Consider the following 576,716-nt stretch of genomic DNA (forward strand, 5'->3'; position numbering starts at 1 on the left):
TCACAGAACTCGGGCAACACAGACAATTCAGAAGCTTTTCAAGCAATCCAGAAAACACACCCAGCACTTCTCTTCAGGAAAAAAATTTAAAAATAAAAAACTCCAAAAGCAAAACCACAACCCACAACTTAGGGAGCCATTACTTTTTTTTAATTGACATTTTCATTTGTTTCTCTAGAAGTAATTTTCTCCATTAGCACTTTGTCAAATGCAGATAGTTTAGTACATTTCTACTAATAAACACCTTTTTTTTTCCTCTAGGAGACCCATTAAAGCATCATCCTATTTAAATTTATAATGCTGTTATGTCACTTTTAGGCAGCCAGAAATTGAAACATCCATCTTCTAAATATATCCTTATCTTTCTGAGACATTGCTTAGAAAGGTCTAGCATTGTTAAAAAACCACAATTTGGCCTTTAAAATTAACTGGCAATGGCATTATCTGTATTCAAATCTTTCTCACCTTCCATATAAAAAGACACAGCAATACAGAAAGGCAGCTCATGCTGCTGTAACAAACCAAGATCCACAGTCCTACACAAGGCAAGCTCCCTGTCCAGGGATTTCCTGGGTTGTGTCACCAGCACTCCAGGACCTCCCAAGCCCTTCAATTGTTGGAACAACTGGAGATGCAGCTGGAGAGATGGGATGTAGCACATGAGCTTTATAGAACAGTACTGTCACCTCCACCTCACCTTCAGTCCTTCTTAGGGACATTTAGAAAGTTATTTGGCATATTTAGATGTATGATGAGTGTAAAATGGTGTAATGTTAATAATTTAAGCTATTTCATTTTACCACAGTGCCATACAGAAGGTGGAGTGTTTATTACCAAAAATAAACTCCAGCAATAACTGGGATTGCTGTACTCATTCAGTGCATTTCAGCATATTTTGTTGAGACTGCAGATTTCTACATTGTTCTTTAAGGTGTTCTACAATACAACACCATCAACAACAGGACAAAAGAAGAGGATCTACCATTTATGAAAAACACTGGGTTTTATCAGTACACCACCTCAATGCAGTAAGGATTACAGTTTCAATCACTTTTCCAAGAAAGCAAGGTAAAAGAGAGAAATACCAGAGCATTCTGTCTGTGACCCAATTTGGGAGCTGAGACAGACCAATTATTGTTCAGAGAACAGCATTCCTTTTTACTGTGCAGCAACTTAACCAAGACAATAAATTCATGCATATTTAAAAATAATTCTATTTAAAAACATAGATGCTGCCAATCTTCCCAATCAAAGGACTTTTCATATTCCCTTTATTCAATACACAGCCATGACAGGAGAACTGTAAAGAAATATTTTGTAAAGTCTATTTCTGAGCCTTGTTTTCCATAGAATTTTGTTTGCTGTGGGTACAAGAGGAGGTAATATTTTATATGTGGGTCATTCAAAATTAATTCAACATTTTACAGCCTGCACTTTTTATACAAATTAGTTTGTAGTAAAATCAGAGTTGAAGAAAAACTAACAGTTGGACAAAAATAGAGAAACATTAATACATAGCAAGGGGTGAGTCTAAACAATCCAAAGGGCAACAGAACTATGTTAAAATTCACTTGCAATAAGCTTTTTATGGAAAGAACTTCTAGAAATGTATTGGTTTCACTGTTCTTCTTATCTGTACACTAGGTAGGCCATGTAGAATTTTCCTATTTTTCTTCTGGAAAAGCAGCTCACAGATTATTTCTAAGCCCTCTATTATCAATGCAGATATCTAGCAACTCTCCTTATCCTAAGAAACAATGCAATCCTCATTTATTTCTCATTAAAGATGCATTGTAACACTAATCAGCTAAAGGTATTTTACTTGAAGCTTCTGCAGTTTATTTTTAAGTCTTCAACATGTTAATTGCTTTGCTTTGCCCTCGGGTTACCAGAAATTAAATACAAACACGAAACTTCCTGTGGAAGTAAAGTAAAACCCATGAAATTTCTGTACTCTTACACAACACTACAGCAGTGAAAATTAAAGCATGTACATTTATTGCTTATTATTTCTACTTGATTCTCCTTTCCTCACTCCCCCCCTCTTTCTTTAAATCAGCAGAGTAAATAATTGTTCACCTTGCTGACTTCAATGATTAGTTGCAACTGTTGAACTTCAGGACATTTCCTACTTCTGAGTGTGCTTCTGTTTCCGCCTGTGCTCCTGTCCTGCACACCCTGGGGAGAAAACCCAGTTGCACAGATCATAGAGGCCAGAGAGGAGCCTGCCCTGGTTAGGGCAGTCTGGCTAATCAAGGTCTCTGAGCCTTGAACAGGAGTCTGCAATAATGTATAATTGTCATCCAGTTCAGTGCAGAGAAGGGCATTAAGTTACTCAAGGTTCTTTTTATTTCCTTCCACATATTCATTAGTAAAAGTCTTGGTGTTGTTTTATGATTTGCAAATGTAGAAAGGGGATTTGTTACAGAATTCAATTATGCAACCTCTGCACTGCATCTGAAGGCAGACTGTCCCTGGATGAACCTGCTGCTGTTCCCAAGTTTCAGGTAAGGAACTGTGGACTCTGGGATCTGTCACCCAGCAGCATTGTCTCAGAGCTTCCCACAGTGGTAGGAGGCAAAAGCCACTTAACTTTGGGACAGTGAGAAATCTCTCAGTTACAGGAGGACCTGCTGATTAGCATTCCCAGTTTTAATTAAATCTGGTGTAGCTACTGCCCTTGGGGACTGAAACACAGTGAAGATATTGTTTTGAAATTAGGACATAGCCTGGCAGAGGCTGAGCAGCAGAGCTGTGGTTGGCTGGAAACCAGGCACACTTAGAGATGTGACAGAGGCTCAGACTCCAGCTCTACAGCCACATCTCCCTTAACCATGGCCACAGGAATTGACCTCCTGATTTTAAGTAAAGTTCAAGCCAATATTGGAATTAGTTGGGTCCTTTAGCATGAGGAACTGTTCAACCCAAGCATTTCTTTGCAGTAAAATTTCTTTGCAGTAAAATTTCTTTGCAGTCTGTTAACACTGGAAAGGTTCCCCATTTCTCCCGGGGAGATAATCCTTTCATTACTACTGCTGACTTCTCTCATTCTCTTGTGGCTGTTGTCACTCTCTGTCTCAAAGATGAGCAAAGCCAGAGCTCCAGGCACACATTCAGGGCAAGCCTTCTTCTCCCAGGTACGCTGTAAATTCTTACTGATCTTCCCACTCAGCTCACTTGTGGTTTTTACCATTTCAACTACCACTATACAAAGGATATTTAATTATTCCTCCTATGAACTCTGAGTGAATGGCATTTTAAGTAAGGTCTGTTAATGAGACAGAGATCAAACTGATGCTTGATGGCAACACTCAGAATTTTTCAGCATAACATTAAAAAATTATCCAGTTCATAGTTCACGCTCAGTAGTAGCATTATTATTTCCAACACACCACAGACTAACTGGTGAATGTTATGCCTATTACAAAATAATAAACATGAAGGGAATTATTTGGCAAATCTGATCAATTTTTAATTTTAACGAATTTTTAATTTAATATATTTTAAGATAAATAAACCACTTCTTACCCTGAAAAATATAGAATATAATTAGGACTGTATCCTGATAGTTCTAAAAATGTCATTAAGCATAAAAATACTTAATGTAATAATTAATAATATGGTTTATTTCTTACCTCCTGAACTTAGAGTTTGCGTAACATTTGCAATTTTCTTTTGGAGCTCTTTATTTACATTCAACAAGTAGAACATGAATTGCTGCAATATACTTACATTGTATAAGGATATAATATCTTATGTACCTGTTTCTGGGGTGTCTTAATACAGTCTTACAGCTTTGTTCTCAGATATTAATCTCTTTTTCTTCTTTATATCAATGCTAGAAATGCTCCATTACCAGAAGTTTCTATATTAGTGCAGCAAGGAATATATTTGTACAAGTAACTCTAAACATCTAAGCAAAGTATTTCCAAATGTTATTTTGTTTTAAAAATCCAAAACAAGGTTTTTTAATTATTATGCTGAATGCATGGATGAATGCAATTACATCTTTATTATTCTGCACTGACCCATCAGCCCATCTGGGGCTGGAGACATGAGCTGTCTTCTCTGCAGGAAAACACTGGAGTAGCCTCATACAAGGCCATAGGAAAGAGTTCACCTAAAGAAATTGTAATGACTCATTTTCTTAAAAACATCAGTGTTTTCCAGGTTTGGGGTGAAAAATGGCGTCATTGTGAAATCTCTGAGTTAACAAGAACAGTCAAACTAAAACAAAAACAACTAGAAACAGCATTCTTCAACACAGTAAAACCCTTGCAAATATAGAGCACATCCATCAGTACCATTTATTTCTCAGCTGGGGAACTCACAGTAGCTTTTCTTCAACATTTATGCTCATCTTTGACTCATTACTTTAATACTACCAGAAAACTAAATTATGTCCAGTGGTTTCATGCAGAAATGGCCTCCAGCTGTGCACAGGGTTTTTTATGGGGTGGAACACTGAAACATCACAAAGGGAACAGGGTAAGCTGAGTTTCCAGGAGGCTCTTGTGCATTCAGACACTAATTATGACAACTTAAATTCAATACAATTATTTTAAATTAACACCTAGGCCCAGAAATAGACAGGAAAATTCTCCAGCTGGCTCTCCACATTCACAGGCTTAATAAAGAAGCAAGAAGAAGAAAGGATAGACAATAGACAGGTAGACTTTTTTTTTTCCTCAAACAACTTTCCTTGACTGAACTCTGTCAGCAAACTGGTACCATGACAGTAACTAATGTACTACTGAATATGTACACTGCACCTTTTTGTCACCTCAGGTAATATTTCAGTGAGCAGGTAATATTTCAGTGTTGAGCACTGAACAAGACATGTGACTAATGCATTTTAATGGATTAAAAGCCTTGATAAAAATAACTATTTAGCAAAGAAAGCTTTTTAGTAAAAAAGCCTTATGTGTTTGAATAGTCTTACAGCCTTTGCAAAGTAGAACCAAATTTCACTCAAAATAAGACTCTTAAAGCCTTCAGAAACATTATTCAAAAACATTTTGGTATGCTGGAATCGTTATCCCCTTTCTAAGTGATGTCAAAGGAGAAGAAATTAAAATCTTCATAATCCTCCAAAATATCCTAATTTCATTACTTGACCTGGTATCAAACTATTTGGAAGAGCTGTATTCAGAAATGTCAGCCTGTCATCATCTCTGCTCCTGGACATTAAATTTCACCAGGTGAATTGTAGAAGTAGCAAAGGCACTGGGTAAATTTGTTATCTAATATTTAGCCCCAAACAAAACATGTGGAAGTAATTCTATTTCCTTAGCCTGCTTCCAAATTAGAATGCTACTACTTTGAACTAAGGCATATCGAATGCTAGGAACATATTTATGTATATGGGTCTAATTAGTGAATTAAATTGTTGAAGCTTCTCTAAAAGCCCTTGTGCTTACTCTAAAGGAATTAGAGCAAGAAGGAACCAGTCAGCATTTCAAATCCTCTGAAGTGCTGGTGTGTTTTTCATTAAAGGCCACTGAAAACAGAATCTACATAAGGTTTGATATAAAGGTGTAAATTTGAAGTTTACATTTGGTTACAAAGTGCCTTTGAATGCTAAACAAGTTTGGAAATTTCTGATTAGCTGACAATGATCTTATGAGATGTTATGTTCAGAAAATGCATAATTAGAACTCCCCCTCATCTTTACACATAACTTCACTGTGTGTTAACAAAGAGAAGCTCCCAGTGAGGGATGCTTCCAACTGCTCTTGCACTCATCACATGCCTTTGACTTCACTCTCAGCAGCAGGTTTTCCACTTTCTGCTGGATGATGCTGCTTAAAGGCAAACTGGGAGAAAGCAAGCAAAATACTGTTTTGAGATATGAAAAACAGTACAGATCCCCTACTGCCTTCTGCTGCAAAGAGAGAGATGATCTGTTGGGATGACAGGGTGAACTCCTGAAAGAAAAAGGTGTCCCTGCCCTTGAGAGAGCTCCAGAGCTGAGGCAATTGATAGAGCTCATTGATCAGTGGCTGGGTTGGGAAGTGTGAGGCTGAGCAGTGCTCCTGGTGGCACTGCCAGCAGCACAGAGCACTCTCTGTCCAAAGAGCAGTGGAGATTTCTTTTGAAAATGTGTGCACAGGGAGGGAGAAAGCATGAAAAAAAGGCCTTTTCATAGCTGTGTTCAACACATGCACTTTCTTAATCATACCAGAGTGCTTTAACACACAGCCAGCCTCTTCAACATTACCATGCAGCCCAACACACTCCAGGGACAACTTGTTCAGCTGCCATGATCTTTGCAGACAGGCCCAGCTGAAAGCCTTCACACCATTATTGATTACACTTGCCAATGAGCTACAAATTGTAAAAATCTTTATGAAGCTCTTTCCAACATTTGTCTCAAGAAATGTTGGTCTGATAATTCACCTCTGGCAGACAGCAGTTTTCAGTCAACATTTCCTTTTCTTTCCATTCCAGGTGGTATAATACAACTAAAGAAATCTGGGTGATTGAGTGAGTTGGAAAAAAAAAATGAAGCATTTGTTCAAAAGACTGAAACTCTCAGTCAAAATGAGGCACAGATTTTAAAAGCAGCAGGAAGCATTAACATTTCTATGTTACAGAGTACATCTCAGTCATACAAGAAGAATTGCATAAGCTTTTCTACCATTGTGGTGAAAAATAGTTTTTCTTAAATAGAATGGAAGAATTTGTAGCCTGACATTTATTTCTGTGCCAATAACAAATGTACTCTCAAACTCCCCAAATTCCATCCATCTGAGGGCTGAAGAGAGAAAATAGGGCAGCACCTCTGGAGGACAGTGTGTATGTGTGGTTTCAGAAAGGACAGCAAAACCATTTGGTGGTCCAGAACATTTACAGTAAGAGTTTTTCAAGTTCTGTGTCTGTTGTAGTATTTCTCAAACACACAAACAGAGTACCCTCACCTTTATTCCTCTACATCAGTTACCTAGTAGCAGATTTGGGGGTGACCAGTGGCAGAAGAGGGTTGCCTGCCTTAGGAAGAAGGAGATTTGCCAGGTATTTTTACAATTATTTTTAAAATTTCATCGACAAATGCTTGATTTTCTTAATGCTGCCCCAGTCAATAACAGACCAGGTTTTCAAAGTCAACTCAGCAGCAGCCATCCTTCCTAGTCTCTGTGATTCCATCCCATTTGAGTTCTTCAGTCAAAGCAGGGAAAGGTCCTGGCAATCAATGAGGATGTGATGGACCATGGAGGACTGCACTGCACATCCTGACACAGCTGCCAGCCTGAGCCAAGCTCCAGCAGCCTCAGTGCTCTGCTGAAAGGAGCAGGAGAACACAGGCTCAGAATCCTGTCTTTAAGATGGTCAGAAACTGCAGTAACCACCTTGTACTGTGGAGCAAAGGAACAGAATCAAAGTGAGTAATTGCAAGTTATTTTGTCTGCTGATTACAGTTACTTAAATTCTACAATGCAGTATCTGCAGTTATTTAAGATTGGGTTATTTGCACTTTGCAAGGAGAGAAGAAAACAGATCTGCATATGAAAGGTGACACTTCTGAAAGCAAATGCTGGCTGGGAGATTTAAATATTTCAAAAATATTTATACATTTCTGCTTTCAAATCCCCATGTTTAGACACTGAGGTTTTCATCTGAATAGAGACTGACCTGTGGTATCACTGAGTTCACTGAGAATTAAAGGCCAAGAACTCAGGGAAAAGTAACTTTGACAACCATCCATTAGGATGAGCCTAACCATTGCCCTCCAAATAGCTTTCTCCTTTGTACATACAAGAGCTGTCAGCATATAGAGCTATCAAAACTGAATACTCAAAAAAAGAAGCAGCCTAAGGGGTGCAATAAGAGGCATTAATCTGGAACTCCACTTCTAATCCAACTTAAAGAGTGCTTATGATAATAACTAAATTACAGAATTACTGGGAATTTTTACTACTTTGGACTCTGGAAAAATGAGGCTAGAATAATATTTCAGGGCTCTGTTTTGATATTATCTCACTGATTTGAACTATTCTTAATTTCAACTAATGACAATTTCCCTTGGCTTTTTGAACATTAAAATTAAACTGGGTTACTCTCTTTGTCATAACGATTATATGGAACATAGATTAAGGCAGCCAAATTAACTTGCTTCAGACACACTGATAAATTTCTTAGATTCTTCCTGCACATGCCAGATCATCATCTGACTAATTATGCTTCTACAATGTGCATTGACTGTGATACCTCTTTCATGATGATCAATGAACACTTTTCTCTTTTTTAAATAAAAATGAAATATATGTTATTTTTATAGTCAGACCAAGTTTTCAACCCAACAGTGATTGCAAATACAGCAAGCAAAATCATAATACTATATATCAGACTTTCTGTGCAACACATTAAATCCTGGTATCCTGTGGAGACATAATCACATTAGAACTCTAAGCACATGTAATACTTCTATTTCTTGACATGCTGGGAAAAAGAAGAAATTTTAGATCATTGAAATTATTTTATATTCATATACTACCTCTAGAACTATGTCACATGGCAGCAGGTTATACTCGTTGCTGTTGGGTAGCACATTCATATGCATGCAAGTCTCAAATAAGTAGAGCCACTTCATTTCACTGAATTTCAATAGAAACAAACAAAAAGAAATCCTAAGACTTTCAGGCTCTAAGATGCACTCTCTAGTCCAGGATAAGTGATCCCAAAACTGTGATTCCAGCCTCACATACTCTGTGACAAGTCCTTCTGTAAGCAAGGGTTGTAATGGATATCAACTCCCAAGGGAAGGGTTTAGCAAAGCCCATCAGCAAGCTGAGCAGAAGTGTCCAGGACTGTCTTTCATGGTCAAGGAGTAATAAAGTAGACGTGTCAATAATGTGCTTTGTTAGACAGCTGGTGGCCTGGGAATACCCTGAGAAGGTAAATGAACCAAGGGATGGAATTCAGCACAACTTACCAGAGGTGTGGGGAGCTGTATCAGGGAGCGTGGCCTCTCCAGGCCTCCATGTTCTGCCACAGTAAAGAGCTCTCCTACATTGGTGTGCAAGTGCAGAACTATTCTGGAGGCAGCAAAACATTGCTGCAATATTCCTACTTGTGCATATTTTTGTCTGCAAAGATTAAAAAAAAATATTTTCACTTTGTTTCATACATGCAGGTACACTTGTTGTACATACAGACACTTGTTAATGTATCGGAGAAAATTTTATTTTGAAAGGGACCTCTGGATGTCATCTACCCAGACCCTGCTCAGAGCATGCACTTAAGCTAAAATAAACACATAACCTCTTCTTCCCTTGACAATGAGCATAAAATATTTATGAAAAATAAAATCTTACTTTGGCACCCTCTAATCACAGTTCCACTTACTGTTCCATTTTTATTAAAGAAAATACAATGATATCAGAATTCAGTGACCTGGCTCCACACTCTGGGTAGCCATGCTATTTTGCAGACAATTTTTTGCTGGTCTTTAAGTTGGCAAACTGGAACATAATGTCACACAAACAAGAGATGTCCCAACATCTACAACTACCTGGAATTTTACTCCAAAAATTCCATTCCTCTTGAAACAGAGATTGAAGTCCTTTGTAGCAAATGAGGACAAGGTTATTTTGTAAGAATCTAGTTGTTAGAAAGTTATTTTTATTCATATCATTAAAACCTGTCTTTCTTACTTGTTCAAAGAGAATGCCAATCTGATCTACTGATCACAGCTTTTGAATTTCCATGTTTTTAAACTTTTAGAGTGCATGAATCCACGCATTAAAAAAGAGATGTGCTTTTGTATTTCATCTTCTAGGAGATGTACATTGTAGACATACAAAATTTGTCTGCCAATTCTTTTTGTCAAGACAAGGGAAAAAGTAATTTATATCTATTAACTTCCTACAGCTAGAACCACACTCCACTGAGAGTACACCTTAAGCAAACCTTAAGAAATTCTGACTTGCTTTCTTCTCTAATAAATTTTGCAGAAACAAAAAATATAAGTGCAATAAGATAAATTTAAAAGCTCTGGGGTTTTTTCTTATTTATTTGCTTGTTTGCTTCATGTAATCTACAAAGTCACATGTAGGGTAAGTACCACTAAAGCTCCCTAACAACAGCCTGAATTTTAGTCCACACCACATGGACAAGGCAACAGTCTGAAAACAGGGAGATGTCACATTAGTGCTGACCTTTGAATATCAGTTCATGCAAATGGGTGACTGAAGCATCCTTACCCTTTGGCAGGCCTCTCCCAGTATTGGCAATTCTTGACATCTGTAGCAAATCTCTCAGTTCTTGTTCCATTTGCCTCATGTAAATTTCAGCTCACATCAGAAAAATCTCAGTTATGATATATTAATTACTCTTTCCTCATTGCTCTGTCCTGGATTTCACCAGATTTCTTTTTAAGTCAGTGCCCTTGCCACAGGCAGTGCACATCCAGCACCATTACAGAATTATTATAAGCCAAGCACTTCTGTCCAAAGGCTCTTATCACCTTAAAACCATGAGCTGCAGGCAGCAACTGTCAAGATTATGTTCAATAATTTACAGCACACCAGATCCTGATGACCATATTATATTGATATTAAATCTGATTTCATCTGCACCAGTGTGCTTATCAATGTGCTTTATCTGTCTCCATGCTTTCTGGAGATAGAAAGAACCTTTTTAAGATTCTGTTGGGTTAATGCTGGCTTCATTTTTCTCTCCTCAATAATTCTCTTTTGACAATAGAAATAACAAACAATATCTGGAATACATGTGCATTACAAGTTTGCAAGGCTGTCTTAGGAAGTAGATTGGAAGGATGATCTATATGAATTTTATGAACCTATTGAATGTTTCCATATTTCATCCATGTATGACTTCAGACACTTTCTCAAATACAAAGAACCCTGTTTAGAAATGGAGGCAAAAACATAATTTGTGTTATGGCAGAAGCTATCAAATCTGGAGGGATTTTTTTGAGGAGGCTTCCCTGGAAGAAGCTATTTGAAAAAGCAGCATTTGGGAAGGCATCAAATCAGCAATTGTCAAAGTAATAAGATTCCACATAACACACCAGCCAAAAAACATCCCTTGCCAGTTATAACATTAGTTTATTCACAGTCCTGCTCTTCATTGGCATAATATAATAAATATGCAAATTTAGTCATTGTTAATGACATCACTTATTTCCCACTTTTGCTTTAAAACCCACTGGAAAAGAGTTACTGCTATATATGTATCTGCTGTTTAGCAGGCACATAAGACCCACCAGAAGATTACAAATATTCTGATTTTCCTGATTTCTTCATCTGGTTATGAATTTTTCTCCTTATAAATGAGTACCAGGCCAGTGTCATGGGACTCTTAACATAAGCACAGCAACAGCAGCAAAAATCAGGATCTGCTTCTCTTCTGTAAGACTCCCTGAGGAACTATATCTGATGACTCAGACACTTTACTACTTGTTTATGGTGTTTGCATGCACAGAGCTGTGGGAAATGATAAAAGCTGGTACCTGCGGGTAAAGGAATAAGAAAATAGAAAGATGACTGATCAAAGGATATGTTTCTGCCTGCCTGATTATAAAAGGAAAAGAAATGAAAAAACACAAAGTTCTAGGTCACTTATAGCAATACTTATCAAGAGTGACTGGCTGGATGTTCATCAAATGGCGAAGCAGTCTGCACAAAGATTGGGCACGAGACTGTCACCTTTCACACATATGCTCCTAGGTCAGCTCCTGCAGCAGCCAAGATGTGTCATCAGCATAACAGATGCAGGTGGTCCCTTTCCACCCCAAAGGAGAAAAAGGTCAACAGGAAGCCTGCAGGTAACACAAAGATCCCAAAGGAATGCTTCTCTCCCTACCCTCTCACCCAGGCAGAGCTCGTGTAGCTGCTATAGGCAAACCCTGCCACATATCAATGATGCTTTCCAGAAATATTCAACAGTTGGAATTCAACAAAACAGTGGAGCCATTTCCCCCATAAGAATTCACTCAGCAGCAGGGGACTGCATGCAGATGCTTAAGATAAACACAGGGATGGCACAGCGTAAGAGTCTCGCATTCAAAACCCAACATGATGCCATGAGAAAAGAGATTTCAGAGGCACAAACAGAAAACAAAGACCACGGGGATGCTGCTGTGCAGTCACCCAACAAGATTCTCTGTGCATTTTTACTGTTATTGGTGTTATGATCAACACCAGAACTCCCAAGGAATGGACAGAGGAGTGACAAACAGTGGAGTGTTATTGCCTCTCTTCCGCACTGCAGGGTTTCATTATTCCCAGGTGGTGGATCCAAGCAACCAAATTCATTTAGCACACTCACCACTGAGCATGTACTGAAGTTGCATAAAAGAAAGGTATTTTTCAGTAATATTCTCCCAGTACCCTTTCACCACAAAAATGTTACAAGATGCAAAGTCTGAAAGGTCCATCCCAGGCAGTAAGCAGCTCGGAAAGTCTAAGACAATCCTCATAGGATAACCAGACCTACTCAGAGTTCTGTAAGCCAGCAAGCACTGGGGAAAAGCCTATCAAAAGGCAATTCTTGTAAGATGGTTTTTTAACTGAAAGGAAATTCCTTGAGGTAGATACCTAATTTTTATTACTTCATCTTAAAATAAATCTGCAAGAAAACATTTAAGTTTCTTGAGGATAAGATTTAAAAAAAAAAAAAAAACAAAAAACAGTAATACCCAAGTAAGTCTTATGTAATCTTTCAAAACATTCAAAGAATATGGAAATAATGTTAAGAACTCCTCAAGAGTCTCCCAGACCCTACAGCATCCTGAGAACAGGAACTGTGAGATACTCTGTCTTGTAGTATTAAACATATCAACACTTTGTTATTACTAATGGCTCTGTGAAATGGATGGAAACACTTCACAGTGTAACTGCCACACAAATGAATAAGCAAATCCAATTTGATATATTAGCAGACTAAAGGACAGAGCAGGACAATTCACTGTTGTCATAAGGAAAGCTTATGACAAAAGCAGGTGTATTTGTATTCATCCCTAGTATGCAATCTCCAAAACTGTCACTCAGATGGCAATAACTTCCAATGAAGATCTATAATGATAAATAGCTTTTTCATATAGCAAAACCATAAATCCCTTTTCCATTTTTCTTAAATGTCTTAATGCTAATTATGACATTGATGTAATATTTGCATTCCTTTTGGGGCTGTATATTTACTGCTTATATGCAAACCTGAAATAAAAGATTGGAGAAGTCACTAAGCTTAGTCTAAATTTGAATACATGTAAATGTTATAAAGAGCAAGGCAGCTAGAAAGGCAAAGGAATATGAGCTAATGGATTTACATTCTACAATACATTCATATGGACAAGAAGGGGATTAAATGAAAAACTGGGAAATCTGGATATTTTATTCCCTTTCCCTTTTGCCTCCCTAGAAGGCAGAGTCTGCATCACATATTCTCCCTTTAGAATTTTTGTTTGCCATTTCCATTTTAATAGTTAGTTTGCTATTTACTGTTGAAAAACAAGAAAGCAGAGCTAATGGCAAGCCTGCTACCCTGTACAGCTCATACTTTAGAAAACCTAATATTTGGAAGTGTGTACACATGGTTTGCAAAAACCCTACAAAGACCAGAGCTTCTTTTAAAAGAAATAATATGTGAATATTTCTGTTCTGCAGCTTTATTATTAAATCATATATCTAAACAAAGTGTCCATTACCAACAGTGTCAGATTTAAATCACTAGCATTAGTTATTCCAGAACTGCTTGGAAATATTGCAAGTGTAAGGAGAGATCAAAGTGACCAAGTAACCACAGCAAGAATGAAAAGTCTAAGAAATGTGGTGTCCAAAGGTAACACCAGACTATTTGTGAAAACCACCCACATGACTCCAAACACATGGAAGATAAACCCTACAAAAGGATGATAACGTAGAGACTTACTCAGTAAGAATCACCTCAATAAATGTAAAAGCTGAAGAAACTGGAAAACTCACCAAATCTCATTACAATTCCTGTTCTCCATGGCCTACTTACACAGTTTTTTCTGATATTAAAGACAAGGGACAGCAGGTCTGCTTCTGTTCATGCCCTATCATTTTAGAATTCATACCAAGTGACTTGAGAACTGATCTCACAAGTCACTCTGAAAGTAGGAAATTGTGCAAACCTTGGGTTAAGGCAATGATCTCAAATAGCGATGTTGACATGGGAAATATCCATCAAGAGGCTATTATGCCATGCCTGAGTGTTTTATAGCACTTCTTCTTTCTTAATGTAGCCAGAAGATCAGGTTGGGTGCTCTCATGTGGAAAAGAAAATGATGCTTCATTTTCAAACACTAAAGAAATCTCCCCAATCTCCCAGAGAAACAGGAAAGTAGATTTGCTATGTATAGAAACTATGGAAATAAGAGGTGGAGCTGTGTCTTCTAGAGGAGTCATCCCAACATCTCTGCTTTAGTGGTATAGAAGGAAAGCCAGAGGGGAAAATTACCCTTTTCATGATCTTCATAGGAAAGGCACAAACTTTCTTTTCACACAGGAGAACAAAACTGGCATCCAGTCCTGGCTTATTGCGAAGGAGGAGAGAAGACAGCACTTCAAAGGCAGCAGTGATGTACCCAATAACTGCCTATGATAAACATGCACAGAGCCCAATGATTAATGCTTGAATCCCTGAACTCCTCTACAGTTCACCTTCAAGAAACACACCCTGATCTACCTTCCTTCTTCCATTTAACCTTTACATCCTCTGCTTTCAGCAAGTTCATTCATTACCCGAGAGCTTGGCAAAGATTTCTAGTTCTGTTAAAGAAAGCCCCACACACACATTCAACACCAGCTCAGAGACTGTTTTTTCCAAGCCCTCGCAGCTCTGTGCGAGTCAGGAATGCAAACACCTACACTTCACAAGAGGCACAGCTATAATGATCCAAACACTCCCAACCAATGTGTACAAATACATCAATACTCCAGGAGAAAACATGGCCTGTGACTGCCTCTGCTCCTTGAATCGTAATGAACTCTCCTCCCACCTCTAAAAGCAGCAGAGACCAATACTGGACTCACTTTATTTTTTTTTTAATGCAATATTTAGGGGTTTGTGAGGGTTATCATACTATCTGATTTTTCTATGTTTATCACAATTTTTTCTTAATCAAATCAGCCATTGTTATCTTGGTGGTTTGCAGTGTGCCATACACTAATTAGCACAAGACTCAAGGATTATTTTTTATTTGTTTGTAGTTTTTTTCATCACCAGTAATAACAAACACCATGAACATGAACCACATGGGATTTTCTTGCTCCACAGCCATTATGCTGCAGATCAAGCTGTGAAAGACTTTCTAGATCAATTTGCTGCAGCTACTGGAGATTTCTGCTCCATGTTTTAAGAACTAATTTCTATTCCATGTTTTGAGAACTAATGAAGTAACTCCTCATGATCCAGACATTATTTTTCATTTACTTCATGCCTGTCCTTTTTTCAAATGCAGTTATCCAAAACTCTTCTCAATGAAAGATGGGCAGGGTCAGGTTTCTCCTGTAGAAATGTACAGACTAAACATGCCCTCACCTGTATCTGATGCACATTTCACTTGCCCTGTAAAGAGAACAACAGGGGCTGCTTCCAGGGCCGTATAAAAAATGCTGTCCTTATGTAGTTATATAATTTCCCTTCATCAGATAGCTATTCCTTGCATATGACTGGCAAGCCAGAGACTTGGTTTATTTGTAGCCTCTTCCGCTCAGAATTTCCAAGAAGTGACAGTATCAGCAGTCCACTGAGTCACAGACACCGCAAATACAGCAGCCTTTGCATGACAGCTTGTCATTCCTTTAAGAAATTCCACTTTGTCAACATCTTCCATAACATATTACAATACGTGAGGTAAACCTTGAATAAAAATGCACGATCACAGTTTGGGAATAACAATATTCTCTATTTTTGAATTCTTAATGACAACAGAGGTTTAGTGTTTAGACTGGAGGATTAGGAAATGGTATTCATAAATTCTTTTCCTTGCTCTGCCAATGACTTTCTCTTTCTGACAGTGTTAATGGGCTTATTTTGTAATGCTGATCCATAACATATTAGTGCAACTGAAACATAATGGCCAGACGTGCTGCAGTCCCATCTGTCATTCCAGGAAAGTTACTCATATCTGTGTCTTCTTCTGTAGTCTATCAAAAGCTGAGGACAATTGTATTTACCAATTTGATGAGGTGCTATACAATTAACTGAAACCACATACAATACATAATCTGTGAGCAGTTAGATATAATTGGCTAAAGAATTATGAAGGGCTGCTACTTAAACTTGTATTAAAATTACAACTGAATTAAATCCTGTCCCATTACACAAATCAAGTTCTTCTGGGGCCTGGAAACTTCAGATACATTGTTGTAAACTTCATTTTAGATTAATTTGCCTAGTGAGTGCTGCTGAAGTAAAGTACCAAGGGAAAAACAAATATACTCAAAGACAAAAGATCATCAAGTCTATAACATGGACTGAACAGAGAAAGGACAAAGGTTTCGAGCTTAATTTTGAAGAGATAAAAGTTTTCTGGTCTCCAGGCTTTTTGAGGTTTTTCATCTATAGCACAAATACCTGTTTAGGAATGAGTTGTGATTTTAAGTTTCAAAAACCAATTATGAAGTTAATTAAAGTATTTTTGCTATATATTTTGTAAAAAGAAGTGAACCATTTGCCAAATGAGCTAATGACATTAATGGTGAGAGCAGAGGACTCACACCCTTGGGACAAAGGGCTACTATTGACCTTCCTGAGCAAGGAGAAAAGGCAGGTTTCCTCCAGAAGCTCCTGCATTACCAACCCTCACATTAAAAGCCTCCGGATTTCTCTTTTATGAGTAACTATATTACTTCCCTCAGTGACAAGTGTTGCAAATTGAGTAAATAGTAGCAAGAAAAAAGTCATTTAAATTTTGACACCTCCTCCTCTATTAATTCACGAGTTCCTTCCTCGTTTAGCTTGCCAAGGAAGAACAAAAGAAGCGAGGCAGCCATAAGGGAAATAGCGTAAAGGGCTGAGCAGTGAAGAGCCTGGTGGCATTTCGCATTTCACAGACAGACATTAAACATCTGCTGCCTTTCTGCTCAGCCGGCAGCCACCCCGGCCAGCCGCGGCACGCCGGGGACACGGCGGCTCCGGGCTTCCCACAGCGCCTTCTCCCCGCAGAGCGCTGCAGCCTTGGCGGGTCACCCGCGGGCAACACAAACGTTAGGGCTAAAAGCTCTGTTTTAAAATATTATTGCTGTTAAAGTCCTCCATGCCGGGGGAGGGCAGGGGAGGCGGGCAGGGCGCCTCCGGGCAGGGAAGGGCAGGGCCCTCAAGGCAGGGCAAGGCAGGGCTGGGTCCTCAGACGGGTCTAGAAACTGCCCGGGCGATTCCTCCCGGGGGTCCGCACTCAGCCGGCCGCCACCGGGGCTGGGAACACCTTCCTGAGGGAAACCCGGGCACCTCGGGACAAACCCGGGCACCTCGGTACAAGGCCGGGCCGCCTGTAAGAGAAACCCGGGCATGGCACCCAGCCGGTTTGAGGGAAAGGCGAGGACACTCCCACGACGCCTGTGAGGCGCTGCGAGGAGGGAGCCTGGGGATCTGCTCTAAGCCATGTTTTCTGGAGGTGCTGGCACAGCAGACGCCGCAGTTCCAGCCCTGCGGAGGCCGCCGGCTCCCTCAGCTCGCGCTGTGGTGGCTGAGGCCGGGGGTGGCCCGGGACAGCCGCTGCCCTTCACTGTTAACTGCGGCACGGTGAGCCGGGAAAATCATCCCGGTTTTAATTTACAGGAGGTTGCTGGAGGAGGGCATCCCGCGGGAAGAGAGTATGGGAAAATTTTAGATTGATGAATAGGGAGAAGTTTCCGCAGCAGCCCTGATCGGCAGCCAGCAGCGGCTGCTGGGAGCTGAGGTGACCTTTTGGAGGACCCCTCCGCAGCCAAAAAGGGGGCAGATGCTTTGTGCAGGGAGGAAAGCTTGTGGCAAAGCCTGAAACTTGGATTTCAGCTGGCACAGAGAGCGGCTGAAGGGCAGATGAGGCTGCTCCAGGCACCTGAGCGAGGCCTGGGCTCCCTGCGGAGCGGCGCTGGAAGCGCTCATCCGTCTGTGCTCTGTCACTGCACTGCAGCCAAATGCCACCTGTGCCACCTGTGCCACCGCCTCCGAGCTCATTGAGTGCCTGGTAACGGGACTGAACACACCGTGTGCCCTCCCCGGCCGCTGGACTGATTCGTGTCTCTTCTGTTCAGGTTTCAGCTCTGTCTCCGTGAGGTGAGGTGGCTGACAGGTGTCCAAGAGGAGGTGAAATTTAGGAGGACGACACAAAATGTGTCAGGGAAACTTGCCTTGCTGCTTGTCATATCGACCTTTCTTCCTGTGCCACGGAGATAACACACACACCTGCTGCTCAGAGAGGAGGCCACTCAGGAGCTGTAATATTACCCAGGTAACTGTTCCATAACTGTAGTTAAAAGACTCTTTTCAGGTACCAATATACTTGCTCCAAAATATCTGTCAAAGAAGATGACAGGAAAAAATGTTGCAATCAATAACACTTGAATTTTCTCAACTTGCTCTAATACTGCCTGGCTGCAAATTGGAGGGGAAGAAAAAAACCCAGACACTTTGCTTTTTTTACTGTTAGACCAGGCAATTTACAAAGTTCATCCTTTAATGCTGACCCCTGAACACTGCAGATATCCAGGACAGTAACATAATTTGAAGATTCATTTCTTGTTTATGAACTCTCAATTTACTTTTCACAAGTGAAACCGATAATTGATTGGAACAAAACCCAAGGGCATCTGATATGAAAGGATATGATGTGTTGCAGTTGTTTGGCATTCCAGATTGATCTGCAGAATGAGAAGATGTACATGACATTAAAAAACAAGCAAATATATACATTTTAATAATGTTTTGCCAGTACCTCATCCCACCACCCTGTTACAACTGGGAAAGTACAATACTCTGTGCTGGCTCTCAACATTGTCTTACATGTACTATGCACAGATCTAACACCTACAGTAAATATGTCACTGTCAAACTCTTATCAGTGCTTATTTACATGTGGATGTGAAGATGGTTTCAGGAAAACCAACCACTCATAAAAATGCAACATTTGGGTGCCAGGTGTGGCCACTGGCTCAGGCTATCTACAGTGCTGCAGGGCTATTTTTTCTATTGCATCACACGTATTTGTCTAAATTATGTGACATTTCTGAAACTTTATGTTATCTGGGAATTCTCAGAAGATATTCTAATTCTCAGAATTTGCCCCTTGAAAAGTTGTACTGTCTTCATGAACCTTGACTGCTTGTTAGCAGCAGAATTCATATCCTGGGGTTTTTGTTGCTGTTTCCTAGACAACCACTCCAGGTTCCCCCAGAGCTCTTGCTTTTGTATTCCCTGATTAAGATGTACATGCTGCCTTTGGCTGATCTTATTTGTGTGAACAGTATTAATTTTCGTAGGTGCAATATTGATTAACATTTTATTTTCTCAAACAATATTAATTCCAGTGTTTTATAAAGGATGATAGGATTACATGAATTTTAACTTTGCTAAATTATAGCTTAAGCTCCCTAATGTGGAAGTTACTCCATTTTTTTTTTGCTGAAGGCAATTTGTGGTTTACACAACAGACTGATTGAATTCTACAGTGTAGTTTTTTCAGTTTTTATGCAGACCAGCCATAATTATTACATGCTTCTCTTGTCCTGTGCATTCCTTGCTTGCTTTTCAGACTCTCAACCATGGCATTTTCTGAGTTTGTCACTCAAGTTGTAACTCAAATATAAATGGCAGGGATGTAGCTTCTCTGCTTTGGCTACTCCTGCTACTTCCAGACCCTTGCAGGAGTTTTTTTGACAGTACAAAAGCCATCGAATCTGGCATCTTGTCTTGGCTCAGTGTCTGGTAGGTGATTAGATTTCAGCTATGACCAACTTTCCCTCCACACAGTGTGGAGTGAAATCAGTTTGGGGTGAGGAAGGACAGGCAGCACTGCACTAACGTGGGTCTGGGCGAACTTGACTCATGATCTCCTCTCCTCCTGCCTGAAAACAGATCCGTTCCTCCACCAGCCAGATAAGCCCATACTGAAATGACTCAACAATTTTCAAGAGGAACAAACCACAAAAGTGTTATCTCAAAGTTCAGGCTGAGTTTATGTGCCGTGCTCTTTAGGAAAAGTAAAAATCAAGAATGTGCTTAATGGGCCACAAAATCAGAACCCCAAGGGGAGCTAAGATCTGGCCAGCAAATGTAGTGTCTCCACATCTTTGCCTACCAAAATTTCATTCCTTTGTCTCTCCAAGCATTTACTATATTAAAATATTAATATACAGATTATGTTGCTTTACTAAAAATGAATTATAGATGGAGGTTTTATTGGCACGAAGCTAGAGTTCTTAATACAGCTACAAAATCTTGCATACTGGGCAATGTATACCTGATTTGTATTTCATAATACATTAAAAATGCTTTAAGCCATGTTACTTCTAATATTTATCTATTTTGAATTTTTACAATAGGGACTTCTATTTTTGTGAAAAGTTTAAATCTTACAGAATTTGCACAATGGTTGAATGCATTTATTTTACCTGCTGAAAACTTATCTCTAAATGTTTAATACGAAGATGAAAATTCAAGAATCTCAAGCAGAAACATTACACGTGCTTTTCACCAAATCCTGAAAAGATAAATAATGACACTTACTTTTATAAATCTCCACCAAGAACTGCTCCTGTGTTATTTGTGTCAATAAGGTGACCTAGGGAATACAAAAAATAGATGAAAGGTAGGTGGCACTTCCTGATTTTGTCTCTATGTAGTTCTTGAGGGAAAGCATCCCCTTCTCATGCTGAATGAAAGTCTATTTGCTTCACACAGTGAGCAATTGCTTATGAATGCTTTTGAGTATTACTCACTATCTGAATAATATCTGAATTCACTGCCTGAATAAGGTATTTTTGAAGGGGTTTAATGTTTCTTAAATTAGAAAAATTACTTCTTTAAGAATAGTGGGAAACAACAAAGTCCCGAAGTTTTAATGCTTGACTAATTCTGGAGCATGAGTCCTTTTGTAAATACTGGCCTAAACACACAACGGGTTTTCTGTTGGTGTGCTGCTTTAATATATTTTACAATACCCTTTATTGATGCCTTGTTTTCTCACATGGCTCTTTTTGAGGAGCATTATAGACAATCAGTCAGCTTTATATGTTTCAGAATTGCTCCTGATGCCTTTCTTTCACACTAAAAAGCCTCTGTAGTACATTATACCACTTTACAAATGGGAATTTCACACTATGTTCTTTATGTACATACATAAATCGCTTTCATTTGTTTATGCCAGTGGCTTCCATGCTGGAATTGTAAGACTGCTGAATAAACAACTTTTCTCCCTGTATTAGTTTTTTTCATGCCATTCATGTCTGCTGTCAGACAGCAGAGAGTGTATGTACCCACTCAAAGTGAGGTGTGCTTATCTTTAGAGCATGAATTGATTCTTAAAAACTCCTTGGAAATAGCTTGGAATTCCTTTACACCAGTGACCTAATGAAGGAGAAATATGTTTGCACAAATTTCAGCAGTGGAAGTCAATGCCTTTTTCTCAGGCACAACTTTTTACAAAAAACAATAGTGAAAGTTGCTTGTTTTCATTTCCATCCTTCTACTAATTGACTGTAATGAGAGCTCTGATCTGCAAACAGGGGAACATCACCTAAGCAACAACTGTGGCTCTTCCCCACTTAACCATTTCCAGGTAAATGTTCCTGCATTGTTCGAGCTTACTCTCACTTCTGTTTCAGAATACATTAGGTCAAAACTAGACTCCTTACCATCCATAAAAATTTGCTGTTTCTGTGACAGTAAGAAGGAAAATTGGCATGTAAATCCATAATGAACATACCCTCAAAGGGATGGAGCTGAAATTACCTTATTTCACAAATTTTGAGCTCTATGTCATATTTTCCATGACTTACCCACCCAATATCCTTTCCCTCCTTCCAAAACAGTGGCTCCCCAACTGCCTATGTGCAGCTGTAGCCCATGGCAGTGTCTCTCCTACTCACTTTACAGGTGGAAGTCCATTTTTGAGTTCTTGGAAAGAAAGACAGCACCACGCAAACATCTGTCTGCTACCAGCCTTCTGTTCCAACACAGTAACAACAACCTTTTCTGGTTCCTTGCAGAACAGGTATCCTTGAGATGACTTGCCAGCTGCCAGCCAGCAGCACCGTGTGCACTGTGTGTAACCCTGCTCAGCCAGCCAGCAGCCCAGACAAATTGCTTTCCAAGCTGTGTAACACCAGGCTGAAACAGAGGAAAATGTGAGTACAGTACGTACAGACCTGACAGCAGAGCAAGAAAAGCATTAGACAATTGCCAGTTCCAAAATGATCAGGTGGCACCTATGTTTGCCAGACATAGACAAACACACATGGAAATAGGAAAATAAACTTTGGGAAACATTTTGAACATCAGAATAAACCAATTGCACAGCTGCTTTTTTTTCCCCCCCTCTAATTGGATGTCCTTGTAAAACTCTAACCTACAGGAAGATAACAAATAGGAACAATGAGAACTTGGAGATCAAGAGTCACAGCAAACAGAGTCATCTTTAGACAAAGCAGCTCTGGCTGGTTTCCTTTACCTGTGGGAAGGAGCTGTAGGCTCAGCCCATGGATTGAGTTTCCTGGGTATTTGTCATCAGAATGTGGCATATCTGGAGAAACCAAGTACTGGGAATCCTTCCAATGTCTCTCAATGGGAGGAACAGTTAATCTATGGTGGCATTGATTTTAAAACCCTGTGTACTCCATTACAGCCTCAACTAACCCACCTTAATGGGAAAATGATCACAGTTTATCTCTTGCTTATAGCTAATGGAATAACTTGAACTGTTCATAGGATTATCCTTTGTTACAATGTCAAACTCAGAACCATTTACTACACTAAAATCTAAAAAAATATGTACAGCCACAAAGAAGCAATTCTCTGTTCTCCAGTGCACTGGCAAACTTTGTAATTTGGATTTACTAAAACTGCATACACACACAGAGGCACAAATTGTTTCAGTTTAGCAATTTCAGATATCCAGTTCTTTGATATGGATATAGAAAATATGTTTATATGTGAGGGAATCTTCTTATGAGTTGAGTATTACACTGACTGTGGGTCAACACTGGATTTGGATGGCATTTGGTCTGTGCATGCTACCTGCTCTGGGCTTTCCTTTCTTTCCTGGTCTATACTTCACTAAAAATAAACAACACTAACATTCACTGAGGAATGTTTTCGTAAATCTGCACAAAGGAGTCATCTAAATCTCATAGAAAGTAAAAGGAAAGCCTCACAAACTTCACAGCATCCCTGACCTTTCCCTCACACCTGCTCTCCTCCTCCTACGCGTCCATGGATGCAGAGGCAGAAGATTTTCAAGGCAGGAAAACAAAGGCAGGCATCTAAGTCCTTCATCCTGGGTCACATCCCTGCCTCAGCAAGGTCCATTTAACCTCAGCCTGAACCTGATTTCCATGGGCCATGGGAACAGTTACATAACAATGAACAGTTGAAACACAAATAGACAAAGACTTTACAAATCAAAGCAAAGGTAAATTGTTAACTGTTATTTTTTAAAAATTCCTTTTGTCAGTAGCTTATCTTGAACTAAATCTATAAAACCACAACTTTAGCATTACCATTAATCCATTAGTTCTGATACTGAGGAGATAACTTCTTTAGTATCCTTTTATTCTAAATAATTTAAAAAGAATGAGTCTTGAGGAAAAGCTGCAGCCTTAAGAACATATCCGTGTAGTGTGGCTCTATACTTTGTAAAACTATCAGTATGTGCCCCTTGTACAGCCAGAGAATTCTCAGGTTTGACACTTCTCTGCAGAACACTGTTGCTATTTCATTTTCTTAATGCTGCAATTAAAGATTTTTCAAACTATTCCTGATAGCATAGTCAAATATACTGCAAAGGTTTTTTTACCTCTCTGAGTGAAAAACATCAGTATGATAATTGTAGGATGCTATATATTGAAGACAACCTAAAAATCTCAACATGTCAGATGTACTCCTTCCTCTTGTCCTTATACAAATGCTTAAAATTCCCTCACATTCCAGCTCAGTTACATCTAAATGGAGCATTGCATTCTGTTTAGCAATATGTAAAATAAGATGATAACTCATAATGCAAAATCCAATCCCAACTTAATGTGGTGGTAATAGAAAACTGCTGCTATTCTCCTCATCACATAAACATGCTTTGTGCCTTCACAGTGTTACATGTGATGCAATTCTGCAGCTACAGATGAATCCAAATTCAATAGAAAATGTAAATCAGAAAGAAAACTTTTATGGTCTATGCAGTAATAAAGACTGACCCTGGTTCTTCATGAGGTTTTTTATAGACCTCCTCCCTGCAGAAGATATCCAATGGCAGGAGAGTTCTAAAATTCAGAGCCAATAAAGAGCACAGAGAAGTTGAATAATCCCTCTGTAACTGTGTTGGACCTTACGCAGCTTGAGGACTTTTTTCCCTATAAATTGACTCTCTTACTCATCTTATTCTATTTCAGTAAATCAAGGGATGACTCATAGAAAATCAGAATCCAGGCACAACAAAGATACCATATAACAAGTCATTTAGTTTATACTGAGAATGCTGGCAAATGTATATGTATACATGCTGACTGCTTCCCTGAGCAGTCACTGAAGCTTTTACTGCTGGATAATCTCATTTTACCTTAATCAATTGCACTGTGACATTAGATTTTAAAATAGGCGGGTTTGCCTATGGTAATAATGCTGTACAGCTGACTCAAGAATAATTATTAAGGCTGAAATTAAAATTAAAGATACATGCCGACCGCCTAATTTACTTGTACTTCTTAAGAACTATTTATTACTCATTTAAAGAATGTTTTCAGACAGATTAAATTAAAAACACCATTTCTTTCTATGCCAGGCATGTTCAGAAAAAAACCCCCTGCATTTTAGTTCTGAATCCAGCATTTGAATAAGCTGGGAGAAGCACTAAATTAAAAAATAAAAGTTGACAGGGCTCAGCTGTCACCTGGCTGACATCTCCTGTCCACATCATGACCACAAAGCTGAAATTGGTTTGGATTTCTTCTGCTGTTTATTGTCTGGTCCTGCTCAGATGTAACAGTGGCATTTCTGAGCAATAACCAAAAAACTGTATTACGTGAGAATCTGGAGACATGGTGCAGTATATGGCAGAAAGTAAAACTGCTTCTGCTCGTGCTCCTCAGCATGTTACATATTAGTAAGATATAACAGAATTTATGTGAGCTTCATAGCACACAGTACGTGACAATTTCTCCATGTGGCATTGCACTCCAACCTGGCTGGTGAGTTTACACAAATGCTAAAGCTTCTCTCATTGTGTCAGTAGAGATCTTTGTGAAAGACAGCAGACAGGGTAACTTTCTCTCATATCAAAGTACAGTCCTAAACCCCTTGCAGCCCAGGCATTCCAGATTAAAGCCTGAAAGCCTGTAGCCCTTGGATGTTGCATCAAGTGGATCAAACATTCCAAACCAACCTCTGGACTTTGCAATGCATGAGTTCATTCTAGTTTGTCTTCTACTTTTCTATTCTATTCTGCTTAGGAAGTTCTTAAATTGGTCTTATAAATGCACCATCTGAGTACATTTCTGAATCATGTTCTATTTTTGCCCTGTTCCCTCAAAATAACTGATCCAAGCTGTAGCTTTTTGTTTGGGGCTTTGGTTTATCTTAGAAAGAGTTGTTTGTACTTTGAGGTTCTATACTTACATCAGAAACCACAGAGATTTTTGACACTACAGTTTTGGTCTGAACTCCAAGAATTACCAGTCTCTGCTCTCCCCAGGATTACAGGAAGGAGTGTTTAGGATCATACTCTCTGCTTCTGAGCTTGTGCCCTGAGCATTGGGATGATGCCCGACTTTTAGACTTACCTTCTTAAAGGTATTCTCATTCCTCTTATTTTTTTCTAAGAGAAGGAATAAATGTCTTACATCTGTCACTAAAACACTCTGTGGTGGTTTTTGTCCACCTTATGGACAGCTTTGCACATTATCAAATACTTCTTATGTGGGCAGAGAGCCCTTCCTTTTGGAAATGTTATAAAACCAACTCAAGCCTGAATGCAGGTGGAAGGTTTCACAGAGTCCTTCCTCTTGAGCAGCAGTCAGAGAGCTGCTTCCCCTTTACTGACCATATTATTTCAAGTGTTAACGTGTCCAACATCACTGCCCTCTCTCCTGGTGGCCTGCCCCTTATACACAGACTGAAAGTGGGTCAAGGACACATTGAAGAATTACAATTCTAATCAATGTTTGAGTGAAACATCCAGAGCACTACTGAATATAGATGTCATTTGACACAGTAAATTACAGTTGATGTATAAACAAATAAATAAAATGCCCAAGTGTGTAACTGAATTTCCTGCTTTAGCACAGATAGGCCAAGAGCAGAGTGAATTTCTAATTAAGAGAGAATTGCTATGGTAACCAGAGGTGGTCACAGATAATTGGGTGTGAAACCCCATGAGGCCTCATGGCAGAGGTGTCTGCATATGTTATCCAGCACACTTTCTGTTTCTTAAATAGAACTACAATGTCAGGTCAAACAATAGTTTTTGTATTTTAGATGCCTTCTTTTTGAGCAACCGAAGTGCAACTCGTAAGGGGTCTCTGGTCTTCAAATGCTGTCAGAACAGTCCCTGTGCAAAGAGAAACTGGAGTGAGGATTCTCAGCCTTAAATTACTCTCAGTGGGGAGTTAAGAAGGAGGTGTTTGACTCTGTTTGCTATGGGACAGAGAACGGACATGGCTGCCTGTTGGCAGAGCAGGGCAATCAGGGACAAAGGAATACTGCTCCTCACAGTGGGACTGTGCACACTGTCCAGCCCCATGATTGTCTTGATACTGCATTGTCTTAGTTAAAACAATTATGATTTAAAGTTGATATTTTGTTATCACAATTCATGGGAAAGCAAAGGGATAATCACAGAAACTGAATTATTCTGTGCAACCCAGACCAGTCTGATCAGACCAGAGGGGATGCTTAAAACTCACATTGCATCAGCACAGTAATGCCTGTGTCAGCAACCAATTGTGATTAAACAAATTTACTTAAATTTACCAACTTAAGCACTTTCTTTCAGATAGTTTTGTGTTATCTTAGCTAATCAGATATCCATTATCTATGTAATAAATTGTATATTATCTGTCTAATTGGCCTTGATGAAGATTAAAGGAAAATCTCATTATTTCAAATTGTTGTTCTGGCACAAGAATTCTAAGATTTGTATTTAAATCTGTTCTTGAACATGTGGATATGAATGAAAGGTCAGCTCTTTGCTTTGCAAATCCCCATTTCTCTGTACCAGCTCTACTTAAAGGGCACAGAGCTACTTCAGTGCATCCAGTGTCCCTCTGGTCTGGAGGAACTGTGTGAATTCTCAGGACAGGATGAGTTCAGAAATGGGTAGGATAAATAGATCAACTCCTGCAGATTTCCAGTACTGCTGCAACTCAGAGAAGTTTTGAAACTCACTTCTTCTGAGACCTTCAGCATATTTTAATTTCCCATATATTGATGGTGGTTCCCAAGGTGCATTGGTGCATTGCATTTGACAGTTTCTCTGTAACCAAGGACTCAATTAACAAGACTTAACACATTTTCATGTCCCTGTTATCAGCAAAAACAAGATCATACCTGTTCTGCATCTTTAAATGAGGTAGTGGGTTATTAGTCTCTCTGCATATCTGAAAAGGCTGCTCAGCCACTCTGAAGATGCAATGTGTAAACACAGTAGGGCATTAAAGCCATCAGGAATTATCTGACAGAAAAATTATCAAAGGTAGTCAGAGCTCTTAGTCTGCACTGATAGTGCCAATCTAGCTGTGTTCTGCTGTTTCTGCATGTCCAGATTTCCCATTAATTACACCTCAGCAGGAGTTCTGCATACAGCAGTGTGGTCAAAGACATTTTCAGTCCCTAAGGAGAAGCAGACTATCACAGTGTACTCTCTGTCACACAGGGAGGAGAGCCCTGCCCGTGCTGATTAAGTACAGCAGTTGACAGCAGATGTTATTTGTTAATTACTGACACATCCAAAGGGTCCTATGGCTTGACTGCCTTGATAACAGATCCATTACCCACTTTGTTTTATCTCATTATGAAACATATGGTGGCAGTTTGATGTAGTACAATTTTAAACATCTTTTAATGTATTCCTACCTTGAATTCCTCACTCACTTTTTCCATTTCTTTTTGATGGGTCAGAACATGTGCTTTCTTTTATTTTCCTTTTTTCTAGTATCCAATTACCTTGTATTTTCAATACTCAGAGGCATTCACTTTTTTTTCACCTTTGAAAAATATCAACCAGATGGTTTCCAAAAATGACAATTATATCTAATGCATTGTTTGAAATTAAAGTACCACTGCAAAAATGGCTCTCATGTTTTTAACTGCTTGAAGCCATACGTGCATCACTTTGGGTGCACAAAGAACTGTGTGTTCCATCCCTGCATTAGACAAAAGCCCACTGAGAATTTGAGCTGCTTCAAGATAAAACTGAGTGAGTAGCTAAATTGTATGCTACAAAGTATTAGTGTGTATCTAAAGCTCAGATCTGAAAAGCAGATCCATCAAACTGCTCAGCAGCTCAAATATAAAGGACATTATTTTTTTATTTAGGTTTACAGTTAAGAAATACACTTGCTTGTGTACTGCAGTGGAAACAAGGTATATTTCCAATGAGAGACATCTGAGGTGTTACCTGCTTTGATTTGTAACTACAATGTTACTTAACTATATAAATTGTATTTGATTTTCTACTTCTCTATAACCTATCTTCTCTCTTTGGAAGGTGCCTGAACATTTTCCTAGGAACAGCATGGTCAGCAGGACCAGGGCAGTGACTGTCCCCCTGTCCCAGCACTGCTGAGGCCACACCTCGAGTCAGTGTCCAATTCTGGGCCCCTCATGACAAGAACTGGACATGGAGGTGCTGGGTCATGTCCAGGGAAAGAAACAGAGCTGGGGAGGAGCTGGAGCACCAGGGGCAGCTGAGGGAATTGAGGCTGCAGAAAAGGAGGCTCAGGAGGGACCTTCTCACTCTCCCCAGCTACCTGGGAGGAGGGTGCAGCCGGGGGGGATTGGCCTCCCCAGGAACAGAAGGAGGGGAAATGGCCTCAAGTTGTCTCAAGGAAGATTTAGATTGGATATCAGGAATAATTGCCTCACCAAAAGGGTTGTCAAGTCCTGGCACAGCTGCCCAGGGAAGGGGCAGACTCACATCCCTGGAGGGATTTCAAAGTTGTGTGCAAGTGGTGCCTTGAGAAGGCTGCTCTAGAACAGAGGCTGGACAGAGCTAAAGAATAAAGTAGGGATTAGTTAGGAGGCCTCAATGATACACCTTGGGCAGCACAAGAGCCCAGCCAGGGCTACACCCAAGGCAAACCCAAAATGGCCACAAAATGGATGGCCAGTCACAGGGTCTCTCATTTAAGTAAGTTCTGCTCCATTTGCATATTGGAGTTAATTGTCCAATTCCAGCTTTAGCCCATGGAGTCCCATCCTTGTTTTTCTCTCTTCAGTCCATGTTGTGTGTGCTCTTGGGCCTGATATTTGGATTGGTTGTCCTTGGTCCCAAGCTAGAGAAGGAATTGTTTTGTCTCCCTGGTCTGTGAAGAGAGCTCACCAACATTTAATATGAAGTTCAGAACTACACACTAAAGCAGCACTAAAGAATCTGGAAAATATAAAAGCTAAAACTTAAGGCATCACATATGGCACTTAGGGACATGGGGTAATGAAGGACTTGGCAGTGCTGGGGGAACAGTTGGATTTGATGATCTTAGAGGTGTTTTTCAACCTGAATGATTCAATGATTCTATATAAAATTGGGAATGTTAATAAACATAATTTAATTTCCAACTAGAAACTGAAATATAGAAACTGTCAGTGTAATTGGCACATGTTGAAGCGTCTTCCTTCATGGATGATTTTGCACTTGAAAAAATAGGGAATAAAATTAAGAAAAAGCAAAATACTTACAAAAATTAGGCATTTAAAAGTAGTATTAACCTGATTAAATCTTTTCTTGCTATATTCACTTAACCTGTAAATATTTTTCAGAGATCGAAGCTATGTAATAGCAATATGAAATCTATTTTATAATACAATAATTCCCAAAGAAAGGCATTGTTTCTGACAGCTCTGGCAGATGTTAGTTGGAATTATTAAAAACAGGCTTTTTTTCATGCAAAGTTCCACAGAATCACAGAATATTCAGAGTTGGAGGGAACCCACAGGGATCATGGAGTCTGAAGTGAATGGCCCATACAGGGATCAAGGCCACAAAAAGTGTAGAACTCGCTCTGAGTAAAACAAACCCTTGATCTACCTCAGCTGACTCTGAACAACACACAGCACCAGGAATAAAATTAACCATGAAAATATTCTTAATAGGAAAATTGACTAGTTAAAATCAGAGCTGAGCCCTATGCAAGGGAATTTGTCAGACACGAATTCTAGAAAACTGGGGAAGGGCAGATCTTAGTGATGCAATGGAGAATCCAAAAATATCACTAACTCAACACAAGCAGGTGTCAAAAGTGAATCTCCAAGCACACAAAAAGCTTCCCACAGAAAGACCAAGCCTGAGGTGCCACAGCTCAGTATTTTTAACAAGTGCAAGTGCAGAGGCTCACCCAGAGCACAACAGTTTGCTCAGCACCCAGCTCTGAAGGCAGGACATCTGTTAATGAGGGGCCCACGAGACTGAACCAATTACAAGCTGCATATGAGTAAGACTAGAAGGTGACATTAAAAATAAAGACATTTAGCAATGACAGTGTAGGCATAAGGTAAATGCACTTACTGAGCATCTTTAAAATACTGGGAAATTAAGAAATGTTGGAAATGGCATGGATATTGTTGAATTGGAAATAAAGAAAAGTAAGTTATCACCATGGTTCTTAAACATCTCCCATAATAAAAGCCTGCTGTCCCAGTGCAGGTCAAAAAATGGCAAGAATAATTCAGAAAATAGGCATCACACACACACAGACACAATCTGCATGATGATTTTCTAGAACAAAATCAAGCACGACTTGCAATATATCAAAATGTCAGCTATCTATTTTAATTTTGGGAATACAGTAAGTTCACTACAATACTTAAAAGGTCATTCAGAAAGACTGAAGTGCAGTAGGAAAAATCTTACTCTAAACATTATCTTAAAAATATCTTTGCTCTTTCTTCTGACAGACTGTTTGCATGAAGAATTTCCTTATATCCTTAAAATTTTTAGGGAAATAAAAAAAATATAAATAAAAGCAGAAAACCCTCCACAGGTCCTTTCCTGAAAAGAAAAACTTTAAACTCTCTAGGCCCATGTAGAAATGCCAAGCTGTTACAATTTTCCAAACACAGCCTGGAGCTTTGCCTGGATGCACAGAAAGATCAGTAGTCCCTTCCAGTGACCTTGTTCTTCCCAGGATTTGAGAGGTGGCAACTAAGCAGCAGCATCCCACCAGCTGGACAAGGCAGTGGAACCCAGCACATAAAGGGTTACAGCCTCAACCCTGTGCTTTCCAGCCTTCTCCATCCCAGGGCTGGGAATCTGCTTGTGTCTCCCCTAAAGATCAGATTTTACCCTTCCCAGGCAGTTCCAAGGCTCAGAGTGGGCAGGAAACAAAAGGGGCCAAGGAACTGCCCCTGGGACCAGACACTTCTGCAGGGCTGAAATTCCACCCCTGGGGCATCTCCAGTCCATACAGTCCCATCAGCAGCCTGGGGCTATTTGTGCTCCAGTACCTCAAGCAGACAGAAAAGGAAAAAAAAAACCCAAAAACCCTTGCCTGAAACTATTAATTTAAAGTTGACAGCATAATTTTGCTTTATGCTCTTAAGTAACAGATATGAAAAGCAAAAACAAAATCCTAAGGACTGCCAAGACTAATTAAAAGTTCTGTCATCTAACTTCCATAGTGACACCTAACCTGTTACAGGTTTTAAAAGATGGAGATAAACATCACTGTGAATTTTACAATAATGTCTGTCTTTTTTTAACATGAAGAGTTCAGCTAATTAGATCACTCCAGAATGGCAGTGGCTTGAAGAATTGTAATTTAATTAAGCAGCAGGTTATTCTGTGAGTATGAGGAATCTAGCAACACTTTATTTTTGTTAACCTACAGCTTTGTCTGCTGGAAATTGATTGAATGCATTTAATGCTTCCTTTCTAAAGGAAGCATTATATGTATTTAATCTTCTTTTTTCACCTGATATGGAAGCACCCAGTTATGAAGTGGATATGAAAGTGCCAGTTATGACACAGTGATGAACTGGATGTGAATTGCCAACTGTATCATGGTGCAATAAAAGGAAATCAAACATTCAGATGTGGACTCTGAATGTAAAAATGCCAAACCTCACAAATGTGGTGGCATTGCCTGGCATTGTTTGCCTTCCTGTTTGAGTGATTTATCTAATGTGATTATAAACTGAAGTCTTTGAGATGATTTTCAATAACTATTACTTCTCATGTGAAGAAATAAGATTTGAACAAAGTCTGTTATGAGCATACATCATTCTAGAAATACACTGAAAAAATGAACATAAATCAAAGATGAAATTACAAAACAACTGAATAGGACAAATAGGATGTAGAAACATTCTGCTTCAAAGAAAAGATGTTATTTTTTATTTTCTTCTTGGTAAAGTAGCATATTTTTACCTGGTTACAATAAAATTACCACAGGATATTAAAAAAAACCAAGAAAGTATTTAGAAAATTTTACATATATACACATTTGCTTAAAAATTCTATATGTAAACATTAGCATAGCAAGTTAAAATAATATTACAGTTTATTAATACTTATGTGAATATTGTACATATATATGCTTAATTAATAATACCTTTTCTACAGTTTAATAGTAACAACAAAAAAAAATACCTCCCCTAGGTCAAGAAGGAAATTCAGCTTCTTCAGTTGCCAACAGATTTGGTCCCAACTCCAAGACACTGAGTTCTTCATCTCAGTGTTAACTAAGAAGGTAAAGCACAGACTTTCAGAACTGTATTTTCAACCACACTTACATTTTTATAATGTTTAGTGTCTTAAATGATTAACACTCAAAAAACCCACTTCCCACAGTTTACCTACTGTCATGGCATGGAGATGGTTTCTGAAATCTTGTTAAAAGAACTCATTCCCCTACAGGGAAGTGCAATAAACTCTGTTTTGATGTGATAAAAACCAGGTTTGTTTTTTTTAAGTCTGGTTATTTGCAGCAATTTGTAAATTTGGAAAACTCACTCCTTTCTAAACATTTCAGTGCTGTTGTCTAGAATAAATTCATGCCATTATGAATGAAAAACTAAGCCATCAATATTGATTAGAACTATGCCCTCATAATTTTTGTAGAAGGAATTCATAAATAATCTAAGTTCTCTATAACTGGATCATAAAAATACAGTTAGTGTAGAGTGAGAAATAAATTGAAATGTACAGTGTCACAGCACTGTAGAACAAGTGGTTTATCTTCCATTCAAGATGTGAAACACAAGCAGGTTAATCAATAGTTTAAAATACATTTTGTATTTCATATAGATATTTTCCTATAGTAAAGTGTTTCTTTGAATACAGAATGCTGTGAAACTACCAAACTTCCAAAATAATAATCAAGTCAATATCCTATGTGATGCAGGGTGCGGACTGAAATACCCTAACCTATAGAAACTGAAGGAGGGAAATCCTTTACTTTCTTGAATTGTTTAATCACTTTTCCAGAAGTGACTCAAGATCCAGTTCAGAAGCATTACTGTTGTTTCCAAGGAGAAAAATGTGTTTGTGTGTGGAACAGGTTTATTTTCATATACCCTAGAGTTCCAGCTGGAGGAGCCTAAGGCTGCTTCCACGATTTGCAAGGGTGTATAGCAGCAGGATTTGGTCAAAAAGTAGGATTTTTTCCTTTTAAACAGCTGTTCCACAGGTTTCTCACTGTCATTTCAAGCAGGTAACTGTATTTCTATCCACAGGTATATATTATCTGTTCCCACAATTCCAAGACATTGGATGAAAAATGTTTTGGGGTGGGGGGTTTGAACCTTTGAAATGGCACAAAACTTCTAGCAGATCTGAGATCCCTGCATTCTTTGAAGGAAAAATAATGACATCAATATCAGAAAGCACCAATTACTGATTCTGGTAATAAAATACCAGGTTCCTAATCATTAATATGTCCTGGCAGAAGCATCATTAGTTCACTGGGAATTCACCAAGTCTCATTTATTATTAGCTTGCTGCTCTGAGTCAGTCAACCCCATTGTTAGAGGGTTTGTATTAATTAATTTGACAGCTACCATGTAGATATTATTCTGTACAATAAAACATGACTGCTACAAAGAAACACCCCACCTTAGCAATAGGTCACAATTTTGAGCCAGTAATCTTTAATACCATTCTGTTCTTTCTCTAAATGCTTGTATTAATTCAATCACAATGGTTTATGACTTGCAGTAGATTCTGTAAGGTAGCATAATTTGATTACAACTATCACATCAACAATATATTCCATTTAAAAGACTGGCTTTGAAATTATTATCTTCCTAAGAATATGTGACTTAATGGACATATCAATTTAAGCCTTTATAGCTACGTCAATATCCTGCCTCATATCAACCTTGCAGATTTATTACTATTATTATTATTATTGAGAACTTTGATTTAATTTGCAAAAGCCAAGTCGACACATTGCATTCTCTATAATGAATGAGAGAATCTCTAAATAAATGAGATTCTGAAAAACCACAGTCAGTCTGTGAATACTGATGGAGACATCTGCAAAAGCTGGAAAAGCTCTGCCTGCTCTGTGTTTCTTAGGGAAGGGTTCATGGTGGAGGTGACTGGACAGCAGCACTGCAGTAGAAATTGTGCCATTTTTTACAGTTTATTTTGAACAGCCACTAAAGGCTGCAGAGGAGAAGCCCTGATCTAAAGACAAAGCAGGAATGAAATGCTAACAAGACCACAAATTGCTCCAGGCTGGCTCTACCAGCCAGGAACAGCTCCAGGGCCCAGCCTGTCCTGAGTCCTCATCCTGGGATTACAGCACTGGCCACTGGTGCCAGCAGGAAGGGTCAGTAATGAATTAATTAATAATTCATTAGTAATGAACCCAGCAGCTCATTGTGAGCTGCCCACTGAGCACAGACAGGGGCTGAAGAGCTGTGAGTCAGCCAAAGGAAGTTTAGAGCTGTACAAAAATTGTAACTGGATGGAATTGGGTGAACAGGATAAGCTGATAAAATCACTCCACTGGCAGAATCATTGTTACAGGGATTTAAGATGAATAATGTACTTACTTGGGGTTCCTAATACCAACTGGTCAACTTTCTTCAAGAGGCTTTGCTGGTTCTGGTGAAGGAACAGAAGTGGGATTTGTAACAGATATACAGGACTCTCAGACAGAGCCTTTCAGAATGCCTTGAGGTGGTAAAAATTTGGGCATTCCTGTCAGTAGGCACTTACTGACACTCATGCAGGTACCTCTGTAGTCTTCTACATAACCAGGGATATAAAGTGGGAATGCCACCTTGTGAGGAAAGGCTTTCATTTGATTATTTGCTGGAATTTTAGCAGAGCTTTTGAAAGGATTAATAATGCACCCATGATGGTATCTTGTATCACCAAGTGAACATTGTTTGCAGACTGTCATCTTAGCAGCTGATACACAATTCAGCTAAAGTTAACAAAGAGCAATTTGTACATGGTAAACAAGTTTAGTATCTTTATGTGATCTACATACATACTTTAAAAATTACAAGAAGAAAGATAATCAGGAATGAAATAATTTTAAGAGCCAAATGCAGATACAAAAAAGTCCTTTTAAACAACTGAAAAGAAATTCAGTCTGCAGTAAATGAAATTCCTTACCATTTGCAGTTTACTGAATAAGTACTTGAATCTGTGAATTATTTCTTGAAAATGAATACAGCTTCATGTAACAGATACATCACAAAGGTTTCCACACAGTGTTTTCTTTCAAATTTACTTGCAATTCAGTGTTAGTATATGTGCCATATTTCTACTAACCAAGTCTCCACTTTCTGAAAAATGAGTTAAAATTGTTTCAAAGTGGGACCATCATTACAGCTACTTCTCTTTCCAACAAAGACAAGTTAAATCATCAGCAGCGCATCAGGCTGAAGAGTTTGGAGAAGATACTTAACTGCCAATCTACTCACTTTCCTTTCTTCTTAAGTGAGTGTCCCACTGTAACTAACACAAAACACCAACGGTAATTAATTTGTTAATGAATACACAGCACAGAGCTCCCAGGCTGGCCTTTGGGCTTTTCTCTTTGTCTGTGTGGTACCTGTCATCTCTTACTGACTGGGAAATATTGGTTCATTTCTGTGATGTGGTTTTACTTAGTGGTATTTCACCTACTGAAATTTCTGACCTGGAGAGTGAATCCCACTCCTCTCTGCCACATTTTGCTGTTGAGTGCAGTCTGGAAGTTCCACATTTCAGTGCTGGGAACCCTGCTCGGGCAGCGCTGGTGCCACTCCCTGTGGGTAACAAAGCCTTTCTCACCTGAGAGGAGCCACTGGAAACAAATGAACACTGACTTCCCTGAACAGCACTCACTGCTCACAGCACTGCAGAACACAAATTCCAGTTTGCTGGAACTTTATAAAGCACCGAGGTACAAAATCTGTTATTAATCATCAGCTTCTTTTTTTCCTGGAGAATAATATAAGATGTGAAAATTTAATATAATGAATGGATAGTAAAATGACAAGATACATCAATTTAAGTAACGTTATCCAAAAAAACTTCTGAGAGGAATGATGTTCTTACATAAAGGAAAACTAGAACACAATTAATAGAAAATTTGAACATACACTGCTTAAACTTAATGAAGAGAAGAAGATAGCTAAAACATAATTAACTGCCTATGGCAGTGCAGCTAATGGATGCTGAACTGGATTCCAGTTAATCCATTTCAGGACTTTCATCACTTGTAACAATTCTTGTCAATTTTTTAGTTACTCTTACAGTAGTAGCATTACAAATTACTTTTCAGTAAGAGGTGATGGGGAACAGGCACTTTCATTACAGGCAATTTTTAAGTATCACCACGTGAAGGGTATTACAAAATCAGATTAAGAATTCCACCCTGCCCTGTTAATGATGGACTGTTCTGTAACATAAACCACAAATTAATAACAAAATATAATCCAAGACTTAAAAGCACTGTTTTGTACCACATTACTTTTGTGTATCCTTGTGGTGGTTTGTAGAAATGAATAATATTGCACCTGCCTTACAGAAAGACTGAAATTTCACTAAAAATAATTACATTCTCTGATTTTAAAGAATTACTTCCCTCAGATGAATGCTATTGAGACTATCTATCTAGAAATGTACAAAAGCTATTTTTCCACCTGTAATGTTTGTCTCATCATCTGCATGGTGAAGTTTTTTTAAAAACCTTTGTGTGTCAGAGGTTGACAATAAAAAAAACCAAAACAACCCAGTCTTTCTATTTACAAAAGGTAATAAATTAGTGAGGTTCTTTTAAGTACATCCTTCTGACATATTAAGTAGTGATAATCATAAAGGTCCTTCTAAGGAGAAAAAAAAATTGTCTTGACATGAAGCCCACATCTCTCTGGAACAGAAAACTGTACATGGAAAAGGGACAACATAATAGAAACAAGGAATTCATTGTGACAGAAGGACTTCAGAGGAACAAAGGAGAATTTGTGCAGTGCAGCTTTACAAAACAAAGGAAACGCCGAGCAGTTTGCTGAGCTCTCGTGAAGAGCCCTCGTATTCTTTGAGAAAGTGATTGCTGCCTTCCAAAGTAGTTAATCAGGATATGACCCTTGGTAATGAATGTCTCTTTTCAGGATTTAAGTTGATGCAGCTGTAGTCTCTTCAGGAGCTTAAATTATAAATATAGGCTAGGAAGGGATGACAGAAGCACTGCCAGTACGTGCTGCCCACGGCACCAAGGGCAGCAGGGTCAGAGGTCCCCGCTCTGAGGCTCCAGGCTCCGGGGCTCACGGGGGTGGCCGCGGGACAGTCTGGGGAAGCGCGTGCTCACTCTGGAGCGATTGCTTTTGCTCACTGCTTCTCCAGAGGCTGGGATATCACTAGGGAGACAAAAAACAAACACAGAACAGCTCATTTATGTTCTATGGAAATTGTTGTGTAGTTACTTCCAACATGAAAAAAGCAGATGTGTTATGAGAGCCTGGCACATGACTGCGAAGTACAGCACACATCTTCAACACCACGGAATTGCATTCTTTCTACTGGTGTCTCAAGTGTGAATTACAGAATGGGCTCTTTCAGAAATGAGAACTAGTAGAACTTTCAATACTTTATGGAAGATTGCAAGTTACAGGATAAAAGCGGATCTCTATGAGTTGCAGATCAGAAATGGTGGGAAAAGCATTTTGAAGTGATAAAAGTACAAGCAAAATAGACGAGCTTGGATGATGCTCAATTAACGATCCTCTAATCATGGATGGATGTATCATTACATGATGAAGTACATTGGTAATACATCCCTGAATTCTTCAGTCTCTCCTGACCCACAACAGACTACAGTCTTACATGAATGAGCCTTTTGCAAAAGACTCTGAGAAGAAGTACATTAAGTTCAAAAACAAGCAGTAACAGAAAATTCCAGCTTACCTAGGTGATATTCAGGCTATAGACTCCTCGGAAAACTACAGTATAAAGGGATAGCATTGTACTTTTGCCATTCTTTTACACGACTCCACACGGTTTTTAATTAAACTACTTACACACAGACCAATAAATAAAACTAAGTTTTGGATTTAGCAACTCAGCTAAGCAATAAAATTACACAGCATACAAAGTCAAGCTTATTTTCTAAAGTGAAAAACCCCAACTTTATAATATCTATCTTCAGACTATGATAACAAGTCCAGAAAGGAGAAATTGCTCATCTGCACTTCCAGTCATATTAAACAAACACAGACATATTTTAAAACAATCCCCAAAGTTCTCTGTGCAGTTTCTTTTCCTGCAGAGTGACCTTTCTCACAGACAGGCCAGTCCCTCCTGCCAGAGCCACAGGCACACTCATGCCCCATGGAGGCATTTGGAGCACCCACATGGGAGAGATGTCAGCAAAGCAAAAGCCTTTACCAAGTCCTGGGATTGACTGGAAAATTCACTCACAGAGCACTCCTGCAAGAAGGGCAGCTGTCCTGCCCTGCCTTTGGCTTCAGAACTACAGTGGACACACAGCTGCCCCCACAAAGGGAAGAGAAAAACACAGTATGGAAAAGTTACGTTCAGTTCAGATGCTAAGCAACAGAAAATAAAGTTTTGAGGGGTTTTTTAATGGCAGAGTATTTAACTGGTCTAAATTTCTAAGCAGAGAACTCTGAAATAGCTTTAGTTAAAATAATAAAGGATTTTCCTAAAGCAAGATTCACCACATTCCTATTATAGTATTTAGTCTTCCAAGGTAACTTAGAAGTTCTTTGTGTGAAAAAATTCATAAAATACCTGTGACATACCTCCTCCTCCTCTTCAATAACCAGATTAATATGTTAGATCTTTAATTCCTTATTTTCCTTGTCACTAAAATAAAAAGTCTAAAAATTAATTTAGCCTATGTGTTATTAATTCTTGGTAGCCAAAGATAATTGGACTTCCAACTGTGACCCTACAGTTTCTTACTCTGAAACTCAGCGATGCTATCTAAGTTACTGTAGAGAATTCTGATCATGTGAATCCAATTTCAGCTGTGCTCATTACCATGGATTTCTTTTAGTAACATGAATATTATTACTCATAATTTTTATACTATTTATAAAATTGAGCAATGCAGTGTTGATACTGTAATTCTTGTAAAAGAGAGCATGTGACATTGACTTCAGAGGGTTGTGATTTTGTTTTAACACATGTATTTTTCAGAACATGTAAATGTAAAATAATCTAAATATCAAACATATAATGGAATAAAATGAAATGTTCACCTCATTGGGCTTTGCTCATCTAAAGTAGGTTAATTCCCCAGCACAGTGGCCACTGCTGACAGAGCTTTGGCTGTGTGAGGCACAGGGGATCCCTGGCAGGTACAAGGGGTTTACCTGGCAGCAGAGAGCACGAGTGGAGTGCAATTACTGTAATTTGGTGATTGCTTTATGGAAAGCACATTTTAATGCACAAGCTCCTCCTGCTGGCATGTCCCCAAAACGACATCAGTGCCAGCCCAATGGAGCAAAGCTACGCAGAGGGAAAAGGGCAAAAGGGGCAGAAGGAGTTCCCCTAAAATGAAGAGAGATGAATTAATTTCAGTCTGGCAGGGCTGAGGTAATCAGGTCATTTAGGGTAATTACATGAACACCAATGTCTGTGAGCAAAGGACAGAAATTGCAAGTAATTCTGCTAATTTAAATTATGCTACTCCACAACATGATATATCTAATAACTAAATTAGAGATTAATTTATCTTAAATCTCTTAGCTAATTTTTATAATGGCAATCTAAGACACATCATTATCTAATGTAGGTTTACAGAAATCAATGTATAGCTGAGGAATTACAGCTTCATGCATCCAGCATGAAAAGAAAACTGGAGCTGAAATTGAATTGATCAACTTCCATGGAAACAGATGTTCTATGGGGAAAAACTTTCAAGTATTAAAAGAGCCATAAATTTAAAGAGTCTTTCAGCCCCCTTTTCATCCTCCCTTTTTCCCAACTTGATGGGAGAACCACCCATCTCACTTTCCCACTTCAGCTCTGGCTTTCTTGCCAAAATGACCAACCCAAAACACAAGGTAAGCAAGTAGGAGGGAAAGAGTCATCTCCCCTCTATTGTGTCTTCTGTTATTAGATTTAATCATTTAGTTCTGGCCTAGAAGTAGAACAATACCTTCACAGTCTCTGGCACTAACCAAGACACTTTCTAAATGCATTGACAGTTCAAGTGGTTAAATATCCCACCAACTCCTGGGCAGAAGCATGAAGACCTTAATGTGATTCTGTCTGTATTTCTGGCAAATGCACATGAAAATGGAATTGAGACAAATCTTTTTGCCACCCACTGTTTGGGATGAGGAAGGATGAATAAGCCATTACCTACAAGGTTTGCAGATCCTCGTTTGTCACACTCAGTAAAAATAGTCCCTAGGTTAGTCTGGGGGTGCTGAGTTAGCCCCTAGTTGATTGTTTTACTCACATTAAAATACAAATTCAAAATACCTAAATCTAAACCAGGGAGTAGCTGTGCTGCAGTAACTCTCCCAGCCCTGCTCCCCAAGTCCCTGAGGAAAGTTCACTATTTATCTAAGCCTACACCTGTCCCAGCTACACCTGTTTGGCTTTAACAAACATTCTGCTTTTCATTCTGTTCCTTCTGAGCCACAGAAGCCTCAGCAAGGTCCAGGCAGAGAGGCTTGCCAGGCACTGCCCTGTTCAGCAGTGGAATGTCCACATATTAAAGGCTCAAGTTCTTTTCTACATTCTCACCTTGGCCCATTCTGAAGAAAACAGCAACCTGCTGAGGCAATCAATTCCTCCTTCCCACGGGCTCATTGTTTAGCTTTTAAGCATTCCTGATTGATCTGCCCAGCGTTTGTTTGGCAAACGATTCAGTTTCATTGATTTTGTCTTGGTGTCAAGTTCTGCCTGAGGTGCATCTATAGAAAATAGCTTAAAATAACCGGTCCTTTTCATCAGCTGCTGGTTTATTCATACCTTTGATTTATTGTTCTCCCTGTATCCAAATGCAAACTGTATTTTGTGGGGTTTCTTTACATGCTCAGTACATGGAACTGCAGCATTCTCTTGGCTGATGTTGTGAGCGCTTACATGAAGAAATTTATTTCCCATCTCAATGCCTATTCTTCAGGATAAAATTAGAGAGAGAAGTTTCTGATAAAAATAGTATAACATATCTGCAATTGGAGATACTTTTGTATCAGCCAGAGATCAGAGAACAGAATAAGCACATCTTGGGTGTGTAGCAAAGCTCAGGATCAGGCATTTCATGTATCTATCTATAGATCTATCTCACACGTAAATGCCTCTCTGGAGACATTCATAATTCTAGTTTTACTTCAGTTATGTTAAACACTTCATGAAAAAAGGCATTCACTGCCAGGTAAAGTTGGTGACTTTTGCCAGCTTCTTGTGTTATTAATTCTTTGTTAGTCATTATAATAATCTAATTCTGGTAATAACCTCAACACTTAATGTGGTGCTCAGGCAGGCAGCTCCTCAAAAAGGTCCTGCTCAGGAACACCCATATCAGGAGATGCTTATTAGACAATTGAGAACTAATTCTGACTTGACAATGCAACATATCTCAGCACCTTCTGCCAATTAAAATCAAGACACCTGTTTAGTGGCATTATTAACTAAGGTTCTGAATTCATCAAATCATTTCAGATACTGTATTAACTCCTGCTTTGCAGTCAACTGGGTAAAATCCTAGTTCCAGTTGGTGCAGTGTAAAAATAATTGGAGACACATTTTCTGCCACCACTCCCAATTTTGTAGAAATTAAATATAATTATTAATGAGAAACTGTGATCTCCATTTATTAATATAAATGTCTGATTTGGATGTTTAAAGAGTCAGTTATTAACAGAAGAGATAGAAAGACAATCCCTCTATAGCACACTTCAACACTGAAAATCCTGAAGACACTATTAGAGCAAAGTTGTCAGGTTACAAACTGAATAATCAAGATTAGATCTGAAATGAAATTTCAAGAAATGAAAAGCATTAATTCTAATACTCTGTCCAACCATTTGGTTAATCTACAGCTCCTTTACTTCCACATACACACTTCTATACTCATGGTGTATTTGATCTCTTCTTGCAGTAAAATAATGACACATAATCGTGTTTCTGTTTGTTACAATTCAAATTACCCTGACTTGAACATTCACATGCTACAATTCAGTTTCCATAACAGCATGAAGACTTTCTTCATCAACATCTTCACTGTCATTTGAATTTTCCTGTAAACCATGACACTGTACATGACTCTCACAACACAACATTTTTCCCCACTAACTTCATTTTGAAGTTGGCATACTGAGATGGTTACTGTATCTAATAGTTCTATGACTGAATAATATCTGTGTTCTACACTCTTTCACTCAGGAAAGGCTCAGAACCCTGCAAAGGTGACCTTTCATCACTTTCCATCTAAGCAATACTCAATACTCTCATTCCTGGACATTGAAGTGCACAATGGGAATGGTGACTCCCCAGGTTTTGTGATGGCCCAGACAGAATAAGGGAATGCATGGACACTGTGCTCTGGCAAACAACCCCTGCCCAGCTAACTAGGAAGTCAGAGACCACTACTCACATATTTACATTCATTTATAACTTAAATATTTGGTTTTTGCATTCCTGTGCCTAGTTGAAAGGCAGGAAGTTTGGCTGTTCCATCCATTTCCATCTGGAAATCACCAACATTGAGCTCTACTCATTCTTCTCCTGTCAGGGGTGGCTCTGTGTGAGCAGCACATCCACCACCCCCATTTTGAAATCCTCAAAAGGGGATTTCATGAACAAGTGGTTCAGAAGCAGAACATGATCCAGGGTTGTTTATGTAATAACAAAAGGTGAGATTTGCTTTCAGAGCAGTGTTCAGTTCCTGGATTTGGGTTTTCCTGCTAATAATTATCTTTAAGGAAAGCACAGATAGCTATAATACATTGTTATTGAAAATATTGAGGAAACTGAAGACAGAGGACGTGCATTAGGATTCACAATGCATCATACATGAAAATAAACTAAAACTTCTGTTTGGCAAGTAGCAATTTCCACGTGCTGAGGCAGCAGTGCATTACCAGGCAGGCACTTCCTCCCTATAGTCACAAACTGTTTGCACACAATGGTTTTGACATGGAGGGCAGACAAATTTAATTACCAAATGAGCTTTTAAACAGCATATAATCAATACAATTGGCATTGGGCATAACAACAAGGTTTACAGCAAATGCCTTCTCAGACACCAGGACACCAGTAAAGCCAGTGGAGCCAGTAAAAGTAGTTAAGTATTAACACCCCTGAGCTCTCCACACCTAGTTTACACAGCACACAAAATGCAAATAATGAATCATGTTCCATGCCAAGCATTGGGGAGGAAAAAAAAAAGGAAAAAAGAAAAAAAAAAAGGTTTATCGTCTCCTCCAATTTGCTTAATTTTACTAGTATCACAGATCACAGAGAGGAAAAATCTGAAAGCTTAAAATATTTCTTCTTATCTGTTCATCCCTATCATTTACCTGATCCTGAGCTCACTAATGTACTGAGACTAATGGCAGTAAAAAACTTGGTGCATATTCCTGCCTTACTTTACCACATCAGACCTTCAGCCTTCAACACCCCCTGATTTCAGCACCTGGGAAGAGCAGCAGTTCCCCAGTCTCCAGTTTTTCCATGGATTCAGGAGCAAACAGCTCCTGGTGCTTGAGCTCTGCCTGGGCCATGGCCCTGCTGGAGCCAGCTGGCTGCTGTGTCCCTGCTCAGGGGCTCTGTCCCTCCACTGTCCCCAACTCTTTTCTGATTCCAATTCAGCCAGGCACGAATATCTGCCCCAAAGCACTGGCAGGTGCAGCTTTCAGTGAGTTTAAACAGTCTCCAAAGGAATAACGTGCTCTTTGCTTGGGTTTTGCCAGTAAACTGCCCATCATAAAAAACTGCACAATTACCATCACTCCTTTATTTTAAAGGATAAGACCCTTCTTTTAAAATTACCATGGAAGCAAATGGAATGATGGAGAAAAGTTGTGATCAAAACAGGTTGTTTTGATCTTCCAAGGAAGTGCTTCAGTTTTAATTGCTCCATCAAGTTAAGAGGTATCAGCTGCTTCTCTGAAGTATCTTCATTTCTCATGAAGATTACACATGATATTAACATGTGCAAAGGCAGGAGAGAGCTGTTGTGACCATTCTCAGAGACCGATTTATATCAATGTCACAATAACAGCTATGAATATAAAAAAAAAATGAACAAACTTAGAAACTGCTCCAGGAATCATAATCATAACTTTTCTGGAAAATATGGTGACAACAGTAACATGAAGAACACTGCTCTACAGCAATCACTCCTTCTGGGTTTTATTTTTTAAATACTAAGGGCATGTTATTGCATTCCAGCCATAAGCTTGATACTTATAGCGATCCATGACCTAAAAACCTCAAAAATATAGGCCATAATCTCAGCCCCTGGGAGCTTTTAAATTATTCTTCATTTTAGCCTATTATTCAGTATTCCTAAGATAAAAAAAGAAATTCCCACTGACTTGGATAAGCCCATAGAAAAAAGTACATCTGCACCTGGCAACATAATCACAGGGTTGAGACTTGGTATAGTGGAATTAGATCTGTGCTCTCTAAATAAACAAAAGTAATCAGGATGGGGAAATATGTAAATAAATGAGTACCATCAACAGAATAACAAGGGAAATGAGGACTTTGTTCTTGGTAATGAAGACAGGAACTAATGTTTACATTTAATCCAAGACAGAAAAGGAAGCTCATGGAAGAATGCACTGCCTAGTAAATGACTACAGGAGCCAGCTTGGGATGCAACAATCCTGATGGATTAGACAGAAACGAAACAAGCATCAGGCTGGCCAGCAAAAAGGTGACCACAGTAATCAGCAACCAAAATCACATTTTCTGTTTAATCATATTTTAATTATTTTCTCTGTAAAATGAAAATGTCTGTGATAAATGCAGCTCATCCTTTTTTTCATCATGACTCCAAATTAGGTTAACAGGCAGCAAAATTTGCTACTGACTCCAGTGGGAGTTCAATGCACAGTGCATCGCTGGCCAGGAGCTCCTGAAATTTGACGTCAGCTCTCCAGGTTCACAACCTTTAAAATGTGTATCATCTTGGTCCTTCTATAATTCAGAACTTTGCCAGAGTTCAAAATAAAGATAAATCAGATTTGCAATAATATGTGCCAGAATATTAGAGAAGAATCAATTCAGGACAGCAGTGAGCAGCCATGGCTGTGTCACTGCTGGCAGCCACTGCAGTGCAGCTCCAGGGCTGCAGTGACATTGCTGCAGCTGGGAGCTGCTGAACCTTCTCAGTTCCAGCTCCTGGAGAAGCCTGGGAATGGCTGCTGCTGCCCAGAGAATCTGCTTCTGGAGGCCAGCTGAGCTTTGTCCCAGAAGGAAGCTAGCAAAGGATCACAGGATGACAGGCACTTCCCTCATTACCTATGAAATCCCCCTCTTGTTTCTTTGAGTTTTGTGGCTTTTGGCCACATGAAGATTTTGCTGTTAGGAAGAACAGCCAGCTTTGACAGAGGACATCTTATGGCTCCAGATCCATTTTGAAGTAACCAGTGACTCCCTTTCCCTGCTTTGGCAGCTCAGTGAAGCCCCTGGTCAGTGCCACAGGTGCTCATGCCCAGCACCAGGCTGTGAGATGGAGCAGAATTTTCTCTCTGTTGGGGAAGCTGTGCTTTGCCAGCAGAACAGCCCCAGCAGACAGGAGGGGAGGTGTGTGCCTGCAGCTCCCCTGTGCTGGCCTGAGCAGCAGAGAGAGAGGCTTTGTGCCCTGCTCAGGTGACACAGAACCTGAGTGCTGTGACAGCCCCACAGGCAGACAGGAACCCTTCTCACCTTATCCCTCCCCTGTGCTCAGCAATGCTGGGCACTGGATTTTCTTGGCGTCTTTAGGATTTAGATGCATTTTGACTCAGCTGCAGCCCTAACAGTGAAAATATGATACAATATTCAGTCTGCAAACCAACACCATTTTCTCACCTTTTGGTCATACCTGACTGTTCTCAACAGCTGATGCTTTAGGATTTCTCTCTCTTATTATGCAGGAGCCTTCTACTGAAAGGTTTCCAACAGAGTCAGACATTTAGAGCTGTTCAGTGTATATATATATGATTTACCAGATTTACTGTATTATAACTAATAAATTAAATCTCTTATAAATAATTAACTTATGAGTCCTTAAAGATCAGAATAAAATTTGAGAAACAAGATTTCAGAGGTCAGATAGACACAGAATAGCAAGAAATGGACTTGGCTGTTTGCAAGGCCCGTATTTCTGACTTTCAGACCCAAAGATTAGCAGGTGTCTTTTTAACACATGAGTTTTACTAAACTCTTAAGTGTAATTGTGTTACACTTCTAAAATCTTAAACTAAAAATAAACCTTCATACTGCTGTTGGTAATCAAACTGTGAAGCAATGTGTAATTAATATGTGAAGATTTAAAGAAAAATTACTTTGGTCTGCTCTTGTAGATGGTGATCCCCCCATCCCAGTACAAATCCTTTCTGGAATTTGTTTAAAACCAGGTTATTTGAGCAAGAGGAAACTGAAGAAGGCTGTTTAGTGATAGAGCAGATCTGCATTAGGAAATGAGCAGCTCCATCCTCCCAGAGCAGCAGAGCCTGGTGTCAGACTGAGGCAGTGAATCCACAAGGTTCTCTCTGGGTGCTGTCCCTGGGCCATGCAGGGTCAGGGTGGATTCCTGAGCCACCCCTGCTGCTGCACACGGACCAGCACTGGCTCAGGATGCTGCCACTGTTGTTCTGCACAGACCTCAAGAGTTCAGGTCATCTGGCCTTTCTGAACTGACATTTGGCCTCATTTGTATCTACAGAGCAGGTATTTGGAGACCTCTGAAACAGTCTAAAGTAAAAACAAACCAGCCAAAATCACCTTCTTTACCCACTGGGTAATGATGTGAAGGGCTATGGCAGGGAAGGAAAGCTGCATACTATGAATTTTTTGTTATTAATAGACAAGTACCTCTAATTACATCGAGTTATTCTAGGACATTTCAGCTAACTGCTCATGAATTCTGCTCCCACCACACAAGTACCAAACATATTAAAAATATACCACAAAAATAGGATCTGTAATACAACAGAATTGAATGGATTATGTTTACAGCTGGCAGATAAGCAAAACCAGGGAACAAAGCTTCTGTAGGATGTTTTGAATTTCAGTGATGGCCTGTAGCTAATTCCTGCTGTTTTCACAGGAAAAACTGATGGCTGCTGCAATATTTTTCAATACAAGTTCAAATAAGGAAAAGAAATAACCCACCTCCTTTTGAAAAACTGTGCAGTTGGGTATAAACAAGCTTGTTATGGTCTGGATTAAAGCCAAGTACATGCAAAGTACAAAGATACCTCCCTTATGAAGATTATTTGTTTTATTATTTGAAGGGATGCATCCATTTATCCATTACTGTCAGAGGTGCACAGAAAGGAGCATGAATAAGCACTGGAAGACTGCAATATAAGATGTATAAACAGATTGCTCTAAACCACAGTTTCATGACTATTCCTTACTGCTTCATATGCTAAGAGAAAGGAATAAAGTTTATTTTCCATCCTCTGCATAGCCTCTTTCATTCCTCAAAATCTCTTCCAATCTCTCTGTTGGAAAAGTAATTAAACTTAATCTTTGGTTTTATTCGCAGTGAAATAAGCATTACAGAATAATTTTTCTTGCAATACTCCAAATCTAACAGCTACATGAAGAGGAAAAAAAAGTCATGTTGTTTCATTAGCAAATTATTTTTTAAAAAATCATTCTACTAATTCTGCCATTCAAGCAATTATGTAAAATTTACATATGGGAATACATTTGCACACACTCATTCTGATTTAAAGAACAGTGCATTTTCAATAATTATTCCCCTTTTTTCCCCTGCATAACAGATTTCTCAAGGGCAATTGCTCTCAGATATTGACAGTTCAGGGGATCTGGAGCAAACATCATAAACTCATGTCTGAGAGCTCAGCTGGCAATACCTCTGACAATGCATTACAGAAATCCACCATTTGCACTGTTTGCAAATGCCATCCTGTGCCAAAAGTGCTTGCAGATGTCACAGAGAAGCGCCCAACATGGAAAAGGCCCTTGGCTGAATGCAGAGCAGCTCCTGGTACCCCAAGGCCTGGTGTGCAGGGGACAAACACCAGCAGTGCTCTGGGACGGTCACCAGGCCGGGACTTCCAGGGGCCATTCATTGGTTTTCTGCACCAGAAACCCTGGAAATGCCATTTTGCACTTCAGAGTGTCAGAAAGGCAGCTTGGCGACACAGCAAAGGCTGGTTGGGAACTGAAGAGAGAACAGAGCTGTGGCCTGACCACAAGGAGACAGAGCCAAGCTGGCAGGGCACAGAGCTCAGACCCTGCTTCCCAAACAACAAATCCCCAAATCTGCTCTCCCTGCAGGTGCTGCCTTGGTGATCCAATGCACAAGTGCTGGTCTGGGAGTAGTTCTACTCTCCCACATTTCAGAAACTCCCACAAGAAAAGTGATTTTTCAATGGTCTGTGTTGTTGGCAAGCATCTCTATCAAGCTTCCCCTGTTAATTGAATTCAAGCTGAAAATGTGAAATTAAAGCTTTCTCTTGATCATACACACTGAATTTCCACAACTGGTCTGTACCAGTAGTCATATGTTATAGACTGTGTCTATCACTTTCACGACTCCATGTAAGATTTTACTAAGTAGGGAATTAAACTCACAAATCTCCAGACTGGGGTTAGGTCACACTAACATAGTTTAAGTAATATATTTTGCCATGCAGACTGGTTGAAGAGAGTAAGAAGCCCCTAAGTCCCTTTCAACACATCAGAGAAAACCAGGAGCAGAAATAACCTCAGTTTTGTGAGAATAGCATGGCTTCAAAAACATCTAAGTGCCACAATTTCATGCTATGCAACTTCTAAATATATTATAAATACAATATATATGATAAATACAGTATTATTTGGTTTGGTTTCTTTCAGTTCCATTAATCAGTTTCTATTCATTCTATGAACATATATTTAAAGAAATAATTCCCTCTTCAGCTGTATATTTCAAATTCTAATTTCAAAAACCAGCACTAGAATAGCAGTGGGCTATGAGAACTTACCAATAAGGGAAGCTCAGCATCCCATGTGCCCTGAGCCCTCCTGCCATCACACCTACCTGCACCCTGCTTCCAGCTGCATGGGGAATGGAACTTGAGGAATTTCTCCTCCTTCCAGCACTGTGCCATTGCCACAGAGGGCTCAGCTGGGGATCCAGGCTGGCTGGGTGCAGGGGCTCAGCACATCCTCCCAGGGGAGCCCCCAGGGCCTGGTCCTGAGGAGCAGGAGAGGCAGCTCAGGGTTCTGGATCCCAGATCCATCTGCACTTGCACACAGACTGCTCTGGCTGGCCAGATGGCTTCTTACAAAACAACATGTTCACATCAACAGTGTTCAAAACACTTTCTGCTGGAAACTTGTTTTCTGTCAGGGACCTGCAGATGGTTCCCTTCCCCTACCTGTAAGTTCTCCAAAATACATCTCCTGAACTGGCTGTTATGCAATCTTCATATGCTGAGATTTGACTGTGAATATCTGAAGCTGGCAATTTTCTTAAAATAAGCTCCAGAAAGAGAAACTTAACAAGCAATTATAGATCAGCTAGTTTAAATGCAGCTGTAGAATAAATATTACAAACTGTTTTGCAGGATTTAGTAGGCCAAAAAGTAAGCTTTAAAAATTACAAATTCATTACAGGGAACTCATGCAGATTTGGGTAAGGCCAGGAAATTGGCTCAAGAAGGGCAAATATCGTGAAAAGAACATTACAGCTCCACCAGAGGTGTCTGTGAGGTGTGCACGTGACACAGTGAGACACCTGAGCCAGCCCTGAGCAACTGCGCAGTAAATGGCTCCTACCATCCACATGTCCCATTATGCAGTCATACAGAGGCAATTTAGTGTACTCTCACCTGCTCTGCAGCTAAAAAAATATACTGAGAAAAAAATTATCTTCACACCAAATTAAAATATTCACTTTGATTTTTTTTTTTTTGGCTCTTTGATGACTTGGATGCCACATCAAAATATGCATTACAATGCAACATAATTCTATATGTTTGTGGGTTTTTATGTTGCAAATTCAGTGCCTATTTTAAAACACTGTATTAATTTTGGGGGGTTTGATTGAAAAGGGACAAAAAGACACAGTTTTGGTAGTTCAAAGTGTAAGAGGTCCCACATGCTGGAAGGCAGACACTGTCATGCAGCAAGGACAGCAAGAACACAGAGGCATCTGCACTGGCTTCCACTCCCAGCATTTTAGCACATTCTCAGCTATTGATTGACCAAGTTGCAAACTCCTCTGTGCTCTCTTGCTCTGAAAAAGTCAATTCCAGCAGAATAATGGAGCAAATTGTTACAGACAAAGAGGATAACTGGGAAATAAACTGTCCAGACACGTCTAGCCCTAGTTACTAGAAAAATAAGGATAACACATAGAAAAAAAAGCTTTTTCATTAAATTAGGTGCACCATTGAAGCAATTTTTAACAAGAATCCTACTCAATCATGCCAAAAACTGGTTTACATAGTAAAAGGAAATAACTAGACAATTGCAAAGATATTAAAAGCTTACTTTTACTAGCTAGCTTCCTTTACAAATTATGCCTACTTGTTAATGAACAAAACAGAATCTGAATCTTTAATAATTACTATTATTTGAAGGGAAGAAGAAACAAAATGCCCTGTTATATTTCTTAGCTATTCAAGTAGAAATATGTTCAAACTTTCACCAGGAAAGTTTGTATCAATCTTGTAGAGATGTCAAACTCCTTCAAACATTAAAATTTTGATGCCAATGTTCTACAGCTGTCAGTAATCAGGTGCAGACAAAGAGTAATGGAGAGCAGGTTTACACACATCGGTTTGTGTTGACTGTTTTCATGGTTGTGCTTTGCAACTCTTGACTCATTATTTTGCATAAGAACTAAAACGTGCATTTGCTTTATCCCAGATTTAGGTACAACACTGTGGCATTGCTTTTGGAGACAAACACAGCACCAAGAGCTCTTTAACCCAGCACAGAGCTGCAGAACAGACAATCTGGGGAGTGGGGCTGCCACTGAGGCTCTGGGCAGGCCTGGCAGAGCTGGTCTGGCACAGACTGAGCAGCAGCCACAGCTGAAAGGCAAAACCACAAAGCCCACGGTGCCAATGTGCTCCCAGCCAAGCACTGCCCTGCCCAGGAGGGGCCCTGTCCCCAAGGGGTTGGCTCCCAAGGCACAAGGACCTCCTACCTACATCCTCCCACAGAGTGCATGCACAGTAACCTGACACAGACAATATCACAAATATCACATGGACCTCCTGCCTACATCCTCCCACAGAGTGCATGCACAGTAACCTGACACAGACAATATCACAAATATCACATGGACCTCCTGCCTACATCCTCCCACAGAGTGCATGCCTTAGCCCTGGAGAATGAGCACAGTAAATTGACACAGACAATATCACAAATATCTGCATTGTAAGTATTATTAAAATTGCCACCTGGATTTGATTTTGTATTTGTGTGTGCCCCACACATGCACATTTCATAATTTCATATATCTGCTAACACTATCATGATACCAATGAATAGTTGTAGCAAAGTTTGAGAATTGCACAAAGAAATTGTTTCCTACTGAGGAAATCCAGATTCTAGGGTTTCAGGATGAGTAGAGTCCATATACTGCTGAATGGAGAGGATCAACAAATAAATTACCTCAGAATCTACTAAATGTTTACATCAGCAAAAAACTTATTTTAAAGTATGCAGACTTCATGAAGTTGAAGATAAAAGACCCTGTGCATTTTCCAGGTTTCCAGTACTTAAAAATAAAATCATCCTGAATTCTGCTGAAGGCACTTCACAAGAATATATTCAGGCTATGAAACAGAGAGAATGGAAGCTTGCAGAGCTGAGGATTAAAGGATGAGAGGCAGTTTTGTCCCAACACAGGGAACAGCACTGAATGCCCACCAAGCTGGTCAGATAACCCAAGCAGAGGGATCTCCCCTTGCCAGGCACTGACACTGCTCTGTACAGGGAGCAGCACTGAATGCAGAATGCTCACTGCACCAGACCTTCCCACCTCAGCATCCTGCATGGAGCTGCACCTTTATACACTGTGAGAATATTCTCAAATACCAGAATCACTCATATATATTTTTTTCAAGGCTTGTTTTCAGAAGACAAAATACCTTCCTACATAGTGTTTAAATAAAAATTCTGTGCCTATGGTGAACACCTTTGGTTGCCAGCTCAGTTACCACTGCTATTTCAAAAAACGAAAAAAATCCCGATATCTTTCTAATGAAATGGCTTCTTCTATGTGTGCATAAAATGCAGTAAAGTAAAATAAATCCTGTCTAACTGCTCTCTTTTTCTACATTCTTTTCCATCATTTTCCCTTTTTCACCTCATTTTAACATATATTCTCTTCAATCAATCCAAACTGCTTCACTCAGTCTCTTGCTCCTGTTACATTTTACAGCACTCCTCTACTCTTATTCAACTCATTTATTCTTGTATTCCCTCCTTTCTCCAGTTTTCTCTCTATAATAATTCACACTGACAACCACAAGACTGTCACCCACTAAAACCCAGCTATGGTTTGCTCCTGTTTATGCCCAATTATTCTCTCAACAAACTCCTGTGCTAAGTTGTTTCTATGTTGGTGAGTCAAACCTCTGTTGTCCAGAAATCATCATTCCCACAGCACCCCATGGAAACCAATTCCCTCCTGCATTAACAACATCAAGTCATCTCTTTCAAATCAATTCACCTGCTCATGTTTCAGTTTGCCCTTGTTTCACATTTCCTTTATTACAATATAGGCCTCAAGTCCCTGTTGACTCACTCTGGTTTTCAGCCACCCAGACCTCAATCACAGTGACACTGCCCAAGCCCAGAAAATCCTGAGCAAATCCTACTCAGTATTTAACAATTTTTTATTCTATTGCTCTACCTTCCCAAATATATTTTGTGAAAAAATCCAGTATTTTCAGTACTCCTCCAGGCTGGAAATCTCATTTGAAAGTTCCTACTGATCAAGTCACTCCAGATAAAAGAATGACTGGTGAACAACTGCACTGCTGCAGTCTGGACTTTTCCTGTTTTATGCACTGCTGTTAAATTAATTTAAACTAACATCTTGACACTGTGCTCTGCCCTTTAACATGTTATGATAATGACATTTTCTTGGGTTAAATTCTATTCCTGTATGTCATTAATTCAATATATTAACCAGTGCTGATAATCAGAAGGGAATAAAGTAAGAATATTGATAGAAACCACAGTGCTTATAAGAAAGGTGCAGCAATTCTATATTTGAATGTCAGGTGCAGCTGTCATATGGCTCATCAGACAAGACCGTCTTTATTCTTTTACTCACTTAGGACAACCACACCACACTAAAAGAAAAGGTCTAAAGATGGCTGTCAACATAGCTGAAAGCAAAGAAAAAAAAGTAAACTGATTGTTCCATACTTTATCCCAGAGTAAAGTGCTTTCATGCTATCAAGAATGAGGACAGGACTTTGAAGTTCTGCACACTTAACTATATTAGCATTTCCAGCATTCCACTTTTCATAGCCCAGATGCAAAAATTTGTTCCAGATCCAAAAATGGCATAAGGAGCTTTAAAAAATATTGGATCCATTGTTTATGAGTTAGGTGGGAACAAAATAGAAGCAGGATTTTTCTGTGTGTTTAAAACTAGAAACAGTTTCTGATTTAGCTCACCAAATCCACCTTGGCAACTCTCTGCCAGACACGAGTGTGCAGTAAACATGCTGACAGGAATGGTGTGCCCAACCTCCAAAGTGAAACTTTCTTTCCTGGCTCCAGAGCCCATTTTTTGCTACCAATTTCAGAAACACCTGCTCAGTGCAGAAATGCTTGAATGTATAAAGAATTCACTTTTTAACAGGGGAGTGCATGTGACTTGTAACCAAGGAAACAGGATCACTGCTGTAATGACACAAAACTTAACTGGCTCTGTGTTCTTTTATCAGAAAAATCTTACTATCTTCTTGCACTCCTACAAGTTCACAAACCTCAGAATTTAGAAACCCTGTCTTTTGCTAAGGACTTGCTGAGTTTGTTGGCAAGCAGCAAAGGAGATAGGAGGGAGGATGTGCTGCCGAGAATCACAACTCATCCCTCAGAATGATCCTTCATTACAAAGCCTGTTGTTAACTCTGAGCAAAAAGGGTAGAAAGTAATGAAAGAATTCATGGGGCCCAATGAAAAAAAATAAACATTCTAAAACATCCTGATCCAGCCAGTTCCTTGCAAAAGGCAGATGGGAATTGAACATCACAAAATGCACAGCACAGTTAAAAGCGCCTTTTGTACAGCACTGAAGTTTGCTCTTACATTAACCATGGCTGTTTCAACATACTCTGTTGTTCCAGAGCTTTATAAATTGTGTGATTATAAAGGAAACCAATATTCACCAGTTAGCAACACACAAAGTGCTTTAGAACTGTTGCTGTCAATCTACTTGCTTTCTATTTTTGTCCCATTTTTTCAATCAATGCAATGGAGAGCATTTCCTGTACATTCCTACACATGGAAAAGAAATATCATAGCATAGCCTCTCTGTCATTTGTTTCATAATTTTAAACATAATTCTTATTTTCTCAGGCAGCATTAAGCAAAAGTTTATTCCAAGGTGACTGTAAAGATCACAAGCCCTCAAATGTTTCCAATGGTGACTGGAGACTATTCAATCCTTGTACAGTATGCACTAAATTATTCTTCTCATAAGCACTGTAAAGGTCACTCTGAATATAAAGAAGCATGATAAAAATCTAATTGATGGAAATATGCTCATAAACACCTATTTGTGAGGCCTGTTGAACAATTCATAGCAATTAACTCAGCAAAGCAAGCCTCACTGTCTTTATTGAGATGGTAATTGGTGTAAGTCACACTATTTCAAAGTGAAGTGATTCTTTTTTCTTTTTTTTTATGGTACAGCTCAACACTGGGGCAATAAATACAATACATAAACCCCTTCAGTGTTATGGAGCTGCTGAAGGGCACCCCAGCTTTACTGAGCATCACACCAAGACAAAAATGCCAAACACCTTTCCTTTGAGGTGTCTCAGTCCTGGAACACTGCAACACTGAGGTGTTTCATTAGGGTGAGCTTGGAGGGATGTGTTTCTGTAATACTCTCACTATTGCCCACCCCTGCAGGACTAAGTCCTTGCAATTGTACTTCTGAATACCCAAACACTTCTGACTCAGTGGTGCAAGACTGAGAAAATGCAAGTGAGAGCAAGAAATGGTAGCAAAAGGAAGAAAACTTCAAGAGACATAACCAGATTCTTTCACCTGAATAAAACTTATTTGCATTGGGCACTGCTGGCAAATTTAATAAGACCACCTGCTGGAAAAGAAACAACCTATAGAAATGCAGCTGAGAGAAATAAAGAACTAAGAAAACCAAACAGATTTTCTAGTCCTTTTTACTTTAACAATTGAGAAGAAAATCAGCAACTACAAAATAGTTTTAAAGATACCAAAACATATATTCTGACTCCAAATTTTGACTTTTAGTTTTTATCTGACATGTAAAGGATTACAATGTTTTGATAAAGGCATATCTTGGTTATTCTACATGCCTCATGCAAATCAATAGGGACTATGCAAAATATTCTTCCTGATCAAAAAACATCATTTAAATTCCAGGGAGCAGTTACTTGACTGCTAACTTCTGTAAAACTACCAACAGCAGAACCAAGCTGAAGTCAGCAAATATCCTAAGTGCTGATGGTATTTGGAATATATTTCCATTTGCAGCAACTGTCTGAAGATTGGGACTGCTATTAATGGTATTGACATGGTAACTACCCTTCCCCAGCTCAGGTTTGAGATTTTAGAACCTGTTCCAACCATTTAAAAAGACAAACCACTGGTAAGAACAAAATCAGAGGATGCAGGACAGCTCTTTACCCTTTGCAAAGCAGCAGCAGAGTTGCAGTAAATGCTCCCTGACACACTAGAATAATCAATGGGAATGTGTTTCAGTTTTTCAAGTCCTATACAAAGCTTTAATTATTTCACAAATCACTTGTCAAAGTCCAGATCAATCCATTGTAAAATGAAAACCTACAATCATATCATCTCCATATGTTTGGATAAAACCAGCTGTATAAAGCCAAATGATTCCAGTAAGCCTGAAGTACCAGTGTTTATCCACAGGTACTTACTATATTCAACCTCTCTTGCTTTTAACATCAGGCATCCCATGTCTCTTTATTCCTGCATTTTCTTGCCCACTTTATCCCTCTTTCTATTCCTCCTGATGTATTTTTTTCTTTCCTCTTTTCCCTCTCAGCTACCCAGAGCAGGGAAAGGAAAAATCTAAGACATTTGAAGAATGCCATGTAATACACATCTTCAATACGTGCAAAACCACAGAACACAACAGGCAATTCTTGCAGCAGGGAAAGAGATGAAAGTTTGAATTTTCATATACTTTGACCAAACAATTTTTGCCCTACTTCTTCACATTTCACTTAGATCAAAACATGCATGATGCTTTTTTTAAGTCTGATGTCAAGCATCATAGGTTATGAAAGACTAAAACCAAAACTGTCAGTTACAGAGTGAGGAATGCAGAACCCAAGAATAACAGTGAGACAACTCTGTTTGTTAAAAACAATCCACTCAAATTCAAGTATTTTAATTCTACCACCAACAAAAATTCCACAAAAGAATATCACATTTTTGCACTGAAACTTCCTGTATTATCTGAACATGATCATCAAACTTTAGATATCAAAGATATTTTTACTTCAACAATCATCAGTGCTTGGCAACACAGCTCAACTGAAAGATAAATATTGTGTAATGTCTCTACATTAGATCAATCAACTAACATAGCAATAAATTAGTTTCATTAGCATGTTTCAGGCATTAGAAGGTGCTTTACTAATTAAAAGTCCCATATTTAAGCAAATGCTATTTCCAGTTTGTTCATGTAAATTTTATTCCAGAGTGCCTATTCTATCAGAGAGGTGATTCCTGTTACACAGCACAGCTGGGTGTGCTGAGGGGGCACTGGAGCCAGGCAGTGCCCAGGTGGTGGCACAGGCTGCCCCCCCAGGGCTGCAACCCAGCACCAACCTGGCCCAGCACTGCAGGGTGACCCAGCTGAGGGCTGCCACTCATTCCAGTAAAGGCACAGATGTGCACCCTGATGGTTCACAGAATCACAGAATAACGAGGTTGGAAGAGACCTCTAAGATCAGAATCCATGCCCTCACACCTCAAGTAGCCTATAGCACCAAGTACCATGTCCAGTCTTTCTTTAAACACATCCAGAGATGGTGATTCTACCACCTCCCTGGGAAGAGCATTCCAGTACTTTATTCTTCTTTCAGTGAAAAATTTTTTCCTAATATCCAACCTGTACCTTCCCTGACGTAGCTTGAGACTGTGTCCTCTTGTTCTGTTTAAGAAGTGTCATGCCATCACCCACTCAGTTTTTGAGAAACCAACCAATTCAAAATTGTATTTTAAACTTCCTTACTTTGCTTCAATATTGTTTTACAGAATTTCAGGCATTGCTTGTTTGCCTTTCATCTTATTGTTTATCTGAAGATGCAATAACAGCACAACAGTCACACCTCTATATTCATATGCAAATACATTCATGTCTGTGTAATCAAAAATCTTATTTTAACTAATATTCATGTTTCTGTGAAAAGGTTTAGGTTGATTCTTCACACTAAAACTGTGCCACATCTGCTGTACATGATCTATCCCTCGTGGGGATGAAGTCATTGAATGAAATATAATTGTTACACTAATCTGTACTTAACTTTGAGTCTGAGCAAATGTTTTATCCCTCTAAAGCATCTCAAACCTAACTTTGAAAGGGTCAATTGTCAATTTCTTCAAAATGAACCCAGAAATACAACATTTACAGGTGCTTCACAGTAACTTTCCTAGAAGATTTATTTCATTTCTACTTGGCAGCAACATTTTAATACTTGCAATGGTATTGTGGAGAAGTTAATGTTCTTTTTATCTCCCATAATACCTCTAATATATACATTTAAATGTTCTCAATGACACACTGACAGGTGCAACTGAAAGAGATGAGAAAACTGCCAAATCCAAACCAAACTAAAATTCTTCAATTCTTTGAGAACAAACATCTATTCGTCTACAGTATTTTAACTTCATTGTCTGCAAGACCAAAAGCAGATACTTGCCTTTTAACACAGTTTAGTGCTAAATAAATCTGAGAGGAGTATTCCCAGGATGACATCCTTGTTTGAGTTACTGATTGGCTGGCACTGAAATTTGCCTATCAGTCTCTCTCCATCACATTTCTCATAACTTTACCTTCTAAGAGAGTGGAAACATTTTACAAAATGAGAAAGAGGTAGAAATAGTATTTTTTTTCACTACCATTTAACTTGGTGACTCAAAGACAACTCACACAGAACACCTAAGAACACAACTTCTGCTATCAAATATGCTCCTAGTAATGTCACCCACAGGAAAGGGAGACAACATATTTTTTGAAAATTACAATCCTCTAATCATCACAAAGAACTGATGACTCCTTTGGTGTTCAAAAACATCCTGCAGACAACAGAACCTGCTGGCGATTTACTGAGCAGATTCTCTGCTTTTGTTAAAGCATCTGAGCAGCTCCCACAAGAGAATAAATGTCCAGCTTTGCAGCTCAGCAGAACATAAAATTGTTATTTAGAAACCACTGTAGCATGTACCTGTGGCCTACAGTACGAGATAAAAAAGTACTTAGCACAGCAATTCCTGAAAACATTCACCAAATTGTGTTTATACCATTCTTGCATGCATTTTTATCCAAACATTTGCACTGCCAATGCAACAGAACCAGCAAAGTGGGATAATTCTCTGCACAGCTACCAAGTGGGGTCTGTGTTTAGGAGCTTCCCATGTTCAGACTTTGCTCACAGGTAACAAACATTGTGTGAGCAGTTGTAATTTAGCCAACACTTCTTTGTGCAGGGTGGATGTAAAACACAGCTCAGGTTAAGATTATATTCCAGATTCACAGAAGATTTGAGGTTGGAAGGCACCCATGGGGATCACTGAGCCAATCCCACAGGGCTGCCCAGGGCTGGGTCCTGCCAAATCCAAGCATGGAGTGTCAGCAGCCTCTGGGCAAACTGCTGGAGGGCTCTATCTCCCTCACAGTGGGGAAAAAAAGGTTTTATTACCTTCCCTGCATTTCAGTTTGTGCCCATTATGAGGACATTGGAAAGAAAATCTCTTCTAAAAATTAGGACAATTGATACAGAAACCAGAGACACAGAAAATTGGACCATCACAGAACTTCCCAATTTTTCAAACCTTTTAGCTTCTTACATACTTGAAATCATACAATCTATATAAAGATTTATATTGAAATACTCAGTTATATGGTCCAAAGAAATGTGATTCTTGTTGCCAAAGATCCCTCCTGGTTTTATATATATTTACAGAGAGCTAAGAGTGTGTGATAATTTTTCTTATTGATAAAAATGTGATTAAAACACAACTGCACTTGTTCTAACCAGCTTTGTTTATCCATAGTGAACCAATAAGTGCAAATAAATGTTCATTTAGTAAGTATTAGCAGGAAGGCCTTCACCAGCCAGCAGATGTAGCAATCTAATTCAGCAGTGCCAATTCTTGATTTAGGTACTGCTCCACATGGACTGAAAATTTATCTTCTGATGTCAATTTTATTACTGCAAAGAATTTTTTATTCAGCATGTAAACTGACAAATTAGCAGAGTCAGAATCTATTTTTTCTATTAAGACATGAAAGTGGACTCTAAGGGAAACTCTTTGACCAATCCTGTGACTGAGCCAACACAGAATCAAAACTGAAAAAGACACAAACTGAGAGTACAAGTGGTAGAGACTGACAAAAGAAAAAACACATCAATGACAGTTCACAGCACAAGGATTCAGAACAAGAGACACTTCCACGAGTCACAAGGAGCATTTGATACCACAATGGGAAGAAATGTAGCAAACCCATCACATCATTGTACTGCAAACTGTTAGCTGAGTTTCAAAATAAAAAAAAAACTCTTTCCTCTGTAAGAGTGCCAGGCTGTTTCATATAGATCAATGTAAATGTTCTTCCTTGTCAGATCTGTGCCTGACTGTATGGAACCACTGCCCTTGAAAGGGAGGAATTCCCAAAGGAACAAACAATAAAAATTGTAGGCAATATTCATTAACAGTGGATTCAGTCTTGGAGATATTAATCTTATGTTCTGCTCACCAAAATCATATTTTAAGATCACAATCAGGTCTTAAAAGTGATTAATTAAAACTGACCCTAAAATTTCTATCCATAGGATGCCTAATGAGACAAACTTCATGGGATTTTTCATTTGCACACTGAAGCCTGGTCACGTAATTTTGGAGTGAGAAGAAACTCTATAAGACCAAATAATTATTTTTATTTTACATTTCATTGCTTCCTAATGTCATCTTATTGCAAAGCTCCCATACCTTCTTGGTGATTTCTCACGGACAGCTCCTCACAGCACTGACTCCTCCTTCCTCACAGCCCGGCCAACAAACTCCAACTCCCTCCTCACCCCGCTCACCCACTCTTTTATAGCACTCATCCTCATTGGACACAGCTGTGCCCTGTTAAGGACAGGCCTGTTCCTAATCTTTGGTGATTAGCACAGCTGCAACTCCTCAGGGGAGAGATTACCTTTGGCACTATCTTCATTTTCTTACGTTCTACCCCCTCACATCCTAACAGACAGATCTAATGCTCTGGAGATTTTTTATGCATATCAAGACTGTAATTTTTTTCCCCAGACTGAAGTACCACTACTGCCTACAGCACAGTCCTAGGATAATAACTCAATGTTTTGTAATTACTCCTTCACTGATAAAGATGCAACTAACTGTACATACATTTGTGCTACAGAGAAAAATTAAATATATCAGAATTTCTGTATGTATTTACAGTGTTTTATCATAAAATATTATTAAACCTAACAGGATATAGTAATTGCAAGTACAGTACAAAGGTTACAATTGATTAAAGTAATAAACAATTCACAGACTCCAAGATATTTCAGATCTCCTGTTGATGAAGCTCAAAATCCATTATGGAAAGATAATACTGGAGAAGTTGACAATCTGAAGTGGAACTGAAATGCATTTTCTTTCAGATGCTTTTTAAACCCCCAGAAGTGCCAGGTCATGACTCTCAGATAATAAAGGCCATGGAGAGTTCAAATAGTCTAGAAATGATGGCACTTTCAGACACTGATAGAAGGAGCACATTTTAGAAAGATTCTTTTTATTAATTTAATGCTGCTGCTGTAGCTGCAGAAGAGTCTGATATCTCAGTAGTAAAATGCATTAAAAAGCCATTTTGTCTGCTGCTGTAGATGAAGAATGTAGTTATTTTGCTCAACAGCTGAATTTTTCCAGAATCCCACTAGTATTCCCTGAGAAAACCATCTACTCTAGCCAAGAGAGAATGCTGATACACATGTTATATAAGAAAAAGTTCTCAGGAAATAATTCACAGATACATGTAGGAACAGAATCTCTGCCATAATGTCCAGATATCACAGAACATTCCAGTCCATTGTCTCATACAATGTGTTAAGAATTATGAAATTGCCAAACTTAAAAAAAAACTTCCAAAAATAAAGGTTTTTTGCCACCTGTGGAACACCCACACCAGGGTTAGCAGCAGTGCAGTGCATCACAGAGGTGTTTAGGAATGGGTGATAAATAGTGTTGGCCAATTTCTTTCAGCAAATCTCTCTTTAGAGATAACTGCATTATTTTGTAACACAATGCTTCACTAACTAAATTGTACCCATAGAATGTTGGAACTTAAATGTGCTCTCAATAAAACTTTGCTCTTTCTGTGAAATTGATTGACTCTCTCCCTACATTACATTTATTAGAAGAAATAGAGTTGGAAGTTTTTATAACAGGGACATGGTGCACACTCAGACTTGTGCAGCAGTGGCAGAACCCATTATAGGAATTGTGATTTTAATCTGGTCCCGTGCAGGTCCCCATACCTGGCACTTCTTTTAATGAACAGAAACACGAGATGTAAATTCTACTTACACACTTAGATAAAACTAAGCATCAGAAAGCAATTGTTTAGGGCTGAGGAGTAAGAGGACACTTTTCTCCCCTCCTGCTTTAGACATAAGTGGCCAGGAGATTATAAATATACTGTTCTGGAAATGTCATTTCTCAGAACCAAAACATAGTGTAATGAATTGCTTCTGTAACAACAGTGTATTAAGATATTTTTAAAAACACAGGAGAAGGAGTATAATGGCACTTACAATTACATTTTAAAATTGCAAATGCATTTGGTATTTGCCCCCCTCTTCTTTAAAAAACAAAACTAATTACAACATATTACAACCACAAAACTAATTACAACAGATGACTTATTTTAAATTGCTCAACAAAGAGCTACACATGGGCACCTCAACTGGAACTTTAAACCATCTCCATCTCTCCATTTCTCAGCTCTTAGTCAAATTCTAGACAATAAGTTCTTAGGGAGCAAAAGACAAGTCTCTTAAGAAGTTTTCCCCACAAAAATCATTTCACCATTTATAACACCATCAGCAAGATGTCTCATCAAATTGATTTCAAATCCACAGAAAAATTGGAAACTCATGAATGCCACGAAATGTATCTTGGCATTCTTCCACTCATCTATTACATTTTCTAATAAATAGAGCTTTCTTGAAATGCAATTTCAACTTGAAAATCTGACACACTCTACAAAAGACCAGGCAATAATACAACTAAATATGTGTGCTGTGATGAAACAAATTCATTTGAAATTGGTCTTGAAGCTGCAAATGAATCCACCCATGGGTTCACAGGCATGGATGCACAATCCCTGTGCAGAGGCTCCTGGACAGCAAATTTCACATGAGGACTTACTGTAAATGAGTGTTCAACCTATACATAATTTGTAGAGGTGTAGGACTGACAAACCATTACACTGAAAAATTACTGGTGAAAGAACACGATTTTCAAAAACAAATTTTCATTAGTATTTTTTCCTAAATAGTTTTAAATATTTACAAATACATGAAGAAATGAGTTTAAAGGGAAAAGGGACAGCTTTACCAGATTATAACCCTTGTGATGGTATATCAAAGTTTAACAGACAACTGTTATTTCTGGACATATTCAACTTGAACATTAATGAAATCAAACATGCATCAGCAGACTGCAAAATTCAGCTAAAAAGAGCTCAACAGCTTGACTTTTTTATTTGGTTAGTAAGGACCCTAATAGTGCTCTACCCCCATCCAAAACAAAGATTAAAAAATAATAGAAACCCCACAGAAGCAAAAAAAAAAAAAAAACCACAAAACTAAGGAAGACCAAATAAAATAAATTGAAAATACCTAATGTTTAAAGAGCATGTATTGATGCAGATTTTAAAGTCATTAGATGTTTCTGAAAGCTTTACACTGTGATTTTCATTCAAAATCCCCATTTAAATAAACAAAAATAATACTGTTTCTCATATATTTCTTTAAATATAAAAAAAGCACCTGCAATCTGAACAGGAGCCTTCTATTTTCAAAAAAGCACTGATTTAAAGATTTGGGAGATGCTGGCATTATATTTTAAATTAATCTGTGATGAAAAAAAACTTAACATTTTCTTGAGTACTTGACAGATACTTACAGAAAAAAGGGCATCAGCTGAATAAGTGTCTCTTTTTTGGGATTGGCTGTGAATTCTGGCACAGTTTGAATAATTTTGTTCATTACATTCCTTAGGTAATTTTGTAGCTGCTTGCGTCGCTCTTCTACAAACTTTGCATCCTAAAAATAGAGAGGAAAAAATATAAATGGCACAAAGAACATGTTTCTCAACTTCATCATGTAACTAAACAGTCCTGGTAAGCATAAAAATCGGTATTTTGAAGATCTCTGTTATTATGGCTATATAAATATGTTGGCAATATGCAAAGACCCCTTGACTCTGTCCTTAGAGATAAAGGAAAATCATGAATCCTAATAAAACCTGTGTCACAAAAACATCCACTGACAGGATGTCAGATCCTCTCCCTGGCAGAATCTGTCTTCTCTGGACCATAAACCACTGCAATCTTAGAGAGGCAGAGCAGCACAGCAGCACAGAGGCTGTGGCGTAAAAATTTATGCCATGTTTTTTGAGATCCAGAATCACCAGTCTTTGCAGGAGGAAATGCTGACTTACTCCCACAATGTCACCCCCAATTCACACTTTTCAGATGTTGGGTTCACAAACTCCAGACTGGACAAGTATTTGTCCAGTATTTTTATGTTATTAAATTATAATTTTGTGATGATGTCTTCATATAGTAGATTTTTTTAAAATATTATATCACAACTCTCATTAAAATGCTTTACTGAAGTTTCTGTAGCATTTTACATCCAGGATTTTATACTCTGTTGGCCCAAATAAATAGAATAGTTCTATAAAGTCCACGTTCTGCTGATGGACCTAGAAGTGAAAACTTTATCACAACCAGCAAGATGCCAGGCATCCCATAACTTCCATGTCATTGAAACCTTTTCCCTGTGAGAGATGACAATGACATGGACTATAATCTAAAGGTGCCACATTTCCCAGGAACAGGGAACTCTCCCAGGTTCACACTGCCATCAGGTGCTGGATGCTTTATGCTCTGTCTCAGGCAGGCTGGCACAGCTCACCTGGTTAAATGGCACAGGATGTTCTTCAGGCACACAGCCAAACCTATTATTAGACAGCTACAGCTCTCAAAAACAACCATTATCTAAAAGATGTGTCTATCCAACCTGTATTATTTATGTCTGTAAGAAAAGGAATTGAAATTAATTCTTGTTTCTTGGGGGGGAAATGAACCAAGCCGCCAACAAAACACTATAAATACATTTGACAACACTGAATAAATTCATTGTATGGAAAAGGTTCAGCCCATGCTGCCATGCAGGGGATGCAAATCTGAAGGTTATTGCTTCCCTAGATAGAACAGAACAACACCATCAAAGCAGGGATCCTCCAAGTTCAGGAGGAATTTGTTGTAGCATTCCTAGAACCTTCACTAACATTCTGTTCTGTTCTTCCCTCTCATTAGAAGTTACCAGGAACAGGCATATTTTTAGGAATAACAAATCAGACATAATTGTAGGGACATAGCAGAGTAAGATGTAAGAAACTGCTGAAGACATCCATACTTACAGACTTCAAAAACTTGAGTAGTACTTACGATGTTCAATTAAATTAATGAAATTCCAAAATATATACAGATTAATTTTAATTTTGTTTTCTACATATCAACTTACACAGATGTCCAGTCCTGTTTTAACATTCCAGTTCTACATTAATACATTCATTCAATGTATTAATGTAATGAAAAATTAATTAATGTATTCATTAATCAAATAAATGAATTCAATGGAGATCTAAGTGAAAACTTTAAAAAACTATATATTATATACATTGCTACTTCATTTTTATCAGTCACATATTCTTTCAGCAACATACACAGCAGTTGTGTTGCAAGTGATTTGAAACTCATCCTTTATTAAATCCACAAAGCTGTGGTTGGAAATCCCCCCAGGCCCCTCTGCAGGGTCACCTGCCCAGCTCCCAGAGCTGAGAGCAGCTGCTGGGACAGAGCAGAGCAGAGCCTGCCCCCTGCCCTGCTGCAAGAGGACAAATCTGTGCAACTGAAGCCTAGACAAGCTGCTGGGAACATTAAAGCAAACATTTTAATTCATGATGTCACATAATATTACCACAAAATGGGACTATAATAATAAATAAAAGTGTTCTTCAATGCTAATTAAACAATTAGCATAGAATAGCACCTATGTAACTACTTTTTTTCTTTTCACTAAGATTTTTGTTCCCACTGGATTTTTTGGTGAGGCTCAAGGAACCCTTGTGTTCCCCTCTCTCCTCTCTGAGGATTTAAAGCCCCACATCACCCCACTGGAGGGACACTCCTTTGCTGCCACCAGCTGCATGGGCATGAAGACAAGGCAGGGACTCATGGGAGATGTCTGGGAAGAAGACAAAGTTTGTGGAAGAGCTTTGGTTCTGGAAGCTTCAACCAAATGAGCAGAGGGGACATTTGGCACCTGAGCCCCTTGCAGTTGGAGCCCCCCTGCCCCAGGTGCTGCCAGGCTGTGCCATGGGCAGGACAATCCTGCTTTGCTCCAGGAGCCACTCCCAGCTCAGAGCCCTCCCAGAGCTGCCTCACCCTCACTGCACTTGTTCATTCTATTCCATAGCTGCTGTCAGTTATGTTTTCACAATAAAACCTCCATTGTTAAATACCACATTCAGCAGCTTTTTCAGTTCTGAAGTTTTTTTGGTCACAAATCTTCCACAACAGTATTTTCAATTCTGAAATTATTTCAATTATGTTTAAGTTTTCTCTTAAGCAGAAGTTGCATTCCTTTAGTATTATTTCTGTACTGCAAATGTGTTTAACAAAAAACATCTTCTTTCACGGGAAGGACTTTGTTATAGACACAGGAGCCAAATGCTGAATGTAGGTACTTTCCATCCCTTATGTTACTCTAAAGAGTCTCCTTGACTACAGAAAACAAAGGACTTTTCTAATTAAGAGTGCCAGGACATGCTTAGGGAAGGCACTTTTTGCTGTTTACAGCTGAACAAATTAATGCTCATAACATGGCTATTTTTCTGCCATTTGTCCAAGAAAAAGGCAGAACGCCCCAGAAATAAAAACCCAGCCTGAAAACAGTTAAAAATGTTCTTTTATTCTGACATGAATTTGATCTGTAAAACAAACACCAAGCAATCTACCATGAAATTCTGTACCATGTACTAAGGCTCGTTGTCCTCACCAGAAGCAATGTAAAGCAAGGTCAAAATGATTCAGCTCCAGGTCTGCACTTTATCATTAAACGTGCATTTTGCAACAGCAGGTTGGCTACTCAGAGCAATGATTTTAGCACAGAGCTGTTACTGCCAAGCTGCTGCAGTAATAAAGAGTTTTTGTCACAATATAGTAAACAGAACAACTGGTAACAGAAAAACACAACTGGTTCAAAGCCCGGCCAATTTTTTCAGTCTTAAATTACAAAAAGGTACCTATAACCTTCTTTTCATTGGGCCCAATTATCCCCAGCAGAAATCTAGGTAGTACTTTATACATTCCAACTCGTAAACAAACACCTACTTTTATTTACAAGCAAAAAATACAGGGAAATTTTTTGCTGTGGGTTTGTATCAGTGACTCCCACCTCCTACTTTTAGTATACATCTTTGGTGATTGTATGAGTTGATAGAAGCCTACATTTGCATTTGTACTCACACAGAAAACAGCAAAGATCTTCCCCTAAGGTTCAATAAACACATTTACATACACTTGATGTGAAATGTACTTTCAGGACAAAGTAATTTTGTTAAAATTATCAATATATTTGCAAGAAACCTTTGCATTTTCACATTATTAAAGGTTAGATTTCACACTTTCATTTTTAGGGAAACAAATACATACACAGAAAGATAAAGTAGCAGTACTTAAATAAAGACCCACTTTTTCACTGAAGTTTTTTAGGCATATTTTCTAAAAAATAAAGGTGCTACTGTTTCTGCACTAACTACAGTGAAAGTAATTTACTAGCCTACAGTTCAAGAGCACATAGTTTTGATTAAGAGACCACAAAATTTCAGTTAACAAGCAAAAAACTTCTTCAGATTACAGAAGCATCAAAACACATCTGGTAAAATATTTTTAATCTGCAATTCATGTCTTCCAAAATGTTGTATGAGCTTCTCTTTGACTGATAATTTTGCCACGTCTCTTCTGCCCATAGCAAAATGCTAGTATCAAATTACAAATATCTAAATATTTTAATAGATAATGGAAAAGTTACACACTCTCAACATATATTAGAAGATGATGTTAAGGTGTAAAACCAAGAAGCAGTCTTGATGCACCATATTTTATATCATGTTCTTTTGCAGTTTTTCATTACAAGCCAAGTTCATTCCCACTTGCAGTTTAAATTGTTTCACACAACTGCTGGTCTTTTATACACACTGCTAGTATGGAACAGATGGTGAAACACTGATATTCTTCATTATTAATGGGACAGCTCGCTTAAGATGTTTCAAATATTTTCCAGGAGCTTTTGGAAATGCTATGATTTCCATGGTTACCTGCCATGATTTAGGGACAGTTAAAACACTTTTAGATTCTGGGCTTGGTGCTGCTGCAATCAACATCAAACTCCCTGCTCCTGAGGTTCTAACCATCACTTAGCATTTAACCAACCTCCTGCTGGTAACACAGGGGAAAAGATAACCCAAACAACGCCAAACAACAAAACAGCTGAGGGCTCAACCCAACTCAATTAAGATAAAAGGAAATATGAAATGAAAGGAAATATGGCTTTAGGACTTTAATCAGCCTCTGATACCACACAATGCATCCCATCCTAAATGAAGCTGACAATAATGCTATTCAAAGTTGAACCTGCAAATGCAGGAATAAACTCAGGTTATTCTAATGTAGCCTAATCTTTTCCATCATTTTGGCCAACCAGTCTTAGCAAAATTATCATATCAGTTTTTATCTATTTATGAGGCACCAAATGCTAACCTCAAAATGAAGCTGGCAATCAGAAGCTGAGATGGGAGCTAATTAAATATTCAATTGCTGAGTCATTCTCACTAGTTGTAATTAAAAGTTATATAGCAAATATTCACTTTACAGACTGACACCTTTACACAGATCACAGTAAAATAAAACTTCAGTACATCTGTCCTTAAGTAGCTACTAAACATAGCATCATAAAACTTTTAGGAAGGTACAGTTTCCAAGCCTAAATATACCAGATGCCACAATATTACACAAAAATCATCTCAAAATTATTGAAACTACATAAACTTTAAATTTCCATCTTACTTGTATTGCCAGATTCTGTATGGCAGAACCAGACCAGCATTATACAACATAACAAAGGGATACAATACATGAAATTGCCATTTTCCCCATCCCAGTGTGAGATTTTTTTGTCCATTTACTGTTCAGTGGAACAAACAGCAATTTAAGAGGATGAGATACAAAGAAGAAATCAAGGAACTGTCAGTTTTGAAAAGAAATCTATTTTCCTTTAAACAGAGATTTAGTACATAATTGTAATTATTACTCTGTGTTTCTCAACTAAAATAGCTGATGCATTTCCATCTCCAGCTCTGGGTTCATTTCAATGGTACCAGAAAAGTGCTTTTAGATAAAGGAGTTTGAAAAAGGCATTGCTGCAAACCCAGCCAGCAGCAGACATGCTGAGTGTGAGCTACAGTCCTGCAATGCCCTCAGTCAAGCACCAATTTATTCAAAGCAGCATTTTAATCAGTAAATACGCCAACAGAAAAAAGAAAGCTTGAGAATAAATCTAAAACTGATCTCTTTTTACTGTTGTGGTTAATGCCACTGTCAGGAAAAGAACTTGGTAATGCTATGCTAATAAAATCCAGTGTCATCTAAATATTTTGTTATTTAAAGACATATGCCAACCACGTGTTAATTTGTCAACTGGTCAGGAATCAACTGTTAATTAAAATGCATCAATAAAAAAACTGCAGCAAGACCCCTAGGGCTCATCTCTTGCTCAGCTATTGAATAGGGAAACATTCTCTGTTTTCTCCTCAGATAAAGTATTAGCAGTCTACCCTATAATTTTATTCAGGAGATTCTGCAAACTACAACACAACAGTTCATGAAATTGAGATCCATTTTTTCACTAGCCTATATTACAGTAATAACTATCAACAATATTAGTTAAAATGTGTCTCAGTTCAGTGCTTCTCTCCAACACTGCAGTTTTCTTTCCTAATTTCATTCTTTAATCTGGTTGAAAATGCCCTGAAGACCAATAAAAACAGACTCTGAATTTAAAATAACAACAAAATAACCCACCTCAAAATCCTTTAGAAACATGGTACATACACTGCTTACAATGTACAAGCTTCTATACACAGTAAGCTTACAGTGATGAAAATAATCAATAAATTGATTAAAAAATCAATAATGAAACAAAAACTTAACTCTCATGTAAAATTCTAGATACTTCTTTAACAAAACTTTCATTCATATACATTCTGATGGGATGATTCTGTTTTCTAAAATACAAGTTGAATTAATGAGGAATATTGATATTAAGTGCCCATAATTTATTGTGCCTTCATGCAAACATATTTTACATGACAGAATGAAAAAAGCCAAATTTTTCATGCAGGAAGTGCCTACAGCATTTCACATGACCTGAAGTATTTAATAGTTTGTAGTCTTTTTAAAAAATTAACAATAAATATCTTTGGTACTAGCAACTACCAAAAAAGCTGTATAGCAACTAAAATTAAAATTTTCCAATATTTATAAAACAATACATTTTGGGAAGGAGAAGAGAGGTGAAATCAAGTACAACAATATGTAAGGAAAGGGAAAAATGTGGGTAAAATCTCAAATTCAAAAAAAGAAAGTATTACTTTTATTTTTGTAATTAGGTGTCCCTGTTAAGATTTCTCTGAAAGGAAGCTTATTAATCCAAGTAACTTGGTAATTTAGCATCACCACCACAATAAGAAATAAATATAGAAAATTTATTTTTATATTTTCATTTTATACCAGGAGGCTACTAGAATATCTAAATGACGCATGAGTTGTTATAAAACTGCCATATTTTTATCTAGCAGTTGTCCAAGCAGCATGTAAATTACTTTCCTTTTTTTCCCCATAATGTCATGATGCAAAGCAACACCATCTGAACTGTTTCTATGGGCTCTATATTCAATAATTTGTTAGAATAAATTGCTTCTCTTGATTATAGCATTACAAGACAGTAAGAATAAAAACATCTCTTGACAGGCGAAGTTTTGTTTTGTAGACCCTAAATAGTCTGCATTCCTTCTTCCTAAACTTCAACAGCAATTAGCAGGAAATTTTTCTAACTTGAAAAGAAAATGACTCAATTCACTATTTCATTGAAATGGTGCCCTTGAGCACCAAATGAACAGATTAATTCAGTGAGACATTCTGATGGAGATGGAGAAGCACGAGCTGGAGAACTGTTTACCTTTTAAATTAAAGCCCTGAAAATGAAATGTGCTGCTCTGCACTCTGCTCAATTTAACCTTCATGCCGAGTTTCAGGTAACCCAGACATTTCATGCCACACAATGGCAAGCATTTACTATAAAGTATTTGTCATATAAAAGCCAACCATTTCCTGCTGACTTATTTCTCTTCTTTTGGATACTGATACGACAAAAAAATGGAAATGAAGAAGAACTGAATGCTCTTTTCTAAGCGCTGTATACATAAAATATCAACTGCAGTCTTATGCAGTAGAAAACCCAGAGGATCTGGATTCAAAATCTAAAATACTCTGCATTCCCCCTTAGTGAGCAGGTGACAGTGTTAGGAAACAGGTGGGCTGTGACTAGAAATCTTAATGACTATGCCAAGAGTCACATTATTTTTATTTCCATTTGTATCGTACCACAACTAAGTTACATATTTGAAAACCAATTTGTATTCATTTAATCCCAATTGCTATTTTAAAGCTTCTTTGAGAATCGAACTTTTCAGCTACAAAGTAACACAGTGAACTTACAGCACAAAGTTTCTTTTGTGGCTTTAGAATGGGACAAAAACTGTGGTATATTACAGAATTATCACATACAACCATATATGAGATTAATTTGAGTTCCTTTCCTGGTCTGAGCACAATACAAATGGGTCCATTTCTTTCCCTTTTACCCACACTATAGCACAAGCATATCTGTCAAATATATATTAGCTACAGTTTTTCCTGTAACCCACAAGGCAAAAGACTGTATGAAAATAAGTCAATACACTAGTTAAGCCCACTAAGAAGGTTGAAAATTAAAATCTACTTACTTTGAAAGTCAAGAATAATACAGAATTTAAGCTTCTATATTACATCATAGCTAAGCAGCATTAGGGAAAGCAATATTTAACTTCAAATTTTTAACATATAACTTGAGGATTCATATTTTCAAGGCTTTTCTCCTTTAATAAATGTATCCCAATTTTGAAACATCAGAGAGTCATAATTTTCTACCAATTCTACTAGAAGACATTGGATATCAAAGCTTAGTACCAAGAAAAATTATTTAGCCCCCTGTCCCACGTGCATTAACAACAAGTTTTGCTTTCTTCTCAGCTCCCCCTGCCAGTCTGACTTTGACAAACTAATCTGATGAAAGATGGTTCCTGTGAGCTCCTAAATCTCATAGAGGACAAAAGCAGATAAATCTGTACTTCTGATTCAATGCAAGCCAAACACATACTTAAATTTTAGGATGCCCTGAATTGTTTTGCTGAATTTTGACAGAAAAACAGCCAAATCTAAAATGAAATTACTTCCTCCTCTAAGATTCTTCCTGCACCATCCTATTTCAAACATTCCATATGTCTTCTGTTGTTGTTTATGTACTAGTTAAACAGGAATTGTTATACTTCCCATTTTCAAACACATATTTTATGTGGGAGGGGTGTGTGTGTTTCTTAAAAAACCTTGTTCCTATCATGCTGCTCCCCTTTCCAAAGGGACTTCAGTTCCTCCATCATCTGGTCTAAAAGCAGCTTTAAGGACATGCTGTCTGTGAATAGACAGGTCCTACTCACCAAAAATGGCAATCAGCTTTTGCAGGAGAGAAATGCATAACAGAGGTTACACAGCAATAACACCATATGAAACCCTTAACAGCAAAAATGCTAACACTCAAACTCTAATTTGAATGGCTTCAAATTTCTTTTTATATATATAAACTTCATATTTATATATTTCTTCATATATATATATACACACATAGAGCCAGACAACTCTACTTGACAAACTTCCTTAAAAATCAATAAACACTGTAAGCACAAGAGCAAGCTCTATTGTTTTCTTTTACTTGCAATAAAATCTTTATCTTCTCTGCTTTTTAATCCTAAAACAGTTATCCTGCAGCCTATCTTAAACTCTTCACTATCTTCAGCAACAGGCAAACAAACTCTGATAAAAGGCAGCTTTGCTGTTGGGAACAAAAGAAAAGGAATCCATCTGCACTCTGTGAGCAAAGGCAAGTTTCCACTGACATAATGGGAGAAAGACAGAGCTCCTGGGAGCAGAACTTGCAGAATCACAACACACATTCCTGAAGGCAACTTCATATAGATCCCAAATGGGGTCTGATGTTGCCACATGCATGCTCATGTATGTGTATATACCAATTTTTCAATACGTGCACATGATATTTTTTAACTTTTTAAAATAGGGACATATACAAATTAATCTACATATTAGGTTAGCCACTGATGGGTGAAAAGTAGCTATTCATTTTATTGAAGTAACATTTGAAACATTTTTTTTAGAGTTCTGTCTTGCTCCCCCAATGCAACTGAGAAGTCACAGCAAAGTCACTCCTCTGATCTCAGCGAAGTGCTGTGTATCCTTTCCATGTGCAGTATCCAGTATTTTAAAGGAAAGCAGAGGATATCACGCAGTCAAGTCAGCACTCAGGGCAAAGCTACCTGATTCAATTTCTCCTCACTTAGACAATCAGTGAATTCAGGTCTTCAGTGGAACCAAAGAACAATTTCTATTTTGATATGCCCTCTATTGGGACAACACTCTTGCAAGAGGATTCTTAATTAGATCTTTACTCAATTACTATAATCTGCCCAATGTAGAAGCAGCAACTGGGATTTTAAGGCTGCTGCAATATTTAAAAAATTAGACTAGTCAGTCCAGTAAATATTCATGTATTAATATTTCATTATTATTTTGAGAGACACCAACTACAACACCAGCAAAGGTTCAGAAGCCAAATGAAAGCTAAATGTTATCTTAAATGAAAAAAAAAAATTGTATTTGTATGCAAAAACCTACAGGGAACCCTTTCCAATCAAGTGGTGATTGTACAGAGCTCCTCCTCACATGCTCCCCAGAAGCAGGCACACAGCAGGGCTGCCCCATGAAACCCAGCCTGTCCTGGGCACTCCTGCCAGGAAGGCAGCAGTGACAATCAGTGAGAATGGACAGATGAGTTCAAAAGATCCAAAGTACCTGAAGACTTGCTAAAAGGAAAAAAATCTATCTCATGTAAGAAAAATCAGTTTGAAATTACAAACCTTGGTATATACAGCTACATAGAAAATACTGAGCAAATCACAAACCAGGCTGATACATGGGGAACATGTTTTAAAATTACAAAACCTGAACAGTTCAAATGTTAACAATACAGCTGAAATTTGTAAGTTTTAAACAAATTGATCTGCATGTTAAAAATAATTAAAATATATGCTGAGTATATGACATTTCTCTTATACACACAAGGGAACAAATGTATTTCTTGTTTTACTCAAACAAGGCAATGAATTGAAAAAAGAACTCTTATTCTTGTCAGGATACTCATAAAAATGTTGACAACTATTTGCTACCAGCACTGAAAGATCTGTAATTGAAGATACACAGCATGGGGACTAATATATATGAAAATTAATACATGGACTCTTGCCAGCATTATTATTTTCCTTCAGTAAATATCTAACTTGATTCAAAGCAACATTTATAAAAGAAATTACTCTCATCCCTGCTTTATTTTAGTTCAAACTTTAGTTCAAACTAAATTCAAATGTTAAACTAATATGCTGAAAATGAGGTTACCAAGCTGAAAGGCAAATACGCACTCTTCTTTGTAATTGCAAAAAGGTTACTTGTCCAAAGCAGTATTCTTTCCTCTTTTCAGCTATTTTTCAACTAATTGGTTTTCTGTTATTAAACGTAGGTTTCTTCAAGCATTAAAGCTAGTTTTTAATGTTACACACATAATTTGTTGAAATGCCACAAACATGAACTTTTAAGATAAATTATCTCAACTGAAGGAAAACAAATGAAAGGCAAAAATACATTACAAATGTAATTATCAAGATTTATATTATTATTAATAATAATGAGTTACAATTGTTAAATATTTCCAAATTCCACTGCTACTTGATGAAGATATATAATCTTTGATTTTCCAACTTTTTAAAATACTCATTCAGCTGAAATTCTGCTTTCTTTTTGCATTTTCCCAATGTCAAACTCTGCAACTTTGCATTTGAATCTGACCTCCTTGAGTTCTACTGCAGTAAACAGGGGAAATATGCATGAAAATTAAAACTTCTCTGTATTTTATTCTACATTACTGTCTTCTAGTTAAGTTCCCTCCTCTGAGCTCCAATATTTTGCACAGCAAAGCATTGGACACTATTGTGTCAGTCTGCAGGAGGGATTCCAGGCCATTCTGCAGAATATGGTGTCCTCTTCTGGTCCTGGAGGTTCCTAAATCTGGGGAATGTAACTGAACATGAAATTCAGTGCTGGTTTCAATTACAGCAAGACCTTTGGATGCCTCTGACATCTACAAGAAGCAAATGACCTTCATTAACCCCACAGTACAGAGGGCACTGAAGGGATGCAGTGAATAAACTCATTCAGGATATGAAAGGATACCTCAAGGCTATGAAAGCATCAATGCCATTTTCCAAAAGCTGTAAAATGATCATTTTTAGCCATTTACACATGGAGGACTGGTTTTTACCAATATGTTATTTGGGCATCTAATAACACTGAGAAGTTGCAATGGATATGAAAACCATAGACTGATGTAAGAGATACTTTTGTTAGCAGAATTCAGCTGCTGAACCTCTTCTTTAGGCATTGATTTAAGATTGTATTGATTAATCTAGAAATGGAAAGACAGCTCTAATTCTATCAAAACCAGCAAAAGTAATAGCATGAGAAAAAATATCTACTGAAATCCAACTGCATATTTAAAGGTAAATGGGCTGTGGTAGCCACTACATTTAAAAAGCAGCATTGAAAAAAGTAGTATTGGCAATATCTCTTCTAATGTTCATTACCAAACACTTCCATGTGTAACATCCTGCACAAATCCTCATCCTAAACTGAAAGATCTGCAGAATTCCAAGACAGACATTCCTGTTGTCATCTTATTGCACTGGTTCCATTCTGTTGTCTCCTTATCACAAAAGTTCCATACCTTTTTGGTTTTTCTCATGGACAGCTCCTCAGAGCACTGACTCTTTCTTCTCAAGGCAGACACTGACTCCAGTTCCCTTCTCACCCACCCACCTCACTCTTTTCTAGCACTCTGCTTCTCATTGCTTACAGCTGTGGCCTGTTAAAGTCAGGCCTGTTCCTGATCTTTGATAATGGGCACAGCTGCAACTCCTTAGGTGTGAGATTACTTTCCACACTCTCTTTATTTTCTTATATTCTATCCCTCTACACATTCCCACATTAATTTTATACTAAATTTTTAAACCTTCATTTTAAACCTTCAACTGGCCATGGAAAACAGGGCCATCTCAGTGCCTTTAACCCATCTCAGTCAGTCAGCACAGTTATGTTCCAAATGGTACAATTTCCAAAGGGGAACACATTCTGTGACACATAGAAAATAGCAGCACTAAAAGGACAAAAATCTACCTGCACAATGTGCTGTACAAAACAACTCTAGTGTGACAGACTGAGCCTTGCACTGAGCCTTGTCAGCTGAGGTGACAATGTCACCCTGTGACTTGCCAGGTCACAACCACAGCAGTGCCCCACATCTCATCACAGGAGACTTCCAGGAGTGCAAGGGATGGCACCCACTTCTCACTGTAAAGAAAAACCCTTTCTCTGAGATCTGATAAGTGGTTGTGGGTTTATGCAAGATTAAGGTAGAATTTTGGCTCAAAGCTAACGCACCGTAAGAATAAGCAATGCAAATTTTTTAATGAGTTGCTCAACTGATAATTTTGTATGCATCAACTGTGCAACTGAAGTTGTAACTCAATTAGTATTTAAAGTAATTAAAGATGAAAGAGTATCCAAAAAAGCTTAAAAGGCATCTTTTGTAATTTAGTGAAGTGGCTGATACTCCGTCACTTCAAAAAAAGGAGAATTAGTTATGTAGCAAAGAAGAAAATGCCTGGTTTCCATTACAAACCCTTCCACTAAAAATTAAATGAAAAATGCATGATCTTCTAATAGATGGAAAAAAAAGCAGGAAAGCTCTTAGAAGTACGTCCATTTCCTCAGTCAGCAGGCAATGAACCACTTTAACTGGACCTTATGCCAAGCAAACAGACACATGGATTTTATTGATACATTTCCTATATATCTGTATCACCACCACCAGATTATGTGCATCACTGCCATTTCACATGTGCCAAACTTACCTACTCATTTTTGCAAAATACCTGGGAAATCATTGGAAGTCAAAGTTACTATCTTTAAACATTCATAATCCATATTCACTGACATCTGAATGTCAGTAAGGAATTTCTAACTTTTTTCTATTTCTTTTTTAAAATTCATATTACTTCATAAAAATTAGCAAAGATTGTTTTTCTAACACAGACAAAGGACAATTGTGGCATTTTAATAATATATCTATTACTGTGATCATAAACGAAACACAGTGTCATGAAGATCTGAGTTTTGCAGTCATTATGTCAGCTGCCTTTTGATGGCTACATGGATCACTATGGTTGGAGTTCCTAAAATATTTTATATAAGAACTCAGTGATACAAAGGCAGAAAAAAAGTAAAAAGAGAAAGTCCTATGTAGAAGCTAAAAAATTTGCTTAACCTTAAAAACTCTAATTTAAGAACCCAGCAGTTTAGTAAAGATGTTTCAGTCATAAACACAATTTAAATCTCCAATATATTGGAGATTTTACTTGTGATAGATAAATAAAACTTTTAGATACTTCCTACATTGCAAAGGAAAATTACTTCAATTACTTCTCAATCCTTACTGAACTTACAGTGTACATTGCAAAGTGTATTTATGCTCTTGATCAGTTGGAAGTTTTGATGATTAGAAACTGTAATTACATGGCACTACATATTTACTACATACATACTACAATATTTACTGTTTCATTTCAAAATCCCTATATGACAGAAGAACACAAATTCCCATTTTAAAATGGCACGGCTAAGACACAAAGACACAGATTACAGGAATTAAGTACCTATATGTCTTTAAAAAGCTGGTTTAAAGAACTTAAAAGTGTTGGTGAAGAGTGCAGGAATTCAAGGAATTTAGATTGATATTTTTTGAAATTTAGAGAAAGATTTGATTAATTACTCACTAGTGTTAATTGCTGGCATTTTTCTGGAGAGAAATGGAGAAGAGACTTCATTTTACATACAAGGCTGTCTAGCAGAGTTTTTGAGGGTTTGTGCATTTGTGTACTACACCAATATTTCATTCAGTAAAACTTCTCAGTAAGTGGAAATACCAGTGTATTAACGACATCAGTGAATCTCCAGCTGGCAGGGGGAAAGTCTATAAAAATAGCAGCTACTAGCAGGTATGAAAATATTCAAGTCACCTCATTTTTTGTGTATGGATAAGAGAGGTTTTCCCCCGACTTCTACTGATCCTGTGAGTTCAAGTACCTTGTTTCCAATAGCCTTTTTTGGTGGGAAGTTAAAAGTCCTCACTTGCTGGTACTTATTCTGTAATTTCTGATGCAAGCTTCTGAACTCTGCGTATCTTCGATAGACATTCCACTCATCATCCTTTATCCTGATATAAACCTGCAAAACACAGACAGGGAAGGGAATCATGTAAAGACAAGCAGGGCTGGTGTGTGTCCTTCACTCCCCAAGGCCTCCTGGATCAGCACCTTCACGTGAGACACCACAAGCTCCAGGACCCCACGGCCCCAGATCCACAGCTGACTGCATTTGCTGTTGCTGTCGTACACATCACTAACCTCATTCTATCCCTTCTCCCTTTTCCTCCTCTTTCTCTCTCTTTCTCCTATTTTAATCAAGACAAACACAGCTTGCTCATTTTAACATGACTCTGGGGCAACCATGGCAGCACTTCTTGTTACCATGGTTTCCAGCATATTCTACTACACAGTGACCAAAGGGAAAAAATAATTTAATACCACTATGAAATTGATTTCTATGTCCTCAACACAGTTTTTCAACTTTGTAAATTAGCTTTGTAGCATCAGAATTGCAAAACCTAATTTTATCCAAAGTATGAAACTTAATTTACTTCCTAACAAAATTACATTGAAAACTAAACTAGAAATTTTATTGTTTGGAAAATAAACACAGTTCATTCTTTCAGCTTGTATAGGACATTAAGTATAATTTAACACAGCTGTAGTTTTTGTGATTCTGTTTTTGTTTGCTGCTCATTATTTCATGAGCTTATTACCAATTACATGCTAAATATTCGCTTTCTCTAGGAAAATGTCATGCAGAAGTGAAATATACTTACAGAAAACTGAGATTTCACTCTTTCCTAGGGAATGGCACAGTTTAAAAGAATGCTGAAACAGCACAATTCAGAAACTCTAAACCAAGCAGCAGAACTTAAGATCCAGAGTGACCTTTCCCTCTGCTCCTTCAATGCAATCCGTAGTTTATTCATTCATGCATGTGTGTGTATGTTAATAATCTCAGTATTTTACAACAGGAATTAAACGGGAACAGTACTGATGACACTGCCTTGCAGCTCCAAAATCCCCCAGTAATTTAGTAGTAAATTGTAAGGCAAATATCAGGAGAACACTTATGTAAAAAAGCAACACCAACCACGGTCACACAGAGTGGACAGTAACAACTGTATTTTTGTGGAAACTAGATAAAAATAAAATTTGGATTTTGATGTGGCCAATTTCAACACTGAATTGCAGCTTTTCCTGGTGATTGAGGTATGGTCCTTCTCTCTGAGATGTTGCAAGTCCTCCAGAGAAAAAATTCAATTTTTCTAAGGACTGGAAGTATTTCAGAGATTAAGTGACTGTGTTCTCCCACAAACACTGCCCATGCTTTGGTCTTTCTGAAGCTCTCTCTTCAGACACCTAGTTTCTCAAATTTATAGGAGGCTTCTTTGCAACACTGCAAATACACCGTATTATGCAGATACCATGCAAATTTTGTCAAATTAGAATATTTCAGTGTAGAAAACACTAATACATTTACTACAGGAAGACTATCATTCCAAAAAAGGAATGCTATAATTCCAAAATTAGCACATATAAATTGAAAAGATCCAGAGTATTGTGAATTACAAATGCATATGTAAACAAAAATTCAACTAGTTTTGGTAACAAGAATCCAGATACTGTAATGAGAGAATGACAATAGTAAGTCTGCAAGAACTATTCAGAATTCTTTTTCACTTTGAAAACAAAGCCAGAATAATTAAACACCTACAGGACTATCTGTTTTAACAATTGAGTACATCTTTGAAGGCAAATAAAGGAATACATGAAATGCAAGTATTTTACATAATTCTAATCAAATCTATTTAATGTAGTAAAAATTATATTACAATCTTCATTCACCCAGCTCTAAGGCCTCTCCCTGCCTATTCTCACTTCAACCTGTATGTTATTTGTAATTCTGTATACATTCCCAAGATTCATGTCTCAATCTCCCTGTTGGGGGCAGGAATGACAAAAAAAAGTTTAAATTATTTTAAACTTAGTTATTTAATATGGAAATCCTAATTTAACTAAGCACTTATCTTTGCACATGTGATTTGATGAATCATGCAGTTTAACATTACCTGCTAAGCTGTAACCCACAGTTAACTAACTAAGGAATCTGTACACTGTAATTGAAATTTTTCAGGACTGCAAAAACATAGATTGATTTCTTAGGTAAAACTATTGGAAAATTTCTTACTGCTCTTCTATGTACATAGATATTGATTTCATTTAAACAGCAAGAAACTAAAATGCAACATTTGGAGCCCCGTGCCATATTGAATTTATTGACAATCAACTAATAGACTGTGAAAGGTATATTAAAGCTCATGATGCAGCACACATTTAAACTTTTAGTATTCTAATAATATTCTCAGAGGGGAATACTATTCCCAAGCCATGGGATTGCTACACTCTTAATGCACATTCACTTGGGAAATCAAACTAAGTAAACACTAAATGTAGAATTATTTGGATAAACTTATCCTAGTCTAGTCACTGAAGGCATATAGTGATCCTAGGGCCATGTTCTAGAAAGTTGAAATGACTACTTTCAAGCTTATTCTCAGATCAATTTAAAAGTTTAATATTAAATAATTTTATTTCCTTTCTGATTCCCCTGTTTTCCTGATATCATCCAATTCCTAACCTACTTAAATAATTTTCCGAGTAATGAAAATGTACAGACTAAATCAAAATCACTGCTAGAATATCTACTTGTAGACAAAGGATTCCACTTTAATACCATCTTGAATATAAAAAATTAAGTAGTTTCTGTTTGTTAGTTAAGAGCACTTTCTGCTTGGGTCTCCTGCGCAAAGATTGATTGATAACCTTTCTGTAGCTATGAGCTAGGGCAGCTCTAAGAAAAATTTCAGTTAATAAGTATGTTTAATGAATTAGTCTGTTATTTTCTCATCACAAACATGTCTGAAGTCAGAGATTGGAGAGCAATAGCAATAACAGGTGTAATTTAATAGTGTTTGTCAGTCTACTACCTGCTCACATAATATTACTGAAATGCCAAACATCTTCAGAGAATCAATGTAAAAGCACAAGTTCAATGACTGCATCCTTAAATGAAAAATCCTGCTCCCATGGTACTGGAGTTTGAGCCAGAAGTTTCTTAACAGGTTAAACATCTTTAAGCAGTTCTGAGTCCAAAATGCTGTTAGCAAGTCCTGGTAACAGCCTGGTACCAACTGACACAGCTCATCACCTCTTACATATAAAAGCCTGAGGAAAATAAAGGACAAAAGCCAAAATTCTAACTTGCTCCAGCTCCAGTGTACACAGACCAAATGCTGTAATCAACACTCATCCTTCTGATCTGCAGAAGTCCCATGTGGGTGCTTCTCTTTTCTGATGCAAAATATTGTTTGGTATGTTGAGGATTCACTTTTTTCTCTCTCCAGTACAGCTGGCAGCAAGAGATACTGACTGAGATATTACAGACCCTTCTCCTGTTGCAATGACATCCATGATGTAGAATTCCAGATTAAACATCAGGCAGAATATTCCCTACACACAGTTACTCCTGAATCTTGCCTGCAAATGTGGCTCCCATTTCCTGGCAGGATGGACTGAATACATAATGAAAAATTAATTCTAAGACAGAGAACTCTATTGATGGGAGCTCCACAAATACAAAAGTGCTGAAGTCAAAGTCCTTGTGAGTCCTAGTCCCATTCCAAAGGGAATGGAATAATATTAAAGGAAGGTGAGCAGTGAAAACTCTACTAAACCACATATAAAAATGGCACAAGATACAAGAGAACTCAGGACATTTCAGCAGCAGAACACTTCAAAGGACACAGAGAATACTGAGAATGTCTGTAAAGAATCAATCCTAGGCTCGATAAGGTCAAAGTTTTGAGCATGGAAAAAAATGATGGAGAGCAAAAGGACTGCAAAAAGAAGCTACACTAAGGAAGCTCCTGTGACATTTACCAGCTAAGTAAGCATTAAAAGAAGGCGGGGAAAAAAGGATGATAGAAAAACTATTACTTCTGTATTACTGTAATTCTACTGTATTGATGTATTTCTATCTTCCTTCCCTCACAAAATCCTCTTGTTTGTTACATACTTTCAAATCAATGCCCAAGCATGTGGAAAGAAGGAAAATTAGCAACTGGTTTGGTAGGGACAACCCAATCAGCATGAACACAAAACCAGAACATGCTAATTGGCACCATTATTTTTTGATGTTAACTCAGGTAATCTTGACTGGTGAATGTTTCCCTTACATTTGCTTTTAAATAACACTACAAATCTTGGAGTAGCATTAGTCCATAGTTGTACACTTTGAATAATAAAGTTGTTTTTAATTCTTAAAACTCTGGTTCAACTTCAATGCACATCTCAATTATTCAGGAGCATGAAGAGAGATTTTGATCAAAGTTTACCATTTAATAAATAATTGTTGTCAGGGGATTGAACTTATCTTTTTTCCTGTTAGAAAAGCACACTATGAAATGGGAGTAATGTATTTCAATCTACTTAAGTTTTATCGAAATTATGTATTTCTGCACTCAAAGCATATAGAAGTAAAAAGTATTCATGAAAAAAAGTAAGAACTAGTTTCATTTTACTTCACTTCAGGACAATGGGATTCTGTTAAGAATACAAATTCAAGCTCAATTCTCCAAAGTTACCTCTGAAGTGTGAGAAATGAATACAAATGCAAGTTATATTTTGAGACAGCTGCAGGCCTGCATTTATGGTTAAGTTCCCCCTCTGAAAATGATCCAATTTAAGAATTTTCTGCATAATGAAAAACAAATGGAACAATGAAACTTTTCAGCTGTGATAGGAGCAGCTTTTTGTGTGCCATAGAGACATAACAGGAATTAGAGTGAATAAGCTTTTATTTCAGTATGTGCAAGTGGATAAAATGGTCAAAGACTACAAATACTTCAATATAATTTATGTTAAATCTTCAACTTTCTGTTATTCAGGTCATAATAATGAACAATATAGTGTCAAATATATGACACATCAATATCAAAGCACGGACCTTAAAAACAGCCAATATTGTTCCACTAAAGAGAAAAATGTCACGCATTTTAGGCTTATGCACTCAATTACAAACATGCAGGGTAATGATCACTGCTCCTGCAGTCACAGTCCTGCTTTATTCACCACAGCAGCACTCAAGTGACTGGCCACTAGAGAAAAAAGGCAACACTGCCTCCACTTTTGCTACATGGAATCAGTATTTTCTGTCTTTCTATATACAAATCAAATCAGCACCAAAAAAAAAAAATCACTCAACAGATAATAAGCTCATTTTGACAGTGAAATATGACTTATAATTACCCAAGATAATTAATGTCATTTCACAAACATGCACTTTGAACCACACAGTCACTGCAATGCATGACAACCACTGCAGGGAAAGAATTTTCTGCAGAAGAGAAAATAGGTAAAATAACACTGCCCTTTTCTCCAAACAGAATATTGTGGGTGCTCAGGCAAGGGAAAGGAGGCTATCGCATCCATCAGATTCTAAAATACGTAACATCACTAGTATTTAGTTTAGATATTTATTGAATATAAATTACTTGCTTCTTTCTGAAGTAGTTGCAAAATAATCTGAAAATAGAAATTCTACTTTTACTTTCCTAGGATTTTTTGCATCCAGCACTTCAATAAACAAATCAATGTAGTAAGCTGTAATTCTGTTTCCTTTAGAAAAAGAAATAATTACAGAAGTCTCCAAGGACTGATCTCATCTTTCTATACCCCCTCCATATACCCAGTTATTTAAAAGTTTTTCTGCTTTATGCTTCCTCTTATGCTTCTTTGATGCATCCTTGGGTCCCACTGCAGAAAAAGTGAGATATTCAACCTTTTTGGCTCACACACTCTCAAATCACTCTGAGATGCCATGAGCATAATCTTTCTTTCAAATTCTCCCAATCATTCCAGTTCATTTTCTTCTCTACTTGCCCTGAGCTGCACTGAAATGGAATATGATTAGAAGACTATTTATTTCTCCTTTTTGCCTGCTTAGCTCTGCAGCTGCTGAAGTCATCCAATTCATTGTGTATCAGAAAAAATAAAATGCAACTTTGGGTTGAATTTTTTAGGTTTAGTTTGTTGCTTACCTTTCAACTCCTAATTGCCAGTCCATTGCCTTCCATTTTCAGACTTCGAGGAAATACCCAGGCTGTGCTGCCTTGTGATTAAATTCAAGGTCAACAGGCCCAGCTGGCACATCCTGGACTCTGTTTTCCCTGTTTCATCTCTCACTCAAAGTATTTTCTGGGCACTGTCCTCTTCAAACTCTTTTGGGTATCAGATACTGTTCTCCTCCATCTCTTTGATGTTGTGTTTCTGTGAAAATCTTTCCCTCTGAGGCTGGAGCGTGTCCAGAGCAGGGAACAGAGCTGGGGAAGGGGCAGAAGCACAACTCCAGTGGGGAGCAGCTTGGGGGGCTCACCTGGAGCAAAGGAGGCTCAAGGGAACCTCCCCACTCTGCACAACTCCCTGACAGGAGCCTGGAGCAGAGGCAGGGGCAGGCTCTGCCCCCAGGGAACAGGGACAGGACAAGGCTGTGCCAGGGGAGGTTTACACAGAACGATGGGGAAACTTCTCCATGGAAATGCTGCCCAGCAGGGGAGTCACCACACCTGCAGGAATTTAAAAGCCATGAGGATGTGGCTTCTGGGGACACAGGTTAGTGATGGCCTTAGCAGTGCTGGGGACCAGTTGGACTCAATGATCTTAGAGGTGTTTTTCAACCTAAATAATGCTGTGATAAAAGCCCTTTGATAGGAAAGTGCACTGCTCTTCCTTCACAGAGGAAGTGCAGAGAAAAATAACAGGTTTTAAAACATCATTTAGAGTAAAATAAAAAGAAATATTATAAGCAAATATGCCAGCCAATACTAAACAGCAAGACTGAAAATAGTCAAAGAATAAAAAAATTGTAAGAAATGTTTATTGATTATAGTCTTAGGGTGTCCTATTCATATGCAAATAGTAGCAGTCTTGTCTGATTAGCATATTAATCTTTGAACTTATTTGGTTTATAATGTAAAGTGTTCACTGCTCCACAAACAAGGCGGATTTGCAAGAAGCCATTTAAATATTGATATCACTTTAGGAATCATAAAATCTCAGTTTCATTATCTTAAGTGTCAGGCATTGATAATTATAGCAACAAAAGGCATGACTAATGGCATTTGCTGTACACTTCACAGGAAACTGGAATCCACATGTATACGAAAACAAGATACTCTACAGTTGAGAAATATGACAAAATAATATTACTGCAATAATCAACTTGCTTTACACACTAAAGAAATTGCATCTAACTATCACCATCTAGAGGTAAAATGAAAATGGCTTTTTTTTTTAATTCTGATCTGAATTCTGTCTGTATGCCCATGAACATATTAGACAAGAAATTATTTTCTAATGGTGAGCAATGTCTGCCACACAAAAGACATGGGCACCAAACTGCAGAGATCACATACAGCATTCATCAGAAAGCAACCTAGAAAAACTAAATTGTTTCTATCTAACTTGAGAAAACAGTTTGTTTGGAAGAGAAGACTTTTGCCACCATGACCCTGGCTTTAAAAAGTCACCTAATAGTTAAATTGTCTGTTTAAAGCCCAGACTGGGCTTCCTTAAGCGTGACTTGGTACAAAACAAATGAACTTCTCCATATATGGCTGTGTATATAACTAATATATAACTAATTTATAACTAATCAGTCTGCCACCCAGTAACAGCCATCAGAAACTTTGTAAGAGAATGAACCTCTGAAGCTGCCTTTGGGTAACTGCCTAATGTTCTTGCTGCAGAGATGGTTATGAGTGTCTAGTCTGAGCTCCTGTCACAGCTTGGATCATTTCATCCACTGAAGTCCAAACAATCCTTATGACTTGTTGCTTGGTAATAAAGACATCAATTGGTCATCTAATTATTTTTTTCTACTCAGGTGCAAAATTAATTGTACTAGTAATCTGTCAGTGCTAATGAATGGCAAGGCAGGAGTCAAGAACTAAACCTGAAGCAAAACAAACTTGAGCAAGTACAAATAGAGAGGATGTGCTCTGAAAACATTTAGAATGAGCTTGCCATGCACAAAAGATAAGCATTAGTTGGAAGAAAAGATATTTTGTCATCATACCTAATATATCTCCATTTTAGGACTAAATTAGTCATTATTAGCACAACATTCCAAAGGCAATTCATGTTTAATTAAAATCACCTCCAATTTTTTTGCATCCTGCTCTTACAGCAAGGCACACTGATCTCAACAGTTCAGAAAATTCCTTAGAGAATTATGAAATGTATTTTATCCAGAACACTTAAATATAAACATAAGGTATAGCAGTATTTATTATTCCAAAATATCACTATGTAGGGATTTCCTTAGAAAGAAGTCACACCTTTGTGTTTGGATTGATTTTTCTTCAGTTTAATTAGCTCAATTATTTTCTAGTATTACCCCATAAACGTCCAGTATTACCCCATATTATACATTAAGAGAAGACCACTGCCATGCACTTGTTTTGAAATTGCAAAGCAATAGTTTCAATGAAAGCTCCAATTTGCATTTTGAAACAGTCAAAAATGTCTCCATATCCTTCATGATTTGAAAGATTGTCATTGTATTTTCCTCTCAGTTGCCTTTCTTGCAGGCTGAGAATTTCTAATATGCTCTGCCAGTGAAAAATCTTTTTTTTTCCACCCATATTATTTGGAGTTGATATATTTCTTTGGAGAGGAGTAGAATTGCACACAGATAAACCAGAGATTATACATAGCATAATAGCATTTCCTGTTTGTCTATCCCTTTCCTAATACTTTGTAACTACTTGGTTTTTTAGACCTCTTTAAATCCTTTTTAAAATTATGTCAGATTAGCTACTTTAAAATCTGGGGTATGCAAGCCAGAAGCTATTTATCAGTCACTTTTCAGCTATTTCACCTTTGAATTCCTGGTGCACTGCATGTGGAGATTTATGCTTTATTTACTCAAGAAGATCTGCTACTGGCATTTCATTTAAAACAGACAATCTGCTATTCTCCACAAGGAAAAATCCAGAATGAGAATAACCCATAACAACTCCATGGTGAACAGAGATTATAAAATACGCATTTTTCTGTTACTATTTTATATTCTGAGAAAGCAAGTGAAAAAATATTTTTAATTGAACTCAATAACTGCACATGCAATTCTAAATTGCTTTACCCCTAAAATTTATACCCCCTCTAATTGTTCTAACACCCACAGTTGAATGCTACAGATCCCCAGCTCTGTTAATTTTTAAGACAGTAACAGATAGTGCTAAACTGGGGCACTGAATTATCTGCTGCTCACAACTGTCCCCTTGAACTCAACCATTCAAATTGAGCATAAAATTTGGCCACGTTTCCAGAGCTTGTTTTGAAATCCTCAAGATTCATAACCAGTTAATTCTGCCAGTTAAATGTTACTGCAAGAGTGCAGTGTAACTCTACAAATACAGAGGTCTGATTGAAATTTCCACATCTAATAGGATTAATTATAAAATGCTGCTTGCTTTCAGAGTCCACAGTTTTATTTCTGAGCTTGTCCAGAATCCTTAATCCTCAGCAGAAATTAAAGAAACTATTTGATGGCTGAAACTATGTGACAAATATGCTGGTGCTGGAAACTTTTCCTGCTATGTTTACTGAAGAGCAACATCTGGGTTTTTTTAAGGATGAAAAATGCACTGATTTTGAACATCCAAAACAGATGTTAACATGACACAAAAAGAAATGCTTTGAAATGCCCTTCAAAACAGCACTACAAATCCACATTAAATTTAAAAACATAAAATTAAATTTTAAAAAGCAAGCACAATAAGCAAACTCCTGCAGGAGTCTATTCTTATCCTGTCCAGGTCAGGCCTTCTCGATATGCAAATTAACAGGTCATTAATTTCTTTTTCTGGTTTAAGAAGCACAAGCACAAAACTGGCATTGATTTTGAAGAGGCACGGCAACCCATATTTACCTCTCCTAGTTCTTACACTCTTCAGAAGCTTTATGAAGTCCATGCAAACAGATAACAGACACCGTGGAACTGATAATTTGATAATTTTCCAAACTAATTGAGATGCTCTGCAATTGTATCCACCCTCCTCTTGCATTCACCCACTTGTACAGTCATGTCCAGTCAAACTTCATGACAAACACTGAACTCTTTAGTAACCTAATTTGATCCAGAGTTACAAGTAAAATTACAAACTCATTAAATTCTTCACAGAATAGGTAAGGTTGGAAGGGACCACAGTGGACCATCTGGTCTACCCCACCTGCTCAAGCAGGATGAAAAACAACACAGAGCAGCTTAGGAAAGGAGCAGTAGAAACCAGAGCTCTTCTGGTGGACATGGAGCTGCATCATCATTAGTGTAACAGGTGGGGTGAGATCTCCATGCTCTTAAGAATTTCTGTGTTGGCAGACTTGTGTCTGGGTTTGAGAATCTGTAGCCAGTGACAGCAGAAATATGTGAAAGCCAGAAAGACAAAAATATTACACTTGTCAACAAGTTGGGTTTTCACACACCTGTGCATCTCTATTTGATTGATTATTCAGTGCTTTTGAACAAATTACTAACTGCTCCCATCCTGGTGGCTTTTCTTTCCATTACCTCAAGTCTTATTTTTCATTGTCTTTTACTGGCCAAAGGGTGGGTGTTTTCCTGTATTTTTCAACTACCTGCCAACACTTCATAAATGATTCAAAATTCTACAAAAAAAACATCATTCAGAGTGAGAGGAATGTTAACAAGCCTCAGCAATCTTGTTCAGAACTAAGTACGTGTGGCTGAAACAAAAGTGGAGAAATTTTGCAGCTGCTAACAATCCACAAATAAAGAAATGTAAATAGCCTAGGACAGCACATTAGAGTGTTTGAAGTTCACCCTGCCATTCTATCCATGGAGGGGTCACTGCTCTGAAACCAGGAATCCAGCAATCAAGGAACAGTATAAAATTGCAATGCTTCAGCTACAAGTCAGGCTGGAGCACAAACCCCTAAATTCTGACCTGCCTGAGGCAGAACACAATGTGAACATGTTCAATAACACACAGTGTAGAATTGTTTCATTATTCAAGATGTTTTCAAGTGAGCTACTACAGTAAACCATATCTGTCTGTCAAGCAATGTTTCTGGTCATTGTTATCCCCAAAACTGAAGTAAAACATGTACATGCATCTTGAAGAAGGCTTTACTGATTAATATTGAATTGTTAAAGTCCCTGACCAATGGAGTCATCTTATTAGCATGCTTTTAAAGTATTAAACTACTACAAGTCAAGTCTCAAAAAATACTATTTGAATAATCAACACAATCCTGTGGATGAATATATATGAAGTTACTGCTGCTGCTCATTAGCTGATCTCTAATGAAATTATACACAGAGATTTAAATTATTAAAATGTGCTACTTCAGTCAGAAACTTCCAGACAAAAGCCCTGTTCAGCTGCCTCACTCACCTGGTAAACATGGAATGCATTGGCAGCTTTGCCACGCAGGAAGACTGAGGGAATCCAAACATTGATGAGAGCACGATTGGATCTGAGGAGGAGAGAGAGAAAAATTTCAAACAGGGAATCATATTTACGTATAAGAATTGCAAAGCAACTACATGCAATGATTTAAATAATGATCAAAGTAATCAATAAAGCAACTTAAAATTTCAAATGAAGAAACAGAAAAATTGGAGTTCTGCCTGAACTTTTTTTTTATGTTCTGAATCTAAAAACATTCCCTAAAATTAACCCAGCTGAAACAATTCTTTCTGCAGGTTTTCTGGGTTTGGGGGTTTTTTTCACAGCATGCATTTGACAACATTTGATTATACACATGAAGCAAAAATTATTCACTTCAACAAAGTCAACATTTTCAGCCACAAATCTCAGGTAAAGTTCATTAAATAACAGAAGAGCAGTGCACAATTCTGCAGAAGCCATTTCCATCCACTCTTTGTCATCCATCTCTAAATTTCTATGATTCAAACACATCAGCTACATTTTCAACCCCTCATCCACAAAAGCAAGATTCATTAGTTTGACTACTAAAGGCAAAATTCCAAATCACAACACATTCAAATGATCTGGGGAGGGCTCCTAGTGGGGGCTTTGGGGTTTTTTGAAGCATTGATTAGGAGCTATTCTGTAAATGAGGAAGTCCATCACATGATGAATAGCAACCAGCACCCTTCAAACCCAGAGCACTAAAACCAGAAACTGCTTGGTGCTTTGGCAGAATACCAAGACCTAGGGCATTTAAAAAGCACTCCAAGGGAATCTTGCTAAATCTAAACTCCTTGAGTTCAGCATTATTAACTACACTGGGGCATGGACTGTGCAGCTCTCCATGCTTTTTAACAACAGAATACCACAACTAAGAATGCAGCTATTAGAAGTAATAGAGGAAAAGCAAATTATTGAATCTCTTTGCTTATTCTCCTTTCCCAGAGATGGTATGAAGAGAAAAATTTGTGAATTATGAAACTTACATTTCAAAATCTGATAAACTCTGATCTTCAGATGTTTGACTTAAATCTCCAGGGACCTTTATTTACAAAACAGAAATAATTTCCAAACAGTGGCTATTATGTTTTCAATTAAGAAAGCATAATATTATAAGGAAATTACAATTCAACATTCAATTCTATAAGTGCCAATAAAAACTATTCCTGACAAGCAATAAATGGAAAACAAAATCCTGCAAGAAGATTGTGAACATGTCACCCCTGTGAGTCCTTTATGTTAGAATTTGCTACAGTTCTGTAAAGAAACAAATTGGGGTTTGTAAAAGCATGTAATTTTGAAAGATACAGAAAATGCAGGCAAGAGTACCATTATTAGGGCTTTATGTGCAAAGGATGCTAAAACAAAGTACTTTGTGTGTATAAGCCATTTATGGGAAAATATGAAGCACATAAAACCTACTGATCACTTTCTTTTACAACCAATATTCTACCAAGGGAAGGACACAAGAACACTTTATTTCAGCTGTGCTCCTACCAAACATTATATAAGTACAAAATTTCATAATGAAGCCATGATGGACTAATACCTGCAGAATCAAAGGAAGTAGCAGCTGTTAGAGAACCAGATTGCAGGACCATTTAGAACAAAACAGAAGTATCTTTTTACCTTAATTTACAACTAGAATAAACATAAAAGGGTATCTTCCTTCCTTTAAAAGGAAAATGTAAAATGTAAAGCATAATCTGGAATAGTTAAGAGGAAAGGAATTGTTCAAAGCCAATTCTTCACAGATCTGTTATTTCTTACAAGCTAATGGGTATTTCACCATGAGGAGCATGTCTGAGCTATTCCAGAGGGATATTCTGCAGTGCAATAAACAAATACTCACTGGCCCTCTCAGATCAATGAGCTCTTGTCTCATCTGGAACACCAGAGCTTCCTTGGCCATCAGAGCACGGTGCAGCCTCTCATTGAATTCAATCAGCTCCCCATGCATTTCAGCCACCTGAAAAGCAAAGCCAAGGGATAATTGTGATGTGATCTGAACTGGGAAAAAAATCCCACTATGTAATTTCTTACATGTATATCAATTTCTTTTTACTCTCCAAGTACTGCTAATGTGGTAGTCTGAACTGATCATTAAGAACAGACATTGCTATAATTTTGATTCATGCCTTGAAACGTAGTTTTGATATTGAATAGGACAAAATGCAACTTTATGTCAAATTTTATTCTTATCACTCTAAATCATATGACAACTGATTCTAATAAAACACCCATTGACTTCTGTTCTCAGTTTAATTCTTTGATGAATGCAGCACTCAACAGGTACAAACTAATCACAATATTTTGAACAGGCAGTACTGCAAAATGCACAAACTGCATTAAACTTTGTCAATAATTCATAAGTGATGTATTCTTCACCCTTAGTTGGAGTTTTAATAGGAATGGACCTAGAAGTCAATCACTCCAGGCAAATCTGTGAGAGGTCAGAGGAGTCTAAATACCAGAGTCAGGCTGTGGCACAGGTTGCTCTCACAGGTAAACAGAGTGGCCTCTTTGGACACTGAGTGTGGCTGGGGCTGTGCTCTGCATTTTAAGTCAAGGGAGCAGGAAGAGATGCAGGATGTTGTGAGAGTGCCAGGGGCTGGGGCAGTGAGGGCGATGGAAAGTTCCAGCAGTCAGATGTGGGCACTGCTGGGCCCTCCCCTGGGCTGCCCCAGCAGCAAGGTTAAATCTGCTCCTGGCTACATGGCTAAACCTGCTCCTGGCTCCAGCACCTCTTGGAATGCCTCCTTCTCCTCCTCATCCCCCACCCAGAGCTGGAGAACAGCAAAGGCAGCAGGGTAACAGCATGAGAGCACAGCTGAACAACATGAATTTCAATCCAGTCGCCTCAACAATAGCACACAGACTTGAACTACTGCCAAATCTCTCAAGAGTTCATCGTTTCCCTCCTAGAAGCAGCTTGTTACTATCTGTGAATTTCACTATTTCCTTTTTCTGAATTACTCTGCCTTCTCCCTCTTCCCCAGGGAAGTTCCCCAAAATAAAGTAGTTTAATTTAGTGTCTGCTTTTAATTTTGTGCTTTGTTCCATACAAATCTGCATCCTTCACAGAATCAAAGCAAACAAAAAAAGCCTCAATTTGACAAGCCAGAATCTGACATCATTGATTATAAATAAAAAACAAAAATAATTTTCATGAGGTGAACTTCAAGCATTCTTTTCCAATTTCTTTTTGTATTAAAGGGAGTCCATCAAACCCAGTAATTCATCACTGAAACATCTATGCAAAAAAGAGCTAAACTACATGAACAATATACTAGAGAAAGCAATAATATAGTATTATTAATTCTACATAAATGATTTTCCATACTAGCTTAACCACTAATTCCAATTTAAAGTGGGTGGTGTAACATTTAAGAATACCAGGTTAATATTAACAGGTCACTGTTAATTCCACAGAGCCTGGGCTGTAAGGCAGAACTTCCTTGCATTTCAAGTACAGAGATACAGCAATGACTAGTTGCAAATTCACAGAGAAAAGCTGCAATACTGCTGGTTATCAAAAGCAACATAAAAATTTACAAGTGGACCTCAGTAGTTTGCATATTTGAAAACGTTTGGTTTTTCAGGGCCTGTCTATCAGAAGAACAAAATCCAGACTGATGTGTGACTATTTTGTCTCTCTGATTTGGATGTCCTTGAAATAACTTTCTACTTGCAGACTCAATTAACATGTAAATTCAACAACTCTCTCAAAACACTACAAGTAACGCAAAAATCTGTAAGTATCCCTAGCAAAGTTAAATAATAAAAAGGAAATTTAACAGCAAATAAAACACCAAATCACTTGTTCTATATTATCAAAAAGACAACTGGCAGGTGTCACTTATTAGCAATTAACTGACTTCAATACTTTCCCTTGTCAAAGAAAAATGCATTACCATCACAGCAAATCAAAAGGAGCAATGAATAACAATATTAATTTAAGTTCCTTTAATTTTTCCTGCATCAAAGTCTGCTAAAACAACAAAGAGGTCTCCTTATAATTATATCCTTTCAATTACATTTTCATAGAGTCACATCTTCCTTTACTCAATCCACATTGAAGCTTAAGCAATAAATTTCCCTGCTGGGACTTCAATCATCTTCACAGTTGTTTTTCTTCATAACAATATGCTCAAAGCAAAAAAATAAAGAATAAATAAGCTCAGTTTTCCTTGGACAGAGTATCATTTAGATTTGCTCCTTCCTATATGAGAAAACAGTTTAAAGAACCTAAACCCTTCTCAGGAAGGTGAAGTGAGGATAAAGTAAACACTTGAGGCTCCACACTAACTCAGCTCCTTAGGGTTGTCAAAAGAAAACCCAAGTGCCTGAGAGCACTGCAGTTACACTGCCCAGCATGGCCACAGTTCACAGCAGCCTCCAGAGAAAGGACAAAGAAGGTATTGCCTCATGTTTCACAGCAAAGGACCAAGCAGTTCACTAAAAACAGGCCAGGAATGTTTCACTAAGCATCTAACAACACAATCCATCTTGGAAAGATATGCTTCAAAACCAATTAGCAGAAAATAAGCTGAAGCTTTCATCTCAAAATAAACTGGGAACTGTGCACATTCAATGAAATTCTTACTCATGTTTGCAATAATTCCCAGTCTTGGTCAGTTGTGTCCAGTCCCACCAGCGTTTACTGAGACTGACACGGCTTGCCATGCTCAGAGCCTTGGAGAAGGGCTGTCACAGGGGTTATGTCCTGTTTGGACTATGTGAGGATCCTGTTGGAGATTAATAAGTGAAAGAGATGCAGCCTCCCTCTTCCCAATATCACTGATAAAAAAGCTTTTCTGTGGTTACACCCAGAGCTGTGTCACCACTGCCACAAACTCAGAAGTGCCAGCACCAAACTCCTGAGCACGAAGAACAAAGGTGGAACAACTGAGGAGGCTTCCACAGCACAGGGAGATTTCACCTGGGTTCTTAATTAAGATAATCTCTTGATAGGTACAGAACAGAGGAAAGGAGTCAGAAGAACTCAAGCAAAGGTAAGCATTAGGGAGAGAATTAGTTTCATGTTGCCATCTTATTCCAGGGGTTCCACACTGTTGTCTCCTTATCACAACAGTTCCACACCTTCTTGGTGTTTCTCATGGGCATCTCCTCAGAGCACTGACTCTTCTTCCCAAAGCAGCCACTGACTCCAGTTCCCTTCTCACCCAGCCACCCCACTCTTTTCTAGCACTCTGCTTCTCATTGCTTACAGCTGTGGCCTGGTAAAGTCAGGCCTGTTCCTGATCTTTGCTAATTGGCCCAGCTGCAACTCCTTAGGGGTGAGATTACCTTCTACACTAGCTTTAGTTTCTTATATTCTATCCCCCTACAGTTGCACAAGGTCCTATGAGAGAAGGAGAACCAAGTATGCATGTTTTAGAAGAAGTGTATGAAGCTCTTTGATCCATGACCTGCATTTTTAGTCATCTTCATATTAATCAGTTAATATGGGAATCCAATTAAAGGGTATTTTGGGAAAGAGAAAGACATAAAGAATTCTTTTACTTCTTATAAAAATGTTCTTTTAATATTTAATAGCAGATATGGGTATTAGATACTAAATTTCATTACATTTTTTTCTTAAAAATAATTTGTATTCAAATTTAGGATGAAACCCTAATCTATTTTTTTTTCCTTTAATGAATTTTATATTAATCTTAAAAGTAAATCTTGCCTTAGGAACTTTTTCTAACATGGTCATATCAACAGAAGTAGTAGCTTCTATCAGTCATTTCTTTACTGCAGTATTCAATAAGCAATACAAAAATGAAACATGGTTTGCAATCAGAAACCAGCATGAAAGCACAGAAAAAGCTACAGATTCCACTATGGTAGTAGATTAAGCTCAACTGCCAACACAGCCATGCCTGTAATTATGTATTGTAATTTACACAAAACCTCAAATCTATTGTCTGGGATGATTTCAACTTCACCAGCAGTTAAAACCAACTTGCTTATTTAATAAAATCTTCATTTTTTTACGCTGATATTCATTTTAATATCAACGTATGAAAATGTACCCGTTAGGAAAAGTACTTTTAATTATCTGAAGTTTTTTATTTCTGAAGAAAAAAAAATCAGATTTATATTTTACATTCCTGAGGCAAAAAGATATCAACTAAGTAAAAAACCTATTTAAGCTTCAGACCTTGTTCTATGATTAGGATTCCATAAAATCTGTGCAGTACAAACTTTACCTCAATCAATTTCCTTTCATAAGAGCTGGCCAGCTCCTCATTGTTTTCTGCTTGCTTTTGCTCTGGAATTGTAAATTCACCATCAGTGCTCCAAATGTTTGGCAGAACTATAACAAAGAGATACCTCAGATTAAAAAGTAAAATTCCATAAACGTCCAGGATAACCTGTTTAGAAATAACATCTCCACAAGAAACAGTTATTAAAAACATGAGAACAGACCATAATATTAAGCACTATTACAAGTACTAAAATACAGATTCTGCAGGGACCTTTCTTGGTAAGAAATATTTAGACTGAGATTTTAACAGAGAAGAATGTAAACCAAAAGCATTTGGCTGTTGTGTGATACAGCTCTCTAATATATGTAGCACCTGCAGTTGCTGCCCCAAGCCTTCTAAAACTTATGTTTCTCTTTTAAGCCTTTTTTTTTTACTGGGCTTCCAAAACAGCATTTTATATTACTTGTACAGACTGCTTACATATCAGAGAAATTACAGCAAACAAGGCTGAGAATGAACATTCCATACTTCACCCAGTAGTTCATGATTTTTCAGCAAGCAGAATCAGCTGGAGTTCTTCCACTCCTGATAGTTAATTGTCTAATTTCTTCCTAAAACCTTCCAAGAAGGGAGAGATCAGCTTCCCTGCATAACCTATTTAAATGTAAGTGTTCTTCTCACAAAGGTTTTCCTGATAGCTGATCAAATTTCCTTCACCTGCCATGGCAGCCCATTACTTCTTTTATCTGTAGTGAATGAAAATTACAGATTATTCTATTCCTGTTCCCAGCTATCATTTCAGTATTTGAAGATCACTTTAAGGCCTATTCTAAGTAAATCTCCTTCAAGTTACACAGAATCCAATTCCACTTTTCCTCATTGCTCATGAATTTCTAAGAAAACAAGTTAACACATAAAAGTAAAGCCCTATTAGAAGAGGAGTTGAACAAATGCTTTCAACATTCTTCAAAATCTGAACTATATACACAACCACTATTAGGTAGAGAGAAGAGACCATAATTCATCTGCCTAAATATTTTTGAGCCTGGGAACTGACTTTTGCTTTGAGGAAGAGTTTAGAAGTTTATTATTAAGTGAATTTGAAAGCTATTTTAAGATCTTTTTCTTGTAAATGTTGCTTCAAGTTCTTCAGCCAAACTTCTAAGATCAGCATTTTTATAGAAATATTCTATCTAAGCAGGTTAAAAAAATGGTACAGAGCCAACTCCTGCTGATGACTGAGAAATGAAGATGCTCATTTATTAAATATTTAAATACCAATATCCAACTGCTCAGGCTACAGCAGTGATCACTCATTTTGAAAGCTGATAGTTCTGACTTTTGGGTAATTTATTTATAATCACATCTGCTGAGTGAGGTTTTTGGCCTTTTTAAGTCTCCACAGGGCAAAATATCAAGCTGAGTTTCATTTATTATTTTAGGAAACTATTTAAAAGCCATATTCAATAGCATTTGATCTGATTATTGTAGAAAACATATAGAGTCTTCATTATTTATAGTGATAAAAATAACAGCAGAAGCCCAATTTATTCTGACTCTTTCAAAACCGAGTCACAGAAAATCTGTATTCTAAAATCTACAATACATTTAAGACGTTTTTCATACCATTCAAAAGATTAATTATAATTAAAATTACTCATTGCATAAACAAGTCATGGGTGCAATTGTTTTATAAATCTGGTAAAAGAAAAAACTCCTTTTGTTTCTCTTCTTTTTTGCAGCTAGTTCTCAGGGATTATTTACATGCTTATGTACTTTGAGTCAGAGACAAGAGTACTACTAAAATTTCACCTAAATTTTCAATGGCAGCTAAGGAAAAAAAATTTATTTTTACAAAAATTCAACATGTAAAGTTACAATGTAAGAAAAATTTATTACAAATACTGTATGAAATATATTCTGGTCACTAGTGATAAATATTATAGATAATTACTGTGGATTGATTAAGCATCTTTCCAGCCTAAAGCACACGTGTTCATTTTTAGAAATGTTGGTACTGTTCCATCCCCCCTTTTAATCTATAAAATCTGACCATCCTACTCAGTTTCTATTCTTATCACTCACTAATCTGCATAATTTTAACATGGTGGAATATAGCTAGCCTAGGAATATTTTTTTTTTCTTTTCCTATAATTATACTCATCATGGAAACTGTCACTACCTAATGAAGGATAATTTCTGCTATTATAGGAAGCCTCAGCCATGCTTTTCATGAATAATTCTTAATATGAATCACTATACTGCAGCAAAGTCGGAAGTAAAAACATGTGTTCTCACTAACAAATATCCTTTTAGGGATGAATGAAGCTCTGAAACTCCAGATAAGTACAGTGGCTAACCCTGAAGAACAGTAGTATTCTCATTCATACAGCCACTTATATGACCAAAATATTCACAATTTTAAAAAATTAGATGGTGCCAATTTCTGAAAACCCATCCCAGCTGTCTGAACAGCTTCTGCAGCCAGTGGAAATCCAGGTCCCACCAGAAGATTCAGAATCAAGACATCAATTCAGCCCCTCATGGATGCTTCTATCACAGATCACAGAAAACCAACAGGTAAAACTGCTGATAACTTCACTCATGCTCTTTCAGTTATAAAATCTGCTCATTACTACTCAGTACAGTGTCTATTTCAAAGAGTCTGCAAATACTGATTTCCAAAACAACAGTATAATCTAGAGATAATACTTTTATTTTTATAGTCCAATATCACACAGATTTTTATTTAAGCTAAATCAGCTTTTTCTGGAAAATTTCTTATAGGAAAAAAGTAAGACCACCTCATCTACCAGAAAACGCTCTGTAAAAATGAGTACAAAAATCTACATCTGTATTTTTCTCAAAAGGAAAACAAATCAAATATGTTATTTTCACTATTGGAAGGTATTACTCCCTGAATGGCAGCACACAGAAAAACAAATCCTGTGCATGGATTCTTTCCCCCCCTTCATTTTATCCTTACCTTCCACTGTTTGACCTTCTCTTCTGAGCATCTGGACAGCTCCTACATACTTCTTAAGCTGCACTTTTAGCACCTCATTTTCTCTGTTGATAAAGAAAAACAGTAAATAAATATTGTTTCCCCAAAACAAATGAAAAGTCCTTTTCAATGGGAACAAACAGACTCTCTGTTATAATAAGCTTTACCTAAGTTGTGTCACCATGATGCAAGGAAAAAATTAAATAATGCATCAATAGCAGAGTAGCAGGAAAATTAGTTTCCCAGGACCTCATAAACACATCAGTGAAACAGATTATCTCATGATCAAAACTTTTCCATTAATTTAGATTTTCTGTGCTACACTGATGGCAAACAAACTACAGAGTCTATTTAAATCAACAATCAACTAAAACATAAGGATGGGATGGTACACAAGGAAATTCAGACTGGCCAATGTAAAATGAAATCATTATTTTACTAATTTGCAACTAATTGCAAGCAAATAATAATTCAGCTTTAGAAACAGGCTTTATCATTGTAAGAAAATGGCAGCACCCCAGCAACAATATTCAAGGCAAAAGTTTCCACAAACCATTGCTAAATGAAAAGCATAAGACATGAAATTGAGGTAATCCCTTCAGCTCTCACACTTCAGTGCCTGTGCCTGTCTCATTTCTCTTATTCAAAGCAGATACCACCATGGCTCCACTTAACAACATTAAGCACCTTAGTTCATATTTGGGGAGAAATAAAAAGGGCTCCAACTGATTGATTTTAAACAAAGCTGACAAATCACATGTCTGAAAATTCAATTATCTGTCTAAGCCCATTCAGTTAAGTGAGTACAACAGAAAAGTTTATATACCAAAGAAGCATAACTAAAATGTGTTGCCAGACTCTGAATTCAAACCACTTTTATTTTTCTTTAAGATAATCCTGAGGCAGAAGTATGTAGGTGCCACAAATGCAGCACAACACACAAGGACCCCACAAGTGTTAGAGAGAGGGGGGAATTGGGCTGGCAAGGCCAAATTGTGCTCCAGGCACAACAAAACCTGGACATGGAACACAGCACAGAAAGCTGCAAATAGATGACACACCAAAGAAATGGCATTTTATTCATGGAAATTTATTTAAGAATTAGAAATATTCAAAAAAACACTCAAGTATGTTTGATGGTCCTTATCATACTAGATATACACACACACATAAAATACACATATTTTATATATATACACACTCAAACTGCTGCTGTGAGCAATGCTACACTGCTCCTGTAAGGAGCTTTGACTGGCACAATATTCCCATTCCTATGGATTTCAAGTCAGCTTGCTGAACTTTGTAACCTCAATTTTATTCAGCATTTTAGTAGGAGGTTGCTAAATAATTGAGAAGCTATTGATTGCTTGGCAATCAAATTTTAAGAGTCCTTGATGATTTTGTGCATTTGATGATTTTTTCATTTCTGAGACTACAAAGAACAAATAATTTTTTCCACCGGAGACAGACACTGATATTCAGGGCAAGGGTAAAAAGCATAAAAAACACAGTTTAATCCTATATACAGCATTAAAACAAACTTAAATAACTGATTCACAAAAAAAAATTTCTATGACAACTAAACAAAAAGGTTTCTCACCAGAATTGTAAGAATGTCTGCATTAAAATAACTGTGTACAGTTACAATATATTAAGGAGTCTCATGAAATAACTCTATATCACCTCATTTCTACATATGAGAATAGACTCAGTGCCTTCTGTCAGTTCTGTAACAACATTTTAAAAAATCCATTTTTTACTACTTTGTCTTAAAATTGACTTCAAGTTGATACAGTACAGATGAAGTTGAAAATTACTTTAATTCATTTAAGGTTTTTGATACAAGACTGAAATTCAAAACAGGATACTATGGCCCAGTCACAATTTTCTAATATGCCTCTATCAGGTTATTACTTATTCTTTGCCATCTCTTACTCATTACTATGATTTAGCTAATTCCAAAAAGGGCCCGTCCTGATGTATATGAATTTATATAGTTCTTTTAAACAGAGCATATTTAAAAAACATTTAGTAAGCATATGTTGAAAAGTCTTTAATGACTTCAAGAGGTATTTTATCAGATATATTCCTAACAAGGATTTCACAGGAAGATAAATTCCTGTCCAGGAGTTACAGGTCAGATTTGCAGACTGAAGGACGTTAAATACTTCTTTATGCAGGCCCTGCTGTACTGCAATGTATCCAAACTGCAACACCCAACCTGAAGCAGAACTGTTCACCTGTTGTGAGCCCAGAGGTCAACACAATATTTTCAGTATCTTTAAAGTGCTCCGAACAGTTTCACATTTAGTGCTGAAGAATGAGCAACAGGACTGTAAGTACAAGTTGAAAGGGATAGAGAGGGAAAAAAAAAATTTAAAAATAAGGCTGAAATAGCCAACAAAACCAGGGCAGAACTACATCACTAAAAGCACATCCTTCTCCAAAACCTCAATTGTACCAATCTTCCCTTTCTCCAAAAGCTCAATTGTACCAAACCTCCCTGCCTGATCACTTCTTCCATTTCATAAGCTGAAAGACAGATGGTAATATGTGCTGATATAGGGGAAAATAACAATGATAGAAGATGACATTGTAGTATGCCTACAAATTACTCATTTGCTCAAATAGCAAAGCTCTAGTGAGTGTTATTGTTTAGGCTTCATAGCACATATATAGGAATGATCAATTATATAATGAGTGTTAGTTGTCAAATACCTTCAATTCCCTGCCTAATTTTGAATGAAAAATAATTCCTCTCTATTTTATTATTTTAAAATTAGCATTAAGGAAACCCTGTCTGAAAGAAAATCAAAACTTCAGCCAGAATGGTAAATTTTTTAGCAACAAAAAACAAGCTTGTGTTTAAGAAGCACAGACTTGCCTGTTTTGCATCCAGTGAATGAACACAGAGTATACAGTTTTTGTTGCAGACAAAGAGGCCTTACAGGATTTATTTTCTTATACCTTAATAGAAAAAAAGAAAAAAACAAACCCCAACAAAACTCCACCATACATCTTGAAAACGATATAAAAATTCTCTAGGGGTTCTGTAAAATGAGCATGGTAAGAAAAGAATTTGAAAAAGAGTAATTTCTCTTGTATCTCAGTATAGTGGCCTGAATGTAATTAATTTTTGGCACAAATATCAAACTCTAGCAAGTGCTTTCTGTGAAGCTTACTCCAGAAAGGTGTCTCATTCCTAAATCCAGCATTGGGAAAAATGAAATAAAGCAAAACCAAACAAACTACAAGAATCAAACAGATGTCTATGTTTTGATTAAAAAGTTAAGGTTTTTAGGAAATACTATAAAGGTACCAAATATCCAAACAATAAAAGAACCTGCAGAAATTAAGAATGAATTTAAATAAACAATGTCCTGCAACATTACGTAGAATCTGAAGGACTTCCAGAGGTGCCTTCTAACCTGAATGATTCTACTATGAGGAGATGCAAGATCACAGGCAGTTGTCATCAAATACAATTAAATAAGGAAAATGAGAACTGTTGCTCATGGAAATAGAAGTTGAACTGTACACAATAGAATGAGATTATATAATAAAACCAATCTCCAGAAAAAACTTTAATGAGGAATGATGTGCTAAACTTAATTGCTTGTCCTGGCCTGGGGCTGCTCATGGGCCATCACTGAAAGCTTCCCCTGGCTGGGGGCTCCCTCAGAGATGGAGGCTGGGTGCTTTTCACCTTGTTTAGTTCTTCTCCTTCCTCCTCCTCATGCTACAGCTGCTTCTCCTCCTCCTGCCCCCACTGATGCCCTGATGCCAAATACTCTTCCTCCTGCTCCCTCTGGGAAGCTCCTTTGTCCCTCACTATGGGCTGACTTCCAGTGGGTTTTTTCATGTCCAGGAGCCACTGATGACTTGTGACATGTCACCAAGTAGCTAAGCAGGAAGAAAAAGTCATTTAATATAGGAATATTCAAATTAGTTTTCACAAGCAGGAACAAGAGGTATTTTTCCTCTAAGAGCTGCTAAAGGGAAGTGATGGAACCATTTCAAGATGTACCACACATGAGTTCACCCATCACTGAAGGGCTATGGCTGTAAAAGAAGTGCTGCAAAACAGAATAACAGAAAATGCCAAATCCAAAAGCAATGTGGTTTAAGTAACACAGACAGTAGGTAGAGGAGGCATATCAGGTTAAAGAATCTACAGCAAACAGGAGGTATGTAGAAGTGTAAGATGAAGTAGAGACAAATGCTCAGCCCACATTTCCCCACACAGTGCATTTTCATCTTCTCTATCTGCTTTTCTTGCTACAAAGCCTGTCCTTTGTAATATGCTTTCCTCCAACATTGCTGAATATAGTCTAAGAATATGCAATCTGAGATTATCCAATTTCACAGTCAACTTCAATAAATTCTTTTGCCTTGCAAAGGGATGTAATAGTATTCCACACAGAAAAGAAGAATCTCAATTTAAAAGCTTTAGTATTGCCAAGAAGCCACTGGCACAGTATGTCCATGCAATTTGAGAAAGGTTCATTGACAAGAACAAAAAAAAAATCAAAAACAAACAAACAAATTAAAAAAAAAGTGGGGGGGAAGCCCCAAAATACTAGAGAGACTACTGAGTGTATTCTATCAGAAGACTAGCAAATAGATTGAACCTGAGCCTGCTCCTTTTGGAACAATATAGCAGCTGTTATGAAAGACTTATTCAAGTATTTCACATGGAACAATGATTACCACTACTTGAAACTAAGCTCACCTAAGACTTCTTCCATTTCTCAAAGAGAAAGTGGGAAACTTGGGAAAATGTCTCTCAGTAAACTAGCATTTTGTCTGGGAGGCCAGAGGCTCTTGGGAGGGTCCAGGAGAACAGCTGAATCACAGCAGATTTCCAGAAGCCATCATTTCAGTACTGACTGATGTGTCACTGAAATTTGTGTTCTCAAAGCCTTCAGGAAGCTATTTACGTCAAATTCTTCAAAAGAGCTTTGGGGACACACATAAATATCAGCTCTCATAATCTGAAAAATAGTCATTCATCAAATCACAACAGTCAGATTGTTACTGAATGATTTCCCTTGCCTTAAAATATTCAGAACATCACAACTGAGGAAAATTTTCTACTCTGGTCATGTGATCAATTGTTTTCAAGGGAAATAGTGAGATTTCACTACTTCAAAATATCTAAAACTTGGTTTCCTATTACTCACCTAACATATTATGCAGCACTCAAAAAGCAATTCCAAACTTTCTGTTACATCAATTCTTTAGATTATTCAGCTTGCTCAACTTCTTGGTTTAAAGTACTATTTATTTTAAAAATTTACTACTCTTATTACTGCAGCAGCATCACCTACAGCATACAAAGTGAACCAACTAAAATTTAGAAGAAAAGCTTATATTCCAAAGAAACTACATGCAAAGTTTCTTGTGTTAGGATGTTAGAAAATGAGTTGCTATGAATCATTAAAGAAATGCCTCCCAAATTCAAAGTAACCAGTGACACATGAATTTATCATGCCTCAGCAGCTCCCAACACTGTTTTTATCACATGACAAGGCAAACTGACTTTCAGAAGAGCAATCAACACAACACATCCATATAGCAATAAGAGCAATTACACAGACTTATTTAAAAATACCTCATTAGTCAAAGTGAGCACCTCTTCAGGTCTGGTTATAAAAGCTCCTTATCTATTCTTTAAAGAGGTACGTGCATGACAAATATCTGATTCACCCATATGTCACTGCAAATTCTAAAATTGTGGGGGAAGTGAGTCAAAGAAATATGAATATACAACTCCTATAACCTGAAACATGAATATTAAATGATGAAGTATTTGCATTGTCTCTACTGCCTTACAGCACATGCATGTCAAACCCACTTATTCATATCTCTCCCTCCCTCAAAGCAAGTAGTTTGGTTTGATGTGTCATCAAAAGCAGAATTAGTAGTGTCCTAAATACCTTTACTTTTAAGAAAGCTTTATATTTATCACTTTCAAATAGGCAGTAAAAAGCTTAAAGGAATCTCAGCTGTGGTACTTTATGATTGACACCAAACACACTCTGCTCATGCATGCAGAAAACCAACACCTCTCTCTGGGTAAGGCAAATTATTTAACTCTTGTATTGTTTGTTGTTTACTATACACATGAATCACCCCCAAGATCCTACACATCATGGTTACTCTAGAGTTTATTTTGAATTTTAAGAAGCAAATCACACTATTACAGCAGCATTTACCTTCCAAAGTCCTTCTGAAGCTGAATCCCAGTTAGACAAGGAGAGAGTTAAAATTCTTTATTTCACTGTAGCACAAAGTCAAGCTGGAGGCAACTCAATATTGGGGCCAATGCTGTTTAACACCTTAACCTCACCTGGGCCAGAGCACACCCTCAGCAAGGTCACAAACACAAATCTGAGGAGCAGAGACACTGTGTGGCTGTGCTGCCACCCAGGGGGACGGGGACAGGCTGGAGAACTGGACTCAGAAAATGTCTGTGAAATTCGACAAGAGTAAATGCAGTCCTGCATCTGGGGAGAAATAGCTCAGGACAGCCAGGCAATGCTGGAGGGCTGGAAAACAGCTCTGTGGAGGAGGATCTGGGAGCCCTGGGAGACAGGAGCTGAACATGAGCCTGCAATACCCCCTCCATGGCAAAGCCAGCCAAGAGCAGCCTGGGCCCCACAGGAACAGCACTGCCAACAAGTCACTGCCAACAGTGCTGCCCAAAGGGACTCAGGAGTCTCCATCTGTGCAGATATTCAAAGCCTGACTGGAAATGGTCCTGAGAAACCTGTTCCAGCTGACCTTCCTGGGGCTGTGGGAAGAACAGCTGCACCACTTCAGAACTTGGTACTTGTTTGTTTATAATGTTTAGCAGGAGCTATTGCTTACCATGGGACTTTTAGTCCTAAATCACTTCTGTTCTTCTGCAAACTTAGCTACTTGAATATTATTTCCCTTCTATACAGACTGTTATTCCCTTGTTCCCCTGCAGTTATTTCCCAAGACATCTGCAGCAGTTCTTACCGTGCCAAGGCCTGGACCTTGGTGGCATGTCTCTCCTCCTGCTCTGCCACCTTCCTCCTGCAGTTCTCCACCTCCTGCCTCAGAGCTGCAGAATGCTCCATCTCTGCATCCAGCAGGTTCCTCAGGGATCTGCAAGAGAGCAGCAGTCTCTCTTTAGGACACTGCACACACTACCTGCTAATTAGAGTATACTCCAAGAATCACAGAGGAGTGATACCACTGATGTCCTCCAAAAATTTCATTAGTCAATTTAATAAATTCAACTGATTTGATTATACGGAGATGTTAAAAGCTAAAAGGAAAAAAAAAGGTTGAAAATGTTTATTTTTAATTTGTATTACTATCCTGTCAACAAGCCCAAAGCACAACTTATTGTGGAATCTACTGCATCAGTATGCAGAAAGAATCTGGTTTTTTAAAAAGCTGGTAAGCTGTTTTCAGTACTTCAGTGCAAGTCCATACATCTTGGGAATAATCTATAAGCAATATATTTATAGCAAGCCAGGCAGGGCTCTTGTCATGCCAAGTGCACTGCCACAGACCTCTGTGTAAAAACCCTTGATGAGATAGCAAAGGTCAGCATGATGCACAATGGTAAAACCCAAAGCATCCTGGTCCTTCTGCCAAAAAAAGCCCACAAAGCTGAATGAGGCAATAACTTGCAATTATGGGAGTGGGAAGAATAGGAGGAAGGAAAATGGGATCTGTTGGTAAGCTCAGAATTAAAAAACCCAAAATACCCTTACTAAAGTATTGGATGCATTTGTATTTTCATTCATCTAACTGTGTGTTTCAATAAACTAAATAAATACAAAGTATGTTTGATGGCATTTTATATAAGCAACTGATCATTTCTACATTTACATCATCATTGTGCCCCAAGTGAACACAAAGACAGCCAGAAATGAAAGTCACTTTCAGCATTACATTGTGAGCCATCCTACATCACTTCTTCACCAGAAGGGAAAAAACAAATTTTCTGAATATTTGCATTGGGAGAAACTTTTGCTTATTTAGAAAGCTATCTTAACACAGCTTCAGAATCTCCTGGCTACAAGGTTTGGTTTTGAAAAAACTAAAACTGCAAAACTCCCAAGGTACAAAGAGTTACAAAGAGTTACCTGATTCAAACTAAAAGCAAAAAGTTACCTTCAAAACACTATTCTTCGGTATCAACATTTAAAATGTGAATTATTAAGTTAACCTTTCAAGGAAAAAATAATATATACATCAAAAAGGTTACAGAAATATTATGCATAGCTTTACAGAAAGAACAGCTTGTATTAGAGAACAGTTTGTTTTTTTAAATTACAGTCCCTCTTGACTAAAAACCACAAACTACCTATTCTGTTCTTCCAGCTCATCCTTTCTATTCATCATGGCCACGATAGCTTGACGAAGTTCATCTAAAAAAGGAACAAAAAGGATTAATGTCTGTGTCCATTTTTGCTCATTTCAGATCTAGAAGTCATGTACACAGGCAGCACACTTAAGATGATGCCAACACCATTTGCTATTCAGGAAAGCACATAAAAATACTCTTAATCTCATCACTAATTTGAGCAATCTTTCAAAAGCAGAGTTATTTAACACCACATCAGAAGTATTGATCAAATCAAATCAGTCTGCATCTGGCTTTAATACAAATGTTTACAAGTGTGCCTGTGGTTGCAGCTGTTTTGTTTTCACAGATGTAGGGCAGAAAGCACCTTTTCAGCACATGCCTATTAATGAGATACACTGTTACTTGCTCAGCTTCTCCAAATTGCTTCTTCTCCTGGCTGTAAATCCTGCCACAGGAAATAACTGCTACAGGGAGATGGGAGCAGAGATAATGGCATTGCTTCCTCATGGCATTGTTGCTCAAGTTCAGCCCTAAAGATGATGAGACTTCTGAACCTCATCATTTCCTATTAAATCCTTTCTATCTTTTTACAAATACCATAAAAATACTTTCTGTCATTAAATCAAGAATTTTTTTTTAGACAACCAACAGAAGTTTAGAATTTTTAAAGATTTCCTTTGGGTTAGGTTTAACATGACACCAGAACAGCCAAATACCATACTGAAAAGTGTCAGCTCCAACAATTTCATTAACAATTTCACATATGTTGATCAATAATTTTATAAGTGCTACAAGGACACAATTATATTAAACCATCCCTCCCAACATTTAAGTGAAATGTTTATATAAAATAAATCAGCCAATTCTGTTCTGTGAGTATTCAATGCAGATGCCAGTAAATTTCAGTGTGCTTTTACTGAAAACATACTAACAGAACTGGTATTACTTGAATTCTTCAAGCAAGCAAAGCCACTGGACAACTTTTTTCCCCTTGACATTCAGTCCATAGTATCTTTCACCTGTATCTTTCTTAGTATTTTCTATAGTTACAGAAGTTTTTGCCCATTTTAAAAAAAATAGCATTTTCCTATGGCCAGATGGAGTCTGACAAACTCTAGTAGTGGATAAAATGCAAAAGATTTTATTATATCAACCAAATGTTGACAGCCAGTGCTGCAGACATTATGATTCCAGTCTGGCCTTGGCAACCTGCAAATAAATCCCACCCCTGCAGGACTGCAGAGTTCAGCAGAGTTCTTGTGTCATTTGAAATCAGCCAACCAAAATTTCTTCATGCTAGATTTCTTTCCAAAACATTCCTGAGTTTGTGGCCAGGGAGAAAGTACATGATCAGTTTTCTGCCTACTCCATAATACCCATATTACACTTTAAGAGCTAAATGACATTAGCAAGAAACATTTCAGTAGGTCATTAGAGGGAGTTTGCACTTCATTAATTCAGCATAAAAAGGATAATTATTTTTCTACAGTAACTTAGCATATTTTATGCAACCCTAAAAAAAAAAAAACCCAAATCTTGTAGAAAAACTGAAAGTGAAACAGTGAAATTTCTGGGTATTAAATAGCACAAGGGACCACAATCCATCAGCCTACCTGTGAAATAAACAGTTGCTCTAGGGATGAGGAAAATGCAATAATCCAGTGTTAGAGCATCATACAAGTAAACAACAGAAGCAAAAGGATCCACAGCAAGCTTTCTGTACAGTATCACTCCATAACAAAACAACAATCTTGAACCATAATGTTGAATCCAGAATCCTCAAGGACACATCAAGCCGATGGCATTCTAAATATTTTAAGTGTGCCATTAAAATATGATAGTGCATGATCAACAAGTAGTTGTTGTTATGTCTCTAACTCTGAATAAATTAAAGCTGTTGCTGCTCAGACACGGCTCTGCACTTGCACAGGGCACCCACTCTGCAGCAATTGCCTCTGTGTGTACTCAGACTTTTAATGTGTACTGATTTATTAACATTTATACAGCTAAACTATTATAAATTGGCTTCATTATTTCAATTTACAAGCCTATTCAAACTGTAACCTTAACTTGCATAATAACTTAATCTTCTTTTCCTTATTCCATCCAGAATCTTCTGCATGAGCTGAGACCTGAAATTCCATCTTTTCTCACTCCCCTCTCCCACACACACACACAAGCAGAGCACAAAAGCAAGATCCTGCTAAAGACCGTGGTTTGCACAGAAGAGGAAGGAAAAAAAGCCTCTTGAAATAGAAGACTTTAAATTGCTTATTTATTTTCATTTGCCTCTTTTTTCTGAGAGTCATGGAATTGATAATACTACAGAGACACAACAAAGCAGAAATTCCAAATTTCATTATCACATACAGGGCAAAAATCGATGCTTAATTCAGGACCACAAATGCAAACACATTTCATCCTCAGTATTTCTTGCTAATTTATCTCAATTACAGGTACCAGTGTAGGTGTGGATAAAAGCATCAACACAAACCACCAGTGAGGGATAAGAGACCAGAATTCCAAGAAGGCTGGTCCAGCCCAGCAAGATTGCTCCATGGCTATAGCTCTGCTGATTCTTCTTGAATTGATGAGTATTAAGAAGTCATATTTTCTATAAATTACTCAAAATAAACAAAATAACTATATAGTTTATAATCAACACTTCTTTAGTCTCTCTATCCATAGTAAACACAAAAAAGTAAAACATTATTAGTGTAATTAAATGAGCAAAAAATTACCAAGAAAAAAAATCAGAAACCTTAATGTCATGATCTTTTGAAGCAAGGAACAGAGTAGAACTAAAAGGAAACCATCCTATTTAATTCAGGTGTAATATTTAAAACTTTCAAATATTTTAATTTCTTACTTTCACTTACGCTTCCTGAAAAATTTCAGCAGCATGTCAGAGCAGTCAGCTGAATGCAAAGGAAATCCAGGATCATACACTGCAGCAGGTTCCCTTCAAATCTGCCAGAACATCCCCAGTTCATGAGCTTTTGTCTGTCTGCTACACTTGCCTCCAAGATGAGTGTATGATCATAACCCAATTTTTCCAGCAGTCTTATGTCTCATACATTGTGTGGGTTAGAAAAGGGAATAAATTTTTAAAAATGTCAGGGTTGTAGCAGCAACCATAAATTTGGCATTTTCTGACTTCTGAACTGTGCAACCTCAATCTTTCTCCCCTCCCCTTTTTTTTTTCTTTTTTTAATAAAACAGTGGGAGGATGGCCAAGTATTCCTAGTTCACAAAAGTGTTTGACATTAGAGTTTATGTCCTACTTCTGAGCTGTTTTGTGCTTGATAACATTTATGTTCTGTAAAGTAACATTAATGAAAGGCAATACACAACTGTTATTAAGGATCAGCATTCAACAACAATATATCTAAAAGTGAAGTGATAACCTGAGTTCCATAAAGACAGAGATGATAACTAGTGAAGTTTTTCTTAAGAAGTAGTTTTGCAATGACTTCTTAAAAAAAGAATACCCATGTACAAACAAAGAATTCCAGACCCTTCTTTATCAGCAAAAAAAGAAAATATAATATTAAAAAAATCAAGGAATGTACTAAATAATTTTTTCATATTAAACCTCACTTTTTTGAACACTAGCAATATTCTTTCATTGCTGAAATTAATCTGTGGTGCCTAATTACTTATGAAGTGAGTATTTGCTCTAAAACATTTTTTAATTCCATTCCATACTTCATGCAAAAATCTAGCTTCTAGAAAGCTTTCATAGGGTCACAGAGCACGAAATATATAATGCTTTGAGGAACACCTGCCAGTTTCCAGCAACCTCCAGAAAATTCATAAGTTTCACAACTCTTGTGCTATTTAGCCAAAGATTGGAGCAGTATGATTTGCAATCACCTGTTGTGAAGAATGAGCTGTAAGTGAAATCATCCCTCAGAGTACACAAGGTCATGCAGCCTCCTCTGCAATCCTGCAGATAGAGTATCAGGGTGGGCTGGGAACAGTTTACAAGAATTTTTATTTTTTTTATTTTCATGAGTGAAAATTTACACAGATATTTTCAGAGACAAATAAGACTTCCAGCAGACTAGTTACATCTTAAATCAGAAGTGTGACCTTTAAAGACTTAAGGAGCTTGATGCTCCCTAAGCTGCCTACATGAACACTGTGTTTTAAGGCTTAATTTAGTGCTCAAAAACCTTGTAAATATTATCCTGTCATGTCACTATTCACAGGGCAAATTTTAGTAGGAAACAAATTGTGTTGCCCTTCTACTGCATAGAAGAGTCCTGGAGAAAACCAAGCCTGTAAAGTAAACTGCAGCTTCCCTCCCTTCACAGCTGTGCTTCCAAAGAAAAACAGGAATTTAGTACCTGCCAGTGACCTGGGGCATCTGGGCCACAGAACAGGTCAGCAGCTATTCAGAGGACACCAAGTACAAAAACACCTTATTCACTTACACAACCAGGATAAAAATATAACATGGAGGTTTGATTACTCAGTAAAGCTCTTCAGTGATCACAAAAAGCTCAGGGATTTCTCAGGAATATATGAAAAAGTATGGAATGATGTACAATGCTACAACCTTTCCTAACCTTTGTGGTGAAGCTCAATTTTAAAAACTGAAGAAAATGATAGTGAAAAGACTAAATTACCAATTACTTCCTAAAAATAGTACTATAATAAAAGAACCTTATAAAGAAGAGGAGAAGTAGTGTCCTTCTAAAAAGAAAGTTTTGCAACTTATTCTTTTTTCTACTGAAAAGCAAAATGGAGAGACTTGTGCTGGTAGAAGAGATTGCTCTGGTGAAAAACAATGCTGAAAATACAATCCTCCATAGCAACTCCTGAAACAGTGTTGTTTGTGATTCAAGTGCAATAGGAGAAAGACAACTTTTAAAAAAGCTGAAATTACATACTAGAGTAGATGCATAAATAGAAAATTTCTGACCACCTTAACTCTTTATAAACTTGGTTATGACAAAGCAATCTGCAAAGCTGGGCCAGTTCTCAAATTATGCCTGACATAAACAGCAAAGCTCTGTGGATTTCTCTTAAGTGGTATTAGTATTTTTGAGATGTATCTGTGGCTAGGTTAAGCTATATCTTTACAAATGCACAGGACATAATTCAGGAAAATAATTTTAAATGGCAGAAATTTGAAATTACAGCTTCTCCTAACTTACTAGTTGCATATCAAAAAAAGTAAGAAAAGTTGAGTACTATCCTAATAGGTTAGAACAAAAGCAGGAAAATAATATAATTTGTTTAAAATCCATTTCAGGTTTTGTCTCCAAAAGTAAGAAACACAGAGATCCAGTCACTGGAGACCTCACAGCTTTTCTCACTGCACTACTGCATTCCATTTTTCTTGCCTGATGTGTTAGAATCAGTTGCTATGCAACCAAGCTATAAGCCTCAGCATTTAATAATTCTTCTGCTAATTGCAACAGAGAGAAAGAGCTTCAGTGTCTGACTTTGTCATAGCACTGAATTCCTCCTGTAGGGAATCTACAACCAATAACAGCAAACTTGAAAAAAGCATTTTTATTCAACATACCCAGGATCATCTATTATAAAGGTAATCACTAATTCTATAAATGTATAGTCAGCTGAATTTTAATTATAATTATGATTATTTGCTCGGTGTTCTACTGGTTTTATAGATGGGTTTGACATGCTTCCCACCCTCCCCTTCACCAAAGCCTTCTCTGAACTGGGAAACTAATGATAGTGTGCACACTTCTGTTGATCCTGTGTTTTCATTTCATTTACAAATTGCTAAGTATTGAGAATTGAAAACCTCCAGATTTTCTATCTATTTTGTAGCTCTTACCTACACTGGGAAATAACTGAGCAACTGAAGGAGACCAACTGCGGCCCCTGCTGGTTCCTGACTCCCTTACAAACAGCAGAGTAACAGTGCAGGGGCACCAGAAAACGGCCCTGAGCAATTCTCTGAGAAATAAATAAGAACAAATGGATGTTGTAGGGATAACATTAGCAGAGGATATCAAGTGACCAAAGATCACTGTAGCTAATAATGGTAAATCCATTCCACACTTTAATTATGGCTCCTAGAAGTCCCTAACTAGTTTGCCACTTGGTGACATACTTTGTAAGAAAGGATTTTTCAGCTTTGTAAAGCTCAGTCAGCAGACAGTGCCAGAGCCTGAAACACTGCCCAGTGAAAATGTTTGTTTTCTCTCCTTTAACACAGGTTGATACAGCATTTGAATACAACTTTAGAAAATGAGATTAGAATATCTTAAGATTTCATTCATTTTGATGATGCATGAATCAATTGTAGAAAACAATCCTGGCTGCATCACTTCTGACTTCCCAAATGTCATAACTTAAAACTTGTAGATATTGAAGTTTATAAGAAGAAACAAACACACACCCAAGAGCTTTAGGAACAAAGCCTGTTCAGTTACAGAACATTCTGTACACTGAGGAACATAAACACATACTGGGTTACAAGCTTAGACATTCAGTTTAAGAACTAAGTCTTTGTTCTACAAATGTATGCAAAGAAAAAATATCAAATATGTGATAAACAAACTGCCTGTGCTTCTATTAATCTACCTCTGCAGCAAAGACTATTTCATCCTGTCTAGCTTTGCTCTTAATGCCACTGAAACATGACTGTCCTCCCCCTTAATCTTACCTCAAGTTTTTGTGAAAGTCCACATTTATGTTTGGAGCAGATTTCCATATCAAAATCACAGAAAGAGTGGGATTTTTTTGTTTGTTTGTTTCTGACTAGCCATTAATGAAAACAGGCAAAATAAGCAAGACTACATCAGAACTAACCCTCAGAACTTGAAGAAATTTAAAGATGTTAATCAAATCATTATTTTTCATTTAACTACTGAAGACACATTTAATATAAGGACATATCAGCTGCAATGAAGCATAACCTGCCAATACAAACAGCATTTTAGAGCAGTTATTATAACATGACCAGCACATCAGAAATTAAGTGCTCCAAGACTCTCTAAGCAGATTTTATTGAAACAAAAATAGAAAGAATTACAGGACTTTTAAAGGTATTTCTATCAATCTAGAGACATCAAGGAAGTACTTACTAATTGTCATGGATTCTGGCACAGTGGCTGAAGGCAACATACTGCTTAAAGTATTCACTTGAGCTGGAGGACTGACTTCCACTCTAGTCAGAAAAGCACAGTAAAATCAATATATGAAAACAAAATCCTGAATTCAAAACTTAAGAAAAAATATTCCAGAAACTAGAATTGTTGTCCTATTCATCCATATTTAACCAAGCTATGTTGAACAATCCTTTCATGGGAGGATTTTACCTCATGGGAGTCTGATTTAAGCAGGCACACAAAAATTCCAAATTAAAAGGCCATGGAGAATATAGTAAAAAAATAACATAAAAACCAAGATAAAACCTATTTTCAAAACCAGGAAGCCAAGTCTGTTATTTGACATAAGTGAGTGACTTTCTCAAGATAATTAGGAAAGTTCAGTGTATGAAACTATGTTAAAAAGGCAATTGTAGGTTTTTTTCATTTGTCTTTCCAAACATATGCAGAAGTATCCTGATGAGCAGTTGGTTTTGCAGTACTAAGTGCATTACTTAACAGTAAGTTGGCAGCTACAGGGTGAAGGTTTTTTTCTTTCAGGACAAACATATTTGGCACATACCTGTAAGGAAGATCAGATCTCCTTGGAACCAGTTCTACCGGATGAACAGTATGTTCATGCCCCTCTCCATTCTCCAAGTTATCTAAAGCAGAATGCACAAGCATTAGCTTCCTTTGGGTTACACTACTCAAAAAATAAAATAAAAACATAAATCCAGAAGTTAGATAGTTACCTTTCTAAACAGAAACACTCAACTTACTATAGCTTTAAAACACTTTTAATTCTGTCTCCAAAGCTGGTTCTGCAAATTGACCCTGAATGCCAGCAGGATTGTCAAGACTCTTAGGGGAAAAAAAGTCAAAGCATAGCACAATTCCTGAATTACACTTGATATGTACAGAGTTACACATCCATGAGAAGACTTCTTCCTGAAGGTATTTGTGCAAGCCCCCAGAGCTGGAGCACCTCACAACACCTCATGCTCACTACAAATCTGGTTGTGACTTGCAGGAGAAGAATTTGTGGTTAGTCCCCAGCACGTGAAACCTTGCAAAGACATCAGTGCTTTCTGTATTCCCAACAGAGCACCATGGCTTTTCCCTGGCTCCTCACATCCCTGTACCAACCATCAGGAATCAGACAGATGAGATACTGTTTAAAAAGCATGAATAATGTGCATCTGTCCACAGATCCACAGCTGTCGGCACCAAAACATCCACATGACTGAGCCTGTCATGGAGGAAACTCAGGTGGAAACAAACAAAACTCATTTTATTGATGTGTTCTGCATCTCACAATGTAAGGGCTACGAAGATACTACAAGACAATCCTAAATAGAACAGATTCTATTCTGATAGAATAGAAGCAGAAATTCTAGAAAATAAGTTAATGGGAAATAAAGTTATTATGGAGAAAATTATTTTTGAAGCCGTAGAGATTACTGAAGCTCAGTTCCTAAAATACATAATCCATTTTTGTTCCAAGCAACTGCATTTTGATGGAGGCTTTCTCATTTCTAGCTACCCAGAGATATGATATGCCCTGACACATCCCTGGAGCACTGCAACAGATTAATACTGAAAACACATATTAACATACAACACTATAGATAATGTTATCTCCAATATATATATATGTGTGTGTATGTGTTATTTATTGGTATTAAAACCTCTAAACCAAAATACTGGGTTAAACTATATATTTTACAAGAGCTCATTAAGCATATTTTAACAAAAAATATCAGGATAATAATGAGCTTGTCAGTTAGTGGGCTGGACTGCCCTCAGAATAAGCTAATGCATGTTCCTTCTGACATCATTCACCCAGCACAAGTGCAACTCCCAGAGTCAAGCAAACAAATGCCTAAGGCAGCTTTCAATCTCAGCAAACTGTCAGTGTGCCTGAGGAGAGGGTGCCTGGCTCCCTGTGTATCCTGTCCCTGACTGCTGGCACTTGGGTGTGCAATGTGCACTCAATGCAGCCCTGCCTGCACCCTCCATCTGCTCCTCCTGTTCAGAGGTGAGAGCAGGAGAGCACACAGTGCGGTTTGGAGAGCTTTCCTAGCTCTGATCAACTGAGGCCCTTCACCAGCCCAATGCTGGATCACTCTCACTTGCATGACAGGTCACAAAGAGGGACTGAAGGAGGACTAAAATATCTGTCCTGTGCCCAGAAGGGATCTGAATGGGCCTGTTGATCATCTCCAGTAGGCTGAGCATTGCATTCAAAACAGTTCTGAGATAAGCAACACAAAACAAGGGGCTTTGGTGTCTTCTCAGTAAGGGTAAGCCCCTGGGACAGCTATGGATAAGATGCATACAAATATAAACAGATATACCTCATCTGCCTCCAGAACTAAGTGTTGGCTTGCACTCCTGATTTTGGATTTCAGATCAACACCCAGCTCATGCTCCTGATGCCTGGTGACATCCACTGACAGCAACTGTTCCATTCCACACACACCCCCCACAGACAGATATGGATTTTTGTATTCCAGATTCCAACCTGTGGATGTTCCCCAACAGTTTCTGGTTTGTATTGAAGAGATAACAATGCCACAAACTACTCAATGTTTTCTAAATCCATTCCTTTGTAAATTGAAAAATATGGCAGCAGAAGAAATAATTTTAAATGTCCTTTTTTTTAAACCACTGGCATTTCTTATGAGGTACATATTTTAAAATACAGCAGAGGGCAGTGCAGCATTATTTTATGATTCACAGTTTTGTCACTAAACTTACACAACTGAATTTCACTTTTTCACAGGCCTTCAATCAACAATCCATTTAAACTCTTGGACATATAATGTGTATGTAAAAAAATGAGAAATATACTACCATTAAAACAATATTTGAATACCACTGACAAGTTTTTAAATGGTCACTGAAATGAGTACACCCAAAGTTCAGTGTTTTATGAACAACTAGAAAAATATCAACAGGGTGAAGGGGAGGGCTGGTGGACTTTTTTCTTTGGTTTTGGTACTAATATAGATATTGTAAAAGCCCCAGGCCTTCTTTTCCATTCCTTTACCCATTTTTATTGCTTGCTTCAAATGGTCCACATCATTCTGGAAGTGTCCCTCACTGCACACAGCTGCAGCTGAGGCCACAGCAGAGCCAATGGAGCTCACACTTACAAATGACACTCTCACTCATGCACAGCTCTGTTCATTCACTATCAGCTTGTAACCTGTAGAAAACCATTTGAGGATACTGGCACAGGAAAAATTAGATGTGAGCTGGCAAGTGGTGCTCACAGCTCAGAAAGCCAGTCTTAGAATAAATGATCTCTGCAGATGCCCTCCAACCCAAACCATTCTACAATTTCCATATCCTTTTCTGAGCAAGTATTTCCTAGTCAATCATTCCTTACACTGTGTTTCAACAATTAACAACTTCCACTGAACTGCTTCCAGCTGCTCTCTGGTATGTCAAGATTAATTTGAATTCAAGTTCTCAAACACACTTGGAGCTTCTTGCAGCTTAGAGGTATCTAGAAAACGGATATGGACACTTTTTATACAACCATCCTAAACTTCAATGAAATACAAGCCCACAGCTTAATCCCAATGAAACTCTGGTTTATTTTGACATTGATAACTCCCCCTTAACTAAGTAACTACTCAAATGGAGAACTGATTCAGAACTAGAATAAACTTGAATTGAACTTTTTATCCCAGTTGTGCAGTACCTGCTTTGTCTGTACAATCCTGTTATTCTTACCATTGTCCCATGTTAGAATAAAGGTTGCTGGAATTCTGTGAATTCAAATGCCCACCTGTTTGGGAGTAAGAGCCAACAGCACTGACAGGAAATAGAACATCTGAGTCATCATTCAGGACCTGCAGAGGACTCCAACTGCATATCTGAGAACTGCATGTGACTATTTCACGAGGCCTATTTAGAACAAACAAACAAACAAACCATCTATTTATACAGCCAGTATTACTGTTCATAATGCTTATGTTTCTTTCAGAGATACCACTGCAAGAAAAATCTTTATTTCAATCTGCCTGTCAATTTCTTGGTCAGCCATACGTTAATTGATTAAAGACCAGACATTCCAAACCAGAGGAGATAAGCAGCACTTGCCTTTTTCTCTAAACAAATTTCTGTCAGAATAATTTTAGATACTGATATGCTTTCTTTATTTCTTTCTCTCTCAGTTTTGTCCTGCCTTTTTGAACTGTCTACACTCTGATGTAACAAGCTTACTCTGTTTAAAATACACATTTTTATTGTGAAGCCAAAATAGAATTGCTATCATACTAAGAATGAGGAAATATCAAGTAGGCCAGAACTATATCCTGGTTATATCATGCCAGAGTTTTAACAACTGAGAACTTCAAGGAGAACAAGAACTCTGAGATCTCAACATTTGGAGTTTCAGTGAAACTTAGAAGCAAAATATCATCACTGCAGTGGCATATATTGTTTAAACAGTAAAAAGAAAAAAAAAAGAGGGGGGAAAAAAGGTAGGGGAGGAGAAAAATAGGGAGAGAAAAAAAAAAGAGAGAAAACCTACAGTTCAGTTCAACACATGAATTTCCAGTAGCCATAAAAAACAGGGGAGGGGTGGAGGGGAAGCATGGAAAGTTTACCACTATCTCCTGCACCAATACTTACTTTTCAGAAGCTTCAGTTCCACCCTCTGTGCCTTTATTTCCTAATGATTTTCCATACAGCTCATCCTCATCTGCATCTTCATCATCAATGCTCTTCACATCCAGTTTCTGGTATTCATACTCTCCATTCATGAATACTGAATTGTTCTTCCACGAATGGTTACTTTCACTCCCATTCAGATTTTTTCCCAGAGTGCTTTCAGATGAAGACAATGCAAGAACTGAAGATCTGTCTACACTCTCCTCTGAACTTTCTCCTGTCATCAGAGTCTTTGTGCAATCCCCCAGATTTTGCTCATCTTCCTCTTCATCAAATGAGATAATATTAGTCACCCTCTTCTTCTTTTTTCGATCTTTTTTGTATTTCAAATCTAGTAGTAATACAAAGTTTTTACACAGTTTAGAAAAGAGAAATGATATATGAAACCTTCTTTTTTCTTAAAAGAGCTCATGTACTAACTTACTCTAATCAAGAAAAAAACCACTTAGATCTACATGGCATTCATTATCTTTCCATACACATGAGCTTTTAAATGTCTAATTACCAGCTTTATTTTATAAGTCTTACATAATTTAGATTTTAAAAGATATTCTGGAGATGCATTCATAACATGATTCAATTGAAACTGGAAAAAAAGTTCTACAAACTCATGAAATTAAATTTAAAATAGTAAGTTAGCCTTCCTGTCATTTCCTCCTATGGACTGCACCTAGTGTACAATGCAGAGCAGGTCTGCACAACAGAGAAAACATGAAGCACTGAAAAGAACAAACCCACAACACGAACAAAATCCACAACCTGCAATCAAATAGTTTTATCTATAATCTAAAAACTGAATAGTCAACTTTCAGCTAATTAGCTCTTGGTCTAGAAATACACTGAAATTCTCTCTGATTACACCAGATGTATTCAGTGCCAGCACTTATTTTTACACTATTATCTATTCTCACTGAATCTGATGTGCATGTGGAGCTAAATGCAAAGCTGAAGCACTCCAAGAAATATCAGAAATCACTCACCAAGACACTCACACTGGGACCAAATTGCTTTGTTTAATTCAAGTCCAGCTGTTATATATCCACAAAGCACACTAACATACTTTTAAAAGGATGTTAAAACCCATTCTGGTTGCAAATAGAATTACAACAAAGAACACAGACTTCAATGGAAACATCTGACTTGCTCTAATGTTCCACATGTAATTGCATTTGAACAAACTCAATTTTTTTTAAGTGGCATTTCACTGGAAGTTGTCCCTTTCATGTTCTGTATACACATGTGCTGTACACACCAGGTACATCACATTGTGGAGTCACATGCACCATATGGCAAATTACTGCCTTTCATCTTGCAAGGCTATTCTGTACTAACAAAGTTATCCCAAGTCAAGTATCATATACAATTTTAATCTCATTTAAGTGCTATACAACAAAAGCTTTACCACAAATTTGCTCTAAAAACTGTGTTTTAAGACAAAATCTATTTTGAATGCCAATAAAAACCAGATTTTATCTCAACTTCTGTTCCTACCAGATTCTCATGTGGGGTTTGTGCTTTTTTCTCATAAGCAAAACAATTTATTGCCTAAATTCAAACCTTGTTTCTTAATTGAAAAGCACATAAATCTTCCTGCTGTTTTGTAGTTTCACAAAGCAAAACAAACTTTTGACTCAACTTCCAGAAACAGAGATAATAAAATATTACTTTGGTAATTTTGGAACAAAAAATATATAACGAAAATCACATTTTCCTTGACTGATTTCAAATAATAAGAGATTAAGACTTTGGGTCTTTGTCAGTAACTAACATCATACAAGCTGGTTGTAACACTAAGAACTCTAAAGGTAAAGAGTGTATGAGTAAATCTTCATTTAGGCAATTATCTGCTTTGCATAGGAATTCAGACTGTAAACAGTCACTACTTGAAGCAGATTATAAACTAAGATTTGCATCTGATATTTAAGAAAATATATAAGTCACTGTATGTCTAACTGGCAAGGTGGCAAAAGACAACATTAAAAGTGAAAAATCATCACATCACAAACTTAAAAGCATAATTTTGTGAACTAAAACTCAGGTCACAAGAAAAGCTGTACCAATAAAACAGTTTAGCTTCCCTCTCACAATGATACAAGAATGCTGAAATACAGTTACCATCCAGTATTCACACCCAGTATTTCCAATTTCATGCTTTTTAATTACCCTCTCAAGTGGTTTGTATGCACAGCGCACTTATTTTAAGACTTCTGCTCTACAACAGTACATTAAAAGTAAATGTAAAAGTTATTTAAACACACTTGAATAGTTCCTAAGTTTCTGAATGGCACTAACATTGATAGAGGCTTACCAGCATTGACACTCCTGGGCAGAACAGGCAGTGGGTCAGAGTCCTGCTCAGGTTTGATGAGAATGGAGACTGCAGAGGAGGCAGTGATCTCCCGCAGGAGGCTGCTGACACCCTGAGTGGACTCCTTCAATAAGGAAGTTACATTTTGTGTGGATTCCTTCAACAAATCTGACACAGTGGGTGTGCATTTGCTCTGCCCATTTAAATCCTTATTATCAATGTTGATAGCAAAAAGAATGGAGTTCAGACCTTCAGAAAAAAGAAAGGGGAAAAAGAGACCACAAATGCACCATATACTGCACATGCAGGTCATGAACACAGAAGCTAAGGATTAATGAAATTGTGACATGGAAAACATTTTTTCCAAAAATTTCCCACAGTTCCCAATGCATGAATTCTTATTCTTTCATGGACCATTCATTCCTTTCTAGATTATATTCAAGCTGATGCAATCAGTTCTGAATTCTTCTTGATGCCTGCTCAGCTGCACATTAAATAATCAAAAAGTACTGTGAACTCATTTATTTATAACCTTTTATTTAAACCAATTTCACTGCAACTTTACTGTTTGTGGGTTCCTATATTCTATTAGCAAAAATGCAGCAGAACAATGTCTTGCAGAATGAAGCAAGTGATCATGTATCTGAAAAAAGGAGTATAAAAGATAACAATGCATCACTTCTGTGGATGAACTCTGGAAAAGTAAATTATTTGTTATCATTCCTTACTCTTACTCTCCTTATCTGTATTTACCTGTAATTTTGATGTTACTATAAATTCCATCATTACTCTTTTCTAATCAGGAATAACCCACTTTGCTTCTCTACACTGCACTGGTTTTAAGTTAGCCTTGACTGCTGAAGAGTTAAAAATTTTATGTGGAAAAGTTTTGAATTGTAGGAAGGCCAGATCCAGGATTTTAATAATCCATCAATTGACAGCATAAATTGGCAAAATACCTTGACTGCTCACCCTGGCTGTGCCTCTGACACGCATTCTTCACATAAACAGAGTGTATTAGAGAAATCCTCACAAGCAGAACAGATGCAACACCCCAAAATGCATCAGTTTTCCAAGAGCAATTATACTGAAGAGAAAGCCTTACCAGCTGCCATTGTAGGGATCATGCTAGAACGTTCCTCATCCATCATAAAAGACCAGTCTTCATAGAAGACACTGTAATTTAAAGGGGAAAAAAGGACATGCAGTGCTATAGTAATATATACTTCACTTCTGAAAGACAAAAAACCTCTGAAGAATAAGCAGGAGCACCCCAAAAGATGCAATTTTATGTCACAGTAACTCCCTGTAGCTCTCAAATTGATAACTGTTCAGATGGTTCTAAAAAGACATGCTAAAGAGTATTTTTGTTCTTTAGTTTTAGCTCTGCACTTTTTTAGGGGAAAAAAAGCCACTCAAGGTCTGGGGATTTACACTGCATATGTTAAACAAATCTAACAGATTCATTGAAAAGTTTCCAAAACATATAACTGGGGATGTAAACTGATTCTGTAAATTCCATCAGAATTCGGGTAACATTTAAGTCTTAAACATTCAGGAATAAACGTTTTTATAAATAGCATTACAATGCAGTGTGTTGATAATCCTGATACTGTGCAAGTATTGCTACAAGCATGAGAATAATTAGTGGCACAGCAATACAAGTCACTAATTTCCTAATGCTTTTCAGACCCTTTTTCATTTCATTTGTTATTTCATTTGTCTTTATTTGATTTCTCCAAAATCTGTTTTGCAAGAAAGCTACAGATGACTGGAACAAACTAGAAATGAAAAGGAGATACTAATGAACTCAGTTCAGGCAATACTCTTATCCACTACATCCATTAATCAATGCAAATGAATAAAATGCCTTTCTGCTGAATCCACTGGACTTGATCAAGTGGTTTGAGGAAGCTCAACAGTTAGTGATTAAAAGAGGAAAATGCCTCAAGTTTTCACAAAGAAAAGAAGTTGAAGCCAAATGAGAAAAAAGCAGGACTCAGTAATGAACCTAAGTGCATTCTGCACTTCCAAAGTACTTTAGGATTTCACAACGTGTAGTAAGTTATTCTCAGTAACTGTAACAAAAGGTTCACAAACTGCTACCTAACCACTTCTGCAGCTGCAGCTCCCCACTGCTGCACTGCTGGAGCTCTGCAATTACAGGATCTCCAAAAGGCAACAGGCAATTACCACTGATGAATTGAGATCAGACATGGCTGCAGTTGTGTACTATTTTAGTGGAATGAGAGAGGCACCTTAAAGTATGGTGTCCAGGCTGCAGTGAGGAAAACTGCTGAAAGAACAGGGAAGGGATTTAGAGAAGAGGTCAAATGTTGATATAGGCACAAGTCACTACCTTAATGGCTGACAAAAATTTTAAAAAGTTATTTTAAGTGACTTGACAGGCACAGCAATGAATATGGGGTACTACTACAGCTGTGGCTTTTGGTTGTTGCCTGGGGTTTCAGCCATGTCAGCATTTCCTGCAGTACAAAGGTGTCAGTACCTGAGGCGACCCTTATCTGCAAGCAGCATGTGCACGTATCTTTCCAGGGAATGCTCGTTCAGAGCACAGCGCAGCCAGGCCCGGCCCCTGCCGATGTCACTCGTGATGGCCTTCAGGGAGTAGAAGCGCTGCAGCTCGTGCCTGTTCAGCACCTCCTTCACATAGTACCAGAACACTGGCTCTGCAATTGAGCATTAATAATAACAGTAATGACAACCACCCTACCAAGAAAACCACTAAGCTCATACTTGAATACATTTACAGGTAAATTTATAAAACAAACAGGTAACAATATAACTTTGAACAAAGGTGAATCATTTACTCTCCTCGTGCAACCCACCAGTTAAATAAGTTATTTATTCCTACAGAACTTGGGCTATTTAAGCACTTAGAACTGTTCACTTCATTGAAAAAGCCACACAAATTAAAGGATTTGATCTGACAGTTTTACACAGAATTCACATTTAAAAGCATATTTAAGCTAGTATTTTATCCACAGGTTTATACATTCAACTGGAAACATATTATGGAAGGGAAAAGATTTCTTTAGAACTCTATGTTACTGCTGATGTGAAATGTTGGAAGGCAGGTCCAAAGGAACAGGTAGCTTCAGAATTTGCAGAACATGCAAATAACAAATTCATGTTACTTTAGAAAACAGAAGTGTGGGATTTAAACAGCAAAAATATCTTTCTCCACTATACACTTTCTGTGTGTTTTTCCCAAATATTGATAAAAACTGATCAGTATCTTTACATAGTTCTGATTAAAGAAAAGAGAAACAGTTGAAGAGAAAAATAAAGGAATCTTTTATTTGAATATAATAAAAACCAACCCAACCAATACAAGCAATATAATTTTTCTTTCCAAAATCACATCCATAATTAGAAGTTAAACATATCTGACCTATATAGAACATGGCACTTAAAGAACTAAGACAACGTCAAGAATGAAAACATTGTTTTAAAAACACCAAAATTACACAACCCTGATCCCTGCCAGAATTCAAAATGAATTTGCCACTATACATGATGGAACAGTAGAAAGTGCAGATTTCCCAAGAGCAACATTTCTAGAGAAACTTGGAATGCAAGTTAAACTAGACAGAAGCAACAGTCATTTTCACTGCCACTTCTACAACACATCAAGTGTAAAGCATCCTATCAACAATCTGCAGTTTGGTGCAATGCTCCAAACTTCTTTTAGAAATTATATCCCTTGACTGAACATAAGAACTAATTAAAACAAGATAGCTACAATGAGCAACCTACCTGTTTCAGTTTTGCTGGAGAAACCTGCTGCCTGTTTGATTGCAGCTGCTGTCAGTGCCAACCCCCGGCTCCTCCTCAGGCCATGCTGGAACACAGCTTCAAACTGAGCACACAAACAGGTCACTCTGCAACAGAATTTTTAATGAACTCATGTAGAAGGAACTATGAAAAAATCATAGTGAAAATCATGTATCTACACAGCAATTTTATTGCAGATCTCTGAATAGGAAATGTAAAGTGAACCATTACCTTATAAGCAGTGAAAGATTCCCTCCTATGCAGTAATCTCATTATTTGCCAGCAGTATAATCTAATTATACCCACAACCTCATCATAATGATTGAAAGCTGAGGCTCAGGTTACATTCAGAAGAATTGGCAATCAATTTGAGAAATCACCCTCACCTGCTAGAGGGGCTGTTAATCATGTTATTTCAGCTTCAGATCACCTACCTTCCATGCAATGTAATTTTTTGAGCATGTCAAATATTTTGTGCCATATGTTTTATGTCATTATGATGCAAAATCTAGGCATGTAATTCTTGGACTATTTTACCTGCTATCTGAGTCTGAAGCAATTTCTTTTCTTCCTCCAAATCGTATTTGACACTGCAATAAACAGATTTTAAGACATTTTATAAACTTTTTGTTACACTAAATAAATTCAGTTTTCTGCACTATTTGTACATATGAAACAAAGTCATATCAAAAAAGGAAGCAGCACAAAATAGAACACTGCAAAATACAGCCTGCATCCAAAAAGTGCTCTAGAGCATCATGTTACACTAATGGGCTGCTCTTGCAGTTCAAATAGATCCTTGCTAGCCAGAACAACACACCTGCAGCTCCCTCAGTAAACTGAAAACTGAGTGGAAATTACTACTTTTGAGTTTTAAATGTGCACCCACAAAACCAGACATTGCTCTTACCCAGCTCAGTGCTACAATTGCAGAACCACTCTTTAAAAAGCATTTCACTGGCTTACTCGTGAGGAATTCTTTTGCCTCCCAAGCTCTCCCAAATTGACTCCAGTCTATGAAATTCTACTTGCTGAACTTCACATTGACACAAATATAGACATACATAAATCACATCTTTACATGTATTTTAACCATTCACTAAAAATCTAGTGCAAAGAAAACAAACTGCTACTCTAAAATGTTAACTAAGTTAGACTTTGCAGTACACTGCAATTTAGTTCAGTCATATCAGGATTACAAGAACATATATTCCTAATATATATTGTATAGTATTATATATATTTAAAATAGATCTATTACAAATATAAGCTGTCCAGAACAAGAATTTTAAATAAATACTGCATAGTAGTTGCTCACTAGCAGACAAAAACTCAGTTGTACTAAGAAAGCCACAATCTCTTCTTTGTATCCTTTTCATCCTTTTCCTTCTCTTTGTTAAAGAGAAAGCAAAGACAGTCCCTGCTAGTAGTGACAACTCTGAGTAAGGCAGTGCAGAAATGTCTGTTGTATTTCTCACCTGTTTAACTGCATCCAGCAGCCGTTCTAGAAGAAATTGTCTTTTAGTGTCGTTGGTCTGTGAACCTGAAATCCAACAAAATCATATCATTTTAAAAGAAACTGGTTTTTTAAATACATTTGGGCCAACACAAATGTCTTTTTTTTGGGCCCTGAAAACTTTCTTCCCATGTCAATTATTCCACTAAATTAACTAATGTATTTTCTCTAAGTAAAATGATGCAGTATGAACTATGCTTTGAGGTTTCAAGTAGCCTTTCTCTAACAGACAGCAATAATGTTTCAAGTATCATCTTGATTCTTATTTTAGTAACATTTTAAAGATACATTTCACCAGTACCAAACACAGAATAATTATTCAAGCTGATGCACAGCTTGCCCAGAGTTTCTTAGCACAACTACCAGAGTAGTACAGCATCACAGCACTAAAAAAGAATGGAAAACAAGAGTGAGACACCAGGAGTATATTCTTGCTGTCAAACCTTAGTGCAGAAAGAGCTTTAAGTCAGGTGAACAGAGAGCAACCGTTGCAGTAAATCCCTTAAAATGTAACTACCAGCATAGTTCTTCTGATTAACACCTATAAAATCTATTTTGTTACTATATAAGGAACTGTGCAAGACAATCTTTAACTTCTCAAGCTGTTTCAACAGTAACACAATACTTTGCTTTTTGGAATATCCTTTATAAACTCCCATGAATATGGTAAAACTTATTCTTTAAGATAACCTGCATTGCCTCTGTAATTTCTTTATTCTCAGCTTGAGTTCAAAGCATTCATCAGAAACCTCCGTGACCTCTCTTGGTTTTAAGTCATTCTATTCTCCTTTCTCTCTCAAAGAACATATAACCAATGCACATATGGACTGAAAGCCAATTACCCAAACTCTGCAGGAGCAAATTCCTCCCAACACTGACAATCAAACACCACACACTAGCAAACAGAGATGACATCAAAGATATGTGCTTCCTCTTGCTATCCAACAGTGTGAGGTCCAAACCCCAGAATTTCCTCTCTTCATAACCCCATTCAAAACAGTTTGCTTTTAAACCAGCAGGACATAACAGAATTTGTTGAAATGATTCTGCCTTTAAATATGTATACTCATAAAACATATAAATATCCATTATACTGATATAATGTTTTATATATATTCATATTAATCTATATTAATAGAATTCATATTCCAAATAGTTTCATATACTCATTAAACAGAAGAAAACCCCCACAGTTTGCCAGAATAATGAAAACAACAGGAAAAACAAGCAAACATAGCTGCTAAGCAAGCTTCTCAATGCTGGTTTTGCTGATTACAGGGCATTTTCAAGAAGTTGTGCTTCCCATTTTGAACTGTGACTCAAAGTGTGCAGACATGTGATGTGTGAGCTCTGGGGCTCTCAGTCAGGCACTCCAGTGCCCACAAACAATGTTCAGAGCCAGTCCAGGACTCCAGCTTCAAACCCCACACCAAATGGGTTTAACTTCCAAACAGCTATGCCAGTTATGCCAGTGGGAAGATAAAGCTAAATTCATACAATCCCTACCATTCCACCCTGTGCTCCTTCAGGGATTACAGTTTATTAAACAATATTCAATGTTCCTACCACACATCCATTGCCAAAATGGACATGTATACATGCCTATGTATCCATTTGTTTTATAATAAATCACATCATCATAAAATAAGGAAGAAATCTCAACTTTCCGAGCAGCCTCTCACATTCAGTAACACTGAATATACACAACTCTGCAGATTTTCTCTGTTGTTTCAAAACTCATTACTCTTAGTCTTACACTACCCACACACCTGCAAGAAGAGGCACAACACAACATTTCTATTTATATTAATAGCATGAGACAACATCAGAACAAATGCATGCAATGAATAATTGCATGACCAGAAAAACATCTATCAAATGAAAATATTAGTAGGTGGGCCAAGCTTGTCTTCCAAATGCAATACATGATAGTTTTTAAATTCACATCTCTTGGGACTCTTTGTGTCTATTTGGTAACAGAAATGGTTTGCAACTAGATTCCAAACCATGACAATATAAAAATCCATAAATACAGAATACATACTGATGTTCATTATACTAATTAATGTTCTAAACCACTAAAGCATGTGATACCAAACAACCTCAACTTTACAAAACTGAGTGCAATGTGTATTTTCTCCTTATTTTACTTGCAAATTTTCACTACTAACAATCATGACTGCAGGAGATGACAACCAGTAATTCCTGAAGCAGTTCAGATCACCCTCACCATCAATAGGGCCATAAAGCCATGTAATGTCTCTGCTAGGGCTTAGCTGAGGTTTCTCTTCAATGCACATCCTAAATTCCTTTGCTTAACAAAAATTTTACAGGTATAAGGAAAAGAATACTCACTACATCTGTTTAAAAAAAAAAAAAAACTGAAAGATTAGGTTGTGTCTCTTTTCATGCTGAGGGTATATTTTTCTTTGTAACAAGTCTAGAAAATATGGTACTATTTAAATATGGTACTATTTCGTGATGGTTTTATTTCCAGTAGGTGGAAGGTAAAAATACATTTCCACTAACTCTGTTGAAGATTTAGTTCTTCCACATTTTCATTTTCTAAACTAAGTTTTCAGGGGAAAAAAAAAAAGGCATCCTTTCATACAAGAGCACCAATTAAGTGTGATCAACTCCAGCTGACTTTAAGTCTAAGAGTGTATTACAAACTGACTAAAATACCCTTCTCCTTATTCAGAATAGCAGTAAAACCTACAGCAACACACATATAAATACAAAACACAGAATGTATAAAAACAGCATTACTCAGAAAAAGGCTGTATTTAGACTATTGCCATAAAAAAGGAAGTTCATACTGGACTCTAAAAATAATTGTGAAAACATAAGTATAAGGTTGAAAAACTAAGAAACTTCAAGAGACTTCTCCCACCAACATCTACTCAGTCAAAAAGGGTTTAACACAGGCTCAGGTACTGCACCTGCCTCTGTGACCCTCTTCATTTTCTGTTGTTCAAGGTCATGCTTTCCTATTTTTAAAACAAACTTCTCTCCACGCTGTGACACAAACATCCACACCTACAGCAGCAGCAAACTGCATCTAAGTAAAGGAAAGCAGGATTTTCATATAGTTCTTCCTAGGTAAAGTCTTCTTCAGCACCACATGCTGCATGTGGTGCTGAAGAATAAATAAATCTCATATTGCTCTTATATAACTTGCATTTATGTCCTGAATGCAACATTTCAGACTGCAATCGCTCTTGCTCACTCTAATGCAGGTTCTGATGGCACGAGTTTAAAATAAAACAAACACAGACCTAATTTAAATGCTACTTTATACTACATTATTATGATTCTACTGCTCTACTCCCCCCACCACAAGCTGCATTTTGAAGTTTTTTGAAACTGTCATTAAACAAATGACAACACCCCCAATTCTTGACAAGCACATAAATCTTGTACCCTTGTATTATTTGCCTTTAAAGTTTAGCCTAGTCAGCACTGTAGAATAAAATATGAGCATGTAATTAGTAAGCAGCATTAGTAATATTAAGGTGAGGCTTACATCAACAGGAATTTACCTTCACATCCACTAGAAATACACTGTAGCTAAAGAAAATAAACATTAACTATAATTATAGTCACTAAGAAGTTCTTCCATCTACATTTTAGGAACACCTCTGTTAGTTAAAAGGGCTAAAACTGGGCATAGAAGTACATAGAGGCAGTGCTGTTACAGGCACTAAAAGAAGGATATGGTTAAAATTGATGAGAGGTTAACATCAGCCATCTCCCTTATTTGAAACAAGCATGATAATGATATCTCAGATATTTCTCTGTTTTGATCAGTTTCACTTATATTATTCTAGAAAAATACTGTACAGCACTGTGTAACAGTAATGTTTGTCAAAGTGCAACATTAGGGGGGTTTTTGTTACCTTGCTAATTGAAATTGTTGGAAAACCCCTACAATTCTTGGCAGGGGCTATACATGAGTGGTAACTATGCAATTGAACCACTGCTGTTAATGTCACCCTAGGCATTACTCTATTTTAAGTAATGAAATGTTTCTTTTCCCATAAACACATATCTCTTTGTTGTCTTAAAAAAATATTAAAGGTAACAAAAATAACTACCCGATGAAGCTTTAGGCCACATGAGGTGTTACCTTGCCTTTTGAGCCACAGAATCCAAATAGAGCTCTCAAAGATTAGTCTCCTAGGAAGATTTAGCTCTAATTTGCATAAATTTGCACAAGGCTATTCCCAGTTTGAATTTGAAGGGCTGAGGTTTTCCATATGAAATGATGACTCTTACAAATTTTGTAATTAGGATTTAGTCTATATTGTGTCAAGATCTGAAACATTTGAGAAACTTTCTTTTCCCATGCTTTGAAAGATTTCACTGTTACTTGCATTTTTCACAAGCAGTTTCCCCATTTTAATCTCTTCTTTTTTGCCTCATCTCTCCCACAAAAATATTCAACTTTCTTCCTACCATAAAGGTGAGAACAAAACAGAGAAAAATACAAGTGAAGAGGTTTTATTTTTCAGTTCACTTTCAGAAATGTCTGCTCCCCACAAAACAGATAGCATTTAGTTACTCCAGTTAAGTCCTCAGTTTATTTCTCACTGCCTTGGGCAACAAAGACCACCATGTATTAGACCAGGGTGGGAGATCAATGTGTGATCCAATCCTCAGGTGCAGAGTGCTGTCTGCAACTTCCATTGCTGAAGATGGACAAACAAACCCATCAAAGTTTTTACTAAAGCACCTCCCTTCTCAAAAAGCCCTAAACAAGTCCTTGCCAATGTATTTTAATACATATTAAAGAAATACCACTTATCCTTTACATCTACAAGTGTATAAGAAATTTTATGTCTATCCTAACAAATATCTCCACGCTTGCTCATTCAAGCAGATCTGCTTCCTCCAGTCCTGTAGTTTATGGGTCATAATTCTCATGCAAAGCTTCGAGTATTTCCTTGACAAACACGTCAAAAAGCTCAGGATTTAGCACACTTTTACCCTCAAGATTTAACACACCCCCGGCACCGCTCCCCTCTACCACAGAAATTACCGCATCCAGACACATCCTCACCGGGACTCAGGGACACAGCAACAGGGCCCTTTCTCCACAAGCCGCGGTTCTCACCTCTCCCACCGACAGCATGCTCCTCAGCTCATATTTTTAATTTTTTTAAACTCCTATTTTCTCTTGGTCATTTATTTCCTCAGGAGTATTTCCTATGAGTTTGCACAGCTGAGGCAACACAGATGCCGGAGCCCAGCATCACTTGTGCTGTGAGGCTGTGAGCCAGTGTCACGCTCAAGGGCAAGACTTAGGATTTAAAACGGGGTAAAACACCACTTCGGGGAGCCGGAACGAGGAACAGGGTGTGGAGATAAGAGACCCAAGTGTCCTGTGCCTCAGCACGGCACCAGGGAGAAGCGGAGGGGAACGAGGGCAGTGCCACTCCCGCCCGGCCCCCCAGGCACCTCTGCCCGCGCCAGCCCCCACAGCGCCCGGCGGGCCCGGGCGGAGGGGCCGGCCCGGCCGCACTCACCGCTCATGGTGCCCGCGGGGCTCCGTCCGCCGGGGCCGCCGCTCTCCCGCACAGCCACGGCCGGGCCGGCAGCCACCGCCCGCCCCGGAACCCGCCCGGCGCCCCGGAAGGTAAACACGGCCCCGGGAGCGCCGCGGAGCGCGTCCGACCCGGGGCTCATCAGCGCGGCCCCGCGCCCTCAGCGCGCCCCGGCCCCGGAGCCGCCCGGCCCCAGGCGGGCAGAGCCGTCCTGAGGGGCAGGGACGCGGCACCGCCAAAGGAACGGTGAGAAAAGTGGAGATAACCCCGCATGTGCTGTGCGGGGTGGAAGCTCGGAAAGGCTTGTTAAATAAAACCAAAAAGATGATAATAACAAATTTCTTAAGTCTCTAGGCCTATTTGAGAGGTGTTGGCCCTGTGTGGCCAAAACCACACAGAGCTCCTAACTCCCAACTCACCCCAAACCTTGTGTCAGCCTCCTAATGATGCTGTAACCGATCATTTGTAGATTTCAAGCAATGAAATACTTCCAATTCCTCATTCATGCAGGAACCTGAAGTAGAATGTTAGCTACAAATAAAGATGATTTTTGTTGTGGTTGTTGCACTTTTCCAGGAATAAAATTGTGGCCTAATATTGGGAAAGTAACATTAATGCTTGCAAAGCAAGGTGACAGAAATATATTCCTAATTTTAGGCCACAGAGTGGTCTAGTACGACTAATCACCCATCCTTGTAAATGTGACAAGGGTAAGTAAAAAAAAATGAATAAAAGAGAACTAAATCTCAGTCTGAAAACACTTGGCTCTGAAAGGAAAGCCTGCAGGAAATACATGGGATTGCAGGGATTGCAGTGAAGGCCAGGAGTTGGACATCAGTGACCCTTGTGGGTTCCTTCTGACTCAGGACATTCTGTGATTCTGTGATCTGTGCTCCCCAGCACCACCAGCATCCCTTAGGGTGACCCAGTGACATCTTCTGAACCCAGGGGCCTCCATACTCTACAGGGTATCCATCTTTAGAACATTCCCATTTCAAGTGCTGAAATTACTCAAGAGTGGGGATGTACTGTAGGTCTTCATTTCTGCCTATTGGAAGAGTCCTGTGTACCATCAAGTAGTTTTTGGCACAAGATCTGAGTCTAACATGAACATACATATTTGCAAACTTGTTTATTTTGTATACATCTGCTGTAAGTAGGTATAATCTATAAAGGCAGAAAAAGCTGTCCTATGTAAGGACTTTCTGAAATTAAAAATTCCAATAACTAGTTGAGTTTCTGAGGTTACTGTAGAAATACTTGACTAATGAAATACTAGAATTAGAAATAATGACAATATTAATGCAAGCACAATGGGAGATCTCCAAGGATGATGCAAGTATTCTTCATTCTCCACTGACTGCAAATATGGAATAACTCATTTATTATTACTCAGTACAAATACACTTCTCTCCCAGTCATCCAACACCCAGAACATAGTTGCAATAATCAAAAGATTTGGTGGTAACCAGAACAGTAGCTCGTTCTTCAGTAGCTGGTAATGGAAATGAAGTTTCACAGCCAGTCTGAGGTTTCACCAAGCCACAGTCACTGCAAGTGCATTCTTCCACTGAATACATTAATGTTTCACTTGGAGGTGTGTGTCTGATTTCTTCTGTGTTCACACTGCTTTCAGTATTAGCCTTGAGAATGTTGTTTGGCTCCACAGAGGAGTCTGTAATATACAGAAGTTTATTTAGTACATACATCATGCTATACTGAACAAAGAGCTGTTAAAGATCCAAATTTCATTATGGTCCAACTATGTTCCAACCTCAGTGAAAATTTTAAGATATAGTGAAAGTTTTAAGATGTACACATGATAATCTTTTGTTCTATGACAACCTTCTACTTCAGAATAAACATTGAAATAATTCAACACATTTTCTAATCAGTTATTATTTATTGTCTGAAAACTCACAAATACAGTATTTGCAAAATGGAAAAAACCGTTTTTCACCTTCACAAAATATACCACATATGCTTCTCACAGATTACAATATTAAATAAAATTATTTAAAGTCTTATAAAATGAAAAGCTAATATTGAATGTGTATCCTCTGCCTGGGAACAATTCCTTTTGCATTCAGTGAAGGTGAAACCCTTATGAAGGTTTTTGCTTTTAAGTTTCCATAAATGATTTCTCAAACAGCAGCAAGTAAGCCAGGTATGAATATACAACACAATCCTCACAGGATCCCGAGCCAACAAAGAGAAATTGCTGCTTTTGCAAGTCAACATCTGGATATTTATTCCCTAATAACTATGATAATTTCATGCAGAATATTTGTGGAATACCAAACAATCCAACAAAGACAGTCCTGAGAATCTGGAATATATACAATGTTTTTACATGTTAAAAGTGTCTAAATTGTACAATGATCTAAAATTATTTGATTAAGAATTTATTCACCTGTGTTTTGCAGTTTTTGTTGCTTTAGGTGCTTCCATTTAAACAAGACCATTAAGGTAAACAGAGTGAATATTAAAATCAACCCTATGCCCAAACAAATCCAAAGGATTCCACTCGATTCGGTACCTTGTGAAACAAAAGAGATGCATTACATTAATCACAAACAACAACTCATGTGCAGTAAACATGTCCAACACATCAAAGCTGAGTGTAAAACACAAGATGAAGATGCCCAGCACAGGCACAGAGGATTGCAGGAGTTTACTTACTCTTCTCACAGTAGTTTTCGCAGGAGGGCGGGGGTGCACTGGAACACCGCAGGTGACAAGGAGTACAAGAGAGCAGCAAATTATCAAAGTATTCATTTTTGGGGCACTGTGCCATCAGGAGCAGTAATTATGGAACTACAAAGCCACAGAAATTGTAAAAGAGTGAGGATCATCTACAGAAAGCTTCTGAGTTCTCAGTTTGAGCAACTCTAAGAACAGCTAGCAGTAATAATGGACTTCCATCACAGCTCCACTACATGGGATCATGTTACAGAAAAAGGATTTAACTCTGAGGTCCCCAAGGAATGACTGTTCCTTTTTTGGCAATTCACAATCTTAGAAAAACTGAGCAGCTGCACCAAGATAGTTTTCAATGTAAATTTTGTCTGAAACAGAAAATGGTTATTTATAGAAGATGTTTCTAGAGCAGGTGCTAAGTACTACAAACTGTAGAGAAGAAAGATCTCCAAGCAGGAGCTCATAATAATTGTTCTTGTCTCTAAAACTGGGGGTTTTTTTCATGGTGATTGCTTCTCAATTCTGAATTAGCCTCATTTATCACCTATTAGGGCTTGGTTGGCATTTTTGCTTAGTTCATTTTGGAGGCTTTAGCTTTTTTTTTTTTTTTTTGCTTATAACCACATTTCTATGAAAAATTTAATATGATTACATTCTAATCATGAAAGAAGTGCTATATTAATATTTTACCATTTTGATTCAAAACATCATCTGCATTTTTCACTTCTTTTTTCATAATACAGAACTGTCACTGGGCTAAAACTGGAATACCCAACACAGAAAAGTAAGTTTATAGGATGCCTTCTTCCCAGCCAGGTAGAGGTATATACAGTGAATGTAACATTTCTGAAAATGTATTTGGTCTCCTCACAGAAAAAATAAAAAGCTTTGACTAAAGACTGTCACAATGAAAGTAGTTTACACAGCTAACTTGTATCTTGGTATTTTATTCTAATAGAATTTATTTTAAATACAAAGTTAACTAATTTCTAGCAATTAGCAGTGTTAGAAATTAGTTAATTTCTAGCAAGTAGCAGTAACTGCCTCTATCCAGTATCACTGCCACAGACAGATCAGAATTACAGGCTCTCTTTCTTTATCATATTTAAGTTAATTGCCTTTTTCACTACAGAACTATAAAAGAAAAACATTGTATAAGGAGTTGTAATTTCAAACCACATTACTATGAGACTCATTTTCCCACAAAATGCACCATGTGGAAATACACAAATTGTTTTTAGTGGAGCAGTCTAACAGATCTGTGTTCTGGTCTCTGGCAGATGGAAATGCTTATTGTGGCTTCTGCACTTGTTTCCATGGGCCAGGTGCACAGCTCAGGGCTTTCCATCACAGGCTTTTCTCCCTCCTCAAGATTAGTAGATAAACAGGAATTGATGAACTCTGATTTAGGTGTGACAGAAGAAAATAAGGGTAGAGACTGTGGGTTATGCCAAAACTTTCTCTAGGAAGTCAGTGCTGGTGCTGAAGTCATAAAACTGGTTCTGCCTTGCTCCCTACAATCACACTGTGGGGGAAGAAACCTCAGCTATTGCTGCAAAATCATCCTTGTTTCTGATGAAGCACCATTTGGTACTTTATGCACAGAGTAATTTCAGGTTTTGCTTTTAAGATGCTGTTTAGCCTTTTCAGCCATGGAGAGGACAATCACATTCCCAAGAGTGATCTCAAGAAAGCAGATACTCATGAAACCACTTCGTGATACTCATGAAATCACTTCATGGTATCCACAGGTACAGTAAGTGAATTTCAGGACAGACAAGCTGATCCAATTCTTTAAGCTTTTATCCACTGAGTTCTGTGAAAGACCCCAGCCTTTGCTGCACTCCTGGGTTGCTGTTTCAGGGGTGCAACACCTTGCATTTGTCTGTTGGACTTTGTAATGCACTCTTGCTCCACGTGTTGCTGTGATGGATCCTACAACTGATATCTGCTCAATATGATATTGGTACTATTCATAAAAACTGTAAAGGGACTTTGCAAGAGAAACATTGATCTAAAAGCAAGGAAAGAAATAACAAAATGAGCCTGTGTCTGGAGGTCACCAAAGATGTGGTTAGATTATATACATGATTAAATGTCTTGGTGTTAGTGAAAGGCATAGTCCTGCTCTTCACTCTGTATACTCTGAAATGTGAGGAAGGGCTGGAAGGTTTACCTGACCACATGGCAAACAGCTTGAAATTCATTAATCCAGCCAGTTCATGGAGTTTTACATCCTAGGCCCTGGAAAAAAGGCCAGAAACAACACAGAAAAAAAAATTATATATATAAAGAGCTGATCACCTACTGGTGACATGCAACTCAGTCCAGCAGAGAAATCCGCATTTGGTGAACTAATGCACCAAGGTCTTTATTTGAAAAGTCCTGTCAAACTCTAAGTACAGTAGAAATTCATTTATGCCTAATTATTTGAGATTGTATATATAGGATAATAAGATATTGTGGCAGAAATGTTTTCTCTCCCAGTTGGCCAGAAAGTTTTCCTATATGGCTGGTAAGAGTTCAAACATATTTCTTGTAAGACACAAAGTAAATACAAAGTAGTCTCATGTTTTCAGTCAAACTCTAGGAAACTTCCCCCCAAGTAAAAGGCACAGTACAGCTCATTTCATCAGAGCTCTGGAGAATGATGCTGTCTCTTACAGCAACCATTCTCCCTCTACAGCTGGACCACTATTCCCCAAAGCTTACAGCCTCTAAGGATAAACTAATTCTTTTGACAGTTGTGCTCCAAACCAAAAATCCTTGCTAATTATGCAATACATTTTTCACACATTGGAAACTGGGGAGCAATGTCAGTAAAGAGTCTCTACTGTGTCATTCCTTTAAGCAGCCACCACTCAAGTCCCAGCCCTTTTCCCTTAGCTGTACACAGTGCCAGTGATGTTTGCAATGACAAAACACAGGCAACAAATGGTTCAAAAAACTGTGAGGAATTATGGTTGTCATGGCCTGCTGCCCTTGTTTTCTGCACATGCTAACCTTCAGAAGTTCCTCTCCTCAAGGGCATAAAGCAAGCATTAATCAATTGATCTTGATAAGCAATAGATCCCACTACACATCTAAAGCACACATTATTTCAAAACCTATGTCCAGGAGTAAGAAAGACTAGTTTTCTTACTCCTAGTTTAGGAGTAAGTAATTTTCTAGTTTAACAGGGTTTTTGTGTAACTTTCAGTTTTGAGTAATTTTGATAGCAAGGAGCTAATATTTAAAAAAAAGCCAAACAAACAACCCTTTAAGCACTTTTTTGAGAGAAGTGTCCTTTAATATAAGATGCTTTGTACCTGCATGGAGAAGCTGTTTATAAAGTAAAATATTGGATTCAGCCAAAAAATGAAACAAAAACCAGAAGCATTAAGAATGAATTCATTAAGTGACATTAAGGATATTGTTACTTAGAAACTGTAGTTATGTTATGTTAATAATTGTTCCACTGCCTTGTACAATACACATTAAATCCTCTAAACAGAACCTTAATTTGCTATATGTAGACTATGCAAACACACATAAAAATGAGATGATGGTATGGAATGATGGTTCTCCTACAGTGATATTTACCTTTAGGGAATAATAAATATATGCCTTACTTACCAGTAAAGTTACATTTCAGCTCTTGTTCAGTTATGGGATTTACAGAGCTTGCACTGGCTTTCCAAACAATTACACATTAATGCTAATATATGCTCTCTTCTCTTAATTTGATTTTGCTTCAAAAGGATGGCAGAAATTAGCAGAGTTGGACAAAATAATAAAGGATTTATCAACTACAATAATCATTTAACCATAAATCACAAAGTATTGCCAGGGAAGTATTTCTGTAGTTCCATTACTGTAACTGAAATTCAAAAACTCCCCAAGACATCCTCTAAGAATAATTCAGACAAGTTAAGTTGGCCTGCTGGAGCTGGCATCCTTACAGAGAGCAATGGGAAAAAATGCAAGAAGAGAAGTATCAACTGCAGAAACAACAGGAAGAAAAAAGAGAAAAGGAAAACCAATACTCAGATTTGTTTCTAAAATGTTTCTGTCTGACTCAGGAGTGACATCTGGGGACAATTTATAAATTATATTTTCTGATTGTTGTTTAGAAGAATGGTTTTAGTACTGACAGTTCTAGTAGGATATCAAATTGCTGAACAAGATTTCAAGAAATCAAATCATTTTTACTGGTGAAGGGAGTACAAGTGGAGGGAGACCTGCAGAGCAGGAGCTTTGGAGCTGTACACAGACATACACAAATTCATACACAGACATACACAAACTCACACTGGAGCTGTACACAGACATACACAAATTCATACACAGACATACACAAACTCACACTGGAGCTGTACACAGACATACACAAATGTTTCAGACCTACAGCCTTCTCCCATGGGAGCAGGACACCTCCAGTTCCATGTTGCTCTGGCAGAAATGGGCACACCAAGAACTGAACATCCAGCCAGAGCATTTCCTGCCATGAACCCAAACTTGGCTGTTAGTTTTGTTAAACATCTGGAGAAACTCAAGAGTTCCAGAAATCCTTGTCAGTTCTTATTTGTGACATTTAAATTGATATTACGTGACAGAAATCAGTGAAGAAAAATTTTATCTTTCACTATTTAATTTGAAAAAAGCTATTGTGTCTAAGCCAAAATAATAAAATGAGAACTCTGGATGGAAAATCAAAGTAAGTAATATCATCCTGTCAATGATTAAAGATTGAAATTCATCTTTCACAGAACAATAACTTGAGATCTGTTTATCACACATAACTTAAACAACAAAGTTTTGTTCTGGCATTGCTTCAGGGTTTCTCTGTTGAAGCTTGTGCCAACTTTTTTGCCTGACTGTACTTCAGAAATTCTGCTGGCACAATTACATAGCACTTACCAAGAGAAAGAGGGTTTTCTGCTAGGACTATAACATTCCCTTCACAAACAGCATTAGCTAGGCTGACAAAGGAATTCTTCTGGTTGTATAGTTGCTTCTACATTGATGGCTTTGTGCTGGCACAGCTCCTTTTTCCCACTCACTAAGGCCACTGACCTACACTGTCAAATCTTATACTACAGGCTTGTTCTGATCCTCTCCAATTCTCTAAAGCTATTTACAGAATAAATCCCAAAAAAAAGTCTCTTATAAATCACCTCACCTCAACAATCCTAAAAATCTGTAAGACCAATGTACATACCAAAAAACAACACTTTTTCTTCTCAAAAGTTATTACACTTCAAGGAACAGCAGTCTTATAGACAGTCATCTCCTAAAACAGTGTTAAAACTTTCTGAAACAGTTCTTTTCAGAAATCCATCTTTGTGAAGTGCCTGCTTTGACTGTATGGCTGGGAGGAGATAAGCTGTTCTAGGAATGGGGTACACACTGCTAGTAAATAAAAGGATGGAGCTATTAAAGGGTTCATCATGTTCATTAACTTTTACAAGCTGCACAGAACAATGCTGCTCTTAGACAAAATATTGTTTAATGTCATTTGCACACAGAGCAAAAACAAGAACAATGTGGATTTTGCCTGTTTGGTTCAGCACATTTTAATTAGACCACAGCTTTGAAAAGAGTGATGTTGCTGGTGCTACAATGAGTATTTCCAAAATGGATTAAAGAGCAAAACAACAGAAGAGAAAATGTTCCTTTAAAACAGTGATTAAAATAACAATAGTATAAACACAGTCAATTAAATCACAGACAGCTTCTGTGTCCCTCACTGTGTTCAAAGCTGACTTAGCTAGGAACCAGCTCATGGAACAGAGGAAGTGCACAGCCCAGGAAAGCAGTCCTAATAGCCTGCAAACCCTTGGGGCAAAGACACCTTTTCATTTTTCTGACATCCCACATGTGCCAGAATAGTTATGTAACCACTAAGGACAATGCATAAAAAAGGAATTGTGCAAGCAAGTTTGGATTAAGCCAATGCTTGTTAGAATGCCAGTGACATTTTTGAGTTGGTACAACAGTTTTTACAAAATGCAAATATAATTTATTTCTTCATGTAAACACATTTTGTGTTGGAAAAATAATTTCTTATGTGCTACTATTTTAGTGATTTTGCAGGTGGACAAAATAAACTGAAAATCATCAGCAGTATATTGCCAACAGGAGTACTGGAGTTACAACAAAAATAAATGTGCAGGAACAATTATGAATTATGTGAAGTGTTTGGCATACACTAAAGTCTAACATAAATATTTGTTCTGGTAATTTTAGCCAAATTCTCTAGCTATTCAGAGGTTTGAGTAATGTACATTCATTTTTTTCAAATTCTCATGTACAGCATCACAGTGTCAATGTGTGCTCTCTCTCAAGACAGGAGGGAAATTGTAATTGATTCAGCCACCACTACTCCAGAATAATTCTCCATGCAAATTGCTGTCTCTGGAACAAGAATACTGGCACAGAATACTTCTAGAGTAATTAAGCCTATTTAGAAACAAGCTCACTATTTCATTCTCACAATTCCATAATGAAGTAATTATTTTCTGCAACAATGTTAACATGTTAACTAGCCATAGAAGAGCAGCTTTAAAAATCCCATGATGCTGTTATTCTTCCTTCATAACAATAATGCCATTCTGCTTTAGTCATTTCTGAAACTAAAATCTTAAGGGATCTCTAATGGACACCATGCTCCCTCAACTGGAATTCCAGAGAATTAGAAAGTTGAAAAGAAAGCACATGAAAATCCCACATGGAACCAGTTCTCTATTTCCCCCTCCCTTGAGACAGGCAGCGTGTAAAACTGTCCATATAAAACTTAAGTGTTACAAAACTCTGACCATATTTATAAAGCAGGAGATCTGGCCTGGAGTTATTACAGCATCCAGCAGCTCCTCCACGTCAGGGAGTCCCTGCAGTCAGAAAGGCTGGGAATAAACAGTGTGTTAATCCCAGCCACTCCTCAGCACACCTGTGCTCTAGCCCCTTCCCCAGCTCTGCTCCTTTCTCTGACATGACCCAGCACCTCCATGTCCAGTTCTTGTCATGAGAGCTGGACACAGCACTCAAGGTGTGGCCTCAGCAGTGACTGTGCTGCTCCTGCTGGCCATGCTGCTTCTAAGGAAGCAAAAAGTTAATTTTCTAATCAAAATATTGCTGATAAGCAGAGGTCTGGATTGTGCATCACAAGATTTCATTTCAGCTGCTTCAGTATTTTGATTGACACGATGCCTCCTCCCACCTGGCTTTCAGATCTCTGAATCCACAATCTCTGCCTTTCTTCCAAATAGATTCCTGTCTGTAACCTTCCTAGCCCCAGGTCAGTCACTGTTTACATCATTGAAGTGATCTCACTCTTCCCTTCCTTGGGTGTTCGTTCTTTGCTCAGCACATTCCTTCCACATTAAGCAATCCTTCTGCTATTTACAACATTTCAACTGTCACAGGTTTATAAATACACACAGGTTCTTCACAATGTGCACACCTAAATCCCCATCTTTGTTTCTTTTGAGCTTTCATAGCAAGAAACCCACACACACAACAGTTTTGACAGAAAAACTACTTACCTAAACTACTCTCCCACTCCTATTTTTCAGTCTGGAGTCTCACAGTATCAAAACCACAGAAGAAATTCTGTCTAAGGAGGAACTGCACTGCCTGTGCATTCAAAGAGGCATTGTGAGCAAAGATCCAACAAGAACCCACCTTACACATCTCTGAGCCCTAAACAATACAGGGTAACTAAACAATAGATCACACAGCTGAGAACTCTGAGCCTCCAGTTAGTCACCTGAAAAAAGGGATGGCACTTGCAAAAAAGACCTTTCAGTCTTTCTTTTTAGAGTATAAAGGTTGTGTATACACATAGAAGTGAGAGACACACATGACTATTTTTAAAAATAATGAGCTGGGTATGTGAGGTGTTTGAGAGCTGAGAAGATGGACACAAAATTACAAACTGGCATTTTGGTGTAGCAATTCAAGTATTTCTTTTGCTATCTAAAAGAAAACCAATTAACTTTATGCCATTTTTGAAGCCTGCAGTATGTGTTTAATTGCTCCAAAAGGAGCCATCAAAAAAGGCTTTAACTAGATTGGAGCCCTCAAATAGAAGAATCCAGCTCCAAAGTACTCATTGCCAACCCACAATGAAATGTGAGACAAATTCTAAATTCCTTTGCAGATATGGACTAATTCTATGATTGGACTGTGAAACAGAGCTTATGCTCTGGTGCTACATTTGGAAAACCAAAGAAGACTTTTATTTGAAATTCTTCCAATGAAATAGCTTCAAATACATCTCCATGAGGGAATTCATGGACTGCAGTTCTGCCAGTGCCCAGCACAGGGAGAGGAACAGGCCAGAAAGAGCATTTGTTAAATAGCAGTGTTGGAACAACAAATCAGTAAAAAGCTGTTTCCAGGGCAAGATGTCTTAGTTTGGATTAGACATGGTCTTGTGTAAATATAAAAGCCTCTTTATTCACTGACACTTCCACGAGCACCAGTACAGCTTAGGAGAGACTTGGCTCTTAATGAGGCCATCATGCTGAAACAGTTGTGTTTTCTATTCTCTACTTCTCACTACACCTCCACAGACTACCTGGAGAAACAATCTGCCAGGCTTTAATAACATTAGTTTATACATTTCTGGCACCTAGTCAAACTTCTAATAATTTACCTCTTGCCTCCTGTCCTTTCTTTTTCCTAAGTAAATAACTTGTTGCTTTGGCTTTGTTTCTAAAGGCTCTTTCTGACTTCAAAGCAATTCTAAATATCAGGCTAGTCATTTAGGTGCATAGCTACTGTACATATTTGAATACCTTTAAATATCAGGGTATGGCTCACAGTGTGTCACCCAATCCCAGCTTGCTGCCACACCAGAAAGGGAAGTTGTATTCCTTTCCTGCTCCTCCCAGTCTCAGCCAAAATGTTTCTTCCCATGTTGCAGTAGCTCAGGAAGTTGATGTCAAGGTAAACTGAGTCAATTCAATCATAACTCAAACCTAAAACAACTCTCTTCCCATTTTAAGGCTGTTGGTAGTTCATGGAATTTTAGAAACTTACCTGTTGGTGGTGAGCAAGTAACTTCTTGAAGCTGCTCACCTGTTTGGAGCTTTCTAGTGAAATCCATCTTTCTCTCCTGCTTCACATGGCTAAAGCATTGGTACTTCACAGGTGTCCCTGCCAGGCTGCAAAGTGCTTGTGGGAGCTTGGGTGGAAGTTACTGCCACAGTACAGACCATTGTTTCTCATACCATGTGAACAGAGCCCTCCACTTCACTGCTGCAGGACTGACTCACCACAGACTGCAGATTAGTGCTGAAGCTGCCTTGGGATAGTTTATTGTATTAATAACTTGCTCTCGCCAAAAAATAAGTCCTGTTCCCCATTCTTACTTCATACCAGCCCTGGCATTTGTCAAATGCATCTTATTTGATTCAGCTGAGTAGCCCAGGAGGAAAAAGGAAGTGGATTATTCTGTCACTAAATGTAATGAGCTGGACAGACTCAGCACAGGGTCTCAGAGCTCAGAGGCAGCACAAGGATGGAAGAACAGCAGTTGTGGGGGAACAATTTCTTTGCCCCTCAGTCATCATAGGTTAACCCTAAGTTGGGCCAGACTCCTCTTTTCTAAGCAGTCTTGATCACTTAAGTCATTCATGACATGGGAATGGATTTATGTGGGTGGTTCTCAATAAGAAAAGCATTTTAGCATTTATTAAATGAAGAGCTGGTATATTTATTCTGAACATTTTGATGCAGAAGAGATTTAAACAAGAAAAGCTTTAATAATGCTTTAAAACCTCAAGCAAACAGGACCACTTACACTCCAGTGGATATTTTGCCAGTAAAATTATCATAATTCCACTTTTGTTTTGAGTACCAGCTGTTCCAAAGTGGAAAAACAAACTACTAGCCCTGTTAAAAATGTAGTGTTTGAGTTTACACAATTCCATGTGTGACAGCCTGCAAAACAGGTTGGTACACTCTGAAGGACATCTGGCATCTTTTGAAATTCTGTGGACTAATTGTTTATATCCTAGCAAGAACCTAGGGAATAAGTACCTGTCAAGGAAGGAAGAAAGGTTGTGAAACACAACTAATTTTTTTCCCCTGAAATCAGTGGTAATATGCACTTCTGCACCTCAGATCAAACACATATTTGGCCCTACTCCCCCTACACAAACACAAAAAAAATTATCACAACTCAGAAAATGATAAAAAATTATCAAAACCTCACCGCTTCATGAGCCATCACAAAGAAGGCAAACTTCAAAAACTTTCAAGAAATTTTTTTAATGAATGCCAAAAAGTGTGCAAGAATTGCTGTGTCTGTGCTGATCATCTTAAGGTACATCTCAACTGCTCAGAAAAGGCAGCTCCTGCCTCCAGTTGGGGCTTTCCTGACCTCTAGGCTGTGTCAGGGCTCAAACCAAACACCAGCTTGCAATACAGCATTGCACTCATTATAAACCTGTTCCATGCTCACAGTGACAGTAAAAAGTGCTCAGTAACAAGTCACTCTGTCAGCAGAACGCAGGCAGCTTGCTCTCCAGTGCAGCTCTAGCTATTATTCAACACCAGTAATCCCTGAGTGCTGAAATGCTGCTACCTTGTTTCTGTACTATGTGAAATGTATCAGACACCTCCTGGCTAATAAATGTCACCTGACAAGTAAAGGTTAGAACTAAAAGAAAACAAACCCAAACAATGCACTGTGTACTACTTTTCCTTTTGTTAAACAGAAAAGTGATTGCCATGCACAGCTGGGACTTACTGGCAGCTTGACAAAATTCCAAATATTACAACAGTAGCACAGGTGAGACTCTTCCTTAATTACACTCGATTTGAAAAATAGACACTGACAATGTCTGAAAACTGGAGAGTAACTCTGAATAGGGTTAGGGTGAACATCTTGGTGGTGCTTGAAGGAAAGGCTTCCACTTAGGCACAGATTTTTAGTCTCTCATTATAAGTGATGGTTTTTCTTCCAAAATGAACTTTCTGTGGTGTAAGTGGGGCTTTGGTTTTGTTGGTTTTTTGCGTTTTTTCTTTTTTTTTTTTTTTTTTTTTTTGCTTTTGTAAGTGCTACCCTGCACACTAATGTTTTCCCTGGTTATGATCTGTTGGAAGCCCAGATTTCCATTAACATCTGTAGAAGTTTTTGTTTGTCCATGCTCCACATGTTGCTGCTGGTGTGCAGCCAGAAACCCTCTGGTTCTCATGTCAGGATTACATTACACAAATGCCCCTTCAGGAGAGCTTTTGTTCTCCAACCAAAACTGCCCAGGACTCTGTACCAAAGGGACATCTTGCATTTTTAGTTCTAAGACCACTTGCTTTAAAACAACCCTGTAATCTGTCCTACAGTGTTCTGATATGAATAATGTTGAAGATGACTCACTCCTCACATGTTGGCACTCCAAGAAATTCCCAAGTATTTGCTTTGTGTAGTTTTAAACACACTGTACCTTACGAGACAAAACGCTGCCACAACCAAAATCTAGTTGTTTCCCCTCTGTTCTGCGCCGTTGCCTCCAAATACACTTAACTTCAAGCCATGTTTTTTGGTTTTTTTGTTGAGATTTTGTTTTAAAAACTTCTAAGAGTCATACCAGTGGAGGGAGGGCCTCAGTATTTGCAAAGTTCTCCTGACTCTGGCTTAACTGGATGGGTTTTTTACATGATAACAACCAAGTGAAAGTGTCCTATAGAATGACCAAAATTGGAACTTTCCCTGCATCCTGCCCATGTTTGGCTGGACAGGTAGGGCAGCGTTCCCTCCTGCATCCCAAGGGAGGCCGTGTCCTCCCCCAGCTTCCCCGGGAGCTCTGCAGCCGCCTCGGCTCTCCGGGACGGGTTCGGTGGGAAGCGATGGGCGCTGACCCGGGCGGTTCCGGTCCCGCCTGTCCTGTCCCTGTGCACCCCTGCTGCCCAGGACGGGTTCGGTGTGTTCTGGGAGCTGACCTGGGCGGTTCGTGTCCCGCCTGTCCTGTCCCTGTGCCCCTCAGCTCCCCAGGACGGGTTCGGTGTGTTCTGGTACCGCTGGGCGCTGACCCGGGCGGTTCCGGTCCCGCCTGAGGCGTTCGCGCCAACTCCGCGTTCCGCATCCCCCTGGAAAAGGGGGCGGGGCCGGCAGGGACGCACGGCGGGCGCGGGGACCGCCGGGAGTTGCAGTTCCTGAGCGCGCAAGTAACGCAGGCAACTCCATTTCCCGTCTGTCCTCGGGAGGGGGGGGCGCGGGTGCTCGCGCGTGGTACGACGGGTATTGTAGTTCTTCCGCCGAGCCTCGGACGTGCGGCAGGAGGAGGGCCGGGGGAGATAAAAACTACTACGATGGCGGTAGCAGAGGCTGCCGGGAGAGGGTACGGCGGCCCGAGAGGCCACACTGCGCTCGCGTCGGGGCGGCGGAGCACACGCGGAATCGGCGGAGCGAGTGCTGAGTCGGTGCCGCCGCCGGCTCCCCCCTCACCCGGGAGACGCTTCGGGGCCGCGGAGCCTTGTGGGGCCGCCACAAAATGGAGGCGAACGGGAGCGGCAGCGGGAGCAGCAGCGACTCGGCTCCCGACTGCTGGGACCAGGCGGACATCGAGCCGGGCAGCGGCGCCGGCCCGGGCTGCGCCCCGCCGGCCGCGGAGGCCGAGGCGCAGCAGGAGCTGCTCGGCGCGGCCTTCAGCCGGCAGCTGAACGTCAACGCCAAGCCCTTCGTGCCCAACGTCCACGCCGCCGAGTTCGTGCCGTCCTTCCTGCGGAGCGGCCCGGCGCCCGGCCTGCCGCCGCCCTCGCCCCCGCCCGGCCTCCCGCCGCCGCCGCCGCTCGGTAACCGCGGGGCTGGCACCGCGGAGGGCGAGGGAGGCAGGGAGGGATGGGGGCCATGTTGGGAGGGCGCGGGGCCAGCGGGGCGGGGGTGCCGGGCCCGCGGCGGCCGGGAAAGGGCCACGCGGGGCGGGCGAGGAGCCGGGCCGGGCCGGGGGCGGTGCGGGTCCGGCCGCGGGAGGGTCCCCGGGCGGGAGGGGCACGGGCAGGGGCTGGGCAGGGGGCGGCGACGGCACTGCGGGGGATTCGCTGCCGGAGCCGCGGCAGCCCCGGGGTCGGGGGGCCCGGGGCGGGGAGGCCGCGGGGCTCTGCCCGGGGAGCAGCAGGAACCGGGGGGCTCTGGCTCCCTGCGGGTCCTGGGTGCGTTTCGCGGGGACCTTTGCTCGCAAAGGGCGGCCCGTGATGGGAGAAAACCACATAGCTCTGCTCTTCCTATAATACATAAAATCAATATAATATATGTAAAATATATACAATATATAACATGTTACACTCTAGGAGTTGTCGAAGATTTTGGAGGTAATAAATTTAGTGTTGCTGGGGAGAAAAGCACTGCTTCAGCCACCAGTGCCTCAGATGTATCTTAAATGTCTTTTTGAAGATTATATCAAGTAATTTATTTTTTTCTTAACATAATGCCGATAAAGGATTAGTAGGGAAGGGAGTTTTGTCCAGCTGGCCTCAGCTAATGGAATAACCTGAAATTTACCCTGCTTTTAATTTCAAAGGATCTTTGTGTGCCCAACCAATATTTATACTAGATTTACTTTGCATATGGGAAATTAAAGGAGACCTACTTTTTCATTTTCAGCTCCAAACTGAAGGCTCTTGCAAACATCAGACATGCTGCTTAACTTTGTGGTAGTATTTTAATGTCACTCCTGCCGCTAAGGAGTTTGAGATTTTCCTAATTTTCCTATAGTTTTCTGTATCCCTATTGGTATAATATGAAACAAGCTAGTGTTTCAGGTATTTATCTAGTAATTTTATTTCACTATAGACACTGCTTGTTACATTATGTTGACCTGATTTCCTGTTGTTTGTGGCTTATTATTTATTGTGTTTTTCCTTAATATATTAATTGGTCTTGATCTCCCTAGTATCTAAAGTTAATAGTTGTTAACAACGAAAATCTGTAACTTTTATATATGACATTTTAATATTTTTGTAACAGAATATTAACCTGTCCCTTATGTTAGATTATATGTTCTCTACAGCTGTTCAGCACTCCTGATTTTTAGCAGAAGTTATAGCTCATTTACTGTGCAGGCAAGTAGTGTCTAAGTGCATTAAAATAAACTTCAGAGGAGCCATGGGCAGACTCTTGAATTCCATTTAGAATAAAGGTACATGCTAAAGTTCACAGATGTAGACTGGCTAGCTTGGGGCTGTGATGAACATGTGGTCTTCAAAAACCATTCCTGTATTTTTCAGATATTGCAATCTGAATCAAAAGTTTGGGTTTTTTAGCTATGTAATCAATACTGAAAGATTATTTTAGTGTTTTGAATATCATTAGAATTATTTTGATTTTTTTTTTCCTGGCTGCTTCTTTAAGGTTTCATCTAAGGTGTTCTATAGTTATTTTTTTTTTTTGTAGGAATTCAAACTACATCTCCTCACCTACTCATTTTTTCTTCACTTTCCTTTTCTCCACTCTTTTGCTACTTCTACAACCTGTGATGAGCTTCTTCTTTCCAGAAATCAGGGATGGCTTGAAAACTGTCTGATGATCTGGAATGATCAGAATAGCTTTGCTTTGTGTCTTCATTTCTGAGTACATTTCCAACATAGTGCTAGAATCTACCTGGCTTGAATTTACCTTGATTGCTATATCTTCTTTAAGGTTTAGGATTTTCAGTTTTTCTAAGTAGCTTCAATATCCCTAAGACTAGGCAGAAAAAAACTTTAGGTTAAAAAATTCTATTTCTTTCCTAACTGGAATACTGTACTTACTAGGTGCTGCTCCAGGTCTGCTTGCTTGGTTGCAGAAGATAATTGACATCTTCTCCTTGCAGATGTTTGTATAAGGTGACAACTACTTTCCTGGCTGGAAGAACTAGGTGGAGCTTGCTCTGGAAATAAGTCAGAACAACGTGTGATTAGACAGTGGTGCTGAATAAGTTACTTTTCAGCAGCCCAGTTGGCTTTTGTTCCCATAGGGAATTAGGTGCTCTGTGACACTCATTCTTCATTACATAGTTTGTAGTAGGGAAGAACCTAAATTAGTCTTGATACATCCAAACCTTAAGAAATCTAAAAAGTTGGGTGTCACTTGAGGAATTTCAGTGGCCTAAAGTGAAGTTCTAGTAGTGCTTTTCTTCTTGGAAGTTTCTCTTGGTGACGTTTGGCTCAAGTCATAATTCCTTAGTAATTCAAAGGCCATTATAGATCAGGATAAATGTGTGGTAGCAGCATGGCATATAAAAATTCCACAGGACTGATTCCATTGTGTGGCTGCAGTGTGTAATAGCGTTTCCTTTCATGCACACTAACTTAATGTTTCTAGTAATTTGAATAAGATTCCTGTCATTTATGTTTAGAGCACAGAAGGAGCACTCTCAGAAGCCATTTATGGAATAAGATGTTAACTTTCTAAAACTGGGAAACTCCTGAGACCTGCATTCCTAATAGCTTACTTTCAAACTGGTTTACACATGCTTTCTTTTGATTGAAAATTGTGTATTAGGAAGAAAGCTGACTGATGTGTACCACCAATATAACTTATGCTCAGAGATGATAATTTAATTCCAAAATAATTCTGAAACTATAATTTGATTATATGGGAAAAGCATATTATTTACAATTTTAAACCTAAGGAATATACTAAAACCAGTATGTTCTAAATGTTGTAGCTATGAGGACTTGCATTTATCAAATTGTGTCCAAGTCAAACTCATTTGTGTCAAATCTCTCTTTGTTGAATTCTGTTGGAAATGTGAAATGAAGACTTTATGGCTGTCGCAGACAGAAAACCAAGGCTGCAGCACAGTTCTGTGCCAGGTGGACTGGGAGGGTGACACAGACACTTTGTACTTCTGGGGAGACTCTCTGTCAGTTGCTGGACTAGCAAACTCAACTCAGTTAAGGCCATGTGTGATAATGAAATGACTGTGGATTGTGTTAGGGCCTCTAAACCTTCATAGTCACATCTGTGGCTTGCAACCTCGCTGTTCTTCAGCTTCTATGACTTCTTTTTGTACTATGTTTCATTAATTTTGTAGATATATGTAGCAGAAAATTATATTTTTCTTTGTTTCTATATCAAAGCATGGTTCAGAGGGAATAGTTACCACCAACTTCCAATTAATAAGATTTCTATTTTTCTTTTTAATTGGGTATGAGAGAATCAAAATATTTTTGAAAATGCAGCATCAATCTGCATTTTTGTGGTTCAGTTTTTGTTATAGTTCTTGAATACTCACAGGATTCTTGGTAACATTTATCACAGCTTCCTTGTATGGTCTTTATTATATTTTGTGTTAGTTCTTCTTTTCAGAAATAATTTTTAAGTATTCACTGTTGACTCTGCTTGGAGCAGGAGACTAAACTAGCTAACTCCTGGGATCCCTTCCAACCTGGATTGTTCAGTGATTTGAAGTATGCAGTGGTAGTGGCAAGAGAAAAAGCATCATTAGTATAAAGTAATAAGAATAAAAAGTGTGACATGCAGCAGTGGGTGTAAGGAAAGCATTTGTCCTGTTTGTGGTATTATAGCTACTGTTTAGTTTGGTAGTTCTCTTGATCACTTCACATTAATGTCTAAACATCTTTGCTAATGAGTACAGTTTAAACAACTTGCCCCTACAGTCCTGAGCCAAGCAAACATCTGGCTTAAGATTCAGTGCCCCTGTTTGCTTCACTCCCTAAATATCCTCACTTGCCTGCAGTAGTCACTCCTGAAGCAGTTGAATTCAAGCAGCTGGACATCCTCAGCCTTCAAGTGCTGTAAATAAATGGATATAACATTTTTCTTCCTGCCTTTCCCTGCCCTCATTTTTTCTGACCTTGTAGCAGCTGGGACATCTATATGTCAGTCAGACACAAGAGGTGGAGTTTCAGTATCCTCTACTTCAGTTCTGAAACCTGTAATTTCCAGAGCAGGATGAGTTATCTGTACCGCTGTGTTCTCTAAAGCCTGGTATCTCATTTTACACTGGGAGATTCTTCAACGTCTCAGTCCTCAAGAACTTCACTTTGCATATGAACTTGCTGAGAAAGGCTTGTCTAAGACAGCAGCCCACAGTTCAAGAAGCTGTTGGGTTTAAGGGTTAGTGGTTTTTCATGTCAGCCTTGGAACAGCCCTGTGCTGATGATTTCCTCACCGTGCTCATAGTGTTACTGTTAATGCTTCAGAACTGCAAACTTGAACTGCTCACGTGGCAGCAAATCAGGGTTGTATTGTCACTGCCAGCATATGGGATAAATTCTTATCTGAAAATCTTGATTTGAGTTGGCACTTGTCTATCTAGAGCAGTCTTCTGTATCAGCTTCTCTAGACAGGTGAGCTGTGCAGCCACTTGTGAAACTGAGTGCAGAGAAAGGCTGGATGTCTTGGCTCTGCTGGGTGGTCAGGTAGAACATACCTGTGTGGGGCACTCAGGGTGCCAGTGTGTTACACAGATGTCCTTTGTCTACATCTAAAGTGCCCCCAGGAAGGTGGCCAGGATTGTGTTGCTCCTGTTAGAATAATTCATCACCCTCGTGGCCTTGCATGACTCCAGTAAATGGCACACGAACCCCTGGGAGGCAGCTGTGCCCTGCATGGACTGTCCTGGGGGCGGAGGCAGCCTGCTGGCCATGTGTGTGGCACTCTGCTCTGGGCTACTGCTGAATGTGTTTGAAAGCATGGTGTCATCTTAAAACTTGCTTGCTCTATCAAAATGAACACAGAAATAATGTGGGATAATTCTTGGATTCTATTTATAATCTGGTTTTACAGTTCCACTTAAGGAATTTTGGCATTTTTCTCCTGTTTTTTGATGAGAGATATGCAAGGAAAAGAAGCAGCTGATTGTATGAAGCTAAGATAGAAAGATGATTTTATTTTGTGATTTTTATTATGAAGGAATAAAGCAGTCATAATTTAATCCATTAAATTAATGACTATGTTTTGAAGAGGTCTATGGGAAAATGACAGTGATTGTATTTCATTACAAAAGTTAGTTTGGGACAGAAGATGCAATACTAAAAATGAGTCATACTAAAGCTACTGGGTTATGAGAGATTTCTGTCAGAGTGGAATCCTGAACTGTTGAAGTACTGAGCTTGGTTTCTTGATTATCTGTCTTAAAAATCAAGTTATCAACTGAGCACAAATAGTTGGCCTTAAGCAGAAGAGGACTTCAGGATATTCCCTGAAAATCCCCATAAGCTTTCTTAAACTTACTTGTTAAGGAGCATGTCAGGTTTAGATAAGATAAGCTTAAGGTGTGTCCTCAGTGGGGAAGGAAGAAGGTGGGTCTTTTACTAAGCTAGCACCTAATTAAAGCCTATGAATATGAAACAAGTGCTAATTTATTTTGTGAATTTTACAGAGTCAGGTTAAACTATTAAAGCTGCTTTTGCACTGGTGCATTTTAAAAACTGGTGTGTCCACTGGTGAAGCTGGGGCTATAAAGCAGAGCAAAGAGAAGAACATAATTTTGGGTTTAACTTTCAAAACAACTGCCTTACAGTGAACTCCTGAAAACCTTTTCTTTCTGCACAATTTTAAGTATTGAATATAAAGCATTTTGTTTAGCTTTATCTGTGCTTGACATAATTTTTGTGTGTTTTTGTTATCTAAGAATGTCTTGGGGCTTGTTTTATTGTACTTTTCATGCTGTGTGTTTGATGCGGACTTTTATTTTTTTACTCTGCTGTAATTCCCTTTATACTTTCATTTTAAAAAAGGGGGGCAAACATCTGTTATGTAATGCATGAAAACTGGTGAGACTCTATAAATATTGTGTAAAGATGTGCTGAACTCGGGTATTGGAATTACACATGCAAAAGGTGATGGGAATGCTAAGGTGGGTGTCATGTGTTTCTTCACTCTTCAGGAATTCCTGTGAAGGAACTTGATGCCTGTATTAGAGAAGCAGTAACAAATTCACTATACAGGCATCCAAGTTTTGTAGAGAAGATATTTCAGGCTGAATTTGTCTATTTTATTTTTTACTTTTTTTTTTTTTTTTTAATCTCTTTGCTGTGTGGTGCAGTTTCTCTAACTCTGTAGCCTACTCCAGCTGTCAGGTTCCAGTCCTGTCTGGGTTCTTATCACTCCAGCAGCAGAGCAGGCTGGATCTGAGTGCTGCTGTGTATTGCACCAAATTTATGCCTCTCATTAATTCTGTGAATTCATTTGCATTGTGGTTCAGGTAACTGATGTTCAGGAATTATCAGTTAACCACTGGGCAGTTCTTACTTTTGTGGAGACCTTTATCAGCTTTTTCTGGGCATCTGGTAAACACTGAGTTTTGTGTAAGGATGGAGGTTGTCACTATTGCTTAGCAATTGAGTCTGACTTCAATAGCCACTATTCTAATATTGATTCCTATCAGCTGTACCTGTTCTAGGTATGAAAAACTTGATACATTCTAATATAAATTTGGAGAGCAATTTTCTATTGTTTATCTACAAGCATTCTAATATGTTAGTGCTGCAAAGTTCCTAGCTTATAGTCTTTTAAAACAATATTTTCAGAGGTTGGATGATAACTTCAAATTTGTTGTCCTTGTGCAGCTTTGGTTATTGTACAACAGAAATGCAAACAAGTACAAAACTTGGTGTGACATGCAACAAACTTATCAGTAGTAGAATGCTGTGTGAATGAAGTAGGCAGAGTGGATTCTTTAGGACGTGAGATGTATTTTAAAGACATCAGTCACTGTGTTTTACAAGTTGTGCAATTTTGGACTCTATATTGGTAGTGTACATACTCTTCCACTGAATTTTACATTTAAAAAATCCCCACAATTACCTTTTCTAGACAAGACTCTGAATTACATAATGTCATTGTCTGATGGCGCCAGTAGATAAATGCAGCATCTGTAGCCATTTTTGTCCTTGGCATTGACAACAGAGATATTCCAAAAAATGTCCTAAGGCTCTGATGTTGAGCAGGACTAAAGATCAGCCACTCAGTCCCTGTAATACCATGGATAAGGTTGCAACAGCAGTTCTTGACTTAGCACTTGAAGGAGACATGGAGATGGTTAGGTGTAAAATCCTGCAGCTGCTTGTCGTGCAAAAATCCAGCAATTTGAGGCATTTAAAAATTGGCATCACTTAAGGCATGTCCTGACTTTAAAACCAGATTTGCTACAAAGTAGGTTTTGAGTCCCTCTCATATGAAAGATTCCTGTCTGGATGATCTTCACAGATGAGAAGAGGTGACAGACCAAAATGCTCCAGCCCTGTGCTCTAGGGAAGCAGTAGGATTGCATCCCTCTTTTCAGATGGTGGTCTTAAGGCACATTTCAGGCAATCTGTTCACTTCCACACAGAGGATGGTAAATCTGAGCCTTTGTCTGAAATAACTTGACATAACCTGAAATTGTTTATCAGAAGTGAACATTGACTGTGGAGAGTGGGGGTTTTTGTCACTTAGAGCATGTTAGTTTTGAAATTAAGTTTCTTTATTTACTTGGTTTCTTAACAATAATTTTTTTAGTGAGTGGTTTATGTTTCTTTCTGCTTTGAAGAAACAGTGTATGGTTGATACAATTCAGTGTCCTCTTCCAAAGCATGTCTGCCACTTGTGTGCCAAGGTGACCAGAGTTTAATAAAAGGCTGTGGTTGTAGCTGACTGTCTGTCTCCCCCTGGTTGTGTGGCACTGCTGCTCTTTAGCATCCATGCCCAAACTGTCTTACTGACTCTTGTGTGCTAGGGCTGTACAAAATCTACAGAGGAAATTTTTATTCTACTTCTTCTCTGTTAGTTGTGAAGAAATGTTTTTCCTGTCTGCATACCTGCTGTATTGCAGACCAGAAAGTAAAAACGGAGTTTCTATGAATGGTTTTGACTGGCGGTATATTTCTCAGAAATTAACTAGCTCTCCAGCCACTCACAGAATGTCTGTTCTAAGGCAAGTGCATTAATATTGCCATTTGATACATTTTTCATTACAGACAAACTTCTGGAGTGAAATCAAAAGCTTGTTGAAATGATCTTGTAATTAAAATATTTATGCATCCCAACCACAGTATGTGTGAAATAGCCAGCAATCTTCTGATGTGCTACAAAATGGAGGCTCTAGGTTCATACCTAGATTTTGTGCCACCTGCTTACCACACTCAGAAATGGGCTGCTGGGAGTCTTTTCCAGCTGCCAAATGGGAGTGATAGACCATTTCTTTAAAAGGATCTAGGAGTATTCTATTCTTATGCTTTTACTGAGTGTATGAATTCATTCTCTTCAAGCCTGGTTGGTTTGTTTTGGGGAGTGTAGCTCATGTGTGATGCAGGGCAGGAGTGCAGGCAGTGCTTTCCTTTGGCCATTGCTGCTCATGTGTGATGCAGGGCAGGAGTGCAGGCAGTGCTTTCCTTTGGCCATTGCTGCTCATGTGTGATGCAGGGCAGGAGTGCAGGCAGTGCTTTCCTTTGGGCATTGCTGTGCCCCCTCCCTGCCTTGCTGCTGGCCACTGGCTGTTGTGCTGTGACCCACATTCACCCTGCCTGCAAAGCCCTGTCCTCTGGCCCCCTGCCAGCTCTCCCGGCGCTGCTCCACTTTAGAGGAGTCTGCAGCAAATACGCAAACAGTGCGAAAGCAAAGAGGCTTAGGAGCAGCTCCTTCTCTGGCTGCCTTTGTTCTTTTGAGGGGATTTGTTTCATCTTTAGGTCCCATCATGCGTATAGAGCAAGTGATGCTCTAAGATCTGGGTTCAGATTTCAGTTGAAGGAGAGCTGGAGTACAGATAAACAGAGAGTATGAATTTTGTATGTGGTTGAAAAAAAAAGATAACTTGTTTCAAAGCATGCTGAAGTTGAACTTATACCAAGAGAAAACTAAATAGGTTAAGGTTTTATGTATAGTTATAGAAGGCCCCTTGATCACGTGAAATAACGTCCCAAAACATTGAGTGCTATGTTAATTGCATTGTATCACTCCTAGTGGATTTATAAATTGTTACACCTCAGCATAAAATGTAGTGGCATGGTTTAGTGCATGAGAGGGTTGAGTAATTTGTCAGACAAACCATCCTTGTGGCTTTGATAGAGGCACATGACCAGTGGGATTGCCCTCCACGTAATGGAACTGTGCTCTGGTGTTTAGGAGGACTGGCAAACTTACCAGACATCTGAATGAATTTATCATCTCCTGACCTTAACAACTACAGAGATGTTGAGAATTTGTTTTTAGTATCTTGTTTCTATTTTCTACTCAACATTTAATGGAAATGAGGCACAAGAATAGTGTAGACATGGCTGTAAGACCCTTTCCCCGCAGTTGTGACACCACATTGTGTCTTTGGATACAATGAAACTGCTCTGCTGTTTTTGAACATCAGTTAGACACTAACACTTACCAACAGCCAGCATGCTCAAAAAGGATGGACAAGTAAAATACTGTGTATAGAAAATTGCTTGCTTTAAGTGTATCTTTCCGTTCAGGGGGGGAAATGGCTTGTTTTTAGAAGTGGTATATTATTTTCACCATGTCTAGGCAGTGTTTTCTTTAGCAGTATTTGTGCTTGGAGGCTGTGTTTAGTACCACTGGGCAGGGAGGGGTCATTATTCTTTCCACACAATTCTTGCAATAAAGTTGGGAGATGGTCTTTTATGGCAAAGTTTGGAAATTGGTCACATCATTGTACTTTAAAAGATAAACTTTTTTTCTCTGCAGGTGCACCTGTAGAGCCTTCTCCAGAGGAGCAGACAGCCTCTTGTGAAGGTAGTTGTTTTTGTGATCTTCATTACATGATTTTTTAAAAATTATTGCAAATAATCTCTTTTAAATCTCTATGAACCTTTTCCAATCTTCATTATTCTCACACTACTCTTGTAAGGCAATGTGATTATCTGTATTTATTTACAGTTTCATAGGCAGTTGGGAAAGGCTCATAAAGTGGCTTATGGAAGATCATAAAGCTAGTATGAAGCAAAATTTTTGAAATGAACCTGTATATTAAAAAGCTTTGGCACGTGCCAAAATATCTGAGCTATCCTTTTATTCATTTAGTCACTCATTTTTCTTTGTTCTTGATTACTGTCATGCTAAGTATGTGTCTAATGATTCATTTCCCCCCCCTTTTTTTTTCTTCTAGGTTCAAATGCTGCTGTTAACATGGAAATTTCAGAGTCTGTTGGTAAGATGAGAATTGTTCCTTTTTACTGTGATAATACTATAATGTACTACTGCAGTGCTTTTGCTGAATCACTGCAAACAAAATAGTAGAGCCTTTACACTTACAACAAAGTACACTGTTTGTACTTTATACTTGGATGACTATTTGTATCTTTATACTTGGGTGAGGAAAGAGGTAATTGAACACTACTGTGCATTGAGAGCTGCAACTGGATTGCTTGGACACTGTAAAATGATGAGTGTTTTATTAAAAAATAATTTCATATTACCAAATAGCCCCATTAACATGTGTGGAATGGTGATTAGCAAAAAAACTTTAAAGTGGTCAGCAATGTGAACAATCAGAACATAGAAATTGTATGTTTCTTATTGTTTTTATAAGGCTTATGAGTGAACTTAAACTATAATCCCTCTCCTTTGCTTTCTAAACATATGGTAGTGTGTGTCTGTGGATTCAGACTACTGTGCTGATCTGAGTAGATCTTCAGATTTGCTTTTTCTTTGTAAAAATTGTTGTCTTGTTAAAACAGAAGTTTCTATATCCTAGATTTCTTATGTCAGCATACAAGCTGGCTTGGAAGCTCCTGGTATAAATCATTTGAGAAACAAGCAGCAGTTCTCCCTTTTCCTGTAGGAAAATGTTAACAGACCTGGTAGCTTTGTGATTGTGCCTTTGGGGCAGGGGCTTTTCCCCTTTTAATTCTTTTTAATTTCTTTATCTATTTGAATATATCTAATTGGTTCATTTTTAGTGGAAAATGGAGAGACAGAAATGTCCCCAGAAGAGTCATGGGACCACAAAGAAGAGCCCAGTGAAGCAGAGCTTGGAGGTGGCCCTGCAGGGGATGCGGGGCCTTCTGAAGAGAGCGCTCAGGAAATGATGGAGGAGGAGGAGGAGATACCAAAACCGAAATCTGTGGTAGCACCTCCAGGTGCTCCTAAAAAAGAGCACGTCAATGTAGTATTCATTGGACATGTAGGTGAGTTTTAAGGAGGGTGAAGTACTTGGATCTGTCTGTTGTGTACTGTCTAGAACTCAGAGGATTAGAAATTAATGCTGTTCGTTGTATTCATCATGTCTGGAGGCTCACAGGAGCATTCATTCTAATGAAGCTGCTCTGGAAAAGGAAAAGTTTAAAGGTCTTTCAGGGGTAGAGGGCCAAGGGTAGAGTGTGTTCTCTTGGACACAACAGTGCCTGTGTTCATGAGTTCTCAAGTAACTGCTCCTGTTGAGTGCTCAAGTGATATATCTGTATTTGTGATCTGAAGAACAAAATCAGAAATGGTGCTTCTTTTCTGCTTATTTTAGGATTCCTGCTATTAGATTCAAAAGTTATTATGAATACTAAAATTAGTAGAGTTACAGCAATATATTAATATAATTCCTGGTTAAAAGAAGCATTTATAGCAAAATATTGTCATTTAATAGTTTCAACAAGCTTCATAAAAACTTGGGTGGTGTCAGAAGTAGAGCAGAATTGTTGAATCACAAGTTATACAGTAAATTCTGTCTTTTCATTTCTATAGTTATTTACCACCTTAAAGGTACTGTAATTTGGGTCCTTGGGTAAATTCAGAATAAAGTGACATAGAGTAAAGGGGCTGTGGGCAGAGGTACAGCCCAATATTGAAGAGCAGCCCACACAAGTTAGGGACAAGGGATAAAGGAAGCAGGGAAAGGGATTTTGCAAGAGCTTCCCACTCTTGACCCTGTCTTTAGCTGCATCACTGCTTGCTGAGGGGGTTTTGTTATGGATAATGCTGAATTTATATATATGAAAACAGCATGTTCAAAATTTGGTGTAATTTAATTGACAACAAATTATAATAGGAACAAGGGAAAGTGCGCAAGATGCTTCCAAAAACTTAGATTGTGGTTCAAAAAATAAATCCTTTGGAAACAAACTAGATTACTTAGTTCATAATGGTCTGCTGTTTCTAGAATTTTACATTGTTGATGACTTGAATTAATTTTATTTTAGATGCTGGCAAGTCAACTATTGGAGGACAAATAATGTAAGGAAACTTAATTTTTTAGATTTCCTGTTCTTGTGAATTCAAAAACATCAATTAAAATGAGTAATATTTTCTTTGTGGCTTTAATCAGCATATGTTAATACTTTTATAACAATGTTTCTGTCCCTGTCAATTGAGGTACTTACTGTCTTTGGAATTTCTGAATTCCAGCACATTAATGTTATTGCTATAGGATTTTCATTTAATAGAAGCAACTATGCAAAATGAAACATTATCAAATTTTTAAAATTAACCACTTTCTTAGAGCATGGCTGTTTGTCTTTGTATTTTAAAATGAAATTTGAAACAGCTTTATACCATTGGTTAAACTTTGTCCTTTCTGTGAAGATTTTAAAAAAATTCATATCTTCATTTCCCAATCACAGTAATCTGTGGGGATTGTATAAGTAACTATTTGGAAATACCTTTCTGCTTTGTGTAAAATTGCACTTTTATTTTCCCTCTCCTTAGGTATTTGACAGGAATGGTTGACAAAAGAACACTTGAAAAATATGAAAGAGAAGCTAAAGAAAAAAACAGAGAAACATGGTATGAACTTTGTGAAGATAGTAGCACCCTTTGCCCTTTACTGCAGTGAAACTGGTTTTAGTCTCTGTCCCAGCAGCCCTGGCTTCCTCCAGGCACGATGGTGCTCTTGTCCTGGGTGGATTTTTTGTGGCCTCTTGTTTGGTTTGGGTTTTGTTGTTGTTTTTTGGTTGGTTGGTTTTTTGAGGGCAGTGAGTATATACAGCGCATGTAGCAGCCTCATTTCTGCTTCAAACAACTCCTGCAAAATTGATTTCCCTTTCGAAAGCTTTCTCCTTTTGGCTGGAGGATAAAAGGCGTTCAAAGGGCTGTGGAAAAGGAGCAGTTAAAGACTTCCTTAGGGTAGAGCATCCTCAGGGGATGGGCATGGACCTGAACTCACTGAATCCTGTGTGAAGGGCAATAGAAAGGGTGACATGGTTCTTTTCACCAAGCAACTGCTGTGCAAGCAGCATCCCCTCAGACACCCCCAGTCACTACAAAACAAAAGCTAAGGATGGCTACAGGCTGCTGTTAATGGCAAAAAATATTACTATGTTAAACCAGTTGAATTGAGTTATTAGCACTTTTTGTCATTAGTAAGAGCATTTTTTTTTTCTTTATAGTCACCAGTTTTCACAAAACCTGAAGAATCTAAGTAGCTTTTTTTTTTAAATTTCAGTTTACCTAACTGAAAGCTAACTTGTTGTTGGCCAGTGGGAAGAATTATTAGGAGGGGACAAGAGTCTGTATAATGAAAATCGATCAAAGATAGTGTGAATGAAGATGATGTCTGTTTCATAGCCAACTTCTGCTTAATATGTGCAAATAAATAAGAACTAGTAATTATAATTCTCAATAATGATATGTGCAAGTCAGAACTAATGTTTTAGTTAATTATGCTGAGAAGGAAAAATTGTTTTGAATTTGATCCTGAGGTTTTTCTGAGACTGAGGCAAAGTTTAAATTATATGAGGTTAGATCACAGCTGAAAAACTTAGAAAATGAAACATGTTTATTAGAATTTTTAGAAATTAATCCTTACAGTTGTGTGAAGGAGAGCTGGCAATAGGCTCTGCAGATCACTGTACACACAAATCAGTCAGTTCAGTATTTCCAATACCAGTAGTGACTTTACGTTTAGCAGTGCTGAGGTGGTTAAAATAAGCAAGAGAAAATGTTCCTTATGACTAACAAATTATATATAAATGTAATAAAAATTGATACAACAACAGAGTGTTTGGGTTGGGATTTTTTAGGTACCTTTCATGGGCCTTAGACACAAACCAAGAAGAACGAGACAAAGGTAAAACAGTAGAAGTGGGTCGTGCCTATTTTGAAACGGAGAAGAAACACTTCACTATTTTAGATGCTCCTGGACACAAGAGCTTTGTTCCAAATATGATTGGTGGAGCTTCTCAAGCTGATCTTGCTGTGCTGGTAAGGAGAAATCAGATACTTTTGCTTTGCATATGCTGTGGAATGAAGTTTCTGATTTTTATTTTTTGTTTGCTTCTTTATTCTTTTGGTTACTTTCAGCAGGCAGAATTTTCAAATGTTACATTTACTGAGATGAGTGAGTTTTGGAGTAATTTAACTGCTTCTTAAAGCTGTCCACAGGTGTCATGTGAATTTTTTACATGTCAATGCAGAAACTAATGGGCAATACTGAGAACATACCAGTGCATTTTGGAAACTTTTACTAGGTCTGACTACCCAGAGTTTTTTGAATAAGGCAGTATTATTGATTGTTCTGTTAAAAGAATTGTAGAACCTTTTTTAAAATATGTATCTTTAATTAGGTTATTTCTGCAAGAAAAGGAGAGTTTGAAACTGGATTTGAGAAAGGTGGACAAACAAGAGAACATGCCATGTTAGCAAAAACAGCAGGTGTAAAGCATTTAATAGTTCTTATTAATAAAATGGATGATCCAACTGTAAACTGGAGTAATGAAAGGTGAGTTTAATATTAAAAAACTAATCTTCACTGCCAGATACTACAATAGAATAATTCCTAGGTAAAGTAATTTTTGTATCCCATTATTGCTGAAAGGATGGTTGACTGGTGGACTAAAGGCAGAGGTTATAAAACTGGCAGGAAAACCAGAAGCTCAGTGCCCAGGACAGTGCTTCTCAATAAAGCTGGAAGTTCTACACTCAAACATTCACTATCAACTGCTTGGATCCATGCAGACGTACCTAACAAACCCCCATGCATTCTAGCATTGTTTAATTGTTGACTTGGAAACTTTATACTGAGTCTGGAAAAGGAAGTGATTGTTGGAGTTTGCTGGAGTTGTCAGTGAAGCTGCTGTGGGTTCTGCCCAGAATTGTGGAAGTTTTAGTGGGAAGCCATGAGGGCCTGTGCAACCCTGGAATGTCAGCCTGCTGCACTAAGAGACAAAGGCACACCCCATTCTCTGTCTTGGTCCTGTCCCAGCCTTCAGACATTCCTGAATTCACCCCAAACTGAGAGGAGGCAGTGTGACAGAAATAAATAGGTTAAACCTAGTTGGAGGAGAATGAGGCAGAAGTGCAGTGCCAGCCTGGAGCCTGACCTCAGGAGGTGTCTGTGGTCTGTCCTGCTGTGCTGGCCTGGATCTCTTGCTTTAAGCAGTTGCAGCTGGTGCTGCTGCTCCCCAGCCCTGTCACTGCAGTGTGGGCAGGGCACTGATGATGCTTTATGGGGCAGAGCAATGAGGGGGAATAGGGGAACACACAATACTGAGCTGTGCTGGAAGGCTGGGGAGAAGATGCAAATAGGCCTCCAGGCCTTAATTAGGCTTGCTTGCTGCTCACACAGTAACTTAAATGATGGAACTGAAATGTCTGCATGTTTTTTAAAGCACAGGATTATGTTATGCTGGAATAAGTGGAATTTACCTTGATCTGCTTGTCATTTTAATAGATATGAGGAATGTAAAGAGAAACTGGTGCCATTTTTGAAGAAAGTTGGCTTCAATCCCAAAAAGGACATTCATTTCATGCCCTGCTCAGGACTGACTGGAGCAAACCTTAAAGAACAGTCAGAATTCTGTCCTTGGTATATGTATGTATCTTAAATTGAACAACTTGAACATTTGCTATATTTCAATAAAAGTAAATGCTTCAGTGAAGCTGGGAGGTAGCAGAGCGTGGTATGTTGTAGTTGTGTGCCAAAGTGCTTGAGGAAATACAGCCAGAGCAACAAGAACACAGCCATGCAACGTGCCAAGGAAAAGCATTTGCAAGCTGCAGAAGATGATTAGTAAAATATTAGCGGTGTTCTCTGGCTCTGTGAGTTCAGTGCCTTACGAGCACTGGAATTGCCAGTGATGCTGCAGCTGACGTTGCTGGAATGAGTAATGGTTTGATGTGAGCAGTTTGCTTGAAGCTGTGTTGTAATTAAGGACAAGCCATGCCTCTCAGTGGATGTCATGTTTTTCAATATTGTTCAGTGTACTTTAAAAAGAATTAATGGAAATCACATTTGGACCTAGCTTATGGCTGAAATATATTACACATCTGCCGTGAGTCTCAAAAGAATAATTAATTTGTGTGAAATATGCCTGTAATGTAACTTAAAAACTTGCGTTTCCTGAGTATTAATATGTTGGTTGAACTAAAGTGGACACTACTGATGGGATGCTATAATAATTCATCTGTCTTAGAGGTCGTTTTTCTAAATGATAAGATGAATATAATTATTTTTGTTGGACTGCATTTATCCATTTTGAATAATTTTTTTAAATGGAAGGGTGCTCATGAAATTGACACAAATGCCTTCTGCTTTTTTAGTGGATTACCATTTATTCCATACCTGGATAATTTGCCAAACTTCAACCGTTCAGTTGATGGACCAATCAGGCTGCCAATTGTGGATAAATATAAGGTACAGATTAAAATAATAATATAGAAAGTATAAAGAGGCTGTTTTCAGAAAGCAGTAAATGGACTATTTACTGTACTTTTAGAGGGTATCTTTTTCTTTGTTAATGTTACATTTCCAACTGTAGAATAGAGGAAGGAAGAGAAGTAAATAATTTTGGCATTATATGAAACTCCTAAAATCTGTAATCTTCCATGACAACAATTTCCAAAATACTAAGTCTAGCAGTGCTAGATATTCACAGAGTTAAATAATGAAACCCAGAGATAAATCATAAATAGAGGACTCTTTAGGAAAATGTTTTCAGTTGCTATGTAATGATTTCTCTTTGTGAAGGACATGGGCACTGTGGTCCTTGGGAAGCTGGAGTCGGGCTCTATTTGCAAAGGACAACAGCTTGTGATGATGCCAAACAAGGTATGGTATGGTTTAGATATTTTAAAAATTTACTACCATAAAAAAAGAGCTTTGTTCTTAAAGATACTCATTACTTTAAATCAGAAGATGTTCTGTTGCTCTGTTGAGCACAGCTGGGGCCAGGGGGTGCTGTGTAGCTCCTCAGCAGTCAGAACTTGGGTTCTCCTGCCTTAGTAAACTCAGTTGCTGGACTACAAATTCTCACTTCAACTGGATTTTATTTCATGTTTGTTGGCCACTGTTACCTCCTGTGGGTTAATATTGCTCAAGAGTTTCTTTCTTTCCCCCCTTTCCTTTTTTTTTCTTTCTCCCAAAGGGAAACAGGACAAAAAAAAAAACTTGAAAAAGAAAAATCTTTTTTTAAAAAATTCAGTTATTAGTAATTCATCATTCAAATATTTTAAATGTTCTAAAGCTTGACAGAACCAAATATAATTAACTTAAACTCTAATAGAATTATTTACTGAAATACTGTTATATTACAATTATTTTGTACCTGACTAAAATACTCACAATGAAAAACTATGGTTTTGTTTTCTTTAAGCACAATGTGGAAGTTCTTGGAATCCTTTCTGATGATGTAGAAACTGACTCAGTAGCCCCAGGTGAAAATCTAAAGATCAGACTGAAGGGAATTGAAGAGGAAGAGATCCTTCCAGGATTTATTCTCTGTGATCTCAACAACCTTTGTCATTCTGGACGCACATTTGATGCCCAGGTAGAATATCAACTTTTAATTGCTGTATAGAGGGGTAAAAACCATGGAAATATTTTATGTTTTGCCAAATCTAAAACTTCAGTAGTTTGAAGTTTCAGTTCAGATTTCTTATTCATTGCCATATCTCTAAATGGGCAATAACATATATACTTAACACTGACATCATTAATTAGAGATTTTAAAATATAAGTTGCTTTGAATGTAACTTCTCAATGGAGTTTTAGGTACTTATGGTGAAAGCAAGACCTCATGAAGCTAGTTCTTCAGTTTTCAACTTTCATATTATAAAGTTAAAAATTTTAACTCTGATAAAAATGTGTGTTTGTATTGTTCACTAAACTTTTTAATATACTTCTGCATTGATTATTCTCTGTTCTTTTATAATTGAAATCAGGAAAAATGCACTTTTTTATTTTGAATTGTTTTACAGATAGTGATAATTGAGCACAAATCCATTATCTGCCCAGGTTATAATGCAGTGCTGCACATCCACACCTGTATTGAAGAAGTTGAGATAACAGTAAGTGTCACTTTAAGTTGTGATGTGAATATAAACAATCCAGTTGTTGGGATGAAGAGTTCTGTCGTGTCATAAATTTGTAGAAGAGTTAAAGCAACAAAGCTCCAGCCTTGAATGGAATTCTTGGTTGTGCCCTAACAAACAAAAATGGCTGTAACTTGGCATAAACATTCTGAAAAGTGGTGTATGTCGTGACTGAATAAACCATGCAAACTTTTTCTTGTATTTCTTTGTAAGGATATTCTTTCTTAGACCAATTCTGTTTCTATAAAACAGAAAAATAACCCTTATTTTAGCACTTACAACTGTTATTTTTTTTCTTACCCAGGCCTTAATCTGCTTGGTAGACAAAAAAACAGGAGAAAAAAGTAAGACACGGCCCCGTTTTGTGAAACAAGATCAAGTCTGCATTGCCCGTTTAAGGACAGCAGGAACGATCTGCCTTGAGACATTCAAAGATTTCCCTCAGATGGGTCGCTTCACCTTAAGGGATGAGGGTAAGGCTGCTTCAGCAGCAGGTACTGACTGCTGCAAAAGCTTACTTGGACTTAGGGCCACAGGCAGTGAGGTATTCAAATGCTCTTATCTAGTGGAAATCACTCTCTGGGTAACAATAGAAGAGTTAATCTAGGCAAATTGTTGTCATTGTGCAGAGTCCTTGCTAGTAACAGAATTTTATTTGAGTAATGTACAGAAATATGCATTGTGAAACAAAAGACTGGATTTGAAAAATAACCAGCAGTGCTTTTTTAATGTGCCCTGGAATGTCCACCTACAATGTGAATACCATCGTTTCACATTTTCAAGTTGAAAAATATCAGGGGAGTTGTATGTTAGGTTTTCACATGCACACCCTGGTAAAACTCACAGATTTGTGGGATGTGTTTAAAATAATGTATTTGAAGAATAGCAAACAGATCTGGTAGTGATTCTGCCTTGCTTTCTCCTGAGAGGAGTGTAGAAGCAGGCTCTCCACAATCCACATTGTGTTCTTTGCTGTCAGAATAGCAGGCTTACTACTTTAAAATCTTTATTGTGCTTTTAAAATACACTGATGCTACAACATAATAATTTATTCTCTGTGATTTGTAATACTTAAGAGCCTGCACTTTGGGGCAGGTTTTCATGTTCTTGGAGATGTGTGCATTCCTTTCACAGTAAATATAACACTGCTGTTTGTCTCTTGGTTTAGGTAAGACCATTGCAATTGGAAAAGTTCTGAAACTGGTTCCAGAGAAGGACTAAGCATTTTTCTCAAAGACCCCGCACAATACTGTGAGGAAAATCGACTCAGCAAAAGCCTACTTCACACCGCCGTCTTATTTTCTGCCCATTGATAAACTTCTCCCCATATTTTGCAAAGACAAATTTCACAGCAAAGGTCCACATTATGTCAGCTTTCTCATATTGAGAGCTCTGCTATGCCACTGTTGAATTTTCCCAAAAACAATTTTTTTTTTCTCCCAAATTCTGCTTCCTTGGAAAGATTCGGCAATAGCTTTGTAAGTGATGTGGACATAATTGCCTATAATTATGAAAATCTAAAGGATTTTTAATGTTTAATTTCCCCCAGCATCTCTATTAAGACCTCTTTTTTCCAGGCAGATCATTCAGAGTGTGCGAGTGTGTGTGCACATGTTACAAAGATGACTACCATGTTAATAAACTATTCAATTTGAAATCTTTTTCGGTATTGGAATTGCTTTTGAATAACGTTTTTTATCCGGATGTAACGCAGTTGCATTAGCTTTTTAACTTCCCAGTAACCCAGATATTTGGTTACTTGGACTTTTCTAAACTCCTCAGCCTCCCCACACACACAGTTTTAAATGAGGCAATTGGGCACTCAACCAAGTTTGTATTAAAATAATTAGGTTTGCCCCTTCCCTTTCTTGAATGCATTCTGAAAATTAAAAAACATTCATGCAAATGTGGCACCTTCATTAGCTTTACATTTGTTAATATCTTCAGCAAATTTAGGTTGACCTAACATCATTACTAGACACAGGAAGTGAATTTTGAAGGCTAGAACTACATATTGTGTCTTTATAAAAATTCAGCATTATTAAATTCTTAACTGCAGAAAATGCTAACAACCAGTAAATCAGCAAAACTTGCAAAAATAAGAGAATCTGTGGCAATAGTGCCTATTAGTATTTATAAGAGCTACATTTTGTGGGAGAACTGGGCCAATTAAAAAGTGCCAGTTACATAAATTACTCAGTTCACCCTGTCTTTAATTTAGAGGGCTGGATAATCCTTGCTGTTTTAAAGATCAGTCTGAACTGAGAGGGAGAGAGACTATTTAAATCCCTAAGTTTGCACATACCAAAATATGGGAGGGTCAGAATCAAGCACAGTCTGTAAATTTTTGCATATCAAAAAGCAATGTAAGCTTATGAGGACCAGTGAAGATTTTCTTGAGAAATTAAAGCAAAACTGGTTCAAAGTAAAGCTTACTTAGTACCACTTGAAGGAGCTGCATAATAAAACCCTATTTAGCTGCACTTTGAAAATGGACTGTCTGCAATTGCTGTCCTGATTCTAACAATTAGGATGAAGGCTAAGGGATTTTTTTCATTTTCCAGAGTATTAGTAGTAATTATTAAAAGGTATTTTCTGAGCTTCTTCAGAATATCTTAAACTAAACATTCTCAGCTGTAAAATCGGTGAGCCCCTCTTCTCCCCCAAAGATTTGCAGTCTAGTGACTGTATCTGAATTGAAACTCAAAACTGAAACAGATTTACCTTTTTTGGGATTTTTTTTTTTGTTTTGTTTGTTTCTTTGTAACTGTGGAACTCCCATTCATTTCACTTACAGCTACATTGTATGGACAGAAGAAGTTATTGTCCTTCAGTTTCATATGACTACACTTGTAGCTACCGTAATGCATGGAATTTAAATAAATTTTATTATGTCTGCAAATCTCTGGGCTTTTATTTTTTTGATAAATCAGGGTTTAAAAAGTAACTTTTTTTTTGTTGTTTCTACCAAGTGAACCAAACCCACAGTTCCTTGGATCTTAAACTAATGAAGAAATTAAAACCCAGGGAAACTTACTGTCTTGTTCATATTCTGGACTAACAAGATTTCCACATATCTGACTGACTTCTTGAAGTAAGCTCATGGATTTGAAATTTGCAGTGACCATTATTGGAGAATACTTACAGTTATATCCCTAAATTGCTAGGTCCTTTAAAACCTTTTTTCTTAAGGCATTGAAGTGTATCTGAAATCTAAATGATGCTCCAGCATCAGTTTTCCACTGTTGAGTAAACTTAACGTGGGATTTTAAAACTTCATTATTTTGAGGCTGGACTGAGTATTTAATATTAAACTGAATAATCACCTGGTGGGTTGGAGTATCAGTAGATAGAAAGTCAGTATTTCCATTATTCATCCCATGTAGTGCATTTGATTACCATTTCCATAATTCCAGTTAATGTCACCTGGTCTGTAAACTGAGAGGTTGTATTATTATAAATTCATTAACAGAATCCACATTATGCAATTAAAGGTATTCCTATCCTGTAGGAGGTTTTTATTTGGGTATAAAATATTTGCATTCTACAGCAAATACATGAAAATGTAAGGCATAAATGTACACAAATTGGCTGCATTTTGGGTAGAAGAGCTGGAAGTACATTGTATTTGAGTAGTCCTCAGATTACATCTCAACTTTTCATTTCATCTCCATTCTACATTTTATAGTCCCATTTTTGCTACTATTAAATATAGCTAAATCTAGATGAAAGAAGACAAAAAGACAATGTGGCTTTGTTGGAAATAAACACTATTTGCTGATTCACTGATGTAATAAACTTTTTTAAATTACTGTTTTGAATATTTCCTTTTGTGAAGATGTGATATGCTGCTTTGAAGATGATACAAAAACAAAGGAGCTGTGCAACCACAACAGTTGAAAGGAAGGAGGGGAAAAAAGAGGAAATAAAAGTTGAATTGAAGATCCAGCACCCCTAGGAGCACTGCCAGGGTAACTGGGCTTGCATGGGGTACTGGCAGGGTATTCCCATGGTGTAGCTTTAATTCATACCAGCAAAACTCTGAGTGTGTTTCTGTAGAAAGGAGAGTTTGGGGTTTTTTTCCCTCAGTATAATGGCATTTGCAGTGTGGTACTGAGGAGGATCACACCTTTCTCTCTGACTGTTGGCCAAAGTGTGCAGTGTAGATATGGCTTGAGTGCTTAGCCATGATGTAACTTACAAAAACATAAGTAGTTATTCTATAAGTTAAGACCTTGTATGTCCTTGAACTGAAAACCTTGGCAAATGTAACAAATACTAAATACAAAAAAAATCTGAATGTGAAGCAGTGCTAATTATTTGGCAACAGGAAAATAATTCCTTGTCTCTGCAGGCTCCAGGAAGTAAAGCACAGTAGCTGGAGGAATGGGTGCAGTTGAGTAACGTTGCCATCAACTGTATGAAACCATTCCAGCTACCTTGGTCACCTTAACAGACAATCAGGAACTGATCCACAAACATGGTGACACCAGTTCCTGAAACACTGAATAACTGGCAGTAAATTGTATTCCTGAACAGCAAGCTATTGATGATGGTGTAATAGTGTAAGAAAAACAGCTGCTTTAAGGAGATTTATCCATGGGGATATTTGCTGGTCGCAATTTTTATGCCCCTCTACAGATTTTCTTCAGTGGCATAAAAATCCCAGTGAAAATTACTCAATTAAGAACCTTTATTTTAGATTATTTATGGCACCAGTCTATATATTAAAAATCATGTTAATGATGAGAAATGTGTTTTTATAAGTGTTTATTACTGACTATTACCTAAGAAGAAGAGATTGTTTCAATGCCCAGGTATTTGATCTGTATTACTCTGGCTGTTTGGTTCGTACTGCAGACTGTTGGAATGATGCTGTTAAAGCAGATGACCTGTACTCCAGACAAGACTGTTTTCTTCCTGAACTGCTACTTAAAGGCTCTTAATTGTTCTGCTCCTTTTGTATATTCTATAGAGGATTTGGTACAAAAAAATATACCAACAAAACTGGAGTTACTACTGAAGGTCTTATATTGTAAAGATGTTTATTTCCTTGTGTTTATTTTATCACACTATAAATCTGACAAGATACTACTTTTCCTCTGAAGAAATACTAGAAAGGATTCTAGTCCTAATATAAAATAGAAATTTATGCTAACAAACCCCAAATCTGTTGTCTGTGTATATATAACTTGATAATCCACATGCTTTCATTGGCTTTCCTTCCAATGTAAATTTTTTTACATCTCCTGTCAGTTCCATACATCTAAAAAAGTCCACCTATTTCTCAGTAAGAGTAATAAGAGACATGACAGATTCACTGCTGGGTGACAAAAGGTACTTGAGGCAGTGTTCCTGTCATCTGTTAAGCCCCTGCAAGGGATATGAGGCAAAGATTATAACAAGAAAGATTTGCAGCCTTGTCCAGTGCCAGGGACTGACCTTTGGAACAGCCCCTTGGTGGCTGTGGATGCACCAGAGCCTCGTGTGTGAGTCAGGTACAGCTGAGGCTGACTCCAGCATTGCAAAGGAGCACGGGGGAAAGAAAACAGAGCTTCAGCTCTGCTCTAGTGGGGAGATTCTATCTGAGCTCTCCTGTAAGGCACTTCTTAGTCCTGTCTTAATCTCTGCATACTCTCTGTGCTGGTTTTCTTGCAAGAACTACACTCACAGAGATCTGGGATGTTGGCATTGCCATCAAACGGTCTGGAGGAACACAAGCTGGAAACTGAAACTTGAATAACCTTAAACCCAAAAGACCTCTTTACAGCAGAAACAGTTGCACCTTTTGCTGTGTGAAAGTATAAAATTAGGCATATAAAAAGCATCTTAAATAAGTAATGAGGTAGAACGTCTTGAATTTATTTTCCATCTTAGCATTTAAATAAACTATACAAATTTTTTTAAAGAAAAAACATACTTTCATGATCCAAAAAGTTAAATTGAGAGCTACAGCAGTAGCACCAATAAAAGTAAAAAACCTCATTTCCTTGTAGGAGTAACTGTAAATTTATGACATTGCTAAATTAAAAGTGTGCTTTTATAGTTTATATTCATTGCATGCTGTATTAAGCTGAAATATTTCTTATTCACAGATTAACTTAACTTTTCCAAGACAGGTCTATTAGCTATGCCAAGTACCTTTCAAGAGAAAATTATTAGACTAAGTCAGTTAAACCACATTTGGTAAAATTTAGTCATGTCAGACCAAAACTTTTTCAGAAAAATGTCCTCGGATGAGACTGATATGTGAAAAAATCAAATCTGAGTCACTAATAATAGTCCTTGCAGTTTTATCCTATTAATGCTATACTGACCCAGTAAAGTCAGTCTTCAAACATGCTGTTCAATCACATCTTACAGGACTAGCCTGGCTCATTTTCAGAGAGATGTTCCTGTCATCTGACTTTTTCTATTTTGTTTTAACATATCACATTAATGTTGATATTTTATTAAAATACAGCTGCCCTAAAATGTGCAAAGATAGAAGCAAGGCTACTAGACAGAATACACAGCACTGCAGCCAGTATCACATGCAGAAATTCTAGCAGTACTGAAAAGGTTTTAATGAGTCTGCCCTCCTTGGCTACCCTGTGTGTTCCTAATTTCTCTAATCAGTACTTCATATGACATGGCAACAAAGGACATTTTCTTAGCCAGCTTCTTTTTTGTTTTGATTTGGTTTTGGTTTTGTTTAAATAACACAATAGGAAAGGAAAACTTCCATTTTCCGGGATGTTTTTTTTCACTCTTTAAAGTATGTCGGTATAGTTCTTTCCTGTCTGGATAAGTCTTGATACCATCAACTATTCTACTATTGCTCCAAGGGCACTAACAGCAGAAAGAAAATATAAACCACTACATAAAGCAGCTTGCCAAGAAACGGGGGTATTTTAGTTTCTCTTTGCCACACTGGCCACACTGATGGAGCAACAAATTTTGTTGGAAGACATCTGATGAGAAGGAATAAAACCATACATAGAAAGACAAAGAGCAGGAAAAAAATCCAGAGAAGAGTGAATGACTAAGACTCCTAGTTTCATACATATTTAAGCCCTGGTTATGCATAGCTGTGTAATCCAGAGAGCAGCTTACCTATGTGATGAATGCAGACAACCTAAAGCTGCCAGGGCACACACAGCACTGTGGGAATGAGACCAAAATAATTCCAGGTTAAATTTTATTTCAGAACAATGTACTTATCCAGCATGGAAATCAATGGAATAAGCATTCTGCAATTAAGCTATTTCCATGTAGTCAGTCAATGCATTCCTAAGCTGAAGATGCAGCAGTTCTGCCTTTATTAGTCAAACACAAGAAAGAAGTGGTTTGATGTGATAATCGGTGGTTTGCTGGAAATAGCCATGTTCAAGACAGAGGATGAGGAAAACGAGCAGCAGAATACAGTCCCTGGACTCCATGAGACAGACTCTGATTTATTCAGAAAACCAGTGGGCAGGATCCCATGGGAGGCAGCTCTGAAGGCAAAGGAGCTCAGGAAATCTGGCAGGTGTTTAAGGACAACCTCCTCCAATCATACAAACAGTTCCTCCTGAATACTCAGTAAAACAAGTAGATCTATCAGGAGACTGGCCTGGCTAAACAGGGAACTTATGACAGCACTCCAGTGCAAAAGGACAGAAATATGGGAAGTAAAATCAGGGATAGTCTTCAAAGAAGGAATCTGGAGAACACACTCAATTTTTCATAAACACGATGGTGTGCTGGGGGGCCAACTAGATGGGTAACCACTGTTCAGATAACAGGACTTGAGGGCAGAGATTATGGCTTGTACTCCACCTGAAGGCCAGTAACAAATGGAGTGCTGCTGATATTTGTCCTGGACTATGCTCTGTTTAGTATCTCCAACAGTGACCTGAAGTACGGTCATATCAAGTTTGCAGGGGGCATCAAACTTGGGACCAACCATTACCCTCATGAACAGAGAGACCTAGATAGGCTGGAAAGACTCGGCAACACAAACCCGTCAATGCTCAAAAAAGCCGAATGCAAATCTGCATTTGGGAAGGAGCAGCCCCTTGCGACAACACAGGTTGGGAAATGACTGGCTGGGGAAGCTCTGGAAAGCGCCAGGAGCACAGCAGGCTGAACATAAGCCACCCCTGGAACCAACGGGGGCCAGCAGCACCCGGGGCTGGACTACGAGAGCACCATCCATAAAACAAGGCGAGCCCGACTAAACGTTTTTCACCGTGAAGACACGGTGGCTACAACTGCGAGCAATCCGGCATGACCTCCGTCTGGCCGTGGTGCCGAAGCGAGATAGACTGACGGCCTCCGGCACTCTGCTCCGGTCAGCCGGTGACCCTGCCGGGCAAAGCTGCCTGCAAGCTCAGGACGGGCCCGCCGCACCCCGGGTCGGCAGCTGCCGCCGTGCGCAGGGGAGGGAAGCACGGTGAACCCTGAGCCCCGCTCGCCCCGCCCCGGGTCCGCAGCTGCCGCCGGGCGCAGGGGAGGGAAGCACGGAGCCCACGGCCAGCCCCAAGCCTAGCGAGCCCTGCCCCGGAAGCAGAGCGTTCGGGTGCACCGCCCCGGAAAGCGGCAGCGCGGAGGCCGCACGTGGCGGGAGCGCTGTCCCGGTGTCCCGGTGCCCGGAGCGGTAGCGCCATGGCGAGCGGGAGGAGCCCGCTGGATCGCGCCCAGGTATGTGGGACCGGCGCGCCCGGGGGCTGCGGGGAGCAGGGCCGGCGGGAGCGCGGCCGGGCCGGGCTTGACCCGCGGCTGGCGCCGCTGTGGTGCCGTTGCAGGTGAAGAAGGCGGTGGAGGCTCTCTTGGCTTTCTCCCGAAGCAAGGCAAAGGGAGACGCGCTGCTCCTCAACGAGGGCGAGAGCGTTCATCTCCTGGTGACGGTGTGGAAGGTCCCGCAGGCGGCAAAGCTCATCAGAATGTAAGACACTGATATCCGGCCGCATGCGTACAGGGATTGGAAAAGAACACTTTGCAGATTCTGAGCTCAAGGGGTTTGACTGCCACGGCCTTGTCCTGGGAGCTTCTGTGCCGTGACTAAGAACTGCCGGGTCAGAAGCTGCTTTTATATCCTACTTTTGGTGTAACTGCAGCTTTTTGCATGCAGCATGCTGGTTCTGTGGGTTGCCATTTACAATGCCTTTCAGTGCTTAAGCTACAGAAAATATCTAGACATTACCTATGTCTATATCTAGAATCACCTTCTTTGTCTTGATCCACCACTACCAAATCATTAGTAATACTTCTTTGTTTTGATAACCAAACCTGAATATGAATTAGAAGTCTCTTTTTAGACTGTAGCTGCACTACATTGAGAAAGTTTCAATCCGTTTATCAGGGCCACGGTGTTATAACTTTTTTTTCTAATGCCTGGATGCAGCCATGGCATGAAAGGAGGAGCATGAAGGATCCTCCTCCTCCTCGGACCTGTGTGGTAAGGGCTGCTGGCAGGATAGAGGGTTTCGCTTTTGGGTCTGACTGGAGCCGTGGTATTTTATGGTTTCACATTTAAAGTTCTGTATGCTTATCAACTCTAGGTTCCACAGAGAATATTTAGTAGTTAACAAAGTGTAAATACAGGCAGGTTGTTAAAGGGGACAGATCTCCAGTGTAGTCCTAGTTCTGGGGAAAACTTCTCTTATTAGACATTTTTTATACATCTTATATTCTCATTGTAGACCACTGCCCCATGGCATTCGACCAGAAACAGCTGATGTTTGCCTGTTCACAAAGGATGAACCAAACTTATCAGCAGAACAGACTGAAAATCTGTACAAGAAACTTTTACTCCGGAATGGGATCAGAAGTATTAGCCGGGTAAGGCCGGTCCTTGTTGGTATAATACAGTACTGCCATTTCTTTCCTTTTTTACCACCAAACAGAATACAAGTAGTTGTTCTTTTCTGCTGTTTAATATTCTAATTCTCATTCACATACTCTAGTAAGATTTTTCTGACTACTCAAACTGTGATGTTTCTAAAATGCAAAGTTTACTCAGAATAATTTCTTCAGTTTCAAACAGGATTTTTAGTAATCAGATACAATTTCTAGATAAATGTTCAATATTTAGTTTGAGTAACCAACTGGGAGAATTCACGTTTGATTGTTTATGCCATTAGCAATAAAACTGTATAACAACATGTTATATTTAAACTTGATTTGGATGCTATTCATGTATGCAAGTTCTGTTTTGTGATGTGCAGTTACTATGCAAGAGATCCATATTTTTTGATACTTTAAGGCAATAGGAAATGGATACTTTGTGATTGTTTGTGATTGTCTTCAGTGTTCTAAAAGAATGCACTGTGATGGACTATCAGTTATGCAGCTTTAATCTGTGCAGTTCTGAGAAGCATTTCAGGTTGCATTTTCAGCAGCAGGGGCTAAACTGGTGCTTGTGTTGCAGATCATCTCCTACAAAACCCTCAAAAAGGAGTACAAAATGTTTGAAGCCAAGCGGCGCCTCCTGAACAGTTTTGATCTCTTTCTGTCTGATGACCGAATTAGAAGGCTTTTGCCCTCACATCTGGGAAAACACTTCTATGAAAAGAAAAAGTAGGTCTTTAAACTTTGGAAATCCATTCTTGCATTATCTTTTTTAAGATCAGATTCTTCTTAGTAATGGAGGAATTGGTTTTCTTTTGGGTTTTCTAATTGTTTCCTTTTTTTACCCCTCTCCCTTTGTGTTTTAGGGCACCTTTATCTGTAAACCTGAAAGCCAAAGATCTTGCCAAGGAACTGGAAAAACATATCCAAGGGACTACACTCCCAGTTAACAACAAAGGGTGCTGTTAGTAAGTACAAATAGGTTAATACATCACTTGAAGGATGGTTCTGTCTTAACTGTTGGAATTTTAAGTGAGTTATTTTTATTCCTTTAGTATGCAAAAAAAAGATGTTAAGGGTTACCATTGCAAATGGGGGGCATTTTGAACCTTTACCTGTATAGTTAAATTAGTAGTTCTGCTTGAGTTTTACTGTGAAGTTGAGGGGTTTTGTTTCTTTTTCCTTTTACCTAAGGAATTTCTAGGTACCTGTCACTGTCAAAGTGCACGTACAATCTTAGTTTTAATCTAATGTAATAATATTTTTCTATTTCCAAAATATTCTAGTCTAATAAGATTTTTTTTTCATGTATTGTGTATCTGAAAGGATCCAAATTGGTAGTAATGCTTTGTAATGTAAGGCAGAAGTTGCATATCCAAATATGGAAAGATGAATTCAGGTGAATCCCTTCTAAGTGTTATCACAAAAGATTTCTGCAATAGCCATCCCTCCTTTATTGCAGATAAGGCTTTTTGCATTTCTGGGTATGCCTAAACTAAACAAGTGACTTGAAATAAGTTTATTTGCCCATATATAATTATTATTCATTTCTTTTTCCAGTACAATGCGCATAGGTCGCACTGGGATGAAAGTGGATGAGATACTTGAGAATATCATTGCAGCAGCAAAAGTGATTGGTGACAAGTTACCAAAGGTACTGCTGATTGACTGCATTACAGACAAATAGGTTCATTCTTCAGCCTTATTTTTACATTATATACTGGTTTTGTTTTTGCAGAAATGGAAAAATGTAAAAATTCTTCACCTCAAAACACTTAAATCAGTTGCACTCCCAATATTCACTGCGGATATCTCCAACCTGGATGAGCTTGACAAACAGCCATCCCTCAAGAAAAGTGAAGTAAAGGTAACCAAAATTTCTTCAAACTTTGCATAAATTAAATCTGTACATTTAGTTGTAGTTCTTTGTTTTCCTTCTACTCATTGTTATTTTGGGTTTAAATGCATTAGAACTGATCCCAGGTTTTTATGGCTAAAACTGGTCAGACACTCCTACCTCAGTGCTTCAAATACTCAGCAATGATAATGAAATTATGGCAACTCCCTTACAGGTTTTAAAGCAAACTGTAAATAAATTATTTCTAGACCTGAACTCAAAGGACCTGAGATTCATTCTTAGAGCTTTGCTTCTATTGTTTATCCATATTTACCTTCTGAAAATACACTCATTAATGTATATATGGATTCAGATTATGCATCTGTTTTTTGTTGGTTAATCAGTGGCATCTGAATAATTCTCAATCTCATATATTTGTGTATATAGGGGGACCTCAGACTTGTTAAAAAATAATAATTGGCTATTCCTTTGTACTGACTTCTGTTTATATTCATTTGTCTGAAATTAAATTGGGACCGTGAATATTCAACTTAGAGACTGTAAGCTTGACATTACTGTAGTTGTGAGCTACTTATAATAAACTTCTGCATGTAATGCATTTTTTCATATTTTACATATGGCTAAATGAGTCCAGGTCTATTGAATGAAAGTCTTTAATGTTGCTATGCCATCTATTTAGAAATGGCATAGGGATTTGTCTGAGATGTACTTCTTATTAATTCTAGAAGGTAAAACCCAAGAAAGTGAAGAAGACAGCTAAAAAACTGAAATCAAGTCAAGTCACTGTGACAAAAGAAAGTAAAGCTGCTGGTGGTACTCAGGAGCCTGTGGTAAAAGAAAAGATAGAAGTGGTCCAAGAACCAGGTGATTGTGATGACGAAGAAATTCCACAACTGGTGCCTATACAAACAACGAGCTCAGCTGACCTGAAGGTAATTGTTGAATAATATTAAGAAACTTGCATTTCAGTTAAAGCTAAAGATTTTGAACTGTTTCATTTTTGCATTGTTCCTTAGGGAACAGTATGTGGTAGCATAATTCAAGACTAGAGCACAGTTCAGTTGAAAGTATTTGTCATTTGTAATGGTTTTCACTGATCCTTCTTCCTTAAAAACAGGAAATATGTTTCTTGGGTGAAATGGTAATTTTTTTGTTTGTGTTAAATACAGAAAATGGGACCAAATTCAGGAAAAGGTGACAATTTGGGCAAGAAAACCAAAACACCCCTTGGTAAGAGAAAGAAAACATCTCTAGTGGTGGATACTCCAAAATCAAAACCTGAGGTTACAGAAGAGAGTGCAAACTTGGAGACACCATCAAAAGAGAAAAAAGCCAAGCAGGTCAGTAAGCCAAAGGAAGCAATAAAAGAAAAAGACATGAAAAAGGCTCCAAAAAAACCTGAAGCAAAGTCTTTTGCAACACCCAAAGCTGGCAAGTCACTACAGTCAGCCAGGAAATCTTCAAAAGCACAGAAGCAGACACCCAGAAAGGTGCGCGTGCCACAGTCAGCATGAACATTGTCTGTTTAACGTATTTTGTATCATCTTTTTCAGTAAACACAGTTATTGATGAAGTAAAATACCTTCTTAGGAAATCTGATCCTAAGAGTTTTTTTTTCACCAAGGTCTGTAATGATTCATCGTTTTCCTTCTAATTTCCAAGCTGGTACAAATAAACTCCCTGTCTTAATGGTCCCATCACCTTTTCTCTTTTGCTGGCCCAAACCAAAAACACTCAAATTTTTCAGGTGTCAAAGGGAAGAGAGAGGTTTTGCTTTAACCATATATATTTTACAACATCAAGCAAAATCTTACCTTCAGTTTTGGGCTTTGTTTCTGCTACCAGAACAGTTGAGAGTATTCTTGTATGATGGTCACAGAACTGTTGTTCTTCCATCTGAAAGCCAAAGTCTGTGTGAATTCCAGTTGTGCCAGCCAAGTGAACTTGTCCTGTTAGGGCATGAAAAATACATACTTCAGGACTGAAAGGTGATGTATTTGAAATTTTACACAACTGCTTAGTTGTTCTCTGTATGATAGCTTGTCTGTACTTTGCAGAGTGAGAATATGAGGCAGATTTGTGTTGGAAAATCCTAGTGGTAAAACCTCCAAATAGGAATAAGAGACAAGATTAATCAACAGGAAGTAACCAGCCTACTTTTTCTTTCAAAAAACTACCACATCTCCTTTTTATCCTCACATCAAGATATTGGCTAGGAAGAAAATGGGTGCTAAATAAGAATATGAAAATATCCTCTTTGATCTGTGGTGTCAACTTTTTTTGACGTTTTTGTAACTTTTCAACTATTTTGTGAACCAAAAGCTGTGATAGTAATCCCAGTAAACCAATAGCACTCACTGTCACTGGAAGAGTAGCAGCAGTATAATTTAATGCACACTATTTCCACTAAAAGGGGGAGGGTACCCATTCTATTAGGCTTGGTCATGGTTCCTGTTAGCTTGATATTTCTAGTTGCTGGAACAGTGGTTTATGCATCATTAAATAAGGTGTTGGATATAAGACCCTTTTGAGAGCAGGCACAGGAGATCCTACATCTAAATACAGTTCTTGTGCTTGAGGACTTGAGAGTGTAAAAAGATATGTATCAGGTCATTAACACAAGGGTGAACTGAAATACGTGTCCTGCCTTTTATATAAATGTTTTACTTACTGAATTTTACATCCTGCATTTACAAGTTGCTTCCTGTTTGTCAACCTGAACTTGTATTCCAGCTGCTCTTTTTAAGCCTCCTCAAGCACAGTTTAAGGAGTCTTATGTGCATTTGCAGATGCACATTGTAACTGTCCTGCAAATCTCTGCTGTCTGCGACCAGCTTGCGTCTCTTGCAAGTGCAGAGATCAGCGAACTGGGTGTTCATCCGCGGACCCCTTTTCTGAAGTGCCTCCCTTCTGGGGTGCCTGAGGGGGCACTGCCTCAGGCGGGCCCAGCTGTGTCCGGCTCACCTGGAAACGGTAGCGAGCACTACTCGCCTCGCCTTCCGAATGCCATCGGTCGCTGCGGCTCAGCCTTCGAGCCGCACCGCGGCGGGCCGGGGGCTCGGGGGGCCGCTGAGGGCGGTGTGTGCCCGCCTTCGCCCTCTCTGCGGGCAGCTGCGGGGGTGGAGGCGCGGCCCGGCCGAGCCCTCAGCTGTGTGGGGGCGGCCCCTCAGCGCGGGGGGCGTGGCTGCACCTGCCCGGGTGGGAGGGCGCGGCCCGGCCCTGCCCTCAGGTGGGCGCCGCCCTCGCCTCCCCTCAGGTGCGCGCGGCCCGAGGCGGCGGTGGCGCCGCTCCCGATGGCGGCCCCGGGCGGGCTGGGCCGCTGCGTGGCCGCCTTCTGGCTGGCGCTGGCCTTCGACGCGGTGGGGCTGGCGGTGCTGCTGGCGGGCGTGTTCGCCGACGTGTTCTTCTCAGACCTGCTCATCTACGCGGGCGGCATCGGCATCTTTCTCAGCCTGGTCTGGTGGGTGTTCTGGTACGCCGGCAACCTGGAGGTGCCGCTCGAGGAGCTCCGGGACGACGTGGGGCTGCCGGCGCCCAAGGGCCGCGGGGACACGCTGCTGAGGCGGCTGGTGAACGGCGTCAGCCTCCGCCTCACGGCCGCGCTCGCCCCCGCCCGCCCCGCCGAGCTGGAGCTGCAGCGCGCCCGGGGCCCCCGCGGCCGCCACGCCGAGCCCGGCAGGTGAGAGAGCGGGACGGGACAGCGCAGGGAGAGCGGCTGCGAGCGCTGGCTTCGGCCAGAGCTCGGGAGGGCTGTCCTGCCCGAGATTCGGTGTAACACCTGCTAGGTTAAACCACCTGCACGCAGCTGAGTTCTTAAAATAAAAGTAGTGGGGAATCTTTCTCAGCTCGGGTGGTAAAAAAACGAGTGGGAAAGATTGCACAAGTGGAATTAGGCAGGGAAGACACTTCCTGTCGCCGTCTAAGAACGGAACGGGCGAGCGGGAGCGGAGCCCGGGCAGGGTGGTGGGGCTGCGTGCGGAGCTGCTGCAGAGAGCAGCACAGGAACCGTGGGGCTCTGAACTGATCCTCACAGCAGCCAAACGCTGCCAGAAATGGCCATTAACCACCGCCCCACACGAGCTCTCGGGAGGGGAAGCCCCCTCGTAAGCACCATGAAATGTTGCTTTATTGGAGGACAAGAGAGGTGAAATGCTGACTTGGATTTAACTTGGGGACAGAGCTGTAGGTAAGAGGTTGAAACTCACAAATGCAATCATCAGTTAAACTGTTTGTCTTGAACCTCAGTCATCTAGAAAAGATGTGATAATACCTGATGTGTAAAGGAAGTGTCTTGATCCTATTTCAAAGCATGGTTGAAGAACATGAAGCTTTTCAATACACCCTAGTATATTCATTTAGGAAGAAGGCATGCTTAATGCCTTAAAAATGTGTGTGGGGAAAAAAGTCAAGCCTTCACTTCCCTATGTAAAATCCTCTGTTGAAGGAACTATAAACAGTTTTGTACTGTTTGAACTGTTCAAGGATTCTAAACATCTCGCTGTTCTGATTCACTATGTACAAGATCAACTTTTCCTGCTCCTCTTTGAAACTAAATTCTGAAGACAGAGTTGATTTACAGAAAAGTTCATGTGAAAATCGTCTTCTTTCATGAAAGCTATGAAATTTTTTATTGAGAGAAAGTTTTAACAGTAGGGAGATTGAGTCTATTAAGTTTCCTTAATAGAAAACTTGTCGGAGGCAGGAAATAATAGCGGCAACACAACTTTCAAAGACTGTTACTGCTCTTTAGTTGATTATTAACTACACCTGCAATTACAAAACAGGCTGTTGAAAATGAGCCATTCTATTTTCTCTTTTTTTTTCTGAAATGGGTCTAAAATTGGCAGGTCCCTATTTGCAGGAAAAGATTTGCATTTATAAATGACTATTCAGAACAATTCTATGGCAATTGCAGGTACTGAGCTCAGTGGATAATCTGCTGTCTCTGTAGATGCAATGTGTGTACATGGATATGTTTTCTGTTTTAATGAACTCCTAGTAGTGAAAGTTATCCACTATTTTGAAATATTTCAAGTCTTATTCCTGATTGTAATTAGATTTATATGTCCTATAGGGATGTATAAATAAATAAATAGTGATTTAATACAAAATATCCCAGCAGCTTCTGTTGCTACAGTAAACAAACTTCAGTAATGGTAATTCAGAAGGAACCAAACAGGAGGTGTACAGCACTTATGTTATGTATTGGAACATAAACTCTTTGATTTTACTTGCAAGGTGAAACAAAAGATAACAAATGGTTTCACCTTGAAAAATAATTTAGAAGTAAGTTTCTTTTTGAAGTAAGTTCACCTAAAGTATCTTAGAACTTCTCGTAAACAACTGTCTGAATCAGATCATTCTATGCTGATAGACCAAATCCTCTCCCCATCAGGAGATATTTATGAACTTAACCAAACAGGTTAAACATGTTTGGGCAGATATTGTCTGCACGAGGAGGAAAAAACCACCACCACACACACACATTGAGAAAGGAAAAAACAACCAAAAAACCCAAACAAACAAACCCCCAAAACACCACATGCACAAAAAATTCCTCCCCTCAAAAAATGCCAAACAAATAAACAAAAAAAAACCCCCAACCAACCAAACACTACATGTTGTTCTCATTTCCTGTCTTAAAAATTAAATTCTAGAGAAAGGAGAGAATTCTCATGATATGCAATGCTTTTATTGAAGGAATAACTAGTAGATTAGGATCCCCAAGCCTGAAAAGAGGTGCAGAATATAAAGTGTTCCAGGGGTCATTGCAGCCACTATGGGGCAGGTATGAAGTGCTTCCCTCCCAAGGCAAGGCAGGAACAAACTGTCCTGTGCTATGTGATTGAAATGTGGGATTACTTGATGTGGGACAGTGGCAGAAATAAAAATGTACTCATTCAAAAATCCAGAGGACAAAGCAGAAAATATATGATAATATAAAGAGAATATGTTTGGCTCAGGAAGACCTGAGGTAGTTGATATCCTGAGGAAATATTGTGTATTTTTGTGCCATATTCTTATGCCTTCAGTGAGACATCACACTTGGCCACTATTGGAGATGGGCTGGTGACTTGATGGATCTTTTCTTTGAGTCCCAATTGTCTGTTAAACATGAGGAAAAGTACTTTTAAGATTGACCTTAAGTAACAGTTTAGAGTTGTATGGCCACTTGTTCTAAGCCTATTTTGGAGTAACCTTTTCTTCATGTGTTACCTTCAGGATCTGTTGAAGACACGACTAATGAAGTTATTGCCCCAAAAAGTGGGAGAAATGCTACAAATTATGGAAGGAGATTCCCTACCCCAAACAGTAGGATTCTCTCATTGTGGAATAACCTCTGCAAGCATTGTGGACTCTCCATGAAATGGACACATGGAGCCATATCTGCCAAAAGTACCTGTTTCAGTGTTGGACTGGATATGCTTGGAAATTATGAAAAAACATCCCACAAAATCACTTTAAGAAGTGAGAGCTAAAAGAGAATTGAACCTGATTCACTGAAAAATCAGTGCAGCTTGTCATATAGTTGGTTTTATTGTTGTAATTATTATTATTATTTTTAATAGCCTGAAAGGTTTGGATAAAAAGCTCTTGCATGACGAAAAGCTCTTGCACTGTTTTTTACCAAGGTCTGGAAGTTAAACTTACTGTGAATTTTTATAATGCCAGTGCAATACCTTCGTTTGTAAGGGTGCTTTTAAAATGTGTATATTAAACTGTGGATGCAAAGCTGCAAATGTAGTAGAAGTTGTTTATAGTGCAAATACACAATTTACAGCATCTCTTGTAAAAAGTTTCATTGTTATTCTGAAATAACCTGGAATCTGAGATTTTATAAATAGACAAATAACACCAATGGTGTGGGCATACAAGTACATTCTTTGTAGTTACAAATGATGTAATATGATGACTCTTGCAAGAGGCATTTTTAGTCCAGTGATGTTGGAAATTCTTTTCCTAATGCTGAAGCATTTGAGAGAGGGAACATGACCAAAAGAAACTGTCGATTAACAAGTACTCCAAGGCATTATTAAACATTAACAAACAGTACCTGGAAAATCATTTATATTAATGCTAGTGATACCTAAAATTGAGCTAATGATGAAATTGTGTGGAGAATTTCCTCAGGAGTTCTTCTGGTTTTGAACTAACACTAAGAGTTTGGTGCCACCATCAGCAAATACTGATAGATCTTAAAATTTCAATGCACAATTGTTCTATGCCACACCTCATTGAATACTAGAGGTGGAATTAAGGAAATATTTACTAAGAACACTGTGGCTGTACTTCCTTATGAACTCTTGAAATGTCTTTCAGTGTTTTCTTGTAAAATTACTGGAGTAACTTCTTTTTTTTTGCATATTCTCATTTTTAAATGTTTTCCAAATGCTCTATCTTTTAACAAATCCAGAAGAACACTAAACTTGAAGGTCTGCAGTGTGATTTCTCGTTTACTATCTGCAGTTTTTAGGAGGTGTATGCAATTTGTTTGCTCCTTTTAATGGAACTGCAATGTGACACCACTGCAGTGTTACAATGGCCTGATTAAAAAAACCAAACAAGCTCCTCCCTTAAAACCTGTAGATCAGATTTCATTTGCTATAATTTTTTTCATTTTATTTTTCTGAACAGAAAGAAATGCTTTTTCTGATTCCCCATAGTTTCACTTATAAAGTGAATTATGAAATATGGTATTTAATAAGTGGAATGCTTACTAGTAGCTACAAATTAAGCCAAAACTCATATATGTAGTTCACATACTTATTCCGTGAAAACCAAAATTTTCTATTCAAGTGTTGCAATAATAATTACTAGAGTGAATTGAGCAGGCCTTTGCATTCCTTGAATATTACAATGTAATTAATCCTAAATCAAATATCAGTACTTAATGATTGTTGCATAAGACGGTAGCTAGAGTGCAACTTCACTCAAAAGTTATGTGGAATTCCAACTAGTTTACTAGTATGAATAGGATAAGTTTTAAAAATGAAATGTAGGAGCTGATCCATCAGTTAAGGAGGATGTTAAGCACAGAAAAGCATTAAAGCAGTAGAAGGTTGCTGAGATGGTGAGTCCAAGCAAGGAGACAGACTGTACTTGCTGTGGAGCAGTGATACCTGTTGTAAGTATTGTAACTATTTTCTTTTTGAAAATGCATCCAGTTACTGTTTCATGCAATCAATTTGCCTTCTAAACCAGGAAGGCTAATACTAAACACAAACTGGCATCATCTGCAGTTACACATTAACAAATATTTTAACACTATTTTAGTTTCATGATATCCTTATCAGCTCTGCTCAATGCAGCACAAAGTCCATTCAAGGAACTTCTACATTGTTGACTGGAAGGAAGCTCTTGGACATGTTTAGGACTGCTTGCTGTTATGTGAGCAGAGTTGTACAGCTAAAAGAATTCCTCTAGCCATTGAGGAAAGTGCCATGCATGGTGTTTAAAATCTTAGCCAAAATCACAAAGAACCAAACTAGTTCCAGAATTGTGGCTACAGGAGTCTTTTCCATCTAGTTAAGTCTTAAAACTAGCTCAAAATGTCATCCTACATTCCACTAAAGGAAAAATGCCAACCCCCAGCTTCCAACTATGTCGATGGATTAAATGCTTGTTAGACTTTAAACGTGGACTGCATCTAATGGAAGTTTTCTTGTGGTGTATAGTGCCTGCTTAAATGGGAACATCTTCATCAGGGAAAGATTAAATTATTATTAATGCCTACAAAAATCTGTTTGGTGTGACTTGTGAGAGTTGCTGGGACTGATGTAATTATTACAGTAGGAATTTGTGTAGAAAAGAAGCATAAGTGTATACCAAGTAGAGAGGGCTAAGGTCAAATCCTGGCACGAGTTGCTGTAGCTAGTTTGTGTGAGTAGGTGAAGTAAATTTTACATATTCAGCCAAAGTAAGCTTTGAGCAGAATGGATGTTACTGAAGAACTATACAGGAAATACAATTCTCTGTTCATACTTACCTGGGTTGCTCTAGCAGTAGAATTTGTGTGTGTATACAATCTTTGGGAGCAAAACCAATTACTAGCTTGAGACAGAAAAGTCCATAACATATTTTGTTCAATGACTGGTGCTTTAACATAGACCTAGTCTACACAGGGAGGATGAAGACATCCAGAAATCTCACTTGAAGTTCCTGTGCCTCTGTTCTGGCAAATCCATTATTACTTCCCAAGGTCAAACTTCGCTTTTTTGAGGGCAGATTCTTGGCCCTCTTTAATCTCAATTAAGTTGTTCGGACCGTTTAGTTTACCCCTTCTGATTGCAGTTTTTAGTTGATAACGCAGGCTGGCCGTGCCCTTGGTGTCACCTGTGCTGTGAGGGGCTGCCAGCGACTCCCACAGCTCACGGCATGCTGCCCAAGGGGTCGGGGAGCGCTCGCTTGTGAACCATCCCGGGATGGGAATAAATCTGGATTTCTGCTCACGCACCCCGGCACGCTGGGAGTCAGTGTTAAAGCCAGAACGGTGACGAGAGTGAAGCTTCCCGCTCTTTTTGCCCGGCCTCATCCCCGCGTACGGGAAGAGAAACGACCTCTCCGTGCCCCTGCCCGGCTGCCTCGGTCCGCCCGCAGGACGACGGGCGGGGGCAGCGCCGCGGCTGCTCCCTCCCGGCGCACCGAGCCCGCTCAGTGGAGCCGCCCGGCGGAGCCGCTCCGTGCCCGCTCAGTGGAGCCGCTCCGTGCTCGCCCAGCGGAGCCGCTCCGTGCCCGCTCAGTGGAGCCGCCCGGCGGAGGCGCTCCGTGCCCGCTCAGTGGAGCCGCTCCGTGCCCGCTCAGTGGAGCTGCTCCGTGCCCGCTCGGCGGTGCCGCTCCGTGCCCGCTCAGTGGAGCCGCTCCGTGCCCGCTCAGTGGAGCTGCTCCGTGCCCTCCCGGCGGTGCCGCTCCGTGCCCGCTCAGTGGAGCCGCCCGGCGGTGCAGCCCGGCGCTGCGAGGGGCGGTGCCGCCCGGCGCGGTTTCCGCCCGGCCGCGCAGTTTCCGCCGGAGCGACATGTGGCGGCGCGGGCAGCCGGGACGCGCCGGGCGCGGGGCGAGGCGCCGTTGGCCCCGGTAGCGGGGGCGCGGCCGCCGCCGCAAGGCAAGGGGGGGCAGCGGGGGGCACCGTCGGGAGGGGAGCAGCGGCTCCCGCCCTCTCGCTGCCGAGGAGGGGCCCGAGAGCTGCCCCGGGCCTCCGAGCGGTGCTCACGCGGCTTCCCCTCCCGCAGGCGCCGTGACCATGCTGGGAGCGGACGAGTTCATCAGCTCCCCGCCCAGGAAGACGGTGCGGTTCGGGGGGACCCTGACCGAGATCCTGCTTAAGTACGAAAAGGTGACTGCGGCTTCTCGGGGCGCTGCGCCGCGTCCGGGCTGCTGTTCCTGGGGTCTTTCCGTGGGAAGCCTCGTTTCGCCTTACGCAAGACCGTGCCTGAAGGCTTAGGGAAAAAATTGTGCCAGGCGGTATTGCTGTGCGAGCGAAAAGATTTCCCCCGTGAGTCAACCTGAGTGGCTGGGTGCGTGTAAAGCCTGGCTTATGCTAAGTGTGCCCGGGATCCAGCTGTGTCTGCAGGAGAGCAGCTGAAAATGAGCCAGCAGCCTCGGCTGTCTTCTGGACAATACCCTGTTACTGCTGCTTCAGCTTTCCTGAGCTGGCTGTCTTGCATTCTTGATGCACCTGTTCAGTACTTGGTTGTTCAGATACATTGATGAAATTGGTAGTTTTTACTGAAAAAAAAAAAAAAAAGAAGGTAATTTGTTTATTTTTTATTTTTGCTTCCCCTCCTAGGGTGACACCACAGATTTTGAGTTGTTAAAACATCAGCTGTCAGATCCAGACATAAAGGTAAGATTTTGATAGTCAGGGATCTGATGATTTAAAGTTTGTCTGAGTGTAATCACCAGACAAGTCATTCTGGTGCTTACACAAATCCTTTGCTTTAAATTGTATTTAACAGCTTTTTTTCTTTGCAGAAACCATCAGAATTAAAACCCTAAATGGGAAAAAAAAAGTCTATTTATACATATCTGTATATGCAGGATCTTTATAAATGGTGTCTCATACTTAGTGACTCTGCTCTACCCTTTGAGTCTGTCTTTGTTCCAGATACCATCTTTTTAGGTCACTGATGCTTGATTATAGAGACACTTCTGTAGATCAGACTGTGGTTTTTGACTTTCATAGCATTAAAGTTGCATTGAATTTTACCTTCTGTTCTCACTAAATCTGGTTTAACATACATACGCATTTAGTAGTTATACCCAGAAGTATTGTTTCACAGCTCTTCTGTATAGCTGTGAGTACCTGCCACGTTTGCTGTTTCAAGACTTGAGTTTCCCTTCTGCTTAAACTACAGCAAAAGAGAAAAGAGAATGATGATGGAATACCATTTGTTTTAAGTTCTGTGTGAGGGAGGTTTCATGCCTTGCTCAGTCTGACTGAAGCCTTCATGGCTTCAGCTGTTGGTTAAGGAGTTGGCATGAATGTATTCTGCATTCAAGAACTTCCATTGGTGTGGGCACAAACTGAAATTTCTTTCATGTTAAGTGTGAAAGCAATTTCTATTTACAGTCTTAATCTTTGACTTCTAAGGATTTTGCTATTTTCTGCTACTAGGTAGTACTGTTTATTGAAATAGTTACCTATTTTTTTCTGCTTATTCTAAGGATGCCCAGATCATTAACTGGCTGCATGAATTTCGAGCTTCTGTTGCATATCTGACCAAAGACCTTGGACAACTGGTCAACATTTTGCTGGTAAGTATCTGTTTGTTTGCTACATGGGAAGATTAAGAGTTTAGTACTCAAAACATCCTTCTTTGACATCTTGATCTTTGGTGACTTTTAGAAGCTGCCATGGTTGAGAAGGAGCCGAGAGGTAGTGGAAGAATATCTGGGTTTTCTTGGCAACCTTGTGTCAGCACAAACTGTCCATCTCAGGCCCTGCCTCCGGATGATCGTGGCACAGTTTGTGCCCCGTAAGTTACTGCTCTCTTACTCAGCTTTGTTTGCTCATCAACATCCCTGGTAGAGAAGTTCTGTATAAATACAGCCCATAACACAATTAATTATTGGATTATTGAGTTTTTTGCATGTTGGTTGTCATACAGACAGTTTTCTGTACCTAGATTTTAGAAGACATATTCTAGATTCTAATACAGATCCTGTTCTGAAGATGTCATGGAAATGAATGAACTGTATAATATTTTTACTACTAAAAACCAAAAGCTGAAGTGTGAGGATCGTGTCAGATGTTCTCAAGAACCTCCTGGTTTTGTAAATAAAACACTCTTTAAGAAAGTCTTGTGGCTAATTTTGATGTTTTAGTCCTGGTGGAGACTGTTATTCAGTGTGTTTGCTATTGAATTTGTTACCTATAAGATTTATACGATTTTCATATAATAATCTCATTTTTTTGCTAGCTCGAATAACCATCAGAGAAGATGATGTGGATATTTCAGATTCTGATGATGATGATGAAAGTGAGTACAAAGGATATAGATATATATGCTGCTGTAGTGCCTTTACTAAAAAAGTATCTAGTGCATGTTGCTCCTTTTTTACAAAATTAATTGAGCTGAGTTCAAGTAAACCCTGAAGAAACATCCTTAAATTCCCAGGTCAAAGACTTTCTTGTACTCAAATCAATGATGTGCTGATCCACTCCTTACTACTTTGAAACCATTCCTGTTTGTGCAGTATCTGTAGGAATAGAATGCATAGGGAAACATTTGTAGTCCTAGATTGTTTCAAGGCCACAGAAAAGTTAGGAGCTGTTTGGTTTCTATTTTATTTACCTCAAGATACACCCCTGCAAAAGAACATTTTGGCAAATGCAGTTTCCTTGGGAATCTTTCCATTGTGTAGGTGATATGAACTGTTTTTACTGGTTCCTGATTTAGTTTTCTGTAACCAAGTGCATAAGAATTCTTTTTTCTTTCTCCAGACATTTCTGTAAACTTCGATACATGCCACAGAGCATTGCAAACTGTTGCCAGATATGTTCCTTCGTAAGTACAGAATCCCTTGGGCTTGTGTGCCCTTCCCTTGCAGATTTCAAGCTTGGGAACTTGGGTTTTTTCCTCTTAATTGGAAGTATAACACTTCATTTCATTGCATGATTTTTCTCAGTATTCACTAGCTGGTAGAATGCTTTATACAAACATTATGAAGTTTCTGTCAGGCATCAGCAGCTGAAAATCCTGTTAACAGAAATGGGAAGTAGGCGAAGTGTTGATAGTGGCTTTTGTATTCTATATTCTATAGTGATATTTGAAGTGGCTTCTAACAAGTGCATTGTGAAAGTTTGCCACTTATTATCTGTCCAATGATCCTTGCCAAACCACATTTTATACAATTGCTTACCTTAAATAAAGTTCCTTTGAAATAAGCTTGTTCCAGTACATCTTTAGAGTGCTGGAGATAAATATTTGCCAACCTATAACTTTTAGGTCTGATTTTTGGTTTTTAATTATTTACAGGACACCACAGTTTCTCATGCCAATACTTGTGGAATTCTTTCCTTTCATTAATAAATCAGAAAGAACCCTGGTAAGAGCTGTGATTATTTTTGTTGATTTGTTCATCTGTTTATCTAAATGTATAAATGTTCTGTGTAGTATTACAACTGATTTGATGGCAGTCCATGCAGATTTTTCAAGAATTTGTTATATATATGATAATTACATATATAATAACCATGTATGGGATCATGTCTGTTTAGTGTAAGGCTGTCCAAGCATTCTGAGTTCCTTGTGCACAAGCATTGTGCTCATCTTTAATGACATCACCACATATTTTTTTTTCACTGGATTGCTTTCTTAATCAATGCACACCATGGACCTCCTTGATGAGGAGTCTCAGGTTGTCTTGTTTATTAGTTAATACATTAACTTACTCTTGATTGAACACAATCTGTTTAAACCTATTTCTGGGTCTTTAGGTAACAAATTAAAAAACTTTGTTTTCTAGAAGTCCTTTGGAGAAATGTGACTTTCTGTTAACACTATTATTGATACCAATTAATTTTGTGTTATAGGAATGTTATGTCCATAACCTGCTGCGAGTTACTGTGTACCTCCCAACTCTGAGGCTTCAGATTCTGGAGCTTATTATTGAAAAGCTGCTGAAGTTGGATGTAAGTTTATTCTGTGTTATATTTTATGGAAGATTGGCATTAAAATACACAGAGTAGGAAATGAAATACACTTCATTATGAGACTCTACAAAAAATGCCCTTGTGATCATGGGTATAAACCCAGCCAAATTTACACTTCATTCCCAGGATAAAGGTGTTCCCACAGCTGAGGGTAACTGTGTGGTGTGTGCTGTTACACCCTGCCTGGAGTCTCTGCTGGAATCCAAATAACTGTCATGTGGTGATCAGTGCTAATGTGAATGTGCTTCCCTTTGTGTGCTTGATTGGTTTTGTCGTCTCTTTGAAGTAAAAAGTCCTAAAATAAGGCAGGCTTACTGTAAATGATCCTGGCTTTTTGCCTCACTGTGTAACAGTCTGGGCCAAGCAGATGCTGGGGAGGTAAAGTTTCAGAAAGTTTGGAGTGTACATTTGTGTATAGCACATCATTCCTTTATAAAATGTTTATTTAGTTCAAGACAAAATCCACTCAAGAACTTACTCATGTGGTCATGTCTTTTATATAAATAATAAAAAACCCGATTTCATATTATTGTCATGGTTTTATAGAAATTAATTTCTTGTTTGCAACTGTAGGTTAGCACTCCACAGCAAGATATTGAAGATGCTGAAGAAAGTGCTAATAACTGTGCTAGCGAGGAAAAATCTACAGAGGAGGGACTTTTTGACATGGTTGGTTATCTTGTTCTATTACATTTTTTTAGTAAAATTATCACTTCTGAAGTGGCAATGAACTAAGTGTAGAAATTCATTATTAGTTTGTTGTTACTGCACTGCACATTGCTCTTGAAACATGAACAGCTGACAAATGATTAATGTGTTCTCAGGTATTGGCTTTATTCATGTAAACACCCAGTGCTACATCCAGCAAATCAATTTCATTATGTAAAAACACAAGCAGCTGTGCAATAAAGCTAGTTAAAGAATTCATAATACTTGGCTTAGTGTCCAAAAATTTGCTTATACTGTATAATGAGATACTGCTTTTCCTGTAATTGCTGTCTCTGTGATTTCTGTATTTAAAAGCTGCATGTGCCATTTTATCTACCAGGAGGAAGATGAAGACAGAAAAGGAAACAAAGCTGTCTCTCCCAACAATGAGAGAATGGCCCATCCTCTTGCAGAGCGCCTGGACATCCTGATGACCATCCTGTTCTCATACATCAGAGATGTTTGCCATGTGGATGGTGAGAACACTTGCTCTCTAAACAAATTTGTTGTTTTGCTAACAAGTAAACACATAAGAGGAGTTCTTTCTCTCTACTGTGAGATAAAGCAGAACTGTGCCATTAGCAGGCTGTAGTTCACATTCCAGCCTCTGCTCAGTGCTGGGAGAGGTACAGTGAGGACTTCAGAGGTGTAGTCTTCACTTGGAGACATTCTGATTCCCTTAACATGATACTGTATCCAAACTGTAGTAGGGTATAAATGTTTTTATCATTTGCTCTACTTGAGTGTTAGAATTATGGATCCTTTCAACATCACAAGATTTGGAAGTAGATCAGATCAACCAGACACATCAATCAATTGCCTTTGTTGCAAGAGAAAGAAGAATAAAGAAATATCTTTCACTGTTATGTACTAAGGGTTTGAATTCTTCAGATTTATGTATTTAGAAACCATTATGCTGTATCTTCTTCACATAAGTTAGGTGATTTATTTGTGGGGTTTTTTTCTTGCTCTTCTAAGCTAACACATTATTGGAAAGTTTGCATGTCTAGCAGCTTTATATATGTGCACACTCACACAGAGAGATTCTTCATTTACACCACCTTAGAAAGCAGTAGAATTGTACACTTGGATTTTTAGATGTCAGATAAACTGAGAAGTCAGGCTGACAGTTTTTCTTTACATATTCTTACTGGTGTAGAAAGATATAAATAGCACTTCTGCAGCATGAGGGCAGGATAAAACCCCTGAAATGGCTCATTTTCTTCTGTTTCTTTGTTATGTAGGCAAGCTGGACATCAACAACACAAAGGATTTGTATCGGGATCTGGTTTCTGTTTTTGACAAGCTCATTTTACCAACCCATGCTTCATGTCATGTACAGTATTTCATGTTTTACATCTGTAGCTTTAAATTGGTGAGTAAAAACTGGTTTTAAAATGCAGTGTCTTCTGTCATTTCTGCATCTTTGTTTTGGTTTTCTTTTACAAAACAGTTTTCTCTGCTGCAATTCTACTCTGAAGATAGCAAGTACATTAGTATCTTCACTTTCTTTTCCTTCTCTGTTTCCTTTCTTTTTCTTTGTGGTTGCTCTTCCCATGTTGTTCATAAACCACTTACAGATGGAATCTTAGCAAGTGTGAAGGAACAAACATGGTTAAAACTGATCTCTTTGACAAGAATCGGTTGGACTCTTGCACCCAGGACATGGATGCAAATTTCTTCAGCATCCCAAACTATTGCAGAGATGTTGTCTGTTAGCTCTTTGATTTGAAAATTGTGTCTGCTGTTAGTTGTTCCTTGTTCCCCCACCCCTCCATTATCCCATCTCTCTCAACAAACTGTTCTTTCTTTTACAACTGAGTATAGAAAAAGACACAGAAATGAGTGCTCTTCCATCATGTGTGGGTGTGGTTATTTACTGCAGTTATAGGTAGATTTTTGTAATGGTTTGGTTGTGGAAATTATGGGAATTGAGTATTAGGAATCTCTTGCTTAAATAGTGTCATCTCACAATGCTGTGTATCTTTTTTTCCAGGGGTTGGCTGAAGCATTTTTAGACCACCTTTGGAAGAAACTGCAGGATCCAAACAATCCTTCAGTAATCAGGCAGACTGCTGGGAGTTATATTGGCAGCTTCTTGGCAAGAGCTAAATTTATTCCCATTATGTAAGTTGTTTTCATACATGAGCAGAACCAAACAATTCATGTTATTGTGGAGCTTAAGTAGAGAATTGGTGTTCTATTCCCACTGCTTTGTCAGTAAGCCTGAATCAAGGGTCTTGTTTGTCCTTTCAATAATACTGGTTCAGTATTGTCTTGAAGCTTCCAGGAACACACATGCAGGATGCAGACTGATGATTGCTGAGGTTCATGGCTTGCTGTTTAGGGCTTCACTAACCAAGAAGTGCTGAGCAGGGGTAGGTTGTGCTGACTTCAGGCAGTCATGGATTCCCAGTATCTGATGTTTTCAGTACCCAGTGTTTGGCAATTTGTTGCAGGCTCTGGAACAGGGAGGTCATTTGTTCTACTATTTTGATAGAGAATGGTTAAAATATCTTCCTTTTTATGTACACATTCTATATTTTTGTGCTGTTCAGGGTGGATGTGGTGACTTTAACATGGGAGTTAGTTGGATATTGGAATTACCTGGTGGACATGGGAGGCATTGCTCTGTATTACCTGTAACCAAGGATTCTGGTTGTTTACTGTGTGTTCATGGATTCATCTCTTCTGGCATCCTGTCCTTTCACTGTTTGGGGTTTTCAGTGCTGATTGATTCATTTTATGCTGAGATAAAGGAGAATGATTCTGTCACGAGCTTTGTTTTTGTAAAAGAGATTTTCTTACTGATGTTCTTATAACCACTGAGATTCTTGAGTATTTGTTGAACATCTTTTCTACACCATTTCAGGTGTTATTTTTACACTTCTTTTTTCTCCCTGCACTACAGTACAGTAAAAGCATGTCTGGATCTTCTGGTGAACTGGCTGCATAAATACATTGACAATCAGGATAAAGGAGCTAATGCCTACTGTGATGTAGCTCTCCATGGGCCATTCTATTCCACGTGTCAGGCAGTGTTCTATACACTTATTTTCCGTCACAAACAACTTCTGGATGGAAATTTAAGGAAAGGTGAGCATATTAGGTTTGAAAGGATTCATTAGAAGTTTTACTGTTACTGTGTTTAATAGTGGTCAATTCAGTCAAGTATCTGATGGCAAGTTTATCTTGTTGTGCTCTAAATAAGATGACATGGTTTGTACACATGTTGGGGTCAGACCTCTACTGTGAGGGTGTCCCAGGATGTGCTTCTGTGGTGATGTGCAGAGTGCAGGCATGTCACACTGGAGATTCTTAGCAATTAAGTTCAGTTTATATGACATCTAATTTATATTTGCTAATTGTTCTTGTTTTGAAGGTCTGTCATATCTGCAGAGTTTAAACTTTGAGCGCATTGTCATGTGTCAGCTAAACCCCCTGAAGATTTGTATCCCTTCTGTTGTCAACTTGTTTGCTGCCATTACCAGGTACCTGCTCATTTACTTCAGTAAAGCTTGGTACAGGTTTTGTGTGTATCTAAAACCAGCACAGGGTTTTGTTAGGCACAGTCTTCAATATTACCTGAGACATAACACTGCCCGTATTCCAGGTGGGAAAAGTTTATTCCTAGGTCAATTTCAATGGAATCCTGCAGTCCTATGACATGGATTGCTCTGTGTTAAGCCATTGTAGTTGTACTTGGAATAAAGTATAGGGGCTTAGAGGAGGAGAACAGACCCCTTACCTTATGACTATCTTGCAAGCTCCTAGTATCAGCTGGAAAATGGAAGACAGAAGTGATATTTGTTAAAAAATAACTTTGTGTTTTCATACCATCCATCTGAAAATCTTGCTTTGGGTGTGCTGGAATGCTTATCTTTCCTTTATTCCCTTTTTTAAAGGAAATACCAGCTGGTGTTCTGCTACACCATTATTGAGAGGAACAACAGGCAGTTCATCCCCGTGGTGCGGAGCGGCACCGGGGGTGACCTTGTGCAGACCTGCACCAACCCCCTCGACAGCTTCTTCCCCTTTGACCCCTACATACTCAAAAGGTAGAACTGGAAAGTGAGCAACTCCTTTGTGCCTTCTAGAAAATAATAAATACAACCTGTAGTAAACTGTCAGTGTTTCTGCCATTCACTTTCCTCCCTGATCCTTTGTACCTTTCATATTCTGCATTTTAACCAGATTGTCAAAGGTTTAAATGAAAATATACCCCTACTGTGAATACAATAACTCATTCTGTGCTTTGTTTCCTCTCTCAGATCAAAGAAGACCATTGATCCTATGTACCAGTTTTGGGAAGAGCTGAGTGCTGAAGATCTTGAGGATCTGAAGAAACCCATTAAAAAGGTATTCTTCCCTGATCCAAACACAGTTCAGCTATCAGCTGCTTTTATTGCAGAATATATTTTTTAAGTAGATAAAGAGTACACTATACATTTAGGGGAAGCTGGGCTGAAATTTGGAAGCTTTAGGAATTGATCCATTCTTGCCTTGGGAGCATTTTTCCCTTTTCTGCAGCACAGGAGCCATCTGAAAGCTTTATAAATGTGCTCAGAAAATGGACATAGTTATGTCAGTGGGAAATCCACCCTGTAGATGTCATTCAGTTCCCATATTTCATAATCAGATTACATCTAATTCTCTTACCATTCCAACTGGTTGTGGCAATCACAGTGTAAATCCAGGTCTCTATTAAGATTTGACAGTATCTTCCTGTTCTCACTGATCCTTTTACATTTTTGCAGGGTACTTCTGAAGATGAAGACGATGACTTTTTAAAAGGAGAAACTCCTCAGAATGATGGTGTGGTGGAAATTGCACCACATTCTTACGAGTCCAACACACGGAGCCCTGTGAGCAGCATTGGCTCCCCTGCAGACTGTTACGTGCCATACCCACTGTGACATGGGCAATCCGAAGGGAAAGTGTGAAATAGGTTGAAAATTGTGTGCAATGTTTTGCTCTGGAAAGAGACTTGAGCTCAACTTTCCAAACTGGCAAATGTTTTAAATAACTACATTCAAGAAAAATTACTGTTTCTTAGTCATCAGATTTCTACAGATATGTTAAAGCTATATGTTGCTAGAAAAGCTTAGAGAATAAATAGGGTGATATTTTACAAATTTCACATTGAAATGGTTTTTATGACTTAGAAGGATTTTTTTAAATAGTTTTTTCCAACTTTTCAAAACTTCTTTTACTAATGTTTCTCTACAAGGTTTTATGTATCAGGGGTGAAATTCTGGTGTTTCTTCCTGCGGATTTGTGTGGGGGCCAGAATTCCACTGTCAGTGTTCCAACTCTGATGACTCTTTTGGAGCTGGTTTCACAGTAATGGTGTAATCTCTTGTCCTAGGGTGCCATTTTTTGGCACCCAATGTGAGGCTTGAGAAAGTGGAAAGAAAAAACCTGTCCTGATTTAATTGGGTTTCACTTACTCTGTACTGGGATAAAGCAGTCAGTAGCCACATTGCTTGAAGCTGCTTTCTAGAGGGAAATTTGGAAATTTCCTCTTAAATATGCCCTAAACCAGGAGATCCCTCAGTAGGCAGGGCATGAATCCAGTCTGGCAGTGGTTCTTCCACACACATCTCTTCAGCTTTTACTTCAGTAGAACCATGCTTGGTGAAGCCACTTGCTAGTGGGAAGTGTGCTCAGACAGAAACACTATCCTTCCTGAAATCTGTAGCTGACACACACCTTTCCCAGCCAGGAAAGTTCAGACATGTGAAAGTGGTGGTTGTTGGAAGTGTTGAAAATGAGGGAGTAGCTGAATGTATTATTTGTAGATAGTTTTCTTTGGGGTGCTTGGGAAGCACTCCAAGACAGGTATTTATTTGCCAGATTTGAAGTTTATATGTGAATGCTGAAAACAGAAAAAAAAAATCTTCCCTTATGGAAAGGACGTGATGGTGTCAGTGGTGTCCTTGTCCTTGTGTTGTCCATGTGTCTGTCAGTCAGTGTAGAGTTTCTCTACAGAGGTTTCTTGTCTTCTTTTCATTGTTGCTGGCTTTTAGATTTGAGTAAGAATATAAACAATGGGGAAAAAATAAATGTTATTCGTGTAACATTTAGTTGAAAATTTTATGTATTTAAGACTAAACTCCAGTTGCCCTTCATTAGAACTTGGAGGCGTTCAGGACAACGTTTTTATTTGGAGCCAATAAAGTTTAATGCAAAGAGTGCAGTTCTTAACATCCTTGAGAAAACCACATGTCTGTATGTAACTGAGGTGCCCTCTCTGGAGCCTGACTTCTCAAAGTTGGGGTGTTCATTCTGACAGATTGCAGAAATGAGTTTGGGGATGACACCGCAAAATTGTATAAACTGAGAAGTTTTGGTTTTAATTGTAGTCCTCTTTATTGTCAGTCCTTGGTAATAAACAATAGATTTCCATCTGAAATAATTGCATTTTCTCCTGGCGCGGAAGAACCCTCAGGTCAACAGCAGGGAAAACATCCTTTGAATGTTTGAAAGATGCCTTTCACATCGCAACACTTTAAGACACTACTTCCAAAATGAGGGTGTGGAAAACTTGCCCAGTTGTAATACTAGATATGTGATTCAGGAGCTTCCATATATGATGAAAAACAAAACAAAACAGTAAGTGTAATGTGCAGACATTGAACAGTCTGTACTCAAGTTACACAGTTTTAAGTGTTTCTGGAGTGTGTTTCACCTTTGCTGTGACAGCTCTGTTTTTCTCCATGTAATGGCAGGCAGGTGTGCTGGCAGGTGCTGGTGCTTTGCTAAAGAGACTTTATAAATACCAACAGCTGTGAGAGGAGTGTTCATCCTGAGGTGCAGTTTTGTCTCACGTGAGAAATGTTTTGAAGAACGCACTTATTCTACTATAGAAACATTAAGTCATAGAGTGGCCTGGGTTGCAAGGGACCTTAAAGATCACCTAGTTCCAACCATCCTGTCAGTGGCAGGGTCACCCTCTACCAGACCAGTTTGCTCAGAGCCCAGTGCAGCTGGGCCTGGAACACTTCAGGGACAGTTTATTTCTGTGAAATTGGATGGAAAGGCTGAGCTGGGGTCCTGGGCAGTTACTGTCGCTGGGCTGTGGGCAGTCAGTCCACATTCCCTGCAGGGTGAATTAACTCTGCTGCTACCATCGTTACTCCTTGTAGTATCTTCCACAGACAACTGGAGGAAACAAACCATGATCTTTGAGGAAAAACGGTTTTCTTTGGGATTGTCTGAAAATCCAACTGGTGGTTGCTGGGCCAGAGGATGGTGGTGTGGGGATCGGCCTTGTCTCCCAGGCGCCCAGTGGTAGAACAAGGGGATGTAACTTTAAACTGTGCTGGGGGAGGTTTGTGTTGGACGTTGGGAATGATTTCTTCACAGAGAGGGTGGGATGAGACATTGGAATGGGCTGTCCATTGGATGGTGGAGTCACCGTCCCTGGAGGCAGTTAATGCCAGGCTGGACGTGGTCCTCAGTGCCATGGTAGAGTGACACAGTGGTGTTCCGATAGAGGTTGGATTCCATGATCTCAGAGGTGTTTTCCAACCTCAATAATTCAGCGATTTGTAAATTTGTGGCTTTATAACTGTTATAATTTCATACCACAACTTAAGGATGCCCCGCAGCGGCCGGGAAATCTCTTCAGGGTAACCGTGTTAAAGTCAGGCGGAGCCGCCGAGGCCGGGCGCGTTTCCGTCAGCCGCGGGGCTATCCCGCCGGGCCGGGCCGGGCCCAGCCCCGGGGCGGTCCCGCGGTGCCCGGGGCGGCCTCAGCCCTAGGGCGGTTCCGGGATGCCCGGGGCGGGCCCAGCCAGGCTCCAGGGCGGTTCCGCGGTGCCCGGGCCCAGCCGCGGGCGGTGCCGCGGGCGGAGCGGCGGCCGCGCTTTCCCGGCGCCCCGCGCGGCGCCGCCCGGCCCGGCCCGGCGCGGCCTGCGGAGGGAGCGCGGAGCCGCCTCCGGGCCCGGGCCCGCCGCTCGCCGAGATGCCGCTGCTGGTTAACGGAGCGCGGGTGGACCTGGCCCGGCCCACGGGAGACATGATCCGCGCCCACCCGCACCTCGAGGTGAGGGAAGCGGGAAGGGGCCCCCGGGGGGAGCCGCGGTGGCGGCCGGCGGGGCGGGTGGCGGAGCGGGGCAGGGGCGACCCCGACCTCGACCCCGACTCCGACCCCGCGCGTTCCCCGCGCTCTGGCAGCGGAGAGCCGCGGGGTGATGGAAAATAAATAAATCGGTGTCAGCGGAGGGGCTCAGCCGTGCCGGTGCGGGTGCCCCGCGGGGCCGAGCCGGCTCTTTATGCGTGAAATGACAAAAACTGGCGATAAAAAGGAAGGTGGGCTCTCTGAGGAAGGTGGGCTCTCTGAGGAAGGTGCTGACCTTGCTGCCAGGGTGTAAATGTTATAATCCTAACGGGGAGTGCGAGCCAGGACTGTGAGCAGAGCTGCTTGGGGAGCTGCTTCCCATCAGAAGGTGTTTCTTTACAGACCCTGAGATTATGCAGAAAACCAGGGCAAATTTGATAAAGCTGTGAAGTGTTTTTTGAGTCCAGAATGGAAATTCACTTTGTCCCCAGCAGGTCTGTGAGGAAGCACTGCAGTAGTCATAGCCCAGGAATCCACGTTTTCCACACACCAATCAAGCTAATAAACAACAGTGTTTTGATAAGTGCAAAATAAATGTTCTGAAATATAGCAGCAGAAGACTGAAACTTCTATATTTCAAGTTTCCTGTTCTGATTTAACTTCCAAGATCAGTTCTGGTATTATCTAATGTAATCTTTTCACCGTTCAAAAGCTTTTTATTGTGCTTCCATTTTATGGTCCATATAACAGGGGAAAGGTGTTTTGTAACTCTCTGGAATTATGAGATTTAACTATTAACTTGGTCACTGTTAGGAAAGCATAAAACTTTCAAAATTCAGAATACTCTGTAATAATACAAAACACATGTGTTTCTCTCTGAGCTGGGTCCCTTTGCTTTTCAGAGGTGATGTTTCTGTGAAGTAATGGATACACCTGAGAATTCAGCCACTGTAGTATCTGTTATCATTTGTAGTATTTGTTATCATTTATTTTTAGGAAAAGGCAAAACTTCTGAGAAGTCAGCCAGCTCAGATCGTGGAACCCAAAGGCCTTCTCTATGTGCAGCAGAGAGAGTTTGCAGTGACTACCCCTAAAGATGGTGTGTAGGAACATAAACATTTCTTCTTGTACTGAAGCAGTGATTGTGAGAGCTGAGTTCTTATAGTCTTTTCCTCCTTTAAAATAGGTTCTGTTTCCATTCTTGGATCAGATGATGCCACTACCTGCCACATAGTTGTGCTCCGACACACAGGTATCTCTAGAGGACCTTCAGAGCAAAGCCTGTACCCCTGAAATAAGGAATTAGTGCTGGTTTATGTGGCATTAATAAAATAGACTGCAGTTACATTACTACAAACCTGAATTTCCAAAAGTCACATCATGTGTTAACTGAAGACTCACTCAGAGCTGGTGTGTTCAGTGTGAGAGGTTCTGTGCTCTCCTCACTCCCTGAGCAGATTTCAACTTGCTCTGCTCCTGTGGCCAGGGGCATTGCAGCCCTGGGCTGTGTCCAGCAGTCTGGCAGAGCAGGGTTTGGGTGTTTCAGGGGTAGAATTAGTGGAATTTTTGCGCCTGGATTTCTGACATTAGAGATGTTGCTTGCTAAGACGTGCCCTCGCAGGAGCTGTGCTGGTTTTATAAGGGCCCCTGCAGAGGGTGGTGCCTCACCCCAGTCACATCCCTGGGACTGCCCCGGTTGGTGGCACTGTCACGGAGTCCCCATTGTGTGCTGTCACCGAGTCCCTGTCTGTCGTGTGCCCTCCCCAGGCAGCGGAGCCACGTGCCTGACCCACTGTGACGGCTCGGACACCGAGGCCGAGGTGTCGCTCATCATGAGCTCAGTGAAATCCTTCTCCAGCTCCGCGGGCTGTGGCAGGTCAGCTCTGCTCCCTTGCTGTTCTTCTGCTCTCAAGGGTTGCTGCAGCTGGTGTGGAGGGAATTTGGGAGGGGATTGTGCTGGGTTCGGGCAAGGGAATTGTGCAGGAAACACCTCTTGATCAGCAGCTGCATGCAAAGTGAAAATCACTTCCTTGGCGATGATTTTGGGGGTATTTTTAGCAGTTGTTTAAAGCATGGTTCTGTTCTGAAGAGTGTCTCTGTAAAATGCCACCATGAGGTTTGTGTTTATTGTTTCCCATTTAACTTTGTTCCAGATTTGCAAAATTTTCCATATAACTGGTTTTTGGTTCATATTATATTTTTCCCTTCAGAGTGTTTCTAAATTCTTTTCAGCATCTGACAATCTATCAGGGAATTTTGTAAGTCCATATTAAAAAAAAAATGGTGTGTAGGATAGGACAGTGCGTAAAAAGCTCTGAAACAGAACTTAGCAGCCAAGTTTCTTTCTGGATATGGAGGGTTTTTCCCCTGTAGTTTGATAAGAACAAAGCTAGCTCTTGAACATAGATTAATGATTTGTAAGGACTTTACATAGACACTGCTTAGAGAAGAACCCTGCTGCATGGTCCAGAATAGTTGTGAGGAGGTCATGGGATCAAAAATCTTCAAGTTTAATTAACTGAAAGATGGTTACAAAGTTCAGTCCAAGCCAGAGGTGCCAGAGATACCCCTGGGAGAGAATTGCATGTATTTAATGCCTCTTCAAGCTTGTTCCTGTGCCACTTCCTGGGTGATCCCTGAAGTTTTCAGAATGGAATTATCATAACTTGCTGTGTAATGCAAACCAGCTTGGTGCATGTGATTGTAATCAGTGAGGCTTCTCTAATGATTGCTTTGCAATTTGGGCTGGGGATTATTTTGTAAAGCTATTCATTTTTAGATGTCTTTTTAATTGCTGTTTCCTGTTATTCCATCTCTGTTAGGCTGGAAGTGCACCTAGTTGGAGGTTTCAATGATGATAGGCAGTTATCACAAAAACTTACTAATCAGCTTCTTAGTAAGTTCACGTTTTTTGCACTCTCATGTCCAAAAAAAATAAAAGTTCTGGCTGGATTTGGGTGGAGTTTGGTTGCAGTCTGAGTCCCCAGTCATTTACTGAAAAGAAGTGTGGATTCACATGAAGGGTCTTTTTCTCTGCCTGAGAACTGGTGTGGAGAGGGGCTGGACTGCTGGGGCTTGCCCATGCCCAGTGCCTGGCACAGGCTCTGGTCCTGTCACTGCTCCCTGGCTCTGGAGACTTGGGTGCAGTTCAGCTGGGCTTTGATCCCTCCTCATCTTCTTGGGATCATGGGCAAGTGTTGTCACTGTCCCGGTCTGTACATGTGGATGATTCATCAGTTACCGTTCAGTTCATACCTTAATGTGATGAGGTGAAATTTAATTATTGTTTGGCATTGTCTAATGAAAAATGTCAGGTCTTATATAAAATCCATAGTCCAGAGGAGTGATGGCAGTGCTTCACTCACAATTGGAAGTGTAAAGTACCTGATTACCTGGGGGTGCTCTGGGTTGTGCTTTTGTCACTCTGTCACTTCTGGAGAGGCCTCTGCCCCACTGGAATGGGGAGGGGGCAGGGATGGGGCAGGTGTCAGGATTGGAGGGAGGTGTTTGAGGGGGTAAACAAAAAAGGAATAAAACCCTGGGATGAGCCTTGTGGCTGTGGCACCTGATGGGTGTTTTGTGTAATGTGAGAGTTCTGTGCAGAACAAAGTATTCTGGTTAACTTACTTGAACCTTCTGGTTTTCATGCATCAAGGTACAATTTGAATCAGTGATGCTGTATTGCTATCAGAACTTAAAAGAGGGTTTTTTTTCTGGTATTTGGAATGGCGAAATGCAGAACTAATTTACAGTTGATAAAAGACTGGGTTTGTTCACTATCTGTGTAACGTTTTAGGAAAAAACATTTAAATATAACCTGCTAAATGTAGAGCAGACTAGAGCAGAGCTGATGTGATGCCAGAGCTAAACCAGTGTCCATAGAAGGAAGAAGTGGCAGAGCACTTTCTTAGCAGATTTTTGCTGTTACAAATGGCCTGTCTCTGTAAATTCCTGTTAGTCTGAAGCAAATGTGCAGAGCCCTGTTTGCAGAGTGTTGCCCAGCCTGGGGCAGGGGTTCAGTGTGTGCCCCTCACCCCAGACAGCAGTGCCCTGCCCCCCCTCACTGACATTTTTGCTGTCCTTGTCATCACAGGAGCGTTCGACCTCCAGCCAGAGGATGTTCATTTAGTAACTTTCTGTGTAACAGGTAAGGAAATGTTCCCTTGGCTTTGGAAGTACCTGTCCTGAAATAAAAGGGCAGGGAACTTCTCAGACATGGCTTTTTCTCTGTCCTGTCAGAAAGAACAGCACAAATCCTGCACACAGATGTGTAATTTTCAGTTTTGCTGCTGCACTGCAACCAACTCATAGTCATGGCCAGGTTATTTTGGCACATATATCCCAAGAAACAGGTTTTTTTCCCTGTAAATTGTCCTGGCAGAAGCAGTTGGCTGTAGCTGCTGTTCTCTTAGGAGACAGCTGCAAGTCCTACATGTGTTGTTACTGTCCTCTGCCTTCTTTTCCATATTTCATTTAGTTTTCCTTGGCTTTTTCTGTCTTATGCAACATCAGATCTCTTGCTCTCCAATAACATACAATTAAATAAATGCTGCTCAGACTAAAATCCAAAGCCCTACAAGTTTGACTTCTTTTTCTTCATTACAGAACTAAATGACAGAGAAGAACAAGATATTCACTTTCCAATAATTTATGGAATAGGTGAGTCAGTTAATTTAGAATTGAATTTTCTTTTGGTCACTGGATTGCTTTTCAGATTCCAATAGTAAATGGACTGCTTTTAATGGATGGGAAAAGTCCACTCTAAAAGTTGCACACTGCTGTCAGAGGCATAGGCAAAAATGCTTTTCTTGTGGTGCCACAGCTGGGAGATGCACACATGAAGAGGCTGTGCACAAATCCAAACAGATTTTTTTCCTTTAACTGCACATAAATTTATGCTTAGAATTTAATCTTCTTCTCTTTGATTACTCAGTGGTTTTTCTAATTAGTTCACTTATCTCTGGAATATTGAAATGCTGCCAAAGGAAATGAAGTAGAAATGTCCTGTCACAGGCTTGGGGTCTGAGAAATAAAAATGTGATATGTGAAATTCTGCAACACAGTTTTGTTAGGTACATGGTCATTGTAAAGAAGTGCCTCAAAACAATTAATTCTTACAGTATTTAATCTCTGTTTCCTACCAGCTGTGAATGTTAAAACAGCAGAGATTTTCCCTGCAACTTTCCCAGTAAAAGGGCCAGATGAGGATCTGCGTTCAGCCCACACTTTAACAGGAGCACCAGTGAGTAAGAGATGGTGAAGATGGGGAGAGCAGTCAGGGACAATGAGATATCCAAAGTTTGAGGGGAATATCCTTTGGTGGCTCTGGGTTTGTGGTCACCATTTCATTCTGTCAGAGTAGCTGGGGTGTCAGTGCAGCTGGGGGGGCTCAGGGCTGAGCTGGGTCAGGCTGAGGGGAGCCCTCCCTGTCTGGGGCAGCCCTGGCTGCCTCTGCAGCCTCCTCTGTTCTTGCAGCTGACCAACATCTACGATGCCAAGACAGAGCAGCTCCAGATTGGGCCTTATTTCTGGGGGCCTTTCCCACATGTGGATTTCTGGCTGGAACAAGATGATGCACAGATTTTACAGGTACCTGAAACGAACTGGTTTGGGTTTTTTTGCCTTCTAGCTGAGTAGAGAGAGGGGTGTTACAGTATGTCAAAACTTTTCCCAGTGCACTGCTGTCCCTGGGAGGGTGGGGAATATCCTTCTAGAGGGCAGGATAATGAGAACATTGTATCCTGAATGTCAAGCAGCTCTTGCTCCCATCTTCTTTTTCAGAACCTTTCCACGTCACCCCTGGCTGAGCCCCCCCACTTTGTTTCCCACATTAGATCTACATTAACATTTCTGAAAGAACATCCATTTCCATCTCGGTCCCTGTTCCCTGACAGGAAGCCTCGAATCTACAAAAAAAATGAAGAAGGGTTGTGGGAACAGGTTTGCTCTGACAAAATCTAACCTGGAACCCACCCCCACAATTGCTTTAAGGAAATAAAACTTGCAGGAAGAGCAATTTGTTGCAAATAGCATATTGCTGCTCACAAATACCAATGTTCCTGTGCTTTTCAAAATAAAATATTTTGATAGAAGTAACTTGCTTTTTCTGCATTACTTATGTAGAAATCAGGGTTTCTTTGAAGTAAGAATTTGGCTTTGTTTAGATTCTGTTGCTCCAGTGCAGTAATTTGATGGGCAGGTAGAGGTGGCAATGCTGGGGACTGACAAGGTGAGTCACTGCACGGGTATGCACCTCATTAAATGATCTGGCACACACAAGGAAAGAAAGAGTTTGCTGGAATGTAGCAAAGTGTCCTTCAACAATAACTTAATTCCAGAGTAATAATTTGAAGTATCTTTATTGAAACATTCAGGTAATTATTTAAAGAATGAAGCTCATTCCAACAAAACTACCGATTTAACATTTCCAAGTATAAAAACATTAAAAATTAATCTCTCTGGGGATAACTTTTATCCCCAACAAATTACTGTTATTAACATACTTCATTGCACTAAAGAAACCAAGGAGGAAGACTAGTCAATTTAATTGCTTTTGCACTTTAGAAAAAATTGCACTGATTTACATAAATTACCCCAAAATTACCCAAGCAAAGTTAACCTTGTTCATGGCATCCCAGCACTGCAGGCTTCAGAAGCTGAGAGTCAAATCAGGTGCCAGTACAATTCAAAACCCTCAAATTTGCAGATTATCAAAGTAAGTCCCACTACCACTACTGTCATTATGGTATTAAGAGATACCTGTGGGGGGAAAAAGGGAGGGAGGAGAAATCCCAAACGCAGCAAACTGCAGTACTTGTATCCAGTTTAGAGGGAGGGGAGGGTTTGTATCACCATCAGGTTACTTGGGGAAAGCAAATGTTGTTGCCAAAGCTGGCTTTTCCACAAGACACTCTGAAAATTTGCAGTGAAGTGATTAAGATTGTTTGGGAGAAGAATTTTACACTTTGGATTTTGATTTATTCAAAGCTTTGCTTGTGCATTAAGTAGTCCCAAACACTCTGAAGTTGTGCTGTATGTAAATAACCTAAATAATTTCTTTTGACTCTGTACAATTCCTACCATAAGTAAGTTACTGTTATTCAAAAAATAAGTGTTGAAACCATCACAAATGTATTGGTTTTCCAAGCTTTACTACAGCTATCTTTAAAAATACACAACAGAAAGAACTCCAGTTACACTGCATGAACATGTTCAGTATTTGGTGTGTAAATGGCGTGCAGAGGAAAGTAACAGTGCCTTGTGCTCCTTCCCAGGGCAGGGGCAGGAAGCTGGCCAGGCATGCAGAGGCACTGTTGCTTTCTAGAAGGCTGAAAATTCACTAACTCAGTCCCATGTGGGCTGTGGCTGGGGGGGCAGTGGTACAGGAGCAGGAACAAGGGGTGATGGCCCAGTGCTCCTCAGTGACTCCATCCTTAGGGCACCTGTCCCTCCCCTGAGCCCCCCAGCCCACAGCTCTGGGCAGGCTGTGGGGAAGGGAACAGAAAAAAGCAACACAGAACCAGGGTGACTTCAGGAGAAGTTTTGCAGGAGAGCCTAAACTGAATTTTTAATACTAAAAAGGTGAACAACTGGCAGTTGTTTTTTATAAAGTACAGTAACATAAGATATTTTATAATTATTGGGTGCAACTGTATTTCTCAGCATGTGCATGGCTGAGTGGTTAGTTAGGAATCTGTCATGCCTGGGTTCCTGCAGGAAGGATAACTGCCACGTGTGTTTACAAACGTTCATGAGCACTCAATAAATTTCACTACAGCTTTGGTGACACCAACATGGAGAGGATTAAAGCAACTGTAACAAGTGTACAATAAGACAAATCTCTGTCCTGGGGGAGGGAATGTATATTTGTGCAAAATCCCAGTGAGTAAGTTACAGTAGTTATTACTGTACTGTGTGGCACTGCTCACATCTTCAACGCACCGGTACCAGCTGCCTCCCTGGGCAGGGCCCTCCTCAGCACAGTCTGAAATCCACACTCTGGATTTTATCTTTCACTTGCTTGCTCCTCTGCCTTGGTGCAGTCTGGTGGTGACTGGTCACTGTGAATGTCCTCAGTGTCTGTCTTTGCCTGCACCACCTCCTTCTGCTCCTCTGCTCCTTCCATCTCCAAAGGTCCTTGCTCTTGGCCAGGGGAGAGATTTGGGGGTCTCTGGTCCAGCCTGTCCAGGTCATCACAGTGGCTGATGGAGCTGGTCTCACTGAACCCATCAGAGCTTCTCAGAGACCTTTTGAAAGCTTTCTGACCTGTGAAGTGTTTGAAGCATTCAGTACCCATGGAGGCAGCAAATACAAACAGTGGTGTGCACAAGTTCAGTTTCCAAAGGAAGTATTGGAATTTTGTAACAGCAGAGAATTTGGTTTTGTTTGCCTGCTACTTTGGACCCTGAACACAGACCCAGACAGGTCTGCAAAGCAAGAGCTCCTGTTACTGTATCCTGAACTGAAGCCAAGCTGCCTGCTTACAAACTGAAATCATTCCAGGTTAAACAACTGAACCGAAAGTCATAGGCTGGAAGCCACCAGCCCAAAAGGTGAGTTAAAACCAGCCAGGCAAATTAGCATTAATTACTGATACAACTATGCAGAGAGTGCCATCGATTTAACAGATCTTCACCTCAGAATGCCTTAGGCCACAAAATGTTTGGTAGCAACAGAAATGCAGCTGCTGAAGTATACATGACTACAGGTTATCATGCTTTTATTTCAAATAAACTTTTGGCTTGTTTACCTGTTCATTTTTAAAGCTCAATAACCTCATAATATTCCACAGGAAGATTCCAGACTTCCTGGGCAGCTGTCAGTTAATTGGACAACTTCCTGTAGTCCCAGGAAGAATACGTGGAGAGATAACAGCTTGGGGCAATGTCCTGTGCCATGGGTACATTAAGGTTTTTAAGGTGGTAGAAGATGAGCTCTAGTTCCAGGTGTTACAAAAGATGGAAAGTCATGTGGGTATTCCTATGTCAGGGAAGTTTTAGAAATTAGACACAGAAACTTACCAGGAAGTCTTTGTTTTGCAAGGCTGGAGGTGGGAGTTGGTGGTGGAGTGGTGCCTGTTCCTTGGGCCTTTGATACATACATGGATTCTGTGGATTCTAGAGAGCCTGTGCAAGATAGCAGGAGATTCTTACTGGGTGTTAGAGGAATAGTGCAAAGCATGTTCTTGTACATGCTGAGGGTGGATGATGTCCCTCATGACCAAACAGCACAGGAGCTGTGCTGCAGGCTCAGCCCAGAACTGAGCAGCCCCAGTGCCAGCATGACACAGCTGCAGGTGCCCCAAGCCCTACCTGCTGTCAGATTGAACGTCCTTCCCTTGGGTGAGGCTTGGAAGGGAGAGAACCAGTTGAGCACAGAGCCCACCACTGGGATCTGTCGCAGCAGCCCCTGCAAAGCACAAGCCAAGATGGTGAGAGAGCCCCAGGGATGAGTTACCTCAGGGTACCACAGGGCTGGGTGGGGCCTCACCTCTTCCAGCAGCCGTTCTTCGTTTGCTTTCTGAAGCTGAAGCTGTGCTTCCTGTATCCCTTTTCTAACAACTTCAGTCATGTTTTCCAAGAGCTAATGAAACCCAGAAATAAGGATATGTATTATTTGGACTTGAAACTGTCTTTTTAGTTCAGGTTTTCAGGATGGAGACAGGGTAGCCTGATATTTTTCTAATTTAAGACAGTATGTGACAATCTCTATTTCATTATGACTATGAATTAAAGAAGGTATATGCTGACTGCAGGACTTTTTAACACATAAACCCAGAGGAAATAATGTAATTTTAAACAGGAATGGTACTTTTTTTTTTTTTTCCCACTTAGAAATGAGCCTATGGCCCAAATTCTTTGAAAACCTGCTTAGCATATAAATGTTCCTCATATGAATGTCTGGAAAGAATGTTTATGTTTATAGAGTACATTTTGGTTCCTAGAAACACCCAGGACTTAAATCAGCCTCACAGTAACAAGCTATGTGTCAGCCTATGTTGCTTTCCTGCTCTGATAAAAAGCTGCCAGTGATCCCTGTGGCAGCCCAGGCCAGCAGCAGCAGGGTTTTATACTGCAAAGGGCAGGCAGCTAACTGGGACAGCTGCAGGAACAAGGAATGAACAAAACTCCATCTTTGTTTGTGTGAGACAAATGCCAATTTCCATATATTGATATTAGCTTTAACATTGCACAAGGACAGGCACTTCCTCCAAAATGCCAAAAATTTGTGTTCCTGTCAGCTAATAAAAGGACAAAGAGGAAGCTGCTCCTTTTCCCTCAGCCAGGAGCTGACCCCCATGGCAGCTCAGGACCCCTGGCAGTCCCTGCCTGCAGCAGGGAGGGCAGTGGGGTGGAATTCAGAGTACCAGGAGGAACCTCTGTGTTTCTGGCCCAGTCATCCTCAGCTTTGGTCCTGCCTTTCAGTGCCTTTGCTGCATGTCTCAGGGCAGCTGGACTGATGTGGGCTTCTTGTAAAATCCTCCTCCTTGTACCAACCCTCCTCATCTGAGCAGGGCACGGGGCATTCACAACATCCCAGCTTTGGATCAGATGGTGAAGATCCACAGATTTACTGCAGCTGGTCCCAAGGACTGCACCCTTCTGACTCTGCCACTACTCTGTTCCTCCCTGGAACCTTCAGAATCTGAGGGGCCCGTTCAGTTCCAACCTCTCCACTGCAACAGTTAAAAACCTGAAGGTGCTCTACAGACAGAACTTTCCTCATATCACCCTCCAAGCAGCACAGGGAGTCAAGACTGGGCAGGAAGTCACTTCTAGAAAAAATTCATTGCCATAATCAACATATTCCCATGAGCAGAAATAGGCAAAGGATTTCTGAAGTTCTATTTATTTTTGAGGTGAGAAGATTAAATGCCCAACACTAGCAGAATGAAGAGACAGATTAATGCAGCTCACTTAGGAATTCTATTGTAGAGAACATCTGGAGAACTCCATTCAGGTAAATGCTTTGACAAATAGAAGTTCCATCATCAGCTTTATTACTTCAATAGGTAACTTGTAATTTCTGGGTTTAAGACACCAATTTAAAGTTTTTGACATATTTTAGAGCATAGTCTCATCTTAAAGCTGGTATATAAAGAATCTCAATCCCACCACATCCAGCAGTGAAAAGAAACACCAGCTCACAACCAACTTACACCTTCACTTTTGTTTTTTGACAGCTTAAAATCTGAATGATAAAACAAGGCTACTTGAGTACTACTGAACACAGGACCATGAACACAAATCCAGACATCCTCACAATATCATAATCCATAACTCTCTGTATGCAGACACAGATTATTCCTTCCACAGTCATTAAAACTCTTGTGGACAAGCACAACTTTTACTTTCACAATGAACAAAACCATGTCCTGAAGCCAATATGAAAGGGGAGGAAAAAAGGTGTTTCAAAATTTTGTGAGTTATTAATACATACTCTTGAATTTTCTTCAATTTCTCTGCCTGTTGCTGCAATAGTTTCCACCAGCTCTGACACATCCAGATCCTCTGTGACCATGCCAATGTAAACACAATTCTTCTGCCCTCCGAATTCCGGACCTGGGGGCACAGGGAGAGTCAGGCTTTGTGCTCAACACATCTGCAATCCTGCAAGGGCTGCAGCACTCATGCTTGCCAATCTGGAAATGCCAGTACACACCCCCCTCCAGTACCTAAGGGCAGCATCTGTGTGGGTATAAATTATGCAGACCAAGAAAGTTCAGCCCTGGGGGTTTTCAAAGACAGAAAACATCTGAGCAAGAAAAACAGTGGATATTTTATATAGTCAAGGAGTTGTGTTGTAAATACCAGTGCTGAATATGCTTTAAGCTCCTTAACTTTCAGCCATTTACAGATTACTTGGTTCCACAACCATAGGGCACTTAATTTTTGACAGCTGATTAGAAAAAGATCAGAGTTCTGAAGAAGCAAATTAATACTTTCAGCTGTCATGTGGCACCATGTAAATGTGAAAGTGTTGCTAATTATCATAAAAGTCATCTAAAGCTTATAATTGAGCCACAGAGAGCAGTGAAGCCATCAGTGCCAGTCTGGAATGAGATCTTTCACTAGATCAGCAGCACTTGAGAAGGCTCCATCTCCACCCAGGAATGCTGCAGCTTTTGTTCTTTCTGGCAAGGAACCCTTCTTGGTCTAGCTGCCCACACATCAGTTTTCACAAGGATTTCTGAGAACAGCTCACCTGGTGAGCACTGCTGAACTGAAACAGGGGGGAGGAGGGAACAGTTACAGGTGTTCCTTCTGCAATAATCACATGGGCAGCAGCTCATTCTGCATTATAACGACCTATCAAATCATTCTAGCACAGCTAGGAGAATGACTACGAGCTTGAAAAGAAATTCTTTAAATAGTGCAGTTACCCAAAGAAAAGGTGAGGTCTGACTCCAGCTCATTTAACTTTTTCAGAAGTTCTGTATTGATTTTTTCTAGTTCTTTTTCTTGTTTGTCATCATTCTTCTCATCACTGTGATAGTTGTACCTTCAAACCAAGCCAAGAGATAGCAATTTCACTTTACAGTACATACAGAAGGACCTACACATTTAGCACATTTCTACAAACTCCTGTATTTCACAAACAAAACCCTCAGAACATTACAGCTCCTACCAGCAAGTTTAGTGGCATTTGTCATCAGGGATTGGGGAGTGAGCTGAGCTGCTGCAATCTCAACACAATACATTTCTGGTTGCTATACTGATTACACCTGAACTGTTTTGACTATACAGAACCCTTCCCAGAGGGCTGCATCAAATGATCAGAATAGACACCTGGAGGGTTTTTTAAGTCTATTCAGCATATCAGTGAGTGCCACTATAGATAAAAATAGAAGTTATGCTTGGCGAAAGACAGTGCAATGCACTTGCTCATTACATATCCCACACACACACTGCTTCCAGTGTTACAACTGGTGCCCAAAGCAGCTCTTCAGCTTTTCTTTAAGAAATAATCAAAGAAAATTTCTTTATAAAGGCAATTTCCTAAAAAGCATTCAAAAGCTTCAGCTGGGTGCAAAGCCAGATAACAATCAGTAAACAAAACATCCAAATGACCACTGAAGAGAGTACGTGGTCCTGTCTGCTCAAGCACAGAGTTTGCAAACACAGCATGAAGAAAATAATTTACCTCACAACACCTAACCCTGGCCAGCCAAGATCTTCAATATACAACAGGCTAACTGTTCTTCTCACTTCTTGCTCAAACTCCTCTCTCAGCTGCAGAGTGCTTGTCAACACTGGAATCTTCATTTTTAAGCAGTCTACCAAGTGATCAATGTCTTGTATTTCAGTTCCTAAAACTGCAGAGCAAAGTGTTAGTGTGTGGTAAGTGTGAGGGATGTGACACAGATGTCTGAATCAAGGATTTGTAAAGGAGCTGCTCTGCAAGTGAATCACAAATATAATTTACAGATAGTATTGAATATCTTGGTCTATGTAAGTGGGTTTTTGGTTCAGTTATCTATGCACTGAGACATCAAAATGAAAGTAAGGATTTCATAAAAACTAATAAAAAGGATTTTTTCATGTTACAAATTAATAAGGATATGTTACAATACCCTTTTACATTACATCAGTGGCTAGCATTAAAAAACCCCTCAAACATCCTCTTCCTGTAGCCCAGCTGGACACGAATTAGCTTCCATGGTGGTTAAAACAAAACATCACAGCATCACTAAGTAATTTTACTCTAAAATCTGCTGTTCTGTGTACACCAGGACCTTCTCTCATGAGTGTCAGCTGTTCTACAGCCTAAGCCCCTCACCCCACACAAGCCAACAGGAGATACTGTGCACCCCCTGAGCCCTGCACACTGCTCTGTGCTTCTGCTTTCCAAAACACAGATTTTTTTTTAATATCTCCCCTCCATCAGTAGTTATAGAAAACCCTGGAGGCTTAGTAAATAATTATTCCAGCTAAGTAGCTGTGTTTTGAACACAAGCACCATTGCAGTGTTGAAACACCAGTGTAGAAAGGCATCTGGCGTTGAGCAGCTGAGAGAAGGAATTTAACTGCTTTTCCTAATTAGTTAAAAAAGTAACCAGGAAGTGTTTCTCTGCAGAGATAGTGAGGCAACATGACCCACAACAGCTGGGCTCCTATTAATGCACCCAGTGCTGAGGTGCAGCAAAATGATAAAGCTGAGGTGGTTTTGTTTGTTTATAGGAAAATCCTCCCCACAAGAGAATATCCTGAGGAGCTTCTTGAGCACAGCTGCTTTTACCCCAGGAGATTGTTGTACCATTCACAGCACAGGGCAGCATTTACAGGGGGCTGGCTGGGGTGAACATTACCTGCAGAAGTCATGAGCGGGCTGAAGCGCACGCAAGTGCCCTCATCCTCCAGTTCCACCACGTCCACCCCACTGGCAGGAACCAGCTGTGCCAGCTGCTCTCCCAGCTGCAGGGACAAGGCACAGTCAGGGAAATGGGCAGGGATGGCTCCTGCAGGCCCTGCCTCAGCTCAGGGAACAACACAGACACAGTTTTCCCTCAAAATCAGTTCTTGCACCAAAATACTTCACCCTGCGGTGAGATGACTGAGTTCAACAGATCCTTAAAATCATGGAAACTTGGGATAAGCTGCAAGTGTTACAAGTCAGAATTTTCCACAAAATTGTCACTGCCATTAGGTGTGCCATGATTACTGCACAAGGGATCCAAACCAGCCACGTGCTCAGCTCTGCCAGCACAGGCTTCTAGAATTAACTCAAGAGCTGGAAAAGGCAGCTGTCTGTTCAACAATACACTGACATACACAGACATAGAGAATTTGGCCGATTTAAAAGAATTCTGAAGTTTACACATATTCACAAGATCAAGGGAACAACCAAGAGCTTAGGATTCAGGAATGATTTCATTACTAATTATGTGTAAAATGATCAGAAATGTGAGAGCAACTTTGCTTCAGAGCAAATTAATCTTTTAAACAGCCACAAGTTTTGCAAAGGAAATCAGATCAAGAAAATCTTTCAAACTACTCTAACAAAGGGATAATAGCTCCTGATGACCCCCTGAACTACTCCCCTGTCACTCCCCTCCATTCTTACCCACTGATTGAAGGTGTCATAAATGTGCCCTTCGTTGCTTATTATGGGGTGCTGAATAGTTGAGGCCTGTGCAGCATGTGAGGTCTGATCTGAATCCAAAGACACAAGAATCACAGAAGGGGATTTTTATTTACTTAATTAAATAAAAGACAACCTAAAATTTAGATAAAAGACAATTACTTTTCCCAGCTAATGTAACACATCTACACCATGTACTGAGCCTGGAGCAGATGAACATGGATCTGTACTGGGCCTGGCGCAGATGAACATGGATGTTTTTGTAAAAATATGTTGAACACAATAAATACTGCAAGTAAAACAGAGTTGAATGTAATAGTTAAAAAAAAAAAAACAACAAACCAGTAAAATACTTCTGATTTTTGAGGTTAAAATGCCCCAATGGAAATACAACCAGTGTTTTCACAATGCAAAGTCCTGTCACAGGAGGCTGCAAATATTTAATACCTGTGACAGCATTTCCAGAGCTGTTCCCAATGCATTCTGCTGCTTTTAAAATTGCAACAGGAACTGTAATCAGTAAACCACAGCAATGTAGTGCTTGCCACAAGCTATGAAATGTTTGAAAGGAACAAAAAACCTGAACAAACCAAAATCTCTCCCCACCAGTACACTCGTACTCAGCCTGCAGCTTGTAAGAGACTTCCATCATCTGCTCCCAAGATCAAAATCATATGCAAATCTTCTCACTCAAGAAGGCAGAAAATCACTTGTTATGAAAATTTAAAACACTGCAGTCTGTCTAAAAAAAGAAGCTATCACGTGGATGATTTGTCACACATTATGACCAGCATTCACAACCTTTTTAAAAGCACGTTACATGAGAGAACTGCACTACATTGCATTTATCTCAAATTCATTTGGTGAATTTGTAGTTTAAAGTACTGTATAGAGAGGGGTGGTTTTTTGGTTGTTGTTTGGTTTTAAATAAATCACCTACCTCTATTTGAATATTCCTGGAAAAACTTGAAAACCACCACTGGTGAACTCAGTTCATCTTCAACCTTAAAAGAAAAAAAAATATTTTCCCCTGCATTTTTAAAGATTTAACACCATGTACAATTCCTTACACTGCTGAGCAAAGCTTGAGCTCTCGTGGAAATCACCCCAGAATCACTGGGAGACATCAAGAAAGTTCCAGCAGGAAAAGTAAGTCTGTAATTACTCCTGCTTTAGAGAGATGGACTGTGCTGCTTCTGGAGACAGTCTGAGGCTATTTCATAATCCTAAAAATGCCAAGATTTATTTGAGTAGGAGAGTAAGTGATACAGTCACTTGAACTCCCAAGGCCATTAATACTCTACAGCTTACTCAGTAAGCTGACTAAATTTTCTATATGTCAAATATCAACTAAAATTCAGGGGTGAGGGTCAGTAAAATAACCAAACCCTGTTGGACAGGACATCTCACAGAAACTGAATTTGGAATGAATACATTAGCTGTGATTTCTAAACCTTCTTCTGGTGTAGAAACCTCAGCTGAGATAATTTTTGTGTACAGTATCAGAGGGTTCACAATATGATTTCAACAGCAGGGTAAGATGCAGCCAGAATAGATTAGAGACACTTAGGGAAACTGGTTTCATAGATGTATTACTGAGCAAAGCCATGTTCTAAATGGAATTAAATCAAGCTTTGAACACAACTTCTGGATGCTCTTCTGCACTCCCATGGGTGCACCAGTACAGAGCAATGGAACAAACACAATCCAGAGGTCACACAACCAAGCCATGAGCTTTCACTGAACACCAGGACCTAATTAGAAAGATCCCAAACATCTTCAAAACAATGGTTATGATTAACATATTTTTAAATAATTTATTCTAGTCAAAGCTATTCTTATCATAACAGGCAGAAACTAAGATATACAACCAAAGTATTAAAAACAGACTGTACCGAAGTTTTAATGAAATCCAGGTTTTTCAAGTTTTCCAGCAGCCTTTGACTCTAGAAGACCAGAGCAGAAGGAGAACAAATGGAGGAGAGAAATGCAGTTTTAGAAGTTAAAAATTATTCTGAAAAACATTAAACAGTTGCAATTTTTGTGCAAACCCCTCCAACATGCCAGACTCATCCAGTTTTCCTCTGTCAATTTGGACTGCAACAGAAAAAGATTTTCTGGGTTTAGTTAAACACTGACTACAAAGTGTGACCTTTAAGAAATAATAATTTTGCATATAAGCACTGTATTTTGTAACTAACACATTATATTTGACCTTAACTTTTACTAAAGTAAGGACTCTAAACATAGTGCACTTGTACCTCAAGAAATATTTTGAGGTCCTTTTTACTAAAAGTAATTTACCAGTACTTAAATCAACACAATGCTGAGTAGGAAAATAAAGTCTCTCTGAAGAGCTTTCAAGCAAAAATAGTTAAGAGAAGTGACAAAAAAGGAAATTATTATGTTACTTCACTGTCTAGGAAGAACAAAGACTTTTTTTTCCTCACTTATAAAAATATACATACAATCTAATAGTAAAAGCACAAACCCTGCCTCAAACATTTTCCTGTGCTTTCATCATGGGTGAAACCCAATGTTACACTATCAACAACTGCAGTATTTTAGTTGAGTCTTCTACAACACATCACAATAACCAGAAAGATCTGTCAAGAGCTGTCACAAATCCCTGCTGGGCTGTTGCTCACCAGTTGTGAGGCATGTTTTATCCTCTCCACAATGCCATCATGGCCCAGGTACTGCAGGGACAGCCACAGGGGCAGGGCACGGAGCTTCTCCACGGGCTGGCTCGACGTCAGCCCCGCTGCCAAGGACTGAGGACGAAAACAAAGCACTGTTAGCCTCTCATCAATGCTGCCACTTTTGCCAGCTTTGGAAATTATTATTTAGATGCCTATGAAGAACATGGCAGCACACTGATCAGAATGCCAGGATCTGGAGGATGGTGAGTGAGAATCTGAACGTACCAAGGACGGATCCTCGTGTCTGTAGAGGGTCACTGCAGGCACTGCAGGGAGCCCCAGCCAGGAGCCCAGAGTCAGAGTCATGCTGTCACATTTTGTAGCAGCCTGAAATTTATTACAATAAGCACAATATAAGGCATATATAACCTTACACAAGCACATTTTAAAGTTTCTAGATATAGTGAAACGTACCAGTACAGAAGAGGAGACATAACCCAAAGCCAAAGTTGCCAGATTCACACTGGAAAAAAAAAGTGGGTTTAGCATATATTAAATATGTATTAAGAGACAGCATTTTAATCTCAGTTTAAATATTTCATATTGATGTGTAAAGGGAGGTAAATTTTATTCATATATATTTCATTAACAATGCAGGAGATGTTGCTACTTGGTATTCCGAGATTGAAAACTCAAAAGTAAAAACCTGCGTCGTTCTAAAAATTTTGAGTCCAACATTTGGTGAAATCATCACCCAAGGTCACATCCATAATTTAGCATCAATTTGGTATCAGAAATAAATAGTATGCAATTACAGCTATTCTACAAAATACCAGGAGAAACTGTCCTTATTTCAGCTTCAAAAAATATCATCTTAGAGCACTGGAGTCATCATTGACATTGTCCAAGTTTCTGGAATTTATTTTCCCCTTGGTTTAATTCCCCCTCCCAGTTCTCCTGGCTCTTGCTGAAGCCTTCTTGACAACCTCCAATGAAATGCCATTTCATTCTCAATAACCACTGTATAATGTCCTCCCTGACTTAGAAGGTCTTTTTAGGCCTCCCTGGCCTAGAAGGTCTTTTTATTAATACTTCAAGCTCTTCAAAGCAAGGGCAGATAAGATCACCATCTGAATAAAAGTGATCACTAATCTGTGCTGAAATTACTTCTCCAATTAATTCCTCCTGTGTGTGTAAATCAATTTCTATCTCACAATAACAAAATTATAACCATATAAAATGCTTACTATGACCAACTCAAGTTGGCCCTATGGCTCTGTGTGAGCTGGTAAATTAGATGGTGCCTATGAGTCAGACTTTGTAATGAACACAGTTGCAGAGCAGCAAGTGTGCAGTTCCATACCCTTCCACATGGAGCCACATCTTGTACTGCTCACAGAGCTCCTTCAGCCGGCCCAGCTTGTCCGTGTGCCCAGCTCCTGGAGTCCCTGGTTGAACAGGGAGAAGGCAGTGACAGAGGATCAGCCTGCACTGAGGCCCTACCAAACCAGCCTCTTGGACTCATCTCACATCACCTTCCAGGTCCCAAGCAAGTAACAGTCACCTCCCTCATTCATGCTTAAGGAAAATTTTGTACATGTGCTTAATTAACTAGAAGAAAAATATATTTTTCAAGCTAAAGTTGATAGCACATGCATCAAAAAATTCCGAAGTGTTAATGTAAAACTGGTTTTTAACAAGAGATCTGCACTCACTAAAGGAAGTTACAGTCATATTAATACATCAACTGGCATATGCAGAACTGTAACAGCACAATCCAAATTTGAATTAGTTAAATCAAATCCCCTTTGGACAGATAATTATTGTGTGGTCATTAAGATATTTCCTGATATATCTTGATACGCAACCACTGAGTTGTTTAGGAAAATTTTTATTTTTTAATTTTATATGTTTTTTGTTTTTTTATTGAATATGTATTCATGAATTAGTATAGGGTTTTTTGTGATTGTTTGTCCACAGCACTTACCAGCATTGGCCACAAGCAACAAAGGCAGTTTTCCACACTCAATATCATCTTTAATCAGTCTGTCCAGCAAAGCAACATCCTGGTATCAGTAAGAAAACAATGTTTGTCAAACACTGAATTATTTCTGCTGAACTGGAAAAATGCAATAAGATTGAAAATGAACAGCATTCTGAAGTTCTGAAAGGAAATTCTCAATGTCCTTGGCTTTGGCTTGCACTTTCTTCTTCTCAAAGCTGAAATAATCTGAATAAAGCATTTGTGAAAAATACAACACAAATACACCATGTAGCTTGTGAAAGTACTCCAACTACTCCTATTCTAGAAATCTTGCACTAAAAAGCACTTTACTTAAAAGAAGTTACAAGATATTAAAATATTACTTAAAAGACATTAAAATATTTTGCAAATGACAAGACCAAGATACAAACTGATTTTAGAAAATTTCCATCAATGATTCACACAGCTTTAACACGGAAGACTTAGAAGTCAAAAAGTAAATGTCTTAACAGCTTTTTCTAACAGCATACTTGATATTCATTTAATGAGGCTTAAAAAGCAACCAAAGCACAGAAAAAGCTCTTAGGGGAAGCAAACTTACCATTTGGTGCTGAGATCCAAACATGGTGTTACAAGGCACACGGCACATGCAGGAAAGGGGCAACCCTAACTGCAACAGAAATGATGGAATTTCAGCTGAGAAATAAATATTCTTTTCATGTGTTCCCTAATACAGAGTGACACAAAAACCAGTGTGACAATAGAAACCTTAATATTATATTATAAAGTAAGTTTTCTGCTAAAACTTATAATCAAATTAAAAGGAAAAAGCACATGACAAATTATGTATTGGCTCAGGTCTATCTCACATGACCAACAGCTTATGTAAATCACAATGCAACCTAGAAACAATCACTCATTTTCTACAAAGTTAGCAGGCAGGATGCTTTCAGTGGAAATATTCAGAAAATTTCTCTTCCTCCCACTGTATCACTGCTGCAAAACACAGGCTGTAAATAAAAACTCAAAGTGTTTATCCCAGACAAATGATTTTATTTTAAATGTATGGTCTACAACAGCTGAGGTTATGCCCCACAGGGACTCTGCTTCCTTTGCTGTTATTTCCACCATGAGGAAAAATAAAGTTGCCAAAATCCCCAAAGCTATGCAGACAATATGAAGCCAGGAAGGTTCTAATTGCAGCTAAAACCCCCTGACTTTACCTGGTTGCAGAGAGCTTGGCCCAGGCCAGTTCTGGCAGCAGAACTGATGTATATGACAGGCTGCTTGGTGTAGAGCACGTTAAAGCCCTCCAGTGTGTAATCTTCATAGCGGGTGTGAATTACAAGCCGACAGATTTTCAGGAGACCTTCACGATCATCTTCATGATAATAGGCTGATCCATTTTCATACCTGCCAGAAAAGCCAAGTAAATATGAGCAACAAAACCAACAGTCAGTTTAAGGACTAAAATAACACTGACCAACAAAAAAGCTTGCCAGAGGACAGAGAAGATAATAAAAAACCTTCTGTTTTCCCTGGTAAAAGTAGATTAAAAGAAAACTTTTATGAAACAGGCTGAGATTAACAATGAGAGAAACCTAGTATATATTTTCATTTAGACTCAGAGCAAGAAAGAAAGAAATATCTGTGTTCCTTTAAGATTGCCTTTAGAGAGTTCAAAACCTTGCTTACTAAAAGTGGAGTGTGGGAGGAAACACACAAAAGGCTTCATTCTGGTTTTAATATAGATTTAAATTCTGGACTGCTAATTTTAAAGATAATGCAACCTATATTCTTTAGGCTAGGTTAAGGTTGTGTTCAGCCCTTCCAAGGATTTCTAAGTTTGGTGATTTCTTTAGTTGACATCCTCAGTCAAATCACATCTATTTTTAAACACTATCACTACCTTGTGACACCAGTGATTCCCAGGGACTCACCTGAAAAGCCTGCAGAGCCAGAGAGTAGTGTCAGAAAGGATCCTGGTTGTGAGTTTTCTCAGTCTTTCTCTGTCCAGCACAGATATATAAGCAGCCAAACTATGTCCCAGTAGAGCCATGTGACCCTGCTCACCAACGTTCTGCAGTCTGCAAGCCAGAACAGAGGAAGTGCCAGTCAAACCCAAGGCATGGGAATTACAGCAATATGGGCTTTATGGGTTTTTAATGCACACTGGCAGAATTGGTTGATTGCAATTGAAATATTTAGCAGAGAGAAGTGCAGTAGATCACAGCCACCCTCATGTATGACACATTAAGCTGCCAGTGCACCAGAGCACCTCACTTGGCCCAGCTGCTCACAGGAACAGCTCCTGCTTTTGAAACAGCCAACATGAGCTGGAACTAAGCACCTTACCTGCACTGGGACTGGAGAGTGCATTAATACCCTCCTCTCCTATGCACAGAAAACTCAGGACACTTACATTACTATTTTTGGAGGTACAGCTTTTCTTTATTAGGGTTTTTTTTTTTTGCTTGGTGGGTTTTTTAAATTTGTTTTGGTTTTTTTGGTTTTTTAAAATCTTGAACATATTTTCTGAATGTTAGTTTTCAATAATCCTCTGCAGATCAGTTAGTACTATTTCCATTTTACTGCAAAATGGAAAATAAATTATTTCTTTTAATTTTAAAATCTACAGAGATACATGATAAAAATCTATTGGTATTCAAATCTTTAAGACTTAAAACAACTTTCAGGAAGTGGAGGAAATGAGCTGTCACATAAGAAACATTTCCCTTGTATAACTCCATTTAGCAATTAGTAATGCAAGCCTTGTAATTTTAAGAAAGCCAAGCTTCATGCATTATTCTGCTTCTCTATACAATGTAAGGTGCCTTTAAAAAGTTACCTGGTTGCACAATATGTTACACTTTAAAATACATAATATATATACTTATGCATATAAATATATATACTAAAATATATAGAGAAATTATATATACTGAAACACATACAGAGCTTAAGTGGATAAGTTCTATAGTGACCAGAATATTAAAAAATCGGGTGTCTTCCACATCCAGTAACTGATACTGGCCTCACCTGTAGGACTGTGAAGTTTCCTCTTCCTCCTCTCCATGCATTAGGTTCTGAACTAACTGGAGTATGCTCACCATATCCTGGCCACTGGGAGGGGAAACAAAACCACATTAAAGAGACACAGACAGGAAAATTCCAGCATCTAAAAGAGGCCATCTGGGACACTCCACCTTTACTGAATGCTGAGTACAGCAACAGAAATGGTTCCTTGGTCTCAGGAAAACTGATCACAAAGATGAGGACGCTGAATCAATTCAAAATCCTACTTGTTTATAGTAGGAGACTCAGAAAAACAAATCTACTGATACCTGAAAATTTAGTCTGAAAGCCTAACTTGCCAACATTGAATTCTTATTGCTACACAGGCAAGCAAGGCAGTAGCTAAGGATCCACATTCCACTTCACCTGAACCAGCCTCAGCTCATAACTCAGCACATCTATTAAACAACTGCCTACAAATCTCAGTTTCTGGCAGACACAAGCTGTGTCTGATTTCTCACATGACACGGTAAAACTGGAAAAGATCCACCTCAACTTTTCTAACTCCAACTGAAATTAACAGTTGTGTAAGAATTTACACTGATAGCTGAAATTGCTTTTTGTTCATAGAAGAGATAACTCAGTGTCTCCACTCAAAACCAGGGTTAGTGCCTGCATAGCAGAGACTTAAATAGCTTTTGCAAAATTTTCTGAAGTGCTAGCCTGAGCTCCTGCAGGATCATCTCCCACTGAGCACAAAACCAATTTCAATCTTCATTTTCAGGTACAATGATCTTACCTGCCTTATGGACAAGAGCTCTGTTTAATTTCTAAAGACAGCTGTGCTGAAAAGGTGAGAGGTTCCTGGGGTTTGGTTCTTTTTTCCTTTTGTTTTGGTTTTTTTTGTTTGGTTGGGTTTTTTTTGTTTGTTTGTTTGGTTTTTTTACTGTTTTCTACTTTATCAGTGTCAGTTATTATTTTTAATCTGGGTGCTTTAATTCAATAGAAGTTTATGTTTACTTTGAGTCTCAATCACAGCTGTAGGCACCACTACTTCATCAGATTCCAAGAGTTCAAAATTTCAGTCACTGTGGACAAGTAATCTTTTTTTCTCTTTTCTACATGAGAATAAAAATAGTTGGTATGATTATAATTTTCCCCTATGGGAGTATGGGAAAAAGCTTATGATGATGCCTGAAAAATGTTAACTTTTCCATTCGTGCAAGTTGCTTGGAAGACAAACATGCTATGTGTAGTTTAAGACTTTGAAAAGAACATTATCTAAAAAATGCTGCTGCTTACCTGCCTTGGAGTGGTCCAGGAATATCCTTCCGTGCATATTTCTTTTCATTTTCCTCCTCCACTTTCCTAAGTTAAAGACACAGAATTAACTCTGTACTTAGCTTGTGTTTGATAACATCAAATATGTAATTGACTTTGAATTGTAGAAATGCTTACTGACATGTATCTATTTCACTGACAATAGCTCAGAAATAAACCAGATGAAATCGACACAAAAGTTTCATTCAGACTGAATTAAAGAGTTCCCAAGTTGTTGGGGTTTTCAGTTTTTTAACAGAAAGCTTAGAGAAGAATCTCATATATACAGCAATCAAAAATTGCTGGCACTGCAATAATAAAAAAATAAATCCTAACTTTGAAAACCAGACTTGTTTTGGGTATTAGAGAACATGCATATTTACTTTTAAAATCTCAGCATTTGAGAAACAAAGATGATTTGTATAGGTGTAAGCTTCAGAATGACAATGTGACCTTAAACTATAGGAAAATGAGGGGTTTCTCTGCTTATGTCAGTGACACAAATGATCCTCCCCTTAGCACAAACAGCGATTGTTTTTTATTGTACCTCTGATTGTCTTCCAGCATCTTCATTGCTTCGTTCAGATTCTTCCCCATTTCTGCTAGAGTAGGGTCCACCATCTGTTAGGAAAAAGAAAGCAACTTTCAAGAAAAGATCAAAACACATTTGTTTTACTACTGTCTCTACAATATAATAAATCCTAGAAGGAGTTAAAACCTCAACATTTGGATCTACAAAGACAAGAAAGTATCCTTTGAGACTGCCCGGGATGAGAAATAAAATGGCATCGTTCCCTGCCATTTCCCCAGCTGACTTTTACAATGGTAGTTTTCAAAACAGACGAGAAAACACCCAACACAAATACCCTTGGCAATCTATTTTTTCCTATTTCTTGTACCTCTAAACCAGTTTTTAATCTTAACTAATTGGAGAAATTCCTTTCATGTAGACAGAAGAGTCAAACTAACCTGCAGCAGGCAGCTAAGACAGGCTGGCATGCAGCAATTATCCTCCAGCTGCACAGAACAGGCCAAAAATCCTGATCTCACAGCTGAACTCAGGTAACCACAGATATTGCCAGATTGAAGAGTTTAAAAATCATGGAACTTATTTGCCCTGAACTGATGACAAGCTCAAAGTATTTCTCAAAGAACTGCTCTGACTGAATGAAGTTTCTTCCATAAACTTTAACCCAAGAAGCCTGACAGAAGCTTGTGACACTGACACCAGACACCTGGACAGGAGCATTTATCCATTTAAGGATTTGATGCCATTTGAAGCTTCCAGAGAATGTGGAAGGTGTCATTTGGCAGAGCCTGATTTACCTATATTTGAAAAATAAATATACCCCAGTGTGAGGGGAGAAGGCAACACCACTGCTAAGCCCCAGCACAATAAATGGCAAAACCCCTTGAGATACTCAGGTGATTCCATTACAGAGTCCCTGCCTCCCATAACCTCCATAAATTCAGCACCAAGCCAGCACCCACGTACCAAAGACTCTGGTGGTTACCCCTGCAGGCTGCTGCTAAGGCTGGGGGGACAGGGGAAAGGACAGGGGTTGTTTAAAGGAAGGAAATCCCACAGGCAAACACATTCACTCAGGCAGATGCAGACACAAAAGCAAATTTAATCACATAAGGTGGTGGGATTCATTTACATGAGGATTTTACACTATTTTCATCCGGAGGACTGATCAAGAAAGGAAAAAAAATTAAGTTGAGAGTTACCATATGTTCAAAGACTATTTTTAACCAAATATTTTGAGATTTAACTCACATTACAGTAAGTGGTAGGTGGCTGAAAGAATCAGTAGCTGGGCATGGGCACAGGAATCAGACCAAGACTGACAATTCTCTATTCCATGGCTTTGGAAGTGGCCAGTAACAAATGTTTGGGGGAAGAACAAAAGAATAGAGCAAGTGCTGAGTAATATTTTACCATCAGAAATGCCAGCATTCAGCAATAAATAGGCTTTTACACTTCTACACTGACTTGTACAACAACCACCAGGTATGAGGACCACAACCTCAGCACGGAGTGACAAAGCAGTACAAATACAAGAAGTTCCAGACCTCATCACGGGTTTTAAAAAACCCAACACACACTGCAAGCATTCAATACTCAGAAGAAAACAGACATAACCAAAGGAAAAATATAAATTTGATATTTGGCAATATGTTCATACATTTTGAGTGGTTTCCAGAGTTGCACCATGTCAAAGAAAGTCTGGAAAGAAGTCCAGGAAAAAAAACAAAAGTTTGGTTCCTGCAAGCCTTTAAAAGAGTAAATTATCACAATCTACTGATTGTGATTATCTCACATAATTTAATTCAGGCTGCCATAAAACATCATCAATGGCTGGAAGGCAGTTACTTGTTTGAACCATCCTTAGCATCACATGCAAACATTCATATCTGCTGTAAATAAGGACTTGAGATGTAGAGACACTATAAAAAGGGCTCTGAGCTGCTTTTGTTTGCAGCAAACATAAAATTCACCAGCTGAAATGACATCAGATGTTTAAAACTGCACATCCCTACCTTGTGACTCATCCTCCCTCGCTCACTAATTACACACATGAAACCCTGCTGCCAATAAGCTGCCAGAAAAACGACATAAAATACACCTTTAAAACTCCTAAGGTACACTAAGCTCCACAAAATGCTACAAAATCCACAAAGTCTTTGAATGCTGATATGGGTTGAATTAGAAAATTAATTTCTTCTGATTTTTTCCAATTGCTAAGTGGATATGCAGCAGCTTATTTTCTCCTCTGAGTTCTGGAGAGAGATGAAGCTCACCTTTACCTGCTGAACCTTCTGTATGTTCCTCCTCTGCTCACATTGGTAAGGCCATGGAGCTGGGAAGCAGGAGACTTTCTGCTGCTTTTAGGCAGCAAGAAAAATAGGTGTGGCAAAGTTGCAGCAACAAACCATTAAGTTAAGAAAGGTTTCTGAACACACTTGAATAATAAGAGCAGTAATAAACAGTATTTTTTCATGGTCTTGAACAGGTTTTGGAAATGACTGTGGGAGGAGCTCCTGAACACTCCCAGCACAGGTGGTGAGGGGTTAAAGGAGCTGCAGGAAGTTTCTGCACTCAGTGCTTCCCCTGGCTCACAGGCAGCCTTTGGCCAAGGCACTTACAGGACACACAAATCCTTCCAAGCTCTAAGAGGCACCAGCCATGACTTTCTCCTTGCTGGGGTCCATTCACATCCAGCACCTCCTTCTCCTTCAGCCCCTGCACCCCTCACTCAGCCTGCCTCAACTTTTATCACTCATGGCCTCCCAATGTGTTAATCCAACTCCCTAAGGTTGTCCTGCAACAGCCTTGATTTCAGCCACTTCCCCATTCTGTAACTAACCTGGGACTGTTTTATTAAGTACTTTGAACTGTGAACTGTTTATGACTTTACAGGCAGAATGTCACACCTTGGAGTCACTTGGCAACTGGGCAGAGAGGATAAGGGGACATTCTCCAACTGTGATAAGACTGAAAATTAATTGCAAATTCAAAAGAAAGAATGCTGCTTCTATACCAATGTTTTCCAGTCTTGGTTTTGCATTTCTGTAGGCTGTACTCCTAATGAAATAAAGGGATGAATTTTAAACAGTTTACATAAACTCATATTGTGAGAAGCAACTCACAGGTGTAGCTGATTCCCTGTTTCATGGGAACTCATTTTCCCACTACATTACTGTAACACCTTAAAAGAAAATTTTACCATAAAAACACAAAACCTGTTCTCAATGGTAAATTAATCCCAAACAATGTCAGTATTCTTCAGCCAAAAGAATATTGTTTTTATTCTCCAGGGTAGGAAAAGTTTAAGATAGCAAAAAAAGCAGACACTTCATGACTGTTTGGCTTGAATAAAAATGGCACTGTGTCATCACAAGGCTTCTGCTTACAGATATTCACTCTTTTAATCTTGATTTATTCCCCTGACATGTGCCAGGACCTTAATGCAGCTCTGCTGCCTGAGTTTTCTGTAAACTTACCAGGATGTTGTGGTAAATAGCACAGTAACAAAAGGCAGGAGCCACAGGCAGAGCAAGAAACCAAAATAGTTTTCTTCATGTTTAGGGAAAATACTGCTGTAGAGATAGCAAGGAGTTACAAGGAAAGAATTTGCACTGTTTTACCACTGGCAAAGTCACCTAACTTGAAATTTAAAATCCTTCAAAAGATTGGTGACTTCAATCAAAATCCAAATGGGAAAAAAAAAAAATAGAATAGTTCTGTTAGGGCAAACTTCTGAAATCTAACACAGGCTTCCAGAATTATTTAAACAAGTTCAACCCAACAAAAGATTACTGAATTTCAGATAAAATCAGTCATAATTATATCACTTATGACACACAATACCTTAAAAAATAATGCGAAAAAAAAAAAGCTGCTGAAATAAAGTAATTTGCAAAATCAAACCAAGAGATGTTTGGTGTGCACACCTGTGAGTCAGATTCTGCAATGATTTTCACTGCAGTCCTACTGTGCAATGTTTTCAATTCTCAGGAAGTTTCTCATCTGCTAAAAAAATCTTTTTCCATTTGCAAGACCCTAAAGCCTGCAGTCACCTAACATCACTGCATCACAGCTCATTAGGTGACTGTACCAAAATGGTTATGAAAAATACAAAGTTGCAACAAATGTTAATACAAGTTTAAAAGTACTTAATCACACCACTGGCACCCTGCACAAATACACAGCAAGGAGAGAATCCATGGTTCAAATAAAAGTCTCAAATCTACTTTGATAATGCTTAAATAATGTCCATGAGATAAGTGGACAGACATTATCTGCAGAAAATGTATCCCAGGCTCGAGGAATTTTAAATATATTTAGGGAGAAGAATTCTGACATGTCATGTGAAGACTTGATAAACTGCAAATTGTACAGATTTACCACAATCTTAACCAAAGATTATTCCAGGAGGGCACTTACTGCTAAATATCTAGAAGACCATAATTGTATTATGGCATTTTATTATACAGAGAACTACAGCTTTTATCACACATGTGGAAAAAAGCTGTGATAAACAAGAGAGGAAGTAAATAAAATGATAACTCTTGACACATATCTATCTGCGTATATGGAAAAATAAGACAGGCAAGTTTTTGCAGGCCATTACAGACTATTCCTCACATCAAGAATAACTAAAACATGGACATCTTTTAGGTATTTCATTCTTACAGTATGTTTATTGCTTCTTATTAAGAACTGGTCAAGCAAAGAGCTTGGTCAGTACTACACTTGCCCTGTATTAATGCACCTCTTTAAATAACCCTGTATCACACCAGGGTTCTCTTTGAGTCCAGTTCATAGACAGCATACTCCAAACTATTTCAATGAAATTTTACTTATATAAAATTTTTCAGAACAAGCAGGAGCCACTTCTGCCAGCAATAGTAAAGAATCTAAGCTTTCAAACACTAATACTCTGTAACACTGTATTCTTCAGGAAGCTTGTAGTACATCAAACTTTTTTTGCCACGTCAGAAAGATAGTCCCGAATTTCCTGACCATTTCACTGGAGCACATCCCATTCATGTTTCTCTGGACCACCCCAAGGATGGCACAAACCGAGCATGCAGCACATGGTAATGACGCAAGGAGGGGCGTGTGCACCCAAAGGCTCCAGCACACCAAGCGCTGGGCATTGCCGAGGCTCGGTGTCCCCACGGCCACGGATGGCTGGGACAGCTCCGTGAGGGCAGCAGGAGCCCGGGCCGGGCAGGAGCCTCCGGAGCAGCCTGGGGCGCACGGGCTGCTCCGGGCACGGCACAGCCAATATTTGCCCTGCGCACTGCACGGGCAGCAGAGCAAACACGGGGCAGCGAACGTCTCCATGCCAATTCAAAAAAATGGGTAAAATAATAATGTATTTAGTAATGTTTCCTTTCCTACCCTGCTGAAGGCTGACACTGACAGGAAATAAGCTCCATCCTTTTTTTTTTTGAAGAAAGCAGAAAACCCCGCTCCTGAAGCATTTCCTGGTAGTTGTCCTGCCTAGGTCCGGATCCGGGACACGGATTCCGGTCACACCGGCGGCTGTGGGGGCCGAGGGGGACACGCCCGGGGGCTCCGCTGCTGCCCCAAAGCTCCGGCAGGCAAAGCCGCCTCAGCCCGGGGGCAGCGCCGCGCACCGAGACCCGGCCGCCGCCGGCCCGCGCCCCTCCCCGCGGCCCCGGCCCCACCGCACCCGCCACGACCGTTGCTCACGGCGCGGCCCCGTCACTGTCACTGTCCCTGTCACTGTCCCCGGCCCGGCGGCGCTGCCCCGCAGACCTTCTCGAGCGAGCCGTCCATGGCCACGGGCCCAGCGCTGCCGCCCCAGCCGGTCCACGCTGGCAGCGCTGACGGAGCCGCGCGGGGCGGGCCGCGCTCGCGCGCTCACCTGGGCAACCGGCCCGCCCCCCGCCGCACGCACCACCGCGCCGCAGCGGCGGGGGGATGCGCGGCGGGCACACTGCGCACGGCGCGCCGGGGCCGGCCCTTCTCTCCGCGCACCGCCTGAGGTCGTTCTCCCCCACGCCAGCTGGTGGAACAGTCCCGGAGAGAGCCAGGGTCAGTGACAGCTCTTAGCGCATGCGCAGGGAGCGCGGTCCGAGGGGCGATGGACGCCGGTTCTGGAGCGGAGCTGTAGTTCACGGGTTCGAGTCCCGGCCATGGCGGGTTGTGGCAGGCCGGACTCCGGCAGGGCTCTGCATGGCTCCAGCCTTCACGAACCTCTCGGTTGCCACACCACTATCGCCTACGGGGGCACCAAAGCCTTTCCTCCGCGTACGGATCCTGCGCCTTACCGCTGCACAACCGCGGCTGACAGCACACACCTGCCCCATCCGACAAGCAGCCCCTGGAGTCCCAAACCCTGGGCTTTTCCTGAGCTTTATTTCTGTTCTCCCAAGCTGGAGTTAGTTTTCGGTACATATCCCCGGTCCTATTAGTGCCACTGCTGTTATTCAGTAGCACTGTTTGCAGCTGGCGTTGTTTGCTCAGGGATGTGTAGGGATGAGGGCTGGGAAGGGCCGGCCCGGGCCCTGACACAGCGTGTCAATTTTACTTCGATCGTATTAAATTTTACTTAGATCTACAAGCCATCCATGCCTATTTTTAGTTGTTCATGGTAGAATTCATGATAGTTTCAAAGACACTAATCCAGGTCACAGAGCGAACTACTACCTCCTGTCTGGAGATGGTTCCCTCAGTCAAGCCTGAGCCGATTGCCAGGAGCAAGGGGAGCTCCCGGCGCTCCCGGACGCGCTCCTTTCCTTCCATGGCCAAGGTCTTGCAGGGCACCTCACTACGTGGTGTCACTGTTCAGTGTCACCTCACTAGGTGGACTTCAGATCCGCTTTGTGGCACTGGTTCTGTGCGTACAAAGCTGTGTAACGAGTCTCTTCAATAACCTCACACCATTTGCCTTTCTCCTCAAGTTGTCTCAGCAGCAGAGGGCAAAGCAGGGGAACCGGCACGGGCTGCTGCTGCTCAGCAGGTGCATCAGGCCTGCTCAGACTGCAAAACAAGAGCAATAACTGAAAAGAAAAAGCCATAGTCTACTCACGTAAGCACGCAACAAGGAAATAGCTACAAAAAAGACAATAAGGAAACAGTGCCTGGTGTTCATTTGTCACTCAATTGTTGTGGCACTAATGCACAGTGACCCCACAGTGCTGCTTAGACCGAACCCAGGTGACACGGTCACCTACATCCTGGGGTGAGTGGACAGCACTTGGGAAGCGAGCCCGGAGCTGACACCCGGCTGCCCTGCCGTCACCCGCGGGTCATCCACCCCGCACCGGGCCCGGCGTGCGGAGCCGGCCATCCCCGGCACAGGGAGCGCTCCGGGGCCGCGGGGATGGCGGGGCCGGGCGGCGGCGGGCGGGCCCGTGGGAAGGAGGAGGAGGAGAAGGAGGAGGAAGGAGAGGCGGAAGCGGCGGCCGGCGATGGCCGGGGCGCTGCTGCGCGGGGTGCGGCGCTTCCCGTGGCTCTGCAACGTGCTGCTCTACGGGGGGCTGTTCGCGGCGGGGGACGCGGCGCAGCAGCTGCTGCGGGGACAGCCGCCCGACTGGGCGCAGACGCGCCGCGTGGCGCTGGTGGCCCTGGCCTTCCACGGCAACTTCAGCTACGTGTGGCTGCGGGCGCTGGAGCGGGCGCTGCCCGGCCGCCGCCCGCCCGCCGTGCTGGGCAAGGTGCTCTGCGATCAGCTGCTGGGCGCGCCCGTCGCCGTCCTCGCCTTCTACACGGGTGAGTGCCGGGGGCTGCCCCGCGGAGCCCCGCGCGTCCGCCGGCCCCGCATCCCCCGGCAGCGGCCCCGCATCCCCCGGCAGCGGCCCCGCATCCCCGGCAGCGGACCCGCATCCCCGGCAGCGGCCCCGCACCGCGACCCGCGCACAGCGGGACCGGCAGCCACCCCAAGGGCCCGGGGAATGGGGACCCCCTGCCCGCCCCGCGCCGCTCCCGCACCCCAAAGCGCCGCTCGGGGAGCGGGGCCGCGGCCGGGGGGCTCTGCAGGGCCCGGCAGCTCCCCCGAGGATGCCCGCGGGCGCTGAACCGCCTGTGGCACTGCAGAGCTCTCCAGGAGCGGTGCTGGACCGAAGGCGGCCTGCCCTGAGCTCGGTCGGGCGCGTGGATTTAATTAGCAGCAAAGAATGCAGAGCACCTCGCGCGGATTGCAGCATCCATGGCTGTTTGAATCGCTGTGCTCAGTTCTCAGCAGCAGCTGTCTCGTTTTCCAAAACACAGATGTAGATGTCAGGAAATGCCATTGTTCAGGGAACCAGCTTCTGCTGTGAGAGTCTATGAAATAAAGCGTGCTACTAAAGGCTAATCTCAAAAGCTAACAAGATACTTTAAAGAAGTCTAGTATCTATTTCAGAAATAAACACGAGGGAATAAGAAAATTAAAAGGTGAAACTAATGTAATTAAATGCTCTCATTTAACTTAATGTTAGCCAGTAAGACAGGTTCTCTTTTTGTCTGGGGTTGGGAGATGTGCATTCTATCACTCCAACAAGGAAAATACTCAATTTGTGATTGAAGAGAAATGAAGTAAAAAAAGAAGTCAAACACCAGATACTTCTGCTCAAGATCTTCACTATATCACAACTTAGAATTGCCCAAGTACCAGGAAGATCTGAAGGGCCGGAAAAGGGCCAGTAAAAGTCCCTGAATTGGGTAGCAGTAAAACAATGTATCCATAGAGAGATACTGATAACCCCAAGGCATGGGAATACCTGGAAAGATCCCAGAGTCGGCCTGAGGAGCCTCTGCTTATGTGCAAAATGCCTTATTCTCCTCTCATGGGTGCAAAAGGTGCTTTTATCCTCTCTGTTCCACCACACCACCAGAGGTGTGTAGTATGGCAGAGAAACAGATGCCACAACAGCTGTACACCCAGTAAATCCCTGCTGATCCCTGGTGTCATTGCTGGGAGTCAGTAGATGAGGAGATTTGATGTAACACTATTAGGTAGTCAGAATGCTTTTGTGTAACTATCAACTTTTCTTTCAAAGATACGATAATGTATTTTGAGAAGGGTCTGGAGGGTCTGGGATGTCGCTGGAAAATGTGAACATTTCATTTTTTGCATTTTTTTCTGATTATTGTAAATATTTTACCACTAGGTATGAGCATCCTTCAGAGGAAAGAGGACATCTTTTCAGACTGTAAAAAGAAATTTTGGAATACATATAAGGTGAGGCAAGCAATTTGCTTATTTCACAGCTAAACAACAATAAAAAAGGACTCTTTTTTTACTCTTTCTTTCTTTCTTTCTCTCCATTATTTGATTATCTGTAGGAAGCTTTAAGTACCAGCAGTCACGTGAAGTGAAGGCAGTTTGGGTCAGGCAGTGCTACCAGATGGGTGAAATTATGCCTTTTAAAAATGAAATGTACAGTGTTTATATACATAACACTTGCACCCAGCTCTGCTTGAATGACAGCCTTACAATACAACATTGATTCAGGGTTTTTTTATCTTTTGTCTTAAGAACTACCCACGCACCAGTGTTTAGTTAGTGATACTATTGACAATGCTTGTAGACCTATTAAAATAATTAATTACATTAATTTCCTTGAGAATCATTTTTAGGCTGTACTTTTCAGTGACAATCTTCTCACTTTCAGAAACAAGCCCCCTTGTTTTAAGAAGGCTTTGCTATAAACAGCTGGCTTTGATTTGCATTTCTGCATACACAAGACAAAATTATCCATGCTACCTCAGAGCTGAGCAAGCTGAGAATGTTAAAGGCTTCTCAGATGCAAGAAGAATGATGGATGGATTAGCAGGGAAAAAAAAGTAACAGGGGAAGATGTGATTGCAATGTGAATTTCTCTTCATATTGTAGAACTATATAGGTAGGATGGAAAAGGATTATTTTTATTCCTGTGGAAGATGATTCTAAAAGCAGTGCCCACTATAGCCTATCAAAACATAAGGTTTCTGTCAGCCTTATGTTCTATGAGTAAATTATCCATTGATTTTTCTAAATATGCCTTACGTGTATGAGTAAGTAGAAGGAGCATTGCAAGTGTGAAATAAATAGTGTTCAGTGGTATTTTTCATTAATGGCTGAAACAAATGTTCACATGTTTAAACATTTGTTCACCCATCTGGTAAATGCATTTATTGTGTCTGGTGTCAGATGCCTGTGAAGAATTAACTGTGCATAGGGTTTTGTATCTAAAATGAGTTGGAATAATGTGTTTGAAAAACTCATAGCATAGAGGCTCATGAGGATGATGAGAAGTTTGATATGGCAAACCCTAGGTTAAGCAACTCCCTTTGTAATTGAACAGCTTTTAGTAATTTTACTCAAATGCCTTTCAGTCATCACTGAGTGTGGAGAAAATGAATCTTGGTGGTTGAAATCCATAAGAATAACAAATTATTAATTTTCCTTTCAGACAGGACTGATGTACTGGCCTTTTGTGCAGGTGAGTTCTCAGGGTGGCTCTGTGAGCCTTTCCCTGCCATAGAACCCAGGATCCTCTCCCATCCCCACTGTGTCTGCCCCAGGAGGAGCAGTGGGGTTGTTGGGTGGCTAACAGTGCCTGGAGATCCTATCCTATATCCTATCCTATCCTATATCCTATCCTATCCTATATCCTATCCTATCCTATCCTATCCTATCCTATATCCTATCCTATCCTATATCCTATCCTATCCTATATCCTATCCTATCCTATCCTATATCCTATCCTATCCTATATCCTATCCTATCCTATCCTATCCTATATCCTATCCTATCCTATCCTATAGCCTATCCTATCCTATGCTATATCCTATCCTATCCTATATCCTATCCTATCCTATCCTAACCTATCCTAACCTATCCTATATCCTATCCTATCCTATATCCTATCCTATCCTATCCTATATCCTATCCTATCCTATCCTATCCTCTCCCATCCCCACTGTGTCTGAGCCCAGGAGGAGCAGTGGGGTTGTTGGGTGGCTAACAGTGCCTGGAGATCCTATCCTATATCCTATCCTATCCTATCCTATCCTATCCTATCCTATCCTATATCCTATCCTATCCCATCCTATATCCTATCCTATGCTATATCATGTCCTATATCCTATCCTATCCGATCCTATATCCCATCCCATCCCATCCCCACTGTGTCTGGCCCCAGGAGGAGCAGGGCAGTTGTTGGGTGGGTCACAGAGCCTGGAGCACTAACTGAGCTCTCTCTCCTTCCCCCACAGCTGTCAAACTTCATTCTGATCCCAGTTCACCTGAGAACAGCTTACACTGGCCTCTGTGGCTTTGTCTGGGCTTCCTTCATTTGCTTTTCGCAGCAGAGTGGAGATGGCACAGCAAAGTCAGCGTTCATGTGGCTCCAAGGAGAGAAGGTCAATGCAGATGAGGAATCATCAGACAAATAAGAACTTTAGTTCTGAACACATTCTAAATTGCTAAACTGGGTTTGTGAAAGTCAGTAAATCACACTGCAGCCTCATGTTGTGTTTAAAATAAGCAGTTATTTCAACATTTGGTGGTTAGTATAAGCAGTGGAACAGTTTGTCTTTGTGCCTGTTTATTTTTCATAAAAGAGGCCAGTTGTATATTGACATTTAATTATTTTCATGCTGTCAGCGCATCTCATCTGGAAACAACTGACTTACAGGGCAATGCAAGCATTTGTACATCCTGTCAGACTGCCTCACTGGGGAGAAATATTAACTGTAATTTAATTTTCAAACAACTTGTAATGGCTAGAAAAAGGAGAATAGAACATTAAATCATCAGTTGTCAGACTTGACAATTGTTATCAATGCAAGATTGCTTTGCAGAACAAAATTTAATGGATTCCATATCTAAAAAGTGGCATTGAATTTGTTTCATTGAGAGGAAACAAAAGTGCTGTGTTTGTAAAGCCCACATTTCTATGGGGCCAACTTGTTTTATTCTACATGAAAATTTATATAGGAAATTAATTATTTCATAGAATATATAAACCTGGGCTATATTTGTACATGTTTTATCTCATCTGGGAGAATAAAGATTACTTTGGTCAGAGCCCTTTGGGGTGAGTGCTGCCATTGACCCTTGGGGTCAGTCAAGCAGCTCCTGCATGGTGAAACCCCCCAAGCACTGCAGGGAGCTTTGGTTCTGTGTGCAGCCACTGCTTCCTCTGCTCCTCAAGGGCCATGGGAGTCTTGACTCCTTACTCCTTTCAGCTGTTTCATCATGCTGAAGATATAATTAAAATTTTGATGAAAAAGAACATAGGAAGGAAGGTAGCATGAATGGCAGAATCCAGCTATATTTATATATCAGGAACTTCCATTTTTTCCTCAAATGGCTTTTAAACATTCCTATTCATAGAAGACACTGGGTAATTATACATAGGAGACTAGGAGAAGGTGAAAAATTAATTATGGATTTGCTTTGTCAGCTTGAGGATCAGGTCTGGATACGGGTATTTTTTAAATGTGCATTTGTATCTCAAAATAGGAACTGTGCAAATTTCTGTGGTTGCAGTGAGCTGAAATCAGACCAGTAAAGGAGCCCTTGCTATATTAGAATGGGATTTTATGCCTTGAAGTTACTAAATTGTAAGCTTGAAAGAGTATCTGATTTAATGGGTCTGATTCTAAAGAGAAGACTCTGAATCCCTCTGTTACAACAATAATAAACCCCTTTGAGGAATGTCTGAATTCCTCAGCCTTGTCTAAATAGTGTACCAAAGCCTGCTTAGGCTATAAATATCTATTCTTTTGGCCAGCAGCTGTACTACTTAATATATTGCTAACAATTATTTGTCACTGTAGGAGCCCAGTGCTGCTTAGCTGAGAAAGGAAAAGGGACCACGCAAGCACTGCCCAATCTATTTCAGGTAAAATGAACTTGTTTAGCATAACCCAGTGCTCAAGAGTGATGCAAAGTGCCCACATAGCTTTGGGCACAGGACTGCAGCAGTGAGAGGAGAGTAGAGGGCAGGGGCTGCTTGCACAGCCTGCTCTGCTGGCAGCCAGGGGAGGAGGTGCCTTCCCTCTGAGCATGGACCAGTCACTGCAATTCCATCTGCACTGCACAGGCAGGTGTGGGAGAGCACACCTGCCTACAGCCTCAAGGTGGAATTAGCTTTAATTGGCTTTTGACACCTTTGGCATGGGCATCTCCAGCTTGGCTGGTTGGTTTGACTGTGGATGTTGAAATGTGCACTGAAAGCTCATTTCTGTCCCTCTGGGACATGGAGGCTCAGAGGAGTGGCTGCTGTGTCAATAGATTCCTTGTAGTTGTATCCTTCCTTGGTGAGTTGTATTCCCCTGCTGCATGAATCACCAAGGGTGAATTGAGCAGTCCTGATGCTGGACATCCCAGGAGGAGTAGGAATGCACAGAGGAACTGACTGAATTTTGTCTGGCTGTTTAAAAAATGAGTGAACAGATGCTTCAGACAGCTATAGCTGTTCAACTGTTCTTGTGTGTATAAAGTCCTCAGGATAAAGAAGCAACTTCAGTAGTGGTTTTTTCTGTTGATATTTTTGGGATCAGACTGGTATTCCAAAGTCTGTTCTATTTAGTAAGAGCTAAAAGTTTCAGGTAAGGTGTGCTAATTAAGTATTTAACTTTTTTTTACAGATGCTATTTATTTTTATTTCTGCTTGTGCCTTAAGTGTTTAATGATTAATAGCATTCACTTGGAGAGGGGACCTGGAAAATAATGTCATTACAAGGAGAGTGAAATGCTGTTGGTTTGCTGTGAGCAGTATGTGATATTTTGCTGTAACTCAGAGCAAAAAGTCTTTCTTCATGGGTATAGTAGGTGAAACTGAATTTCCAGATGAATCAAGAATTTATAACTCATAATCTGTATGATGCTGATGCCTTTTTTCATCAGGAAAAACTAATAAATGAAAGATCCATCTTTTATTTTAAATGGCTTAGAAGCTTATACAAGCTGTGCTTTATTGCTCTTGCTTTTGTGCTACCAGATTTTTGCTTGGGAATTTGAGCTAAATCCTGTTTTGTCTTCAAGTTTCTCTGGCTGGGGAGTTCAGGATTTCTCTCCATCTTTTATTACTTGAAGTACAGTTCTTTCATGTAATGGAAGCCTGTGGCTCTTATATTTCAGTAGACTTTAGATCCTGCATAATCCTTTCAATTTCTCCATTTCTCTTAAGGCATTTGACAGCTAAGTAACACAAATCCCTTTTCACATTAAAAAAATTTTGTTTTTTCCCTTTTAATTATGAGCACTGATTGGTCTGACAAACATTTCAGACCCACAAAATGCAAAATAATGAAGCTACATTGGGACAATTTCTCAGTGTGCATAAATTGATGGACCTTCTAAAGATTTTCTTCCTCTGACAGTTTAGTCTGAGGATTTAATCCCTTAGTTGTTAGAGCCTTCATTACTCCTTGATACCTTTTTGGTTTAGAAGTTTAATTTCACAGGATAACAGAATGGCTGAGGTTGGGAAGGACATCTGTATATCCATCCCAGGTCATCTAGTCCAACCCTATTTGACACATGTGTAAACTTCTGTTTGCTTCTTCTAACAACTCAGTAACTTCCTGGGGGAATAAAAAAAGAAAAAGATGGGCAAGATTTATCCTAATGTGTCTCTGCTACCCTTTCAAAAACAGTCATGAGGGCTTTATGACTATTTCCAGGAATTGCACTGATCTTACTGCCAGCTGAACATGCAGATTTCCACAACCAGCAGGATGAACAGAATTTTACATCACAGAGATGCTCAGGAAGGAGCAACACACTGCCAGTAGCTATTTGCCTGCAGTCAGGTGATATTTTTATGTCATGGATCCTCTCTAAGAGCAAATGGGATGAGACATTTATATCAGTTCCAGCTCCATGTTATTCTGGATGGCTGTGGAGATTTGAATTTGATAAAATGAGAATTTCAAAATTTATTTTTCTACTGCAAATCTTTTATGTAAATGAACCTTCTGTGCTTACTAGTATGCTAAATACATCCTTCTTGGAAAATTCACCAGAAGGCCTGTCTTTTTCACACCAGAAGCACCCACCCAGTAACACAGCATAAAATAACCAGTTCCTGCTGCAGCAAAGGTGAAACTGCCTCTAGTCTGTTACCATATCTGATGTGTTGAGTTCTCTTTATAGAACAACCTTTGAAATCTATGCAGCTTCAGCCTTCCAATCCTCTGCTGTAAGTGCCAGTGCTTCCTGCCTGTGCTGCTGCCTCTACTGCTAGTGCCAATCCAGTGAGATGTGCAAGAAATACTTGAATTTTACTAAAATAATGAATTTTGAGTTGACTGAAATTGTCTATGTTTTTGCAAAGGCTTAATAAACATTAAATGCTGTTCTTTGGCTCTGTCTGTCTTTAACTCATATGTGTATAAACAAAACCAGATCATATGTAAAGTTTTTATGGGATCTTCATGGAGCACATGCAGCAAAAAGGTCAATTTGATGTTACAGACCTTAACACAGCAGCAGAGTAAAAACTAAGGAGGGATTATTCACTGCCTTTAGAGTTTAGTTACACACATTGCCATCTGCCATTTCTGAATAAATTCAGAACAGAATTCCCATCTTCAAAATCTTATCCTGAAGCAAGTGGACTTTTATTAAAAATATTTAAAATTTTGATATAAGTATTTCTTTAGATAATTAATATATTTGCAGGAGGAAAGGAGGATTTCAGGTAGGAATAAGATATAAACAACTTTTCTAGAGAACAGAGGTTAGAAATGGGGTCCTTACTGACTGAACTCAGTCAAGTTTGTGTGGGATACTCTTGGGAAGGAAATGGTTCAGAAGATTTGAGGCTGAAGGGAGTAATATATTCCACAACTGGAAGAGAGACACCACCTCCATTCCCTGCTGTAACTTCTTGTATATTTAGAATGAGGAGGAAGCTTTATGGAAAGAGTTCAAGTTGAAAAATTCTGTTTCACAGACTTCAAGGCCAACAAGGAGAAAAAACATCACTCAGTCTGAATCCTTGGATAGTGCAAAGCAAAGAGTTCTTCCTGAATCAAACCAGTGATGTTGACTCCAATGCCATCTTCTAGGAGCTAAGCCAAACACTTCAAATGACAGAGGATTCTGTGTCTCAAAGAAATAATTTATGTGTTCTTATGAAATTTTATTACCTACCCACATCAATCTAGCCTTAACATTCTAATAAAATGTTACTTCCTTTCTGACAAGATTTAAAGACTAGGTATAGCAGGCAAAGCCTTCTGTGTGCATGCAGTGGTAAGCAGAGTTTTTGTTTACTCCTTGGCTAAACTGGAATAGCTTTAGCTCTGTTAGCCCTTTGCTATATCACTCTTGAATCTCGTTTGCAAACCCTTTTTTGCTGTGTAACCTCTAATTTGAAATGTAGACAGTAATGCTGTACTAATCCCAGTGCCTTTCACATATGTCTCAGATAATATTTTTTCTATCTCTGCCTAATATTCCTGTTCTGAACCAGCCAAGGACTGTCTGTCCTTTCTTAATGCCCAAGTTGCACTAAGAACTCACATGCACTTGCTAAGCCCACCATGTCTGAAGTTACTGTAATCCATGTTAAACAAGAACAAAGAATGCAGATTACATGCCTGTATGTGTTGCATATACTTATCAACGCCATCCACCCTAATAAACACTGCCTTCCCCTTTTTTTGCAGTTTATTAATTTATTGTGGTTGTGCCTAAAAATCTTGCACCTTGTATCCAGGTAGGAGAACAGTTTAGTGCAAAGAATAGAGCAGAATGTATAATTCCCTGCTATGCAACATCATTAGTAATTACACCTGTTTGTGCTGAAAGAAATCTTGGGCCTGGAAAAGTCTAATGAGGTGTGAAGTAGGGTCAGAAAAGACATTTTCAAGGACAGCTGTGCTGTAGCAGCAGGTACATGGGAGAGTTTCAGGAACTGAAGAATGGGTGGTTTTGTTTGCTGTGTTCAGGGAAAGCCAGTCATGAAATGGGGCTGTAAAACAACAGGGGAAAATGACAGCAGGTGAGTGTGCACACACTTGGGGGTTGTGTGAGAGGTGGAACAGGGACACCTATGCTAATGCTCCCCTCTGCCAGAAAACCTTAAAAATGGGATGTTGATAAGTCCCTTTCCATTTTACACCCTCAAGCCTGGCAGAATCAGAGGGACCAGGAGGGAGCATGGATATGTCCCCTGGCAGGTAGTTCAGTCACCAGAGATACTGGGACAATGGGAACTGGCTGGGAATGAAACTGTTCCCCATTTCTGCCACTGTGCATTATCCAGTTACAACAGAACCCAAATGCACAAGCACCCAGATGGCTGTGACAAATACAGGGTTTGGCCCATATGGCCTCAAACCATGCACAGAAAGTTCTGCAGCACATGAGATCCTTTGGCTGTGGAGGAAGTGTCAGCTTCATTCTGAATTGTGTGTCCTTTTACAGGGTGTGACTTGGGGCCAGAGAAATTTAAGTTATAACTCTTCCCTGGGATTAATATCTTACTGTAGCTAACATGCACTTATTGTGTGCATACATAGGAACAAACTCTCATTATTCTTTTTTTTTATTTGCCAGGATAACATCTTTCCTCTCATTGCTGAAATATTTGGGAAAGAAAATATGAATTTTGATGATTCCTTTTTCCACCTTTAGATGTTTGTTTTTTCCTGTTCTCTGCTGATCTGGAGAAAGCTACCTCTGAGAGACTGGTGCCCTGTGGTATTCTTGTTTTGCCATTGCTTACACCTCTCTGGGAATTAAAACCCACCTTTACTCACCTACTAAGGGTGTCCAGTGTTCAATTTCATGCATCACATACTTTTACATCCAAAATGTAACAAGACTGTTAACTGCAGCTGATTAGCCATGACATGCCAATGACACTGAAGGATTTTGTATTAGTCTAGTTCAGAATGGTCATCAGACAGTAATGAATTATTATGTGTTCATAACTACACCTGATACATCACAGCAAATACCCATACAGTGTTCTGCTTACTGTTTGGGGGCAGAAATTGGCAAAAAAATCCAATGGAACAGAGGTACCAATATACAGAGAAATTAAAATTGTAAAGAAACCCTTTCAGAAGTCAGGGCAGTGACTTTATAGCTTCCAGCTGCAGTGAGAGGAGTAGTGAAATGGCCCACAGAAGTGAACTTGCCTGTTAGGGGGAATGGAGCACGGACACTGCACAGGGACATGAATCAGCAAGACACTGGCACAGTCTCTTTGGGTGCCTCACAGCTTGCAGGCAGTTTTGAGCTCTCTCTGTAAGATACCAACTTGGGTAGGTAAAATGGAAGCTTACAGAAAGTCACCTTTACATTTTGGACCGTGTGAAATGAGAAAAGGCTCAGGCCCTGAGAGAGCTGTGCCTGGAGCTGTGTGCTGTTGTGTTTGCAAAATTTACACAGGATGTTTATTACTTCAAAATGGACATGCCCACATACAGGCTGAAATATTACTTGTTGCCTGCTGTGTTTGCAAGTCTAAAATAGCCCAGACCAATTTATGTCAACGTCTATATTTACTGAACTCAAACATCTGTTTTCCCTTAGTAGCTATGGACACCCACCACTGATGCAAAAGCCACCTGCACAGTGACTCACCTGCACAGCAGTCACTTCAGTCATACCTCTGGACTTGGCTCCAAATGCCAAAAATAAGGCTCTTACATAGGCAGCTTCACTACCCATGTTATTAGTAATGTATCTGACAAATGCTCTAGCATCTTTTTCTGTGAAATGTGTACCTTAAAAAGACAGTGAACGTAGAAAGAATTCACTAAGACAAAAGTAAAATGGGAAAGAAAAGAGTTTAGTGAAGTATGTTTCTGAAATCTCTGTTTTGGTCAGAACTGCAGCTTTTGAAGTGCACAGATTGTTTCCATTCTTTCTACCAGACATTTATGCCCTGACTCTTTGCTGCTGCATCTCCCAAATTTGTGCTGTGTATTCTGACCTTCTATACAAAAAAAAAAAAAAAAAAAAAAAAGCTGAGATAAATCTAAGTAAGTCATGTCTGCCATGGGGAATCTGTGATGTCTGAGAGAGGCCAGAGAGCAAGAGATAGGAGAGTGGATTTGCCAACTGTTCCTGCCCAGCTCTAGCTCCTGGTGGCAGGATTTAGTGAGAAATGGGAACTGAAGCTGCCAGGGAAATGACTGCAAGAGCAAAGTGCACCTCTGTTTCTCTACCAGGCATTGTGCTGTAAGCAGTGAGAAAATACCCAAATTTTTGTATTTTCTGCATTAACACTGCTTTCAGCAGGAGAAAAACAGTCTTCATGAGTAAAGAAATGCATTTATAATTTCTATTGCTAGGTCCACTGAAAAACATCATCTTAGGAGAGAAATTTAATTCCATTGGCAAGTGCAGCAGCAGCAATGCTCCAGAGTCACACTAACAAAAATGCTGATATTACATTAGCAAATAATTGATACATACTTGGGCCCTACTCTTGCAAAAATATTTGTGCAGAACCTCTGTAGAACTGGACTGTGACTGGATTTTGGGACTTCTCAAAATGGGCAGGTGAAAACTTCCTAATTACAACAAATCACCTTATATATTCTTTGCTTTATGTAAGTAAATTCTTTGCACACGAGTTTCTGCCTAGTGGGTGTTTTTCAGCCATACTAACAAAAGCAGAGCTTTAAATATTCAACTATTTCTAGGATAACTCCCCCATCTCCTAAACAATGCAGTTGGGTTGTAATTACCTAAAAAACTTGAAAGGACTGTTTGAAATTGAATAGTCCAAAAATTGGCCTTTCTCCTTGATCAGCCTGTTTCCCTTAATCCCACTCTCATCCAGATCCCAGATGGACTCTTATTCCTCCCACACTTGTGTTCCTCACTTCTACCAGTGAGTCAGTCCAGCCCACCCCAGCAGGCAGCTGCACTGTCACCCAGAATCAGCTGTGCAGAGTCCTGCCATCAGCTCTTCTGCTTGACTCACAGCTCTGTTTGGGCTCTGGCTCTAAAGGCCAAGCCAGCGAGGATGAGGCACTGCACAGCCAGCAAGAGCTGTTCTAGCACGTCTGGTGCTCAGTTCACAGCACATCTCTGGGGAGCTCAGCTGACAGAGAAAAATCAGAGTGCCCTGAAGATGTCCTAAAACTGTCTAGCTCTTCTTGTTGGCTAATTCCAATTCTCAGGAAGACAAGTAGAGAAATTTTCAGTTACAGTTTTAAAAGCAATGTGGAGGTGTTCTTGCCTCCGGCATGTGAAGCACTCCTCAAACAAAATTGCTCACACAATAGCATCAGTGTGTGCCATGCCAATTAGTAAGTGTACCACTGAATCCAGAGGTATTTCTGAAGTGTTGATGATTAAGGACAAGACTTTGCAGGCAAAAGTAGGTGACAAACAAGTGAGCTTTCCCAGTATTCACTCAGAGTACCCCATGAATCTTTATAATCGAGGCAAAAAGTGTTAAACCCCTGATTGCAGTGGGGCACTGGACAGCCTGCCTAACTCCTGCTTCATTGTCTTTATGTGAGAAGTTGTGCCACTCACAGTAAAGTGCAATGTGATCTCACTAGGAAAGGTAGGCTCCAACTGTAAAATGCTGTTCAGGGATTTCATCCATATAACCTCCCCTACAACAAAAGAAAAAACTTAGTAACAACAGTAATAATCACCGCACTTGTGCTTCCTGCAAAGTCATTTCCTTTATTCCCAGCAGGCTGCACAAACAGCAAAGCTGCATGCTGATGAAAAATGAGAGACACAAAATTGCATCACTTGTTTGAGTGCTGTTCTCTGGCTTCTGGCAACCTGATACTGGAATGAGTGTCATTCCAGTCAGTGCAGGACTTTTAGGAAAGCCAAAGGCTGCATGCACAGAAGCCTGAGATGTGTTAGACTGCAAAAGCCGTGAGTGGCCGTGGATGTCACCATTATTCCCCAGCTGCTCGGGTCAGAAATATGCTCAGCGCTGCGCCGGCCAAAAGATGGACAGTTCTACTGTGCTCTGGCAGCGAGCGGGTTTGTGAACCTGGCCGTGCAAGGGGAGCAGGGCAGGGCAGGGCTGGGCTGGGCTGGGCTGGGATGGGCAAGGCTGGGCAGGGCAGAGCAGGGCTGGGCAAGGCTGGGCTGTGAAGGGCAGGGCAAGGCTGGGCAAGGCTGGGCAGAGCAGGGCTGGGCTGGGCACAGCTGGGCTGGGCACAGCCGCAGCAGCGAGCCGCGGGCGCGGGGCTCCGGGCAGCAGCCGGGGCGGGCAGTGCCCACCGAGCGGAGGCAGGGACGGACGGGCGGGCGGGGCGAGTGTGCAGCATGTGCGAGGTGTGACACGGCTTTGTGCGGCGGCTCCCCCGCCCCGGCCCCGCACTGAGCATGTGCCGGAGCCCCTGCCCGCCCCCCGCCCGCGGGCCCCGCGCCGCGCACCGAGCGCTGAGCCCCGCGCAGCAGCGCCCGCGCCGCCGCATGGGCTGAGGGTGCCGGCCATGGAGCTCCGCAGGTCCATCTCGGCCAGCGCCGAGGCCGAGAGACCCACGCGGCGCTACGGGGCGGTGGAGGAGACGGAGTGGAAGGCGGAGGCGCTGGGCAGAAGTGAGTGGGGGCCGCGGGTGCGGGTCCGGCCGGCCGGGAGCCCCGGCTGCGGCGGGGCCGGGCGGTCCCGGGGGCTGCTGGCGGGGCGAGCCCAGCCCGGGCCGCTCGGGGAGCGGGGTCCGTGTGACCGCTTTGCCCTCTGAGCCGGGGCTTGGCCGGGGGCTGTGTGGGGCTCACGGCTCGGCTGTGCCGGGCGCTCCAGCCCCGCCGGGCCGGCTCGGGCTCCAGCCCCGCTCGGGCTCCAGCCTTCCCTCCCTGCGGCACGGGCGGCGCGGAGCCCGGCGGGGAGCGGGTGCCCGAGCCGGGATCACGGGGACCTTTGCTTAGCAGGTGGGATTTAACATAGAGATTTTCATAAACGTTGGTAGTCTTTAACGTGTTTCAGGTTTGGAAGCGCAGATGACGATCACTTTATTCCCTCGTTATCTCGGGCAGAGGGTGCAGCAATACAGCACTTAATTCACACCTTCAGTGGTTGCACTGTATTGATGAGCTCAACAAATGTTCTGTGCTGGGAGAGCTTTCTTGAAATTGTAATTTACCAGGAAGCAGCAATTGACATAACCTGTCCAAAGTGCTGATGGAAAGAGTAGTTGAAACATACATCACTGCAATTCACATTATCCATGGGACCTTGTTGTCTGTAAGGTACCAGCTATTATTCTTCTACTGGCAGCACTGTCTTCTTTACATAAGCTTGCAAACCCTTTATAATTTTCCACGTAACCACTGAGACAAGAGATCTTGTAAAGCTAGTCACAAAAACTGTACTATACAGTATCAAGAAAAACATTTTCTAAGTTTCATCAAGTGTTTGGTTTGGCCACAGGAATTTAAGCTTTGTGTGCTGTTTGTTGTGACACCTTCAACTCGGCTGGTACTGGGGTTGCTGATATCTTTGGTTCCCCACCCATCTTTTGATGTGAATTGTGAAGTCTCACCTGGATGCTTTTAAACATGGCATGGCTTTGCAGCACCTTGGTAGCAGATTTTAGCCAGTGCATCTGCTATGTTTACATTTCAGAGAGTGCTGTGTTCTGGAATGATGCTTCACCTCTAGCTTCAGTTTTCCAGGGCTATGTTATTGTCTACCATATGCTGATGACAGGGTGTAATTCTCCAACTGGTGCTTCAGTTGCAGTGTTGGTTTTGTTGCAGTGCCTGGCACAGATTCAGCAGTGAGAAACTCCACACTTTCTAAAATGGACTCAAAGACTGAAATCTCTGTTGACTGAGTTGGTTGAGTCAGACACATGCAACAGTTTTGCAGGTTCCCTGGCACGATACAGACGTGCTTTTCTTGTTCTCATAACTGGATCTGGTTTTGTTCTAGCACTCAGGAGCTGAGTGCAGTGCAGCATTGTAATAATAACAATAATAAAAACTGCTATCCTGAGGTGCCAGGAAAGGTTATGTCTTATAAGTTTTGAACAAAAGGTGGTCTGTTTGGAAGACAGCAATGTGCAGGCTGAGAGGGAGATCTGATCTGCTTAAAAATATGTGCTCAGCACTGAGCTGCCACCCAAACCACAGCTTGGTACCAGCACCAGAGTGGGCTGTTGGCAGGACTAGGACCCAGTGTCCAGGTGTGCACCCTGGCTCTGCTCTGAGCTGCTATTCTGCACACTACTTTCTGTTTAATGAGAGTATTTCTCTGTGTATAACATTTTAGATAGGAATAGGAATTAATCTAGAGAGTACAATCTGGTCTTTGAAAAGGAGAAAATTATTATATTATATATTTGAATAATTGATTTCTTTTGTTTGCTCTTAGGCTTCAGCTCTTTAAAAATACTGTGGAAAATGCTTTTTATAGTAACTGGTTTAGATGATTCCTGCCTATCTTTCCTGTTTAAATGCTAACACTGACTTCTGGTCACACTTTTGCATTGATTTAAAATAAATAGATCTTACTATTTACTGTAATGCTTCCTTACAGTCATCCTAAATTGCATGGCATGATGACAGTAGTTGCCAGACTGTCTGTGAAGGAGCTGAAAAACTGTCATCCCCTTTTTTACTGATGTTAACAATTAGCCCTTGGTATTTGCATATTGTTTGAAATATGAAATGCCCGTTAAGAGTATTAACAAAAGCAGAAGTTTAATACTGCACATGAATTTGCCCTTTTTACTCTGAGAATTTGTGGTATTAAATCAGGATGTCTTTTGAGGCTGAACTTGTGTATCTGTGCAGCACTGCACAACAGAGTGCTGCTCCCTGTCACTGCCTGTGACGGGAGGGCAGTCTTATCATGTGGGAATGTACATCCTGATTATGTCCATTGCTGGGAGAACGAACGTCATGGAAGTCAGGCAGCTGCTCCTCAGTTTGTCAGATGGAAAGGGAGCTCTGTGCTGGCCTCTCTGTCCGTGGTGCTGAAAGCATTGCTGGGGGTTGGTTATGAACGAAGATGAGTTTCTTCACAGCAATGGAACGTACGTCATGCATATTTCTACCCTGCCATGGCCTCTTTCAGCCAGGTCATCCGTGGAGTTAAGCTGGTTCAGAGCAGCTGAGGATCTGATGCCCTGTGACCTGACTGTGTCAGGATCTGTGCAAGCTTAAATTGCTTAAAGGTGTCTCTTTAACAAGTCCCCGAAGCCTTTCTCTTCACATACAAGAGGAAATTTCCAAGGACTAGAGAACACTAAAAATGGTGGTTTACTATGTACAGGGCAACTCATCTGTTTTCTAGTGCATGCACATAGAATACAAGCTTAGGAATTGTCAGGTTTGTGTAATAATAATGTGGTTACAGCCTTCCCAGTAAATGATTTTTACAACATAGACTTTGGGAGCCTGCTCTGAGGCAGAGCACTGGAGCACTTTGGTCAGTCCTTATTACTGAGTGCACAGCTTCATTTAGAATCATCTGTCTTGCTGCTGGCAGAGGCTCATAAAGCCCTGATTAAATAACTGCATGCACACCAGGCAAAGAGCCACAGAGAAACAAAGCAGTTTTTCACCGTCCTTTTGGACACTGCACTTCTCAGACACATTTCTGCTGAGCTTTTCTATGCTCTTGCAATTTATATGAGGGCTGGAGCTAAATGCAAAATTCACCGGGAATCCTCCAGCTTGAATCAGTATAAGGAAGCAGAAATGCCAGAAAACTGCAAAGGTTATGTTTGGATGCAGTTTAGTGCACCATGAAACTCGTGTATTTTATTTGAAAGGTAACTCAGCATTGGAGGTGAGCTGCCAACTCCTGTATTGCAGAGATCCACCTTTTTGACTGTTCTGGGATATGATGTGGAGAATAGAGCAAAGGGACTCTGTTACAGCTCAGTAATGCAGGGGCTGGAGATTCCTGTCATGAGATTCAGCAGTAGCACGAACCCTTCACAGGTGGCTTTTCTTGCTCTGTGGGTGCTGTAGCACAGGTTCTGTCCAGGCAAGGAGCTGTGAGAGCACTCCAGAACAGCACCAGTGGGGTGAATCTAATTCTGAGATCACTCTGATTTGTTCCAACAGCAGGAAGACAGAACAGGCTCCAAGTTCACTGACATCCTGGACTGACACATGTGAATACCTATTTCACCATATTCACTTAGTTTGTCTTTAAAATCTTTCTAAATTTGTTAGCCAGAAAGACAGTTGTTTGCATTTACGTGCTCTGCTGCTGAGCACTGAAAACACAGACTATTTAATATTTTGTTTCTGTCATCTGATAGTTAAATATTCAAACAAATACCTTTGGGCCTTCTTTCTTAACACCCCACATATTGCACAGACATCCACAAACCCATGTTGGTGTTTTGCATAAAAACTTCCTGTTGCTTCAACCCCTCCCCAGTCATTCAGGGATGCAGTGTGACCCTGCCCATCATACTCTCATAACCCAAGCTCATCATGTTTCCACTCTGATTTAAAATAGAAAAAAAACCCAAAAAGCTTCAGAGGCAAAAAGAATTTATGACCCTACCACCGCTGCTGTTCATGCAGTGAACAGTCATGCCCTTGTGTCACTGTAAATTCCCCATAATTGTTAATTGTATCTATTACAGGCAATAAAAGACACAAAACAAATTAGGCTCATTCAGGCCATCTATTAAATAGGTGGGAAAGAGGCTAACTGAAGGATACACACAGTTATGCTGCTTTTTATAGAAACAGCAAGAATGCTGGCTTTGTGAAGGTCTGAACATGGGCTTCCAACAGAGAATGTAATTAATGTTCTTTCCATGTCTCCATTTAAAAAAAACCCTAACTCACGACTGTGTAAAATTTTTGAAAAGAGAGTGACTAAAAAATGGAAAGTGACAATAAAACATTAATTGTGAACTTAGACCTTTTTAGAAAATATCAGGCAAAACATTGTCATCAACAAAGACTGATTGGAAGGATGCTGCCAGTTCTAGATTTTTACCTTATTCATTATTTTTAATGTTATCATATTTGTATTGTACTTCAAGAGGAAAAGCAGCAGTATCTGATCTGTGGAACCAAGACAGAATTCCCACACTGAAAATCAGAAAGGATTTTCTAGAAAGGATGGAGGCTGTTTTCTATAGAACAGTTGTAAAGCTCACCTGCTTTGATGGCAGTCAGATGGCTCTAAACCTCCCCTACACAGCTTAGTGTTCTTCTAAGTCAATGGTGATTTTGGCTGGCAGTGTGTACCTAAAATGTTCCATTTAGTAACCTCCACCAGGTCATTGCTGCATCCCCTGTAGCTCATGAAGGAAAGCTGTAACTTGGGTTTTCATTTGCTTCACAAAGAGCCCAGAGGATGATTGACAGAGTGAGACTAATCCAGTTTATGCTATTATACACATTGTCTCATTTTTCTAATTCCCCCTCCCACAGCTGGTTGCTCCAGGCAGCTACTGAGACAGAGAAAGAAGGAAAAGGGAGAACTGGAAACATTTCAGTGCCTCAGAATGAATTCCTACTGAAATATTGGTCAACAGTAAGGGGAACTAGGTCTCTTAAAGCAGCTTTTTCCAGGTGATACTTTATGTGAGTATCTCAGGGCCACAGAACAGAAATATATCAGTTAATGGGCCACCCTTGCTCCCATAGTCCCCCTAAAACATTTCATGAGTTTTGCGCTTCCTTCACTTTTTTTGTCTGGTTATGTGTGTCCAGGGTTTCTCAACAAAAAAATGCAGCTTATTTACTGCCTAACTTGTCCCAAGGTTCTGCACAACCAAATCCATCCTGATGTAATCAAAGCCAGAGGGGCTGGGAGGAACAAGAAGAGGCTGAAGGAGCTGGGGCTGCTCAGCCTCCAGAGGAGATGGCTCAGAGGAGCCCTCAGCAGTGCCTGTGCCAGTGTGAGCAGGGAGGGCTCAGAGCAGGGACCGGGCTCTGCTCCCTGGCCCAGCAATGGCACAGCAGGAACGGGCAGGAGCTGATGCCCGGGCAGTTCCACCTGAGCACCGGGAAGAACTTCTTCCCTGAGAGTGCCCGAGCCCTGGGACAGATTGTCCAGAGAGGCTGGGGAGTCTCCCTCGCTGCAGATACTCCAGACCCATCTGGACACAATCCTGTGCTGCGTGCTCTGGAACGACCCTGCCTGAGCAGGGAAGCGGCACCAGATGAGCACTGTGCTCCCAGCCTGACCTGTTCTGTGTAATCCTGGATAGGGGCTGCTTTGCCAAAACACGGTGGTTATTATGGATCTAGATCTTACTGCTGCTCATCCAGTCACATGTCTCAGCAAAGACATTTCTCTCACCTGAGGCACTTGTAAATCTGAGGGTTAATGGCATCCAAAACTCTGTGCCCAAGCAGGAAATGAACACTTAACATGTAATGCAGTGTTTATAGGCAAACCACTGTCAACAATAATTGCTGAAAGAGTCATAGATGAATCTAAAGTGTCTTATTTGAGACTGTTGCTCATGAATTTTCTCATTTTCTTTAAACATTTTTTACAGAAAAATGTGTTAGGTTTGGAAAGTAGGACACTTTGAACTACACAAATCATCCTTGCTGTTGGTAGCCTGTGGGATTATGGACTCAGTCTGTGTTTTTTTTTTTACTGTGTTTGATAACTGATGTCTTAGTTGCATGGCATGTTTTCATCAGAGAAACCACTTGTGAGAATGTGTGTATGTCTGCCTCAAGGGTGGTTATAAAACAAGAATCAAAACTTACAATTGGGATTGGGCATGCACTGCACAGTACTGTGTATCCTGGGTGAGGTTTCTAGAGTTTTCTTGTAGTTACTGAGCACAAGAAAGTTTGGAACTCAGCACTCTTTATTTTCTTGTAGTTAGTGAGTACAGGAAAGTTTGGAACTCAGCACTCTTTAATCCTTATTCCCAGAGGGGTTTTCTTCTGTAGCCAAATATGTTCCATTTTCATAAAAATCTTACTTAATAAAATAGACCCAGAGACAATAAATAATGCTGATTTATTTCCATGAAACATGTTCTGCTGTCTGCCTACTTAAAAGGCACAGTATAAATGGATTCAAAACTCAGAGATGAAAAATGTATGCTTGGAGGGCAAACTATGAGAAATCAGGCGGAGCACCCTTGGATAAATTATGTTAGTTGCCCTTCAGGACCAGAAATGAAACATGAATTATCAACATTCTGTCAGCTCATAAAGGGCAAAATATCTGAGAAAATAATTTTAAGAGAGCTTGTTACTAAATGAGGATGAATGATTTCCAGTGACACAAACTGCTCATTGTAAAAGCCTAATGACTGCAAACACTACCAAAATGCAAGAGGGAATTTGTCATTGTAAGAATATCAGCAGTGTTTAAAGATCTTTTTATTGCCCTGAATCCTTCCACCACCCAAACCTTCATTGATTAGGGTTTTTAGTAGTTTTTTTACACCCACATTTGGGTTTTCTCATATACTGGTAAAATTAGAACAAAAGATCTCACTATGAAGTGATTTAACAGATTAGTTCATCTCTTGTAGAAAACAACTCAAACCAAGGAAGGAATCAACAGTCATTTCTACCACTTCTGTCCTTGCAGTCCAGGAGGCCAAAGTGAGGTTTAGACTAATGGAGTTAAAGCCAAGAGAGCAGGACAGTGACCTGACCTCCCTGGGTAGGGATGGAGGAGCCTGATTGACACTTTCTTGATTGAAAATAGAAAACACAGTGCTGGCTCCATTGGCATGAATGGAAATTTCCTCACTGATCTCAGTAAAAGCAAAACTGGACCATCATCTCCTAGAGCCCTGTTCACTGTGATTCTCTTCAGAAGCTCTGGGGAGGGAATCTAGGGCTGTGTCACTGCCAGGAGGGCTCTCCTGGGAATCTGTGTCAGGCTGCCCCATGGGCTTGGTGTCTCTGCCTCACTTGTCCCTGTGGCAAGCAGGGATGAGCATTTGCTCCCTGGAGAACCATTTGCACTGGCAGGGTAGTGGCGCTTAGTCTCCCTGGCTGAGCAGTGAATCATTGGGAAACACATTGGAGCCCCTACAGCGAGCGCTGCTCCTCAAATTATCCTTTTTCACACCAGAGAAAGTCACAGAAATTCAGTTATGCATTTCTGTCCCCACTTTCCTTATCCAATCTGTAGTTTCTCTCCTCATCCTCTACCATGGATTCCCAAACAGCTTCCTCTGGGCACGGTGCCTGGGAGGGGATTGAAGTTCTGCAGTTTGGCAGGTTCTGAGCACACATTTTCCTTCAGGCTGATGTTGTCTGTGGCATAGACAGTGTGTGGGATGTGATAGTGAAGGGCAAGCCATGGCGATTTGAAAGCCAGTAAAATCAGGATCCATTTGTCTCTGCCTTGGCAAGGGGTGAAACATCCTGTGATTATGACATTTCTTTCTTTCTGGTATGCAAAGAGAAGGTGACAGCCAGCTACCGATTTGTCTCAGGTATAGATAAGCTCTGCTTGAATTCCTTCATTTCTTTGCCTCTGAGACCTCAAGCAGCTCAAACTCGTAGCTGCCGAGTGCCAGTTGTGAGGAAGAAAGTATTAGTGTATAAGAAAAGTGAATCAAAAGTCAGTATGCAAAAGCAGTTTACTTGCTGCAGACAGAGCTTGCCAGAGAATGACTCCACATCCACAGATGAAAGGCAAGTACAAAACATTTTTTTGCCAGCTGTCATCATTTGTGTGAGTTGAAGAGCCCTGTGCTGTTTCACCTCAGAATTCAGTGAGAAAGAGCCAGATGGTTTTGCTTTTCTGCTCTGGCTATTTGATCTTTAAGAAAGGACACAGCTTCTGCCTGTGGCTCCCTGCAGATATTGTGTGTCTCATACACTGAGGAACAAGATCCCAGTATGATTCTCTGCTGTCAGACTGTACACATTGTATGCCCATGGCCTCAAGAATAGCAACATTCATCCCTCTGAGAAATTACTTGTCCCATCAAATGAGAAACACCTTTTTTTCCTTGGCTTCCGAGGAGCATTTTCTCAATATTTATTTACTTGCTGAAGTGGGATCTGTTATGTGAACCAGTTTCTTTACTGTCTGAAGCAGCTCTCTACACCAGAATCAGTTTTGGTCTTTACTGGATTGGACTTGTATGTCTATAATAATTACCCAGTGGTTCTAAGGTTACCTAAAATTGCCTACCAGCTAAGCTGTTTAGATCACTGTTAGAAAACTGTGTTAGAGAATCACATCACATGGTGGGGAGAGACAGAAAAGCAAACTCTCTGGTATGCAGTCAGATAATTTCATAGGAGAATGTCTTGAAGGTGTGAAATCTTGAAATGCCTGTGGCCATTTTACTATTATTTTACTTGCACATATGCTGCTCTTTATCAACTGATGCTCATATATTTATTACTAAAGAGGTTTTACAAGACTCTTTCAGAGTGAACATTTTGTTGACTTAGTGTTTTGGAATTTAAAAAAAATTAATAAGGATAGAAAAAGTATTTTAAAAATACCAAACTAAATAAATTTTAAATCCCTCAACATTAGCTGTAGCTGGCACTGTCACAGCATTTGAAACATAAGTGCTGAAGCTTTTTGTTAATATTACAGGATCAGAATCTGACTCTGGTGAGGAATAAAATGGAAATCCACAGGCTGTTTCCTTTGACCACTGAGCAAAATGACAGAAGTAAATGAACAAATAATCTGTGTTTCTTAATACTGCTTTTTAAATCTCCATGACGTAAAATGAAGTGATGTAGCATGAATTGCTTTCCTTGGAGTGTGGCTTCAGCTCAGCCTTGCTGCAGATGGGAATGTGCAATGGTTTCAGTGGAGATCCACACGAGGGAAGGTACCTGCCACAGCGAGGAACTGCTCCAGTTTCTATTTCCAGCCTCATGCAGGGCTGGGCACAGAAACTCCTTCCAGAGCCTTCCTGGCAGCTTTCCTGAGCCACTCTGAAATAGCTCCTCACTGATAAAGCTCTAACCCAGTGCCACTGAATAAAACTGACAATGAGGGCTCCTGGCTGGACCTTCAAAGGCAATTTTCACTCATTTTTTGTGTCCTGCTTTGGATCCATTTTTTCATAGAAAGAGCTGTCAGATCACATCCACTGTGCAGAGCTCCCCACCAGGCTGCACACAGCTGTATGTTCTCCTCGTTCTCTGAAGGACAAACTGCTGTTTAAAGTGCACAAGGTTGTATTTTCAATTCATAGCATCATGGGAAAAGGTGAAAGGAGTATGGAAATCCAATAGCAGCTGCATTGTCAGCATCATGGTTTATTTAAATGTCAAGCAAGTTTTCGTCTCACACAGGTTATTTTGAAAAATAAAATAAAAATAAAATATTCTTTTGAGCACTTGATCTGTCCTGCACAGCCCCCACCCTGTGTGAAGGTATCAATGAGCAGATACCAAGGGCTGGCTACTCTGGGATTTGCAACTCCTGACTCTGTTGCATTCTCTTCAAATAATTGGAGAGCTACTAGGAAAGCTAGTGCCTGTTCTCACAAATCAGACCTCTAGAAAGAGGTAACTAATGCAGTTTGATTTCTGGCTGTTATTTTCTCTGCCTCTGAGGCACTGGAGGTCACTGGAGCGGGGACAAGTGACTGGTGCTAGTGTGTGAGAAGCACTGAGGCGCCTGCAGGCAGCCAGTGACCAGTGTGGTTCTTTATTTCTTTGCTGATCAAGAGAAAAAAGTATTCAAGAGGGATGTAGCAGTGGTACTAGGACAATCACTTGGGAAGAGGGGAATATTAAGGCCTATTTCAAGGTTTACGTGTTATGGAACTATTTCCATATACTCCCTGATCAGGGTGGGTGCCAGCTCCTGCACTGGCTCCAGCAGCATTTTCCCCTGTGCTCAGTCTTGTCTTTGATATACAGACACAGTGTGCTGGAATAAATGAGCTTAATTCATCCCACCTTGATTCCTCCTGGCTTTACTGCAGCTTTCTGCCTCAGCTCCTGTGTTCATTCAGAGAAGGAAGCACAGGGTTCAAACCCTGCTCCAGGGCTGTGCATGCACAGCTGCAGGATCTGAGGCTGGACACATCTAATGCACAAAAACATTCTGAGCTGGTGTGGTCCAAGTTGTGTCTGTTCAGCAGAGATATCCTGCAAGAGAGCTGAAATTTCAGGGTAATTCCTTATCAGAAACAAAGAACATGTACAAGAACTCTTCCAGCATCACTCTTACCCAGGCAAAGCATTTTTTTCAAGCATCTTTCTGGTTTTATTTAGTTGCAGTCATTTCATAGTAGCTGATGTGAGCTTTTTCCTCAGTAGGTTTTTTTAATGGATTTTACCTTTTATGTAGAATAGTCTGGATATAAAATATCTTTGTAAAAGCATTCTTGTAGTGGAGAAAATCATAGCACTTAATTTTATTGTTTTGAAATGATGTGGTTAGCCACAACAGAGTAAATCTGATGTAACTGTTCTCATGCTGGGAAGGTGTTACATCATTGTGTTGCAAGCAAGAAAAAAATGTCTCCTGTGAGTCCTCCACATAAATAGGTATTTACAGCAATGAAAATATTGTCCTTGTGGCATGTTTGCATTCACTCTGCATGAGGGAGAAGAGACTTCTCTGTGTGTTCATAAGGAGGTCATCCAGTGCCCTTTGCAGTGGAGTAAAATATACAAGGAGCAGGAAACAGGATCCCATCTCATGGAATATCCTTTCAATAATTTCCCCAGGTTTCCCCTTTCTGGAGTGGTAGAAAGACAAAATATCCGAGCTAGAAGCTATTTTCTGCCTGCTAGAACAAACGATCAGGATTCTCATCAGTTTCCAGGTCCTGTGGAACGTCCTCCCCTAATAACAGTGGGGAGGTTTTTGTTTGCTCTCCAAGAAGAATGGACAGCATTCTTACAATGACATTTTTGTGGGCTTACCCAGGGCATTATCAGATGCTGGTTAGGATAAATGGGTGTTTGCTGGTGAGTCAAATAAAGAAGCAGGCAGCATGGGAGATGGCTGTTTTGAGATGTGTATCTTTCTAAATGAATCAATATTGCAAACAAACTGAAAAATGTGCAAACAGATGCAAATAAAATAGCATGAACTGTTTATAGCAGTACTTGAGCATTGTTTTATACCCCAGTCTGCACCAGCACAAATTAGGTCAAAGATAATCAATTCAGATAAATGTTTGTAAAAATGAGATTCATCACAAAAGGCTTACTTAATCCAGAAGGTCATTAACTTTGCATAATGAGTTCTGAGGAAATAATTAAATAGAACTTGTATTTTCCTTTTTACAAATAATTTCCCATTAAATGTAAGAGTTAGTACACAGAGCTTAAAACTGCAAGCAAAAGGTGAAATCATTATTTAATCCTGTGGAATTTACTGTATGAACAGTGGTCTGAGGCAGGTTATAGTGAGTGGGTTTTGTCTATTCATTCTGTCTGAAAACACTTCCTGAATAGAGCCAATATTATTTTCTTTGCTGGTTGCAAGTTTTCATATAGCAATAGGGGAGATAAACACCTAATGAAATAGGAAAATCTCATTGTAAAGCCAGAAAATCAAATAGGAAAGGTTACCTGAGGGGAAAAGAAGAGGGAAAACGGAAACAATTTAGCTTAATTCATTTTAAAAACCAACAGATTTTATGCTGGTGGCATCCCAGTATTTCATTGAAAGACAAATTTGTTTCTAGCTCTTCTTAGGCTTATAGTTAATTCATAAATAGGGGATTTCAACTTAAGAAACAGGATTCTGATCTGTGGGGTTTGTGGTGGCTAATTCTTAGGGAAGTGTATGTTCAGCATATGTAAAAAATCTTGATCTCACCCTTTGTAATGTGGAAGTGCACTGAGATGAAATTTGTGGCTCAGATGAAAAAAAAATCATTTTTCTAACACCTGCCTCATTAGAAAGGTGACTTCTCATAGAGGAGACCTCAAACTTTGCACCAAGTATTTGTGTTTGTATTGATTTTCTCAGAACAGAGTGAGTTCATACATGAGTTATGAGGTTACACATTGCCTTGGCATTGAGAATTTCACTGAGCAGCATTTTAAATGGAACGCATTCCAGACTGGGTGTGTAATTAAGAAAATCTTCTCTAAGTCTGTGATATGTGGTATATGAAACAGTATCTTGAGAACTCAGCTGGTTTGTCTCACATGCAGAGATTTATTTATTTGTTTATCTGTGTGTAGGGGCAGAGAGAAGAGTGAGGAACCAGAAGAAGAGAACATTAGGGGAGGTTTCTGGTTTTAGTCCTGCTGGGATAATGAGGGCACCCTTCCATGTGGTTAGGTCAGTAGGACAATCCCTGATGAAAACACAGTGGTGCATCTCCTGGAAAGAGGTGGGAAAATGCCACTCTGTTATTTCAGTTCCAGCAAGACAAATTAGGTTGCTTAGTTCCAGACTGACATGTAGTGTGGTCTGGGGGAAATTGCTTTCACACCTCACCTGAAGTCACCAGCCAAATGTGTAAGAAGTCCTGTTGTCAGAGCAGCTGGCAACAAGGAATGTGGTACTGGTACCCAAACTAGACTTTATTTAAAACTGGAAACAACAGTAGGAAGTCTGGAAAATGTCCTTGCACAATTAAATTATAGTACTTTGTGAAGTCTGTCATAAATCTCTGCAGACCTAATTATGGGGACAGCTTTTCTTTAAATCCCACTCAAACCCACTTAATCCTTCTTTATGCCCAACAAAATTGGTTGGATGAGATACCACAGGCTATTTTGTAAATGGACTGAAATTGTCTTGGAGAGTTTGTGGCTCAGCTCAGGCGCTGGAAGCTGGGCTCTGCAATGGTGGCACCAATCAAGGGTGGCAATGCCCTTCCAGTGTGCTGGAATTGCTCTGAAAATTTCTGTGTGTGAGCAAATCCATTTTGCACTCTGTCAGGATTTCTGAGGCTCCAGGACAGACCCACTGTGCTGCTCAGTATTTGTGTTTAATGTGTGAAAGGACTGCACTGGGATGATCCTGAGCTGGCCTCTGAGCAGGCATTTGCAGGCCAGCTTGCATCTGAAGGCATGAGCTGGTGTGACCTTATCACAGCCACCATAAGGGAAAATAAGTTAAATCTGCCAAATTTAGAATCTGGATATTTGAAAACTGCCTCAACTCAGAGATGCAGCTGGTATTAATACAGAGGATTTGGTTTCAGCTGAGTGGAGACTTGTTTGTGAATCCATGAATAATGTGTCTGGGGATTGTTAATTCGATAGGAGTTGAGTTTAAAAAGGTTTTATAAAGAGATATTAATTCCAACTCCCTTTGCTGTTTTCATGGTTATGTTTTCCTCATTTTTATGCGTTTGCCCTCTAACCAGCTGGAGAGATGTGTGCACCCTTGTTATCACTGAGTCAATGGAAATTGGCTGGGGCATGCAAATTGCCCAGACAGAGTATTGGAATCGACTTCAAAGTAGCAAAGTTGAGCCCTGTAATTGGAGTGTCAAGGCCCTGAGGGTTTTCAAGATCCAACCTGTAAGTGCCATTAGGTAATTTATCTCAGTGGACATCCTTCTGCATATCCTGAATTTATTTACATCCTGCAAATTTCTATCACACAAATAAAAATCTGTATTTATGACAATATTATGGCATAATCAAATCAGGCCTGGGGCTTTTATTCATTGTTTATGCACAGATTTTATTAGGAAGCTGTTTTTTCCTTATCTTTTCTAAGAAACTTTAGTTCAATGTTAAGTTCTGACTTCTTGGTCATTTATTGCTGTGAGTACTGAAATCCTGTTTCCTAGTCTGTAAATGTGGTTTTGCATTAGCTCTTAAACTACTGCAAGAGAGAGTACTACTGAGGAAAGTCCTCCCAGAGTATCCAGAGTATTGTGAGTCACAAATCAAAGAATGTAAAAATAGAGAAACTCCCAGGAGTAGAAAACACAACCATGAAAATCATACTGATATTGCTACAAACCAGCACCAAATCAAACACAGATTTACAGCTAGAACTGGCTCTAGTTACAGATAATTAAGGAGCAAATTGTCCCACTGTACTGAGTCAGTTCCTTGCACACACAAGCACCCTTAGGGGGGAGGAACATAAAAGCAGAGATGGAGCTCTCTGGTGAAGGGAGAGTTTAATTTGACAGGATGGATCCTTATGGCTTCCTGCATGGAGAAAGAGTCTGCAAACTTTGTAGGGGCTGTGAGTGACTGCAGTGGACACTGGACCTCAGACAGCTAAATCCTACCTTAATGAGTAAATCCCCAGATAACAGTAAAATTAATCTTCTCTTCTTCCTGAGCTGCTCTGCTGTGTCTGCAGATACCTGAGCTTGTCCACAGGACCTGTCCCCATCACCACGAGCAGGTGACACCACAAGGCTGACAGCATCAGAAACCAGGAGAGTGCTGAAATCTGAAAGCTGAAGTGCAAGGTAGAACAAATGGAATTTATAATCCAAGTATAGGATAGCAGTATAGATTTTGAGGTTCATTAAGTCTGAATATCACATTGAGACCTATGCCTGACATTAAATTTCTGCAAGAACTCCAGCCTGGTGATGATTCACAGGATCCCATTGTCAGGGCAGGAAGAACAACTATTGCCAGATGAGCTGTTTTTTCAGGATATCATTACAACCAAGATGAGGCTTTCTATGCACAGAGCAGTTCCTTAAGACTAGAGATATCGTTTTCCTGGGGGAAGTGTAAGATTAAAGGGTTGCATAATTACTCACTTAGGAAACTGAAACTGTCATAAACTGACAAAAAACAAAGCCAAGAATAATTACTGCTTATAAATTTTGCAGGATAACAAACAAGACTTTAATTGATGCTTTTTTTAAGAGGCAAGATCTTTATAGATCTTATCACTATGGATTTGTGCTGATATATGTATTTAAATAGGGAGCAAGGGCAGAAAATTGTCCCTAAATTAGAAAGTTGGAACCATAATTTAACTGTAAGACTTCTAGTTCGCAAAGTACTGAAGACCATCCTTAATTAGCAATCACTTTTATCACTGACTGTCTGTTTCTGCTGGGGGATTTGTAGTTCAGTGGGAAAACTCAAAGCAGGATCTCTTTCAGGTTCAGTTTTTAAACCAGCTGTATTCAGTGCAGTGCAACTTGTTCTACAGAAGCACAGCCTAGAAAGTAGCTGAGAATCTTATCTGGGCAGGGGACAACTGCAGTCACTTCCATCAGATGTGACAGGAGACATTGTGTGCAGGTCTTTGAGTATAATAGCACAGGAAAGGAACCAAAAGGGCTTTCAGAGTTAGAGGAAGGAGTTAACATTCAACACTGTGAATCTGGCATTTGTATTTCGAGAGAAAACTCAGTGAGATCAAGCATACAAAAGGCTGAAATGGGGAAGAATAGACTGCTGCCAACAGGCTTTCTTGCAAAGGTAAATAATAAAAAATAAAAGGTCAAAGCTTGGAGGTAAGAACAAGAACATACAGGATAAGCAACTGAAAGAATCTTTTTATAACCAGAAGCTCTTAGATGTGGAACAGACAGGGCAGTGATTCTGGAAGTGCAGTGGGCAATTGCACACAGTGCTTTTTATGTTCTCTGCTCACCTAATTTTAAAATGGGGTCATATGGTAGAGTATGAGTGAAATACTTTGGAAGTAGAAACTTATGTTTGAAGATGTCTATACTGTAAATCTGTGATAATTAAAGAATAAAAAATTATTAATGAACTGGACAAAATAAATCCCAATGTTATAATTGTGCTATTACACCCAGACCAGAGCTGGCTGATGGACAGAGCCATCACCAGTCACAGCAGATGATTTAATAGTTCTTGGGGAGGAGATTATATGGCAAACAGAATGATATGTGCTGGGTTTTGAATGAGCAGAGATGGATGAATAGAGAAAAGAATTAATCATATGTGTCTCTCTACATATGAAATTCTGATCTCTTGCCTGAGGAGCTGCAGATGCAAAGAACTGCCTGAGTCCAGCAGTTTGTCCCAGAACATAAATGATCTTTACACAGCACAGCACAGGGCTGAGCTGGCCAGTGCTTTGTGCTTCAGGTCTGCTGGAAGCAAAGATGCACCACAATTCCCCACAAATCAGATAAATCCCTCACTTCTTTTCCCCCTTCTCCAAATGGCAGCTGTGAAGCAGGGATGTTGGATGACCACGACACTCCCAGAGATCCTGGTGTTTAATCAGCTTTCAGGAGGCATCTCGGGACCCTTCCTGCCAAAGAGGATCCCTGGAGCTGCCAGCTTTCACAGCTGCCTGTTGCAAAGCCAAGCTCTAAGGAGACTCAGCCAGCCCAGAGGTTTATGCTGAGACATGGAACATGTGAAAAAAATACCTTTGGGATTTCTGGGTGCCCTGCTGTCTGGCAAAAGTATTTGAAGCCTTGATGCCTGGTTTAAGCCAATATCCCAGAGCTCTAAGGTTACCCCCTGTGCTTCTGGGAGCTGCATTGCAGTTGAAACTTCTGATTTTTTTTGAAATTTAACATTTCCAGAAGTGCAAGGCTGTTCTGAATTCTCATGCACTGAAAGGAAACAAGTGTCTTTGCACAGAATTCTTTCTGTACTGAATGCAATGTGTTATCCCCAAAATACTCTGAATGCCACTTCTCTGGCATTTTCCAGCAGACACAGTTTTGTCAGAAAGTTTGGGCTACAACAGCTTGCAGGGACAAAGCACATCTGGCCAGCTGTGAAGGAGCTGTGCTCCTTTGTCAGCCCAAAGTGCAGTTCATGGCTCTACATGCTAGATGCCCAAAATTTAAATGTGTTGCTCCATTCCTGGAGAAGTATCAATAAGGACTCAAAAATGATAACAGGCCCAATAATAAGAAAAAAAAAATCGGCTTCCTGCTAGAAGCAAAATTCAGCTGTGTTATCTCCTGCATTCAGTGCCACTGACAGCAGTGCAAGCAAAGGGATTCTGAGAACTTTTGCCATCTGAATGTGACTGGAGCAGCACATCAACTTTTTGCTCCTCCAGTGACAGCCTCTGCACAGTCCTATTGCCTTTAGAGATTGCTTTTCCACAGTGTTAAAACTCACCAGGTATTTGTGCTGCCCACTGAGGCCTGATGAACCAGCAGCACCATCCCAAATTTACTGAATTTGTGCCATCACCAGCCTGTTCTTGGTGCTAGAGAAGAAATAGGAGAACAAATTGACAAGCGGAGGGAAGAGATTGCCGTGAGGGGAAAGAGGAGATTACAGCATTTCTGAAAGAACCCCTGAAATGGCTGTGAGCTGTATTCTGCAGCAGGATGAGGACATTCCTGGGATGTTTCCCAAAGCCAGACTGCTGCCAGTGTCCAAACCAAGAGAGGCAGGCAGTGTAAGGAGGCTGGGATGTGCCCACTGCCACTACAGCCAGCTCACTGCCCCTTTTTTCCCTTTCCCCCAGTCTACCCATCTGAAATTGCACAAGGCTGCAGCCTCTCAGGCAATCCAGGAACAAAACACATTGCAGCTGTTTGTATTGTATTTATATGGTAATTCCATCACAAAGCATTGAATAAATACAATGTGCCACACACATGCCAAATTCAGTAATTGTTAGGATTCACAGCAATAGAATGCTGCAGCAGGCTAGATTAGAAATAAGGAATTAAATGTAGTTTTTCCTGTACAGGTTAGTTATTGGCCACTGCATCCTGCACCAGAAGGATTAAATCAAACGGAAAAAAATTCAACTGTGAGGCAACAACAGAAGGTACAGTAAAAGGGCTGGCTGCAAGGCTAGCCCCCATTCATGCCTCCAGGTGACATGTTAGTGACCAACTATGAGAACAATCTGATTCTTTTCACATGAATATTTTTATCTGGAATATTTTGAACTATAACAAATTCATTTTTCTGCATTATGCAACTATTTAAATTTCCAGGCATGCTCCTTTGAAGTGGCACTAGCTGGTTCTCTGTTCATCCATTTCTGACCTGTGCCTCCTGCTTACTTCTGCTTTGTCTCATCAACTAATAATGGTCTTGAGAGTCTTGATTTTGATATGTGAAGTAGCATTAGGAGTTTACTTGCTGCACTCTGCTCTATTAGCATTTAATATACTTCAGCAAAATAGGATTAGCTGGAGAATTTCACTGAATTCTTTGAAAAAGCCCCAAAAGTTCGGACCCAGATTTGGAGCAAAACTTATCCATTAACATCTTCTTAATATGGATTGTCTTATTATTGTCTTATACAATTTAAGGGAGGAGAAGTAGGCTTCCAAGTGCTCAATTTAAGTCCAGTTCAGAACAATGACTTAAAATAATTTTTAGCTGGAGCACGATCATTGGGGGGGCTGAAGAGCAGGTTTGCTGCTGGGTTGTTTCCACATCAGAGAGGTCTCAGAACTGGTCCGTGCCACCATCCTCTGAGGAGCTTCAGCAGCCGTGGTTGGACAGTCTCATTTAGGATGGCTCAGCCGTGGCCAGGATGGAGAGGAGCAGTGCTAGAGAGCTGGGCCATTGCCCTGTGCTGGAGCTCTCCTCCTGCTGGGTCACTGGGGTGGCTCTGGAAGGTGTGACTGGGTTCCAGCAGCAGCAGAGCCATAAAGAAGAGGCTCTGGGAGGTGTGACTGGGTTCCAGCAGCAGAGCCATAAAGAGGAGGATCCAGAGGGTCCTGCTGGAGCAGACCCTGCACTTGCTGTGGATCCCACCCTTGCAGCTCCTCCCTGCGTGTTCCCTGCCAGTGCCTGAGCTGTTCTGGAGCCCAGAGTGACAATGACACCGTTTGGTTCCACAGCAGAGATTTGGGGCCCTCTGTGTCACTGCCAGGCCTCACCTTCTCCGGTTCACAGTGACAATGACGGCCCCAAGTGACAATTAAAGCACTAATGGCTGCAGAGCACAGGGAGCCTGTCCCATGGGGCCACCACCAGTGACAGCAGCAGGATCTGGGCTGGTAATTAATCACAGCATCCCTTCCCAATGGCTCTAAACTACTGACACCAGGTGTGAGGTGTTCTCCCATTTCTCATTGTGTCAATTCAGGCTTCTTTTAACGTTTTCTTTGCACTTATTGACTTAATAGGCAATTTGGATTTTTGTTGCTTTTAAACACAGCTGGCCACTGTTCTATTTCTGGCTGCCACACTGAGGATGAAGTGTGATCATTAAGTTAATACCCAGTTTAACTATACCAGTCTGTGTCTAAATTGAACCAAAGTTATGCATTAATAACTTCAGGCTTACTTCTTCAGTCCCTCTCACTGTGTGTAATTGCTTGATAATTTTATTTCCCTATAGTAATTATTTTCATGCTATCTTTTTGTGCATACAGTAATATCATTTTACTTGTTTCTTTGTCACTGAAAATTATCCTGGAGATTGCAGAACAGACAAAATAGTTTAATCCTGTCACTGGCTGTGACTAATCTCAGTGTTGTCTCCATTTTTTCTTTATGAATTTTGTCTCATTACCAGGAAGAAGCTCAATATATGCTAAAAAAATAGTTGACTACTACATACCTGCTTTAAATAAAATAAAATGTTCATTCTTTCTTTTTTGAAAATGTAAGAAACTTCTGTGTGAAGCTGTTCTGAACTATGTCTCAGAGGTGTCATTGCTCACTGGGACAGAGTTAGAGCTTTACTTAAAGGCCTGATAATGTTAACATAATCTTCCCCAGTGGTTCACATCCCAGGAGCTCAAACCATTTTATGAAAAATAATTAATTATCCTTCAGCACAGCTGCTCCCAGGTGAGCCAGTTATCCATGATGTTGGAAGAGGAGCTGAGGGCCAGAGGTTGGTGTCTGTGGGGAGTGCTGGGGGCTGGGGTGGCAATTCCTGCCCTGGCCTCTCCTGGTGTCCTCACCTGTGCTCCATTCCAGGGTTCAGCCACATCTCCAGGCTTGCACACAAGCTGTGAACTGATATCTGATGGTTTCTGTGTTTATTTCCCTCCACTTTGAAGCTTCTGCTGCCTTGCTTGCATTTTTGAGTCTTTTGGAGACACTGCAGAATTTTGGGTCGGTTTCAAAAATCTTTTCTCTGGTTCAAGGACAGGTTGAGTGGGATGTGAAGGAGAATCTCTGTTCTGCAAGGGGTCAGAGCAGACTTCTGCCTGTCACACCAATTCCTGTGCTGCTTTAAGCACATCACAAAAAGCTTGTTTGTTCCTGAGTTGTTGAAATCAGAGGGTGGAGGCTGACCTCACACAAGGAGTGACACCAGGGCACCTACAGCTAGAGCTGCAGAGTGCAGGTAAATTAGTTACCTTTTTTTCCCCCCTGTTTTCTGAGCTCTTGAGAGCTAATTTTATAATATGTATGTGTAATTTATTTATGGTTTATATTCCTCTTTACCAGTATTATTTGCTTTAATTCATGGTAGCATCAGAATAACTTCCCATCTCCTGCTTGTATTTCTGGCAAGCAGTGAAAATGAGAGGTGGGCCTGTGAGAACCTCATGACATTTAGGCTACACATCAACTAAATATACTCCAACAAACACAATGATTTCTAATAGGGAAATCCATCGTGTACAGGCAGCATTTCTGTGTGTACAAGACAGCCTTTCTTTACAGACCAGTTTTGCAATTTCAGTGTAAAAACAACTTCTGAAACATGGCTGTTCTGTCATGACAGACATTTCAAAATCTGTCTCATTTTTTTCTCAAGATTGTTATCTTGAAAAAAAAAAAGATGTTTATTTTTGTTTCTCCACTTCCTTAATTAAGAAAGGAAGTAAAAACTTGCAGATAATAGCAGGGTAACTTTAAAAAATATTTAATCTATGTTTAAATACAAGGGAAATAGATTTTGTTTATATAGTATAGAATGTTTTTCCTTTGCCTCCATTTTGGGAGAACCATGAACTAAGCTCATACAGGGGCTCTTTGCTGAGATTTTGTAGTTTCATTCCTACTCCAAGTTTTTGTCAGAAATTCTTCTCAGCTGTGCTTAGTCTGTCATGAGGGACTTCAGAATTTGTGTCCTCTTAATTAATTGAACAGCTTATTTTCTGGTGCTTTTTGTCTGCTGTTTTCTGCATAATTATGCTGAGTGTGTTTTGACCTCTCTATTTTCCCCTTTTCAAATCAATACAGCTGAAACAGCCTTTTTTCAGGAATATCTCTCCATTTGGGTACCAAGATACGCAGCCAACCTATTTTTTAGTGTCTAAATTCTTGTTTAACGTGAAGGCCAAGTATGATGAACCCTTGGAATGGAGTTTTCCAGAGGCCAAGCAGTTTCTTTTCCAAACCCATCTCATTTAAATTGGTTGCTTTAGGTTCAGTCCACAGCCCTGTTTCTCTCTGGGTTACAGAGATAACACATCAATTATGGAGAAATAATCAGAGAAGCACCCTGGCCTTACCAGCTGCCAAGTTATTACTGCAAAGTGCTTTTTCCCATTTTAATGCCTTTGCAGGATGAGCTCCTGCATCATTTCTGAGCCCATCCTTGGCTCCTCTTGGGGGGGCCTGGGCTTTAGCTCCAGGGTGGAGCAGCAGGGAGAGTTAGAGGGGTTAAATTTGGGGAATATTCTTGGGTTTATGTTGCCTGCACCAAGGTAGGACTCTGCAGAGCTGCAAGTAATTGCTCTGAGAGAGTTTTGTGGCAGTGATATCAGTTCAGGAATGGTGGCTGTGGCTGTGTTGGGATTCCTCAGAGGGATGACTGAGCCTGACTAACAAAATGATTGTCACCTTGGCTTAGGGAGTATTTCATTTCTAAACTGTTACATTGCAAGTAATCAGAAAAAACAATAGAGAAAGCAGTCAGCACAGCATTCAGCTAGAGTATTTTTTACTGCTTGAATTAATTACTCCATAGTTAGGTAGCTCTGTGATTTAATTTACATTCCTGAAAAACACCATTAAGACAGTCTGACTGGCTTAATTCATTTTCTCTGCTTCCACACACAGATCAACTTGACATCATTTCAATGGCTGAAACAACAATGATGCCTGAGGAAATTGAGCTTGAGATGGCAAAGATCCAGAGACTTCGGGAAGTCTTAGTCAGAAGAGAATCAGAACTCAGGTTTATGTAAGTATCAATCCCTCTGGGAAAACACTATGCAAAATTAATCAAAATAGGAAAGAATGGTATTTAGAAGACTTTTATCTGCTTGACATTTTAAAAGGGAGAAAGATAAAGAGCATCCCAGTTAGGTGAGCACTTACAAAATGCCGTTGGGAAATGATTTTTGTAGTTGCAAAGGAAATTACTGCTTTTTTATTCAGCACCTTTTTTTATTCAGCACGATTTGCAGAATACATAAAATGGATCTCTTACTTACAAAAGGAAACTTTAGCAAAGTACCTGTCTCTGCAGCATCTTTTCCTACCTGATTTCAGTCCTTTGTGGCAAGGGTATTTGTCTGAACAAAATATCAACAGGTAGGGGATTTGAAGCTTCCACAGTCTAACCTAGTTCAGGCTTTATTCCTGCTTCATTGGTGGTCTTAGACAGCTCATGTCACAAGAGAGCTGCACACTGTGCTCTGCCCTAATAGCAGCCAAGACTTGACATTTGTTAAATGGAAGCCATTAAGTTATGAACACAAAACACTTTCTGATATATCAAATTAAATAGCAATATTCCAAGAGGGATTTTCAAAATTGCCAAAAAGGTCAGGCATAGGAGCCTCACTGTAGGTTTGTGAATATTAATTCAATTCTGATGGTGAAGGCAATAGGGTTAATATTCCTAAATCATCACATTTAGAAGTGTATTAGTTTGAAGTATCTTCAGTCTGTGAGTATCTGAGGTCAGAAACAAATGCCTTTGCTGACAGGCCAAGAACTTCAGTAGCTTTAAAACCTGCTGAGCTCAGACCCTTGGCATTAATGAAGCTTCAGTAGCCTGAAAAAACTCACTGACTTTCTGCTTATGTTCAAGTACAGGGAGCTAGTACTTTGACCCTTACACTGGAGGTTAATTTTAGTGCCCTGATTGCATTGCCAGAAGCTGGAAGCCTCACCTCTCTGCAAACAGCACATCTTTGAGTGTTATCCCAGAGACTTCTGCCAGAATCACTGCTTAGACACCTTTGGAGTAAGGACTGGTTATAGTGGCACTGACCTTTAGTAATGCCTTTGTGGTACAAATAAAGTGAACAGAAAAGGTTTTGTCACTCCTGCTCCTGGTAGTCAAGTCACTACTTGGTTATTGGTTTGTACATAAGTTTAATCTAGAAGAAGCCTCATCATTGAACCCTGCACTTCTCTTGACATTTTCTCTATCAAACAAAGCACTGAAATAAACTGCCCCAGTGAATGAGAGCAATTGTTCTGTTTGTTCTGGTATCCAGTCTGCTCTTTTCATTTCCCCCATGCTCACACTCTTTACTCTGTATTGCCTGGCAGGTGTTTGAGTAAGGGATTTAACACAGGAGAGCTGCTTATTGAAAAGGGAGCAGAAGTGCTGTTCACACTGAGCAGCTGCTCTCCTCCTGGGCCAGATCTCATCCTCTCACCCTGCCTGGAGCTGCCCAGAGCACTGCCAGCCTCTCCCTGGCACAGGCAGGGATGCTCCTCTGAGCTCCAGCCTCCAGGAGGTTGGCCCAAGGTCCTGGCAGAGCAGGCAGGGGACAGAGGGGACCCCAGTTTCTGTCTTTTCTAAGCCATGGAGAGCCACAGACCCTCCCATTCCTTCAGCTGCACAGACCTAATGACCACTTTTCCAGGGATATTCACACAGCTTCCAGCCCAGCTGCTCCCTGCAGTGTGGCAAAGTGTTCTGACACTGCTCATTAATCCTTGAGGCAGTTAAATTCAGTTTGTGAATGCCACTGAATGAAATGGCCAGAGAGAAGCCGTGGTACCCAAGCTAGTGATAGCCAAATAATACAGCAGCACCTGCTCTTTCCTGCCTCTCATGCTGGGGATTTGCGCTGACAGAAGGGCTTGGCTACATTTGTCTTCAATGACAAATGTATTTTAATGATCTGTTGCTGAGATTAACAGCACGTGTCATGGTTACCTCAGTGGTCCAAGTTTTGTATCTGTTTCACTAAGCAAATTACATAAACTCTAATTCATAGACATATTGTGGAAGACTTTATATGTAGCCATATTCTTTTTTTCATTTGATTTCTGAAGCAATGAATTGCCAATATCCAAAGACCAGAAGTCTGTATGTAGGTCATGAATTTTAGTAACTGATTTCTTCTGACAGGACTGGATTCCCCTGGGAATGACCTGTCCAACCAACCAAATGCAGCTGAGCCTCCTCAGCCAGGTTTAAGCAGGCTCAGCTTTGAACACTGCTAACGAGCAGCTCTACACCTACACTCAGAGCACAGAGTGCCAGGGCAGCTTTAATGAGAGCCACAGCTCTTTAGCTTTTGCATCTGCTTTAGCCTTTCCTTTAATTAGAGCAAAAGGATAAAACACACACTTAGTATTACAGAAACTGTGTGGTATGTTTGTATTCCCTTCTTTGCCTTTCTTGCTGTTAGCAACAGAATAGAAATTCTCTTGGTTAAATTGGTATTTTTTCAATAGTTCTTATAAAAGCATGAACACAGTGAAAGGATTCTGTAGCACTTGCACATCCAGGCACAGCTCACATTTCCAGCTACATTTTTTTAAAATAATGGTTCTTTCTTCTCACTGTCTGTCTGATCTTTTTATTCACATGTAGCCAGATCCTAAAGCAGGAAGAGCAGACTGTAGCTGTGCTTAAAGAAAGCAGGGCTCTAAAGCTGTGCTCAGTGTCCCCAGCCCTCGGGGTCACAGCACACACAGCCTGGCAGCTCTGCTTGCACACACCAGCAGGTGCCACAGCTCTTCCCTGCATTTAAAAATACTCACTCAAGAATAAGACAACAAAACACTGCTAAAAAATACCCCACCCTGTGTTTGAAATACTCACCCAAGAATAAGACAATAACACGCTGCAAGCTGGGCCTGCTGCTGGTGGAAACCACAGCAAGCTCTTCCTCTGTCAGGTTTAACCATGGAGGGAATAGACTCTAAGGCTGCTAATGGAATTTGCTATTTTCCTTGAAGAAAATGCAAATGTGGCCATGAAATAAGGACATTGGGCAGAGAAATGCTCCAGGTTAGTTTATCGGCCATTAAAAACCCCAACAAACCCAACTGATAAAGAACCCAGCAGGCTCTGGATGCTCATGGACATGGAGTTGGGTTGCATGTTTCACATTTCTGTGTGTGACCAAGGGAAAGCTGTTCCTGTGTGAGGTCCTCAGGAAGGTGAGGCTGTTTCTGGCAGTTCCTCAGCTGTGCTTTGTACAGCACCTGTCTCTTCACACAACACAAACTCTGCAGGAGGAGTCCTTGGGTGTTCATGGAATCACAGAGCAGCTTGGCTTGGAGGGGACCCACAGACTGGACACGTACTAGTACCCATCACAATTACTTTAAAATTCAGAAGATACATTTATGAACTTGCTGCAATTTCACTGCCTCTCCATGCCAGGCCCACAAATGCTGTCCCCAGTCCCACAGAGCAGCGCATCCTGGTTTTTAGTGACAGACCAAGGATTCACTCTCAGACAAGCACAGATATTTCTGTAGTCTGCCTATCACTGTATAAAAAAAAAACTTCACCAAAATAGAGAAAAAACCATCTGTGAGAGCAGTGGGAACAGGTTTTACCCTGTTTAAAAATGAAACAGCAAACAATTTTAAGTGAAGACCATAAATATCTGTAGAGTTTCAATACATGTGATTTTCCACTCTTTTGTGCTACTTTGCAGTCTTTATACACTCTTTTTCCTCTGCCTTGCAGAGAGAAGTGGAAGTTCCTTATTGGTGCACTAAACATAATGGAACCCTCATTTCAGTAATTAAAACTAAACCATTTAAAGATGAAGTGTTGTCACACAAAGATACATTTAAACAGTGTGACTTTCTGGAACTCTGAAGTGAAGCAAAAATATACACGACAGAAACTCTAACTGACATCTCTGTTTTTCAGAATGTAATAATTTTTATTGCAAAACACAGCTTTTTAAATTCTCCTGCATGAAACTCAATAAAATTAAATATGTGACAGCTTATTCTTAGCCTGAGCCCAGAAATTTTTTTATTTGAAAAGCAAGGAAAGCAGATGAACTCTTATCTATTTGCCATATACTATAGTGAAATATTCATCCTGTAGTGTATACTTTATAAGAGGCCAGTTTTCTGATAATCCTTTTCTTTTTATAAAGAAAGCAAAATGAGCTGAAGCAATGGACTAACAGGTCATGATGATTCCCAAACCATTGTGCCAATTATAAGTCAGGTATTAGCCTTTGTAAATGTGTCCTTTGCTTTGCTCCTTATTTTTTTTTCCTCCTTGAAAACAAAAGGAGGGCAGCTGAAAGCAGCTGTGCTCTTCATACCCAGGAAATCCACATCACTTCTAGCTGAATACCTGCTTGCTATGAAGAATTACCTGAAGTTTATAAGGAGACAATTTCCAGATTATAAAATCAAGCCTTCCTCAATTAGGTAATGCCACAATTTATATTGTACAATGATATTTTAGCTCAGGCAGCCTCAGTCACAGCAGAGCAGATGCACTGTGCTTGCGTCTGTAATTACATTATCAAATGCTATTTTTGTCCCAGGACCCTGCCTTGCTTGGTGCCCAGCATGGACCTCCTCAGGATATGTCCAGGCTATGTAGGAATTGTGGCTGTTTGTAGCATCTCTCCTTCAATGATACTGATACTATCAAATTTCATAAAATTATGCCAGGAGCTGTTGTGACTGTCTCCAGCCAGCCCAGGAGATGAAAATATACCTTGAAGCCATCAGATGCTATCTCCAGCTCTTCCTGGTTTGTTTTTGGAGTAGCTGAGAGCTCAGCATATATAGATCTGAAGGAGACAATATGTACAGACAAGCATCAGTTTACAGCCTGCCAGCATCCCCCTCCTTCACTTCTCAGGCTTCTCTCAGCTCCTTCCTGAAAACATTCTGGATAAAAAGAGTTTTGGGTCAAGCTGTGAATGTTCAATCTGTCTGTGCTGTTGAGGAAAGCAAACACACCACGTCAGAACATGCACACTCTCTCTTCCTTCCCAGTGCTCCTGTCCCACTTCCTTTATTTTCTTCTTTCCTGGTGAGATGACAGACCCAGGAGCTGAGGGAGCTGCTGGGGCAGCATCCTGTGTGTCACACATTTAATGTGTTGCTGCTGTGGATGTGTTTGGCTTCAGAAGCAGTTTAGGACTGCTGGGGGCATGGAAATCTGCTGGTTGTGAAATCTGACATGGTTGTAAAAATGGATGATGCATGTGTTAGCTCAGTTTAGCTGACAGGGAGAGGCAGCAAACCCCCAGACCTCTATGTGATACAGAGCAGATAAAAACTGAACTTCAAAATCATTTGTAGTGCAAAGTTCATGCATTTTAAAATGCATGTTGGGACCCAGTAAATATTATTAGTAAAGGTGAGATCATCTCACCAGCAGTTCCTCTGGAAAGGGATGGAATTCTTATAAAACAGCATCCACTGTCCTCATGAAACACAGCTGTGGGAGATCTGCCAGTGCCTGCCACTGCTGGCTTTCCAGATGGAAAGCAAAGCCTGAAGCCAGCTTTATTGGATGACCTTGAACTAAAACTGTGCAAGTTGCTTCCACCTGTGATAGCTATCTTGGGATGGTTATTTCTGCCATGCAGGTGGCACTGAATGGCAGTTTTTTAATGTGTAGGGAATAGAAGATATTAAACATAAAGCCCTATTAGGTTGCTTTAAAATGAAAACATTTTACTTGTTAAACTTTTTTTTAAAATCTGTAAAAATGCTATAAATGCAGTGGTGTATTTGCTTAATGTCTGTGTGATTATTACATCTCTAAACTAATACTGTGAAGAGGCCAAATTCACCTCCACACTGGCTCAGAACTAAAGTTGGTCATTGTCTTTGTACACTCTCACTACTTAGTAGTAGATGACTGCCTTTTCTCCAGAGTACTCATAACATCTACATCATCCAAATTCTGCATAGTTCTAGTCAGGATTTTAGACCATTTTACACTGCTGTGTTTGCTTACTGGAAATTCCAGGCCTTTTGTGTAGAAAAGTTTGCTGCAACTTGACTTTGCTGTCCCTTCATTAGCTCTCCAGAGTACATAGTTTATCCCTAGTTTGGTTTCTTTTTTCTTGCTTCAAATCAGGCTTACCTTTTCTTTACTTGCCTTTATAACCTTTATCCTTCTCTTGGCTTGCAAACCCCATGAATCTCAGCTGTCCTGCTGTGGTATTGATGTATCCGTTGCTGGGAGCAGCTGAGGTGGAACAGTCAGTAATGATCATTCTGGAGGGTATTGGGTGTAGTGGTAGAATCCCAAACTTAGGGCAAATTCATGGGGAAAATGTAAAGTCCATATTCCTTCTAAGAACAGCAGGACATCCACAGAGGTCAGATGAAGTCTCCCCTTTGTGTCAGTTCAGTATGCACAGCACATTTTATTTTAAATACAGAAATATTTTATACGGGTATATTATTTAAATATACAGGTATATAATTTAAATAGATAGGTATTTTAAATACAGAAAGGCCTCTCTGCTGATTGCCTGCCTTAATGCAACCCCTGCAAAGGGAAACAACTCCAAAGTACACAGGAACTGCTGAAGTGAGAGCTTAATTCCCTTGGTGATGGCAACCTTAAATAAACCAACTGAGAAATCCCATGTTTTAATTTAAAATGAGTGCAGTAAATCTAGTAGACACAAAGTGGGAATATGAAACAAACAATCTTATAACTGGCTGAGCTCAGAAAGCAATGCTGCAAAGTAACAGAAAAATTTGTTCGTGGAGGGTTCCATTCTCAGGTGAGAAAAGGCAGCAGTAATTGCTGTATGAACAAAGTTCATTTCAAATTTTAATTATTTTTTGAACTAAATACTTTAACACTCCTAAAAGTGTCTCACTAATGTGACATCAACTGATTTCTCAGTGCCTTCATGCCTTGTGTGGCAACAGAGCCCCACACTGAGCATCACCCTGGGAAGGGTGGGAGGGAGGGACAGTGAGAGGAAGGAGATGGAACAGGCTGTCAGAAGTGTGAGGAGCAGTGGTAACTCACTGCTTATATTATTGCTAAGCAGGCATTCTGACTTTTGCTTTCTTGGGTACTTTTGATTCTTTTGCTGCTCCTTTTTTCCTTTGTACTGGATGTTATCTGTTTTCTGTCATCTCAGGCTAAGCAGGAATTCCCTCAGGATTGTTTACTTCTGTGTTCACGTCTGGTACTTTTCTCTGAATTTTGCACCTTGCTGTTACTGCAGTGTAAATAAGTAACACCAGCAAAACCAGGTTTTTGCTCATGAATAGAGCTGTTGTTGTCAGTGCTTTCTGATAAGATCTGTCTTTTCATGGAAAGGAGCAATAAATCTTCTCTCCTTCACAGTTCTGAAATCTTAACAATACAGCATCACTTATTTTGATTCCCTACCTTTTTTTTTTTTCTTCCTGATTGTATCTTGCTCTCAGAACATGGGATGGACTTGGGGAGGCTGTAGAGGAGGAGGCAGCTGTGTGATGATACATATTGTTCAATAAATAGAAATGTCAGGTTGTCAGCTTCAGGAGATAAGGCACCAGGAGGAGAAACACCCAGCTCAGCTGTAAGATACTGGTGCAGCCTGGTGTGGCCCAGGCTCTCCTGCATGACAGGGTGAGATTGTGGCTGTGCCACACTGAGCTTTGCCTCCCAAGCACACTGCAAACAACCAGAGCCCTTGAGGAAATAACCAGGGAACTGCAACCTATGAAATGGCACAAGGTGCTTTTGTAATGTCAGATGGTCAAAGCTCGGGGTCTCTGAGATTAGGAACAGCATTTCCAGGGCACTGCCAAGGGTCTGGGAGCCCCAAGGATGTCACTGTGCCTGCTGAGGTCCAGCTCTGCCAAGCCTGCCAGCTCCTCACAAGCCTGGAACCCTCAAGAACAAGAGTTCAGGACAGAATTGCAAAGTTCTGCACTGTGCACTTTAAGCTAAAGTACAGAGATCAGCTCTCCCAGAGGAAGGAAAATGCCTTAGTTCAGTTGGATCTCTCTGCAGCCCCATCTCCTTTGCCCTGTTTGACAGCAAACCATCAACCCCAGAGGAAAACACAACATTGTACTTTCAATGTGTGGTTGTAAAAATGGTGCATTAAAATACTCTGAAAGGAAAAGCAATTTTTAGTGGTGTATATATGTATAATGTATAAACTTGTAAACTTATACTATACATATGTATAATGATAAACTTATCATTTGGAAAGTATTTAATTAATTGTAAACTTTTTTGCCTTAGAAAAGATTTTCATTATTGTCTCTGTTGGGTAGCTATAAAAATAGTTCTTTAATAGAGAACTTTCTTTAAACAGCATTTTCTACATTGAATATGTGTTGTGGCTGTCACAAAATGCTGTTAATAGAAGAAGCAGCAGCTTTGATCTTTGACCTTGTCATTGTTAATGCAGAAATTTAGCACTGTGTTTCCAGATGTAACCTTTTATCCCAAACTGTTCTTCACTTCCCAGCTCCTGGCTACCTGTGCTGTGGTTTGCAGGAGTGGAAGGTCCCGGGGTTGTCCCCTGGGACTCCCCGAGCCCATCAGGCACTCACAGAGCCTGGCCTCCCTTTTGGGCAGCTGAGCTTGCTCCAGGCAAGGATGTTCTGCAGTAAAATGGTAAAATGCCCCCTTGCCATGTGGTATTTCACTGGCCCTTCTCACTCATCTTCTGCTATAAATAGGAGAGTAACCAGTGAATTGAAAAGCCCTGGAAGGGACTGTCAGTGTTTAATTTTATACCAGAAACCTTTATATTCTTTTCAGCTGGGATAACAAGTAGTTGCTTTTCTGGTTTTAAAAATAATAAAAGGTCAAACATGAAGGCAAATGAAGAAGGAAATGTATCATTGATTCTGCTGGAGACAATGACAATGCACAGCCAGACCTAGAGTTTCCTCCTTCCTGTGCCTGATATCCAAAAATAGAACTACCAGAGCAGGTCAGATGAACCAGGCTCTATGCTTTTGTATAAAATCTTCTGTATGCTGCTGCAAAGGGCTGATACTTGTGAATTTAAATCTGGCTTTTCTACTGTCTAAATGTTTTTAGACAAATTAACTTAGTAAATTTTAGCCACACAGAGAAATATTGTCCTCCACAGTGGGGTAATTTCAGGAAAACTCCTCTTGTTACTATTGATTCATAGCAGAACTTTGTAACTGGCAGAGGAGATGGCCAAGCTCAAGAGAACTGAGCAATGTCAGTGAAAATGAAAAGCAGACATTCCCTCTATACACTGTTCTGAATTTATGTGAAATATACCTCAAATATGACCCTTCTGGGACTGGGAATTTCAAATGTCATGGTCAATTCTCTAAAACAATAGCTGAATTACATTACTGTGCAAACTGTGGTTCAGCAGCTTCTATGCAGTGTTCCTCCAGCAGAGAGCACTTCCAGCAAGGAAAGTCAGACCCATTTCCTTTGGTAGAGCTCAAACCAGGAGCTGTGAAAGTCAGACCCATTTCCTTTGGCAGAGCAGGTGAACCCCAGGAGCTGTGAGAGTCAGATCCATTTCCTTTGGCAGAGCAGGAGCTGTGGATTGGGAGCTGCCCTGCCAAGGCTGGCCAGCAATCTGTTCCCTTCACTGCCAGCTCTGTGTCCTGCAGCTCCAGCAGCACCAGGTGCTGAGCTGAATATCAGTGACAAACACACACCAAAATTACTCAAACAACCTGTTCTGGATTCATTAAATGTTGCCTGTCATCTCACAGATTTATAATTAGCAGATTTAAGTAACTAAGCCAAGCTGACAGGGACAAAAAGGAGCCAAATGTAGAAGAGGAGCATCAGGTGGAGGTTTGTCTCTTCTCCCACATAACAAGCAACAAGGCAAGAGGAAATGGACTCAAATTGCATAGGGAAGGATTAGATTGGATATAAGGAAAAATGTTTTGACTGGAAGGGTGATCAGGCATTGGAGCAGGCTGCCCAGGGCAGTGGGGGAGTCACCATCCCTGGAAGTGTTCAAAAGGCATCTGCATGTGGCACTTGGGGACATGGTGCCCTGCTGAGGTAACTGCTGAACTCCATTGTCTTAGAGGCATTTTCCAACCTCTAAGAGTTCAGTGATTCTGTACATTTATAGTGCTCTGGTAGTCCCAAGAACACTTCCACCATTGCAGATCCCCCACAGCTCTGGCAGAGCCATGAACACCTGCAGTACCCAAAGGCAGCCTCCACTCAAGTCCCTCCAGTCTGCAGCTTGACATCATCCCCATCCCTAAAGCAATTCTCTTTATTTCTACACATCTCTTTCCTTCAATCCCCCAAATTTCTCCATCACTACTGATGGTTCTTGGCTGGTTTCAGCCTGCTCACCACCAAGGAGATGACTTTTTATCCCTGCATGGAGACCTTTGGTTACATAATCCTGTCAGCTGTGACTTAGCATGACACCTGATTCTCTGGCCAGCTCCTGGACTGGCACTATCAAATCTTCAGAAACTCCAACAATTACAAGCATTTTACTCCTGGGGCAGGAATGTATTAAAACAGACCTAAAAATAATCTAAGTGCCTGCAAACCCTCCTGGAAGAGAGGGAAGGAAACCAGCAAACCTGGTCTACATTCCATTTTTAACTTCAAGCACTTTAATCCAATAACAGAAAACAAAGGAAATCTCAGACCTCCTCTTACAGACATGCTGGAGGGAGCACAGATCTATTTCTAGCTTTGAAAGTCATTCAGCAAAGGCAGAAGCTCTCCAGACACACTGAACTGCTCTGCTCATCCTGAAATCAATGGAAATTATATTTGATGCTTATGTTGGTGTTACTAATAGTTCTTACACTCAAGTATGAAGTATTTGTCAGTCTTGTTGGCCATGTCCTTTTTTTGGCTGACATTAAGGGGGGTGTTAAGTGATTTTTCTCTGAGCTTCCACTATAATTTTTCCTTTTTTCCTATGCATGTCTCTAGATGGCACCTAGGTCTTACACTGGGGAATTCAGATTTCTTCCTTGGCTGAGAAGAAGATAGAAAAATTCAGCTATTGAAGAATAATTTCTACTGAAACAAAACAAAACAATTCTTTTGTGTCTGGTACAGAATATCTCTTTTTAAAGTCCTGCCTCCCATTTTCTTGCAGAGCCTCAGGGGCTTGCCAGGCCCAGCTGGAAGGGAGGGCTCTCTTGCCCTGCTGCCCTGGTGTAGATGGTGCCAGCAGAGGTGACTCATGCTGTCACCTCCCTGCAGCATGGCAGTGACAGTGCTCAGGGCACTCTCCCCTGCTGGCTGGACACAGAAACATGTCATGGGGCTGACTCACTGTGCCAGGGCTCTGCAGGCTCCCCAACCCACTTATTTTCCTGTCATTTGGTGCCATGTTTAGAAAATCTTCTGCTCCCGCTGTTTATTCATTATGAGGTTTGGGTTTTTTGTTGTTTCTTTCTGGCAAACAGAGAATCTGCTTGTAGGTTGTGATGATATAGCTTAAAATACCCTGAGAGAAAAGACTAATATGTGCTTGTGTGCTGTCTCCAAGCATGCAGAGGGGGTTCTGCAATGAGCCATCAAGAAAGGGAAGAGCAGAAGTGCAGGCAGCGTGTCAGGAATCCACAAAAGCACACTGAGAACCCATCCCTAGTTCAATACTATTGCAGTTACTCCAGGAATGGATCTGGGCTCCTAACCAGAGAAATGTTTTATCATTGTCATAACTCATGTGTTTAGGGTTCCTGGGCAGACATTTAAAGCTCAGCTCTGGAGGAAAAACTGCCATATGTAACTGCTGTTTGCTTCACTGGTGTTTTTTGTACAATGTGAAAAGTGTCTTCACAGGGACTGAAGAGAATGTACCAACTCTTCCAGAGAAGAGAAAGAACTTCTGTAGGTTAAGGGACCCAAAGAATAATTTCTCCTCTACCCTGCAGATTTCTGCATTCCTTAAGCTTTCCAAAAGCACTTTTTACTTCCTAAAGAGGTCTGACAGTAATACCAAGATGCTCTCAGTCAAACCCTGCTGACCATTCACATTCAGTATTATTTTCTGGCAGATGTGGGATGTGCTTTATAGTTACAAGGAACCATAGATCCTTCTTTCATTAAATCAGATGGATGAAGCTTTGGCATGGTCCCATATGTCCTTCAGCCCTCTCTTTCGTCATTTAACCTCTTTTTTTATTACTTTTTTGCTGATCAGCACAGTGGAGTGGATGAAGCACAAAGGCTGTTGGACACAGATGGGAAGAAAGATGTTCCATGTGCTTGAGGGGATTGGTGCAGATGGTAGGTTCAGGTTTTGCCCATCAGCACAATGCACCAGCCTGCAGAACTGGGACTCGGGAGAGGTCATCTGACTTTTTGGAATTCATGTGGTCACAGAGCTGTTACAGACCTAAAGTGCTTTGGCCACGGATTTACTTCTCTGCTGTGTGTTACAAGGCAGGAACAAAGTGTAGGTCTCTGGAAAAAGAGATGCTGAGAATATACATGGAGTGCCAGCTACATGTTCTGCAGTCAGACTGAAAACCAGCCAAAATAATGAGGAGAAAATGCAACTAAAAAGTTGCACCATGTGGCCAGAACCTTAGCCACAAGTTAGGGAGTATTGAACATGAATGATCTTGCTCAATTGGAAAATACTGCTGGTGGTATTTTAAATTCCTGAAAATCCTCAGAGAAGAGCAGTGCCATTAGCTTTTTGGAGTTCCCTAGCAAGGGCAGGGAGCCAAAGTGATATAGTAAAGTATTTAATTAGTGTATTTCAGAGCTTCTCAGAGTGAAGCCAAATCTTTTGAATCAGAAAAAAATCCTCTCTGTCTATCACAGAGATCTCTTTTGTAGAAACTCACTCTTCTCTTTACTAATTGAGGGTGTGGCCTGATATAATTTGATTACAGCAGTTCAATATTGAACATTTCTTGCCAAGAAAATGTCATCTTTGCTAGGCATGGTCATCCTAGTCAGATGTACCAACATGCCACCCAAAGTGCTTGAGCACTGAATAGATAAAGAGCTGTGAGCCTTGCTCATATCCCAGCACATTTTGAATTCTCATTCTCCTGGGAGGACAGTTTAAGATTAATTGATAAAAGTAATTCCAGCACCATTTAGTGTGATGGATCTCAAGAGTAAAGCAGGCTTTGCTTGGGATGAGAGTGAATAAAATGGGGAGCCTAAGTCAGAATATTCATCAGTAAAAACATCTCTGCCTCCAAGTGTCCTAAACACACAGAGCAAAGGACCCTGCTCCAGTCCTGAGGCAAACATGCTGCTCTTCCCACCAAAACCAAGTCTTACAAGACAGATGGGCAGTGGAAGAGCAGATCCCAGTGGGAGTGACAGGGGTACACAGAGAAGGAAAAGAGGTCAACAATAAACATTATTAGGAGAGGTATTTCATGGTTGTATTTTGGGAGGAGAGGGGTGAAAAGGCAGCAGGAATAGCTGTCATAGCACAGGGAAAGTAGCAGAACAGGCAAGATGGAGTTAACCCAAGCAGCAAATAACAGAGGGATCAACATGTTTTACTAACAAGAGCAAAGCAGCTGAAGGACAGCTCCCTGCAGAGACCTGCAATCCTGGCAGAGGCAGCACGGAGAATAAAAGCTCTTGGGGTGTGATTAAAGTCTTATTTGTGCCAGAAACACCTACTTTTCCCACTCCTCACTTAATTCAATGATTTGGCTGCATTGCCCTTTGGGGGCTCTCTCACACACACACACACAGTGCCAGCCCTGCTCTGATGGCACTTCAGCTGCGCCAGGGGCCCAGGCAGCAGCAAGTCCCCTCCTCAGGCACAGGATTGTGCAAAACAGAGCCCAGAGATCCGTGGGCAGGGAGGGTGTCGGTGAGATCCAAGCTGAGAATGTACAATTAATCACACAGGCTGGGTTTGTGCTCTTCAGGGGGTGATCTCCAAATGAAAGCCCCAGATGTGCCCTTGGAGCCAACACCTGAGCCCTGGCTGCCCCTGTGGCACTGGGATAAAACCTGTGCCAGGAGGATGATGCTGATGCTGCTGCCTTCCAGGGCAGTGATTCAGTGGCAGCTCTCAGGAGAAGCAGCAGTTTCAATGAGAGCTGAAGGTGCAGTTTCTGCTAATGTTATTTTTTCTTTTTTTAAGCTGTCTGCTGTGTCTTAATATTAATGGGCTTTCTGCACATATCAAGGATTTAAAGCATTTAACATCAGCCATGGAGAACATTCACCCAAGGCACAGAACCTCAGATAAATGCCAAATTATGTCAGTTTCCAGATCTCTGCTGTTAGAGCTGAATTATTAGTAGGGTCTCAAAGAAAACTGGTGGTAGAATATGAACCTTGTCCTGGCTGTGCCAAATAATCTGTCACCCTCTGCTGCCCCTTCCCAGGCTCTCTGCTGTTCTTGCTCTTTCCCTGGTGAAAACTCTTGCTGCAGTAAGTGCAATGTGGCTCACCTGTCTTTTCCCAGGACATTATGGAGACAGGTGCCCACTCCAGAATGTTCTCTGATGTTCAAGAAAGTAAAATCTGAAATTATCCACAGTGACAGGTATGAACCTACAAATCAGTGTCTGTAAGACTACACAAATTAGTGTCAGTAAGACAAGTAACCAAGGGCTCAATGGCTATTTAGTATTAAATACCCTTTGCTTTCTGTGAAACTTGGTGAGCCAAGAGTGTCAGGATCCCTTTGAGGCTGGCAGGTCCCAGGCAAGGCCAGGGCCAGGTACTCAGATCAGATCTGGCCAATCCCATCAACACAGAGTGGGGTTTGCATGTCTGACCATGCTTTTTCTGTTCCTGCAGGATGGATGACATCCAGCTGTGCAAAGACATTATGAACCTTAAGCAGGAGCTGCAGACTTTGGTAGCAATCCCAGGTAATGGCTGTCTCCACCCAGTGTCAGGATAACACCTAATGTGCTCCTGGCACCATCCCCACCCATGCCCCAACAACCAGAATCTCCTCCCCACAAGGTGCAGTTTCATATCTTTCTCCTCCAGTCCTCATTTTTTATTCCCATTTTCCTGCCCATCTCTAATCTCTGTCTCTAAATTTCTTTTCATGCTGTATTTCACTGCTCCCATGGCAGCAATCCTGCAGACATCACTCAAACAAGGAGCACATCCCTTATTTCTTGCGCTCCCCTGGCAATCTCAAGGGAACCAAGTGGCACAGAGATTGTCAGGTAAAAAAGACAAGTGCTGAGATACCAGAGATAAAAGAGGGAGAGGAGAAGGATTTATAACCATCACTGTGAATGTGATTGATTTTTTCCTTGCTACACCAATCCATTATCACACCTGTAGTTAAATTTACCTTCTACATTCAAGAACAAGTTTCTATGAAAAGCAAGGCCCAAAACTCTGTTTTGTGTTTTGCCATAAATCTCTGCAAATTCAGTGTTTGAAGGAGGGACAGAGCTGTGGGCAGTTCTGCAGTCTGTGGCTCAGAGCTCCAGCTGCCATCAGTGAGGAATTCCATCCACAGCCCCACTCTATTCAAGGAAAAAATAGATCCTGCAAAACACTCAGCAACTGCAGCAGGCCAGTACACCACATGTTACTGCACAACCTCCAGCACCCTGCAGAAATAATTTGCTTAACTGCTCCTGCTTAACTATTAAGTCCAAGTTTTGTCTATCCTTTGGTTATCCTCATTTTTCCTCCTCTTATTTTTTTGTGCAACTTTGAAGGACAACTTTGTCCTCAGAAAGGAGAGAGAGGGGCATTCGTGACATAGGAAAGAGATCTATTATGAAACAATCACTTTTAGCTGTGTAAAAACTTTGCCACATTTTGCACCTGACAGAAATAGATTAATAATATTTCTTACTTTTTGTTTCCTTGTACTTAGTAGAGGTCACATTTTAAATTTTTAGTAACAACACTGTTGGTTCATTATTTGTTCTAATGGAAAGGATTACAAATCCTGGAAAATATCTGTGAATGCTGCCCCTTGCCTGACTTTCCTGATCTGCAGCTTTCCTGTACATTGAACTAACAGATAGGGTTAATCAGCTTTCATTCTTTTGGTGTTCCTGCTGTTTGGGCTTTTTTTATCTTTTATAAGTGATTTTTCCAGTCTCAAGGCCTCAAGCAGAGACCCACAGAGAGCAGTTTCTCCTTAGAACTTCACAAATCTCAGCTCATTTAGGAGTCCAAGAGGTGCAGCTCCAGCAGCAGCATCTGCAGGCAGGGTCACAGGAGCTTGGTCCTGACCAAGACAAAGCAGCTGCTGGCAGTGAGTTTGTGCTGACACAGCATGTGCCTGACCTGGAAAAACACTTTCCGGAAATGGATTCATTCACAGGATCTGCACCACAATTTTCCTGTAAGAATACAAGTTTGTATGGAGAGCTGCTCTTTGGTTTCAGTGGACACAGTTTGGCCAGTTTCAGTAAGTGTGGAATCAGTCTTTTAGTACATAGAATATGAAATATTTTGCCACATATATTAACATTTTTAGTAGACAGTTTCCTGAAGGATATAATGGGAGAGCACATCTCAATTTAGGAAAGGGATAGATTGAGAGGAAGTAGAAAGGATCTTCTATCTTCAGAAGTGAGGGGAGTCCTTGCTCCTTAGCCATAACAGACAAAGCAGGAAAAAGCAGCCACTTCTAAGCATTCTTTTTCTTTAAATCTACTAAAAACAATTGTTTTCAAGTGTCTGATTAGTTTGGCTATTTAAAGTGTCTTATAACTTAATCAGCAGCCACAGCACAGCTCAGATGGTCAGACTGCAGAGCTCACTCTGCCTCCCCCACTCCCACTGAACTGAACTGGGCAGTTCTGCTGCCCAAAGCCCAAAATCTTGATTTAATACAAAGCGTCTTCATAGCTGATCAAAATTTTCGGCTTCTCAGAGAAATACATGAGCCTGGATTTGCCTCTGGCTTTCTCATCTCTGCTGCACTTGCAAGATTTGAAGAGTTCTGTCTTAAATACATTTGCTTTATAGCCTGAAATGACAGCTCTGTAATCCCCAACATTTATGACTTTTAGTTTGCAACAGGCACATCTTTCATGCCACAGAATTTGTTGTTTACAGACAACCTAGCCATTCCAGGCTGGCCAATTAACAAGGACATATATTAATTACTCAGATTTTTGAAGTACAGGGAAAATAAACTTGCATTTATTTTTCCACATTTTACATTTGATGCTGTTGGTGGGGATTTGCAGCTCACCTGCCTTGTCAGAATAGAAAAAAAGGTGTTGTTTTCAACAGCCAAAGCTGTCTTGAAACACAGAGAAATAGTTCCTTTTGGTGTGATCTCCTTTCCCCTGAGGTCAAATGGAGTTTGCACGTGTGATTTTAACAAAGCATCTGGAACTATTTTCTTGCCAAAGCTCTTAAAAATTTTCCAAGCAATGTCTTGAAGTGTCATTGCAAATTAAAAGCAGACTTAGCAAACCCCACAGAGCCTTCAGTCCATTAAGCTGATCAGAGCCAAGAGCAGCAAGAGAGGAGAGCAGAGGCAGTGACCCAGCTTGCTGGGCTTCGGTGACTCAGGCTGGAAAACCATTGACTTCAATCAGCAGCTGATCCTCAGACATCTGCACCCTCCTACACCACCCCCTCACACTCCCCAGAGCCCAAAGTAACACACTCTTTTCTCTCCTTTTGACCAGAAAAAGAAAAAACAAAGATGGAGAAGCAGAGAGAGGATGAGCTGATTCAGAAGATTCATCGACTGGTACAAAAAAGAGATTTTCTTGTAGATGATGCAGAGGTGGAGAGATTAAGGTAAGAACCAAGAGCAACTGAACTTATTTAGTGGCATTCGACAAGCCTAATAATACAATAGATTAAGTGACAGAATTTAAATCAACATTAATGGGAGAGAATTGGTCCTTCAAAACAACTTACCAAGTTAAAAGCCTCCTCTCCATTCCATTGGAAAAACCATTAAAATCAGATTACTCTAATTCTGTGGCTCTTTATCCCATTAATGATTCAGTCATCTCATGAATAACAGTGAGCTTTGGTCTCTTATTTTCCTCCCAGAAACAATCTGGGCATTTACCATTGAAAAGAAAAGGATTTATGCTGCTACCAGGGAATTCTCTTGGGATAAGAAGGTAGACATGAAATGGAATTCTACAAGGGGCATATTTGGAGACATCTAAAATCCTCCTTTTTAAATTATTCATGTTGTCAGGTTGATTACTCCTATTCCCATCTTGTCACAGCAAAACAACCCAAACCAACTAAAAAGGACCCAGCAGTACAGCCCTACCTAACACATGGGCAGGTTCTGAAGGGTTTCATCTCCCAAAGTATTAGCCCAAAGTTGCAGGCTTCCTCAGAAGTTCATTTCCAGCACCCAGATCCAATCTTTGGTTTGAGATCAGCACTCTACAGAGTCAGTTTTGCTCTTACTTCCCCCTCATTCAGCAGTAGAGACTCAATCCATTTATCCAAAGTGACAATATCCCCTCCAACACATTGACATTCTGAGCCGGCAAGGAGAGGATTTGGCAAAGCTTCTGCCAGTGCTGCAGCTGATCAAAGAGAGCTGGCCAGAGGCAGCAGCTGACAAGGAGCCTGAGCTAGAGCTGAACCCAGAGCTCTCACTGAGCCCTGTGTGCAAACCACCAAAGCCTCAGCAGCAGTTTTCATTTATGCAAATATTTTGCTTTTTAATAGGCAGCAAAATTAAATGTTTCTAAAAATAGCAAAGAAATTAATTGTTTACTAGTGACTTGATCCTAGCCGCTCTAGCTTTTGCTGTCCCGTTTACAGAGAAAACTCATTCCTCTATTTTCCTTCCTTCCACCAGGGAAAAGGAAGAAGACAGAGAGATGGCTGAGTTCCTTCGCACCAAGTTAAAACCCATCGACAAAGCAACACAGTCTCCTACCAGTGAGTTCCTAATCATTAAGAAAAAAACAAGGGCAAAAGGAAAAATTCCAAAGACAACTGATTAGAAGAGCATTTTCACTCTGGCAAAAACTAGGTGAAGCTAGCTAGATCACCTAGGAACAACTCAGGGTGTCAGCAACTGCTGGCCACTTAGACTTCAGATAGCAAATTACCCCTTAAAACTGAATTTCAGTCACCTATGGCCACCTCAGAGTTGCTCTGTATGTTTTAAATATGCAAAGTATATTTGTATACACAGTGCCACAAGCTGCTTTTCTAAGCAGTTTGATTTTTATTAATAATTTTCCTATCTGTTTCTTCAAAAATAATGAAAAAAAACCACTTCAGGTCCATGCTGGAATATCTGAAACAAAGTTTACCTGTTTTATTGCAGTCAAGATGGAAACTAGAGAAAAAACTGCAAACTTCCACAGCTGACCCAAATTTCTTACATATTTCCATCAGAAATAGGCTTTTGAATCACCCCAACCAAACCACTTGTAGGCAGAATGGAAACACACTGGTTTCTGAGAGACAAAGTGGATTTCGTGGTGCCTCAGAAGCTTTTAGTGCAGCTTTCAAACAGAACAGTCACAGCCACAGCAGGAGCTGTAGCAGCTCACAGATTGATTTTGCCCTGTCTCAAGATGAGCTCTCAGGCAGAGTCAAGTGAGAGCAGTGCCCTTCTTAGAGAGGTCCAGCAGCTGAAGAGGTTTGAATCAAACATTGTGCCATTTTGCACAGATCAAGATCTTGCTCAAGAGTTCCAGAGGGACTGGGATGACCTTGAAGTTGAGAAGAGACATTTTAAGATGCATCACTAATTATTTATACTCCCTTAGTCACAGGGAGCATGACTCATCTCCCTTGTTTGTTTACTTTCTCATTGCTTTTAAATGCAGTTTTAAAGATGAAAAGATTCTTTTCACCCTGAAAAATGAAAACCTACCTTTATCTTGTTCCCTTAATTACCACATCCAAGCCAATGAGAGAATAAATTCTAGCAATACTTTTGTCCTTCAGCTCCTTTCCTTGTTGGGAGGTAAACAGTGAAATGACTTTGTGAAAGGACCCATGGCTGTGAAAGGGACACCTGCCTTGAACCAGATAAAAGTTTACCCTCCCTTTGAGATGTATGGATTGTTTAGCTCCTCTAAACACTCTTCCCTGAAGGAATGAGACTTTCTGAGCAGTTTCAAACCAGCAAAGTATTGTTCAATCAGGAGCTGAAAATTCAGGGTGGGTGGAGAGAGGGCAGGAAAGGTTTGCACCCTTTAGGGCAGAAGTAGGAGGGAAGGGTTTGAGCAGCTCTTGTTTCTAATGGTGTCCTGTTTTGAACATTGCAGGCAGCCCAGCAGAAAAGAAGGCAGAACCTCCTCCAAGCAAGCCCACCATTGCCAAGGCAGGGCTGGCAATTATCAAAGATTGTTGTGGGGCCACGCAGTGCAACATCATGTAGAGAGAGCCCTGGGCTTCCCAGCCTGCTTGTCTTTTCAGTGTTTCCATTGAGTGGAAGTGGATGGTGAGGGGAACCAGCAGCATCCTGCTGAGGGCAGCTGCACAGGTGTCACCTATGGACTGCACCATGGCAGGTTCCTCACTGTTGCATGGATCACTCTACACGCATGCCTAAAACAAAGAAATCTATTTAGTGGCTGTCCAGGGACCAGAAGAGATCAGCAGTAGAGTCAACAAAAACCACCCCTGTGATACAGGCGAATGAAAAGGGGCTATGTTTAATCCAGAATGGTGTAAAACAGCAATTTTAATGGGCTATAACTTTAGAAGAATATGTTGTACACTTTCCCCCCCGTGACAAACTGCACTCAAAAATTGCCAAATTCCCCTGTTTTGGCTCTTTTCAGAACAAAAGCCACAAGTAGCAATGCTATATATGGCACAACTGATAGAGGAGGCAACTGTAGGATAACTGATGTTGCATACAAAACCCCAAACTTGTGTGATGTTCAACTACTTTGCTGTGGAGTTTCATTTCAAATTCTTCCTAAAGAATGAGATCAGTGACAAGGATGCTGCAAGTAGCTACAGAATTTTATATCCCATATGATATCTGAGTTACTCAAGTCAAATTAATATTGCTTCCACCATGGGAAATAAATCTCTGGCAAAGCTTTAGCAAAGCACAGCTACAGTAATCTGCAAGTTGATGATGCAGTCCAAGGTTGTGTCACTTCTGTTTTAGATCTCCAACTCCCAAGAAGTGACAGAAATATTCACCCAGGGTTTTGTCCATTTTTACAAGCTACATGCAGCAGGGAATTACACATCAGTGAGAGATTGCTGGGAGAAGAACAGAAGACAAAATTTAACTAACATTGAAACCATGCTTAAAACGAGTAAAAATTGTATATTTTGTGACCACAAGAAATAGAAACTATCCATAAAAAAGCATAGGAAGACACAAGACACCCAATACAAATTGGCCACAAGACAAATATACAAATACAGAAGTAGGTATTTGTGGCAGGAAGATCACATTCTGTATAAAATGGGTTTAAAATTAAGGGAAATGCAGAAATACTTGTCTGTGTTTCATCATTAAGTGTGTTTCTGGTCTCTATGCAGATTAAGCTTGTGGAATCTAATATCTTTATATTAGCTGTCAGTAGCTGGTTTGTCTGTGTGATGGTATTCCATATAAATGTACTGTGATAGGTGTAAATAGTAAAATAAACGTACATGGATCTAGTGTGACAATCTCAGGCTTAGAAATAACAAAAGATAGCAACAAGTTCCTAAAGTAACATTTTGCAAAAGGAACTTCCATTTTGTGAAGCCAGCTAAGTGAAGTGTGTGCTTATATACCAAGGAACCACAGTGTAGGAAAGGAGAAAAAATTAACAGCAGTTACCCCAAAAGGATAAACAGTTATTTTTTTAGAGAGAAAAAGTATCTAATTAAGGTTGAAGGTAATAGACACCATCTAAAGTAACTCAGGCTATCCTTATAAAACCTAATCCCTAGCACTGACTGATTTGATGAAAACCACTTAATTTCCAGAATAATTTCAGTATTGCAGACTCACTTGAGACAAAGAACCAACATCACTAAGTACCTTCAGTTTTAAGGATCAAAGAGGAAAAAACACAAAAGGTTTCCACTGAGACATGAAGCACTTTAATTAATTTGACCAAAGATGCAGGAAGGAGAACAAAGGCTGAGTCTCATGTATGATTATTGTGTCCTTGTTGAGACATACACCACCCTGTAGCTTCACAGTCTGTACCTGTTGTGGGCTGGGCTCTGCAGGGCACCTGTGTGCATTTACAGTTATGGGGAAAACTGCTTTTACGGGAGAAAATACACACTGGAGGGAAAGAAACACCCACTGGCTCCTGTAAAATTCCACAGGCTCTTGCTGGTACCCAGTGTAGACATCGGGAATTGTCAGTGTCTAAGGGCAAGAGGCAGATGCTCAGTGTCACTAATAAAGGCAAATGGGAGTCAAGGAAAAAGCTGTGGTGAAGCACCAACTTTAAACCTTAGGGGGATCAGCTGTGAATGGCACCCATAAAGGGTCCAGAAGGACTTTGCAAGTGGTTTTTAAGGCCTGAGGTGACTCCTGCACATGAGTGTTTAACCCAGGCTGTGCTGATGAGAGGGGTGATCCCTACAGGCTGCACAGAATCCACCTGGGGATGAAATAAAGTGAGTGCAATTTTGGTTTCCATGAAAAAATTTCATTAGCAAGAAACAGACATTTCTGTGAAGCAACACTCATGACCAGGCTCCAGAGCAATCTCCTTTAATTAAAACCAAAAAGAAACACAGCGAGTAGGAATGTGCAATATTCTTACAGCTGAGCACTGGCAGCCAGTGCCCCAGAGGGACTTCAACTCCAGCAGTGTTAATGAGAGTGAACTTCATTTTCAGAAGTTCTAGCTTGGCTCAGCTGGAAGGTTTTCTGTATCCAGTTTTTGTTTTTAATTAGCAAATTTCTTTGTTTATTTGGGTGGGTTTGAAGAGCTTGCCTGCAGTGCACAAGTGGTTAGTGGGTCAGTGATGCTGCTTAGCAATAAAGCCCTGGATTTTTAAGACTGTAAGGTCCCATTCTCAACTGTGTTCAACACTGCTTTAGTGTTGCCTATCTAGAGCACAGCAGAGCCCTTGTGGCTGATGGCAAAGCTAATGGCTGCAATTAAACAAATTAAACTTAGGAAGGAATTAAGTGTAAAACTCTTGTAAATTTAGGAAGGAATTAAGTGTAAAAGTCTTGACCCTTATTTTTAAAAACCAGACAAAATCACTGAATATACCAAGAACAACTAGGGGCTTTGTAACTTCCTTGATCCTGTGAGCACAACACATTGTACAATCCCCATATATAAATCAGCACAGTATCAGACAAGTATCTTTGGGTGACTATATGGAGTAACTGGCATCATTTCAGAGTTGATTTTCAGCTATCAGTCACTGTCAGCAGAGAGGGACATTGATGGAGGCACCCAGTATCTCTTCTGGAAATCCTGGCTATTTATCACTTCAGAAAGAGGGCAAGGCAGTGGAAAAGGAAGAGTGTGTGGAAGAATGTGTAAGGTGGATTTGACACACTCTGGTAAACATGACTGCGTTCAGGAAAGGATCTTGGTCTACTGAGAAAAACAAAAGTGCTGAAGTGCTGTTTGTACAAATCACCAATTCCACCAGCAAATGGTTCTCTTGTACCTTCCCCAGGCCTACTGAATCTCTTCCAAGTTAAACATATTTCCAAATAAACTAAGCTGCTGTGTTATACTAAGCCTTTGTTTCTTCCTGTTACTGAGGAAAAGTTGGTTGTGGAGTGGAATGGAATGCAGTTCCTGTGTTGCTACACTTGTCAAAAAACACTGAGGTTACCACTCTGCACAAAAGGAGTAATGCTGAGGGGTAAGTTTGAGATGCTACTGAAATAAAGGATTTTCTCGCTGAATAAAGAAAAGCCAATCTCATAATGCACTAAGATGACTTTGGAACCTCACTACAGCCCAGAGCCTGCTCAGGTTAGAGGCAGTTCCCAGCCCTACACTGAGAATAAAAGGGTCCCAACTCATCTGAGCATCAGAACTGCCAAGTCAAGAGAGCCCTGGTGTTACTGAAATGAACAAAAATCCTCCCTCACCCCAGCATAAATGCTATCATTGTTACCCAAGTGCACCTTGTTTTACATGACCCCATCCAGCCTATAAACAGCCAGGCAGCAGGCTGCTTTCAAACAGGATAATACCAAAAATATTACCTAAAGGCCAAAACTCCCTCTCCCTCCCATGTGCACACAAGACTTACATGGGATGCTGAGAACAGCTCAGCCACTGAGCCTGGATCCTGGGATGCTGAGAACAGCTCAGCCCCTGAGCCTGGGTCCCAACAGCCTCAGCAGCAACTCTGGCTCAGGGATGAGCAGGGAGGGGGCTCACAGGAGATCTCCCCTCACATTTAATTTTGCTTTCTTGTTTCTTAATGAGAGGCAGTTTTCTGCAACAACACTTCATGGGAGAGTGAAAGAATTGTGGTAAGGCACTAAGAGGTGTTTAAACTGATGCCTAAACAGTGAATCTCATCAGTTACAGAGAGCAGTGGACTTCAACAGGCTTGATCACAAAACCAGAGAGATGACTGCAGCTACTATCAAGTTTCTTGCAGTCAATTACCTCATCCCAGCTACACCAACAGAGAGTTTGTTGTTTTTCTCCTCCATGACACAGGCAGGATGCAATTCCTCAGTTTTGAATTCAATAACTGATAGACTGATGTGACACTTGAGCCACGGCATGACATGCAACAGTGCTTTGACAGCCATGTCAAAACATGCTCCCATAACATCCTGAAGTGGCATTTCAGGAATTTCTTGTAAAATGGCATTCCCTATTTAGAGAAATCTGCATTCTGTAGCATACATATAGCACTACAAGCCATTCTGATCATCACTTGAATTAGGATTTGTTTCTGTCTTTATCCACCTAAGTAATACTAAACAAAAACAGTCATACAGGAAGGAATACAGCATTTGAAGTGATGCTTGCTAGGAAAATGCTATTAATAGGAGTTAAACCATGGCTCATACCATGCAACTAGTCTGACCTGTTACACTATGGCAAGCAAAATAAGCCATATTAATTTTAGGAAAAAAAATTAAAGCTATTTCCATCACCTCTTTTTTACTAATTTTAAACAGATGGCTTAACATAAAATGAGTGAGAATAAAAGAAGTGGGAATGTTTGCAGCACAGAACCCAATCAGCATTTAAAATCACTCATCTTTTGAAGGTAATCACATACCAGGTGCTATGAGGGATTTTACTCATTCATTTACTTAAAAACATTCACAATACTGAAAAATGAAATTACACAGTGGTGATTATAGGGTTTGTGGTGCTGCTCTAGGAAGGTTTTATAAACCACCTGTTCCTCCTTTCAGAGAGGAGAATTCATTATTTCCAAGAGGAATATTTATTACATTGTTTGTGAAGAATTTCCCAGTAAGTTTTTTAGGTAGTTACTTTAAAATTGTTTAGTGAACAGGTACCCTGTAAGCTCAAGTGGTTGCTTATCTGCAACAGGCCTGACATTTATTCCAGCAGACTCCACTTAACAGTTCTGTTGAGTGAGAATATGTCACAAAACAAAACCAAAAAAAACCCAAAAAAGAGAAAGTCGGGAACAGCTCATCCAGGTCTCTAGTTTTGTCCATGAAGCTGTGAGATGACAAAACACTTCAGTTTAGTTGAAGCTTTGTTTTGTTAAGATTCTAAATTTCAAAACCCCTCAGTGAAAGAAATTTGCCATATTTGTAGTTCCTGAATAATTACCATCTTCAAGCTGGAAAAGGCCATTATAACTCAAAAGTGACTCATTAACTTTATTACTGTCCACATGACCTTATTTGCAACAATTTTAACATCCCACAGGGAGACACACTGAGGAGGAACACCTGACATCCACCTGCTGGATTTACACCCCTTTCTCCATTTTTCCTCTTTAGCATGATAAATAACACAGCTCCTTTTCAAAGTAAACCCTACACATGACCTTGCATGGAGAGCAGTGAGAGACACTGACTGCATCTGCAAACAGCTCAATAGCAAAATCCAGGAAAAAACTTCAACCTCCACAATTTATGTTTCTTTAGTCCTCACTAAACCCCAGCTCTGTTCTGTCTCAATAATTAAATTTACCATGACACAGCAAGTTAAGTATTCTAGAGGTTGGTTTGTTTTTTGTTTGGCTTCTCCCCACAGGTTTTGAGACAAGGACAAGAGTTATGCTTGCTTGAAAATTTTATTGACAACTGTTTGGTCCCAACACACAAAACAGCACTTGAGCCACAAAAGAAAGTGTCCAAACAAAGTAGACAGCTAAGAAAAGAAGTCTTTCTTCTCTCTCCCATTCCAAGGAAAAAATAGTGCATAAATTGAGGGCTTCAGTGACATTTTTTCTTTTAAACAAACATGAATCTGAAGTAGTACATTTATTTGCTAAATTAAAGAATTTCATGGTTGCAATGCTTTTAAATCTGTAAGTCACATCATTCATTTAACCCTTTGGATAAAAAAATATATTGCAATTCAATTAGCTATTTTGTTACACTATGAACACAACTTCTCAAAAGTATTATTCTATTACTCTCAAACAGCAATTTCAGCAGAATCACACATGAATCCAGATAAGATATGCTGACCTCCATAGGTGGTATAACCACCACATTACTTGGATAAACACCATATTTTCCTCTGAAGCAAAAACCTGGTTTTCTTTAGTGCTCCAAATGACTTGTAGCTGCATCTCATGAAAATACCATTCCAGGCAGGTCTCTTCTCCAATGCATGCTCTCCTGAAACAAAGATCTAGACTGACCACTGTCAACCTTATCAAAGGTAAGGTGAAAGCAGATTTTCTTGCATTTAACTCACTAAAAACATTCCAAGAAAACTTACTTCTAAATTTCTTCTTCCATAGCAGTATGTCTGTAGAGGTTTACTGTGGGCTCAAAAATACTGTGCCATAATGCTCAGAAAAACTTCCCAGTGTTTCTTTGCACTCACAATGGCTATAAACTCACTACTGGTAATACTTGCCTAAATATAAAAGATTTTATAACAAAATCTGACTAGTAAAATTCTGTCCATAGCCATTGTTCAGTGGCATTTCCTGCTGCTGGCTGAAAAATTAGAGCCTGTGTTCCATCTCCTGCATATTACAATAGAATCCCTCTAAAAAAAAACCTCAGTTGGCCAGTGGAAAACTTCTAGTATAGGTTCTTTCAATACTACAAGCATTTATTTGCTGCCTGGCAAATACAACCCATTGTAAATGCCATGGTTACCCAGAATGGGTAGAAAGTCTCACACTGGACAGTTCTGCTCACTAGAGTTAAGGTCATCCACTGACTCAGCCTCCCTCCCAAAGCTGGCCCTTGCAAAAGCCAACACAAGATACCACGAATTCAAAAAGCTGCCAACACTAGGAGTAAGTCTCAGAATAAAAACAGACACAGCTAAAAGACAGCACATCATCAAAGGAGCTTCCCATTTACTGAACATGCTTAAAAAGAGAAAACAAGGTTAAGCAGAACAACCTTAGCATTTCCACATGTAGCTAGAACTTTCCTTACAGGTGGAAATAGCATCAATGCCTTCCATCACCAGCCATTTTAATAAGACCTGCTCCATTATCTGTAATTTATGCATTAGATGCATATTTCAGAATCTTCCTCACTTCATTTCTAGACACAATGAAAATGTGTGTGTCTGTATCTTACACTCATGACAGCAAGACAGTCTTTCCCTTAACCAAACCCATGCCAGACAAACTCAATATGAGGGAAGGGTAAAGCATCAGTGTCCTAGAAAGCTCCTAAATGAACTGAAAGCTACAGCAAAAACACATTTAAAACAAGTTTTACACAAGACCCACAGCCTCCTACAGACATCTTTAACAAGCATTTCCCATGCAGCTACAAGTCACCTGAGAGGTCAGAGAACAAGTTTCCCCTCGGGAGGACAATCAGCTCCCCTCACTCTTGTCATCCCCGGTCAGCGAGTTAAAATTTCTCAACAGGCTTTTGAAAGACAAATCATGCATTTCATTAATACTGTCTGAAACAATACCAGTAAGCAACAGCCTATAGAATACAATATGCTACATGTATGATTACATCACCAACAAGGCTTAAAGAAAATAAAATCTGTTCCGTGTTTGTTGGATTAATATTTTGCTTTTACTGAACACGTTTATGAAAAACTGTAAAATTTAAGAATAATTTAACAAATGCCAGATTTTTTTTCAAAATAATAGAAAAAAATCTGCTCTGCTAACAGCTGTGTTCAGTGTAAAAGGAACAAAATTGTCACAGAATACGTTAAATACAAATTAATTCCTCTAGGTTTTCCATTAAAATACACATGGGCTAGCAAACAGCTTTACTTTGTGCACAGTCCATAGGTGTTTGTCCTTCACACTAAAAAGAAAGAGTTAAAGCTTGGTTACAGGTGCAAGTGAGAAGTTTGCTGCCAATTTGACCTTGTTCTTGTGTTGCTTTTTGGCTGGGCTGTCCGTTGCTTCTTTGTTTACTTGGGTTTCAGAGGACTGACAGGGAGGCACTGAAGCATTCTCTGTGGTGTCAGACACCACAGAACCAGAGATCAGCTTTTCTTGAGCTGTGGTAACAATTGTCTGTTTTTCTTCTTCTGTTAAAATCATTATCTCTAAAATAAGTAAGACAAGTCAATTTACTGATGTTGTTGTAAAAAAAAAACAAAACATTTTCTCTGCTGTTAGGCAATAAAATACTCAGAGAGAATTCATCAGCCTGATTTGAAGCAGCAAAGGGAGGCAAAGTCTTACCTGGGAGGGGTGCAGGGCGTTCCTCAAACTGGATGAGGTCTGCAGACTCAAGAACCACAGGGTCAGGTCTCAGCTGGGGGGATGGCAGGCAGGAAGGGACTGGCTCACACAGGAGATCAACAGGAGATGTGTTTGTGAGGCAAAGAAGTTCCTGCTCGGTTTGATTAGAAACTACAAAGATAAGGGAACATTTTCAGAGCATCTGTAAGCTGTGAAGGTGTCACTACTGTCCCAGGTAAATGTAAAGTCTCCAGATGCAAACCTGAGGATTTCAGAACTATGCTGTTTGAAATGCTAACACCAACCTAATTTAATTAATTCTAATTAATCTCAGATTTATTTGCTGCATCAAGAGCATCTAAGTAAATTCTCATCAGAATACAGAAAGCAATGCTAGCAGAAGCTGCTGCTGAGCCTCATCCATCATTAGCTTCATGTCCATGGACTTAAATTTCCACCAAATCCTTGGGAAGCACTACCCAGAAGCTCTCTCCCTATATATATGTATCTATATATATATACACATACACATTTATAGACCAGCAGCTCAGAACACAAGCCCAACCACAAACTCAGAGAAGTTCAACAAACTTGCAAGCCAAAATGCATATTTACCCAAGTTCAGATTTACTAACTCACCTTTCCCCGTGCTACTTCAATTATTCTGCTTATTTCCCCTAAGACAATAAATTCCTTATATAAACCAACTTTGCATTACCATTGCTAGGCCCTCCTAGATTTAGTTCCATTGAGGAAGTGGATCCTTGGGTCTCCATAATATGTCCATTATTGTCAGCAAGTTGATTTCCATGATCATCTACATGATCAGCAGGGGGAAAACTAGGTGAGCTAAAACGAGCTACAAAAAGGCAAATTCATTTGGTTAGTTAACTCAAGCTGCCTCTTAAAATGTAAAAGAAAATCAAGATACTACTCAAAATTGAAATGGCTTACTTTTCATATCATTCTTCAGGACTACAATTCTCTTATGGCCATGTCCTTTAATCCAGACCACCTGTTAAGAAGGAAGCAGAGTTGAACATCAGCCCATGCTAAGCTCATTTGCTCACTGCCTTTCACCCAGCTTTGCACTGACATGATTCCCAACAGTAACCTAAAGCACATTGTTAATCTGTACTACACTACTCAAGTAAAGGCTCAAAGTAACTGATACCAAAGGCAAACTATAGAGCCAGAAAGTACACTAAATAAACATGAATGAAACGAAATGTTTAAAATGGAACTGAAAAATTTCTTTTTGCCACTCTTCAGAAAGATTGGCTTACTTAAAGGAAATACTCTAGCCACAAACTATGTCACAGAATTATCCCAGAGCACTTAGGATATGTGAATGACAGAACATGGCACTTGTGACAAGGTCCCAGAATTCCTCCCAACCCAATAATGCACTCTGATAAAAATGAAAGTTCAGTACTGTACAACCATTCACTCACACAGACAGAAAATCAATTCTCTCAACTCAGAGATGCCAGGGATGTTTATAGCCTTACTAGGAACAGATCTTAAGCAAAATTTCACCAAAACACATGTGCTGGTTGATTTTCTTCTCCTGATTTCTCAGAAGTGTGTTAAAAATACAAGTGGTATAAGCCTCTCTGAAGAAGGTAATTATTCCAGTAAGTCACCCCAACTAACAGAAACTGTGGTTGTAACTGCTTTTAATTCATACAGAAATCTCAATGTAATAGTGCAAAACTGAGTTCTTCACACCTGTGGAATTGCTCCCAAGAGCTCTTCTAAATTATTGCATCCATATGCTTTAGGCTGCAGCACTTCTCCTGTGTATTTGCTGTATGCTACTGGGAACTCATGAAGAAAAATTTGCTGATAATGGTAGGTGTGAAGTAAGGACCTCACATTCTTTGCAAAAACATACAGATTTGTAAGCTTGACATATTCTTCTGCTGCACCATTGGTAAAAACCTAGCAGAAAAAGAAAAAAAAAGAAGGAGAAAGAATTAGAGCACACATTCCCATAGCCTCTAGGCACAATGGCTTTTCAAACACATCAGAAAGACAAGAGCTTACACACCTCAACCAAGTAAGGCAGACTCTTCAGGAGTTCAGTTAAGGTCATAAATCCATATTCACATGGATTAAGTGAAGTACTGTGGACTGCTTCATAATGTTGCTTAAGCTGCTCCACTGAGAGCAAGGATGTTCCATCCCAGGACATCAGCAAGACCAGCAGCTGGGCAGTCAGAGTCCGCAGAGATTTTCTGTTTATCAGCTGAATTTGCTTGCCAGATTCTGTGTCAACCACCTGGAAAAATTAGTTGGGAAAGAAGTTAGGGACACAGAAGAGACCGAATTAAAAATAAAATGTATAGCTGGGGTTTATTTGAGCATAGCTGTACCTGACATTCCCCTAGCAAAAGACACACAAAATCAAGCACCCTATTACATGTAAATATTTACTCTAAATATACAAAACCTGTACAGCTGTGCAGCAGTTTCTGTCCACTGGCAGGTATGATTTTACTCTTTGTTACAAGCCAGCTGATCCTGACTGAGCTCCAGCCTAAAACCAGCTGCTAAGTCAACAAAACTGGAGCAACTAAAGCAATGTGCCCACATCCATGTAACTGCAACCTCTCTTTTCCACTGGCACAGAAGACCACCTATGTATTTATGTTCAGAATCAAAGTCTCAAACCACAGCTAAAAAAGTAAAGGAATTAAAAGCATTAGAAGACTGAAAACTACTACAGTTATCAAAAAATCTTTTCACAGGTAGGAGTCAGGTGGGGGGAAAAAACAATTTGTACTGTTAAAATAAGTACAAGAATAGAATCTTTTGTTTATTTGTTAAAGAAACATGAGTATTCCCAGAAAATGCTGCAAGGTTACAAAGGAGCAAAGAGAACACCATAAGAATATAGAAACTACATTTCATTACAGGTACTGAGTCACATCCTGTGAGACAGAGAACTCCATAACACAATTGTGGTATTTGTAGGGGTCCCCAGGATGAGGTGAGAGATGAGTGAATCTGACTCCATGTTCTTACACGGCTAATTTATTATTTTATGATATTATATTTAAGAATACTATACTGAAACTATATTAAAGAATACAGAAAGGATACAGACAGAAGGCAACAAAGAATGATGATGAAAAACTCATGCCTGACTCCTCAGAGTCTGACACAGCTGATGGGGATTGGTCATTAAGTAAAAACAATTCACATGACACCAATCAAACAATGACCAGTTGGCAAACAATCTCCAGACCACATTCCAAAGCAGCAAACACAGGAGCAGCAAATGAGATAATATTGGTTTGTTTTTTCTCTGAGGCTTCTCATCTTCCCAGGAGAAGAAATCCTGGCAAAGGTATTTCTCAGAAAATACAACAGTGACAACACAACCGCCCCAGGTTGCAGAGGGACAGCAGCCAGGGCCAAGGGTTACCTTCACCACGTGGCAGAGCTTCTGCATGAGGGCTGGCACGGAGCTGACGTCGAAGTCGTGCAGGCGCAGGGCGTAGCCGAAGGTGCGGCTGTACTCGGGCAGCAGCTCAGCCAGCAGCAGCGCATTGTCCTTCTGTGCCCGCAGCAGCTTCACCAGCTGGGCAGCCACTGCCTTCACCTGCTCCACCTCTGTCAGCGCCAGGATCTTCTCCTCCCCACACTCCAGCACCTACAGAGCACAAGAGACACTCGGCTGAGGTGACTGATGCAGTTTGGATGAGCCAAGTGTAAGCTGCAGCTCAAAGTCAGGGCCTGCAGGCAGGGATTTGATGCGCATCAGGACTCAGCCACCTCAAAAGCTGTTTGTACAGCAAGCAAAACTGTGTATTGTCTGAAATAATAAAACAAGCAGAAAAACTGTTAACTTCTTCAAAGCAAATTGAACACAATTATAACAAAACTTAGCTCCAACTTTGAGACACCGAATTTTGTTTGAATTTGTTAACAAACAGCCTCCTGAATGTGCTCAAAACCATGGACCATTTTAGCAAAATAGCATTAAGATTTTCTTAAAAACAGCTGTCTTAACATGACTGGTGCAGAGTTTATAACTCACACTAAAGTTTATGAGAAATATAACCCCAGCTGAAACAGTTGCATATACTCCAGAAAAATGCTTTAGACCACCTTATGATTTGGAACTTACAAGTAAGACATCTGGTATGGCTTCAAAGAGTTCAAGTAGTTTTGTAAACCCATAGTAAGCGAGTTTGCACTGGCGCCCAAAGTGGTGGTGGTAACAAGGAATAAATTTATTGAAGGGCATTCGGAAATGGGGCTGGTGTCGCAGCAGATCCACCACCTCCTTGGAAAACTGCTTGGTTCTTTCAATTTCCTCCTGGGTACGCTCTAAAATAAAAAAAAAAGCAAGAGCTACATTCCAACATGCTTATGAAATGCAACAGAATACAATAAGCAAACAATGGCTGGTTTTCAGCATGATTGTGTATTATGCCAAGTCACTCTTCTACCACTGAGACCTTTATTAGGCTTACATGTTTAAAAGTCCAAAATAATCAGGTTATCAGGCCTTTAGAAGTGGCCTTTTTAAACGGCCAAATATGTTGGCACTTTGTCCTGTATGAAAACAATTCCTTGCCTAATCATTCCACAGACAGTACAACTACATGCAGAAGTAGTAACATTATTTTTTCTGCCACCTGTTTTCCTGCTCTATTTTAAGTGTTCAAAGAATGACAAATCTTGATTTGCTAGAACTTAGCAACTTAGTTATAAAAGTAGAAACACCATTATACAAAAATCCAAGTCACTCCTACACATTTGAGTTACTAAAGCTTTAGAACAGTCAAAGAACAATCTATTAGAAACTGCACAAGGAACGTTCATGGACATACCTCTTTTAGGAATACAAATCACCATTTCATTGTCTTGCTGTGACAAACAGATGGTTGTGTCTGGAATTTCTGATATAATATCAGCCAGTTCACACACTCCATACTCAGTAACATCCCAATCCTTAGAGAAACACCTGAAAGTTTCAAAAAATTGTGTGTTAATATAAGTATTAATGCATGCTGTGGAGGCAAAAAATACATTTTTTTGTGAGCTGAGAAAGCAAGCCTCAAATCCTAAAAAACATAGGGACAATTTCCACATTGGCAGTACCATCCTGGAAAACAAAGGGAAACTAGAAATCCATTCTAAGATTTACTGTCATGTGAGCAATCAGTGTAACAATGAGCTGTACATACCAGCCAGTGGTTTTAAGTGCTTTAGGAACATGTAATTGTGCTGTGTATACAGCTCCAGCTGGCTGCACTTCTACAGAGTATTCTCTGTATTTGCTTAATAGTTACAGCCATATAACATATCTCTTTTAAACAAGAACAGGTCTCAAGAGAAGAGACCATCTCCTGGAAAACATCATACTAAAGCTTCCCAATACTGTGTAATGTATTAAAATGTGTTTTACTCTTATCACTTCTCTAACCAAAATCTCTCAGAAGAACACTTCAAACATTCTTATTCAACAAGTGGCCAGTGCTGGCTCTACATTAAGTAGATTTATAAACAAGCAATAATGTATTTTTGCCAAGAGTGGAAATAGGGGAGTGCACATAATTTACAACAGCACACATGTAAAGGTAGATTCACAGGTTCACCCTAAGATGCCATGGTTTGTTTAAAGCACATAACTATTACTTTCTATCTTCCTATTAAAGAAAACATCAATCTTGGTAGTTTAAAAGAGCCAAATAAAACCCTACTTTTTAGGATGCTTGCAGATAGGTACTACTCCTAATTTTTGCCACTGCTAGATCCAATTAAAGTAGTAAAAGTAACTCCTGGCCATTAATCTATTCATTTTATATCTCCTTCTGAAAAAAGCCTAAGCTAAGTTTTCCCTTTACTGTTCATGTTAATGTGCCATGACATACTTGCTTAAATTCAATGCTGCAGTCATGGCTTTGAAGAGAACTAATGAAATACAATAACCCATTTCCAACCCCAATGAAGTTAAATGAACCTTAAGTACTAAAGTAAGAAATAAAATATGGCAGAGAGCTTTTAATTTCTGTTTTCATTGGAAGTGTGACCTTCCATATTGCAATGAAAAGGCAATGTTATTGCCACAGTTTTGAGATTTTATGTGCTGACTCCTCTTGCACTAGGTATTAAAATCACCATTAACAGGCAGGCCCTGCACAGTTTCATTAGGATAACTTACCAGTGGTAAGCCTGCAAGAATTCCCTCACAATAACTTGCTTGCTGGCCTGGGACTTGAGCAGCTTCAGTAAATCTTGAGTGAAGCGTTTCACCTGAGCTCTGTGTGTCAGCGTTAACAAGCGCTTGGAACCCATGCCCAGAATCTGAAAGAAAACCAGATTTGGTCACTCACATCCAGCACCCTCAGTATTTAAAAGCCAGTATTAGTATAGGTAGGCTAGGAAAAGAACGTAATAGAGACAGCATCTGGAATGGAGCCTCAAGAGGCCACTAACTTTCTGTGCCAAGAACTACTCTGAGAAATTCAAAAATTCATCCATGAGTGCTACTGCAACTTCTGCACATTTGTGCTGGTTATTTAAAAATCCTACAACCAACTACTGTTCAAAGTTGTGAGTGAGTGTGACCACAGGGGTTATGTAATAAGGTTACATGACTTATTTCTCACAGAAATCCCTTCAAGCCACAGGCAACAAATCTTAGCCTAAATCATGAGCACTCAGGATTTGCAGTATTCTTATGCTGCACATGGCACAATTGAAAACTTTTACCCAAGCACCAGCCATAGGTCAAAAGCAGCTTCAAACTTTATTCCTGAGGTTTTCCCAGAAGTTGTTTTGGGGGTGGGCACAGAAATAGCATCTCAAAAAAGAACACACCCACCAAGGTTGAATCAACCAGCTCTTTCAAGGGGCACTAGGTACTGTCCAGCACCTATTCTACAACAGTAACCAGGAATTCAGATGGCTGCAGTCAAAATTCCCCAGGCCAGAGTGGCCAGCAGCACATCACCCACCTGCAGCACATGAGGCACTGCTTCCAGCAGCTCCATTAATTTGGAATAGCCATAGTCAGACACTCTGCACTGCTTGGCAAAGTGGTGATGGTAGGTTGGGATGAATTTGCTGACAGGGATGACACAGGATGGTTGGCTTTTGAGCAGATCTATCACTTCTCGACTGAACTGAATGAGCTGGGGATTACCTACAGGGCTCTTGGAACGCAGGAGCCAAGGATCTACGAACAAAAAAGTCATATTATTGTACCTTCCACAAGTACTCTTCCACTAAACACAACTTTTCTGATGGATTGAAGCTACACCATAGGAAAACAGTATGAACATTCAAGCTGAAAGTTTCTCCTCATAAAAAGTTTAAACAATTATACATGCTTATTTTATTAGCAGAACTTATCAGCTTAATTTTTAAGCATAAAAAATCGTTAAGAGAAAGTTTTAAGCAGAAATATTTACCTGCAGTAGGAGGTGGTGGTTTGTTATGTATCCATTTGATAACTTTAATGCCATTTTGGGCAGTGGCAATGTTAACTCCAGGAACACAGGTAATCAGATGTTCTAAGGGAACACCACCTTGGCCTTCTGGCACCATTTCAAGATCATTGAACTCTGACATATAACAATCAGGAAAACTATGGAGGCAAAAAATGCTTCCATTATACACTAAAATATCACTATAATAATTGTCATAAAAACTTCATAAAACACATATTTTAAATAAGTGCTGTTTTTGCTAAACAAGATTTTTTTTAAAGTGATCACTTCATAGTGTATTCATGTGCTCTAAAGAATACCATTTTATGTAAGAACTGAGTCTATATACTACAGGTAATTCCTAAAAAGTTTTAAGTCTTCAACCTATCAGATCTCACTGAAAACAGAAATTATAATACTTTACCTTAGTAAAGGCACAGTACCCTCATGTGTCTGTAGAAGACTGTGAACTTGGGGAGCAAATGTCTTCAGAGACAAAACCACAAAAGGAATTCTATAAGAATCTGGATCAAACTCATGTTCACTGCAAAAATAAGAGGTTCAAGTTTTTATGCTTTAACATCTGTGCTCACACAGATATTAAACATTATACTATCTGCACATAATATACTGCTACTAGTGACAATAGCACTTGTAGTACAGTACAACCAACGTTCACAATTTTTCCCCAAAAAGAATACAGCTACAGCAAATTTCCAGAAGTAACATTTAGAAGACCATATTTTTATTACCTAATAAAACTTTCACATTATATTTTAGCAGCACATACCAGGCAGTTAACAATAATCACCTAATAACTGCTCTACTAGCACAACCTGGCAGCTGTTGAATTAAACAAAAAACTTAATACATGGCTTTAAGAAACCTGCAACTCCCTATGAATCACTTACTAAATATAGCTGGAGGAAAAAAATCAGCAACAATTACATAATGAAATTCAGGTAATAGAAGTCTCTGGTATATATGACCTTCCTACAAAACCAGAGGAATGCAGGGAACCTTTCAGCTTCCATTAAAGAGGTGTTCAATCCTGGCAGCTGTGCTAGAACACAATCATCTTACCTGGACACACCAACCCAAGAGAACTGCCTAGAAAATCCCCTGGCCCATCACACTACTTTCTGCCTTATACTTGTAAATATATGAGGAGTGATTAGAGCACATTATGAGAACTCACACCTCGACTTTAATATACTGGCTCACTATAAACTCTGCTCAAATATTTGAAATATTTATAATATTTTATACACAGCTTACATAAAGTCTTTATTCAGGCAATGCTGCTTACAAACAGGCTCGTGATATTCCAACTCTTCAAATATTATTGGGCTACAGTTTGCTGAGGAGCCATCGTGTGACTGGGAGGATCCCAGGGGGCTCTGCCTGGCCTGGCTGCTGGGCAGGAGGCACACGAGCCTGCCACTGCCCTGGTCACGGATGGCCACGGTGTCCGTCAGTCTGTACAGGTCTGACACAATCAGCTTACGGCCAAACCTGACAGGGAGACATGAAAGAAAGGCATTTATAAAGGCAGCTAAGGCAATGCTGCCATCTGCCTTTTAATAAACAGGAATATGCTAGAAACAATTAAATGTAGAATGTTAATGTAACTAACCTAATCAATCAGTGCACAAGAACTGAGCAAAACACTGAAAGTAAACCCCCCTAAAAAAGGCCAGTTTTGTAGGGGAATAGAATATAAGAAAATAAAGCTAGTGTAGAAAGTAATCTCACATCTAAGGAGTTGCAGCTGGGGCAATTACCAAAGATTAGGAGCAGGCCTGACTTTAACAGGCCACAGCTGTAAGAAATGAGAAGCAGAGTGCTAGAAAAGAGTGGGGTGGCTGGGTGAGAAGGGAACTGGAGTCAGTGGCTGCTGTGTGAAGATGAAAGAGTCAGTGCTCTGAGGAGCAGCCCATGAGAAACACCAAGAAGGTGTGAAGCTTTTGTGATAAGGAGACAACAGTGTGGAACCCCTGCAATAAGATGGCAACACAGTTCTGCCATGATTGCCTCTGGGTACAAAATATGCTGCAGCACTTAAGAACAAAAATTCGTAATTCTCCACTCTGCTAATCTAAGTCACTGCAAACAATCATACATGATCAGATTCTTTTTTTAGAAGCACTGAAGAGGAAACCACCAGGAACTTACTTTTTTTCATAGATTTCTATGAACTTGAACACAGGCAAGCAACAAGCAGGTGCATCCTGCAGAATGGACATTGCTTCTGAGCTGTAAGAGAAGTTTTGCAGCATTAGCACAAAATTAATGCTGTTATTAGACTCTAGCCTAAATTAGCAAGATATTTACAGAAGCAGTTCATGAACTATACATAAAACAGGACAAAGTGTGTTCCTTTCCATTCCAGCAGTACAAAAGTTGTCATTTTAGATCAGGGAGCACAAGTAGTAACATTTCTGCTAATTCATCAGGTCATGTCTCTGAAGGAGTTGCAGCTTTCATAGGTGGTGCTAAAATCTGAGCATCTATAGAATTCAACAAAGCTGCAGCATTAGCAGTTACCAGCCTGGTCATTACATGACAAACTTTGAACAGGCTAGAATGAAATAAAGCTCTAAGTTATACAATGACAAGTAGCACATAAGTGTAGAATAGTTTCATTCTGTGAAAAAATGATGACAGCTTCTTTCCTAATGCTTTCTTTCAGTAAGAAAAAAAAAACCAACCTAAATGTATTCTCACAAGCATCAGCACTCTTATCACGTTCCAGGTAGCAAATGAAATGCTGTTGGTGTTTCCAACTGTGTACCCACCCTCAAAAACTAAATTCATATACATTTTCTGGGAAGACAGAAGAAATAAAGATGCCCAGTGTAATCTTAACTCAGCTGCACAAATTAAGTTAAAGGTATATCAGTATTAGCAAGAATAGCAGCACATCTATTAAACCCTCTTAAACAGAGATCTAGAGTCTTCAGATGGAACTTAGAATATAAGCAGTGCAGAAATGCCAAACTAAAAACCAGCCTAGTTGTATTTAACACATTTATCAGGTCACACATCGGATTTTACTTTACTTCCCTATTATCCCTTTAAGCAGTATTTTAAATCGTCTCTCAGCTACATGCTAGGACAATTAAGAAGATGCCAAAGTGCTTATTACCTAAGCAGAGAGAGTGATTTACTAGCAGCTCCCGTTGCTAATGAGACCTGGATCCTCTTACTGCCAATTTTGTATCTGTGCAGGCTGTTGACAGCACTGATGGCTTCTTGCAGATTCTCCATCTGAACCATAGCCTTCAGCTGGTAGTCTGTGTGGGGACTGAGCTCCACACTTTTTACCTGTGGGGAAGAAAATACCTCATATATTTACACCAAAACATATCACCACCAGAGCAGAGTCTTGCTATGGTCAAGAGCCAACAAGAATAGGGAAGGGAGTGTGATGAACCACAGCCACGAGGGCAATGCAAACAACAGCCAGGCAGTGATCCTGGACTAAGGCAAACCCATGGTGTTTCATTTAACACAAGCATCATCTTTCAATGTAAAGATTATGCCAGAAAAGTGCCATCCACAGATCAGACAGAAATAGGACAACTGACCTCACCTTCCATAATTGCTTTTTACCAATTCACACTTCCCCTGCTTTTGATCGCTTCTGACTCAAAACAGTTTTTACTGTGATTTTTAAGCTGACATTAGGAATTCAGCTCTACAGCTCAAAAAGGTTATCCTGTTAAAGCTTAAGTCTCATCCCTACATACTAATGTGCCACTTAGTAAGAATTTTATATTAAAAACTTCAGAATATCAGATCTATGAAGACCACACACAAATTAAAAACCTAGTACAAGTGGTTATCTGTCTTTAATGAAAAAAACCCAAAACCACAATCCATCCTTTTAACGAAGTTTAAAAGTCCTGCTCCAAAACCTTTCACTTCCTGCTCACCTGAACCTAAAACCACACTCCTAAATACATATACAGGAACTATATAAACACACATTTAATAAAAGAATTTGAACCTTTACCTTGCCATGTCTTGAGAAGATTTCTTGTAAGTTTTGCTGCAACTCTTTTCTGGACAATCTGTAATCTATGTTGCTGATCTGAATGTCTGCACCATTTGCAAAGGGATCAGGGCAGTCTGTACCACTGGTATGATTCACTACATTGAATGTGAGTGGTGATGATCTATTTGAAAGGTTGGGAGACATACTCCTGGGTAAAATAAAAATATGAGCTGAAGGAACTGCACAACTCCAATATATACATATCTAAATCAGATAATAGGCACAAATGCTGTATTCATGCACTTGACCTAAAAGGGATTTTCCCAGTACACATGTGAAGGCAAAACAAATTCCAGCACAAGCAACCGAGCTGTGAATAATCAATGTATATACTGGTGAAGTCTCACTTCCCCACCCAAGACAGACAGACACTTACCGAGATGACCAGCAACTCTGAGACATGAGTAAAGGACTGAGTTGTCTTGAGGCCGTCAACTTACTGAAAGCAGAAGGATAGCTGACCTGAAATACAGTTTCATCTTTATCTTTTTTATCTACAGGGGAATTGGTAATGCTCCTGGAAGCAGAGGTCTCTTTTCTATTTACAAATATACATAAGAAAAAGAAGAAAACATCATGTTGCAGAATTTGCATTAAAAAATATGTAACTAACATCTACATAATTTTTTATCCTTAAACATACTTCTGACTGTTTTTGGAGGATGATTCTCCTGCTCCCATTTTTTTGGTTGCCAGAGACACAGAAATTGCTGCATTTGAGTTACTCTGAGGAGAAGGAATTTGTTCTCTTAAACGTTCTTGCTGGTTTTCAGTATTTCTACTGACGTTCTTTGATTCGAGGCGGCACAGCTCCTATGTGAAACAGATAAAAAAAGGTCAGCATCAAAGCACCACTCATCCCTTGACAGAGGCCTTCTTTCTGATGGAAGGCTAGATGACTGACCATTTTTTCTTTCTTTTCATTGGTATTTCATAACAAGGAATTTTTGATTTTCTGTGGCAGAAGATAGTAAAGTGCTAATTAGTTGAAATGTTTTGCTACACTATAGTTCTAAGCCTACCTCTCTTAAAACAAGCAAAATGGATCACTCTAGATGTTACCTATCACCACTGCAGAAGTCAAAAGTGGCTAGAATTTGAGAGCAAGTACCAGTGTTTCCAAACTGACAAAAACATGGCAGGGAGGGGGGACAACAACCACCCTCACATTAACTGCCTGTTTCCCAAGCAGATGAACACAGCTCTCATTCAGGAATGTCACCACACATCACAGTTACTCATTTATTAGGACTGACAAGTTAAAGCAGTAAGAGAAGCAATCCTCAGAACACAAGGAAAAGCAAGAATAGGGAACAAGGCAGAACAACAATACCTGTAAACTTTTGACATTTGTGGGTTTGATGACAGATCCATGAATCTGGAATCCCCTCCCAGCAGAGCCTTTGGTACCAGCAGATTGATCATTTGAATCTTTGTTGAGGAGGCACAGCTTCGTGTTCTTGTTAACTTTTTTGGGAGACTTGACCTTGTCAGTCCCCACAAAGCTGGAGCTTTTTGTTTCATTGAGTTCTTTGTTTTTGGGAGTGAAAGACACTACAATCCTGTTTCCAAAAACATCCTCATTTTCCATTCGCTTCCGCGCCCGCTCCGCGCTCTCCTGGTTCAGGAAGCGCAGAATGGCGCTGCTGCCAGAGATGCTCAGCACCTTCCCCCCACAGTTGTCTGACAGACGCCGCAGGCGATTGCTGACACTTTTGCTGTCTCTGTTTGTTGGCAGATTATAGACATATAACAGTGTATGACAGGCCTGTCAAAAGGGAGGAAGGTTTAAATTTGATGATGCCAGAACACCCTCTGGTTCAAAAGCAATGGTTCTAACACTGGTTCTGGTGACTGTACCCTCCTCCCACCACCCCCATCCCATCACCAACTCATTCCTTTTGCAGCACTCAATTTGTTTGAAAAACTCTCATACCAGGATAGATCCTCAAAATTCCATCTCCAATATAAAGTCAGAATAGACTACAGAGTCCCTATCAATTCTCTAGATGAGAAAGCACCATTGTTAACTATCCAATAACCTATATATTCTATACATGCACGTGAAAGCATGTATAGGTCAGGAAGTTATTTCAAGAAAGAAAAAGTCATGAGTGCTGTACAAAGACACCACAACATATCCAGAGGGAATCACCAAGGAAGGCAAAAATTCAAGAAAAGGCACAATCACTCAAAACTTAAGAATGCATCACTAATATGTCTTAATGCACAACTAAGTTCTTACCCAAACTTTCTGCAAGGTAAAGAAAAGTAAGCAAGATGCACTACCTGGTAAAATATTTATTAGTAAGAATGTGCCTTTATTATTTCACTTTATAGTTAGCTACTTTCACATTTAGTATTTCACTCTTCCTGCCTGAAAGCAGAAAACAAACATACACATGGTAGCAACTGACATATAGACAGTGGCCTGGAGACTCAGGACACATTCCCCATCATAATTAACACACACGTAATTTCAGCCTGCTCTCCTCCTAAATTACAACAAAAACTGCAATTTGACACTTGAAAATGTCTGCTGCACCAAGAACTAAAATATTTACCGGCATTTTCAGTGGTAACCTTGGTGGCAAGTCTGAAATAAATTCTTCAAAACAAATAAGTTCATGGGCATGATGTAAGAGTGCTTCTGAAGCTTGGTTTTTATGTACCAAAATGATTCGGAAACCATGGCGATGTCTCAGGTCACTCAGCTCCAAAGCAAAGTTCACATCCGCTGGAAGGGGGAAAATGAAACAGGCAAGGAAACACTTGAAAAATCTAAAACATATAATTGGAGGAAAAACCCCTAAATCTCACTCAACAGTTCTATTTCTCATTGGAAATTTCCAATGAAAAAGCACCAACAGCTAAAAGGCTTCTCAGCCATTATTTAAATCAGCAGTTCAGATTCAGTCTAAAGACAAGGGCTTCCTTTGAACAGCAGCTTGTAGCAATTCATCAGCAGGGCACTGGACTGGTACTGGGTATTTCTATAGCAAACATTTGTTTAGCTTCAACAGCTGAATGGATTGCAGATTTAACTGATATATAATATAGAATATGCTGCTATGAGAATTAAAAACATACATTTTGCTCGGACCATATATACAACTCCATGAGTTTTCATTTATGAGCTTCCTGCTGAAGCTAACTTTAGACAGTAGTCACACACACACCTACTGATACTCAAAAAGGCAGCAAATCATAACAGTGACTGAACTGAGCCAAGTTCTCATCTTACTGTCCCTGCTCTTCCTTTGATGCCACTGACATTAAGAATTCTTCAACAGGTCAGTTAAAGCTGAAACACCACCCTTGGAAATCAAAATAGTGCCATATGTAAAAATACCATGGAAGAGAGGAACTGAAGCCAGCACTGTAGCCGAGTACCAAAAACACTTACTTGACACAAGAACCACAGTGGCAGGTGCAGTGTGTGTATCAGCAAATCTCCTCAGACTCTGTCTGAGTTTGTCATCAGCAGCATTCTTGGCTGTAGCATTGATGTGTGCAACAGTCACCTGTGGAAATACACAAATACACTCTGAAAAAAAGCTTCAATATGAACTGTGCTTACTTCAATGGAATTTTTAAAAAGTTAAAATACAAGCTCTTGCATGCACTCTTAATTTAGGTAAATTAATGCACAAATGCACAGAACAGAATACATAGAGATGTAAGCACTAAACTTCAACCCTAGTTGATCAGCAATGTCTTTGGGGTGACTTCTGCTGCTCTGCATTAAGGATCACAACTCATACACCTCAAAAACATTCCAAAAAACTGTCAACCTGTTAACATATCTGTAATTTAGAGGGCAGAAATTTCTGGCATAGAAATCAACACAAAAAGCTATTAAAAAATACCAAGAAACAGAAGGTATCAATGGAAAATATATGTACTGTAAAGGTACTCCAAACAACAGCACTAACCTACAGGTGCCCTTACCAATCAGCACAGTACTCACCAACAAAGTTAATTTCACAGAACCATAGCTCTTTTAGGTTAATAATTTGATCACAGATTTGAAGGATAACAAAAACTCCACCACCACATTTTACTGGATGAGATAAACACACTCTAGTGAAAACTAAACTAAAGCTAAACCAGTTACCTACAGAAAACAGAATGCAGATTCACTTTTAAAAAGTATCACAGCAGCAAAAAGAAGAGAAATTAGTATTAGAGAGCCCATCCCTAAACTGAAGATGCACTAAACCCACAGAAGCAAATAAAGCTTTAATGAATGTGAATCAATCTTGGCACACTCAAAGTACACAAACTCTCAAGCAAGAACACCAAGCTGGTGCTGGTTGGATACCTGGCAGTTGTTCAGCTCCTCAATGACTTCTTTATTTTCTTTACTGATGTCACACACACAGATGAACTCTGCCTCTCTGTGACCTTTAAAAAACTTCTCCCGAATCCTCTGCACAACTGCCACAGCTGAACGGCCACTGGGAACTGAGCAGTTCTCAATGTCCCAGAAGACTCCAATGGGAGGCAAATTTTCCAGAACCTGGCCTGTTACTGCAACTTCTGGGGACCCTGTGCAGGTGTAAGAACACAGCTCATTTTTATTTCCAAATACTGAAAACATTGAACTTAGCATAGTATGATCTTTGCACGTAGGAAGTTTTATGAACAACATTCCCAGGAATGCAAGTTCAGTTTTACTCTCTTAAGGAATCCAACAAACAATCAGTCTTAAACAAAAATTTAGTCACTGTCAGATTAGGATAAAGATGCACGACATCTCTGACTTCACTTTTAATGTCTCAAACAATCAAGTAATGTGTTTTAAAAAAATCACCAAATGCCACAAAAAAAAAAAAAACTGTCTGAAGTTGTGCAATACTTGGTGCTGTATCAGTAACAGAAGCAAAACATGGAAGCTGTTCAAATTTACATTGTGGATTAGATAAGAAATCTAAACAAAACTGGATGACATGACCAGTACCATGATGGAGATTAGAGAAAATCAAGGCAATACAGAACTAACAAAGTATTCTACAGCTCAGGAGGGTGAGCTACAGAATTTTTGCTACTGCAGGCTAAGCTGGTGTTTCAGCACTCTGAAAACAGATTTAAATTTGAACTAACATTATATAACCATTCCATCCCCACAAAACAACTTGATAAGAAATATGAGAAACAATACAGAATCCTCACAGTTCAAAAACAAGCTACAAATTAATGTTAGCTGAGAATTTAAAATAAGGCACACCTGACAATCATATTTGTTTGTGAGTATGTTGGTTGGTTACTGAAAAGATTCACTGCAATGGCATTTGGTAAATGACACTTGATTGATGTGTCTCACCTTAAAATGCATGCAGTTTTAAAGTAGCAGTAAAACTCTCAATTTCTTAATATTCTGTGACTTTAAAATTCATAACTTTTATACTAGATATTGATGACTATGATTTTGTAGTTGAAGCAGTACTAGCATTGCAGAAAGACCAAGCAATTATTTCACACAGTATTTTCCTCTTAGGAGCACTTGAGAATTATAAATGTTACACCTTTACAGCATATGGAGTGACAATGGACACTAGACTACGAAAATACTTTACAAATATGGCTGAAGATAATTTCTTTACATATCACCAAAACAAAATAGCTTCCAAGTCAGCAGAATTTCTTTTTCTAGTTCTTAACACAGTAAAAACAAAAATGGTAAAAGCAAAACTCTATGTAAACAATACAGTAAATTAGATAAGTAGTCAAAACATGTAAAACCAAGTAACGAATTTTCAAAACAGACACAAGGTATTTTTTTACTGCTTAGTCTTCTGTGACTTAATAGAAGTTTCCAGATAATAGTGCAATTTAAGAGAACTCTTGCTGTGTAACAGTAGCTAAAAGGAGAACATCTACTAAATGGAAGTTTCAAACAAATGTGGTTTACCATATTTCTGTGGTGATTTGCCAAGGCTGCTTGCCAGTATCAAACTCTTCTCATTTCCTGCTCCTTTGGTTCCACAGCCATTACAGATTGGGATAGGAACAGGTGCAGTCTGTGCACTTGGAGGAGGAATATTTGGCCAGATTTTAGCAGCATCAACTAGGCTGTTCCTGGTTGGCTGTTGGGACAATTTTTCAGAACACATGTTTATTTAGTATACAATATTAACACATGCTATTCCATGCTACAAACACTCTGCTTCCTTTCTGCAACCAATGCCAGTTCAGATTTCCTTTACAATGCTAATTAACAACAGCATGATGGCATGAAGGAAGCTTCTATCCCAGCATATTCATCTTTAGATTTCCAAATGCAAGGAAAGATTCTACTAAACTCAACATATCAAGACACGCCACATTTAAGTAGTACTAATATGTATCCTTTAAAAAAGCCAACAAAAACCAGAAACCTAGTATATAAAACCTGCACATGGAGAGTAGAGGGTGTGATAATTCCAAATATATTGAATTGACCAATTAGTTCATTAAAATGAATTAATATAACTCACTTTTATATTGGAAACTTAAACTTAGAAGTTTAAGTAACAGATATTGCAAAGTTGAGTATATTATTTCACTAGAAATTCCTAGTAATAGTTCTGAATTTTACTAAATTGGTACTAAAGTATAAATTACAAATTTGGGAAGACTGAACTAAGATCTATCACACCAAACCAAGACTAGAATATCCTTGAGGCATAAGATGCATTGCCTGACTTACAAACGTCTCTTTATTGATCAGCTGCCCAAGGGTACATCTTAACTGCTGTTAGGCCTTTTCCCAGAGTCCCTACAATGGAACAGTTTAATTGGAGCTGTAAAGAGGAGATGACTGGATTTGAAAGAAGTTAAAACTCCACTCAAGTACATTACAAGAACATTGTGATAGTTCTTTTGTCTTCCCATTGCACTGAATGTCACCTCAGCAAAGAGCTCAGCTTCCAAAAGGTTGTCTGCCCACCAAGGGGGATGCAAGCTGCACCCACAGGAGCTGTTGTTTCACTCAAGCTACACACTTTTGACACGAACCACGCAGCAGAGTAAGGAAGGAGAAAGGAGGGGTGTACAAACCTTGCTCAAGCAGTCAGTGCAGTAGTGAGAGCCCTTCAGACACACGGGGGGCACCACGTTTAGGTGCAGAGGGTTGGCGCACACGCGTGGCGGCAGCTCCGGCTGTGACCCGTGCTCGTCCAAGTGCCCCGCAGCCCCCGCGGTGAACTCGGGACAGGGGAAATAGCCAGAGGAGGATGGGCAGCTCGGCAGGGCTGGGAACTGATGCAGCTTGTGCACGTTACCGTGACACGGCTGGAAATGGAGTTTTCCACAACAGGCCAGATGCTGACAGGAAGATACACTGTTTTCTACACACATACCAGAGAACTCACTGGGAATTCCTGCCAAATTGCTTCTAGCTGGAGGGTTCTTCAGTGAAGATGCAGACTGATAAGCAAATCCCGACCCTACTTGACAAGTTATCGTCCCAGTGCTTTTTGAGTCTAATATTGTGCCAGGGTGAATCAGGTTCCCACCTCCACCACCACCACAATGCATTTGTGGAGTGCAAGAAGAGTCAGAGCCATGAGCACAGCAGCTTACTTTGGGGCCAGGGGAAAGCTGAAGTTGCTGTTGCTGAAGAGGATGAACATCGGGAAGCGGCACTGCTGGAAACAATTTAGAGCCGGCATGAGGAGATGGAGCATCCTTCAATTCTACAGCAGCTTTCTTGTTCTCCATGTAATCTTTCTGGAAAATGAAAGCTCAGTTACATTCAGGTACATGAATAGAACAATTTTATAGGGTAAGAAGCAGGTATTTTTAGACTATTATGATTTTAAAGTGCTATCTTTATGACTACTATCACCTTACTGACTGAACATGTAGAATATTAAACAGAACCATGCCAGTTACATGTGCCAGCCCTAGGAATACTGGTATCAGTGGACTTTGGAAGCAACAAACCCAGAGAGCTATAAACCAAACAGCAAGGAGTCCACAAAATAGAATCAAAAAAGCAGAAAACTGTTAGGCTAACTAAGAGAGCCACTTCACAAGTTGCAGATCCGTAAGTCATCGTATTTTAGCTCGAATAAAGATGTAAAAATGTTATTCAAATTGTGAAAGTAATGTATTAAAAGAATATGACTTAAAAAATTAGAAATAACATCAAGCAGGTAATATAGCAGAGGGCAAAGAAGGCTACAGTCTCACAACAACTAAGTGGTTCTTGTCTACTCTGATTTCAGATATCAAGATGTAAACACAAAGGCACAAACTAAAAGAGAAAGTTTTTTAAAATGCCAGCAGTGAAAACCAAGCAAGGTTAAAAGAAGCACAGAATAGCCAAGGTCAGCAGAGGTAACCTGGACAGAACATTGCTAGAAAACTTCTGACCAACTTCTATTTTACAAATTGAATTTAATGCATTTCCTACTATACATGAATGAATAATTAATTACTCATTCCTCTCTACTTGATGCTACATTTCATGTAGATAAACTCAGCCAAAAATCTGTCTGGAACTGATTTATATCCTAAATTCCAGATTTTATGGCAGCTTCCTTCCTAATTCTCAACACATGAAAACAGCAAATGCTCATCCATTTCTCTTATGTCTTTACTTAGGCAGATTAAATGAGTCTGAAGAGTGTTTCTTAGCAGTTGGAGCTCACTTGCTCAAGTACCTAATAGTGTTGTACTACTCCTTCTAATCCACAGCCCTTTGCATCTTACATGCATAGAATTATGTACATTAAAGGAACATTTAAAGAAATGGAAACAAGGGAAAAGTAGGACCTTGTGAAGAACAGTATCCACAATTGCTGCAGCTACTACATAATAATAATTCAGAGAGCTGAATTTGCCTCCAAACTAAACAGATGAATTGGAAGCATGACCTCCCCACTCTGCTCTTCAGCAACAACTTGGCAGAGCTCCCCAGAAGCTCTTCACCCACCTTTTGGGCAGCCAGCTGCATGGCCCCAAACAGCTGTGGAGAGGAAAGCCTGACAAGCAAAGCAGCTTGTCCCTTCTCACCACCACAGCTGTGAGCTGTGAACACAACCCAATGCCCCAAACCCCCAGGCAGGTTTTGTACCCGCCTTGGCAGCTGCTGCCCCCTCCTCCTCCTCCTTCCCTCCCACCCCCTCAGTCAGTAACACCCCTGGAGTCAGTCCCCAGGCCCAGCACTCCCTCAGGGCAGGCAGAAATTACCGTTTTTGCACTACAAGGCAAAGCCTTCTCAGCAGCAGAAAAGCAATCAGAAAGCTTCCAGAGCCATGGCTTAGCATCATTCTCTTGTCTCTGAAGCCATCCCAAGGATCTATTGCAGAGGTTCTCCGTCCTGTTTCCTTCCATCATACAGCCAAACAAAAAGGTTCAACATCCTTTCATCCCCCCTTCCTTTCATTCTTCCCACCTGCTAAGAGGAAAAAACAAAAAGCATGCTTTAAATAACCTTTAAAGCAAGACAGAGAAAAATCAGAGTGGTCTTAAGAATTCCACTACGGCTCTGTTAGTGAACTTGCATTAATTATGTTAAATTTAATTTTGCCTATGGCCAAGGCCTTAACTCCTTTTTAACACAGGAATGCTCCTCGTGACCCACAGCACAGAAGAACCAGTCTGAGGAGAAACACCTTGAAGTCCATGGCGTTAGCTGGAGTCACACAGCTGCTCACATAAAACAGTACCCCCAAACTTTCAGTGCACTCTCCTGGAAAGCAAATCGAGGGGGCAAGAACAGCTCAACTGTAAATACACAGCAGGTGCAACTGAACCTGGCTGTGACAATTCACTGTTTTTCAATTGGTTAAGAAAACCTATACACAACACACCTGTATTAAGCACATAGTATTTGGCATTTAAACAGAGCTCTGAATTATTAAAATAACTTACAAGCACTTCTGCTAATCCTCAATTTAGCTTTACAGAAACGGAAAGAAACCTAAAGCTCAGTACCAGAAAAACAATAGTTAACAATGAAGCATTTTACTCTCCAACTCCGTGCTGCATTCATTAGACTCCACTCCTTCGGGTTCTTTTGTACTTAATATTAAACACAATAACCACAGAACACATTACATGGCACTACATTTACCTCTGCATTGTTTTTAACCTCGAAAGAAGTTTTACTTTTTCCTTTAAGCAGAAACATTTATTCACGCGAATTCTAGCTACCCAAAATTTATGCTGCCTACAACATCCAGTTCATCAAGTTTTACAACTCTAGAGTTCGTTACTTTCCCATGTGTTTGATAGCAGCGGTTTATTCGGAATTAACACAATAACTGTAAACAGTAAGGGTGACATTATCCACACGTGCCCGCGCTTTGCCCTCTCTGTCCCGAGGCTCCCGGGGCGCTTCCAGCCCGACCCTTCCCCCCCCAGGCCGCCCCCCGGCCCCGGAGCGCTGCGGGGCTCCGGCCGTCCCGGGCCGAGGCGGCCGCAGCTCCGGCCGCGGGACGGGCCGTTCTGCGCGGGGCCGGCCCTTGGCTGCCGCAGCAGCCCCGCGCTGCCGGGGGCCCGGCCGTGCCCCCCGGGCCGCCTCACCTGCGCCGGCCCCGCCGCCCCGCGCCCGCCGCGGCCCCTCCGGCCTTTGTTGTCCTCCCTCCTCCCGCTCCGCTCCTTCTGCCGTCAGGCGCCGCCGCGCACCGCAAAGCAGCGCGCTGCCGCAAAGCCGGCCGTCGTAACGCCCCGCGCCCGCCTCCTTTAAAGCAGCGGCCGTGAGGCGGGTCCGGAGCGCTGCCAGGGGGTCAAACACGCACTGAAACCCGGGTAAAACACACAAAACCGGGTAAAACACGCACGAAGCCGGGTAAAACACACAGAAACCCAGGTAAAACACACAGAAACCCGGATAAAACGCACACAAGCTGGGGTAAAACACGCACAAAGCGTGAAGGTGCCTGCAGGGAGGGCTCAGAGCAGGGACCGGGCTCTGCTGAGGAGCTGATGCCCGGGCAGTTCCACCTGAGCACGAGGAAGAACTTCTTCCCTGAGAGCGACCGAGCTCTGGGACAGATTGTCCAGAGAGGCTGGGGAGTCTCCCTTGCTGGAGATACTCCAGACATCTGCTGTTTGCTTATTTTAACAGACATGTCTGACCTCTCTGTGCTTTCTCTGGGTGCCTTGGGCATCATTAGCTATTCCCCAAGTCAGATGTATACAGCTTGAAAAAAAAGAAACAACCTTCTAAGAACCCACTGGGTTAGGCATTAGTGTGTCCCCACCCCTTGACAAAGCTCCTGAAGTCTGGCGCCCAAAGAAACATCAAGAAAGCTTTGGGCATCCGCTCAGGATCACTGCTCTGTTGATGTGGTGGCACTGCCAACTCACTAGAGGTCACTGGGCTTTGCTCATTTCAGGATTATGTAACTTTCCACTGTGGTATATTTCCTCTTGAATCCTTGTGTTGCTAATAGTACTTGTCTCTAGAACCCTACCTCTATTCCTAATTTTCCTGTGCTTGTCTTTCCACAGACGTGGCTCTGTCTCACGGTTTGACAGCTCCCTCGGAAGGCTGGGCCAAAGTGATGCAGCCAATCCTGGCATCCAGGCTGGGCTTGCTCCTCAGCTGGTGGCCGAGCCCCTCGAGGAGGGAGGTTAGTGACAGCACAGGCTGGCATCTGCTTTTTGGTGCCTTCGTATCTTTTGCTCATAATTGTGGTATTAGGCTAAGCTGGAATTTACTTGCACCTTGGCCTAAGAGACTGCAGGCAGCAGCAAGGAGAAGCCCTGGTGACAAAGCTGAGAGCCACAGCCAGGCTTGCCAGGGTCGCTAGGACTGTCACTGCTGTGTGCCAAGGCTGAGAGAGCTGCTGCGTTCTGCTCTGCTTAACAAACCAGTGCTATTAATGAGCATTTGACAGTTTCAGCAAAAACATGTCAGTTTGAGATATCAGAAGGTTTTTAAAATAGTGAGAATCTGTTTCTTGCTTAAGCATGTGAAAATCTGATTCTGCATGTACAGATTGCAGAGAACTATATAACATCTTTAAAGAGACAGAAAAAGGTTTTATTGCTGTTAAATACTTGTTCTTCAGTGACAGCAATATTTCTATATGATATTCTAAAATGTTTGTCACATTTTATGGATGTCAGTATTTCATTTGAACAAAAAAAGCAGTTCAGTAGTTTGTAATGACAATTGCTGAGCAGTTCTTGTTCCATCCATAGAGTGGGTGGTGTGGTGAGTTATTTAATTTTCTAAGAAAAGCAAGTATTTTTACCAACAGAAGTTAATTGCCAAAAGATGTTACAACCTTACCAGAACTTTCAGTGGATAAATTTTTCTCCACTTAGTTTTCATGGAAGAATCAGTGTGGCCTTCTCATTGAAATAACCAGTCCATGAATCCTAGCACCACAAAGATCTGCCAGTTATTAATTATTAATCAGCAAACTAAAAATAAATGCATAAAATAATTTCTCCTCCTCTGCTAATTTTGAAATAGACAAGTGTTCTTGTTCTTCTTGCAAACAAGGCAGTCACAGTGATTACAGTTACTTTTTTAAAGTATATTTATTGCTTGTGTACAGTAGTGCCTCTGGTAGTGCCTCTGAGCCCCTGGCATTTGTTAGGGTGCTGTTTCACTGTTTCAGAATTGGATGAGAGGCTCTCAGCTTCCTCTGAAATCTGAGAAATTTTGCTGTGTTTTAGAAATATTTCAAGATGACAAATATTAAAAACCTCAGCTGTACCTCTGTCATAATCTGTGTAGTCATACTATCCTTAAAAATTTGCTTAAAGTGTTGAAGTTAAATGTCCTTTGTCCCAAACATGTGAACAATGTATAATTTGTTTTAATTACTGGCAAGATACTACAATAGCATGTGGTTTATTTTCTGCAACTTATCTGGTAATAAAAACATTCTTGGGTAATGACAGAACTGCAAATGCTATTAACCCAATTTTTAAATGCCTTATTTAGTTTCCTCTTCATAGTTTTATGATAGTTTGTTTCCATTTACTTCTGTTGAACATCTGAACTGAGAATATAGTTATTTTGCTGAATGCCTGACAAGAAAGTAGAATAGTTTTTGTCACCCTTTTCAGTTAAAGTTATCTGAGTTACGGACAGATTCCTTCTGGTGCAATATTTATAGAAAAGCACCCATCCTCTCAGTTACAGAGCCTTTGGGAGAGGTGTATTTCCAGTTCAGACAAGTCCATTCTGACCAGGCCAGTGCTCCCGGCCCGGTGTTACATCAGAGGTGAACGGAGCTGGGGCCGGGCTCCCCCGTGGGTGCCCATCCCTCTGCTGTGTGGGGCTGAGCTGGCACCCGGTGACACCCGGTGACACTCGGTGACACATGGCCCTGCCTGTGCGGGCCGCAGAGACACACGTGCCATAATTTGTGTTTTTGTTTTGGCTCCGCAAACAAATGAGCGAGTGTTTGTGTGCTCGGTCGGTAGGAACACACCTGGGGCGCTTGAGAAAGTCCCTGCTCGTCCCGGGTCCCTTCCTATCGATCCTGCCCGGGATTCCCGGGCTGCAGCCAGCTCTGCCCCATGCCGCAGTTTCCTGCAATGGTGACATCATGCCGGGAAGGGGATGAGTGGAAGTGTCTAATATTTCATAGACTGCGACACAGAAACCTGTCCTTGGCCGGGAAAAGCACTTTGGGCTAAAGATGTTGGGCTGGCGATAAAAATAGATACCTGCGCTGTCTCGCTGCTTGCTTTTGCAGCAGAGGTCTTTTGAATTGAGAAAAAAAAAAAAAGGATGAACGTAAAACTTTTCCTCTTTTAGACAATTTTAAGGTCAGTCACGCCTTTAAAATTAAGGAGCGTGCTGGCTTACACTCTTAACACCTCAGAAGATGCGGAGCCTTGTGCATATGACTGTAGGTCCTTGAACATGGACAGGGGGGTGTTTAGCAAGGCAGACGGGGAACAGGAATAGGAACAGGACTGGGAACGGGAATAAGAATGAGATCAGGACCGACAATAAGAACCAGACCGGGACCGGCCGCGGCCGCCGCCCCCCGGCGCCTTTTGAAAGTCACCAAAGTTTCCGAAGCGCGTTCCGGCGGCGCTGATTGGCCGAGCGCCCTGCCGCACGTGACCGGCAGCCAATGGGGCGGCGGCACCGGCCGGGCCGGGAGCGGCGGTGCGGGCGCGGCGGGAGCGCGGTGAGAGCCCGGCACGGCCCGGGGTAGCGGGACCGGGGGGACACGGGACAAGAGCTCAGGGACACGGGAACCTGGCCGGCTGCGGCCCCGCGCGGACCTGAACCTCCTCCTGCTTCGGGAGTTCCTCGTGCGGGCGCAGGTGGGGCGGGGAGCAGAGCGTAGGAGCCGTGCCCGCCGGTTGAGCCCCCGCCCGGGAATGGGATCGGGGAGAGCTGCCCCGCTGAGCTCTTGGCTTGCAGCTGGAACCACCAAGGTCAGGCGTTCCAGCGCAGAACCGTGTGGGGTTTCCTCAGGAGTCACTGGAAAGTTGGAAGTTTGGGAGCTGGGCTGGTTACTGAGGAGAGGAGGGTTTTGCTGAATTCACCCTTTTGGTAGAAAAGCCCCGGAGAAGCCGATAACTCTTTTCAGTGCTGGCTGTGGGATTCTGTGGTAATCCTGGTGCTCCCGTGACCTCTCCCTTTTCTTTCTCTTTTGTGGTGATTTTCTTTTGTATGGCTTAAACAAAAGAAAACAGGCCCATGTGTTACAGGAGGACCCTTTCAAGGGGAATATTTTAAGCAAATCTGAATTTGAAAGGATGGGAAAGCTACTTTTCGGGAGCAAAGAGCTGGTTTGTTTTGGTTTACATTTAGGAAAATAATGTCTAATAGGAGCTTCATCATCTCTGTCATGGATAATTCAGTAGTGTTTGTGGTACTGTTTCACTTTTTTATTACAATACAAATTTCCTTGACTTGGACCATTAGGCATTGCTACATAAGTAGGCCAGCATTGTTCACCGAACTAAATGTTTTGTGAAGGAAAAAAGTTCAGAATCGGGGTCGTTTTGAGTCCTTTGTTCTGGCACTGAAACAATCTAGGGGCCCTCATGAGTTTGGGTGAATTCAGACTGATTCCCAAACTGAAGTTCCTTCGATAATTTTGTGTGTTGTTTTTCTTGATGTTTGCTTTTTCCTGAGGAGTTTTGCAATTCTGCTGTCGCTGGTATGAAATTGTTTTCTGCAACGTTTATGCTGCCGTGTTTTATTGCAAAATTCCCGTCCCCACCCATGATCGTTTCCACTTCCTGCATGATGTGGAGCTCTGTAATGCCTGTGACCGGGCAGGAGGCCTGGCCAGATGTCTGCTCTGGCTTCATGTGTGCGGAAACAAGCAAGGTGCAGCCAGTGTGTGCCTCTTACAGACTCCGACTTTCTCTCCTCGTTTTTTCCAACTTTTCACAGTGTTTAAAAAACTATTTCTAAAATCTCCTTTACCCCTCTTTGCTCTCCCTGCTTTTGTAGTGAGCCCAGACAACGAGGAGTTCCTGATTAATTTCTCTTCAGGCATTTTGCATGTTGTCTCCAAGTTGTTAAAAATCAAGGGGAGAAGGCAGCAGGGGAAAACCAGTCATAGTCCTACCCTTTCTAAGGCAGTTTAACAAGACTTACGTGGCTTTTATTTGCACTCTTCTTAGACAAATTTCAGGAAAAAAAGTTTGAAAAAGCTTTAATACTTTGTCTCAAACTTGGAAGTTTTCACTTTCAGTTTGTATTTTTCGTCTTTGGTTAGTTTGAAATCCCAGCTTAGTTTGAGCTAAGGTGTAGCACAGGGAAGGAAAGTAACAGGTCTTCCTTGAATATTGCAACAACAAACATGTGCCTTTGGCACAGGACAGGAGCCACGTCTGTGGAATAAGTACAGGTCCACTGTCCTTCCGTGTATTTGCAGTTGAACAATTAATTTTAAATTATAAGTACTATTTAGTAATGGTGACCACGATGGAGAGCAAGCTCTTAATGGATGAATCCTCAGTGGGCCCACACCATAATAGAGACATCCCTGGCACTGAGGGGTGCCACCCCTTTGTGCTGTCTGAATGTTCACAGGGTTCTCTTGGATTGTGTGTATCAGTTAAGGAAAGTTGTTCTCTATACACCCCTACAATCTCAAAAAATGCCAATTACTACAGTATTTTAGTTCTTCCAAAGTGTAATGCAAAAACACAGGAGCCAGATCTGCATATTCAAGATTTTGAAGGTGATGGAAGCTGCCTTTTGGTTCCAAAGGGTTGTTTGAGAGCTTTTCAGAGCAAGATGTCTTGTAGTTCATCTTTATCTTTCCTGAATTATTTTTGTTGTTTGTCCAAACACAGATATTTGATTTATTATAATGCTTGTGTGAGAAAAAATACTTTTTGGATTTTTTTTCTTCACGAGTGTGCTGCAAGGATCAGTATGTGTGTACACAGTGCCTTGAGCAGAAGGACATGCTTATTAACATCAAAGGCACTTTCAGTTCACTTAGAAATAACAGAGGAGATGTGACATAAACTATCCTAGGTCAAGAATGTTAATTATGCTTGGTCATGATTTTCTTTTTAATGGGCAAGAGTGCTATTTGGAAAATCGCTCCTTACTCACACTCCTTTTCCTCTTTTTTTGTTCAGTGTGTTCTTCAGCCTTGAGACCTTATGCTGGAAATGTATCAATACATTATACAGTGCTTTTGTTTGTTTGAGGGAACACACAGCTTTGGCTAATGAACATTTTGTGTCAAACTCAGTTATAAAAGCTAAGGTTTAGTAACTTTTCTCTGGACCTGGCAACTCCCCTTTTAAATAACACAGTAATTTCTGTGCTTGTGTTGCTGATCGTGTGCTCTGAGGTATGCAGGCACAGCCCACTCAGCTGTGATGCTGCTTACTCCTTGCTCAATAATCTGGTAATTACTTGGGCTGTGAAGAGGAACTGGGCTTTGTGGCATTGCTTGGGTATGTAGGAATTGGGCTGTAGATTGCCAGACTGCTTTGAGTGCTTTTGTCCATAGTAGAGGTAAGAGCTACTTGGGATTGTCTCAGTAGAGTTACTAAGTAGGTGGCTGTTACTCAATCCTGTTTATACCTGATAATTTTTTGGAGAGCAAAGTCTTGATGGAGGTTAAAGATATTTTCTTTCATAGAGTTCAATAGATGTGCAGTGTGTGCACATTTTCTTTAGCTAAGACATGCTGCTCAGTGGGTCTACTCTAGCATTTTATGACTATCATAAATAAGAGTAGAAGACAGGGCTGGCATCTAAGTGATGTCTTCAGCCATCCCTTCTTCTTTGTTCCATTAGAATTACCTCTAGGAAATTTTTTGCTCAGCAGAACTGGAATTGAAATTTGGTAGAACTTTGGTGTTTCTTCAGTCATTAGATTTCTGTGATGCAGTTTTGTGACAACTGTCACTGTCCTGAATTTCTGAATTGTTCAATTCCACCTCTGTTTGCTCTTGTTGATCTTATTTGGTTTCTTATTTGGTATCACTTTGGTTAAATTGATAATGTCAGAGGGGAGTCTTTGCCTCACCCAGGGCTGGACATGGGCAGATTATGCAGAACATTAGGTTTGATGTTTCTCCATTGTCAAGACTAACTAGTATGAAATTATATTTGTTACTGACCCTTTAACAGAGAGTGTCATGCACATCATAGGGCATTTATTTTATTTAATTGTAGTGTTTAGATACTTAAGTCCTCAAGTGGGAGTGACCAGCTTAAGGGACTTGATTCCCCAGTGGCTCTTTAGTATGTCATTCCCATTTGGGGCTGTGTCCTGTGACTGGGTTTGTGCTGGCACAGGGACAGCTGGATTGTCTGGATTGCTGCTATCTTAACTGCATACCTATCCCAGCCAGTGGTATCCTGCTAAAACCTCTGGGTAGCTTTTACCCTCCCTTCTCCCACGGCTCTCTGAGGTATCCAGATATCTTGTAGCTATACATGGATTTTGATAGTTCAGGTTTAAAGTTGGGTAGCTTTGTCTGCATTGACCTAGGAAGAAATTTTTCATCTGTCCAACAGTTAAGTCCATAAAAAACTTATGTGTTCCTTTAAATGTTAACTCAAGAAATCAGAATCTTGAGTACCTAATCTCTGTCTCTGGGAAGTTTCTCTTTAATTTCATGCTAGGTGTCTTTAGGGTTGTTGAATTGCAGCGTGTTCGGAGCTGAAGTTGTGCCTGAGCCTTCTTTCCCTCGTGTTCTCTGTGCACTGGCACAGCTGCAGCTCAGGTTTGGGGTTTGTGTATCCAGAAGTGCCAAAGGTGCTCACTGCTGGGAATGTGGTGTAAGCCTGCAGCAGCTTTGGGAGAACTGGGGAGACTTAGCAGGAATTCTGTCACATCTATGGTCTGTGTGACAGAGTCCTATCAAGGCTGGGTTTTAGTTTAGTCTCCAGGAGTGACTGTGTGGGAGGGGGATGTTCTGCTCTGCAGCAAGGAGGAAGGCTGCTCACTGCCTGTGTTCCCACACTTGACCCTGTTATTTTTCAGGAGGGAAAATGAAACAGGAGTTTTAGACTTTGAGGACTCATTATGGATGACTCAGAAGGACATCACTTCAGCTCAGTGGAAGAGGAAACCAGATACTGGAAGGAGTTGGCAATGAAATACAAGCAGTGGTAAGGCAGTGGCTTCATTCCTCTGAGTGGTTGGATAAGCTTCATAACACTTCATGCAAAGACACAGCTCTTTCATTGCTGCTTGTTTAGCTTGTTGGAGGATTGTTTCAATAGAATTGTTCAAGAAAATAAAACACTTCCTTTAATCTTTCTCTCTGTTCCTCACTTTTTGTTATTAATCAATAACAGCTTTCTTTATATTTCCAAATAAATAATAGAATTGAATAATGGAATAAATATGAGATGGCAGTGAACAATTTGCATACTAAAGAGATGCCACATATCCTCAACATCTACAGTGTGAAAAAAGACTCTGGGGTTTTTCTGTTTATTTGGACTTATTATTTTGCTATGGGGTGACTTCCCATGCATGGCAGGGGAACATTTTCATGTTTCTCTTTTCCTGTTGAATACAGAGAAGGGCTTACAACCTTCTGTACTCAAGAGCAGTGTTGTTTTTACCTTGAGTGTACAAGAGATGTTGTTTCCATGGTTCATGATGATGAGTTCTGTTGCTGAATTTCTCTCCAGTGCTGAGAATACCCAGGAGGAGCTGCGTGAGTTCCAGGAGGGGAGCCGAGAGTACGAAGCTGAGCTGGAGGCCCAGCTGCAGCAAACAGAGTCCAGGAACAGAGACCTCCTGTCAGAGAACAACCGCCTGAGGATGGAGCTGGAGTCAGTGAAGGTCAGAGGGGCTGCTGGTGCACCTGGGGGGCACATCCTCAGGGCAGGGGGGAGCAGGGCAGGTGCTTGCAGACTCTGCCCCATGGTGTCACCTTAGCTTTACAGAAAAATTGACCAGAAGACTGCAGAGAGGAAAGGCTTGAAAATAAAGAAATGTCAGCCTGTTGTGTGCTCTGAGGATTCTGTGTCCCTTGGTAGCATTCCTGGAGCCCTGTTCACAGGTTGTGGCTGTGTGTCAGGATAGATTTCAGATGGGAGAGAATTGTCCACAGTTGAGTGGAGAGTGAGTGTGAACACAAGAGAGCTGCTGTTCTATTCCTTCTTCCATCTATTTAGTGCTTTTGTTCATAGCTTCCTTGCTGTCTGCATCATGCAGTCACAGATAATATTGCAGAACAATCCAAGTACAAACACTGCAGCTGTGTTTTTGCATTACGTAAGGAAACTCAAGTTAAAACCCTTTTTACATAGTTGTTTATTTATTATCTGACATTTCAGATAAGCTGGGAAGCAGCAGCTGGTGGGTAACACATAGGGATTGAGAGTCATAAAACAGTTTCAGTCCTGGTTCTGTTATTGAATCTGTCTGTCCTTAGGGAAAAATGAGTTTTTCTTTTTGCACTTGGTTAGCATTCTGTGAAAATAAGAACCAGCAGAAAGGGATTAACTTCCAGGACTATAAAACAAAGAATATGAACTTATTGAGATGGGGCTTCTTAACATAGCAGCTTAAGAAACAATGAAGCTATCTAGAGTATGAAGAGAGATGAGATGGTACTGTGCTGATTGACAGGTTCAGGAAATACTGATAAGTTCTCTTAAGTTTGGAAAAAAATCATCTCTGAAATTGGTGTGACTTTTTAAAGTTTTAGTTTAGCCTTTTATTTACAGATGAGTTACAGTCACCCAAGAAATACTACACTGTGTTTTGTAGGGCTAGCTCAGTCTCTGTGGAAGCAGAGGTTAATGTAATTACACTTCTTCTATTCAATTGGATGCAATAATGAGCTAATGGGAGTGAAGGTGTGATTAATCACTGGATGAATCCAGATTTGCAATGCCTTTTGTTTAAACTTTTGTCCAAATTACTGTCTTAAGGAAATACTCTTCTGTTCCAGGCAGATGTCCTGTCACTTTAGCACTAGCTTAGCCATTTCCTCCACTCCCTGCTTTTTGATAGCAAGACTTCCAAGACTTGTTTTATTGTATTTATGTTGTTTTAATCCCTGTTCTTGTTGTAACACCTTAGAAATGTTAGATGTTGTGCATGTTGTATGCAGTGTTGGTCTGCTGTTCCAGGTAGCCACATAAACCCATGGAAGCTGATGGGTTTGGGGAGAAGACAAAAATTTTAAAAATAAAACCCATAGTTCATTTAACTGAGGAATGTGTAGATGTTTTACTTTCTCTAGAGTAGCTGGGATGAGAGGAAAGGACAGTGAACCAGGCAAAACTGTGAGAAATGAAAATAGTAGGAAGCAATACAGAGCCTGAAAAAGTGGAGGGTAGTCATATTTTAGAAAATCTGAAATGATTCTTCACAGTAGATAACTTTCTTAAAATAAATTTTGCTTGAAATAAACCATTCAACAATTGGCTATTCATGCAGCCTGAAAACTGCAGCAACAGCCTGCAGTGAAGGAACAGAGCCACCATTGAGGGCCAGATCAGCTGATAGTTTATTACAATTGGCTAAAAACAAAGAGTCAGACCTTGCAGTTCTGGTCTTTTATCTGAATCAATTCAAGAGCAAAGCATTAATCTCATGAAGCTATTGAGCAGCAGTGTTAACTGAGCCCATCAAGAGTTGGGATCTGCATCTAGGTCAGCACCGGTGAACTTTGCCAGGCCCACACAGCTTGTGGCTCTGAGCTGCCCAGCCCAGTGTGTGTGCCTGCTCCCCCTCAGAAATCAGAGCTCACACTACCTAAAACTGATGGGAATGGTGTTTTGCAGAGTTAGAGAGTCCTGAGAAACTAACTGAAAGTAATCTCCCTCTTGGAGCTTAGAGGCTCTTAACTGTGTTTCAGAGATTTGAAATTACAGCAGTGTCACCACACTGCAGTCAAATGAGGATTTCTTAGTTCAGGATGGATATCTCTTCCCCTTCTCCTTGTCTATGCATTTCATGTGCTAAAATAGCTGTCTTCACATTATCATTCACGCTAGACTACTTGCCATGGTTTTGAAATTCCAGTGCGTGGATTTGTTTCCAGTGACTTCAAGTGTTTTGTACTTGAATTCTGTCTGGAAAGCACTTCAGGAATGTTCCTTACCCAGCAATCTTGGAGTTTCCAAAAAAACCTGTGGCATGTTGAAGTGGTCTGGTAGCAAGGTGGTTGAGTATAAAGCATTGTAATAGTGTGCTCTGGAGCTTTCCCTGTCACATACTGTGGAACTAACTCCACATTTAGTGGCAGTGCAGGAGAAGATGTGGCAGCCAAGTCTTCCTCCCTGCTTATGCCTGTCTTAAATGTACCCTTGTATATGTGGTGTAGAGGGAGACAGAGTTTGGTTCAGGTTCCCAAAAGTGTACCTGTACCTGAAATGTTCTAGAGTTCTGAACCTGCTTTGGGCTAATAAAGCCACATGGGCAGTGCAGAATCTTGCTGATTCCACAGCAGCATGTAACAGGGTCACACCTGGAATTTTTATTTTATTCTTCTTACTTTGGCTCCTAAATATTGCCTGACTTCATATTAGAGTTGAAAATAAGTGGCTTCTCTTGTGTGCTTTGTGTATTGCTTAGAAATTGTGCTGAGCCAGGCTGTCTGGGAGAGGCAAGGAATGGCCTTGTGCTGTGAATGTTGGGAACTGTTCCCCAGCACTTTTGTTTGATAAGGAGTGACAGGAAGAGTTCTTGTCTGCTGGCAGCCCAGAAGTGTGGGAGCAATTGAATTTGTTGGCATTTTACCATACATAAAATGATGTTTCTCAAAAATTTTCAGAGTGTCTGTCTCTGCCTTTCAAGGAGCTCAGATAATGCTGCAAAAAGAGAACATGTGTTGCTAAGTACCTGATGTGCTGTTTGATTTGCCTTTGAGTAGGAAAAGATTGAAATGCAGCATTCAGAAGGATACAGGCAGATCTCTGCACTGGAAGATGACTTGGCACAGACAAGAGCTATTAAAGAGCAGCTTCAGAAATACATTCGAGAGCTCGAGCAAGAAAATGATGATTTGGAAAGAGCAAAAAGGTGATCTGCTTTTTTTTCCACCTCTATTCTGTCCTGCAAGCATGGTGATACTGTGCTGTTTGTGACACTACTTGTTAGCATTGCCATTTTGAACTATCACTTGTCTGATGATTGTGTTGAAGAGATTTGTTGCAGATGGGCGATGTGATAACTTTTTGTTTACCTCTTCCACTCCTCTGACTGCACTCTTTCATATATTACAAGCTAAAAAAAATAACGAAACAAAGCAAATGAAACAAAAATGCAAGTGTCCATTTTCTTGTGAGAGAGGGAGTCCTTCCACCTTGAGTCCTCTGGTAGTGACACCTAATGCACTCTTTTTCAGAGCCACTATAATGTCACTGGAGGATTTTGAGCAGCGTTTAAACCAGGCTATTGAAAGAAATGCTTTTCTGGAGAGTGAGCTGGATGAGAAGGAAAACCTTCTGGAGTCTGTGCAGCGCCTGAAAGATGAAGCTAGAGGTTAGACAGAAGTTATTTGTATCTTTTCCTTTCTCTCCCATTGCCTTGTAGCTGTTCAGTCCTCACCATCTGCCTTAGAGCTGGGCTTTTAACTTTGCTTCTTTAAAACTTGGTATCTGAAATTTAGAAACAAGTAAGGAAACTGAAGAACATTCTGCCCCCTCCTTGAACTCCTGACATGATTCCAGAGCACTCACAGAAACAAAAGTCTGTTCCAGCCTTTTCCTAATCAGGGCTTCAGGGAATTGAGCCAGTCCAGCTGGGGCATGTGCTGGTGTCCACGAAGGTCAGCTCTAATACACATTAACCTCATTGTTTCCTGGGCTGTGGGAAATGCAGCCAGTGAAGCATTAATGGGGAAGTAAAACAGGTGGGCTGTGACTTCTGGTTGCCTTGGAATGCACTGGCTTTTTCCTATCTGTCAACAAGGCTGGGTGAGAAGAGAGAGACCCTGGAGCTGGATGAATATCTGTTTTCGTATCTTGGATTCTGTGCCCTTGAGTGGTATCCATAAGCTACAGCCAGGCTGTGGGACAGAAGTGCTCTGTCCCTGGGGTAGATAATGGTGTGGCTTCCACCTGGCCTCAGCTCAATTTCCTTCATGTGGAAACCAGGATAGAAAAGGGTACAACAGGTCTCAACCTTGCAGGGATCCAGAATGTAGCCAAGGTGTGCCAAGTTCAGATAATGCCTGGAGTGAGCTTTTACAAGGATCAGTGACTTTACCTCACCTCCATGAGGAGAAAATTTTTTTGACAAAAGTTTACCTATTTTGGTTTTTATCTTGGTGGCTGCATACTCCAGCACTTGTTTTTTGTTGCTTCCTTCACAGATCTACGACAAGAGCTTGCAGTGCAGCAGAAACAGGAGAAGCCCAAAACACCAATGAGAGCTCCCCTGGAAGCAGAAAGAACAGACACTGCAGTTCAGGCCTCCTTATCTGTGCCCTCAACACCCGCAATGCGCCGGACACCCATCAGCATTCCCACCCCTGGGACCTTTAGGAGAGGTGACTGGCAGGGAACCAGCCCACAAATACCATTTGATGCTCTTGTTTTTGCTACAGTTTGCTCCCTTCTTTTCATTCCTCCTTTAGCCACAGAATCCAGTGTGTAGTGTAGTGTCACCTAAATTAAATCACCATGGTCTCAGTATTCACAGACTGGGATTTTCTTGAGTTTATTCATAGTGCGTTCATTTCCAATTGACTTGAACTGTCTGGTAATAATGAGGGATAAGATGAGCAGTTGGGGCTTTTTATTAGTTCACAACTGTCCCAGTGATGTTGGTCTGATTTAGGGGAAAGGCTTTAAAAACCCATGTGATCTTTAATCATGTTCCTTGAATCATTTTCTCTAAGACAGTAGGGTCAATTTTATTTTTTCCTTTCCATGAGTAACATATCCTTTTTTAACCTGCCCTGCAGGTCTTGAGGACAGTTATGGTGCAACCCCTCTCACACCAGCTGCAAGAATATCTGCACTTAATATTGTGGGAGACTTGCTGCGAAAAGTGGGGGTGAGTGATTTTCCAAAAGCCAGGCAATGCTTTTGGAAAGCTGGAGCTCTTGGAAACTGCAGCCAGCACTACTGTTCTGAGGAGACTGAAAAGAGTCTCTTGCCCCCAGGGTAGCTTAGTGTGGCCTTGGGCTTGGTCTGGACGTCAAACATTTCTGACCAACTCCCAGATAAAAATGGACATGCTTGTTTTTTTAAGTCCTAATCCAGATGGGGATAAGATCTCCGTCTATGAATTTCTGGAAGTGCATGTGCAGAAAAAATATGTCAGCAAGAGTAAATTCAGATAGGATCTGTTCCCATGAAGGGCAGAGAAGTTAGCAGGGTGGTACCTGCTGTCCAAAAGGCTTCTGGTGAAGTTTGCCTTAAGAGTCCAGTGGTCTTGTGAGCAAGGCCTAATGTCCTGCTAAGCTATAGTTTGACATTTAAGGTAGTGCTGATGTTGGGAAAGTTATCTCATGACTTGTGTTGGTGCTGTGTTTTTGATGGGAGAGCTGCAGAACTGATACAGCCAGAAACAACTCAGTAAAGATGGAGTGATTTAGAATGGGAGCATGTGATGGAGAATAAGATGTCTCTGGCTCATTCCCTCTGGTGTACCACCTGATACATATCTAGGGAAGCTGACAGCTCATACGAATTTTTAGTAATCTGTCCTCTACTGGACAGCTCACTCTTAAAGAAAGAAAAATACCCCAAACCCACACATTTCAGTGCCATTTTGGTGTGGCACTGCCACCTTCTGAAAGAGAATAGTCAGTCTGACACTTACCTCGTCTATTTACTTCAGGCTTTGGAGTCCAAGCTTGCATCCTGCCGAAACTTTGTGTATGACCAGTCTCCAAGCAGACCTTCAGTGTCCATGTATATGAACAGAGATGTCCTGGAAACACGTCTGAGTCCTCATCAGCCTCTGTGTGACACAGGGTGAGTGCTGGGCTCTGCTGGTGTCTTAATGACAGCTGTTGGTGTTGGAGCTTGGGGACTGATATTTATTTGTTTTGGTAGACACATTTTCAAAGTATGTGAAATTCAGTTATTCAGGATTATGATTTGAATGTTTCAGGTCAGTTTAAAATCTGGAGTCACTAGCTGCTCAAATTCAAAGACTAGCTTCAGTCAAGTTTTGAATACCTCAAATCTGAAGCAAGTGCAAGATGTATTTTATTATGAATCAGTTTAACTGGGACAAAGTACAACAGTTTTTGCTTATTGGTTCAATTTGTTTTATGCTTTATGTCCTTGTACAAGAGATGTCTCAGGAGTGTTATGGCATGTAGGGAGACTTCGCTTATCATAGTTAAGATTCTCACTTGTGGGAGAACTGGAAAAAAGGTGAATAGTGGGTCCACTGAGAATGAGAGTTGCTAAGAATGCTTTAGAGTTGCTAAGATGTGTTTTTAAGTAGCTGCTGACAAGAAGTTACCTTACTCAATGTGCACATTTCTCTGAATGTTTGAACCAGTTGTCTTTTTGTAATCAAATGAAGAAAAATCAGCAAGGTTATTGCAAATTGCCATTCGGTGTCTGCTTAAACTCTGCCAATCCTGCACTGCACATTTTTTAGGTTCTGTGTTTAGGTAAGTGAAGTGCCCATAGTACACTTTGTTTCAGACATAATTATTTAGCCAGACCCTTGTGCTGGTTTGTCGGGGTACCCAGTGGTGTTGTTTAGAGGGAATGTTCCACGTTGTACTTGCTTTCCTAGAAACTTCATGAAAGCTCCTGCAAGAAAGCCTCAGGGGCCATATATTTCCATATGCATGAGCTGATTATCTGTCTGCTGCTGCATTGCTAAACTCAAATTCCAGCACCTGTAAAAGATAGTGTTCATTACTCAGAGTGAAATGGAGCCCTGTGTTACAGTGAAAGCTCAGCCCAGTTAAGGAATGAGTTCATGCAGTGCTCAGTTTGCTGTTACTCATCTCAGCTGAGTGGATTGTTCTGGAGGTGAGCAGTTATTCTGAGCATGTTACACTGAGTGAGAAATGCCCTGACTTCAGTTTTGCACTTGCAGGTTGGTGAAACGCCTGGAGTTTGGAGCGCGGCCATCGCACGTTCCAGGAGCCGTGAGCCATCCCTCACAAAGTGTTGTCAAGATGCTGCTGTGAAAATCCTGGCTGGCTTTGGGAAAGGAGAAGAAATGTGTATTTCAAACTTTAGTTTTAAAGAGAATATCAGTGAGCAAGCAGACAGCAGTGTCAGGGTAGGTGAGAGCTGAACAAGCAGTCACAATTGGCAGTGTCTTCCAGTGTGGCCTCTGGGCAAGTTCTGTGGGTGACAAGGTGTGACAAAGCCATGCTGACTGTGTGAGTGCAGGACTGGGAATTCCTTCCTGCATCAGCTACTGTAAATAGCTCCTTGAAGGTTGCTTCTTTTGACACTACCAAAGCAATTGTCCTGCCTACAACACAGCAATATTCACTATGCAGCTCCTCAGGCTTTGGCTTTTGGTGTTAATACACCACCAGTTCTGGCTGGAATTCTGCTTTCTACCATGGGTGTTGTGTGCTGCAGTCACCCAAATTAAAGAGATGTTTTTATGTGGTGAAAGGTGTATTTCTGCAGGGAAGCTGCTCAGCTCCCCATGGAGTGTTTGCTAACCAGAATGTTGCTGCACAAAAACCTGCCTGTAGTGGCAAGATGTTTCTGCAAGCAATGATTTCTCATTCAGAACAGGTCACAGTTAAAGGTGAGACATGTCTAGTGCTGAGAGTGCTCAGGAGATCCCAGAGCTAATAGCATGTAGACTTTTTTTTTTTTTAACCCCATGGTGGCTTATAAAGCCTGGTGGTTGTAGGAGTCCAAACTAGATCAAGTTTCTAGTTCTAACATCTTGCTAGGTGGGTTTTACTGCTTTATAAACCTCCCTTCACTAAGGTGCCTTGGGTGTTAGTGATTTTTTATTTTTCTATATGAATATGTCAGCTGTTACTAATTTAGAAATGCTGTTTTAACCTGAAAAGCCCTTTATGCTAGAGGACTGTATATGAGTAGAGAATGTTTTTTTTTAAATAATTTTACCCCCTGTAGAATATTACTGCATTTGTTTTTTAAATGGAAGAGATTCATTCCCAGTGTTAATGTATTTTATGGGAGCCTTTACTTGCAAAAGTAATCGTGACTGAACAATTTTTATGGATTTTTTTTTTTTTTGTGGCAGGGGATGGGGAGAGCTTACTTGACAAAAGAATACATAAATGAGTTTGATGTTTTTTGGTCTTTTGATTTTTTATTTTGTTTGTTTGTTTGTTTGTTAAGGAAATGCTGTGAAAACAGTCACTGAGGCATCTATTTCTCTAGAATATGTAAATCACAGATGATTTTCATTTCTCAGTCCACCTATGAAGTTGGTTAAACTGGGGAGCAGAATAAAGCTTATTTTGAATTCGAGTTGTTGATGCATTTTGAGTTTTTTGGCAACTTATTACTGTGGTTTATACATGTTCAGTTTGCTGGTTCTGCTCCAAGCATTGGTGCTTAAAACCATTTAATATGGTCTGACTTGCTTGTCTTCTTGTTCCCACCCATGCAGGCTCACAGAGTGTGTTGACAAGCAGCTCTTGAGCATCTTTACAGCTCTGTGCCTGTTCAAGCTATGATCAAATCTTATCCAGTAACTCCTGACCCCTCTCTGCTCAGCTTGTCATCTTTATTGCTCTAAATGGTTCTTCCTTTACTCTTTCATGAGGAGAGAGAATTCTCTGGGCTCTGGTTCTGCTGGCTGAATGGTGCCAAGTCTGAATCCCCCGTTCTTGATCTCTGCACTTGTGAAACAATGCTTAGATTTAGAAGATGATGGCTTTAGCTGTCAAGGTGGATGTTTGTGCATGATTTGCTCTCCCTGTAGTCACACTGCTTAAGGTTCACTTGCTGTTCAATCAAAGGCACCAAGTAAGCTCTCTGCACTGGATTTAGAGTGATTTAGCATCCTGCTTTGCTGTGCATGGCTCCCTACTGCCCCGGTGTGACCACAGAGCTGCTGCTGTCTGAAAGTGCTTGAGCTGCAAGGGCTTGTGGTAGGTCCTGGTAGCTCCCAAGAGTAGGTTATGGTCTTGCTGGAGTGCTCCAAAAATAAAAAGTAACTGCATGCTGATCCCTTAGTGCAGAATAGCTTGGCTTGGATCCCTGCATTCAGTGTGGGCTGCTGTTTCTAATGGTTTCAGCCTGCTCTAGAGGCTTGGCTGGAAATATTTCTGCATGTAACAGACATCAAAGGCTGGGTTCATTGCCACAGACAGACAGACAGGTAGGGCCCCCACTGCTTTCCAGCTCCTGCACCTGAGTGCTGTGAGTCTCTGCAGGTCCTGTGCCTGTCAGCCCTTGGATGCATCCCAGGGACCTCAGCACTGTGTGTCCCTGAGGGAATCAAACCTGTTCCCTGTGGTTTTGCCATTTTACTTCCAGCTCAGACTTCTTTGTATTTCTTCAAAAGCATTACTTTGAAGAAAATCAGGGTTTTGTTCTAATGATTAAAGACAAACTTTTGTAAGAAGTATTTCAGTTTTAGAGAAGCTCTGCTGCATCCCCCCTCCCCTTCAAGTGACACCTGTACACGAGAATAGTGAAGTCATTTTTATAGCCTTTTATTAGTGTGTAAGCACATCCATGGTGCATATAAAACTGTAACAGTTGACTTAATTTGAACAAATGATATTTTTCAGTAAGTGATTAAAAAGGCACTTCCACCTTGTGAATTGTGCATCAGGGGTGTAGTAACCAGGAGAAAACCCTATATTAATTGAATACTCAAAACAAAATGAAAGTTTAAGAAAAGATTAACTGACCAATGCCTTTTTTTCCCCTGCAACAATCTCACAAATCCTCTGTAGACTGTTAAAAATCCCCACCTTTTCAAATATGCTTCATGGTATGAAGAGTTTTGGAGTACTTTTAGTGTCAATCTATACATTGGAGACAAGGCAGTTGTGCTTTTATCTGTCAGAGGAGTGGGTGTATGTGACCTTGACACTAAGAGTAGACTTATACAGTGCTAAATATCATCCTCCCTCCCTCCCCTTGCTGCAGTGCAATTTTTGAAGCGTGTTTATTCACTGGCTTTTGTTCCATTGAAATCTGCATCTCTTGCATCCATTTCGTTATCAATTCCATCTGTTGCATTCTCAATTACTCTTCTGCCTCCAGATCTACGGGGTGGGGCAAAAGATGTTGGCTCATTTCCCCTCCTGCAGTAAGAGGGGAGAAAAATAGAAAAAAGAAAATCAGGTGCTAGGTCATTTGGAATCCTCACAAATAAGTAGAATTTTGTAACAGGACCTGTGGGGCTGATGGTTCTAAATGCAGAAAAGCCAAGAGCTGTGGGCCTCTAATTCCACTTTCTGTCCTGTAACTTGTAATTTGTGAACAGGTTGAGACTTCCAATTGCTTGGAAATTAGATTGGTTTCTTGTTCTTGTGCTTGTGTCTTTTTCCTCCTCTAAACATCAGCCCCAAATCACCCCCACTCTTCCCCTCATTTCATTGTTTTCCCCTAAGGGAACTGCAACTGAAGGTACTTGAAAGGAGTGAAGAAGGGAGTGCTCACACACCACAGCAGAGTGTCCCTCCTGTCCCTCTGGAGGAGCAAGCAGACAGAGCAATTTGTACAGAATTTCTGCCCCCCAGTTCCTGCAGGGCCTGGGGCAGTGCTCTGGATGGCAGCAGACATTTCTGAGCCCACAGTGCACAGGCTGCACTGGTCAGAGCACCACAGGTGCTGTGACAGGAGTGACACCCAGCCTCTCAGTCACTCCAATCTTTCCCAGCAGAGAGAGGAAACAGTCATTGCTTTGGAACTGTTGTAACCCAGGGACTGATGCTTAGCAGTGCAAGTGTCCTACAGGAAATGCTTTTCCCACTTTATCCCCTTTTTCCTCTCCCATCTCCCTCCCATCCCCATATATTTCACAGGCACATCCCAAGGCAGGGACACTTTGGTCCTCAAGGTTAATTTTTGGGGAGGTGTGAGCAAGTGAGACAGACAATGGGTTTGTCCCATGGCCTCCATTGCTAATGTGCTGTAAAGCATTTCAGTTTCGTGACATGGCCTCTCACTTGCCCCTCATTAAGCAAACCTTTGTAAAGGCTTGAGACCACAGATATAAGCAATAAAATCAATTCATGATTACTGGATATTGTGCCAGAAATACTAATTTGGTGTTAAATAGATCCGAGACTGCACTTTTGGGTACAGCAATCATGCCTAAATATTTAAAGGCTTGTCTTGTCCTTGCAGAAGACTAAGCCAGTGCCCTTTCTGAAGCAGCTATTCAAGTCCAAAGTTCCCATATGAGGGAAGAGGGTAGGGACATTGGCTGGACTAACTTAGTTCAGAGGCATGAATCTGCATTTCCAAGATGGAAATGTGACATGTAGTCTGTTTTCCATAATTCTGCCATAAAACTTACTTCAGTGTGAGCAGGCCATTAGCTAGCTAATAAAGCTTCATGTAAGACCTGCTGGTAATTAACCATGGTTGTGTTCTGGTGCTGATGGCATGTATTGAGCACAGGGGTGTCATTTCTGTCCTGGTGTGTGCTTGGCACGGTCTAACAGCACGATCTCTTATTTTACAGCACCAGAGATTTGTCATTATTTAGCAAATAGGTTCTAATTAGGTTAATAAATTTGTTACTTCTTGTTAATAAAGGAAGAGCTCTTCACCCCCTTGGACTTGTGTTGTCTGTGGACTTGGTTACCCACAAGTCATTTGTGCTTTAGTAATTCACTGAAGTGCTGTGAGAGAACATGGGACTGGAGGGAATGACAGCAAGAGTCTCACCAAATTGTGCACTACAGTTATGGCTACAAAGTGAACTGCTTATCATACACTGACTACTTATTAAACTGTTGCAGTATGCATAAACTTACCAGTTCTTTAAACTGGTATTGGCCCTGTGGATAAACCATTTTGTTTATATCTGTTCCTCTTCAAGAAGTTTATGTGTTTGATAACATTCAGGTGGTCAATGGTATTAGTACCTTTAGAACAGTGTGCGTATCTGGGATGAGCCTTCAGCACCAGTGTTTGCTCAGCACCTCTGTATTTACTCTGCCTTTGAACTGGTGCTGCTGGAGTGGTGCTTGAGTAACAGTCTGACTGGAAATATTAGGCTGACTAAAAGGCACATGCAAGGACAAGACATCATCTTTAAATATTTGTGTATTCACAGCAAAATCCAGCATATGTAAAATAGAAAGTATACAAATATTACAAGGCAATAGCTCTTTAATTTTTGCAGTGCAGGTGCTATTCCTGTGTCCAAAGAATGTGCTAATAAGTATAACATAATGCTGTGCTAGGTTACAGTGTCAGCTTTAATGTCTGTGTCCGTGCTCTGTGTTTTAATACAGTAAACAAGCAATTCAATGTCTGTAAAACAGCTCTAAAGGCCTCAGTAATAACTCTCTGTAAGCAATACAGGCACAGAGTGCTATGTAATGAAAGGCAAGGCTTTCTCTTTTGTCTGTGATTGTGTGGTGTGTGATAAATCACATGCAAGTACGGTCTTCCCAAATCTCAGGTGCATTAGATGGGCTCTTACCTTAGGTCAGCATTACAGTAGGCACAAGAAATACTGTGAAATTCTAATGACATGCTGTGACACTCCATATTCATTAGTCCTTTTAATCAATTTTACTAATCAGTGGTGTATTTTATTTGAAAAAAAACTTACTTTTCATGGCAGTGCACAAAGATGATGTGCAAAAAAACCATTCATGCAAAAAAAATCAGAGTACTTGCTTAGGTACTCTGGTGGTAGAGCTTGTGAGAATGCAACGTTGGTAAGTCTATGTCAGTACATAACCTAATTGTAAGAAAGATGTATCACTGATGAACAGCTGATGGTAGCTAAATTATTGTAATATTTGTCTTTTTTGATAAAACAGATTAATGCCAAGATATCCAAGCCTTCACAGTTTGCAGAAACCTCACATAATTTTAACCAGGGCCAAAGAAAATGGAAATTTGTGCAATACAAGCTAGCTGCAAAGTTGAAGGCATGGTACCTGCTTAGTCATGCGAAGGTTCCTGTGTCCCTCTGAAACAGAGATAAAGAGTCCTGGGCAGTTAAACTAGGCACATGGTCATGATCAGAGGTAGGTAATTACTTTTAAATAATTAAACAAAGTACATTACAGCCAATTACATTACATTTAGATAAAACAATAATGAACTATATAGTGTTCTATGTAAAAGGGCTGGACACAGCCACTGCTTCATAAAGCAGCCAGGAGCATGTAATTACCCAAGGTGGTGCTAGTGGAAAAGGCTGCTACATCCATAACCCTTCACTTGGAAGGGAATCCACATCCAGGAACACTGAAGCACGTTACTGGTAAGTAGTCTGGCAAACTACTTTGAGAACACAGATACACAGGTTCTTGTGTTTCATCTGATGTACTGTTGGTCTTAGGTAGAAGGCAAAATTTTATGGTGTAGTGATGCAGATAGAGCAATTTCTTTATAACTCAAGTCAGCCTCTTTATTTCAGTGAGCTCATGTTTTCAAACCCAGTGAGTGCAGAACTCAGGGATGTAGCTGACTGATCACAGCTTTATCTTTTTGCCATGTAATTTTAACAAGAAAATGCAAAGGGACGTATTAATCTTTTCCTTGGTCTGATGACACTGAACCCCATAGTGGTGAAGTCCAAAGAGACTTTGGAATAAGAATAATTTAATGTGCTTTGCTTTTTACTGCCTGTGATGTCCAAGACTGTTCACAGTCGTTATGTGTGAGTTGTGCATGTGTGAAAGTGTGAAAAGCACAAGCATTTCTACACTTTGGTGACTGCTTCTGTACAAATAGATACAGCCATTATATAAGGGGTGTTTTCAAAAGCAACCAAGCCTAATTCTGTTCCAATTGAAGCCAAAAGGATTTTGATTAGAGAAGAGTAAGGCCTGTGCCATGTTATCACAGTTCATCTCAGCTGAAATCCTGATGCTGCTGCAGTCTATGGAATGCACTTCACTCCTGACTTGGGCCTTTTGTTCTGAGTGCCAAGCTAGCACAAGGAGTGAGTAACTTTGCAGCATTAGCAGTGCCTGTTCCTCACCTGACAGATTTTTTCCCACTTTTGTAGTTCAGCTCTAAATGTCAAGGCTCTCAGTGAGTGGGAAGGGCTATCCCAAACAAGGGTACTCTACCTGAGCTTGCTCTTTAGTGCTGCAACCTCCCTGCCCAGGGCTTCATTGCTCTCATTGGCTTCGTCCAGCTCCCTCTGCAGCTTCCTGCGGTTGGCGTTGATGCGCTGGGACTCCTCCTCAGCCTCCTCCAGCTGCCTTTTCAGCTGCTTGAGCCGTACGTTGCCCTTCTCGGCCTAAAGGGAGATTTCAGAGTAATGCTTTAATTTGTAATACTTTATGTTCCTTGTTTTAATTTCATGCTTCCATTGGGAGTTGTACTGAAGCATGACCCAAATCAAAGATGGAAACTTATAGCCTGAAAATAACTTGGCTTTGTGGGAGTTCATTTTGCTGATAGCTACTGTATTCAGACACAACCTTATTGTTTCTTTCTCTGCATAGTCCTGCCTCTGATTTTCTGGCTTGCAGATGGATTTGCATTAGAGAAAGCTAAAATTTTAATGTAAAATATGTTCAGCCTCTCTATTTGTGTTGCACCAAGGGTGTTGTGCACAGTCCTGTATATTGCTGTGCAGTTAGACCGTTGGATCTGGCTGATTAACAAGGACTTGTGCTTTGGCACTTGATGTAGCATGGAAGAATTATATTGTCCCATCTTTTAGTAATGGACTGTATGGCTCTCCCAGCATAGAATCCAAGCACACAGTCTGCTTTCCAGAAGGGCATTTGCTTGAGGCACAACATGGAATCTTCCTTTCTTAGGGCAAAACCTAAAACCTCCTGTGCCCTTGTGACATGGTCTGTACCTGATCTTTGTACTGCTCTGCTTGCTTCCTCTCGTCCTCCACCTGCAGGAGTGCATCCTTCAGCTTCTTGTCCTTCTGGCGCATCGTCTTGGCCACTGTCTGCTTGTCTCTGCAATGACAGGGCAGTGTTTGGTGATGTGGAAGCTCTGTACTTTCCACCTGCCTTGGGCTTGTGGTTCATGAAATCAGCACCAAGGGCCCCTGTGTTAAAGGTCCTACTGAATTTAACAGGTGAATTTGAATTCTAAGGAAAATTTTAAGGCATATTCTTCTGAGCAAAACAAAACCAAATATATGTCTCTGCTGTATACTAGAGGTGCTCTAGGAGATGTGTTCTGAAACACAAGGTGATTTCCTGAAGGAATAATCCAACAAGTGGCACAATTTGTTATGGCAATTGTCCTGGCAGAGTCATAGAGCGGTTACTCTAAAATGTAGGGGAGCAGATCCTTGCCTATGGTACCAGTAGAACTTTTCAGCAATAAAATGGATCTTAATCAGAAACTGTAGCAGCTTCAGTTACTTGCCATATGTCTCAGAAATGTTAAGTGAGAGACTTTACCAAGTTTAGTGGCACTGAGAGCCTGCTGACACAAATCCTGCTTGCCTTTGTTTATTTTCTGTCTCATTAACTGGAACAATAAATGGACAGCGGTGCCCTCGGGAGACCAATACCTGGCTTCCTGTTCCAATTGCTCTTCGAGAGAAGAAATTTTGGCCTCCAGAGCAGCAATTGTGGCTTTGAATTTGTTCTTCACAGCTCCCTCCATCTCCTGCAGCTTGCTCTTTAGCTCTTTGTTCTGCCTCTCCAGTTGCTGCCGAGCGTTTTCGTTCTTCTGTGCAGTTGAGCGCTCTGTTGCCAGCTCATTGTTCAGCTGCTCTGCCTGCAAGGAGGGAAAGGATGCTCTCACAAGTGCTGCATGCTTTCAGACAAATGACAGGTGGCAATTTGGGAAGGCAATGCTCCAGATACTGAGAACCACAAGCAGCTTTTGCTGGAATATGAACAGAACTGTGTGCTGGAATGAGCTGTACCTGCTGTACTGCTTTCCTCATGCGGTCATTCATTGCCTCTATGTTGCCTTGCTCCTCTTCCAGCTCTTCCTCCAGCTGAGCAATTCTTGCCTCCAGGCGCCGTTTCTCATCCTGAAGGCTTGTCCTGGAAATGTAAATTTGAAAAGTGAGTAGTTCTGGCTCTGACCATATGTTATGATTGTGTTATGAACTGCCAATAATTCAGGAAAGAACTAGATATTTCAATAGAAGTAGTTATATGTGTGCATGTTGTCTTGTCAAGGGCAGATGGCTGTTGGGAACAGAGCAAAACTTCTCTTGGCAGCATTAGTAGCACATTCAGAGCCCTGAGTGTAATTTGGTGTGTTCCTACCTTCCAGAGGCAGCGCTTGCAAGTTCCTCTGCCATCTCATCTTTCTCCTGGTCTGCTTGTTTGCGAGCTCTTTCTGCAGCAGCCAGGTCCTAGGGAAATGGAAAAAGCAGCATAGTAAGGAAATGAGTAAATGTTTAAGTAGTTATAGCATGATTCAGAGGACTGTAAATTTTCTAAAGCTGGTATGAGATGGATTGTCTTGTTAACAGAATGAATTCTTATCATGTCATAAATCCTAGGGAAGTACCATGAAATGCACTTTATCCAGCCTGTCAGCGGGTTTCTGTTTTATTTGTTTTAGTCACAAGATGGCCATTTAATACAGGTAGGAATAATAGCACTAAGCCCTCAAGAATTTATTGCTATTGAAAACAATTTGTGTTGGATCATACAGTTCATTTCCCTTTAAGGCTGGGGATCTGTACCTTCTTCCAAGGTGATTTTTTTCAGCTCAGTCTGGCTGTGCTCAGATGTAAATCCAACAGCTTTAGTGGAGTGTGTGGAACACATGGAACTTGTTACAAGTTCAGTCTCTAAGACCTGTTAGATTGCTTCACTGCCAGTTCTGTTTTGCTACTGAAGGCCATATGTAATCTCCTTTATTCTGCTGTAGGTTTCCCACTTTACCTCCTGAAGCTGCAGGAGTTCTGCTTCCAGACTCTTTGCTTTCTTCTCATTTTCTCTGGCTGTAGAAAATATTTCTTCTCTGGCAGCCCGTGCATCATCCAGCTCTCGTTGGTAGTCCTTCATCTGAGCCTTGTTGAAAAGAATAACAAATTTGTTACAATTTCAGTTGAAAGAAATGTGGATGGAACAGAACACATGCACAGTTACATGGTCATAATGCTGCTGAAGTTATTTTTTTGCAGAGATCTGTTAGCACATATTGGAAAGATCTGAAATGCTATTCCAAGGAGGGCAATGCTTCCACTTGAACACTGCATCTTTTGTAATGCCTATGGTCCTCTGAATATTTGAGTACATGTAGAGTCTTAATGTTTCTGATTAAGAAAATTTTTGTTGTTTAGTTGTTAGCATGTGACAGAACAGTCGATATGGAGGTTTAAAATATAAACAGGAACATGATAATTCAGAGACAACCTGATTTCTTAACAGTCCTTTATGCTCAAGAGTCAAGTGTTAGAACCCAGATTGAAGTCTTGCAATAGATTTTATCTTACAGTCCTTTCTTTTCATGTGAATCTTTGTTTTCCTCCATATGGGTAAGTCAGAAGCATGAAATTCAAAATTTTAATCATTTGCCCTGTGAATTTTTCCACTGTCATTCAAACTGAGCATTCAAATACTGATATTTGAATGTGGCAGTCTAGTTAAAATTCCCCTTCTGACCAATCATCTGTAATTGGCATCAAGCTCACAGATGTCACCTAACTTCTGTATTGTGGCTGCATAAGACACAGCAGTGGGAAAAACTGTCTTTTTGGGGTTACTTACCTGTAATTTGCGAAGCTGTTTGATGGCTTCTTCCCGACCTTTGTTGGCAGAGTCAGCCTGGCTCTCCAGGTCTTTAACATCCATCTCCAGCTTCTTCTTGGCAGCAGCTGCCAGGGCACGTTGCTTCCGCTCATCTTCCAGTTCAGTTTCATATTCATGGAGCTGATCATTAAGGAAAACAAGTTCAGTTTAGTAAAGTCCTTGGGGACTCTTAAACACTCTAAATAGTGGGTACAGACCCCATATCTCTGTTAATTGTGACTTCCCTGGCAGTTAAAACAGATTTCCATTTTTTCCCAAAATTAAAAATTTTTGAAAGGACTCAGGAATTTGGGTCCTGAATTAATGGAAATATGTGTTACAAGATGATGACTACAGCAGTTGTCCTTGCTGTCACAACACTTCTGTATGAATAAGTTTTATCCAATAAGTTTTATCCAAATAAGTTTTATGTCCAATCCTTTTGTATGCATCCAGTGTACCTTGGGAAGGCAGATCTATTAGAAGTTGTCTTTTTTCACTTGCACTAAGAATACAGGGAAGGTGGTTCTGACTGTCAGAAATAGTGATTCATATGTTTTATACTATATTGATTGTAGAGTTAAATAGCTACATTTGTTGGTAACTGTGCATCTGCTACTGAAACAGGGAACCCTCCCTGCCTTCTTTAGTATAATAACTCTTTTTTTCTTCTTTTTGTTTTTTAATCACCATATGTTCAAGGCAACGTAATGTTTTGGTTTTTTTTTCATTGTAGTTAGTGAAGTACTTTAATAATGGCACTAGGCTGGGGCCTTTGGTTAGATATTTACAAAGGCAGTTGTTGGGAATGGTACCTGTCTGAGGAGTTGTCTTTTCTTCTCCTCATTCTGTTCATCTCTGGCTTGTAAATCTCTTTCAAACTGGCCTTTCAGAGCCTGCATGTTAACTTCCAACCTGAGTTTGGCATCCTCTGCAGCCTGTAGCTCATCCTCCAGCTCTTCTAATTGTGTCTTCATCTCTTCTACTTGCTGTTCCAGGGTCCGTTTAGATTTCTCCAATTCATGGACCTTTCAAGCAATGAGAATTTAATAGATTTGTTATGACAAATGAGAATAATTCTAGTTATACACAGTATACCTGCAGTGTAGGCCACATTTGAAACTATCAGGTGCGGACAATGAACCATCTAATTTACACTGAAAATGCTAAATTAGTTTTATTTTGTACTTGCAAAACCGTCTTAAAATAACGAGATTCTCTTTATCCCAATCTTTCGGTTTTCATCTAGTCAAATATCATAATTTAATTCATTTAATATTAGAAGTAATATAATCATATATCTGTAATAAAAGAAGTGATTGGCTATGCAGAAGTGGAAATTTGCTGCAGTTATGTAAGTAAATATAAGCCAGGTGGCAAAGTCAAATATAACTAATAAAATAAGATTTGCAGAGTTTACCATTTCAAAGAAGTATAATAAACTAATACATATCAGTTAGAATCTTCTTCATGCTTGAAGTTATGTTAAAAATAAACATAGCCTACAGTTACTTTGCCAAGTCCCTTGAAAGTTTGGACACAAATGGAAAAACCTTTGAATTTTTTATGAAATATCTGATCTTGCTGAATGGATTTGTGTGCTGCAGAGAATTTCCCACACTGGAAACAATTATATATTCTTTTAGCTGCTATTTTAAGTTATTGTTATGGAGATTGTTCTAAGGCCAAAACTTACATTCTTGCCAACATCATCTTTGGAGCTAACGAGATCTTCCATTTCAGCTTTCAACATTTTGTTTGTTCTCTCCAGTTCTTCTTTGGCTTCCAAAGCCTCTTCAAGTGCTCGAGCCAAGGACAGAGCCTTTGTTTCCTTTTCTCTAGCTTCAGCTTCTGCTCTGTCCCTTTCATCTGCATATTTTGAGGAGATGTTCTTCTCTTCAGCTAGCATCTGTGAAAAGGTAGTGTGAATTCAGGAGGTCATTAATAACAGGCTTTTCTATTGCAGCTGTTTTGTCAGTTGTTAATGACAGAGAAAAGTCTCTGCTTTTGATAAAGGCACATAAATACAAAATTAAACATTTCTTGTATAATTAAATTTTAGTTAATTTTTTTGTCCCTGTGTCCCAGTGGAAACTCTGTGAGTTTCAGATAGGTGAAAACACAGCAAGGGAAAATCTGAAGTGCATACCTGATCAAACTTCTTCTGTTTCTTCTCCAGGTTAGAGACCAGTTGACGCTGGTTGTCCAAGTCCACCACCAGGTCATCTAGCTCCTGCTGGAGTCTGTTCTTGGTTTTTTCCAGTTTGTCATAAGAAGCAGCCTTTTCCTCAAACTGTTGTGTGAGACTTTCAATTTCTTTCTGAAGTTTCTTTTTGCCTTCTTCCATGAACTCTACTGTGGTGGTAAATTCCTGTATCTTCTTCTTAGAGTCAGAGAGCTGAAATTTGAATTCAGAGGACAAATCTTTGTAGCTGTGACAACAAAACTTGGCAGAGAGACAAAAGCTTGGCCAGGAGACAGCCAAGACCTGGAGCTTTCCTAGTCTGACCTGTGTGAAGTTGGTGACAGTTACCCATCACCAGCCTTCATAAAACGAGGCAGAGCACAGGCCTAGGATGCACATACAGGCCTTGTGTGCAAGACTATGTGTGGAGCTACCTTGCATTTGTACCTGTCCTAGGGATGACATTTTAAAGGACAGGGGGACTGCTGCCTGCATTGTGGAGCACCACTGGTGCCATCTGGGCTAACAGCACAAATTCCCTGAAGGTCCATGTGCTGTGCCAGGATAATTCTACAGATCCTCTGCAACTGCCAACACAGCTCTCAGTGATGGAGCTAATGATTTCATTATGGCACTGATACCTGTATTGTCAGTGTTGAAATATGTCTCTCCACATTTTGTTTTGCTTCCGTTTCTTCATCCAACTGCTCCTGCAAGCTGTTCTTTTCATCCTCCAACTGGCGGAGCTTGGTGGACACATTGAGCTTCTGCCGCGTTTCTTCCTGAAGCAGCTCCTGCAGTCACCACAGCAATTGGCAAGACAGTCATTAGTTTAGGTCTTTTTATTGTGCATTTTATGAATATTGTAGGTGAGCTGATCTTGGATGCAAGTTTACCTGTGTATCTTGTAGCTGAGATCCTAAGGCTGCAACATCTTTGGTCAACTTGATATTTTTGCCTTCTGCTTCATTGAGCAAACTGGTGACATTTTCAACCTCCACCTGTGAGATGCCACAGAGAATAAACTCAGTTATTTTGCAAAGCTTCAAAATCTTCCTTAATCTTTAGTTTCCTTGGGTTTGTCTGAAATCTTATCTAATGCCATTTTTTGCCTAGTTTACCATAGTATTTATTATTCTATATCTAGTCATATTCATAAAGCAATATTAGTATGTTCCTTTCAATGAACTGCAAAGGAGAATGGGGATTTTTGGTGGATTTCCTTCCTCTTCCCAAGTTTGACAGAAGTTGATGCATTTGATTATATTTTCTTATTTATCCACCAGCTTAAAATAATAAAGCAAAGCTTACTGCAGCTATGAACAAGATGTAACAATAAGCTTGATTAGTATATCTGGACATTGAACATCTACCAGAGAACCATTTAAAATGATCTTCAGTTATTTCTTAAACTGTAGCTAAGTGAGCATTCTCCTTTCATTGTCATCTTTTCTGAGCACATGTGTTTAACAGCTGTCTAATACATTTCCACAAGCCACACACCTGTCAATCTTCCCCACCAGTCAGAAATGAACGAACAGAAAGAAACTGTCGGATCTGCATCATGGTCACTGAATCAATGATGGCATTACAGACTGCAGCACGTACAGAGGGGTGGTGAGACTAAAAGCTCCCTGTTCCATGAGATGGAGTGGTTGTAGTTGATTAATTGTGAGGTAATTGAGGTAGGAGTTTAAGGTGACAAAAATTGAACATTTTGGCTGCAGGGCTATAATTCCTCTAGATAAACTGGGCTTCTCAGTCCCACGGTGTCACAGCAAAGCATCAAACTCCTTCCTACCTGTAATTTATGGACTTTTTCATTGAGTTCTGTCCGAACACGCTCTCCCTCAGTGTATTTGGACTGTAAATCCTGCAGCTGTACTTCCAGCTTCTTCTTCTTGTGCTCCACATCTTGTTTGGCCTGATTCAGGCTCCTGACTTCATTAGCCAGATCAGCATTGTCTTTCTCCAGTGACTGTTTGGCTTTATCCAAGTTTGCTTTAGCCTACAAGCATGTGAAGAAGTGAATAAATAAAGATGCTTTATAAGAGGAAATTGTGTTATCTAGGAGATGGTTTTCAATGAGATGGATTTTTGTTTACCCGTTTAAATTGTTCCAGCTGGTCTGTGAGCTCTTCCACAGCCTGAGTGTGTTTTTGCCTCATCTCCTGGACCTGGGCTTCATGGGTTCGAGTCTCCTCCTCCAGGGCTCTCTTCAGCACTGTGACCTCCTGCTCACGCTTTGCTCTGGAAGGTGACACACATCAGTGGAGCAGCAGCATCAAAGAGCATTCCAGCCCTACTGCAATGCCTGTGAACTGAGCTTGGGGACATTCCTTTTTGTCCCTTGTGCTACATATCCATACCTGAGCTCCTGCTGGGCGGCTGTGGTATCCAAAGTGTCCTCAAGCTCTGTCTTAAGAGCCTCCAGCTCTTCACCGAGGTCTCTCTTTTGCTTTTCTGCTTTGTTTCTTGCAGCTTTTTCAGACTCCAAGTCTTCCTGGAGATCAGAAATTACAGATTCCAATTCACGGATCTTCTTCAGGGCGTTGTTCTTGTGAGTAGTTTCATCTTCAAGCCTTTTTAAAAAAAGAACATTTCATTTTAGAAATTTTAAAAAGTAATAACTATTTCACTTTGAGGAAGTCAGTTTACACTGAAGATGTATAAGTTCTGTGCAAGACTGTGCCAAAGAAAGGGAGACTGATGCAAAAAAGATCAGACAGCTGTACTTCAGCTGGATGCAATGTCTGGAGATGCTAATCAGTTGATTCAGCAAGTTTTGGTGGAGTGTTTTCCCTCTTAAATTTATTTTAAAAATCCACAGAGATTCTGGAGTGGTTCAAGATCAGGCTCTTAATTAATTTTTGCCTATTGCCTATGAATTAGATTGTTACATTTCATCATACTTGACAGCACTGCCCTTGCCTATGGGAAGAGCAGTTTTCATTGATTCCTGGAGGTAATTCAATAAAATAGATTATTTGTCTATGGAACAAGCAATAGCATAATTATTTTTCACAAAAGGACATTTGGAAAATGGGGAGGCACATGGTTGGGATGAACTGAGAGATGAGATTGATGGCTGCCCCTTCTCTGGGGAGGGGCAAGATAAGTTCCAGCCTGGGCTTTCCACCGTGTGCAGACCCAGGAGTGAGTACCTGGCCAGAGCAGCCTGCAGCTCTTCCTCCTTCTTGGCCAGTTGTGCCTTCAGGTCAGCAATTTGTGCCTGGAGCTCTGCAATCTGCTCATGCAGATCATTTGCCTCTCCTTCCAGCTTCCTCTTTGCTTTGTCCAGTTCTTGTCTGCTCTTCTCTTCCTTCTTCAGCCGCACTGGAAAAGGAGGGATTTTGGTCACCAGACTGTGGTAGTGCCAGGAGTCCTTAACCTGGTCTCAAACTCAGGCAACAAATGGTTCTGGTCTCCAGTGTGGCCATGCATTTAACTACAGGTCACTGTGTTTTTGGAGCAACATGCAATGCCTTGTTTCTAGCCATCATGAAGAATCATTTCATCTTTCTTTCTCCAACATAAGCATTTTTTCTCCTCATTTTTCTCTCTACTCTTTTAGATATAAGGAATAAAAGGTTTCTGTTGTTTGGTGCCATGGTTTTGGTGATTATCACCAAACTGGGTTCACCATAAAAAATTTGGAAATACCCCGCACATTTTTAAAAAGTTCTCTCCAGATTCTGTTGAGGGTTTTTGGTTTTTGCCGAGGAAAATGAAGAAATTCTACAAAACCCCCAATAGACTATTGTTCATGTTACCTTCAAGTTCAGAAATCATGGATTCATGTTTGTTCTTGAGCTTTGTAAGATTTTTGGCTTTTTCTTCTTCTTCTGCAAGATTTGTTGTTAGATCACTTATTCTTTCCTCAAGTTGTTTTCTTTCCTTAAGAAAAATAAAATATTTCTGTTAGCAAATGTGTCTGTCATTGGTGATTACAAATCAACTCTGTGCCAACCAAAAATGTCCAAGAGAGTGTCCTTTTATGCTATACTTCTTGAGATTGAAGTGATACATTTCAATTTTTCAGTTAGAGACGAGCTATGGAGGGGTGTCTATGACTTTTATGTTCTCTAAGCTTCTGTTCTTAGAATCTTGGGCTCTCTCTGATGGCTGCTAAGTACAGGGCCCAGCTTACAGGAGCAATCCCTTTTAAAAAGTACTGGAAGACATTCTTATTTTCCAGTTTTAATCATGAAGTTTTATTGAAATTAGTTGAAAACCAAGAGAATTATTTAGTCTGCTTTTGGATAGAAGATATGTCTTCCACTGATTGTGCATGACTGCTGTAAATATTTTGCTTGAAAATATTGTTGCTACAACAGAGTAGTTTTACACAATTTTGGATTGTTTAAATGGGCACAGAAAAATAATCAGAAATGCATTTGATACAGGCAGGACTGATGGTCTAGTGTAACTATTTCTCTCAGCTGTAAAGTTGAGAGAAAACCTTCTTTTCCACTAGAACACCAGGAACACTCTTGACTATCTAATCCATGAGATTCTCTCAACTTCCACTATTTTCAGAGTAAGAAAGTGGACCTAGAACTCACCTTGCTTAGCTTGTTATTCTGATCTTCCATTACCAGAATATCATCTTCCATTTTCTTTATCTTGCTATCTGCTGCTACTTTTTCAAGTTGCAGTTTCTGCCTTGCTTCTTCTTCTTGTTCCAGCTGTTCCTCAAGGTCCTTTAGGGGGGGAAAAGAAACCCACAAAATATGAATTCTAGAAATCAAATACTACTTCTACAGTTCTTAAAAAATGCTTAATGCTTATTACTGCATGTTGTAAACTTTGTTGTTTTTATAAAGAACTAGACAATCTGTAATACTCGACAACATAGAAGGAAAGATTTGTTAATGTTTTAGAGAAAATATTAGGGTTGAGATGAGGAAGAAGAGAACTCTGGAGGAAAGAGTATCAATTGATTGTCCTTCCTTCAGTAGCACAGACATATATCCTACAGAGGGTTGTGCAGCAAGCACTGTCCAAGATCTGAGGTTTTTCTGCCTCTGTTGTGTCCCAGTGAGATCCAAGCTACTGTTTGTATTTGTCACTTATCTCTCCTTACCAGCATTTGTTGTTGCATCTTTTTCTTCTCTGCCTGCAGCTGCTGGCTGCGTTCCTCCTCCTCCTCAATCCTGGCTTCCATCTCATGCAGGACCTCTTCCAGCTCTTGTTTCTTAGCAGCTAAACGGACTCTCATCTCCTCAGCCTCAGCATACAGCTCAGTTTCCGCCTGAAGCTTCTCTGCCAGGAGGTTCTTCTCTTCAACAAGCTGCGCAAATAAAATGGAGAGGAAGTTAAGCTTGGAGTGCAAGTTGGTTGTTTTCCTGGACATTGCTGGGGTACAGGCAGGCAGCTCCACCACACATTCTTGTGTGGATGTTGGGCCTTTACTGAAGGGACTGGGAGCTTGTCTGCACTGACCTTTTGCTCTGGACCATTGCTATGAAGACAATCACAAGTGCAAAGGAGAGAGATACCTTTATTACAACAGCTTCTAGACATGGTCAAAGAACAGCTAGTGGCTCAGAGCTGTAAATCACCTGTGAGTGTTTCTGTTCCAGCTCCTTCAATTCATTCTCTGCTTTTTGTTGTTTTTCCTTAGTTTTTTGCAACTCTTCATCCTTGGCCTGCATTTCTTCCTCTTGGCGGGTGACTTGCAGCAGTGGTTTCACCTGCAAATGGAAAGGTTTGTTAGAATGTCTCCTGTCAGTATTTGTGTTGCTGAGCATGGACTCAAGGACTGACTGGCACTAATGGTAGTGCTGTCATTGCTCAAGACTGGACAGATACTGTCCAGCCAAGCTTCATGGGAACATCTTTAAAGCCCCAAGCCTTAGAAGTGTTGCTCTTGGCTGTCTCTCTGTTAATTTCTGGGGCCTTGTGAGCACCTCTGCCTCTGATAGAGTCACTTTTGAAATGTGTCCAGGCTTATTTTCATCCCTTGACGATGTACAAAAGTTACATCTGCATGGGAAGGCAATGTGCACACACAGCTGTGTGTTACTGCTTGTTTCTGGTTGCAGAGGAGATTGTTATCAATCCAAGTAGGAAAAGTTTTCTGAATCCAAACTGAAGGCCATTCTTGAAACACCCAAGCCTCTTTAATAGGAAAATAGACTTTATTTGCATGGGTTCCCAGCAGGAAGATGTTTAGTGTCCCAGTTAGGAATTCCAAGCTACTTGGTTCCCCATAGATACATCACTCTGGATGTTTGGAAAATTCCATTTTACTCGGTATTCTCATTATCCACCCCCGTGAAATTATTTCATGTTGTGGCAATTAAAAAAGTCTCCAAGCATGCAAATTAATTTCTGCCTTTTTATGAATTTCTGCCTAACTAGGTTGTTTTCTTCTCAAGTTAGAACCAACTTTAATGTTAATGGTATTATAGAACTATCCAGGGTATCTCTAACCCCAGATTTTGTGAAACTAATGAGGCTCTTGACACCAGCTGCAATGGGCTTTGGAAAAAGGAATGTGCCTGACAAGATGTATCTTGGTATCATGTGCATTTCCTTTGGAAAACTGAGGAGAAATAGCAGTCACTCACTTTAGTAAACAGTCTCCACCACTGCCAGTTCCTCAGCTTCAGGTAGGCAGCACAATTTCTTTGGATAACCTTCATTGCAGTCAGCTGTTGCTGTCTCTTGGCAAAGGCTCTGTGATTAAAAACACAAAGCAAATTGGTTCAGTCTGAGAACAGAAGGGGCTTGCAAGGTACACACATTAAGCAAAGGAACTCTGGCATGAGACTCTGCTGATGAGCCACATGGTTTGGGGAGTCTGGCACAAATTCTTCTGTTGCTTTAACAGTGCCTGTGTTTTCCTGAGGAAGGGTGATAACTCTGGTTAGCTGTCTGATATTTTATTTTAGTTTTTTGGCTGTTTGCATTCCATGGGGAGGCACAGATGTATAGTTCTGGGTGTGAACACCTTTCCAGAGTACACAGGCACTCGGATCTTGCACTGATTATCCTTCTTGAGACATATTTCTTTGTCTGGCAATTTGAAAGCCTTTATAGTATGCAGATAAAAAAAGCATTATTGTTGATAGTTTTATGGTGTACATTAACTCAGATCATGCTAGATGATCAATGCACCACACTAAAGCTGTGGAAGAAATTATTTTGTGTTTTATAGATGCCAAGGGTGCTGCTACTTGTAGTGCATATGACTCCAGTAACAGCTTAGAATGCTCCTTTCCTGCTGGTAGATGTTTAAATGAGGGGGTGTGAGCAGCTTCACAGTGTAACTGCTTCCCTGTCATTACACTGATCAGCCTTTTCCGAGCTGGAGGTGAAACCTTCATTGGCCACAAGTTCTAATGCAATATAATAATGAAATGTCTCAGTAGCTTCAGTTTGTTCTATGGAACACTAAAGCCCCTGCAGATTCTCTGCTGCAGAAAACATTCTATCTGTCAGCACATTTTCTTACTTTCTTGCTAGGTAGCCTCGGGACATAGCCTGGAAGGCGATAATAACATCTGTGATCTTCAGGTCTCTCTCTTCTTCCAGGTGAGCCAGAACACCAGTTCTGAAGAAGATTTTACTCTGTCCAATTCTGTACAAGTTGGGATCAAGCTCTAGTGCTTTTATCTGGAGGAAAACAGGGATATTTTTAAACTCCAGTGCTGAGGTTTAGGGTACTAAAAATCACTTCTCGTTTCTATTCAGTCTCAACGCTTTTATATAAAAAGCATAGGCCTGATTATAATAGGATCAAAAAGGTTTTCCTCACCATGAGTATGCAAGCCTGCTTCCCATCCATGAATCCTTTAGGAATGGCATTTGCAGCGAGAATTTCATATCTGCCAAAAGATGCTTATGTCAGGGAGGCTGAAACACACTGGGTGGTTTGGTACAGACAGACAGACAGACAGGTAAAGGCAGAGCTGGGGCTGAGGGCTCGTACCGCTGGCGGAACTCCTGGAAGACGATCCTGTTGGGGAATCCCTGGCGGCAGATGCGGATCCCTTCCAGGACACCATTGCAGCGCAGCTGCTCCAGCACTAAATGGGCATCCAGCTTGCCAGACTGAAAAGGGACCAGAAGGTATTTTTAACACAGATTTACAAAAATGTTACCATCCACGTGTCTGTGTTTGAAGACATTGTTCAGCTGTGCCACGTGCAGCGAGCAGCTCAACAGGAGTAATGTGGCAGGAGTCTGAAAACCGAGCATCTGAAACTTACCCTTTTTTCATGATTTGGAACTTACCCTTTTTTCATGGTTTGGAATGATGCAGCGGACAAAGTTGGGGTTGGTGTTCCTTAGGGTGGTCATCAGTTTGGTCAGCTGCTCCTTGTAGAGCTGTCCAACGGTACGGAACATGCCTTTCTTGGTTTTTGAGGCACTGGGGAGTGAGCTTTCACTACTCATCTTGGCCATTTGGTCCAGCCCAACAATGCGGTCCACTGAAATAGACAAAGAAGAATGGAACAGTTTAAATAAACTCTCCTTGCCTCACATCACACTCGTCACTGCCATGGTTACACTGCAGCTTGCCAAAGAGGACAGCTATATTTTTTATGCAATAGAAGCATTCTGACAAATGTACTAGAAGTCCTTCTGGGTAAATAGTCTACTTCTGTCAAAGATGAAAATGTGGATTTTGTTAAGTAGTGACAGAACAACTGGAGCAACTGAATACCTAGAATATATTTTATTATGTCCATGAATTAAATAGAACTCCACAGATCTTATATGAAATCCTTCATAAAACCTAACAATAACCTCTACTAAGTGAGGTCTACAATTTTACACGTTCAGCAACATTTTAACAGTGTAATGAATAATTTTTATTTTGTTGCTGAATAATATTAAGGAAATTTTTTGATAGTGCTTAAAACTCTCTAATGATTTTTTTCATTAATGATGTCTTTAGAACACATTATTCTTATGTCTTAGCTCAGTCTCTTCTATGCTTATCACGTTCACAGTTGTGTGCTACCAGCAAGGGGTGTCTGTCAAAAAGTTCTGGTAGGAGTTTCTCCCTTTAAACCCCATCAGTGATTTAGATTTGTGATTCATACCATCCTTCCAAAGGTCTGCTACAAATTTGTCTGAAGACTGGTTCAACAGAGAAGTCACATTGTCATTTAGTGGATCCATGTTCTTTGTCAGCCAGGCAGTTGCATTGTAGGTAACCTGCAGGGAACAGTGAGTGCTACATCAAGAATTTGTTCTTGATAAGAAATCTGGAGTGTCCAAGAACACAGGGCACTCTATTAACACAAAATCAGACAAATAATGTGCAAAGGTTCCTAGGGTTGAGGGCTGAGTATTTATTCCACATATACTGATGTCTTTAAAAAGTCTGCTTGCTTGAAAATGTTCCAAATTACTTGGATTTTCAATAACCTCAGTGATGGTAATTTTTGTTTTCTTGAGAGCTTAGCACAGCCATGACTTGCAAATCTTATTTCATGTGTTGTGTAATTAAAATACTTAATAAGCACATTTTATCATTAAAGACATGTCTCATCAATGCAGGTACCAGAATGTTTCTCTTTGATCCTTTGGGTATCAAAGAACAAAAGGTCCCTAAGTCAAAACAGCTCAATCTGTCCAGTACCTTTCCTGCATAGTGCATTATACAGAATTCTGTTTTGTCCTTGAGTTGCTTGGGCTTCTGGAATTTGGGATGGTTGCCTTGTTCTGCAATTAGTTTCTCCACAAAGGACGTGTCAGTAGCCTTGGGGAACCAGCACTCTTCATCCAGCAGAGCCAGGACACCGGGAGGGTTGGTCTGCAATGGCAGTGGTGTCAGATCAGAATCATCACAAGCACAGGCACAGACAGAGCACCACCTTCCTCACCCCTGAGGTTACAGATCCTTCCAGGAAATAAAGGATCTCTTGTTGCACTGACACATAACTGATGCCTCTGGAGTATCCCACCCACAGAGAGAGAATCTTACTGGTCTTTCGATCAGCTCAATGCAAGGTTGCAGGTCCAGGCCAAAGTCAATGAAATTCCATTCGATGCCCTCTCGCTGGTATTCCTCTTGCTCCAATATAAACATTGTGTGGTTGAAAAGCTGCTGAAGTTTCTCATTAGTGTAGTTGATGCACAGCTGCTCAAAGGAATTGATCTGTGAAGAAGAAAGAGGTGAATTCTTAACATTAGAAAGAGACCTTCAAGTGTGAACTTAAATGACAAGATGGGATTTGCTATTTTGTGTTTCTTTTTGCATATTAAAATAATTAACATTTAAGGATCTATATGAGTTTAATCAGCTTGTGTTCCACAGTACATACCTCAAAAATCTCAAATCCAGCAATGTCAAGGATCCCCAAGAAAGAAGCTCCCTGTCTTTTTGTTTTGTCGAGAGCTTTGTTCACACGAGCCAGGATCCAACGGAACAGACGCTCAAATTTTGCCTTGGCCAAAGCTTCTATGGCAAAGTCTGCCTGGAAAAGATCAGAGGAGATTGTAAGTGAAAGAAGAAACACTTAACTGTTAATTTCTGTAGAAATGAGAGAGAAAACAGATATTTTGCTTTAGAAAAGATGTAAGGAGAAATAGAAATGGGAAAAGGGAGAAGAGCTTCAGGAGAGCAGAGCAGAGTGCATGTGGTACCTGCTCCTTGGTCTGAGCTTTCTGGACAACATCTCGTCCAACCTTGATCCTTGGGGTCAGAATAGATCTTGTGAAATCTGTCACATTAATTCCCATCAGGTGGCACACTTTTTGTGCAGCTAGAATAAAAAAGTGAGATTTTATTTCAGACTGAATTGCCTCTTAGCTGATCACTAAGTGTGAATATGAGTAGCTCAGCAAGTATGCAGAATTATTTATCTTCCTTAAAAGCTTCTCTATTGTATGTACAAGAGATGACACCATAAAATCAACGTTTGTGATCCAAGCAACAAATTCACCATTCATCAATTTATGTATTCAAGATTACTAGAAAAGGTAATGATAACTGAGCTGATTTTAAGCATGGTTTATATTTTAAAGCCTGAGAGCTACACAGATAATAGCAATTAAATAAAAAATATTGATAAAGAGTGCTTATTCAGTTACTGTTTTATTAATTTTTTAATGTGAACTAAATTTTGAAGTGGAAAATCATACCAGTATCGTCTGGCATAGAAGCTTGATCAGTATTTCTCTCCTTCTTGAAGACAATATTACCCAGTTGGAGGACAGATGAAACAACTCTCAGAATAGCTGTAAGAGAAACAGATAACGTAAATGAGGAACAGATTGGCCATGTTTTGAAAACTCTGTTCTCTGCAATAACATTCTAGTGCCTCTGATAGTCTGTACCTCTCTGGAAAGAGTAAGGCTTGTTTTTAAGGCCTGTGACTTAAAACTGCTGGAGTTTGAGAACTGATTTGAGCAAAAATCTCCACAGTCTTTGTAGAGAAGCAAATGGGCCACTCTGGGAACACCAGCACCTCAAGTAAGTTATGCTGGCTCCCCAGGCAGATCCCCACATCTCAGGAATTTGTCTCCCACTCACAGTGCCTGCAGCATCCTCCCTGCTCAGTCACTCAAGAGTCTTTAAAATAAAAAATAAATCTGAATTACCAGCAGCTTCAAAAATGTGTGGCACTTCTGAATGTCCAGTTATTCAGGGACATAGGGATATTTAGTTGTGCAACTAAAATCAAATGTATACATATCTTTAAAAGGATTAATGTCAAAATCCAGAAAATGTATTTATTAATGTTTGATAACTAAAACATACATAAATATGATACCACCTAATCTCAGGTAGTAAAATCTACTGATATGTTCCAGATGAGTTGTATCAATTTGGCAAGTTCTATTTGTTTATCTGTAAATTTATCTAATTTATACAGGAGAAGAATATTGTCCTAATGGGCTTCTTTTTTAGAGCACGAAATCAGAGGGGTTCAGACAGCAAAGTAATGACTCCTGTTGCTGCAGTGGAGAATGCTGCTGTCCATGGCAGTACTGGCAGGAGAGCCGAGCAGAGTGCCCCAGCACCATCATGCAGGCTGAGCAGGGCTGGGGCTCTGCTCAGCACCCCTGGGTCACTGATGCAGGTGAGGGATGTGCTCTGCTGCTGCAGCTGCTGCAAGGCTCAGCAATGGGAGGACGCTGCTTTTGCCACCAGGTGTCACTTGGGCCATGGCAATGTGGATCTGAGAGCCCTGCACACTCCCAGCAGCAGTGAGAGGTAAAAGCTGTGCAGGTGGATGTCTCTGTGGAATGTCTCCACATTTTCAGGACTCTTTAGCTGTTGTTTCATCCTCTTTGTTTTTATTTCTCTTTTTTCTGAATCTGTGAGTACATATGAGCTATTTGAGCCTGTTCTGTTTCGTTCAAAAACAAATCAGATTATTTTCCAACTTTTTCATGCTAGTTGGAAAGTTCTGAAAAATGGCTTTAAATGGTCATTACTGTTGAGCTGGCTTAGTCTCAGTAATCTCTTTTTGGATATGTAGGGGGTTCCAATGGGAAATATTCCCTTTCAGAAACACAAATTAGCTTTGCAAAGTGATTATTCTGGGCAGAATTAACCTCTGCATTTGCATCTCTATGTGGTGTCACTTGCAGATGTAAATGTTGAATACAGTGTTGACAACAATTCTCACATGTCTGCTCCTCATCAGTAAAGCCCATAATTTTCATGGCTTCCAAGGTCTCCTGGAACATTTCATCATCTTGTTGAGAAGGAATAGGCACGTAGCCACTGGATAGAAAGGTGTAATTGTTGAAGTTTTCCAGCAACAAATCATCTAAAAAGAAGAAGAAAAGCTTTATTTAAGAGCATTTACTTAATGCTCTTGGTTCATGAATTCTCCTAAGGAACAACAGAAAAAATCCCAAAATTATCACCAAAGGAAAAATCTGCTTGTATGAGGAGTTCAGGGTTTTGTCAAATATTTTCAAAATAACTATTTAACAACTGTTTTGATGGCATTAATTTTCTAGTTTTCATTAGTGACTGGAGAACATCTCTGCACTTTGGGGAAATTTTGTTTCCTATGGACTCAAATCTGAGCCATTCTTCCCAAAATGCTTTTATTGAGTGCCATATGTAACCTACTCAGAATTGTGCCTCTCCCTGTGGGGATTCATATCCTGTAATAATAAAAATGGAAAAAGGTAACAACCAAAGTGGGCCAAACTAACAGACTGTTCAACCCTATTCTATGGCCAACAACAGATTCTTAGGTAAGGAACATAAAAGCCAGGGGAAATACAGAGTAACCCATTGCTTTGTACATTCTTTAGCAAAGAGTGATTTAGGGAAATATGTAATATTTGAACCATGTTCCAATACATTTGAAGCTGTGGCTTTCACAATATAATAACATGCTGTGGCAAAAACATTCTCTTAATTTATATTAAAACTATGAGCTGATATTCTTGTTGGAACCCCCAATCTCTTTTTTTTCTAAAGGAATTAATAACTCTTCCCAATTTATCTTCTTGATATTATTCAGGATGGGATCTGAATGGGTCTACATCTCCTGTAAATTAAAATATCTTGTAAACTACAAACAACCTGCCTCAAACAGGTGGACATGAATTGAGGCTTTCTTATAATTCACTTGAGAAAATTTTCTCTAGCTAAAATACATAGCTATTTATATTGCATTTATTTATAGTAAGGATTGAATGACATGTAATTACAGAAATTAAGATAAATACTTAGGCAAGCCGTTGCTCAGACTATTCAACGAGATAAGAGAATCATTAGTAAGGAACTTACTTCTCATCTGTTCAGAAGCTCCAGCAATCAAATAGTAAAAGATGTGAAATGTTCTTTCATCTTTAGCCTGACGAATTGCACGGGATTTTTCAAGCAAATCTGTTTGTAAAGTGTGTTAAAAAAAAATCAATAACGTGATTCAGTCCTTTCTTAATTGTGCCATTAGCCTCAGAACCATCAATAGCATTGCTGAAATATTTGCCATGTCTAACATGAATATGTGTCTAATTCTGTGGGAGGGGCTCTGGTATTTGTATAATGCTTACCACAATAAGCAGATCAATCTCCTACTTGCTGTTGCAGGGTAAATGCTGGTAATCATGGCAGTAAGCAAAATAGACCTAAATTATTCTAAAATCCAAGATCTAAAACTAATAGTCACAATATAACTCATACCACTTTGAAAGTGAAGCACCAATATAATTCTTCCAACATACAGTGGGGGCTGCTCGAAAAAAAGAGTTCTTGAGGTGAGTTTTGTAGGTGTAAAAGTAATAAAATCAAGTTATATTTATGGACCATTTTTGTGACTATAAGCTAATAAAAATGAAGTTATCAATAATGTAAGTATTTCAATACCAGTCAGGGATTCACTCTTTAAAAGCTAAAGTGCTGTAGATAAAACTTCAGTTAAGACCAAAAATGTTAAAATGTTAATGATTTTCTCTAGAGATCAGTTGTCAAAATAAGAACAGAATGATAAACTCTTTGTTGCTTGATGCTACACTTAAGGGATAAGGTACTTCTTTATAGCTGCATCATTTTTTCTCATTTATTGGAGCAAGAAGCTCTTTCTATATGCAAAGATGAGCAGTGCAACACTGAGGAAACCACTTGCATATTCATATGTTCATTAAAATATACTAGCTCATAAACATACCAAGGGAACAGGCAACATGCCTGACAAGTGAGGTCAGACTGAGCTGAATTTCTCAGTCCACTTTCCCTGAAAAAGTACATTGACGTTATTATTGATACACAGCTCACTGCTCTGGGTGTGTCATTTGACACAGCAGTTAGTATTTAGCATCCAGGCAAGACAAGTCCTCTGGGCACAAAAACGTCCCTTGTCACTGCCTTAGGTATGGGCTGTCCAGTTCCTGAAGCTGTATTTGGGGAATAGCTCCCTTTCCTATAGCTGAGAAAACAGCCCTGGAAACAAAACTGAGAGCAGGACAGGAGCTGATATCAGCACAAACAGGGCCTCTTCCCTCCCTCTTTGTTTACAGCAGCCTCAGCAGTGTTTGCCTTTCTTAGACATGCAGTGAGCTTGTTTATGTGCCTTCCTCGCAGCCCGGGGCAGTCACTGCAAAGGATACAAGTCTCTATGTTTGCTCCCACAATGTAGCCCGTCACATCGAAGTTGATGCGGATGAATTTGCCCTGTGAATGAAAAGAAGATTTAATTGGGCTGTTCTCTCAGGAAGTGCCAGGTTTTCCAGTATTAGCCAGTATTTAGCCTGTTCCATAAGATGTGTACATCACCCTCCCTGGAATAACATGCTTGACTCCCTCCTGCTGGGGTGACCTGTGGAACAGCCTGAAAGGAAGTGACCTTCTCTGATATTCCCTCTGTACAGATTCCCCCCACATTCTGTTCAGGCACTTCACTTGGAGGGAAAGGGGTTCTCCCTACTGGACTAGGCTTTGGAAGCAGGGGTAGGACAACATCTTTGTTCCACTTTGATTTCCACAAGGTCCGTGAGGGAACAGGGTTGGATCTGTGAAACTCTCTCTGCTAAAGTTGACCCACATGGACCCACACACCACAGCATTTCTCCTACTTACAAATCTGGAGGAGTTGTCATTCTTCACAGTTTTGGCATTTCCAAAAGCTTCCAGAATAGGGTTAGCCTGGAGAAGCTGTTTTTCCAGCTCACCCTAAAATTCATTCAGAAGCAGTTAACACTAAAATTTGTAATTACTTAGTTGAAACTAACACTCGCACACGGCAGAGAAAGGTGAAATCTAATTTAAGTCTCTAATTTTTTTTTTTTGAATACTGCATTTAATGTTGATTTGTTTTCATTATCTATTAAACCTTGTATTTATCTATTTGTGTAATTAACTGCTTCCCTGCATACATGACCCTTTTCCAGCCTTGTTGCCTATGACAGATCAAACTCTATTAATCTGTTTAGCATCATGACTGGCCTTCCTTAAAAAAGGGTCATTCAATGTCAATTATTTTTTCCAGTTTAATGTAATTTTTTAGAGGGATATTCTTAAAGGAACCTCTAGCATGTCTTTTCCAAGTTAGTTTATTGAGACCCTTTGCTAGCAAATGACAATGTAATTAGAATAACTTGCTGAGAATAATTTTAATGTAATGCAGCACAAAGCTACAAAGCAGATTTTATCAGGTCTATTAATAATGATCCATGCAAGGCTATGTAGGTTAAATATGGAATTGCATTGATTTATTTCAAACTAGGATAATTAATTCTCATGCAAACACACAATCTTCATATTATATTGTTAATTGTGGTTAGTAATTGCTAAGGAAACAAATCATGCAATGAAACAAGCATGCATTTAGTTCTATATATTTACCTAATCCTATTTCTAAGCAAACCAATGAAGTTGAAAAAATACTTTGCATATGTGTACAGCTTGTCAAAACTTTTCATTCAGCTCTGTCCTATGAGATCACTTACATTCACATTTACTTTGCCACATTATTCTTTGAGTATTACTCTGTAGTAATATGAATTATTTTAAATAACTCACACTGAAAAGGAAAAAGTCCTTGATAGATAATAAGATATTATTTAAATAATTGTAAATAGAAATTAAGGCAGTATTTAATTTGAATCTATGGCATCTACAATAGAACCTTGTCTGTTAAAATGAGACAGACACCGCCTGCTTCTACTGAGAACTGAACTATGCCACAGAGCTGGGGATAAAACTTTGGCTCCAGCACTTTGTGCAGCTGTAAGTCCACCAGACACCACAGAGCTGCCCATGCCAACCATGAAATAATTTTTATTTTCAGAGAGATTGTCAAAGAAAGTACTAAATTAACTAAGGGGCAACACTGTCACAGCTGAAGTCTGAGAGGCAGCAATCAGAATGGGGCAAAAAAAGACTGCATGAAAGAAAATAAATCTCATTTGCCTGGCACAGGAACACCAAGAATGTGCCAGCAAACCTGCCTGTATTCCCAAAGCATTGCTATGTGTATGGCACACGGAGAGGAGGGCCTGTAACACACCTGCAGACAGGTGCTGCAGTGGGAATTGCTCTGGTACACGCCACAGCAGCAAGATGAGAACATGCTAACTCTTGTGGTGGTGAACAATTCTCAACAGTTACATGGAAATGGAAAATTCCAAGCAATAACAAATGGAAAGCATGCAGCCAAACAAATCAAACACCGTGAGGTTTAGCAATTATTTCACAACAGTCCTAAAAACTTCAACCTGAAGCACAGAAAGCATTTGGGTATTTCATTGAGAAACCACACTGTTAAATTTCAGGCTGAGTGGCTCTTCCAGGATTGTGGGAAATTGAATTCAAACTATGGCAATTTGAACACACACAGAGATATAGAAGAGAGTGATATTTGAAAGATGACCCTGCCTGTGTCAGACCTCATTCTTTACCATGGGGCCTGACACAGTTAGGGTTGATTCGTGAGAGCATTTGGTGCTATTGTTGCTTTTTATCATATCATACAACATATTTCAACAAAATCTCTCTTAAATTTTTGGGGTGCAACAATAGCATGCAGATCTACACTCAGTGCCTTAAACACACACCAAACAGTCTAAGTTACTCACGTAGGCAAAAGATGGACCTTGCTGTGTTGAATAACATGGTATAAAACAAGTGTCAGTATAATTTCCATTAGACAGATATTTTTATTGTTTTTCCTGTATTAAAATAACCAGTACAGTTTCCATGCAAACAAACCAGGAATACAGATATGAACAATCTATTGCAGACATACCAAGGGTACAAATGCCATTAACATACTTAGAGCATATTAACTGAAGAAAATAAAAATCTTGAAGTAAAGAGATGGGCTTTGGACCCAGTCCCAGGTGAGTCTCTCAGGACCAGACAAGGGCAAATATTTTTATGACATATCTCTAGTTCTTCTCTGGTTTTGTTATTCATTATATTTTAATGACTGAAATTGCAGTGTCAGTAGTCCCAATCACTGAATTACTATTTGTCAGCATGATATAGAACAAATTAGACTTTTTCTCAGCTCCTCTCTGATGGGTATTTGCCTTCAGGTCTGTCTCAGAGCAAATTTGGTCCTGAGGCTTACAGAATTCCCCAGAGCAGTCTGCAGTTAGGGATGGCCTTGGCACCCCAAGTTAATTTTCCTCAGCTACTGAGCAGGGACTCAATAGGAAGATTTTTTTTTTTTTTTTGCATAAACTTTAAATATTAAACATTAGTCTTGTACTGTTTCCACTAAATTAAATCACAGATTTCTAGAAAATACTACTCAGAAGGACATCTACTCCCTCTCCTACTCTTAATTAGAATAAAATACATACATAAATGTACATAAAAACCCAATTATCTGTGGTGGAAGAGGGAGCACTGCGCACCTTGTGCTCTGCTGACACATGGGCAGGGGCAGCTGTGAGAATTTTACATTATTTCCCACTTCCCTACTAATTACTTATCTTGTACCCAATCTTGTATTTGTGACACAATGAAATGTTGTCCTGAATTAAGCCTGTTTTGTGATGAAAGTGAATTGCTTCATTTTTTTTTTTGCAGAAATTTTGAGTTACAATCGAAAGGCTGGAAATTATGTAGGACCTGGAGTTGTATCACTGAGAAGAGCAAAGACAGCTGAGAGCCTCAGCCATGGTAATGATCTCCAGGAACTAGGCAGGTATATGGTTCAAAGTAAGAAAATGAACTTTAGTCTCTCAGGCAAGACTATTCACATTTTGAAGGAACAAAGCACTTGGAAAAAATTGTGCCTTTCAGAATTGTTACCTCTGACAGAGCAGTAAAAAAAAAAGACAAGTTTTATACTGGGACTCTTTGCTAGTTGGTAAGAAAACTTACTAACAAATCCAATCAAAACTTTGGAAGTTTAAATGCTGGCATCCATTTTTGTGATGCAGTTGGACAATGTGCTAGTTACAGGCTTTCCCAAACTTCTCAGCTGGCAGAGGTCAAGGGTAAAACAAGGACTTGAGCCCTTGCAGACTTCAGGGCCTTCATACTGGGATATAAATAGGTGCTATGCCTATGGAAAACTATGAATATTTCTGTTCTCCCTCAGTACATTCTGATTTGATGCCTAAGATGGTGTCAAACAATTTTTTTCTTCCATAAACATAGGGCTGTGACGTAATTGTGTACACTTAATATGCCAGTGCTTGACAAGCCCCAGTCCCTGAGCTGCAGAGTGACCTCAGCACAGCCCCAGAGGCCTGGGGAGAGCTGGGGATGGAGGAGCTCACTTACAGTGACACTGGTGTCCTTCTTGCCCTTGTGTGATGAGGCGACAACAGCCAGGTACTGAATGACCTTCTTGGTGTTCTCTGTCTTGCCAGCACCAGATTCACCTCTGAGGGGAGAGAAAATAACACAAAAGAAGGTAGGTAACCAGTGGAGTCCTTCTGCCATGTACATAGTGTATAAAAACAGGGCTGGAAACTGCCCAGCTCGGTTCTGATTTACCCCAGAGCAGCACCTCCCAAATGCACCTGACTTCAGCCTGCAAAGAATGCATTATCAGAGTTATATCTCTGCCCTTGTAGTATTTTGAGTGCACATTGGGCCATTTAAGGGAATTCTAAAACATGATGCATTTTTGAAGAGCAGTTCATCTTGCTTTGGCAGCATCTGAACACTTATGAGAAGTGGAGTTGGCAGGGAGTCTGTTTATATTTTAAGATCAAAAAATACGACATTAACTATGATGTGATACAGCAGTAAAAGAAAACATCAGCAGTAATACAATGGTTTTCTCTTCTGAAACTCTGGCATTAAAGTCTCTGACTTGATCCTGCCTCATCTGAATTTTGTATTGAGATGCTCCTTGAATTCAGTGGGACCAGGAATGGAACTGCCTGAGGTGTCCCTGCTCCCTGGGTAAAGAGGAAAATGGTGGGGATTTGTCTGAGCAGCAGAACTGGCACCCCAGCTCTGCTCCATGCAGCGTCCTTGGGAAGCAGGAAGGCAGTGGTAACTTTTTCTCTCTTGGAAGACTTCCAGGTTAAGTTTATTAACAACTTTTAACCCTCTCTTAAAGTAAAAGAGTGGTTTTTGAACTACAGGTTGACAGAGTCTTTTCTCAATAGAAATTTCCAGCCAATTTTCCTTTTTAATTGTTACATTACATCATCTTATGCCTTTCAGATACCTCTGGTTCTGATGATTACATGCACAAAAATATTATTATACTGTCCTGCTTAGCAGTCAAAGTGGGTGTGGATCTAACAAACGAGGTCTTTCAACTGAGCTAGTGCTGTGAGGAGGGCAACCATCTAAGTTGGATCTATTTTTCTTTGGATCTATAATAAAATGTATTTTAGAATAATAAAAGAAGAATACATTAAAAAATCCCAGAGATATTTATCAGCTTTTTTGAGTCTGAAACTGTTTAGCTGAATCCACTGCAGTTCTGCTTCTTTTCCTAATTAGGAAACGCAGGAATTAATTTTCTCTACTAAAGGACCAGTGATAAATGGACATAAAAATATGGAGAAGTGTTGGACAGAACTTTCAATACAGAATGACATTGATATAAACCTTAGAAGACCAGAACCAATTCCTGCCTGAGGTACAACATGATAAGAACTGTTTCTTCTGGCTTTTAGCATTTCAACCACAAATAAGTGAGATTAATAGATTCCTTTTCACAAGACCTGAGTTAATTTGCACAGTTTAGAGATTGGATTCATCTCTGTCTGGGCTTCAGTGCTAAAACATTTCTATGTTTTATTGATAAAAATTAAGTGTCCTGGGAACAATTCCAAACCAAGCACACCAATTTGAAGACCTATGCATACAAACTTCTCAAATAAATCTACCTTACATCTTTGTTTCTTTGGAAAAAAAACAACCAAAACAACTTTCTTCAAACAAACCCTGGGCTTTGAACTATTCCATTTTATTCAGGGTTATTTGTAGTTCATCATATCATCATTGCATTTCCTTTCTCCCAGGGCAACAGTGCCCATCTTTTGGCTTTTCCCTGAATCCCTGTGAGTATTACCATATATGGCATCATTTTACTTGTAATTATCCCATCAAACTGTAATGCTCCTTAACTCTTTGCTTCGGCACAGGCTGAGGGCTTTCTTGTTTTCTGCAGACAGATTTTGAGGCTTTAACTTTCTTTTGAAATAGACAATAAAAAAGTTCCTCAGCGTGAAATAGAAAACACACAGAACTCTGCTTTAGGTTAATTAGGAGGAAAGTCTCCAAGGTCAATAAGTAATGAAGAATAATGTCTCTAGCTGATATTTTCAACATATCAGATCAGTCATAAACGTCCATGACAACAGACAGGTCTGACAAACAAGTATCCATTTAACATTAGTAGCCCTGAAACTCTGAAGGATGTATCACAGCCATATGGTGTCTGATTTCCCCTCAGTGATGAAATGCCATGTTTGTAAATGCACCAATGAGGAGGAATGCCTCTAAATAGCAAGAAGTTTACCCAGGGAGACCCAGGAGGAGGAGAGCATGTGAATATCTTAGTTCACAGGTGGATGAAATTCTTCCTAGAGCTATTGAGTTGGAACAGAATTGGTCATCCAGAACAGGTTTTCCTTCTGCATCTGCCTTGAAGTACTATCATTGCTGAGGGGGTAGAAACAACTTCCATGGTGAGATGTATGAGACATCCCACCTGTTTTAAAATCTGCTTTCTCTCTTGAACTCAGTGACTGAATTTTTAAAGATGGGTCTTTCTTCCTGCAGTTCTTTGCACCTAGCTCAGATGGCCAATGCAAAAAAGAAGATCAAAAGCAAGTTGCACAGTTCTGAGCAGCCCAACAGTAGTACTTGAGCTGCTTCCTATGCAAGTTTTCCTCCTAAGAAACTCTTTGGCTTTCCCAGACCAAAGGGCTCCACTAGACTAACAGGCTTGCTCTGTTAGAAATACCACTCTCACAACATGGGGTATAACTTGAACTTATCCTTCCTTCATTGCCAGCCATTGTTTTAGGACCTCAGCACAGGATTTGAAGCCCATAAACTCACATATACAGTGCTCAGCTATAACAGAGTTTTTGTACCTCTTGAGCTACAAAATCCTGCATGACTCCATTAACTTCACCTTAAATGAAAATTATCCCAGCTAGAATAGGTTTCCAAAGAAGAGCAAGGTGACACTAGCAGGTTGTCCCCCATTTTGGGGTTGAGCCTGTGGTGTAACTAGGACTCTTGTACATTTGAGAACAACTGAGAAAAAATTAACTTTAAAAGTGTATTTTCTTTTGTTGCTGTTGTTGAAAATTTGAAAGCTTTCCATGTTAGTATTATGATATGAGACTTAGCTTAATTCCACTTTTGGAAACCTCTGCAAAGCAACAGCAGAATTTATTTTCAGCGTTTGTTCAGTAAGCAATGAACCACAAGAATTGCCCGTTCACACATCCCTTAATCCCAATGTGCTGGCACTGTGGGAAGCCCCTGTGCGCAGGGCACTCAATGAGGTGCTCTAAATCACATTAGGGCTTGGCAGCCTTTGTCCTGCAGTATGAGATGTGCAAACATCATGAAAAGCTTTGTCCCAGACCAGCTGTACCCCACTGGAGACTTGTGTCAGAAGCCAGCCCACTGATCCTAAGGGTTTACTTACAAAACAATTCCCCAAGGACTCGGAGCGGGGTCAGCAGCTCTGCCTGGGGCTGGAGCTCCACAGATATCTGTGTGGGACAGGGGCCAAGCAGCAGCCACTGCCAGCTCCAGCCTTGGAGATTTACTGAGCTGGGAAAGAGGAGTTCAGCTCTCTCGTGGAGGAGTCTCTTGACTAATGGGGCTTTGCAGTTTGGAGATGTTCGGGGTGATTTTGCTTCTTGACGCGCGTCAGGGAAGGAAATGGGCTGGAGTCCCATGGCTGGGTGAGGCTCTGGAGGGTTTGTCCAGAGAGAGAGAGGGGAAGAAGGGGAAAAGGGCAGGGCACTGCCCCACTCAATGTTTTGTCTGTTCCCATATCAAATTATGACCTTGCTACTTCCGTGTTTTTTTAGAAGCTACTCAAACTGAATGCGTGTTTTAAAAACCAGAAAGGTAATGAAAAAGTACTTGATTATAGGTACAGGTGTTTCACAAGTACTTGTTTCCATGGGCTTCATAATACCCCAAACACACAGAACTTTGATCAGATTTTCTCTTTCATTTAAGGTAGCTTTTTTAAAAAACTGGAAGTTGTGTACAGTCCTCTAAGCCACATTTGCTTTCCAGAAAATACTCTACCTTCTCTTTCCAGAAAATGGCTAAAATATGATAACCCCAAGCTCAGACAGGTTTATGAGGAAATTGTTGAAACTCTCATGGTTAATTTTTAGTAAAAAACATTTTGAAAACTCCAGGAGAATCCACTTGTGTCTTTAGAAATCAAACAAGAGGCCAGAAGTCTCGTTTGAGGGTTTGTGCCTCTACTGTCATGGAAGAAGCTTGAAAAGTCACAAGTCTGGTCACTGGCCATGGCCTAGGTCAAGTCATTGCTGATGCATTGAGCTTGCTCAGGTCTCTGAGTACCTGGACAGATTTCTTGGGACTTTTCCTTCAACAACATCTGTGTTCTGGTCAGTATGGACTAAGAGTGAGTACAGACTATTCTGTGGCCAGCTCAGAGGTGAAACAGGAGAGAGAGCACAGTGGGGAGGCCTAAGCACAGGCAGGAATTCAGGAAATCCCTACAGCCAGGCAGAGCAGTGAAGGCTGCTCAGAACAGTAGAGACCAAGACACAACAGTGGAAAAGTCTTACTTGTCCTAAGTTTCAGACACATAAAAGAGTAAGATTCATACCTTAGTGCAATATTACGTATTGTGTATGTATTATATATGTTATGCTACGTTGTGTTATGGTACGATAATGCAACCACAGATATATTAGTAAACACATGGTATAAAGTTTTTTGTGCTGTAAATGTGCATGATAAGATTTGTGGGATTTTGAGGCTGACTGTAAAGGGCCAGAGAGCAACAGGCAGGGAATTACACCAGAGGATGTTCAGTGATGCTACCCATGGGAAAGAGCTAACAGCAAAAGGATGTGTGTGCACAGAGGAGAGGAGGCCAAAGGCATTATGAGTGTGGTTATTAATGAAATGCAGAGAAAATAATGAAATCTGGAAAGACAGGGAATTCTGAGGAAGCACTGGAACCCATGAGCATTGAAGACAGATGGAGATTTTAAACATACCATCATTAGTCACACAAATGTAGGGACTGTAAAAGAATGCAAACAGTACTTAACCACATGAGGATAGGTTTAATGAGGGTAAAGTCCTGAGAATGGGTGTATTTATAGTCAGAAACATAGAATCAAGTTCAGTTCTCAGATCTGCTCCCCTGCCTGTGTCCCAGGAGCATTTCAGGGGTTCCATATGAATCCTTACAGCTATTCTTTTACAATTTAGGTACCAGGCCTTGGAAAGTTCAAGCCTGTAGCTATTTCAAGAAAAAAATCCTGGCAGATCAATGCTATAAAGTCTTCAGTTATTGTTACATATTTTAGGCCAGAAGATAATTTCTTATAATTTCTAACAATTCTATAAAATACTGCAAATTGCTTCCACTTGACAGCTGCCAAGCTGCAAGCCAAGTGAACTTTCTTCTTTCTGCACAAATAAGGCAATCAAGAATGTCAAACCAGTAGTGGTTAAAGTTGTGTACAATGGCTTTAGCTTGGCCAGTCTTTTTGCTTTAGAAGATGTGTTAGGACTGTTTTAAGGTATGGGTTATGATGCACATCCAACACACAGCAATTACTCCAACCATCTTGGGGAACCACTTGCTGTGCTGTTTTCAAAATGGGAAAGGCATTTCATTCTCTCTGCTTTATATATTACTGGATGGAAAAGGCATTTAATTTTCTCTATTTTATTTATTTCTGGTGTGAAACACTTTAGGTTTCCAAGAAGGCCAGGTAGTTTCAATAAATGGTAGCTGCAAGAAGTGGATCCTTTAATGGATTTTCATTAACTAAAAGACATAGATTTGCAAAAGAAAGTCCCTTTCTTGAAAGTACCAATTTTCCAAAGTTAAAAGAAAATTTACTAGTGGAAAAATAAACTAAAGTATAAAAATAGAAGAAGGAAATGCATATTGTAAATTAGTCTTAATAACCATGACATGTTTCATCCTGGGAAGAATGTGATGGTCAATTTTCACTTCATCATTGCAAGAATTTTAGATTTCTTTTAGTATTAATGCATTTGGGGGCAGATTTTTGATTGGTATGCTTACAAATATTGAAGTCTTGTTGTAACAGAGGTTAGAGCTATGGTAGCCCCTGTGGTACCAGACACAGGGTACAATTTTTATTTGGTGATAATTTTTTTTTCCAGTCAGCAGTGGCCATAAAAGTAATGTTATGGCTGATGATCAGTTACAGTGCTTTTTTGAGGGTTAATATATATTCAGCCAGTAGCCACATTTTCTCAGATAACCTAAACCTGACAGATTACAGCATCATTGCATGAACCTGCTATAAATAATGCACATGCCAGCTCTGCCAATGTATTAGCATTTACATAGAATCAAATCTAATCTTTTATCAGGAAAACTGGAAAATGCCAAATTTAACAAAGACAAAATTTTGTCAAAAGCATTCTTGATGACATTCAAGCAAATAAAATCAACTAATAAGCAACAGAAGGATGAAAAGAGAGTTAAAACTGAGGGTCAAGCAGGACATCCTTGTCCAGTTCAACATTTTGAGTGATTTTTCAAAACAGTCAGGAATGAAAAGCCAGTGGGATTTTGTGGAGCACTAACCACACTCCCTAGTAGTTCACTGTAAACTGTTAAATCTCTAAGTTCAGAAAGTCAATTTAAAGAAATAATTTTATGCATGAAAGATTTCCTGTGGCACTGATACCTGCTCTTAATCTTATGAACAGGTCTATCTAATGAAGTAGGTTTGGGACTGGAGTTCAAGCTTACTGAAGGTGAGGAGAATGTGTGCATTCCATCAGAATTTGAATCAATTTTGAATAAAGATATTGTGACATTGAGATGTACAAAAATAGATGAGTTTACTTACGTGCACAGGATAGACTGGTCTTCTCTATCTGTGAATAAAGAAAAAAGAATCCATTAATTAGGGAGAATGGCTTTTCTGACAGAAGCACTTATATTTATAAGGATTTACATTGAACAGCCTAGACCTTCTAAAATCTGGCCAACCATGATTAGTAAAAAGTACTGGGTTCACATCTTATTTAATTTGCCCTTGAATTTAAATAACCATCTCTAATGGAAATATTTTGTACAAAAAATGAACAAAAGGTTAAGAGGTCAAAAATATTTTTTGTAAATTCCATTAGAGATGAACTGTAATGAGGACAGCAAAAAGATCAGGCTCTCTGTAAGAAGATTATAACAAAATTTCAAACCTGAAACTCAAGTTTTTACTATGCTTATGAACTGTGGCCAGCAGCCCACTCGAAACAAAGTCTGGATAGATAAGGCATCAACGACTAAAATGTTTTAAGCTGGTCATGCAAAGCTTTGACTTTTGAAAGCAAAGCAGTTCAAATACCTGAATAATTTAGCCTGTTTTTCATTTCAGACTGAGAGACAACTTTTATCAAAAGAACAAGTAATTTCTTTGGGAGATCTTCCAAAGAGTAAGACAAAACAAGATACTTTAGATTATACAAGAGCATGTCAACAATATGTAAGTATTCTTCATGTTTTTTTACTATGAACAGACCATCAAACACATTTTGGATCAAGATTTATAAAAAGGAGGAGCAAAATTTCCATTTCTGCTAGGTGAGGCATGTGAGAGGTTTCAGCACACCAGTGTCCAGAGTTCTGTAACGCTGCATGAAGGGTCATGATTGCAGCCCATCTCCATGACCTGTTCTTGGAATAATCCTCCCTGCTTATTCATTTGGAGTTGAAGTTTCTCTCTACCTTCAGAACTTTTACACAGATTTTTCTGCCAAAAGGCATGGGGAGCATGTTTGCTGAGATCCATTCTAAAGCACAACTGTTTCCTTCACTTGTCAAACACCAGGGCAACTTTCCCAGAGAGGTGTGGTGTTTCCAGCCCTGGAAATACTTGGAAGCAGACTTAAACAAGGCCTTGAGCAATCAGCCCCAGCCCTGAAATTTGCCCTTCTTTGACTGAGACTCTCAGTTTGCCTTTACAGACTGTAAAAAAAATATTCTGACTTAGGAAAATAATTCCCAGGCAGGTCAAATACATTTTTGAAAAGTGTGCTCAGTTTACACATCTGAGACTTGAGGCAGATAATGAGGCAGAATCCAGTGCTTCTGTATGGTTTGGCATTATTTATCCAAAGCAGAGCCAGCACCAAGCTTTGCTCAGAGGTTCAGACACGAGTTCCTTTTGCTCAGTGTGTGGGGTCACTTGCAGGAATACCTGTCGGGTTGTTCACCCCTATTGCTGACCCTGAATGTCATAAATACCATAAGGTTATTTAAACCTATTTAAACCAATTGATTAAGCTCTCAAGCTGTAACTGCTGCCTGGCCCACAGCCAGTCTAGGAAAAGCATTAGAGGATTCTGCAATGGCCTGGATTGATATTAAACAACTGTTTTACTCCCAGTTCCTCAATAGCTATAACATTAACTGCTTTATTGATCACCACACAACAAATGGTGCCGCTTAACTGCTTTGTTTGGTAAATTGGTACAAAATGACTCATTGCTCATTTTTATTGGAGGTATTTGTCAGCAATCAGCACTGCAGGACTCTTCCACATAAACATTTGGGAGGAGAGGAGCTGTGAGCCATGTTTGTTTTTCACTGCAGGGTATCAGCTAGGCTTTCTTTTAAGTTAAAAAAGTGAAAGCATGGAAGAACTTTTGCTAAAAATACATTGTTGGGTAAATAGAAACCATGGGCATATATTGATATTGCATCACTAACCCATAAATATCATAAAGAAAATAAAAGTGACTCTTGATACTGAGTTGCCAGTGGAATTTCTGAGCTCAGGGAACATCAGAAAAAGCTGGTCTCCAAGCCAAGTATTTTCTCACTACTCTTTGCTGCCCATTGCTGCCCTTCTTTTGCTCCTCAGTAGGGGAAGGCTCCCACAGGTGTCTCACAGACTGGCCCACACAGGGGTTTGTGTGCAGGGGCAGCCTGGGGATGTGTAAGAGGAAGGATGAGGAAGGTCAGAAGTGGCACCAAATGTCCTCAGGGATAAGTTAATCATGGGAGAAACGCTGTGCTGGCAAACTGTGCTGTGCACACTCACAGAGGGGGAATTCCAGATGTTCTTCTGTCTCCTGCATCAGTTCTAACCGCACCTCTAAGGATGTCCAGTCCAGTCCTATTCTGTTATGGCCTGAGCTGCAGATACTGGCCTCATTTACTTTCAAAGGCTCTCCCACTCAATTAATCCTATTTCTGTTCTGGAATGTTTCATTCTGTATAGAAAAGACTGTGACCTATTTGTGAGTTTGCAACTTTATGTGGTCTATCTATCAGAAGAGAAAGAGCTGTAGAAATAAAACTCCTTAAATATAATTCCTGGGGCTTAGAAAGCAACAGAATAGGTCCTCTAGATTCTAATATCATTTTGGTGAATGCCTTTTAAGAAAATTTGACCCTACCTGGAAGAGTATCATCCACCTCCTATATGTCTATATTAGATGTTGAAACATTTATTTTTAATTTTCTCCTCCATTTTTAATAGAGACCTACACTTACATTATAAACCTCACCAGCTTTCCTAAACATGCAGCAGAGTTGTTTTTTTTCTTTCTGGAATCTGCTTACTTTTTCACCAAACACCTCCAGTTTGCCTGTAAGATTTCCTGCCCCTCTGTTCTTGATAGACCAGTTAGCTCTGCTTAATCACAAACAAAATCAGATGGTTTATCACAATGAAGCAGCAAGTTGGCAGCTTTACCATAAAAGGAAAAAAATACTGAAACCACGTTCCCCCACTCACTTACTGCTTCTTTACATTTGTTAATAACTGCACTGCCTAAAGGGGACATTTCTGCACAGTCCTGCTGAAGACACAGTAAACAGATGGCTTCTCACAGCAGCCTCCTTTTCTAAGACCTTGGGAACTGTGTTTCCCTCCCATACCTCTGAGTAACTACCAGGTTGTTTGTTTTTCCATTTTTAACTCAAGCTTGCATAAAAGTGGCTCCACAGAAAATAATCTCCTTGAATCTGCAGAAAGCTGTAATATATCTTCTCCATGATGATTTACTGCCAGAAAACTTAATGAAGGCCTAACCACCTACACAAAAACTTTGTGTCTACTTCTGCATAACATGACTTTTCACATTTGTATTGTCTACCATTTATTTTTTGTTGCTGCAGGGAAGATGACAGAAGGCAGCAGAATTGCTCCTCCTTACAGAGCAGTGTCTCAGCTTCACCATCACTGGAGGCTGGCAATGCTGCAGAAAGGGTCATCCAGCTCCAGCTCCTCTTCCCTGGAACAGCCTCTTCCTTGCTGCTGTGACCAGCACTCACAGAGCCCACTGTGCCCCAGGAGGGGGGACCCACTTCAGCACAGCAAAACCCAGGGGTGGCTTTCACCTGGAGCAGTTTTGCATCATGGCTGCATGAAGAATCCTGCTGGCAGTGCAAGAGTTGGGATGGGGATCAAGCCCTTTGTATGGAGCTACTTCATCCCAAACACAGAGGGAGCAGAGGGTGCAGGAGCAGGGGGAAATGTTTTGTGATTGCAGTCTCCAAGTGTAGCAGTAATCACCCATAGCTAGTCTGTAAACTCAGTCAGGAGAGCCCAGTTCAGTGTGGTAACTCCAGGGGACACACACACAAATGCTCTTGTAGAATTCTCAGCCTTTAAGATTAAAGAAAATTAAAGTTTATTCTCATTCTGGCTGGAAATGAGCATCCATGGCTGTGCCTGGGCACTGATCAAACTGCATTAGTGACATGGAAATCAGCAGATTCAACAAGACACCCAGCACTCCTGGCTGAGCATGAGACAGCATGACTGTGATTTGCAAAAGGGTTTTAGGCGCTCAGAACCACTTGAAACAAGTGGAAATTTTATCTTTGCCCAGCCAACATCTTTGATAATTCCTGTGTCCTGTGAGATGTCAGCTTTTCTGCATATTTGGAAGAAAGTCTGATTATCTGATTGCTGATAGCTGTGGCTAAGTGTTTTTATCAGAAGAGCTTTGATGGGAGTTAAACATCATCCCTAATGAATACATTAACCAAGTAAGTCTCTGAAGCAGAGGAGGAATGCAGTGTGCACAGCTCATGTTTTCTGCTGGATGTTTGTGCCAGCACAGGGGAGGGTGAGAATGCAGAGGGCTGTGATTCCCAGCTGATGAACCTGCAGTAGGACCAGGGATCTGCAGACACAGAGGCTTGGTTCACCAAGAGATAAAGGATCCCTGAGACATCTGAACAAGCTGATTGCTCTGGGCCAAGTGGCCCTGGTCATGAAATACCAGAATATAATTCCTCAGTCTCATGAATCTACGACATATTTTACTTTGGCAAGCAGAAACTATGCAAGTTTCCAGATAAGGAGCAGTACTGACTTTTCACAGGGAAAACTTTTAGTGCTCTGATCCATGTTTATGGGTAAGAACTTTTGTTTTTATTCCATTAGGAAATATGCTCACAACCCCCTGAAGCTCTCTGTGCCTATATGTGTAGCAGGGCTCACTCAGAACCGTGCTGACGCCCACTTTCACCACCCCAACATGAACAGAATTTTGGCTGAATAACCAGAGTTATTTTGAGGGTTGGTTTAGTTTCATGCACAAAACACGAGTAGGTTTTTACAAACAAAAGCACAGCTTTAAAAGCAACTGGGGCCCTGTTCAGAGATGGAGAGACTCCAAGATGACATGTGCAAGTGAAACGTGGGTGTCCTGGGCTTGTGCTGGGAGCTCTGCTGGTTCCACTGCCGGCTGCCGTGCCAGTTGTGCGTGGTTGGGGTGGGAAGCAGTCAAAGAGCATCCTCTTAAAGGTTCAGCTCATCACCTACTCCCTCCTTGTTCCTTTGCACTTGCTCTCCCCCTCCTCTCTGCTGCCAGGAAGAATTGCAGTGGGGGCACATGAATAATGAGAAGTAACTTCCCAAAAGCTCGTAGGGCCAGGAAATTATTCTGAGCCCCAAAAGAAGTGAATTGATAAAAACCTGCACTCTTGCTGTGTCCTCCCTCCAGCCATCCTGGGAGGTACACCTGAACCCAGGCTGTTCTAAGCGCAGTTAATGGCCACAGTGAGGGCAAACCAGATCCAGTGGTTTCCCACTGCTCAGGAGAACATGCTGGGAGGGACAGGAGACAGTCTGGGAGACATCCCTGTGCTGCTTGGGTCAGGCTCATCTGTGCTGAATTAGTTTCACTTTAGGCAGGAAACTCATGTATTGTCAGGACAAGACAATTCTGTTTCAGCATAGGCTGCAGTCAGTTTTCCCACCTTTCCTACAGACAGCTTATATCCCTTTTCTATTTTTTCCCCCCACCTCATTTCTAGAGACAAGTACAGGACCCTGCACAACTGATGGTCTGGAGGAGCCAGGAGCTTCTTCCAGATCTCCCCTCAAGGTTTGCTGCTTAAATAAAGGATCAGAGGGAGGAATGGCTTCAGGAGCCCTGGACAGTGCTGGAAGCAGAGCACAGGGCTCAGGAGGGAAGCTGGAGCACAGATATGTCACTGTGGCTTAGTGGGATGACCTTCTGCCAAGTAAGTTTTTTATAACTATGATTATATCACATAGTGTGTAGGAAGGTCTGTTTTCAGAATATTTTTGTTGCTTTATTGGTCCTCCTCTGCTGCACCGTAGGTCTGCCTTCTGGGATCCACTTAAATAAAAAGATTGAAGTAGCTCCAGGAAAGAAATGTCATACAAGCCATAGGAAGGGAAAAAGTCCTAATCCTGGGAAGCCCTAAACTTTAGGGCCAAGCCTGTGAATCTTGCTGAGGCATAGTTGTCAGCCAGAATTTCTGTAGGGTCAGGGTCCTTATGAGGGCATATAAACTTAAAAATATTTTGTAGAGCTCCTGGTTTCCTGTAGCACCCAAGGTCAATGTGACATGGTACCTGGTCATACCCTATATTCTGGAGGTGTTGCAGCCTCCTTTATCCATCACTTTAGCTTTCTGATCCCTGAATGAAAGTTTTTCCTTAGGATGAAATCCCCTCAGTCTGTCAGAAGTGACTGCAGGAGAAGGAGAGCTCTGTGAATTTTGGGGGTTTGTTTGCACCCTTTGGGGCCCGACTGCTTTCCCACTGCCCATTGCCATTCCTGTTGGGAAACACCACATCTCAACTTAGGGTTCAAGACATCAGGCTGTAGGGAAAGTAGCCCCAAAACCCTGTTTGAATTTGCTTTGCAGCAATGCTGACAGATCCAGCAGCGCTCACAGCTAACTTTGGAATAGTCTCCACTAGTGGAGAGGGAGCATTTTCCATGCCCGTATTTGCCAAAACTATTTGCTTGACTTTGAAACCTTCCCACATGCCTCCACACAGATGGGTGAAAGGATTGTTTTTCCTTTTTGAGTCACAACGTTTGTGGACTGCTGCTCCTGCCAAAGAATTCCTCTGAAACTTCTAGAAAGGCAGCTGTGCTCTCTGTGAGAGCTCTCTCCTGTCTGGCTGCTGGCAGGAGCCCACGTGGAGCTGCCAGGTGTTTGTGGCACCCAGGCAGGGTGGCAGGGCTGTCCTACCTTGCAGCATGCTCCTGTAGGCATTGTCAGCAATGGCATAGATGTGGGGGGGCATCTCGTGCCTCTTCTTGCCCTTGTACATGTCAATGATCTTCTCTGAGTAGATGGGCAGCTGCTTGTAGGGGTTGATCACAACGCAGAAGAGACCCGAGTAAGTCTGCAAGAGAATTCAAATAAAAGCTGGGTTTAACATCACCATGTGCCATGTCCAGGCTGGGAAACACAGGCAGAGGCTGCAAGGAATTAATGGGATTTCAGCAGCAGTGCTCCTTTGTGTTCTGCTCAGGGTAACAAAGGAAGCAGATTTTCTGAATGTATGTGCATGGGTGGTTTCAAAGTGCACAAATCATTATTGCTAAAAAGTGAGCTGCTGGAAGCAGGTGAATTCAGCAATCTGTACAAACACCATGACCTGATGTTAGAGTTCCTTAACTTCAGTTATTTTCAGTACATAATCCATGCCCTTATCACACGTAAGGGTATGGTGATAACTGTAATAATTAATATTTATATGTGTATTTTCTTATCAGAATATGATATAGATAACTGCTCAGGTAGGCATCAAATTTTGTAAACTGAAATCCTAGGTAAGAAGATTAAAGGGTTTTTTTAGAAAAAGCTTCCGTGAACACCACGTAATGATTGATGAGAGTCCTTAAATAAAATTGCTCAAGTTCCAAATAGATGCCTTGAGAGACTAACCATGCCTTCACTGCATGACTATTTCTGCAGAAAACTTCAGGAAAAATGTGGTTTGTTTAGAATTTAATGGAGGTATTAATATAAAAATAAATACATAAACAAGAATAGTGGCTGCCAGCTGATAGGTGTTCATCCATTCTGTCTTGGGTTTTTATTTATATATTTGAAATTTTTATTTATTTCGTAATATTCCAGCTCTTGACCTGGACCAGAAGCAATACCATACGATACTAGATGAAGAGCCATATTTCACAAACAGTTGCTAAAAGAAATTTCTAAGGGTATTTAATTTAATAAAATTTAAACCCACAAAATAAGAAAATAAAACAAAAAACCCAAAGCAACAAACACCCAAGTTATGAGAACATAATTCTCATATTAGGAGAGAGTATCTCACATGAGGCAGGAGTATTGCGATATTTCAACTGGCCTATGGAAAATAAGAAATAATGGAACTGTGCTGCTCCTGATATATGCAGAAGTGGGGTTTTTTGTTTGTTTTTTAAAAAAATATTTATTGTTATTAATTTGATTTTGTTGCCGTGTGTGTGAAGCAGAGCCCTGGGGGTGCCACGCTGAGCCCGGGTCTGTGTCCCATCATGGCCAGAGCTGTCGCTGCTCCCCGGGCGCAGGGATTTCCCTGTCCTGACCATAATAGGGCACGGCCCGGCACGGCCCGGCACAGCCAGCACTTTATATGGTATCAGCACCCAGGAACTGAGCCTGGCATGGCGCAGCCCGGCTGCTCTGGGGGCTGCAGGGAGCAACAGCGCGGCCTGGGCCTGTGGGAGCCTGGCCCAGGAAAACCCGGCTCAAATCCCCCCTCTGGATCTCAGCATGCCCAGCCTGGCCTAGGAAAACCCGGCTCAAATCCCCCCTCTGGATCTCAGCATGCCCAGCCTGGCCTAGGAAAACCCGGCTCAAATCCCCCCTCTGGATCTCAGCATGCCCAGCCTGGCCCAGGAAAACCCGGCTCAAATCCCCCCTCTGGATCTCAGCATGCCCAGCCTGGCCCAGGAAAACCCGGCTCAAATCCCCCCTCTGGATCTCAGCATCGCCAGGCTGGCCTAGGAAAACCCGGCTCAAATCCCCCTCTCTGGATCTCAGCATCGCCAGGCTGGCCTAGGAAAACCCGGCTCAGGGTCTCAGCATGCCCAGGCTGGCCCAGGAAAACCTGTCTCAAATCCCCTCTGGGTCTCAGCATCACCAGCCTGGCCCAGGAAAACCCAGCTCAAATTCCTGCCAGGTCTCAGCATCCCCAACCCAGACCAGGAAAACCCAGCTCAAATCCCCTCTGGGTCTCAGAATCCCCAGGCTGAGCTCCTCGGTGGGAATGGCTGGGCTGGATTTTCATTGGGAAGTCTGCTGCTCATGTCCAAATGAGTTTTAGTGTTGCCAGGGTAACACACCTGAAAAGTGACAGTTTTATCCTAGAATGGCCACCAAGGTCCTTAGGGAAAGGACAGCAAGGCATTTTTTAGTAGTAAAAATAGATTTACTGTACGCACTCAACTAATCATCCCCACCCAAGTAGAAAATTAGGAGAGGAAATTAAGGAAATTATTTAGGCCTCCCTTCCCTGAGATTTTGAGGCATTTCCTGCCTTGCCACATGCAGGGCTGTTTGCACACCCAGGCACACAGTAACACAGCTTTAAAGAGCTAATTTCTAGGCAGGTTGTTAAGGCAGAGCAAAAGCTGGAGCCGATGAAGTTTAAGAATCCTCATTTCTAACTGGACTGTGATCTCCTCAGCAGATTAAATGAAGCCCTCTTCATTAAATGAAGCCCTCTTCATCTCAGGAAATTTAATGAAGGCCTCTTATTTTGGCTGATTGTAGCTCTAGGTGTATGCTTTGCAAGGATTTGGGGGAGCTGGATTAATATAATGATGTTTTGACATGGCCAAGTGTGTGATGGAAAGTGGGGCACTGAAGCTTCCATGCCTTAAATCCTTCTCCCTGGGGCACAGCCTGTCTAGAGAGGGGCTGAATCTCTCCCCAGAGGGTCTGGAGGAAGAATATAATCTGAAATATCTTAGGGATACTTCCATGGGAGTGCTGAGCTTGGGTGTCCCTCAGATTGCTGCTGCTGGGTATTTACAAGAGACTGGCACAAATACACATCTGCATTGTAAATATCTAGGTTTGGGCAGAAGAGTCCGCCTCAGTTCCGACATGCATATTTAGCTTTGGGCACCAAAGACAGCATTTTTAACTCTTAAGTGAAAACTGAACAAGTAGTGCCTATGAATACAAGGAATTTGATTCTACTCTCAAATCCACTGAAGTTGCATTGATGTGTTCTTCATGCTTATATAATAATTTTTGGTGTAATTTGTATGTGGATAAAGCAGATTCTTTTTGTTCTGAGCAATGTGAAACATGAGTTAGTGGCTCATGTTTCTTCTTGCCCTTCTATCTTAATTATCTGTGATGAAGCAAAAGGCCAGGGTGTTTTTCTTCACCCTGTGAATTTCTGCACTGAATCCTTTTATTTAATATTATTTCATGTAAATGCAAGGGGGAGATGATTTTTTTTTCCAGCTGGATTTATTATTTTTCTTTAGATTTGGGAATCCCCATTTGCATCAGTGATGCTCTGGAGAGAAAAATGCTGAGGTCATGTTTTCTTTGAATATGTGGGACTCCAAGAGATGCAAAGTAGGCAACACATGGCAAAGTCAGGAGATAGTTGTTTACAGTTAGTCTTGCAAGTGGGAGAGACTCAGATTCTCTTTAGAGGCCCCCTCTGTTTTTAAAAAGTTATGGCAGCATCTAGTAGGGCAGCACTGTGTAAAGCTGGGCAGTTTCAAGCAGGTTTTGCATACTGAAAATACAAATAACTTGTTGCACTATAAGTCAAATTATTGTCTTTGAAACTTTACCATCCTAAAATTTAGTCTCTTGAGAAAGAAACCTTAATTTCAGGTATGCTTCCAATTTTGCCTCCATAAAGAACTCTTTGATTTCCAATTGCATTATCCACTCTTGGAAATTAATTTCCCCTTTCTGTAGAAAATGAAAATTCCATGAAGTAAACATAATGGAAACCCTGGAACAGCTATGCAGTGTTGCTGAGAACAACAACAAATACCCAATCCCCCATTTTATCCCACTAACCTTCTACTAATTATTTAAATTCTTGCTACAATGCAGAACACTTTAAGAAAAAGTCTATTTTAATCATTAAGGCTGCATGTTCTGCTATTATAGCACGTGGATCCACATGTTCACCTGCAAACCTAAAATCCAATAAATTCAAATAATGAAAAGATGGGAACTCTAGCTTCTTTCAGGAACTTGATAATGTGCATTTTAGTACATTCCTGAAGGAAAGATCTTGAGCTTAGCTCTTTGAAGTTGCACGTAACAAGTAAGCAGTTTCTTTGTTGTAGTCCATATAACTATCTTACTTTTTGCTTAATTTCCTACTTTCTAATTTAGCATTTCTCATAATAAGACCTTGACTACTGTTTCTCCTTAAGCTCTGTACTTTCACTCATCAGTGGTCTGTCATGCAAGTAAAATATTTCATAGATTGTAACTGTAGATAACTTCTGCAGCACAGCAGAGGGATCCTTCATGTAAAATCAAAGATAACAGCTAAATTCCTTGGAAAAGTTTTAGGCTTTCTTACTGTGCTGTTTGCTAACTGTTGATGTGGACAGATTACACGGTTATCAATATCAAAATATTGTTGTGTTAATGTACTTCTGAAGACTGAAAGACAGAATAATATAATATAATTTGTCATAACTCAATATAAGATGTCATAACATTTGTCCAGGCTTGTCTGATCTGTAACTTGATCAACATGAGGGACAATAAGGTTTAGTGGATGCCTGACTTTGCTTCAGTGACACACTGGTACATGCAAGTACTCTTGCCTGAATTCCAGTGGGTTTGTCCCTTTATCCACACATAAGGTTTAACTCCAGCACCACCAAACCAGAACTCTTCAGCTGCCTTTCAGTTTTGGCTGAGTTTTGCCCGAGTAAAACTGCATGATTTACCTTTTCTGTATGTTCTTTTTGCAAGTTGCTGGAAAATTGTTTAGGTTTACATTGAATTAATTTAAAAGTCCCTCTCAATTTTTTTCCCCCAAACAGTAGGACTCAGATTTTGTTCCCCTATCAGACAGTACCTTCCAAGCCAACAATATTCTTTCGGAATCTGTAAATTTTGTGAAGAAACCTTCATATGTTTTCATTTAGTTAAGTAATTAAGCAATTATCAAAGAAGCAGGAGAATCATGGGGAATAAAGTGAATGTGGAACATTTTTGGGTTAGGATGCCATTGCTGGGGGTTAGTACTTGCAAGGCAGTGTTACACACGGCCTTTATCCCAGACAGGGGCTGGGATCCACCTCGCTGTCCATGGGATGTGGTCACATGCAATGGGAAATGCTCTGTGTGGGTTTGGGTCTACTCACATAAATTAGACCTGAGAAGTATCTCTCCCTTAGATTGTGCAGCACTGAAGCTTCATTGAGGCAAGTCAGCTCTGCCATGTCCTCCACTTTGGAGAACTTTGGAGGGTTCATCTTCTGGACGTCATCCTTGCTCAGTGTCACTTTCTTTCCATTTTCTGCCAGTTCAACCACTACCTCATCCCCTTTCTCTTCCTTGATACTTGCTGCTTCAAATCCATGTTTCTCTGATGGAATCCAAACCAGTTTCTTTGCTGACCAGTCAGCCTGGGCAAGTGGGTTGTTGATGAAGTTTTTGTCCACAAAGAGGAACTTCTCATCATCGCTGAGAGGTTTTTGAGCCATTTTGACTCAGCAGACACCTGTTGAGGAAGCAAAATATTCTGCTTTAAAGGGATAAAGGAAGGCAAATGTGGAGGTGTTCCAGACAAAACACATTTGTCAAATCTGCCATGCAGTAGGTCCAAATCACTATAGGTCCTGTGTCATATCTCACATTTCCACATGGATACTTAGTCCCTGTGCAGTGAGACACTCAGAACTGCACCAGGGCCCCCAGCTGAACTCCTTCCTGCAGCCTCAGATCTTGCCCATCACAAAGTTAATTGAATTCAGACAAACACAAAATTTCCAATCACCCAAATGCTGTTGGGCGCATACTGAAATATCAGTGCAATAATGAAATAAGCAGTAAAAGGATGGTTCCCAGACTGTGTTCCAGCAAGGACAGAAATGAACTTTTCTTGCAAAGGACTATTTCAAATCACTTAATAATGTTTAATTTGGAGAAGAGTAAGATTAAGACAAGGTCAACAGAAAAAGCAGAAAAATGATGTTGTTGTCAATACTGCTGGTGAAGGAGAAATAATTTTGAGTTAGCCCCTCCTCATGGGTCAGACAGTAGGAGCTGATCATTTCTGAAGGGTAAATGTCTATCACATGAGAGAGAGAAGAAATGAAACAAGCCTGGAATTGCCTCAGCTAAAAGATACTCTGAGCCATGATGCTGAGACTGGAAGGATGATGCAGCTATGCCATGCAGTTGCACATGGATAAAGCAGCTGAATGCATCTGCCCATAGGTGAGAGCCAGGGGAGAGTTGAGGCTGCTTTGCGTGGTGCTGAGACAGCAGGGAGCTGCTCTCCTGCTCTGCCACTGAAGTTTGGATGTGCTGATAGTGCTGGAGCTTTGCAAGTGCTCTGCTCTATCCCTTGGGAGCACAGGTCTAAATGCAGCAAGGAGTACACAGAGGATTTGTGGTTTGCTCCAGGGCAAAAAGAGTGTGCTGGTTGGGAAACCTGCTGTGCAGTGGAGCAGAGAGGAGAGCTAGGGAGGAGCTACAAATAGTGTGTGCCCAAGAAAAACATCTCTAGGAGACAGAGGCTGTTTCATTTCCTTATTGAGAATGAGTTTAATATTTACAGCATTCAAAAAAACATGACTCTGGAGGGAGCTTGGAGAACTGACTGCTAAAGATGTCAGCAGTCAACCCATAAGCAGGACAATATTTGTAAGGACCAAGCTCTGTGGTATGTAGCCAAATGGACACACTGTGCTCTGGGAGTACCAGAGCTTGCTTTCCAAATATTTGTCCCTGAAGCCTTCCCACAGATTAAAGTTTTTTTACAAGGCCACACTGTATGAGGGGTCTGATAAGGAAACATGGATCATGTGGAAGGTGACATAAAGCTTAAAAACAAAACTAGGGTTTTTAGAGGTGCCTAAGAAGGTTAGGTGATATCCCACTAAAATCCAGTGGAAATTACATGCCCGAGCTCTTTTAAACTCCTGCGACAATTGTCTTAAAAAAAAAAAAAATAACAAAACCAAAACAACAAAAGACCAAAAACCAAAAAGGCAAAAAGCTAAATGTGCTTGTTCTAGGGCCTTGCCTGGAAATCCCAAAGAGGAAAATTTGCCCAGATAATCCATGAAGGTGCAATCAGTGTGTGAGGGAGACCATGCTCTCTGCCACTGGCCCCTGAGCAGTGTTCCCCGCGGTCGAGGTTCTGTGAGGGAGCATCTGTAGGATGTGTCCCTCTGCTCGCTCCCAGGAGATTCTTGGAAGAGAGCAAGAGGAAACTATTTGACCTCTGTGTGGATTAAGGCAGAAAATGCTCCCTGGCTGCCAAGAGGGCTGGTAGAGCTGCACAGTTCCAATAATGGAGATGGTATTCTCTCCTGCTGAGCCCTCCAGCTGGCGGCTGCGGGGGGAAGCTGCTCACAGGGGAGCCATGGAAGCTCTGCCTGTCCCAGAGCTGCAGCTCACAGGGCTCAGGGAGCAGCAGGGGCTGCCCTGGCCTCTCCCACTGCTGTGGCAGCAGGCAAGGCATGTTCTCCACCCCACTGCCCCAGCAGCATGGCAGGAACTGCTGCAGCAGTGGAGACAGGGATTTCAGCCCATCCCATGGCCAGAAGAGAGCTCCATGGCCATGCTGAAGCAGCACAAAGGTTGGAGAGTGCTGCCTGAGGCTAAATGCCAGGTGACAGCACTTTTATATCAATAGGAATTAGGTACTGCTCTCAGAAACAGCAATAGTGAGACTGAACTGCAGAGCTGAGCTTCATGGGGTGAAATCCTGCTATTCTGAGGCTGCTCACAGAAAATGATGATGGAAATCAAACTGCCAAATCATCCTGACCATCCACCTCAAAACCCAACCACAGCTAAAACTCTTGGCCTGTTAGTGGGACATCCCAGAGGTTTGTCTGTTCTGTTGCCCAAGGACCAAGGAAAAGTTCCTCTCTTTATTACAGGCTAAGTCAAAAGCATCTTCCACAGATTCTAGCATGAAACTCAGAGCTGGTCTGAGTTTCATACTAGAACATTTGACTATGTTCTCCTACTTCTTCCTGTATGTACAGGTGCAGAAAGTTTTTAATTCAATCTTTTTCAAAGCAAGATCCATTTGGAAGGTGTAAAAGGTGGAAAGAACTGCAGACCTTGGAAATACAGGTTCTTATTCCCTAGATCCAAACACTAGGATTAGTTTGAATATGGTAAGAATGGATTCCCTGCAAGAACTAGTGAATAGACAGTCTGAACTGAATCCCAGAACTACTCTGAAACACAATGAGGAGAAAACATGGATTTATGTGAAAAGAACTTTTCATGACTGAACCTCTGGAATCTAAGGATAAAGTTTTAGCAGCTTCTGACTATCACTGCAGAAAAAAAGGAAATGCAGTTATGAAGTGTGGATTAATGGCTATTAATAATTGAATTTATTTATTAATATGCACTATTCATTTTCATTATAAAGGAAAGTCTTCCATCTGAATGAAAGGGGTAGAATATAAGCTCCACAAACTCAACTAAATTTGTCCTGGTGAGGACTAATGAACTGCTAATGAGATGCTGAAGGTGATTAATAATTGGCACTATATCTTCTGGTCCATCTCTGATCAAGACAGCACTGACTGATACTGGGAGTATAGGCCAAGGGGAGAGAATCCTTGCAGCCTGCTGAGAACATTCCCTGGGAAGGCACAATTGACCCTTTAGCCAGTTCCTGGGTTTCACCCAGAGGGCTGGCTGAGAGAAATGGAGACCCCAGTCCATGTGCAAGAGTTGGTCGGAGGTTCTCATCCATTTAGCCCAAATCATGTACAAGAGTGTACACTTTATACCCAGAGATGAGTTATCCTGAGAGTGGGAGGAGGAAAAGCAATCACAAAAATACTATTTATGTGAAGTTTCTTGCCTTAGAATTGTGCCAAATTACACCTAACCTGATCCATTTGTTGTACTTGTTGAACACACAAACACACATGGATGCTTCCACAGCTATTCCTCTGTCTGCTGTCCCACTATGGAGACATCTGCCTGACCTTCACTGTCCTTTCTCTTTCCATGTTAATGACAAAAGCTGAAAGCTGTCTCTATAACTAGTTTGTCCTGAGTATATTATTTCAAGAATGAAATATAAATATTCCCAGGAAGTTCACTTTAATTAAAAGGTTATTGGCCAAGCAGAATTGCCTCCTGAGTCAGAGCTTGGAGGGACTGCTTTTCCCCAAAGGAAAAGATAAAGGGCACTTCTCCCTTCCTCTGCAGGATGTGCATGTCAATATAAAGTCTTATCACATCTGTACAGGGAATAATTACTGCAACAGAGGAACATAGAACCTATTATTTTCAAAAACCAAGTCCTGCTCTCAGGAGTAGTTTCTGATGGGGAGTGTAGCAGTAACCTGCTCTTGACTCAAACTGCATTTCTTGGGCTACAGTAATTCTTGACTATGATCTTTCCAGTTTCCTTATCTTTTACTTTTCCAGTACTTAACTGAATCATCCAACTGAGCTCTGCTTGGAAAAAAAGATAATCAAAAGATAATCTAGGGGTGAATCCTAACCTTGTGACCTTCATTTAGGAACTGGAATTCCCCAGCATTGACAGGTTTATCATGAGCACTGCTATCGATCCCTCCAGGCCTTTCACCTTTTTTTGGTAATGCATTCTCCATATACTTAAACGAATTTTCTGTGAGTACCTTATTTTATAATAAAGTAATCTCACCTTTTTAATGTGATTTACTACATAACTCTGACTAAACACTTGATTAATTTTCTAATTTTCAAAAGAAATTTGCCCTAGTTATTGCCAGTGTTATAAACTGTAAAAATCAGAAAAGAAGGGAAAAAAAGAGCTAGATTCCCTTTATCTGGAAAATACCAGCTACTTCAAATTCTTGTAATGTCATTCTATTAACTAAATAAAATTCTGTATATTGATTGTAATTCACAAATAATCCATAATGTAACTGGATTCTGCACACATTGGAAAGCTGTCTCTAGCTATTGCCTTCTCCTGACATTAACATACTTAAAAGCCATCAGATTTGCAACTAATAAGTCTCTGTGATTTCCAGAGCATTGGGATCTCTGCATACATCCCCACGCTGCCTTTTATGGAGATGTTCTGCTCAATACTCTCCGTTCCACAAAAATGTAATGATAACAAATTCAAAACAAATACCTTTTAGGGACTAGTGTGTCAATTGCAAATGAGATAATAAAATTCATTGTTTACATCCAAGTGAACACGGCCAGGGCAGAATTGGGCACTAAACCGAAGTGACAATTTAATCAGAGCTTTGCTCTCGGGGGGTTCATCAGCTCAGCCCTGCCTGAGAGGCTGGAGGGAAGGGGGGACTTGGGGAGTTCAGCCAGTCAGTCCATCCACACAGTCCTGCTGCAAACTGCCTGCCAGAGCAAGGCTGGGAGTGAAGGACAAGGTGGGCTTGTCTTTCAACAAGTGTAGTTTAGAAAAGGTTTTACTGATATGGATGTATTAGATAATGACAAGCCTTCTGATTTCTCTTATATTGAAAATATCTAATGAGGCGTTTTAATTATGCAAACATATATGCCTTTCACATAAATATCAGTATTTTTATAGGTGTGCATGCACACAAACACAGACACACGCACATATAAGTGAAAGAAGCCCATGAACCTGTGGGATGGTGCTGAAGCTGCTTTCTGCACTGCCATCTACTGTCGCTTTAATTTACTAACGGGATTTTCTTAGAAGTTTGTTGCTTTATTTTCCATTTTTAAAAAAGGCATGTCACCTTTGAAATTAGTTCAGTAAATTTTCGGATTAGTTTTGCTTCAAATTTGTTCGCAGCGTATCGAAAACATACATATATAATGCTGAGGCATTTATGTAAAAGTGATTCTAATTTTTAAGCATTTTTCCTCTTTAAAGAACAAGTTACTGATGAACTGATTATTTTATTTGGTTGTAATTTCTTTCAGCAGTTTTTTATTGGGGCTGAGAGGTTAGGAACCTCAGCAGCTCAGGTTTTTCATTCCCAAATGCACAAGTGATGGTTACCTGCAGCAGCTGCCAGGACCACCTGCGCTGCCCTGCGCCTGGTGGGCTCCTTCTCTGCAGCCTTTCTGGTGTCTTTCAGGCTGGACCCAGCAATGGCAGTGCCAGCAGTGACCTGAGGCAGGCTAGAACACCTGTGCCCACTGTCACCATGCACAGTCCCTATGCATTTTAAGCAGAACCCAAGCAGTAACACAACCCAGGACGAATTGCCCGAGCACATCTGAGAGGTCTGCTCCCATGCCCAGGTTAGTGCTCTGGATGTGTTTGCAGAGCAGAGTAAGAGTTAACTTGGCAGAGTCCCCCTCCCAAAGCGTGTGAGCCCCCAGCCCTGTCCCCAGCAGGGACCTGGCCCCCTGGTACTCACAGGTGTCCAATGGGGGGAGCAGAGTGAGTTGCAGACACAGCCACCAGCCGGGACAGCCCAGTCCTTGCTGCCTTTGCAGCCTCCCTATATAGAGGAGGAGAATCTTGTCAGTGGGGAGGGGCCCTGGAAACCACGTCCTGCTGGAAAATCCTTTTGGTACCTGGCTTGAAAAGCACAGCCTGAGCCAAGGAGCTCGGGGCCTAACCCTGGGCTGTGGCCCCTGCCCCAAACCACTTTTTAGGGAAGCAAGCTGGTTCTGGCTTTCAAAAAGATGTATGAAAGGGGTGCCCCTTAAATCACAAGTTCAGGGTTTCACCCTTTTTCCCTGCTGTTTGACAAAGCAGATGGACCTTTAACTCCTTCCTGCCTTGCTTGGCAGTATCCCTGTCCCTCACGGCCCTGTGCCTAGAAGGGCAAAGGACAGGTCATGGCCCGTGTGGCACAGGATGTTCCTACCCACTGTCAGTGCATTTTGTTAGAGCTAAGTCTCTGGGTTCAGGGGTTGCTTGGGCAAAGAGGGCTATTCCTAACACAGCAGGACTGTGGCTCTGGGTCTCTCTGTGTTTATGTGTCATTTGGAGCCTGGGGCTGGTTTAAGCCTCCTTTGCCCCTGGGAAACGAGAGGGTTGTTTGCCACCTTCCCAGCAGATTTGCCAAAGTTTCTTTCCACTGTGCAGCTCAGTTCTTAAGAAAGAACTGTAAATACTTGTTCATATTTAAGAAATACCTAGAAATACCTCCCTGTGCCCGTAAATGTAGAAGAGAAGCGGTGGAGAGCTGGGGGGGCACACACAGAACAGGGAGCAGCACCGTGCGCTGGCAGCGAGAGCAGGACAGGCTGCTGGGAGCCAGAGCTGCAGGGGTTAGGGACTGCTCTGGTCCTCATCAAACCTTCCTCACACCCCCCCAAACCTTCAGTCCCAGCTGTCCCCCCTCCTTCCTCCCCTAGTAGCCAACAGCCTTGTGCAGTAGGACCTGTGGATGGAGATATCCCAAAAAGGGAAAGCTAGGATCCTCTAGGAATTCCCATGGACGTGCCAAATACAAAATACCGAAACAACCCCCTCTCAGCAACAGACTAAATATGGTGTATACCCAAAGGATCAGAGCACAGGCCTGAGTGAAATTATTTCTCTTAACATCAACAGCTCTGTCTTCTCTGGAAAATAAACCCTCCTGGGGAAGATGGATGGGGCTCATATTGGTCTCATCATCTTAAAAAATACCTATGAGGGGAGGCTGGGCTGAAACCCTCTGCTGTCACTGGGTCAGGAACTCGCAGGTGTGATAGACCTGTAGCCCCTTCTTCTAGTTCTGGCCAGTGGTGAAAAAATTTGGGCAAAGAGGAGAGAGGGAAAGAGCCTTGGGGCCTCTGCTCTGCAACATTTCAGAAATATCAGATGCAGGGTCAAGTTTGGGCCTCAGCTGGAGAAGACCAGATTTGCCAGGGCAGTGACACAGTCCCAGAGGTCACAGATTGTCCTGCCAGAGGAAGGGTTGGTGTCTGCAGAGGTGTGGGGCTGCCACAGAGCCATGCAGAGCCTTGCAGGACCCAGCAGCGCCATATCAGACCTCTGCATGTGTGACTTTGTTGGAGCAAAGCCAGGGAAACGATCACCACCACATAAATCCAAGAAACTTGTCCTTGTTAGCCGAATGAATGTTCCTCACAGGGCAGGGTAGTTCCCCCATCTTACTTTTTTCCCCTGCAGTTTCTTGATTGCAAACTTAGCTTTTAATTAGAAACACAATGAAATGCAAGGGAATCCTCTGAAAAGTATGATCATTTTAACATTCATCAAAGTTATTCTAAGAAGTTCCTTTTAAACACTTGCAGCTGTTTCACAAAAGCAGACACATTATAATAGTAGCTTAAAAAGGAGTGGAAATTATTCTGGCTGGTCTGCAAACCCCTGCACACGCAGGCTTGCTGCCCGAGGAGGGAGTTTAGCAGCAGCACTGCTGGAGGGTGATATATGATGTGACATTAAACGGAGCTGGAAAGTCCAAAAAATATTACTGCTTACTGCTGGGACTGAAAGAGTTGCACTCTCAAACCATGTGGGGTAGGAATTGATGAGTATAAGCACAGCTTCCACCCTTCACTTAAAAGCTAATGTAAGAGAATGCTAATCTGACTGCCTGCCTGGGGGTTCCTGAAAGTTGTGGTGTTTGCTTTAAACCAAACTTGCCTCTAAATGAAAACTGTGGATTTCCAGAGGATGATGAGTTTATGACAAGAAAATAAGCTTTGTTTAAACCCCCTTGATTTTTTTATTTATTTGTTTTAATTACTTTTCTAGAAAAAATAAAGCATTAAGCAGCCTACCCTTAAACATCTCCTGACTGAATTTGCACCGTAAATATTGTACTTGGGGAAAAGAAAAGAGGACCCAAGAAGGAAAGATGTGAACTTTTAGCTGCCTTACCATGATGTAACCTGAACACAAGAGAGGGGAAAAAAGAAAAGCACAGATGGTGATGTTAGTTTGTTAAATAAAGCATCAGGTAAGCAATTTTTGTTTTGTTTAAAAATGTTTTTACCTAAGTTTTACCAACCATGTTTCTCCAAGATGACAAATGTAATTAGAACAGGTAATTGTACTGGTGGATTAGCCCCTGTGTCAAGCTGTGCCCTTGCAGCAGGAGGGACAGTCTGTGTCCAAGCCAGGACAATCAATCTTGAGAACAGCCTGATGAGGGAAAGCACTCACCAACTGCTTGGTGTTTGTGCTTCTCGATGCTGCAGGTGTCAGGTGAAGTGTGTGGGGTGCACAGAGCAGGTCAGAATCAGCTGCTGCTGAAAGGGTGTGTTTGCAAGTGTGAACAAACCTTTTGGGGTTTCTTTTCCTACAGGTGATTACCCAGGGCTAATCAGTCCTCCGGAAAACTGATCCAGTGACACCAAGATCGGGAGCCTGACATGGGGGTGCTCAGGAAGGAAAATGTAACTGACTCCTCAGGGGGAGCTGATAAAGCTTCAAAAAATCTCCTCTGTGCAGGACAGAAACTAAAACCTCTCAAACAGCACGGCTGCCCTGCAGTCGAGAGACACAGTTTGCTCTCCTTCAAGGGGAGAGCAAAAATTTGGTCTTGAAGAATATTTATTTTTAAAACTTGTAGGTTAAGTTCTTCCAAAATGCTTTCCAGATCTGATATCCACACCAGACTTCACTGGCTCCTTGTCACCTTCACTTGTGATAATGTGCTGAGACAACAAACAGCCTCTTTTAATGGCATTCCCTCCATAATGCTCTTGGTTAATGTTCAATCTCCAACAAAACTCACAAATGCATTTTGCTGTTTAAAGACCCTAAACTTCTTTATGCTGGTATCTTTTCTTTTTTTTTTCATCTTCTGTTGTCAGTAGAAAGAATAAGGGCAGTTAATACAAGACATCCCAGGCTGCAATTATGCAACTTCTGAAGTTAAGAAAATAATTTTTGTGTATGCTCACCTAGGGGGCAATTTCTTCTAAAACCTGAACCTGTGACTCTAGGCCTGCGAAATATTTTGATCTAAATATTGATCTCACCTTAAAATTTTAAGGAATGCTAAGTGCATCCATGTGGGAAAGATTTTGCAATTCCTCTTCACCCAGTAACAAGGCAGGCAGTCTGACATTCAGAGGACTTGCTGTATGTCAGTGTCTTGAAAGATACTCTCATATTTCATGTACTGACAAGATAAATGCTAGATGATTAATAATATTATTAGACCAGTATATTTTCATAGACATATTTCAAAGCTTTGTTGTAAATAAACATCACTGGAAATACATTTTAATTTGCCTTTAGTTTGCTTGTACAATGATTATACTTTGAAACGAGAGATTGTTTCTAACCCCCAGATGTGGGCTGTGAAAGTATTGGAGAATTAGATGAAATTCAAGTTACACCCAGAGCAAACAGACCAAATTCACCCAGTGTCCAACACAGTGTCTGTACCCTTTGTTTCAAATATTTTGTCTCTGATTTCAGACATACATCTCAAAGCTCAGTGAAGGATGCCTTTGTAGCAGCCTCTGCTTTCCTGACTGTGGAGAGGAGCCTGCTGAGCTGTGTGCCTGGGAAAGGGCAGGTACCAAACATCCTTTTGTCTTCTTCAGCCTGGGCAATTTTTTAAAATTTCTATCACCAAAAATGAATTTCCCAGGGAGCTCCATGGCACCTGGGCAGCATCTGAATGATCTATGGTGGGAAGACAGAAAGCAGAAGCAGTGGCTTTGCTTACACTGAAACATTTGCATAGCAGAGAAGGATTGAGCTTTTGTGTTTTCAGAGCCTTTGTTTGCCCTTGAAAAGACAATTCAGAATCCAAACACACATAACAATTTGATCCACGGCTTCATGGAAAACACAGGTCTAGCACTGAACTTCCAGAAAATCAAATGAAAAATGCAGGGATGGCTCTTCAGCCCAGCAGCTGAAGGTGACAGAGGTGTGAGCACAGAGCACACAGAGATTGCCTTGTCTGATCCAGTGGTCACTGCCACTGCTGCAGGGGACTTACAGATGGATTTGATTGAGGTTTATTTGCAAACACACGTCCTCCCCTCCTGGCAGCACTCCTGAGACACTCACACATCAGCCAAGGGGGAGCTGCCAGCACTGCCAGTCACACGGGGGAGATGAGCTCACTGCTGAGGCTTCAGATGGAACTGCAGCCTCTCTGCAATCCCACATCACAGTACAGAAATAAAAAGTAGCCCTGCAATGCTAACTGGGTCAAATCAAGATAAAGGCAAAATTTCAGTGTGAATTCACAACTTGGGGTCCTTCACAAACTGCAGGTTCTCCTCCTCTCTTCCCCCCTCCACAGTACCATTTATCTAACAACAAAGGTTTCTAAGGACCTGACTCTAGAGATTTATTTATACAAAACTTCTCTCAGTACCACTGGATATATTTAAAATTTATGCATTTTGGTAAAATGAGAAGAGAAAAAAATAGATGTTATTTTTTATGTATCCCTGCAAGTTTGGCTTTTAAAATAAATTACCATTTCAAAACATGTAAATACCTCAGCTAAAAAAGAGTTCTGGGAATCAGTTATCTACTATCAACTTTATTTTTAGCTTTGACCAACTTAAGAGTTTCATGCTGTTTGGGAACAAACCCCAGAAGTTCCTTCGCCTCCCATATACCCAATGTTACACTGCACAATTTATAGCAACTCCAGATGGAAAAAACTTACCCTTGTTTGTTTGCTGGAATGAAGATAAATATAGTCCCCATTTCTGGAGAATTAAAACCAACCATCCCTCTACACCACTTCAATTTTTCTATTAGAATTTCTTTTCCCTTACTTATCTGAAAGTTGCAGCTTCTTTTTAAAAAGAATGATTAAAATGTTTAGTTTGAACACTCTCAAAAGACCACATAGAATAAAATTGAAAAATTTTATTCAGAAACACAGGAAAAACGCACAAAGATATAAATGTAAGATTATAAGTTATTATATAAAAATTTATTGGATAAACTCAGTTTATTCAGGTGCAATTCTAGACAGGATTCACTAATGTGAGTTCCTATACAGTCTTCTTTCTATCAGCACTGGGGAAAGAGAGCTTTGCTAACATTTTTAAATTGGCAGTAAGCATGACCTTGTCATCCTGTCTCATGAGTAGATGTTACAAGCTAAAATGGTCCCACTGGATTTACTGCAGAAATGTATGAAATGAAGAATGTCCTAAATTAAATCTGACAGACCTTGAAATGAGAAATTAGAAAATGAAAGATATCATCTTTTTATACTTTGTAAAATAAGAGGCTCTTCGATGCTCGTGCCAGCCATCCTTCCTGGTTCTGGAATTCTGTCTGAAAATGAAACACAGACAAAAATATTCTCATGATCTGGAGCTCCAAGGTCTCTTTTCTACTATTACCAACTTTGATGCACAGTATCATCATACGGGATTTAGGAAATTTTACAGATTAATGTTTCCATGCAGCTGTAGGAGATAAACACTGTATTTCACATCTTTTCTCAGGATCCCCAGTCTGCTGGGATACTCATACATCTAAATAAACAAGATAATTTCTAAAGTGAAAAGCAAGTTAGATGTTAAATAAGAGACTTGGCAGGTTGAGTTTATGAATGGACTTGATTACCTGAATATGCAGCCTAATGAAGACAGTAGGACAATTAATATTTTAAAGCCACTGCCTTTAGGTCTCTACTAACATACTCCATAAGCACATGCAGAAAGTAAATTCAGAATGTATTTACTTACAGGTTCAATGCCTTAAAACTTTTATATTTTTGTTTAGTTCTAAAAAAAGCAGTGTGCTGTTGTGTCTTATGATTGATCCTGAGTTCTGTAACTAACAGTAACCAATTAAATCTCCACGTGAAGTTATATTGGAGTCAACAGGGCAGGGTGACCCTGCAGAGTCAGCAGAAACAAAAGTTACTTTAAAAACAATTCTTCTATACACTCAGTTTGTTTTAAAAATGAAGAATTTCTGATAGGAATAATTGTTTTCTAACAAAGAGGTAATTTATAGTAGTTTTGCTATGGAAATTTTGTTTCTTCAGCCCCCTCTTCTGGCAGAAGAAAAACATCATTGTCTCAATGAATTAACTGTTAAAAAACTGTTAGTACTTCTCATCCTTTTTAGATATCAGTATATCTCAGGCTTCATACTTTTGAAATTTTTGGATACAAACCAAACAGTTCACAGTATTAACAGGAGAGTAATAAATTTGCACAGTAAAAAAATGAAGCAATATGCCCAGCAGTCTCTTTGAAGGAAAAAGCTGGGCCAATGAACCTCTTCATTCTCTAGCTTGGGTGGTATTCATTGTAACCAGTCCAAAAGCAGACCAGAAAAGGCAAGTAAGATTTAGCAGTGTTTACTGTAGAGCAATGAACTTTGGGCTTAAGCTCTTGTGGCAAATAGGATCTGAATTATGTTCTCAGAAAAGGTTTATGGCCATGTAAAGAACTGACAGCTGAAGAGTTAAGAACTTTCTATAGAAATTGGGTTAGACCAGATAAGAAACAGAGATATGCCCATTTTTAAATATATTTTATTGAGAATTTAGGTTAAAATATTGTATTGAATTCCTGGTATAGTGAAACTGTCTCTAGCTGACCCTTTTCAGGTTTTTAATAATATAAGGGAGCACAATTTGGCCAGCTGAACTTTTAGGGAAAAGGCATTTGGTGTCAGATGAAAGCACTCCTTGCACAGAGGAGGAGGTACACAGTGTCCAGCTGCATGGTTATGCTATTATAAACATATCCATGGTCTAGGAAATCTGGTCACAGATAAAAGTTCTGCAAAAGTAACATTGCACACACCTTTTTGATTTCTCTCAGCAAGTGGTTTGCCAAGGTTCTGCTTAGGATAATTCAGCAAGGATGCTTTTGGATGGGTATTCTGGGTACTTTCTTCTTTACCAGCATGTAAGAAATGAGACAGAATTCCATACAGGAGAGGTCTGCTTAAGGGAGAAATTCAAAATTAGTCTGTAAAGTCTATGAAATACTGAGCATTAAAAATACACCCTTCCACCAGGACTTCTTAGATCTTAATATTTACTTCTACAATATGTACACACGTCTTTAATGACTTAAAACCCATCCAAGTACCATTACATAAACAAGCACAGACCTAAGCTCCTCCTGAGCACCAACACTGCCCTAAAAACTCAGACTAAGAGACACTCCCCACTGAGCTTCAGCTCCCCTGGCAGGTGAAGAACTGGAGTGTGTTCAGCACAGATCCACATTCTCACCCATGCATCAGAAGGATCCACACACTCACAACAGATCACACTTTGGTGTGCCAGTCCACATCTCAAACCTGGCTCTTCCTAAGCACTGACAGGTTCAGACAGCACAAGCACAGAGAGTGCTGAACGTGTCTGAACCTGCCTCAGCCTCAGGTCATTAATGCAGTTTTACTGCAGCACTCTGATTTTATATCTGATCTCACAGTAATCTTTCTATTGCTCCACACAGCAACTCACAGATATGCAAAGAGCAGATCTGCTTTCTGCAGACTGTACTGGTAAGAGAGCTGTGTTTTGGTGCACAAGGGCACTCTGGGGAATGCCACAGTGTTGGCAGAATGCAGTGTTAGTTTGGAGTATGCCTGAACATGGCCCCATGTTTGGCATCCTGAAGCTGAATCCAGCATTTGAGAACATGCGTGGGAGCAGCCACATTTTAATTGCTGAGCACATCTATATGTGTTTTGTAATTACACTAAAGAGAAAAATATAGTGGCATACAGAATATACTGTGATTCCAAAATTCCTCCTTACACTGATTTTCCACTTGCATCTTCGACTATATTCAGCTCTTTGGCAAGAAATTGTCTATCCAAGGGCACTTCAGGCTGGCCAGATTCTGGAAAACAAAATCCCTGGATCTTAAGACCGGTAAGAAAAATGTCACCAATTAATAGAAGACTTCACAAGGTCATGAGAGTACACACCTCCCTTTTAGACTATTAATAAGTAACGGTGTATTGTAATTCAGGGAACTCACTTAAGCATTAGTGATTCATACAGTATAATTTACAATAGCACATTACAGTTTTTATCTTCACTCTTAAAGAATGTAAGAAAAATATTAAAGAAGTTTTACACTATAAAGATAAATTCATCAGGCAAACAACTCTTTCTCTAAACTACTACTCTCAGGCATGTCAAGAAATTTGAGTTTGCAGGCTGTTATCAAGTTTTCTTGCCTTTGCATCAACTACTGTGTCAAACAATTTACCTCAAGCGTAAAGGAGAAGAGAGTAAGTTTTCTTGAAAACGAACTGAGTGATTTGGCTAAATGCTGCAAGTAGAGCTGTGGAGAGGTTGTTTGTACCCCGTTAATTCCCAAGGGAAGACAAGCTTATGTAGCTTGTCACACTTACTGATTCCATAATATCAATGGAATTATTTAACCAAACAATCACTGATTATTATTACAGCGATAAGACAAATTCATGGCCAATACCTGCCATCAGAACAGATGCTGAGTATTTATACTTGTTGTACTCCAGGTATTCCCGAATGAGCTCATTGATGAGCAGGTTCTCCCGGGACAGCGTGGGCCGCGGCTCGCTCTGGTCATCCAGGGCATTGAACACCTCAGCTCTGATCCTCGCTTTGATTTGGGCAAGAGCTCCTCTTTTTTCCAGTGTGTCCTTTAGAACTACCACCATAAAAAGGCGCGTTAATTTAAAGCCGAACGCATTCAAGGAGCAGCAGTAGCATTAATTAGCCCCGATACAAACGCAGCTCTGGCGTGTGCCAGCGCCACAGCGATAAGGTATCGGCACCTGGGCACGTGCCACGACCCACCAGCCAGGCACGTCCCAGATAAAACTCAGCCTTCAGAAAAGTCACAAGTACAATTTTTTATTTTTTTAGTCGCAAGCATACATTCTGGCAACTTAAGAAACAGGCTGTTACCGCACCAATACTGAAATATACGGAAATATACAGCCCGCAATACATGACGGGGGGGCAGCGCCAAGGGACGGGGGCCCCCAGTGGCGCCCGCGGCAGCTCTGAGACCCATCGGGGTGGCCGCGAAAGGCCGATCCACGCTCCTGCCCTCCCGGCAGCCCGAGACATCCCCGGCCCCGGCCCCGACCTGCTTTGAGCTCCGCCACCGTCGCCATGGCCGCCGGCACCCGAATGGCGCCGTGCGCACTGCGCAGGCGCGGAGCTGGGCGGCGGGAACTCCCTGAGGGAGCAGCGCGGGGCAGGGCAGGCCTTCCGTGAGGGAACGGAGCGGGGCCGGGAGCTCCGTGAGGGAACAGCGCGGGGCCAAGAGATCGCTGAGGGGACAGAGCGGGGCCGGGCAGGAGTTCCGTGAGGGCACAGAGCGGGGCCGGGAGCTCCGTGAGGGAACAGCGCGGGGCCGGGCGCAGGCGGCAGGAGCTCCCTGAGGGAACGGAGCGGGGCCGGGAGCTCCCTCAGGGGACAGCGCAGCTCCCGCCCGGCCCGTCAGGGAGCGGAGCCCCGGGGGATCCCTCTGCTGCCAGCGGCCCCCGGGCCGGGTCGTGCCGGGATAGAATAACCAGCATCAGCAGCGCCTCCGTGCTGCCCGTGGAGCTACCGCTCGGTGTCTCCTGCTGTCCAGCCCCGTCAGCTGGGCGGAGTGTCAGGGGTGCCACGCTTTCTCCTTCTGTAATTTCAGATGTTGGCAAAAATCGGGAAGGAAGCATGGAAAATGAGCGAGAATTTGTTCCATGTGTGCAGCGGGGGAGTTCTGCACGGAGGCCCTGACAGATGTACTGTTGATTAAAAGAACTCGCCAAAGCTGAGCTTCTAATGAGAAGGACTTGCCAAAATGTAACTGTATACGGGGTGTTTTGCGAGCCGGAGGATCCCTGGCGTGACTGGAGGCTTGTGTGTGTGCTCCGTGTTGCTGGGATGAGTCAAGAGTGTTTATTCTGTCAATGCATGAAGTATTTCCCAAAGGAAATGCAGCTGGGGTGGGTGAACAAACTGGATTTGCTATTGTCTGCTGGGGCTTGAAGGAAAATGTGAGTTGTCTTAGGCAGTAAAGGCTAAGACAAGGCTTATGTCTGGGAGTTGGGGAGTTTGTTAGGATTGTTTTATTTGTTTTTACATTTCCTCTCAAAGCAAATATTTATATGACAGTCTTCCAAAGCCTCTCTGGTAGAGGTCAATAAATAAAATTCAGGAAAATCAGAAGTGGTGGTGAAGTCATTGTGTTTCCTTAGCCCAGCAGTCGCTGACAGCGAGTCAGAGCAGTGCTTGCCCCATGGCCACCCTGAGCCTGCTGCCCGGATCCCCAGGGCGACTCCAGAGACAAACAGCTGCTTATGTTTAATGTTACGGCATTTTCAGTCTAAACATGTTTCTCTGCATCCTTCCAAACTTCTCCATTACTTTATGAGTCACTTTTCCATCACACCTGATTTCTCGTTGATAAGTTCTTGCAGTTTTCCACACTGCTTCAGTTTTGTCTGCTGCTTCAATTTGTATTCTACCAAAAAAATAATATAGAATTTTGTGTAGTTCTTTTTTCTGCTTAAAAGGGAATCTCCGTTTTAGACAAGATTTCAGTTTCTATTTGTTGTATTAGTCTGTGTGTTAAAAGATACTGTTTACAACAATGGTTTGTGAAATCTATGTTCAGTGACTTTCTGGTACTCTGAGATTTGATTCTGTATTTCTGCAAGTTTGGCCTCGTGTCAGCTCTAGTTTTTCTCCTCCACAAAAAATATTTTGGATCTGTTACATTTTTTTCCTGAACTCTTTGGCTTCCTCTCACATTAATTATTTACTCTGTATTTTGATTGTGTTTTGGTTTACAAGGAAATAAAATTAATTAGAAGAGAACTAATTTGACGTGGAAATCTAAGAATAATTTTTTGAGGAGAAGCATCATTGACATGAAGCATGGCAATTGTGACATTGGGACAGTCTGGGGCTGAAAGAAAAGTATTTGGAATGTGAAACTTAAATTTTGTTAGTTTTTTAGCTTACAGTAAACATGTGGGTAAAAAATGTATCTTTCTAGACACTCCTCACTTCATGCTTATTTACTGTCTTTTGGATATAAAAATAAAGGGAATCGTACTTGAACATTTAGCTGTTCTCTTGCAATACTGTAAAGATTTTAACATATGAATTAAGGTATGGGTTAAACTGACAAACTCGTAGGACTTCTGACACCCAACGTGTGTGGTTTGATCTTTCTGTGAAGATTCTGCTCCGTTCATCAGCGCAGACGGGAGCCGGGCGGGCTGGACTCAGCTGCTGCTGCTCTTCGACCTGACACCCTGAGAATGCAGGATCCAGGGGGACAGAGCAGAAATATTGCAGCCAGATGGACAATCTGGCCACCACTAGCGCAGCTCTGAAACTGCAGCTCTGCAAGGGCAGGTGAATAAAGAAACAGCCTGTGATATATTTTTGGTGTGTGCGATTCCTGCTTTCAAGTTACACATTAAACAAACAAGACCTGTCTCTTTTTAACAATTTTGTCTGTTACCTTGATTGCTCTGGATGGACAAGAACATTTAAAATTGAGGTTTGTGTGATTAAAGATTTCAGATATTACTGTAGGGTACTATGTAACCACCCTGCTATTTCCTGCAGCATGTAATGCCATTCCTACATATGTACCTCCATACTCTAGCTGGGCTATTCTGGTACAGGAGTCAGGCGAGCTGACTGCGGATTTAACCGGTGCATTTAAATAGGATGTGAAGACACCGTGAGACACAACCCAATGCAACCACATGGCTGTGCAGTCAGCTCAACTACTGCGTATTTTGATGCAAACCTGGTTGTGGACGAAGTTGTTTTGGTTCTGTTCGTGCTAGTCAACTTGAACTAGTCAAGGGCATTGAAACCAGTACAGCTGGTTCACGCTGAGAAGCGAGCTATTTGAAGGTGAGCTTAGGCTTTCTCTGGGGCCTTCCCCTAGGATCCTGCGGGGCCCGGGTGCCAGCGGGGCACTGCGGTGCCTCTCTCCGGGGGACACGTGGGGACTGTCCCCAGGGGCCGGAGCAGCGCCCCGGAGAGGGCGATACCGTCATGTCCACCGCTGGCTCCGGCCCAGCCCGGCGGGCAGGTGCGGGTGCGAGGCGCAGGGCCCTGGAGGCTGCTGGGGCAGCAGACCCGGGCAGGCGGGCGCGCCCACGGTGCTCCACGGGCAGCGATTCCGCCCCGGCTACGCTGCCGGGGGCGCGGGGCATTTCTGCATTGGACAAAGGCACGCGTCGTGCTCCGGCCGAGGCTCCCGGGCCCGCCGCCCGCCCTGATGCGGAGGCGTTGGTGGCCCCGCGGGCCGCGCCCAGGCCGGCGTTGCGGGCGCACCCGCGGTGCCGCACGCGGCGCTGACCGGCCGGCCCTGCCCGCCCAGGCGGGGCCGCGCAGCGCGGGCGGTGGCGGCCGGGGCTCGGCATCCCCGTGACGCGGAGCCAATCAGGGCCCCGAGCTGCCGCTGCCGGCCCGGCCCCGCCCGCCGCCGCTCGGCCGGAGAGCTGAGGACGGGAAAGCTCTGCCGCGGGAGCCCGCGGTCGCCTCGCCGCGCTCCATGGGGATCGAGAGCTTCTGCAGCGCGGACGCTTCCGAGCCCTTCTGGGTGAGCGGCGCCATGGGGCCGGGTCCGGCTCGGCTCGGCGGCGGCTGCCGGTGTCGGCACGGAGGGATGGCGGCGGGGAGCCGGGTGGGGCTTGGGTGGTGACGGAGCCCGAGGGGCTGCGCCCGGCAGCGGGGGAGCGGGAGCCGGCGGTGCAGCGCTCCCCGGCAGAGCGCGGGGGCTGCGGTGCGCCCCGGCCGTGCGGGGTGTGAGCTCCGGCGCGGAGCGGCCGCGGGCCGGCGGGGCCGGGCTGGGCCGTGCTGTGCCGGCCGCTCGTGGTCTCCGCCTGGGCGCGGTGTCCCCACGGCCGGGTCGCGGAGCGGCGCGCCTCGTGTGCGGGGCTTCCGGCAGGGAGATGCTTGGAGGGGAACTGGCCAGGGGGTGCCTGCCCGGCGCTGGGAACGAGCTCCGAGTGCCGGGACAGGGCTCTGCCCACGCGTTCGGCCGCTCGCTGCGTTCCTCGGGGCGTGCGGGTAACAACAATAACGGTGTCTGACGGCTGCCCGCACTCGAGAGCGGCTGGAGGAGGCACGGAGCAGCGCTTCCAGCAGCTCTATCGCACCTTTGTACGGCAGTATTTTGGCTCTTCCTTAGCGAAGAGTGGTGAGCGCAGGTGCTGTGCTGTGCTGTGCGTGACCTGGGCACAGGTGAGCGGTGCGGGCACGATGCGGTGCCTCTCGCTCGGCTCAGACTCGGGTTCCTGTGCGGGGACACGCCGGTCCTGGAGCAGCACCGGAGGCAAAATTCATCTCAGGAGCAAACTGGTTGTGTGTAGAAGGAGGTTGCGTGGAGGAAGGGAAGAGCTGGAAGTTAAGAAAATAAATCTGGAGTGAGAGCTACTGGAGTCAACATAAGAAGAGAACTACTTGTGTATTCATCAGATGTTTGCCAAATAGTTTTGAGCTAATGAGCTGCCTTAGTAGTGAAAAAATAAAACAGAATCAGATGTCTCAATAAATACCATTGTACTATTTATCTCAAGAACAATTAGGATATTACTGTGTAGATATCATTGTGTTAAAATCATCATGTTAAAATCATCAAGACTAAGACAATTAGTTTTTTCCAGCTGATCAAAAGTGACTCTGCTAATTTGCTTTTATATTGCTTATACTAATATCTCTTTTCTGCTATTTCTCAGGTTTCTCAGAACTGCCTTAACTATGAGTTGTCAATATACATATTTTTTTTCTCTTCCCTAGAATGAGACTTTTCATTTGAAGGGCTTAGGAGGATGCATGTTTCAGAATGAGTTTATGGAGAAACTGACTGGAGAGAGTAGTAGGATTGTGACAAAGAGCTGCCAGCTCATTCTTTGAGCTGTGAAATTGTAACATCAGGTAGGCACAAGAGAAGCTGTGTCACACATAGGAAGTTGGAAGCAACCAGTTTATATAGGATTTTTCACAGCAGATTCTTTTATTACTAAAACTGTTCTCATGTGTATTATAGCCATTTCTGGTATTTTTGTAAAAAACTACTCCATACATTTTTTTTCCACTAATTGCATTGATTCACAGTGTTTGGGATTTGACATCCTTCTCCAAATCACATGGAGTCTGCCTTTCATTTCTTGCAGCTAAAGATCCTGTGGGTGTGGTTGTTTGATTTCTGGGCTCTTCTGATCCTGCAGAAGAATAATTGTGCATTTGAGTGAGGGTTAGATGTGCCTGGAAAAAACTTCCTTCATGCTGACCTTGTCTTCACAAGTAACACTCTGTTTCCTCTTTGTTGCATCATTCCCAGTAGGGGATAGTAGAAATGCCAGTTTGGGTGCCTTTGGGTACTCTGGCTGCTGCTTTTTCTGACATTTCCATTATTGCTGCTCTTTAAAGCTGAAGCTGTAGTGGATTTTCAGAAATTGTCTAAGTATATGCAGAGTTTACTGGGCTTTTAGCTATGTCCTGTGGTTGAGCTGCTGTTCTTCCTGGCTCCTGGACTGCACTCTTGTGCTTCTCAGAGCTGGGTGATAGCTGGATACACAGTGGCGCATGTTATTGCATTCTTGTGGTGGCTGCATCAGCTGTTTTGGTCCTGGAGCCTTGTAGTGGAGCTGAGGGATTTCTGGCAAACTCTGCTTCAAGGAGATGATGTGTTTTCTGTCAAAGGTGATCCTGAGTTGTGGGCAGGTCAGTCTTAAATTGTGGGGGAGACTGTGGCTGAAAGGACCTAATGGACCCTTAAAACTGTGTGCTAATCTTCTTAGGCTTTACTGGCCAGGATTTTTCTTGTTTGCACGCCCAAGGAATGTTATTGTTGAAAGTTCTTGTCTGAGAATTAAACAGATTGGTTTTATTTAATACTTACTCTGCAAGGTCAGTAACCCAAGGAAGACTGCCATCTTCATGATGTTTTTTCCTTTCCTTTCTCACTGCCTCACCTCTGTGGCCCTACTTATTGCAGCACAGCAATAAGTTGTCCTGGGATTCCTGTTGGGAAGGGTGGGTGCTAACAAATCTTGTAGCTACTGCTCGACTCTAATTGCAATTCTACTGTTTCTAAGACCTACCTTTTACAACTTTCCCAAAACCCTCTGAATTTAAGGATTCCCACACTACTCAGTGTGTTAACTGTGCAATCAGATTTTACTGTATATAGTTCTTTTATAGAACTTTACTGCATCTTGCTTCCTTTAGACTCCCTTTTTGGACAAGTACAGTTAATCCTTGCTTGCTCTACCATCACTGAGTGTCTTGGAACACTTGGAACTATGGATGGAATATTCCATCCATTATATAAGAAAGGTACAGCTTGCAAGATGAAGTTACTATTTACTGATAGTTGATGACAATAAAAGCTTGAAAAAAGTAGTGCACTACTAGCATTCCAGTTCAGTGAATTTAAGGGCCTGTTCAAGCTGTAAAACTTTGTGACCTGACACACTGAGATGGCTTTGGCTGGTGTATCAGTGCTGTCTGAGCACAGCCTGCCTTGTTTCAATAGCAGCACACAGAGAGGCAGAGGTGAAGCAGGGTGAGGAGCACTGGTTCCAGGTAAGCAGGATAAATGTCCCAGCAGATGTAGAACTCGCTGTACACTCTGGCCTCCTGACCTGCCTGTCTGGAGATAGCAGCACATGCATAGTCTCAGTGCATGTGCATTTTGAAATAATCTGCTGGTTTTTCTTTGAATAAAATCTTTGTTTCAGTTTTTTTTTTCAGAGCTTGTAAACTCTGTGGTATCATGCTTAGAGAAGTCTTTTCATGTTTGAAATTGCTAAAGGAAGAGGTTAACAGTTTTTGTGATACTTTGGGATTTCAAACCTCACAGTAGGGTTTTATGAAAAAGAAGTGTGAAATATGCATCTGAAAATTTCGAGTTTCTTGTTAATACTTAGGGGAATGTGACATAAATGGTTTGTATAAATATAAGTTCCCATCGTGTTGTTCACAGGCAGACACTTTGTTTTTTTTAAGTTAATTTCAATAGAAGTTCTTTATTTCAGTGGAAATTTAGCAGAATTTTTTTCCAGTTTTTTAGTTGGGCTTTTTGTTGTTGAGAAATGATTGAAAGTGAGTAATTGCATTCACTCCTAGGAGAAAAGCAAGTTTTGAGATTCTCCGTTTGGTTTTGAAAATCCTGAAATGATTCAAGCTGTAAACCCTGGCCTGTTTCTTCCCGGTTTGTTCAGAAGCTTTTGTGAAGCTGCTTCACTGTTAGTAAAGAAGTGGTATCCACACACTGTGCCAGGTTTAGCTCTTTTTGTGTGAAAACAAACTACAGAAGAACAGACTGGGTGAGTGAAGGTGAGGCAGAGCCTCATACACAAAATCTAGGGACCAGCTGGGAGGGGTTGGGCTTTACTTCCTTTGCCATTGTGCAGAGTTCTGGCTGAGGCTTTTGGGCATGTTTGTCTGCCTAAATAAAAGTGTTTTCTTAGTGTTTGTCAAAGAGGTTTTGTATTTGGTTGACATTGTTGTAGTGGGAGAGATCCCTAATGTAGCTTGATAGAAATTTATTAAGAAAAAAAAAGTATTAATATTCTTTAATGCATTGCAGTTATTAACTGACATTTGTGAAGTGATACTGTGTGACACAAACAGCTGCTGTGCTTATGTTATTTATGAAGACACTGGTAGTTTTACCAAAATAGATTTCTGAAGAAAAACCAGTCTTCTTATGTAAGGAGCAAGTTCGTGAAGATCCGTGGCTGTCACACATCAGATAGGCAGCAAATTGGCACAGCTCTCGGAGCCCTGCAGCTCTTTGCTCTGCAAGATATGTCTTTAGTGCTGTTCAGTGTTTGTGGCAAGCTGGGGAGGGACTTGGAGGTGCTGTGGGAGGGTCCTGGGTGAGCCTGATAAAAGCCATGAGTTTAGTCTCTGCTGAAGAGTGTGCAGGTCACAAAATGCTCATATTCACTGACACAGGAAGGTCATATGTGCACAGCATTTGGAACAGAGGAGGAGCAGAGTGATAAACAAGGAAGCCTTTACACAAAATGGTGCTTTATGTGATTAACAGCAGATTGCATGATTCTCATGCCTTGGCTGTTGTGTTTTTTAGCAATGAAAGTCAGAGGGTTATTTGTCAGCTTTCTTCCATTTATGAACAAAGGTGCATAGAAATATGCATAGAAAATTTAAATGTGCTTAGAAAAATTAAACTTAGATTTAGATTTATTTCAAGATATCCCTTGATCTAGAATAGATCAATTTAAAGGAAAACCAGGGAAATTAAGCCTGATAATCTGTTGTTGATGGGGATTTTCTGAACAGATCACCTGCCTTTCTACAGCTGGCAATTCAGAATTGCTCAGAAATGTTAAATGAGGGAAAAAAGGTGGCAAAATGCCTGAGTAACTTGTGCCATTTCATGCAATCACAATGCAGTTTACATTGAACACTGAGCTATACTGGGAGCGAGTGAAGGTCAGCTGGGGTTGGCTGGAGTCACTCTGGGTCACATCTCTAAAAAGCCTCCTGCCGGGTACTGACCTTTACTTTTAATAGAGTCAGAATTCCTTGCATTACTGTTTTCTCACTCTTTGCACCTGTGCTACCTTCAGATACAGTTTATCCCAACTTAATCTGTTACCTTAGTCCCTTGGTAGGATTATTTCCCAGGTGTGTTCAGACTTCTCAGTGGTCTGAACTCAAGGTACAAGCTGTTGCATTATTGAGCAGAAGCTGCTGTGTTTGGTGCAAGAAGGAGATGAGAGCAGGAATCTTTTTCTTGTATCCTTTTACTTAACAGTGATTTCAGTGAAAAACTTTGCAGAAAGGTAAAAATCCTTAGGTTCTGAAACTAGAAGTGGTAAATATTTTGTTGTCAAGTGGCCAAATGTTTTGTTGTGGTACTTGCAGATATGGCAGGGTATGGAAATGCAGTGTCTGTAGAGAGAGGCTAAATTTTAATTTTGCAAGTTCTAATAGAATCTGTTATATGTTTCTCTAACACAAAAAATAGCCATAGTTTGGTGGCTTTTAGCTTCTTTGTTTTCAAAGCTCAGCTCCTGTAAATTGCCACAGCTGCAGGTGCTCCTTTCTTTGGCAGTTTGTTAGCACCTGCTTCTTATTTTAGGCTAAAGGGTATAAAAAAGGCAAAATGTGCTTTTTTTCCTTGGAATTGAACACAGTTCTAGCTGATGCAGTGGTTTCTATAATAAAGGATCTCACCTTTTTGTAAATATTAGGGAAGACTCATGTGTGGATTTGGGACAAAGAGGTACAGACACCTGATTTAACTTCAGGACCAGTTATTGGAAGATAGAGGCTTTTCCTTGTCTGTGTTAACAAGTCAAATCTGCATTATGTAAGTAATTACTGTTGAGAACTTAAACCATTAATACCATGTATAACTTGCTAAAACCATTTCTAATAGAAAACATTATGAAAAATTAAGGGCATTTTCTTGTCACTGGAAACACTGGTGTTTCCCCCCCCTAATATTCTTTATATACATATTCTTTATATAGATAAAAAAATTTAGGACCCTTGTTTATTATGTGGTTATTATATTTTTTAACTTTTCCACCTCTTGCTCTAACAATCTTGTCTTTGACAACATTAAGATACTTCAAGAATAAGCTTAGGTCTCAGAATTTGAAGTGAAGGAGAGGCATGGTGTCTTCCCTTTTCAGAGGTCTCAGTCTGCACATGGTATTTTGGGAAGCTGGGCTGGAAAACTTTTGTAGGGATTCTGGAGTACTTTTCTTGTACAAATATCTGTTGCTTGTCTTACCAATTTGTCATTCCCTGTGATGTGGGCTGAGCAGAGCAGATCTGATGCTGGTGAGGATTGTCCATGATCATTGTGATTGTTTAGGCTCCATTCTAAACCGGAGCCTCAGCACAGGTTTCACATCTGACTCCAAAACATGAATGGCAGAACAAAGATGGCATATCAGGTATCAGGGACTTTTTTAAAGCAAGGTCAGGGCTCCTTTAAAGCAACCTAAAAGAGAGAGGTCCTGTTCTGCACTTCCCTTACCCCCTCCCCCTTGTGCACTGATGCAGCCTCTCTGAAGATGAAGGCTGAGCAGATCTGCCAAATCTCCTGTCTGGGGAGAGGCAGGAAATTTGCTGTCCTAGATAGGTGCCGTGAGGCCATTGCCTTTTAGCCTACACTGAGAGAGAGAGTGCTTCAGTCAGCTCATGGTTTTATAGGTGCTACACCGGGACATTTTTCAACCCTGTATCTAAAGCTGGCAGATTGTAAGACTTCCAATTTCAGTGGGAAAGTGATGATCCTATTATAATGAAAGTTGTCAGCTGCAATTACAGTGATAGTGCGTGAGAAAGCTAATTACTTTCAGTCAGCTAAATGTAAACATTGCATTAAACAGAAAGTCTTTTTTATTGTTGGGGAGATAAGATTGAGAAACTTTATCTTGGTATTACAAGGGAAGTGGTTCTTCTGTGGGTGATATTGAAGAAGTGGGTACACAGTGTCAGTGTCAAGCTCCATTTGGGGGAACAAGTGTTTACCATGATGTTAAGATTCCAGTGTGGTTTTGTAATTTCATTTTTTACATAGCTGTGTGCTAATGTTTTAAGTCACTTTTCAGTCACAATTTGGTCCATGCAGGTGGATTTAACACTGTGGCTGGCAGCCTGCATCTCTAGCACACTTGCACACAGCAGGCACGAAACCAAGCAATTTGGGTCTCTCCATTTCTGACAGTGAGAATTCTAGAATGTGCTGTGGGTCAAGTGGGATTATTGGTGTGAGAACAAGCAACCCCTGGCTGTTCATTTTCCAGCCTTTCCTGCTGCCAGGAGAGGCAGCCAGCCCCAAATGCTGATATTCCTCAGATTAGCCATCCAGGAGGCATACAACTGTCCTTGGCCTGTCTTCCCCCAGCAAAGGCACAATAACTGGCTTTTGTGTTGCAACTTTGTCTTACAGTTCTACTGCCAATGCTTTTATCTTGCCTGTTCCTGAAATTTTAGACAGGAGTTAGTATAGCTCCTTATTTTCCTTGCACTGTTAAGTAAGTGGTTTACCTGTGAATGGATCAGTTTGATTCTGGGGAATGCCAAGCATTTTTGTGCCCCTCTTGTAGGCAGAGGGTTTCATTTTCAGATGTGATAGGAAGCTTTTTTGTGCCATGAGAGAAAAAATGCTACAGGGAACTAGAACTGTGGACTGGTATTTTTGAACCATAGTGCTGATGATAGAAATGAAAACTGAGAAATAGGTCAGGTAAAATTAAAAATACTCATCTGCTGTTCTGGGAAACTTTAAAATTGTTAAGGAATTTTTGAAAAGAAAAGAAAAACCAACCTGAAACTATTTAACATCTGAGTTACGGTTCTTCTGGACTGCACTTAGACTAAGCGAACAGTGTATCTCTCCCAACATCTAGCAAGAAAGGAACGAGGATCAGAATGATTCTTCTCCAGTGGGTTCCTGCAGTCACAGCTTGAAATGAAGGCTGCTTCCAGATTATACAGTCTAATAGCTGTAGACTTTACCTTGTTTTTTCCTTCTCTTCCTCTATGGCAGGAGGCTGCTAGTTTGTGTAGGCCTTCAGTGGTTGTATCTCTGCCATTTGATGTGACTTTGCAATGGGTCAGAATGAAAATGGTTAATCTTTGAGTTGAGAAAAATGGAGTAATTTCATGTTTTAGTACAGCTTGCTAAAACAATGTTTCTAAAACTTGAGTCAGAAAAAAAAGTCATTAATTTGCTAATTAATGTCTGTTAAATAAAAAGGTCTGCTTCAGTGAGTGTTTCTGCATTTTGTTTGTGATGGAAAAAGCCAAAACTGAATCTGGGTTTATGTAAAGCAAAGGAGAAGCATGTACTTTCCACTGGCACAACTAGTCTAGACTTGTGTAACTGAACCTGTCATTTGAATGTGAATGCATGCTGGTTTCATGATGAGAGTGACACGTTTTCCAGCTGCAGTGGAACCTCCTGAAGCTGTGGTGTCCTCCCTGCAGAACCCATCCTTTTGTAATGGATTGGGCTCCTCTTGATGGTGATCCCAGCTGGGCTCAGGCTGAGAGCTGCTGCTGCTGTGTCCTGAGACATCTCCCCGCTCGGTGTGTCCCCGCTCGGTGTGTCCCCGCTCGGTGTGTCCCCGCTCGGTGTGTCCCTGCAGTGCCCCAGTGCCTCTGGGCTGGGGTTAACGGGGACCCTCCCGTGGCTGCTGTCACTGTGGGAGCTGTGACCCCTCACATGTGGCCCTGTGAGCACATGGGGTGCCCAGAGCAAGGGTGGGTCTGCCCTCTGCTCCTGTCTGTGCTACACAGCTGAGGGGATCAGCAGGGAAATGCTGCTGTGTCTCTTCATGTGTTCCTTGCCTCTTGCCACCTGAAATGAATGTGAAATGGAAGTGGCTTCTGCATCTCCCCCGTGTGTTGCCATTTCTTTTGTACAGAGAAGTGTTTTTAAAGCTGAGCATGTGCCTACTTGATAGCAGCAGCTTCTGGATGAAATCCTGGAAACATATGAAAGAGAGAATTGATGTTGCTGTTAAATTCTAGCAGTAGTCTTGCCCAAAATTGCCCACTTGTCCCATCTTTCTGTTCTGAACACTGAAGTACCATTGCATTGTACACTCTTGCCTTTTATGCAGAAACAAACACCTCCAGATGATAACTTGTAAAATGAAAGTCAAATGGAAGGTTGCATGTTTTTAGAATATCCTCCAGCCAGTGTGCATAGCAGTCATGTATACAGCACTACTTGCTCTTATTTTGCCACGTGGCAGTGACCTGCCCTGACCTTGCTGGTATTTGCCAGATTAATTTTATAGAAAGCATTTACAAACAGGGAGAAAGAAGTTAACAGCTTTCTAAAGGGTGTGTAGATCTCCTGAAGTTTATTCAATAAAAATATGTCAGTGCTTTTGTTTGTTCCTTGTAAAGCTGATTGCATCTGGTTGGTTTACTTGTGTAATCTTATAACTATCTTAATTTGTGAATTGTAAACTGTTCTGCAGAGTCAAGAACCTTGAGACTTAGCCGAAAGCATTTGTGTGGTGGCTAAATGTAAGGATGACTCAGCTGAAATTCCTGATGAGTTAAGCAGTCAGGAAACTCAGTAAGCTGTGGCTGGCCACAGATCTCACAGCCACTGCCTTGTCACGAACAGCTTGTGACCCCTCCACAGGCACAGTCAGACATAACTGGGCATTCTTGTGTTCTGCCAGTGTTAATGCCCTGGAATTGCCTCAGAGATTTTCTAAAAATGAAAAATTAAAAATGATACATAGTGCAAAGGATTTTTAGAGTGCTGTGGAATTAGAGGAGAAAAATATCACTGAGTGTCCTGTGTATGCTGTCTGTTGTATCAGGTCCTAGATTCTGATAGAAATTGAGGGAAATGGGGAAAGAAAATGTATCTTATATCCCTCTTTAGATCTATGTTCTCTTTGTAATTGTGTTTGAAGCTGTTTATTCAGTGGAACATGGGGACAAACAAGGATCAAAGTGTGATGATTTGGGCAGTGGGATCTGCTTTCAGCTTTGATGTTGTAATAGAGGGAACAGGCACTACAGCTCCTTTTGGGTCTGTTTCCTCATCTATAAAATATGGATGATGGCACCTGTTTCAGTGGCCAGCTCAGGCTTTTACAAAGGAGTAGGATTACTGACATTATGTCCCAGTAGTGGTACTGGTGTTTTGTGTAGTGTAAGCTGTGCAACTGCCTGAAAAAATGCTTTGCCACTGAAAAGTTAACACTACAGTCAACAAGCCTTTGGGCATGGGACTGCTGCTCTTGGCTCAGTGACTTTTAAACAGAAGCCTGGGAGCAATGCTTTGGCTGTTGAATATTGCAGTCCATCTACAGCTGCAATGTTGTGCATTGCATTATTTATTCTGTTGGAGAGTCAAAAATCTACAGCACTTGAGAAAAATGGTAAGTTTTCAGCAAGGTCAATGACTTAAAGGTAAAATTTGCTGCAAGAGATTTTTCCTAACTTAGAACAATCATAAATATGGTATGAAAGCTCATGTTACTACTAAATAGTCTGTCATTGTAGTAGTCCTTGTGCCAGTAATAAAATGTCATGGTTTTATTACTGTGAGCATCAGTTTTGGTTTGATTGTGTGGTGATTTACCTTGGGCTTGAAAATTATGTAGAGAGAAGTAAGAAAACATTGTATTATGTCAATTTCCATCCTCTTCTTATTGAGGAGGAAACAAGATACAAGGGTGAGCCTTTTACTTGGTTCTCTGCCTTGTTGTTGTGGATTTTTTATGCTGAGTCCCCGTTTCTGATTGTCAAATACTGAAGTTCAGTGTTGGCTTTCTCTGTAACTTAGCCTGTTTTCTTGCCCCAGGATTGGAATCTGACATGGCACACAGAAGATCCAGACTTCACCCTGTGCTTTCAGAACACAGTCCTGGTGTGGATCCCTTGCATTTACCTGTGGCTCTGCTTCCCAGTGTACTCGCTGTACCTTCGCTGGCATGACAGGGGCTACATCCAGGTGTCCAACCTGAACAAAGCCAAAACGGTGAGTGTCCCTGAAACCTCAGCTCAGCAGCCTGCCCTGCAAAGTGCAGCCTCTTTTCAGCCCTGTTCTAGCATCAGTCTTGACCTGTGTGCATGCTTCAGGGGTAACTTATTGTTCTGCTTGTGTTTGATTGCCCAGCCTTTCCTGTTTCCTTTGCCCTTTTATCAGACTTTCTGAAAGTTACCCTGGCACAGCAGCAAACATGCAAATCCTTTTGAAGAGCAGTTGGAGAAGACTGCTTTAAGGCAACTCAATCTCAAAGCCCTTATTTCTATCATAGAAAGAATTTATTATCCTGTCAGCTTCTTAAGTTACACACCATACATTTCTAGAGCTGCTGCAGTGTTCCATTCCACTTCTATTGTGAAATAGGTACTTAATGTTTTTGGTTTTTTTCTTCCCTATAGAATAAGTGCAAAGTTTTAAGAAGGGTTGTAATAACATGGTATATTGGAGAGATTTTTTTTCTCTGCAGTCTCTTATTCAGGAGACCAGCTTTCTGCTTCATGATAGACCGAATTACATGCAATTAAAAACCAGTAAACTTTTTTCTTCTAGTAGGAATTCAATAATTAAAGCCAAATTGCTTTTTTTTTGTGCATGTGGTAGAATTGCCCAAATGATATGATCTGATTATGACTCCTGCTAATACATAAGATCTAGTGTTCATGTATATATTGTGCTGCATTATCTTTGTGAACTGATGTATTAAAGGCACTTTTTTTATTGCAGGCTTTGGGCTTAATACTGTGGATAGTCTGCTGGGCAGACCTTTTCTACTCTTTCTGGGAAAGAAGTCAAAATATTTTTCGAGCTCCATTTTTTCTCATTAGCCCTACACTATTGGGTATAACAATGGTAAGTTCTCCTACACAGCTCCTGTCCATGCAAAGCTGTAAGCAATAACACCATCTCTGTGCTATTCACAGTGCTGTAACCCTTTGAGCTGCAGCCTTTATTTACAGGCTTACTCTGTAGTTGAGCTGTGAAATGTTGACTCTGAAATGTTCTTTCTTTTAATAAAAAAAGAGAAAAATCAGACTCTCACTGAACACTCTATCTGTGCTCAGTGTGTATCTGTGTGTTGCACATCAGCACACAAGGCAGTTTCAGTTGTCTTATTTTGGTAGGCCTGAGCTAGCATCCATTGAATAGTTTGGCTCAGACATTGGGTAGAGGAATCAACTCAAGAGAGCTGATTCAACCTGGATAATACAAACCCCTGAACCTGGGGGAGATTGTGGAAGTATTTCCTTACAAACTGTCACATAACATTCATGGGTGTGTTGTCTTTGTTACTCTTGAGGGCACAGTGGAAAGCCTTGAAAGCCACAAGTCTGACAGGTGTCCCCAGCTGCCTCCTTTGACCTGGGTGTGCTGGGGTTTTCTGCTTTCGCATCAATATCTCTGCATTTCAAGGCAGATGCCTTGCTCTTCATTTGCTGTCAGTTGCCTTAGGTTTGTTACAGAGTTGGAATGATTAAACATGATGCTCATGGGGACACCACAACCCCAACAACAACAACAAAAAATCCCCAAACAGCCCTCAAACATACTGACAAATGCAAGAGCTGTTAAGTAGTTTGTGGTCATTTAATAATGCAACTGTCAAGCTTTTGTCAGGCTGATTGAAAATGCTTGTCGCAGTAATAAGGGAGATGTTGAGCTTCCTAAAGGACTCTGAAAACACACAAAATACAGAAATAGACTAATTCTTGGTTGGTGTTGTGTGGTGTTATGACTTGTTTGGAAAAAATCTATTTATTTTAAAAAGAGGTAGTCAGGAAATGCCTTAATTCCATGTTGATTTGTGATATAGAACCAGAAAAGTAAAGAAGTAAAGGTTGGCAGTACTTTTGTATATGTGAATGTCTATTTCTATTTAATGCATATTCCTTTTTCCTTTTTTGTCTACTCCTTATCTTTACTGATACAGAGAATTTCCTATTTAAATGTATTTTTTAATTACACTTTAAATTTCAGGGATTTAGAAGGTCTGGGAGATACTGGGTTAGAAATGTTAAATAAGCAGATTTTAGCACAGTACCTTTTACATGTGCATAACACTGTAAAACTTAATTTGTGAATATATTTTCATTTTATTTATCTACAGTTGCTGGCCACATTTTTAATACAATATGAAAGAATAAAAGGAGTCCAGTCTTCTGGTGTAATGACAATTTTCTGGTTCATCTCATTGTTATGTGCCACAATTATTTTTATATCCAAAATAAAACATGCCTTAAATTGGGTAAGTGACTTTTAGTCTCATTCAGTTGAAAATGATGCCCGATGCTGCAGTGATAGAATAGTTGCTTGGCAATTACACCAGTCAAATCAGTTAATGATTCATTTAGTGTACCTGCTTTCCTTGGGTTGTAACAGCAAGGGAAGCAGGAATTACTGTCTTCTGTTTTGAAATGCTCATGAAATTCAGAGTGATTTTAACTGCAGCAGCAGTTGCCAAGAGAATTGGGCTGGCTGTTGGGGAAAGCGTCTGCTCGAGGGCTCTCAAATTCTCTGTAATCTTTGCTATCAAGCTGCTTGGGCTGGGTGTTTGTCACCTTCCTGTTGACTGAGCAGTGGATTTCCTGAAACACTTTGTTCAGTGCTGCTGTGGTCTCACCTGCTTGGACAAAATCAAAGTGAAATATTTTTATGCCTGTTTGTCCCTGTAGTAAGACCACCTCAAGTATCAGACTAATTGTGGAGCTGCTTGAAAATGGCATTTTTATTTCTTGAAACGTTTAAGCTGCATTGGCAATTTTGAGAACTTTCACCCAGCTTTTGTCTTGAGCTGCTGGGAATGGGATTTTGCTGGGGGTGTGTCCCCGTCTGTACCTGTGCTTTGATTTCTGTGGCTTATGTGTATGCATCAGTCCCAGTCTTAAAAACTGAAAGAACCTCTGAATTTTGCACTCAGTAGAACAAAGTGTAATGTAAATTCTGCTCTCTGTAATTTTTTCAATTCTGAGAATTAAAAAATTTGCTTTCAATACTCCTTGCTACCCAGTGCATAAATGTCTTGCTTCTGTAAGGAATACACTGACTTCAAATTTGGGCGGTGTTGGCACAAACCATGTGTTAAAGAGAACTTTTTACATAAGAAATAATGCTTGTATTTTAATGGTAATGACTGAATAAAAATAAATGTGTCTTTGACATCCTCTCCCCTCTCATTACCTTCCCTATACCAAAATAGACATTGACTTTAATTTGCATGAGGGGGTGAGTAGTGTAGCACTAAGTTTCAGAACTTACAGTAAGGAGCTGTTTTCTGTTTAATCATAACATGTTAATTAAAACAAATTCCTCAAGCCTTCTAACTGGAATATGTCCTTCCTTTGCAGGGTGGTGAGGATCCATTTCGTTATGCCACCTTCTGTATCTACTTTGTCCTGGTATTAGTAGAGCTCATCCTGTGTTGTTTTCCAGAGCAACCACCTTTGTTTTCTGAAACAGTAAATGATCCTGTGAGTGAGTCTGTACAGAGTGCCAAGTATCATATGTGCAATATTCTGTGTATTGAGGCTTCAGGGCCATAGTTTCCAAGATGATAAATAATTAAAATTCTGCTTTTTATGTGGTGATGCAAAAGAAGCCCATAACATGCAAAACTGGGGGAAGAGAAGGGCTGGATGTGAGAAAAAGCACAAAAATACAGTTGCCCTTGTTGCTGAATAGAATTCCTGAAGGATAAGTTCTACGTATTTATATTCAGTAGTGCTGCTGGCAGTCAGTGGGAGATGGTGATTTGAAATGCTGTGCTCCTGGTTATCTGATATGTTCAGCAGGCAGTAGCATGCGGATTCACTTTCATTTGAACACAGGGAAGAATTTAGACCTGGAAAGATTTTCAACTTGGGCAGATGTGTTTGATTTCTGTTTTTATCACTCTTGTGTCAAGTAAAGATTTAACCAGCTCAGACACAAGAGCAGCTAATGCTAGAAGGTGCATTGGATGTAGATATTTAATTTTACCTAGACATGATCTGTTTGGCTTGTGTTCTTAACTGTATGTATGAGCCTTTATGGCATGAAATTCCAGCTTTATACAAGGTCTGATTCTGGTGTGATGGCAGTTCAGTGGCACTGACTGATGAAGGAAGGTGTGAAATGTGTGAGGAGGGAATAAATACTGCCTTTGTAACTGTGGAAAGGGTCCATGGGCACTTCCTGAGTGCCACAGGTACCTTCCCCAGCAGTGTCCTGGTGCCAGGGTGCTCTGCCTGGCCATGGCAGTCTGTGTCTGTGTGCCTGGGAGGGGGAGCAGATTGCTGAGTCTTTGGATCCTCTTCATCTTTTGGTTCTTTTCATCTCATTCAGGGGTTAAATATATGTGACAGGATACTGTGGGTGTGAGGAAACCTTTTGTTTGATCATGGTTGGAATAATTACAAGGTGCTTTGAGACCACAGTGATTTGTTTTTCTGTCCTGAGTATTTCTAGGTATTTAGAATGTCTTCAGGAAACAGGGCAGACCTCAAATTTTAACCTTTCATTTTGTTGGGAAAACCAGCAAAGAAGTCATGTTAGTTAGCTTTAAATTCTGCTTTATGCCCTTTTACCAAATATTTCCAAACCAGAAATTCCTCCAGCTGTTTGTTGTGCTGTTGATGTGGAGCACTCTTGGTTGAGCACTGCTGTTCTGTGTCCCTGGTGCAGCCTGCTGACAGCCCTGAGGCTGGGCTTGTGTTTGCTCTCAGCAGCATGAATGGCAAGTTTTAGTCATGTGAAAAAAATACTGTAGACAACAGGAATTTCAAAAACATCTTTTCTGCTTTGCTGGTTTCTTTTGGCCCTGCAGTCATTTTGTGTGTGGATTGATTTCTTTTTCTCTCCTTTAGAATCCATGTCCAGAGTTCAGTGCTTCTTTCCTCTCCAGAATCACATTCTGGTGGATCACTGGGTAAGATCAAGCTGTTGCATAAATCACCAGTTCAAGACAGATGGCACTTTGGGGTCCTGCTGTCAGAGCTAAATTAGCAATAATCATGCAACAATAATTATGATTGGTTGTTTTGTAGATACCTTAAAATTTTAAAAAGCTTGATTAATACTTTTTAAACTTCCTTTGTAGGGTCTTTGTAATTTTAAATCTTGCCAGTCTGTATTTAATATGTTTGAAGGAATATAATAAAAAAAAATCCTTGGGAAATATAAGAAAGGAGAAATTGTCTGCTGTATTTAGAAACTAAGGCATTGAAAACTATTACATCTTTTTGTCCAATAGGCTCTTTTTTTCCCATTAACTTAATTCTCCTTATGCTGTATGATTTGTGAGTTAAATCACAGAAGCATGTAAAATAATATTGGTGTGTAGTTGTGGCTGATACTTGGCCAGAGTTCCAACAGAAAGCTAGATGAAAGAAGTTGCTTTGTGAAATTAAAGGCTAATAAAGATTTTGAAACTTGCTAGGCATGGGAATATTAATTGCCTGGCTGATTTTCAAATGAGATCACTTCATCCTTTCTTTTATTTTCCCTGGAATTTGAATTCAGCGGCATATCCTGGCTCCTTAGCTGTTTTGGTGTCTAGTTCTCCCAGTAAAGAAAGGAGGATGTATGTTTTAGCATCTGGACCTGTGTTGCTGCAGGCACTAATGCTTGCTTGCATCTTTGTGCAGAGCTGGCTTGTTCTGGGGCTGGATGCAGCTGTATCTATAGATCTGTCTCTATATAAACACAAATATTTCTGGTGCTCTTAAATTTATATTGCTGATTCCTTCTCATGCAGGCTGATGATTCAGGGTTATCGGAGCCCTTTGGAAGCCAAGGATTTGTGGTCATTAAATAAAGAGGACAAATCAGAGGAAATAGTGCCAGGTTTGGCTAGAAACTGGGCAAAAGAGTGGTCAAAGACCAAGAGGTAAGTTCAGTTACCCTGGCTTTCAGTTCTGCCAAGACACAGAGGTTTAAGAGCTCAAGTGACTCAGCCTCTGCTTAGAGGTGTTAGTTGTTTGTTACCAAATCTGCTTTTGTAAGGCTGCCCCTCTTTGTCCTTGGGTGCTCAGAGAGCTGGAACCAAGTGGGGCATTTTTTTCTTCTTTATGAAGAGCTGCATCGACTTTCTCTTCATCTTTCATGATCCAAAACTCATTACTGTGACTTTTGATGTGTGGTTTTCCCCTGGGCAGGGAGTGTTTGCACACAAACTTCTGCTGTGTGATTTAGGAGCTTGGGCTCCCTCTGTAGTTGGCAAAGCCTCAGGAGGGTAGTTCAGGGTGTCAAAGTGAGCAGCTTATTCCTTTCTTTTGACTATATAGGGAGTCTGAGCATCTCAGCCAGATGACTAAAATTAGAAAGCCTGCATGCCTGTGGTCCCCATCCTACTTTCATCATCCTTGGCTGCAGCAAATAGGAGCACCTTTTCATTGAAGGGAAATGGTGTGCTTGCTCACACAGTGTGTTTTACATCCAGCTTGTCCTCAGAAGTTCAGAGCATGCAGTTTAGCATAAGCCAGATGTAATAAAAGAATGCGTTCGGTCCATTGGGGATGTCTTGGCATTAACCTGGCTTCAGTCTGTTAACTCTGGTGGGACAGTGGAGTGTTGGTTTTGATGAAAGTTCAGCACAATGGGTTCTAGGATAATAATGTCCTCTGCTCTTCAAGCTTATGAGTTACAGCTCTATTCCTCATTCCCCAGGGCAGGCTTAAGGGAGAGATTTCCAGGAATGTTACCTGTCCAAACAAAGAACCGTTTCTGAGCAGCCAGTTCATTTAGTTGTTGTATGATTAAATACATTTGACAGTAAAACTCAGTTCAGCTGTTAAGAATCACAATAAGCAGCTCATTTACATGTCATTTGTACAGGGAACCTTTTTCCAGTTGGCTTTATGCTTGAATAAAGGCTACATTCTCTACCTGATCTTTTTTCAGGCAACCACCAAACATGTTATATGTGCCCAAAAAGCAGCAAAAATCAGGGGACTCAAATGGTGATGTGACAGAAGAGGTTGAAGCTTTGATTATAAAACCATCTCAGAAGAGCTCTGAAGCATCTTTATTCAAGGTCTTATATAAAACCTTTGGACCATATTTTCTCATGAGCTTCCTTTTTAAAGCTGCACATGATCTCTTGATGTTTGCAGGCCCGGAAATTCTGAAGTAAGACCTTATATTTTTTATTGTATTAAATGTATGGGGACAGGTTTTAAGACATGCTGGTATTTCACTCCCCAAACTGCTTTGCCTTCAGCTGATACAATGAGGAAGAGATGTCATAAAAGGGAGCAAACATGATTTCAGTCCATTGGTTTTCAGATTACAACATCATGCAATAAATGTTTAACTTCTTTTCCTTTTCAGCACTGGGAAGGCAGAGCAGGAGCACAATCAGCTGTAGCAGGAGAGTTTGTTCAGTGCTAACCTGTAATTATTCTGTGCCTACACATCAGAGTATGAGGTTCCACAGATTGCTGAGGAGCTGGGAGGGTTGTGTTGCTTTGAGCTGAGAAGTAAAGGAGCTGCAGGTGGTTGTGTTTCAGCTGCAGGGGCTATGAGGCTTCTCAGTGTAGCCCAAGAGAATGCTGTACATGTGAGCTATGTGATACTTCATGTTTCAGACTGGTACCTTGAGGAGGGAGTGATCTATGCTCATACCAAGTGATCTCCAGTTTCTAAGAAGTTTGCTGAAGTGTTTTGTCTAAGTTTGGTACTTCAGGTGCTTGCATGACCTGTGCAATGTTTGGGATAACCCAAGGCTGCAACCATGACATTTGGTTTTGTTTTCCATCTGTCAAGAGAACTCATTTCTCTCTCCACAGATTGCTGCTCAACTTTGTAAACAACAAGGCTGCCCCAAACTGGCAGGGCTACTTTTATACCGTACTGCTGTTTGTCTGTGCCTGTCTTCAGACTCTGATCCTTCACCAGTATTTTCATATTTGCTTTGTAACTGGAATGAGGCTCAAAACAGCCATTGTTGGTGTAATTTATAGAAAGGTAGGTGTTCTTTAAATATGTAACAATGCTGTGGCTACAAATATGCTATATCTGTGACTGTGAGAATGCATCACTTAAGTCTGAGTAATAAGATAGGAGACTCTGGTATGCTGATTCCTAACTCCTAATAGAAATAAGAGCATGTCTAATTTATAAATAAAAGCCTTTAAGCCTGGGCAGTTTTCTAATTCACTGCTTAACATTCTTCTTCTCACTGCCAAGTAAGAAAACTTTCCTCTTTTAGAGTTGGGGTGTGCATTGCTTCAGTTGGTGCAAAAATTAAAGATGCATCTACATGTACAGCTTCCTTTGGGATTTACCAGCAGTGCCATCTTAGAATAAGCTGGAACATTTTAGAAAGCTGTGAACTGATAGCTGTGTGTGAGGAAAAGGTGTCACAAGAAGTGGAGATTCCACTTACACTAAAACAAAAATAAGTAACAAACCAAGTAAACAATACCCCCAAGCAATAAACTAACCAGCCCATACCCCAAAGTTTGCTTATTGACTTTAATTCTATATTAGCTTAAACCCAGCTGATTGATTCAAACTGTACAACTTGCATTTTGCAGGATGTACAGGGTGAACAGAATATGAAGGAGGAAAATTATTACTTGTGATTTAAAAGATGCAGTTGTGTAAAGCACTTGACTTCTGTGGATAAAATACAAATTACTAAGTCTGTCCTCATGTTGTTTTAATTGTTTTTGTTTTTTTACCTGCATGTAGGCACTTGTTATCACAAATTCTGCTAGGAAGACTTCTACTGTGGGTGAGATAGTGAATCTGATGTCTGTGGATGCTCAGAGATTCATGGACTTGGCTACCTACATCAACATGATCTGGTCTGCCCCTCTGCAGGTGATACTGGCACTGTACCTGCTGTGGAGGGTGAGCACTGTGTGTTGTTCCTTGTGTTGGCTTTGGCACTGTGCTGCTTCCCTGATTCTGTGCCCACACACACCTGTTGTTCAGCCCACTGGAGCAGTGAGGAGAAAGTGCTGTATATTAGGAAGCCATTCAGAGCTGCTTTTGTCACTGCTGTCAGGAGGGAAGGCAGGAGGTTCTGAATTTGCACACCTGAGTTCATATGGGGAGGATGCAGAGGGAAACTATTATCTTTGGGGGGGACTGCAGCACCTGGAGGATCTCACTTGTCCCTTGATTTAAGTAAAAGTGGTCTTGGCTCTGTGCTCAGAGTAACATTTGAGATGATGCTGTTTCTGGTTCACACAGCACTGGGCTGACTCTTCAGAAGTCAGACAAATCAGCAAAAAGTGTTAAGTGTATATTTGTGTTAAAACATATGTGTGTGTAGAGATATATTTGGAGAGATTGATCTGTATGTACTTCTACATGAGGGCTATATATATATATATATATGTTTGTTTAAAGAGTCAAAGTATATAGATATTAACCTAAGCCTCCACTTGATCCTTCTCTTCTTCTCCCAAGCTGAAAACCTAATTCAGAATGATTTTCTGTAATGTATGCAGTGATTTGAGCCAATATTTAAAAAAAAATTAGTTTGAATAAATGCTTACAATGATGTAATTTTCAGAATTTAGGTCCTTCAGTGCTGGCAGGTGTGGGTGTCATGATCCTTCTGGTTCCAATAAATGCTGTGATGGCAATGAAGACAAAAACCTATCAGGTTAGCATCTCTATAGAGTGCTTTTAAGAAACATCTATTCTTTGACTTGTTCCTGGAGGATTTTCCTTATTTTTTTTCCCATCCCTCTAACTAGCCCTTAAAAAATGAAAAGGAAAGAAAGGTCAGAGGTGTTGTGTATTCTGAATAAACAAACCCATGTATTTTTCAGCCTTACAGCTTATCTTTATGTAATGGTCTAAAAACCTGCAGTAGTGAAGACCAAGGTAGCACTTCAGACAGCTTCATGGGATGTCCATTGATTGAATTATTAGCAATTAGTTCAGTTTTTAACTTGCCTTAAAACTAAAGTGCAAAAGTAAACTGCTGTCTGCCTAATGAACCTAATGGCCATGAATGAAATATTCATGTTTCCAGGATGTGTTTGTTTCCTGGAGAGATGAAGAAGAAAAAAGCCATTGATAGTGCTGAAAATAAAGCAAAATTAAGTTTGGTCTAAGGTTAGAAGCCAGCTGCACATCTTACACTGGTTTATTTTTAACTGCATATTGTACCTGAATCTCAGGGCTCCCTGTTGCAGGGTTAATCACATTTAAACCAGTGCCACACTTGTGCTGATCTTGCTTTGGATTTGTAGTTACATGAAGCATTCTTTTAATTGGTTTAAAACATCTTGTTAATTCTGCATATTTGTTTGTTCAGATAGTATCTCAGATTTCCTGCTTGGGAAGCAAGTAAGCTTTTGATGATAATGAGGTAAATTTGCCATTGCAAAATAGAAAGCTCAGAACTTTGAGGTTCTGCCAAGTATTGTGCTCTGTTAATTATTTTTTGCAATGTTGTTTTTAGGTGGCTCAAATGAAGAGCAAAGACAACAGAATTAAGCTGATGAATGAAATTCTCAATGGGATTAAAGTTCTGAAACTTTATGCTTGGGAATTAGCCTTTAAAGAGAAGGTATTAGAGATCAGACAGAAAGAACTCAAAGTCCTAAAAAAATCTGCTTACCTTGCTGCAATGGCAACCTTCACTTGGGTTTGTGCTCCGTTTTTGGTAAGTGAAACAAATCTAGAAGTCTTCTCTCCTTTTTGGGATTGTGCTTTCCAAGGCAGCACTTGAGGACTTCTTTTGATTTTGTTTTTTAATGAGTTAAGCCAAAATGCCCTCCAGAATGGGGGTCCTTGGACACTTAGGAGTCCACTTCTCTGTGGAAGGGCACTACTGTTTTGTTTGAAACTCACTAACAGCCAGGTTGGATGTGTTCTAGAAGTTAATGTCCAAGTATTGGAAAATAAAAACCTCCTCTGCATCCCCTCCTGTTTTTAGTAGAGTACTTGAGGAATCTCAGATGAAATGTATGGTCAGATATAGGAGAATAAAAAAATCCCTTATTTCAGTGTGTTTCTGAGCAGCAGCAGGTCCTTCCACAAGAGCTCCTGGCTGAATGGGGTGTTGGGCTCCAGGAGTGCCTCTGGCTGGGATTCTCCCAGCATCTGTGTAAGAACCATGTGCAAAAGGCAAAGCCATTGTGTGGCCTGAGATGGCTTCAAATTCTTACTTAAAAAAAAATAAAAATCCATGATATGCCAAACATCTCTCCTGTGTTTGTGTTTAGCTTATATTTCAAGTAATGCAAGGGAGAGAAGAGTGAGATCACATCAAAATGGCTTCAGGCCCTATTAGAACGAGGGGCCATTGCTCTTGTCTGCAGGAACAATTAAAAGCCATGACTACATTAGGATAAAATATGTGCTGTTCCAGTTGGAGGTGTTTAAGTGTACTTTCCAGTCTCAGATTCCTTCCCTGCAAACATTTTTAGTGTTTACATTATGCTCGGGGCGTGATGAAAGGCAGAGAAGCGTCAGCCGCATTCTTGAGTGAATGCTTTTCTAAAAGAAGTCTGGGATTATCTGAATATAAATACATTATTAAATGAAATTTCTAAATTAAACCCTGCAGGTGGACTCCCCAGTGCTGATGGTGGAGCCTGGGGGGGCAGACTGGTGTGATGTCCCAGCACACACAGGGTGTGTGGCACTGGCTCTGCGGGGGCACAACCCGGAGGGCAGGGCTGCTCTTCAGCATCTTGTTGCTTGGATTTTTGGAGGTTTTTTTGTATGTTTTGATTAAAAAAAAAAAAAAATTATTGCCTGTTGGGAAGCACTTTTGACCTTGAAAACTTTTATTTCCTCTACTTCTTCCCATTTCCAAGGCCAGGGTTTTTAGTCATTGTTTTAGTCAACAGGACCCGCTGGTTTTGCAGTGCCTCCCCTGCTGTCCTGTGTGCTGCTGAGGGTGAATTTCAGACTCGTTGCTGCTAACACAAGAGTGCAGACATGCTGCTTGGGAGGTTATTCTTTGGCCCTGTCTTGTTTTTGATCTCCATGGGAGGGCTTTCTCCCTGGGACAGGGTTGTCCAAACTAAGGGCTGTACAAACAAGCTACTGTACAAGGCACAGCTGAGTCAGCTGCTGCACCCAGAGCAATCCATGTCTTCACAGCAGCCAGATTTGTTAACAGAAACTCTGATGTCTTCAGTGGATGCTGTGCTTAGATGAGACTTGGATGGGGAGCTCATTATTTCAAGTCTTTCAGGAGGGAGGATGCCAGAAGTTTATCTACTTTGATTTCTTGTTTTAATTGGCAGTCTGTGGGAAAAAAACAGCTGGATCTTGTGATATCCTGAGGTGTGAGGGTATTATCATGGAAGATAATACTATGAAGGGAATAGTTGTGAAAACAAACATCTGGTTTTACTTAGTTTGCTTTATTTTACTGTAATATATTCAATACATTTAAAAAAATGAGTGTATGGATTTTTTGAGTTATTTTTATAGGTTATGATTCATTATAACAGTGGTTCAGTGTAATTTCCTTGTTCAGTATGAAACTGAAACAGTTCAAAACAGAAAAGGCTTCATCTTTGTAGTGCAATAACATTGCAAATTTCTTGTCCATGATAAAGTGGGCTGTGTTTGGAAATCTGGGGTTGTGGTAGTCTATACAAACTATAAAACAGGTTAGTAGTGGGGTGCTTCTAACCTTCCTGTCAATATATGTTACTGATCCAATATCTGATACTTTGAGGTGTGTCTTAAAACTGAAAGAGATCAGGAAAAAAGATAATTTCTCTACTTCCCTTCTGCTGCTGTGTGACGTCAAATAGCCTGGGATGTTTGTGGTTTCACTTCTGCTGTGTGAGGAAAGTGAGCACTTGGCTCTTTTTAAAGAGGAGCCATCAACTTCTTACGACAGCAGACTTTAATCATATGTTTGTTTTGCAAAAAGTGTTGTCAGGAACAGAAAGTTATCAGAACATTGCTCTTTCTTTGATTTTTAATTAGATTGCAGTTGTCACACTGTGCTCCTGACCTGGTGGATTTAAGACACGACCCTCACTGTGGCCTTTGCCCTTGGTTTCAGGTGGCCCTGTCCACGTTTGCTGTGTATGTCACCATAGACAAGAACAACATCTTGGATGCTCAGAAGGCCTTTGTTTCCCTGGCATTATTCAACATCCTCAGGTTCCCACTGAACATGCTCCCTATGGTCATCAGCAACATAGTGGAAGTAAGGTTTCAGTCATTAACAGGTGTTCTGTGTGCAGGAGGAGGCCCTGGGTGGAAAGATGACATCCCCTGCTTGGAGAATGAGCACAGGGGACATGTGGGCACCTCTGGAAGGGACCTTGCAGTTCCTGTGTGTTAAGTGCTGTGCTGGTGAAATAATCCCAGTTATGGTGGAAAGGTGTTTCTTCCATCACCCACATTTCTTGTGGCTTGGGCAGTGAAAAAGCTTGGCTATCCAAGCAACTGTGCAATGGATTTAAGGAGGGATGGGGAGTGCATAATAATGGTATAATGTGTATGTGGCACAAAACAGTGAGCACATAAAGGTAATGAGCAGAGTATAAAGAGTTTTGCATCCTTTTCCACACAGGCCAGTGTCTCCCTGAAGCGCCTCAGGGTGTTCCTGTCCCATGAGGAGCTGGATCCAGACAGCATAGTCAGGGGTCCCATCAAACAGGGTGAGTTTCTTTGCCTGTTGCAAATCAGTGTGTGCAGGTTTTGAGTGGTTTCTTTTGCTTGCTGAAACAAATTTACTGTATTTTTGGTGGGTTTTGCTGATAAATTTGAGACAGAAAACAGAGAAGAGAGTTTGTAAAATGAAAATTATGTACAGGTTCTTCTTCCTTCTCAGATAGTTTCTTTCCCCTCCACAACTGATTTGGCAGGGCTGGAGATGCAGCTGAATTAGTATCTCTGTGTAGCTGATGTTCATGTACCTCCTGATTACTGTAAGAGTAACCTTGGGACCTCTGCTGTCTTGCCAAATTCAGTAAAAGCAGAACACAAGTTTTTGGCAAGCAGTGGGTTGTTGTTCTTCTGAAAAAGTAACTTTATACCTCTGCCCATGTGTATTTGGATTGACTTTGAATTGTGCGCACTCAGTTTAGCTGCTTGCATTGGTACTTTTATAAATATGAGTTTTATCTTTGCAGCTGAAGGATGCATTGTTGTGAAGAATGCAACATTTAGCTGGGCCAAAACTGATCCCTCTTTGCTGAACAGGTAAAGATTGGTGCTCTTTATTCCATTCCATAATCCTGCTGCACCACAGATGATCTATACTTGAATTATAAAGTACATATGGAGAAGAATTTGTTGCCATGATGGAAGACAACAAATAACATCAGTTCTATATATAAATATTTTTAAAATTAGAGCTTTATGAACTGGAGGGATTCTCAGTTTATTGCGTTTATGTAATGCATGAGGGGAGGTCGCAGGAGAGGTAGGGATGAGGGCAGAGAGAGCTGCAGGGGATTTCAGCTGTGGCTGTTGCTGCAGATGGGCTGAGCTCCATCTAGAGGGTGCAGCCAGCTCAGCCCCTCTCAGCCAGCTCTGCTCCCTCCTGTTTGTGTCCTCAGGCTCCATTCCACAGCCGATTCTCACTGCACTCTGCTGTCCCTGATCCCGGGCTGCAGAAAGCAAACAGTGATACAGCCACAGGCTGTGTCTGCCCTGGCCCTGCTCCCTTCCTTAACTTTGGCTACTTTCACTTGGGCCTTAAATGGCAAATTCTTTGGGACAAAAATTTGCTGTATTTACATTTGTGTTCATAGAACACTTGAGAGAAATCCTGGTGAGATTGGGACACTGTGCTTTATTTCTTTCTGTTTCCTTCCCCTTTAGACTAATTACATATTATGTTCTGTATTCTAAGTTTGAGGAGAGCTTGGTGCTTTCTGAGTGAGCGGTTGGGGTTTTAGGCAGTTACAGTTTCAGTGCTGAGTCAGTGTTTGCAGAGGGTGTTCACATTGCACCTGATGGTTTGTGCTGTAGATGGGCTGTTCAACTGACTGTTTAACTACTGGGGAGTGCCAGCAAGCAATGCTGAACTGTGTGCACTTTATTTCAGCATTAATTTCACTGTTCCTGAAGGCTCCTTGGTGGCTGTTGTTGGTCAAGTTGGCTGTGGAAAGTCTTCACTGCTGTCTGCATTGCTGGGGGAGATGGACAAGAAGGAAGGCTACGTGGTTGTCAAGGTGTGCCACATCTGCAGAGTTGTTCAGCTCTTTGTGGGTATTGCCAGAGGGATTCTAGATTTCCAAGAAGGTGTGAGGAGGGAAGAGACAGCCTTTCAAATGAATGCACTTTTTAGCCTGCTTTCCTGGCAAACCATGTATATCCCTTAGCCTGCACTCTGTGTCATTTACCCAACAGCATCCAAATCTGTTGGTGTCAGATTTAGCCCAATAAAACAGTGGAGCACTCAAAGGTGCGTGCTCTGGTGAGTCTGGGTATGAGATGGGGAGACCCTGTTAAATATTCTCTGAGGAAGAGCAATGTTGGGTTCTGCCTTCTCAGACATGAGAGAATTGCAAGGAGAGGGTGCACCCAGACACCTGAACATGGAAAAGCTGCTGCTGCAGTTTGTTCTTTCCTAGACATCAGTGCTGCACAGAGCTAACAGAGAAAAAAATGACCTGGAAATAAAATTACTTTTAAGAACAAAACAAATCTGCTGCATTTAAAAGTCTGTAGGTTTGGCCACCTTCAGAATTACTGTGGAAAAATAAACTAGTTGAGGTCTGAGTCACTAATTATGAGTGCAGAAAGAGAAGACAGAGCTGATACACAAAGCAAAATACTCTGCATTATCTCAGTCTCCTCCTTTGAAGTGACTTTTATATGGAAACCACTTCCTCTGCTTTCTACAGAAATCTCTTGGCAGGGGTGCATTTGTTAAACACTTGCATTCCAGATTAAACTCTTTTGTGCACAACATAATTTGTAATTATATGAAAGAAGTAATGACTTTTGACATGCAGTGATTGTGCAAACGTCCTCTAAACAAATGTTTCCTCCAGGTTTATGTTAATCGTATTTTGTTTGTAGCCCTTTATTTTCCACCAGTGCACTTTGTTACATTCACTTGTAGAGAGGATTATAAAAATAACATTTTGGAGGAGGCTGGAGCCCAAGAAAGGCTTTGTTTGGAAATGACCGTAGGTAATTTGTGGGGTGATTAGCACTGCCTGCCTCACAAAGCCCTGCTGTGCCTTGACTCTCTGTGCAGACTCTTAGTCTAAAGTATACTGAACTTTTATTTTTCTTGCAGGGCTCTGTAGCCTACGTTCCCCAGCAAGCCTGGGTCCAAAATGCAACTCTGGAAGATAACATTATCTTTGGGAGGGAGCTGAGTGAGAGCCGCTACAAGCGTGTGATTGAGGCTTGTGCCCTGCTGCCTGATATAGAGATTCTTCCTTCAGGAGACAAAACAGAAATTGGAGAAAAGGTATTTCAGTGCCCACTCCACCATAACAGTACTGTTGCTTGTAGTTAGGGCTGTGTGACTCTTATTTTACTTTATCTCAAAGTTGTATTGAATTTTAAAACTTTCAGAGCAGGAATCCTCTAGAATAAGAGGCAGGTTTGAGCAGGGTGTTTTCCTTCGCCTTAAGTCTGAAAGGGGAGGAATCCTGTGCTCAGTTACAAATATAAAACCATCTTGTAGTGACAGTTTCTAAGTTGCCACGGTTATAGAGCAGAAAAAATATACAGAAAAAAAAAGACAAAAATCTTCTGAACACTTCAGTTTTGTTCAAAACAAGCAAACAGGTCTCCAACCCCAGCCCTTCCAAAAAATCCAAATCACAATCCACAAAAACAACCATCTCCCCAAATCTGGCCCTTGGTTACCAAAGCCAGCCTGGTGTGGGCTTTGCAGCATCCATGGATGGTGCAGAGCTGTGGAGCAGGAGCTGCTGTCCCTGTGCCAGGGGCTGTGGCTGCTGGGGCCTCTCTGAGCTGCTGCTCTCCTGCTCTGCTCTCCCAGCTGGGCACAGAGCTGGGCACAGCCCCATCTGCAGCAAAGGTGCAGCTTTACCTTGGTGGGCACCAGGCCAGTCACAGTGTGCAGTGGGAGCAGAATTTGTTTCTTACATCAGAGGCAGCACTGCAGAAATACAGCTGAGAAGAAAAGCAGCTTTGAATGTACAGAGCTAGGCAGGCCAGTCAGGGTTAATTGCTTTTCAGGACTAGCAAACACTATTTTTTGGTTTGGCCAGCCCTTCACTGGCAGTGAGAGCAGAAAAGATGTGCTTCTCTGCAAGAGGAGAGTGACTGATTGCTTATGCTATTGTGGTAGTGAAATTATTTGTGAAGATCTGTTTCATGCAATGTTGAATTTCCTCTGATTTAAATAAACCACCTGTGACTTGTGTCTTTTATGAACTGTAGCAAGACATCTTCTTTCAGCTGTAAATAAAGGCTCCTGTTTTCTTGTTTCCTCAGGGGGTGAATTTGTCTGGAGGACAGAAGCAGCGAGTCAGTCTGGCTCGGGCAGTTTACTGCAATGCAGATGTCTATTTACTGGATGATCCTTTATCAGCTGTTGATGCTCATGTTGGGAAACATATTTTTGAAAAAGTTATTGGACCAAAAGGACTCCTGAAAAATAAAGTATGTTATAATGTCTCTAGAGAATGCTTTTTCTTGGCTGAGTTCAAATTATTCCAAGTTTGTCAAGTTGCATATTTAGACTTGTTTCTAACAGCTGAAAAATGAAAGGATCCTTCTGCAATTTGTAGAGGACTTTTATAAAGCACTGACATTTTTGTAGTCAAAGGTGCTTTGGTTTCTGTAATTCAAAAATATTTGATGGAAAAATCAAGACAATGTTCTCTTAAAATTCTGCATGCCCATCCCTCATTGCTGTTCTGTTATACACAGAATTCAAGCAGTAAAGAGGCAGCAGTCCAACCATGGTGTATTACCTAATGTGAGATTACAGAAACCCTTTATTTTTCCTTTGCCTTTTAGACCCGGGTTTTGGTAACCCATGCAATCAACTACCTGCCTCATATGGACACAATTCTGGTAATGACTGATGGAGAAATCTCTGAGATGGGCTCTTACCAGGAGCTGCTGGAGCAGGATGGGGCCTTTGCTGAGTTTCTCCGTACATATGCTAATGCTGAACAAACCATGGAGAACAGTGGTAAGCTCACAAATAAACTCTCTTGCTGTCTGTCATGTTGGTAAGGGAGTCCTGTTACAGGAAAAACAGCAGTACTGATAGGAAAGTTAAATTACTGTTTCTTGTCATTGCTTATGTAGGTAGAGGTGCTTATTTCTTGGTGTTGAAGGTTATGAGGTTAAACACACATTCTTTCTTCAAATCAGGAAAATGTGTAACAGATCTGTAGTAAAATTCCTCTCAGTGCAAAATTCAGATGGTAGTGAGACTGCAAAAGGCCAGCTGGGGTTTATACACCCTTCCTGTCTCTGATAACATGTGTCTTCTTTATGCAACTGATTCCTTTGGGGATGGGGAGGAGGAGGAAGCAGCTCCATGTTCTAGCTGCTGTCCTTGACTCCTGCTTCTGCTTTACAGAATAGCTGTAGAGCTGCCCTGGTACAGGAATACACTTCAGGTTTATTTTTCTTTTATCTACAGACAGTTACAGTATTGGATTTTAATAGGGGAACTTAGTCTTTGCCTCCAGCCTGTTTTCTTCATGGCTTGTGGTGATTTCCTGACACTGAGAGGTGCCAGGGGTGCCTGCACTCTGCTGGCTGGGGTGAAGTGTGACACGAGTTTGGGGGCAGCTTAACTTCTGGGTATTTTCTGCAGGTGCCTCTGTAGCTGCTTGGGCCACAGTCAGACTTGTTGCAGTCTTCAGCCTGTGTGAAATTCATAGGCAAATTAACTTCCTCTGTGCTTCCTTAGGCAGTTAACAAGTTCACTTTAATGTGAAGATTTGCCTCATTTAATAGCCTTGTTCTCGTAGTCTCGCAGTCCTCCCATTTTCAGACTACTCTCGTAGTCCTCCCATTTTCAAATGTGGAAAAGTAGGTTTTGAAATCCTTTTCATTAAACTAAATTACTTTATTTTTCCATTTAATTACTCAACCTTCTCTTGGAAAGTGAGCCAGTGCTTTAACTTTTGCCATGGTTCTCTGCAGTTTTCTCATAAGAGGCACTTCTGACTTCAGTGCACCCTGGTGATCTGGAGGGTGTTATCACAGGGCTGGCCTCTTTGCAGTGAATTTGTTCATCAGTTCTAGTCAAGCGATCTTCTGCCAGTGGTAAAAAGTGAAAAGGAGAGGCATTGTTTGTCTGATTCATAGGGATAACATCCATGTTTACTGAATGCATGAAAGGTCACTGCTGCTGGGAGTCCCAGGCTCTTGGAGGAGCCCAGCAGTGTGAGATGGAGCCAGGCTGAGCTGGCTGGAGGGTATCTGCACTCCCACTGTCCAAGGGAGGCTCCCTGGTGTCTGCAGCTCTGTTGGCAGCCTGGGAACACAGTGGGTTGGTGCTTTCTGGCTGCTCCAGGGCTGGGAAAGCCTCTCCTCCCAGCCAGCCCCTGGGTCTGGCTGCAGCTCTGGTCCCTCCCAGCCTCCCTCTCCCTTTGGGCTTCCTGAGGGTTCCCCCTGCCTGTGTGCTGCCTTGCCATCCTCACCTTCATGGGGCTTCTTCTCTGTGTGGGAAAACTGTGCTTGTGGCTTGGGATTAAAAATAGATCCATTTCAAATTTCAGCAAATTTGATTCTGCCTTGGGTTCTGTGGTTTAGGTTATTCTGCTTGGATGTGAGGTTGTAAAGATTGAAAATGGTAGAGTGTGTTAAAAAGTTAATTATATGTGCTTTTAGAGTCAGATCCTTCATTAGAAGGAACGATTCAACCTCTGGAAACAGGTAACTGTTTGCCATGTGGGCTTTGCGTTAGTGCTTGCCTTGGAGTAACATGAGTACTGCAGTTTATTTTCAAGAGCCTGAGTCATTATTAGAGGAATTTTATCAGTGCATAGGAGGTATCTGCATGGTTTGCCTGCCCTTGGTTGTGTGGCAGCTTGTAGGTAACTCAGCAGCAGCAATTCTGTGTCTGAGGCTTCCATGAGGAAACTTCAAATTAGTTTTATAGGTACACCCTGGACTTAGAAATGTAGTGAGTGTACCAAGAGATGCATCAGTCAGGATTGAGCCCTGAGGGTCCTTTTGTTCTCAAATGTGTATTCACTGATTGCTGCTGTTCCCTTTCATCATTTCTGGGTACTTTTTTTCAGCAGAACCCTCACTACTGGGTTTATATCCTGAGTGCATATGCCAGATTTACTGTGGCAGTCTTGAGGATCCTTTTGTTCTCAGAGCTAAATTCAGTATAAGCAAGAAATCTTCATAGCCTACAACATGAAATCAGATTTGAGCTTTTAGGGGGAGGATGGTTTATTTGTGGTTTTGTTTTCTTCAGCAATGTTCTAAAGCAGTATGTTGCTGGAATGCTTGCTGGTTTTCATATGGGAACCTTTCAAAACAAGTGCTGTCAAGGGCTTAAAATAACCAGCAGTCCCATTTAGGTTTGATCTTATTCACATAAATAAGAACTAAATAATTAAACTTTTTCATATATTCTGCTTTTGTCTTTTTAAGACCACACTGAACAATTTATTTTTGGGTTTTTAAAGTAATGAACCAATATTCAGTTTCCAGACACAGAAAGGAAAGCAGTCCACACTTAATGTGTGGATGATCTGTTTTATGCATATATTTTGCTTTTGTATAAAGGCATGCAAATATCAGACTCTAGATTTGCACAAATTTTCCTGAATATCTTTTGAGTATATTCAGGTCAATACCTTTGCATGAACTATACACAGATCCTTCAAAAACACAGAACTCTTTGTTGCAAATTCCAAATTAACTTCCATGCATGAAAACAGAGTTCCATTTACTGACAGATAACTTTATAGGAGGCAGGCATTTAGTTTTTACAGGGAAAATTGACATAAGCTGAACCTAGTTTTACTCATGGCACTCTACTACACTGAGTTAAATTGCTCAGAAAAGGTTCCTGTTTCAAGCTGACATTTTCTGGAGTGTTTTAGACTCTGGTCTTGTGTGTGCTGCATCTTGGTACAAGCAGGATGTTGTGGGATAACAACTCATGGAAAGATCTCTTGCTCAAAGTCATCTGATTCCTGCAGTTGCCTGAAACACCAGGATTTTGCCCAAAATGCCAGGATTTTGCACATTTCTTCTTGCTCAGCTTTGCAGGAAGACTCAAAGTTACCGGCACATGGCTGCTGTTCTTACAGCTTCACTCCATCATTTATAGAATGTCTTCTCATTGCTTTTTAAAATAAAAATAATATATAACCAACTGTGTAGAAGCTGTGGTTTGAAAAGGAGTGGCTGGAGTGTTGGGTTTGTTTCCATGGAGTGGGTCACATGTGGGTGGGTATTGCATGTTTGAACATAAAATATGTCCTCATAATTATGTTACATTATTACTGACCTACATTTGCTAGAAAAATAAATGTTCCCTGTCTTGGCAATTAACCCTGTTGGGAGTTTAACTAAACTGATTTGTTCACCTGGTCAATTTTCTGTTATTATCTGTAAATAACTTGTGCTCCCTGCTTTGTTTGCACGTTAAGACTGCAACTGGCAGTCAGGATTGAAATGAAATGCTTGTGTCTCTTTGCCTAACCCATTTTCATGTTTACTTTTTCACCCTCTCAGATACAAACAGTCCATCTGCAAAGGAAGGCAAACCTATAGAAAATGGAGGTCTTGTGAATGAAGCCCCTGGAAAGCTGATACATAGGTGTGTGGTTTTATTTTTGCTTTTCCTCTTGCCCCCCATCCATTCAATCCAGTCACTCAGATGTGGATGAACAATAATTTGATGGTGATGGTGTTTGTTAGAGGGAAAGTACATCCTGCTGGATCCAGCAGCCTGAGGAAGGCAAAGCTGTGCTGCTCTCTGGTTCCAGGACCAGCAGGCACCTGACACCCCACAAACCCAGCACCACCTCTCTGCCTGGGCAGGACCAGGTCTGCTCTGGGATCCATTCTGTGTGTCCGTGCAAGGTGCAGCTCTGCAGGGGCTGGGCTCAGTCCCTGCTGTGCCTGGGAGCTGCCCCTGGCTCCTGTGGCATTGCAGCCCCCCTGCAGCTGCACACACTGATGCACACTCATGTGCACACACTTACCCTGGGGCTGCAGCCCCCCTGCAGCTGCACACACCAATGCACGTTCCTGTGCACACACACAGCTCTCCTGATGTTCTTTCCATGAGGAAACTCCTGTGTTGTAGCAGGACATTGTGGGTTTGGCTTGCCTAAAAGGGAGAGTGTTTTATTGGCTGGTGCAGCTTTGGTGTGTGTTCCTAAGGCTTCTGCATTTTACTGCTGTCAGATGGGATGAAGTGCCAAGGGGACCTTAAGTCTGACCTAATGCAGCTGCTATTCTGCTTGCAATCACTCTGATTACACCTTTCCAAAGCCATCTCCTGGTCTATGCCTCATTCTCACTGTGCTCTAATAGTGCCTCTGTTCTTATGGTGCCCTAGAGACTCTATTTCTGGAAGCTGATGAGTGCCTGGGAGTTAAATGGCCTGTTTTGAGGGGACTGTGGATACCCTTTTCACTCTCCAGCAGCTGCTGAGCTGATGATGGGGTTTGGAAAGGCTGGTCTTGATGGTCACAAAGCATTTTTCATCCTGGAGTGATTGTGCAACCAATACTTGTTTATCTGGTGACTTACTTGCGCCTGGACATGGACACTTGGGACCTGAGTGCTGTCATGGAGGGGTGGGAGAGGGCCCTGAGGGACAAGGGGGCTCAGGGAACCTCTGGCCCTGTGGTGGGGTTAGTACATCTCCATAGGAATGTAAACCACTGGCTTGGAGCTGTGGAATGTCAAAGCCTAGATGTGAGGTAACATCTGTCCTGTGCCAAGCTAAGATTAAAAATTAAATGTCTTCAAACAGGCAGCTCAGTAACTCTTCAACATACAGCAGAGACACTGGGAAGCCACAGAGCAGCACAGCAGATCTGCAGAAGCCACTTGCTGAGAAGAATTCCTGGAAACTGACAGAGGCTGACACAGCAAAGACTGGGAGGGTAAGGCTCCAGTTCCCACTTCCTGTGCCCTTCTTCAGTTTTGGAAAAATCTATTTCAGAAGAAAATAACTTCTGAAGACCACATAACTGTTGTGAGAACGGGCTGAGTGAGTTCTTGAGCTTGCTGCTTGTTGTGTAATGCTTGATGGAAGTGTTGCTGTGCCCTCTGCTCCCAAACCTGAGCCCCACGTTTGCCTGCAGGAAGAATGCCAACACAAAACTTGTGTGAGATGAGATGATGGGCCTGACCACATCAAAGTGTAGGAGGAGGAATGAAAACCTTGCAGCTGTTTCTTGGAGAGAGGTTGTGACAAATTAGGTGACCTAATGAAAACTGCCCTTCAGTGAGGAGCTGCATTGACTCAGATGAATTTAAGCCAAGTTTCCACTGTAGACATAAGTGTCTAATCCCAGGATACCCAGGGCTTTTTGAGAAACCTGAGACTGAGGTTCCTGGGAAAGTGGCAGCTACAGCTCCTAGCAATGTTGCTTGAATCCAAGCTTGGGTTGCTTGCTGTTGGTTAAAGATAGCTCACAGGATAGAAGCCATGTGGAGCAAGGGTTGGTCTGAAGGCTTTATAATCTTGTGGTGCAGAGAGCCAGAAGCTGGAGCTGCTCAGTGAGGTTTTTGGCTCTGCTGCTGATGCTCTGTGGTACTTCAGGCAGGTCCCTCCCTACTCCTCCCTTCCCGTGGATGACAGGGCAGGGATGATGTGTGCCTGCCCTGGGGCAGTGTTGGGTTTGGCATGTCTCCACTGAATGCTTTGCAGCCTGTGTTCCCAGGCTGTGCCTCTCTGGAGTGCAGCTGCTGTGTTTTCATGGCCTCATGGAGGGACACTGGCTTTAAATAGGTGTTGGACAAGGGGGAGTTGCTGCTTTTGAAACCTAGCTGCAAAATGAGTATTTCTTTCTGTCTTCTTTCTTCAGGTAAAGGCATCAGTGTACTGGGAGTACATGAAAGCAATTGGACTCTGTATGTCTTTCTTGGCCATTTTCCTCTTTATGTGCAATCACATAGCCTCCTTGTCTTCCAACTACTGGCTGAGTTTATGGACAGATGATCCTGTTATCAATGGCACACAGCAGAACACAACTCTCAGACTGGGAGTGTATGGAGCATTGGGAATTTCTCAAGGTTTGCCTGGTTTTGTGTATTTTAAGATTTGCTGGTTCAGTGTTTCTAATGCTCTTGGTCTCTGCAGCAGCATTTTGCTAAGGAGTTGAGTATGTGTTTTCATAGAAAAATGAAAAACTTGAATTTAAAAAAAGCAAGCAAACCAACCTATACAGTTGTTCAGTTACAAAGTGTGTTTTTCCTTTCATTTGTAACTGAAATTTCTCAAAGTGAGAAGTGTTTTGCTGGCTGATGAGTCAGAACTGTTGACAGAATGTTTGATCTGAGAAGAGCCTCCCTGGCCTGTCAGCAGCCTGTGCTGCCCCTGCAGGGCAGTTTGTCTCAGGAGGCTGGCTCAGCTGCCTGTGCCTCCACCCAGGCACTGTGGGGAGGCTGCTGCAGTGATGTTTTGTTTTGTGTCCTCTTTGTGGTTTAGAGTTTGTTTGCCATGAAACCCAACACCCCAAGTACCCCACTTCAGGAGTGCCATGAAAATCCCACAATAAAAAACAAATGCCAAGAGCAAATTCAGTGATTTTTTGCTCAGCGAAAGTGTTCAAATGTTACACAAATTTTTGTAATGGAGAAGCAATGAAAGAAAAGTGATGTCTTCACTGGTTTTATTTTTTTTAACTACTTAACATATTTGCTGAGTCTGGCTGAAGTGTACCCAAGTTTTCAGGATTATTGCACTACAGACATACTGTCACCCTGATTTTTTAAGATTTTCTAAGCCTTCTGATGTTTACATTCTTGTAATGAACTTACTCACACACTTTCTGTAAATAACTTATTGGTTTGCATTCTTTTATAGAAGAAGAGAAATTCAATGGACTGTTGGTTTGTCCAGTGTGATTGGAGAGGTGGCACTTTCACCCTCCAATCCACTGTCACTTTTAGAAATCTATAAATGTTAAGAGTCAGAAAACAAACTTCCCTTTTTTCACCTTGAGAGCAGCGGTGTGTTGTTCCGTGTCCTGTGGTGACAACGTGCTAATGCTAAATGATGACAGAATGAGGAAAATTATTTATCTGAGAGGTGGCAGCAGTTAATAATGAGTCTCCTTTCCCAGGTATTGCTGTGTTTGGCTACTCCATGGTTGTGTCAATAGGAGGAATCTTTGCATCACGGCACCTGCACCTCAACCTGCTGCACAACGTGCTCCGGTCCCCCATGAGCTTCTTTGAGCGCACGCCCAGCGGGAACCTGGTGAACCGTTTCTCCAAGGAGATCGACACCATCGACTCCACCATCCCACCCATCATCAAGATGTTCATGGGCTCCACTTTCAATGTCATTGGGGCTTGTATCATCATCCTGCTGGCCACACCTATAGCTGCTGTCATCATTCCGCCCCTGGGACTTGTCTACTTTTTCGTGCAGGTAAAGGGTGTTCCCTGGGGGAGCCAGGACCAGCAGGCACTGGCATCCTCTGCTATTTGAGGCTGTTCTTACCCTGCATGAGGAAGGATTTTAATGTGCTGGGTTTGAGTCATGCTTGACTGACTGTGCTTTGCATGGTTTACTGATAATCTGATGTTAGCACAGCATTTCCTTCCTTTGTCAAGTGTAAAATGACTTCTGCGCAGAGGGTAATCCTTTAATACCTACTTGATAAAAATGCCATTAGATTTTGTGGCAAATTTTGCACAGCTTGTTGCTCAGAGCCCAAATATGGAAAGTCTTTTCCAAGACTTGTTTCCAAACCTGAGAGTAGCCTTTAGAGGCGGATGTGTGTGTATATTACTCATGTGCCTGTTTCATCAGAATATTGTTTGCAGAGCAATAGAGTGGGTGTCAGCCTTTTATTTATTCTTACCCTGTGTGGGCAGGAGGTGCTTGCTTCACTCTGCCTTCACTCCTAGAAACTGGAAGAGCCTGCACAGTTCAAAGAGAAGCAGCTGGGGTTTGACTTTGGCTCTTCAATTTGTAAATCCTTTTGGCTCCATTAGTGGTGATATGTGTGTTTTATGCTGTTGAATTAAATTTGCTGATTAAAGAAAGAGGAGAAAATGGCACGAGATGGGTTGGTTGGCAGTTGTTTGAAGGCAGCACAGTGTATGTCATGGTCCTTCAGCCCTGAAAGTGCTGGAGAAGGTCTATATTCCCACGTGTGAGTTGAATCTCTGTCACTAACAGCCCAGATGGCAGGGAACTGTTTATGATTCCCGTTGTCTTTCCAGACACAATCTGGATGTAACCTGAAATAGGAGTCTCCTTGAGGCAGGTCTCATAAGCTCTTGGAGATGTATTTCACAACCAAGATAGCTCAGCTACCTTAGAAGGCGTAAAATCAGCAGGATGGCTTCTGTGGCAGTGTTGGAAACAAAAAAGGTTTAATAAAAGGCACAATAACAAACTCTTTACAGAGAAAAATTGATCCAGGTGCAAGAGGCCCTCCTGTCCCTGGTAAAAGCCGTTAGTTTCTTTGTTCTCTTCTTTTTCTACTAAATTGCCCAGGTGGGACTTTCTGGCTCCTGTCCAGTTAGCTGTCCTTAAGTTTGAGGTGAAATCCCCCAGGTCCTATGAGATGCCTTTTTCACCTAATCCAGGAGAGAAACCTCTGGGCTTCTTTCCTTTCTAAGGGGACAGCAGACAGTTTTGTCACTCCCTCAGGAGGGGGCACATTCCCACAGTGACCATGGCTCTGGTGCTCTCACTGGCAGAGGTTCTACGTGGCCACGTCGCGGCAGCTGAAGCGCCTGGAGTCGGTGAGCCGCTCGCCCGTGTACTCGCACTTCAACGAGACCCTGCTGGGCGTCAGCGTCATCCGCGCCTTCCAGGAGCAGAAGCGCTTCATCCGCCAGAACGACATCAAGGTGGACGAGAACCAGAAGGCTTATTACCCCAGCATTGTGGCCAACAGGTACCACTGGGGCTGCACAGTTACTGGGGAGGACATGCTCCTTATCTGTCACAGCTCTTGGCATGCTTGGCTCCGTTTCAGATATGTTTTGTTCGAACTTCTGTGATGAAATTAAAATTACTTCTGAATCTCTCACCTTTCCGAGAGTTCCTGCCTTGCTTCTGGGTTATATTATTTTAAAAAAGTTTTGTTTTATCGATCCCTATGTTCAGAAATAGCTGTAGTTAAGAGAGGAATTTATGCACCTGAAAGACTCGTTAATTTTGGATGCTTCTAGATTGGCACTGCTGAAGGAGAACCTTAAACATCTTGCAGTGTCACTAGCAGGACACACGTGCCTTATGATTAATCTTACAAAATAAAGATGTGTAACAATTAAAACTACTTTTGAATCTCTCACCTTTCTGACAGTTCCTGCCTTACTTCTGGGTTATATTATATTAAAATTTTTGTTTTATTGATCCCTATGTTCATAAAGCAGTAGTAGTTAAGACAGCGATTTATGCACCTGAAAGACTCATTAATTTTGGATGCTTCTAGATGCTGGACACACATGCCATATTATTAATCTTACAGAAAAAGTTGTGTAACAATTAAAATTACTTCTGAATCTCTCACCTTTCCCTGAGTTCCTGCCTTGCTTGTGGTTTATATTATTTTAAAAGTTTTGTTCCATTGATCCCAATGTTCATAAAGCAGTAGTAGTTTTAACTACTACTACTGCTTTATGAACATAGGGATCAATAGAAAGGACTTTATGCAACTGAAAGACTAATTAATTTTGGATGCCTCTAGATTCACACACTGCTGAAGCAGAACCTCAGACATCTTGCAGTGCTTGTGTCACTAGCAGGACACACATGCCACATTATTAATCTTACAAAAAAAAAGATGTGTAACAGAGCATTTGTAGTCCACATTTCTGATCTCTGTGGGTGAAGCACTGGAGGGGTGTGTTTGTGCCTTGCAGGTGGCTGGCAGTCCGTCTGGAGTACGTGGGGAACTGCATTGTCCTGTTTGCAGCACTGTTTGCAGTGATTGCACGCAACAAACTCAGTGCAGGCCTGGTTGGCCTCTCCGTGTCCTATTCGCTGCAGGTAATTTTGCCTCTCCTAAAATCAGCAAAACCTCTGAATCCTTAGACTGCATCAGGAAGTCAGAGCCTTGATAGGGCTTTGGATGGAAAACTAATATAAAGAACATAGAAAATAATAATTACAAGTAGTATCTGAGGAGATGCTGGGAAGTTTCTTCTTTGCTTTCCCTCTGTGAGGGGATGTGGCCAGGGTCTCATCCTGTGCATCTTAAAGGCATTTAGGTTTTCCTCCTGTCCAGCACTGATTAGCCAAGATCTTGCCTGAAATTGCAGTGCTTTAGTTGTTCCAAATAAATAAATTCTTCATTTATTGCAGGTAACCTGTTCAGTGTAACCTGCTCTCTGCCTGCTTTCCCCCTTGCAGATCACAGCGTACCTGAACTGGCTGGTTCGCATGTCCTCCGAGCTGGAAACCAACATTGTTGCTGTGGAGAGAGTCAAGGAATACTCTGAAATGGAGAAGGAGGTACAGTGAGCTCTCCACCACCCTTGTGGGAGCCAGTGCCCTGTTCTGAGGTCCCAGCTGCCCCCTGAGTGGTTGGAGGGTGGGGCAGAGCTCAGGGCTGTGGGTGCCTGCCAGGGACGGGCTGGGTCCCACTGGGAAGTTCCTGTTGGTGCTTTTATGGTGTTCCCACTGGTATTTACACAGTGCTGTTTAGGAAATGTGCTCTTATGTTCAAGGCTAAGCAGTAGGGTAGCATAAATGTTTTGGTTTCCTAAAACTTCACACATCATGTTTTTATGTGTTTCTCTTTTTGCACTCAGTGTGGGGAATAAACAGGTTTTACTTTTTTGGGTTTTTTTTGGTTTTGTTTTGGTTTTTTTTTCTTTTCTTTTTTTGTTTTGATTCAAATCACATTATTCATTTAATGTGCAGTTCCCTTTATGATTGTGGAGTTCCCTGGGTTTTCTCTCTGCCTTGCCTGCATTTGAACCTGACCTGGGTGACTATTTTTGCAGCCAAACATTATGAAGACCCTTCCTAGATTTTTTTCCTTAAGTTCTGGTAGCAGACCAGTGTTTATACATGTAAAAGCCTTTTTATTTGGCAGTGGCAGTGAATGCAGTGTATTGTTTGCTTTCTCACCTCTGTGGGAGGCTGAGGCAGCACCTTTTTACCAGCTTATGGATGTTATAGTCCACAGGCTCAGCCTAACTGCTTCTAGTTGCACCTGTGGCTGCCCCAGAGGTGTCCTTGCCATGGTGGGGTGTGCAGACAGCTTGTCTGAATGTGTGCTGCCTGCATGATTCTGCCATTGGCAAGAAGGAAGTTTATCCAGCAAGTGGGACTTGAGATAGCCAAGCCCTTGGCTGCTCACACCATTTCATCTGTCCTGAGACTTCTCATCACAGTTCCTTTTGCAAATTATCCCTGAAGAAGGATTTTTGTTAATTGCAATCTGAGTCCTCTGAGCCTGTGCTGGTTGCAGCAGCTGATGAAGGGTGTCTGTGTGGCTCTTGCAGGCTGAGTGGAGCATTGAGCAGACAGCCCCAGGCAGCAGCTGGCCCCAGGAGGGGAAGGTGGAGTTCCGGGGCTACGGATTGCGCTACCGCGAGGACTTGGACCTGGTCCTGAAAAACATCAACGTCACCATCAACGGGGGGGAAAAGGTAATGTCTGATCCATGGCAGGCTGCTGAGCTCACAGGTCTGCATGAGAGAGGTTAACCCTGTTCTGTTCTGTGTCTGGGGCTCTTAAGAACTAGAAAAGCTTCTGTGGAATCAGCCCTGCAGATGTTGTGGGCTCTCAGCCTTTGCAAGGTGTGTTCTGCGTCAGAGATAAGGAGACACAGTTATGTGGGGCTGCCAAGTATCATTTGGCCTGGTTTCATTGGGAGGTGAGGTTTATCCTGTCTTGTCTCCCCTTCCCAGGGAATTTTGCTAATTTGTTTGCCATAAGCAAAGAGGAGTAGGTTGCAGAGAGATTAAGTTAATTATAATCTCAGGAAAATAGCCTACAGTCAAGGGGGAGGCCTGATCCTAGTGAGGCAGAAGTTGCAAGGTGAGACTGCAGGAAAAAATGGGACTTGAGAACAGGTTCTCTGGATCTGGCCAAGCTGATGTGTGTGTTTCTCCTCCTGCTCCCTTGCCCAGTCCTGTGTGGATTCTCTGATGTCTATTAATAGTGTGGCCTTGCGCAGCAGCATAAAAGGTAGCTATAAGAGATCTACTACCCAGCTTCCTTATTTGTGGTAGCCAACTGGGCATTTGTTTTCTCCTGAGTGCACACTTTGTACCTACAAATATGGGCAGAATGCTACCTCAAGTGGTTAGAATGGACAGATGGCCAGAGGTGTATCAGCCAACCTAAGTAACAATCTTTTATATTTGAAAAGAATTGATCAAGACTTCAGTCTAGCTGGGAAGTAAAACATACAGTGTGAAACCGAATGCCTTTGCTGTGTGGATAACTCCAAAAGTTTGACAATGTGTTGGTTTCAGGTGGAAATGCTTGGAAATTATTTAACTCTTTCCTAGAATAAGTTGTTCTTGTATTTCTTCCCAACAGATTGGAATAGTTGGAAGAACAGGAGCTGGAAAATCCTCACTTACTTTGGGTTTGTTTCGGATTAATGAAGCAGCTGAAGGTGAAATTATCATTGATGGGGTTAATATTGCCAAGATAGGGCTCCATGACTTGAGGTTCAAGATCACCATCATCCCTCAGGTAGGTGCAAAATCCTGCCACTACCTAAACTTCTTTGCTCTTTGCAGTGCTCCTTCCATAAAGCACTGAGGAGAAAACTGTTATTCCAAATTGTTATTCCTCCTCTGATGTGTGCTATGAAATTCAGTCACTTCAGCTTGCCCTTTCATGGACTTGAAACCAGGCTTCTTTCCCTAGGCTGGTTTCAGTTTGCCTGTGCCAGGTAACAAGTAGGAACTTGGCTGAGCCTTGTTGTGAAGTAAAACCTTGGCCTGTGGATTCAGGAGCTGATCACTTACAGGCTACAGACAGCTCAGGCTGAGTGGGAAGGGCTGATCCCAGCTCAGCACCTGCTTGGGATCCCCTTGTGCACTGGGCAGTGCTGTCAGTGCTGTTCTTGCACAGAAACCATCCCAGTCTGGCCCAGCCAGCTGTGGGTTGGATAGTCCTAAACATTTGGAAATACAGCTTTATGAGCATTGGATTTAGTCTCAAGTGTTTTTGTTCTTACTCTGTAGCCTTTATTGTCTGTTCTGATTCAAAGTAAGACTATAAAATGTGATGTTTTCAATTACCATTGCAGCACACTGGCAAAAACAAGTGAGCTCACTGTAGAAGGTTTTCTGTACCACCTCTTTTGGAAATCTGGGGGTGGACTTTGCTCTCTCCTTTTGATTGTTTTGCATCAATATTTCCAGAGTAGTATTTTTTCCTGTCTGAGAAAAAAAAAGGAGTAATTTCATTCAAACTGCAGCTGAAGAATTTTGAAATATTTACAGATGGTTAATTCCCTAAGAAGTGAAAAGTTGACCTGGCAGTCCCTGCTGACAGAAGGTTGAGCAGGGAGGGCCTCTATTTTAGCCTAGAGGTCCAGTAAAGCCAAGTTGGCTGGGGTTTGGGTGTTTTGGTTTGTTTGTTTTGTTGGGTTTTTTTTCTGAATTCATGAGTTATTGACTAATGGAAAGGTGGTCAGCCCCCAAGAAGAATAAGAGTGAGGGAGAATAACTTTTTATTGGAAAAAAATGAGTCCTCACTCCTCAATTCAGTATATTAGCTTGCTTGCAACTGCATCTGTACGTATGGTTTCCTTTTGTTTTCTAAGAAATATTTGTGGAGCCCTTGCCATGTTGTGTGTCCATTGTCAGTCTCCTCTCTCCATGGGCAGGATCCAGTATTGTTTTCTGGCTCTCTGCGCATGAATCTCGATCCTTTTGACCGACACTCTGACGAGGACATTTGGAGGTCTTTGGAATTGGCTCACCTGAAGAACTTTGTATCATCCCTTCCTGATAAACTGAATCATGAGTGTGCTGAGGGTGGTGAGAACCTCAGGTGGGTCAAAGGAAGTGTGTGCTGAACTGAATCAGGGTGTGCTTGGGCAAGTTCTAATGCCCCAGCCCTGTGTCACAATTTGGGGAGGCAGCTGGAGAATTCTTAATGTGTGACCAGGCAATCAGACAACTAGGTTTTATTCAGCTTGTTTTCTGCTCTTGAGTTTGAGAATTTCAAATAATTTTAAGAAATACTTTGAGTGCAAGGCAGTTTGGGCAGCCTTGGAAAGCATTTAAACAGCAGCATTATTCTAAGGAAGCTGTTCACTTGCTATTTGCACCTTATCAGGGTTTTATATGTTCAGTTTGTAGAAACCATTTGAAGTGCAGTCCTCAGCACTGCCCTGATGCAGTGAACCAGCCTGATGCAGTTATGCTGAAACCATTTGTGTGCTCCTACTGCATTGCCAGGACCTCCTTTGAGGGGATGTAGTTTCAGATGCTGTTAGATATTCTGCAGGGAAATAGTAAGACCCACCTTATCTTCAGAACAAGGAATTGCCAGGTTTCAAAATGAACACCAGTGAATTCTCTGAACTTGTTCTAACTTTTCTCCCCTGCTCCATCCCCTCTGTGCAGCGTGGGGCAGCGCCAGCTGGTGTGCCTGGCACGAGCTCTGCTCAGGAAGTCCAAAATCCTGGTTCTGGATGAAGCCACAGCTGCTGTTGATCTTGAGACAGATAAGCTCATACAGTCCACTATAAAGTCTCAGTTTGAAGAATGTACTGTGCTAACTATAGCACATCGTCTGAACACAATCATGGACTACACCAGGTGAGCTGGTGCTGCTCTTACCTTGCAGACTGTGTGCCCTGCCCTGTGCTCCACTTAAATGGCAATCTGTGTTTGTTGGGTGGTTACTGGTTCCTTTTTAGCTCCCTGTTTTGAGGGCTAGGATGTGTGTGTGTTCTGCCTCGTGGTGGCTGTGCTTGCCCCGTGGAGCCCCTCTGGTCCCTCTGTCACTGCCAATGTGCTGTTCCTGCCTGGGCAAACTGGGAAGGGGAGAAGGCAAGGACAGGAGTTTGTTCCTGGGTCTTGCCCTAATTTAGGCACAGACAGCATAGGGAGTCCCAAGGGGCAGATCCTGCCCTCTGAAGTTCATTTGGTGTTCCACTTTCCCTCACTTCTGGTTACAGTTCATAGAGCCTCCCTCTTGCTGGCTGCCTTGCTGAGGTGGGCTTGAGGGCCAAGTTGTTGTCTCACATTTCAGTTTTAGGCTCTTGTCCCTTTTATCACAGAATGGCAAAGTGAGCACTGCTAGGATTTCAGTGTACCTTTGTAGCCCTCTGTGCTGTCAGTAGTGACAGATGAGAGAGAGGAGCACTGCCAGCAGGGAACACCCAGCTCAGCAGTGGCAGTGGTGGCACCAGGCTGCAGCCCCTGCCTTGGTGGTGACCATCTCTGCAGTGCTTCCATCCATGGGGGAGCTGGAACACTCCAGCTGACCTGGTGCACTTCCTTGTGCCAGCTGGGTGTTTTTGCTTGTCACAGAAGCTGTGGAGCTGCAGTTGGTGTGGAGGGGTGTTAAGGGAAGGTTACCCGAGGTCTTGCAGGCCCTCACACACCTGGACAAGAGGTGCTGCCAGCTCGCTTCTGGCTGGCTCAGAGTGCACTCCAGAGCCTCCTGAGCAGGAGGAGATGGGTGACCATGTGCTGTGTCTGCAGATGGCTGGGTGACCATGTGCTCTGTAAACAAGGCACCACACAGACCATCTGCAGAGAGCTGGGGAGGGACAGTGAGCACCTCAGCCTGTTCCACTGTCAGCACTTGCAGATAATGGCTATGCTGCAGTCTCTGCCTGTACACATATACCCATATTCACTGGCTTTCTGGATCTTCTTGTGACTATTTTCCTTTTTTTTTTTCCTTGCCTTGTTTTACAGAGTTTTAGTCCTGGAGAGAGGAGAAGTGGTGGAGTGTGGTACCCCAGACCAACTACTTCAGGAAAAAGGCATTTTCTATAGCATGGCCAAAGATTCAGGCTTGGTGTAGCACTTGGACTTGGCTATTTACTGTGGGGAAGAGGGAGGTGATACAGTTCTCCAAAAGTAACTTCCCCTGAGCTGGACTGAACCACCCAGCTGAGTTTCAGGCACAGTGAAGTTAGCCAGAGCGTGGCAGTGGAAGCAACATAAAGATGCAATTTTTCCTTATTTTTTATTTCTCCTTAGTATTGATTTTAGCCACCTTTAGGAGAAGCTCCTACACTGTGGAAGACACTTCAGAGACTCCTATTTTTTGCCTGAAATCTGTCATTATACACTCACATGTACGGCCGAGTGATTCATCAGAGAAATTCAGAAAAGCTTTTTCTTCTCATCTCTTTTATGTTCTGAAGTTCCCTTTTTTTTTTTGTTGAAAACATTTTTGCAAATGCTAGTTATTTGCTTGTTTGTGGATTTCTCATTTAATGAGCCATCTATTGTGGGATGCACTTGGAACATTTTGTGGCATAAAGTACTACAGTCCAAAGATTTTTCTTCTTGTGAAATAAAACATGTGCCAGACTTTCTCCTGATGGCATTTACTGTACATGGTTAATGCTTTATGCATTGTCCTAAAGGTTTCATGTGTTTACAGCACAGAGCAGCAAGTCCACTGCCATGTCAGCAGTGCTGATGTGGAAAAGCACAGTCAACTTCAGAGCAGTGTCCCAGCATGTCTGGGATGACAATCACTCCAGAACCAAACTGTGCAGCAGCTGGTGTGTTGCTGTGTGCTGATGTCACCCCCAGCTCCCTCAGGAACCCCCACTGGGGTGCCCAGTGCTGGGGACACCTGTGGGGACAGGGCTGAGCAGGGAGGGTTTGCCTGACCTTGATTGTAACACCCTTGGCTTTGGTAGTTGTGTGCTTTCACAGCAGCTCTGCCGCATCAAGGACCATTAGCCTTATATCAAAGAAACATGCCCTCCATGCTGCTGCTGCTGTTGACTCTTACATTTTTGTGGGAAAATGTTATGTTGCAGTTGTTTAAAAAAAAAAAAGCATTTTTAAAGTTTTGTGTCGGAAGGGTCTAACAATTAAAATGGCAACGGAGTCTGGTTTTCAAGATCTATGTTGAATTTTCAGCTTTTTGTGGTAAGAAAAAAGTTACTTTTCTAATGTTCTGATTAGTCTTATTTTAAAGGAAAGTGCTGGAAGAAAGCAAACTAAGTCAGATGGATCCAGATACTCAGCACTGAGAATGTGGACTTCTGTGATTGATATTGCTGACCTTAATACTAGACGATTGTCCTTAGAGTAAAGCTATTTATTTTTTTGTAAATTATGACACTCTGAAATTGAATAGACTGAAAATTTGTTTGGTATTTTTTGTAATGACAATGCAAATATTTGCAAAGAACTTGCAGTAAAAAATTGTTTGAAAGAAAATGTGTTATTTCTTGCCTTGTGTTTGACAAAGGGTTTGCTTTGTCAGTTCAGCTTTTTGCCTTGCAAGTAGAAATTAGTGGTACTGATCAGGTGATAATGAAGGCTGAGCAGAGCAGGAGCCCCAGTGCTGAGGACTTTGTCACCCCCATGGTGTCCATGGGCTGTGGCTGCCACAGCTCCTGAGCTTGGTGTGAGTTTTCTCTGGAAATGGAAGGAGCAGGGGCTGACTGGGGAGTTTGGGGATGAGCTGTGCGTTACAGTTTTTAAATCCCCAGACACTTCAGCACTGTGGTGGGCAGAAGGGTGGGATGATGCCTGGAGCACATGGTTATAGGAGCAGAGCACAGGGGCTCTGTGCTGAGGGCTGGGCTGGTGTGGTACATTCAGGTGGAGATGGAGCTCCCTGCAGAGACCCAGGGAGGAACTGTCAATGCCACTGAGACACCTTCCCTGCCTGGGAACAGTCATCCTCCAGGAACACTGTGATCCTCCCCTTCCACCCCAGTCCTGGCAGGGAAGAGGGAGAGGAGCTGCTGTACAGTTGAATTTACTGTATCTGATTTCAGTGCACATTGATGTCTCTGGGCTGACATTATTTACTGCAACATGGAAGATTGCTCACATCTGGAAAAGCTGATTCTGCCAAAGAAACAGCTCAGAATTTTCAGAAGACCTGCAAAAACCACCCTAATTGATGTGTGTGAGCAGAGCTCCTCCTGTAAGTGCTCCCAGTCCTGACCCACCCAAAGATCCTTTTGCGGTGTGACAGTGATGTGGCACAGCAACAACTGTGCTTGGGGTCACTGACACCTTTAACATTTTGGCATTCCTTGTGTGTCTTGTGACCATCTGGGGCACTGGGAGTGTGACTTGCACAGTACATGTATGGCCTGAACTTGGTGTAAATCAATGCATGACATTTTGATTTGTTTTCTGGCTTTAGCAGTTTCAGTATTGCCTTAAACTTGGAATCGTGGGACAAGGATTTTTTAAGGTAGCATTGCTCTCCTACATGGTATCTCCAGGTGTTAACTCCTTTATATATTTTGCTTTTATCAACTTCCAGATAATTTCTGTGAGACTTGAGCTCCAGATTCATCACAGTACTTGGACAGAGCCCTGGGGACTCCAGCACACCTGAAACATGATGGATGTTTCATATGTAATTTGGGGAGTTGCTTTTCTTCTGTCTTTGCAGCACAACTTGATGTGTGAAAGCTGATGATATTTTTGCTTCCTCTTACTTTGGGTTAGCTGACAGCAAAACTGTGCCCTTTCAAAGGTTACCAGTGGGAAAGGATGTTTTGATTATTGTCTCCTGTTGCCTTCCCTCTTTACCTTAGGAACAGAAAATGAGCATTTAAAGATGTTTATATTGGAGATTATGGAATGTTAAGGTGTCTGTTTCAGAATTACCCAGCAACATGGGCAATTCTGTTCCTCTTTGCCTTAGTTAAAAAGGAAAAATACCCAACTTTTGTCTCAGTATTTCTAAATGCTCCTGGTTTTGAGATCCATTGATAACCCTTTGGAGTGTTCTTGTATCTGGGTTTGGAATTGTTTTGTTTGTGTCCTCAAGTATGAGAGCTGGAGAGAGCAGAGGAAAATAATTTTCTCCTGGTACCTGAGCAGCAGCAGGCACTGGACCTCCAGATCTCAAGCACTTGTCCAGCAGAAACTCTAAACTGTTCTTGACTTGGGTGCAGAAGCCACTGAGCAACTGTTGGAGCAGGAACTGCTGGGTTTTGCCAGTCTGGGTTGATTCTTGCAGCTGGATCTCTCCCATCCCCTCCCCGCTGCCCCTTTCTGTGTTATATTTGCTTTAGTTTACTCAAGAGACCCTTTTAAATACTTGATTCTGTTTTAATTTCAGCTCTCTAGAAAATGGGTGCTTTATCAAAAGTCACAGTAAAGACCAGTGTTTATTGGACTGTCACATTGTCATGCTGTGATTCCTGAGGAGAGACCTGGGCACAGCTCTGCCACAGACACTGTGGGAAGCCCAGGAAGCTTTTGCTTCTGTTTTGGTTTGTTAAAGCAACATCTGACAGGTGACCATGCCAGAGCCTCTGCAGCACCAGGTGGCACATGCAGGAGTCAACTTGCACTCAAGAGGAAAACCAGGAATGAACCATCAGGTCAACAGGTGAGCTCCTGCTGCTTTCCTCGTGTGCTGCAGGGATCAGAGAGGTGAGCACTTCCAACCTTGCAAATTCCTCATGGCCAAATTCAGTTTGGAAATGCTGGTGTCAATGTTTGGACATGCCCTGCTGTGAGCACCTGGCAGTGGGGATGCTCCAAGCCCTGTTCAGGAGTGATGGATGCTCTGCCACGGTGCTGTCCTGCAGTGCTGAGCCCCTGCTGGAGCTGGCTCTGCTCTGCAGAGGGAGGGGTGGATCTGATCCCCAGGGGGACAAAGGCAGCCTGTGCTCTCCTGCCCCAGTGTTTGTGCACTTTGGATGATGAGCTCCAGCTGCCTTGGAGTCCACAGCTGTGTAGGAACAGTGCCTGGCTGAGCAGTCCTTAAGACATTGACAAAACACAACATTAGTTCTGCCTGGAGTTTAGCATCAACTGCAAACAGTTAAGTTTCCTTGCTACCAGTTAAATTCTTCCTTGCTGTCCATAAAATCTTTTTGGCTTTTAAAAATAATCTGTGTAATCTTGAAGTATGATAGATATTTGGGCTCCATTTACAGTATAAATTAGGAATGCTGTGGTCTTTCTCTTTTGACTTGTTTGCTTTTATACCAGAAAAGTATTTAAGTCCTGACTGGCTTGTTTTCAGCAATCAGGTGAGGTTTTGGACTCTGGAAACATGATGGAAGTGGAATTGCTGAGTTTCCTATGGAAATAACATGTATCCCAAGTTACCCCTTTCCATCTACTCACTGCAGTTCTGGCTCAAACAAGCTCTGGTTGAGTGTCAGGCATTTTTGAGAGAAACCAAAATAACTCAATTATGAGGTCAATTATTCCTGATGGTGGTGGTGCTATGGGTGAGTCATGCAAGGCCTGATTCTTCCATCAGTCTGTAGAACAGTCCCTTCTGAGCTATTAAGTGTTCTGGAGTATCAAATTCTGCTACCCGGCCATTTTCCAAGACTAAAATCCTGTGAACAATAAAAGAAGTGTAAGTTTGGGATTATACCAGCACCTATAATAAACCTACTAATTTCCAGTTAGTTTTAAAATAAATTCCAGTACTTGCTGGTTATTCAGCCAAGCTTTCCAACAGCTTTTCAGCTGGGAAGCAGTGCTGGGATGGAAAGGGTTTCTGATGAGTGACTGTTCAAGTGCTGAGTTTGGGAGGAGGGGTTTTTGCAGCTGAGACTGGAGTGAGATTTGTGAAGGGGTATTGGGTGTTTTAGTGTCACTACTCTCAGGTGACCAAGGAGCTGCAGTCATGGTTTTGCTGTCAGTAGGGGTGGAGAGGGCTGTGACACAGCAGGAAAGGCTCTGGGAGTAAAGGATCTGTGATTAACCTGCTGCTGCCCTGCTGGTTTAACAGAGATCCTCCAAATGCCAAAGCAAAGCTTGGAGGTTTAAACATGAAGAGGACAGAAATGGAGTTGTACAGCAGCACAGTGGGGTGTCAGTCACAGCAGCTGCCCAAGGGCTCCCCTGCTCAGAGGTGTCCTCACCTGTCACAGTCCAGGACAGTGTTCACCCTGTGAGCCACGGTCAGCACGGTGCTGTCCCTGAGCTGAGCCCTCAGCATGGACTGAATCTGGGCATCAGTCTCTACATCCACTGCTGCTGTGGCCTCATCCAGAACCAGGATTTTGGCTTTCTGCAGGAGTGCTCTGGCCAGGCAAAGCAGCTGTTTCTGACCAGTGCTGCAAGTAGGAAGAGAGATGGTAAACTGAGGCCAGTAGTCACTTTTCCTAGGGGTCAAAACAGATGATTCATTTGAAATCAGTAATGAAAAGGTGATTGTTCCCTTTCTCTGAAAGGGTGATTGAGGCTGGTGGCACTGCAGGTAGGTAACAGCATGAAACAGCCTCAGGGAGGGAGGGGAAGGTATTGCTATGGCACCCAGAAGAGCTGCACTTGAAACAGATTGTAGGTTTTTAGGTACAGCACAAATAGAAACCAGCACAATTATTGGGTCTGAAAGGTCTTCCTGAGTGTCTTAGGATTTGATTTCATGCTGCTAAACAGGACAGTAAAGCACCAATTTTCAGTCTGGACATCATTAATGATTTTTTTTTAAAAGGAATTAGCCTCGTTATCCAACCAGCTCTGTTCTCCTAGCCCAAGGGCTGGCACTGCCCTGCCACTGTCCTTCTGCAGAGAAAGGTACCTTAGGTTTTCCCCTTGGTCAGTGCACTTATATTCCAGCTGCTCTGGCAAATCTGCAACAAAGTTCTTGAGCTGAGTCAGTTCCAAAGCTGTCCAGATGTCTGCATCAGTGTATTGGTTTAATGGGTCGAGATTCATTCTTAGGGAGCCAGAAAACAAAACTGGATCCTGAGCACAGAGACAGTACAAACAACTCCTGAAATGAATTATAAAAATGAGCTCTTGGGTCCTGCCTGCTGGGTGGGAATCTGTGGCTGATGTTATATTGAATAGCAGATGAACATGCCATAGAGGTTATTTCCAGCTTGGAAATTGCTCAGTGTCCCTCCTCTCACAGAATCTTTATAAACCCTTCCCAGGTGTTCAAGACACTGCTCAAATATTTTGGAAATGAGTTTCATACCTGGGGAATGACAGTGATCTTGGTCCTGAGGTCATGCAGACCTAGCTGGGCAATGTCCTGTCCATCAATGAGGATGGCTCCTTCTGCAGCTTCCACCAACCTCAGCAAGCCCACAGCCAGGCTGGATTTCCCTGCTCCTGTTCTGCCAGTGATGCCAATCTGAAAATGCAATGGGAGGACTTTGGTTTGGAAGTTAATTGCTTTCTCACAGGTGGACAGACATGTTGTGTAGTTCCTCTTGGCCTTTTGATGGGAGAGAGCTTTGCACAGATCAGATCTTTAGGGCTGTTTGTGATTCACACAATCTGGCAATACTTTCTTTACATGGAATCATTTATAGCTCACAATTGTTTGGTAAGAAAAGGAATCACAAAAGGCTTTGAAGGGAAGAATAATTACAAGACTTAGCAGTTTGAACAGGGCCTTGATGTGGAACTAGACTGAAAAAGTAGAATTCCTTTGCTGTAATAAGCTGGACAAGGTGTGCAGCGTGGGAGATGGGCTCCTGCTTCCCTGCAGCTGCCAGGCTGCTGTAGCTGGGTGCAGGCAGGGGCTGGATGCCTGGATCTGGGCAGAGCCCAGCTCTGCTCACACTGCTCCAGGAGTGGTTTTTACCTTCTCGTGCCCGTTGATGGTCACACTGACACGCCTCAGTGCTAACTCCAAACCTGGCCTGTAGCACAGGCTGTAGTTCCTAAATTCAATCCTCCCCTCAGTGGGCCAAACTTGCCCTTGAAGTTTGCCATTCAGAGTCCAGGGTGCCTGAAGAGATGGAAGAAAACAGCAGTGTTGAAGGCTGATTTAAATTACCCAATCAAGGTGTCTTCATAAACTTAAATTACCCACAGGTGTCTTCCATGAGCTTCCCATTCCAGCATTGCCAATCAAGTGTCAATGTTGGAATGGAAAGTTCATGAAGACACCCATGCCAACTGCCCCCAATCTCTTTGCAGCTTCCAAACCAAAAAAGGCCTCTAACTTTCATAGTGCAGATGTTGTTTTTACTTTATCCCAAATTGCTGGTTGGATTTTCTTTACTGAAAATGGGGATGAACGTTTGCTTGCATGTCAGAGTTCTGAAACTGAGTGGTTCAATAAAAAAAATTTATATGCTCCTATAAACAGGGCTGTGAAAGCCTCCTCTCTCAGGGCAGCATATGGAGATATAATTTTAATGATTACAGAACAAAAAATATTGCACTGGAGACTTTTAGCAGTTAAAAGGCTATCTAGGAGCCATTACTTATCAGTAAGTTGCATCTGAAGTCACATAATAAATACTCCAAATATGGGCAGGAAATGTCTCATTCCATGAGTGTTAACAAGTGAAGCTATTTTAATGGCAATCCAGTGCATAACTGTCTTAAGGAAATAATGATCTGAGGTTATAAAACAAGTCCAGTCAGTTGGATAAACCCCAAATGCTGCAGTTCTCTAAAGGAAACATGACTAGCCCTTTTAGAAGGGGAAAACTGGAGGTTTTTCAGGTGGAACAGGAAAGTTACTCATTGAGTTTGCAGAGATGTTCAGCCCCTTCTGGTAAGGTCAGCAGTGGGTTAGCTACCTCCTTAGGAGTCCTCAGGTATTCCCTCACTCTCTCCACAGCAACAGAGTTGTTCTCTACTTCTGTCCAGGAGCGAACCATCCAGTTCAGAACACCAGTTATCTGCCACAGAGGAACACAAGCATTAGGGCAGACAAAATGAGCCCTGATCTGTGCTCAGGAAATACCAGGTACTTTGTCTTAGTGTTTATTTCTAAAGATCTCCTCATCAGATAATTATATCAGCAATTAGATTACATCAGAAAACCTTAAAATGCTAAAGTGAAAGCCAGGTCCTGCCATAGCCCTTTTGGCATGTTTATAGAGAATGAAATGCTACTGACTTGGATGCTCAAAGATGGTGTAGCTATTTCTTAGGCTCTTGTGCAACTAGTCTACAAGCAGGTAAGACAGGTTCTGAAGACCTTGCTTCAGCTGCCCAGGGCTTGCTTTGACTTATATTGTGAGTTCAGGTGTAGGAGGAGGAAGATGGCCCCATGCATGTGTTTATGAGCTTCTTTCCCTAAGGGGCCATGTGCTCCAGATGCTCTGGATTTCAGCTATGACAGCAGGATTTGGTAGGAAAAGGCATCTAAAAAGGCACAGAAATAGTTCATAACAGAAATTAAAATGCAGTTGCTTTTGATAAAGGCAAGCATGGTATTATTTTCCCACTGGGTTACCTGGAGAGCAGAGGAAAGGGAGAAGCCAGCAGTTCCTGGGCTGAGCTGTGTCCTGCCCATGGCTGCAAACAGGGCTGCAAACAGCACGATGCCATTGCCCAGGAACTCCAGGTTTGCAGCAAGCCATCTGCAGGAGGAGGGAGCATAGAGCTGTTGCTGGGTGCCCTCTCCCTTTCTCCCAAAACAGGATTTCTTTGCAGAACACTCATGGAGCAGATTTGTACCTGTCAGCAACAGCTCCAGGGAAGCAAATTCGCTGGTTCTCATCCACTAGGAAATTGCACTTTGAAATAAACCTGTGCTGGTCTCTGTGAGCACGGATCACACTGCTGCCTTGGAAGGTTTCTGAGATGTGGGAGTAGATGGGTGACCTGCTGGCAGCCTCCAAGCGCCTCAGCTGGCAGGAGGTGCTGACATAGAAGTGCTGGGACAAGGGGAAAGGAAGGGACAGTCATTAGAAGGCTTGTGTTTCTATGGAGGTACTCCAGAGGAAATTTGGGAAGGCCTCAACAAGTGCAGTAGTACTGTCCTTGTGTTACAAAACCTTATGTGCATGCAGGATGTGCCCCTGAAAGATGAGGCAGTGTTCCTACCTCTGTTATGTCCTGCCTTTATTAGGGATAATCCTAACTATTCCTAATTCCTAATATTCCTAATTTGGTTGAGGCAAAGGAGCCAGGGTGCTGTGAACCCACAAAACCTCTACACTCAGTTTCTCCTGCAGCTGAGCTCTTTGCCCCATGGAGAACAGAGGTGTACTTGCCCTTCCCTAATGCTCAGTCTTGGCTGGCAAATGTGGATATATTAAAAAGTAGCATAGGAATTCTGCAGGAAAGGAAAAATGCTTTTGGTCTTCATGTGATTCACACTAATGGAGATGAGGGATATAGCCTAGCTAGGATTTGTTTTAGACATCAGAAAAGCATAAGCCTCTTTGTGAGGGCCATGGGGTGCTTTGGAAGGCTGAGGTGATGTGGGAAAGGGACTGACATTACTCTTGCTCAGATGCAACTTGAGATGATGAAACTGATTTCTGCATGCCTTCCCTCCTAAGAACTGGAAGGAGGCTTTCTGCAGGGCTGTGCTGCTTCAGCCTCTCCTGTGTGCACCTGTGAGCTCCTACCTGGAATGCTGCATAAAGAACAGTCAAGGCTACTATGGCCATTGCTGCCCATGGTGTAGCCACCACAATCACCAGGTAGATCTCCAGTAAGTTGAACAAGAATCCCAGCACAGACTTGAGCTTGTCAGGGATGACAGAATCAACAGCATCCATGTCCCTGGAGAAGCGGTTCAGCAGCTGTCCAGTGGGTGTTTGCTCAAAGAAGAGCATTGGGGATCTCATGACATTGCTCAGCAGCTGCAGGAAGAGCTGGTGTGAGGCCAACACACCCCCCAGCAGCACTGCTGCTGTGCAGGCAAACCTGCCAAGGGCTGTAAGAGAAAAGAAATTATTATTACTAGGTCTAAACAAACCCACTTTGGAGTTCTTAGAAGGATGGTGATTTCCCATTACTCCTGTGAGTGTGCATTCAGGAAGGTGCAACACGAATTAAACCTCTCTTCAGCAGGAATTAAACCAAGCCTCAGAGTTGCAGGGTAAGCTGCCCTTTCTGTAGGGTAGTTACAGAGTGCCAAAGACCTTCTAAGCCAGCTTGAGGGGGGGCATGGATTCAGGAACTTAAAACATGCAGGACAAATTATTCATTCATCACAAAATAAGCTTGACTGGGATTACTTTAAATTACTCAGTGATATTTTTTTCTTTTTAAATAGAGTGATCAAAAGAATGGTGGCTATTTAAAAAGGAAAAAGATAAATGTAGAAGTCCAGAAGCTTCTCTTCTTTTGTCTCTTTTATGTGACCTAAGCCAAGATTTCATTCAGTGTAGCAGTGTGAGGGGCAACAATTCAGCATGGAGACGAGCCCCACTTGAACTTTGACATGATTAATTTTTGCTGGAAGGATGAAAAGAGATAAAAAAGAAAAACCTTTAGGGTTGGGACTAAAAGCCCAGGAAGCTGAAAGCCCAAGGGTATGCACTTGTTTATATTCTGAGAACACATCCTGGATATGGGACAGGGAGCTGGGAATACAGAGAATTAGCCAAGCAACTTCAACACACCTTGAACCACTCCTAAAGCACCAAAGACTCCAAGTCTGAGCTCTGTGAGCTGCTGTGTCCCATTGTGCACGGGGTCATCTGCCCAGAGGCTGAGCCAGTAGCCCCTGGAGAAGGCCACAGCCTGCTGGCAGGTGAAGGACAGCAGCACATACACACACAGCACCCGGCCTGCTGCCTGCAGGTAGGCTCCATACACCCCAGCCCTGACCTGCAGAGACACGTGGGCAGACAGAGGAGAGGAGGTTGTTAGCTAAAATAGCAGCTCTGAAGCAAGGAGTGATTTATAATGGGATTTCTCAGTGATCTGTCACAGTCACAGCAACCGTGTTGATTCTTGTTTTGTTTTCCTCATGGATGAGTAACGAAGGCATAAAGAAATCACTGATGAATGATTATTATCAACTGATCAATGTTATGCAATAGGCTCATGTTACTTCTGGAGTACATGTAAGGCTTTCTTTATGTCAGGCAGTGGTTTTCCTGTGTGCTGGTGTGAGACAGAACTGGGGAGAGGAGATCCCAGTCTGGCTAGTGCCGGGGCTCCCCAAAGAAAAAGCTGCCCCTTTTGGGGTTGCTGACTTCTTGCTCTCATTTCCTCTCAGTATGGTATGTCCTTGTCTCCATTACAGGGCACACTGGAACAGCCCAGCTGCCTGCCCTGGCTGTGTTTAGCTGAGGCAGGGAGCTGGCCTGCCTGCCATGGGTGTGTTATCCCCATGGAATGTGTCCTTGCCTCTGCAGGAAGGTGCTGCTGTGCTTACCCTGCCGTGCTGAGTTCTCTCTGCCTTGGTTAATCCTTCACTGCTGGCTGCAGCACTGGTGCAGGCTGGGCTCACAGGAGTGGTCTCTCTTCCCACAGCAGATTTTACTGAATCACCACTTGATGAAGAAAACAAAAATCCTTTCAATTTTTAGCCACCCATCCACCTTTAAATACATGCCTATTTTGAGGGCTGCAGTTTTCAGGCTCCTCCAGAGTGTCCCCAGCCACTGTCCATGTTTGTCACAAGGACTGGGCTCTGTCAAGCCACTGAGGAGCAGAAAAAAGCATTCACTGAGGCTGGTTTGGGATCAGTCTGGCCTTACAGCCCCACAGGGAACCAAATGTATCAAGGAGCCTGTACCTGATCTCTGTTGTGCCTCCTTGTGAAATACAGAAGAATTGTCAGTCAACTTCTACACTCAAGAGCAGGTTTTTAGCTATTCTTGAGTTTTGCTTGTTTGCTCTTGTTATTTATTTACAGATCAACCCCAAACCTCTATCATACTCAGTAAGAGCCTCTATCTAGGCTTATATGGGCTTTTGGAGTAAACTCTTCAGTATCTGAGATTGCTTTAAGCTTACCTGAGGGGTTTCTGCTGAGATGGACCATTTTCAGTGGTGATAGTGCCTTTGGTGTCTCCCATAGCTGTGAAATAAATGTATTTCTAAAGGCTTTATAATCCTGTTTTGTCCTATACAGCCTTTGAAAGACTCAGAATATATGGAGGAAAGATTCATTTAAAAATTGTTTCTAAAGGTAAAAATATCAAGGTGAGGCTCAAAGAATAGCACACACAGTGGGTAACAGTTTACTGCTTGATTATTGTTTACTAATATGGATTCAAAAATCAATTTTGAGGTGATGAGTCAGCTGATTTGATAGGCATGTTTTTCCCCACACAAAGCAACACCTTACTGTGATTGGATCTCTGTTTTAAATGTCCATAATAAAACTGATGTGATATGAAGGGAACAATTGATTGATAGACCTAGGAAGAATGATTCCAACCCATCTGGGTTACCTGGAAAACCAGCAGGTGCCTTCTCTTCTGCAGTAACGTGTGAATGAAGAAAATCTGCAAAGGCTCCATTTCTCTGTAGAAGTTCTTGGTAGGAACCAGATTCTGAGATCACTCCATCCACCAGAAAAACAATATTGTCCACTTGAGGCAAAATGTTAATTGTGTGAGTTACCAGCACACGAGTCTGCTTGGATAAAGAGGAAGCAGTTACAATTGTTCTGCTGTCAGCACTGGTATCAGTATTTCAGGATCAAATTCAGGCCTCAAAAATTCATCAGCCTGAAGGGATTTAAAGGGTATTTCCTTTTATTTACATTTCTGACCATATTTGCACACATAATTGGAGGAAAGGATATAAGAAAAGTAATTTTTTCTTAGATAAATTGGCATATTTTGCATTTCTAATATACAGTCAAGCCCTTTGAGTGCACCTTATGTCTGGTACATTGTTCTTAGAAAGTCATTCTGTTTCAATACAATAATTATTTTCTGATACTTGCAACTAATCTCATGGAGAGAAAGGTATGTATAATTATATATGTTTGTTTTAACTGGACTTTGTAATGCTAGAAATTGCTTTCTTCCTGTTTCCCTTCCATAATGGGCAACTGAATCAAGTGTTTCTAGGCAATTCATAGTATGAATCCAAAAGAGCTGCCCTAGCATTCCTTCTCATGTAACCATGTTTTGTTTTCCAGATAGCTTGACAGCAGAGGAATACCAAGGAAAAACAAAACACAACCAGTGCAAAAAGAATGGAGGAGAAGTGTTTAAGTGATGAGAACTGTAAAGGTGCCACTGAACTATTCAAAAGTAATGAGATTAGACATGATGGTGATAGAACTTGGAAGAGATCAGGCAGCTCCTCTGAACTGTGCTAGAGATAAATCTCAAAAGGAGGGAAGATGTGGACACAAGACCAAAGAACTGTAAACCTGCAGTGAAAGTAAGGCTGGCACTAGGCATGGGGTTTGCATGAGGATAATGACAGCCTTCCTCCTCCTAAATGAGATTCCCTGCAGGACTGGCAGGTGCTGTGTGGCCTGCAGAGAGGTTCCCCAATCCCCTACAAAACAGTGTTTGTGAGCCTTGATAACCTGAGCAACCCACCCTACTGGAAACATTTTATGAGAGACATTGTGCAAGTTTTTACAGTTCAGGTTCATACACACCTTGTCCTTCAGTAAGCCATTGGGTCCAAGAACATGTTCAAAAATGTGCTGCCCAACGTGGGCATCCACAGCTGCCAGGGGGTCATCGAGCAGGTAAATGGCAGCCCGCTGGTACACGGCCCGAGCGAGGCTCACTCTCTGCTTCTGCCCCCCAGACAGATTGATTCCCTGGAAAATACATTGACTCTGCTCATTTCAAAGCTACAGCATGTTTTCCAACTGCTGACTTCCTTTTACACTGATGTTTTATGACTTATTTTTAAATCAGTGCACCTCCCTCCCAATAGGGCTCTTGCAGAGGCAGAGTCTCTTGAACAACTCTTTCCTCCAAAACAGCACCCAAGAATGACCTGGATGTGTTGATTTTTCTCTTAAACATCTCTTATGTCTCTTCCTAGGCTGTCAGAAGGTGGGCTTAAATTAAATTAAATCATGGCCTAATTTTCCAGAAATTCCTGGGCACCTGCCTCTTGTGAGTTTAGGTTTTTTGTGCTTTCATCACAGCTCCCAAAGTTGTAGTTACTCAGGGGTAGATGTTTTAAGCAGGACACCTGAAGTTGTAGCTACTCAGGGAAAAGTTGGCCAAAACATAAAGCCAAGGCAGTACCTTTTCTCCTATTTCACTCTTCTGCCCTGCAGGGAAGGTCTCCAAATCAGGGTGCAGTGCACAAGCCTCTGTCACTCTATTGAACCAGGTTTCATCCATCTCTTTCCCAAACAGAATATTATCTTCCACTGAAGCATTTAGAACCCAAGCTTGCTGGGGCACATAAGCTGCAGTGTCCTATAAAAGTGGAAGAATGTTAGCAAACTTTTCCATAAGCTCAACTTGACACTGTGAGAACCCATCTTTGAAGAAAAGCTCTCTCAGCTGTGGAAATCTGGAATGATCATCAGCACTGACAATTCTCAGAAGGCTTTGCAAAATATGAGTCTGCACTGTTATTATCTTACAGGGGAGTGAACAGAGGTGCAAGTACAGGATGTAATTTACCACTTCAGCTCACTGTCAGAGGGAGAAATAGAACTGGATCTTTGAAGTGTTGTTCCAGTTCCTATTCACAAAGTTCAGGCTCATCTGAGAAGTCTGAAGTGCCTTCAGATAACTAAATGTGGACTGATACATACAGCCTGTGTTAAAATTCAGCAGTAAATGGTTTTCTTGAGGTAAGTGGTGCTGTGGTTCATACCTTACAGTTGCTGAGAACAGCCTAATTAGAAGCAAATGCTGAGGGGAAAATTCACCTTGATGGTCACGCAGCCCTCGGTGGCCTCCAGCTCGCCCAGCAGCGCTGCCAGCAGGGAGGATTTGCCAGCACCCACCTGGCCAACCACAGCCAGCAGAGAGCCCTGGGGCACACTCAGCTCTATGCTGGGAGAAAAAGATCATCTCTTACCACATTTTAGATACACTTTCTGAAAGCAAATAATTGTGCTTATTATCAAAATTCAAGCTATTGTCGGGTATGTATCGAATAAATTCCCTGATTTCATCCCTTCAGACACCTCCAACCACAAAGTCTTCATCCACATCCCCATCTGAGTTTCATACCCAGATCCTCACTCTGGAGACAGGCTAGCCCAAAGCCCTGGATGTAGAATACTCCTGAACATCAGAACATTTCAAAGATTTTTTTTCACAAAATGTCAATGCCTTTTGAAATAAGCATGTAGTGATGTCATATATATATGCATTCCATCTGTTCTACTTTTTTTGCCTTATATCACTGTATTTTCATATTTGGACAAGAAAACTGCATAAAGAAAACAGTCTCCATAAAAATAAGGCAACAGCCAGATACAGGTACCTTCCCATTTATGTGCTCCTCAACATAAAAGCAAAATTATGTTTTATCTAATTTTAAAATTTTCAGAATTCAACACTAAATATGAAGCAAACTCATAAGCCTCTGGATATTCCATATTCCACCCTGGTTTCACTTAGGCCCTGAGGAATTAGTTCATCCAGGATCCACCCTGACCTACAGTATTGAGGGATGACTAAGGGTAAGTCTGTACCTTCTAAGACAAGGAGAAGTTTCTTTGCTCCAGGAAAAAGTCCCATTTCTTATGGTGATACTTGCCTGTACTAAAAGATGAAGAGAGACAGACCACTTGTAAATGCAGAGATAGCTACAGAAATATCCCAATTTATGTGGTTTTATGTTTCAGTGTGTATTTATGTTACAGAAAATCAACTTTTATTATGAAAAGAAGGGGTAAATCACCAGATTAGATTTCATTGTTAGAAATAATGAGGCTAGAGAGATAAAGTGACAGTAAAGGGCAAATATTTTTCTCTTGACTATGGTAGACACCCTGAGTAGAAGCTGAATAATGGAAATTACTCCTCTTATAAGACAAAAGTGCTAACATAAAAGTTCACCACAGCCAGAAGTGTTTCTGCTTGAGCTCTCAGGATTCAGTTCTTCCAGATTCAGAAAAGCTGCTAAACGGTTTAAGGCAACTTTGGCCTGAAATGAAGCAGCACACAGAAGAAAATAAGATTTAGAGTAGAAAGGGAGCAAAAACCCAAAGTAAAGACTCAGTTTGAAGACCCACTTAGAATATTGACTAGTGCTATGCTGCAGATGGCCAAAGGCAGCTCTTCCTGTTACCTGCCTTTATTTCCACTTAGCTTAGCAAAACCTCCATACCCTTCCCTGTGCTTCTGGTTCACTGAAATTGGCACTTTTTCATCTAATTCTTCCTGCAATCTTTCCAGTGATTGCTTTTGTACATGAAAATCTGTGACAGTCTTAGAGTGTAAGAGGGAAATGAATTTCCTAATTTCTTACTGAACAGTGAATTGCTTTTTTCTCTAGCCCGGACTAGCAGGGTATCCTCTTATGGAGATTTTGTTCCACCTGTTCTGATTTCTGTGATTAAAAACAGAACTGGAAGCCCCTCTGAGATCTAATGGTGCTTGTGTTGAACTATTAAAGACTTAGGAGCAATTTTTGTTGACTATTTTGTCAATATAAAGGAGCCTTTCTGAAAAGCAATGCTACAAAGTACCTTTAGCTGCAAGCCCTTGCACATCACTGTTTCACAGTGGCAATTACACAACTGATGTGCAGAGCCCTAAGAAATCCCTACCTTTACCTGATAATGGGGATATGTAAAAACCCCTTATGGCCAAAGGAAGAGGAACAGGGCCTGCAGTTAACCTGGACAGCAGCGTTGATGGAGAAGGGCAGGAAGGAGTGGGCAGTGTTGAGGATGTTGATCAGTGTCAAGGACACAAAGGCCTTCTCAGCATCCAGCACGTGTGTGTTGTCCACCAGGGTGTAGACAGCAAACATGACAAATGTGATCTGAAAGGGAGCAAAGGACAAGCAAAGCACTTCAGAATGGTTCAGGGGTGACAGGCCCTTCAAGCCTCTGGGACCCATCTGGTTAAATCCAGGTTATCCCCTCGAGGGATAAGGTGTGGTCTGGTGTGTTGGTGACAGAGCCAAGTTGGATCACTGGATGTTTGTTCTGCTTTAAGGAGGTTTTGGTGCAGCAGCCACAGCAACTTCTGTGACCTCCAGGCAGATATAATCTTTAGCTGTCCATAGGAAAAGTCTGTGAGGCAGGAGTACATAGGAAAAGGGAAGTAACAGCATATGTTTTATGTAGGAAGGTGATTCACTCACCAGGAAAGTTGATGAATGGAAAGAAACTAGGGATGCTGAGAAGAGAATCTGAGATCTTTTTAAGGCCTGAAGTTCTTGCTTTCGGATTCCAAATAATTTCTCCATGAAGGTTTTCTCCCAACCATACAGTTTGATTACTTTAATGTTACTGAGAATTTCATTGGTGAGTTTGGCCCTCTCATCCTTATGTTTCATCTGGATTTCCTGTAATAAATGTTTGAGTTTTATCATTTAATAGGTTGAATTTTTAATGGTGCAATTATTCTGAAGAAAAATACCTTATTCCTGCCTCCAAGTCCTGAGTAAATTTTTTTTGTAAATTTTTTACTTTCCTGAGTAAAGGTTTTCCCTGCAGTTGAGCTGTGTATGCTGTTTTGCTTATGAGTCTTCTAAGCTGGGAAATATTTTACTTATCATCTTCAGAGCTTTGTTTTTACTGGCAGTACATAAAAACAACAGAAAAGTAGGGCAAACATAGTAAAAAGGCTGAACATGGAGGAGCTTATTTTAAATTTCAAGAAATTTTGCAGGCTTCAAATCCTCCTATGTTACTTCAGGCAGTTGTGGTAAGTATGAATAAATATAAGTCATCTTATAACTCTGTAAACCACTTCATTTTTATGAAGCAAAATGTACCTGAAACTGACTCCTCTTCTTGGTGATCACAAAATTCAGAGGCAAAAGAAAAAGAAATACAGCAATTGCAGTCAAGGCAGATGGCCCTAGAAGCTGCCAGGAGAGAAAAAAGAGAAGGAACTTCTGGTGATGACTAGCCAAGACTGCTTTTTGTTCCCTTGCTTACCTTCCCTCTTATTTGAACTTGTGCATAACATCCCACTGGCTAAGCCTTGACTGCAACCTTGCCTTTGCCTTTCCAGGGAGTTGTGCTCCTAAGCACAGTGGATTGTTAACTCTCCAAGGCGGATAACTCCTGTCATCGGGCTGTGCTGAATTTATTCGCTCCCTTGTTAGGAGCTGGATCGGTGCTGAAGGCGATCCAGAGGCACGCTGGCAATTCAAGCCATGCCCGGCTCTTCTCGTCCCTCCCTGGATGCGCTCAGGACATCTTGTGGCTGCCCTGAGTAAGTGACCCCGGACAACACCAGGTTCTCCTTAAAAACAAACCCAAACCCTCAACCAAGTATTCCTGCAGCATAAATAGCCCAGCTTGTCTGCATGAGATGAAATGGTGGCATTATCCTGTGCCATTATCTTGGGACAGCTCTTGGATCCCAGGGTTCATAACAATTGTGTATCAGCACTTGTTTTTCATGGGTTAGTTACATCTCCCTAGGGATGGCTGGAGAGGGGAGTAACACACACAGTTACAGGTATTGTCTGCACCAGTGGTCTGTGAACACCAGCAAAGAAAGTGTAATTATGCTCCAACCACATTCAACTTGGCATTAGAAAAGAGATGATGACTTCACCACAGTGTGTACCAGGGCTACTGATTTTCACAGTCACAGCATCCTGCCAGGTACCAGGCACAATCCAGCCTGGGTAGTAAAGGAAGGCCTCAAAGGCCTCTGGAAAGCTCCTGTGAATCACCTGTCTCTGTACTGCTCATGCTTCCATTGGCCAAGAACAGGGACTAAACAACAGGGCTCTGTACTGCTGAGAAAATACTGTACATTGATTAAAAATGGATCTTTTAGATTACCATCCAATATTTCTAATTCAGGTTTTGCTCTGTCCTTGCTGAACTTGATACCTATGAAATTCAAAATATCCAATAGTCTCTCTGAATGGCATGTAACTTTGCTTCAAGCTGTTTTACTCATCCTGTGGTAATCAGGCTTCAGGATGAAGCATGTCAAGTTGCTATTTCAGACCATTTCCCATTATGTTCTGGGACTGTGCCAAGGAGCTGGAACTGGACTTTCAGCCTTCACTGGGCCACCACCCAGTGGTTGTAAAGAGAAGTGACAGGAAAATCTGAAGCAGAAGTTTATCAGTCAGCTCACAATAACCATACTCACAGACTCCTAAAAGGGACTGAATGCTGAATACACAGGGGAGAAGATGAACTGAAGGATCAGACAAGGATTCTGTATCAATGGAAATATCTTTCAGAAAGAAAAGTGAATCCAACGTGCTACAGAGCTAAGGAAAATATGGCAATTTCATGTAATTCAAACTAGTAAGTATAATTTTGAAACCTCATTTTCCTTTGATATTTAGAATAGAAAGGGATTGATAAATACTGTCATATATTACCTGCCACAAGAAGACAAAGCAGATGATAATCCGAATAGGAGCCAGCCAGGTCCCATTAAAATAGATAATCAGATCCATTAGCTTTTGCACATCAACAGATACCAGATTAACAATTTCACCTGTGGTTGCTGCTTTCCTTGAGGCATTTGACATAACCAGGATCTAGACAGGGCAGAGAAGAAAGAAAATGCATTATCAAACAACAGCTTTGGTCCAAAAGTCAAACAACATTCTTTTCCTCACAGAGAACAAAATGTCAAATCCCAGGCATTGAAACCATGCTGCTGCCTGGGCCATGTGACTTCACTTCAAGATGAAGCATTTATTCCTTTTCCCCAGGCATCACAAGAAATACATGTTGTTTATACATGTACATACAGCATAAGAAAGTTCATGTTGATTTTTGCTCTTTCCTTTTCTTGGCTTTTCCTTCATAGGGAAGCTCTAAACAATGTACCTGCCATGCACTGCTCAGAGATGAATCTACATCCTAAAACAAGTTTCTAATGACATCTCCCCTGATACTGCTATGGACAATGCACATCACCACTGCTAAGGTAGGGCTAGAAAAAAGCAAAGCTAAAGAAGGAGCTGCAGGCTCACCTTCCTGTACACAAGGCCTGTCAGGGCAGTTCTCAGCCTCAGCCCCAGCACAAGGCACATGTACATGTAGCGCTGCTCAAACAGAGTCTGCAGACAGCCCAGCAGGAACATGCTGAAGGCATAGAGGTAGCCAAGCCAGCCTGGGGCTGCCTCATCTTCAATGAACTTCAGGAAAAGGCTGCAAGACAGGAGGCAAATGTTGCTGAATCCACACAGTACTGATGAAATATCAGACACACAAAAATAAACTGGCAGAAATGTTGGTGATTTTTCTGTATTCTCTCTGGCTGAGGTTTATCAGTGAATAGCAGAAGAATTGGAATATATAACATCCTGATTTTTGAAATCTAGCCACTCATGTTTTTGAGGCAATCTCTGATCTCAGCATCATCTCTGGGTAGACCTCATTTTCAGTGTTAAGGATGGCTCCTGATTTTCATGAATTTGTCAGAAATATGCAAAGTGGTAGCTGTAACCTAAGGGAGTCATTGGCATTTCCAAAACTTCTAATCTGGACTAAGAAAGGATTTTGCCCATGAAAATATAATGTAATGCAGAACCCACAAAGCATTTCATCAACTAACAAAGTTATTTAAGATGTGCAGGATGCACAGGTGTTCTCTTTATTAGCCAGAGAACATGGAGCCTTAAGACTACAGCAAGTGGCAAGTTATGTGAAATATAGAACCATCAAATATCTCTTGTTCTAATGATGTTGTCAAATGGTTTGGTGCATCCTGTCCTTCCCACTGCGGGAGCACAGGACTGCAGACAGTGTGCACAGCTTTACACAGTGGCTTTGTGTCTTTTCCTCCTGACTTGACAGTGGGTTTGGCAGAAATGACACCTGAGCTCCCTTCATCAGCAAGAGAGAATTTCAAAAGGTCGTTGTTTTTATGCTGACATATACATCTCTGAGCTCATGCACACAGCAATCTTGTTCATGTGACAGAAATACATCTTATATGTGCACATACCTCAGTACCTTTGGGGTGGAGAACAAGAAGACATCACAGATAACTAAGCAGACAGTGCTGAGAAGGAAGTAAGTTCCAAACATGCTCCAGAACATTCTCAGTAAGGGCCCGCTCTGACTGTGCTTTGATTGTAGTAGAGCCTCTGTCTCTTCGGCTTCTGCTATACCAGTTTTAGTTTTCTGACCCTTTTTAAATGTGGCAGACTCCATTCTCCTGAAGGAAGAAACAATGAGAAAGTTACCTACACCTGCAGAAAGCTTGGGAATATTGTATCTTCAAAAAATCACTAAATATCTCACACTGGGTCTCACACTACGTCCAGTATAAAAGCTCATCAAAAACTGACCCCTCTCACAGAAAGTTAGTTCTGGGCTTCCAGGAGTGAAAGGATGTTCTCCAGCAGATTTTACACTTAAAATCAGATTTTGCACAAAGGGACTCACACAGCAGTACCTGTGAGTATATTTGCTTAGATCATCCAGAACTGCCCAGCTGAGCCCGTGATGTGCTCTCCAGATCAAATACTCACTGCCGGCTTCTGCTGTGACACTTCTTCCACTCTCTTTCTGCCCAGGCAACAATTTCTTCAGAGCAGTCCTGCTTCCTCACTGGCCACAAGTCATCCACCCCCAGGGCCTGCTGAGAGCCCTTCCAGAGGAGCCTGGAGGACACAGAGTGCAGTCAGGGGAGCAGAGCAGGATCTGTGCTGTGTGTGACACTTTCAGAACACAGGGGCAGCAAGGCAGTGCACCACAGAGAGCACTGGACATCACACCACCACTCAGGACTGTCCTGTCCCACAATGAATGCCCAGGAACAGCAACTTTGCTTTAATCCCTAGCTATCTTCTGTCAGCACAATGGGCATTTGCAAGTCAGCCCTAATTTCTAATCCATACTGAGAGTCTTGGGTAATGGAGAAGAAAGTTCAGTTTAACTTTCTCTGGGCTCCACGAAAGGCAGATGAGACCAAGGTCTGGCAGGCAGAGGGGGCTGTGGTTGGTGTACAATCTCAAAAGTGATCTTTTGAGATTGATGAGATCTATTTCAAGATTGGGAGGGCACTGGAGGGGTAGTTGGGAGGCAGAAGAGAATTATCTAGAATCACAAATTTGTGTTTTAAACTATTTGGAGAAAAGTAAATTGAATTTTTATAATTTGACCTTGTGGGAATACCTCACAAGAGAAATAATTTAAAGAAATAATTTAAATCCTCACTCCATGAGCTAACTCAGGGGCTGAGATATTTCTTACTGGCTGCCATCTACACCCTCTCTGATCTCTGATGCTGCTGCTTTTTTCTGCTATTGTAGCAAAAGCACATCTTCTGTTTTCTTACCCAGAGAACCACCAGTATGTGATTTTGGAAAGAAAGGAGCTGCTGGCTTCTGGGCACTGATTCTGATGGGAGAGAAAACAGGTGTGATATTTATATGTAGAAAAGGGCATGTGTCAGATGAATGCAGTTCCCTTCTGTGCTTCCCCAGGAAAAGCAATCAGAGTTATCCCCCTCCCCATCCATTGAACCAGAGTAAGTTATTGTGGAGGCTCAATGGGATTGGAAGATTTTTGAGACTATGACTTTGCATAATGTCTCAGATGGAAGAAAAAAATAATATAATTCCTCATACCCAAAGACATTTATTTTCTTAAGCACAGAGTTTTTCATACTGAATATCACCAACAGAGTACTGCAGCACAGGACAGCAGCACCAGGGGAAACAATAGAAGCCCTATCCACTGGTTTCAGTGACAAGAAACATGAGTATGCATAGGCTTTTAGTTTCGAAAAGCTTACATAGAGAGACAGAGCACTGTTATCCCAAATTCTGCCAGTTACCTTTTAAAACTGTCAGCTTTTTTACAGAATGATGCATCTTACATCACCCAGATACTCATGTGCTTGTGTATCCCCATATATTTAAAATCCTGTTTTAGCAATGAAGCAAAGCATTAGGAAAAGCTACCTTGTACTTACAGGATTGTTGTCAGCTTTAGAGAAGAAGGGAGGGTGATCAACTAAGCAGAATAACACAAGGTCTCCTAGCACCAGGCCAGCATAAAGGTAAGTTGTAACATGGTGGAAATGGTCTTCCAGGAAGCCCTAAGGAACAGAACACTGGTGAAAATGAGGTAAGAACCTCCGTGTTTAACCAGCAGAGAAAGAGCTTCTCATGTTCTACCCATGCAAATAAACATCCACCACAAATATGAACATTTTTCTCAGCACATATTTTAAAAGAAGAATTTGATTCTCCCCCTTGCAGTCAATGAGACAAACCCAGCCCTGTTGTTAAGAGACTTTTCAGTCTGCACATTAAAGGTATGTGATCTCACTTACTCTTTCCAGGGCATGCTGAATTTTGGAGCTAAACATCACAAGTGCAGCCACAAATGAGAGCAGCCAGTAAATCAATAGGACCCCTGAAGACTGGATGCCCATCATTCTTTCTGCTTGGGTAAGGAACAAGGCAAGGACCTGCGAGGAAGTACAAATTTGTCCAAATAAATACCTGGTAATGGAATGCCAAACATTGTTATCAAATTAATGAATACAACAGAGAAAAATCACATCTTGCCCAAACATTTCAAGATGTTCAGACTTGCAGTATTGTTCCTAAGAGGCTAACACTGAAAAGCTTTGTGTGCAATTTTGCACTCAAGAATGTCTACAGAGAAGGCAAGTAATAAAACTACAATTGGGCCAACAGGCTGGAAGGACTGAGGCTATGAGGATGCAATAACAGAAGGGGAGAATAGGCACTGATTTATTGAACAGAAATCACATTTCATTCTAAACCATAGTAAATCATATACTGTGGTTATGAGAAATGAACTCTTGTCTCGGTGTTGTGAGACCTCTTTGTAAACCCTACTGAAACCTCAGCTCCTGCCAGGTGCGCTGTGCCCTGACTCCAACCCCCTGATGTGTCACACAGCAGAGAGGAACAAAGTGCATCCCCAGCCTTCTACATCCACCAAATTTGTGCTCAGAGACAGCACGAACCACGGGAAATACAAGCTCTGTCCCAGGAGGGCTAAGCTTGGCCATCTGCAGACAAACAAGGGAGGAATTACCGTTGTGATTCCCACCACAGCAGGGCTAATGAAGAGTGCTGGGGTCCGTGGGATTCCTTGGCTTTTCTCCCACACCATGAAGAAGACATTAGAAAAACACAGTATTACCAGGATGAATCCAAGGACCTGGGGCAGAGACAGAAAACACACACTGGAATGAACTGAAATGCTGGGACAATCTACCGAACTGATCCAAGATGCCTGGGAAGTAAGACTGGAGGGGTGGAAAATCAAGTTTGGAATGGAGAATGTTATGGAAGTGTCAGGGAATCAAATGTAAATACAGGGGAGAAGATCTTATGACATATCTTCCTAAAACTTAACTTGATTTATACTGACCTGAGCTGGTAAATGTCAAAAACCCCAGCAGAGTTGTATCATCAGGACCAAATAATTAATTTAGGAAAGTTAAACTCTGCAACAAAATTGAAATAATTTTAGGACCAAACCCCGTGGTTTACCCCTCACCATTTTGGCTTTGAAGATGTGGGACATCCTGATGTAGCCTTTGTTTCTGTGCCGAAGGTACCAGTAGTAGAAAGGAAAACAGATCCAAAGATAGGCACAAGGGATCCAGGCAATGATGGAGCTCTGGAAGCACCAGGGCAGTCCTGGGATGTTTGTATGCCATGTCTGGTTCCAGTCCTGAAACAGAAACAGTGCAGAAGTGAAGGACGTGATGGAAGGCTGGGGACAGGAATCCCATGACAGAAAGAGGAAGCAGATAATGACTCGCAAACTATTAGGGGAGTTTATCAACCTTGGGGATGGAAATCAACGTGAGTCCGGACTGATGGACTCACTAGAGCCCTTTTAAAGGCAAATCTGTGGTGGGTCCGGGCTGGTCCTCACTCGCAGCTCCGCACATTTACTGCAGCCGAGCGCTCTGAGCGGTCTGTCCGGGCGAGCACCGTCCCGGGGAGGCAAAGTTCGCTCCGCGGCCGCCCCTGGCGGAGACAGCGCTGCCCTCATGGCGGTGCAGGCCGCGTTCCCTCAGCGCCGCACCCGCTCCGGCCCCGCGGGGCTGCCCGGTGCCGCGGCCTCATGCCTTCATTCCTTCATCCCCTTATCCCCTACCGCTCACTCACCCGGGGCGCGGCGGGGCCGTCCCGGGGCCCGCACAGCGCAGTGTCCGCACCCATGGGCGCTCCTCCCGGGACCCTCGGCGGTGCTCGGCGGCGTTCCCTCGCTGGGCAGAGCTCCGGTCCCGGCGGGCGTGGGAGCGGCTGCTCAGAGCCCCGTCCGGCCGCGTTTGCCCCGTCCCCCTGCGGCCAAAGTCCGGCAGCAGCAGCAGCAGCAGCAGAAGCAGCGCGCTCCCGGAGCCCCCGGGACTGCCGCTTGTAGGAGCTCTCTAAGCACAGACACAGCGTGAATTTTAGAAAGGATTTCGTTTATTCTTTCCACAAAATCAGCACGCCAAGGGGGTAGCACCAACATTTTTTAACACAGTAAAATTTACATGAACACGCCCATCTAAGACATATTCTCCTCCTACCTGATGCATACTTATATTAATGAGATACAACTTTACGCAGTGCTTGAAACACAAATTATTTTCTTTATTGAAAAGAATTTATTTTGTCGAAGTGACCTGGCACCAGCTACGCCTACAAAGGGGGCGAAGGGGCAGCTGGGGAGGGATAATCCTGGTTGGAGGCATCACCGGGATGGGACCGGGATGGGGCCGGGATTGGGGCCGGGCCGGGGCGGGTCCAGCGGGGCGGCCCCGGGCAGCGCCCGGAGCCCTCCGGGCCGGCAGGAGGCGCTGTCGCGGCCCGGCCCGGCCCGGCCCGGCCCTTCCGGCAGCGCTGGCTGCGGGCGGCGGCGGCGCTGAGGGGATGCGGCCCCGGGCGGCGGCCGCGCTGCTCTGCGCGCTGTGCTGCGCCCTGGCGCGGGGCTCCGAGGACATCGTCGTGGGCTGCGGCGGCTTCGTCAAGTCCGACGTGGAGATCAACTACTCCCTGATCGAGGTGGGCGCCGCTGCCCCGCCGGCCCCAGCTGCCTGCCGGACGTGCCGAGCGCTGCCGCCCGGGCCGCGGTCACCGGTGGCGGTGGAGCTGCGGCTCTTCCTCACCCTGGCACTTTGCAGCCTGCGTGCCATAAACCATGTCCTGCTGCCCCCTGGCACGGCTGCTGCGGCTGTGTTACAGCACTGGGTTAGAAAGTGCCTGGTTCCAGCACTCCTCGCCTTTAAAAAAAATAATCTTTGTGTCTGTTTTGTTTGTTTCTTTTAGATTAAGTTATATACAAAACATGGTACTCTGAAATACCAGACAGACTGTGCTCCGAACAATGGGTATTTCATGATTCCCCTCTATGATAAGGTAAGACACAAATACCTCACAAATACCTGCGCTGTCCCCTGTGTGCTGGAGGCAGCAGCTGCCTCCACCTCGATCTGCCGGCAGATTCAATCTCAGAGCAACACCCACCCATGAAACATTTGAATCAGGACATCACTTAGTTTGGTTTGGATCAAAGTTTCAGCTGTTTCTTTTTGTAAAGCAACGGCTTCGTTTCCCAGTGCTAATTATGAAGAGAAAAGCCAGCTAACTGTGGCTGCAGTATTGGGTTTTTGCTGTTTATTGGAACGACTGCAGCACTGGGAGCCTGAATTCCTGCCTGCAGCTGTGTGCTGTAACTGTACAAATACTGCACAAAAAGTACAGGTTCCTGCAGAGTACAGATAAAGCTTTCAGATTTTATATCTATAGAAATGGAAATAAATGTATATGAGAAGGTGTTTTGGTATGACTGAAATGAAAATAACCTGAATGGTTAATTGCAGATATTAAAAATGTTTAATGGAAATAGTGATCCAGGAGACTCAGAATGTGTCAGTAATTTGATGTCTGCTTAGATTGGAAAGGTATTTACATTCAAATTAAATGAAATACAAGTCAAGGTGTTTTTGCTCTTTTAAGGAGATAGTTAACTTAGGGTTCAGAGGCAGAAACACAAAATGGTTTGGCTTGGAAGGCACCTTTGAAGGTCATCTAGTCCAGCCACCAAATAATTCCTTCCCTTCCTAATCTAAGATTGTAGCATGCCTTCTGATCCTGGTGATTTCATTCTTGGGCCTTTGAGCCTTTCCTGGGATGAACTTCAGAATACATGTGGCAGAACACATGTGGTGCTCTGTAATATGAATAGGATCCCTGTATTGATTAATACCCTTTTGGATCAGAGCTTTTAAGAGGATTGGAATGGTGATATCCCATGTTTGGGCAGAATGGTCGAGTATGACCCAGTGGAAATATCAAAGGCTGATGTAGAGCCCATCTGTTGGGGCAGGTGGAGGTAGATTTGAACACTTTCTAGCCCTGAGCTGCTTGACTGTGAGCCAGGTTTGTGCTGGAAGCAGGATAAACACGGTGATACTTAATTTCTGCTCTTGGCTGGATGTGAGCCCAGCATCCCAGCCTGTCTGGGTAGATATGGCAGCTGCTTTGAACTGGCAGGAGGAAAGGAGAATGGTGGATATTGGTGCCCTCAAGTCTTGTGTTCCTCTCTGCAGCATGATGCTTGTGTTCTGACTTTTTCTCATTTGTAAGCTAAATTAAGTTTAGATCAATGAAGAAAGTTATTTTTATTTTTTTAGGGGGATTTCATTCTTAAAATTGAGCCTCCCCTAGGGTGGAGTTTTGGTAAGTGGTTGTATGTCTTCTTACAATAGGACACTGTATCTGCAGTGTGGGACTTATCTCTAACTTGCAGCTGGCAGGGGAAATGGAGCACTTTTCCAAACCTCTAAACCATACTGCATGGTTCAATAACTGACATGTGCTTACTGTACCTGGAGAAGGTAAAGCTGGGTGGTAGACACTGACAGAATAACCCTTGAACTGATTTGAAGGAATGTGGGCTTTTGACAGAAATGGCTGCAGTGGGAGGAGGGAGGGAGGATTTTCAGAGTCAGGATTTGGGGGTGCTTTACATTTGTTGAAGAAAGGCTTCCAGAGCAACGCTTGCCATGCTGGAATGAATACATTTCTGTGGCAGTTGTTTAAAGCTGAAGCAGAGTTTCTTTGTGGTTGCTCTCTCACTAACTCTCATGCTGTTTCATCATTCTTCTCTTCCAGAACCAACCAGTGTAGACATCCATGTGGATGGCATTAATGACATTTGCACAAAGGGAGGTGATATTAACTTTGTGTTCACAGGATTTTCTGTGAATGGAAAGGTTAGACTCCTTTATCTTCTGTTACTCCACCTTATGCTAATTCAACCTTCATAAACACATTCAAATTCAGCTCTACATGTTATTTTCATTCATTTATACTTCTGTTTCTTTTTATTTTGACAGGTTCTCAGCAAAGGTCAGACATTAGGTCCTGCTGGAGTTCAGGTTGTACTGAGAAATGCTGGCAGTGACATAAATATACAAACAACTATTACACAACCTGGAGGAAAGTGAGTGTGGGTGGTGCATACTTAATTCATCTGTTCATTTTGCACAAGATCCTTTCAATTCTGCCATACTGGCTGGGACTGTAAGAGTTCTGAAGTATTTTTTCTAGCATGTGAATAGAGTCTGAATTGTTTTTGTGTTTGTGGCTGTTTCTGAAGAGACATAATCCCTTTCTTGCCTTGCAGGTTTGCTTTCTTTAAAGTGCTTCCTGGCGAATATGAAATCTTTGCATCACATCCTACCTGGATGCTGAAAGAGGTGAGAACCTACACAAGTTCTGGTTTGCCTGGATAGAGAGGATGGATCTGCTAGACCTTGTCTGGATCAGTTAGAGTGAGGAAGGGGCTTTGTGGGTGGACAGGGTTACTGGAGTTTTTCTACATCTAATTCGGGTAGTCAAGAAACTGCCTCGTACAGACCCAGTTTGGAGATAGTGAAGCCAGCCAGGGAAGGACAAAATGAGCTTTTGCTTTTGCTTTCCATCTTCTATCCCATACATTTTGCCAGAATATTGTAGCTCAAATCCTTCCCTCCCACACTTCTTGCTTTTTGAGGAGCTCTGATATCCTGACCATTTCCTAAATCAGTGATGCAGGAAGAACAATGTTTTAGAAAGTATCTTTGCTTTAGTGTCTTGAGTAGCTTGGAGACCCTCTTTGAGTTCTGCTGCTCTGGCTTCTGTTCCTGTTGTTGAATGTGCAGTCTCTGATTGTTTTTAGGTGCTGCAAATGAGACCTGATGCCTGCTTTTGATGAAAATGTTTGTTTCTGTATTTCAGGCCAGGACAGTGGTGCGGGTGACAAGTTCCAATGCTTATGCTGCCAGCCCCCTGATTGTTGCAGGCTACAACGTCTCTGGGTCTGTGAGGAGTGATGGAGAACCCATGAAAGGGGTCATGTTTCTCCTTTTCTCCTCTTCAGTCTCCAAAGAGGTAATGGTTGATCAGTACCTTTTCAATATGAGTATGGCTATAAATAAGAAGAACCAAATAGCTTTTAGATTCATATTGCCCTGATACTCATCTGTCCTTCACTGGCTTGTACAATCCCTTAAACTGTATTTTTGTGTTTGGTTCTTTTGTGTGATTTCTTTTTTTCCCCTAACAAGGCCCTTGTAATCCAACGTGACCTCCATGGAATTATTTCATAATTCATTGTACAGTAGCTGTAATTTGTCTTCAGCGTGACATCTTTATTACTCTTTGCCCTTTTGATGGGAAGACAAAGTTCCACAGCTTCTATTGCCACCTTACAAATGCATTAAGAAATGAATGTGAAACATCTGGTCATGTAGAGCTGAGCTCTGTTCTGCAATGTTAACCCTGTCCACAGAACTGAAGTCACTTAAGACACATAGTAGAGTTTTGGGGATGTTGAATTTTCCAGTGGTCTGTCCTTGTTACCATATAGTTGATTATTTGCTGTTTTTTCCTGTTTTACCTATACATGAATTTTAAGCCATCTCATCAAACTTTGCCTCTGAAATGGTTTTATACTTCCCATCAGTCTTTCACAGTTGAGTGTTTTGAACCCTCCTGTATCCCTCTTCCTCCCCAATTACTTTCTGTATTCTTCTTTGAGACAGAAAGTTGTATTGCATTTATTACTACAGGATGTTGTGGGCTGCAGTATTTCTCCTGTGGATGGGTTCCAATCAAGAGATGAGTCTTTATCCTATTTGTGCAATGTTGTATCAAAAGAAGATGGATCTTTCAGCTTCCTTTCTCTGCCAAGTGGGAAATACACTGTGGTAAGTGACTAGAAATTCACTGCTTTTCTATTGAGTGGGTTGTTAACTTTCATTTTCTAAACCAGAGTGAGCTATTGCCACCTCCTCTCCTTTAAGCTGTTTCCTTTTGTTCCCATTCTCTTTCTTACATCTGGATGTGGTGGGAGCATGCTCTCTGTGCACTGCCTGGAGTGATGGTCCTGCATTCTCAGTCTGTGCTCTACAAATGGGATTCAGGCTTCTCTCATTCCTTTAATCCTTCTAGCAATCATACAGTCTCCTATCTGTAAGCTCTTGCACATCCAAGTATGCTGCATTCTGACTAGAGAGTTACTTTTCCTTCTTTTCTGATAATTTCATGGTTTCCATCAGTCTTGAAATATTGCCCATTTTTGTGTCTCCATGCCTCTGAGTAATTTCCAGGCGTTTTGCAGCTCATTTGACCCTTGGTAGAGGTGTCTGATGTTGGTAAGACCATGACAAATTATAGAGGAAAACCATTCTGTGATCACAGTTTGGGAGTCAAAGCCATGTGTCTTCTTTCAGATCCCATTCTACAGGGGAGAGAGAATCACCTTTGATGTTGCTCCATCTAGATTGGACTTCCTTGTAGAGCATGACAGTTTACAGATTGAGGTAAGGCCTCCAGAGGGAATAATCCTTTTGCGCCACCCATTCCTGTAAAAGCCTAACTGATTTCAGCAGAAATCAGCTGAATTGTGGAAAAACTTTGTAAGAAGTTGAAGGCACTTGTTTATGCACAGCAGGTAGAAGACAGTTTCTAGCACTCTGCTGTGTTTCTGTACTTTGGTCCCTTTTAGAAGGAAGAAACAAAATAGGGCAGAGCTGTCTGCTGTGTTCACTTTCATGTCAGTGTTGCAAACAGGCAGTAATCTTGCAGGCTGCCTGTATTTCCTTGTTGAGATTGTCACATCTCTGGAGAAGGGCCTGTAGGTTTTTCTGGTTTGCAGAATGCCTTGTGTAATGGCATTATGATCTGTGACTGTGGCCCTCTGGGCTGTACCAGTGCAGATAAATTCAGAATGTGTGTTTTGTACTTAGGGGAACAGTTTGCCTGGAGATCAGTTTGTACTTTCACAGTAATTATCCTGGTCCATTTTTTTCCCAGAGCTGTAAATAAGTTTCCTTTATATGTGTGTGGGGAGAAAACGGTGTTGATTGCTGTAGCTGTGTGTTTGCATTTCCTGAGTAAAGAATGATGTTGATTTTTTCCCATTTCAGCCTGTTTTCCATGTGATGGGTTTCTCTGTCACAGGCAGGGTGTTGAATGGTCCTGAAGGAGAAGGAGTTGCTGATGCCACTGTCACTCTGAACAATCAGATTAAAGGTATGCAGTGCTCTTTGTTACTACAGGGAAGCCTTTATAAGACTCAAGTACAGGGCTAGTGTATGATGTGGAATTAACCCTTCAACACAATACACTGCTTTTGTTGCAATTTATTAGAAATATTGAAGTGCATTTCATGCAGTTGATAAATTTTGCATTTTCTGGTTTAGATGAGAGCATTAAATATTAATTTGTTTGGCAGTTGAAAATTTCTTAATTGCTTTCAACCATATGCCAGATTGTACTTTGAAATACAGAAATGAAGGTTCATCTAGTAAAAAAGCATAAAACTATTTTATGTGTAATGTGAATTAAAAATAGCCTAAAGCAGTGCCTGTCCTCTGGATCTGTTGATACATAAGGTTAACATATGCTCTGGTTTTTAACTCTTGCTGTTTGTTACAGTGAAGACAAAAGCTGATGGCTCTTTCCGCCTTGAGAACATCACAACAGGTACATACACAATTCATGCCAGGAAAGATCACCTGTTTTTTGATACCATTACTGTGAAGATTGCACCAAATACACCTCAGCTGGCAAACATCATTGCAACAGGGTAAGGACTGGTGTCAGGATGAAAATGCAATTTGATGTGTGGATGAGGCTGTGAAAATGGGTGATCATTTCCATGCCATGCCCAGAATTGTGTTGTCAGGAGCTAAATGTTGCTGAAGAAATTAAAGGTAAATAGGGCAGCATTGAGACATGTTTTGTGCACAGTATTTTGCTCAGTAATAATTCAGGTTTAGAGCATCCTCTTAATAAGCTCTCCCTTGCAAATGAAGACACTAAGGCATGGGTAAATTAAGAATTTTAGAATGGTATGTGAACCAAGAGAGCAACAGAGAAGCTTTCTGCCACTTCACTCTTGCACAGAAGGAGGGTATCTGGAGTCACACAGCTGTCTAGTGCAGTGCTGTACCAAACCTCTGCATTTTACTGCTCACTCTCAAGGTCATTGTTGCCTTACCCTCAATTGTCTTTTTTCTTGTTTGATGCCTTGACTGTGAGTCCAAGGCTGTGCAGTGGTGGGAGATACAGCCTGAGCTGAGGAAGATGAAAGGGCTGTGGTTTCTGTGTCCAGGACACAGAGGAGGAAATAGTGGCAGTGTTCTGGAGAAGGGAAAACTTGGAATTTACTGAGTCAAATGGCTGTCAGCTCATACAGACATAGCCAGCCAGTTAGGAAGAACTCTGTGTGCTGCCCAATGATGGGGTACAATTTATTCAGTAACTAAGTATGTTGTGCTGTTGAAGGCAATGAACAAAACTTACCAGCTTCTAATTTGTCATCTTGTCTTGTGCTTTCACAAGTGTAGGTGTACCAAGGTTGTGTTCCAGTGGATTACCTATCATATTTTAAGTTTTTGTCACAGAACATTTGAAACTATTTAAAACCTGAGGGGAGAAATCCATTGCCTGCTTAGCAGAAAAAAAAGGGAAAAAGGGCTTGAAGTGATTGGGTTGAGGGCAGGGAAGATTGAAGCAAGTTGCTTGCAAATCTCTCTTTCAGGATAAATCCTTTCCAATTCAGGTGTTATTACCTCAACATTGTGAGGTTTACTTTTAAGGAAGTTCTAAAATAAGGGGTTTTTTATCATCTTTGTCAAATCAAGATCCTTGTTCTGATGAGTGGCTTTTATGTAACAGGTTCAGTGTGTGTGGCCGCATCTCAGTTACTCGATTCCCTGACACAGTGAAACAGATCAGTAAATACAAGGTGACCATGATATCTGAAGACAAAGACAAAGCATCACTGGTTACAACAGAAACTGACTCTCATGGAGCATTTTGTTTCAAGGCAAAATCGGGTGCATACAATGTTCAGGTGAGAATGAGCTTTCATTTCTTCATTGTAGGACTGTCATGATGTTTTAGAAGATTTTTAAATTTTGCAAAGCGTGTTGGAGTGGCTGGTTTTGCTTTGTCTGGGATTTACAGTAGATTTCCATTTTTTAATTTCTGATAAATGCATTGAAGACAGCAGAGTGGGTGTTTTTGGACTGGTGTCTGCAAGGTGGTGATGCCTTGATGTCATGTACTCCACAGGTAATTATTCCAGAGGCTGAGACCAGAGCAGGGTTGGCTTTGAAACCCAAAATGTTCCCTGTCACTGTTACTGACAGACCAGTGATGGATGTGACCTTCTCTCAGTTTCTGGCATCTGTCTCAGGGAAGATCTCTTGTTTAGGTGAGTCCATTGTGAAAGTGAAATGGCAATGGAATGGAGAACTTCAGCACTGCATGTGTGAGTGAGTGTTGTTGACATCAAGACTCTCACTATGGTTGGTCCCATCAGCAGATCAGTAAATGTAACTTGCAGCACATGGAAAAAGCAGCTCTCCTTGAGAGATGTTGTGGCCTAGTAAGTTTGGAGTAAAGTTATGTACTTCCTTTTGATACTTGCTAGGGATAAGCAGATCTTCGTTCCTCAGAAGATGGGTGGTTTCTGGAAGGAAATGGTCCTGACTGCTGCTTGGGATACATCAATCAGAGAAGTACTGGAGGGGAAAAAGAAGTTTACAAGAAAACGAAAAAAGCAGTGCACGTAAAAACTATAGGATAGATGCTGAAGCTGTTGGTAGAAGCTTTCAACCTCTTTCTCTTTCATAAGCTTTTTGTCTTATTTTAGTCTAAGGTTCCTCTCTCCTGCTATTTTCCTTGATTACCCACGGATTTTAGCAGATGATGATTGGAGCCTGATTTTTGTCATTTTTACCCTTCCTTTTTCCTCTCTGAATCCTCCTGCACTTTGTGTTCTGCCTCTCAGGTGTTTAGTCATCTCTTAAGCCTCTGCAGAGTGAGGTGAACCCAGGGATTTCATGTTGATCTCAGGTTTTTTCTTGCCATTAGGTAAAAGAATTTGGTTAACACTCTCAGAATCCTGCAGAATGCAAAACCCCTATAGATATACGCCTAAGAAACAAGTTTTAACAGGAAGCATCCTGTGCTGGGAGGGGGCTAACATTTAATTTAGGTGTGGCTGGCAGTGTTTGGGGTGTGCCTGACGGGCTGTGTTCCCTGGCAGACGCGTGCGGGGACCTGACGGTGACACTGCAGGCCGTGAGCCGCCAGGGGGAGAAGCGCAGCCTGCAGCTGCAGGGCAGCAAGGACTCGGTGCCCTTCACCTTCGAGGGGGTGCTCCCGGGCAAGTACAAAGGTAGGAGCAGGGGAACTGCTTGGGGACACCTTGGCAGCTCGATTTGTGACCTAATGTGAGCACTTCTGTTATCATGGACACCTTTTGCAGCATGCCCAACACAGTTGTGAGACTTGAGAGAATCTGGAAAAATACCTTACAACAGTGCATCAGGTTTTCTAAATGTTAGATGTTTAACCCCTGTGTCAGCCCAAAGGTTACTGCTCCCCTGAGTTTTAGGGTCTGCATGGCTGGTGAGGGGGAAGTGGGCTTTATCATGAACTAGTTTGTCGCAAGCCTAAGAACAGGGACAGACTCTAGTTCTGCTTCCAGAGTGCTGCTCCTAAGAGCAATCTGTATTTTGGCCAGTCTGCCTTGGCCTGTGAAAATAAATTGTTTTCCAGGGAAAGGTATAGAAGGAGTATATAGATTGCACTCTTTTTACAGGAGTGGGAACATCTTTCCACCAGATTAAATTAGAGTTAGGTTGTAATGTCCTCTAGGCTGCTTTGCCTGTCACAATGATGGTGCCCATTGAGGACCCTTCCAGGGTGGCCAGGCTTCATTATTCCTTCATAGCACAGCTTTCCTGATAGATGTGTTGGGTTCCTGGTGATGCTGCAGTGCTGAGAGCCAGATCTGTTACTACAGGCATTGTCATGTATTTACCTTTGCAGATTGTTGCCAGGGAAACTAGAGAGACACAAAACTCCTCATATCACAAAACCTGCCCGTATTTACTCGGTTTTACATTTCTGAAATGCTTTGTGTGGTGTATATTCCAGTAAGCATTGCACATGAAGACTGGTGCTGGAAGAATAAATCTTTGGAACTGGAAGTGTTGGAGGAAGATGTGTCAGGAGTAGAATTCAGGCAGACTGGATATATGCTGAGGTGTTCTCTTTCTCATGCAATCACACTGGTACGTAGGAAGCAAATGTTCTTGTATGTTTGTAATGACCTGGTGAAGGCAGGCTATGTTATTATGTTTGGAATCAAGGCCTTCTGTCTCTAGAGGGTCACAGAGCGTGGAACATTGATGTTTAGAGGGCTTCAGGATTTGTCTTTTAAGTAAAATGATCTTGTGATGTTAGATGTTACAAAAGAGATGGCAATGATGTGTCTTTAGGCAAATACTGTTTTCATTTTGTTGTTTGGTAGTTGTTAATAGTGAATTGTGCTGTGGCTTCACAGGAATTTTATCAGGATGGAAATGGACCGGAGAATGTTGGTGTTTATAACCTGTCCAAAGGAGTTAATAGATTCTGTCTTTCAAAGCCAGGTAAAAGCTTAAAAATATTAGTTTTAAAATGAAAAATAACCAGTTAGCTAATACTACTGGGAACTAAACAAAAAATTTGTTGTGGTTTCTGAAAGGCATTGTTTTAATTACATCTGTATATAAATAATCTGTTCTAAGTTTTTAGAATTCTCCATTTCTTCTGCTATTTAGTCCTTCACCAAATCAAGATTCCAGAAGTAAAATGTTACTATTTTTTTTTCTTGGTGATGGAAGTATTTAATCTTTGATAAATGAAGGTCATGTTAAAATAATCTCATTCATACACATTATAAGGTGTCTGTATGAAAGGCAGCAGATATACAGTCAAATTTTGTAGTTGTTTCTATACCTCTGCTCTAAAAATTGACTTTTTCGGTGATCATTGTTTGCCTTGCTGTTTGTAGGTGTGTATGAGGTGACCCCACGCTCCTGCCACCAGTTTGAGCACAAGTATTACACCTATGACACGTGAGTGTGACTGGTCCCCCCCTTCACCTACAGCATGATTCTCCATAAAGCTCCCTTCTCCTGCTTGCTTTCAGCAGGGCTGCATGTGTAGAGGGAAGCTCAGGCAAGGTGTCTCACACGTGTTCTCTTGCCCTTCCTATCTTAAAAGTAACAAAAATCAACTCATGGGAGGGTTTAAAGATGCTTTAGTTATTTTAGATGGGTATTTTTGTCAGCTTTCTGTCTGTTTAGTGTTGGGTTTGCTTTGTAACACAGAAGAGTTATTCCAGTGAAAATTGTTGCTCACTTCTGAGAGCTAAAAGGCAAAAGATGGGGCAGTAAGATTCTAAGAGGCCCTTGCACTGTTGCATTGCACTGGTGCCATGACCCTCTGTTGGTGAGATTCTGCTCACCCCGTTTTTTGCAAGCTGAATAAATGTTCACCCTTATCACAAGTAAGCAGTGCTGATCTTCCTTGGTCAGGCAAATTTATTAATTATTTATAGATTATGGTCTGGTGATGTGTTTGATGACAGTTTGACATATGAAATCAATCAAATCAGCTTTAGCTTGAGAAGAAGCAGAAGGCTCAAAGGGAAGAATTGCTTTGGGGCTCAAATTAGGAAATGCTCCCTTTCCAAGACATGACCATCCCAGCACTACAGCTTTGCTGTGTAATTTCTGTATCATCTTTTATAAAGCATTTCAATCTCAGGGGTGAGAGCACAGACTCTGCTAAGTAAGATTTGTTTATTTGGGAAGGGGATTTTGAATTCATGTCTTTGTTCCTTCGATGTGCAGGTCCTCTCCCAGTATCCTGACGCTCACTGCAGTTCGCCACCATGTCCTTGGCACGATTGTAACTGATAAACTGATGGATGTGACTGTCACCATTAAGTAAGGACAAAGAAATCATGGGGCTATAAAAGGTGGAAGAAAAAGACCTTTCTCTCATAAAGCTTTACTCCAGTTTTAGTGCTGCAGTGGCTGACTTCTAAGGGGATGTCATCCTAGCCTAGGCTGCAAGAGGTTTTTAATGCTAAGATGTGCTTTGAGTTCTTTGGAGAGAGATAAGTCTAGCCTCATTTTGAGCATTTTCTCATCATTTGAATATTGCTCCTCCCTACTTTTGTGTCTTGGTTAAAAGGAATGATTTTTTGAGTTTTTATATACTTTAATGAACTGATGTTTCAGAATTCAGAGAGTATTGTTTTAGCTTAGGTCTGAGCTCTTTAAGACACTGGCATATATTTGTTCCCTTTTTTCTTTCCTCAGAATGAGAGTCTGCTGCTTTAGAGCATTGTAACTGGTGTGAGGAGGGTTATAAAAGGAAAAACATGCAGAGTGATTGCACACTAATGCACCAATTTATGTTTAGCTGAACAGACAGCTCACTAGGGAGCACTGATTTGTGAACAGCTTTCATTGTACGAGGTGCCAGATCTGCCTGAAAGTGTCTGGTAATGATGAGTGTTTTTATTGATACTCTGCTGGTGTCTACTTGTTCTAGGCTATGGTTTCTCAAACTTTTTTGAGTGTAGAAAACATATTTTCAGAGAACATTACTTGCAGAGCCTCGAGTTCTCCAACATTAATGATCCCATCACTGCAACTGCTGGGCAACTCCAGCAGCTGCAAAGGAGACAGTGAGACAGCAGAGAGCCATTAGGATTTCAAAAACAACTCAGTGAGGAGGTGAATATAGTACCAACCTTCTCAGCTTGTTGGCTTTTTGGAGACTATTGGCCAGTGCTTTGAAGGCAGCTTAGTTGCCACAGATATCTCTGATCAATCCTGCCTCAAGCTTTTCAGCTGAATTCCAGTTTGTGAAGTGCCATCAACATAAAGGGAGCAGCTCTGGGTTTAAAAGCAAGCCATGTGTTTTTACAAGTCTGTGTACCAGATCCATGGCTGTGACCCTTTGAGTTAACAAAAAAACCCCAACCAACCTCAACCAAAAGCAAAGCTGATTCTCATCAGTTCTTGATAATTGCTTGGTATGTTTTAAAAATAAGACTGTAGTAATGTATTATGAGTATCTTGAGATTGTGTGTGCCTGTACAAATTTTTAATAGGCTTTCAGACAAAAAAAAATTACATCTTTCTGTATTGTGTCTGGACTGCAGAGAAAGAATATGAAACCTTGATGAAACTTAGTGTGATAGAGCAATAATAACTATGTCTCTTAAAAAGAAACACTGGAATATGGGTGAAGGCTGAAGCAGGAGACCGAACTGTCCTGGTAATCTAAAGTGGCTGTAGGAAAAGTGATTGTGGTCATTTAGGTTCAGTCCTCACTAAGAATTCAGACTGTTGAAGAGTGTTGATAAGATACAAAGGATGATTGGAGTCTAGAAGAAAGTGCTAGAAAAGAGAGGATGCAAGATCAGAGAGAGTGAAATAAAATGCATTATTATTCTGAGCTGATTCTGAGAGCTTAGTTGAATTTATCTAGTAATCTGTTCAGTGGACAGTGACAAAATAGCTGGGTAGTTCAAATGAATAGGGCAGATAGGTGATTTTCCTGGGAATTTCTGGCTCTTGGAAGTATTTATGTGTGATAGAAGTTATTGTCTCCTTGTATTCTCTGCTCCTGAGAGGTAGGTTCTGAGACAGAAGTTCCTAGTTCTGGAAAAAAAGCAGGCTTAGTAGTATTTTTATTTATTTTGTACTTTCTGTATTAAGCTTGTTCTCAGATTTGACATTCCAGCCTTTCTCTTTTAGTGTAAGTCTTGGTTAAAGGCACTGTTGCAAACTGATCCTTTTGCCTAAAAATTTACCATAGGTTAAAAAAACACCCTGGGACTTGTCTGTGGTGGTGTAAAGGCAGTAATTAACAGATACAACAAGCTCTTTTCTCATATAGGGCAGGAGATGATTTTGTTTTCTCCATATTTTCAGGTCCTCCATTGACAGTGAGCCTGCCTTGGTGCTGGGGCCCCTGAGGTCTGTCCAGGAGCTGCGCCGGGAGCAGCAGCTGGCGGAAATCGAGAGCCGCCGGCAGGAGAGGGAAAAGAAGGGGCAGGAGGAGGAGGGAACAAAGCCACCAGTGCAAGAGATGGTGGAGGAGCTCCAAGGACCATTCTTATATGAATTTTCATACTGGGCAAGGTAATACCAAGCTCCAATAATGGACAAGGTGTGTTCTTTGTACTGTTGTGTGGTGTTTCTGTCAAACAGGATAGTGACACAATTCCAGGTAGGACAGAGCTGCTGGCTGGGTGCCTTTGGTGATTCTGAGCTACAAGGAATCTTACTACCCCTGTAAGAATTTTGCTTAGATTGTTGTTAATACTTTTTACTTGGAGTATTTAGATGCATTCTTGCACTCTACTCTACATGAGAGCTGCTAATTCAATTTTCTAATTATATCTTATTTGTGTTTTACAGGTCTGGAGAGAAAATTACTGTAACACCATCATCAAAAGAGCTGCTCTTCTACCCACCTTATGTGGAAGCAGTTGTTAGTGGAGGTAAATAATTTATTGTTTGAAAGGATTGGATTTTTATGATTGACATGTATGTAGATAAACATATGAATAACTCAAAAAGTAATGTTAGGGAAGTTTCAGTTGCAGCTATTTCTTTGGGCCAGTTTAATTCTGGAATTTGGAAGTTATTTAATAGAGGATGCAAGTACAGTTTTTATCAGCAGAATATTCTTCCAAGTGCTGAAAAACCACCTAGCACTAGAGGAAGGCCAGGATTCTGGGTATTACACCAGATTCTCAGAATTGTTCATAGTACTGCCACTTAGAAAAAGAGTTGTGCAAAAACAAGCTTCCTATTTTGAATTTGTTAGCAAATTCAAGTTTCTCTTAAAGTTTTTTTTTTCCCCTCACTAGATTACAGTAATAAAAATATTCACAAAAAAAGATAAACTTCAGAGTTGTCAGGGTTATCATCAGTTATTGATGCTGCTTGATAGGTCAGTGTCCATCATGTCCTCAGGTTCTTAAGTGAACATATTTTGTTTGAAATCACAAGGAAATGTTAAGTGTCTCTTTTCATGTGACTTGACCTTTTTTTTTGTCTTAAATCCCCTTCACAAGAGAGTTGTCCTGGGAAGCTGATAGAGATTCATGGAAAAGCAGGCCTATTTCTGGAAGGGCAAATTCATCCTGAATTGGAAGGTGTTGAGATTGTCATTAGTGAGAAGGGAGCAACTTCTGCACTTATCACAGTTTTCACTGATGACAAAGGCACTTACAGGTAATGAACAGATTGGTTTTGAACCTTTGGATTCTTTAGTTAAAATGCAGTGTTACTTGACAATGTGTATGTGATATCCAAGTGTTCTTTCTGAAACAAGTTCTGTTCTCCTTTTATTTGAAGTGTTGGGCCACTCCACAGTGACCTGGAATACACAATCACTGCTCAGAAGGAAGGTTTTGTTTTGACTGCAGTAGAGGGAACAGTTGGAGACTTCAAAGCTTTTGCTCTTGCTGGGGTGACATTTGAGGTAATGCTCTGAACATTTTGGGTTCTAAATGAATAGTGTGTGCAGTTGGAGCTGGACAGGCAAAAAGTTAATCCATGTCTTTCAAATATAAATAGGTGTGGGATTTTGGGATAATTTATTATTATTTGGATAATAATTTTTGTCATGAGGAAACAAATCTCAGTGGATGAGCTCAGTTGTAGACCATGAGTTGCCATGCAGAAGATACTTTGCAAGGTTTATAGATGCCAAATTTGCTTTTATAGAGTTGGATCACCTTGTTTTAATGAGTTTTATCCAAGGTGTAGGTGTAGTCTGGTCCAGCTAGGGCTTGGCTCCAGTCTTTGGGGTGCTTTGTTCTGGCCTCCCTGTGTGTTCTGTGGAGTGGTAGAGAATGGCTGCTGTGGTGGCATGTGGTGTGCCATGGGCTGTGACTGCCCAGGGCTTGGGAGCAGGGGGTTCTGCAGCCCTGTGGTCTGGCAGGAGGGGCAGCACAGATGTGGTGAGTTCTGCTCACAGCTGAGTGCTCAGAGCCAGCCCACCTGTACACTTTGCAAGGGGCTTTTCAACTGAGCCTTCTCCATAAAGAAACCCTCACTTACACTTAAAATTACTGGTTTTTCAAAAACAGATCAAATCAGAGGATGACCAGGCTCTTGCTGGAGTTCTCCTGTCCCTCAGTGGAGGGGTGTTCCGCTCCAACCTCCTCACACAGGACGATGGCATGCTGACATTTTCCAATCTGGTGAGTTGAAATGATTCTTCTGTCCATGGCTGTGTGTGGGGCTGTGTCACTCTGCCCTCCCAAACAGGGCTCTCCAGAGTGCCAGGTGTCCTTTGAAACCTTAACCCACCATGAGAGGTGCAGATCCCTGAGAATAAACAGCACTTAAAATCTTAGCAAGTGAAAGATGTGAAATCTAACCTGGCAGGAGGTTTCTCCCCAACAGGTCGTAGATGATGTTGATTGATCTCAGTTACTAATTTGCAGTCTGTAAACATGAAACAAGCCAATTTGTTGAGAATCATTGGAGAGTCTTTAGGGGGAAGGAAATCTAATTACATTATTGATCTATATGTGCATAGACATGCTTGAATGGTTTCTTTGCAGACATCCTCCTTTTGTGGTCACTTTCATGTCCTTGAGGTCTTGTGGTAAAGTTTTAGGACTGTACTTTCCTTTCTCTCTTAACACTTTGTCACCAGGTGGAATTCCATCAGTTTATTGTCCAATGTGCTCCCTGTTTTTGCCTGCTCACAGTTTGTGACAGGTTTAACCTGTGGTTGGAGCAGAGCACTTCAGCTCTTCAGAGGGCTCTTGCAAAGCATATTTGTTTGGAGTTGGTGAGGTTTTACATCACTGTGAGTAAACAGCTTGTTTTGTGCCTCTTTGCAGAGCCCAGGGCAATATTACTTTAAACCCATGATGAAAGAATTTCGGTTTGAACCATCATCACAAATGATTGAAGTGCAGGAAGGACAAAATCTCAAAATCCAGATAACTGGTTACAGAACAGCTTACAGGTCAGTGGAATCCATGGAAATCCTATGGGCTGTATCAGGATGTGTTGTGCCAAATGTGTTTCCTCGAGCACACTCTCCGTTCTTGCAAATTTGGAGGAGACTTTCCAAGTCTCAGTTTATCTTAATTATGCTGTGTATAAGTACTTTTTTTGGCCTTTTTTTGTGGTTGTGGATATATAGCTAAGCCCAGATGGCAAGCTATAGGAGGAACCATGGTTATCTCAGTGGCACTGGGAGTGGTTTGTGCTTCCTCCAGTGGGAGAGGAGAGGACTATTCTGGGTATGGTAGACCAATTCAGATATCTGAATCAGGATCCTTGCTTTCCTTACCCTCAGGGGTAAGAAAGAACTGCTGTTGATGGAGTCTAGGAAAGTTGGATTCTTAAAGTTGTGTTCTGAACTGCAGCAGATTCTGATGATTTAAACTGTTTTACACATACATTATAAATACCCCTTTTCTTCTTCATGCTATGGTAAATACATTAAGTACTTTTTCCATCAATTATAACACTAAAATGTCTTTTAAATATTCATTTAAACAACATCTGCATATCTGTAGCAACTGTTCTCTTTATACCTCCAGCTGTTACGGCACAGTTTCCTCTTTAAATGGAGAGCCTGAGCAGGGAGTGTCAGTGGAAGCTGTGGGACAGAAGGACTGCAGCATCTATGGAGAGGACACAATAACTGATGAGGAGGGAAAATTCAGGCTCCGTGGCCTTCGGGTAAGGAGGAGGAGGCTCTGTCATTTCTTTGTCACTGTGACAGTGGAGCAGTGAAATGGATTCTGTTCAGTAGCCACTGGGTTCTGTTTTCCCATCATGTTTGCTAACTCAGACTGCCCTGAGTCTCTCTGTGTGAAGAAACACTGTCAAGTAATGAACATTGAGCCTGAGAAAAGGGGAAGAGAAAAGCTTGTGGTGTAAGTCTGTGAACTTGCTGGCAGCATACTGTGCTGGCCTCCACAAACACTGAGCAGTTGGTGTGACAGGACACAATCCCCTGGTCAGTGCTTGGGTGACCAGCAGGGAATTTTCATAGGCGAAAGAATTTGGGGGGGTGTTTAGTTTCTTCTGTGAAGATACCAACAGCCTGTTTTTAGCAGGACTTTGGGTGTGTGTGATGTGGTTGCACAGCATGTATGTGAAGTAAGCTGTTCTTCAGACAATAGGAAAGCTGAATTTATGGCACTATTATGGAAAGAACCAACAATTTCCTAAAGTAAAAGGCAATGTTTGATCAGATTTTAATCTTGTGTTTTCCTTCATCACAGCAGATGATTTAACACTGTGATGCAACAAAGTAATGAAAGTTCTATATAGCCTTTTCTTATTTTCTGACAGTAAACACTCCTAAATAGTGTTATTGAGCTGAATTTTCTATTTGAGATAAGGAAAACTTTAACTGCATAGTTAAATCTGTTTGGGTGGTGTATCTTAAATGGAGTGTCAGAAAATCCTCTTTACTGCTCTCTAAAATTAAAGTATGTATTATTCAGTGTGGGGATTTATCATCTGAATTTTGCTTTCAGCCTGGCTGTGTGTATCATGTCCAACTCAAAGCTGAAGGCAATGATCACATTGAAAGAGCTTTACCACAGCATCGAGCAATTGAGGTAATTTTTTCTCTTTTTTTGTAGCATCACTTAAATACGAAATGGGTCTGTCTCAGGCATTCTGTCTGTTCTGTCAGCAGTAGTGTAGTGAAGGCATTCTGTTTAGACAAGTGCTTTTCAGCAAGTTAGCTGCCTAAAAACAGACCCCATATTGTGTGTCAGCACCATAGCTCAAAACTGAAGTGAGATAAAGCCCAAACAGTAAACAAGTGGAAAGGATTCTTTCACAGTCATTAAAATTGTGCATCCAGAAACAAGAGAATAAATGTATGGAATTCCTTTCAACATTTCTTTTTGATGTGGAACAAAGCAGTGGTAGCTTGAGGATGTCATAAATTGTCATATTGTCCTACAGTTGTATTTAGTTGTGGACAGAGAGATTTTGTTATGTTTTATTGGATCCAAATCATGCAGTCTTGATGTAGGTGAAATTGTAATTTGGACTATCACTTTTATCTTTATAAAATGTAGTAATAACTTTGCACTGAAAACTGGTGGAATCTTGTTAAATATTCCACATTAATTAACTGTATAAACATCTCTGTGCATTTCTTAGCACACGTGCAAATCCTGAGACCAATGTTCTGAGATCAGGCAGTCCTGTGGATGTACCTCAGCCTTTTCCAGAATAGTTTGTGCTTTTGAGACTTCCATTTTTAGTTTAGCTTAATGTCACGAGCCTCATGCTGCTAATGCCCAAGTCTGCAATTGCAAGCTGTGCACTCTGGAGAGCAGGGACTTGCAGTGGGAAAGCTTTGAGCTTCCCTGTGGTTAGTATAGAACAAAATCCACTTTTTATTTAAAATGATCAGCAGTGTTTGTGCTGTGTTGACAGTTGTGTTTCTGTCCTTTGTTAACTGCCCCTCTGTTGGTGAAAACCTGAGTGTGTTTTCTGTTGCAGGTTGGGAACAGTGACATCGATGACGTTAATATTATCGCGTTCCGGCAAATTAATCAGTTTGATTTAAGTGGAAATGTAATTACAGCCTCTGAATATCTCTCCACTTTATGTGTAAGTTCAAGCCTTTCATCTTTTGTTACTGCTTTCACAATGATTTTTGTTTTGCAGGGTCACTGGAAATAGTTCAGTAGCCAGAGCACACATTTAATTCAAATTAGAACTAATAGTTTAATGAAGGTGAATTTGAACCCCAGATTGAATGAAGATTGCAGTGTTTCTGATGTTTTGCTTTAATGTTTCCATTTTTCATGGGAATATATTTAAGAAATACCTTCTCTGGTTGGCCTGTACATTTTGGGATATATTTCCCTGATTGGGGATGCTCTGTCTGTAGGGGCATCAAAACAACAAGGGTTAAATGAGTCCCTTGTATCAGAGAACTGCATTAATTCCTGAAATACCTGAAATTTTTGACCTGTATGTCAAAACCTGAAGATACCATGTTGAATTCAGTGATACCATAAGACATGTGAATTTAAAAGTACATTATAATAGACAGTATGAGACAGATAGGAAAACTGAAATTTTCAAAATTCAGGACCCTGTACTGTGGTCTGAAAAAGCTTGCTAACACCTCTGATCCTTTTGGCTTAGGGCACAAATGCTGGAAGTGTCTGCAAGAGGTGTTAGTGGGGTAGGAGTTACAGTATCACTTCTCAGGTTTAAAAGCTCCATAAAATGTTACCCACCAGTATAAATGCAGTGCTTGGATTTCTTTCACACTAATTTGTTATGCATCTCACCTGCCAAGATCTCATTGCTAAGCTGTTGGGTTTTTGGGAGACATCCAAAGGATCCAACACTCAGAGCAGGTGTGAAGGGAAAATGTGTCACCTTACTGAAGAGGCCCTGAGCTTGTGTCCCATCTTCCTGGGGAAATTTAAACCCTTGCAGTTCAACCTAAGCCAATAGGAATTGGTGTTAAAATTTGATTATATGGAAGTTATCCAAGCCTGTGCCTTCTTCATATTAGGTGGGGTCTTGTGTTGCATGTACTGCATGTGAGCTTTTGAAGGGTGCATGTCATCACCCTGGCCTCCAGTGCAGGCATTCTTGTTTCTGAAAGTTGTGCTAAGCCTGGATCCAGACACAAGTGCGAGCAGTTTTGTGCTCCACAGCACAGACTGCTTCTCATACACTGGCTGTGTGAAAATGTCAGACAGCAGCTGTTCCGAAATTATTTCAAGTTCTATAAAAAGACTCTTTTGTGACTTTTCACATCCCAGATTAGAACATTTCCAGGTGTTCTTACTTGACAACTTTCTGTTTATAAAAACACATGATGAATTTGGAAATGCTTTTATCCCTGAAAGTGTGGGATGTCTGAAATATCTATTATGGTGCAGGCTGGGAAATGCTTTGTTTGTGCTTCTTCCTTCACTTACAGGTGAAGCTGTACAAAAGTGAAAATCTTGACAACCCAATTCATACAGTCAACTTAGGCCTATCCCTGTTTTTTCATTTCCCACCACTACTCCGAGATGGAGAGGTAAGAATATTGCTGGAAAATTAGCTTAGATCACTTTATTCTTTTCCCTAAGGACACTGAAGTGTAATTTGTGCCTGCAGAGCTGTATTCATGCTGCACTAACCAGTGTCTTGGAAGATTTGAAGCCTGTTTAACTGTCCTTTGCCTTTAAATGTGATTTTATCTTGGACTGCTCCTGATGCTGTAGCCTGAGTGTATTTTTTACCCACAGAATTACGTGGTGCTCCTGGATTCTACATTGTCTAAATCACAGTATGACTACACCCTGCCTCAGGTTTCTTTCACTGCCATTGGATATCATAAACACATTACACTGGTCTTCAGTCCCACTGTAAGTACTAAATATTTTCATGTTCCAATGTTCACCTTGGGAGCAGTATTTGGTGCTATAACCTGCATGTATTTTGTGCTCTTGGCCAAGCTTAGTGTTAGTGTAACTATAAAGACGTTTATGAGTGGCACTAATTTAGATTTGCTGTGTGTTCAGTTGCCAGTGGAATGGGAGAGGGATGTGAAACAGCAGCAGGAAATGAAGGGTGCAGATGTGCCTGAAAGGTTCTGTGCTGGCATGGCTGCTGTAGTGGGGTCACAGAGGTGTGGGCAGCATGGGACAGGTAAACCAAAGCGCACACCAGGCTGACTGTCAGTGGAGACTGACCATCAGTGAATTGGCTTTACAAAGCAGACACCTCAGAAGGGGTAATACATGAGTGACTGATCCAGAGGTGGCTTTGAAGTGGGAAGTAAAGCAAATCCTAGAACAGCACTTGGAAGGAGGTGAGATAAGAAGGGCTGGATGTGCTTCATGATCCTATTGCTGATGTTTCTTAGAGCTGAGGGAGTTCACAGTCAACTTAAAAAAAAAATAAAATCCATGATCTGCACTGTTTGCAGAGGAAGCTGCCTGAGCAAGACATTGCCCAAGGGTCTTACATCGCGTTACCGCTGACACTGCTGCTGCTGCTGGCTGGGTACAACCACGATAAGGTGGGTCAGGGCTGCTCCTGCTCCTGCCCAAATGTTACTGTCCTGTCCATGGATACGTGTGCTCAGTGAGGTTTGTTATCCAGACAGGAGCAGTCACAGCCCCCTTATGGGATATAAGAAAAGCTGCAATGTAGATTTTGTCCATATTTTTGGACAATTACCTTCCTTTAAAAAAGCTTAGTGTGAAGGTGAGTTCCTGTGCTGTGGCTGAATTTTGGTTTCTCACTTGTTTGCTTTGAGAAAAAAACAATACAGCATCATTAAAATTCAGATAACCAGACTCAGTGATAATAGGAATGAAAATAATTGTTTTATTGGCTTCAGGCACAATCAGACTGGAAAAGATCTTGCAAGTCTTCAGGTCTGGTCTCTTTAGCTTTATACCCTCCCTAGTTCAAAAGCTCTCAAGAGGAATACAAATACCTGCTATACAACCCCTCTGTCTTTGTTATCAAGCTATGGTTGTCTAGTCTTTTCTGATATGACTGGATTTCTGTTTTACCAAAAAGAGAAATAAAATTTGTCTGTGCACTTTGATTTCCTCTCACTAAGAACCTAAAGTGATTGTTTATCTGAAATTCCCAGAAGTTTGGTTTGATTCCTCCCCAAGATTTGCTGCCATAGATGCACCATTGATGCAATAGAGTCTGATTGGGGCTACAAGTCTAGAGAACCACACCATTCAGCCCTTACATACCATTGTAACCACAATTTGCTTGCCTTTTTCTGTTCCCCAGCTGATTCCCTTGCTGCTGCAGCTGACAGCCAGGCTGCAGGGGGTGCGTGCCCTGGGCCAGGCAGGCTCTGACACCGGCGGCTCCGAGGACGCAAAGAGACAAACCAAGAAGCAGAAAACGCGACGGACGTGAGCTGCAAGGAGGGACTGGCTGAATGGTGCTCTGCCAGACTGGAGCCTGAGGAGGCAAAGCCACTAAAACACATCTTTGTTGAATTTGCAGACTTGATGTTTTCTGGTTTTGCTACATGAGCACCATTTGTCACATTAGCTCCATTTTGGCTGTAAATTTTCTATGGAGTCTATAGATTTCTGTGTTGTAAAGTGATTAAATGAATGCCTCTGCTGTCACTGTGAGTGCATCTCTCATACTTGAAGACAATTAATGTTGTTTTTTTTCTTTTCATTGGAACAGGTCATGCTGTCCTTATTAATGATTTATAAAAACAGTGGTAATAGATAATACTTGATTTCAATTTCAGTCTCTAGGTTTTGGAATGATTTTTCCTTACCTTTTGAAATACTCACTTTACAGAAGCAGCACACAGGGATTCTGCTAAATCAGTGTTGCTTGAAACAGAATTTTAGGGGACATAGGTGGGCTGGTGACTTATGGCATTGTCACTTCCACTTCAGCAGCTTGATTGAAGAGTCTGTCTGATTTCAGTTCTTGTCCAGTGATTATGTTATCTTTGATTAAATTTTTGCCCAATTAAGACAAATTCTCCATGTCAGGTAAGGTTAGTTGTTAATATCAGGTAAGTTCTGATGTTCCTACTGCAAAAGCAATGTTTCAGTTTTAGTTTCCTGTCCAGTGTGATCTCTTTACTCCTCCAGTGTTCCTGAGGTGGCTCCAGCTGGCTGCACTACTCTTGCCAAAGCTGCACTACCCTTCCCAAAGCTGTACTGTGTTCTCTGTGTTGCCATTCACCCTTGGTGGTCACATCTCCTGCTCAGGCCATGCTCAGCCTTTTCCCAATTAATGATTGATATTTTTTTTAACCTTTTTTTACCCTTTGGGTTTTTTAACTGTAAGGAATATGACTTTCTTTGAAATCTCCAATGTTTACAGTCCCAATAATGTAGTCTGTAATAAATAACCTGTTTCTTACAGGTTCTCTTTTGATTCCTGCTTGAAGACATACACAGTTTAAATGTTAATGGGGCTTTTTATTGACAAATACTATAAAGGTTAACAGAGCATTTGAAGATGCACATAAATGCCTACAAATATTGCAGAGACATTGGTACTGCCAGTAAGTGGCAATGTTTCTCTTTTGCAGTACTTGAAATAAAAGTCCCCTTACATTTAAATGTTTAAGCTTACAAACCCTACCTTTCTTAGAAATTTGGATGCTTAAGGTTTTATTCTGATTTTTTTTTGCACTTTGTGAGAGTTTGGGCCTAAATAATTAAAACTTCATTTGGTGATGATTCTGTCTCTCAGAGGGAAATTTGTCAGGACCATAACAAGAATGTAGAAGGTTGTAAAAGCATTATGTATAGAGCTTGAGATGAAGCTCTAATAAATTATCATGCTCTACTTAAAGACTTTGAATTTCATATTGCTGTGATGAAATATATGGGGAAAAGACAAGGTGTTCTGAGACTTATGATAAATTGTACGTTTTCAGTACATTTCTATTTTGAGCTGGTGAATGTTAAGAAAGTTATTGCTACTTTGGGGAATGTATGAGGAAGAAATGCTCTCTCACAGCTCAGAGATCAGAATACCTGGAACTCCTTTGAGGCACAATATGCATTTGTGCCTCAAAGGAGTTCCAGGTATTCTGATCTCTGAGCTGTGAGACTGACTGATGATTGAACTTAAACATTGGAACTGCTGTTAATAAAAAGAAACTAAGAAAAGTGACAGTTCTTGCTAATTTAATGTTTGATTCTAAATGTAGAATTTGCCCAGTGTCTCTTCTCAAAATTGTCTGTTCTTTGCCTTCTGCATCACACTTGTGGCTGACTATGAGTCCCATGTTTTGGGGTTTAATCTGCTGTTGAAATGTTAATTCCTACAAAAACTATATCTTGAAGTTCCTCAGTTGGCAGAGAACTTGTGCTCAGGGAAAACTAAAGCATGAGATAATTCTCTAAAACAAAACTAAATGCCAAGGAATCCGTACCTTCAGTTATTTATAGAAACCAATAACCAGATACACAGGCCCAAGCAGAAAGATGAGTGTGGTCTCTGCAATGCCCAGAGCCAGGAGCATGGAGCAGGACAGACAGACAGGTCTGTGTCTGTGGGCAGTGCCAGAGGTTTGTGCAGACACTGGGGGTGCAGGGGCTGTACCTGGCCCCTCTGCAGTGCCCCCAGCCCCTCACCAAGCCCTAGGGAGAGCTCTGGAGCACAGACAGGATCTGCTGTGGGCAGATCACTCAGAGCAGCAATGGGGGATTGGGGTCAGCACTGCCTGCTGTCCTCTGCTGGCTGCAATGCCCAGGTGTGACTCACTCTGCACATCAAGGTTCCAGCTTGTGCTCTTAAGACTCCAGTTCTTGGTTGGACTGGCCCTGTTCAAATTATGGAAAACATGAGTTAAAGCTGCTTGTTGCATCTTTCATTAATTTATGTGAATGCAAAGAATAAATGCAGGCTGGGACTAACACAGTATGTTGACTTACTGGAAATCTTTCAAGACTTAGGGTTTTTTTATTCTTTTTTGCAGGAACAGTAGTGAAAAAATGATTAATTTATTTGCTTGGTGAGCTAAATATGGGCAAAAGGCTGAATTCTGTGGGAAATGAGAGAAAGGCCCTCTGGATAGAGATTGCATATTACTTGTTTTTTCTGTCAAAAGTAACAATGAATATTACATGTATTTGACTGATTCATCAGTGATGCATAAAAATCTATTGTTTAAGATTGAAATGGATCATTAATATTGAATTTTTATAGAATTTCTTTATAGATGGTTCAGCCTAATTTCTATATTTCTTTATTAGATGTCTGTCACACTCCAAGAACAAGTGTTTTTGATTAGCATGAGCATTGCCAGTGTTAAAGATACAGCAATTAAAAAAAAAAAAACCAACAATGTGCTTTAAAAGCAAGAAAACAAATACTTAAAGTAGAGAGCTCAGTGCTTCTCTTCCCACTGAGGGCAGAATTTCAGGAGGAAATCTCTCAAATCTGTGTTGCTTCTTTGTGTGCTGATACAGTGACCAAAGCTCCCCCCTTCCTACCAGGTTACTTTTTACTCAGGAAGGAGAGAAAGAGATGAAATTTCAGCAAATAGGCCATCTTCAGCATTGTGGTGTTACCATTTTGTATTTTCCTTTGTTATCAGAAAATGTCCATACTGGGAAAATAAATAGGCAAATCTGTGAGCCTTCAACATTGTCCATCTGAGGCAGCACTTTGGTTCCTGCTGCTGTTCATCTTCATGTGAATTTTGTTCCTCAGACAAAGACACTTGAAGTGCAATTGTATAATTAGCAATTCTATTAAATAATGAGTACCCCTGTGCTGAGGAAACGTGCACTAAGCAGTGAGGCTTTTGAAGGTGAGATGGCTTTAGAAACTCTGCCAGAATCTGAGTAACTGACTTGTCCAGAAAAACTGAGTGTGGAATTGAACCCTGAGATTACTGGTGTCTAATTTTTCTGCTATTCAGTATTCCTGGCTTTGTACAGCATCTGTAGTTCTATTTTTGTCCACTCTGAAAGTAATTTAAATTTGGCTTCTTGCAAAGGTAAATGCAGTAAAATGAGTGATGTAGAAAAGGCCTGAAAGGCAGCAAATTTCCTGAGCTGAGCACAACAGCACTGGCCCACATCACACCCAGTGGTGGGTTCACTTTATGTGTGGTAAGTCATGTTTTCCTTGCAGATAGATTAGTGGCTTTAGAAAATATCTAAAACTCCAGTAAATCTATTTCTGGTGCATTATTGACTGATGCCAGAATTCTTTTTTTTTTTTTTTTTCTTTGAAAAGAACCTCAATGAGTTTAATCTCTGTCATTCAGTCATTTATTTAAACCTGGAATTGGCCCATATGTCCTTGTACAAATGAAGAACAGCTCAAGGATGATTAGTATTCCCTGAGCTTTCATGGATTATTATTAACAACTTTTCCCCCTTGAATGTTTACAGAGCTTTTGTGAGCTTTTTACATCAGTTAGCTTGTCCTTTCAATTTTCTATTATACCTTTTGTAATTGCTTTCTGTCTATATTTGATATGTTGTTGCTTTACTCCAGTAACTTCCATTATCACTTTCAGCTTTGCTGTTGCTGGGATCAACCTGATTGCATTATTTACTCTGTTTGCTTTAAATATCACTTCTTCCTTGTTCTCCCCCCTCCTCTCCCACCATCTTTCTGGGAATATTTGAGCTTAGCAACATAATGCTGTCTGAAGTCTAATTTGTTAGCTTCATAGCCTAAGACTGTGGTGGCTTGAAGCCAAATGATATGTTATCATAAAGCACTAAACACCCACAGACCATTATTGAATTTATCATAGCTACCAGCTCAATGCACAGTGAAAGATAAACTTGTTTTTTACTGCCTGTGGAAGTCGCCAGGTTGATTCCTCCTTTAATTCCCATCTTTGTCAATACCAGAATAATTAAACCCCCATCAGTAAGACCAGTTTACTCACAGCTCTCTCACCACAGCTAGTCCAACTACTTTTTTTGAGGATAGGGTTGTGGTAAAACACAACAATCCCCACCCCAAGCCTTTCCATTGTCATAACCATGGAATGAGAGTGATGGTGGATAAACCAGCTCAAGGCACGTTCCCAGCAGTCCCGTCCTGTTTGTGATTTGTACAGAGACCCTGGCTGGGGATACTCCTGGACAAAGGCTCTGCACGCTCCTTCAAGGAGACAGCCTGGTGCTCCTTGGAAAAAGGGACTGACAGAAAGCATTTCCAGCACTGAAATCCTCAGTTCTGGATCTTCTCCTAAAGCCAGGAGCACGAGCTTTATTGACTGAAGATAGATCAGAGAGGTTTGGTGTTTAAGACACTGTGGCAATGCAGCTCCTGAGCACCTGACAACTTTCTCAGTTTCCTCTCCCCTCTCATGACCCTTGTTAGGTGTATTGGATCAGTTTTGTTCACACCACAAGAGACCATTGAATTACAGAATCACAGAATCACAAGGTTGGAAGAGACCTTCAAGATCATTGAGTCCAGCCCAGCCCTAGCACCTCAACTAAACCCTGGCACTGAGTGCCACATCCAGTCTTTATTTAAACACATCCAGGGATGGTGACTCCACCACCTCCCTGGACAGCCATTCCAGTACATCTTCCAGAAGAAGAGCAACAGATGTGCTTCTCCATTTTCTTCAGGGTTTTGCAGACCTTGCCTGGGGATATTTGTTAGTTTCTGGTTCCTTCTAATTTCCTTCTGCTTGAAAGAATAAGATGTAATAGGCCATCTGCATATTTGTACTTCTCAGATGAGGATTATTTCATTTGCAAGGAGCTTAATAGAATTCTGAAGAGTCAGCTTTGTTTATCATTTTAGGGAATGGAACAACAGTTCTGCTTAAAAATTAATTACTAGGACATAACTCAGTTGTGAGACCTTGTCGGGATTGAGAAAAATCCCACATTCTCAGGAGAGCTATTGGCCCTTTTGTCATTTGTAAAAGTGACTTTAAAATGATAGCATTTGTGATTAAAGAGTGAGAGAAAGAAGTCTCAGAATAACCAATGGATTCCCTGGCATATGTTAATATATTCTGTTGGAAAGGTTACTTCCATTTATATTCCAGATGAAAATACTTGGTGACTTTATTGCATGTAATCACATTTTTTCCTACAGAAGCTGAGTACTCTGGTTAGCACTGGGAATAATAACCCAAAAAATGGTGATGAATTAAATTAATAAAGAAGTGTTGACTTCAATAAAAGCACATTTTAAAATATTAGAAATAGACATATTGATAGAATTTTTCCTATATATTTTTTATAATATATTTATCACTTTAATAATTTGATTTATATATTAATATAAATTATTTATATTTATTAATTATATTTTATTTATATGCATTAATGCATATTATTTATATTTTTATATTGTTATATTTATAAATTAATATACACTAATATATTAATATAAATGAAATAATATTAAATAAGTAAATGTAACACTATAATGTTAAAAAAGGAACAAGTAGTTTAAATTTAATTTAAAAAATCTGTAAATTGCTGATCTAAATAATTTGAATTTATTTTTTATGGTTATTTTATTTCATTTGGTAACTTAAATCTAAAATAAACAAGAAAGACAGGGATCTGTTGAAATGAGTCAGAGGAAATCACTGGGCTGATGCCAGGGCTGGAGCACCTCCCTTTTGAGGACAGCCTGAGAGAGCTGGGGGCTCAGCCTGGGGAAGAGAAGGCTCTGGCCTGAGCTTGTAGCATCTTCCAGTGCCTAAAGGGGCTACAAGGATCCTGGAGAGGGACTTCTGGCAGGGGCATGTAGTGACAGGCCAGGGAATGACTTTAAACACACGAAGGGTAGATTTAGATTAAATATTAGGAAAAAAATTCTTCCCTGTGACCTTGGGGAGGCCCTGGAACAGGTTACTCAGAGAGGCTGTGGCTGCCCCATCCCTGGAATTTTCTAAATCTCTAGAGTGGTTTGAAGCTTAGAATTTTTTCCTCCTTTTTTAGGTTAGGACATAAATGAGACCTTTCTCAGTTTTTCCCTGAAATCTTTTCCACTTCTTTACACTCAGTGTCACCTTTGTCACTTGAAGCCCTCATTTGGAGATAGGACATCATTCAGATTCCAGTCACTCCTCCCTGCTAGACTGGGTGAAGGGATCTCAGCATCTCAAGAAGGTGTTTTAAACATAGAGATAGGAGATCTGGGCTGTGAATCAGCTGCTGCAGCGTTTAACTCAGCACAGAGAAACCTGAATAAATAAACTGAGGGTGGCAACTTCAAAACACCCTGCTAAAAAGCTGCCAGCACTGAAGGGAAGCAGTTTTAGGGAGCTCAGGTGGCTGTGGGCCTCCCCAGCTGACAGCAATAACATCTCCTGCAGGTAACAACAATCCCAGCACTATTGGCACCTGGGTGTGGGACCAGCAAAACCCAATTCTCTGAACAACCCAGCTAGCTGGGGCCACAAGGATGTCTTAGCCAGGGAAAGAAATCAGTGGCCAGACAGATTTATTGCACTTCAGAATATATAACCTGCCAGGATGCCCCTGAGAAACTGTGACAGGCACTGCAAGGACAGTGCACCTTCCCTGCTGCAGGAAAGTTTCCCTGATTGTTGAGTAATATCCCAGAGAGCCATCGCCTGTACCCTCCTCTTCCTCACTTTTAAAATAAGCTGGTTTTCATGGCTTCACAGCTTAAACTGGTGCTGGCAGCAGCTTTGGACTGCTGAGGTTTGAGCAGGATGCTCCCAGGCCTGGCTCATCAGTGGGATGGAGTGCTGGGATAAAAGGGTCAGCTGCTGAGAGGAGCCTGCAGGGGAAGGGCTGATGGGAGCTGTTGGAGGTTTACAGCAGTGGGGGGACCCAGCCATGACCAAAATCCCTGCAGAAAGAGGTGCTGAGGAGTTCCCCTGTTATGGCAGGAGATTGTGCTGAAACCCCCAGGAATATAAAGCTATGAACAAAAAAACCCCTTACACCCTAGCTGCTAAATGTTGTGAGATGAGATGTTTTCCATTTGTGTCTTCACCCTGGAAGGCTGCAGTGCACCCTGAGTTTGCAGTGAGGACATAACCTACAAACCTTTCTCCTGCACAACCAGGTAAGTTCTCCCATGAGGAGTTTGCTCATTTTTGGGGTAGCCCTGAGCCTCAGTGGTCCTGTGTGGCTTCCAGCTGCTGGAAGTGTTCACTGGTGTTGGTTCTGCCTGCTGTGGATGGGGAATTACAGACTTGCAGCCTTGCATGTCTTGCCCTGTTCCAGGAGTGTGCTGGGTCTGCCTGGAGGTTTGTTGGAAAGCAGGGAAGAGCCTGCAGCAACCCCCTGGGCTTTGTGAGCCTGGGGAAGCTTCCTCAGTGCTTGCTCAGATGTGTTCTGAGGGCTCCTCTGCTCAGCCTGGGCTCTTCTGGTGTTGTAAATGAGTGACCACTGCTGCTTCTGACTGGGGATCTAATTATTGCTAAACTGAAAATGCACTTGCAAGGGAAGTGTTTGAGCTTGTAGACTGCTTTGGAGTTTGAAAAATCACTTTTCTCCCCTGATATTTTTTTAATTTTAATATTCTTGTTCCTCTCCAAGTCTTTCTGCTCCTGGGAGGACTGAGGAATAGATTGTTTTCATTATCATTATTTCAGAATGGGGGGCAGGAGTGGATAATGATCCTATTTCACACTTCCATGAGTTGCCATGTGGTGATGACATATGCCCTCCAGCAGGAAGTACTAACAAGTGGCTCTTAATTTGCATTGAGCCATACTGCCATTCCCAAAACTCAGTGTGTTTTCTGCAGTATGTATAACCTGGTGCTCCCTAGACCTTTGTAAATATTGCTATGCATGAACTTTTCAGTGGATTTTTAGTGACATCTCTCAGGTTTTCTGCCTTCTACTTCCTCCTTCTTCTTTTGGTCTCAAAGCAGAAGAGGTGTTCTAATAGACATCCCCAAACAGAAACAAAACTAGGTCTACTTGGTAGTTAAGAGGACTCTTAGCAGGAGATAATTATGGATGGATCCCAGGCAGTTCACAAGAATTGAAATGTAACTTTGAGATGAAAGTTACTATTTCACCTTGACCTGCTGTGATCTAAGGAAGATCATCTCCTGTGTGTCATGTGTGATCCGGAGCACCTTTTGTCTCTGCTGTTGCTTTGGATGATCCTCAGTGTGCCCATGTCCCTCTCAGGACTGCAGTCTGAGAAGGTGTGAGCCAAGCAGGATATTTGGGGTTGGATGCTTGCAAGGAAGGAGAGTAAAGCCTTGCTGATACAATGGGAACTGAAGTATTAGAACACATCTGAACCTTCCTGAAGCAGGAGGAGGAGCTGTGGGATATTGGAGTGGGACTGTGCTGGAGCACACATTGCTGCTGCGCAGACTTTGGAGGGTGTTATGTGTGCAGAGCAGAAAGATGAAGAGCAGTAGATCATGTAATGAGCTACAGTGAAGAGCCAGAGAATGGATTAATTTGGAGGCAAAACCAAAGGTGCATCACCAATTCCTGTTTGAGGCATACATTGCAGCAGTAGTGTAACATCTCTGCAGATACCTCTGGAAGTGAGATGTACAAATGTGACTCCCTGGTATGCCACACACAAAACAGACTCAGTGTGTGTCCTGGGCATGGGCCAAAGATTTTTCTCTTTCCTTTGTAGTAAGGAGAAAAGGTACCATAAATAAATCAAACCTGAGAGGAGTAATTCCTACTCCTCAAGTGGCTCATCAGATCTGAATATGATAAACATAAAATGACAGCAATTTCAGTATAAATTCAATTATCTATGCATAGCAAATTAAAATTAGACACATCCTTTAGTCTGGAAATTCATCCTAATGGAGATACAATTCTCTTTCTGTTGAGGAGTGGAGTCCCTTGGGTACAGCATCAGGTCAGGAGGAGCATTGACATGGGGGGCCCTGGCTCTCCCCTCCCTGATTCTGCTGCAGAACTTTTGATGGAGTGAGACACCAAGACCTCATTACTCTGGATGTTGACTGAAAGCTCTGAACCTTTACAGGATGATAAATGTGGCTTTTTATTTTTTTCAGAGCTGTTTGAATTTCTCTTACTCATGCACTTTTCAACAGAGGCAAATAGTGCAACCAGAAATAATGCAGAATTACTGGAATGCCTCCTTTTAAATAATGGAAACAAACAGGAAAAGAGTTCAGAACTGCCAGCTGGTGGTGTTTTCCTCCTCTCCTAGAAGCAGAGGAAGGAGTTGGCTTGAAAAAAGGGAGGCAGGTTCATTAAGAGTTCAGAATAGGGACACAGATTTTTGAAAAGATCTTTGCTTATATTTCTGCTCTGCCATATAACCTGAACTGGCATCTTCACTTCTGTCTGCAGTTTTCCCTTGTGCTTTACCTTCTCTGAGTTTTGTGTCACTATGTTGTATAATGTTATTTTTGCTTTATTTTTTTTTTTTTTTACTGCTCTGAGGCACTTGAATATTGCAGTCTTCCATCAAAAGCATAAACAAAAATGTCTTCAGTTTATTAAAAATAAATTATTAATTGTAAGGAAAATTTATGAGAAACCTGGAAATTTGGATGTCCAGTCTATTCCCCCACTCGTCATGACCTTCATAATCAGCTGGAAATAAAGTTTGAACCATTTTGAGGATGAGGAATGCTGTGTGGATCAGGTTTTACTGAGACATATTCTGGCTCAGAGTGTGAGAACTCCTTCAGAGGTCCCTGTTTTTGATCCTTTGGCTCTAGGTCACTTTTATGTTCAGCTGCTGGTGAGGATCTGGTTTCCATGGCAGGGTCTGGGCTGCAGTGTCTCTGCATGGCTGAGCAGCCCCTCTCTGTGAAAACTGGGGAAAAAATATAAATCTGTCTTGCAGGAGTGGAGCTAATGTGCAAAATTACTGTGCTAGTTCACTGATGGATTTGCCTCTGCAGAATGAATAACTGGAAACTAACATCCAATTTGTTTAATGGGAACATGGGAAGAGGATAAATCTTGAATTGGGATCTTAATGACTGTAATAATGAATGGTTTAATGAAAAGCCCTTGGAGGGTGTGAATGTCCCAGTGTCACACACTGGGGGTGGCAGCAGGGTGGGGACTGTGGGGACCCACAGGGCAGAATGAGCAGAAGGACAGCCTGGTCTGGCTCCATGGCAGGTTTGCAGGGAGAGGTGAAACCTCTCGCTGGATCAACAGGTGAAGCTGGGAGAGGCAGCAGGCTCTGGCATGTGTGAGCTTTTCCCTCTCATGAAAACACAGAATTATCTGAGCTGGAGGGGACCCACAGGGAACACAGAGCTCTCAGCCTTCCACAGGACATCCCCAAGCACATTTTCCTCATGTTTGCACCTTCCCCTGTGTGGGGGCTGCTGCTTCCCATGAGATGCTGGGATGTGTCCTGCTGTCCTTGGGGAGGTGTGGCTGCCACCCCCCTGCACAGTGTACATCCCTGTTGAGGCATTTGGTGACCCTTCAGACTTTGCAAATACAGCTAGTTATATATTTGTGTGATATTTTCCTTAGCCTATTCCCAAAACTATGCTTTTATTGCTAAGAATATTTAAATTGGTTGGGGAATTCCTGTTCTATCCTGACATTTATTCTTCAGCATCCAGTGGCTCCTGCCATTCTGTAAACATTTACCTCAGGTATTGCTTTGCCTGGTGAGTGTTGGTGCTCCTGGGTAACCCACATCCCTCCAAGTGTTTCTATCACATGGATTTTTGCTTAGGATGGACTGTTCTGCTTGCTGCAAGTTTGTGGTGTTTTTCCTTCCATTCCTTCCCAGTGCAATCTGGTCCCAACCAGGTTTTCTGTGCTTGCCCACCAAACCTATTCGTTATTGAGCAAAAGCCTGTAACAAAATGTTTGGTTTTCCTCCCTGCTGCAGGGAGAAAGCTCCTCCAGTGAGCCGAACCTGGGAATTTTGTCCCTGGAAGGTTTCCTATGCTATTAGTTCAAAGGGTGCTTGAACAAGGTCATCTCTCCTTTCTTGTGGAGCTCTCCTAGAAGGAAATGCTGCTCAAAACCCAAGGACTTCACCTATGTAAATCTATTTTACTATTGCACATTAAGGAAGCAGTTAACCTTAAGTTGTCCTCCTATTTGGAGAGAGCTGCTGTTAAGCTTTTCTGACCCGTGGGCTTTTAGAAGTTTTAAGCACATTTTAACAAAATGTGCTCTCAAGAGGAATGTGAGTAACGCGCCAGGCTGACAGGGCCCTGTCACTGAGTGACATTTCCTTTGGGGAGGGGAAAGGCAGAGATCAGCAAAGCCTTTCTCGTCCCTGAAGGAGCCCTGCCAGCTGGCAGGGGCTGCCCAGCAATGGGAGGCTTTGGCAGGCAGCAGGGTGAGCTGTGGTTAGTGAAAAACAGGCTGAAGTGGCAGCAGCTGGCAGCTTGAAGAATCCCTGACAGTGTGATGATAACCTGTCTAGTACTGTCATCATCTGAGCTCAGCAGGACCAGAAAAAAATCCTGATGGTCCAGGGAGGATATGGAAAAGCTGTGAGTTTTTTCTGCTTTGTCAAAGAGTGGTTGTTTTTTTACAGCATGAAGGATTGTTTTAGCATTTGCAGAAATAAAGCTGGAGCATCTTAACTGGCCTCTAAGGCCCACCTGACCTAAGTTTTACAGTTCCATTTTTAGTGGGAAAATAAAAATGAGTTTGAGCATCAAGCTTTTTTACTTATTGCTGCAGCAAACACCTTTTCCCTTGAAGGAGATGGAGTGGGTGTTGCCCCTCTCCCATTTACTGAGTGATTTCAGCAGTTTCAGCTTGGTAAAGTGGGTAGGTGGCCTGCAGTGTGACTGGGAGAAGAATAGATGAAATACTAAATGTCAGTGGATGATTTTCCATTATTTTCCATGATTCCAGAGGCAGGCAGTGCTCCCCAGTGACAGGGAGGTCTGGAGCTCTGGAGACACAGCAGGGACAGCATTTCCCCATGAGCCCACTGCAGGTGCCCAGTTGCTGTTTGAAGGAGCACCTGAAGTGCCCAGCAGTGAAGAAATCAGTGTTTTGGACTGGGCTGAAGGCCTTTCCTCTGTCTCTAAGAGTGTTTGGCTGGCATTTTAGAGAGCAGCATTACCAACTGTCCAAATGAATTATTCCACACAGCCAGACTGAAGCTAAATAGGCCCCAGTTGTCCCTTCTGGAAAGGATTTGTGCTGAAATGAGGGCTGCTCTGGTGGTCATGGAGAGATGAGGATGCCAGACTAACTCATTCCAGCATTTAGTCTGGAGAGAAGGAACAAATTTGTATTGAAAAACGAATGAAGCCTGTCTGTTCCTGGTGAGTGGAAAAGGTGGACCAGAGAGATTGATATATCCATACACAGAGCAGTGATGTGTTTGTGGAGCTAATCCCAAGACATTGCCCAAAAAAAACCCCATGTGTATGGCAGAGCTCTTGTATCTCAAGAACCTTGACAATCTGCACCAGGCATGGATCAGAGTGAAAAACATTCCTGGGAATCATGGGCAGCTCTTGAATTCTGGAACAAAGCATTGGATTTCAGCTCAGCCCAATGCTTTGCTCAGGCAACCATTATTTCTCATTAGCAGGTACCTAAAATTGCTCTGGAAGCTGTCCTGTGCAAATGTAATAAACTATGTTCTGAGTATTTATACAGTGCCAAGTATTAATTAACATGAAAGATACCAGCAATTGACTGAACCCTCTGCAAGTAATTTTATTAATGTTTAATCCTTATTAATGACTTATTATAATTATTTGGGTACATGTTTTCCTAGCACATTTAGCACTCTCAGGCTCCATCATTTCCTTCACAACAGAGATAAGCTAAAGCTCAGGAACAAAGCTGAGCTCCAGATTTCCAGCCTGCAAGCACTCCACTCAGCAGGAGCTGCTGTGAAGGGATGGCAGCACAGAAACCATCCCTGGGGAGCTTCGGAGCGCAGGTATGGATTTGGAGCTGGGGAGGGAGCCCAGTGCTTTCCAATAAAACCAAATCCTGTGTGAAGGTGTGTGCCTGGCTCCTTGGAGCCCTTGAAAATCCCACCTGGGAAATCTGCCTCGGGTTGTTTGTAGCCAGATTTGGTGTTCCAGCAGCACACTTGATTAAATTTGTGTGATGGAATGAAAGGATTCTCAGCACCTGATGAAGCTGTGATTGTCTCAGGGCTGCAGTGGTGGTACAGTAAATACCTGAGCTAAAGGGCTGAGATGCTGTGGTATACAGGCCAGGCTGGCAATGAATTATGTTTTCAAATGGCACAATTCTTTTTCCAGCCCCTCTCTGCCCCCCAGCCCTGAGATGGAAGCTTCACTGAGGCTGTTCTCAGCAGCCTGGCATGCTCTGAACGGTTGGTGATAATGATGTGATGACCTTCCAGTGATTAGAGTTGCAAAGGAAAAAACCAAGGGGCAAAAAACGTAATTTACACTTGCAAGGACAAAAATGTACAAATCGCACCAGAGATAAAGAAATACTCAGGTTTCTGATGATGCTGTTTGCTGTATGTGATATTATCACAATATGCTGTAGCTACTTTATCTTGCATCTAATACGCAGACTAGATGTGACAATTAAAAAAAAAATTCCAAATCAAATCAACAGAGCTTGTGGGAATTAGTTTTGCTGTGGGCTTTCTTCTTTTCTTGAATGAAAACAGTAAGGGCCAAATCAGAGTAGTGAACACTCTGTAGCCTGGTGGCAGCTGGTGCCTTCCTGGTGGTTTTTTGTCCTTCCTGGTTGTTGATGCAGGAGCAGAGAATTTCAAGCAGTTATTAGCAATACACACCTTTGAAAGTGCGCAGCTCTACAAATGCCTGCTTATCATTTCAGTAAGGGTAAGAGCTGCACACTGATAGAATAATGTTTTGGTTCCAGAATAATGGCTTGTAAATCTGTGGAGTGAATAGGAGTGGAGAAAAGAAATGAGCAATTAGTTTGGTTCCTGAAGCAATATTTCATTAACTGGGGGAAAACCTAACCCTGCATAGCTGCAAAGTTTGCCAGTGCAAGCAAATTATTACTTTGCTTTCTACCAAATATATTTTGATTTTCAATAATTACAGAAAACACAGAAATGTGTCTTTTAGGAATTGGTTTTTTTCCCATTGCTGTGTTAGTTGAAAATATTTACTAATGGCTAAATATAATGAACGTTACTTTTGACTGTCTTAATTTTATTTAAATGGAGCTTGCTGAAGGCACTTCTAATTCATCCCAATTACTGCATCACACAGTTCCTGTAAAATTCATAATTAGACATGATGCTTTTCTGAGTGCAGAGCAAGGAGCTTGCTTTGCTAATAAGGTGTGATTTCCCCAGCCACCGTTTTAGTGACAGATGTTTATTAGCACAAGTTGTGAGAGCATGCAGCACGAGAGTTCAAGGAGTTATTTCTGTGGTGCAGGGGGCTCCTGGCAGAGCCCTGATGGGAGGAACTCCTTGGCTGATGCACCAAGGGTGGCTTCTCAATGAAGAATATGAAGGGTGTAAAGCAATGGATAGCAATCTAAATGAAATTAGCTTAACAACCTAAAATAGTTAGAATAACAAATATCTCCAGCCACAAGAGGCTCATAGTACTTAATTCAGAAATATTAAGCAGTTTGTGTAACTGTACTTGGAGCACATTGCAAAGAATGCATATAGAAATGAGAATAACACCCTTGCTAATCTGCTGAATAAGAGTTAGAAGTGTACATCAATACCTCATATCTGGGGTTTTTTATTAAAAACTGCAGCCTTTTGCTGTCTTAAGCTGGAAATGATATTGACCACAAAATGGAGTAAGGCACCTAAGTCTGTCAATAGAAGCAAAAGACAGGATATAATGAGATATAATGATGAGGAGTATAACAGAACCTTTCCTGGCTGTGCAGCCATAAATCCACTCCTGCTGCTGCCTATGGGATGGTGTAAAGGGAACTCAACAAAATGTGTGCAGTGTCTCTGGACATGGGATGGTGTGAAAGGAGAGCTTTGCTGGTGGCTTGGAATTCTGCTTAGTTACCCTTTCAGCTGCTTGCCATGATGGGGAGGATGTTTCACCTGGGCAGTTTTCTGGAGCTAGGAGGCCAATTTTGCAAAAAAAATAACAAAAAAACCCAAAAAAACCACATTGTTTTCTGTGCGCAACTTTGATAAAGAATGGATGCTCTTCCTATTAAATAAATAGACCAGGTTGGCTCAGTCTTCACATCTACCAATTTTTCCTTTGTTCTAAAAGCTAGAAAAATAACTTGACACTTATAAAATAAGCATTAATATCCTCTTTTCTCATCTTTAGTGCATTTAGATGTCAAACTCTTCTCTTAGCATATAAATAGTCCCTATGGATTGCATTGCAGTTTTTATGGGGGACTTTAAAAGGTATGGATTAACTATTCAGTGTTCCCAGTTAAATCTGTTATGGGAATTAATAGGAGTCATTAATAACTATTCAGTGTGTAAAGGCAGGGAGAGATAAGATCTCCCTAATTAATTGATCATTGTAGTGTCACTCTCAACACATGGGATTATCAAGTAAAAAGGGGGGCATGATTTCTTTTTAGGGTACTCATTGGCAGAGTTGACAATAAAAAGCTCTCCTGGTCCTCAAAAGGCTCCTGGTGTTTACTGGACAATGTAGGCAGGGTCATCTTACCCCATTCTGGCCAGCCACTCACCATTGAGGGGGAAAGATTCACTTGTTCTGTATCCTGAAATTCCTGATTGCACTGGATTTGTGTGAAACTGGAGTGAAGGAAAGAACAATTTGGATATTTCAGTAGGAAAAATTACATAAGATTCTTAGACTGTGGCTTTTCATATTAATATTTTTTAGTCTACCCATGTAGTTTTTCCTCTGTTTGGCAGCCCAGAGCGCTGTGTCAGTCAGGGACAGACCTGATGAAGCCTGGCTGCTCCCCAGATCCTGGGTCCCTGTCACAGCAGTCTCAGCTTTCCCATTTTGGGAGGGGGCTCAATGTTGAGCCTGTGTGCTGAGGAGCAGGGCTGGAGCTCTGAAAACAGCTTCAGTGTTCCAGAAATCCACATGGAAGTTTCCCCTGATACCAGAGGATGCACAGACCCCAGGCTGCCTTGGCATCAGCAGCAGTGGGGCAGGTGCCATCCCAGGGCCAGGGTGAGAGGAGCTGCTGATGCAGGGCAACAACACCCCCTCCAAAAATCTGAGCCTTTTACCCAGGAAGGAGAGTCCCAAACCACTGTATGAACACAGACTATTCACAGTTTTAACTGGAAGCATACCAAATAATTAGATTTCTTCCACTTATTGACTGCCAGCAATGCTCTGATCCTCCATAAATCATAAACCAATCAATTTAAAATACTTTTCTTGTGTTAATCTGTCTCAAACAGGGGTTACCCTGGCACAAGGTTATACAATGGCTTTAAATGGGAGTTGTGAATGCAGGAGAGGAGGACTGTTAAGAAAAGTAATTAACGTTATTGAAAATAGAATTTGTTCCTGTGAGGTGGGAGTGCTGATAGAACACATGAGCTCCACTTAGGTTTTGTTGTGTGATAGATTACTTTTTTTAATAACACTGCAGGCAAATTGTGATGGAAAACAGAAAATCACTGGAGTAGAGATGTTTTGGAGTGTTTTATTTAAAGTATCTTAGAAAAGACGCAGGACAGGTTCTATGTGAAATACCATACACTTCCGAAGTTATGGAAGAGAAAACCTCTAAGCTGATGCTGAAATTAAATAATATCTGTTTGGGTCTACCTTTATTTAAAGAAGGGTAAAGTAACCCTCTGCTGTTATCAAAAGCTGGGTTTTTTTGTTCTGACAGTGAACAAAAATAATCAATTTGCTTGTACAGCTTTGCTGTGGAGTGGTGTGCCATTTTTTGAGCACTTGCATTCTTGATGGGAATGCATTTTAATTCTTTTATTTTAACAGTCTTCTGTCTTCCAGGGTTTTTCCTCACTGCTTTTTATGTACAATAGTTGAATTATATGGGCAAGATAAGGATGCTGCTCATTGAAAAGTGTGACAGGCTGGCATTAACCTGTCCAGAACTGTGCCTGATGGAGCAGATACTGTTTAGATGAATTGTGTATTTAGTCTCTAAAAGCTTTTCAACACTACACCAAAGCCTTTCACATTTTCTAACAATGATGTAGCTCGAGATCAAAATCCTTGTGCTTTTTCAGTAAACCATGGTCAACAGGAAGGCACCAGGATTACACAGGGGTTTTGTGCCTTTTGGAGGGATGGAATGAGCTGTTCTTGTTCCTTGAACTCTGGTTTAGGGCTGTTCCCTCTCCCTTGCTGCCTGACTGTGGGGACTGCTCTGGTGTGTGGCCACATTTCTCTTCGCAGAGTAAAGCAAGGCACAACTTCCCAAGGATATTTTCTGGGAATCACAGTGAGGAACCTCAGAGAAAGAAAAAAACCAATTCTTATCTCATTTGCTGTGCCTGTGTTTGTGCCAAAGTAGAACGCAACAAGGAGATTGTTTCCCCAGAGTGATGGTGTTTTGTTTCCTTGGCCCATCAGGGCCAGTGTGCAGAGTGTGGGTGAGCAGTCACGCGATTTTGCTCAGTTGGGTTGAGTGCTTGTGCAGATTCAGTTTAGATGTAATGTAATATAGTATAGAATAATATAGTATAATAAAGTAATTAATTAGCCTTCTGATATTGGAGTGCTCCTCATCATTTCTCCCTGCCACAGGGGTGGCCTTGCTTTCCCACACTGGTGGCTGAGGACAGGCTGCATGGAGGATGTTTATCCTCTCTGACCACTGCTCTGGGGGCAGCTAGCTGAGGCTTTGCCCTGTCCCCTGGCAGAGGATGATCTCTGATCCTCACTTCAGTCTGTCTGTCCCTCAGGTAACTGATCCTCCCAGGCAGTGCTCATGATTTTGGTGTGTGGGAAGGAGAATACCCAGACAAGGCCAGGTCCATTTGGAGATGGGAAGCAGAGCAGGGATGATTTGCAGCAAATGTTGCTGCCAGGGGATGTTTGCTGCTTTTTGGGATGTATTTTCCCTGGAGCTGCTCTGTGGGGCACTGCAGTGAAGGGGATTGCTGGGGTCCCTGCCAGCTCCTGGTTCTGGACCTGATGGTGGCTGCCGAGACCAGCCCAGGGCTGACTGGGGGAGAACTGCCCCTCTCCTTGTGCCTTTGGAGAACACCCAACTGCTGGGCTGAGCTGGGCAGCAGGAGCTGCCAGCTGGCCCTGCCTGGAGCCTGGCACAGCTCGGTGACCAGCCAGAGCCCCTCTGAGGGCTCAGAATGGGGACAGCACACGGCCCCACCAAAGGGGCAGAATGGTTTGGAAAGAAGATCTAAAAGTCTTTTATAGATGTTGGTTCAGGGGTCACTTGTGCTCTTTATTGTGTTTTTATTGAAAAACTCTTAGCAGAGCCCTGGAAGTGATCACTAATTTGTCAATGCATCCTTTGAGCCTTTTGAAAGATATTTGTTTTCAGATCTGACAGAGTGGAAACCTAAAGATCTTCTGAGCTCAGGTTTTCAATTGGCAAAGCCCACTGGCAGAAGGCCAGGGCTCTGAAGCCAAGACATTTCTCCTGAAGATCTGAGGCCATTTGGTTTGTGATAAACTCTTTCTCTTAATTGTTTGCATTCACCAAATCAAAGTCTTTTTCTGCTCTTGATCCCATCAATGGTTGGGACTCCTGGAACCCTGATGGGTGGCTGACGTTCTGTCCAGGATGGAGTTTTCAGCATGGAATTGAATGGGATTGTGGCCTCAACAGCCCAAGGGCGTGAAACTCCACCAGGAGCTGGGAGGGGCAGTGCAAGGAGAGGAGGGTGGGAGTGAATCACAGGAGACAAACGCTGTGTCTCACTCAGGGGTGAGGGAGTGATCACTGAGAGTGATTAACTGAGACAGAGATGGAAAGTCCCTGCCATCAGTGGAGCTCTCTCAGCTCCTTTGCTGTCTGCTGCCCCTCACCAAGGGTGGGATCTCCCTAATGCAGATGGTGGGGGAGGAGAGGACTAGACTGGGCTCTTGGTTTGAATCAGAACTCCAGTTGTTGCTTGCAGAATTAATTTGGCCTGGTGAATGTCATATTAGCACATTCAGAGCACAAAATGCCCCTTTTTTTTAATAGAAAATTTCTATTGATTTTTGTGACAAATGAAATATTGCAGAGTATGAACACAAATGTTATTCCTGTTCAGCAGAGATATTACAAAATTCTGTGTCATTCTAGTGAGACCACTGCTACAAAGGGACTGGTGGAGTCTTTTAAGTGTGGAGGGGCCTGATGGTAAATCTCATACATGGGAGTTTCAGAGTGAAGATATTTCTGTTTGAGCAATCGGAGCCTGGGTGAATCTGCTGAATGCAGACATCATACCGAATGCAGATGTCAGACAGAGGCTCAGAGGTTTGAGATGAGGAAGAGAATTGGGAGGGAATATGTAAAACCCATCTGAGTGATTTGGCTTGAAATGTGAGACAGCTGAAGAGTTCTAGAAAGATCTGGGCTGGAAGGTGATGCTCAGAGAACACCTTGTTCCAAAGCCCTGTCTTGGGCAGGGACACCTAAGGTTTTGTGAAGGTTTTACTTAAATGGAAATTCTGTGCATCTAAATTGCAGCCTCTGATGCAGAGTCTGCAGTGTCAGACTTTGGTGACTGTACATGATTGGATTAATCTTTGCCTACAATAAATTCATGAAAATATATGAAATGTCTGCATCTATCTTGCTGCCACCTCATGGCTCTCTGGAGATTGACACAAATGCCCAGAAAAGATGGGGGGATCAGATGGAGCATATTGCTGTAATCTGCTGGGATGGTTTCCCAGGAAAACTTGATTATTTTACATAATCCTGTCAAAATGCCTCCTAAGGTAAAGTAGGAATGTAGTTAAAGTGATTTTTTTTATGTCAGTCTCTCCCTGTTTAAGCTCTCCTTCCCTTTTTGTACAGCTCTTGAGCTAACATCTACCCCATCTGTTTTTTGACTCAGAGATGTTGTTTACACTTACACAACTGCATTTTAATTTTGATGTCAGATCTTACTGGCAAGTGCTTATGTGTATGGAATAACTCTAGCCCTTCAAGAGGTGAACTGTAAGATATCAGAGATACTGCCAGGATAAATGCACCTGCAGTGAAGTTTCCCAGCCTCCAGACTGTGATAAATGATGCCTCCTCCTAAATTTTTGATGCTAGAAGAAATCTTGAGGTTATATTAAATTGTGCCTTAAAAAAAAATAAAATAATTAATTACACTTCAAAGGCTGTGTCTCCTGCCAGGAGATGTTTAGAATAAATAATGCTTAGCCTTCTAGCACTGCCTCATGATTGTCCTGGATGGAGATTAAAGAACCTGAAGTCTGAATACTCCCCTTGCACCATCCCCTGCTGCCCTCCCTGAGTGTAAATCCCAGGCTTGCTCTGGATGCAGTCTGGACCGAGCTAAGTTAAGAGATGTCAGATGCTCAGGATTCCTGTGGCTGCCTTGGAGGAGCAGGGTGTGCAGTGTGGCCAGGAGAGAGCTGTGCTGTCTGTGCAGGGGCACCTCAGAGGGTGTTCAGCCATCAATGATATAATTCAGTGGCACTTAAATGCCTCAAGCAATTACCTTGTTGTCCCATTTATTTATGATTCTTTTTCCTTTTGTGGAAAACCAGTTTAATACTCTTCTTTTCTCTAAATGAAAAACCATGTGAGATCTTTGTGTTGTTTGTTTACCCAATAAATGTACTCTACCACAGCAGTTAATTTGCTTTGCTTCCCTACCTGCAGCCAAGTAGGACAGAGGAGGTTGTACAGGGAGCTCCTTGAGAGCAGCATAAACTCCTTAATAAATTCAATTTGTCTGCAGAATTTGTGATATATGTGTTGCTAGGAAAGCTCAGGAAGTATGATTCTGTGTTTGACTGACTTTGACAGATGTGGCTGTACAGTGAAAGGGAGGTGTGAGCTGTACTTGCAGAAATATGGATGTGTAAATACTGGGGAATTCATGTTGGGAAACATTCTTGGCTGACCAAGAAAACTCCCTATACTATTTAAATTTCAATTTTGAAGCTGTATTTTTTTAGCTTTTGGTTGAAGCATTGTAAACCAAACGAGGTGGCAGTTGATTTGGAGGACAGCATTGTGAGTTATGTTTCTGTTGGCAAAATGCAATTTCCTGGCAAGAGTGAGATGCTTAAAAATGAATGAAGGCTGCTAAAAGTACTAGCTTTGCAGTCCTCCTTTGTTCATAAATAACCCAAAATAGTATTGTGATTTGTATTGGCAAGACATCAGTTCAAGAGAGCAGTGTTTTGGAATCTGAGTGTTTAGAGGTAGATGGTATAGATCATATTCAAACAGCTTTGTGGCTTTTTTTTCTTTTTAAAATTAAATTTTGGTCACTTTAAATATACTCTTTCAAATCTCTGGCTTAAATATTAGAAGTAAGTGAAAAATGTTGTGTTTGCTTTTACAATTCCTTACATAATATCCAACAATGATGTTCTGTCATTCATCCCAAGGAAAGCTTTATGAAGACTCCTCTGCATTACAGCAAGGTTGGTCAATAGATAACCTGGAAGATTTCTGTGCTGTTCTTTTATACCAGGGACAAAGCGTTAGAAATGCAGTCTGATCTAGCTGTTTTAGACAGTAATACCTTTAATCAGGGAGGGTGAATTGTTATTGGTTCCAATATTATGCCCATAACGTTAAATAAGACAGACCCTTTTTAAAAAGAAGCCAAACAATAACGCAGAGCACCACACACTCAAAGACCCCACAGAATTCAAGGTAAACTTTAAAGAAGTATGAGCAGAAAAGCCCCTAATTGTATGGATGAGATTAACTGGTAATTAAAAAGCTAACAAATTTGAGTTGAGAGGTGGATTAATTGGATAAAACACCAGGAAATGTAATTTGCTCAGTTATTTGTTTTTATTCCAAGGAGATTTTATCCTGGCTTTTATGAAGCTCATAGGAGCCCACTCAGATTTAACTATTCTCCTGTGTAATGAACCACATCTCTTAAACTTTATGTGTTATAATTTATTTTATTTATAAATAAAAATACACTTAAGATCTAAAGAGAGGATCAAGACTGTTCATTGGCAGCTTGGTGCATTAATGCTGAAACTGCAGAAGGAGACAGTTTCAGGTCTCATCCCTGAAATACACCTGGTGACATAAAGCAGTGCATTTTCATAGTTCCCTACTATTTGTAAAAAATTTATTTCTCTGTTTATGATATCTGAACTGGGTTTTCCCACTGGGTACTTAATTCTCTACATGATGCAAATGCAGCTGCCCTGTCTGGTTAAATAGCTTTGAAAGCTAACTGTTGTCCTAAGCATTTTTCTTAACACACACCTTAGAAAATCCAAATATCCAAAAGTAAAATTGCATGGACTGAAGCAGGGAGGCAATGAAGGCTCTGCTGAGAACCAGATTTGTGTGGGATTGGATGGTGCTGACAGTAGGGGGGAGCTTTGTAATGTGGGTCCACAGGCAGAGTTTTACTGGGTGTCCCTGCGCTGGAAATGGTTTTAATGCTCTGTTAAGCAGTCTGGCATTGATTCAGCTTTATCTTGTTTTATCGAAGTCCATGAGAAGCTGCAGGCCTGTTGCCTGGCTGGCTGCAGGGATGCTCCAGGCTGGGTCCTGGGCTGGATCTCTGCTTCCCATCCATCCCCACAGGGCACTGCCCAAGGGCAGACCCACAGCTCCTGCCCACACCTTTTATCATTGATAAACCTATTTCACCTTTTAGCTCTGCCCTGACATTTAAAAGCAGGGACTCGAGCAGATCTATGTGCAATTAGGACTGGGGGATTTTTTTCAGGAGAAGGAATTTGCTGAAATTTTGAGGAGACAGATCACTTAAACTTGGGTTGTATCTTTTTCAGACCTAATCCAGTATTCCGTAAGTGGCAGAAAACTTTCCAGAAACGTTGATTGTTAAACTTTTGAAGTGGGTATTTGCAATTAGGCTGTTCTTAAACTTCTGGTCCTCAAAAATCCTTCAGAAGTTGATCTGAAAAAGGAATTTACATTTGTAGTCCTTTAAAAAGCCTTAACATTTTACTTTTTGCGTGAGTCAAATGAACTTCCAATACACATTTTGGTTCTGTTACCAACCCAATACATACATTATTCATGCAGATCTGGATCTCAAGATAATTATAAGGAACATCCTGAGTAACATCAGAGGTTTCTATGCTGGTGTAGGGAAGTGACTCATGCAGCAAGAAAAGCTCCTCATGTTTCAGCCTGTGCAGAATGGTACCCTAGGAAGGGCTTGCATGACCAAAGAAGAAACTGTTGTAAGTGAACTTGGTTGAAAAAGGAAATTCCTGTTCTTCCAGAAAAACCTGCTTTTGTAGGTCCACTCTCAGATTTTGTTACTGAAACTACAGATAAGACCTGAATGTTCTTAGGTACAGCAGATTCAAGCTGATAAATGTAAATTAAAGGTTGAAAAAACTGTTAAAATATTTAAAGGAGAATGTGGAAGGGAAAATAGAAGCAAAAGGGGAGAGTCCTTCAGCGGTGGGTGGTACAAGCAATAATTCTTGTTTCTAGGAAAGGAGGAGTTGTAAGCAAAACCCACACCAGGTTCAGGTACACAAATGATGGCCATGTGCTTCCAGGTCAGCAGGGCTTGTTGAGTGAATAAAACTGTATTTACCCTTCTCATAGTGTTCTGGTCTTTAGCTGAAGTAGTAAATAGCAATCAGGTGTTGAGCTAATAAAAACATTTACCCGGGGTTAGCCAAGTCTATTGATGCAGAATGTCTGCAGTACCTGCTAGTCTGCTCTATTTGTCCAGTTTGGACCAGAATTTTCCTCTTCCAGCAGCTTAGATCCTCTGCAGCATCCAGAGATTCATTTCCATGCCCTCTCAGCCTCTGACCAGGTGTTACCTTGCTCCTCTTGATTGAAATCCTGACCTTAATGCATCTCCCACCCTCTGTGGAGTTGCCTGCTGTTCTACATTTGGAGCTGTGTAACCTTGCTGGTCAATATTTCTATTCCTGTCTGCAGACTTTTAATTGCACCTGTGATCCCTCAGCCTTCCCAGCTGGGTGCCTGCTCTCTGTGCCTCAGATCTGCTCTGTTTTGCCCTTTTGCTCTTCCAGCTCATCAGTTTGCTCCTGCTCAGTGGCCTCTGTGGGTGGCTTTGCTGAGCAGCTACAGCAACATCCTTTGTTGTAATATCCAGGCATCTCCCTCCTGCCAGCAATCAAGTGTTTGGGTTAGAAGGTATTTTATAATAATGTTTTAGGGTGGTTTTTTTTTTCCTCCTAATAACCCTCTGATTTACCTGCTAGCATTTCTGTCCTGCTGCTCCTGGCCTGTAAGTGCTGTGTGAGTCAATTATTTTGTGCATCATCAGTATTACAGAGCCTCTCGTCCACACCAAACCTCTCAGGAGCTGCTGGCACCCACAGAAACACAAATCCCAGCTGCACCTTTGGCCACAAAGGCACTGAGATTCCTTTTGCCCTTTACCAACAGGGTGCATGTTTTAATCCATTCTCTTCTCTAAACATTTTAGGCACTAAACTTTCTGCTGTAGCCAGAGCTCCTCATTCTTCAGGTTCATTTGGCTGCAGCCTTGTCCTGCCTGGTTGTGGGTGTGAATGTTGATGCTCAGTGGATGAACTGAGTCAAGTCTGGAAGCCCCAGTTCAGAAACTGGTGTGTTTTACCCTGTAGTGATGGATTGCTCTGTGTAATTTTGTATTAAAGGACTGCATGTATTAAGGCAGTTCTGAGGTGGGCAAAGCTGCAAACTGAGGCACCAAGCTTCTTCCCAGCTCTGACTGGTTTGCTACTGGAATTAATAAATTCCTTTGCTCATTCTGGTTTCAATTGACTTCACTAATGGCAGAGACTGGATGGAAAATTAATGGATAATTAACAAGTTTACTGATCACTGCAACACATTAGTTATTTGTTATTTGTAATATTGCTGCTGCCATGTACATTTTGGGCAAAACCCATATGGAAAGAAGGTCTCTTATGTCACCAGGTAGATTGGATGACTTGGTTTTGTTGTTGGTTTTGGTTTTTGTTTTTTTTTTGATTCTGTCTGTGGTGCTTTGGCAACATTTTCAACATTGGCAGTCAGGCTGAATCCAGGAGTTCTGAATGAAGAAACTTTGACTTAATGTCTTCAGTAAACATGCTTGAACCCCAGGGATTTTTTTGTTATGCAATTGAAATCTAGATTACTTTCTGATAGCTTGCAATTGTTTCAAGTAAGTTTTTTCTAGTTTCAGAGAAGGCTATAACTGACTTGGAACTCCTCTGGCAGAACCTTGCAGGAGGGAAAGCTCACTTCTATTTACAGTGTGTGGTTTTTTACCTGAATTTAAAGAGAGATCTTTGGTCTTACTCTCCTATCTAAGAAGGCTTCTCTGTCTTTTCTGCTTCACTAACAAATACTGTCAATCCTGGAAAACAGGTAAAGCTAAATGAAGAGCTACCAGTACTTAGGCTTAGCTTATTATGGTGATTCTTTGTTTACTAATTGCAATATTTCTACAAAACACTTGTGATGGGTATTTCTGTGGCCAGATTGAGAGACAGGATATGCTCAGGAGCCTGTCTGCTGAAATTATGTAATAATAGCATTTACCAGCTTCTCTACAGGTTAGCATTTGTGTCCCCTATTGACTATTAGGATTTTATAGAAATAGGTGTTATAAATATTTTTAAGTAGTCCTATTTTATTGCTAAAGTAGGTAGGGTTAAATCTGTGAAGGGTATGTGGGAGAACATGAGCAAAAACATTTGCCAGGTTAAGTTAAATATAATTTTCTGTTAATTTGCTTCCTTTAATTTGATATGAAAGTGGTGCCCGGTGGAAAAGAATTGGATCCATTTAGAGGAATCAAATGTATTCTTCATGTTGGCCTGTGAGACAAAGGAATAATTTTCTTCAAAGGAATAATTTTCTTCAACTTTAGAGAGAAAGCTCTAAAGTTCTATCAAGTCCTGCACTAAGAATTTAGAGCATTCTTGTTCATCTATCCTACTTTTGCTTGAGAGCTGATTTTGGCTTCATGTGCTTGTAATTGAAATTTGATGTTGTTCATATTATAATGTCGTTGGTATGCAAAATGGCACACACTGAATGTTTGATTTGTAAATGGCTGCTTTAAAATGGATGATCTTGAATATTAATGAAGCAGGCTTTCAAACAAATTGCCATTTTCTTCTCCTTCTCCTGTCCCTTTTTTTGATGTAGGTGCAAAGGGTTTGACAGTATGGAAATTAATGGTTCACTTGATGAAATGAATTTGCTTATTTTCATAATTATTCATTAACTGTTGGAAAAGCAGCATCTCAGCTCTGTTTGTGTGTATATATATATAGTGTCATTCACCATCTACTCTGTATAATGTTCTCTGTCTTGGTTTCAGTAGGTGTTCATTATTAATTTTTATCATAACATAGCCAAAAGACTCTGGTTCCCTTCATCAGATGCTTTTGAGCTGATAAGATCATTGCTGCTCCTGTTCCAACCACATGGGCATTTTGAGTGATGTATTGTGTGCAGTGCAAGCCTTTCATCAAAGCAGGATGCAACACAGCTTTACAGCTAAATTTAAGTTTCCTTCATACTTAAACTGAACATTCAGCTCATCTTGTGCACCCTGTTCTGTAGAGCAGATTTGTTTCATTCCACATTGATTTATATTCTCAGAAATCTGTATTCCAACCCTGAAGAAGAGATTAAAAATTGCATTGCAATGAACTTCTTCAAAAAGGCCAAGTTCTCTCATGTAATGAAGTGAAAGAAAAATATGAAGTAGAACTTGTTTAAAAGCAAATTATGAAAGAGTCGTGAAGGTTATCCTGTCATTACTGATAATAAGGTATAAAAATGAAAAAATCAGCACAGCAAATGGCTTTCAACTCCTGGATGGGTTTCAGTAGACTGTCCTAGGCAGAACCAGTATTGCTTTGACTGTAAATCCACGTGCGAGATCTAATGCTGGGATGTCATTCCGGGAACCTTTGTCAGCTGGTTGGCTTTACTTGGGGCACTAAAAGTATTATGTACTTACAAGTGCATATGGGACTTATGGAAGTGGGTTTTCTGACTTTTGCTGGACTTCCAGCATTATTGTTTTGACCTCATCTCACAGAATATAAAGCTTCTTACCTGTGGGTTCTGAGTGTCATGCAATTAGATTCAATTGAAAATCAAAAATATCTGAATAAGTGATGTTGAAAAATGATCAAACATCCAATCAGTGAGACAATGGAATCTGTGCTGTGCTAAGCAGGAGGAGGGGAGGCCATTATCAGCAAAAGTTGTGCAGCCTTCAAAGAGAACAGATGCCCAAAGACAAAATTGATAACAAAATCAGAAGCATCCCAATCTATATAATTTATTCACTTTAGTAAGCTCTTGATCCAATTTGCCATATGCTATGGGATATAAATTTTGAGTATATGTTCTGTTTTCTCTTATGTGCTTATCATTACTGAAAAGTATGAAAAAACTTCACCAGGAGAATGTTGAGGATCTGGTGGGGGCAAGGACATTCCAGGGGCTCCTGCTTTGGTTGCAGCATGGTTGTAACACTCCCACTGAGTGTGGGTTGGGCAGCTGGGGTGGGTGGTGTGCTCCTCTCTGGACTGGGAGTGCTCAGGAATTTGCCAGAAAACTGCACTCTTGTGACCCTGAGAGCAGCAAAGGGAAGGAGGCTGGGATCTGAAGTGAGAATTTGGTTTTCCTGGTGAAAGCTCTATGGGGAGGTCAGAGAAATATTGGCTGCAGGGTTTTGCCCTGGGCTTGGCTGTGTGTGTGGTTCTGGCTCTGTGGGGCTGGGCTGGGGAGGTGGCAGAGCTGATGAACCCACTGAGCTCTGGGGGGAAGTTTGTGGCCATAAATGAACATTCTTGTCATAGGAAGTCTGGAGTCATGGAAGTAGCAGGAGTTTTGGGTAGTGTCCTCTTCTGCCAGCTGAGTTATCCTGCACTCCCAGACCTCTGCAATCTGTGCTTCATCCAGATGTGCCCTGCTGCACTGCCAGGGAGGTTTCTATCTGCAAATAAATATTTCCAGATCGTAGTTCTCCAAATGCTAGCTGGGGACAGCAGAGTTGCTTTGTGTTTTGTGTCCTGGAGGGACCTGCCTGCCATGGGTCTTTTGGAGTATGGGAAAATCATGTAGGAATGGCAGGGAGCTGGAAGCTAATAGTGAAACATGTTTATTTTCAAAGAATAACAGAACACTCAAAGTCAGACAATCTAGAGATGTGTTCAGAATGCATAATTCAGCAAACACTAAGGAATAAGACTTGAAATATGAAGAAACAAAGCCTGCAGTTAAGTTAAATATCCAATTAAGCTATCTGCTTGGCTGCAAAACATCATCCTGACAGACAATTTGTTCTGGGCAAGTCAAACATTTCAGCTATGAATTTATACAGGGCAATTAAAGAAACTAATCTATATTTGATGTGAAGAAGTGGTAAATTGGAAAGCTTCAGAATTAATATGGAAGTTTAGACTGTGTGGGCTCCCCTGCAGCCTTGCCCCAGTATGGGGAAGGAAGCAGTGATTTTCTAGATGACCCTGTAGTGCCATTATTCTCTGTAGAATGTCTCCAGCAGGGCAATGTTACTGATTTCTGATTAATACTGGAGATGCTGAGTGCCAACTCGGCTTTAATAGCCAGACACAAAAGAAGCACGCACAAGGTTACAGATAATGTGGGGAATAGACTTGCAAATTGTTTTGCTGAAATGGAATAATGAAAACTCTTGGCTGAAAGATTTGCTTTGTTGCTGGATCCTGGGAAGGGGTTCTTCCCCTGACTGTGATGCCTTAGGTTTTGGCTTTTATATTTTTCAGATTCTGTTCTGCTTTAGTGTGTAAGTCTAGGTTTCATATGAGGGGATGGTGAGCTCTATTCACAGAGTAGGGAGACAAAACAATTCCTTCTGTAGCTGGGGGCCAAGGACAAGTGATCCAAATCTCAGCCCAAGAGCACAAACAACGTGGGCTGAAGAGAGAAAACAAGAAGGATGGGATTTCATGGGCTAAAGCTGGAATTGGACAATTAACTCCAATATGCAAATGGACCAGAACTTAGAAAAGTGTGACCCCATGACCTGTTGTCCATTTTGTGGCCATTTTGGGGTGTGCTGCCCAAGATGGATCTATTTGAGGCATCTCAATAAGTCCCAGCTTTATTCTTTAGTTCTGTCTAGTGCCTGTTCTAGGTCAGCCTTCCCATGCATCGGCTGTAGGATGCTCCTGGCTCTCAGGTGTGCAGCTCGGGTGGTGGCTGGGCCCTGGCTGGCCCTGCTGAGGTCCCCAGAGCCCCTTCCTTGCAGCAGGGCCAGCATGGGGCACTTTGGGTTTTGCCATGCCAAGGCTGACGATCCGGGGCTGGGCTGCTGCTGCCCAAAGGAGAGGAGCAGAGGGAAAGGTTGTGCTGAGGGAGGCGTCCCAGAGCTGACTCTGAACCTCCAGCTGCTCCTGAAGGAAGCAGGAGCAAGGAACAATTGGAGGAATGAGAAATGGCAGCATCTGTTTCTGTAGGACTCATTTCAAAAACTTGGAACTTATCAAGTGTTCAGCCTGAATGCATGTGTTACTACTGTCTCATTTGCATGCTAAGTGTTACAGAATGCTCCTTACTTTCCCTTGAAAAAATGCCTGTTATTAATTTTTATGAGATTACTGTTTATATGAGGATTCTGATATAGAGCTGAGAGCCTATTGGTGCTTTTAAGGATTCTTTTTTCTGCTTCATTTGTCTCCTCTTTTGCTTAAGAAACTGCTCTCAATTCCTCAGCTTCCAGTGAATTAAAATTTTGCACATATGAGAAATTCAGGGCATGGCCTCTCTAAGCTGTAAAATAGATGGTACAGAATTTTTCCTAGCACATAAATATTTGGGCTTCCTCTTTCTTCCCCACTGCCCCTACTTTTGGCTCCATGGGTTTTACTTTAACCAGCCTAAGGATCTGTTCCATTCCTTATCCCTGCAACACCAGAAACACTGAGAACCTGGAAAGGCTGTTATATTTCTATAGCCAATATTATCTTATTGTTCACTTGTGTTCCTGGAAGCAAACCTTCTACCCCAGACTCCCTCTCCCCAAATATTTCCTGATCCTAAAAATGGATTTTAGCCATTTGAGGTGTGGAGAACTGCATTTGTGCTGATAACTTGTCGATATGGCAAGTTTTAGTTTAATACAAGGTGGAATTGCTGTGCTCTATGAAGGTCTTGAAAAGCAGAATTTATAATGGAAGTGGCAACTGACCAATAGGTAGTGAGGTTATTGAGGTACTGCTATAATAAATTGTTTTGACTTTATGAAATGGTGACATAACGAAAGCCCATTTGGTTTTAGAGCATAATTATCTCATTATTCTACTCTCTAAATTTTGTTTTACTGCTTTCTCCTAAAATAAATTTTATTACAACCATAAGCATATTAAGCCATAAAGCAGCCTGTCCCACGGGCAAGTGTTTGCAGTTCTGGTGTGTGCTTTGTGTGTGTAAGACAAGCCATATATTATGGGACATGTGCAGGGACCATAAACTCCACCAGTGACTGAAAACCTTAATGTGCCACCATAATCACAGTTCAGGAGTTTGTACAGGTCTGCCCATTAAACCATTGCTGAGCAAGCATATTCAGTACACACACAGCTGGGAAACCTATTTCCCTAAAGTCTGGAAAAGGAAACAACTGTGGAATATTTGTTTGTGTTTTTTTCTTTTTAGTTCACGGAATTAATATTGGTTCTGTGAAACTGCATGCACAGTTCCTTGAAATAGCACGTTTGATGTTTTAATTTGGAATGGCAGTGAGCTGAAGACCTGAACTCCTTTGGAACTGCTCATGGCAATCAAGTTGCTGGTGCTTTACCCTCCTTGAGCACCACTCAGGCTGGGTCCATGAGCTGCTGTTTCCACTGTCTCCTGTTCAGGGGGAAATGTTCATTGGGTGTAGGGGGGTCAAACTGCTAAACCAGAGCAGATGCCCAACACCCAGGCAGTGGGTAAACCTGGTGATGTAAAGATGTGTATCTACATTCTGTTTTGTTGTAACTTAAAAATGCCATGTTGGTTGAGGAAATATTTCCCATTCCTGTGCACCTTGTAGCAGAAGTTTTAACCCATTTTTGAGAAAATTTATAGCTAGTGTAACTTGTTTAGTCAGTATGAACCTTCCTCTGGTTTCCTGATTTTTAGTTGTTTTTCTTTGATGGATGTGGTTTAACAGCTGCAGGTGCCAGCAAGGGTTGAACCCTGTTGTGACTGGAGATGTGCCATTAGCAAACACTGCTTGTCACTTCTTTCTGTTTATTAATTTCTGACTCACTGGAATGATCTCTCTGTGGGTAAGGCTTATTTTAAAACAATGAAGATGGGCAATAATGTGCTTGGAAGACGCAGCCTGGTTATGCTCATCCAAGCAGGGAAAGGCAGATAAAGAATAATATAAGGCTCTGCTGTAACAAGAGGCTGAAGTTCATGATTAGCTTGGCCACAAGAGCTCTGAGGTGAGCTCCCAGCCCAGCTCTGCCCTGGACAGGATCTGTTTGCCACCAGGCTCTCAGCTCTGTCCTATTCCTTTGCCTTTGTGCATAGGGTGATATTAATTATTGCTTTCCCCACCAAGCTCTGCCTCAGGAAAATATTAATAAAATATAAAAATTTCATAAAATATTTATAATATTTATATTTTATAAATACATTTATATATTTTATATTTCTATTTTTAAAAATATTGAAATATAAATAACATTTAACACTTAAATGTTATTTTGCAGCAGGCACCTTCTCATTGCCAGCCTGCCTAATTTCCTTTATAAGGAGGTGAGAGTGACATCAATCTCTGGCTCCTCCAGTGCCCCAGCCCTCCTCCCTTAGATCTGTTTTCCCTGCTGCATCTCTACACGAGGATGCTCCACCATGAGCACCCCTGCCATGTGCTGCATGCCCTGGGCTGTGGCTGCAGAGCTCTTCTGTCTCTGTGCCACTGAAATACCCTGTGCCCACAGTGCTGCCAGTGTGTGAGCACTCAGATTGATTGGACAAAATGATGGAACAGGGAGGAAGAAGGAAAGAAAGAGATCTCAGAGATGCCAGCTGTCTCCTGGGTGTGATGGAACACACTTCAGAGCTCTTCCCTCTCCCTGGTCTCCAAAGGCATCAATTAAGAGACAAATCACAGGCAGCTCCTGCACTGCACCATCTACAGAAATAACTTATGCATATATAACTTTCACATCTATTGTGAGAAATATTTACTCACTGTTCTGGTGATTATGAATTTGTGTTGTGATGGATTCTATGCATCTGAGAAGGAGTTGAAGTACACTGATATTAAGTGTATATTTAAAGCCACTATTAATAACAAGCAATAAAATCTTTGTAACTCACCAGGAAAAAAAAAAAGGAGGGGATTGAGGTGTTATGGAACATCTATCACCTAAAGAAGATAACCCCCCCCTTTTTTTGGTATAAATCGAGCCTACCTAAAGCTTGTTTGCTCAAGTTAATTCCTGTGAGGTGGGGGAGAACAGGCTGCATGTGGACCACCTCACTAGGCAATCCATTATTCATGGTTTGGTATTGACTTGTGCACTCCACTGCCTGTGCTCTGCCTTAAATCTGGAGAGCCATCATTTATCAGTTTGACATTTTCTGACTCTTACCAAGCACTCTAATCACTGGTTGCCTGCTCTCACTGGGGCTAAGCTGGGCATTTGACCTTGCCAGCATTCCTGGCTTTCTCTGTTAGGAGATTGTGTTTGAAAGGGGTGATCTGGAGCAGGCATCCTTTAATGATTATTGTAATGGAAAAAAAAGTAATGGAAGGTTCTAGGGAATATGTTCAGCATTTTCATTTAGAGAACTGGTGATGCTTTAATTAATTATCAGAAAGTCACTTGATTAGGTGTTATCCCTTCCAAGGATGTTAGGTTCCCATCCCTCTGCTCCCTGCTTTCACAGGTTAATCTGGGGAAATTGATTTCTCCTGAGAATTAAAGTGGATGCACCACTGCCAACATTTTCACACATTTGGTGAGGGTGAAAGCAGTGACTTCCCAGCTTGGATCTGCCTTGTGCAGTTTGTGCAGGTGGAGCCTGCTCACCTGAGGGCAGCTTTGGGGAACTGGAACGTGGGGCAGAGGGAACATCACCATGCTAAAACCCACCCCTTCATGTGGGCTCCCTCCTGCAGCAATCCTGGCTGCTGGAAAGGAGTGGGAGCTGGAATGGATCCTTCCCATCCTGTCATGCCCTGTCTGGAAGGAAATATTTTGTGCAGAGACCTCAAAATTTATTTGGATCCAGGTGGAGTTCCAGATTCTTATCTCCCCTTCTTGAACAGTTTCATCCACTGTGATGTCATCTCTTAATTATTGTAAGAATTACTGTAAGAAATGAAATTACGGTAAGAAATGAAATTACTTTGATTTTAATTTTTTTTTAATTCATGCATTTGCACATATGAAAAAGGTTTCCTGCTAGGGTTGTCCTTATTCTCTTATGTCTCATGTTTTATCTTGAAACACAACATTTGTCTGATACACACTTGGAAGTGGAACATTGCTTGCTTTTTTTCCTCCATTTGGTTGCTTAAGGGGAAAAGCATGCCAAGATGATCTATTGTGGGCAGTTAAGGAAATCCAGCACCAATTTGTATTCTGCTCTTTTATCAGTAGAACATTTCTCCTGGCCTTATCAGGGCAATTTAAAAATATGCAAACTATTGTCAGGTTCCGTGGAGAAGAACAAAAGGATTGCTGAATAATTCAGAGTGGAGCTCTGGTGGTGGGTCTGTCCCCAGCTCTGTCATTTTTCAACGTGCTGTGTGTAAATGCCTGCTCAGCCCTAGCCTGAGATGTTGACCTTCCTGTAGTGACACAGAGATTCCCTCCTCCTCTGGCAGTCGCCTTTCCAGTGCGATCACTCCTGTGCCATGCACTATTAATGCACCACGATGAATAATAAATGCATTTCAGGACAGCCTGCTTGTTTCAATTAGCTCATGGCATGTCCCACGGTGGCTCCCATTCATTGCCAGGTGTGGTGTGGGTGCTCATGCTGGCAGGGAGAGGAAAAGGTGAATGGCTTTGCCTGAGCATCAAGGGACACTGTGGGACAGGGAATGAAGGTTTTATGGGTTGATGCTGGCCGTGAGATGTACGTTGTGTGGTGTAGGATGTGAAATAGAGCAGGGATTTTGGACCAAATATGGGTGGAATCTCCAGCTGAACAGTGTTACCCTTTGTACAAGGTAGCTTGGACCTGAGCCTCTGGCAGTGTTGAAGATGAATAAACACAGAGGTTTTTTTTTTTTTTTTTGGCTTTTTGGGGGTATTTTTTGGTTTTTGTTGGTTTGATTTTGGTGTTTTGTTTTGTTGCTGGTTTTTTTTTTGTTGTTTTTTTTTTTTGTTTTGCGATTTTTTGTTTTGTGGTTTTTATGTTTGCTTGGTGTTTTTATTTTTGTTTTTTTGTTTTTTTTTTTTTTTTTTTACTTTTTAGCACTACAATCATCATTTCAGTAGATAAGAATAATCTCATATTTAAAATTGTCAGGAACCAAAAGCATTCATAACACTTTTCCAGCTGTAAAAAAAGGACTTTCTCAAAGTCTTTATATTTTTATATAGACCCTAAAATGCTTCTACCATTTTTTTTTTAAATTTTTTTTTTTTGGACATCTTTGAAGGAAAGAGGAAAGGAGAAATGTTTTGAGGTTAAAATAACAAAATTAAATTAGAATGTAGATAATAGAGAGGACTGGAGATGCATTAATGGTGAATTAACAGAAGCTGTGAGGGGATGTGGTTCCATGGCAGGGCTGGGCTGCCTTGAGGAGCTCATCCCACCAGGCATTTCCTCCAGGGCTTTGCAGAGGTTTTGTGTTCCTGGGCAGCTCCCTGGTCCCAGCACTCTGCCTGCTGTGGGGGTTCAGGTGAGAAGCTGCACATAACTGAAATTTAGCTGAAATGATGAGGGAGGGACTCAAATGTTATACAGCACTTCAGCCTCCCAACTGATGTGGCTCCACACCAAAAATAAGTGATGTCTGGAAGTATGGCAGCCTTTTCTGTCCACAGAATCATCCTTGTGATGTTTCCATCAATAGACATAGGGCAGAAGGGTGAAAATCTGTGCGTCTCTTACCTTGCTTTAATTTTGACTTGGATTCAATTACTCATGCATTGCTATTAAACTATGATAAGGGAAAATTTTCTGTCTAGTTTAAGTAGCTGAATGAGCTATGGCCATTTATGACTTTTTTTTTTTTTTCCAGCTGATTATAAAATCTGACAAACCTATTAAGAGGAAATTTAAAATGAAGTCCCTCTGATGATAGTTAAAATATTGTTAACAAAACCTCCTGCAGGATTCCTGTAGGCATTTCTCACAGGGTAATAAGCAACCCTGATTCTCCTCCTGTGCAGCAGAACAAAAGCTCTGTTTTTATAGCTTTGTGCAGGGTTTTATGCTTGGTAATAACATAAATTTGTTTCCATTGATGAATTATGTCAGAAGAAAAATCCTGTTTTCTGGTATATCTTGCCTAAATACCTTGGCTGGCTGACTGCCCTGCAGGCTGCCTTGTAGGGCAAGAGTGTCTGTAAATAGACTAATCACAGTATTTGAGTGAATTTAAAATTACTTATTTTCCTTTTTTTTTCCCCTCTCAAAAGTTTCTTGCAAAGGCAGTTGGTGTATTTCTTGTGGCTCTCTGCAAGGTTTGTTCAGCCTTTTCATGCTTCAGCCAGGGAATTGCGTGTTCTTTATAGAAAGGAGAAAGAGCCTTGGTGCTGAAGCAGAGGGAAATGACACAGACTGGTGCCTGAGTTCCTTTCTTTGTCTCCACCCTTCCTGAAGCTTAATTAAATAGAACAGCACGTGTCCCAGCTAAGGGCAGTGTTACCTGTCGGACTGGCACACAAACCCAGGTGTCTGTGTGTCTGTGCTTCCTTCTGAGAGCAGCACACCCTGCTCCTGCCCAAACCCTGGTGTTGGATGTATTTCACTGTGCAGGGTCAGAGCTCCTGGGCAGCTGCTGCACAGAGAGCCTCAGTGCATCCCTCACCCTGCTCTGCTCTTCCAGAGCACTGCCCACTGCTGGGAATGAGTAAGGAGCAGGAATGGGTAAAGAGCAGGCTGAGCTTCTCTCTGCACTGCATCTCCTCTGGGACCTCAGCCTAAACTTTCTGAAATGCCTCTCCCCTCATGGAGGCCCCAGTGGAAGCCCTCAGGGGGATGGAGGCAGTGGTGGAGCTGAAGCTGTGGGAGATGCTCTCACCTGGACACGTCTCCATCCCTGGCTCTCCCTCCTGCAGCTTCAGGGCTGGGCACTTCTGCCTGAGGAGAGGGAATGCCCTGGTTCAGAGCCCTGAGAGCCTCTGCCTTCCATCTCCCCCGAGGCTGGCAGCCAAACAATGTGTTTCAAGAATGTTCTGTACACTCCTTGAATGTCTGAGAGCTGTAACAATGTGAGTGCACTGAGCTGTGCCCTGCACTTCTCACAGCATCTGTCCTTATCCCATTAGATCCTGAATGCTGCTCCTGCAGGATAACTTAATGGCTTAATGTCATCTCCAAGGTCTGCCTCTCAAGGAATGAGTGTTTTAAGTGAATATGTTTTAAGATGAGTGTGTTTGAATATGCTTTAACTGAATATGTTACATTTGTGAGTGTAGCTGGGTTGTGCAAGCACAGATTTCCCATGGAGGGAAAGGCTGCTGGATGCTGCTCCCTTAGCTGTTGTCCACTGGAACTGATTGATCCAGTGAGAGATTTCTTTTTTAATTGTTGGCAGGACAGGATCGGATCTGATAATAATCTAATAACACCAGCACATCTCTGATAATACCTTGTCATTGTGGTGTTGTGGGCACCTGTAACAACATCAGATATTCTCCCAGCCCTGCAGGTGCGAGAGCACAACAAATCCGCCAGCCCTGGAAACATCCTGACCAGAGCCAAGGCATCCCCTGGGCTGCTCTTTAGGAAGGATCAAACAGGAGTGATTTAATCATTCCTAATCTGTGTATGGTTTAGTGGAACACAAAAATGATTCTGAGGGATCCAAGGATTCACAGGGATAACAGGAGACAGACTTGGCATGTGATTTCCCTTTCAGTGATACCAGGGCTGCAGTGATTGACATAAACCTATTGCTCTCCAGAAAGGTGTCTTAATTGAATTTACACTGAAAATTTTACAGAAGAAAAAAAAATTAAAGTATAAGCATAGAATAGTTTGAATTTTATCTTTGTCATCTCTCTTCTTCTTCCTCTTTCCATGTGTTTTCTTATGACTATTCTTTTCTTTCTTCCAAATTCACTTTAGCCTATTAAGTTTGTAAACATTTACTCAAAGGGGTGATGCAGCTTTACTGGGAGGAAGGGAAGTGCCAGGGTTGTTTGCAAGGTTGTTTTTGAACCAACCAGCCTCGTGTTTCTGTAATGAAATAAACCCCAACCAAACAAAAATAAAATCCAAAATGGAGTGGTTTTAATTATGTTGCACATAGTAATTTGGCAGGGAAATAATTTTGAGGAAAAATCTACTCCCAGAGTGCCAGTGAGCCAAAAAAACAGGTAATGAGGAAAGAAGATTAAAAATGAACATTGTTGGGAATATTCTTCAGCTCCTGCATGACAAAAACCAAAGTGATGAAATATAGATATCCAAGCAGCTGAAGGCAGTTCACAGCATCTTTAGGTATACATCAGGCAGTCTTTCTGTCATAAATTTCACAGCACCTTTTGCCACCCTGGATATTTAACTTGCAGATGAATTACTTTTGCTTGCATCAAATGCATCATATGTGGATAATATTTATGCAAATCACAAGCTGGTTAAATATTTGAAATAATGTCTTTGTATGGCTTTGATTTTCTGCCTTTGACTTGGTCCCATTCTTCTGGGGGAGAGGGTATTGGATGCATTTTGATAAACAATGCTGAAATGACAGATTTAGGCTTTAAATGGAATTGTGTTCCATAAACTGTGAAACAAAGAGTCATAACTTACCCTTAGCTACATACATTTCAGGGAAAATTATCTTTCATGCTTTGATCTACACTGTATCATTTCACTGAGTGGCCTCATGTGCTGTATCAATCAAATCCACTGAAGACGGGTGAGAATCTCATTTAAAATCAGAATACAAATCATAGATTCATCTGCCTGGTGGAAAGGAAAATGTTCCATGAATCCCAGCTTCTCCAATTACAACTGAATTATTCTTGTAAAACTCCAGAGAAGAAAATCCTGCAGTCCTGGTTCTCATGTATTTATGTGTTTGCTTTGACTGCTGATGAGAGCCCTGATCCAGGGTTGCCTAAGAGCTCTTGGCTCCTGCCCTGAACACCTCCCACCCTGCTTGTCCTTCTCCTGAGTGCCTGAGCCTGGCAAAAGCAGGATGGCAATGCTTGTTTCTAGCTTGGTGGGTGTTTTAAACATCCTTTGCCCCAGGGTGGTGGTGCCAGACAGCCACAGCCCCTCCCAATGTGCCCAAGGGGTCTTGGAGAGGTCACAGAAGGAATCTCTGTCATATCCATTAATTATTGTCACTCACACCAGATCCATTAATTATTGTGGCTCACACGCTGGGCTGGGGCTGGATCCACTGATAAGGCTGGGGAGGTGTGAGAAACAACTGCTGTTGAAAATTTAAAAAGGTTTATTAAACCTTGACAAAAATGCAACAAAAGGACTACATAAGGAAAAATTTGCAGTGCTGGGAACTGCCCCTTGTGCCTACCATGTGGCTGGTTCATCTCCAAGATGAATGCTCATCTTTTATACCCCTGGGGGGTGCATCAGCCAGCCCTGGCCCCTCCAAAGATCAGGTGTTGCCATGCCCACCCCCTAAGCACCCCCAAGCTTTTCCATTCCCAGCTGCCCCATGCAAGGGACACCTGTGCATCTTCTTTGTACCTGTCCTGGACAGCCCAGGCTGTCTGATGGCAACAATACAGGGAGGAAAGGGAACTTGGGGAGAAGAGAGGACATCTAAACTACAATAACCTAACTGTACATCACTAAACCTCTTATTAATATTCACACAACAGTTATCTCTTAACTGATGTTATTGATAACTGATAACTTAAATGATTGTGAGAGCCAATCCTCTCATTGTCATCTCTAACTGGAGGAGAGGAGGCAGTGAGGGAGGGATGTTGCTCCTCACCAAGCCCACTTGTTTGCTGGTGAACATTTCAGGTGCTGCTGCCAGGAGCTCACCCTGAGCTGTGCAGCTGTGCTGGAGGATTGTCCTCAAGGAATGCCTGCCAGGGGAAGGGCTGTGGCTTCAGGAACACTGTTTGTGTGACAGGTGCCCTGCAGGATAATCAGTGTGTTCCCCCACTGACCTTACCCCAGTCTGTGAAGAAGCTGATTTAAGGAAATCATACAAAGCTGTCCTTTGACATTTTTCATTTATTTATTTATTTATTTAATTTAATATTTTTAGGAGAAGGTTTATTTCCTGTCCTTGATTTTGGACTTTCAGGAAGAAGGCTGTTCTACCCCTTCTGTTCTATCACGTTTCCAAATGTCACTTTATTTTCTTCTCTAGGCTGCAAGAGTAGTAGGGGAGGGCTGTGTGTTGCTAATTAGCAGTGGCTCTGATATTGGCATTAAGCATAATAAGCATTAAGTTTGTTAGCAGTCTGAAACCTCCAAGGATATGTCCTTTTCCCCAGTGTCAGTGTGGGAGTATCAGCAGCTTTTAGCCTTACCTGTTTGTCCTGGAAGCTCCTCCTGAGGCAGGTGCAGGCTCCTTGCTGAGCATAGTGCAATGCTCAGAACAAGGAGGCCCTGTGCTCTGGGGCATTGTGGAATTTTGCAATATTTGTAATAAATCCCACAATTTTCACTCTCTATGGAGAAGATCCATCACTCATGTCCTCGGTTACCACAGGAAGGCTGCAGCAGCCAGGGTGGGGCATATCCCACCTGCTGTGGGTGCAGAATTCCTCTCCTCCTGGTTCTGGCTGCTTGTGCAGGTACCACAAAATGTGCACACAGCTGTCTGCATTTTGGCATGAGAACGTGGATTTTCAGAGCTGAGATAGAAATCCCATTTAAAATATACTAGGAGGGGAACATCTGTGAAAAATCACAGGAACAACTCCAACATCTGCCCCTCTAGAGGGAAATTGCCCATTTTCTCATTTTATTTCAGATAAATCTGTGAGTGCTGCACTGTTTGCATATGCAAATACAGATTTTAAATGGAAGAAGTGACTGATTAATTTAGCTCAAACCCTTAACATGTGCATTGTTTTTAATGTTAATTGAACATTTTGTTCACAGGGTTACTGATTTTTACCTGTACCTTTAGGTGGTTTTGTATCTTATCTAAACCTGTATCCTGTTCTGCCTCTGATGTTTAATAAGTTATTCTTAATTCAGGTGAAGGGCACCTTCTCTGTTTGTTTTCCAGAATTTTTCTCGGAAATTTTCCAGGATTTTTCCAGAATTTTCTGGGAATTTTCCCAGGAATTTTCCAAGAAATTTCTGAGGAAATTTCCAGAAATTTTCTGGATTTTTTTCCCTTAAATTTCTGCGTGAGGTTTGTCATACGTAAGAAGCTTAATTTGATTACACTAAGCTTTAGAATTATCAATATAAGTTTAGTGTTTCTGGCGGGGAGTCGGAGATACATGTAAAAAATTTGGGATTTGAGATAAAAAAAATTCCCAAATTTTGGGGGAAAAATGCAGGATTTTGGGAATAAAAAATTCCTAAATTTTGTGGTGGAAAATTTCCAATTTTTGGGGTAGAAATTCAGGATTTGGGACTAAAAAAAATCCCAATTTTTGGGGGGAAATCTGGGCATTTGGGGGTCAAAATCCTCAAATTTTGTACCTGAAACCCCCAAATTTTACCCCTAAAGCTCCCAAAACTTGAATTAAAAAACGCCAGAATTTCTCATTAAAACCCCCAAATTTCACCCCCAAAACTGTGAAATTTTGGTTTAAAACCCCCAAAATTCGAATGAAAAAAAAAATAAATCAAGATTTCAACTCAAAACCACCTCTATTTGAATTTTAAAAAATCAAAATTTTGCCTCATAAACCCCCAAATTTTGATCATCCCCACACACCTGGTCCATAAACTTGGTAAATGTTTCAGAAATCTGTCCCAAACACTGGGGAGACTCTGGAGCTATTTGGGAACAGTTTTTTTAAAAAATTCTTTTGTGTTGGGATAATAGGATGTAGAAGGTGAAAGCAGAAGTGTAAGGTGTGTGCAGACCTTGGAAATGGGAACCTGTAATATGTTGGAACTTCTGTGGACTTGGGAGCAGCTTTGTCTTCACTCCCAGCGCCCATCTAACAGGAGGGAGCTGCAGCCAGGGTTTGCCCAGGATGGATGAGAGCTTGAGCTGGGCTGAGCCACACAAACTGAACCAAAGGCAGCTCTGTCTCTAACTGGCATAGATGTGTGTTGGTCCATTTTTGTCTCATTAGGGTAAACATGTTGTGTCCTCAGACACCTCCATAGTATCCCATTGACAATTTCAATATTATAGTTAGGAGTGTTTGTTATAATACAATCTTATAATATTTATTAGTGTTATAATATTTATTATTATATTTATATATTACATAATAATGTATCAAACAATAATAGACAACTATATAATTAATATGTAATATATATATAAATTAATAATTTTAAAATAACATTTATTATTATATTTATAATCTTATCTATTTATTCACTCTTTGTTCTGTTTGGCTAAGTCTGTGCCATCCATCCACCCAGAAAAAAATACAAAAAGTGCACCTCTTACTTAAAAAATTTTTAAGCATCCATCTTGTTGTAGATTAACCCCAGATGGCAAATACCATGCAGCCACTCACTCCTCTTGTGCTTCCTGTCACCCACTAGGGAGGAGCACTGGGTGTGGAAGAAGTAAAACTCATGGGTGGAGATAAGAACAGTTTAATAATTGAAATGAACTATAAGAACAATTTAATGGTTCTGGAGGAGTTCTGCAGTGGGGGTGTGTGCACCTGGACCCAGCTTTGCAAGGTGACAGGATCAGAGGAAATATTTGCCACAGGACTTTGTATCCTTTTGAAAGTGAAGCTTGAAGGAGGTGGAAAGCTTGCTTTCTGTTAATTAATTGCCTGTGCTGAAGTCAGTAATCACTTCCATGCTTTTAAATTTCTTTTCCCCCCTCCTCAACTTTGTAATTGAAAATTTTCCCAGACATCCTTGCTTGGTAGGATTTTCTTTTGGAGGGAAGTTTTCATTGCAAGCTTCTCTTGGAAATACATTTTTGCTATGATCTCTAAATCATTTGGCATGTTTCTATCCTACCGTCAAAAGCAAAAACTTAATACAGATCTATCAATCTTACTTGTCTACAGTCATATATATATATATCTCTATATCTATGTATGCCAACTCATTTCTAGCAGCACAACTTTCATCTTGGAAATTGCTCCTGTATTTCTGCATCTACTGTTGCATTTCTTTTGAAAATGTGGCAACTATTTAACCTGCTTACTACACCTAAAAAAGCACTTAAAGCTTGTGAGGGTAAGGTGTGGACTTTATAAATATGAAATATATCTACATAGAGAATAAAGCAAACATTTGAAAATTGTATTCTCTGGAGAAAAGGCAAAACTTTACATCTTCATTATTTGAATTTGAGACTGTCAGTCAGTGGCAAAACTTGTAATTAAGTTTTTTAGGCACTGTCAGAGTACCTCTACTTCTGCCATTCTGGCTTTTTTGAAGAGCTGTAAATATCAGCTTAATATCCACTCTTCTATCATATTTATGAAACTGTGGGCTCATACACAAAGTTCCTATTTGTAGCTTTATTGCTTGTTTTCCAAGATGTCTTTTAATCCTGCCAGTAGGTGGTCATAAAAGGTGTATTTTCCCTTATGCCAGTGAGAATTCCTGCAGCTTTAGTTTTAATAAAATGTATAAACTAGAACAATATCAACAATATTGGTAAGTTTAGTATCCCAGCACACGCTTGAAGTAAACATTCCAGATATGAAAGGCACAAACTTCATGTACATGTATTTGTATTTAAAATGTCCTTGGAAGATAACCTTTGAGGAAAAAGTTGTTTGTGCAGTGATTGAGAAGCAGCCTGTCTTTATCACACTGACTCTTGATGAAATTACTTTTTTGCACAACACAGTGAACAAAAACCTGATTTAATTTGTTTTATGATGCATAGAGATGAGCTGGAAGTATTTGTTTATTTCCTTTCCTGGTTCTTGACCACAAATGTATTTGGAACAGTTAATCTTCCTTAGTTTTGCTGGACTTGTCCCTTGAACACAGGAAAGCTTTTAATGTCATTTTTCTCTGGTTTTTACTTCAGAGACGTGTGTGTATCTTCATTTTATGCAGAAGTCTTTTTTCCTGTTCAGTTTTCATTTTTTGGTGGAAGCTGGTGCTGCTGAAAAAAAAGTGAAATGGAATTATAATGTTGTGTCAAAAGCTTCCTCCTTGTTTCACTGTCTGCACAGAAATGGAGAACATTTATGCATGCTTATTGGTATTTTGCATTTTCTTAGAAAGATGTGATATTTAGCATTTTCAAGTTAAAAATCTTCTAAGTGTTGGTGGTTTCCCATATCTGATCCTCATAAGGAAGTGCCTTAAATCATTTTCCCAATTCCCAATTCTGTTTTGTTTTTTGTCATATTTTCAGGTGTAATAGGACAATTTTGTCCAAACCTAGAGCATTTCTGGGTGCAGATGCCTTCATGCTTCAGCATTACCTACATCACCATTAGTCAAACTTTAAAAATGTTATTCCACAGCTACTCATTAATCTGGCACCGAGCTGGAGATGTTATAATTAAGGTGGTGGCAGAATTTCCATTAGTGACTCTTTTCTCCAGCAGAAGGAACAGTCAGTGCTTGCCAGCAGAGGAAATAAATTCTCTCCAGGCTGCCTGGTGCAGCCATCAATTCCCAGTCCTGTCTCCCTGACCTCCAGCCACGCTGCCGAGCTCATCCCTGGCAGGCACACACAGGCAGGGCAAGCTGATTATTAATTATCAGTTTTATGTGTTATCCTGAGTGCCCTGAGGAGTGCAGGAGTTTGGGGATGGAGCGCACAGGGATCCACTGCTTGCACCCTGCCAGACCCTCTCTGTGTCTGAGGTCCTCACTCACCCCTGTCCTGGGGAGGTTTTGGGGGCTGAGTGCAGGTGGTGCCTTGAGAGGCTTACCTGAGACAGAGGCTGGACACAGCTAAAGAATAAAGTAGGGATTAATTAGGAGGCCTCAATGATACACCTTGGGCAGCACGAGAGCCCAGCCAGGGCTACACCCAAGGTAAACCCAAAATGGTCACAAAATGGATGGCCAGTGACAGGGTCTCTCACTTTTATGAGTTCTGGTCCATTTGCATATTGGAGTTAATTGTCCAATTCCAGCTTCAGGTTATGCAGTTCCATCCTCCTTGTTGCTCACTTCATTTCTCTGTGTTTTTTACCTTTTGGGCCTGAAACTTGTAATGTTTGTCCTCAGTCTTAAACTGGAAAAGGATTGTTTTGTCTACCTGCCCTGGGAAGAGAACTTACTGACACCTAGCATGAAGCTCAGAGCTACACACCAAAGCAGTGCAGAATGCAAAAAATATGAAAACGAAAACCCAAGGCATCACAGGACAAGTAATTTTAAAATAGGTATTTTTTCAGTTGGTTAGAATTCAGCCCTCCAAGGAAATACAATTGTAGTATTCAAAGGATGTGAATTGTGTTCTAAAAGAAGTGAAGCAAACCCTTGTAAGACAAGCATGGCATTCACCATCAACATTGCAAGATATAGATTAACTTAAATCACCTTGATTGGTATTATTTACTAGAACTGAATTATGTAGAGAAAGGAATAGAGAGTACTGATGAATGACTTTTTGTTCACTACATATATCAATAAATAAAGACGTGAAAATTTGGAGTTTGAAGCATATTTCTCTTGCCTCTTCTTAACTTTGTGTTTTCCCTTGCTAGGTATACATGGTGTGTAGAGCACACCTAATTCCTGGTCTAGTTGATGAACACCAGGCAGAACACAATTGTAATTGGCATGATGTGAATGTTTTTAGGAGGATCACAAAGTGGTATGTGTCAACAGGATCCTCTCTCTGTGTGCCACAAGTTTCCACAAGGTCTGACCCACCCCCATGGTGTGTTCACACACCACTGGAAAACAGTTTGGGTTATATATATCTGTAATAACAGATTGTTATTATAGATAACACTTATTCATGTTCAAAAAAGGGTTATAATGTGAAATTTGCATGGAAGTTGATAGGTTTCTTCTCTGACTTTAATTGATTACTTCAGCTGGCCAGAACAAGGAGATGAGTTTTATTTCAATTTTGCATTCCTTTGCCCAGACCTTCCCTGCTCTGTATGAATGCACACAGTGTGACTGTAACAGCACTTGTGGTAGCCTTGGTTTGAGTACCAGCTTTACACTGCCCCTGTCTGGTGGAGCTCCTCCTCCCTAAGGGCTGATCTCCCTCCTGGCACCCTGGTTTCCAACTTTGGTACAAGTACAATGCAGTTCTCTAGGCCATATCCCAGCTCTACCTGTAATTCCCTTGTGATGTATCCTTTTCCCTACCCTTTGCTTTTAGTCCTGGCATTTGCAGTTATTTTCCCATTTTCTTCTTTTTTTTTTTCATATGCTCACTTACCCCTTTTTTTCTATTACTATCCAGTCTTCTGAATCTTTTTGACTACTTAAGACTCCTATGGTCTCTTTGGTATCATCTTTCACATTTATAAATTTGCTTTCAGTCTTGCTATTACTGTCTCTGTCTGCCTTACTGGATGTTTTACCTTTTGGTGTAATTTTCCTCCTTTATGGTGTTTTTAATGGTAAAAGAAAAAATTAAATAGAAATTTTAAGTCTGGCTATTTAATGAAGCAGACTTGAATTATTTTCTTATTTTTCCTAGATTAATCGATGACAGACAGGGCAGCACATATTCACTGTATCCTAGGGGAGCATGATCTAAATTTCTGTAGTTCTCCTTCCAAAGATTCTTTTCATCAATGCAGAATAATTTTACTATCATATTGCAATGTTCTTAAACTTCAGGAATGGAAGTAAGGGAGGAAATAAAGCCCCTGTTCTGCTCTAAGCCCTGAATTTGATTTGCATTGTAGCAAGGAGTTGAGGGTTGCTTTAATTATTCAAGAGGCATTTTTTTCACTGACATTTTTTTCTTTTCAAGATTCTTTGTATATTATTCATTGCACTGGCAATCCCTGCCTTTTCACCCAAATTTTGTGTTGCAGATCTGTTCCTTCCCATGGCTTCTGCCCCTCTAAGTGTCATTTTGGAAGCCTGGTTTCCAAGGTGTGGCATCTCATCACCTCCCGGATGAGCCCTTGTTTGCTCTGTTCCCCTCTGGCAGCTCCATGGGTTCAGTGTGTTCTGCAGAGCTGTTCTGCATTTCAGATCAATCTGTATGGCTGTTCCACAGAACTTAGAGCAGAATTCTCTGCTTCAGGCTCTGGAAACCCTCTCTGAGCTCATCACTCTCCTGATGAGATTGTGGTAATTTGGATGTGCTTTGTAACCATTTCCAAGGGCTGATGTTTTCAGTCAAGTTGCTGTCCTGCAAGTGCAGAAGTTGTCATTTTTAATTTGTAATGAGTCCTTTGCTGTGCAGATGGTTTGGGAACACATTGCCAGTGGTACCAGCTCCTGAAGACTGATGGGTGGCATTTACAGTCTCACAATCTACACTTGTGTGTGGTAATTGGATTTTTCTTAATTAGGGAAAGTGGGTGGACAGTTCATCACTTAGTGAGGTCCTTACCCATTAAAAGGATCAATAACATTCTTCATGGAGCTTCCAGACCAAACATTCACAGAAAAGACACCTGAACTGGAATGGATGAGTAAGGTAATTGTTTATCTGAGTAGCTTGCAGAAGGTGAATGTTGTTGGTTTCAGCTGGGTGCAAGTCACCTTTTTGCAGTCTTGCTGCCTTTTTTTTTAATGCTTCTTGTTTTCTTATGGAGAAATTGACTTCTGTCCATGGAGCAAGCTCAAGACCCCAGTCATTGAAATCCTATTAATAAAAATTACATTAGATAGCTTCATTGAGGTACTGCCTCTGCTGCACCACCATCAGTTTTACCTGGTAGGACACAGGTGGTACAGGGACTGCAGGCTCTGTGCTCTTTTGCTGCTCTTCAGAGGCTGTAGGCCAAAGGGTGCTCAAAACTTTGTGGCTGCTCCACCCTGAGATTTGGTTAAATGTGAATTCCCAGAGCTGGGATGGGCTTTACTTTTTCTTTAAAGCCCAGACAATACCCACCTTTGTCTGTGAGACTGTTGTAGCTAAGTTTGGCTTTACCCAAATATTATTTTGATTTTTTATCTTGCCTTAACAATTGAAATGATTGAGTCATAGTTGTTTAAAGAAGAGCCGTGTAAGGGAGGGATACTTAAACACAAAATAGCCACCCCATTGTTATTATTAATAGTTTACCATGTAGTGACTTTCATGCTGGAGGATCAGAAAACTGCTCACAAACAATGTGCAGTGAAGATTTTCATGCTGCTGAAATGGAGCTGCCTCCTTAAGGAGAAACAAAAGTGCATCAGGCAGTCTGGGGCTCCCTTGTGTTTAAGAGAAGAAAGCAAATGAAAGACAGTTTAATCTGCTGAGTGTCTTAAAGAGAAGTTTTGAACTGTGGGGGTCATGGAAGTGGACATCTGGGTGACTGTTTCCTTGTGCATTCTGTGTATTTGAGCATTTCCAGGTGCTGCAGGAAAGGATTCACCCTGGCTTTGAAAAGGCTGTGGTGTAAAAATGAAAACCTTGCATGTAATCCCCTATTACTCCCTGTTCCTATTTTCTTCAATCCCAGAGCAGAGAAATATTGTGGAAGAGGAACTTTGGATAATATAGGATAGCAGCCAAGAGCTTTGAGAGTAAATGACCTTAATTTTTGTAGGTGAACCTGGAGAGATGGATCTTGATGAAGAGTTTTTGTGATTGGTACCAAGAGGTGACTGGCAGTTCAGGGAAATGATGGAGATCCCAGGGAATATGAGCTGGTGGGGATGTTGGCATCACTTGGAAATTCATCTGATTTTAATTAGAGAAGCCTAGAGGGATTAAAATTCTAAAGAAAGCTATTGGAAGCTGTGGAATTCTCTAACCAAAGAGGTTTTATTTGCCCTCAGTTTGTACTATTTGGCAGCTGACTTTTTACTAGGATCACAATTGTTTTGGAGGTTTTACTGTGTGTCTGTGCAGGGTAAACCATCTTTATCTGAAAAAAAGTGTGTAGGGAGAAAAGGTTTCTTGCCTTGTTTCATTAGCTTCCTGCAATGGGAAGTTTCAGACTTTTCATGGCCTTGTTCATCAGGAAGGTGAGAACTCTGTTCTGTCATAGTCCATTGAGCTGTTTTTTTCAGGCAGGCATAGAAAAGCAACGTAGTCTGAAATTCTGTATTGCTTTTTGTCTCTCTTGGCTTCAGAGCAGCTTTTTGAAGCAAGTATAGATCTGGGCACCTGTTACTTGTCTGGGAAATAGTTTGTTTAAACTATTATGCTACAGATACATTCAAACCTATGGCAGCTTGTGGATCTTACAAAAAGGCTGAGTTTTTTAAGAAATGAATTTGTGAAAAATATTTTCAAGCCAAGAGGGGCTTTGCACCCATCCATTGATTTGTCTCTTGGGAGCTGCTGCTCACATGGCTGAAGTTGGCTCCTCAGTGGAACTGCTTCTCTGCTATGCAGGTGGTAAAATATTCAGTATTTTTCCAACAGATGTGTGCAGAGTTCATTAATTGGCCAATTCTTCATCTGTTCTTGCCAGCACTCTCTGGTGAGCAGACGTAGATTTTGGCAGATGGATACAACAATATCATCATTTGGAAATGACTCATGTACTGCTTGATCTTGCTGCAGCAAGTTTATTCTTGCAGAAGCTCTGTGGCTGTGGTGGGGTTCTCAGCCTGCAGGGTGGAGTTAAATCTTGTGTAAATTAGGGGTCTGAGAAGTTTTTAAGGAAAATTAGTCAGTGAAATGTTGTAGAATTTTACATCTGGAGCTCAGCAGTGAGGTGCACAGAAAAATAGAACAGGTAGGGGGGGTGTATCATGTTTGGACTTCAGTTGGTAAGAAAAAACTTGAGATGCTAGAGTTAAAATAGATTCCAGAAGTGGTTAAAGGTATGATCCTAAGCAGGAAGGTCAAGAAACACTTGTGGAGACTCATTAAAGGGATGGTGCACTGATCACAGAGGATTTCAATTTCTTCAAGTTTGACTGGAATAATAATTGCTTAATGCTTGGGAAATGATACATGTGTTAGTGTAAGGGCTTTTCACTTGCTTATCCAAATTATAAGAGAAAACAATCTCAGAGGATATTTTGGACATAATCCCAGGAATTGAAGCAGGACCTGTATGATAAATAAGATGCTGGTGAGCTTTTATAAGGTTGAGTGATCATACTGCTATTGGATTTGAAATATTCATGAGGATACAATATGTACAAAGAGTAATGGCACACAAATATTAAACTTTGAAAAGTCAGTATTCGAAGAAGTTTGTAATGAATTGGAGAAAATTGATGGGGATGCAACTATTGTCCCCAAAAATGTGTTGTGAGAGAATGGAGGAAATATTTTAGGAACAGATAAGAAAGATGCAATCTGTATTCTTTCCAATAAAATGTAAATGTCAAACATGTCATCAGTCATCTCAAGGCAACATTTTAGCAATGAAAGAGGAGATTGCAGAGAGATTAGAAAGAAGAATCAGCCTTGGTAAATTATATAAAAAAGAAAATATTGTTGGGGCAAAAATGATATATGGAGGATACAATGTGAGACTTGCAATACCACAGAAAATAGCAAGGCAATTATGTTTGGAAAATGAAACCTTTTTCTGCCTAAAAATAATAATGGGAATTAGAGAGATTAGAACTAAGTGAAGTTCAGTTCAAAAAACCCCATCTGTTCCTGCCACTTCATGGTTTCCTAATCTTTTATATCCCCACAGACATCATCAGCTCTTGCTCTTCAGAGTGATGGTTTGCACAGCTTTGTTCACTTGCATTTCTGACTAGAATGATTCCTAATGAAAATGCGCTTTGACTTTTGCAATTATTATTCCTGTGTAAATTACCAGCCAATTCCTGCTGTTCCCCTATTTCTTTTAAGAACACACTGCATTTTAAATTTATTGCTATAATTCAGAATTTGTCAGTGTTTTAAGTTTTCCGATTGAGCTGAACTACACGTTGAGGGTTAAATGGAAGCAATCTTTTTCTCCCCATGCTAACCAGGAATATTCAGCCATTGGGTTTGAAAGTGTAGCTTTATAAATTGGGTCTGGCTGGCTCAACTGCCTCAGTGACCCTTATGCCCCTCCCTTGTAGGAATCAGGGTCAGACTTGGCGGTTCCTCAGAGCTGCTGTCCTTGCTGTGATAATCCTGATACCCTGGTGGGTCAGCCAGGTTTGGGGTTAGTCCCAGAGCAGCTCGTGGCTGCCAGCCCAGATGTGCAAGCAGCTGTGTGCTTTACAGGCACTGACTGCCAGCACTGCACCTGTGGAGCTTCCCTCCATTTGTCTTCTCCTGGTTCTTCAATATTTTCACCATATTTTAGTCAACAGGTGCTCTGCTTTTTTCCCCTACCTTCCCCTCTTTCCTCATTGAAGAAAAACCTCTGTGTCCTTGCTGTTTCCAGATTTGGATTCCCTTGCTCAGCTGACCATAAAACATTCCTTGTTCTGTGGTGATTTAGCATGCTCACTTACATATTTGACACCAGCACAAATGCCATGCTTGTGAACCCTTCAAGCGCTGAACCCAGGATCCATCAGAGCTGCTCCTTGTGAGTCAACTCCAGGATAGCCACAATCATAAAAATGTCTGATGCTGGGTCCAAATTTTCAGCTGGTGTAATAAGCCTTTCAGTGAAGGCAGTGGAATTGCAACAATTTGTAGCACACGATGAGATCTGTCTCACTTTGTCACTTGTTTTTGAGAAAAGTGTCCCAGCTGTGCTGTGCTGTGAAATTCCTGTAGAGCTACTTTTATTAATGATCTATGTCCTTTGCTAGGGGCACTCTGATGGGGGATCTGATGTGGTGGTTCTTGTTACTTGGGAGACAAGACTGAACGAGATGGAAAGAGAATGCCCTTTTTATTTTTCCCCCCTGAAAAGCTGTTTTCTATGTTCATTTCACATCTCTGAAGTATTTAACTGTAGATTGAATGATGTGAAACAAATCTAAAACATTTGACTTCTCTCTGGTGGGACTGCTTAGAATTTCTCACAGATATCCTGAAATATTTTCTCAACCAAGTCAGTCACCAAGCTGTTCAGTTCAAAACTCTTCTGAAGTGTCCTCCTTTTGTGATGAGGATCTCTCAAATCCTCAGTTTTCACAGACAGCAGTTTCACTGCTGGCTCAATGGAAATGAAACCTGTAGCCTTGTACTTATTCTGTGGGGTTTTGGTGCATACACTACAGTTTTAGCCTGAATAATTCAAAGATATATACAAGTGGTTTTATGTTTTAAATGTCTGTCTTGTATAGATTTTGATCTTTGTGTTCTGGAAAAATTTACTTGCTTTGTAGCACTGAAAATATTTTGACTGCATCACCAATAAATAAAAGTTGAAATCATTTATAGAGAGGAATAGAGACCACAATTTATGGATAAACATCCCAAAGCTGCTTTCAAAAGGCTGTAGATAGGCAATAATACACTAGGCTGTTCTCTTCTGTTAATGTGTACACAAACATGGTCAGCAAAATAATCCTCTTTCATTGAAGGTTTTAGTTGAAATTAAATATCTCCGTAATAAACATGAGGACTGTTCTTCAACCCATTTATACCTCTAGTAATGAAATCTAAGAATTTGCTGCCTGTAGGAGTGTTGGGAGGATAGGAAGATTTGATTGTGTTCCTTGAGACCATATTATGTTAATTTTTCTGCCTAGACTATGGAAGCACAAAAAGCAATAACTCACTTATATGAAGACAAAATTCTCAGGGTTGTTGTCATGGAAACAAAGTGGAATCAGCTCCTTTTCCTTGAATAAATTCAATAGCCAGGCTCACAAAGACTGAGCACAGAACTTGTGTGCAGGCTCTCCCTGTCCAGGCAGCTGAGTGAGCCCAAACCTGCTCAGCCTTTCCCAGGGGAGCCAAACAAGAGGCCTTGGGCTGATGTAGAGTGTGACAGGGACAATATTGATTTGTTTGGACAGGAACATTACAAGACAACTTGCTTTTCTGCTGCATTTTATGTTGGCTGGACTCCAAGTTCATTAACCCTGTTAGTCTTTGGCTCCTGAATCAGAGAGGCTTCAAGAGCTCTTCTGCTCACAGGCACAAACCTTGTTTGTGCTCACAAAGCTGGGTAATTACATTTGAGGACGTGAACCAGGAGCTCAAGAGTATTGGTTTCTCTGCCTTAAAAATTGCCTGAGCAAATGATCTTGTTTTTTCTCTAGAGAAAAGCCAGCAGCTTTCTAACCTTTGTGCACACTTTTGCATTTGAAATATGGTATCTTGCTGCTGAAAATTATCATAATGCAGCTTTGTTCTCCATTTAAGTACTTGTTTTATGGGTTTGGCTCTGTCAAGGAGGAAGAGTTTGCTGCCACATTTCAATCCTGATAGCTGAAGGACAGCAGGGTGTAGAAGGAAGAGAATTTGGAGGGAGATGGTAGGGTAAGAAATGATTTTATTTTAGTGAAATCTTGGTAATTACTATCCCCCTGTTGCGCCTGACCCAAAGTATGTTTGATGCCAATGGAAAAGCTCTTGCTGAAGTGTTAATGGCCTTTAGGATGATGATTTCATATGTTACCATGAAACAGCTGCGTTCTTCAGGAGTGTTGTCAGTGTGCTCTAATGTAATGTATCTGAATACCCTGAAATAAACCATGGAGCATGTGACACTCTTCAAACAGAGACTGCCTAATGCATGGAGACAGGAAGTCTGGGGAGAACTGAGGTGGCTGAGCTGAAAGTATTGCCTGGCATTGTCCAACCTGAAAGTATATTTTGTTCTTTCCAATTAAAATGGTATCTGCTCTTGTGTTGCCTTAATGTCCCTCATTACTCCTTTCACATAAAGGTGAGAAGGGCAGGAATTACCCTTGCAAACTCTCATGAAGGTTGGGCTGTGCAGGTATTTTCACAATTCAGAAGCTTGGCAGGAGGCACCTTTTGCCAGCACCTGTAAATGCTGGGGACCAGCAGGGAGCCTGATCAAAGCTCATTGTCAGAGCAGAGTTAATTTAATTTGGTTAATCTGTCATGAGATGTGTTATCAGAGATTCATATCCATTTTATGTGGGGTGCAATGGGAAGCATAGGATGATCAATGAGCAAGAATTCTCTTTTTCTGTTGATGTCTGAGAAGATATTTATTGGTTTGTATTGTATGAGAGCACACAAGTGCAAGTCAGTCCAGCTGCAGAGCTGGCATCCCATGTCCAAAGATTATATTTAAATTTTTAAAACTGCTTGAAGAGTGAAAACCTAATTCAATTAAGAAAACATAGTCTCACAAAAATTGGAATTTGAATCTGAATTGAATTTACTTCAGTTCAACTCAGGTGAGCAAATAACTGAAGAATCCAAGTTTTAAGAGTGCATGCTATGTGCTGTTTGGTGTTTATGTGGCAGGTGGAATCCATTTCTGCTTATCATATGCCTTTTCATTTTTTACTGTTTAGGTTTTAAAATTAAAAGACTCCTACTTTTGGTTTTTTTTTTTTAATTTTTATTTTTTTAATTGCTTCTTGCTGTTAGTGTTGTGTTTATTGATCTGTTCTTATCCTGGAGTTCCCCACTGCTTTTTCAGGGAGGATGTCTGTAATGTGGGTATGTCTGTGTGCTTTAGAGATTTATAACAAACCCACTGTTTTGCATACTGGGTAAAACTTGAGTTTCTTGATCTCTCTTCATTCCTTCCACACCTCTGTGTTGCAAAGGTAAATCCAAATATTAGAGCTGAATGAAACAATCTCTTTTGCTACAGACATTTGAACAGCTGCACATGAAAGGATAAAAATGTTTTGCCAAATTAATCTCATATGATTTCCTGCCCATGCCTAATCTGCTTGGAAGTGGCTATGAATATTCTAATACCTTTTGGAAATCACTGGCTGGGCTGACAGCAGCTGGGAAGAGCGGGGAGCTTTAGGATGGCAGCCTGTGGAACACACACCTGCCTGCCTGCCTGCAGCACTTGTAGGCAGAACCTTGGCACTATGAAAATTCACTGTTATTTGTTGCAGCAATAAAAATGATGCTGTCTGCATCCCCAGGAGCTGCTGGAAGACTGAGCAAATATGAACATGGCATTTGCAACCTGTTAAGTAAATTTATGGTTGGCATTTAGGGAGTTAGTGCTAGCAGGAAAGGTGAGGCAGGAATCCCAAGGCAGGTCTATGCCAGCCCTGCAAACTCAGGCCAGGCTTGTGGATTTTCCCCATTTCCCTGTTTCAGGGGGATTTCCCCATTTCTCTGTTTCCGTGGGGATTTTCCCCATTTCCCTCTTTCAGGGGAAATTTCTCCATTTCCTGTAGCCAAGGGATAGGCTGGGCTTTGCCCCATGGGTGTCTGTGAACCTACTCTGGCCTTACTGCTCTGATGGGGCTCCTAAAACTGACATGGGAACTCATGTAAATAAGGAATGTGGACATGCATAAATGTGTTATTGTGTTCTACTTAAAAAAATAAATTAAGCGACTTTTCACATAAAATTATCTTTCTGTATAATTGTTGAGGGAATCTGCAGTTATAGCTGTCTGCCCAGTCCAGCACACTGGCTGAATTAGATGCTGAAGGTTAATTAGTTGATATCTGTGTATGGTCACATAATGTCTGTAAATCCCTACTGCTTGGATTACAGAAGGGTGTTCCTGAATTTTTCCTCTTTGACAGAAAGGTAAAACAAAGTTTTGTAGAGAAATGAGCTCCCTCTGAAGCAGGAAGGTCCAGGAATAGTTGCAAACCATAAAATACCTGGCAATATATTGTGTTGAATTTGCAATTAACTTAGTCATGTCACTGCTCATTTATAAAAGAGAAATTACCTGTACAGCAAAGGCAGAAGGAGGTTTAGTTGACAAAGTCATGTTTGGTTACAGGTTGGATTTGATCTCAGAGGTCTTTTCCAGCCTGGCTGGTTCTGTGTTTCTGTGAAAAATGTACATTTGTGATTGTGTGTCCCTTGAACTGAGGCATTGCTAGTTCAGAGATATCTGAATCCAGGATTTGGAATGCTGGAACTTGGTGTGAAGCCCTTTTCAGTCATCTTGCTGACTTCAGAACTTTTGCATTTTGCTAGCTCAGATCTAATGTTACAAATATCGTTCAAGGAAAAGAATTTTTTATTTTTGATAGCTGTGGAATAACGCAAAATGACGTTTAAAAATTCATTTTCCTTATGTATTTATGGTATGTTATAAATGAATCTTACTCTTCACAGTAATCACTGAATGCTGTTAACAATACAGGCTTGTTGACAGTGCTGAAAATTTATGGCAGTAATTCTAAATAAAGGCAATTTATGCATTGCCAGAAGAAAGGAAATATTTTTCCTATTTCATCTTAGTTTTTATAATTCTAACTGCAAGCATATGCCACAGAAAAGCTCATAGAACTTTGCAAATACATTTCCTAAATACTTTATTTTAGCTATTTGTTTCTGCAGTCATTATTCTTTACAAGTTTTATGTTATTTTAAAAATACAGCAATTCTTGCAAATGCAACTGATTAGTTTTTTGAGACCTAATTTGAATTGAAGGTTTCACTCAGGGGGACTTTTGAAACAAGTGAAAAGTGATGGATTTTGCTAAATGCAGCTGTGGCTAGTACATGCCAGAGGAAAAACTTAAATTGCACAAATCACTATATAGAGATTTAAATATCTGTCCAGGTCTGACACTGAGGTGTCATTGTGGGGTATTTCATGTGCAGCTGAAATAAAAAAACCACCATAATTTTTCCATGCATGAGAAGTGTGATGATCCAGCTGGGAAGAGGTCAGAGCACAGTGAGCTGCAGTTGTCTGTCTCCAAATTTGTTGCACAACTGGGGCAGGTTTTGGGAGGAGGGAACAGTTACATAAAGAGACATTTTAAAAGCTGATTTCTTTATGGTAATTGAAAAGGTAATTAATTATTGTTTCAGGGTGTTTTTTAAATTACAATATTTGTTTCTCTTTTTTACCTTCAAATATTATTGAATACCTTTTACCAGATATTCAGGAAATTCTGACAGGGTAAAAGAGATGAATTCTCACCGACTACACAGGACTCAGTGCCATGAGGGTTAACTGGGGTCTAAAAATTCAGGGTAGAGCTGGGAATCTACAAGAGTAACAGGGTTGTTTAATCTACCAGTCTTTGGAAAAAGTAAAAAAACCCCTGTGCTTCAGAGTTCAAGCTGACTTTGACCTAATGAGAGCTGGGAACTGACCTCTTGTACACCTGATTATCTGTTTCTAAATCCTCCCTGAAGCATCAGGTAAGAGTCCAGCCACAGGAACACCCTGTCTGACAGACTGAGGTACAAGAAATCTCTCAGGAATTGGTCAGGAATCACTTGTGTGACCTTCTGTAAGGGTCCTGATTAAAGGCGAAGTAATTTTTGGTATAAGTGATGGTGTAGGTCTCTGGGTGTCTGAGCGTGGCTCTACTGTGCTGAGCTTTTGCATTAATGTGAGAAAGTCACCTGGGCTTGTTTCTAGTAGGGTCTGTTGGGCTCTAAGGCTTGAATCAAACCTGGAAACTTTAACTATGGTACCAGAGTTACCAGGTATGCTAATGCACAGGTTTGCCTGTATTGATTACACGACTAACAGAGAGCAATAGAGCTCCTGAATTAGCCACCTCAGTTAATTGCCAAAGGTAATTTGAAAGACAGACTGGGGCCTAATGCAATAGAAAACAAGAGAGACTGCAGATTGAGCTAAATCAAGTTAGCTGAGATCAATGTGTCCTCTGGCTTGTGGGAGAGGGACAAGGCAGTAACATGAGCTTGCTTATTCTGCCTGGCTCTCCCAGAAACAGTATCTGGTAAAGCAAATGTTTTTATTTTTCAGGAGGAAGATAACAACAGAGAGGAAAGCAGACCTGATAATCTTTTCCTTTGTTTTTTCTTTTTACAAATGTTATTTTAACATTGTCTACTCTATATATTCAGGAAAAACCCCCACAAGATGTTCAAGGGTGACTTTGGTTAGTCAGAGGGTCATCAAATCTCATGTGCTTTGAGCAGGACAGGAGCTCCTTGATCTCTCCTGCAGGACAGGCAGTCCTCTGTGAGCACAGCATGTCCCTCCAGTGGGGCTTTGATGGGTTTTCAAGCTGGCACTTGCACTGTCAGTCACAGGTGTCAGCTCTGAGCTGGGAGGATCCAGCCTTTGATGTCAGCTCTGACTGGTGACTGGCACTGGACAGAGCTCTCACCCTGCATTTCCTTGGTTACTTTATTTTTACAGCAGTCAGCTGGGGTAATTCAGAGTCCTTCCTGTTAAATCCTGTTAAATCACAAGCTCTCTCCTGGCTTGTATTTGTTCCAGATCTCTGTTTATAGGTGGCTGGATGCGTCTGAGGAAAGAAAAAAAAAATTCTGTTTCACAGATATTCCTATTGTGCTCATTTTGAGAATGAATTCAGAAAGTGGGAATTTCTGTATAAACAATGATGGATTTTTCTGTTTGTGAATACAATTCATTGCAAGCACATAATTCATAAACATGTGAAAGGCAAAGATGTTTTCTCCTTGTCTTGTGCAGATTGTTAGAAAGCTGTGAACTTTTCCATCAGCAATGAGACCAAAGATCTTTTGGAGACTTCTGGGGGGATCTGGGAAGGGAGAGGTGAGGATCCATCAGAGCAAGAAGAGAGAAATTGTCTTCTCTGGGCTTTCACAGACCAGAGTTCAGGTGGGTACTGGGGAGAGATTCTAGATCAATATTCTGTGTGCTTTTGGGGAAAAAAGGGAAGTGTGGGGAAAACTTGGGTTTAGGTAATATTGGTGTTCTTTGAGGAAGATTTCTTCTGTTAAATTCCTCATTGTCTACTCTTCAGGTGAGATATTCTGTGTCTGGCAGACTGAGTTATGGCTCTCCCTGCCATGCCAGGAGCATGAATCCATGGCTCTCCCTGGCTGTGCCTCTGACTGTGTGAGTGGGAAATGTTTTAACCTGATTGCAGGGCAGGCCCTGTGTCTGCAGAGGGTTCAGTTCCTGGGGCACAGCCTGGAGGGCTGAGCAGGAGTGGCTGCTGGCTCTCTGCAGAGTCACACACAGCATTGCTTGTAAACCACAGGACTGATCAGAATCGTTCACTGCAAACCTAAGAGACATACAAAGTATAAAAATGATTCCAATGCATTCTCTGAGACAACAGAGACTTGTATTCATTTCTCAGGTAGCTTTAGTGATGGTTCTTCTTTTAACAGATCTGGCTTTGGCACTTGAGGTTATTTATTGCAGATTACTTTAGTTTTATAAAAGAGAGGCTGCCCTTTAAAAGTTCCTCTGTTAGCAGTAAAATCTGCCGTGCACAGGAGCATGCTCACACCAAAACCTCAGCTGCTCCAAAATCATCTCTGGAGGGCTGATCTACATCACTTTCAGATGTTATCTGTGATTATGAGATGTAGGGGCTTGCCAAAGGAACTTTGGAAGAAGCTGTTGTGAAGCTGGAATATGACCTACTCAGGTTATTGATGCTGTAACATATTTTTATGTAATAACATATTGATAACAGCTTTTCACTGCAAGTTAGTGAGAAAGGCCTTCATTCCTCAGGGGCACATTGAGGAGGCAGAGTGATACACTTTTAAAAACAAGGTCACTGCAGTGTGTCATGACTCCTGTACACCAGAGCACAATAATATTTGGAAATTTAGTTTTGGTCTTTTTTTTAGCCTATACTTGGGATCCTAAAGGGCAAAGGTTGCTGCAAGAGGCCAAATTATACCCAGCAAAGATGCCTTTCAGACCTTGTTCCATTTTCCAAAAGTAATTGCTGCTGCCACAGGGAAACACTGGGATGTGTTATATCAATAGGGATTGTGTGCTTGTTGTATTCTGTTTTTTCACAATGTTTTCACCATGTGTGCATAATTGATGTTTTAGCACTTTGCACTGCCTGCATGTATTTATCTCTTTGTTAATAAGACAAATACTCTCAGACTCATAAAAAACAGCTGACATGAGCTAAATTGGGATGTCCTGACTAAAGACCTTAAGTAAATAAACAGACATTAATATGGGCAAGTAGTGCAAACTGTAATTACCTGGGGCTGTGTGCCATGGAACTGGAACAAAAGTCAAACATGCTAATTTCATTATTTTAATGGAAGTTTGCATCCCATTCATTAGACTGACATATGACTCGTCATTAGTAACAGTTCGTTTCAAAAGCTATGGTGGATAAAGGTTGATTAAAAATTAATGAGGCCCAGACCCATTGCATTACCATAGTGTCAAGTTGTTTAAGTCTGTGGAGCTAAAAGAAGAGCAGGCTTTAAATACTCTCTTGAGTTTTTCCGTTTCATATGATTTATATATTTATGCTCTTAGCCTTGGAGGAGCAAGGACTTGTGGATACTTTTTCTTGCTGTAGATATCATCAATAAATTATACAGTTAAATAAGTTGCTAGCAAAACCAATTGCTGTGTCATACTTGTGTCATTGCATTTTTAGAAAATACATTTTGTTGATAATGCAGTAAATGTAGTACTTTATTAGCTGGAGCTCTGGTTGCCCTGAATTCCCTGGGAAGTCAGTGGCATTTGATTGGCACCCAGTAAGCCAATTGACCATGACTGGAGTTGCCTGTCCTCTAGTCAGCATCAGTGCTCATGTTTGGTTTTAGGAGCAGGGCTTCACTATGAGCAGGCCAATCTCTTTAAGCATCAGCCCATGGGTAATTTCCCTGGCAGCAGTGAAATTGGAATACTGAAACTGGAATACTGAATGTAAGTGCAGGCAGTGGAGGTTGAGCTGGTTTCTGCCACTGTGCTCATCTCCCAAGCTCTCAGCAGCCCTGCTGTGTCACCAGGCTTCAGGGGGCTCAGCAGCACCTCAGGGTCGTGCTGTGCTTCAGCCCAGCCTTGTTGTGGCCTTGTGAGGCTGGGGTTCAGCATACACCCAAAGCTACCAAGTGTTTTATTAACAAATATTGACTCATTCAAATGGCAATCTGCATTTCTCAGGGATTTTGCAGCCCTCTCAGAAATATCTTTGTTGCTTACTCTTATATCTTCAATATGCTTAACTTCAGCTTCAATGTTCTGTGAAACAGCTGAACTTAAACCAGGAGATTGTCAGAGAGATCTGTAGTGACCATATGGTGTTATAAAATTACAAAAATGTGAGAGAGGGTTGAGCCAGTTCCAATTGCCAAACTTGCTACTTGCTTCTAATAAACACTGAACTATCTGGCATCTGCTATCCCTCAGGTAATACCATCAAGAGTGGAAGTAAATGTTTCCTTTTAATTGCATTGTTTATGTCTAGAGGGTCCAGGGAGATCATGTGATGTTTATCTAGCTTTTCCATGCATACTGAATCAGCCATTTCAGGGAGAACTTTGTTACTCTTGCCAATTTTCTCTTCAATAGACTGAAGTTCCACTTGTCATTTTTTGGAGTTGTATTCTGTATGACTTCAGAAGTGAAAGTCCCAGCAGTTACTTTAAATATGTTTTTTGATAGGATTGTTTCTTTTATTTTCACTCTTATTTAGTATTTTGGCAAGAAAGAAGTAGGTCAGTGCTTTCAAGGAAATTTGCGGATGAAAAGTGCAGAATGATACAGATTTAGGCCTCTTTGGGTCAGAGAGGGCTCTGGGAATTGAGTTTTATTATTTGAACCAGAAAGGAATTTAGTAGAGCTACAGTTGAGGGAATTTCTGTGAAAATTTCTCTACTCAGTGTAACTGCCCCCCCTCCCTGCCCCCTGCAAAAAGTAGGAATCTATTACATGGAGAAAATTCTTTGTGCAATGACTAGAATTTTGTACAATTACACAGAAAACTCTCATGCTTTCTGTAGGAGATAATTAGAATAAATTGTGCATGTACCTTCTTGGAATTGTCTTCCTGTGAGGAGAGGAAAATCCTGTCAACATGACACCTCCCAGCAATGATCCCTGTGCTGGTTTGGGCTGGCACAGGGTTGGTTTTCCTCACAGTAGCTGATAAGGGGTTGCATTCTGGATTTGTGCTGGAAACAGTGTTGATAGTTCAGAGATGTTTTGTTTATTTCTGTTCAGCACAGAGCCAAGGCCTTTTCTGCTCTCACCCTACAGTGAGGAGCCTGGGGATGCACCAGCAGCAGGGAGGGGACAGAGCTGAGCCCAGGTGACCCAAGGGATGTTCCAGACCTCAGGATGTCCTGCTCAGAGTATAAAACTGGGAAAGGAGGGAGACAGGCAGCACACACACATTCGGAGTGGTGGCATTTCTCCTTCCAGGACACCCTTAGCAGTGATGGAGGCCCGCTTCCCTCTACACCTGCCCATGGCCAGTGCTGAATGAAATCTTCCTCCTGCTTTGCTTGTGTGTGCAGCTCTTGCTTTACCATTTAAACTGTCCTTTAACAACCCATGAGCTTTCTCACTTTAGTTCTTAGCTCTCACCCCAATCCAAGTGGGTAAAATGAGCCAGCAGCTGTAAGGGGCCTAGCTGCCAGCTGAGGTTAAACCACAACAGTTCTGAACAGAAATGAGCTGTTCCCTTTAACAAGGAAAGCAAACCTCAGGGATATGCTCCTGACTGAACTGGGAACTGACCCAGGAGCCCAAAGAATTATGTGGCATAAAGAAAGATTTGCTGTGTCAGAGGGAAAATCTCCTGCTTTGTGTGGGAAGGCTGGGATTTGGTTCAGCTGGACCCAGGCTGCAGGGAGCCACAGCTGGGATGTGCACAGCACAAACAGCTCCTCAGAAGGGATGTGCACAGCACATACAGCTCCTCAAAGGGGAGCCCTGTCAGGGTGACAAACATTCTGGACAGCTCATGTCACCCAGTAGCAGCAATTCCCCTGCTGAAGTGCATGACTGATTGGCAAGGCCTTGAGATAAATTCCCCTCCTGGCTGAGGCGCTCTGTGTGAGCGGTCACAGACTCCTCTCAGGATTCTCCTGAGAGCTGGACACTGTTTAGATGATGCAAATTGTCAAATTCTGTTAACATCTCCTTAAGTATTTAAAATGTCCTGCTCACCCACTGTGTGTGAGGTGTGGAGGCAGTGTAACACAGCAAACTTGCAGGCACTTGTTCCTGAAGCATCAGCTCAGCTGGCTCAGTGCACAGAGCCTCCAGAATTGATTCATGCACCTGCCTGGGACAGAGGATGTCTCATCAGGAGATGAAACCCTTCTGTCCTCTCCCACTTTCCAGAGCATCATTTGCTGCCCAGAAAGCTCCTGGTGTGGGGAGTGGGGCAGGAGGGTGTCATTCTCACCTGAAGGCCATGAGCTGCTGGAGTTCCCTTGCAACCAGGGCTGAGGCCAGAACAGGACAGGGGAAGTGGGAAAGTGCCATTTTTAATTAAAAATTGCCTGGAGAGGTGTGCAGAGTGCCCATAGGCTCCTTGGGCATATGGGAGTTGTCATCTCAAGGGCCAATCTCCAGCTCTTTGAGCCTGACCTTTGTTGGTTGCTGCTGACAGCACCTGGCAGATGTGCTCATCTTTTCATGTGCAAGTGATTAAGCTTCTGCCTCTTTATCACCACCCTTTTTTGTGCCAAAGGAACACAGGGTCTTAAGAAAAGCAATGTCAGACTTAATATTTGAACTAGAGAAGAGAGATAATAAAGATCACATGTTGTTGGGGGGTCATCTGTTTGTGATGATCGAATCATAAATAATTCATTGTGCGAGTTCCAGTGCTACAGAAAAAAGATTAATAATTTCCTTGAGCCTTTAAATATCCAAATGTTACACTCAAAAATTAAATAAAAGCAGTTATATCAAACATACCATGTAGCACATCTTGTTTAATCTGAATATGTAGAGTTGGCAGTTTTTCTAGGCTTGGAAATAGAAAGGATTTTATAAATGTTACATATAAAAATGCTATGGATTATGGAGCTGATAAGTTGTTTATTATGATCTTGTCTTATTTGTGTTGTGACAAAGGAATTGTACAGTGGAGCCTTATATTGTTAGGTAAGGACTGTGTAGTGCTGGGAGGTGGAGGTGGGTGTGTAGTCTGTGAAGTCTCTCCTGAACTGCTCAGGGTGTGGAGCTATTTAACAGCTGATGGTTTGGCAGTGTTATATTACTGTGTTATATTACTGATAATTTCTGTGGCTGTAGAGGGGCCTATTTTGGCACCTCAGAGAGGAGCTGTGGCCTTGAATCAGCCCCCTAAGGAGCTGCACTGCTGGGATCCCCATCCTGTGGATCCCCATCCTGGCTGGCAGCAGGTGGGAGGATGGCCACAATCCTCAACACCAAGTGTAGGCATAAAAAATTCCCAGGGTATCAGTGACTTTGCAAAAATACTGCAAAGGCAATGATTTTAACTGAAAAAATCAATGTTGATTTCATAAATAAAACAATTATTTTCTTTGGGATGACCCCAAGGGACTGGGGGTGTTGGCAGCCAGCTCACTCTTATTTTTGGGGTGCAAATTAAATGGCTTCTATTTATTAAGTGAAGGAAGAATGAGGCCAAATTTTTAAAGACAAGGAAAGTACTGCTTTGGTGTGACAGAGGTACTGGGGGCAACTGGACTTGTTTAAAAATGAAACCAAGATCAGTTGGGTGTGGTTTTTGTGTTTTTTTTTGCAACTGAATGCAGTAAACAAGAACTCAGATGAAAGAGTGGAAGACTGGAAAATGTAACTCTAGTTCTGCTATACTGTCCATTTGATTTTTGAAAGTTAGACCTGGGATTTTTTTTTTTTGAAGCTGGTGTATTTGGAACTGTAGATACCCTTTAATCTTTAAAATAAGAGATTTGTAAAAGAATAGAGATGGATTAAAGAAAGCTTAAAGTTTAAATAAAATTTAACTTTTTGTTTAGGATTGATTTTAAAAACCATTAAGAACTTGGGACATTCCTGCTGAATTCATTAGGCCTGGATTTCATCCAGGTTTTCTCCCAGTTTGATTTAACTGCAGGTGACTGGAACAGATGGAGCGCCTCGATGTAGGTGTGTAGCCAGTGATATCGTTCAGGGATTCCTCCCTTTGCAATTAAGTTTGAAATGGACTTGGGCGGTGCATTCGGTGTGCCTTTGGTGGTGGCTGATGGTGTGATGTTCCTCAGGTTGGGTCTCTTCTCTGAAATCAAACAGAGAAAGTCTCTTGTATTCTCCTCTGCTTTTACAGGCAGTACTCAGGAGAGGAGGTAACAAGAATTTGAAATAATCTGATTTTTCTAATTAGTGTAAAATTGAATAATTTAAGGAATAAAATAAGAGCAAAACAACAACAAATGCAATAACTTCTGGTTGCTTTGTTGTAATAAAATGGAGTATTTGAGACCCTTGAGCTTATTCTAACAATCCCTCTCCAAATGGTGGGAGGGGTAGTTATTCATCTGGAACAGATAATGTATATCTTCTAAATACCTATCTCAGATTTTATAAATAATAGTTAGACCCAATCATGTACAGGAGATGTAGTGTTTGTTTGTTTAATTAAGAAGCTGAGCTGAGCTGAATCCTGTGGCAGATGTTGCCATGTATAATGCAATAAATAAAAGTCTTTATGGGACCCAGCAGGCAGCAGAGCTCTCAGTTAGCAGATGGCAAAATATTAAACTGGCAGTGCAGTAACTTAGCTGCCTGTGTCAGCTGGACCAGACCCAGGTTTAGCACAAGCATGAATCAACCTCACATAGGAGGTGTCACCCAGCCCGTGTTTCTGCCATGGATGTTAATAATGTCTTTAATACAGTACATGATGGAAAGGTTTTCATCCAGAGGATGATGCAGTAAAAGTCATTCTGGGCTTAACATGATCTCTGCTGAGCAAGACAGCAAAAGATCTTCTACAAGAGAAGGGCAGAACAGATGTGCTGCTCAGTCCGAGCTAAGTGGTGATCCTGAGATGTTAAACCTGTTGGGGCTAACCCCTGTGGAGCCTGGCAGGGGAGAAATGCCTTTTTCTTCAGAGGAATTGTTGCACTGGGCACTTGTGCTGTGTCCCAGCCCTCAGTGGTCTGGGCAGTCCCAGTGCAGAGCCAGAGCCTCAGTGCCCATTGCCTCCAGAGCCCCCAAACCCTGCAGGATCAAAGGGCTCTGCAATTCAGTGCTCTGCAGGCAGCTCATGCTTTTCACCCCCTTTCCTCCTGGCTTTCCCCCGGTGTGAATGCACCCACATCTCTTCAGGCACTGTTCTGTTGACCCCTGCTGGCACTCAGCTGTCACCTCCTGAGGCTCCCTCTCTTCTCCAAACTCCAGACTGGCTCTGCCCTCACTGCAGCTCCCCCAGCCCTCTGATGTGCCTCCCAATGGGATGGCATTTTCCCTGGGCCCAGCTCAGGCTCTAATTTACAACTGATATTGCGCTGTTTTAGCCCAATCTTAGGGTGTTAAAGCTCATCTTAAATGCAGTTGTCTGAACAGCAGGTGTTTATGACAGAGTAAAACAGGATGGATTGCAAAGATGGGCAAGGCAAAATGCTTTGTACAAACTTCAGAATCTAGCACAAAGCAGTTAATCACCCACTTACCCCAGAGACCTGCATGTGCATATGTTGATTTTAATACACCTTTGTGGAAAAAGAAGGGCTTCCAATGATTAGCTGCTTTCCTTGGCTTTAGAGAATGTCATACAGGGATGACAGTGAATATGAGACTTTTGGCTGCTGTTTCATTCTTTTCTCTTGTCTCTCTCCTGTTGGTAGGCGGCTAATACCAACTTCTGAGCAAAGTAGAAGATTAGAAAGGTTTTAAAATGATTTTGAAAAAACAAGCAAGTTGTCCACATAGCTATATCTCAAAAATACAGCCCAAGCAAAGTGCACCTTGTAAAACAGCAAATTGTTTAAGGAAAGAAAAGTAGCAATTTCTGTTTTAGTTATGCTCATTTAAATGGAAAAAATGTACTAAACCTTCTCTCTGAGGGATAAAATGTACTAACTTTTTAAAACACATATTGCCTCCTGAGAAAGCAACTGCAGGTTGTTGTTTTTTATTTATTTTTTTTTTTTTTGTACCTGGAGGGTATAATAGTAAAAAAGTTTTATTTTATCCCATGCGTAATGAAGCCCAAAGCTCTGAGCAGAGTTGCACAAGGTAGGATGGCAGGGGGAGGTGATTTTGATTTGATTTGGTTTCCCTGCATAAAGAGATTATGCAGGATTATTCCTGCTCTTGTCATGCAGTCTGTTCTAACACCTGATACTCTAAGAATCTCACCTGACTTCTCCAAAGACCTTCTGACTATACCACACAACCTGCTGGTGGTCCTGAAAAATCAGTAGCTCTTTCTTGCCAAGGGAAAACAATAAAGCTTTGCTGTGGGAATATCCTTGGGATGTGATGGCCCTCGTGTAAAGGAAATGCAAATGCACAAAAAGCTCATTTCCTTCTTATTTTTTTCTTAGTACATGAAAAGGTGGCATTGCAGCAGTTGCCAGCATTTCTAGGCATTGATATGTTAGTCCTAAATTAGAAAGAATGCTAAATTAGACCTACTCTAGTGTAGTTGAGTCAATCTGGCTGCTGAATTGATTCCACCAGGGGAGAAGTTCAGAAGTGTCTTGACTTCAGTTCAGAAGTTCAGAAGAGCTTGACTTCAGCTCTGTTGGCTTCTTCCAGAATCAACCATCTTGGCAAGAAGGTGATCACCAAGATCATTCTTGAAGAATGATCACCAAGATCACCCACAAATAATTGTATTTGGGGATGTGAGAAGCCAACAGAGAGACATCAAGCAGGTACAAAAAACTTGAAGGGATGTGTTTGTTTGTTTATATATGTATTTAAATGTGTTAGGAGCACCAAATCAAGGACATCTAGAATGAGAATCATGTTCAGAAACAATACAGTTAAATATAGGCACTTCAAGTGGCAGAGTGGACAGAATTTCAATATTTTCCTAATCACTGGCATAAACCTACTCCCATTAAATGCTAAAAAGTCCTCAATTTCAGACAGTTGAGGTTTGAAAAATGTCACCCTAAAATCCATCTGCTGAGTCCTGACACCTAAAAGCATCTTATTAGCATTAAATGGGGTTACTCAGTTCAGATTCTTCTCAGTCTGAATGTTTGATGAGGAAATGTTTCCAGTAGCCACTTTTAAGCCCATTTAGGTTTACACAGTTCAAGTTAGATTCAGATCAGTACAGTGCCTGCAGTGATGGCTAACAGTAATCCTTTATCTCCCAAAGACTGTGGGAATTATGTTCTTTGTGAGAATTTACAAAGCAACAGATGATGTGTCAAGACAGTAATTTAAACTATGAATCTGCCCTTGCTTAAAGATGAACTTCTGCAAAAGACAAATGAATAAAGTGCTAGTGGGAGACAAGCAGAATCTGTGGATAAGTGCATCAATTTTTGTTACTGACAGATCTTGTGTTTGTAATAAAACTGAAGTGCTGTGAGGTCAGTGTCAGAATGAAACTACACTTGTTTTCACAAACATGCTCATGTGATGGTAATAGCAGCTATTAACAAGATTGACACAGCTATCTGCCAAACAGAAAAATGAGTTCTCATCATCCCAAAATGAGCAAAGTTGGAGGAATAATAAATCAGAAAATTAGTTAGGACATAATTTATCTTTCATGGCTTTGTGACATTGCAGCTTAGAGTCCTTCAGGACATAAATTCATTTATTGCATTTTATTGTTAGGAAAACCTGCCAAGGCTGTATCAGGCTCTGGGAAGTGAGATGTGCAGAGGTAACTGTGTGGTGTTAATTAAGATGATGTTTGCATGCTTTTGTTCAAGATGTGGCCAGTTTGCTGTAAACTGTTGAATTACTCTTCTTCCTCTGAGCCCTTTAAAGAAAATGAGAATTCCAAAATGACTAACTTCTATTAAGAACTTGTGGCTCTGGCTATCACAGGTGCTGGTGGATGGATGGCAGTAACCGTTACATGAAATGAGATGAGGCTGTGTTCTCTTCAGCTTTTCATTTCTATGTGTAGATTCTGTGCAGTTATTCTAGACTTTCAGTTTTTAATTTTAGACTCTGTCAGCATGAAGAACTGGTGCTATCTAAATTTTTTATTGGGTGTTTTTTTGTCCTTTATGGATTCCCAAGTATTTTGTAGTTACATGTCAGAGAATTGCTTCACTTGTCACAGAAATGCACATACCATTTATTTTCTTCAAGACATGCCATTGCATGATAATTAGAGAGGGAAGAAGATGAGATGAATATGTTGATCTGCAACTCTAAAGAGGAAAAATAGTGGAATTCTGTCAATTTGTACTTTTCACTCTGCTATTTCCTTCAGAAAATAGCTAATCATATATGATAAAATTATTTCCTCAGTGTGGGGTTATTAACAATTTATGCAACATTTTGAAAACTGAAGGAAAAGTAATTGCCTAATACCCACATTCATATTTTAAATGCCTAGCTTCAGTTTTGCTTTTGGACCAGAGATTTTTAAGTCTGTCTTCAAATCCTAGAATGAACATGCCTGCAAAATTAAGGCTAAATCTTCAACCAAGGAACTCCCTTAGCTGGGCTCTTCCTCCAGAGAAGTTTGTGGCAACTTCTGTACAAAAGTGACAAAGACCATGAGAATGTGCAGGATGTTGAAATGGAAGGGAAATGGATTTTAACTTACATTTCTTTTGTCCTGTAAATATTAAAGGGTTCCTTTGAATAATACCTTAAGGTTTAAAAAATCCCCAACAATTGTTCCCTGAAAGCCAAACAATGTGGGATTAATTTTTAATCAATGCCTTAATTGCACCTGGTGGGGCTACAGGGGAAAGGGGGTGGTGCAGAGCGTGTAGAAAAGTTTGGATGTGTTCCTTTCCTTACAAAAATAAATTCAGAGGAGCACTGATACGAAGCTTGCAGTGTCAGCTTGGGTGGTTTTTGGCAGTGTTGAGCAGCCATTCCCCTTTAGCCAGGAGAGGCTGGGCAGGGGGTGGAGGCTGTGGTGGGAGTGCCCAGCAGGGCCAGGAGTCTGGAGCAGATCCTGTCTGGACAGCAGCAGGGAGGGGGGGAGAGGGTGGGAAGGAGCTGCTGCAGGGAATGGTCCATATTGCACACTAATGCTCCTGCAAAGGCCTTACCAGATATTGATGAGAAATCTGTAGGACTGGGAATCCTTATCAGAGATGGAGGGTGGAATAGATGAGTTTTGGATGGGAGAATTCCCCGAAGAAAAAAGACCATGCTGTTAGCTTTTAATTCCTTTTAGCACTATTTGCAGCAGAGACCCATAATTTTCATCAGGTTGGATTTGTTTTTGTTCTTTTTTTGTTTTTCTGCTGAGCTTATCTTGCTATTTGGTTTTCCACCAGAATTTTAGCATCACCAGCAAGCAGCATATCCCTTGTACAGCACCACTGACTTCCCATCTGCCCTGGGAGCTGAGCTGCTCACAGATTGCTGCCAGTGCAGGGCTCTGAAACGAGCTGAGTCTCTGGAATAACAAAACTGTGTTGTTCCTTTGAAATGCAGGTCAGGTAGCCCGTGGCACTGAGCACAGAATCACTGAGTGGCCAGCAAGCTCCCAGGGTCACATGGAGATTCAGTTACACTCTCACAAAGACACAAGGGATGTGTCCTGCATATGCAGGAACAAAAAAAACGGAAGGAGGTGATTTTGCTTTTTATACATTTGATATTTTCATGGGGTCCTGGAAAAGGAGGTATTTCAGCATGGATTTGCAAAGGGACTCCTCCCTTGTGTGACTGAGAGCAGGAAGGTCAGCTCTAGGTCAGCATGGACTTTGTTCCAGGCTGTTGTTATTCAGGGCTGCTCTTCCATACCTCCATTCCCATACAAAGCTGATTTTTGCATGCAGCAGATCTTTGCATTCACAGAATATGCTCTTAAAGCAAAGTAAACTGGTCTGGTCCTTGGAGACTGAGAGCCTCAGCAGGCTGAGGGGCAAAGAGTGATCAAAGGAGACCTGGGATGCTGCAGGGCCAAAGAGAGGGGCAGCTGCATCATTCTTAAAACAAGGTAATGCTGGCTTTGAGCTCTTGTGTAGATGCACTTTAGAAATCCCAGTGCAGATGGAGACAGAATCCCCTCTCTCTCCAGTGAAGAGGAGGTGCAGGTCAGGTGAGGAGAGGCCTCAGGTGCTGCTCCTGGGCAGATGGAGCTGGTGGGAAAAGGGGAGATATGCTGGCTTGGTAGCTCAGTGCTCTGTGCTCTGGTGGCAAAGAGAAATGTGGAGTGTAGCCAAAGGGGCTCCCTGTAGCAGCACTTGTTTGGGAGAGGAGGTTGTTCCAAAAAGGTGGTTGTGGTTTTTTTTCAGATGCCTGCACAGTCAGGAGCACAGGGAAAATGGATTGAGTGTTTGATGAAGCATGAGATGCAGCTGTTACCCTCCTCATGCCTTTACTGCTCTCTCTAGTGTACTGCCAAATATGTGGTGGGCACTAAGAGTAATAAGTAGCAATTTATTGGCTTAGGAGGGAAATCCCAGAGTTAGGTGTGTTTTAAAGTCACTGCAAGTGTTCCTACATGCCCTTTGGGGTATCTTCAGACACAGCTGTGCTGCTCTTGTGCCCTTTTGGACTTTAATCCCTTCTGTGCATCTCCACACATGTATTGTGCTCGTGATTGAGACTTGATCCTTACAGAGCTCCTTAAACTCTTGATGCTGGTTTTTGCTTCCCCCCCTGCTACCCTCTGCTTTCCCTCACCTCCTGTTTATTTACACAAATTTGTCCACCTCCTCTTTTTGCTGTCAGGGCTCCATGAGGAGTGAGCCATCAGCTTTGCTGGGTTTTGTATCAGGTGTGCACAACAGTCTGGGCTTTGAAGGCTTCATTGGCGGCTGCTGTGACTGAGATGAATATTGTGTATCTGTGTAATGCACAGCAAGTAACATAACACATCCATATTCCCTGTGCATTGGGCAGAATTCCTCTCCTCATGCAACATTCTCAGCTTGCTGCAGCAATTTCACAAAGTCAATCCTTATCTATTAGCACATAGGAAAAGTAGCAGAGAAATGCACATGTGGCACAGGACTTCTTTTATTTTGAGAAAGTGTATTTGATGAATAATGAACTTACTTCTTTGGAGTCAAACCTCCTTTTATGCTAAACAACAACAAAAAATAAAACTAGGTTTTGGTTATTCGACATGTTCTGTGCAAGAACTGACTTGCCTGATCTCTGCACCGAGTTGATCACAGGTTTGACTGCCTAAGTTATGCAGTTACTGTGCACAGATGTAGATGATCAGCTCAGCACAGCCACCCTGATCCCAGAGGGTAACTTGTAATTACTTTGGGAGCAGTACATCACTCGTTAATTTCATTTATTATGTGCCTTTTGTGAGAGGCTCCCTAAATTCAGCCCAGCTAAGCCCTGCCAGCCCTCCAGGTGCTCCAGTTTGTTCCTGCTGCTCGTGCTGACTCCTGCCCAGGAGGGAGAGGTGCTCTCCAGTGCAGCTCAAGCATTCCCAGTGCCTTTCTTTGCAGACCCCTCTGCAGTCCTGCTTCCCTACAGAAGTGGGGTTGCAGATGGACCCTGTGACAGTGTTCACAGGGGTTCTTGGATGAGGATGAGACAAGGATCTGACTCTGTGTTTCAGAAGGCTTGATTTATTATTTTATGATATATATTATATTAAAACTATACTAAAAGAATAGAAGAAAGGATTTCATCAGAAGGCTAGCTAAGCTAAGAATAGAATAGGAAAGAATGATAACAAAGGCTTGTGGCTTGGGCTCTGTGTCCGAGCCAGCTGACTGTGATTGGCCATTAATTACAAACATCCAACATGGACCAATCACAGATGCACCTGTTGCATTTCACAGCAGCAGATAACCATTGTTTACATTTTGTTCCTGAGGCCTCTCAGCTTCTCAGAAGGAAAAATCCTAAGGAAAGGATTTTCCATAAAAGATGTCTGCGACAGGACCCTGCTGTGTTTCTGAGGCATTTGATGCTGCTGAGTGGCTCACCTGAGCGAGATGGATTTTGGGAAGGATTTTGGGAAGGACAGCTGGGGGCTGGGGCAGGTAAAGGCTGATACCTGAGTGGGTTGAAGAGGTTTGGTGCCTCCTGTGGCTCCTGCATGTTGCAGTGAGCTGGAGCACAGCCTGTAGAGGAGCTGCAGGCTGGTGTGGTGTGCTGCAGCCCTCTGGGTGTTTGGCGAGAGAGGCTGCTGCCACCCTGGGACAGCAGAAGGACAGCACAGGGACAGCATGGCACCCTGCACGCTGCCAGCAGGCCAATCTCTGTGCCAGTGTCACAGCTGGCAGGTGGCAACCTGGTGGGACAGAGCCAGGAGGTGCTTGGAGGAAGCCCAGGCTGTCCCAGGCTGTGGCACCCTGCTTGGCACATCCTGCACTCTCTCCAAGCAGCTGGGTGGGCTGCCACAGGGAAAGGAGGGGCAGCTTGTCCCACAGCCACCATGAAAATTGTTCCCAAGAAAGAGCAACTTGGCAGCAGCTCCCTGGGATTTGTGGCTTTGGCAACTTGTCAGTGGTAGGGAGTGAGAAAGAGGTGGGAATGAATTATTCTGCCTCCACAAGATTTTTCCCTCTAGGGGATCCAGGCACAATCTTCCTCCTCCTGAGCTTGCCTTGCTGATTTTATAAATCTGCAGCAAGCAGAAAAGGTCCTAAATGTCACCTAAAAATATCTGCCCACCATGGAGCTTATTCATGCTGGGCTCTTATGGGGCATCTCTGCCTAGGGATGATTTTCCCTTGAAGTGCAGAGTAACATGGCAGTTATATGCAGAGATGGGACTGCCTCTGCCTCGTTCTGGTAAGGTGGATGGAAAATAATGTGAAGAAAAAGTAGGAAAAAGCATAATAAAAAGCAGGAGAACAGCACTGACCTGGGCAAATATACTTTCTCCAGCAAGGAGAAACATTTGTTGACCAAAACAAGCAAAATGCATATATTGTCTGCTCTTTGCAGTGAGGCTTGCACCCCCCAAAAAAAGTGATTTTGTCACTGCCAGTTCCAAAAAGAAAAGGTCAGCAATGAAGTCCCTCCCCACTCCTGAGAAGTATTTATTTTCCCAATAGTATTTATGTTTGCAAGTGTCTTGATTTAATTGTAATTTTTTTGTTTTTAAAAAAGTGATTTAGTCATGTGGTTCTTGGGTCTGGGACATCACAGAGCCTGCCCAGCCTTTGGGAAGCTGAGACAGAATGGTGAGAGCTGGTTGTTCTGCATATTGTCCCTTCCTCCTCTCCCTGGAAGATATTTTTGAATTAATGCTGATTTTTACTAGTCAAATACTTAAGGGATAAAGCACTGGGTAAAAGAGGCAGACTGAGCCCTTGCTGAATGGAGTCCCAGTCCCTGGGTCCCTCCTGGTGCCACCAGAGCAGGGTCACAGTGGGGACCTTGCAGCCCCAGCAGAGCAGCCTGGGGTGACAAAATCTCAGCTCTGGGGGTGGCTGGGCTGTGTGCATGGATGGCATCTTCCCCATCCTTCCCCATCCTTGCCATCCTTCCCCATCCTTCCCATCCTGCCCTGCTCCTTTGTCACAGCACTCAGCAGATGACAAAATGCTGAAGGCAAGTGCTTACTGCTTCATAAACAACCTGATCTTTTATCAAATAATTTATTTTATGTAAAGGAAGAATTCTAGTTTGCAAAGCTAATCTGTCTTGTTTAAACCCTCTTTTTTTTAATCTTTGAAGCCCAAGTAAGTGTCCAATTTATAGTATTTAGTGGATAGGATTTGGGATTTTTATGGATTTTGCAATCTTGGTTTTGCACTTTCTGATCACGTTTCTGAAAAAAAAAAAAAGCTCAAGAAATTGACATATTTGACAGTGTATTTGCTTTTCTTTTTTTTGGTTTTTTTTTTGAATGTCTGAGCCATTTCTGCTTGGCAAGTCTGTATTGCAATTATCAGAAGGTTATAACTAAAATTTTCCTCAGAGTAAATGACTTCACAATTCCTGGGTGAGACACAATTTTCTTATTTCTCTGGCTTCTGTATTGTCAGTCAAAATATTTCACAAGAGCCAGGAGATGCCATATGTTTCAGGGGAGGCATAAATCAGTGGCAAAAAAAGATTTAATCAGAATTGATGGTTTCACTTCAAGACATGCCAGCACATTTTTACTCATAATTATTTCTGATGTTTGTGTCTTGAGATTCTGAAAATGATGGGCAAAAGGTCCCACTCCCAGCACTGAGAACTTGCTGGAGTCTGGAGGGCTCAGGCCTTCAGCAGGACAAGGTCACACCTTCATAACTCCAATTTCCCCATCTGCATGAGTGTTTTGGTAGAACAACATCAATGCATAAAGGCAGGGATGAAGCCAATCCGTGTAGCCAGGAAAGTGCCATGTGTGGGAGCTATGGCAGGTTTTTTTCATACAATAAATCCAAATATATAGCTATAGAGATAATCAGCAAGTATGAGACTAATATGTCCTTTGGCTTTGAATGTGCATGCTCTACTGATAAATTGTTGGCTGTTTTTTGGGTTGGAGTGTTATGGAAAGCAGAGGGAGGCAAAGCCCACAGCAGGAGTCATTAATTAGAGGAGGTGATGGTGTGAACATGCTGTAGCACACTCAGGTGAGCCTTTGGTACACATTGATTTAAACATTATTAAAACAAACTCTTCAGTTACTTTCAGGATTAGTGTGACAATGTATTTTTGTTAAAGCCAGGCACAGGGGACAGAGGGCATACCCTGGGGTGGGCATTTAGTTCTCCTTTTCCTGGTCTTGCTGGTCCAACTCGATTAACAACAGATTTCTTCACACACTGCTCTGCTTGCTCTCTTTGGCATAACTTCTTTTTGCATTTTTCATCATCACATGGGTAAATATGGGAAGGAGAAACTGGTCCTTCCATGACAAAGATTAATTTCAGCAGCTGTTGTGGGAAAAATGCAGGACACAAAGGGAACTTAATGTGAAGGGGTTTTAAATCTTGCTTTTGCTTATAAGTAAACTTAGAATAAAGTAACTTGCTTATAAGTAATTTGCAGTGTTTGTATCTTTATGTTATTGTTTGGGAATTTCATCTACTAACTGAGGAAAACAATTTTTTCCTGCAAGTGGACAACGCCAAGCTCTAGACTTTGTTTTCTGGGAAGAATCGTGATTCTAGTCTGGAGATGAAGTCCAAAGTTTAGTTGCAATTCCCTACAACTTGTGAAACGTTTTGGCAGCTCCTGTACTGCCTCAGGGCCAGTATGGGGCTAAGCAGGGCTGGTGTTGGCTGCAGTTTCTCACCCAGGAAAAGTTTCTTCATGCTGCTGAGTAACTTGCAGTGAGCAGCAGACCCAGAATCTGCAGTGTAAGAGTTTGCAGCTGAGCAGGAGTCAGGGGAGGGGAGGATTTGGTGGAGTGAACAGCTGGGGACAGTCAAGGTGTGCAAGGTTTATCTGCTTGGGACTGTGCTGAGACCTCCCCCTCTGACAGTGTGAACAAGTTTTGCCATAATTCAGTTACACCTCGGAAACAGTTAAAGCAATTTAACAGTAAACTTGGCATAATTACTAGTTAATAGCCAGAGCCAGAGCTCCTAAAGTGTAAATTGTTTTGGTATTGATCTAAGCTTACACTGTCAGCATTTTGTAGAGACTGAACTTTAAGTGCTTAATTCAGCTGTATGCAACCATTAATTTTGTTTTTTATCTGCAAACAAAGGTGCAAGTGGTTATTCTATTTTCCTGCAATAATAAAATCAATTAAACTGTTTTTCCCCAAACATAGACGACCTTTGTAAGCAACACATTTGAAATGCCAACAAGTGAAAAGAAAATGATGACAGGATCTTGTGTTTATTAAGAGAAATGGAGGGCTTGATAGCAGGTTAACACGGTAGCAGCTGACCAGGCCTCATTTACACTCATTTCCAGGGGTGGAAGGTCTGTGGTCAGATCTGTGTTCCACCAGCCTTCCTGCAGTCGAACTTGTGATTTTGTCTCTAAACCTCTTCCAGTGTAGTTTGATATTTAGTGCTGAAGTCATTACCTCTTGGTGAGCCCCAGCACAGAGAAGGGGAAATCTGTGTCTGCTCACAGGAGTGTGAGCAGAGCCAACACACACATGGATAATTGGAGACATCTTTGCAGGATCAGGGCTTCATCTCCAGAATGCATGAATTGCTCAGTTAGGAACGTTTACTGATAGCAAGTGGTTGTTTAATCCTTATTAGCTTCTGATCAGATGTTTCTGGTTTGCTCTTCCAGGACTAGTTCCTTGAATTTAAAATCCAATGTCTCAATTATTTATGGAAGTTAACTTTTCCCATCTGCCTTGGGGTGTGGATGATTA

General features: G+C 41.0%; 16 protein-coding genes across 24 annotated transcripts; 9 read left to right on the forward strand and 7 right to left on the reverse strand.

Moving 5' to 3' along the window:
* Nucleotides 1-36,268: 36,268 nt before the first annotated feature.
* On the reverse strand, nucleotides 36,269-133,567 carry SNX29 (sorting nexin 29). Of its 2 annotated transcripts, XM_054270941.1 has the most exons (22): nucleotides 133,502-133,567; nucleotides 127,936-128,000; nucleotides 126,995-127,047; nucleotides 126,440-126,564; nucleotides 125,169-125,349; nucleotides 123,765-123,835; nucleotides 122,660-122,908; nucleotides 120,313-120,682; nucleotides 119,465-119,583; nucleotides 116,246-116,327; nucleotides 115,660-115,742; nucleotides 108,587-108,650; nucleotides 107,245-107,373; nucleotides 100,219-100,301; nucleotides 97,233-97,339; nucleotides 92,867-92,983; nucleotides 92,001-92,056; nucleotides 90,976-91,057; nucleotides 79,431-79,571; nucleotides 64,628-64,767; nucleotides 38,741-38,775; nucleotides 38,140-38,193 (listed from the first exon to the last, which is right to left on the reverse strand). In XM_054270941.1, the coding sequence occupies exons 1-21, from the start codon at nucleotides 133,506-133,508 to the stop codon at nucleotides 38,757-38,759; spliced, it is 2,343 nt and encodes a 780-aa protein (XP_054126916.1). In that variant the 5' UTR covers nucleotides 133,509-133,567; the 3' UTR covers nucleotides 38,140-38,193; nucleotides 38,741-38,756. The 2 variants fall into 2 exon arrangements, with proteins under 2 accessions (XP_054126914.1, XP_054126916.1); XM_054270939.1 differs by lacking the exon at nucleotides 38,741-38,775 and having other exon boundaries at nucleotides 36,269-38,193.
* Nucleotides 133,568-134,937: 1,370 nt separating this feature from the next.
* On the reverse strand, nucleotides 134,938-139,904 carry TNFRSF17 (TNF receptor superfamily member 17). Its single transcript, XM_054271238.1, has 4 exons — nucleotides 139,835-139,904; nucleotides 138,396-138,463; nucleotides 135,933-136,058; nucleotides 134,938-135,194 (listed from the first exon to the last, which is right to left on the reverse strand). The coding sequence occupies exons 2-4, from the start codon at nucleotides 138,424-138,426 to the stop codon at nucleotides 134,938-134,940; spliced, it is 414 nt and encodes a 137-aa protein (XP_054127213.1). The 5' UTR covers nucleotides 138,427-138,463; nucleotides 139,835-139,904.
* Nucleotides 139,905-148,584: 8,680 nt separating this feature from the next.
* On the forward strand, nucleotides 148,585-170,277 carry GSPT1 (G1 to S phase transition 1). Its single transcript, XM_054270991.1, has 15 exons — nucleotides 148,585-148,999; nucleotides 158,826-158,873; nucleotides 159,247-159,288; nucleotides 160,040-160,267; nucleotides 161,270-161,303; nucleotides 161,775-161,852; nucleotides 163,088-163,268; nucleotides 163,631-163,785; nucleotides 164,737-164,877; nucleotides 165,606-165,699; nucleotides 166,033-166,113; nucleotides 166,658-166,831; nucleotides 167,262-167,351; nucleotides 167,680-167,848; nucleotides 168,544-170,277. The coding sequence occupies exons 1-15, from the start codon at nucleotides 148,699-148,701 to the stop codon at nucleotides 168,594-168,596; spliced, it is 1,869 nt and encodes a 622-aa protein (XP_054126966.1). The 5' UTR covers nucleotides 148,585-148,698; the 3' UTR covers nucleotides 168,597-170,277.
* Nucleotides 170,278-175,964: 5,687 nt separating this feature from the next.
* RSL1D1 (ribosomal L1 domain containing 1) lies at nucleotides 175,965-181,492 on the forward strand. Its single transcript, XM_054270944.1, has 9 exons — nucleotides 175,965-176,039; nucleotides 176,144-176,283; nucleotides 177,041-177,179; nucleotides 177,769-177,917; nucleotides 178,055-178,156; nucleotides 178,749-178,842; nucleotides 178,927-179,055; nucleotides 179,772-179,978; nucleotides 180,216-181,492. The coding sequence occupies exons 1-9, from the start codon at nucleotides 176,004-176,006 to the stop codon at nucleotides 180,558-180,560; spliced, it is 1,341 nt and encodes a 446-aa protein (XP_054126919.1). The 5' UTR covers nucleotides 175,965-176,003; the 3' UTR covers nucleotides 180,561-181,492.
* An 847-nt stretch (nucleotides 181,493-182,339) lies between these two features.
* LOC128933609 (transmembrane protein 238-like) lies at nucleotides 182,340-185,310 on the forward strand. Its single transcript, XM_054270560.1, has 2 exons — nucleotides 182,340-182,725; nucleotides 185,269-185,310. The coding sequence occupies exons 1-2, from the start codon at nucleotides 182,340-182,342 to the stop codon at nucleotides 185,276-185,278; spliced, it is 396 nt and encodes a 131-aa protein (XP_054126535.1). The 3' UTR covers nucleotides 185,279-185,310.
* A 3,781-nt stretch (nucleotides 185,311-189,091) lies between these two features.
* Nucleotides 189,092-200,101, forward strand: RRN3 (RRN3 homolog, RNA polymerase I transcription factor). The gene is made up of 18 exons (XM_054270691.1): nucleotides 189,092-189,145; nucleotides 189,273-189,376; nucleotides 189,830-189,886; nucleotides 190,708-190,797; nucleotides 190,889-191,018; nucleotides 191,463-191,522; nucleotides 191,987-192,050; nucleotides 192,522-192,591; nucleotides 193,079-193,177; nucleotides 193,772-193,867; nucleotides 194,247-194,382; nucleotides 195,151-195,281; nucleotides 195,903-196,033; nucleotides 196,818-197,002; nucleotides 197,289-197,397; nucleotides 197,812-197,964; nucleotides 198,178-198,265; nucleotides 198,664-200,101. Exons 2-18 carry the CDS (start codon nucleotides 189,284-189,286, stop codon nucleotides 198,820-198,822), a joined length of 1,851 nt encoding a protein of 616 aa, XP_054126666.1. The 5' UTR covers nucleotides 189,092-189,145; nucleotides 189,273-189,283; the 3' UTR covers nucleotides 198,823-200,101.
* Nucleotides 200,102-201,816: 1,715 nt separating this feature from the next.
* NTAN1 (N-terminal asparagine amidase) lies at nucleotides 201,817-208,066 on the forward strand. Its single transcript, XM_054270614.1, has 10 exons — nucleotides 201,817-201,955; nucleotides 202,967-203,069; nucleotides 203,157-203,222; nucleotides 203,738-203,846; nucleotides 204,793-204,866; nucleotides 206,064-206,117; nucleotides 206,576-206,629; nucleotides 207,115-207,212; nucleotides 207,446-207,559; nucleotides 207,752-208,066. Exons 1-10 carry the CDS (start codon nucleotides 201,875-201,877, stop codon nucleotides 207,929-207,931), a joined length of 933 nt encoding a protein of 310 aa, XP_054126589.1. The 5' UTR covers nucleotides 201,817-201,874; the 3' UTR covers nucleotides 207,932-208,066.
* A 736-nt stretch (nucleotides 208,067-208,802) lies between these two features.
* On the reverse strand, nucleotides 208,803-232,391 carry PDXDC1 (pyridoxal dependent decarboxylase domain containing 1). Its single transcript, XM_054270615.1, has 23 exons — nucleotides 232,308-232,391; nucleotides 226,560-226,633; nucleotides 225,995-226,060; nucleotides 224,717-224,800; nucleotides 223,618-223,764; nucleotides 222,901-223,090; nucleotides 222,279-222,347; nucleotides 221,681-221,759; nucleotides 221,057-221,141; nucleotides 220,168-220,216; nucleotides 219,979-220,080; nucleotides 219,700-219,825; nucleotides 218,947-218,997; nucleotides 217,992-218,055; nucleotides 217,034-217,122; nucleotides 216,279-216,384; nucleotides 215,114-215,285; nucleotides 214,353-214,471; nucleotides 213,410-213,531; nucleotides 211,460-211,552; nucleotides 211,282-211,378; nucleotides 210,991-211,095; nucleotides 208,803-210,235 (listed from the first exon to the last, which is right to left on the reverse strand). The coding sequence occupies exons 1-23, from the start codon at nucleotides 232,326-232,328 to the stop codon at nucleotides 209,976-209,978; spliced, it is 2,370 nt and encodes a 789-aa protein (XP_054126590.1). The 5' UTR covers nucleotides 232,329-232,391; the 3' UTR covers nucleotides 208,803-209,975.
* Nucleotides 232,392-233,953: 1,562 nt separating this feature from the next.
* On the forward strand, nucleotides 233,954-292,296 carry BMERB1 (bMERB domain containing 1). 4 transcript variants are annotated; one of them, XM_054270643.1, is made up of 6 exons: nucleotides 233,954-234,266; nucleotides 270,172-270,295; nucleotides 285,011-285,084; nucleotides 287,842-287,956; nucleotides 288,993-289,075; nucleotides 290,422-292,296. In XM_054270643.1, exons 1-6 carry the CDS (start codon nucleotides 233,966-233,968, stop codon nucleotides 290,532-290,534), a joined length of 810 nt encoding a protein of 269 aa, XP_054126618.1. In that variant the 5' UTR covers nucleotides 233,954-233,965; the 3' UTR covers nucleotides 290,535-292,296. The 4 variants fall into 4 exon arrangements, with proteins under 4 accessions (XP_054126618.1, XP_054126617.1, XP_054126616.1 ...); XM_054270641.1 differs by lacking the exon at nucleotides 233,954-234,266 and adding an exon at nucleotides 247,344-247,455; XM_054270640.1 differs by lacking the exon at nucleotides 233,954-234,266 and adding an exon at nucleotides 247,848-248,019.
* A 4,035-nt stretch (nucleotides 292,297-296,331) lies between these two features.
* On the reverse strand, nucleotides 296,332-320,986 carry MARF1 (meiosis regulator and mRNA stability factor 1). 2 transcript variants are annotated; one of them, XM_054270775.1, is made up of 27 exons: nucleotides 320,945-320,986; nucleotides 319,607-319,814; nucleotides 317,468-318,139; nucleotides 316,341-316,515; nucleotides 314,751-314,977; nucleotides 313,833-313,950; nucleotides 312,991-313,163; nucleotides 311,760-312,194; nucleotides 311,070-311,239; nucleotides 310,803-310,964; nucleotides 310,385-310,574; nucleotides 309,515-309,693; nucleotides 308,542-308,622; nucleotides 307,645-307,881; nucleotides 306,791-306,910; nucleotides 306,349-306,524; nucleotides 305,893-306,113; nucleotides 305,097-305,239; nucleotides 303,763-303,896; nucleotides 303,054-303,256; nucleotides 302,349-302,576; nucleotides 300,969-301,199; nucleotides 300,647-300,859; nucleotides 299,870-299,930; nucleotides 299,634-299,774; nucleotides 298,916-299,014; nucleotides 296,332-298,776 (listed from the first exon to the last, which is right to left on the reverse strand). In XM_054270775.1, the coding sequence occupies exons 2-27, from the start codon at nucleotides 319,751-319,753 to the stop codon at nucleotides 298,544-298,546; spliced, it is 5,169 nt and encodes a 1,722-aa protein (XP_054126750.1). In that variant the 5' UTR covers nucleotides 319,754-319,814; nucleotides 320,945-320,986; the 3' UTR covers nucleotides 296,332-298,543. The 2 variants fall into 2 exon arrangements, with proteins under 2 accessions (XP_054126750.1, XP_054126749.1); XM_054270774.1 differs by having other exon boundaries at nucleotides 298,916-299,086; nucleotides 320,945-320,985.
* A 7,843-nt stretch (nucleotides 320,987-328,829) lies between these two features.
* NDE1 (nudE neurodevelopment protein 1) lies at nucleotides 328,830-337,975 on the forward strand. Its single transcript, XM_054270957.1, has 8 exons — nucleotides 328,830-328,949; nucleotides 329,481-329,634; nucleotides 332,681-332,829; nucleotides 333,155-333,291; nucleotides 334,124-334,300; nucleotides 334,718-334,809; nucleotides 335,599-335,735; nucleotides 336,826-337,975. The coding sequence occupies exons 1-8, from the start codon at nucleotides 328,864-328,866 to the stop codon at nucleotides 336,917-336,919; spliced, it is 1,026 nt and encodes a 341-aa protein (XP_054126932.1). The 5' UTR covers nucleotides 328,830-328,863; the 3' UTR covers nucleotides 336,920-337,975.
* A 1,455-nt stretch (nucleotides 337,976-339,430) lies between these two features.
* On the reverse strand, nucleotides 339,431-393,707 carry MYH11 (myosin heavy chain 11). The gene is made up of 42 exons (XM_054270572.1): nucleotides 393,658-393,707; nucleotides 387,454-387,812; nucleotides 382,319-382,475; nucleotides 375,693-375,720; nucleotides 368,922-369,028; nucleotides 368,370-368,377; nucleotides 365,266-365,358; nucleotides 364,797-364,860; nucleotides 363,478-363,576; nucleotides 362,354-362,497; nucleotides 360,861-360,956; nucleotides 360,363-360,481; nucleotides 360,041-360,193; nucleotides 359,701-359,874; nucleotides 359,356-359,529; nucleotides 358,814-358,928; nucleotides 357,999-358,195; nucleotides 357,694-357,815; nucleotides 357,520-357,589; nucleotides 357,217-357,377; nucleotides 356,330-356,438; nucleotides 355,319-355,450; nucleotides 354,841-355,047; nucleotides 354,320-354,457; nucleotides 353,528-353,651; nucleotides 352,919-353,090; nucleotides 352,124-352,336; nucleotides 351,860-352,004; nucleotides 351,556-351,762; nucleotides 350,651-350,755; nucleotides 350,396-350,548; nucleotides 349,719-349,967; nucleotides 349,266-349,478; nucleotides 348,385-348,597; nucleotides 347,549-347,710; nucleotides 346,721-346,849; nucleotides 346,094-346,182; nucleotides 345,742-345,865; nucleotides 345,382-345,590; nucleotides 344,707-344,815; nucleotides 343,961-344,133; nucleotides 339,431-339,994 (listed from the first exon to the last, which is right to left on the reverse strand). Exons 2-42 carry the CDS (start codon nucleotides 387,793-387,795, stop codon nucleotides 339,856-339,858), a joined length of 5,937 nt encoding a protein of 1,978 aa, XP_054126547.1. The 5' UTR covers nucleotides 387,796-387,812; nucleotides 393,658-393,707; the 3' UTR covers nucleotides 339,431-339,855.
* Nucleotides 393,708-399,081: 5,374 nt separating this feature from the next.
* Nucleotides 399,082-403,311, reverse strand: CEP20 (centrosomal protein 20). Of its 4 annotated transcripts, none has more exons than XM_054270970.1 (5): nucleotides 403,265-403,311; nucleotides 402,623-402,820; nucleotides 401,935-402,019; nucleotides 400,967-401,106; nucleotides 399,082-399,476 (listed from the first exon to the last, which is right to left on the reverse strand). In XM_054270970.1, exons 1-5 carry the CDS (start codon nucleotides 403,290-403,292, stop codon nucleotides 399,400-399,402), a joined length of 528 nt encoding a protein of 175 aa, XP_054126945.1. In that variant the 5' UTR covers nucleotides 403,293-403,311; the 3' UTR covers nucleotides 399,082-399,399. The 4 variants fall into 4 exon arrangements, with proteins under 4 accessions (XP_054126945.1, XP_054126944.1, XP_054126946.1 ...); XM_054270969.1 differs by having other exon boundaries at nucleotides 400,967-401,109; XM_054270971.1 differs by having other exon boundaries at nucleotides 399,390-399,476; nucleotides 400,967-401,059.
* Nucleotides 403,312-406,634: 3,323 nt separating this feature from the next.
* Nucleotides 406,635-453,030, forward strand: ABCC1 (ATP binding cassette subfamily C member 1). Its single transcript, XM_054270789.1, has 31 exons — nucleotides 406,635-406,738; nucleotides 417,476-417,652; nucleotides 418,385-418,510; nucleotides 419,766-419,903; nucleotides 421,003-421,125; nucleotides 422,500-422,561; nucleotides 423,390-423,521; nucleotides 424,535-424,762; nucleotides 425,422-425,599; nucleotides 426,329-426,490; nucleotides 427,161-427,253; nucleotides 428,061-428,264; nucleotides 430,635-430,781; nucleotides 431,151-431,238; nucleotides 431,713-431,782; nucleotides 432,633-432,759; nucleotides 433,836-434,012; nucleotides 435,011-435,178; nucleotides 435,539-435,716; nucleotides 439,244-439,328; nucleotides 440,496-440,628; nucleotides 441,556-441,763; nucleotides 442,816-443,126; nucleotides 444,410-444,609; nucleotides 445,580-445,706; nucleotides 446,070-446,171; nucleotides 447,170-447,316; nucleotides 448,215-448,373; nucleotides 449,518-449,684; nucleotides 450,263-450,457; nucleotides 451,568-453,030. Exons 1-31 carry the CDS (start codon nucleotides 406,691-406,693, stop codon nucleotides 451,674-451,676), a joined length of 4,569 nt encoding a protein of 1,522 aa, XP_054126764.1. The 5' UTR covers nucleotides 406,635-406,690; the 3' UTR covers nucleotides 451,677-453,030.
* A 3,032-nt stretch (nucleotides 453,031-456,062) lies between these two features.
* ABCC6 (ATP binding cassette subfamily C member 6) lies at nucleotides 456,063-476,564 on the reverse strand. Its single transcript, XM_054271171.1, is given in 32 exon segments — nucleotides 456,063-456,171; nucleotides 456,703-456,897; nucleotides 457,365-457,531; nucleotides 457,767-457,925; nucleotides 458,382-458,528; nucleotides 459,331-459,432; nucleotides 459,993-460,119; nucleotides 460,217-460,416; nucleotides 461,116-461,426; nucleotides 462,118-462,325; nucleotides 462,879-462,996; nucleotides 463,463-463,543; nucleotides 463,545-463,581; nucleotides 463,903-464,089; nucleotides 465,075-465,242; nucleotides 465,682-465,858; nucleotides 466,320-466,446; nucleotides 467,094-467,163; nucleotides 467,461-467,548; nucleotides 468,245-468,391; nucleotides 468,716-468,919; nucleotides 469,352-469,444; nucleotides 470,936-471,097; nucleotides 471,539-471,716; nucleotides 472,516-472,728; nucleotides 473,045-473,176; nucleotides 473,854-473,915; nucleotides 474,493-474,618; nucleotides 474,856-474,993; nucleotides 475,593-475,718; nucleotides 476,061-476,237; nucleotides 476,445-476,564. Coding segments are annotated over 32 exon segments (4,656 nt in total).
* An 846-nt stretch (nucleotides 476,565-477,410) lies between these two features.
* On the forward strand, nucleotides 477,411-500,051 carry NOMO2 (NODAL modulator 2). The gene is made up of 31 exons (XM_054270631.1): nucleotides 477,411-477,562; nucleotides 477,827-477,916; nucleotides 479,194-479,239; nucleotides 479,675-479,775; nucleotides 479,899-480,005; nucleotides 480,189-480,261; nucleotides 480,782-480,934; nucleotides 481,615-481,752; nucleotides 482,278-482,367; nucleotides 482,974-483,079; nucleotides 483,485-483,635; nucleotides 484,730-484,907; nucleotides 485,129-485,270; nucleotides 486,108-486,239; nucleotides 487,004-487,140; nucleotides 487,413-487,500; nucleotides 487,905-487,968; nucleotides 488,749-488,844; nucleotides 490,849-491,058; nucleotides 491,338-491,420; nucleotides 492,000-492,159; nucleotides 492,283-492,409; nucleotides 493,020-493,133; nucleotides 493,785-493,912; nucleotides 494,496-494,637; nucleotides 495,444-495,527; nucleotides 496,429-496,539; nucleotides 497,876-497,977; nucleotides 498,189-498,308; nucleotides 498,872-498,964; nucleotides 499,702-500,051. Exons 1-31 carry the CDS (start codon nucleotides 477,431-477,433, stop codon nucleotides 499,831-499,833), a joined length of 3,630 nt encoding a protein of 1,209 aa, XP_054126606.1. The 5' UTR covers nucleotides 477,411-477,430; the 3' UTR covers nucleotides 499,834-500,051.
* The last annotated feature ends 76,665 nt before the right edge of the window (nucleotides 500,052-576,716 follow it).

This window comes from Melozone crissalis, unplaced genomic scaffold (assembly GCF_028551555.1).
Source record: "Melozone crissalis strain CALT ecotype California unplaced genomic scaffold, PUWL_Pcris_2 ptg000012l_1, whole genome shotgun sequence".
In the NCBI taxonomy this organism is placed as follows: domain Eukaryota; kingdom Metazoa; phylum Chordata; class Aves; order Passeriformes; family Passerellidae; genus Melozone; species Melozone crissalis.

Coding starts and splice junctions, on each gene's coding strand:
- NDE1 (XM_054270957.1), top strand. CDS start 328,864: ATGGATGACTCAGAAGGACATCACTTCAGCTCAGTGGAAGAGGAAACC. Junction 332,830..333,154: donor GATTTGGAAAGAGCAAAAAG/GTGATCTGCTTT, acceptor ACTCTTTTTCAG/AGCCACTATAATGTCACTGG. Junction 335,736..336,825: donor CAGCCTCTGTGTGACACAGG/GTGAGTGCTGGG, acceptor TTGCACTTGCAG/GTTGGTGAAACGCCTGGAGT.
- GSPT1 (XM_054270991.1), top strand. CDS start 148,699: ATGGAGGCGAACGGGAGCGGCAGCGGGAGCAGCAGCGACTCGGCTCCC. Junction 149,000..158,825: donor CCCGCCGCCGCCGCCGCTCG/GTAACCGCGGGG, acceptor TTTTCTCTGCAG/GTGCACCTGTAGAGCCTTCT. Junction 166,832..167,261: donor GACGCACATTTGATGCCCAG/GTAGAATATCAA, acceptor ATTGTTTTACAG/ATAGTGATAATTGAGCACAA.
- MYH11 (XM_054270572.1), bottom strand. CDS start 387,795: ATGGCTCAAAAACCTCTCAGCGATGATGAGAAGTTCCTCTTTGTGGAC. Junction 353,652..354,319: donor AGAATAACAAGCTAAGCAAG/GTGAGTTCTAGG, acceptor ATTTTTCTTAAG/GAAAGAAAACAACTTGAGGA. Junction 349,968..350,395: donor TTTCAACACTGACAATACAG/GTATCAGTGCCA, acceptor TTCAAATTTCAG/CTCTCTGACTCTAAGAAGAA.
- RRN3 (XM_054270691.1), top strand. CDS start 189,284: ATGCTGGGAGCGGACGAGTTCATCAGCTCCCCGCCCAGGAAGACGGTG. Junction 193,868..194,246: donor AGGAGGGACTTTTTGACATG/GTTGGTTATCTT, acceptor TTTATCTACCAG/GAGGAAGATGAAGACAGAAA. Junction 195,282..195,902: donor ACATCTGTAGCTTTAAATTG/GTGAGTAAAAAC, acceptor CTTTTTTTCCAG/GGGTTGGCTGAAGCATTTTT.
- RSL1D1 (XM_054270944.1), top strand. CDS start 176,004: ATGGCGAGCGGGAGGAGCCCGCTGGATCGCGCCCAG. Junction 177,180..177,768: donor GGATCAGAAGTATTAGCCGG/GTAAGGCCGGTC, acceptor CTTGTGTTGCAG/ATCATCTCCTACAAAACCCT. Junction 178,157..178,748: donor AACAACAAAGGGTGCTGTTA/GTAAGTACAAAT, acceptor TTCTTTTTCCAG/TACAATGCGCATAGGTCGCA.
- PDXDC1 (XM_054270615.1), bottom strand. CDS start 232,328: ATGGACGGCTCGCTCGAGAAG. Junction 221,142..221,680: donor GTTGCTTGTGGCCAATGCTG/GTAAGTGCTGTG, acceptor CTGTTCAACCAG/GGACTCCAGGAGCTGGGCAC. Junction 216,385..217,033: donor ATGACACCTTCAATCAGTGG/GTAAGAATGGAG, acceptor TTGTCCCTGCAG/CTGGGAGAGCAGCTGGCACA.
- TNFRSF17 (XM_054271238.1), bottom strand. CDS start 138,426: ATGAATTTCAAGCTGTTTGCCATGTGGTCAG. Junction 136,059..138,395: donor GCTGTTTGCCATGTGGTCAG/GTAAACCTTCCA, acceptor TTGTTTCACAAG/GTACCGAATCGAGTGGAATC. Junction 135,195..135,932: donor ACAAAAACTGCAAAACACAG/GTGAATAAATTC, acceptor TGTATATTACAG/ACTCCTCTGTGGAGCCAAAC.
- ABCC1 (XM_054270789.1), top strand. CDS start 406,691: ATGGGGATCGAGAGCTTCTGCAGCGCGGACGCTTCCGAGCCCTTCTGG. Junction 426,491..427,160: donor CACTGTACCTGCTGTGGAGG/GTGAGCACTGTG, acceptor TGTAATTTTCAG/AATTTAGGTCCTTCAGTGCT. Junction 447,317..448,214: donor CCATCAACGGGGGGGAAAAG/GTAATGTCTGAT, acceptor TCTTCCCAACAG/ATTGGAATAGTTGGAAGAAC.
- BMERB1 (XM_054270643.1), top strand. CDS start 233,966: ATGGCCGGGGCGCTGCTGCGCGGGGTGCGGCGCTTCCCGTGGCTCTGC. Junction 234,267..270,171: donor CGTCCTCGCCTTCTACACGG/GTGAGTGCCGGG, acceptor TTCCACACACAG/ATCAACTTGACATCATTTCA. Junction 287,957..288,992: donor GCAGAGGTGGAGAGATTAAG/GTAAGAACCAAG, acceptor TCCTTCCACCAG/GGAAAAGGAAGAAGACAGAG.
- NTAN1 (XM_054270614.1), top strand. CDS start 201,875: ATGCCGCTGCTGGTTAACGGAGCGCGGGTGGACCTGGCCCGGCCCACG. Junction 203,070..203,156: donor AGTGACTACCCCTAAAGATG/GTGTGTAGGAAC, acceptor CCTTTAAAATAG/GTTCTGTTTCCATTCTTGGA. Junction 207,560..207,751: donor ATGATGCACAGATTTTACAG/GTACCTGAAACG, acceptor CTTCTTTTTCAG/AACCTTTCCACGTCACCCCT.
- LOC128933609 (XM_054270560.1), top strand. CDS start 182,340: ATGGCGGCCCCGGGCGGGCTGGGCCGCTGCGTGGCCGCCTTCTGGCTG.
- CEP20 (XM_054270969.1), bottom strand. CDS start 403,292: ATGGCGACGGTGGCGGAGCTCAAAGCAG. Junction 402,020..402,622: donor AGCATCTGTTCTGATGGCAG/GTATTGGCCATG, acceptor TTTGTTTTCCAG/AATCTGGCCAGCCTGAAGTG. Junction 401,110..401,934: donor GATGCAAGTGGAAAATCAGT/GTAAGGAGGAAT, acceptor TTCTCCCTTAAG/CAGACCTCTCCTGTATGGAA.
- MARF1 (XM_054270774.1), bottom strand. CDS start 319,753: ATGATGGAAGGAAACAGGACGGAGAACCTCTGCAATAGATCCTTGGGA. Junction 309,694..310,384: donor TCTTCTCAAGACATGGCAAG/GTAAAGGTTCAA, acceptor TCTTCCCCACAG/GTAAAAAGTGTGGAGCTCAG. Junction 306,911..307,644: donor TGCCTGAATAAAGACTTTAT/GTAAGCTGTGTA, acceptor TTATTTTTGCAG/TGAACATGAGTTTGATCCAG.
- SNX29 (XM_054270939.1), bottom strand. Junction 119,584..120,312: donor GGAACTGAAGCTTCTGAAAA/GTAAGTATTGGT, acceptor TGTTCTAAATAG/GCCTCGTGAAATAGTCACAT. Junction 91,058..92,000: donor AGTTTATCAGATTTTGAAAT/GTAAGTTTCATA, acceptor TCTCCTCCTCAG/ATCCAATCGTGCTCTCATCA.
- NOMO2 (XM_054270631.1), top strand. CDS start 477,431: ATGCGGCCCCGGGCGGCGGCCGCGCTGCTCTGCGCGCTGTGCTGCGCC. Junction 496,540..497,875: donor AATATCTCTCCACTTTATGT/GTAAGTTCAAGC, acceptor CTTCACTTACAG/GTGAAGCTGTACAAAAGTGA. Junction 498,965..499,701: donor CTGGGTACAACCACGATAAG/GTGGGTCAGGGC, acceptor TCTGTTCCCCAG/CTGATTCCCTTGCTGCTGCA.